This window comes from Rana temporaria, chromosome 2, assembly GCF_905171775.1.
Source record: "Rana temporaria chromosome 2, aRanTem1.1, whole genome shotgun sequence".
NCBI lineage: Eukaryota > Metazoa > Chordata > Amphibia > Anura > Ranidae > Rana > Rana temporaria.
This window is the reverse complement of record NC_053490.1, coordinates 404,766,465-405,343,180: the sequence shown is the minus strand read 5'-3', so window position 1 is coordinate 405,343,180 and position 576,716 is coordinate 404,766,465. Positions and strand designations below refer to the sequence as shown.

The 576,716-nt window shown below is 41.5% G+C and overlaps 1 protein-coding gene across 3 annotated transcripts; it reads left to right on the top strand.

The window, feature by feature from the left end:
* The first annotated feature begins 145,234 nt into the window (after window positions 1-145,234).
* On the top strand, window positions 145,235-541,523 carry TBL1X (transducin beta like 1 X-linked). Of its 3 annotated transcripts, none has more exons than XM_040338145.1 (18): window positions 145,235-145,367; window positions 146,883-147,041; window positions 224,395-224,474; window positions 291,758-291,831; window positions 433,768-433,875; window positions 465,739-465,884; window positions 489,882-490,131; window positions 491,855-491,987; window positions 498,928-499,069; window positions 502,592-502,655; window positions 506,519-506,616; window positions 509,376-509,436; window positions 509,990-510,111; window positions 521,644-521,718; window positions 528,640-528,767; window positions 533,811-533,976; window positions 536,085-536,186; window positions 540,428-541,523. In XM_040338145.1, exons 5-18 carry the CDS (start codon window positions 433,818-433,820, stop codon window positions 540,452-540,454), a joined length of 1,572 nt encoding a protein of 523 aa, XP_040194079.1. In that variant the 5' UTR covers window positions 145,235-145,367; window positions 146,883-147,041; window positions 224,395-224,474; window positions 291,758-291,831; window positions 433,768-433,817; the 3' UTR covers window positions 540,455-541,523. The 3 variants fall into 3 exon arrangements, with proteins under 3 accessions (XP_040194079.1, XP_040194078.1, XP_040194080.1); XM_040338144.1 differs by lacking the exon at window positions 145,235-145,367 and adding an exon at window positions 145,382-145,616; XM_040338146.1 differs by lacking the exons at window positions 145,235-145,367; window positions 224,395-224,474 and adding an exon at window positions 145,382-145,616.
* Window positions 541,524-576,716: the final 35,193 nt, after the last annotated feature.

Below are 576,716 nucleotides of genomic sequence, written 5' to 3'. Positions count from 1 at the left end.
TGCGCGGGCCCCGCGCAAGCCAGGTACGGAGTTTCCGTATGGCTACTTTTAGCGCAAGGCTGCCCCTTCTAATAGTAGGGGCAGCCAATGCTAAAGTATAGCCGGCCTTCCCGCGCCGTGAAATTTGAATTTCACTGTGTTTGCGTAAGTGAAACGTGAATGGCGCTGGACGCCATTCACGTTCACTTAGAAGCAAATGACGTCCTTGCGACGTCATTTGCCGCAATGCACGTCGGGAGCGCATGCCGGCGGGATCATTTAACTTGCGCGCGCTTACGCCGGGCAAATTTGCCGGTGCGCTTTCGCAATTCACGGAGCTACTGCTCCGTGAATCGAGGGCAGCGCAAAATATTTGCGGGGGCGCAGGGCAAAATCGTTGCCCTGCTCCCCCGCAAATATCGCGCAATTCTACTTGAATCTGGGCCAGTTTCTTTATTCTTCCCGCCGGGATTCCCAGCAGTTTTGCCGGTGAGGGAGCATACACACACACACGGTTTTCACGGCAAAAAGCTCTCCCAGCAGTTTTCTTGCCGGGAAAACCAGTCATGTGTGCAAGGCTTAACTCTACCCTACTCTATCCCAACCTAAACGAGAAGTATGTTTTTTTTTTAAAATCATACTTACCTAGCTGGATACAGCATCGGTCCCCCACTGGCTCTAACACTGAGACCCAAGCGATCAAACACCGCTGATCACTTGGTTCTCAAAGCTCTGTGATCAGAGAGCAGGTGACTGTCAGTCACTGGCTCTCTGCTCTGCCCCCATGCTCGCTGGAGTGCTGGGCTGCGGAGAGGGAGTCAGCGCGCAGCTCAGGCTCTCAGCAGCTTGCTGAGGTGGATGCCGGTTGAGCCGGATGGCAGTCCAGGCATTTTGGCAGTTCCTGACCATATAGTAGCGATACTTCCCGAACCTGGACCGATTCTGTGACATCAGCCAACAGTGAGCTCCAGCCCGCTGTCTGCTGAAAAAGGGTCACAAGAGTGCAGAATGAGCAAACAAGCTTACACGACAGCTCCCTGTCAGATACACAGTTCTCCCACTTTAAATCTCAAGATCAGGGTTGGTGGCCGCAGTATAAAATGGCACAGATCTTCTTTAAAACAGTGGTTCATACGCTTTAAGATTATTTTCATGTGCTGCATGATTAAGAATAAATTAGAAAATCATTGTCATGATAATGATAAACCATTCAGTATGCATCTAGCAGCCAAAGGGTATTTATTCCTACAGTTTTCTTTCATAGAACATCTCCTGCTTAGAAATAAGCAGCTTTGATAAATCTAAATTTTCAAGGACATCACCACCTTGCAATAATAATTCATTCTTAAGAACGAACCCTGGAATGATTTGTTAGACAATAATTATCAAGGTCTAAATCTGAAAGAGACACTGAGATAGTAGAATATGCAACATGCCATTTATATGCCATGGTTTCATCAGTGTTCTGTGTCTTTTTAAGCTGAACTCCAGGTATAGAATATAGTTATGTAATCCAAACTCCTTACATTTGTTTTAAACACAGCTAACATAAGAAATGAAATCATTCTTTATATTAGCATCATGTAATTCCCTGCACAGCAGGACCCTGGCTGATAGAGGGAGGGCTAGTACTTTAAGCTAGCTAAAGGCTTTACTGCACATTGTAAGCAATTTAATACTGGGAATGATAGAAAGAGGTGATTCTCCTTATTAGGTATTAATACTCTGTTATTGTACAATCAGAAGGTTTCGGGTGGGTCAGTTACCCAGCCGTATTGCTTACATGCTGTCTGGCCTACAACAGAAATATAAATACAAATGTATTTTATTTTAGTATAGTAGGGGAAAGCTAAATCACCAGTCAGATTTGTCTTGCTTAGGCTGCATTCACACCTTGGCGTATTTACGCCCGACGCCCGACGCTCGTGCCGCTGGAGGGGTGATTTTACATTGTTGTCTATGGAAATGGTTCACATCTCCACGCCAAACGCCGAAACGCCGTACGCCTGAAGCTCAAAACAAGTCCCGGACCCTTTTTTTCAGGCGGCTTTCGGCATTCGGCATAGACAACAATGTGTTGTAAAAAAAAAAAGGTTAAAACGATCCGTTTTGTCGCGGCAATTCGCGGTACAATACGCCGCAATTTGTCGCGGAAAAATACGCCGCGTTATAGTGTGAATGCAGCCTTATACTTTTTGGTGAAACCATTGTCAACATAATCATAAATGAGCTGAGCCTCACATAGGTGTAAAAACTTGACATTGGTTCTTATTCTCCTAACTCTATTAAAACTGAAAATAAATTTAAGGCCTCGTACACACGACCGAGTTTCTCAGCAAAAACCAGCAAGAACCTTGCTGGGAGATATTTTTTTGCCGAGGAAACCGGTCGTGTGTACATTTTCAACGGGGAAACTGTCGAGGAACTCGACGAGCCAAAAAGAGAGCAAGTTTTCTATTTCCTCGACGGGAGTCTCAAATTGGCTCGTCGAGTTCCTCGACGGGCTGGTTTTCGACGAGAAATTCGAGCGTGTGCATGCTAAGAAACCCGCGCTTGCTCAGAATAAAGTATGAGACGGGAGTAAAAATAGCATTTGTAATGGAGATAACAAATGTTTCAAGCTGTAACAGACTGAAAAGTGCAAATCGTCTCTTACCAAACTTTTACTTAACACGCAAACACATTATATTAGCAAAAGCAGCCCCAAGAGTTTAGCCAGTGGAATCGAACTTCCCCTGCCGTTGTATGTGTTGTATGTCACCGCGTTTGAGAACGAGGAGGATTTGGTTTGACTGTGTGTACGCAAAGCAAGCTTGTCGAGTTCCTCGACAAGCCTAACAAGGAATTTGACGAGGAAAACGATGTGTTTCGCCCGTCGAGTTCCTCGGTCGTGTGTACGAGGCCTGACTAGACCCACATTTTAATTTTCAATGTAGTATCAGAAATCTTCAGACAGGCATATTCATTTGTTCCCTGCTTACATGGCACCCTCCCTTTTGGCAGCCAGCTTAGCCAGGTCACAATAGCTAGGAACTTTAGTTGCTGATAGCTAAATCCCATAACAATCACAGAATCATCCAAAAGAAGTATGGGATGGACCAATACATTGTGTATCAATTATTGAAAAAAATTATATTATTTTTAAATATTGTTACATAGTTTACTTACAATATACTGTATACAGTTAACATTTATTGTGAGTCCAAAGTTCTCTTTTAATCTGTACAGCACTTAGTACATTTGGGTAATGACTCTTTTATAAAATATTTTTTATCTTTTTATCTTTATTAAATACCTAGGATAGTTTATGCATGAAATGTCAAAAGTGTCTATATCAAAGATACAGCTTTACTTTCAGGCTATTTTTTTAGGGCTGTAGAAATTAACTATTAATTCCTCGATTAATCGTTAATTTTTTTTTGATCAATCAAAATTCTTTTGATTGGTACTCAACTCTCCGCCGGCTTCCGGGTCTTCAGGGAGTTCCGTCGGAGATCCATGGCATCACGGACACCGGCAGGGCTTGCCGTGTCCATCTGAAGGGCTCCTTTGCTGTGCCTTCATATCTGCATGCCGGCGGGACCTTACTATCTGCCACATGCAAGGGCTGTTACACTTCCCTCTATCACTTCCCTCTATCAACCTGGGATTCTACAGCCATCCACTGGGAATTGTGATAGTTCCCTTCACGGGACATCTACATTCCGACGGACTGATGTTAACCTCTCCTCATCTGGATTCAGCAGTGGTATCGTTGTACACATTTTTATACCAGTATCATACTTAGCTACATGTTTATATGACTGCTTTTGCTACTGTTTGATATTACTCGCACCATTTTTACAATTTATGGAGCTACATCGATTTTATCTCCAGTGCAATATTTATTTTGTTACCTACTTGAAGACTATAAAAGTTTTAATGCTATTCCCATCGAGCGCTGCCTTTGTGTGTTTTTTGTATCCTGCTATCCATTTTTACAGTGGTTGGTAGCTGCACTGGGAATCAGCCTGCAAGGAGATCAGCTAAAAGTAGTTGGATCTGTATGTGCGTTATGGTTAATCAAAATTAGTCTATTAATCGATTTTAGAAAATTTTAATCAGTAAAAGCCCTGTAAAAAGGTCAAAATCAATATTACCATTTTTTTTTTAATAGAAAATATCAACTATGACAATTGCTTCACATATTGACAAAGATAAAAATAATTCCAGATAAATTAATGTTGTAGTTTTGTAACAACGTTTTGTACATTTCTTAATTTATAACGATTTTTTTTCCGGTACTTCCAGTAAAAATATCATGGTTATTTTACTCTACTCCAGATCAGGTATGATACAATTATTTTTCTATAAATCGTCTTACAGAACAGGAATTGGTTTAATGAGGACTGAAAATCATCAAAGATTTACAATGTCTTAAAGAATTTGTCAGCCCAACATTTCAAATTCCTGATATGTGCCTGCTGAACCACGTATTTGTATGACAAAAAATATCTTGTTCTCTTTGTATTGCTTCCTTTGTTTGAAATACATACATACAAAAGCATGTGATATTGATAACACTTAACTGTGTAAAAACTAGAACTAGATGAGGGTGAGCTTCCCTATGCACCAAAAGGTCACTTAACTAAAACTTAACATTGTACATCATAAAATGTATGTAAATGACCATAATGGTATACCCATAGGATGAGGTTAATGCCATTATATAAAAAAATCAACTCTATATGGTAATATTAACATCTACCAAGTTTAAATGGTGAATTTGCCCCAGATTCACGTAGGGCGGCGTAACTTTAAGCGTACGTAGCGTATTTACGCCACGCCGCCGCAACTTAGAGAGGCAAGTGCAGTATTCACAAAGCACTTGCGTCCTAAATTACGGCGGGGTAGCGTAAATGTGCGTAAGCGCGCCTAAATCAAATGAGGAAGAGGTGGGTGTGTTTTATGTAAACTAATCATGACCCCACGTAAATGACGCTTTTTACAAACGGCGCATGCGCGCGCATGCTCAGTATCACGTTGAATTTTCAAAGTAAACTGCGCCCGCGCAATGCTTAGTCGATGTGAACGTTATCTACGCCCAGCCCCATTCACGGACGACTTACGCAAACAAGGTAAAATAAGACACTGTTCGTACGTTTCCGATGTCCATACCTAACATGACTTACCCCTGCTTTATGAGGGGTAACTTTACGCCGGCGTATGTCTTACGTAAACGACGTATCTTGATATGCCAGGCACACGTACGTTCGTGAATCGGTGTATCTAGCTAATTTGCATATTCTACGCGGAAATCTACGGAAGCGCCACCTAGCGGCCAGCGTAAATATGCACCCTAAGATACGATGGCGTAGGAGACTTACGCCGCTCGTATCTAGGCAACTGTGAGGCGTATCTGATTCTATGAATCAGGGGCCGAGTTGCGACGTCCCGCATTCGGAGTTACGACGGTGTATCTGGAGATACGCCTTCGTAACTCCTTTGTGAATCTGGGCCAATGTCTCTTGAATATATACTGTACATATAGACAATATGAGGGTTATCATTTCCTCCTATATGCAATATAAAGTCTTCAGGCTGTATTAGAGGATACAGGGCCGGCGCTACCACTAGGCGAATTAAGCAGCCGCCTAGAGCGCACTGCCGCCTAGAGCGCAGTCACGGCCGCTGGTTCCCTCAATGTGTGACAGACAGTAGTAGTCCTTACCGCTGCGCAGTCTTGTGGAGGGAGAGGAGGCGCTGGGAGCTTGTCACAGCCTCGATCTTCCAGTCAGTGGGTGGATCCATGTGCACCCCCTCCCCCGGCTCCTCCCCCTTCTCCCGCGCTCTGCGGATCTCCTACCATGTGCAGAGCGCGGATAATGACTGCCGCCGCTGAGCAGCTCCTTGACCTCCTCTCCTGGATGGACGGCCGTAGTGTGGAAGACCTGCCAGAGCATCGGAGAGGTACTGTGAATGACAGTCCACTGCCCGACACTGACAGCATCCTTCCTGTGACGTCACTGCCTGATCGAGGGTGCCCCCGAACATCCCTGCTGACCTCACACACAGACCTAAATCTATGCCACCTACTGTTCCCTGTCATCATGCTCCTCGTCATCCCCCTGTTCCTGGCATCCCACCACCCTACCTCCAAGGTCTTTCATACATTTTATCACACCCCTGTCATCTCCATCCTCACTGTCACCTCCCTACCACCCACCCCTGTCATCTCCATCCTCACTGTCACCTCCCTACCACCCACCCCTGTCAGCTTCCTACCACTCACCCCTGTCATCTCCATCCTCCCTGTAACCTCCCTACCACCCACCCCTGTCATCTCCATCCTCCCTGTCATCTCCCTACCACCCACCCCTGTCATCTCCATCCTCCCTGTCATCTCCATCCTCCCTGTCATCTCTCTACCACCCACCCCTGTCATCTCCATCCTCCCTGTCACCTCCCTACCACCCACCCCTGTCATCTCCATCCTCCCTGTCATCTCCATCCTCCCTGTCATCTCTCTACCACCCACCCCTGTCATCTCCATCCTTCCTGTCACCTCCCTACCACCCACCCCTGTCATCTCCATCCTCCCTGTCATCTCCATCCTCCCTGTCATCTCTCTACCACCCACCCCTGTCATCTCCATCCTCCCTGTCACCTCCCTACCACCCACCCCTGTCATCTCCATCGTCCCTGTCATCTCTCTACCACCCACCCCTGTCATCTCCATCCTCACTGTCACCTCCCTACCACCCACCCCTGTCAGCTTCCTACCACTCACCCCTGTCATCTCCATCCTCCCTGTAACCTCCCTACCACCCACCCCTGTCATCTCCATCCTCCCTGTCATCTCCCTACCACCCACCCCTGTCATCTCCATCCTCCCTGTCATCTCCATCCTCCCTGTCATCTCCATCCTCCCTGTCATCTCTCTACCACCCACCCCTGTCATCTCCATCCTCCCTGTCACCTCCCTACCACCCACCCCTGTCATCTCCATCCTCCCTGTCATCTCTCTACCACCCACCCCTGTCATCTCCATCCTTCCTGTCACCTCCCTACCACCCACCCCTGTCATCTCCATCCTCCCTGTCATCTCCATCCTCCCTGTTATCTCTCTACCACCCACCCCTGTCATCTCCATCCTCCCTGTCACCTCCCTACCACCCACCCCTGTCAGCTTCCTACCACCCACCCCTGTCATCTCCATCCTCCCTACCACCCACCCCTGTCATCTCCATCCTCCCTGTCATCTACCTACCACCCACCCCTGTCATCTCCATCCTCCCTGTCATCTCCCTACCACCCACCCCTGTCATCTCCATCCTCCCTGTCATCTCCATCCTCCCTGTCATCTCCATCCTCCCTGTCACCTCCCTACCACCCACCCCTGTCAGCTTCCTACCACCCACCCCTGTCATCTCCATCCTCCCTACCACCCACCCCTGTCATCTCCATCCTCCCTGTCATCTACCTACCACCCACCCCTGTCATCTCCATCCTCCCTGTCATCTCCCTACCACCCACCCCTGTCATCTCCATCCTCCCTGTCATCTCCATCCTCCCTGTCATCTCCATCCTCCCTGTCATCTCCATCCTCCCTGTCACCTCCCTACCACCCACCCCTGTCATCTCCATTCTCCCTGTCACCTCCCTACCACCCACGTCATCTCCATCCTCCCTGTCACCTCCCTACCACCCACCCCTGTCATCTCCATTCTCCCTGTAACCTCCCTACCACCCACCCCTGTCAGCTTCTTACCACTCACCCCTGTCATCTCCATCCTCCCTGTCACCTCCCTACCACCCACCCCAGTCATCTCCATCCTCCCTGTCATCTCCCTACCACCCACCCCTGTCATCTCCATCCTCCCTGTCACCTCCCTACCACCCACCCCTGTCATCTCCATCCTCCCTGTCATCTCCCTACCACCCACCCCTGTCATCTCCATCCTCCCTGTCACCTCCCTACCACCCACCCCTGTCATCTCCATCCTCCCTGTCACCTCCCTACCACCCAACCCTGTCATCTCCATCCTCCCTGTCATCTCCCTACCACCCACCCCTGTCATCTCCATCCTTCCTGTCACCTCCCTACCACCCACCCCTGTCATCTCCATCCTCCCTGTCATCTCCATCCTCCCTGTTATCTCTCTACCACCCACCCCTGTCATCTCCATCCTCCCTGTCACCTCCCTACCACCCACCCCTGTCAGCTTCCTACCACCCACCCCTGTCATCTCCATCCTCCCTACCACCCACCCCTGTCATCTCCATCCTCCCTGTCATCTACCTACCACCCACCCCTGTCATCTCCATCCTCCCTGTCATCTCCCTACCACCCACCCCTGTCATCTCCATCCTCCCTGTCATCTCCATCCTCCCTGTCATCTCCATCCTCCCTGTCACCTCCCTACCACCCACCCCTGTCAGCTTCCTACCACCCACCCCTGTCATCTCCATCCTCCCTACCACCCACCCCTGTCATCTCCATCCTCCCTGTCATCTACCTACCACCCACCCCTGTCATCTCCATCCTCCCTGTCATCTCCCTACCACCCACCCCTGTCATCTCCATCCTCCCTGTCATCTCCATCCTCCCTGTCATCTCCATCCTCCCTGTCACCTCCCTACCACCCACCCCTGTCATCTCCATTCTCCCTGTCACCTCCCTACCACCCACGTCATCTCCATCCTCCCTGTCACCTCCCTACCACCCACCCCTGTCATCTCCATTCTCCCTGTAACCTCCCTACCACCCACCCCTGTCAGCTTCTTACCACTCACCCCTGTCATCTCCATCCTCCCTGTCACCTCCCTACCACCCACCCCAGTCATCTCCATCCTCCCTGTCATCTCCCTACCACCCACCCCTGTCATCTCCATCCTCCCTGTCACCTCCCTACCACCCACCCCTGTCATCTCCATCCTCCCTGTCATCTCCCTACCACCCACCCCTGTCATCTCCATCCTCCCTGTCACCTCCCTACCACCCACCCCTGTCATCTCCATCCTCCCTGTCACCTCCCTACCACCCAACCCTGTCATCTCCATCCTCCCTGTCATCTCCCTACCACCCACCCCTGTCATCTCCATTCTCCCTGCCAGTTTCCTACCACCCACCCCTGTCATCTCCATCCTCCCTGTCAGCTTCCTACCACCCACCCCTGTCATCTTCATCCTCCCTGCCAGTTTCCTACCACCCACGCCTGTCATCTCCATCCTCCCTGTCAGCTTCCTACCACCCACCCCTGTCATCTGGTGCACAAAACATATGATGGACGCAGGGACAATTTTTCGCTTGACAACACAGACAGAAGGACGTTCATCCTTCTAGTGAAACCACACATGAAGGGACATTTTTATTTCAGTGACACCAATGAGGGACATTCTTTTTTTTGGGGGGGGGGGTGCACATAGCTGGTCTTGCCTAGGGCGCCAAATTGCCTAGCACCGGCCCTGAGAGGATATGTTTATTACGTAAAAGGTCTAATCACCAACACCATCTATAAATAGATTGGAGTATATCTGTCTCCCCTCCCATCCATTGCCCACATATAAAAATGAGATGAACAGAAAAAGAGAAGGTATGCTAGAAAATACTGTCTTACTGAAGATATGGTTTATCTATCTACTGCCCTATGAAATGATCTATCTCTCAGATATGTGATACAGGTACACTTATCCATGTGGACACAAATAACCATTGAAGGACAAGCCCTATATATCACCATATCCATGTTTGAAATACCATGTGTTCCGGCCAGTCCTCCTGTTTTGCTATAAATAACTACCCATGTTAGGCAGAGGAACCCAACATGGTACATTTTTTAGCTGTGCTGGGGACTCAGTCTGCTCCCCTTCAAAGATCAGATCAGTGCTAACACCCCTTTCCCCCTGCAGAGCCATTCACTGGGAAGTTCAGTGTGCTGCTGTTTCTCGTCCTCTAGCTCTTTGAGCTCCTTATGCAGCTGATAATAGAGGGAATGTGTGACCACGTCTTAAAAGAGTAAGAAAATAAAAGGTATATATGATGTTTTTTAGATGTATACACAAATATTTTACCTTCCATGTCAATTGAATCCTCAAACCAAGATACGACGGCATCTGGGTTAGATCCGACAGGCGTACAGCTTCGTACGCCTTCGGATCTTAGATGCAATACTTCGGCGTCCACTGGGTGGAGTTCTCGTCGTTTTCCGCGTCGAGTATGCAAATTAGCTATTTCAGACGATCCACGAACGTACGCGCGGCCGTCGCATTCTCTTACGTCGTCTCTAGCCGGCTTTTTCCGGCGTATAGTTAAAGCTGCTGTTTTGCGGCGTATAGTTAGATTTGCCATGTTAAGTATGGCCGTCGTTCCCGCGTTTCATTTGATTTTTTTTTTTTTGCGTAAGTCGTTCGTGAATCGGGATGGACGTAATTTACGTCCAGGTAAAAACCAATGACGTCCTTGCGACGTCATTTAGCGCAATGCACGGCAGGAAATTTAGGGACGGCGCATGCGCAGTTCGTTCGGCGGGGAGACGCGCTTCATTTAAATGAAACACGCCCCCTACCCACCCAACTTGAATTCCGCGCCATTACGCCGCTTGAGATACACTACGCCGCCGTAACTTACGGCGCAAAATCTTTATGGATTCGAACCAAAGCCAGGTAAGGTACGGCGGCGTAGCGTATCTCAGATACGATGCTCCGGGGCAGATCTTTGTGAATCTGCCCCTTACTGTTTGCATTTAAACGCATCTCATTTAAAGTCCCAAACCCTTCTCTTTTTCCATTATCAGGGATGGAGGCGTGTGTTTTTCATATGCCTCATTCAAAGTCCCAATCCATCTTCCATTCATATTTACATAGGTAGAGCTCTGTTCTGTGTCTCTCCTCGCCGATCGGCAGGTGCCAGTGTGCATCCATTGGCTGGCATCCGCTAATCATCTTGTGCTGTGTCTCATCACCACACACATGCCCCTACCCGGAAGTGCCGGATCACGTACTAGGTACGTGATCCGGTGAAGGAGAGCCACTCTGGCACCCTGTTACTAAGTTATGCAGTTGGCAAACGGTTATTAAAACAGCTTGTCTTTTCAAACTTAAAGCTGAACTCCAGACAAATATAATAAAAAAAATCAATGATGTAATGTATTTATTAAAAATCATTACATGTCATGAAAACTGATGTAAGTGCCTGAATTCGCCTTGATACGGCTGGCAAGACACATGTTGACAGAAGGAGAGAACAAAATAGTGACTCATCAGCATGCTGCTTCTCCTTCACTGTTCAGTCACAGACTGGGGGATGCTAGGTGACCAAACTGTGTTGCTAAATTGTATTAAAGAAAATTCAGGTCCCAATCCTGTAACCCAGCACTCCCTGCAACTCTGGGATAAGGCCCCTTTAACCTAGCGTCCCCTCATACCCCACTACTCTACATTTTTTAATCACCTAAACTTCTATCCTGCTTATCGTGACTCAACCTCCTTCCAAGTCTGGTCCCTTATCGGGACTGAGTCGTATATACAATCTCGTCACTAGCAGTACCCTGAAAACAGTCTCAGTTTAAAAAACAGAATCACTCAAGCCATGATTCATGGTAAAATTGAGGCCACCATTCAAGACAGAATCCCCCAACATCTTAAGATTTGACAACCTTGGGTGGATCAATTCCTTCCCTGGGACATTGACGAAGGCCCTCCTCGGGCCCATGCCATACTTGCTACCTCTTTCTCTCTTGCAGCTCTTTCCCCTCTTCTTCTTTCTCTCTTTCTTGACTATTCTTTCCTTTATCCCCCTCTTCTCATCCCCCTTCTTATGTACACCATTGGTAGCATGTTATATTGGTACAACTTTTAATTTTTTTATTCTTGCCTGCCTCCAGGTTGCCAAGTGATACTTCCCCCTGAGCTTATATTCCTGTTAGCACTCTAAATCACTTTGTACCCTTGTTACCAATAATGCCTCCTTTGTATACCTTGGTCATTGTATACATTGTATTTGTCTTTTGATAGCAATAGATACTCCTTGTTTTTCTTTGCTGTGTTAATAATAAACAGTTTGAACAAGAAAAGTCAGGTCACTTACCTGGCTATGATTTCTTTCAGGGTTAATCAAATCTCATGACTGGTTAAAAAAAAATTACAAATCATATCTCCAATTCATGTGTTTCATTTTTGCTTTGAATCAATTACCTGAAATCCAGCTTTAAGTTGTAGGAAGAAATACAGAAAATATTTAGCGTTATAAGGCGAAGAAGTGCAACATAATGGAAAGTAATTATTTGAACCTTCTGTATTTCTAAGACATACTTGCTAAACATCTGAGACAAACAGAAGGGATAATACACAATATTTTTCATGCAGTGCTGTCGTATTGGATAAATCCATTTTGTGACCTATTTTAGTCTTGGTTCTTACAAATGTAATAACACAGATAAAAGAAAAGAAAAGGAACAGGTCAATGCAGTTCAAGTTTTTCCAGGTCATCTAAACAAAAACTCACAAGGGGAACATTATTAATTTTATTAGTAGGATAGGAGGGGGTTGACAGTCTGTATCTGAAAACCACTGCTTTAGACCACTGGTGTGAATGTAGTGGAGTAAGAGTAGAGATGTAATAATATATTTTTGGATCAACTGAAAAGTGAACATCATGCTATTTGAACCTTAAAATAACATTTTTTTTTAATATATATATATTATAGATACGAGATTATAGTCACAGTGCAATGAGCAAACAGCGAGGATTTAAAATGGGCAATGAATAAGGTAATGTCTAATATTGCATTCTTCATGTAAAAACGTGTACTTTACATCAAACACTGCTCTTTGAAGTTCACACATATTCTCACAAATCTTTAACATAGAATTGTAACACATAATTTCTATCAACACATTTTACAGCTTAGAATTATCTTGTGTAATAAAATAACCATTACATGTTTTGCCAAGACCATGAAATGATATATTACAAAAAAAATACAATTAATCTCCAAAGATCATTTTGAAATGATTCTTAAAAAAAAAAAAAGAACACCCTTCCAGGATTTTTTTTTCTTTTAAAGGCTAAGTTCACCTATAACAGAAACTGGCCCATGCAAACAAATAGGTCAAAGTAGTGTGATTTATCAAAATATAGTTAGATGCAGGTACCATACCAGTAGGCCATTTCTGTTACCTATTCAGCCTGGTAGAAATATTCTATTGTTGACATCTGTAACGGAATGGTCCGTGACACCCAGAGACTTTTGAAGGATGTGGGGTACTCCTGTGCCAGCTTCACTAATGACTCTTGGGTCTAGGGTCATCCTATGTCCCTTTTGGGCATAGGATGACTGATAAATGATAATTCATGTTTTGCAGGATATCTTGGAATATTACAGTTTGGTTAATTCTGTCCACAACAGGTCAATAAGAGAATGTCTCCTTTAATGCTTAACATAGACTGTTGAGATGCTAATTAAGTCCCCCTGGCTGTAGCTGGGGCTTGATGTGATTGCATTCTGTGTCCATTGTGCTAATTACGTCTGCTTCTATGACCATTTGATTGTGTATGCCAATGACACTGTTTTGTGTGAAAAGTCTATTGATGATAGATATGTGTTGGCAGTCTGAAAAGGTCAGATGTCTGACTCCTCAGGTTTAGTGGATTAGCATGTCAATTATGTTTAGTAAAGGAATGTGTTTTGTGTAAGAGGTGGGGATCACTTATCGCAGAGCCAGACCGTCTGGATAATGATTAGTAATTAGCCCATCTGAATGTGTATTAACGCCCCCATTGTGTGATGTTGGGGGTGGAGAGTTTCATTGTCCCTGTAGCATGCTTGTAACTGTATATAACAAGGCTGAGACCATTAAAGCATTAATTTGTTTGACTCAGAGAACAGCGCTGTGTGAGTCTCGTCCTTCTGGGGAATGGAATGGGTCCTGTCGGCTGGATTGTCGGATAAGCTGTCGTGGGGCGATGGAATGGAAAATCGTAAACGGTGGTGACCGTTACAACATCCTTATGTCATTGGTTAATTGCAAGACACAGCAGCTATTGGCTCTCTCCTCTAGCATTGCAGGAGCAAGCATGCTTCTTTTTTAAAAGCTGCACAAGGGCAGTACATGCCTTTGCCTATTCTTGCAGTGCTGAGATTCAAGTGGATGTAAACCCTCACATATACCCAGTGAAGTGAACAGCCTGAGATGATACAAATAAATCTCCATGCATACGTTTTACATGTATATCTGCTGTCTTCATCTTTATATACTGTTTAGAAAGTGCACATCATGTTAGGAGATTTTCTCTTTCTGGTTAGCATTGCAGTGAAGTCTGGGCATACAGCCAAGATAGTTGATTGGAGGAAAGGCACACACCCCCTCTCATCATTGGTAGAGACTTTCAGCTCTGTTTGTTGAATCGTTCAGCACGTTGCTAATCTATTTATAGCATCTTTCCCAAAGCAAAACTCTGGTTGCTTTTATCATATGTGTTGGAGAACTTGTCAGGAGTTATCAGGCTGATAACAGAAGAAAGGAGACAGCTACAGGACATAGTGCTTTGAAGAGAGGTAAAAAAAACTCTAAAGCTATATGGGCCCTGATCAAATGTAATGAATCAGGTTTACATCCACTTTAACCAAAGCTGGGATAGGTGGAGAGAGAGTGTGGCTTTTGAAACATCTGTATCTAACTATAGTTTTCAAGAAAAAAATGCAGCCGGCAAATTCATAACATCAAGCATATTTATTGTAAAGCCTTCACAGTGAGTACAGTCAGCAGCAGATAAGTCTTGTTCCCAGCAAACTATAGTTTAGCTTAAAAAGTAACGTGTTGTGTATTGCAACTAATGAATAATTCATATTCAAATTAAATGAGAAATCCAAAACTTTTGACGCTATTTTGGGACCATTGTAGTGAGATGTAATTTGCTTTATATCGATTCTCGACCATAGATGTCAGGTTGATTCCTAAATATGACAGTTCTCCTCCCAGCCACATGAATGGGAATTCCCTTTGTAGGCAAAGTACTGTACTTCTTTGTTTCCTACTCTTATATTTAATATTTCAATCAATAGGATTTATCAAATTTATTAAAGTTTGAAAGTTTGTCATATTTTTTTATTTCTCTGATTATATTTGGCAATGTCACACTTGGATTGGTTACATACATTAAAATGTCAATTGCGTATGTTGCCTCCACCTTATGTTCTTCTTCTCCCACTCTCACCCATCCTATGTTCCCGTTGTTCCTCAAAGTCACGAGAAAGAGTTCCAGTGATAATACATACAGAAGTGGCGAGAGTGGACACCCCTGTCTTGTCCCATTGTGCATTTCGTAAGGTAGCAACAGCTTTCCATTGACTTTAACCACCTCAATACAGGGCACTTTCACCCCCTTCCTGCCCAAGCCATTTTTCAGCTTTCAGCGCTGTCACATTTTGAATGACAATTGCACGGTCATGCAATGCTGTAACCAAATGAAATTTTTATATTTTTTTCCCCCACAAATAGAGCTTTATTTTGGTGGTATTTGATCATCTCTGCGTTTTTTTTTCTTGTGCTATAAACAAAAGAAGAGTGACAAGTTTGAAAAAAACACTATGGGCCAGATCCACAAAGAAGTTACGCTGGCGTATCTATTGATACGCCGCGTAACTTCTAGTTTGCTCCGGCGTATCTTTGTTTTGTATCCACAAAACAAGATACGCCTGAAGCTGGGCTAGATCCGACTGGTGTACGTCTTAGTACGCCGTCGGATCTAAGGTGCATATTTACGCTGGCCGATAGGTGGCGTTTCCGTCGATTTCCGCGTCGAGTATGCAAATTAGCTAGATACAGCGATCCACGAACGTATGTCCGGCCGGTGCATTTTTTACGTCTTTTCCGTAAGGCTTTTTTCGGTGTACTCAATGAGTACACTATATGAGGCGTACTCAATGTTAAGTATGGACGTCGTTCCCGCTTTGAATTTTGAAAATTTTACGTTGTTTGCGTAAGTCGTTTGCGAATAGGGCTTTGCGTAGAATTACGTTCACGTCGAAAGCATTGGCATGTTGCGGGTTAATTCGGAGCATGCGCACTGGAATACCCCCACGGACAGCGCATGCGGCGTTAAAAAAAACGCCATTCACGTCGGGTCAAGACGTATTAACATAAAACACGCCCCCATCTCATCCATTTGAATTGCGCGCCCTTACGCCGGCAGATTTACGCTACGCCGCCCTAACTTTAGAGGCAAGTGCTTTGTGAATACAGCACTTGTCACTCAAAGTTGCGGCGGCGTAGCGTTAATACGATACGCCTGCCGAAAATTACTATCCGCTACGTGGATCTGGCCCTATATTTTTAACTTTTTGCTATAATAAATATCCAATTTTTTTTTTAAAACAATTTTTTCCTCAGTTTAGGTCGATACGTATTCTTCTACATATTTTTGTTAAAAAAAATCGCAATAAGTGTATATTGATTGGTTTGCGCAAAAGTTATAGCGTCTACAAAATAGGGGATAGATTTATAGCATTTTTATTATTATTATAATTTTTTTACTACTAATGGTGGCGATCTATCGTGACTGCAATATTGTGGCGGACATATCGGACACTTTTGACACATTTTTGGGACCATTCACATTCATACAGCAGCGATCCATGGTATAATAATGCATTGATTACTGTAGAAATGTGACTTGCAGGGAAGGGGTTAACATTAGGCCCCGTACAGACGACCGGACATGTCTGCTGAAACTGGTCCGCGGACCAGTTTCAGCAGACATGTTCGGTCGTCTGTACAGCCGAGCAGACAGGATTCCAGCGTACATTCGCCCGCCGGGCCTTTTTCGAGCGGGCAAATATTTCTAAACATGTTTAGAAACATGCCCACTGGAATCCTGTCCGTCGGACATGTTCGGTTGTCTGTACAGACCTACCGTACATGTCCGAGCGGCCGCCATCCCTCGCATGCGTCGAATGACTTCGACACATGCGTGGAAGCATTAAACTGTCAGGGCCGCGCACGTTGCCGCGTTATCGTCGCAGCGATGGTGCGGCCTCGTCGCCGCGTATCGAGTACGCGCGGATTTCTGTATGATGGTGTGTACAGCCATCATACAGAAATCTCTGGGCAGACATGTACGCTGAAAACGGTCCGGCAGACCGTTTTCATCGTACATGTTTGGCCATCTGTACGAGGCCTTAGGGGTCGATCAAGGGTTTAAATATGTTACCTAGGGAGTGATTATAACTGTAGGGGGAGGGGACTCACAAAGGGAGGAGACCGATCAGTGTTCCTCTGTACAAGGAATACACCATCGGTCTCCTCTCATCTGACAGGACGTGAATCTGTGTGTTTACACACACACAGATCCACGAACCTGCTCCGTTACTGGGCAATTGCGGGTGCCCGGCGGACATCGCGGCCGCCAGGCACGCGCACAGGGTCCCCAGTGATGCAGCGGGTGCACGCGCGCTGGCCCGGCAAGGCAGGGACGTCATATAATGCCCACCCAGAACAAGAGCCGCACCGCCCATTCAAGTGAATAGGCTTCATTGTGCACGACACGTGTTTAGGAATGAAAGGCACACAAAAAACTTAACTGGGAACACGCTTTTCTGCTACGCTCAGGTGTAAATGGAATGTGTGTTGGAGCAGAGTTTTTAGGCAACAAAGATCACCTGGGAGGAAAGGTAAGGATTATAAAAAAAAACACTGATCTCATCAAAGTCGTATAGGAATCACTTCTTACCTTATACTGATGGGACTTCTGTGAGTTAACATAGAAGCCTATGGGACTAAAATAGCACTGGAGTCACACCAAAGTAGTGCAGGAACATTTTCCAAAATGTAACATATGATCTCATTTTGTACAATCAAATTCTGATTTAATTACAGTAGCTTGTTTAATAGAACAATACACCTCTGTGTGAGCAACAAAACAATTGGTGTAATTTGGGACCGGCACATCAAACATTCCAGTCATGCTTGAAAGATCTGTACCTGAAGAACTATTAAGCCTTTAAAATCATTATATGAATGGCCTGTAACATCACTCTTCTCTGTATTTCTGTACTGCAGCAGCTTTTCTCTGCAACTTGCTTCTGTGCGTAAAATAACAAACGAGAAATCTTGGCCCGGATTTACGTAGGAGATACGACGGCGTATCTCCAGATACGCCGTCGTATCTCTGAGTCTGAGGCGTCGTATCTTGGCGCCTGATTCAAAGAATCAGATAGGCCAAAATTGCTCTAAGATACGACCAGCGTAAGTCTCCTACGCCATTGTATCTTAACTGCATATTTACGCTGGCCGCTAGGGGCATGTACGCTGATTTACGCCTAGAAACATGTAAATCAGCTAGATACGCCTATTCACGAACGTACGCCCGGCCGACGCAGTACAGATACGTCGTTTACGTTAGGCTTTTTCCGGCGTAAAGTTACCCCTGCTATATGAGGCTTAGACGAGGCGTACCAATGTTAAGTATGGACGTCGGGCCAGCGTCAAATTTTCAGTCGATTACGTCGTTTGCGTAAGTCGTTCGCGAATAGGGCTGTGCGTAATTTACGTTCACGTCGAAAGTATTGGCTTTTTGCGGGTTAATTTGGAGCATGCGCACTGGGATACTTTCACGGTCGGCCCATGCGCCGTTCGGAGAAAGCGTCATTTATGTGGGGTCACAATACATTTACATAATAGACACCCACATCTTCCACATTTGAATTAGGCGGGCTTACGCCGGCCTATTTACGCTACGCCGTCGCAACTTTGCTTAGAGAATACTGCACTTGCCTGTCAAAGTTGCGGAGATGCACAAAGAGGCGCTCTTGTACGTGAATCCTGGCCCTTGTATGGGAGTATAATTTGTTGGAAACGTTATGGGGTGCCGTGCATAAAAATTTAAGATGTTATGACTGATGTGAGTGAGTGAGTGAGAAACTTGTAAAGCGCAACACATGCGAACTGAATCGCCTCTAGGCGCTGTATCCATTTCATGGGTAAGGAACCCCTTGACCTCAGAAGAGATGGGTTTTAATCTTTCTCCTGAAGGCCAAGTGGTCCGACTCTAATCGGATGGTGGTTGGATGTGAATGTATGAAATATATGTAAAGCGCCGTGTATAAAAAATACCTGCAACAGTAAAAATGCCATAACGCAGAGGGCTATCTGTCACTTTTGTGATAGTATTAAAGTTAAGGGGAAATAACCTTTCCTGTCCACCCTAAATGAACATACGTTTCTACAGTGACCTTCACTAGCTTCCAGGTCCTGTGCCAAGCAGCTGCCCTGCTGCATTGTGAACAAAGGTGGTTGGGCGCTCATTCAGGAAATACTTTGCATTCACTCAATTGGGCAAGATGGAAAGGCAAGGGCAGTGATGACATGATCTCCATCCCGCCCCATCACAGAACACTTTGTGAAATTAAAAAGTGTTCTCTAAATGGTGCCCATACTGAGAGGATGTCCTCCTGTGTTCACTAGGCAGAAAAGCAGACGCTCGGCACGAGATTTATGCCTCGTACACACAATCGGATTTTCCGCAGACAAAGCGTCAGACTTTTGTCCGAAGGGCATTGGCCAGGAACTCTTCTTGCATACAAACGGCACACAATTGTCGGCCAACAAACACGAATGTACTAGATGTACTACGTGTTTTTTCGGCTTTTTAGCGCCACCCTTTGGGCACCTCCTGCTAATGTTGTGTTTGGTGAGCATTGCTTCCGAGCATGCATGTTTGTACTTTGGACTTTTGTTCGAGGGACTTGTGTACACACGATCGGAAAATCTGACAACAGACCATTGTCCACGGCAATTTTTTAAGCCTGGCATCCAATATTTGTCCGTGGAAAATCCGAAAACAATTGTCCGATGGAGCGTGCAAACGGTCGGATTTTCGGCCAACAGTCTGTCAACACACAATTCCTGTCCGAAAATTTGATCATGTGTACGAGGCTTAAGAAGCTAGTGGCAATGACTGCAGCCGTGTTACCTACTACAGGGATTTCCAGTTTTCAGGAAGTTCCAACAGCTATGATATATACATACTTACTGTACATTTGTCAAAGCTGCACCAATATAACTACCGTATTTATTGGGGTATAGCGCGCTCCCGCGTATAGTTTATTTGTACTTACAGTTTTGATGTCTTGCGCGGCGTCCATCGGCGGCCTCGTCGGGTCCGGCGTCCTCCTGCGGCTTCGGGTGTCCTCTTCGTCTGGTCCGGCGTCCTTCTGCGGCGTCCTCGCGTCCTCCCCGCTCGTTTCCCGCGCCGAGTTTGAATACTGCGCCGACATATACAGAGCGCAGTACACTCGTGTATTGTCGGGCAGGCTCGGCAACTCTCGCGCTGACGTCCTGTACGTCCAGGACGTGAGCGCGGAAGGAGCCGGGACTGCCCGACTATACCCGAGTGTATTGCGCTCGGTATATGTCGGCGCAGTATTCAAACTCGGCGCGGGAAAGCGGGTTTCGGCGTATACCGCGCACCCACAATTTTGCCCTCATTTTCAGGGCAAAAAAGTGCGCGGTATACGCCGATAAATACGGTATGTAAAAACTGCCATACCTGGAATTTAGCTTTAAAAATTAAACCCTGGTCAATTCCCTGCTCCCTAATCAGTGATTTACTTGAAAGGCATAGCAAAATCACATTGACGAGTCATCCCTCTATTTATTCTCTCCCTCTGTCAGTATGTTCTTTATACAGTGCTATGAAAAAGTATTCATACCCCTTGAGATTTTCCACATTTTGTCATGTTACAACCAAAAACTTAAATGTATTTTTTTGGGATTGTATGTGATAGACCAACACAAAGTGGCACATAATTGTGAAGTTGAAGAAAAATGATAAATGGTTTTCAATTTTTTTTTTTTTTTACAAATAAATATCTGAAAAGTGTGGTGTGCATTTGTATTCAGCCCCCTTTACTCTGATACCCCTAACTAAAGTCTAGTGAAACCAATTGCCTTTAGAAGTCACCTAATTAGTAAATAGAGTCCACTTGTGTGTAATTTAATTTCAGTATAAATACAGCTGTTCTGTGAATACTTCAGAGATTTGTTAGTGAACCTTAGTGAACAAACAGCATCATGAAGGCCAAGGAACACACCAGACAAGGCAGGGATAAAGTTGCGGAGAAGTTTAAAGCAGCAGCAACATTTTGTGGGGATCCTTTTTTCAGCAGGGACAGGGAAGCTGGTCAGAGTTGATGGGAAGATGGATGGAGCCAAATACAGGGTAATCTTAGAAGAAGACCTGTTAGAGTCTGCAAAAAACCTGAGACTGGGACGAAGGTTCACCTTCCAGCATGACAACAACCTTAAACATATAGCCAGGGCTAAAATGGAATGGTTTAGATAAAAGCATATTCATTTGTTGGCATGGCCCAGTCAAAATCCAGACCTAAATCCAATTGAGAATCTGTGGCAAGACTTGAAAATTGCTGTTCACAGACGTTCTCCATCCAATCTGACAGAGCTTGAGCTATTTTGCAAAGGATAATGGGCAACAATCTCACTCTCTAGATGTGCAAAGCTGGTAGAGACATACCCAAAAAGAATTGCAGCTAATCACTGTTCTCCCCCTTTTAATATCAGCAGTAGTTCCTACACATTTGTATACAAGGGGGGAACTAATGCGCAAAACCACTCTGACCAGGGCACTAAAACCTAATATATATAAAATTAATAATTAAAATAAAGTGAAATATAACTGAGCAGCAGCCACAACTAAATAGTGCTCACACACCGATGACAAATGAAAAAAGTGGGGTTGTAGTGGCGCTTGCTAATTACACAATATAAGTATCTAACCAGTTAAAAGTGCTCGATTAACACCGTAAAATTAAAACAAATAAATCCAGATGTGAACCGTGATAATGTTTCACTCCTTATTCCTTAATGTCCCACCAAACATCAATATCAGTGATGAGGGGGATGAATACCGTGATAATAATGAGATCCAAAATAAATGATTGAATAATAATATCAATCAACAATAAACTTCCAAAAAAAATTGAATAAAGTGAGAACAAACAATGGGATAAATATATCCCTATATTAGGTGGAAAACAACCGTCCAGCAGAAAAATAGCAGAATGTGAATATATAAATATATAAAACATATTAAATAAAAGCCTCAGTGCACAAAATCTTGCTAATAAGAAAAAATATTAATGACAGTGATCAATCAGAATAAAGATGCTTCAGCAAAATTTGAGGAAGGAGGAGAGCCGTCGGTGACGTCATCTCACTTTTTGCGGCCGAGAACGGAGATATCCTATATACATGCCGTTACATGCTGATGCCGATGCTGTTTGCTACAACTTTTAATGCAAGTGCTTACTATATATTATTAAAATCGTTGATACAAATCACACTATGGGGATTCCACTGTTCTTTTATTGAGTGCCATCCATCCTGGGAGCGATTTAGCTGGGACTTGGAAAATCTGCAGCTGGGAGATTGGAACAGCAGGCTGACCTGGAGACACAGATCTGCAGTGGAATCTGCTGGGCTTGCCTAAGTCAGCAGCATTATAGGCTTATTCTAGCCTTTCCTAAGGTGAGGGGCTTGTGATAACAAACACTGGTGTTTTTTCTGCACAGCTACACTGAGTGATCGTGCGGTGAATTGCAGATATTATTTATAAAGCACTTTTGCACTTGGGGAACATTGATTTAAGCACTTTATTATTGGACTGTTTTGGAGCACTATGGGCCAGATTCACCAAAGAGATACGACGGTGTATCTCCTGATACGCCGTCGTATCTCTGTTTCTATCTATGCGACTGATTCATAGAATCAGTTACGCATAGATATCCATAAGATCCGACAGGTGTAATTGTTTTACACTGTCGGATCTTAGGATGCAGTACCGCGGCCGCCGCTGGGGGGAGTTTGCGTTGTAAACCAGCGTCGGGTATGCAAATTAGGAGTTACGGCGATTCCCGACGGATTTTCGTGTTCGCTACGTCGCTGCTACTCTAGTTTCCCGTCGCAAAGTTAGTCGTCGTTTGACCTGCCCTAACTTTACTCAGCAATCGTATTGCTGTTTAAAGTATGGCCGTCGTTCCCGCGTCGAAATTTAAAATTTAACGTCGTTTGCGTAACACGTCCGGGAATATGGAAGTACGCTACGCGCGTCGCCGTTCGAAAAAATGACGTCACGGCGCGCAAAGCACGACGGGAATTGCGAAACTGAGCATGCGCAGTAGGTCCGGCGCGGGAGCGCGCCTAATTTAAATGGCACACGCCTTGTGCCGGAGGCTGCCAGCGTAGTTTTCATTGCAAGTGCTTTGTGAATCAGGCACCTGCGATGAAAACCTGCAGCGGTGTAACGTATCTACGATACGTTGCGCCGCCGCAGTTCTATGTGAATCTGGCCCTATGCACTTTGAAAAATTTTGCTGAAGCATCTTTATTCTGATTGATCACTGTCAATAATATTTTTTCTTATTAGCACGATTTTGTGCACTGAGACTTTTATTTAATATTTTTTATATATTTATATATTCACATTCTGCTATATTTCTGCTGGACGGTTGTTTTCCACCTAATATAAGGATATATTTATCCCATTGTTTTTTCTCACTTTATTCAATTTTTTTTTGGAAGTTTATTGTTGTATTATTATTCAATCATTTATTTTGGATCTCATTATTATCACGATATTCATCCCCCTCATTACTGATATTGATGTTTGGTGGGACATTAACCCTCGGGCTCGCCTCGCTGAATCCACAGGCTTGGTTTACTTACCTTGTCCCTGGATCCAGCGATGCCACCGCGCTGTGTAAGCGAGTGGGTGCTCGCTCGATTCACACAGTGTCCTCCTGTGCCGCCGATCTCCGTTCCCTGCGACGTTACGACGCACAGGAGCGGAGAACGGCGCCAAATTCAAAAAGGTAAACAAACACAATACATACAGTATACTGTAATCTTATAGATTACAGTACTGTATGTAAAGAATACACACCCCCCTTGTCCCTAGTGGTCTGTCCAGTGCCCTACGTGTACTTTTATATAATAAAAACTGTTCTTTCTGCCTGCAAACTGTAGATTGTCCATAGCAACCAAAAGTGTCCCTTTATGTCAAAAATGGTTTTAGAGCAGCTAGAAAACAGCGATAATAAATTATAATCACTTGCAAAATTGTGCGATAGCGATTTGTGGGGAAATTCGTCATAAAAAAATAAAAGTAATGACAGCGACAATTCTGCAACTGAGCAAATTTCAGTGATTTTGAGTTGATTACATTATTGAATAATTTTTATTATAATTATATTATTATTTGTTATAATTATTTATAATTATTTATTATATTATAATTTATAATTTTGTTTTAAAAAAAAATCATACCCGGGATGCCTACTAGACTCTTGTTTGGTCAGATTTAAGTGAGTTATTCCTAAGAATTACAGGCCTACAGTATAAAACGCCAAATTTCCTTGCAAATAATGGTACCGCTTTCAGCACCTTTTTTCTGAAAGAATCATACCGCCAGGGAGGTTAAGGAATAAGGAGTGAAACATTATCACGGTTCATATCTGGATTTATTTGTTTTAATTTTACGGTGTTAATCGAGCACTTTTAACTGGTTAGATACTTATATTGTGTAGTTAGCAAGCGCCACTACAACCCCACTTTTTTCAGTTCCTACACATTGAGCTCACTTGATAAAGAGCTCACATTTTTTACTTGTTCTGTACCTCTGGGCTCACCAGCCCATCATTGAGACTACCAAGAACCTGAATTGCATGAACAACCACAGTTGCAGTCTCTAAAATCAGGGTACTTATTATTAAAACTACTCTCACAACTCCTGCCTATTAACCGAGTACACCAAAAATTCAGACTTGTTTGTCTACCTGATGCCCATCAAGATCGTCTCACTAAATGTCAGAGGCTTAAACAGCCCACAGAAAAGAAAAACGTTGCAAAAGGAAACTACAAAACAAAAGCTGACATGTTTTTGTACAAGAAACATACTTTGTGTCAATCAAAACCCTGACAATCAAACTTAAAGGATACGACCAACTCTTTCTTGCCTCAGCCCCAAAAAAGAAAAACGGTGATTAAACACAGTCTCAAGAAAAACAGTGATTAAACACAGTCTCCAGTTCCAACTTTACCAATCTTATGCGAACCCCCAAGGTCCCTATCTAATTTTGATTTGTTATATAGGGCAGTCCACCTATACCCTGGTCAATATGGACCAAATACTAAACAAACGCTTATGTAAAAAACTTAAAAGTCTACAAAAGTCTACAAAGAGGAAGCCTTATCCTGGGGTGCAACTTCAACATAGTCGGTGACCCCTCCATGGACACCTCTACACACAAACAATGGCAGCGAGATGCATTGAACCCCTTTCTTCGAGCAACAGACCTTTTCGATGTGGGTCCGAACATGGGTCCGAAAAGGACTACACATATTTCTCCCCTTCACAGATGACCTATTCACGCATAGACATGTTTGTGGTTGACAAACGGACGTGGCAAAATTTCAGGAGCTCCTAAATAGGCACCATGCCCCAATAACTATAATCTTGGACGATTACAGACGAGGGCCACCACGAATATGAAGACTCAACTCCTCCCTTCTAGCAGATAAAGAAATTTGTCAAGAACTCATTCGTGAGCATCGCTCCTTCTTTGAACTGAATGCTCTTCCTAACACTAATACCTGCATGCTTTGGTCAACATACAAGGCCTACATGCGTGGAGTACTTATTAAGCTAAATAAGAGATTAAAGAACCAGAGGAACAGGCAGATTGATGAGATCATGCTACAAATTGAAAAATTAGAAAAGCAAAACAAAACCTATCCTTCTCACAAACTATCTAGTGAACTCCTAAAGCTGAGACAGACACTGAGATCACTACTCCTGTACAAATATGAAAACAACCTTAAATACACTAAAGCCAACCATTATGCGCTTGGTAACAAACCGGGAGCGCTATTGGCTCGAAGAGTCAAAGTGCAACATTTGAAATATAAAATCTCCTCTCTCCTCCACCCCAGCTCCAGACAACTCCTAACGGACCAGCAAACACATTGCAAATGCCTTTAGCCTTCATCTCTATACAACTTAAAAAACGACCCTCTGTCGCATGTACACTCAGAATTTCTTATTTGTGAATTTTTAAAGTCTATAACCCTACCCACTATCTTAGCCTCCCAACTTGAGTCTTTGTCTTAGCCCTTCACCGTAGAGGAAATAATCGGTGCCATCGAAGACTTACCCCTACATAAATCACCCGGAGAGGATGGGTTTTCAAATGAATTTTACAAGTTATTGGGGGACATTTTTGCACCCCAATTAATGACCCTCTTCAACTATGTCGGTGCCTCCAACAGACATGTTACTATTTTAGCGAACAGCTTTACGTCGGCATTCAGTAGGGAGATGGGTTTGTAACTGGAGCACAGAGAGGGGTCCTTGCCTTCCTTAGGGATTATCGCTATCGCGGCCTCCAATGCTTCGCGGCGAATCTCCCAATTAACGCCGATACCATTCATATAGGAGCACATCTTGGGGACCAGAATATCGATAAACTTCTTTTAGTATGCTGTCGTCAGCCCGTCGGGACCTGGGCTTTTCCCTGCAGGGGACTCCTTTAGGTTTTCCCGTATTTCCGCTTCCGTAATGGGGTCTTCTAGGGTATTAATTTTACCCGCTGGTATTTTTTTAGGCCTATTTCTGTTAGTAGTTTTTTAGTATTATCTGACCTCATTTTTACTTTGTCTGGGGAGTCTCTTTGGGTTATTGAGTACAACTTCCCATAATATTCTTGAAATACTCTCGCAATTTCAGGGGTTGTGTATACCTTTTCATCATTACCCATTTGTATACTTTCAATGAAGTTAGTCCTTGATTTTTTTTAACAGTTTGGATAGGTATTTTCCCAACAGATCACCCCATTGATACCTATCTTTTTTAAGTCTATAGAGGGCCGTTCTATTTTCCTGTTCAATGAGATCTCCTAATTCCTCTCTTTTTAGGATGACAGCACGTTCTACTTCATGATCGTCTGTTTGTTTGTGATGCTGTTTGAGATCAAAGATTACTTTATGTAACTCTTCACCTTTCCTCCTGCTCTCCTTTTTTTTTGCTGTTCCAATTGCTATTAGAATTCCCCTTATGTAGGCCTTGTGAGCCTCCCATACGAATGATTCTGACATATTTTCTGAGCTATTTGTTTCAAAATATAGCTCTAACTCCTCTTTAATCCTATCTGTGACCTCTACATCTTGTATTATCAGGCAGAATGAAGTTAATAATGAAGGATCTGGTGCATACCGATCAAGTGGGTTTTATCCCAGGTAGGGAAAGTAGGGATTACAGTATTAGAACGCTCCTGCTGATACAAAAAATAAAAGAAAGTAAATCCCCAGGTCTCCTACTGTCAATAGATGCTGAAAAGGCGTTCGACAGAGTAGACTGGGGATTTCTACAAAATACACTGGAGGCATACGGGGTGGGACTTAAGATGTTGGGGTGGATAAATGGGAACGTATCAGGGTCTTTTGAGATGTTTAATGGGCCCCGACAAAGGTGTCCCCTGTCCCCTTGTTGTTTATTCTATCTCTAGAACCACTGCTGGCTGGGATTAGAAATAATCCTGACATCAGGGGGATACGGATAGAAGAAAGGGAACATAAACTTGCGGCGTACGCCGATGATATTCCACTCTACATAATGAACCCTACGATAACTCTCACTAACTTATTAAAAACTCTTAAAACATATGGGAGGTATCAAATTTCAAAACGAATCCCCTAAAATCGGAAATACTTAACATAAGCGTCAAGGCACAGGCGGAATGTAGATACAAACAGGAGAGACACCGAGTTAAAATATTTAGCAGTTAAAATTACATCATCACCTGAGTCAATTTACCAACATAACTACATTCCATTACTAAATTATATTAAAATGGATTTAAACAAAATCACATCTAGACAGAGGTCCATGATAGGGAGAATAAATAGTTTTAAAATGCTAACCCTCCCAAAGATTTTATATAAATTACAAATGTTATCGATCTCACTTCCGGAAGCATACTTTAAAACATTAAAAAAGCTATTAGGTAGGTTTGTATGGCAGAATAAAAAACCCTGCATAAGTATGGCAATATTAACAAGAGATAAGGCACACAGAGGTTTGGGGGTACCGGACATTAACACATATTACAAGGCAATTCATATGGCACGGGTGGTCGATTGGGTAAAAAATAAAGAAAGAAATAAAGAGAAAAGGTGGGTTAAATTGGAAAGTAGTATGAGTAAGACTACATTAGGGAAATAGATTTGGATCCCCGGCACATTTTAGACACTTAAAATGAGCACTCGCACACGATCACACTGACATCAATGTCAATGTGAGATACGGTACAAAAAAAGGAAAAATGGAGAAATAATTCCCCACTATTCCCACTATATGATACAAATTCTTTTGTACCCGGGAAAGTAAGTTTGTTTGGTTACTGGATAAAACAAAATGCACAATTAAAGGATATTTTAAAAGAAGGTAAAATACACACTTATGAGGAATTAAAAATAAAAAAATAATTATTTGATTTCAACAGGTGGCGGTATGCCAGGGGCGGAAAGTGACCATTGAGGCACTCAGGCACTGCCCGAGGGCCCCATGCCACTAGGGGGCCCCATCAGGGTTGCCAGGCTCAGTAAAACCAAGCACAGTATGTAAAAATCTGTGTTTTTTTACATCTGTCTGCCTCCTGGCATGGTGGCCATCTGTAAGCACGGGGGCCCCATAATCTTCTATTGCCCGGGGGCCCCATGAGTTGTCAGTCCGCCAATGCGGTATGCACAGCTGAAACACTTAGTTGAATTCCTCCCTTATCCAATTACCGGTAGGCCGGAGGGTAATCTGCTCCCACTAGAGCGCTTGTGCTCAACACCAAACGGAAAGTGAGGGATCTCCCCGATCTATAAAATTCTGATTGGCCTAAAAATACTGGGGCCACCACCGTATATTAAAAAATGGGAAGAGGAGTTGGGAACAGGGGAAACTGAGATAGATGTTGAGAAAATACTAAAGCTGACACATACCACATCAACCAACTGTAGTTTGATAGAAATGAATTACAAATTACTTGCACGCTGGTATATAACCCCAGACATAGCACACCACTACCAAAGGGAAACCTCTAAATTTTGTTGGATGGGCTGTTCGGAACCGGGAACTATGTCGCACTTATGGTGGACATGCCCAAAAATTAAAACATACTGGAACAAAGTGATATTAGTAATAGAGGAAATTACTGGAATTAAAATACCAGAGGAGCCGTGGGAATGCCTGTTTCACGGGACTAAAATGCCTATTAAACAGTACATGAGAACCTTACTTCCCCATTTCCTAAACGCAGCAAAAAGTTTGATTCCCAGACAGTGGAAAGATCCCAAGAGCCCTACGGTAAGGAATTGGCTATGTAAAATATATAACATTTATTATACAGAACACCTAAGGTTTATTGGAGAGGGAGAAGAAGGGGGGTTCAAACTGAAAATGGCAAGACTGGTTAAAATATAAGCAGACACAGAGATTTGCAGAAAGGATGATATAGAGCAGGAAGGACAATAGGTAAAGGGAGACACGATACGAGATGGTAGGTCGGAGAGAAGAGGGAGGGTAGGATGGGGGGGCAGGGGTAGGTTTGGGGACGGGTTTTCTTAAAATCGGAAAATTAAGTGTGTTTGTATAAATTGGGCCGATACAGGCTTTTCGACTGTGATTGAAATATTGTATGTACTTTATATTTAATAAAGAGAAAGAAAAAAAAACATACATGTTACGTTCAATTATTATAACTATGCCGAAACCAGACAAAGATCCCTCATCAATTGCAAAGTATAGGCCAATATCTCTTCTGAACATAGGCATAAAAATACTAGCTACAGTTCTTGCCAAAATATTACTGATATACCTCCCATCTTTAGTGCACCCCAACCAAGTCGGATTTATCCCCGGCCGCCAGGCACCAGATGCCACAGAAGAGTAATGAACCTCATACACCACGCTATCCAAACACAAATGCCTTCTCTGCTTCTTTCCCTAGATGCAGAGAAGACATTTGATAGACTCAATTGGAGATTTCTATAAGAGGTCCTTGGGATCACTGGATGGTTCCAAAACGCTATACCTTCTCTTTACTCCAAACCCCTCAGCAAGAGTACTCACAGGAGGAGCCCTATCCACCCCATTCATCATATTGAATGGCACACATTGGGGAAGGATGTGCCCTCTCACCACTTAGTTTTGTCCTACTAATGGAATCCCTTGTGACAAAAATTAGAACTGATGCACAAATCTCAGGAATTAAATGTAATACCACAGATCATAGAATAAGCTTATTAGCAGATGATGTGATACTAATGATTACTAACCCATCACAATCCCTTCAGAAGATAGAATAAACTATCCACCAATTTAGCAAGGTCTCCTTTTATAAGCTAAACATATCAAAATCTGTATTAATGCCCTCATGCCTCCCCACACAATTGGAATCCCACCTTAGAAATATCACCCCATTCACATGGGTAAACAACTCTATTCCCTATTTGGAATACAAATAGCACCCACTCTGAAACAAATATTTGAACTCAACTACCAGACCTTTCTCCAACAACTCCCTCAACTACGCTCAACCGGCCTCTCCAAAATAGGTAGGATAGCTACCCTTAAGATGATAACACTACCAAAACTACTGTACCTATTCCACACACTGATAATACCCCTCCCTAATCCTTCCTAATCTCCATCCAAAGGCAAGTATAACAATTTATATGGGGAAAAAGACCTCCTAGATGTGCCAACTATATCTTAACCAGACTGTACAAAAAGGGAGGGGTTGACCTTCCCCACATCAGTAGGTACTACCATGCCTCCATTTTAGACCAAATATACTATTGGTGGCACTCAACATGTGAAAAAATCTGATCAGTCATGGAAACTTTATCCTCCCAGAACAAATATCCCCTAGACTCCCTTCTCCTAACAGCAGCAGGATGCCCCCCTCATTTCCATAATACATCCCCATCAGTTACAGCTTCTATACTAACATGGAAAAAAATATTATGCAAACAAACCCCCAGCCCTCCTAACCACTCTATACCTTTTCCCCTTCGAGCCCTAACCAAACATCTCTCAGACCTCAAAATCTGTGCATGGAACAATCAAGGTATCACAAATATTCTTGACCTTACCAAACACAAGATGTTAAAATAATTTGAAAACCTCTAACATGACTTTAATCTCCCACATTCAGAACTCTACACCTATATGAGAATCTCCCACTTTCTCAAATCCTCCAAACTACCCTATACAGTCACACTGCCGGAACCAATTTTACAATTTTACACACCCCATACCCCAAAAAAGGAATATTCTTATTCTACATCTTACTGAACGACAATCGTCCTTACTCGGAAATTTTTACCTTAACCAAATGGGCCGAGCAGCTGAGGGTCCACATTACCCTTGATAATTGGCAACAAGCCTTTAGGTTCACCTTCACTGCATCTCACTGTTCCAACCATTGGGAGACCTACCAAAAAACCCTACATTGCTGGTATCTAGAGCCCTACCAGCTATCAAAGATATACCCAAGAAGCTTACCATGCTGTTGGAGGAACTGTGGCAGCATAGGCTTCATAGCCCACGTATTATGGTATTGTAAATCCCTCACCTCATTTCGGAGACAAATATTCATATTGATCTCTACTATCTCTGGTGTGCCTTCCACTCCTACCCCTTCACTAGCACTCCTACATGTAGGGTTAGAAAAATACCCTTCAAACACAAAAACTGTTATAACACATCTTCTGCTAACAGCCAAGCTAAATATTACTAGGTTATGGAAAACTGCAAAAACATCCTCCATATCTAGCACAATTGCAGATCTTAATCAACAATGTGAATTGGAAAAGATAATAGCTAGAAAAAATATGCAACTAAACTAATTTTCTGTACAATGGTCCCATTGGTTTACACATTCAAAATGTAAAGTTCACACTTGAATTGTTGTGCTATAGACTGTTTTGAACCATATTTTCTATACTGTTATGAAAATTCCTCACATGATGTTCTGGTGATCCTTGCCCCCTTATTTTCCCCCTTACTTCCCCCATTCTCTAGTTTCAGCTCCCCTTCATATAACCCCCCCTCCTCTTCCCTTCCCTACCCTAACCCGCTATCCTGTCCTTCCTACCTCCCATTCCCCCTCCGCCTGCTTCGTATGTTAAATGTAAAAATTAAAGAAAATGTATCATTATATATATTAACAAACATAATCATGTATGTTGCTTGTTCAGGATGACCTAGACTCACTTAAGCTAGGCGGAACCCCTGTTATTGTTGCAACTGAACTGTTTTTACCATCTTCAAACTAAAAACTCAATAAAAACCTATTGAATCATAAAAATGACTTGTAGCTATAATTGCAGTGAAAGGTGGTTCTACAAAGTATTGACCTAGGGGGGCTGAATACAAATGCATGCCATACTTTTCACATATTTATTTGTAAAACATTTGGAAAACCATTTATTATTAACCTTCCACTTCACAATTATGTGCCACTCTGTGTTGATCTATCACATAAAATCCCAATAAAATACATTTACGTTTTTGGTTGAAACATGACAAAATGTGCAACATTTCAAGGGGTATGAATACTTTTTCAAGGCACTGTATGTTTATACAGTGGAACCTCGGATTACGAGAATAATCCGTTCCAGGAGAATGCTCATAATCCAAAGTACTCGCATATCAAAGCGAGTTTCCCCATTGGAGTCAATGGAAAAAGAAAACAATTCTGAGCGGCGCCATTGGGCTCCCACGCCCCAACACCTCAGGCCAAATGCGGTACTGCATACTGCTTTGGCTGGAACCCTGCTCGTATTGCGAGACAACACTCGCAAACTGAGTTAGGGTTTAAAAAAAATAGTGCTCGTATTGAAAAACGCTCGTTAACCGCGTTACTCGCAATCCGAGGTTCCACTGTATTCACTGCATAATGACTGACTGGCCCGCAGTTCTAGCATCTCTTCCAGTTTGAGTGGGGAGTACAAGAGGCTAATATTAAGTCAAAAGTTGGGTAGTTTAAAAATAAATGTAATGTATTTTTTTAATAAACTCATAACTGCTTTAACTAGTTTTTGTTTATATTGCCTGAAGTTCATATTCCATGTTGAGTGTGTTATTTGCATCGTTAGAAACAGCATACTGTGAATTCTTAGTGTGAAACTACTTATGCTGTTGAAGTGATCTAACCCTTTATTATCTTACAGCTTGGTTCCAGCGCAATTATTATGGTCTTTGAGTTAATACTTCTCTCACTGGGGAGATGTTGGTTGTCACCAAAGTGTATTGCAGAAATGTACCTGCTGCTAAACTTACTGCCATACAGCTATACTTACTGTACATACAATACCATATATACTAGAAAAAATAAATAATACATACTATTTTTACATAATGGTATGGTGGTGGTGGTGGAGGGGGGGGGTAGCTGTGAGAAACACAGTTTCATTATCTTTATTTGGAAAATCAACCATACTTTCATGAAGAAACACTGCAGAGATGTATCCTACTGATTTTATGCAGACGCAACAAATACACCGCAAAAATACCTTTCCTAACTCTGGATGCAGATTGTTTGCATCTAGAGCTGTGTGTCTGTCCCTGAAGGGATGTAAACATTGACATGTACGTTAAGACCTGTACAACCACTGCTTCTTCCAGCATGTCATTGATTTTGACAGGCTGATTGCAAGTGGCTGCTCAGAACACCCATTGTTCCCCAAGCACATAAACACAAACCTCCACATGGAGGTATGGGTCCATGTGCCATGTAACTGAACCCTAATTGATAAAAAAAAATCAATGTCGTAGACTTAAATTATTTATATATGCTAAGTTAGGTATAAAAATGCTTGTGTAATTTTTATTTATTTTTTTATATCTTTTTATTTATTTTAAAAACATGGTATTTTTAGGTAAGACTGTTCTTAGATATCTTTTTGATCAGGTTTCCGTTCATATACCCTTTGGGTAGACTGTTTCATGCTTTCTGTATCCGTGGTACTTGTACAATAAATATAGGGCGAGAGTGCAGTTGTCATCTTGACAGGCAGGCTTTCATAAAATCAAAAAACTTTTCCAAAAGTTCTACTCCTTTCTTACACTACCAAAATATATTTTTGTCTTTCACGTTTATTGTGTGCTCCTTGGAAAGATTTCTCATCATTTTCTGCTGTGACATAAGGCAGAATGTTCCTAATAGGGACACAGATGGAAATAAAAACCCTCAAGACGCTCTAACATCCATCATCCAATCATGTGCAAGCAAAAATGCTGTTTTTTTATTAAATTTCTTGCATGTGATTGGGTACTCTTTACAAAGTGAAGCTTTACCTCATTTACTAAGCTCTGGAGCAACTAAAAGCGCAGGGTGCAGCAAAATATGGGAAATCAGCCAAAGTCAGGGCAGGCAGTGGGCAAGTGAAAGTGGTAGACGAAGCTGGGGTTGGTACATGGGTAGTCACAAAGAATCACAAAGGATCACAAAGAAACTAGGAAGCTGCCCAAGCAACACTGGCCCTATAGGCTCACAATGCAAGCCGCTTAGGCCCCTGCAAAGCTGCAGAGGGCCCCCCAAATTACTAGAGGCCCCACCTGTGAGAAGTCATTTTTGGCCTCTCGCTGGCTGCATAGGAGAAGAGGTAAGAAGTCAGCACCCCCTGCTTCTCACTTTAATGTAAGATGTCATTTCCGACAGCAGAACACCCCTTCCCCCCGCTTCTCAACTTTAATCTTTAATGTGACATGTCACTGTCGGCAGAGGTCAGTCAGGATCGGAACACTGACTGGCTGCACTGAGAATGTCTATATATAGGGTAGAAGACTGGAAGGTGGGCCAGGAAATGATAGAAGGGAAAGGGATACAAATCCACAGTAGAGCAGGCAAGAAGGTTTTGCTTCATGACCAGGGCATTTTTTGGCTTTTTAGCACTCTGCTACTTTACTACTTTGGCAATTGCTCATTCATGTAATGTTAATACTCTACACAAATTATATTTATATCATTTACGTTGGTATTTGATCACCTCTGTTTTTTTTTTTTATTATATAAATGAAAAAAAAAGACCAAAAATGTGGAAAACAAAAATCCCCAATATTTTCGACTTTCTTATAAAATATAGCCAATAATACAACAAAATTATAATAAAATTTAGGCCAATATGTATTTTAGTAAATGTCACAAGTACTGGCAGTTTGGGGGCTGATCCTGCTTTGGGACACTATTCTATTGGGGAGACTAGTCATAGATATTGCTAGTGACACTAATACAGTGATCAGTGCTAATACTGTACGCGGTACCAATGGCACTGGCTGGGTGACAGGGGTGATCAGGAGGGCAATCAAGGGGTAAACTGTGTGCCTAACAAGTGTATGCAAGTGTATGATTGCTGCTTTTACTCACAGATCTGGCCGGGTCTCTCTCCTTGCTTTCTGGTCTGAACTGCAAGGCCAAGCCTGTAGTTACAAACACACAGATCTGTGCTGTGATTGGCCAACACTGATCAGCAGGTATACAGCCAAAATGATTGGCTGTAACTGGCTGACAATCTTGTGCTGTGTCCAGTCACAGCACAGGTCAACAGGGGGTGTGCGCATGCCTGCCTCTAAACCAGGAAGTACACTGCAACCAGTGCCAGGACAAGGTCATCTAGAGCCCAGGGCGAACATGCCAAGCTGCCAAGTCCCAAGATGCATTAGCATTACGTGTCAGCAAAAACATCACCCCACACCCAAAAAAATAAACTGAGCACTGATCTGCATGATTACACCCTGAACGTTTTATGATGGCTACAAGACTGGTAATCCTATTAAAGTTTTTATAGGGGTGTTTGGAATGCAGCTAAAGGTTTGCTAATTATATAAGCTGCCTTCCTGGGATTCTGTTAAGGGGACCACTGCTGGTATGTCTCTCCTTCATTTTACAAAATATCATGGCTGACTTAGGAATCCTGAACAATATGGATGCCCTGTCTCATACTAATTTGTGAAGTGCCCAGTTGATATTATCATCACATGTGTAACTAAACCCTCTGTTTTTAATGAAAATGGTTGTTTGTTTGTGACGTACATTACCTTTCCACATACACCTTACTGCAAAAGTTAGTTATAAATTGGGGTGGTTTCCATCTTTTTGTATGGCTTGTATGCTGTATTTGGCATGCAGACACATTGGATGCCTTCAGCTGCAATTGTGCTCTTGGCTGGGCATCCAGTGTGTCCCCCTCCAGGCAAACCTGCCCTTAATTTATCCACCTTAGATAGGACTGCATTATACAGTGGAGCCTTGGTGTAGGCACTGTGGCTTCCACATATATTTGCAAATGTGTGCAACCAAATCCTTTCTTTTTAACGTGAATTGTTAGACAGGGTCATTTTTGTTTCTTTTGCAGACTAGCTAGCGAGTTTGCTGGGAAATTTGTGTTTGTTTGTAAAATGGGATGTGGGCAGAGTTGGAGAGAGGTAGGTGAAATGGTGAAGAGTGGGCAGTGATGAGTATTCAACGGTGTCAAAAAAAGGGGATACAAGCAATGACCAGTCAGTCCAAAGTTAATACTGTAGCTGATGAGTAGTTAGTAGTTGACCTAGAAATGTAGATGTCCAAAAAGGCCTCAAATACAGAAACCGCAAAATGGTAACATTACCAACAAAAATGTATAATCTTATGGAACACTGTCAAATGGCTCTGATTGTATGAGATTTTTACTGCAGTGATACATATCTGAACATTTTAAATTCACCTTTTGACAATGAAGTTTAAGAATTTCAGAAAACTGGCTATAGCCGTTGTCAAGATCTAGCTGTAACAGTAAAGTGTGCAGCCTTTCTTAAAAACACAATAGTATAAATTCAAGATGATGATTATTATTTTCAAAAAGTGTAGTTATTTGCAGTTGAATTGAATGGGATTTTAAATTTACAGTTATATTGTTAAAGTAAAGATACTTATCCTTGTGGTAACATTTTGAATGAAGCCTATTAGGCTCAATTCATGAAGCTTTTTAAAATCAGCATAAGGCAATCTATTTTCAGCCATGTGACAGTAATTTTCAATGTTCACTGGAGTCAACTAAAAATAACTGTAATTTTTTTGAAAAAAAAGTATATGTATCCTTATGTGTTAGCTTTGTGAGATGAGCCCAATTTAAATTTTCAGTTAAAAATGGTGTCACCCCCCCCCCTCCCCAGAAAAGGATGTGTGAATCAGAAGACTAGCTGAACAGAATTGCAAACACTTTAAATATTGTAAGAATATTAAATAGTTAGATTTAGTAGTCCTTTATCTTTACATAGAGACACAAGGTAAAGTTAATATGTTTAAGTACATTTGTCAGTGTAGACAGGAATTAGTATAGTAATGCAATTTTTAGAAGTTTAGGGTCTTAAAAACGTCCAATAACATTGTACATGCTTGCTTTGCTCTTGATTGTGCAAATGTCATCCAGAGCAACAAATAAACATGTTGCAACCTGGGGATTAATAGGGAAGGGGCATTTTAATTGTTTTATTTAATTATACATTTACAATACTTACCTCTAACAGATAATTTACAACCTTGACCTTTTGCTTGCTGTTATGAGCAGGCAAGAGATAATTGCTGTATTGGTTTATTGCTGCAGGGGTTGGGGTTGAACAGAGCCGGATGTGCCTTGCTTGGAGATGGTTGCTAAAGCTCAAAGAAAACTTTAGTTACATCAGAGATGTCATCAAAACCTTTCCATTCTAATTACAATGTGAAAGCATACTGTTATACTGTGCTACTGAGCAAATGTTAAGAGCATTGTGTAGTAGGATTATAACTTATTGAATTCTGGGCTTCACTCTGGGCCATGATAGACACTGACCGATTCCTGCTGTTGAGAACTAGGGATGAGCTTCGACTCAAACATCGTATGTTCGATCGTTCGTCGAATTACGAACGTTTTGGGCCGTTCGCGCCAAATTCGAGTTACATTTCACAGCCCATAATTCACTGCGGCACTATGACCCGCATGCTTGGCCAATCACAGCTTGCAAAAAACGGAGAGCCATAATTGGCCAAAGCCAGGGTGGCTTTGGCCAATTATGGCTCAGGGGGTTTATAAAGTACACGCCCCACACTATAAAAGGCCGCCTGCAGGTCGACCTTGTGTAGTGTGTTGCAGTGGTTAAAAGAGAGAAGACAGAGAGAGAGTGTCATTTTTAGTAGATAGATAGAGCAGGCAGGCAGGCTAGTCAGTTAAAGTTACAGGCTGCACCATTATCATGTGTGTAGAGGATATATATGCATTACCGGTGTTGTATATATATATATTTATACACTGTATAGTTTAGTTTAGCTAGATCAGCTCTTCCTAATTTACTGGCAGGCAGGTGATTGTGCTAGCTGCAGTATTCTCACGTGGTGTATTGCCTGTGTCCTCTGCAGTGTGCACCATAAAGCTATGTGGTGTGTGTACTGCCTTTGTCCTCTGTAGTTTGCACCTAAAGCTACTTGGTGTGTACTGCCCGTGTCCTCTGCAGTTTGCACCTAAAGCTACGTGGTGTGTACTGCCCGTGTCCTCTGCAGTTTGCACCTAAAGCTCAGTTGTGTGTGTACTGCCTTTGTCCTCTGTAGTTTGCACCTAAAGCTACTTGGTGTGTAACTGCCCGTGTCCTCTGCAGTTTGCACCTAAAGCTACGTAGTGTGTGTACTGCCTTTGTCCTCTGCAGTTTGCACCTAAAGCTACTTGATGTGTACTGCCCGTGTCCTCTGCAGATTGCACCTAAAGCTACGTAGTGTGTACTGCTCGTGTCCTCTGCAGTGTGCACCTAAAGCTACGTGGTGTGTGTACTGTCTGTGTCTGTGCTTTTTTTCTCAATGATTTTCATCCATATTGCAGGGACCAGACATTACATTAAAGCAGCAAGCAGTTTTAAATTACTTTTTTCTTATAGTAATCTAAGTTTGTGCAGGGACAGTTCTAAACACGTGCCACTTCACAGGCATACTATAGACACCCAGCAGGTATGATATTTAAAGGAATTTTTCATATTTTTTTTTTAATAAGCATCATTAAAATCACTGCTCCAGAAAAAACAACCGTTTTTAAAACTTTTTTTCCATTGATACATGTTCCCTGGGGCAAGACCAGGGTTCTTAAATACATTTTCACAGGCATACTATAGACACCCAGCAGGTACAATATTTAAAGGATTTTTTTTTTTTTTTTAATTTAAGCATCATTAAAATCACTGCTCCAGAAAAAACGACCGTTTTTAAAACTTTTTTTCCATTGATACATATTCCCTGGGGTAAGACCAGGGTTCTCAAAGACGTTTTACGACAATAACTTGCATATTAGGCTTTAAAATTAGCACTTTTGAATTCGAACAATCGCGTCCCATAGACGTCAATGGGGTTCTAAATGTTCGCGCAAACGGTTGGTCCGTTCGAAGGTTCTGGTGTGAACCGAACGAGGGGGGTGTTCGGCTCATCCCTATTGAGAACAGCACTGGGACATGTAAATGCAAATCTATTGCCATTTTAAAACAGTACTGGTGTCTCAAATAGTTAACTCAGAATGAAGAGCACAAGCTGATTTTATTTTAATATTGCCATGCATGTCAAAGAAAAATTCTGAAGAAAAAAAATATGACCATTACTATTACTCAATGTTTCATATCATTAATTTCACTCATCCGATTATGTTGTCATTTTTGTTTATCCTGACATATCTTAAGAAGCTTTTCCACTCTAAAGTCAAGTAAAAATCCATACAACAGTTCCCATGTATGATCTTGCTCCCTTCTTAAATAATGTCACCATGTCTGATGTGTGCAAATTGTTGGCAGGGTGCCTGAGGACATAGAATCCTTGAATATTAATTTTAGGCTGGTGGTGTTAAATTACATAATTCATTTTGTAAAGTGTTGAGTACTGAGGAAAGTATGCATAACAAAAATGCATGTGACAAGGGACTAGTAAGCCTATATAACATTGACTTATTAACGGCTTAATATCAACCGTTCGAAATGATCTATCTACTGGCAAGCAATCCTTATGTTAAAGGAGTTGTAAGCGAAAACATTTTATTTTGCTGAAATTACTGTTTACAGGCTATAGAGACATAATAGTTAACTGATTCCTTTTAAAAATGATTAAAAATAGGTAAAAATCAATCATATAATGTACCTGCAGTTTCAGTTTCGTTTGTGCATGCTGTTTCCTGCTCATGTGATGTACAGAGACTCAGAGCCAATACAGGGAAGTGATGGTTTGTAAAACGAAACTGATTGTTGTTGAGGGGTTTTAGACACACAGTAATCACACCTCCTTGATTAGTGACCACAGAGAGAAAGCTCCCATGACTTTTTTTCATCAGGAAACAGACAATCAGGAAGTGTTCAGAAAAGAGAAGGATTAAAGCAACATCAGATCAAAAACGAACAATGAGGACATGAAACCAGGACTGCAGTAAGGTAAAGGAAGCTATTTACAATAATTGAACATACTGGAGAATCTTAACTTTGAAGTGAAGGTAAAATAATCAATCCTCCATTTGGAAAGATGTTCATTCTTACAGTTTTTACTAGTGACTGCTGTGCCAGTTGAGCCAAGTATAAATTACTGGTGTATATATATATATATATATATATATATATATATATATATATATATTTATGTCACGCAAGTCAAGTTTTCACAACTCAGTATTTGGGGGCCACAGTACTCTAACTAGGGTACAGTACATGTACTGAAGAAGACATGAAGGCCCTCTTTAAACATCCTTGCCAGCTACTGGATATATGTTTCCTAAATCTGTAAATCTGTGCAATTAAAAGCAATTTGAAAGATGTTTAATTGCTAGATAATAGTAAATATATATAGTATGGCCAGTAGATTAGCAAATCTCTGAAAAATCAGTAGTCCAGCAAAAACAAAATTACATTTGTGAACCTCCAAAACTCTAAATTTTTGAATCAGAAGCTCCATTGAAGTCAACATAAATCTGAACCGGACTGCAAGGAAAGTTACAGAGCAGTAAATGAAGCAACATTGTACAGAACAGCTTGCGGAGATCCTGGTAGTCCTGCCTGATGCAACAGTCAGGCTAAAAACAGCCTGAGCCATTCTTCTTTAAAATACTACCTGGGATACAAAGATAGAAATGAACCTGGTGCCTCTAGCAGTCAAGCAAAGGACCCCTAGGCAACAGCAGGAGCAGCTAGTATCCCCACTATAGATGTGCACAATGGAAAATAATTATTTTGTTTCATTTGTTTCATTCACTCAAGTAAAACATTTTTTTTTTCTTAATCGTTACAGTATGTTAGAATGATTCATTTTTAGAATGTTTTAATTATTTGGAGAGAGTATATATTCATTATTCCAATTCAGTTTGGATTTTTGGAAGTTCTGTTATTCTTCCGTTATTTCGGACAATTGGCTGTATTCATTATAGTGCGTTAATTCATTATTTCAGGATATTACTTATTTACTTATGCACTCATCCATACTAGTCTAACCCACAAAGAGAAATAGAATGAGCTGATTGGATGATATTTATTGGAGTTGTGTGCATCTGAAAAACATTAACGGGACTTAAAATAATTTTGGATTTATTTGTTATGTTATGATTTGGAGATTCTGATGGATCCCTCTCCATCCAGCCCAAACACAATAAGTAGGAACCATCTTATTTCAATTGTATACCTTACTGTATTAATTTCAATATGTTTCCATTTCATACGGAGGGTATTTTTATAATAATGAAAAATGTTATTGTGAAAAGAATCGACTGATTATCCAGGAGTCAAAGACTACCGTGCCTCTCTCATCTGGACAGAGCAAACAAATCCGAGTTAATACGTATTTATTCATTATGTTTTTAAGTTGAATTAATTTCCCCATTCCCAACTGACGAATGGTCTGACGAATGGTCTCAACCCCAATACAAAAGCATATTATTAGAATATTCACGCTATGTTTACTAGATTAAAAATGAATGGATCCAAATTTATTTGGATCATTCTTTACTGTATGTCATTACGGTATTTAAGATGCTTCATACATTAACAAAAGGCCCAAACTAAAGCATCATGTTATCCGAAGGAATACGAATGAATATGAATTAATTTGTTGTTGTTTTTTTAAATTTATTGCGGATTCGTTGAAATTCATTACTATTGTGATTTGGAGATTCGGATACATTCGAATCTCCAAATCACGCACATTTCTTTCTAATTTAAATTCATAATTAAACTAACCGCACATGTCCAAATGCCACCATTGGGTCCTTCTTTCCAAGAATAATTTTAAGAGTTCTAAACGCCAAAATAGAACTAAGATTGGGATTGGATTCAGGATATCCATATTCTCTAAAAGTCATCAATTTTTATAGTGTTTTTGCATTAAAAAGGATTCTCTAATCCTGTATTAAAGTTTTGCCATAAACCACAAAGGCATTAAAGGAGTTGTAAAGGCAGAAGGTTTTTTATCTTAATGCATAAAAAAAACTCTGTGTGTAGCAGCCTCCCCAGCACCCCCTAATTACTTACCTGAGTACCATCTCTCTCCAGCACTGTCCATGAGTGTCTTAGCCATCCAGGACTCTCCTTCTGATTGACTGAGACACAGCAGCGGTGCCATTGGCTGTCAATCAAAGTCAGTTAGCCAATCAAAAGAGAGAGGGGGAGGGGCCGGGTTGGAGCTCCGTGTCTAAATAGACACACAGAGTTGTGACTCGGCTCGGGTGCCCCCATAGCAAGCTGCTTGCTGTGGTGGCACTCGGCAGCGGGGGGGCAGGAGCTCCAGCCAGGGACCCGAGAACTGGAACTGGAACTGGAACCTACTGGACAAAATAAATATAAGGTAAATATAACATGTTTGTTATTTTTATTTTTTATTTTAAACAAGACTTTACAATCACTTTAACAGAGAGCAGATTCAAGGTAATTGTTTTGATTCAAGTTGTATTTGGGTTTGTATAATTTAGTTCACTCATCTTTTGACCCACAACTATCAAACAGCTTTTCTGGATGTATACTGTACTGCCCAATTATGAGGATAGGGTGAGGCTTGGGTAGAGGTGTTGCCAGAAAACATTTACTGCTGTGTTTTGTATTGCACTAGTTAAAAAATATACAGGGGGAGCAAAATTAAAACTGTAAGTGCAGATGTACTTAGAATTGTGCATGGTAGCAGGCTGGGACTGGCCGTAGGGCACACCAGGTATTGGCCTGGTGGGGCGGGGACCCATGCAGGGCTGCCAAGGGGGTCTGGGCATCCCCGAGCATGATTCTTCTTTGGCTACACTGCTGCAGTCCCACCTGGTTGCTATGGCCGCTTAGTTTCTACCATCCAAACATGTGATAGGTCCGCCCCAAGCGGAGGAGGAGAAGTTACCAAAATTCCTCCTCCTGGCTGATGCACTGTGTTCCCAAGTCCACAAAATCCCGTCGTCGAGTCCCACCCTCATAAATTCCAGCTAATTGGTCTCAGCTCCCAGCCTCAGGAGATTCAATGTGGAGACACTGATGGGGGACCTCTAATGATGGGGACACTCATGAAGGGACCTCTAATGATGTGGACACTGATGGGGGACCTCAAATGATGTGGACACTGATGAGTGTGAGTGAGTGAGCGAAAAACTTATATAGCGCAACACATGCGAACTGAATCACCTTTGGGCGCTTAGTAACCATTCCCTGAGTAAACTTTTTGATTTCAGAAGAGATAGGTTTTGATCTTTCTTCTGAAGGCCAAGTGGTTCACCTCCAATCGGATGGTGGTTGGTAGAGCATTCCACAGTCTAGATCCTTGGACTGCAAATCTTCGTTCGCCTTTGGACTTGTATCTGGCTTTGGATATCTGGAGTAGATGGGGGACCTCTAATGATGGAGACATTGATGAAGGGACCTCTAATGATGTGGACACTGATGGGGGACCTGTAATGATGGAGACATTGATGAAGGGACCTCTAATTATGTGGACACTGATGGGGGACCTCTAATGATGGAGGCATTGATGAAGGGACCTCTAATTATGTGGACATTGATGGGGGACCTCTAATGATGGAGACATTAATGCCCCCCCTCCGCCTGAAAAATGTGCTGCTCAGTCTAAAATGCCCAGGCCAATTTTTTGTCCCAGTCTGGGCCTGCACGACAGCAAATGTTTTGTTTTAATGGGAGGCTATTAAACAAATCGCTAAATATACTTTGTATATAGTTACTTTCTTCACCAGTTATTTTGTATATTCTCTCTATAAATATCATTGTAATTATTATGCATGAATCAAATTATAACTCGAGGATTATGTTACAATTACATATGCAAAGACTTACTGTAGACACACAGAGTCTCCCTTTTTACAATGTAAGGTATGAAGTTATGCTTTGAAGGTTTCTTTAGTCCACATTTTTTACATGCTTAGTGCACTCTTATTCTAAAAAGCATACACAGCACACTAGCACCTTTACAGCCTACAGAAAAACAATAATTTACCAGAATGTAAGTTACAGCACAAGTGGAAGACTAATGTGCTGTTTTTTTCTCTCCCAGCAATCATTATATAGTATGTGCCAACAAACGTTTCTAAAAATGTAGAACAAATTATTCAGTCTGTTAGCACTTTGTGCCTTCATCTTTACTCACAGCACTCCCCAAGGACAATGCTACAAAGTGACGGATGATCATTCTCTGCACTGGGAACATAAGATTAAACGTTATCCTTGAAATAGAGCACCATTTTATATAAAAAAAAAAGTGCTGCTATTTCTTCACTGCAAAAAAGAAATGCATGTTTTCCCATGAAATCATATTTTCTCATGTTAATGTGTTAAAAGAAGTAGACAGATTCCACATTAGGGAAATAAAAAAAATCACAATATAATTATATCATATAAAAGAACAACAAAAACAATGTATTATTTAGAAACATGCAAATATAATTTATTCCAAAAAATATTTGATTGCAGAACACTTTATGACTTGTTTATGTCTTTTGGTAGAGAGCAATGCAATGAACATAGATTATAAGTAAAAATAGTATAATTTAGAAAAATAAATGGGAGAAGCAGTACATTCTAAAGCAGACGGTATGCCCTTGTCTCATATTGAGTCTATTACAGATATGCCCTTAGCACTGTCTTTGAAGATGCAAGGCTAGGTAAGCATTGAAATAAAACTTTAATCCTGAGTTCACACTATTGTGAATTGGATGTGGATTATACCTGCATCCAATTTGCATAGCAGGAGATTGTGACCGGCTCTCAATGGAGCCAGTTCACACATCTCCCAGCGGCTCCAGTGCGAATTACACAGGAGTCCTGTGCGTCTTTCAAAATTCGGGCTGAAATCGGACCTGAAACGGTGATTGGAGAGACACCGGACTCCTGCTGTGAGCCGCTGTGTGTTCTAGTGTGAACCCAGCCTTAATGTATGAATTATGCAAGTGAACCTGTTGGGGGTTAACGAGTTTACAAGTAGCCTGTAAAGAAAGCAGCTTCATACCTACCTTTCCAGCGGCCTGTTTTCTAAAACTACATAGCAGAGCTCCTGACACTGATTGTATTTGACTGCACTAGTCAAAAAGAGGGTCACCCCTTTGGCCCTAGTGGTTCCTCCTACTGGCTCCTAGTCACAATAGTGATGTAGAGGTCAGTAGGAAGAACCACAGTGGCTTGTGCTATTTCACACATGTGAAAAATGTGGAATTGGGATTGGTGCCAGAAGCTCCGTTAAGGCAAAGTTTTAGAAAACAGGCTGTTTAACAGATACAGTAAGTATATTGTTGTTTCACAGGGTACTTAAAATAAAACATATATATATATATGTTTATGTAACTAGTGTTTATAATCATCACAGTGCTGCATATTTTATGTTTATTGCTTTGGAGAATTAGATATATTGGGCCGGATTCACAAAGAGTTACGCCGGCGTATCAGTAGATACGCCGACGTAACTCCGAATCTAAGCCTGTCGTATGTTTAAAGAGGAGTTCCACCCAAATTTGAACTTCCGCTTATCCCACTCCTCACCCCCTTACATGCCACATTTGGCATGTAATTTTTTTTGGGGGGGGGGAGTGGGGGCTTCAGGAAGAGTGGGACTTCCTGTCCCACTTCCTCCTTCCTGTAGGCGACTAAGCTTAATCGCCTACAGGAAGGGGCTGCTGTAGGCGATCGCCTAGGACACGTCACAGGTCCTAGGCGATCTCCTGGCCAATTAAACGGCGCAGCGCCGCCCCGCTCGCACATGCGCAGTGCCGCTCGCGCATGCGCAGTGGGTGCCCGGCCGTGAAGCCGAAAGCTGTCACGGCCGGGTGCCCACACTGAGAATGAAGACGCTGGCCGGGGAGGGGGGGAGAGGAGCGGAGCCCCGGCCGGCGCGTCGCTGGAGCGCTGGAGCAGGTAAGTGTCTGTTTATTAAAAGCCAGCAGCTACACTTTTTGTAGCTACTGACTTTTAATAAACATACAAATTGGCTGGAACTCCCCTTTAAGTGTATGCTCAAACTGAGATACACTTAAACATGCCTAAGATACGATGGCCTGCGCCGTCATATTTTAGGGTGCAATATTTACGCTGGCCGCTAGGTGGCTCTTCCATTGAGTTTGGCGTAGAATATGCAAATGAGTCGTTATGCGGATTCACGAACGTACGCTTGCCCATCGCAGTAAAGATACGCCGTTTCCGTAAGAGATACGCCACGTAAAGATAAACATGCCCCCTAGGTAGCGTATCCAATGTTAAGTATGGCCGTCGTTCCCGCATCGCAATTTGAAAATTTTACGTTGTTTGCGTAACTCGTCCGTGAATGGGGCTGGACGCCATTTACGTCCACGTCAAAACCAATGACGTCCTTGCGACGTCATTTAAAGCAATGCACGCCGGGATATTTTAGGGACAGGCCATGCACAGTTCGTTCAGCGCGGGGATGCGCTTCATTTAAATGAAACACGCCCCCTACCCGTCGAATTTGAATTCCGCTGGGTGATTTACGCTACGCCGCCGCAACTTTACAGGCAAGTGCTTTTCAGATAAAGCACTTGCCTGACAAACTTGCGGCGACGTAACGTAAATCAAATACGTTACGCCCACCCACAAATACGCCCATCTACGTGAATCTGGCCCATTGCCTTTTTTGCTAGCAGCTGTTATTTCATTTTATTTTTCTGTTTAGCAATATCTTTTTTTTTTTTCAGTAATTCAGAAATTGACTGCATGTAAATTTGATGAAAATGGCTAGCGTGGATCAGCAACAGAGGATGAAAAAAGGAAAAAAAATTAAATATTGGAGTAGGCAGAATCTGGAGCTGTTGTGCATGTCAATCAGCTAGCTTCTAGCTTTTATTTTCAAAGCTTTACCTGAACAAGCTGAAGTTGACTGGTTACTGTACAGCTGAGCCAAATCCTCTCTGCTTACTACTTACATAATTGAATACACAGTATACCTGGAATGTAATCATTCAGAAAATAAAATCAGTCTTTTACTGCTCACATGCCAAATACCGTAAAACAAATCTAATAAACCTCAAAAAGGCCATGCATAAATACAGTTAAAAATAAAGTAACAGATGCAAACAATATTGTTTTAAGGTAAAGGATTTAAGTAAGTGCTTACTTTATAGCCAGTTAATAGGCCTAAACAATTTTCAGGTGCTGAATTCCTCTTTCATAAAGAGCCAGCAGGACCGATCACTATATCAATATCAATCACACACAGGACAGATTACTGGATATCCACAAAATCTCTCCAAACACCATTAAAAACATACCCATCTAAGGGGATCTGGGACTTGGTCATGTTACAACCAAAAACGTAAATGTATTTTATTGGGATTTTATGTGATAGACCAGTGATGGCAAACCTTGGCACCCCCAGATGTTTTGGAACTACATTTCCCATGATGCTCAACAACACTACTGAGTTCATGAGCATCATGGGAAATGTAGTTCCAAAACATCTGGGGTGCCAAGGTTTGCCAATCACTGTGATAGACCAACACAGAGTGGCAAATAATTACAAATTTACGTAATTTTTTTTTAAGTAAATATGTGAAAAGAGTGGCGTGCATTTGAATTCAGCCCCCCTGAGTCAATACTTTGTAAAACCACCTTTTGCTGCAAATACAGCTGCAAGTATTTTTGGGGATGTCTCTTCCAACTTTGTACATCTAGAGAGTCACATTTTTGCCCATTTTTCTTTGCAAAATAGCTCAAGCTCTGTCAGATTGGATCGAGAGCGTCTGTGAACAGCAATTTTCAAGTCTTGCCACAGATTCTCAATTGGATTTAGGTCTGGCCTTTGAATATCCCTTCTAACACATTAATATACTTTGATCTAAACCATTCCATTGTGGTTCTGGCTGTATGTTTAGGGTCCTTGTCCTGCTGGAAGGTGCCCCAGTCTCAAGTCTTTTGCAGACTCTAATGCCGCGTACACACCATCACTTTATGTGATGAAAAAAAACAACGTTTTTAAAAACGTCAATTTAAATGACCGTGTGTGGGGGAAAACGTTGTTTTATGTCTTGTGAAAAACGTAAAAAAAAAATTGAAGCAATTTTTTGTGTCGTTTTTCAAAACGTTGTTTTTCACAAAAATTGACCGTGTGTAGCAAAAAACGACATTTAAAACAACGTTTTTAAACCCGCGCATGCCCAGAAGCTAGTTATGAAGCGAGCTTCAATGGAAAAAAGTGGTGAACGTAACCTCGCTTTGCTAGAGCATTGTGAAAAAACAATGGTGTGTAGGCAACGTCGTATTTGAAAATTGAAGTTTCAAAAACTTCGTTTTTTACTTCACAGAAAATTACGTTTTTTTCCATCACATAAAGTGATGGTATGTACGCGGCATAACAGGTTTTCTTCTAAGATTGCCCTGTATTTGGCTCCATCCATCTTCCCATCAACTCTGACCAGCTTCCCTATCCCTGCTGAAGAAAAGCATCCCACAACATGATACTGCCACCACTATGTTTCATGGTGTGTTCAGGGTGATGTGCAGTGTTAACGTTTTGTTTTTAGGTCAAAATGTTACATTTTGGTCTCATCTGACCACAGCGCCTACTTCGACATGTTTGCTGTTTCCCTCACATGGCTTCTCGCAAACTGCAAATGGGACTTCTTATGACTTTCTTTCAACGATGGTTTTCTTCTTGCCACTCATCCATAAAGGCCAGATTTGTGGAGTGCACGACTAATCATTGTCCTGTGGACAGATTCTCCCACCTGAGCTGTGGATCTCTGCAGCTCCTTCAGAGTTATCATGGGCCTCTTGGCTGCTTCTCTGATTATTGTTCTCTGTGCCTGGCCTGTCAGTTTAGGTGGACGGCCATGTCTTGGTAGATTTGCAGTTGTGCCATATTCTTTCCATTTTCAGATGATGGATTGAACAGTGCCCCATGAGATGTTCAAAGCTTGGGGTATCTTTTTTTATAACCTAACCCCTGACCTGTCTGGTGTGTTCCTTGGCCTTCATGATGCGGTTTGTTCGCTAAGGTTCTCCAACAAACCTCTGAGGGCTTTACAGAACAGCTGTATTTATACTGAGATTAAATTACACACAGGTGTACTCTATTTACCAATTAGGTGACTTCTGAAGGCAATTGGTTACACCAGATTTTAGTTAGGGGTGTCAGAGTAAAAGGGACTGAATACAAGCACACTCTACACTTTTCACATTTTTATTTGTAAAACATGTTAAAAACCATTTATCATTTTCCTTCCACTTCACAATTATGTGCCACTTTGTGTTGGACTATCACAGACAATCCCAATAAAATACATTTACAATTTTGGTTGTAACATGACAAAATGTGGAAAATTTCAAGGGGTATGAATACTTTTTCAAGGCACTGTATGTACAATATGATGTCTAATAGTATTTAGTAAAATGTTATTTAAATGCATGTATATTCTGTAAACATCTACTGAATTGCAATGAATGCAATTAGTATTGTTGTCCTTCGGAATGTCACAGAATAATGTATACCGTATATACTCGAGTATAAGCCGACCCGAATATAAGCTGAGGCACCTAATTTTACCACAAAAAAATGGGAAAACTTACTGACTCGAGTATAAGCCTAGGGTTTCCATCTGCATGCCTCACTTTGCCTCACTGTGTCCATGTGCATGCCTCACTGTGTCCATGCCTCACTGTGTCCATGACTAGACTTATGCTGCGTACACACGATAGGTTAGTCTGATGAAAACGGTCTGATCAGACCAAACCGATCATGTGTGGGCCCCATCGGTTATTTATCCATAGGTTAAAAAAATAGGAACTTCTTTTAAAATTATCTGATGCATAACAAACCTATAGAAAAAAAACAATCGTCTGTAGGTACGTCCATCGGTTAAAAATCCACGCATGCTCAGAATCAAGTCGACGCATGCTTGGAAGCGTCGAACTTCATTTTTTTCAGCACGTCGTTGTGTTTTACGTCACTGCGTTCTGACACGATCGTTTTTTTAACTGATGGTGTGTAGGCACGACTGATCATCAGTCAGCTTCATCGGATAACTGATGGAAAAATCCATCAGACTAACCTATCGTGTGTACAGGGCATTACGTTTAACATGGGAGTATATAGAGGGGGCGTCCGGGTTTGAAAAATCAGTGCTTCCCGGCCGTAGGTTCTCCAGACAGTAAACTTTGCACACTTGTAGAGGAAGATTGTGGCTATATGTGTGCCAAGTCTGGGGTCCAGGAGACCTACAGTCAGCCAGTACCGGGTCCCCAAAGTTACCAGAGAAATGACCATTTAACATGGGAGTCTATGGAAGGGGTGTCCAACTTTGAAAAATCGGTGCTCCCCGGCTGTAGGTCCCCCGGGCAGAAAACTTTGCACACTTGTAAAGGAAGGGTGGGGCTATATGTGTGTTAAGTTTGGTACTGGGTTAGGCTCAAAAAGGTGACTCGAGTATAAGCCGAGGGGGGCATTTTCAGCACCAAAAATTTGCTGAAAAACTCAGCTTATACTTGAGTATATATATATATACGGTAATTACTTTTAAAGGGGTGATTCCCCCTAAAAAAAAATTCTAACAATACATTGAGAAGACTGATTACACTGCGGGTATGCTGTTTTTTTTTTTTTCATACATACCTCGTTATTGCCGTTTCATCCCTCGGCTTCCGGGTATGATTCTTGCTGGACTGGGCATCCTAGTTGATTGACGTTCCTCAGACCGGCGCATACTGCGCGTCACGACTTTCCGACAGAAGCCGAACGTCATTGCGCAGGCGCCGTATAGAGTCGGCTCTATACGGCGCCTGCGCAGCGTTGTTCGGCTTCTTTCGGAAAGTCGTGATGCGCAGTATGCGTCAGTCGGAGGAACGTCAATCAACTAGGAATGCCCAGACCCGCAAGAATCATACCCAGAAGCCAAGGGATGAAACGGCGATAACGAGGTATGTACGAAAAAGAAAAAAAAAACAGCATACCCGCAGTGTAATCAGTCTTCTCAATGTATTGTTAGAATTTTTTTTAGGGGGAACCACCACATTAAGATATAGACTGAAACTACATGCAAAATTAAGAGTAAAAGACAATGTGGTGTATGGAGCCTATATCCTACCAATGAATCGGTCTAGAAATTGAACTGCATATGGATAATGTATGAGGAAGGTCTGTGGTCTAAAGCAGCCATCAAATTGGATTTAGTCTTCCCGCTGTACTCTTTTACAATATATATATAATATATTATTCAAATTCATGTATTTTTTTTTTTAGTATTTCACTCATTACATGAGTAATCCAGTTCTAATTCTGTAAGTTTATGTTTAATGTAATATGGAAGTAAATGAAATGTTTTCACAAGGGACTAGTTAGTTCATTCATTTCTGCATACCACAGATGACCAAGAGTCCATGTGATGCTATTTATAAATCGTTCCTAGAATATTAATTTCCTGGAACCCAAGAAGAGATGAAGCCTTTTCAGACACAGATAATATGCAGCACAATATGTAGTGAGCATATTGCACATATCTCCAGTAATCTTGTGAACATGTGTGAAATTTGAACTAGGAGTAATTCATTAATAACATTGAGTCTGTATATCACAAGGCCACAGTTTAAACATTACTCCTAATACAGCTTTCTTAAAAGATAATGAGACATACTATAAATGTGTTTATATGGAAAACGAATAAAGATTAATAAAAAAAAAAAAAAAAGAGAGAGACAAACTATAAAAAGTCTATTTTTAAGTCTGTTGGCTACTCTTCCCTGCAAAAGGAAACCCCAAGAATGTAGCTGCAGTAAAGGCTTTACTGGAAGCTGACCACATGAAAAATCGCAACCAAACCCTGATATTGTAATAGTGAGGTTCAAATGCAACTGAAACATAAAAAGCGTGATTAAAGTGTAACTATTTTTTTAATTTTGAAACATTTGATGCTGTAAGGTAGGTTAATGAGATACTCAACTCTGTAAACTACCTCATGCTTCCATATTCAGGTTGTTTTTCTATTTTATCATAGATTAATAAAAACAGATAAGGGGGCAGATCCACGTACAGCGACGCATTATTCCGCAGGGCGTAGCGTATCTAAGATACACTACGCCGCCGTAACTTACTTCTTTTTTTCGAATCCTCAAAGAATTTGCGCCGTAAGTGTATCTTTGGCGGCGTAAGGGCGCACAATTCAAATCGTTGTGATGTGGGCGTGTTTTATTTAAATACGTCGTGACCAGACGTAAATGCCGTTTTTTTTTAACTGCGCATGCGCCGTCCGTGGGGGTATCCCAGTGCGCATGCTCAAAATTAAACCCGGAACAAGCCAATGCTTATGACGGTGACGTCATTCTACGCAAATCCATATTCGCGAACGACTTACGCAAACGACATAAAAAAATCAAAATTGGACGCGGGAACGACGGCCATACTTAACAATGAGTACCCTTATTATAGCAGCTATAACTATACGCCGGAAAAAGCCGAACGCAAACGACGTAAAAAAAAAGCGCCGGCTGGTCGTACGTTCGTGGATCGCCGTATCTAGCTAATTTGCATACTTGACGCGGAATTCGACGGGAACGCCACCTAGCGGCCGGCGGAAAAATGCACCTACGATCCCACGGCGTACTAAGACGTACGCCTGTCGGATCGAGCCCAGATGCAGTCGTATCTTGTTTTGTAGATACAAAACAAAGATACGACGCGGGCAATTTGAAATTACGCGGCGTATCAATAGATACACCGGCGTAATTCTTCTGTGGATCTGCCCCAATGCCTCTGATGGTATCCATCAGATGGATTGGTCCTGTTTGGATCCCCCTTGATCAGCTGTTATCTCTTTTAGCTTGAGTTAAAAAACAAACTGCTACCGTCAGAGAGTTACCAGGATCTCCAGAACTGACATTAAAGTTTGCATACAAGAGTTTTCTCTGGTAGACCGATCAGACATAACTTTTTGGTCACTGACAGGTTAAGTGAATAACATTGGTTAGCTCATGACAATGGCATCTGAAATTGGGTGGGATATATTAGGCAGCGAGTGAACATATTGTCCCTGAAGTTGATGTGTTGAAAGCACAAAAAACGGACATCACAGTTGGTTGTGTATTGGGGGTGCATAGCTGACTCATCAGGGTGTCCCTGCTAACCCCATGTCCACACCCAAAAGTGGGCGAACACCCGATGTTCGAGTGGAACTTACATTCGCTCATCCCTACTAACTAGTGTAAAAAATGGGGCATCCATCACAAAATACAGAAAAGGGGATATCATTTAAAAGAGATATGTTCTGGTGTCAACTGTCACACCTGAGATTTTACTCACACTGGGGAAATTTCCTCACTTCTTGTCATGTCTACAGGAGAGGAAGTGACGATAAATCTCTTAAATGGGACACATATGACAAAAAAATACAGGTTTATAACCAGTGCTTTAACTGGGCCGGAACACGGCGGTACTCAGTACCGCCACTTCCAAAAATGGCCCTGGAGAGTACCAGCACCTCTCCGTGCGCCCAGTACGTGGGTTTACAGTACCGGAACGCAGCCGGTGGGCTTGTCGAGTTGCGGGCCGGTAATGTGTGTCAGAAAGGCAGCGCAGTCACAATAGAAACTGTATGCCGCCCCGCCGGAGCCGACTCACTGCTGCCGAGTGCGCTCCTGGCTCCCTTTCCTCTGTCCTGTGCGTTTCCTCGACCCCCCCCCCCATGGAGGAGAGTTGGTTCATTCCCCGGCGTGCGCCGCGTGACGTCACGCCAGAGGCGAGGTGAGAGGAGGACTCGCGCAGGGAGCTGTGTCGGCGTCAAGGAAAGAAGCCCAAGTCACGAGGAGCCTCAGCTCAGCCTGCGTCTACAGTTCCTAGTGCTGCTACTGTCTGGATCCTGGACTCAGGACTGCAACAGAAGAAAGTAAGAAAATAATTGACTGTATTGGAGGGAGGGGGGGGGGGTTGGACTGAGGTGACCATCAGTTTTTTAATAAAAAAATGGCAGAAAAAAATATTTTTGAGTTATTTTGAGCTTGCCTTCTCTAACTAAAAAAAACCCCCATTAATTGCAGCCTCACTGTGCCACCAAATGCAGCCACTGTGCCCATCAAACGCAGCCACTGTGCCCATCAAACGCAGCCACTGTGCCATCAATTGTCGCCACTCTGCCCATCACACGCAGCCACTGTGCCACCAAACGCAGCCACTGTGCCATCACATGCAGCCAATGTGCGAACACACGCAGCCACAGTGCCATCAATTGTCGCCACTGTGCCATCACATGCAGCCACTGTGCCAACTCACACTGCCACTGTGCCATCAATTGTCGCCACTGTGCCATCACATGCAGCCACTGTGCCCATCACACGCAGCCACTGTGCCACCACACGCAGCCACTGTGCCACCACACGCAGCCACTGTGCCACCACACGCAGCCACTGTATCACCATCAATTGTCGCCACTGTGCCCATCTAATGCAGCCACTGTGCCCATCAAATGCAGCCACTGTGCCCATCACACGCAGCCAAGGGTATTTTCATGTTCAGTATTGGGGGGGGGGAGCACCGGCGCCTAATAGAGTACCGGCACCTCTTTTGGCCCACTTAAAGCACTGGTTATAACCATTTATTACTGTATTCAAAACAGAAAGATCTTTTGTCTGTAGATATACTTTAAAGGGGTTGTAAAGGTAAAAAAAAAAATGTTCCCTAAATAGCTTCCTTTACCTTAGTGCAGTCCTTCACTTACCTCATCCTTCCATTTTGTTTTTAAATGTCCTTATTTCTTCTGAGAAATCCTCACTTTCACTGTCTGTAACTAAACACAGTAATGCGACACTTTCTCTCTGCTGTGGAGAAAGCCTATTAAGGGGAGAGGGGGCGAGCAGGAGTGTCAGGACACCCACTGACACACAGCTCCTTTCTCTATCTGCAAAGTAGAAAGCATCCTGACACTCCTGCTTGCCCCCTTCAAGAGGCTTTCTCCACACCATGGAGAAAGTGTTGCATTACTGTGTTTAGTTACAGGCAGAAGAACAGGAAGTGAGGATTTCTCAGAAGAAATAGGGACATTTAAAAGCAAAATCGAAGGATGAGGTAAGTGAAGAAGGACTGCAATAAGGAAAAGGAAGCTATTTAGGGATTTTTTTTTTTACCTTTACAACCCCTTTAAGTTAATTCAGCTATTATTATTTTTTTAATTGTTTATTTATAGTTTTTTTTAAGTCAGACAAAGTAGTTATATAAGCCAGGTCGCATACAAGAAAGTTATATCAAAAGATAGAAAATAAGAAGTGGGTTCAACAAGAACAACGTATCATGGCTCTGCTGAGCAAAGGCATATAACAACAGTCTATTACCTATAGGAAGGAAATCATACTATACAAATTTGTAGGGACATGGACAATGGATAAGCAGTTATGGTGGGGTAGAGTGAGGTTCTGTGTTAAAGTCAGAAGAGTCCCACCTCTCCCAAATAGCTTCGAACTTGGGAAGAGAATCGTCTATTACAGCTGTAAGACATTCCATCTTTCGAATATCAGCAATTGTCGATAAAAATTGTGCAAAAGTGGGAGGGGAGGTAGTTCTCCAGCATTGAGGAATGACACGTTTGGCTGCCAATAAAAGAAAAGCCATTAATTTGCAAAGATTTTTGTATATCTTCGGGACAGGTAGGCCCAATAACATATATAGAGGTTGAAAGGGTGCGGTTATCTCTAGGGTCCTCTCCAGGAAATTAAAGGGTTTGTAAAGGAATTTTTTTTTATCTTAATAGCTTCCTTTACCTTAATGCAGTGCTGTTTTCATGTCCTCATAGTTCGTTTTTGCTCTCAAGTTGCTGTAATTCTTCTCTGATCTCCACACTTCCTGGTTGTCTGTTTCCTGATAACCACAGTACTGGGAGCTTTCTCTCTGTGGTCACTAATCAAGGAGGTGTGATTACTCTAGGGTAGATCCACATACAACGGCGCATTATTGCGCCGGGCGTAGCGTATCTAAGATACACTACGCCGCTGTAACTTACTTTTTTTTGGATCCTCAACAAATTTGCGCCGTAAGTTACGGCGGCGTAGTGTATCTCTTGCGGCGTAAGGGCTCGGAATTCAAATGGATGTTAAGGGGGCGTGTTTTATGTAAATACGTTGTGACCCGACGTAAACAACGTTTATTTTTAAACTGCGCATTCGTCGTCTCTGGGGGTATCCCAGTGAGCATGCTCGAAATTTGACTGGAACAAGCCAATGCTTACGACGGTGACGTCATTCTACGCAAATTCCTATTCGCGAACGACTTACGCAAACGACGTAAAAAATTCAAAATTGTACGCGGGAACGACGACCATACTTAACATTGAGTACGCCATCATATAGCACCTTTAACTATACGCCGGAAAAAGCCGAACGAAAACGATGTAAAAAAATGCGCTGGGCCGACGTACGTTCGTGGATCATCGTAACTAGCTAATTTGCATACTTGACGCGGATTTCAACGGGAACGCCACCTAGCGGCTGCCGAAAAATTGCAGCTTAGATCCGACGGCGTACTAAGACGTACGCCTGTTGGATCGATCCCAGATGCCGTTGTATCTTGTTTTGTGGATACAAAACAAAGATACGACGCAGGAAATTTAAAATTACGCCGGCGTATCAGTAGATACGCCGGCGTAATCCTTTTGTGGATCTGCCCCTGTGTGTCTAAAACCCCACAGCACCAATCAGTTTCGTTTTCCAAACCATCACTGCCCTGTATTGGCTCTGTGGCTCTGTACATCACAGAAGCAGGAAACAACATGAAAAACGAAACTAGAAACTGCAGGTACATTATATGATTGATTTTTATCTATTTTTAATCTTTTTTAAAAGGAATCAGTTAACTATTATGTCTCTATACCCTGTAAACAGTCATTTCAGCAAAAAAATATTTTTCCTTTACAACTCCTTTAATTCAGTTATTTGTATACAATATATTACTGCACTAGTAAAAAAAAAAAAAGCTGGTGCTACAAGGACATTTTGCTTTTGTTTGTCAGTCATAGGAAGGTTCCTTGTGCTCCTGTCTGGTAAAAGCTTTAGATATTAGACAAAAATCTCCTTAAGTGGGTCAAGTACAAGATAGAGGAGTGGCAATCAATCAGGAGAGATTGATACTGCAAATGTGTTGACATCTGAGATATTTTGCATTACATCATTCAGCATTATATGACCCTTCCTGGCATTCCTCCCATAATAGTTTTTTTTAGCCTCACTTGATGACTGTCCTCTCTATTTCATCTTATGGGAATAGGTAGGCAGGGACAAGAGAGTGTAAAATGTTTGGATGAAGTAAATTAGAGGTCACGTTTTAATAAAACTTAGCATTTCAATGTCCAAGTAACTATGGGGAGAAGTAAAAAACAAACAAAAAAACAATTACATTTCTAAAATCTAAACAATAAAACACCAGACTTAAGTGATACTAAAGGTTCGAAATAATAATTAAAAAATAACAAACATGTCATACTTACCTCTGCTGTGCAGCTCGTTTTACACAGAGTGGCCCCGATCCACATTTTCTGGGTCCCTCGGCGGCTGTCTCGGCTCCTCCCCTCATCAGATAACCCCATCTGGAAAGCACTTTTCCAAGGGGGTTACCTTGCAGGTGCGCTCCCGAGTCCGGCATTTTTGTCCATAGACACAAATGCTGGACTCGGCCCCGCCCCCCCCGGCGCCTGCATCATTGTATTTAATTGACAGGGCTCAGGTAAGTAAACCGGGGGGCTGGGGGCCAGCAATTATGGGATTTTTTCCACTTTAATGCATAGGATGCATTAAGGTGAAAAAACGTGAAGGTTTACAACCCTTTTAAAGCGGAGTTCCACTCAAAAGTGGAGCTTCTGCTTTAAGAACACCCTTATATGCCTCATTTGGCATGTCATATTTTTTTGGGGGGAGTGGGTTCTTTGTTTTGAAGGGAACTTCCTGTCCCACTTCCTCCTTCCGCTTAGAGGGCCGCCTAGGCGACTCCTCCTCTTCCCCTAGGTGGCCCTCCCCTCTAGGCGGTCTCCTGGGACACTTGACAGGTCGCAGAAGATCGCCTATCCACTCCGAGTGCGCAGCACAACTTGTGCATGCGCAGTGCGCGCGCAACCGTGAAGCCACAAGCTGTCATGGCCGGGAGCCCCCAGTGCCAATGGAGGAGCCGAGGAGAGGAGGGGGAGAGGAGCAGGCCTCTGTGTGGCCTCATTGCTGGACCGTGGGACAGGTGAGTGTGTGTTTATTAAAAGTCAGCAGCTATACTTTTTGTAGCTGCTGACTTTTAATAAACTAAACATAGCCTGGAACTCTGCTTTAAAGCAGAAATTCAGTAATTTTTTCAACTTTCCATCTATTAAATCTTCTGCCCTTGTTGTTTTAACTTTCTGCCAGTAAATACCTTATACAGTCCACTTCCTGTTTCTTGTCGGGTAAAAATCCTAGGCTTATGACATCATGCACAGCGGGACCAGGGAGAGCACCGGAAGGTAGGGGAGACTAGAAACAACAGGCTACACGCTCAGAGACAAGCTCCTTCTACAGGCCTACTGGGATACTGCAGGTGTGATGGTGTTTATATACTGCGGCCGTCCAGAGAACAGCAAACCTCAGCACACCAGCAGCATATTAAGACATCTATACACTATAACGAAGGTTTGATCATGAATGGGCCAATGCTTGTTAGATATAGTGAAATGACTGAATATAAATAAATAGCTGGCAAAAGAATAGGACCCCGCAAAAAAGCATAAAACACATTGATAAAAACAGGGATCTCATAATTATACAGCGTTACCAATAAAATACATATTTATATACGTATAAAAACAAAACTAAAAAACAATAAAAAGGCTTATATTGTCTGTTATATCTAAAATTGGGGGAATAAAAAACGGGGGTAATTCATATACAAACATAAATACAGTATATGTAAAAAAAATATGGCCCAGATTCACAAAGCACTTACGCCGACGTATAACAAGTTACGCCGACGTAAGTACAAATGTGTTCCGTCGTATCTGTGCGCCAGACCCACAAACAGATATGCGCCTAAAAACAGGCTACTTCCTGCCGACGTAACTTGCTTACACCGGCGTAGGGTGGGCGCACATTTAGGCTGGGCGTATGGTGCCGCTCCCATTGTTTAGCCATTAAAACATGCAAATGAGGGAAATACGGCGATTCACGAACCTGCGTGTGCCCGGCGCATGCTACGTGAGCTACGTGTAAGTTGTACGTCCGGCGTAAAGTTATTCCCCATAAAGGAGGTGCAACCCAGCAACAGACATGCTCAGGTCTGCACCAGGGAACACAAGCCGGCGTAGCATACGGCGGTTACTCTACGGCGGCATAATGTGCGCCTTGCTCTCTGTGAATCTGGGCCTATGTGTATATATATATATTTTTATATATATATATATATATATATATATATATATATATATATATATATATATATATATATACACATATATGTAATAAAACATACATATATAAAAGGGGAAAAGATAAGAAGGTGGGTTCTTGCCCAATTTATATTGTTCCACATATTTGGTCGAGTAACCATATGGTGCAGCAACCAAAATCGCATAAAATGGACTACCTTATAACAAAGCATATATGCACAAAAAAGGTAAAAAAAGGTAATTTCGTTGAAAATGTACCTACTTCTCATATCATTACAAATATGAAAAGGAAACAAGATTATAGTAATTAAACCATCTCTAATCCCAAAAGCAAATATTTCATATTTTGTAATTTACCAATCTTTAAATGTGCTGTCTGTGTTAACCACTTCAATACCAGGCACTTTCACTCCCTTCCTGCCCAGATTTTCAGTGTAAATGTGCCCTGTCAGCCTTTCAGCTTATTGGTTCTCCTTTCCTCACACAGGCAGAATGTGAAGAAAGGAATTCCGATAATTGGTGTGTTTGTTTACATGTGATCAGCTATGATTGGACACAGATGATCACATGGTAAAGGGCTGCTGTGATTGGCCCTTTACCTTGATCTGTGATCAGCTGTGTCCAAAAGACACAGGGGTCACAGAGTGCATCTGATGTGCGGGAGGCATGTTCTGGGAAGACATCCATGGAAGCCCTCCCAGAACTAAAGAGCCACGCTATAGCCATCTTTTTGCTTTTGCACAGTATTGACGTGGTTAATGTTCTTTGTTTTTCCCTTTATTTTTACCTGATCATCCAGCCAGTAAGGGTCACCATACACATAACTATCTGGCTGTACAATATTTGTAAATCTAATTAAAATTTACCAAAACTTGGCAATTTAACAACCTACCTAATATATCCAATCGCTTTGTATTCAATCAGATAGGACCCTGCACTACATAGTTGTTGGTAGATCTCTAGAAGAGCATACAATCAGATTGCAACATGTGGTGAGCTTTAATCAGTTATTTTTTTACTTCCCTTAAAGAGGAGAGTATGGCGTGTATCTCTCAGATTAGGGTTGTCCCGATACCGATACTAGTATCGGTATCGGGACCGATTCTGAGTATTTGCGGGAGTACTTGTACTCCCGCAAATGCCCCCGATGCCAGATCCGATACTTGCCCCCCCGCCGCCGCCGCTGCCACATCCCGCGGCCGCATCCCGCCGCATCCCCGCCGCCGCCGGCCGCTTGGTTAATACGGGCGGGGAACATTACATTACAGCTTTTATTTGAATCCAATCCCGAGCAAGGGGGAGTGTCTATACGCAGCGCGGCGCGAAACACTACAGCTATTCAAATGAAAGCTGTAATGTTTCCCGCCCATATTAACCAAGCGGCGGCGCGGCAGCATGCAGGTAAGGGGGACATATCTGGATATGGGGGGGACATGGCTGGATATGGGGGGGACATGCCTGCATATATGGGGGGGACATGGCTGGATATGGGGGGGGGACATGGCTGCATATATGGGGGGGACATGCCTGCATATATGGGGGGGACATGGCTGGATATGGGGGGGGACATGGCTGGATATGGGGGGGGGGACATGCCTGCATATATGGGGGGGACATGGCTGGATATGGGGGGGGGGCATGGCTGCATTGGGTGGGGGACATGGCTGCATTGGGGGGGGACATGGCTGCATATATGGGGGGGACATGGCTGCATATATGGGGGGACATGGCTGCATATGGGGGGACATGGCTGCATATGGGGGGACATGGCTTCATATGGGGGGACATGGCTGGATATGGGGGGGACATGGCTGCATTGGGGGGGGGACATGGCTGCATATGGGGGGGACATGGCTGCATATGGGGGGGACATGGCTGGATATGGAGGGACATGGCTGGATATGGGGGGACATGGCTGGATATGGGGGGGACATGGCTGCATATATGGGGGGACATGGCTGCATATATGGGGGGGACATGGCTGCATATATGGGGGGACATGGCTGCATATATGGGGGGGACATGGCTGCATTTGTGGGGGGACATGGCTGCATTTGGGGACACATTTAAAAAAAAGTATCGGTATTTGGTATCGGCGAGTACTTGAAAAAAAGTATCGGTACTTGTACTCAGTCCTAAAAAAGTGGTATTGGGACAACCCTATCTCAGATATCATGGTATAGCCTTGACAATGGTCTGAAAATAAAAATATATATTTACCTAAGCGGGAGGTAACTGAAATAATACCGCTTATAATGGGCCGTCCAGGAGGACATAAACTATCTTTATGTACTTTTGGTAAATAATAAATGACAGGAATACGGGGAACAGCAGGTATAAGATAACTGCGTTCTTTTTTGTCCAGAATGCCCAACTGTGCCCCTGTTTCAATGAGGTCAGCAAGGGATTTCTTGAAATTTAGGGTAGGGTTTTTAGATAGCTTAACGTATGTCCCAGTATCGCTCAGAATTTTTGACATCTCTAAGTGGTATGCAGACTTATCCAAAATAATAATCCCCCCCCCTTTTGTCTGCCGGACGTATCACGAGATCTTTTCGTTCGCACAAAGATTTCAATCCAATTTTGATATTGGGATCGAAATAGGTTTGTTTTAAGGGAAGCTCGTCCAGGTCTTTTTAGACCAGGTCTCTGAACACCTTTATGCTAGGAGCCATCAGGCACGAAGGGTTAAATAGGGAGGGGTTGGAAAGCCCCATGTGTCTAATGTGAGAAGAAATCTCCGGAAGACTCGGCCTAGTGGGATTAGTGATAAAATACCATTGGATGTTCAATTTGCGTACATATTTATGCACATCAATAAAAGTGGCAAATTTATTGAGAGTTTTGGGTGGGACGAATTTAAGCCCCTTATCTAGAACTACTTTCTCTGCGTCTGTAAATTCAACACTACTGAGGTTGAAAATAACGGCTTCAGTTATACTCTTCTTCGCTTTATTCCTGGCGCGTCGCCCCCCTCTGGAGCCACGCTTTGTTCTACCACTCTGCAAAGGTTTCCTTGTTCCCTATGAAAATCCCCTGGGTAAACAGGCCCAGGCTGATTCTGATTGTAATAGTAAGGAGACCTTTTATAATGGTTATCTTCTCTCTCCATATACCCATATTGAGAGTTATGAGTCCTCTGCATATACTCATTCCTTGACGGAGAAGGTCTATTTCTAGTGTGAATCAGTGTTCTTTGGGAATTTCTAGAGGGATAGTCCCCATATGCCCTATTCCTGTATGGCGACTGGTCATAACCATACGGGTCATAAGAGCGATCCCTCTGATTTCTCTGTTTGCCACGGGATCCTCTCCCTTTACCCCTATTGTTGGGCGGAGATCCCCTGTAATAGGAACTAGGGGTGCCAGGTGCTGTCACTCTCTTTGCATTAACTGGAATGCATGTGACAGGCAAGGGTGGAGGGGCCTGATAAGGGATAGAGAGAACTTTTGATTCACTAGTGGAAGGCTGGGATACATCCATTTGAGCACGTAAAGTATCCGTATTTTCTCCTATATTATCCTTTTTTTGCCAACTAAAAACGCAGTTGTTTTTGTAATTATTAACATCCCTTGCATATTTCTTCTGTTTCTTTGTTTTTTGTTCTCGCTCCTCCTGATCCCCTGGAAAGGTGAGCGGCCTTCAATTTTTTGATCCAAAAGGCTGAATAACCACTGTTAGAATGTCCAAATGTCAGGGACCACCAGGGCTGAATGTCAGGGACCACCAGTGCAGATCATCAATGCACATCAGTGCGGTGTCACCAGTGCAGGTTATCAGTGCCGATTAGTGCAGTGTCACCAGTGCCATAAGTGGTGTCCTCCTCCTCTGCTCCCCCCTCCTCCTCCCTGCTAGCACCTCCCCTGTCCTCCCCACCACCACTGGCCGCCCACCCTCCCGCTATCTGTTTCCAGTGTGGGGAGAGTTACAGATCATTGGGATGACAGAGCACATCTCATGCCAATAGGTCTGTATGTGAGCACACCGCTCCTCGTAGAGTCCCGCCTCCCTGCACTGGAATTGTGATAGACAGTGCAGAGCGCACTGTTCTAATGTACAGGGAGGCGGGGCTGTACGAGGAGCGGTGTTCTCACATACAGACCTATTGGCATGAGATGTGCTCTGTCATCCCAATGATCTGTAACTCTCCCCACACTGGAAACAGATAGCGGGAGGGTGGGCGGCCAGTGGTGGTGGGGAGGACAGGGGAGGTGCTAGCAGGGAGGAGGAGGGGGGAGAAGAGGAGGAGGACACCACCTATGGGTGGCACAGGCCAGAGTCTGTGAGATCACTTTGCCCACTATAGCCAGCCAGGCAGAAATATAACTCCCTGGTCTTTCAGAGGACTACAAGGGGGTGTGTCAGACCGCTGGCTGAGGTTACTGGAAGGATAGAAGCCTGCGGTCTTGCAAACAGGAAATCGCTGTGCAATAAAGTTTTTTCAGCAAGTTTAGCAGGCTATTGAAGAGCAACTGCAGAGCTCAGAAGAACATGGCTGACATAGTTGGTGAAGGTAGGAGATCAGCAACGAGAACATGGAAAGGAGTTTTGCTTTATGCTTTAATTGAATGTAAAAGGAAATGATTTTTTATCAGAATGTCAATGTAAAGATACATTTGTTGTAAGTTACTTCATTATGGCATAAGAAAAGTGACTAGTGTGACTAAAAGGTTTATTCCTACAAGGTGAATGAGCATGTAATCTACCCCAAACTGTCCAGAATTAGCCCCTAGCTATTTCTTTCCACACAGTTACTTTGGAACGAACCATGCTATGCCTTTGAAGAAAGATAACAAAAAAATGTGCTTTCAATTTGCTAAAAGCTGTTTCCCATTTTCATACAATCCCAGCCTGCCTAGGGTGTTTGAAATAATATGAAATAAGATAAGACATTATAATTTTAGGCTTGAACTTGTCTGCAGTCACCTAAGACTACATCCATCTAAAAAATATACAGCTCAGGGGTAAAAGGTTACACATCACATAAGACAAACTATTTTTGAAATAGAATGGACACGTCATAACTGAGCAAAGTCATTCTGGCAGGAAAAATGCCAGAGGTTCATAACAGGATCACTATCGTCTATATGATATTCTACATTTCTGTGCCTATGATTATGAATATTGCCAACTGTTATAAACGATGGTCCGCTGGCATTATAGAAAGATAATTTCCTTTTGGGAATAATAAAGTATTCTGATTTTGTAGCTGTGTAGCGCTACCCCCGCAGGAGCCGCTGTTTGATTCAGGATCGGCTTTCTAGGTTACCTTTTTGACTTGGTCTAGGGCTGACTTCTGTGAGTGTGAATAAAGAGCAAGCGGTTGCGGGGCCCATGGATGCGCATACCCTGAAGGTGGGTACCGCACCTGGAACTCGGGCCCCGCAAGAACAACCCGCCAAAAGTGGCCGCCACAGATATATCTCCCCTCCCAGCATGCCCAACGAGGAAAAAAAACCCTGATTGGCTGCTGAAAGGAGGTGGAACCCCCAGAACCCCTCTAGCGCCAACTGCCGCCCAGGGGTGTCAACGCACCCCTGGCGCGCAGACTGACCTACAGGACAGATTCTGGAATTGGCAGCAGCCTAAATTTCCATAATTCGTGAATGGAATTGATTAAGTCTCCCATTCCCCACTAATTTTAGTGTAGCGCCCGTACTGAAAGTAGGGGGGCGCTACAGCTGTATTACAAAAACACGGTTGATTGCTACTTTTTTATTTGCACTAACAGTAATATTATCAGGACAAGCTTTTGGGGGTCTACCTTCTACTTCTGGAAATATTGGATAAATACTTGGGCTTTGGCGGTGGATTTCACAGTAAGGGCAAGCACCCTTATCATGACCAGGGGTCATTGAAGCTTGATTGCCCAGACCAGATTTAACATTATCAGTAATGCAATGGTTAGCTTGACTTTAACTCTATGACTTACGCTGTATTTGTCAGTGGAGCCGTTGCATGAATAAATTCCTGATATGGAATTTCAGCCATTAAGCGCTGGGGCAGGATGAAAAGTGGGTCATAGAAAAAAGAGACAAGGGGCAATATACTTTCGGCCCCTATTAGATATCAACTTAGATATCAATAAAACAAGAGTGCCTGTAAAATCATGCAATCCATGCTCATCCCTCTGAGGCCCCATACTCACGAGCAAACATGTCTGCTGAAACTGGCCCGCAGGCCAGTTTCAGCAGACATGTTTGGTCGTGTGTGGGCGCGAGCGGGCCGAATTCCAGCAAACATTTGCCCGCCGGGCCTTTTCCCAGCAGACAAATATTCCTGGACTTGTTTTAAAACAGCCCGCTGGAATTCAGCCCGCTCGGACATGTACGGTCGTCAGTACAGACCTACCGTACATGTCCAGGCGCCCGCCGTCCCTCGCATGCGTCGAATGACTTCGACGCATGCGTGGAAGCATTTTAAAGGCGGGCCGCCCACGTCGCCGCGTCATTGTCGCGGCGACACCGCGTCATCGACGCGGCGACACCGCGGACACGCCCCGCGTATTGTTTACGCGCGGACTTCTGTACGATGGTGTGTACAACCATCGTACAGAAGCCCTCTGGCAGACATGTATGGTGAAAACGGTCCGACGGACCGCTTTCACCATACATGTTTGTCCGTGTGTACCCGGCCTTAATGTTATATTCTATATGTAGCGCTATGCTCCCATTGAGTATGCGCTATGGGCCAGATTCAGGTACAAATACGTTACACCGCCGCAGGTTTACAGCGTAAGTGCCTGATTCACAAAGCTCTTACCTGTAAACTTGCAGCGGTGTAACGTAAATCCGCTCTGCGCAAGCCCGCCTAATTCAAATGGGGCGGGCACCATTTAAATTAGGCGCGTTCCCGCGCCGAACGTACTGTGCATGCTCCGTCCGTCAAATTACCCGACGTGCATTGCGCTAAATGACGTCGCAAGGACGTCATTGGTTTCGACGTTAACGTAAAAGGCGTCCAGCGCCATTCACAGACAACTTACGCAAACGACGTGAATTTTAAAATTTCGACGTGGGAACGACGGCCATACTTAACATGGGTTACACCACCTAGAGGGCAGCCTTAGTTTTACGCGGCGTATCTCGACGGAAACAACGTAAATTTAGAGCGACGGGTAAAGCGTACGTTCGTGAATCGCCGTAACTAGTCATTTGCATATTCTACGCCGACCGCAATGGAATCGCTACCTAGCGGCCGGCCTAGAATTGCATCGTAAGATCCGACGGTGTAAGTCAATTACACCTGTCGGATCTTAGGGCTATCTATGCGTAACTGATTCTATAAATCAGCCGCATAGTTATGACGGGCAGATCACAGAGATACGACGGCGTATCAGGAGATACGCCGTCATATCTCTTTTGTGAATCTGGCCCTATGTGTTTAATTTTAGTTGCCTGAGCTGTAATTTAGCTCAGGAGGATTATGCTAAATTGTTGGTTCTGTTTCAGTTCAGCTGTGTTGCACAATTTTCCCCTTGACAGTGGGTGTCGCTGTTACCACTGGTCAAGGTTTGAAAAGCAGCGGGCTGAATGCATTGGGTATCTCTTTCCCAGAAATGGCTCAGGGGGCGTGGTCAACCCACTGTGCATTCTGGGGAGGGGTACTTAAGGGACAGACGCTGTGCATCGCTAACTTACTAAGCAATAATTTACAACAATGGTGGAACCCGCTAATGTATGGAAATCTCAAACTTCAATATTAATACTCTGTGATATGTAACGTCACATATACACATCAAACTGAAAACAAGACAAAACAAATTAAATATAGCAGGGATGGTGGAAGCCCCTGTACAGAGACTGTAATTGCAATACAAAGTAACTTCAAGTGCAACAACTTTGGAAGGTTCACACAATTATAGCATTTTGGCATTTTTATTTTTCAGATTGTTACGATTTTATATTTTATATGTTTTAGTTACTATTACTATTATAATGTGAATTGCACTTGAAGTTAATTTTCCATCACCCCTGCCAAGTCCATGGGCCAGATTCACAGAGCAAGTACTTTCAAATTTCCCGCGTCGTATATTTAGTTTGAATCCTCAAACCAAGATACGACGGCATCTGGGTAAGATCCGACAGGCGTACGGCTTCGTACGCCTTCGGATCTTAGATGCAATACTTTGGCGCCCGCCGGGTGGAGTTTGCGTCGTTTTCCGCGTCGGGTATGCAAATTAGCGATTTACGACGATCCACGAACGTACGCGCGGCCGTCGCATTTTCTAACGTCGTCTGTAGTCGGCTTTTTCCGGCGTATAGTTAAAGCTGGTATTTTGCAGCGTATAGATAGACTTGCCATGTTAAGTATGGCCGTCGTCCCCGTGTCGAAATTAGAATTTTTTTTTTGCGTAAGTCGTCCGTGAATAGGGATGGACGTTGCGACGTCATTTCGCGCAAAGCACGGCGGAAAATTTCTGGACGATGCATGCGCAGTTCATTCGGCGCGGGACGCGCTTCATTTAAATGAAACCCGCCCCCTGATCGCCGATTTGAATTCCGCCGCCAGAAATACACTACGCCGCAGTAACTTGCGGCGCGAAATCGTTGAGGATTCTAAATTCCGCCAGGTAAGGTATGGCGGCGTAGCGTATCTCTGATACGCTGCGCGGATCCAATTCTCTCTGGATCTGGCCCCATGTCTTTATGCACCTTTCTTTTTGCACATGGTGCACAGTCATGTTGGAACAGGAAGGGGCCATTCCCAAACTGTTCCCACAAAGTTGGGAGCATGAATTTGTCCAAAATGCTTTGGAATGCTGACATCCCTTAGGCCCTGTACACACGATCAGTCCAATCCGATGAAAATGGACTGAAGGACCGTTTCATCAGTCCAAACCGACCGTGTGTAGGCCCCATCGGACAGTTGTCCTTCGGTCCAAAAAATGAGAACTTGCTTTAAAATTTGTCCGATGGACGCCTGACCAATAGGTCCAAACCGATGGTTAGTACGCAGAAGCGCATGCTCAGAATCAAGTCGACGCATGCTTGGAAGCATTGAACTTCATTTTTCTCTGCACGTTGTTGTGTTTTACGTCACCGCGTTGGACTCGAACGGTTTTTGAACTGATGGTCTGTAGGCACATCAGACCATCAGTCAGCTTCATCGGTTAACCGATGAAACGGACCTTCAGTCAGTTTTCATCAGTTTGGACTGATTGTGTGTACAGGGCCTAAGAGTTCCCTTTACTTTAACTAAGGGGTGAAGCCCAACCCCTAAAAAACAACCACACACCATAATCCCCCCTCCACCAAATGATTTGGACCAGTGCACAGAGCAAGGTCCATAAAGACATGGATGAGCGAGTTTGGGATGGAGGAACTTGACTGGCCTGCACAGAGTCCTGACCTCAACCCGATGGGACACCTTTGGGGTGAATTAGTGCCGAGATTGCGAGCCAGGCAATTTCATCCAGCATCAGTGCCTGACCACACAAATGTGCTTCTGGAAGAATGTTCAAACATTCGCATAGACCCACTCTTGTGGACAGCCTTCCCTGAAGAGTTGAAGCTGTTATAGCTGCAAAGGGTGGGCCAACTCAATATTGAACCCTACAGACTAATAGCTGGATTCAGAGAGACTGGCTTAATGTTGAGGCGGCGTAGCGTATCGCATATACGCTACGCCGCCGTAAGTCAGAGAGGCAAGTGCTGTATTCACAAAGCACTTAGGGCCATATCCACAAAAGAGATACTCCGGCGTAAGCCGTCGTATCTCTGGTTCTAACTTTGGAACTGATCCTCAGAAGCAGTTTTCCTAAGTTAGGCAGAAGATCCGACATCTGTAAGGGACTTGCACTGCCGGATCTTAGGATGCAGTACCGCATCCGCCACTGGGGGCATTTCGAGTCGAAATGCCTCTTCTAGTATGCAAATTAGCACTTAGGGCGATCCTCAAAGCTTTTGTGCCTAGTTTTTTCGCCGTAAGTGTTAGTTTGCCTGGTGTAAAACTAGGGCTGCTTTTACAAAGTGTAAAGTTAGTCACACCTTGTAAAGGCCCATTCAAGCGACGGCATTTGGTATGCATTCCCGAGGGAGAACTCCACGGCAATTTGTAAAATCCAAACCGGCATGGGTTCCCCCCCAGGGGCATACCAGGCCCTTAGGTCTGGTATGGGTTGTAAGGAGACCCCCCCTCCGCCGACAAATCGACGTAGGGGGTCCCCCTACAATCCATACCAGACCCGTATCCAAAGCACGCTACCCGGCCGGTCAGGAAGGGAGTGGGGACGAGCGAGCGCCCCCCCCCTCCTGAGCCGTGCCAGGCCGCATGCCCTCAACATGGGGGGGTTGGGTGCTCTGGGGCAGGGGGGCGCACTGCGGGCCCCCCCACCCCAGAGCACCCTGTCCCCATGTTGATGAGGACAGGACCTCTTCCCGACAACCCTTGCCGTTGGTTGTCGGGGTATGCGGGCGGGGACTTATCGGAATCTGGGAGTCCCCTTTAATAAGGGGGCCCCCAGATACCGGCCCCCCACCCTAAGTGAATGGATATGGGGTACATCGTACCCCTATCCATTCACCTGTAGGCAAAAAGTAAAAGTTAATAAACACACAACACAAGGCTTTTTAAAATAATTTATTATTCTGCTCCGGATGCCCCCCCTGTCTTCGTTATTAGCTCAATTACCAGGGGGGCTTCTTCTTCCACTCTCCGGGGGTCTTCTTCCACTCTCCGGGGGTCTTCTCCGCTCTCCGGGGGGGGTTTCTTCTTCCGCTCTCCGGGGGGGGGGCTTCTCCGGACTCCGGGGGGCTTCTTCCATCTTCTCCCCTCTTCCGCTGTTGACTCGGCGAACCCTGGTTCTTCTGCAGATGTCCGGTGCCTTCTTCTTCAGCGCTGGCTGCCTGCTATGTTTGTGTGTTAGCTCAATTAGTAACAGGCAGCCGGAGCATGATGGGACGGTGATGCCTATATAAATGGGATGCAAGGCGCGCTTCCATCATTGCAGCGACAAGAGGCGACGAGTCAACATCGGAAGAGGGGAGAAGAACAGAAGACCCTGACGTCACAGAAGACCGCGCCGGCTGCCTGTTACTAATTGAGCTAACACACAAACATAGCAGGCAGCCAGCGCTGAAGAAGAAGGCACCGGACATCTGCAGAAGAACCGGGGTTCGCCGAGTCAACAGCGGAAGAGGGGAGAAGATGGAAGAAGCCCCCCGGAGTCCGGAGAAGCCCCCCCCCGGAGAGCGGAAGAAGAAACCCCCCCCGGAGAGCGGAGAAGACCCCCGGAGAGTGGAAGAAGACCCCCGGAGAGTGGAAGAAGAAGCCCCCCCTGGTAATTGAGCTAATAACGAAGACAGGGGGGGCATCCGGAGCAGAATAATAAATTATTTTAAAAAGCCTTGTGTTGTGTGTTTATTAACTTTTACTTTTTGCCTACAGGTGAATGGATAGGGGTACGATGTACCCCATATCCATTCACTTAGGGTGGGGGGCCGGTATCTGGGGGCCCCCTTATTAAAGGGGACTCCCAGATTCCGATAAGTCCCCGCCCGTATACCCCGACAACCAACGGCAAGGGTTGTCGGGAAGAGGTCCTGTCCTTATCAACATGGGGACAGGGTGCTCTGGGGTGGGGGGGCCCGCAGTGCGCCCCCCTGCCCCAGAGCACCCAACCCCCCCATGTTGAGGGCATGCGGCCTGGCACGGCTCAGGAGGGGGGGGGCGCTCGCTCGTCCCCACTCCCTTCCTGACCGGCCGGGTAGCGTGCTTTGGATACGGGTCTGGTATGGATTGTAGGGGGACCCCCTACGTCGATTTGTCGGCGGAGGGGGGGTCTCCTTACAACCCATAACAGACCTAAGGGCCTGGTATGCTCCTGGGGGGGGGAACCCATGCCGGTTTTTTCTTTGAAAAGTGGCATGGAGTTCTCCCTCTCAGGAATGCATGCTGAGCGACGCTGTCATTTTTTTTTTTAATTATTTGTTTTCCCGGCGCGTCTTTTTTTTCACCCGTCGCAACTTTAGTGTCCCGTCGCAATCCACAAAGCCGCCCGGCGTCAATTACGTTCGCGCGATGCACGTCGGGAAAATGACGTCACACGCATGCGCAGTACGGCCGGCGCGGGAGCGCGCCTCATTTAAATTGTAAACGCCCCCCGGAGAGGAGGAACGCCTTACGACGGTGGCACTTAACTTACACGGCTTGAAATTTTTACGTAAGTGCTTTGTGGATCAGGCACTTAGGTAAAAACTTTAAGTCAGTGTAACTTAACTGCTGAAAGTTAAGTTACGCCGCCTGGCTGAGGATTTGGCCCTTACCTCCTAAGTTACGGCGGCGTATCGTAAATGGGCCGGCCTAAGCGCGCCTAATTCAAATGTGGAATAGGGGGCGTGTTTTATGTTAATGACTGATGACCCAACGTGATTGACGTTTTTTACGAACGGCGCATGCGCCGTTCGTGAAAGAATCCCAGGGCCAGATCCACAAAAACCTGACGTAACTTAAAAAATCCAATTTAAGTTACACTGCCTTAAAGTTTCTACCTAAGTGCCTGATCCACAAAGCACTTATCTAGAAATTTCAGGCTGTGTAACTAAAATTCCGCCGGCGCAAGGCGTTCCTATTCAAATGGGGCGAGTCCCATTTAAATGAGGCGCGCTCCCGCGCCGGCCGTACTGCGCATGCGCGAAGTTACGTTACGCTGAGTTTTGAGGATCGCGACGGCTTAAAAAAGTTGCGTCGGGGAAAAAAAAAAATGACAGCGGCATGCATTCCTGAGGGAGAACTCCATGCCAATTTTCAAAGAAAAAACCGGCATGGGTTCCCCCCCCAGGAGCATACCAGGCCCTTAGGTCTGGCATGGGTTGTAAGGAGACCCCCCCACGCCGAAAAATTGATGTAGGGGGTCCCCCTACAATCCATACCAGACCCGTATCCAAAGCACGCTACCCGGCCAGTCAGGAATGGGAGTGGGGACGAGCGAGCGTCCCCCCCCCTCCTGAGCCGTGCCAGGCCGCATGCCCTCAACATGGGGGGGTTGGGTGCTCTGGGGCAGGGGGGCGCACTGCGGGCCCCCCCACCCCAGAGCACCCTGTCCCCATGTTGATGAGGACAGGACCTCTTCCCGACAACCCTTGCCATTGGTTGTCGGGGTCTGCGGGCGGAGGCTTATCGGAATCTGGGAGTCCTCTTTAATAAGGGGGCCCCCAGATACCGGCCCCCCACCCTAAGTGAATGGATATGGGGTACATCGTACCCCTATCCATTCACCTGGAGGCAAAAAGTAAAAGTTAATAAACACACAACACAAGGCTTTTTAAAATATTTTATTATTCTGCTCCGGACGCCCCCCCTGTCTTCGTTATTAGCTCTTTTACCAGGGGGGGCTTCTTCTTCCACTCTCCGGGGGTCTTCTCCGCTCTCCGGGGGGGGTTTCTTCTTCCGCTCTCCGGGGGGGCTTCTCCGGACTCCGGGGGGCTTCTTCCATCTTCTCCCCTCTTCCGCTCTTGACTCGGCGAACCCCGGTTCTTCTGCAGCTCTCCGGTGCCTTCTTCAGCGCTGGCTGCCTGCTATGTTTGTGTGTTAGCTCGATTTCAAACAGGCAGCCAGCGCGGTCTTCTGTGGCGTCAGGGTCTTCTCTTCCTTTCTTCCGATGTTACCTCGTCGCCTGTTGTCGCTGTAATGATGGAAGCGCGCCTTGCATCCCATTTATATAGGCATCACCGTCCCATCATGCTCCGGCAGGTACCCACGTGGTGGGTGCCTACCCACGTGCACCCACCACGTGGGTACCTACCGGAGCATGATGGGACGGTGATGCCTATATAAATGGGATGCAAGGCGCGCTTCCATCATTACAGCGACAACAGGCGACGAGGCAACATCGGAAGAAAGGAAGAGAAGACCCTGACGCCACAGAAGACCGCGCTGGCTGCCTGTTTGAAATCGAGCTAACACACAAACATAGCAGGCAGCCAGCGCTGAAGAAGAAGGCACCGGAGAGCTGCAGAAGAACCGGGGTTCGCCGAGTCAAGAGCGGAAGAGGGGAGAAGATGGAAGAAGCCCCCCGGAGTCCGGAGAAGCCCCCCCGGAGAGCGGAAGAAGAAACCCCCCCCCGGAGAGCGGAGAAGACCCCCGGAGAGTGGAAGAAGAAGCCCCCCCTGGTAAAAGAGCTAATAACGAAGACAGGGGGGGCGTCCGGAGCAGAATAATAAAATATTTTAAAAAGCCTTGTGTTGTGTGTTTATTAACTTTTACTTTTTGCCTCCAGGTGAATGGATAGGGGTACGATGTACCCCATATCCATTCACTTAGGGTGGGGGGCCGGTATCTGGGGGCCCCCTTATTAAAGGGGACTCCCAGATTCCGATAAGCCTCCGCCCGCAGACCCCGACAACCAATGGCAAGGGTTGTCGGGAAGAGGTCCTGTCCTCATCAACATGGGGACAGGGTGCTCTGGGGTGGGGGGGCCCGCAGTGCGCCCCCCTGCCGCAGAGCACCCAACCCCCCCATGTTGAGGGCATGCGGCCTGGCACGGCTCAGGAGGGGGGGGGACGCTCGCTCGTCCCCACTCCCATTCCTGGCCGGCCGGGTAGCGTGCTTTGGATACGGGTCTGGTATGGATTGTAGGGGGACCCCCTACGTCAATTTTTCGGCGTGGGGGGGGGTCTCCTTACAACCCATGCCAAACCTAAGGGCCTGGTATGCTCCTGGGGGGGAACCCATGCCGGTTTTGTTTTTTACAAATTGCCGTGGAGTTCTCCCTCGGGAAAGCATACCAAATGCCGTCGCTGGAATGGGCTTTTACAAGGTGTGACTAGTTTACACTTTGTAGAACCAGCCCTAATTTTACACTTGCAAAATAACACTTACGGCGCAAAAAGGAAGCTAGAAAGCTTTGTGGATCGCCTTAAGTGCTAATTTGCATACTAGCAACGGCATTTCGACTCGAAATGCCCCCAGCGGCGGATGCGGTACTGCATCCTAAGATTCGGCAGTGTAATTCAATTACACATGCCGGATCTTCTGTCTAACTTTGGAAAAAGCCTTTTGAGGATCGTTTCCAAAGTTACACACAGACTGAACAGCAGTTAAGTCGGAGTATCTCTTTTGAGGATCTGGCCCCCAGTGCTCATGCGTCGGATAGAATGCCTAAGATACGTCGAACACTGCCTACGATGTGACGTAACTTACGCACAGCCCTATTCGCGTACGACTTACGTAAACGACGTAAAAAGATAGGCCTGTTCCGACGTCCATACCTTGCATGGGCTGCGCCACCTAGGGAGCAGCTTTATCTTTACGCCGGCGTATCTCTTACGTAAACGGCGTAGCTAATTGCGACGGGCGCACGTACGTTCTTGAATCGGCGTATCTTGCTCATTTGCATATTAGACGCAGAAAACAACGGAAGCGCCACCTAGCGGCCAGCGTAAATATGCACCCTAAGATACGACGGCGTAGGAGACTTACGCCGCTCGTATCTTAGCCTAATTTAAGCGTATCTGGTTTCCAGAATACGCTTAAATTTACGACGGCGTAGATTCACGATGGCGTAACTGTCTCTGAATCCAGCTATAAGACTGGAATGCCAATAAAGTTCACGTGCGTGTAAAGGCAGACGTCCCAATACTTTTGACAATATAATGTATGTGTGTGTGTGTATATATATATATATATATATATATATATATATATATATATATATATATATATATATATATGTATATATATATATATATACACACACACACACACACACATGTGTGTTTGAGCTTTGGGGTGCACACCCTAATGCCATAGGCAGTGCAGGCTGTGGAATTTCTGATCAGAAGTGGGATTTTTGAATACAAGTGATGAGTTAAAAACCAGGATTTGCTGTTAGCTGCTTTTAACTGTTTGTGCTTGAAAGTGTTGAATTGTTTGTCTCATTTCTCTGACACTTTTTAAACAGCTTTCTTTTTTTTCTTTCTGCTAATTAAGGGCAGGGCTGTCTTTTCCATTGGGCACGCTGGGCAGTTGCCCGGGGGCCCCACTTGCCTGGGGGGCCCCATCAGCTGCCAAGCGACCCCGGTAAAAAATGGTGGAGAGCGGAAGGTCAGAACTGTAGAACTGTATTGTGTCTACAGTCTCTGAGGAAGAGTCTGGAGAGGAGTCAAGAGTGGGAGCGCCGCTGAGACGGGGGTCACGGGAGAAGTCAGACATGAGGAGACAGTAGAATAAAACCAGAGCAGCCAAGCTGGAGCCATCTGACTGAGCCTTGCACGGTGCACCTGAGAGAAGGTCAGTGATGTAAGGGGGGAGTGAATACAAAAATAGTGACCCCCCCTTACCTTAGTGTATTTACTCTACGGAAGGTGGTCTCTGGTCACCAGAGTGCCCCCCACATCAGAGTTCCTGGTGTTCCCCTTTAAATCAGAGTCTTACAATGCAAGGGGGAACTTAGTCTGAGGACCCTGATGTAAGTGGGAACTCTGATATAAGGTGGTCTCTTGTCACCAGAGCCCCCCTCCACATCAGAGTTCCCCCTTAGATCATGATCTGCAGCGTTCCCCTTTACATAAGAGTTCCCTTTCACTGTAAGGGGGAATCCTGCAGACTCTGATGTAAGAGGAAACTCTGTGCAGGCTGGGTTATAGAAACCTGACCTTCATGCTAATAGCACTAGCTATATGTTTATAGTTTAAATACTGACATTTGCATTGTTTGGCACTGAAAACTGTAATTTTAGGTACTTTTTTGCAGTGGCAGTAAAAAATGTGGTTCTGCCAGTAAATTTCATGATTTTTCTCAGTAAATTCTCGTGCTTAATTGTGTAGACAGGGCCCCAGTGTACTCTATTGCCCGGGGGCCTATAATGCTCCTAAGATGACACTGATTAAGGGGAGTGTTTAATTGGTAACAGGTGAGTATATACGTGTCTGTAAAAACTCCATAAGAGCTGGCTCCTTGCTAAGAGTAGATCTGTGGAATTTCTGATCAGAAGTGGGATTTTTGAATACAAGTGATGAGTTAAAAACCAGGATTTGCTGTTAGCTGCTTTTAACTGTTTGTGCTTGAAAGTGTTGAATTGTTTGTCTCATTTCTCTGACACTTTTTAAACAGCTTTCTGCTAATTAAGGGGAGTGTTTAATTGGTAACAGGTGAGTATATAAGTGTCTGTAAAAACTCCATAAGAGCTGGCTCCTTGCTAAGAGTAGATCTGTGGAATTTCTGATCAGAAGTGGGATTTTTGAATACAAGTGATGAGTTTAAAACAAGAGTTAAGACAGGAGTCTTCTAAAACTGTAAGTAACTTCTTAAACTTCCTACAAGTAATTGTATTGTAACTGGGAAATGAGTGCTAGCAGGGTTGAAGGGTTTGCTCAGTGCACAGTGTGTCACATGTATGCAAAATTGGTGCAACAGCTCCAAGATGGATACCGCTGTGACAGATGTGAGCAGGTTGCCCTTCTGGAAGCTCGTATTAGAGATCTGGAGGAGCAAGTTGCAACACTGGGTAGAAATGACAACCTTGAAAGGGGTTCTCTGCTCGCTGAGCAGGTGGTCAGTAAGGTTGATGTGGAGGGTGGAGGGGCAAGTCAGGATTATCAGATAGGGAGATGGGTTAATGTAGCTAGAGGGAGTGGAAGGGGTGTGCAGAAAGGGAAGGCCAGTCCTGTATTTGTGCATCAAAACAAATTTGCCAATTTGGGTGATGATGTGGAGGTGGCAAACACAGAGGTGGCAGCCCTAGATGTTACTGCTACCCCTAACAGCCGGGAGAGCAACCCATCTAGTAGAGGTGGGGAGGGGAGTGCAGGTAGGCCTAGACAGTTGGTGGTAATAGGGGATTCTATAATCAGAAGGACTGATAGAATAATTTGTCGCCAGGATCGCTTCAACCGAATGGTTTGCTGTCTCCCTGGTGCCAGGGTTCGGCATGTGGTGGACCGGGTGGATAAATTACTGGGAGGGGCTGGGCATGACCCAGCTGTCTTGGTCCACGTTGGAACCAATGACAGTATACATGGAAGGTGGAGGCTCCTTAAGAATCAATTTAAAGAACTAGGCTGCAAGATGAAGGGAAGGACCTCCAAGGTGATATTCTCTGAAATATTGCCTGTGCCATGCGCAACACAGGAAAGGCAGGGGGAGATTAGAGAGCTGAATGCATGGCTAAAGACCTGGTGTAGGAAGGAGGGATTTGGGTTTCTAGAGCACTGGGATGACTTTTCATTGGGGTGCAACCTATATGCTAAGGACGGTTTGCACTTGAATGGAAGGGGGTCTGCTGTGCTGGGGGAGAGGTTTATGGGAATGCTGGAGGAGTATTTAAATTAGGATTGAGGGGGGAGGGTGAACTAGAATTACATCGGGTACACAGGTCAGCTAGGGGTCAGACATTAATGGAGAGTGGAATGGGGATAGATGGGGGGAGGGTCATGGCAGGTGACAAGAAAGTTCCCATGTTGCAAACAGCCATTGGAAATAATAGTGCCATTTGTACTACTCTAAATTATATGAAAAACACTAGAGAAAAATGTAACAATACATTTAAGTGTTTGTTCACCAATGCCAGAAGTCTGCCAAGCAAAACAGGTGAGTTGGAAGCTCTGGTGCATGAGGAGAGCTATGATGTAATCGGTATTGCTGAAACTTGGCTTCAATCCTCACATGACTGGGCTATTAATATTCCTGGCTATGCTCTCTTTCGGAAAGACAGGGTAAAAAGGAAAGGTGGAGGGGTCTGTCTCTATGTGAGAAGTGACCTCAAAGCAAGCGTGAAAGAGAACCTGGTTGATGGAGAGTGTGGTGAGGCTGAAGCATTATGGGTGGAACTGCATACAGATGTGCGTAGTTCAAAATTAATCATTGGAGTTTGTTATAAACCACCCAATGTTAATGAGGAGGTGGAGACTCGGCTCCTTGCACAGATGGAAAGGGCTGCAAGGGCTGGGACGGTGATAATAATGGGGGATTTTAACTACCCAGAAATTGACTGGATTAATGGCACTTCTGGGACAGTTAAAGGACAAAAATTTAAAAACCTATTGCAGGACAATTTTATGGTGCAGTTTATTGAGGCCCCAACTAGGAATGATGCTCTATTGGACCTGATAATCTCAAACCATGCAGAGCTTATTACTAATGTTCAGATAAAGGAACACCTGGGTAGCAGTGATCATAACATGATTTCATTTAATGTTAACTATAAGCAGGAAATACATACAGGAAATATTAAAACACTAAATTTTAAGAGAGCAAATTTTCCAAGGATGAGGGCTGCTCTCCAGGACTTGGACTGGGAGGGACTATTGACACAGATGAACACAGAACAGAAATGGGAATTTTTCAAAAAGACTGTGTGGAACCTCACTGCAAAGTATGTTCCCATGGGCAATAAGTTTAAAAGGCTAAAAATAAAACCTATGTGGCTCACGGACAAAGTTAAAAAAGCTATAAACAATAAGAAAGTAGCTTTTAAAAAAATATAAAAATGAAGGAACACTAGTGTTGTTTAAATGTTACAAAGAATATAACAGGATATGTAAAAAGGAAATCAAGGATGCAAAAATTCAAAATGAACGACAGATTGCAAAAGATAGTAGGACAAACCCCCAAAAAATCTTTAAATATATTAATAGTAAAAAGGTGAAGTCTGAGCATGTAGGCCCCTTACAAAATAATCTAGAGTGGGTGACTGGGGACAAAGAGAAGGCAAATTTATTAAATGCTTTCTTCAGCTCTGTGTATACAATGGAGCATGGGGGAGCTCATGTCCAAAATGGGGGTGGGAGCGACACAGCCCCAAATCCACAATGGCTCAAAAGTGATATGGTCCAGAAATATTTAGACAGAATAAAGGTGGATAAAGCACCTGGACCAGATGGCATCCACCCACGGATCCTAGGTGAGTTGAGCTCTGTCATTTCAAAGCCACTGTATCTAATATTTAGGGACTCATTAATGACAGGAATAGTACCACTGGATTGGCGTAGAGCCAATGTGGTGCCTATATTTAAAAAGGGAACAAAGTCTTTACCAAGTAACTATAGACCTGTTAGTCTAACTTCTATAGTTGGGAAGATACTGGAACGTTTAATAAAAGACCACATGGATGAGTTCTTGCAGGAAAAAAACTATTTAAGCAGCAGACAACATGGATTCATGAGAGACAGAAGTTGTCAGACAAACCTGATTTCCTTTTATGAAGAGGTAAGTAAAACCCTGGACAGAGGCGTGGCTGTGGATGTGATATATTTGGATTTTGCAAAAGCGTTCGATACAGTTCCGCACACACGGCTCATGTGTAAGGTAAGGTCTACAGGATTGGATATATCAGTTTGTAAATGGATAGAAAATTGGCTGAAAGACAGAATTCAGAGAGTCGTGGTTAATGATTCTTACTCTGAATGGTCCAAGGTTATCAGTGGTGTACCCCAAGGTTCAGTGCTGGGACCCTTACTTTTCAATATATTTATAAATGATATTGGGTCTGGGATCAAAAGTAACATTTCTGTCTTTGCAGATGACACCAAGATATGCAGTGGAATAACGTCCTTGCAGGATGTCTCCAATTTACAAGCCGACCTCAATGCTCTGTCTAATTGGGCGACTGAGTGGCAGATGAGGTTTAATGTTGATAAATGTAAAGTTATGCACTTGGGGGCTAAGAATATGCATGCATCATACATACTAGGGGGAGTACAACTGGGGGGATCTGTAGTGGAGAAGGATCTGGGGGTTTTAGTTGATCATAAGCTCAATAATGGCTTGCAATGCCAAGCTGCGGTTTCCAAAGCGAGCAAAGTCCTTTCTTGTATTAAGAGAGGTATGGACTCCAGAGACAGAGATATAATTTTGCCCCTGTACAAATCATTAGTAAGACCTCATCTGGAATATGCAGTTCAGTTTTGGGCACCAGTTCTCAAAAAGGATATCGGAGAACTGGAGAAAGTGCAGAGAAGAGCAACCAAACTGATAAGAGGCATGGAGGAGCTCAGCTATGAGGAAAGATTAGAAGAACTAAATCTATTCACTCTTGAGAAGAGGAGAATTAGGGGGGATATGATCAACATGTACAAATATATAAGAGGTCCATACAGTGTACTTGGTGTTGAGTTATTCACTTTACGGTCAACACTGAGGACAAGGGGGCACACTTTACGTCTAGAGGAAAAGAGATTTCACCTCCAAATACGGAAAGTTTTTTTCACAGTAAGAGCTGTGAAAATGTGGAACAGACTCCCTCCAGAGGTGGTTCTGGCCAGCTCAGTAGATTGCTTTAAGAAAGGCCTGGATTCTTTCCTAAATGTACATAAAATAACTGAGTACTAAGATTTGTAGGTAAAGTTGATCCAGGGTAAATCCGATTGCCTCTCGGGGGATCAGGAAGGAATTTTTTCCCCTGCTGTAGCAAATTGGATCATGCTCTGCTGGGGTTTTTTGCCTTCCTCTGGATCAACTGTGGGTATGGAGTTGGGTGTATGGGATTGTATTGTGTTTTTTATTTTGTTTGTTTATTTTTTTTTTGAGGTTGAACTGGATGGACTTGTGTCTTTTTTCAACCTGACTAACTATGTAACTATGTAACTATGTAACTATGTAACTATGTTTCATCCATGGGTGTCCTGTGGGTCAGAGCACAGTGCCCCCATGGATGATAGGCCACTACACTGCATAGCAGTTCCTGAAACAATTCTGGAATTTCTATGACACTTATCTCCATCTAGTGGCCGAAATGGTGTATTTTTTATTTTAAATCATGAGAAACGTTCATTCAACACTAAAAAACATAATAATGTGTGTTTTTTGCCCCATTCACACAGTACAAATGTACATGCTCTTTTCACTCAGTGAATTGGTGTGCATTTTTTTTGTTAATACACCAGATAGATTCAGATAACAATAAAACCCAGCACATCGCTATAAATGGTGACACCTGGAAAACACTTTTTTTCTTAATAGAACAGAAATCCAAACGGTTTATAGTTTTCTTTGGTGCTACTTTGAGTTACTCTTTTGGAGTTACCAGGGGATTCCATACAGTTTTAACGTGTGTTGAAAATCCATATAGATGCCCCTGGAGTAGACTTTCAGTGGTTGGGTGATATGGGTCACAGCACAATTTCCTCCAGCTAAAGGTAGACGTTTAATCCTTCAATACCCAACAGTACTCATAATTAACAGCAGAGGGAATAATTATTTGTATATATTTTTTCAATTAAAATATAGCCAAGTATAATACTGTTACATAATTTTAGCTTAAAAAAAAATAAGAAAACTACCATGTCATTTTATACTAACTTGCCTTACATTTTAATATTGACTCTGGGAAGGTAAGGGGTTGGTATTTCATATTTTATTTGCTTCAAATTAGGATATTGTATGTTTTCAAATAATGTATTGTCCACATCAATGTTTATTTCCTCCAGAGAGCATAATCTAATTTTCTTAAAATACAATATGCAAGCCAGAAATTGTGCAGAGAGGATTCTTACAGCTTTCATCTTGCTGTAACAAGTACAATATATGTGTTGAAGATAGCAAAGGATAAAGCAATTTTACATGGATAATGGTTAAGATACATTTACATTGAAACACTTTATTCAGAAATATTTCTTTAATGCTACATAAAAATGTCCATGATGTCTTGCATATTGATGCACTGATATTTTACATATCTATGTATGCATAGGCAGACTGTAGAGGCTAGCCTTTTACTTTATTTGATTAAATCTGAAGTTTAATCTGCTCAGATTTTGCATCCCATGGTTCCTAATTTGTCCCCTCATCTACATGTTAATGAAACATTTCAATAAAACCTATTCATTTTCATCATATACCCTATTTTAGTCCCATTGGTATCATCACTAGGTCTTGGTACTTAAAGCGGGAGTTCACCCTAAAAAAAATTTTTAACCTTAGATTGATGCTCATTTTGTCTAGGGGAATCGGGTAGTTTTTTTAAAATCGAAGCTGTACTTACCGTTTTAGAGAGCGATCTTCTCCGCCGCTTCCGGGTATGGTCTTCGGGACTGGGCGTTCCTATTTTGATTGACAGTCTTCCGACAGGCTTCCGACGGTCGCATCCATCGCGTCACGAGTAGCCGAAAGTAGCCGAACGTCGGTGCGGCTCTATGCGGCGCCTGCGCACCGACGTTCGGCTACTTTCGGAAAATCGTGACGCGATGGATGCGACCGTCGGAAGCCTGTCGGAAGACTGTCAATCAAAATAGGAAAGCCCAGTCCCGCACCCCCCACCCATCTGCCTGTACGTGCCATTCTGTGGACGTACATATACATGCGGCGGTCGCGAAGTGGTTAAAGGGGTTGTAAAGGTAAAATCCTCACTTCCTGTTCTTCTGTCTGTAACTACACGCAGTAATGCAAGGCTTTTTCCCTGGTGTGATTAAGCTATGATTAAGCACTGAGTTACAATGTGAAACGCGTCAACTTTCATCTGTTTTTTTTTTGCTGTGGCATATATTTTTGTGGTTTGATTTTACAATAAAAGGAACATTTTTTGGAGTGTGGCTGTCCAAACCTTCTTTCGTATTTCTGCATTATCATTTGCATTGGCAGCACCCGTGGTTTTGGATCCAGTGAGGAGGGTCATCTACTACACCTGAGCGGTTACTCCCTTCTTCTGGTGTGGAGAAAGCCTCTTAAGGGGGGAGGGGGCGAGAAGGAGGGTCAGGACGCTCTCTACTTTGCAGATAGAGAAAGCAGCTGTGTGATAGTGGGTGTCCTGACACTCCTGCTCGCCCCCTCCCCCCTCAAGAGGCTTTCTCCACACCAGGGAGAAAGAATTGCATTACTGTGTGTTACAGACAGAAAAACAGGAAGTGAGGATTTCTCATAAGAAATAAGGGCATTTAAAAGCAAAATTGAAGGATGTGGTAAGTGAAGGAGGACTGCACTAAGGTAAAGGAAGCTATTTAGGGAAAAAATGTTTTACCTTTACAACCCCTTTAAGTGCCATTTACTGTATCTTTACAGTGATCAATACTCATGTGGGACTTGACACTTGCCTATGTATCCTGTGTAAAGGACTGTGATAATACAGCTATGGGGGTTATTTACTAAAGGCAAATCCACTTTGCACTTGCACTTGGAAGTGCAGTCGCTGTAGATCCGAGGGGAACATGCAAGGAAAATAGAAAGCCACATTTTAGCTTGCACATGATTGGATAATAAAATCAGCAGCGCTTCCCCTCATTTCAGATCTACCCCTCAGATTTACAGCGACTGCACTTCCAAGTGCACTTTCAGTGCAATTTCAAATGCACTTTGCACTTGTAGTTTGCACTTGTAGTGCAAAGTGAATTTGCCTTTCATAAATAACCCCCTATGTGTTTTGGTTAAACATTGTCTGTATTTCCTGCTTTGATCTAAAGATGGCACCTATAATTATGATGATTGTTTTTGGTTATGGATTTTACAATAAGTAATTTTAGTTTGATAAATAGGGAATTTAATATGAATGTGCTACAATATAAATGGAATATGCCCATGCTATAAAGATTATATTTCTGTGTGTGAAATAAGTTTATTGTTGAAGATAAGCCGTCTGGAAAATTAGTATGGGAAGTAGTGAGGTATATAAGCCACTTCCTGGCGGTTGTCACTTCCTCTTGATAAAGTCAAATGGTACAAAACATGTTGGAAGTGATGTCATCACAAGAACCAGAAGTATGCCAATGAACAGGAAGTTGTGGTGTGGCAATCTTTGAATGGATGTGTGATCGTTCCCTTGGATATGCAAGCATATTGAAAAATAAATATTATTTTTCAATATGTGTAACATTTTATGAAAGAACTGGCCCCCGCTCCCCCCCCCCCCTCCCTGATCTCCCGCTCTGAGCGCTAGCGGGATCTTCTCCCCACGTCTGCTGCCAAAATTAAAAAAACAGTGGTCTATGAATGGCAAATGACACTCCCGACAGCTTGTAGTTCTCAATGAACTACCATGGTGCTGTGAACGCTGTGGTAGTTCATTGATTTTTCCTATCAAAGTGTATTGGCTTGCCCATACGCGGTACAAGCAAGCAGATACACTGACAGGTCTGCAAGAGTCCCATGATGGCGTAGGGTTATGGTATGGGCAGGCGTATGCTATTAACAATGAACACAGGCGCATTTTATTGATAGCATTTTAAATGCACAGAGATACCGTGACGAGATCTTAAGGCCCATTGTTGTACCATTCATCCACAACCATCACCTCATATTGCAGCATGATAATGCACCGCCCCATGTTGCAAGGATCTGTACCCAATTCCTGGAAGCTGAAAACTCACAGGACATGTCACCCATTGAGCATGTTTGTGATGCTCTGGATTGGCGTATATGACAGCATGTTCCAGTAAATGCCAACATCCAGCAACTTTGCACAGCCATTGAAAAGGAATGGACCAACATTCCATAAACCACAATTAACAACCTGATCAACTCTATGTGAAAGAGATGTACTGCACTGCGTGAGGCAAAATGGTGGTCACATCAGATACCGACTGGTCTTCCCCCTTCCTGGGCTTCCCCAGTGACGTAGCAGAGGGTGCGTCAGAGGGTGCGGGGTCACGTGACGGGTGGCCCTGCCTCCCCTATATAAGAAATGTCACAGCTTCAGTCGCGTCATTCGCTGGGCTGTGTCCAGCGGTGAAAGGAGGTCGGCGATGCTGCGCTCTGGATGGATGGATCTTCTCATCGCTGGACCGGAGATCACCAGCACCCGTCGCTGGATACACCCGCACCCGTCGCTGGACCGGAGATCACCCGCACCCGTCGCTGGATACACCCGCACCCGTCGCTGGACCGGATATCACCTGCACCCGTCGCTGGATCAGGACAACATTGGAGCAGGAAGCCGGGAACGAGTGGATTATCACCGCTGGAGTTTTTTTATTTTTTTTTATTAATAACAGACTTTTTTCTACGGTGTCTGTGTGTGTTTTTTTTTTACAAGAATTTACACTTCCTTTGTGAAATGGTAGGGGTACAGTGTACCCCATTACCAATTCACATAGGGGGGGCAGGATCTGGGGGTCCCCTTTGTTAAAGGGTTCTTCCAGATTATGATAACCCCCCCACCCGCAGACCCCCACAACCACCGGGCAAGGGTTGTGGGGATGAGGCCCTTGTCCCCATCAACATGGGGACATCCTCCCCATGTTGAGGGCATGTGGCCTGGTACGGTTCAGGAGAGGGGGGCCGCACTCTGCCCCCCCCTCTTTTCTGCGGCCGGCCAGGTTAAAGTGCTCGGTTAAGGGTCTGGTGTGGATTTTGGGGGGAACTCCACGCCATTTTTTTTTAATTTGGGGTGGAGTTCCCCTTAAAATCCACACCAGACCTGAAGGGTCTGAAATGGATATTTGGGGGGAACCCCGCATCATTTTTTTTTTAATTGACGGCGGGGTTCCCCTAATATCCATTCCAGACCTGAAGGGCCTGGTAATTGAATTTGGGGGAACCCCCACGCTATTTTTTTTTTTTTTATAAATGAATCTTCTTTGAATTGCCGAAGCCGACAATTCATTATAGCCGCAAACCCGGTTTTAAATGACTTTTTTTCCTTTCAGAAATGACACTTTGTGCAGGGACAGTTCTAAGTTTATTTTTATGTGGTTCGGGTTCGGGTTCGGGTCAAGTTCGGGTCCCGAACCCGGACTTTTTCCCGAAGTTCGGCCGAACCCGCCTAACCCGAACATCCAGGTGTCCGCTCAACACTACTCACTAACACAGATTTAGACAGATTTTTGAACAATATTTGAGAGAACTAGGCCTTTTGTGTACAAAGAAAAAGTCATAGATCTTTGCGTTCAGCTCATGATAAATAGGGGCAAACACAAAAGTCTGACGTTTATCATTTTGCTCAGTTTGTATATATATATCTATTTATAGATATATCTATCCATCTATATATAGATATATCTGTATATAGATAGATAGATAGATAGATAGATAGATAGATAGATAGATAGATAGATAGATAGATAGATAGATAGATAGATAGATAGTATTTATTTACACATAGTATGTGTGTGTGTATAAAATATCCCCCTCTTATCCTCTGTGGCCAAGATTTTAGCACCACGTTAATGTGATCACTGCAGTAGCAAAAAGCATTGTGTCCTTGACTTTTTCATCTGTTTTGATCTTTAGTACATGTAATTCATCTGGGTTTTAAAGCTTCCAAAGCAATATTCCTTTGATATAAGCAATGAAAAAAATGATGGAATTTACTGTATTATGGAAGGCCACGGAAGCCTGTTTTTCGACGCTTCATCTTCAAGGATTAGAAGGTTAAAGACTGCTGCCCTTGGTACTGCAGCAATTCCACCATAATGTATCAACCATGACTTCTGAAAATAGAGCAAATACTGAAATTTAAAAATCCATCAGAAACTATAAAATCTAGGTGTGGAATACATGGAAACATACACAGATACACACACACACACACACACACACACACACACACACACACACACACATATGTGTAATAACATATATGCCACACAAAAAACTGGTGCTTAATTTTCATTTGGTCAAATCAATTTTTAAATTTTTCACGTGTACTGATGAAACCTGCTTTCTAGACATTAAAGTTTACGTTTTATTTCTATACCTACAATACTGACAGATATACGTTTTTTTACACCGCACATTACCTCATAAGAATCACTAAAACTGATTTAGAATACAAACGAATATAAACCCAATTGTTAAGAGAGAAGCACTAGAGGTGTTTACACCTTTTGCCTTTTTGCCTGCCACTGTGGTCGAGTTTCGGCCCAATGCAGAGTTCGACCCAATCTTTGCATGTTCGGCAAACAGTTTGGGCACTTCCCCAGTAGAAAATCATTTGTTGCTACCAAACAATAATTGAATTCTCCCTGCTGTTCCCAGGTTGCAATGTCATTGGTCGCTAAGAAGTGTGTTGCTGCCACCATCTTAGCAACCACTATCCCACATCCTGCCAGCTTGAACAAAAACCAGCGGGCTTCCTGGGAGCTATCCTTGATCAAATATGGCCTCTTTACATTCAGCTGGAAACTGCGAGTTGCAACATAGACACCTTCAGGGTCATATCATCATTTGTGGTCACTATTTTCAATTTTTTTTAAATTAAAGGGTTTGTCAAAGCTCTGATGTTTTACACTGTAATATATTTTTTGTGAATGAGTACCTATTTACCTCTGACTCATGCATGTAGGGGGTGGTGGTATATGGATTACCTTATTTTACTAGGGAATTCAATATTCTGATAAGCCCACAAACCCAAGAGGCGCTTGTCCTTATCAACATGGGAAAAGGTGCGTTGCTAGGCACCCCCTACCACGTGTCCTGGGCTCACCTCTCTCTCATGGGGGCCTAGAACCACCACGGCAGTCGTCAGGAGTGAGTGAACATCCATTTGCTGATCATCCAAGTGAATAAAATTTCCTGGAAGCAATCAGCTCTGAACACTCTTGGGTTCAGAACTATCAATCCCTAGCCTCAGTGGCCAGGGAAGAAGCTGATCAAGCATGACCTGTGCACAAATATCTTTAAAAGAGTAAAGATGTGACATTAGGACTCCTGATATTTTCTTTTAAGAAAGCCTATCACCTGCACTTTGCTATCCCATAGAAGGCCTCTCAGCTAGCTATTAAAGTGGATGTAAACCCGATTTTTTTTTATTTTTTATGTCACAATGTGCAGTATAAGATTTCCTATCATCTGTGCCCAGTCTTGCCACACAGAGTTAATCCAGCTCTGAACAATCCTCTTTTATTGTTCAGTGAAATAAAACTGACTTACAGAGAAAAACCTTAGTCCGTTCCGCCCCCTTGCTGTAAGTGACAAGTTATTTATATATCTCATGCACTAGCCTGGTGTAACAGGCGCTCTCTCGCCGTATTGCGTTCCACGCTGGAACGCATACGGTGACCGTGCAATGACGTCATCGCCCGGCGTTGCGTGCGTTCCAGCCTGGAAGGCGGAAGTGCGCCACCGATCACCGCTGTTTCTCCATTGCACCTGTCGGCTTCCTATACATTTTTCCAGCCCCATTCAAAGGGTGTCCTATTATTGTCGGCCGTAGCCGGCTTGGCTACAAACAAAACTACAGACACCATCTGTCCCTAAGCATGCCTCGTTGGACCCCTGTTACCATCACGCTAATCACCTAGCTGGATCTACGCTGCCATCCATACTGCCATTACTGGGGACTCCCTAAGATATTTTTCACCAGCAGAACCTGCACTACAAAATCCCAAGGCTACTACCTGCTTACTGGAAAACACTCATATAAAGCTTTATTAAGTACTGTATTTGAATCTGGTTCTAGTAATTACTACGATCCTGCTTGGGATTACTAATGGTGCCTTCATGTAACAGTTGTGGAATATCTTAAAGGGACATACACTCTTAAGGCATTTAAACTGCAATTGCCTCTAACAAGTTAATGCTACTTGCATACAGTATTTTCATATGCTACATGCTTGACATTCGTTGTTACTTGTATACGGGTTTCCGCCCTAAAATACTGAACATGTTCGTTATACTTTTCTTGGCTAAGATTGGAAGGTATATTGTAATACCTCCTCCCTTAGTAGCCCAATGCTTTCCTTTATGTTAAGTGATATGATGTAGAGAACCCCCAAACTCTTGTTCTCTGATTGGAGTGATGCCTGGGGTCCCGTACTGATAATCACTTACATAAGAGAAGTGCATTGGAACCTTTAATGCTGTTGTGCTAGTTGATCTTTATAGTAATCTTTCTATGCTAGAGGTCGGAGGCATGTTGTAATACCTCTGCCCTTAGTAGCTCAACGCATTCCTATATGTGAGAGAGATGATGTAGTGAATCCCCAAACTCCTGCTCTCTGATTGGAGTGACGCCTGGGGTCCAGAACTGAAATCTCACATAATATAGAGAAGTGCATTGAATTCTTTCCATAACCGCAGTTGTGGTTCACTCCCGTTCACCGTCGTTTGTGACACCTGGAGACAGGCATTATTTTTTAATTCCCACCCCCACTCCTTTTCTGAAGTCATGTGGTTACTTTTCTGGATTTTGACTGGATGTTAGGGATCATAGCAGGATTCAGTGTAAGGAATACACAGGAAAAAATGCATGTTGACAAGGGGAGTGTAGAGGAGGGCGAGAAGTCTACTGACATCACGACTCCACCCACAGAGCTCCAGACAACAGATCCACCCACAGAATCTGTAGTTTTTTAAGTTCTTATAACAGACAGAGCGGAAACATTTGACAGGTAAGGATACATGCAGGAGGCATGTATATCCTTATAGATCAGCACTATGGCAGTCGTTTAGGAAGGATAAGAGCACTGGGTTTACATCCACTTTAAGTTAAAAAAACAAGTAAGTAAAGTAAAGTAAAAAAAAAATAGTTTAATAAAGTAAATGAAATGAAGGCACCTAAGGACTGCACAACATGTGTTGGTCAAATATAATACAACCTGAATCGAACTCAGTATCCAGTATCCCTCTGGGAGAAAGTCACCACAATAGGAGATCACCAGCTCCCCGCATTGTATAGCCCCCAACCCATGAATGCCCACACACTGGCCGACACTGGTGTGTGACGTCACCGGGTCAGTTCTCCTGCAGCGTGTATGGGCAGAGACCCCGGGCAGTGTTTCTGGTGACAGAGCACATGTGCAGGATCTCCATGCATGTGCACTGCAGGGGAATTGACCCGGTAGGACCTCTTCCCTATAAGCCTTACCCAGTAGATGTTGGGGTCTGTGAGTGAGGGGCTTATCAGAACCTGAAAGGCACCTAGATACCTAGCTGTAACCTTTGATTAAAAAAAAAGATCTAATCTCCAAAAAAGTCCCTTTATTGTAAATCCATTGTCAATCATGTCATCCAGTGATACAGATCTAGATCAATCACAGCCGATGACACAATGACAGTAGATGGACATAATAATATATGGGCAATGACGTCACTGGGATTCCTGGCCATGTAAGTGAATGGGGTCGGTGATTTCATTTGTTGTTAAGGACTTTGCAGGTGCAGGCATCCATAACAACCATCGACAGTGGGAAGCTGCCATGTATAATAGTGGTTGTAATACCATTATTATACATGATGTTCAACGCCTGCCAAATGGGTAAAAGTTCTGGTGTTTATCTGAATGCCCAAAACAGCCAAAGTTTGGTCCAACCTTGTGTTTGGACCGAACACCAGCAGACAAGGACCCCATCTCATCTTTTGACAAACCTTGGTGGGAATTTCCTTTGGCTGATGTGTTTTCAATGAAATGTGGCATAAGATATGTTTGGTTTCTAAATAACTTTTTTATTAGTAATATAATGCCTTTCACGTCTTTGGAAGACTAAAGACTTTTGGTGGAGTGAGTGTGTAACCTGGTTTGTGACTGTTTACCTCTGTAATGGAGGATAAGTTTTCATATTCTTAAAGACAAAATACCAGAAGGATTGTGAGTGCAATGTGGACAGGAAACCCACCCTTATCAAGGAGGGAGAATGATTTATGCCGCGTACACACGACCGGTCAAACCGATGAGAACGGTCTGATGGACCGTTTTCATCAGACCAAACCGATCGTGTGTAGGCCCCATTGATTATTTATCCATCGGTTAAAAAATTTCAATCTTGTTTTAAATGTAACCGATGGATATCTAACCGATAGAAAAGAACGTTTGTAGGCACGTCCATCAGTTAAAAAATCCACGCATGCTCAGAATCAAGTCGCGCATGCTTGGAAGCATTGAACTTAATTTTTTTCAGCACGTCGTTGTGTTTTACGTCACTGCGTTCTGACACAATCGGTTTTTTAAATGATGGTGTGTAGGCACGACTGATCATCAGTCAGCTTCATCGGTTAACCGATGGAAAAATCAATCAGACCGTTTTCATCGGATGGATCGATCGTGTGTACACGGCATTAGATTGGTAGATGGGTATAGGAGGAGAGTTAAGCCTGGTGCACAATAGAGAGAGAGGACAAACATGCAGGGATAGATGAGTAGACAGGTGTGCAGGTGGTTTGGGGGGTAGTGTGTCTAGTATCTGCTGCTACCTGAGTGTCATTTTGGAGATAAGGGGACTCCTGCAGTGTTGTTATTACACTGCCCATTGTGACCTGCTGTCCCAGGCAGCTGAATCACTGATCAACATCCCGATTTCCTTTTTTTTTACTTTTACAATTGCAAAGTGAACAATTGATTTTCCTTTAGAAAACCAACACAAATTTGGGACTCAAAATGGTCTTCTATCAATAAATATGACTTCCTAATGAGAGTTTCACATTTGTCAACTTGTGATTCCCTAAACAACAGCTATGGGAGTCTATTTAATATTGCATTGCATGGGTGGACATTTCAGCGCTGAAATCATGGAAGCGTTCATCCAGAGATGATTTTATTGTCCTGATAATCGCCAGCAGGCAAAATGATAAGTGAATCAGCTCAAGAGGAATTTCTTCTTGACTGACAGAATCTAGTGCAGATGAAAGGCCGCACAATGAAGGTCACCGCTGGCGATTATCAGCTATTCCCTGTTGAACTCTGTATGTTGGGAGTCTATCCGGCTGATCTGGCCATTCGGTTTTATATGATGTTTATATGCATTAACAATCTTCTGAAGTAAAACATTGTCACGGCTGCTATTACTTGCGGTTCATGTAGAAAGTCTTGTTTCTTAGATTGCATTTTTCTCCATTTGCATGTAGTAGATCTATATCTTCTTGGCTGCATTGTTTGAAAGAGTGAACAATCAAATTTGTCCTGAAGAAGAACTTTTTTGGATGAAATGCGTCGATCCACATATATGCTTGCTGATCTTATTGTATACACAGAATGTTAATTGCAGCTGTGAACATTTACTTTTATGAAAAAAAAATTTTATTTTTACATTAAAACTTTTTCATGTATGATCTTTTTTTCTTTTTCTTTTTTGGAGTTTAATTTTGGCCATATCAAATATGCCAATCTCCCCATGACCCTTTTTGGGGTACATTAAGAAAAGTTTTTCTTTATCTTTTAATGTTATGCAATTGATTAAAGTATATGTAAACCCGATAACTAAAATCTGATGTAAACTTTAACATGTTAATATAATTAATAAAAACATTTCTAAATTGATGGATTTTGTTAAATAATACATGGTGATTCTGCCACAAAAAGACCCTTGTTCAAGTGCTTTTTGTTACACTCTGTTCTGGTCTCCCAACTGTGGAAGTTTCAACACAAACTACACAGGCATGGTCCACTGGTGTCATCATTAGCAAACCCTAATGCCGCATACACACGACCGTTTTTCGGGTTGTAAAAAATGACGTTTTTTTTAATGTCATTAAAAACGATCGTGTGTGGGCTTCAGAGCATTTTTCGGGTTCTGAAAAACGGGCAAAAAAAAATTCGAACATGCTCTATTTTTTAACAACGTTTTTAACGTTGTCATTTTTCAGGTTGTAAAAAATGGTCGTGTGTGGGCTTTAACGACGTGAAAAACCCGCGCATGCTCAGAAGCAAGTTATGAGACAGGAGCGTTCGTTCTGGTAAAACTACCGTTCACATTCATCACATTCATATTCAGCACATTCATCACGCTGTAACAGACAGAAAAGCGCGAATCGTCTTTTACTAACACAAAATAAACTAAAGCAGCCCAAAGGGTGGCGTCATCCGAATGGAACTTCCCCTTTATAGTGCCATCCTACGCGTTGTACGTCACCGCGCTTTGCTAGAGCATTTTTTTTTCACGATCGTGTGTAGGCAAGGCCGTTTTAATGATCGGGTTGAAAAAAACTTTGTTTTTTCTAGAGCCTGAAATACTTCATTTTTTACAACCCAAAAAACGGTCGTTTGTGCGCGGCATCAGAAATGCTATGCAGCCATCAAGAAAAGGTATACATATTGACAAGGCATCTGTACAGAGCTTCTAATTGTTTATAATTCACTAAATGTCATTCAGTTGGGTTCAGGGCTGGACTGGGACAAAAATTTGGCCCTGGACTTCATCCAGACTGGCCCACTTTGACAGGTCTCTCCCATTAGGGCCGGACAACTCCAGCACCTCCCCCCGGCCACCCAAGCCCCCTCTACCCCTTCACTAGCCACTAGCCATTCTACTTTATTAGAGTAGAACGGCTGGTACTGGTACTCTTATAGGCAGTACCAGTGGGCAAGCTAGACATTATTTCACCGGGGCAAAAAATCAGTTCGGTGCTCCCCCTTATGGGACAAGATTAGACAGAAGTCATAAACTCCCACGCCATAGCTGTTGAGTGAGCTGTCTGTCCCCTCCACCATACTTCTCTGTCGTCGTCCCTGCTCCTCCCCCTGCTTCTGTTCCCCCCAGTTGAGTGCTGCGGGGAGGGAGAGGAGGTGAGCGCTGTGGGAAGGGAGAGACAGAGGAGCGGAGGGGGAAGGCAGTCTGCTGTCATTGAAGTGGCCCACTGAGCCATCGGCCCACCGGGAAACTCCCTGTAGTCCCAATGGCCAGTCCATCCCTGGTTGGGTTTTACATATATTTTAATGCTTTTTCTTCTATTTCGTTGTTAGTACATGTGAATGTCAGATGTTACAAACGTGCCTATAAAGCAGACCTAGAACCCCATTACTTGTACATGCCCTGGGAGTAAGAATGGGCCAAACCCCCGCCCCACCCCGGTGTGAACCCCTTGGTTTGCAGCAGAAATTCTAAACAGGGGAAATGTTCTAACCCGAACAGCGAACCCCATTAAAGTCTGTGGGAGCCGAACAGGAAGGCTTATATGCAAGAATTGGCCATAAAATGGGTATGTGGGTCTGGGTACTGCTCTGGGGGACACGTATCAATAATAAATAAAAAAAATCTAAACAGTAGTTTTTTTTAGGACCAATGGTTCTAATTATGCTTAAATTGCAAAAATAAAAATGTAAAATTCCTTTAAATATAGTGCCTGGGGTTCCTGTTAATGTGCCAGTAAAGTATGTGTCAATACTGCTTTTTTAATAAGCATACAGTGTCGGGCAGGTGGGTTTTGGAATACACCCGAGCCCATCTCTAGGCCTGACCTCAACCGATAGAAGACCTTTGGGATGAATTATAGTGGAGACTTCTCTGCAGTCTTTTCTCTCCTCTGAAATACCCACTATCATTGTTGGTGATTTTAAATCTACTTCCCAACTTTTCAACTTAACCTCATCCTTTGACCTAACACAATGTATGCAGTCCTCCACTTATTTTGATGATAATACCCGTAACCTTGTTTTCTCCCATCTTTGCACCCCCTACAACCTCACCAACACCCTCTTTCCTCTCTTTGACCACAACCTCATCACTTTCACAATATCCTTGTCTCCAACCACCTGTCCCTTCAAGCAGAAAACAATTACCCGCAGGAACCTTTGCCACTTTAACCCTTCTCTTTTCTACTCAGCAACTTACCACCTCCTTGACAAAAGTTCATCCCTGTCTTGTCCTGACCTGGCCATGTCTGTTGTGGAGAGGCGACCCCAGATCACGGTGTGTATTAGCACCTTCAGCTTGGTTTTTGCAGACAGGCATGATGATTGCACACCTGTGGCTGGGTTTATATTCCCCTCAGGAAGAGAGTTCAGAGCTCACACTTGGGAAAAGCTCCACCCTACAGACAGGTCTCCTGGAGAAGGAGTCGGGAGGGCTTTCAGGTGGAGACGACTCCACGAGAGAGAGACAGGCGGTCTCTGGGAGTCTAAGGCTACAGGTGGCAGTCTGTGAGTCAAGAGGCTGAAATGTATTTTATACAATGATGGTGGAACCCCCTGTGAGGGAAGATTTTTCTGTGAAGTTTCATTTAAATAAAATTGGACTGCTACGCCCTTAAATACACCGTCTGGAATGACCGGTGTTCCTTAAAACGCATTCACCTCTAGAGCTTAATCACCCCGGATCGTTACACTGTCTGCAACAGTTCCCTTTCATCCACACTGGATTCTCTTGCACCTCTCACTACACAAAGTATCAGGCCCCTCCTCCTCAAAAAATTCCAATCTCTTGGTCTTCAAGACTCTGCTCTCTCCTGGTTCTCCTCCTATCTATCACAGCACTCCTTCAGTGTTACTTATAACTTGTGTTACTCCTTTCCACTTTCTCTTTCTGTAGGGGTACCTGAAGGTTCTGTCCTTGGACCTCTCCTCTTCTCCATTTACACCTCCTCCCCTGGTCAATTATTAAACATCCATGGCTTCCAGTGCCATCTATATGCTGATGACACACAAATCTACTCCTCACCCCACTCATTCAGTCTCCTCTCACATTACTAACTTATTAACTGACATATCAACATGGATGTCACACCACCACAAACTCAATCTTTCTAAAATTGAGCTCATCATTTCCCTCCAGTCCATCCCCCTCTCCTGGCTTCTCCATCATGATTAATAATTCAACCATCAGTCCCTCCCTTCATGCTAGGTGTAATCCTGAATTCTGACCTGTTCTTTCAGCCCCAAACCCAATCGCTGTTCAAATCTAACATCTTCAAATAATGCCCCTTTTTTACCTATTAAGCAAATTATTCACTCTCTTGTTATCTCTTGCCTTGTAACTCCCTCCTCATTGGCCTACCTCTCCACAAGCTATCCCCTGTTTAGTCTATCATGAATGCTGCACCCAGACTAATCCACCTTACCAACCGTTCTGTGTCCGCAAGAGCAGGGGCCTTATAACCCTCTTCTATTGAATTGTATTTTTGCTGTATTGTCTATCTTTATATTGTAAAGTGCTGCACAAATTGTTGGCGCTTTATAAAACATGTATAATAATAATAATAAAACCAGTTGTTGCATTGTGCACACCTCTACTAAGGACTCCCTTGCCACCCCCTATATGACAGCACTTGGTTCCTGAGTGGTTAGCCATTAACCACTTCAGCCCTGGACCATTTGGCTGACCAAAGACCAGAGCACTTTTTGCGATTCGACACTGTGTTGATTTAACTGACAATTGTGCGGTCGTGCGACGTGGCTCCCAAACAAAATGTACGTCCTTTTTCCCCACACATAGAGCTTTCTTTTGGTGGTATTTGTTCACCTCACCGGTTTTTATTTTTTGCGCTATAAACAAAAATAGAGCGATATTTTTTTTACTTTTTGCTATAATAAACATCCCCCAAAAATATATAAAAATTAAATACACAATTTAGGCCTATACGTATTCTTCTACATATTTTTGTAAAAATCGCAATAAGTGTTTATTTGATTGGTCTGTGCAAAAGTTATAGCATCTACAAAATAGGGGATAGTTTTATGGCATTTTTATTAATATATTTTTTTACTAGTAATGTAAAGTAAAGTAATTAGATCAGCGATTTTTATCATGACTGCAACATTATGACAGACACATCGGACACTTTTGCCACTATTTTGGCACCATTCACATTTATACAGCGATCAGTGCTATAAAAATCTGCTTTAGCCTTCCAATGCTACTTAATGCTATGTCCCAACTATAGATGGGGCGGTGGACACGTTTCTATTTCACCTGTGGTGCTTGCATTGGTCCAGCAGTGCACCAACACCTTTGCAGCCATTGTGCTACATGCTGGGTGTTTGGTGTGCTCCTGCACCTTTAAGGAGGGGTGGCTCCCCTTCAGTCCACCTGCCCAAATCTATCAATTAGAATGTATGTGCCTCCATTGTGGGGACACTCATTGTTCAGTGTTAGGACCACAGATTACAGGGTGCCTTGGCGTGGCTCTGTGGCTCACGCATGCATTTGCAAATGCGTGCGGACAAAACCCCTGTTTTAACGCATACTGTTAGACAGGTTAATTGGTTGTTCTGTGAGCTGGTCGGTAAGTATGCTTGGTTTTTCCCTGGGCATTCCTCAGGTTTTGTTGTTTACTGTGTAAATGTGACTGGCAGTGAAGGGGTTAACTTGTAGGGGAGCGCTGAAGGGGTTAAGTGTGTCCGAGGGATGTGTTCTAACTGTGTGGGGGGCAGGGCTACGTGAGACACAACACTGATCACCTCTCCCAATCACAGAGAGCTGTGATCAGTGTCCTGTCACTAGGCAGAATAGGGCAATGCTTGTTTACATTAGCATTTTCCCGTTCTACCTCTCAGTGAGACGATCGCGGGATCCCAATCTTAGTCTGTAGGGTTCAATATTGAGCCCACCCTTTGCATCTATAACAGCTTCAACTCTTCTGGGAAGGAAAGCTTTAGGAGTGTGTCTATAGGAATGTTTGACCGTTCTTCCAGGAGCGCATTTTTGAGGTCAGGCACTGATGTGGACAAAAGGGCATGGCTAGCACAAATTCACCCCAAATGTGTTTGGGTTGGGATCAGGACTCATCCATGCCTTTATGGACCTTGCTTCGTGCACTGGTCCAAATCAATTGGTGGAAGGGGGATTAGGGCGTGGAGTTGTTTTTCAGGGGTTTGGCTTGGCTCCTTAGTTCCAGTGAAGGGAACTCTTAAGGCATCAGCAAACAATGACATTTTGGACATACTCATACTCCCAATTTTGTGGGAACAGATTGGGGATGGCCCCTTCCTGTTCCAACATGACTGCACACAAGTGCACAAAGCAAGCTCCATAAAGACATGGATGAGTGAGTTTGGGGTGGAGAACCTTGACTGGCCTGCACAGAGTCCTGACCTCAACTCGATAGAACACCTTTGGGATGAAATATAGCAGAGACTGCGAGCCAGACCTTCTCGTCCACATCAGTGCTAGAAGAGTTGACGTTGTTATAGCGGCAAAGGGTGGGCCAACTCAAGACTGCATGTAAATACTTTTAGTAATATAGTGTAGATAGACCATTTGTATTGGTAAATTAACATATGATTGCTAGAGACACACTGGCTTGCTACATGATCGACACTGGAATAATATCCTTTTGTCATTGGCCTGTAAAGTCACATAAGAATTAGATCACCTTACTTTTGTGAACTTTCAGAAAACAAATAATGCACATCATAGTCAGTGTGTGTTGGCGAACAAGAATGGTAAAATAATCATAAATATACAGTATGCATGCTCTTGAATTTCACTAGAAACAGTATGCGTGGGAGATTGACTGAGGCAAAAAAGCTTGCTGTGCAATCAACACTGCATGAATAATATATTTTTCCCTGCAATATAAATATTGCAGTATATACATATGGAATGAAATTCTTTACTTTTTTGGAAGAATGAATACCAAATAAACCAACTGGCATTTGTTAACCACTTGAGACCCGTGCTGTAGACGAAAGATGTCCACAGCGCGGCTCTCAACTGCCGGGTGGACGTCCCTGGACGTCCTTTTATGTGCATTCCCCGCGCGCGCCGCTGGGGGCGCGCAGTGGGTAAACACTGTGCCTGGCGCATCGCTGAGATGCCGATGCGCGTGCCGAGGGGCCGTGATGTCTGCCAGTTACCCGCGAACGGCGGTGACTTGGAGCTCTGTGTGTAAACACAGAGCTCCACGTCCTGTCAGGGAGAGAGGAGACCGATGCTGTGTCCCTTGTACATAGGGACACAGCATCGGTCAACTCCCCCAGTCAGTCCCCCTCCATACACAGCTAGAACACACCCAGGGAATACATTTAACCCCTTCCTCACCCCCTAGTGTTAATCCCTTCCTGCCAGTCACATTTATACAGTAATTAGTGCATTTTTATAGCACTGATTGCTGTATAAATGTGAATGGTCCCAAAATTGTGTCAAAAGTGTCCTATATGTCCGCCGCAATATCGCAGGCCTGACAAAAAAAAATCGCAGAACGCCGCCATTACTAGTAAAAAATAAAAAATAAATCATAAATCTATCCCCTATTTTGTAGGCGCTATAACTTTTGCGCAAACCAATCAATATACGCTTTTTTTTTACAGTAACCAAAATATGTAGAAGAATACGTATTGGCCTAAACTGAGGAAAAAATATATATATTTTTTTTTTAAAATTGCGATATTATAACAAAAAGTAAAAAATATTGGGCCAGATTCACGTATCTGGCCGTATCTTTGTGCGGGCGTAGCGTATCCTATTTACGCTACACTTCCGCAACTTGGACAGGCAAGTGCAGTATTCACAAAGCACTTGCTCCGTAAGTTGCGGCGGCGTAGCGTAAATTGGCCGGCGTAAGCCCGCCTAATTCAAAATAAGCTGGTAGGGGACGTGTTGTATGTAAATAAATCGCGACCCCACGTAAATGACGCGCCTAACGAACGGCGCATGCTCAGTATCACTTTGAATTTACTCCATAAGATACGCCAGAACCAGTAGCGGGCGCAAGTACGTTCGTGAATCGGCGTATCTACCTAATTTACATATTCGACGCGTAAATCTACGGAAGCGCCCCTTGCGGCCAGCGTAAATATGCACCCAAGATACAATGGCGTAGGAGACTTACACCGCTCGTATCTTGGCCAAATCTATGCGTAACTGATTCTAAGAATCAGGCGCATAGATACGACGGCTCACATTCGGACTTACGACGGCGTACGTGGAGATACGCCATCATAAGTCCACTGTGAATCTGGCCCATTGTGGTTTTTTTTTTCAAAATGTTCAGTCTTTTTTTGTTTATAGCGCAAAAAATACAAATCGCAGAGATGATCAAATACCACCAAAAGAAAGCTCTATTTGTGGGGAAAAAATTATAAAAATTTAATTTGGGTACAGTGTTGTATGACCGTGCAATTGTCATTCAAAATGCGTCAGCGCTGAAAGCTGAAAATTGGTCTGGGCAGGAAGGGGGTTTAAGTGCCCAGTAATGAAGTGTTTAATAATAACAAATGTAATAGATAGATAGATAGATAGATAGATAGATAGATAGATAGATAGATAGATAGATAGATAGATAGATAGATAGATAGATAGATAGATAGATAGATAGATAGATATGAAAATATTATAGTTATTGTTATTATAAGTTGTGAAAAATAACTTTCTAAGATAATAAAGTATTGACAAATTACACATTAATTTTATTATATGACCATGTATGGGTCACTACTGCAATCATAAAAAATGTTGTTGCCATAGGTTGAAAGTCACATTACATACTATGGTGTTGGGTGATTATGCTCAGATAGAAACATTTTCCGATGAGTTGTGCCAGTCCAAACTTTATTTTAGGACATGACAGCCCATTTTTATTAAACAGAATGGAACAGTTCACATACTGTAGATATTAGTTGCCCATGCAGGGGTTTCCACTATTAACATGAACAGTCAACTGAAAATGCCAAGCCAAGACTCACTTGCCAGCAGCACTGCTACTTTTCTAACTGGTCCTAGCTCACCTGGTTTTCTCAGCTCACTCAGCCTGTAGTAGCAGCACCCTGCTGAACAGGCCCACTCCTGGTCTCTGAATAGGGGTTCTCCCAACACCCTCACTCTCTTGCAGCTCTGTCTGTCTGTTGCTCACACACGATGGCTTCCCCAAGTAGCCTCCCTGACTCCTAAGGAAAGGAGACCTCCTGTCTCTGAGGTAGAGCCCTGAGCGATGCTCAAGCCTTCAATATAAGGGCTGTGGACTCCTGGACATACAACCTGCTAGTCTTTAGTAAAACCTAGACACTGGGTTGGAGACTTCTTCCCACCCAAGGCACTTTGAAGTGTCTGGCTCCAGCCTCTGAACCAGGAGTTACAAAACCCAGAGAAAGATGAAAAGCCACGTTGAAATTCTGGAGCCCCACACTCTGCATATGTGGGAACCCTGTACCACTCCTAGATGTTCATATTGGTTTGGCTTTGCACTGTCATAATACACAAGAAACAGAATGATTTATTATTTATTTATCTTAAATTTTTTTAGAAAAAAATCATGTGATTCATATTTGATATTTGTTGGCTAACAACAGCTTTCAGTGGATGGTGAGGCTTCAAACCTTTTAAAGAAGAACTCTTTAGATAATATAATCTAGGAAACTGTGTCCTTTATCTGCTAACTCTAATGCCCCGTACACACAAGCGGATTTCCCGTCGGGAAAAAAAAACAATGGTTTTCCCGACGGAATTCCTCTCAAGCCTGCCTTGCATGCACATGGTCACACAAAAGTTTGGTGAACTTTTGACTGCCAAGATCACGGTGACGTACAACACTACGACGAGCAAAGAAAATTAAGTTCAATGCTTCTGAGCATGCGTCGACTTGATTCCTAGCATGCACGTTTTTTTTTCCGTCAGAAAAGCATACAGTTTTCCCGCTAGGATTTTTTCCTGATGGGAAAAAGGAGATCTTGCTCTCTTTTTTTTCCAGCAGTTTTCCTGTGGGAAAAAGTCAGATGGAGCATACGCACCGTCGGGATTCCCGGCGAAAAGCTCACATTGCAGTTTTTCCAATGAGAAAACCAGTCGTGTGTACGGGGCATATCCAGTTTTGCCCCCTACTCTTACCTTCATTTAGTTTTATTCCTTAAAGTGTATGTACACCATAAAAATGTAATTTGTTCCCTTTTGGTCTGTTTAGCAACTTCAATGCAAGGCACTTCCCGTCCAGACCAATGTTCACCTTTCAGTGCTCTCACACTTTGAATTGCTACACTGTACCCAGACAAACAAAATTTTTATAATTTTTTTCACATAAATAAAGCTTTCTTTTGGTGGTATTAATCACCACTTAAATTTTTTAGTATTAATCACCACTTTAATTTTTTAGTCTGCAGGAAAGGTATAATGGGCCAGATTCTTGTACATTTGCGGCAGCGCAACGTAACCCGTTTACGTTACTCTGCCGCAAGTTTTCAGTGTAAGTGCCTGATCCACAAAGCACTTACCTGTAAACTTGCGGCGGTGTATCGTAAACACGTCCGGCGCAATGGGGCGTCTACCATTTAAATTAGGCGTGCTCCAGCGCCGGACGTACTGCGCATGCTCAGTTTAGAAATTCCCGTCGTGCTTTGCGCGATGTGATGTCATTTTTTAGAACGGCGACGTGCGTATCGTCCATTCGTATTCCCGGACGTCTTATGTCAAAACAAAAAAAAATTTAAATTCGACCCGGGAACGACGGCCATACTTTAACATGGCTCGACTAAAGTTAAGCCATGTTAAAGCAGGTGTAAATTTGCGACGGGAAAAAATTACTAGCGACGACATAACGAACGTGAAAACCGTTGTGGATCGCCGTAAATGCTCATTAGCATACCCGACGCAGGTAAACGACGCAAACTCCACCCAGCGGCGGCCGAGGTATTGCATCCTAAGATCCGACAGTGTAAGTCAATTACACCTGTCGGATCTTAGGGCTATCTATGCAGAACTGATTCTATGAATCAGCCGCATAGATAGGACAAGAGATACGACGGTGTATCAGGAGATACGCCGTTGTATCTGTTCTGTGAATCTGGCCCAGAATCTATAAGCTATTCTATGTATTATTGAAAATGTATCAATCCTGATGTACTGATTGCTTATCTCATTTTTGTGAGGCCCTGAAATGTCAGGACAGTACAAATACCCCCCACATGGCATAGGCATACTTGCAATTACACCCCAAAACACATTTTGTTACTCATCCCAAGTATGACAATACCACATGTGTGAGACTTTTACAAATCCTGGCCACATACACAGAGGCCCAACATCTAAGTAACACCTCCAGGCATTTTAGGGGCATAAAGGAATCATCTAATTTCTAATTTGGAAAGAAAATTTAACCACTTCCATACAGGGCACCTACGCACCTTCCTGCCCAAGCCAATTTTCAGCTTTCAGCACTGTCGCACTTTGAATGGCAATTGCGCGGTCGTGCTACACTGTACCCAAACAAAATTGGCGTCCTTTTTTTCCCACAAATAGAGCTTTCTTTTGGTGGTATTTGATCACCTCTGCGATTTTTTTTTTTTGCGCAACAACTAAAAAAAGACTGAAAATTTTGAAAAAAAATTAAATTTTTATTTTTTTCTGTTAATTTTTTTGTAAATAAGTAAGATTTCTCTTTCAATTACGGGCACTGATATGGCGGCACTGATGGGCACCGATGAGGTAGTACTGACGGGCACAGATGAGGTGGCACTGATTGGCGGCGCTGGTATGCGGCACTGATGGGCACACATAGGCGGCACTGATGGGCACACATAGGCGGCACTGATGGGCACACATAGGCGGCACTGATGGGCACACATGGGCGGCACTCATGGGCACACATGGGCGGCACTGATGGGCACTCATGGGCGGCACTGGGCACTCGTAGGTGGCACAGATGGGCACTCATGGGCGGCACTGATGGATAATTATGGGTGGCACAGATGGGCACTGATAGGTGAGCACTGGGCATGGATGGGCACTGTGGGGTGGCACTCATGGACACTGTGGGGTGGCACTGATGGACACTGTGGTGTGGCACTGATGGACACTGTGGGGCGGCACTGATTTACACATGTTGCCAATCAGTGCCCATTTGTGGGCACTGATTGGCATCTTTTTTTATTGCTTTTTTTTCAGACTTTTTTTTTTTTTTTTTTTTGACTTTTTTTTTTTTTTGCCCGCTTCCCTGGTGGTCCAGGGTGGGCTTCCCTGGTGGTCCATGTGGCGATCCGAGGGGGGGCTGCGCTGATAAACAATCAGCGCGAACCCCCCCTGTCAGGAGAGCCGCCGATCTGCTCTCCTCTACTCGCGTCTGTCAGACGCGAGTGAGGAAGAGCCGTCGACGGCTCTTCCTGTTTACATCGTGATCAGCCGTGGTTGGACACGGCTGATCACGTGGTAAAGAGTCTCCGTGAGAGACTCTTTACCGAGATCGGTGTTGCGGGGTGTCAGACTGACACCCCGCAACAACAGCGCGCAGCGGCTGAGAATCCTGAGGACGTCATATGACGTCCGGTCAGGATTCTACAACCACTTTGCCGACGTCAATTTGTCATTGGCGGGCGGCAAGTGGTTAAACGTTGTCAACTTATAAGATATTTATAACACATAGCATGTACATACCAAGAATTGCACCCCAAAATATATTCTGCTACTCTTCCTGAGTATGGTGATACCACATGTGTGAGACTTTTACAAAGCCTGGCCACATACAGAGGCCCAATATCCAAGTAGCACCTCCAGACGTTCTAGGGAAATAAATTGCACTAATCTAATTTACTAACTACCTATCACAGTTTTGAAGGACCTGGGAGCATCAGGACAGTGGAATGACCCACAAAATGACCCAATTTTGGAAAGCAAGCACACTAACGTATATTCCAGTGTTTCTCAACTCCAGTGCTCAAGGTGCCCCAACAGGTCATGTTTTCAGGATTTCCATTATTTTGCACAGGTGATTTGATTGGTTTCACTGCCTAATTACCACAACTGTTTCATCTGAGGGAAATCCTGAAAACGTGACCTGTTGGGGCGTCTTAAGGACTGAAGTTGAGAGACACTGGTATATTCTATGAGGCATAAAGATGTCATTTTTTTCCACACGTTTTTGGAAAATGTGGAAAGACAATAAAAACTTATTTTTTATTTTTTATGTAATGTATTTTTCTTGACACCACTTATAGATTGTAAACAAAAAGAAAACATATTTTTTTTACTCAAAGTTGTCAATTTATAAGACTTAGCATTTACATAGCAAGAATTACACTCCAAAATACATTCTGATACTCCTCCTGAGTATGGCGATACCACATGTGTTAGACTTTTACACATTTTGGTCACATACAGAGGTCCATCATCCAAGTAGCACCTTCTGGTATTCTAGGTAAATAAATTCCGCATTTGATTTCTTGACTACCTATCACATTTTTGAATGCCCTAAAGCACCAGGACAGTGTAATTGCCCACAAAATGGTCCCATTTTAAAAATCAAACACCCCAATGTATATACTATATAAGGCATAGTGGGCCTGATTCCCAAAAGAGATACGCAGGCGGAACTGCTGTTCAGTCTGTGCCTAACTTTGGAAACGATCCTCAAAAGGCTTTTTCCAAAGTTAGGCAGAAAATCTGACATGTGTAAGACACTTACACGGTCAGATCTTAGGATGCAGTACCGCATCCGCCGCTGGGGGCATTTCTCATTGAAATGCAGCTTTGAGTATGCAAATGAGGACTTAAGCAGATCCACAACGCTTTTCATCATTGAGATTTCTGCGTAAGTTCCGATTTGCTTGCGCAAAACTAGGGCTGGTTTTACAATGTGGAAAATTAGTCACACCTTGTAAAGGCCCATTCAAACGACGGCATTTGGTATGCATTCCTGAGGGAGAACTCCACGGCAATTTGTAAATTCAAAACCGGCATGGGTTCCCCCCCAGGAGCATACCAGGCCCTTAGGTCTGGTATGGGTTGTAAGGAGACCCCCCCACGCCGAAAAATCGACGTAGGGGGTCCCCCTACAATCCATACCAGACCCGTATCCAAAGCACGCTACCCGGCCGGTCAGGAATGGGAGTGGGGACGAGCGAGCGCCCCCCCTCCTGAGCCGTGCCAGGCCGCATGCCCTTAACATGGGGGGGTTGGGTGCTCTGGGGCAGGGGGGCGCACTGCGGGCCCCCCCACCCCAGAGCACCCTGTCCCCATGTTGATGAGGACAGGACCTCTTCACGACAACCCTTGCCGTTGGTTGTCGGGGTCTGCGGGCGGGGGCTCATCGGAATCTGGGAGTCCCCTCAAATAAGGGGGCCCCCAGATACCGGCCCCCCACCCTAAGTGAATGGATATGGGGTACATCGTACCCCTACCCATTCACCTGGAGGCAAAAAGTTAAAGTTATTAAACACACAACACAAGGGTTTTTAAAATAATTTATTAGTCTGCTCCGGAGGCCCCCCCCTGTCTTCTTTATTAGCTCTAATACCAGGGGGGGCTTCTTCTTCCGCTCTCCGGGGGTCTTCTCCGCTCTCCGGGGGGGGTTTCTTCTTCCGCTCTCCGGGGGGGGTCTTCTCCACAAAATTACCCCATTTTAGAAAGAAAACACCCCAATTTATATACTCTATAAGGCATAATGAGTTTTTTGAACATGTCATTTTTTTTTCCAAATGCTTTTGGAAAATGTTAAAAAATAAATAAATTTGTATTTATTTTTATAGAAAACTATCAGTTTATAAAGTATTTCTAAAACATAGCATGTACATAGCAAAAATTACACCCCAAAATACATTCTGCCACTGGCCACATACAGAGGCCCAATATCCAGACAGCGCCTACAGGCGTACTAGGGGGATAAATTCTACATTTATTTACCTGACTATCTATCACCTTTCTGAAGGCCTTGGACCACCAGGACAGTGGATTTACCCACAAAATTACTCCATTTTTTTAATCAAACACCCCAATGTATATTCTATGAGGCATAATTGAATCTTTTGAACATGTCTTTTTTTTTTTTCCTTTAAGGGTCATTTGACCTCTCTTATCATACGATAATGAGGGTCAACATCTTTTGGTGAGTAGGGACCCTCACTTCACATACCTGTCGATTGGAGACACATATTCAAGTTCATATCATCAGCATATACACATTTGATTCAAGGAGTTATTTTATTTTTTAGTTATGGACTTTTAATATAATATAATATTTGAACGTTTATAACACAGTTATTATTCATTTTTTTTATAGCACCATCTATGGATATACAGTATGTCACTAATTGTTTATTGTACGCACTGTTTAATCATGGGATTTCTTTGACATTATTATTCATTATCAATCACACAATTTGAGACAGCTGCTGCACGAATACTTTAGTTAGTTATTGCCAAGGCGTGAGTGTTTATTTCTCATCCTTATCAAGCAGCATGAAATAGTCCACCAAATGATACCTGATCAAGCCAAAAAATGGCACATATTTGGATTGCGTAAATCAGCATAATCCATGTCAATCCTCATATCTAAACAAATAATTTATACGTAACTTTTTTTTAACTCAGAGTTGGCAAAAACATTTGAAAGGGTAATGTTTGCATGAAAACAATGCTAAGGATATAGGGCCAGATCCACGTAGCGCATCGTAATTTTAGGCAGGCGTAGCGTATCGTAGTAACGCTGAGCCGCCGCAACTTTGAGAGGCAAGTGCTGTATTCACAAAACACCTGCCTCTAAAGTTACGGCGACGTAACGTAAATCTGCCGGCGTAAGGGCGCGGAATTGAAATGATAAAGATGTGGGCGTGTTTTGTGTTAATTTTACTTGACCCAACGTAAATGAAGTTTTTTCTGAACGGCGCATGCGCTGTCCGTGGGGGTATCCCAGTGCGCATGCTCCAAATTAACCCGCAACAAGCCAATGCTTTCGACGTGAACGTCATTCTACGCAAAGCCCTATTCGTGAACAGTTTACGCAAACGACGTACGCGACGGAAAATTCGATGCTGGCCCGACGTCCATACTTAACATTGGCTACGCCTCATATAGCAGGGGTAACGTTACGCCGAAAAAAGCCTTACGGAAATGACGTAAAAAAATGCGTCGGCCGTACGTACGTTTGTGGATTGGCGTATCTAGCTAATTTGCATACTCAACACTGAAATCGACGGAAGCGCCACCTAGCGGCCAGCGTAAATATGCACCTTAGATTCTACGGCGTACTAAGACGTACGCCAGTCGGATCTAGCCCAGCTTCAGGCGTATCTTGTTTTGTGGATACAAAACAAAGATATGCCGGAGCAACCTAGAAGTTACGCAGCGTATCAATAGATACGCCAGCATAACTTCTTTGTGGATCTGGCCCATAGTGTTTACATCTAAAGACTAATTAAGTTGTGATGCATGCTCCTCCACAACAGTTTAGCATCTCTTAAGACCTATAAAAGCAAATCAGATTTATAGAATACTGAAAAATAACTGTTTAAGAACAGATTGTGAAAACAATAGGCTGCTTTTTCGCAAAGCTTATTATTCTGATTTAAGATATTTCTCATAAACGGAGTTAGACGACTATCATAAATGACAGACAAAGGCCATTGTTCCCTTTGTTTATTTCTGCCTTCACTTAAGAGGTAATTTGTTGTTCACCTTATGCTGTTATCAATTTGAAAGGTCATTTTCAAAATGTTTTATTCTACAGCTTTCAATAAAATAATACTGTACCAGATGATCCTTCCATGAGAATAAATAAATTCCTGTTATAGGATGACAGCTTTGTCTCCCAATTGTTCTCCTGCATTGTCACCCCACCACGGGTGTTTTCATTGAAGACTACAAGTGGCCATTTTGCAGTACATATTGTATAATGCTGGCATATATCATTGTTGTCACCACCTGGAAACCAATTGTGCAGTGGCGGCCTGTCCACAGGTTCCGCCCCCCTATCTATGCATCCGGGCCCCCTGATCTACATGCAGGGCACCGGACACATGGATTCGATATTTTCTTTTTTTAAGTGATTGGAGCCAGAGGAAGTGGGTCATGATCTGTCACCCAATTGCCCGAAAGCAGATCCAATCAGATTGGTCATCAGGAGGAGGAGGGAGGAAATACAGGGGCACTTAGACAGTATCCGCCCGCTGCCCACAGCCCTGAGCACTGCACGCGAGATGGGTAAGTGACCGATTGGGGGAGGGGGGTGTTTACCCCCCCAAAAAAAAACACCAGCCACCACTGCTACCGTGAGAAATGCTATGCAGCGATTGTTGTAGTGCATACCCATAAACAGGAAGTGCCAGCTCTGAGATGCAACAAAAGATGGTAAAAAAAAATAAACATTTTATTTAAAAAAACTAGTTGGTTATCATACACAGTGCTTTAATAAATTAAATGTCATTCAGACACTGTGTACATCTGGTTAAGTTTCATCCATAAGGTTAATTTCACAAAGCATGAACATGAGGATAAAGATCTTTATTGTACCATGCAACAGTAATTTTCATATCTTATTGAACTGGCTAAAAATAACTGTCACTTTTTGGAAAAGTATCCTTATACTGTATGCTAGCATTGTAAACTTTTTTGTTAAAACTATAATTCAAATAAACTGTAATGAAAATATAAGAACTAAATATCATCTGCGCTCAAGCATGGAAAGGATACCAAGAGTTGCATTTAATGACATCCAAGACAAGAGTATCACTCACAATGCAACAGAATATGGAGTAGGATCCACGGCCTTGCAGCTCTCTCCAGGGTGGGAAATTCTTGGTAGATGCTACAAAATGGAAAAAACACATCAACCTAGTGTAAAATCATCAATAAGACTTTATTAAATGAAAGAAGTGTACTCGGAGGCATACCTGTCCAACCATTAGGACATGAATTGTGGACATAGGCACAACCTCAAAGTTTCATCTTGGCTTGTGCGATTCATTGACTTTTCATCAGAGCCAACCACTTACAGACCGACCGCCAAAATACCGGCGGCACTTTGAAGAGGAATATTGTTGTTATGGCAGCTGCCATAACCCCGCTATCCTCTTCAGTGGGTGGTCCACTTTCAAATAAAAGTGGTTTCTGCGGCGGATTCGCCACGAGATCACTTTTATCGGCAGCGGGAGAGGGTTCTTGCTAAGCTTCGGTGTTGGCAGCGGCAGAGGCGATCGGGTCCTCTTCTGTGTGTCGTATGGAACTGACTGAGGGGAAGATGACCCCCCCCCCCCCCGGCTCCATACCACTGCAGGGCGGAAGCGACGTCAAAATGTCACTTCCGCCCATAGGCCCGGATTCACAGAGACTTACGCCGACGTATCTACAGATACGCCGTCGTAAGTCCAAATGAGCGTGGTTGTACCTATGCGCCGATTCTTTAAATGAGATACGCCTGAATTTTGCCAAGATACAACCGACGTAAGTCTCCTACGCCGTCGTATCTTGGATGCATATTTACGCTGGCCGTTCGGGCGCTTCCGTTGATTTATGCATAGAATATGTAAATGAGCAAGAGACGCCGATTCACGAACGTACTTGCGCCCGTCGCTGTAATCTACGTTGTTTACGTAAGGCGTTTTTCCGGTGTAAAGTTAAACCACCAAAAAGCTGGTCTAAGTCGTTTAGGGTATGGACTTCGGAACTGCCGTTGGATTTTACGTTGTTTACGTAAGTCGTACGTGAATGGGGCTGGGCGTAGGTTACGTTCACATCGAAAGCATTGAGCCGACGTATCTTAGGGAGTATTTGCGACGTGATTCTGAGCATGCGCACGCATGCGCCGTTCGTTCGGCCATGCATTTACATGGGGTCACGCTTCATTATAATACTACACGCCCACTGCCCTGCTACTTTGATTTAGGTGGGATTACGCCGGCCATTTTACATTATGCCGGTGCAAGAAAGGGAGCAAGTGCTTTGTGAATACAGTACGAGCCTCTCTATGTTACGTCGGCATAGCGCATATCAGATGCGCTACGTCGCTCTAAAGATACGCCGATCTCTCTGAATCTGGCCCATAGTTCTTAAAGAGACATGTATTTTATTTTTATTTTTTTTAAGTAGTCCTGCAATGCTTTTTTCTAATACAAGAACAGTGTAAAAAGAAAAAAGAAAAGGTAAAATGAATAATAATAAAAATATTTTTTTAACCGTAACTCGAAAGATGCACTCACTGGAGCACTGGGCTATGAATGGAGCAGCCAGCTCAGGCTCTCAGGGACTTTCTGAGAGGCTGAGCCGGGTGCCGGTCAAGGTATGTTTGTGGATTTCAACCATATGGTTGCGATTTTTTTTCCTGAGCCTGAACCAAATTTGAGACATCATCCGACAGAAGGCTTCAGGGCCGCTTCACACTACTGCGATGTGAGAACCCTGCGAATCCAGTGTGGGTTATCGCATCGCACCTGAATCGCACAGTGGTTCACACTGAGATCTGCGAACCACTGTGGGTGTCATAGTAAAGTTAACGACACACCCAGATAGATTCACAGATCACAGTGCGGACTGTAAAATGGTCCAGGAATCGGATTGCAGTGTGAACACCCATGCAATCTGATTCCAGTGCGGACCAAAAAATGTGGCCTGCATCATTTTGGTGCGAATGGGATGCGATTTCAGCCATACAGTTTGTATGGCTGAAATCGCATCCCACAGACATCGCATGTGATGTGAACAGCAATGTAGTGTGAATCACATGCAATGTCTGGCATCGCACTAGTGTGAACCGGGCCTCAGCCCGATCCACAGAAGTACAGCCAAACAAGCTTTGGCTGTACTTCTCCTTTAAATACCTGTAAAAATTCCTTGTCTATCCCACCATGCCACGGTGGGTCACTCCCTTCCAGTTACCGTTTAATTGTGTCATACAATAACACGAAAAAAGGTGGCATGCCATAGTATTATTCAAATCACAAACTGTTATACCTATAATTTTAGATACAATACACAACTCCACATGAGCATCAGACTTGCATGTCAATCGGCCACATCCTCACAAGGATATCCAGTGGGGTGTATCTTGCCACTTGTAATTATTCTCAAACACACAACCAAAATCAAATGGCCAATTTAAAATACTCCACAAAAGGGTAGAGGGGAAACCAGTGGAGAGTAGGATGGGTATTTGCTTCATAGCTTATATACCAGCATGTCACTGACTGCAAAATCTCCTCCACTGTCATCACTCCTGAACACATGGAAAGCACTTACAGTATCTCCACACTACATAGTCCTGGGGACAGAGTCAGTTCCCTCGCCAACTACATGGTTGGCCCACATCTGACAGCCAAATATGCACCCTTGTATTCAGGCCTGTCGCTACAGGACAGGCAAAACAAACAATTGCTTGGGGCCCCGAGCTGGCCTGGGGCCCCCAACTTCCCCTTCCCAGGCTGTAGCGTGGCCGAGCTCCTCTTCCTTCCACCTGGAGTCCTGTCATTCTGACCGGGTACCGCGCATGGTACAGGAGATTCAGTTTCCTGTTCCCGGCCAGACTGACAGGAAGTGCCCACTGAGTGCTCGCTTCCTTTCAGTCCGGCCGGAAAGACAGGAAACTGAATCTCCTGTACCCGGCACTATCTGATAGGGGACTGGGGAAGAGGCAGGGGGAAGAGGAGCTCGGCCACGCTACAGCGGCAGCATACAGGGAAGAACGGGAGGTAAGAGTAGAAAAAAAAATTAGTGTAGCGTTAACGTAGGCTTTGCATGTGGGTGGGGGGGGTGCTTGGGACCCCCATTTTGCTTGGGGCTCCCAAATTCCTTCAAACGGCCCTGCTTGTATTATACAGTACACAGCCCCAGAGGTAGAGGCAGGTCAAGCCTTAGCCTTCTGATTGGACAAGAACCTGACAGCCAACTTTCCACACCTTGTTATTGCTGCATAACTGCTTGAGTCAAAATGGAGCAACAGCATGGCAAGGAAATTCTTTTGAAGCTGCAAACAAAACATAACGAAATGGCCAGAACCAACAAAAAGAATGAGGCCAATACCTAAGCACCAAAGAAAACTACAAATGTCAGAGAAATCAAGTCCATACACCAGAAACTTGACTGGGAAGAGGAAATTTAAATCGTTAAACTACACATATAAAAAAAATCATATATAAACAGAATTATATGATCAATATTATATACAGTATCATCTAAATGCCAACATTCTCAAGTGAATTCAAACACATATCTAGTCTGACTAGGACTTTTAAGAATTCTACAGATTCAAGAAAATCTCTATATAAAACAGATTTTTTTATTTAAATATCAAAAAATACATTACAAACCATATATTGCACTGCATATAAGTTCCGTGATCAAACTGTATTGTGAACAATTCTTTTTTTTCTTTTTTTCCCTACGTGTTTCGAAAATTGCTTTCATCCTCAGGGGAACTGAGAGAATGTAGAAACTGAAGAAACTGTAAAAAAAATATCACAGACTTATACACAACAAATACAATGATATACAGTGGGGAAAATAATTATTTGATCCCCTTCAGATTTTGTAAGTTTGTCCTCTTACAAAAAAAATGAAGGGTCTATATTTGTTATCGTAGGTGTATTTTAAATGATAGAGACAGAATATCAACCAAAAATCCAGAAAAAAACACATGCTACAAATGTTATAAATTGAGTTGCAGTTCAGTGAGTAAAATAAGTATTTGATCCCCTACCAACCAACAATAATTCTGTCTCCCACAGACTGGCTACAGTATGTGCTCATGTGGTACACAGATTGGTCCTGTCGAATTAAGAAGGTGCTCCTAACGACTACTTGTTAAATGTATAAGACACCTGTCCACAGAATCTCTTTATTCCATTCAAACCTCACCATCAGATTTGGGTGAACAGTTCGAGCCGAGCAAATGTTTGGTCCAAACATCGCCTGTTCGCCAAACACTCGAATTTGCGGGGTGCTCGGCAGGCGCACAGAGCATTCTAGGCCCTGATTCTAATGCCGCATACACACGACCGTTTTCAATGTCATGGAAAAAAAGATGGTTTTCTCAACGTGATTCTTGTCAAGCCTGCCTTGCATACACACGATCGGGGAAAAAAATGCTTGAGCAAGCGCGGTGCCGTACAACACGTGCGACAGCACTATGAAGGGGAAGTTCCATTCGGATGGCACCACCCTTTGGGCTGATTATGCAAATTTTCCTAATCATAACTTGCTTCTGAACGTGCACGTTTTTTTCCCCGTCGTTAACCCCCTTGGCGTAAACCCGAGCGTGACTCGGGGTTGGTTTTTTATGGTACGATCGGTATCCCCGAGTCACGCTCGGGGTGGATGTGCAGAGAGCGCAGCGGGGTTCCTTACCTTCTCCAGGCGATCCAGCGATGATCTATCATTGCTGTGATCGCCGCCGAGACCACCACCGCGCCGTCCATCGCTCATCTGACTTCCTGGTTCCGTTCCCATGCACCGCAATGGTGCATGGGAACGGAACTGGGAGGGAAATTCAAAAGTTGCACCAACACAAACACATAAAAAGGTGGTGATACAATGTAATCTGAGAGGATTACACTGTATCACTTTGAAAACTTACACAGTGCCCTTTCATTGTCCCTTGCCATTGTCATTTCTGACATATAAAACCATATAAAACCCTATAAAAAATGGCATCAAAAAAGCGCTGTCCATGCGCTTTTGGATCAGCTGAGCGACAGTGATAGCGGTAGCGACACGGAGTTGATCGCAGATCAGAGCGACAGTGAATCGTGGGGAGATTTGTCATCTGGATCTGACACTGACACTGATCCAGAAAGTGACGCTGCCGATGATCCCGCACCTGACCTGAGTGATGTGCGCACTTGGTGCCCTATAGACAGCGATGCGGACCAGACAGCGCCCCCGAGGTTCCGATTTACTGGATCTCCTGGGATGAAGGTAGATGTGGAGGCCAACAACCCTCTGGCGTACCTGAAACTCTTTCTATCTGAGGAGGTAATTTTAAAAATTGTGACGGAGACCAATCGCTACCACGATCAGCAATCTGCTACGCTGCGTGGCAGATTTTCCAGATCCAGAAAATGGGAACCGGTCACTGAGGAGGACATCTGGAATTTTCTGGGACTCATCATCCTTCAGGGGGTGGTGGGCAAACCGCTCCAGAAATGGTACTGGACCACCAATAAGATGCTGGCCACTCCATTTTTTGGCACTGTGATGTCCGAGTATCGTTTTTCACTAATTATGAAAAACTTACACTTCGCCAACAACGAAGAATTTGACGAGGCCACGCATCCTGCGCCAAAGCTAAAAAAAATCTGGGAGGTGTGCCAGATGATTGTCGCCAACTTTCAACGGACCTATGTGCCAGAAAGGGATGTCAGTGTGGACGAAAGTCTGATGGCCTACAAGGGACGCCTGAGTTGGATCCAATTTATTGCGTCCAAAAGAGCGCGCTTTGGCATCAAATTTTATATGCTCTGTGAATCATCCACCGGGTATATATGGAATGTGGTCATTTACACTGGGAAAGGTACAAAGTTTAATCCGAGGTACAACCACTATGGGATGGCCACATCGTCTGTCCTTTCACTGCTGGACCCATTACTGAACCAGGGATACTGCGTGACAACGGACAATTTTTATACGTCGCCGGAACTTTATGAGGTTTTGCTCCTTAATAAAACGGATGGGTATGGTACCGTTAGGCCAAACCGGCGTGACATGCCATCTACGTTTGGCAAGAAGAAATTAAAAAAAGGAGAGATGGTTGCCTTTCAAAAGGGTAAAATGATGGCAATGCGCTGGCGAGACAAAAAGGACGTGTGTCTCATGAGCACCGTGCACAGCACCTCCACTACCATGGTCCGCACAAAATACGGAAAAGATGTGCTGAAACCACAAGTCGTGATCGACTATAACCACACAATGGGAGGTGTCGACCGAGCCGATCAGGCAGAGACATTTTACCCGGCGATGCGAAAACAACAAAAGAAATACTACAAAAAGATTTTCAGGCATCTCCTTGAACAATGTCTTTGGAACGCCTATATCCTTTATAAAGCAAACACGAACATACCTCTTGTTCATTCTGACTTTATATGGAAGGTGGCTGAGCAGATCTTTATCAATCACCCGACGCCATCAGTATCTGCTAACAGACCCTCTGTTGACGTTGGGAATCCAGAACGCCTGACAGGTCGTCATTTTGTAGAATTTGTACCGCCAACCGCACGAAAGTTAGCGCCTACCAGGATGTGCGTCGTTTGCTGCTCCAAGAGGGATGAAAATGGGAAAAAAGTCCGAAAAGAATCAAGGTACTATTGCCCAGATTGCAATGTCGGACTTTGTCTAGTTCCTTGCTTCAAACTTTTTCACACTGGATGTGTATTGAATTTCTTTCTTTGACTAATTTCTTTATTTTTCATTGCTTTATTGAATAAAATTTATATTATTGATTAATTATAATTCATGTGTTTGTGTTTCAAATTTATCACATCTGGAATGTCTACTAGAGTCTTGTTTTGGTCAGGTTTAAGTAAGTAATTACTAAGAATTGCAGGCCTATAATACATATCACCAAATTTCCATGAAAAAAATTGTACCGCTTTTGGTATGTAATTCCAGACAGAATCATACCGCCAGGGAGGTTAAAGCGTACACACGACCGCTTTTCACGTAGAGAAAAATGACGACATGAAAAACAACGAGAAAAAAAGCTTTGGAGCCTACACTCAACCGTTTTTATTGACCAATTTAAAAAATGGAATTGTGTGTACGTGGCATAAGCCCTGAAAGCTTTGCCCAATCAAGGCATAGTGAATAGCTGTTTTTTAAGGAGCATCCTTAACAACGGATGAGTCATCAGCTGTCAAAGACCCTCCCCGCTGACAGCTGAATTAAAAAAATAACACCCCCCCCCCCCAAAATCCATACCAGATCCTTATCCAAGCATGCAGGCTGGCACACCAGGAAAGAGGGGGAGGACGAGCACCCACCCCCCTTCCTGAACCATACCAGGCCACATGTCCTCAACATGGGGAATGCTTTGCTAATGGGGCTGTGGTTGTGGTGGTCTGTGGGCAGGGGGCTTATCTAAATCTGGATCTAGTTCCTGCCCCCCATGTGCCCCCCCCCCGCCCCATGTACATAGTACCTTCTACCCATTCACCAAAAAAGTGTCAAAAAGAAATAAAAATACACTTAGGCCCCTTTCACACCTGCGGACCTTATGTCCGTGTTTTCATCCATCTGTTTGCGGATGAAAAAGGGACATACATTGGTTCCTATGAGATCGCGGATGAACATCTGCTGACACCCGATCTCGTCCGCCTCCCCAACGATCCGGTTCTGCAGACAGAAGAAAACCCTATTTTTCCTTCCATCCGGTCCGTGTTCATCCGATCCCCCCCCCATAGGGGAGAGCGGAGAAAAAACAGGGTGGTCCCTGCACAGTGTGCAGGGACCGCCCTGTCATCCGCCGGCTCAGCGGGGATCAACGGAGCGATCCCCGCTGAGCAATCATTACTGATCCGCCCCGTGTGAAAGGGGCCTTACAGTTTCTGAAAATTCCTTTATTAAAAAAAAAAAAAAATGTCCCTTCATATAGATCCATTGTCAATCACAATGCCGCCACCACTGTCGGACCCAAAATAAGAAAAACAAAACACTCCACCCATGATGAAGGCTGACCACCATCTGCCTGCTCCGCCATCTTGCAGTTCTTAAATAGATAAGGGGCGGGGTCATCTTGCGACATCACCTGATGGCACTGCCCCCAAGTGATGTCACTGACCCAACATGCACCTATCGCTGATGTCACACAGAGGCGGTGCCACCAGGTGACGTTGCCAGTTGGCCTCACCCATTAGCCTTTATTGCGGGCGGAGCTTTTTACATTTTTTCCGGTGGCATCATGATTGACAATGGATCTACATTGAGGGACTTTTTTTATAAAAGAATTGTCCGATTTCCAGATTCTGATAAGCCTGCAGACCCCCATAACCACAGCCTACGGTTGTCGGGAAGAGACCCATGTACTCATTAACATTGCAGAGCCCCCGTGTCACAAAGCACCCCCCATGTTGAAGAGCAGAGGGAAAAAGACAGCGGAGAAGAACGGGCAAGAGCAAGCAAAAGAGCTGGGAAAAGTGCAGAAGATTGCGGAAGAGACCTGGCAGAAGACAGAGGACAGAAAGAGAGGAATCTGAGAGGGGATAAGACATCAGCGGAAGAGGCGGAAGAGCTGGAGAGGGGAAAATAAGTCGAAAGAGACCCCCGGAGCTGCCTAATATATTACTTTAAAAACCTGTGTAGTGTGTTTTATTTTTTACACTTTTTTTCAAGTGAATGGGTAGGGGTACAATGTAACCCGTACTCATTCACATAGGGCGAGGGGCCGGGATCTGGGACCCCATTATTAAAGTGTGCTCCCAGATTCTGATAAGCCCCCCTCGCAGACCCCGACAACCAATAGGCATGGGGACAAGGTGCTTTGGGGTGGGTGGCGCAGGGCCCCCCTGCCCCAAAGCACCCACCCCTCCATGTTAAGGGCATGCGGCCTGGTACGGTTCAGGGGGGGGCTCGCTCATCCCCACCCCCTTTCCTAACCGGCTGGGCTGCATGCTCATATAAGGGTCTGGTATGGACTTTGGGGGGATCCCCACGCTGTTTTTTCGGCATGGGGGTTCCCCTTAAAATCCACACCAGACCGAAGGGCCTGGTATGCTCTTGGAGGGGAAACCCATGCCGGTTTTAAAAAAAAAAATTGGTGTGGAGTTCCCCCTAAAAATTCATACCAGACAGACAATGCCTGGTATTGTTGGAGATCAAAATCAGATCCCTGTTCATTGAATTTGGACTTCAAGTCACAGGGCAAAGTCGGATCCACAGTCGTATACTGTTTTGTTAAAATCGCGGACGCAAAATTGCAGCAAAATCGGGCGACTTTGAAGTTGCACAAATGTGAAAGGGGCCTGAAATGTGCTGCCTTTTGCAGATGTAGTCGGGTGCCATTAATTCTTAATGGCACCCCCAAGCATCTAGAAAATGTGGGTACATTCACGCCTGCTAAAACACACGAATTGTGCTCAATTATAAAGGGCCCCTTGACTAGAAAATGGTTAAGAAACATTGAGTTAGATCATGAATAAGTCGCCTCTTACTGAATCCAAGTCAAAGCATCTTTGCAATATTATTATTCAGACACTGAATTCCAGTAAGATCTAGGTTAATAGGCAGTCAAAAGGAAACACTGTCAGTGAATGAATGGCCTGTCAAAAATGATACAATTCTAATACAGAATAAAAAAATAAAATGTATTGTTCCTTAGGCTTTTGACAAGGTGGCCAGGCATGTTTTCAAGCTGTCATATACCGTACAGTATTTTCATATACAGTGCGCAATGAATATCTTACTAAACTAAACTAAGAAAAATGTTCCCGATAACCTAATTTCTGTTATAACACACACACAAATTTAATTGTAATTTTAGGCTAACAATATAATGCCTACACTGGTTTCTGAATAAAAAAAAAGCTGAAAAAGGGGAATGAGTGAGGGCTCTTTCACAAGGGCGGCCCGTACGCCCTATTTTTCATCCATCCGTGTACGGATGAAAAAGGGACATACATTGGTCCCTATGAGATCGCGGGTGTCAGCGGATGAACATCCGCTGACACCCGATCTCACCCGGTACCGCAATCCTCCGATTCTGCAGACAGAGGAAAACCCTATTTTTCCATCCATCTGCGGATCGGATCGGGTGAACACGAACAGACGGTCCGTGTTCATTCAACCCCCCACAGTGTGCGGGGACCGCCCTGTCATCCGCCGACTCAGCAGGGATCAGCGGAGCGATCCCCGCTGAGCAAGCAGAGGTTCAAAGGGCGGATCATCACTGATCCGCCCCGTGTGAAAGAGGCCTACGGAGGAGGAACTGTTATGCCGCCTACACACGATCGGACATTCCGACAACAAAACCATGGATTTTTTTCCGACGGATTGTTCGCTCAAACTTGTCTTGCATACATACGGTCACACAAATGTTGTCGGAAATTCCGAACGTCAAGAACATGGTCACATACAACACTACGACGAGCTGACAAAAATTAAGTTCAATGATTCCGAGCATGTGTAGGATTTTTGTGCGTTGGAATTGTATACAGGCGATCGGAATTTCGACAAGAACTTTTGTTGTCAGAAAAATTGAGAACCAGCTCTCAAACATTTGTTGTCAGAAATTCGGACAGCAAATGTCGATGGAGCATACACACGGTCAGAATATCCGACCAAAAGCTCAAATCGAACATTTGTTGGCGGAAATTCCAACCGTGTGTACGTGGGATTACATTGTAAACTCAGCAGGGTTACTTACATTTTTACCTTCCTTCTCTGCACATACTTATTTTTCTTTGGTTGGTCAAAGTGGTTGCAAACCTAGTTACACGACTTGTACCTACAAGTAAGCCTATAATATGGTTTACTTGTAGGTAATATAAATATCTCCTAAAGCAACTTGATTTAGGAAATATTTACCATATGCGCTTGCACCGATGTCATCTGTGCCGTTTCTTCACTAGCAAGTGCCGTGACTGGCGGCTCCCATACACAAGTGTGGAAGTGGCGTCTCGTGACACCGGCCAGTCACAGAGGCCCCTTTTGACCCCGGAAGGAAGAGGGAAAAAAGGGGAAGAGGGGGGCAAAGATAGATGCGGCCACCAGTGGGGACAGCGTGAGTTTCGATTGAAGGTAAGTGGCACATAATGGGCTAGCAAAATTGACGTCCTTTTTTCCCCACAAATAGAGCTTTCTTTTGGTGGTATTTGATCGCCTATGCGGTTTTTATTTTTTGCGCTATAAACAAAAAAGAGCGACAATTTTTTTCCTCAGGTTAGGCCGATACGTATTCTTCTACATATTTTTGGTAAAAAAAAAAGAATCGCAATAAGCGACTGGTTTGCGCAAAAGTTATAGCGCCTACAAAATAGGGGACAGAATTATTATTTTTTATTATTATTTTTTTTACTAGAAATGGCGGCGATCTGCGATGTTATTAGGACTGCGACGTTATGGCGGACACATCGGAAACTTTTGACACATTTTTGGCGCCATTCACATTTATACTGCGATCAGTGCTATAAATATGCACTAATTACAGTATAAATGTGACTGGCATTGAAGGGGTTAACACTAGGGAGTGAGGAAGGGGTTAAATGTATTCCCTGCATTGTTTTCTAACTGTAGGTGGAGGGGGGGTGACTAGGGGGGGGTGACCGATCTATGTACAAGGGACACAGATCAGTCTCCTCTCCAGAGACAGCACCGCTGTCTTTGTGTAAAACGGCAATGAGAGATGATCTCATATGTTTACATATGAGATCATCTCTCATTGGCCGCACAGATCGCATCGCAAACGGCCACTCTGATTGGCCGTTCGCGGCGATCTGTAATTGGCTGTGTCCAAGGGACATGGCCAACACAGAGTTTCCCCACTGCGCGCTCTGGAGCGCGCGCAGGGAGCGCGCAAAGGGGCGGACGTCAATTGACGTCCACTTGGATTTTGGGATCCGCTCTGTAGCCGTCATTTTACTAAGCGGTTAAAGTTTTCCCTCTATTTTACCTCCATTTACAAACTTTTTTGGGGTTCCCCATATCTAAGCAATTTTTTTCCTAATGCACAAAAACCTAAAAAAAATCTAAATCTATTTTAACTTTCTTGATTGTGTCTTCCATCTCCCCCTTCTGAGACTGGAGATCAGTGATCCAGTGCTGCTGTCCAGGCCTACCGCTGACTAGTGTTGTTGTTGACGCTCAATGTGACATTACCACACCAGCTTGCATGATTATACTGAGGCTTGTACCTTACACCCAGATGTAGGCTATGGTTCTGGGCAGGACTAGGATCATGTCTCCACCATCACGATATTCTACTAGCCATCTACTGGCTGCAAAGGCTTTGCGGTGAGTTATATTGCCTTTTTTGTCTGAGTATATGTTCAAATCCCCGGTGATATTTATGCACAGGGAATTTCAATACTCTTATGATGTAGAGATACTAGCCCTATGCCACTTCTTTATATACCTCCAGGTATGCTGTACTATTTAACAACTCCACCCATAGAGGAGATTAAGGGAGGATATAATCAACATGCACAAATACATACGGTAAGTGGTCTATACAGTGAACTTTGTGTTGAGTTATTCATTTTAAGGTCATCACAGAGGACACAGGGGCACTCTTTAGTTCTAGAGGGGAAAAGATTTCATCTCCAAATACTTAAAGGTTTCTTCATAGTGGTTTCAGCAGGGAGCATAGATAATTTCAAAAAACTATTAGAAAGGCACTTAAACGACCACAACATAATGGGATATACAATGTAATATTGACATAAAAGCACACACACAGGTTGGACTTGATGGACTTGTGCCTTTTTTGAACCTCACCAATAAAAAAAAAAAAATTTAATATTAGAAAAAATAAATAAATAAATAAGAAAACAAAAAAAAAATTTTTTAAAGCGCCCCCCTCCCCGCGAGCTTGCGCAGCAAAGAAAGCGCATACGGAAGTCGCGCCCGCATATGAAAACGGTGTTCAAATAACACATGTGAGGTATCGCCGCGATCGTAAGAGCGAGAGCAATAATTATAGCACTAGGCCTACTCTGTAACTCTAACCTGGTAACCGTAAAAAAAGTTTAAAACGTCGCCTATGGAGATTTTTAGTTACCGTAGTTTGTCGCCATTCCACGAGTGCGTGCAATTATAAAGCGTGTCATGCTTGGTATCTATTTACTCGGCATAACATCATCTTTCACATTATGTAAAAAAATTGGGCTAATTTTACTTTTTCATTTTTTTAAAATTCATGAAAGTAAATTTTTCCCAAAAAGTTGTGTTTAAAACACCGCCGCACAAATACCGTATGACATAAAATATTGCAACAATCGCCATTTTATTCTCTAGATTCTCTGCTAAAAATATATATATAATGTTTGGGGGTTCTAAGTAATTTTCTAGCCAAAAATATGGATTTTAACTTGTAAACACCAAATGTCATACATAGGCATAGGCATGAAAGGGTTAAAAAAGGCCTGGATTATTTCCTAAATGTACATAATATAACTGGGTACTGACATTTATAGGTAATGGGAAGATCCGATTGCCTCTCTAGGGATCAGAAAAGATTCTTTTCCCCCTGCTGTAGCAAATTTGAGCATGCTCTGCTGTTTTTTGTTTTTTTTTGCCTTCCTCTGGATCAACTGTGGGTGAAGGAATGTGTATATGGAATTGTATTATTTTTTTATTTTGGGTTAAATTAGATGGACTTTTTTCAACCTGACTATGTAACTATGTAACTATGTAATATATACTGTAACCCATCTTATGAATTATGCATCTTGTAAAGGGACCATTCCAACCTATTGGGGTCTAGCACTAGTCTACTTACTCCACTATTGACAGAACTAGGATTTTATTTCTTAACATCACTGTGCTGGTATGTAAACCATTATCCTTATTGTCAATACCCTGTATTTTAACACTCTATATATAATGTACTCTTTATAATAAAATGGATTACATATACTTACGTATATATGTATGCACAGAGAAGTTCCAGTGGATCTAGTTTAACTGCTCCAATGCTAGCCCGGAATCCTCTTTCTAGATGCCCCTCTGTGACTGTTTACCGGCTATGCTTGAATCCTGGGGTGAGTTTCCCCATATTACTTTGATCTTTAATGTGTTCTAAAAGAACTGTATGATATGCCTGTGTTATGATTAGTTGCATAGTTAAGGTTGAAAAAAGTCCATCAAGTCCAACCTATATGTGTGATTATATATCAGTATTACTGTACCTTGTATATCCCTATATGTTGTGGTCGTTCAGGCGCTTATCTAATAGTTTTTTTAAACTATCGACGCCCCCCGCTGAGACCACCGTCTGTGGAAGGAAATTCCACATCCTTGCCGCTCTTACAGTAAATAACCCTCTACGTAGTTTAAGGTTAAACCTCTTTTCTTCTAATTTTAATGAGTGGCCACGTGTCTTGTTACACCCCCTTCCACGATAAAGTTTTATCCCTATTGTGGGGTCACCTGAACGGTATTTGTAAATTGAAATCATATCCCCTCTTAAGCGTCTCTTCTCCAAAGAGAATAAGTTCAGTGCTCGCAACCTTTCTTGATCTTGTATATACTGTATACTTATGTTTTCTATTTGTATTTTAGTATCTACCCCCTCTTTATTTCTCAGGTAGAGGTGGTTCCCTTGGTGGGGGTGTAAAAACTGTCAAGAGGGATCTGTTTGTACTCCTTTGTCCTGTTTTTATATATTGTAATTTGCATGAAAATAAAATGTATTGATTTTAACAAACCTTGTAATGTGCTTTGACGGTACTAAGACAATCCTGCTAACCACTCTATCCAATTATTTCTCTATATAGAACAAATGATGATGTTAGAATCCAGGTCAATCTACATCATAGGAAAATAAGTGTTTTTACAGCAGAGTAGATCACCATCATAATTGTCTTAAAGAAGCTTTCCTTTTTGGCTTGGCTTTCTTGTCAAATGGGTGCATTTATTATGCCCTTAGAAGGTTTTAATATTAGGCCCAGTGCCCTAAGCTAGACAAGCATTATTTTCCATAAAGATCATTATTTCCAGCAATTAGGGCCAATGAGAACCTAAATTGACAGTCATACGGCTAAAAATATCAAACAGTATAGTAGATGACATATGCATTACAGTTTAATGAATCAAGCCTACTATTAGTTGTAATATCATCATTATTATCAAGGTCAATATTTTCCTTCAGTTATTTAACTGATAGCTTTTCCTGAATGTAAATTGTCCTGATTACATCAGTGTGAGAATGATCTAAAATTGTAGCAGTGTGTGGTATTTAGAAAGATTCTTGCTATATTCTCATTACCACTAAAGGCTTATATTCCTTTATTTTAGCTGGTGATCTTATTAGTCGCACTTTCCTAGGGTGGTAAGACTACCTCACTGTACTCTATCTATAGGGGGGAAGTGGTGTCTCTAGGGATACACAAGTCTGCCTGTGTTCAGTTAGAAAACAGTTTTGCAAATCTTGTTCAAAGTTCACAAGAGGACAAAAGCTATGCACTGCTTTAGACCGAAATAAACTGATTTATGAACTTCACAAATTCAGGGTATAGGCTTCAAAACCATGGTAGCGGCAAACCCAAACCTCATCCCTAGTTGTGACCCTAGGACAAAATTACAAACATGTTATACTTACCTGCTCTTCCTGCTCTGTGTAGTGGGTTTGCACAGAGCAGCCCAGATCTTCCTCTTCTCGGGTCCTTCCCTCGGATCCTGTTGAGTGCCCCCACAGCAAGCAGATTGCTATGGGGCACCCGAACAACAGCTCCCTCTGTGCATTCAGAAACGGAGCCATGGCCCGGCCCTACCCCTTTCTCTCTTTATTGGCTGACTGACTTTGATTGACAGCAGCAGGAGTCAATGGCCCCACGCTGCTGTCTCAGCCAAAGAGGAAGGGAGTTTGAGACACTCCTGCAACATCGTAGGATCGAGATGGACCTCAGGTAAGTATTAGGGGGGCTGAGGGGGGCTGCTGCACACAGAAGTTTTTTTTACCCTAATGCATAGAATGCATTAAGATAAAAAAAATCCTGCCTTTACAACCACTCTAACAGCAACTTGTGTAATAAGAGTTGACAAGGTAGCTAGAAAGCAGCAGCATTCATAATAGACTGAAGGGTATAGCCTAGGTAAAGGTAGTCCAGTGAGGAGGGAGTATAATAACCAAGGAGTGAATAAGTTGTTTTGTGATGTCATTAGTCAGAAAGGGGCAAATTCTGAAAATGTTGCAGAGGTTGAAGCAGCAAAAGGCAGCCAGAGATTGGATGTGGAGGATGTAGAAGAGGTCAGAGTCTAGGATTACACTCAGCACCTTGGCATGTGTGGAGGGACCGTGGTTGTGCCGTGGATCCCAATGGTAAAGTCATGGGGAGGGGATCGGTAAGGAGAAAATATTACAAGTTCAGTTTTTTTAAGATTGAGTTTGAGGAAGTAGCGTGACATCCATACTGGTATGTTGCTCAGTAAATTTGTGATACGTGAGGCGATTGAGGGGGTGTGTTGAGGAGTGAAGCGGTAGATCTGAGTGTCATCAGCATAGAGTTGGTATTGGAAGCTGTGGGAAGTTATCAACTGAGCCATGGAAGAGGTATAGAGAGAGAATAGGAGGGGTCCAAGGACGGAATCTTGGGGTACCCCAACAGAATGAGGCAGAGGAGTATAGGAGATGATGTTGTATGTGACATTGAAAGTGCATTGAGATAGGTAGAAGAAGAACCAGGAAAGAGCAGAATCACAGAGGCCAAGAGAGTGGAGTTTGTTGATGAGGAGTGGGTGGTCAACTGTGTCGAATGCAGCAGAAAGGTCCAAGAGTATGAGTATGGAGTACTGGCCATTGGTTTTAGCTATTAGCATGTCTTTGGTGAGTTTTAGTAGGGCAGTTTCAGTAGAATGTTGTAGACGAAAGCCTGAGTGTAGGGGATCGAGAAGGTTGCTGTCAGTGAGGTAGGAGCTCATATGGTTGAGGAAAAGGTGTTTAGGAAGCTTTGAGGCAAACAGGAGCAGGGAGATGGGTCTTCAATTTTGGTAGCACAACACTTATTTATCTTTTTAAGAGTGTTTCAAACTTGCTATTAACAATGTAATTTGTAATCATCCCTCACAAGGAAAGAACACCGGAAGTTATCAACTCGCAGGAACTCTGGCAAGATCAAATGCTATATTTTTTTCCTTATAGAACAAATATAACAAAACACTTTCAATGGCAAATTTGTTGGGCTAAAAGGGAGCAACCAGGAGAAAGTCATTGCTAGGGTTTACAGTACATGTTGGGTTATTTCCCTCCAAGGTTATTAGTTACGCAGAATGTTTTTTTTTTTTTTGAGGTTTCCTGCCCATATTGTACTGGAGTTATACAATGTAGTTTTATTTTTTAATAAATTAGCTCTAGAGTGTGTTTATGTAGGCCTTTGGTTAGATTGTTATCTTCTTCAATGTCAGAAACTGATTTGAATTGTCTGGTATTTTACAATCTCTGATTAATTTTGAAATATAGTCACCTAGGTGTCTACTTATAAATCACAGCACATAGCTTATACCAAGATGCAGATTTTGGGCCAGATCCTCAAAAGGGATACGCCGGCGTATCTACTGATACGCCGTCGTATCCCTGTTTCTATCTTTGGAACTGATCCACAGAATCAGTTTCCCAAAGATAGGCAGAAGATCCGGCATGTGTAAGGGACTTACACTGTCGGATCTTAGGATGCAGTACCACATCCGCCGCTGGGGGCATTTCGAGTCAAAATGCCGCTTCGCATATGCAAATGAGCACTTACGGAGATCCATGAAGCGGTTTAGCTTCGTGAAATCTCCGTAAATACTTACGTTGCAATCGTAAAATTAGGGCTGCTTTTACAAAGTGTAAACTGTTTACACCTTGTAAAAGTAGACCCTTCTTTGCAGCGACGCTGATTTATTTATTTTTTTTCCCGCCGTATGTTTTTTTTTTCCGACGCAACTTTTTTTACCCGGCGCGATTCACAAAACACGGCGTAACGTAATTTCGCGCTATGCCCGTCGGGAAAATTACGTCACGAGCATGCGCAGTACGTCCGGCGCGGGAGCGCGCCTAATTTAAATGGGACTCGCCCCATTTGAATTGGGAGCGCCTTGCGCCGGCCGGATTTAAGTTACACAGCCGAAAATTTCTAGGTAAGTGCTTTGTGGATCGGGCACTTAGGTAGAAATTTTGCGGCAGTGTAACTTAAATCAGAATAGATAAGTTACGGCGCCTCTTTGTGGATCTGGCCCTTTGTTCCTATTCAATTCAATTGGAAAAATGTGTGAAAGCTGTATAAATCTTCTGGGGATTTTTTTTTATAACTAGACCCCCCCCCCAACACAGCAGTAGCAGAATTCCATGTTCCAGTAGTAGTACCATGTTAGCCATTGATTACCACTTAAGGACCAGCTGCCGCAGTTGTACTGCGTGAATCACTGTCATTGTATGTTAGCTCACACAGGCGCAGTTGTGGGTGGGTGCCCCCCACCGGCGGTGCAATCTCATACCTGCTGCACGCTGTTGGGGCATGCCCACGGGTTGGGCGGACTCGATGTCCGCTGGTGACCTGCGATCGTCTAGTACAGAGGCAGAATGGGGATCTGCCTTTGTAAACAAGGTGGATCCCCATTCTGACAGTTGACATGACAGAGATATCTCATGTCCCAGTGAGCCCACCCCCCCTACAGTTAGAACCCACCCAGAGAACACAGTTAACCCCTTGATCTCCCCTAGTGTTAACCCCTGCCCTGCCAGTGTAATTTTTACATTGATCAGTGCATATTTTGTTGCATCTGATCCATGTCACTGGTCCCCAAAAAGTGTAATTTGGGGTTAGATTTGTCCGCCGCAATATCGCAATACCACAAAAAATTGCAGATCTCAACAATACCAGTAAAAGCAATAAATTATAAATGTCCCTAAATCTATCCCATAGTTTGTAGGCGTGATAACTTTTGCGCAAACCAATCAATATACGCCTATTGCGTTTTTTTACCAAAAATATGCAGAAAAATATATATCGGCCTAAACTGATGAACTGATGAATATATATATATTTTTTTTTTTATATATATATATATATGTATTATAGCAAAAAGTAAAAAAAACATATATTTTTTCAAAATGGTCGCTCTTTGTTTTTTTTACAGCGCAAAAATAAAAATCTGAGGTGATCGAATACCACCAAAAGAAAGCTCTATTTGTGGGAAAAATTACGTCAATTTTGTTTGGGTACAGCCATGGGCGTAGCATAAGGGGTTACAGAGGTCACAATCGCAACCCCACCCCTAGCTCCAGGGGGCCCCTGCAGCCTCCCTGTCATCTTATCATATCCTCTACAAAGTCCAGCTCCGATCTGCCCAAGGGCCCAACAGCCACGCTCCAGTGCTAGGCTTCCACTTTGCCTTCCAATGTCCACACCACTCCTTTCTCATTGGCTGGGGACAAGCTGTGAGACATTTCCTGAATGGAGAGGAGCACAAGGTGAGAACAGCCCAGGGGTCTGGTCAACATTTGCATCGGGGCCCACAAGATTCAAGCTACGCCTCTGGGTACAGCATCGCACGACTGCGCAATTGTCAGTTAAAGCGGCAGAGTGCCGCATCGCAAAAAATGGCCTGGTCATTAAGGGGGGATATTATTACGGTCCTTAAGTGGTTAATGTTAAAAGTTTGGAGTTTAAGTGATACCCTTTATTGGCTAGCAAGTTAATAATTAAAGATGCAAGCTGTTATGATAACTTGTATCCAGTCTACATTTGTACACATTTAGAAAGCCTCCAAACTTTCTGCATAAATATACCCCCTAAGTTATTCAGATGCAGCAACCATTCCATATAGATACATTTTTTGACAGAGAGCAAATATATAACTTTTAACCACTTGCCGACCACCTACAGTATATATATAATTCATTACTTTGACATTAAATACTGGTGCCACAACCCCCATATCATTTTTTACTGTGGGCGATTTGGCATCAGATAAAAGTGGTCCCGTGGGCAGATTCGCTGCAGGATTACTTTTAGAGACCCCCTCGCCACTTCCTGGTCATTTTCAAGCTTGCTGGAGCCGTCAGTAAGCCCAGAAGCCCACTGGGCAGGAAGTGAGGGAAATATGGCCCCCACTCATCTTTATGCCCTTGGAGGACTGGCACGACCTCTAACATCACTTCCAGTTCTCGGACATAAACATTAAGTCAAAATGAAAAAAAAAAATCTTTTGCTTTTAAATTAGGTAAATGAGAGATGTGGGTGTTTTTTATTTTTATTTTACCACAGATCTCTTACAAAAATAGGAGTTTTCATGCTTATTTCTAGTAGAAGGAATGTTTACATTCCTTCTAATAGGAATAAAAGTGATAAAAAAAATAACAAATAAAACATAAAAGGAAAAACAAATTGCATTTGAAAGACCTCTGCACAAATACTGTGGGACATAAAATATTGCAACGATCATCATTTTATTCTCAGGGGTCTCGACTAAAATATATATACATATATATATATATATATATATATATATATATATATATATATATATATATATATATATATATATATATATATATATATATATTTATATGTATATGTGTGTGTGTGTGTGTGTGTGTGTATATATATATATATACTTGGCCAGATTCAGAGAGAGTTACGCCGGCGTATCAGTAGATACGCCGACGTAACTCTGAATCTGTGCCGTCGTAAATTTAAGCGTATTCTGGAAACCAGATACGCTTAAATTAGGCTAAGATACGAGTGGCGTAAGTCTCCTACGCCATCGTATTTCTTAAAGTGTAATTTTTAGGCTGGCCGCTAGGTGGTGCTTCCGTTGAGTTCGGCGTAGAATATGTAAATGCCTAGATACGCCGATTCACGAACGTACGTGCCCCCGTCGCAGTAAAGGTACAAAGATACAACAAATAGCTGGCCTAGTCAATGTTAAGTATGGCCGTCGTTCCCGCACCAAAATTTGAAATGTTTACATCGTTTGCGTAAGTCGTCCGTGAATGGGGCTGGACATAATTTATGTTCACGTCGAAACCAATACGTCCTTGCGGCGTACTTTGGAGCAATGCACACTGGGATATGTACACGGACGGCGCATGCGCCGTTTGTAAAAAACGTCAATCACGTCGGGTCACCAAACATTAACATAAAACACGCCCCCCCCAACCTCATTTGAATTAGGCGCGCTTACGCCGGCCACATTTTACGCTACGCCGCCGTAAGTTAGGAGGCAAGTATTTTGTGAATACAGTACTTGCTTCTCTGACTTAAGGCGGCGTAGCGTAAATACGATACGCTACGCCGCCTTAAAGATGCGCGCCCCTACCTGAATCCAGCCAACTGTGTATATATATATATATATATACAGGGAGTACAGAATTATTAGGCAAGTTGTATTTTTGAGGATTAATTTTATTATTGAACAACAACCATGTTCTCAATGAACCCAAAAAACTCATTAATATCAAAGCTGAATATTTTTGGAAGTAGTTTTTAGTTTGTTTTTAGTTTTAGCTATTTTAGGGGGATATCTGTGTGTGCAGGTGACTATTACTGTGCATAATTATTAGGCAACTTAACAAAAAAAATATATATACCCATTTCAATTATTTATTTTTACCAGTGAAACCAATATAACATTTCAACATTCACAAATATACATTTCTGACATTCAAAAACAAAACAAAAACAAATCAGTGACCAATATAGCCACCTTTCTTTGCAAGGACACTCAAAAGCCTGCCATCCATGGATTCTGTCAGTGTTTTAATCTGTTCACCATCAACATTGCGTGCAGCAGCAACCACAGTCTCCCAGACACTGTTCAGAGAGGTGTACTGTTTTCCCTCCTTGTAAATCTCACATTTGATGATGGACCACAGGTTCTCAATGGGGTTCAGATCAGGTGAACAAGGAGGCCATGTCATTAGTTTTTCTTCTTTTATACCCTTTCTTGCCAGCCACGCTGTGGAGTACTTGGACGCGTGTGATGGAGCATTGTCCTGCATGAAAATCATGTTTTTCTTGAAGGATGCAGACTTCTTCTTGTACCACTGCTTGAAGAAGGTGTCTTCCAGAAACTGGCAGTAGGACTGGGAGTTGAGTTTGACTCCATCCTCAATCCGAAAAGGCCCCACAAGCTCATCTTTGATGATACCAGCCCAAACCAGTACTCCACCTCCACCTTGCTGGCGTCTGAGTCGGACTGGAGCTCTCTGCCCTTTACCAATCCAGCCACGGGCCCATCCATCTGGCCCATCAAGACTCACTCTCATTTCATCAGTCCATAAAACCTTAGAAAAAATCAGTCTTGAGATATTTCTTGGCCCAGTCTTGACGTTTCAGCTTGTGTGTCTTGTTCAGTGGTGGTCGTCTTTCAGCCTTTCTTACCTTGGCCATGTCTCTGAGTATTGCACACCTTGTGCTTTTGGGCACTCCAGTGATGTTGCAGCTCTGAAATATGGCCAAACTGGTGGCAAGTGGCATCTTGGCAGCTGCACGCTTGACTTTTCTCAGTTCATGGGCAGTTATTTTGCGCCTTGGTTTTTCCACACGCTTCTTGCGTCCCTGTTGACTATTTTGAATGAAACGCTTGATTGTTTGATGATCACGCTTCAGAAGCTTTGCAATTTTAAGAGTGCTGCATCCCTCTGCAAGATATCTCACTATTTTTGACTTTTCTGAGCCTGTCAAGTCCTTCTTTTGACCCATTTTGCCAAAGGAAAGGAAGTTGACTAATAATTCTGCACACCTGATATAGGGTGTTGATGTCATTAGACCACACACCTTCTCATTACAGAGATGTACATCACCTAATATGCTTAATTGGTAGTAGGCTTTCGAGCCTATACAGCTTGGAGTAAGACAACATGCATAAAGAGGATGATGTGGTCAAAATACTCATTTGCCTAATAATTCTGCACTCCCTGTATATATATATTAATACATATATATATATATATATATATATATATATATATATATATATATATATATATATATATATATATATATATATAAAGTTTGAGAGTTCTAAGTAATTTCTGCCCAAAATACTAATTTAAACTTGTAAACAAAAAGTTCCTGGTCAGCAAATGGATAATTAGCTTATAATTAACATTTTAAAAGTCCCCATATCAAAGGTAGAAAAATTAGCTATTACTGTTTAAACTTGTTCTTTTTTTATGTTCTTGATCCCTTAAAAATGTTCTCAAATGCTTAACCTTTTCTAGTTGACATATATTTCCTTATCAGCCTCTTGTATTGTCCACAGCCTGCAGGCCTGTGCATGACCTTTCTAACAATAAGTCAAGCAGTGTTTAGACAAGGAACACAGTGGGAGGATGGGTATTAGAGGTGATGAAGAGGTTAGAGGAGTGAATAAACAACAACAGCTTGGGTAGCCAAGCAAAGCCTAATAATTTGTTGGGATATTTGCAGACATGTGTGATTCGATTTTGGAAAACATGAGAAGTACAATACAGGTAAAATAATCTTTATTGGTAAAGGCCATAGCCAGATATCTCTGATGGAAAGGGCTTCCATTATTATAACTATACAGAATTGTATAGCATAACAGTTTGTGCAACATTTTACAAAAAATAAAAGGAGACAGTACAGTCACAATACAATGAGATACAAGAGGATTAGGAGGGTCCTGCTGGTGAGAGTTTACAATTTAAAGGGAGAGGCAAGTGATACAAAAGGTGATAAGTGTGGGGGATGCAGGGGTCGAGTCCTGGGGAAAAAAGTGTGGGAACTCCCACCCAAAATCCACTCCCCCACCAAAAAAAAAAATTATACGCTCATATGCATAATTACTAAACCACATGTTTTTTTTTTTCGATCCACTGTACCTTAGTAATCCTTTATGTTACTGGCAAGTTCTTTCTAAATCCCACGATAACTCGCGGCAGACCTCCGCAATGTCTCCTGGGAACAATGACAAAAGCACCCAGGAGACATTGCGGCATCGAAGAAGTGACGGAATACTACCTGATGAATCCATATACAGAAAGCAGCCAGTAACATAAAGGGTTATTAAGGTTCGCCTGCCCCTGACAGTGACTCGAGCTGGGCATCGCTGTTTAATGAAGGATTGGCTCGGGTGGCTCGGCTGCTCTAGTCCTGCAAAGGGAACTGCGTTCCTGCTGTGAAAAAAGTGCAGGAACTCAGTTCCCACGTGTTCCTGCAGGACTGGAGCCCTGGGGGGATGAGTTGATGGGGGGAAAGTGAAATTTCAGTTGAGTTGAGAATTTTAATGGTAGACAAAAGTAGCAGATAGCATGTTATATTAGGCCGGCCATAAAGGGTTCAAATCTTGGCTGGTTCAACAAGATATGGATGAGATTTGAAATGTGTATGGGTAGGCTGAATGTACCACATTAATCAATCCATCAACTTGTGTTTGTTGCTAGCAATAATCACTGTGTTCTCCCAGCAGGGATGGCTTCCCCAGGTAACCTTCGGGAGAATACATTGTTTCAGCAGGATTGATTTTCCTATCAGTACTGTCTGTGTTGATGGGAGGAAATTCGCCACATCTATGGCCTGCTTTAAAGAAGACCTAGGGATGAGCACAAGATGAGGTGAGCAGAGAGCTAAAGAGTGGGAGGTCTTGGGAGCAAAGAGGATGGTTTGAATGATATTTTGAGATAAGGCTGGTGATGAAGCTTGGGGCAAAGTTGTTTATGGCTCTGTATGTTGTAGCTAGTGCTTAAACTTTTATGCACTTGGCATGCAGAAGCCAGTGGAGGTAATAGCGAAGAGGGTTGTCAGACACACTCATCTGATGCTAACAGCAGTGTGTGTATGATTATCTTAGAAAGTATTATTTTACTGAAAGGGTAGTTGATGATTGAAATAAACTACCAACAGAGGTAGTGAGACAGTCAACAGTAAATGGCTTCAAATATGCTTGGGATGAACATAGATGAGGGGTCATTATCAGCATTTCAACTTTACAAAGTATGCAAGAAGAAATGTAAGAGTGCAATCAGGGCTGCTAAGATAGAACATGAAAGGCACAGAGAGAAGGAAAGTCTTTAAGTTTATAAATAGTAAGAAAGCGAGGCCAGAACATATTGGCCCCATAAAGGATGAAGGGAATTTGGTTGCAAAGGGCAGAGAGAAGGCAAAGATTTTGAATAACCAAAACAGTAATGTTCATTTTCATGTCACAGGAAGCACCCTCATGGCTAACAGAAGACAGAATCAGAAACTGGCTTGAAAAACTTAACATAAATAAGTCCTTGGGATCAGATGGCTTACACCCGAGGGTCCTTAAGGAGCTCAGCCAGGTGATAGCCAGACCATTGTTCCTAAAATTTATGGACAGTTTACTGACTGGAATGGTGCAAGCTGATTGGAGAAAAGCCAACGTGGCACCAATATTTAAATAAGGTTCGAGACATATCCCTGGGAACTACAGGCCAGTTCGCCTAACATCAATAGTCTGAAAGTTATTGAAGGGGATGATAAGGGACTATATACAAGATTTCAGTAAAATCATTAGTAGTAATCAGCATGGATTCATGAAGAATCGTTCTTGTCAGATTAATCTATTAACCTTCTATGAAAAAGTGAGCTGCCATTTAGATAGAGGAAGGCATGTAGATGTGGTGTATAGGGATGAGCTTTATGTTGGAGTTGAACATGAGTTCGACTCGAACATTGGCTGTTCGCTCGTTCGGCGAACAGCGAACAAATGGGGGTGTTCGCAGCAAATTTGAAAAGAACACCCTTTAAAAGTCTATGGGAGAAATCAAAAGTGCTAATTTTAAAGGTTAATACGCAAGTTATTGTCATAAAAAGTGTTTGGGGACCATGGATCAATGCAAAAAAAAAGTTTTAAAAACTACAGTTTTTTCGGGAACAGTGATTTTAATAATGCTTAAAGTGAAACAATAAAAGTGAAATATTCATTTGGTACCTGGGGTGTGTGTATAATATGCCTGTAAAGTAGCGTATGTTTCCCGTGTTTAGAACTATCCCTGCACAAAATGTAATTTCGCGGCTATTCATGAATTGTCGGGTCCCGGGAATACAGATCAAAGTCATTGAAAAAAACGTCCCGAACCAAAAAAAAAAGCGTGGGGTCCCCCCCAAATTCCATATCAGGCCCTTTAGGTCTGTTGATTTTTCATGTTCGTGTCCCATAGACTTTAACAGCGTTACATTTTTTTACCTGTTCACATTTTATGGTGCGAACCCAACCGGGGGGTGTTTGGTTCATCCCTGGTGGTGTACCTGGATTTTGAAAAGGCATTTGATACAGTTCCCCACAAGCCTTTACTGTACAAACTGAGGTCTGTCTGCATGGACAATAGGGTGAGTACCTGGATTGAAACCTGGCTACCAGGGTGAGTCCAAAGAGTGGTGATAAATGGTGAGTACACGGAATGGTCTGGTTGGGTGCCAAAAAATGCAAGTGTTTGGCTATGTGGAGAACCTCTAGGGGAATGTAGGACCTGGGGTTCCTAGTAGATGACAGGCTTAGCAATGGCATGCAATGCCAGGCTGCTGCAAGAAAAGCCAACAGAATAATGGCATGCATTAAAAAGGGGATTCACTCCAGTGATAAAACGATAGATTCTCTCGCTCTACAAGTCTCTGGTCTGGCTGCATCTTAAATATGGTGTCCAGCTCTGGGTACCAGTCCTCAGGAGGGATATACTGGAACTGGATAGAGTCCAGAGAAAGGCAACAAAGCCAGGTTAAGGGAATAGAGGACCTCACCTATGGGGAAAGACAACCAGAATTGAACTTATTCTCTCTGGAGAAGAGCGGATATGATATCAGTGTACAAATATAGTGACCCTAGCATAGGGAAAAAACGATTTAGTGAAAGGGAATTTAAAAAGACACGTGGCCATTCACTAAGGTTGGAAGAGAAGCAGTTTAACCATAAATTGCGTAGAGGGTTCTTTACTGTCAGAGCGGTAAGGATGTGGAATTCTTTTCCACAAGCAGTGGTATCAGCAGGGAGCATTTTTAGTTAAAAAAAACTATTAAATAGGCAACTCAACGACCCTATGGCCAGCTTACTTATACAGTGGAACCTTGGATTGCAAGTAACAAGCCTTTCGCAATACGAGCATTTAAAACAAAAATCCTGACTTGGTTTGTGCGTGTTGTCTCGCAAAATGTCTCGCAAAATACTAGGAAACACTCAAAAATTGTCAGTTCCTGAGTGTTTCCGAGCATTTCCAAGTGCATCCTGGCAGTCCCCAAGTATTTACGAGTCTCTTTGGCGCCCCCCACCTCTGGCCACATGCGGTATTGCATGCAATAGAAGTCAGTGTGGAACGAATTATCTTTGTTTCCATTGACTTCTTCTATGGGGAAGCTCGCTTTGATATGCAAGTGCTTTCAAATTAAAAGCATTCTCCTGCTTATAATCCAAGGTTCCACTGTACACATAGGACAGTGTTCAGACAATATACAATGTACTAATCAACATAAATGATTTTGATACACAAATACGCAATTAATATAAATTATCTTAAGGGCAAATTTTTTTGTGACACCTTTAGGATTTCTGATACCTTGATTACTGTTAGCTGTTATCCAAACACGTTGAAATTTAAAGGTACTCTTTGAATATATATGTGCACCAGGGGCGTACCTAGAGCATTTGGCACCCGGGGCGGATCCTATATCTGGCACCCCCACTTTAAAATGTAAAAACACCCCACTGTGCCCCCTGCATACCTCTGCATCCCCCAATATCTCTTTGTCACTACTTTGTACCACCTCTCCACAACTAGACCCCTTTACATTACACAGACCCCCTTGCACCTCTGGACCCCTTTACATTACACAATCCTCTGGACCCTTTTACATTACACAGCACACTTCACCTCTGAACCCCTTTACATTACACAACCCCCTGCACCTCTGGATCCCTTTACTTTACACAACCATCTGCACCTCTGGACCCCTTTACTTTGCACAACCCTCTGGACCCCTTTATATTACACACCCCCTGCACCTCTGGACCCCTTTACATTGCACAACCCCCTGCACCTCTGGACCCCTTTACATTGCACAGCCTCCCACCCTGCAGCTCTGGACTGCTTTACATTGCACACAGTACCCTGGACCTATGGACCCCTTTACATTGCACAGCACCCTGCACCTATGGACCCTTTTACATTGCACAGCACCCTGCACCCCTGGACCCCTTTACATTACACAGCACCTCTGGACCCCTTTACATTACACAACCCCCTGCACCTCTGGACCCCTTTACTTTACACAACCCTCTGCACCTCTTGACTCATTTACATTACAAAACCCCCTGACAAGACATGCAAGAAATGTGTGTTATTACTGACATTTAGGAAATACAACTACCCTGACTGTAATGTTGATTTAATAGTTTCAGTACTTTTTAATTGCTGATAACAGTACAAGTTTGTAGCTAATAAAGACAGAGTGAAATCAGAATTACCAATAGGCCTACTTGTTCTGGTTATGTGACCAAGAATGTATTGAAAACACATGGTCACATTGGTCAGCATGACAGACAGGTAACTATCAATGGGAACTTATCTCAACACGTTTTCCTTTAATACAGACCAGATAGAGTAATCACAATCCAGTGGAGTACACTATATCATTTCTAAGTAGGTCCATCTGGAAGTAGAAGACAGTCAGTATCGTGGACAGGAATCAATGTAGCAGCAAACATTGTATCAGCCAGTGTTAGCAGAATTGTCCATGGATAGCATAAAGCCCTGTACACAGGTCTGCTAACTGGCTCCCAATCAGCACTCTCAGCCAATGGCTAAGAGCACTGACCACAGTGTTTTCTTCGGGCAGGGGGGGGCGTCCCTCAGTCAGAACACAATAGCACAGCAGGGGGATTACTGTACTAACAGTGTATTGTTAGTACATCGGCTACGACCTGAGCTGTCAGATTATTTTCGTTCAACCCAGTGGGTTGTACAAGGCTTTAGACTCTCTTCGTAAAACCATTGTGTTACAAATTAGTGCAATGAAGTGTTCAGGCAGGACAGAATGCAACAAATCAGTAGATGCAACTTGTACATGTCTGTTTTGAACTAGGCCCAGCCACACAAATGGCACTGCATGCAAATATAAAGGCTAGCCATACAAATGTAGATTTCTCTCATTCAACATAAATGGAAGAATCTCCCCTGCTGGCTATTGTATTCTGATAGCTAATGCTCTGGCATCTGTCATAAAACCTGAATGGTGACTGCAGTCAGTAGGGGTCAAGAATTTTCCAACCTGTTTATTCAATTTCCAAATTAATGTTTGTTGAGCCTGATGGTGCAGACAGGACCAGCCAGTTTAACAGAAACTGGTCAAAATTCGAGCTATAGCTGCATGTGTAAAAATCCTTGAAGCACAGACTATTGATTGGTGGACAAACACAAATGTATGGAACTGCAAAATTACACTGGGACAGAAGCTACACGTATGCAAGAAAAGGGTCAACTTCTTTTCACCCTGTGCAGCATGAAAATAAGTTGACCCTTTTCTTGCATACGTGTATTTCGCTGTTTGTCCCAATATACCATGGGGCAGATCCATGTAGAATTGCATGGGCGCAGCGTATATGAGATAGGCTACGCCGCTGTAACTTACTTTTTTTATCTTCGAATCCAGAAAGAATTCGCCCTGTAAGTTACGGCGGCGTAGTGTATCTCTCGCGGTGTAACGGTGCGTAATTCAAATTGCAGAGTAGGGGGCGTGTTTCATTTAAATGAAGCGCGTCCCCGCGCCGAACGAACTGCGCATGCTCCGTTCCTAAATTTTCCGCCGTGCATTGCGCTAAATGACGTTGCAAGGACGTCATTGTTTTGACGTGGACGTAAATTACGTCCAGCCCGATTCACGGACGACTTACGCAAACAAAATAACATTTTTAAAATTATACGCGGGAACGACGGCCATACTTAACATTGCGTACGCCACCAAATAGCAGCTTTAACTATACGCCGAAAAAAAGCCGACTAGAGACGACGTAAAAGAATGCGACGGCCACTCGTACGTTCGTGAATCGTCGGAAATAGCTAATTTGCATACTCAACGTGGAAAACGACAGGAACGCCACCCAGCGGACGCCGAAGAATTGCATTTAAGATCCGAAGGCGTACGAAGACGTACGCCTGTCGGATCTAACCCAGATGCCGTCGTATCTTGTTTTGAGGATTCAAAACAAAGATACGACGCAGGAAATTTGAAAGTACGCCGGCGTATCAATGGATATGCCGGAGTACTCTCTTTGTGGATCTGCCCCCATATGTGTTGCAAATTAGGTAGCCACCAATAAGTGGTTAAATTGTTCAGTAGCATTGATGAAAACTAGCCATTTCATTTATCCAAACATATTGCATTGCTGCAGTGGTTGTATTAAAAGTACACACCAGTATTTGTTTGAAAGAAGGACCCTTTTTTCACTCATGTGAATGATGGATTCATGAAGAGAAGTAAACCTTATTAATAGTAAACTGTTCAATATTTCCAATTCAGCTGCTTGACGTTATGTACGGTTTATTACACCATTGCCCATCTATCATGACCCATCGATCATGAAAGGCATTCATAAATGTTTAAAATACATTATTAGACTAAAATTGTTCTGATTATATATAGCCACTATTAGGATTGAGGAATACATGCAATTCCTAGTACCAAAACCGTAAATGTGGGGAACAAAGCTAGCCAATGAAAGTCACCATGAAAATATCCACAAATACAGAAAAGAATGTGTGTTGAGTGTTGAAATCAAGGTTGTGGAACATTATAAAGGATATGCTGACTGTAATGTAAACTCATAAACTTGAGTCATGGAACATGGAACATGGAACCAAATGCTTCTAATGCCCCGTACACACGATCGGAATTTCCAATGGAAAAAGTCCATCTGACTTTTTCCATCAGAAATTCCGACCGTGTGTATGCCCCATCAGAGTTTTTCCATCGGATATGGACAGCATAATTTGTTGTGATGGTGTAGGTGGGCACCTGCACAATAACATCCATTAAAGCTGAATGGCCCAGCTGCCAGCGTGCTAGCTTGGTAATGCTGCCCTGTGTTTTTAGGGAAACATTGCTGAGCTGCAGTGCATCTATGTGGACATCACCATGTGCCATCTGAGGTGGTCACTGCAATTGATGGCATGCTCCTAGTGGCAATGTTAATCCAATGGTAAAAAAGATAAAAGATCTGAAATGCAGCACACCATAAATATTATTATAAAGTGCTGCGCAAACTGTTGGCGCTATATAAATCCTGTATAATAATAATAATAATTATACAGGATTTATATAGCGCCAACAGTTTGCACATCGCCTTACAAAATAAAGAGAGACAATACATTAAAGCCTCGTACACACATCCCGGCAGACTTTTTTCTGCCGGAAAACCAGAGGGGAAAACCAAGAACCTGCTCGGTAACTTTTTCCCCCTACACACGACCGGGTTTCCCGACAGGAAAACTGTCATGAGAGCTTTGGTCAGGAATCCCGGCCGTGTGTATGTTCCATTGCAGTGTTTCCCATAGGAAAACTGCCGGGTTAAAAACCGCCAGGAAAAAAGAGAGCTGGTTCTCTTTTTTTTCCTGGCAGTTTTCCTGTCAGGAAAACTGTGATGGAGCTAACACACGGCCGGTTTTCCCGGCCAAAAGCTCTCATGATAATTTTCCAGACGGAAAAAACGGTTGTGTGTAGGAGGCTTTACAATACAGAAGGTCTTGCTCATAAGAGCTTATTGTCTAATTGAGTGAGGCAAGTGGTACAAAAGATAATAACTGTGGGGGATGAGCTGATGGAAGAGCTAAAATGTCAGTTGTTGATTGGAGGTGGGTTGAGCTTCCCTGAAGATAGGAGTTTTTAAGGATCACCTAAGGGTAGTCAGAGTAGGATACAACTGGACAGATTGAGTTCGAGAGGATGGGAGAGGCCCTGGAGAAATCTTAGGGATGAGCATGGGGGAAGGAGACAAGGGAGCTAGAGAGGTCTAGTAGTGTCTCGGATGTAGAAAAGAGGACTGTTTGGGTGATATTTGGAGAGAAGGTGTAGCTCTGGGTAGAGTTGTAAATGGATGGCTTTGTATGTTGTTATTTCTATTTTGAATCAGATTTGCTGGACAATTGGAAGCCAGTGGAGGGATTGGCAGAGAAGTGTGGTAAACTCTGAGCGGTTGGTAAGGTGGATGAGTCTGACAGCAGCAATCATAATCATGATAGACTGAAGAGCTTACGGCCTATGAGAAGAGAGTTGCAGTAGTTAAAGCAAGCAATAACAAGGGAGCAAATAAGTAGCTGGGTGGTTTCATCACTTAGAAAGGGGCAAATTTTAGAGATAATATAGAGGTGAAGTCTACAAGATTTTGCTAGTGATTAGATTTGGCACTGAAAGGACAGAACAGAGTCTAGGATTACACAAAGTATTTTGGCGTGAGAGGGGGAACTAATAGTTGTCTTGGAAGCCATGGGAGGTTATCAAGCGACCAAGACAGGAGGTGTAGATAGAGAAGAGAAGGCGTCCAAGAACAGAGCCTTGGGGGAGCCCTGCAGAAGGAGGAGACGAGCCCTGGAGAGACGAAGACAGCGCTGTGACGGAGCGCTGTGACGGAGAGTAGGAGAACTAGGAAAGAGCAGATATGTATAGTTATGCTCTACAGTGTGTTGTGGTGTGCAGTGTTGCCAAAAAAAGGGTCAAGCTCAGTTTTAAGTGGGCTGAGATGCCTTCACAGCCCATTCAAAATAGTTTTACGCAAAACATGATAACGAACAGCGCATCGCATGTTATCTTACATGCAGTAACAGACTGAAAAGATGTCAAGGGGGCATAAATGTTTCTAGTAGTAATGCCTAAAGTATCCTGAGGCTGGAGTACCTTGGATATGATATCAACATGCTCTTCTTACATTACTGCCTTTGCTATTTCAATTGGTATCCTCTCCACCGTATTTGTGTTTGTATGTGGAGTGGGGGGGCTTCAAGTACGGTAACTATTAGTAGCCTTCCTGCACACAGTGATCTTTCCAGGCCACTGGCAACATACTACATATGCAGGGCCTAGGTCCTATCTAGTGCTGCAGGCAAGTATGCAACAACACAACCTCCAATCGTGGACACACATACACAGGGTAAAAATTGTCTTTAACCACTTGCTTACTGGGCACATATACCCCCTTCCTGCTCAGGCTAAATTTCAGCTTTCGGCACTGTCACGCTTTGACTGACAATTGCGTGGTCGTGCGACATTGCTCCCAAACAAAATTAATGTTCTTTTTTCCCACAAATAGAGCTTTCTTTTGGTGGTATTTGATCACCTCTACAGTTTTTATTTTTTGCTCTATAAACAAAAAAAGAGCGTAAATTTTGAAAAAAACACAATATTTTTTGAATTTTTGCTATAATAAATATCCCAATTAAAAAAAAAATAATTCAGTTTAGACCGATACGTATTCTTCTACATATTTTTGGTAAAAAAAAAAAAATCGCAATAAGCGTATAGTTGGTTGGTTGGTTTGCGCAAAAGTTCTAGCGCCTACAAAATAGGGGATAGAATTATGACTTTTTATTTTATTTTATTTTTTTACTAGTAATGGCGGTTATCTGCGATTTTTCACAGAACTACGATATTGGGGCGGACACATCGGACACTTTTGACACATTTTTGGGACCATTCACATTTATACAGCGAACAGTGCTATAAATATGCACTGATTACTGTATAAATATGACTGGCCGGGAAGGGGTTAACACTAGGGGGCGAGGAAGGGGTTAAATGTGTTCCCTAGGAGTGATTCTTACTGTGGGAGGAGGGGACTGACTGGGGGAGGTGACCGATCTGTGTCCCTATATACAAGGGACACATCATCAGTCTCCTCTCCCTGACAGGATGTTGATCTGTGTGTTTACACACACAGATCCACGTCCTTGGCTGTGTAGCGGACGATTGTGGGTAAATCGGCATCGCCAGGGCTGTCTTAATGAGAGGGCACACCTGAGCACTGCCCAGGGGCCCCAGCTGCATAGGGGGCCCCTGCACTTTCCCCAAATCAGCTGGTTCTTGAGCCCACGCTGCCCACAAATTTGGGGGGCCCCATGATGGCACTGAGAGTGATATATACACAGGGGAAGCAGGCTGGCTGTGGTGCGCTGTGCAGAACGATGCCTATTTTTTACAGCCAGCAGGGAGGGGCAGGGCGGAGCACCAGTGATGCTCTAACCCCCGCCCCATGCAGCTTGAATGCTCGGGACTCGAAGGCTGCAGGGTAGGAGCTGGAGTGGGAGCTGCTGAGTCGGCAGCACTGAGATCCTACCATTTGCGGAAGTAGCATTGTGGATGGTGTCATGGTGAGTCCAGCTGTCCAGCACTGTGCACCGAAAGGCTTGGAATGCCCGGAGGGATGCTTCCTCCTCCGCCCCGCCTTCTGCCTGCTTGATTGGTATAGATGAGTGCAGTGCTGGAGGTGGGCACAGAGCCAAAAGTTTACATGCACTGTATCTCCACTGGAAAAGGGGGTACTACATGGATGGAATAATGGTGCTGGGGGATATCAATGGTGTATGGGAGGAAAACAATGCTGAGGGGGGATCTGGGGTGTATAGGGGGTAGCAATGCTTGGGGAAGCTTGGGTGGCTATAGTGCTATAAGTATCAGGGATGTAGAGAGGCCACAGTGTAGGGGGTATCAGGGATGCATACCTCCCAACCAGCACGGATTCTGCAGGAACTCCGCGCACAGGCTGCATCTTCCCGCAGTCCCGCGAATGGGTTGCAAGAAGAAGGAGCATGGGGTCTAAGGGTAGATATGCACAGCTGTGCACAGATGAGAGACAACAGTGGCACCCGATCCGATCCGCGGCACCACCCCCCCCCCCCCGCTCAGCAACTTAATACCCTGTCTGAGGGGAGAACAGCACAGCTGTGCACAGGTAAGAGACAACTTTGAGCAGCGGCACCCGTTCCCGTGCGGCAGCCCTCACCCCCCCCCCCCCCGCTCAACAACCTCGTTCCGATCACCCCCGCTCAACAACTTCAATGACAAATTTAAATAAAGAATGTCCAGCAGTGAATTGTTTAAATGTTGGGACGTATGGGGATGTAGTGGGGTCACAATACAAGGGGTATCTTATGGTAACTTTGCCCTGGGGCCCATGATGCTATTAAGACGGCCCTGGGCATCACAGTGACGTGGCGAGCACGCGCGCGCCGACGCCGGCGCTCGTGCGCCCCCTAGTGGCCGGAGGAGTCGAGGACGTCAATAGACGGCCTCCCGGACCTGAAGAGCTACCTTGTGGCCGTCATTTTACAATGGCCAGGGGCTCCAAGAAGTTAAATATAATGTTATCCTCTTTCCAATTTTGAGGGCTCTCTATATTGCTTATTAAAGCATAACCTCTTCCTAATACGACTGTCTCGATGTGCGGTCAAGGGCATTGCCTAAAAACATCGAACATCCGCAGTGAAAATGAATAAATTCCACTGTATTAAAACACAGAATAAGATTACAGGGCGTAGACAGCTATTCCTGTTTTTCTGCGCTTCTATTAGATGTTGCGTGGTAGCAGAGGAATGTGTCACAGTAATGCAGAGAGCTGTAATGATGTCAACTTGTTATTTACTTTCCAAATCTGAATGACTGAGCAAGGCGAAAGGAGAATCAATCAACCACAATGTGACCCTACAGGCGGAAAAAACAGCACTCCCACCAGCAAGCGATGGGGGAAGGGAAGCACATGTAATCAGGGCAATGTTGCATCATGTACTTATGCTTGCTTTTTAAGGCACTCTTCTTTCTTTTTTTTTTATTTGTTTTCCTCCTTCCACAGTAATGTGTAAGGATCTAAGAAAAATGTGCTAACTTGTAAAGAACCAGACAAGGCTCGTACACAAAATCTGCTGAAAAAACAATAAGACTTTCTGGGTCATAGACTAACAATTTTTTAGTATATATCCGTTCTGCTGAATCACAATTTTGGAAGATGCTGTAAGTCCAACAATTTTCCTATTTTGTGTATCTGAGGCACGACATGAAGCATTAATGTCACATAATGTCACACCGGTGAAGCCATTATGATATTGTGTTGTATAGCTACCGCTGTATATGTTGTTGTTGGTTTGATGCTTTATTTGTTGTTTTACATGCAAGCATTTCTAGTATGTATAACGTGTTAATGTTGTGATTGTTTACATACATATATATATATATATATATATATATATATATATATATATATATATATATATCAACAATCTCAAGTGGCCTTATAACATATACATCATACATGTATAAATATAATATATCTACATTTGTTTGCGTACATGTACATAGATACAAACACGCTTGTATATACTGTATATATATATATCTATATATAGATATATAGATATCTATATATATATATATATATATATATATATATATATATATATATATAAAGACGTCAGTATCTGCAGATGCACATGACAACTATAGTGCCCCCCTCCCCCACTCAAGCGTCGACGAATGTGGGATTTGCTCTTTGTTATTACAGATTGGCGTAATTTTTTTCTTTTTTTTGTGCATTTCTTTTAATGTTCGCTTCAACATCATTTTCTTACTTTAAGCTGCAATGTTTGTAAATAAAAGAAGCGTTGAGACGATGCACCTAAATTAAGCGCTTCGGGTTAAAATCTTCCCGTGTATATTTTCAGAGAAAGCGTAGTTGGAAAATATTCGTTTTTTTTTTTTTTGCTTCTCAAGTTCAGGTCAGTGGCTGTGTTTTTTTTTTTTTTTCTCTAGGAGGTCACTGGCTCAGTGTCTCAATTTCTGTATATATGTGTGTGGATCTTTTTTTTTTTTTTTTCCCTGCCAGTCTCTCTCGCTCTCTTTCCCTCTCCCTCTCTCTCTCTCTTCCCCCCCTCTTTGAGCTGCTGCTGCTGTGTCTGTGGGAGCTTCACTCACACACAAACACAGACTAACTAACTCTGCTAATGAACTAGTTAGCTGTACATTCTGATTGTCACAGCAAGAATAGAGCACCACAATAATAATAAAAAAAATAAAGACACCCTACTTATAATAAAGGCTAAAACTTTCCACTGGCTTTGCAGCCTGGCTTTGGGATCAAGGATTGTTTTTATATATTTTTTTTTTGTTTTGTTTTCTTTTTTTTTTTTTTATTCTGGAGGATTTTTTTTTTTAAAAAAGATCACCGTTGAGATATATATTTTTAATTTTTTTTTTTATTTTTTTTTTGGTTTGTAAACCCAGGATCTACAAAAGGAGAGTTACCACCACCATGCACAGTTAGTGAGAAGAAAAGAAAAGTCAGTGTGCTGACAGTGTTGTTCCAGCAAGAAGTTAAGGACTAAAACAACCGGTTTTTCAGAGCTCTAAAGCGTTGTGTTTTGGACCCACGTCCAGTGTGAGGTAAGTGAGATTATCCATTCATTTGAGTGGTGTTTAAGCACCCCATCCCCCACTCACTGTACCTAGTGCACAATGTCCTGCAAATAGATTGAGCTGCCTTGTGTCATTACGCTAAACTTCCCTTTTTGGTAATGGCAACGTGTCTTCTCCATATGTCTTTACATTTTGTACAACCCTTTTGTGCGTTTAGGTTGTCACTTAGCCTTGCTTCATTATTGTCATTGAGCAATTTACAGAACTACAGTAGTGGGGGATGGGATTGGCTTAGCAGACCATTAGCTTCTCACAAGTAATTTTTTTATTTTCTTTTAAAAATGAGGCAGGAAAGGGTTTAAACTGCAAAAAAATGCCAGGTATTCACATTGCAGATGGTGTGACTGGAGTTTCCTCAAGCCTCAGAGTGGGGGAGGGGAATCCCATTCATGGCTGGTGTGCTCTAGACAGCGTTTGATCCCTTACGTCAAAAGTCAGAATGATCTACAGTACTTTTTGTTATGCTGTTGCCTATGGAGCTTTTATGTTTTTGTATACAGGAAGTTCCGCCCTCATGTACCAAATTCATAATGCAGACTGACAGACCACAATACAACATGTGCTTTATCGTGTTAATCACATGGTACTTTATTTTTTTGGAAGCGACTTGTTGCATGCTTTCTGGTTATAGTTACTTCTGTTATTGTGTTTTTCATTTTATATTTTGAATTATTTCTATAATTATTACTGTTTTTAACAAAATAGCAAGTATGGCAAAGGTCGATGTTGCATGAGCGCTACATTTTTTGCAATTACAAACTGTGATGCATTTTGTTTATTATTATTATTATTATTATTATTATTATTATTATTATTATTAATAAACTGGAAGTTACTAAATCATCCTAAAGTGATTGTAAAGGTATACATTTTATTAAAAAAAAAAACAACAAACATGTCATACTTACCTGCTCTGTGCAGTGCCTTTTGCACAGAGCAGCCCGATCCTCCTCTTCCCAGGTCCTCCGCCGGTGCTGTGGTCTCCTCCCCCTTGCTGAGTGCCCCCACAGCAAGCCGCTTGCTGTGGGGGCACTTGTGCATGTTTGCTCCAGAGCTGACTCTCTGCGATCATAAGACAGAGAGAGCACTGCTCAGCCGGTAAAGCGGGAGAGGGCTGATCTTATTTCACCAGCATCCTGCTCCCACTTCACTGGCTGTGATTGACAGCAGTGGGAGCCAATGGCTCCTGCTACTACATCTCATCCAATCGGGAGGGAGAGCCTTGGGTCTCATGCACATTGCTGGATTGAGCTATTAGGGAGGGCTGAGTACAATACAATGTTAGTACATCATTTTCCCCTGCTATACATTGTGTTCTGACACTCCGGTCAGCGATCTTAGCCATTGACTGAGAGTGCTAATCAGGAGCAGATCAGCAGACCTTTTTCGGTCACACCCCTTCAACAGAAGTTAGCCTAAGGCCTCGTACACACGGGCAAACATGTCCGATGAAAACGGTCCGCGGACCATTTTCATCGGACATGTCCGCTGGGATCATTTGGTCTGATGGCTGTACACACCATCAGACCAAATTCCCCGCGGACAGGATACGCGGTTACGTGGCCGCGCCGTGGCCGTGACGATGATGCGGCGACGTGCGTGACCCTGGAAGGTCAAGCGGACATGTCAGGTGAGTCATACAGACGACCGAACATGTCCGACGGACAGGCTTCCAGCGGACATGTTTCTAAGCATGCTAAGAAACATTTGTCTGCTGGAAACCTGTCCGCTCGGCCGGGAATCCGGTCCGGTCGGCTGTACAGATGACCGAACATGTCCACGGAAACTGTTCCGCGGACCAGTTTCAGCAAACATATTCGTTCGTGTGTACGAGGCCTAACAGAAATGATTGTGGCGTAATTGATTGATCCCTCATCCACGCAAAACAGCGTGGGGTGGACGAATTTTCCACTGATGGCTATTATATTCTGACAGCCTGAATACTCAAACAGCGGCTGCGGATTCTTCAATTTTTAGATAATGTGATGTTGGGTGGGGTGGTACTTTAGGAACTGGATACAAATTTGCCCAGGCTCGGGGCGCAGCGCACTGCGCTCACCCAGTTGTGTGACATTAGCGAATGAATATTCGCTATTGTCAAGCTAATTCTCCTCCCGGACAATTAGGAAGCTTAGACACGTTTTCTGATTGACTGAAAGGAGATGCGAGCCCTTTGGCCTAGGAGGAGGGAGGGGATGGTATGGTGGCATGTTCCTGCTGCTCTGTCCTTGGAGGATGTGTACAGCATGGCTAAGAGACTGGGCTCTGAGCTGCAGAGCCTCACCGAGCAGTACGACCCAGAGTCCATGTCCAGGGTCGTCTCACAAGTGACTTGGGTGCTGGAGCTGCTGGAGAGTATTGCGGCCTCGGAGAGAGAGTGGAGCTGTACAGAAGAGGAGCTGCTGATCAGAACAATGCAGAGTATGGGCAGAGAGGAGCGACAGTCCCCGGGGTGTCTACTGAGCCTGACCTGTACAATCCCAGGGGGACCACAAGTATCAGAGATTGCATCGTGCATCCGCAGGCTATGCATGACCTCTCTAGAGATGGCGCTGCAGTAGGCAGGCATGCCGTACAATGTGCAGTGTTAACAGCTTTGTGACCGACTGACCGGCCCACGGGGCGTGAGGGTGACCCGTGGCTGTGGTGCATTGTTTACTGCTCCCCCAAAAAAATATACCACCAACCGCCACTGCGCTATTGTCTGGCAAGGCTAAATCACAAGACTGGATGGACAAAAATACAAATCCTTTGCAAGGCATACTGGCTCCTGTATTTGTATTAAAATTGTGTATTTAGTTGTGTTCTTTGACTTCATCTTTAACAGTTATGTAAAAGATTGACATAACTCTTACTATAGATAGTGAAAGTTTTTTATTAGGTGACGTTCACACGCATTATTGGTGCTACCATCCCATAAACACGCAATACTTGCTATATTTTTTTATAGTAAAGAGACTTGTAAAGACAGCCTCCAAGATACAGTACATAACAGCCATTAGCCAGATTCACGTAGAGAGGCGTATGTTTAAGCGGGCGTAGCGCATCTCATATGCGCTACGCCGACGTAACATAGAGAGGCAAGTACAGTATTCACAAAGCACTTGCTCCCTAAGTTACGGCGGCATAGCGTAAATGGGCCGGCGTAAGCCCACGTAATTCAAAGTAGGCTGGTAGTGGGCATGTTGTATTGAAATGAATCGTGACCCCATGTGAATGCATGGCCGAACGACCAAAAAGCTGGTCTAAGTCGTTTAGGGTATGGACGTCGGAAGTGCCGTCGGATTTTACATTGTTTACGTAAGTCGTACGTGAATGGGGCTGGGCGTAAGTGAGGTTTCACGTCGTACTCATTGTGACGTCGTATCGTAGGGAGTATTTGCAACGTGATTCTAAGATGCAATACTTCGGCGTCCGCTGGGTGGCGTTCACGTCGTTTTCTACGTTGGGTATGCAAATTAGCTATTTCCGACGATCCACGAACGTACGCGCGGCCGTCGCATTCTCTAGTTGACTTTTTCCGGCGTATAGTTGAAGCTGCTTTTTTGCGGCGTATAGTTTGACTTGCCATGTTAAGTATGGCGGTCGTTCCCGCGTCGAAATTTGAATTTTTATTTTTTTTTGCGTAAGTCGTCCGTGAATCGGGATGGACGTAATTCACGCCTAAGTAAAAAAAAATGACGTTGTTGCGACTTTATTTAGCGCAATGCACGGCGGAAAATTTAAAAACGGAGCATGCGCAGTTCATTCGGCGCGGGGACGCGCTTCATTTAAATGAAACACGCCCCCTAATCGCCGATTTGAATTCCGCCACCAGAGATACACTACGCCGCCGTAACTTACGGCGCAAATTCTTCCAGGATTCGAACCGGCCAAAAGTAAGTTACAGCGGCGTAGCGTATCTCTGATACGCTGCGCCCATCTATTTCTATGTGGATCTGCCCCTATGTTGTTATATACTGTAGCATGGGGTCTACCTTTAAAAGTCACTTTACTATAAAAAATATACCGAGTATTAATTAATATAGCTGTTATTTATTTAGATTTTTTTCATTTAATACAAATTACTATAATAATGTGCAGTTGGAGTATTGCATGCTAAAAAGTCTTAGCGTAGCATTCCTCACATTAGGGATACATGTTTTGTTAAACAAGTCAGTGGCAAGCTATGAGATCCTGCCACATTAAGCCCATTCCGCAGTAGTGTATTTTGGTTTTGTGCTGCCCTAGGCAAGACTAAAATCGGGCACCCCCATCTAAATTTGTCCCATCCCAGCCACTTTAAAATTGTGTATGCTCGTGCAAACAACGTAAATTTTACTTTCCATAGGCGCCGTTTTAAAAGCCTTTACAGGTTACCAATTAGATATACAGAGGATATCTGACGTTCGCGGTAATACCTCAGATGTGTGGGACAATCGCTGTTTGCGTGCGTGCAAGGCAGGGGGGCACTTTAATTTTTTAAATTATTATATATATATTTTTTACACTGTTGCTTCAGTTTTATTTGTCACTTTTATTGCTGTCACAAAGAATGTAAACATCCTTGTGACAGCAATAGGCATGTGACAGGTACCCTTTATGGAAAGATCTAGGGTCTAAAAGACCACAAATCCCTCTGCACTTAAAAGCATTCAAAACACCAAGATCTGTGTTTTTGAATGCTTCAGATTCTTAAAAACTGGCGTCAATGGTTTCTGAGTGAACCGGAAGTGATGTCATGTCTTTGCTTCCAGTTTACTGTTATGAACAGCCGATCAAAGCTGATCCCGGCATTGCTTGGCTGTCCGGCCAGCCAGTGGAAGTGCGGGCTGGTCAATTGGGTCTCCCGGTGGGACAGGAGAGCCCGAGAGAGCTGCAAAAGGTGACGGGAGGAGGAGGGGATGTCCCCTCCCACTGCTTGCAATAGCAATCGAGTGGCTAGGAAGCCGCTCCGATTGCTATTACAAGAGATCCGACTGCTGGCTCTAAAAAATGATACTGGGGTGATGCCTGCAGCTTGTTTGCCTTGTGGTAGATACACCCCTAATGATCAGCACCAACATTTTTAATGTTACGGGATCATGATGCACCTGCTAAAAGCTGTCAAAAACGTTCACTAGCACTGTCAGAGGTCACACAAACAATTTATCTGGAATCACCATTATACAGAATATGAATATTAATGTGGCAACATTGTATTTTGTGACAAATGTGTTGATGTCTTCTGAATATGGCACTATGACTTTGGTAGATTGCTTTCAAAATTTTATGAAATACTAAGGGTCCTTCATTCCAAATATGATGTTACATGGTAAAAATGTAAATGCATTATTTGCTCTACCTGCAGAATGTTGCCAGCTCCAGTGATACTCTAGCCTTGTCTGAGTCCATCTGTTATTGCTTGGATACCTTTTTTTTCCCATACATATGTCAACGCGTGTCTGTTTGCCTTGTGACTGATACTTTGAATAGCCTGTTTAACACACTAAACAGAAGCATTGATGCCAATTTGCCACTAGTCTTAACTCAATAAAACAAGTTGTTATTTGTTGACCCCAAAGCCTCGTACACACGACCATTTTTCTCGGCAGGAAAAAAACAACATTTTTCTCAACGTGATTCCTCTCCAGCCTGACTTGCATACACACGTTCATGCAAAAAAAAGTCCGACCAATGCGCGGTGACGTACAACACATACGGCGGGACTATAAAAGGGATGTTCCTTTCAAATGGTGCCACCCTTTGCGCTGCTTTTGGGCTGCATACTTGATTCTGAGCATGAACGTTTTTTTCCCCCTCGAAAAAGCATACACACCACCGTTTTTTGCGACGAGAAAAAAAAGAGCTGGTTTAAATTTTTTTGCTGTCAGTTTTATCGTCGAGAAAGCTGCTAGGGAGCATAACACGACCGGTTTTCATGACCAATATAAAAAATGGCAGTCTTCTCGTCGTGAAAACCGTTGTGTGTACAAGGCTTAAAGCTAGCCACACAGGCATATATTTATAATATAATAGATTTTAGCATAAATGGTAGAATATTTCCTTGTTGGCTGTTGTTTTTAGACAGCTGCAGTACCCACTGTTCGACCTACAATTTTCCAGTGCTGACTGGGCCACCCACAGCTTGAACTTCTTGCTGAATTGGCCATGATTCAATGCATGTCTGGCCATAGACATGTGGATATCACTTAGAAACCAATGCCTGGTACACACAATGAAATAATCGGATGAATGAGCATCAGTTTTTTTTTGCATGCTAGTCTCATATCGAAATAAAGAGGATACTAAAGTTATGAAAATTCTCGTACCACAGAATAAAATTTTGGATGTGATGTCATGTATTATATTGTATTTGTATTCTATTGTACTGATTAAATGAAAATCGTACGATCTGGTATCCTACGAGAAAAAATGTCCTGCTTGTTCAATCAAATAATTTAGCATAAATTGTCATGATTGGCTCTCGAAAGCTGTGTACTAATGATCAGATTATGAAAAGGTTGTTTCAGAAGCGGTATTTTTCTAACAATTTTCTGATCGTGTGTACGGGCCATAATAGGAAGGGAGACATTTTCCTGTCCTCACACACTCTCACAGTGTTAAGGACACCACTGATACTCATCAAGAGATAAGAGTGGTTTTCATATTGCATTTTTCCAAATAATAAGACAATATTGCCATATCAGAGACCATGGACTCTTGTGTTGGAAGATACTGTACCTAACAGTGCGCACTAGATACAAGAACAGTCACACAACCCAAGGTCTGATTTTTAAATAAGTTGTTCCGAACATACTCACTAACCATTCTCACTCACCATACTGTTCTGGCCATAAGTGGCCAGTTCGCCAACTTGGGTCATCATTTTCTTTATGACGGGAGACGTCATTGACCTAATTTGGCCATGACATACTGTTCAAGTATATGTAAACCCAATAATAAAAATATGCTTTATTTTATTGTAATGTAATGTAATTCCAATTCCAAGTCATGCTTATTTTTTTTTTACATCTGCAGCTTTCATAAAACAATACCTGGTTGTCCCACCTTGAAGGGCACTTTCTTTTATAGGGTGACACTATCACTGTCTCTCAATTACACTTCTGCATTGTCTCCCTGTCATGTGGGCTTCCAATGGAGGCTACACATTGCCATTTCAACACAGAATAGACAGGCCTAGTGCATTGTTGCCACCTGGGAATGCACCTTGAGAAATGCCTTGCATCAATCAGTGGAGTGCTGACTATCGGCAACACTATGATGTAACACAGGATAAAAAAAACAAGGGTGAAAGCAAGTATTTTATATTTTAAAAAAGCCATTGCTAGTGATGTATATTGGTTTAGCAAACAAAATGTCATTTTGTTAAATTTTTATCTACTTTAATCAAGAACTTGCCTTCTGTATGGTAAACAATGGGCTAGAATTCTGCATGGCCAATATAGGTCATGGCCTAGTGTGGTAGAACTAGCAAACACTTTCCCAAACTTCATGCAGCTAACTGCCAGCAACACATTCCTGTGTATAATACATTGTTCCAAGCTGCTCTCCTGCCTTCCATTTCATTCCAGCTGGGTTCTCGTTTTTGCTGTCCCTGCAGAGTGTGTACCTCAGTGTACCCATGATACATGACCTGGAACAGAGCAGAAGACAGAAATATTATTCTGGCCAGAGGTGCCCATAAAATATATTCTAAAGCACACAGATTGAGCCAAATCAGCTAATTTAAAATAACGGGATTTTCCCTAGCTGAAGTACCGGGATAACTACTTATAGACATGAGGCTTGCCACAAAATAAAAGTCTTGAATACAAGATACAAAATCCACAAAATGACTGTTATTTGTTTTATGTATATATATATATTGTGAGGCACTGAATGGTCACATTGTGGGCAGTTTGTGTATGTCATCTTGGTTTTTCACCTTTACACAGTGAAGGACTCCAAGGTTTAAGGCCTTGTACACACGACCGAACATGTCCGCTGAAACTGGTCCAAGTAGGACCAGTTTCCGCTGACATGTTTGGTCGTGTGTAGGGCCGACCAGACGGTTTCCTGGCCTAGCGGACAGGTTTCCAGCGGACAAAAGTTTCTTAGCATGCTAAGAAACTTGTCCGCTGGAAGCCTGTCCGTCGGACATGTCCGATGGTCAGTACGACTCATCGGACATGTCCGCTGGCCCGAAATCCCACGCATGCGTCGAAGTGATTCGAGGCATGCGTGGAAGCATTGAACTTCCTGGTGCGCGCACGTCGTGGCGTCATCATCGCCGCCACGTCACCGCGTATTCTGTCCGCGGGGAATTTGGTCTGATGGACTGTATAGACTCACCGGATCCATCCGTCCGAAGGGATCCCCCGCATGCGTCGTAATGATTCGACGCATGCGTGGAATTCCTTATATGACATCGTCGCGCACGTCGCCGCTTCATAATCGTGGCGACGGCGCGACACGTCATCGCCAGAGGATTTCGGCGCGGATTTCAATGCGATGGTGAGTACACTCCATCGCATGAAAATCCGCAGAAATCCTCGAGAGGATTTATCCGCGGAAACGGTCCGCTGGACCGTATTCGCGGATAAATCCTCTTGTGTGTATGGGGCCTTACTGTTTCCTCCAATACTCTGTAAATGTCCCCATTAGTGTTCTCCCTTACATCAGCGCCTCTACCACAGTAATTCATTACATTGGGTGCCTCCATCAGACTACCCCCATAAATCAGTTGCCACCGTTAGAGTATCCTCTTATATCAGGTGTCCCCATCATAGTGCCCCTTTACATCAGATATTTCCATCAGAGTGCCCGCTTACATTAGGTTTCTTCATCAGAAATTCTCCTTACATCTGGTGTCTCCCATCAGTGTGCCCTCTTACATCATTTGTCCCCACAGGAGGCAGAGGTGTGCACGTGACGGTCCACACAGAAACGTCACTCGGTCTGTGTTTGGACCACGGGCGGCCATTTAGTGATGGCTGTATAAGGGGCATCCTATTAGTCAGGGACTGGCACAAATTTAACTAGTGGCGTGAATGTTGTTTGTTATCTTTATGCTATGCACAGCACTCCTGCATTGAAACAGTGTTTATTTGCTGGCTTGCTGAATAAAGGTGCCGGGGACATGCACCTTTATTCAGCAAGCCAGCAAATAAACAGCAGTTCCTACTAGGTGTCTCTGTCTCTTGCATAGTTTACCACTACTGATACCGGTTGAGCCTGTTCCACTTACAACATACTGTATAACTTCAAACACTTACAGTGGGATTTTCCACCAGTGATAACAAACCACCTTTTTGGCATTGGTGAAGATGGATTTATAATGGCTTTACAGAGCAAGAATGATGCCACATTTTAAATGCCAGAATGGGTTCCTTGTCAGTGGTTACTGCTTGTTTTCACTAAACATTGGTATATTTCCACCCTCTGCTGTCATACTGTGCATATTGTTTTCTTCTGTGCTCCTGTGTGATTGGATTTTCAGCTAAGGACGCTTGCAAACAAAGAAAACACTGATGTAAAAAAAATTCAACAAACATAAAAATAAAAACTTTCTTATTAATGTACATTAGATATTTTTTGTGTGCCTGTCCATTGGGTAGAATTTAGAAGTCTCAGGGGTACCAATAACTTCTGTCTAGCAATATGAGAAAAATGATTATTAACCACACGGAGTATATAACACAGAGCACATCATTTAAAGAGGAATCGTGAGGAGAATGTCATTTATTATACATCATACTGAATAGGGAAGACTGAAATATGTCTCATGCAATGCCGTATTCAAAGAGGATGTGTCCTATACAGGGCTTTTTTCCTTAGAGGATAGGTGCAGGAACTCCCCCTTTTGGAGTTACCCCTTGTCTCAGCCCCTTACCCACCTCTGAGCACCGTTTCTTGGTTCCACCCCCTACCCACCTCCCAGCACCACCCCTTTTAGAGAATACAGAACTAAGTAACATTTGTTAATGATAACAAGAAAAGCAGTAAAATAGATCCCATGCAGCCAACAATAGACGTCCCCTCCCAGCAACCATAGAGCACCACAACGGCAATGGACCACCCACAACAAAATACCCCCCAGCAACAATAGACCCCGGCAGCAACAACCGATTCTTGCCAACAGACAGTATCAATAGACCCCCCAGCAACCAGCTATAATAGGAAAGGGAATAGCCGCTCCAGGTGGGAACCCAAACGAACATCCACCGTTGCAGATAACTCAGGTGCAGGCAATGCACTTAGCAAAGCAGTTGGGTTTTATTTTAATTTATTTTACTTTGCTGTGACTTGTAGTGCTGTCCTTCTTTTAATTAAGGCTACAATTTTATCAGAGTGTGGCTGTCCAGAGACAATTTTTGTTCCCGCTTAACCAGCTACAATAGGCTGCTCCCTCGACAGTAGATCCCTCAAAAAAAAAATAGATCCCATCAAGAGAAAATAGGTTCCCAGCAGAGACAATAGAATAATAGACCTCCCCAGCAACAATAATACCCCCTTGCAAAAATAGATCCCCTCTAGAAACAATAGATCCCCCAGCAACCAGCATTAATGGACACTGTAGCACAACCCAGTACATCTTGCCATTATATACATTTAGTGCTGGAGGTGCCGGAACTGCGTTCCCCCGTGATCCTACTGAAAAAAAGCCCTGGTCCTATATAGCAAAGTGCATGAAATGGAGCAGTCCAGAGTATGTCAGAAACAGCATAATGTGCAGAATGGGGTAGCATGGAGTATGTCATGCATAGTGCACGGGTGGCTTATTCCAAAGTATGTAACATACAGCATTCGAGTGAGGCAGTTCAGATCATGTCATGTACAATACAGTGTCCAGGTGTAGTAAACCCAGGTTCTGTCCTTTACAGAACAGAGTACAAAGTGGAGCAGCCTGGAACATGCAATGTACAGCACAGTGTATAGAGTTGGAAAGTCAGGGGTATTTAAAGTACTACGAAACATACAAAGATTGGCCACCTGGAGTATGCCATTGTATGTAACGTACACGAAAGACCTTTGTAATGTAAGTGTGACTGCCATGTTTATTTATTTGTTTTTAATGTATTATTGGTATTTCTATAGTACTGGTAATTTATGAAGTGCTTTACATATACAGTACAGTTTAATACAGATTCACATTAGTCCTTGACCTCATGGAACTTACAGTCTAAGGTCCCTACCTCACATTCATACATACTCATACTAAGCCAATTTAAACAGTATACACTTACCTACCAGCATGTCTTTTGATTGTAAGAGGAAACCCACTCAAGCACAGGAGAGCATGCAAACTCCCGGCTGATAATGTCATGGTTGGTATGTTTGGGTAAAAAAGTAAAATTAATGCAGCACAATAAGCAAATGAGTCCATAAACATATATAAAGAAGCCAATGGATTCTCAACAGTAGAAGGTGGAGACACCTCAGAAGGCAAACACAATTCAAATTGTTCTGAGTGACTGTTCCTCCACCAACAAGTCCATATTCTTACCAGATATGGTGGACCTCTGAATTAGCAGAAGGTCAAATCCGCTTGTATCCACAAATGGTGTGAGGGCAGTCAGTCGGTGCAACAATAGAACCAGATAATCCAGAATGTGATATATAAATGAAAATAGACACGTTTATATCCAGCCACCCAAAGAATGCCACGTAGCTTTCCGATCAGGTCTGCCTAAAAAAACTGAGCCCAATCATCTCCTCCGCGTGGAGGTGCTGACTCTCTCTCTCCACGGGGTCCCGGCTCTTGATTGGCTAGATTGATAGCAGCACAATCTACTATGCAATCAAAATCTCACCCCTCATATCTCATTCTCCTCTTAGGCCTCGTACACACGACCAGACATGTCCGATGAAAACGGAAGTTCATGCTTCGAAACCATGCGCGGGTTCTCGGCCCAGCGGACATGTCCGATGAGTCGTACTGACCATCGGACATGTCCAAAGGACAGGATTCCAGCGGACAAGTTTCTTAGCATGCTAGGAAACTTTTGTCGGCTGGAAACCTGTCCGCTCATCCAGGAATCCGGTCCGGTAGGCCCTACACACGGTCGGACATGTCCGCGGAAACTGGTCCGCGGACCAGTTTCAGCAGACATATTCGGTCGTGTGTACGAGGCCTCAGAGTTCCCATCAGTGGATCAACATGCTACCTCTTGGCAGACCAAAGGCAAACCTGTTCTTTCTGGCCATCAGCATTTATTTTCCTTGGTCTTATGTTTAACATAATGCTCCACTAACTTCTGGAACATCCTTTCCTTGCTCCTCCCAATGCTGACCCTGATCACGCTATATTCAGTTACGAGAGAGAGAGAAGGTTTGTCTCTATTTAAATATTACTTCCTGGATTTTCTTAATATTACTAGAGAATGATATCAAAAAAGTTACAGCACATTAAGGAGTACCTGTATATAAACCATTCTGTCAACCAAGTAGCTTAGTATATAACATTCATGACCCAGCCATACAACCACTTTCCAGAGTCAGATCTGGAGGTAGCAATTTTTCCTACCTACCTTATTTAGACAATGGTAAAAAAAGGATGATCCACAGGGAAACCATGTTATACAAACTTCATGCAGATATCCTGGGTGGGAATCAAATCCAACACAACAACAGTGTGAGATGTGCTAACCACAAATGTTCTTTCTACTTTTCTACCTGTGTAAATGTATACAGTAGGTGAGTTTAGAGAGTCTTCTCTGCTGTGCATACTAACCCCACAAAAAATCTTACAAATGCAACTGTGGGCTCAATAATAACCATTTTACGGCCATGACATAGCATCTACGCCCCTTGCTGTAGAGGAGATTGTCAACTCTCCTTAGTATAATCTACATAGCATTGAAAGTCATTTCAAGAGTCAGAAAAGGGGGAACAACTGGGATTAGTGTTCCTTTAAATAATTGAAAATGTTGACAACTTTGATATATGCACATACTGTATGTACATGCTTACTTTTCTTGAACCGCATAGTAGGATAACAGCTTCTTCCATAAAATGTAGATTGTTTGTTTAGTGGGCAGCTTGCCTATTTTTTTCTTCAATGAGTCTGAATGAGCTGATGATGTTAATATTGCATACTATAATTAAAATGACAATGTTTCATTTAAAACTATACAACGGGAAAATTATCACTGTCATTACTTTCAGGAATTTCTTGGAAAAAGGGCTTAGCTGTTGAGATGGGTTCAACTGTAGCTGTGGTAAATCCTGAACTGCATTATGCTTCCAGACCCAAAATATCTGATGTGTGTTTAAAAGAGTTTGGTAGAACATCCCCCGGTTCGGTTCGCACCAGAACTCCTGAACATTTAAAAAGTTTGGACCCGAACGCGAACCCTATTAAAGTCTATGGGACCCGAACTTGAAAACTCAAAAGTCCCAATTTTGAAGGCTTATATGTAAGTCATTGGTCAAAAAAAGGTTATGGGGCCTCGGGTACTGCCCTGGGGGACAATTTAAAAAAAAAAATATTGTTTTTACAGGTGCAGTGAGTTTAATGGTACTTAAAGTGAAACAATAAAAATTAAAATTTATTTTAAAGATAGTGTCTGGGGGGTCCCCCTAGTCTGCCTAGTGGCACATCTGTACAGTGTATACAACTTGCTGTAGCAAAACTTACGTTTATAAAGAAAAAAAAATTTTTTTAATTGCTAGCAATGCAATACTATTGCCGGCAATAGAAAACATTTTTTTTTTTAAAAACAGCGTGGAGTTCTCCCCAACCCATACAGGCCATGGTATGGATTTAAAGGGGAACCCCATGCCAAATAAACGGTGTGAGTCCCCCCAAAGATCCATACCAGACCCTTATATGAGCATACAGCCTGGCAGGCCAGGAAGGGGGGGGGGGGTAAAATGTTCCCCCAATGTATCCCATTCTCATTCACATGGGGAGGGCACAGAGCATCGAAATGTATTTGCTCAAAATATTTCTGACAGGTTTAAATGGTAGTTCTATTATTGCCTGTGACAAACAGATATAATAAAACACTGTCAGTAGCATATGTAACAGACCAAAACAGAAACAAATAAGAGGAGTTCATAGTTACTGTTTACATGCACTTTAATTTATAGTTCTGGCCCACCTCCCCCTTCCCCAAAGCATTTTGGAATATTTTATCCTCTCCCACTTTAATGATTCTAGTAGTCATCGAAGCAGAAAATGTTAAAGTTGTTTGGAGAAAATCTACCAATGTTGACAATATTCTGCAAACAACTAAAATGTGAACTTGCCCCTCTTTGGGGAAATTTTCTTTCACTTCTTGTTGCTTCCCTAACTCCAGAAGTGAAGGGAAATGTCATCAGTAGGACGCAGAGATCATAAAATAACCTCATAGAGGTTAAAGCATCCTCCATTTTGCAGGCTATACATAGGGCTTTTTATATCCATCAAAGCTTTTGAAGCCTACATTTTTAATTACATCTACAGTTATCTCATCAGATCCAACATGCATTAAAAATGTGAATGTGATTAAAGGCTGTCTGATAATAACTCCTGAACCAAAGCATTGGTTAAAGCAGCCATTCCCTTTCACACATGCGGATCGTATGTCCGCTTTTTCATCCATCCGTTTACGGGTGAAAAAGGGACCTACATTGATCCCTATGAGATTGCGGGTGTCAGCGTATGTTCATCCGGGTCCGTAATCCAACGATTCTGCAGATCGGTTGAACACGGACAGACGGTCCATGTTCATCTGATCCCCCCATAGGGGAGAGCGGAGATCTGACAGGGCGGTCCCTGCACAGTGTGCGGGAACGCCCTGTCATCCACCGGCTCAGCGGGGATCAGCAGAGCGATCCCCGCTGAGCAAGCGGAGGTTCACAGGGCGGATCATCACGGATCATCACGGATCCGTCCCGTGTGATAGAGCCCTTACTTGCATCATAGGTCTAGGGCATGGATCTTCAACTACACATCCCATAAGGCATTGTAAAACTCTTGGCTAGGGCATGATGGGAATTGTAGTCCCTGAACAACTGGGCCATAGTTTGAAGACCCATGCTAGGGCATTAACTAATGAATAGCTTTAGCTTCACTGCTTCAGAATTTGCAGTAGTACCGGTATATGAGTTTGAGAAATAGCTGCAGCCATAAGTGCCTTCTCACACAGGTGTTTAGTTCCCCTTTAATTTGTTTTGTCCTTTATGATCCTTTATTTATATATTAAAAATGTATGACAAGGTAATAGCTGGCTCCAGTTACCGTAAAACTGTAAAAAAAAAAGCAGCTAGATAATTAAACCTAGGTAGTTATATTACAAATGAAAAACTAGGTCAAAGTTAATTGCCTTTGGTTATTACACAGTGTTTCCTGCTAGTATATCTTTTGATGTTCTATGATATTCATTACAGCCTCTGCACATCACATGCATAGTATAAAGGAGCCAAGATGTTTGCTTGCAGTGTGCCAAACTCAATTTTTTTTTCATTTATATGAAAAAGAAATGTAGAAATTGCAGCAGCCAGTTAGAATTTGTATTCACGAATCTAACTTTAGTCAACAGAAATATGATTGGGCAGAATGGAATGCTCCTTGTTGCACATACAGTATAGAATGTCATGTATATCACATAAGAGCAACTCATTATCATATTCCACAGACATCATAATTCTTCTTTGAACTTTTTTAAATTGAAAAAAAAAAAAAGAATAGAATGAAAGTATCTATTATTAATTGAATAACTGTATTTCTGATAGACTTATTTGTCATATTATTTCTACAGAATTATATATATAAATGCAATCCTTTCTTTTCGAAGAGGTTTGTTTAAAACTGGCCAGCCTATAGTCATTTCATCTCATTTCTTCTACTACCCTCTGGTTTCAAGCTGAGATTTGTCAATGGGCATCTTCTGTATGTTAAGCCTGGTACACACTAGTAGTTTTTTTCCCCATTCAACCCAGCAGGGCTGAAAAAAAAAGAGGCTCAAGAGGAGCGCTGTACTAACAATACAATATTAGGGCAACAGCCCCCACCTGAAAACTCCAGTTAGCACTCTCAGCCATTAGCTAAAAGTGCTGATTGGGAGTCGCTCGGAAGACCTTTTCCGGTCATGTCCCTTTGACAGTAGCCAGGAAAACGGCCGGCTTCTGTCAGGATCCAGCTGCAGTACACATGGGCTGAATGTTGGTTGTTTTTTATTGAACCGGCCAATGCCGCCTGACCTTTGGCAGTTATGTACTTGTCTTTAAACTATCCATGGACTATTCTGCCAACACTGGCCGATACAATGGTTGCTGCTGCACTGATTCCTGTCCATGATACTGGCTGTCTTCTGCTTCCAGATGGACCTACTTTATATAGTGATGATAGCAATGATATAGTGTACTCCACTGGTTTGTGATTACCCTATCTGGTCTGTATTAAAGGAAAACTTGTTGAGATAAGTTCCCATTGATAGTTAGAACAACTTCAGTACACATGGGCCAAATGTAGGCCAGTTTCTGTTGAACTGGTCGATGACGCCCCACATTCAGCCCGTTTGTACTAGGCTTTAGTGTAACTTGAGAAAAAAGTCCAGACTGATGCGGGCCCCACCACCCTGTATATAAACTGGAAACAGAGTAGACACAAATAAGGAGATAAGCAGTCTTAGCATGTTACTTTGCAGTGGGACCCATACAGGCCAGCCAGATCTAAACCAGCATCTTCCAAAAATAGGTCTACTATTTAAATCAAAATGTTGTAAATAGATACCCAATTGTATTAACCATATTATACATATCATGGCAGTACCTCCTCCTAGATGGTCAATGACTTATTTATTTCTAATGAGTTGGGAGTTTTAAAATGTTTTTAATTCTAAATGTGTAACCATAGTCGCACAAGTAATTTGCTATATGATTTGGAAGTGTTATAGGGGTTTCATTAGAAAGACTGTTAAATAAGCTTTGTTGGTCACAAATCCCCCTCTCACCATTTGTAAGATTTATTTCTAGGTCATCCCAGGCCTTTCTTGGAACTTACCAGCTATTTTAAAATATTAAAAGTCATGCCTTAGAGCAAGTATCAAACATTGCAAGATATTTCCATGCTAAGTATAAAGTCCTTTACTATTTATTTCAGGTACTTATATAGCGCCGTCAATTTAGGCAGCGCTTTACACATACATTGTACATTCACATCAGTATACAACCTTTCATTCATCCTCCATAGTGTCTGAAATCTACAAAAGCTCATGTCCTTGATTTCAGAGCAAAACATATTGGACTTACTGTATATACAGTGCCTTGAGAAAGCATTCATACCATTTGAAATTTTCCACATTTTGTCATGTTACAATCAAAAACTTAAATGTATTTTGTTGGAATTTTTTGTGATAGACCAACACAAAGTGGCACATTATTGTGAAATGGAAGGACAATGATAAATGGTTTTCCAATTTTTGTACAAATAAATATCTGAAAAGGGTGACGTGCATTTGTATTCAGCCCCCTTTACTCTGATATCTCTAACTAAAATCTAGTGGAACCAATCACCTTCAGAAGTCACCTAATTAGTAAATAGAGTCCACCTATGTGAAATTTATTTTCTATATAAATACAGCTGTTCTGTGAAGCCCTTAAAGAACCTTAGTGAATAAACAGCATTATGAAGGCCAAGGAACACACAAGACTGGCCAGGGATTAAGTTATGGAGAAGTTTAAAGCAGGGTTAGGTTATAAAAAAAATCCCAAGCTTGGAACATCTCATGGCGCACTGTTCAATCCATCTTCCAAAAATTTAAAGAGTATGGCACAACTGGAAACCTACCAAGACATGGTCGTCTACCTAAACTGATAGGCTGAGCAAGAAGAGCATTAATCAGAGAAGCAGCCAAGAGGCTCATGGTAATTCTGGAGGAGCTGCAGAGATCCACAGCTCAGGTGGGAGAATCTGTCCAAAGGACAACTATTAGTCATGCACTCCACAAATCTGGCCTTTATGGAAGAGTGGCAAGAAGAAAGCCATTGTTAAAAGAAAGCCATAAAAAGTCCCCTTTGCAGTTTGGGAGAAGCCATGTGGGGGGCACAGCAAACATGTGAAAGAAGGTGCTCTGGTCAGATGGGACCAAAATTTTACTTTTTGGCCTAAAATCACCCTGAACACACCATCTCCACCGTGAAATATGATGGTGGCAGCATCATGTTGTGGGGATGCTTTTCTTCAGCATGGACAGGGAAGTGGGTCAGAGTTGATGGGAAGATGGATGGAGCCAAATACAGGGCAATCATAGAAGAAAACCTGTTAGGCCTCGTACACACGATGGGTTAACCAGAGGACAACGGTCTGATGGACCGTTTTCATCGGTCAAAACCGATCGTGTGTGGGCCCCATAGGTTATTTAACCATAGGTTAAAAAAAAGCCAACTTGCTTTAAATTTAACCGATGGATTCCTAACCGATAGGTCAAAACCGATCGTTAGTAGGCATAACCATCGGTTAAAAGTCCATGCATGCTCAGAATCAAGCCGACGCATGCTTGGAAGCATTGATCTTTGTTTTTTTCAGCACGTTGTTGTGTTTTACGTCACCGCTTTCTGACACGATCGGTTATTTAACCTATGGTGTTTAGGCGTGACGGACCATCAGTCAGCTTCATCGGTTAACCTATGACAGCGGTCCTTCAGACCGTTCTCATCGGATAGACTGATCATGTGTACGAGGCATTAGAGTCTGCAAAAGGCTTGAGACTGGGGCTAAGGTTCACCTTCCAGCCAGACAACGACCCTAAACATACAGCCAGCGCTACAATGGAATGGTTTCGATCAAAGCATATTCATGTGTTAGAATGGCCCATTCAAAGTCCAGACTTAAATCCAATTGAGAATCGGTGGCAAGACTTGAAAATTGCTGTTCACAGACGCTCTCCATCCAATCTGACAGAGCATGAGCTATTTTGTAAAGAAGAATGATAAAAAATCACACTCTCTAGATGTGCAAAGCTGGTAGAGACATCCCGAAAAAGACTTGCAGCTGTAATTGCAACAAAAGGTGGTTCTACAAAGTTTTGAGTCTGGGTGGCTGATTACAAATACGCCACGTTTTTTTACATATTATTTGTAAAAATAAATTAAAACCATTTATCATTTTCCTTCCACTTCACAATTATGTGCCACTTTGTGTTGGTCTATCACATACAATCCCAATAAAATACATTTACGTTTTTTGTTGTAACATGACAAAATGTGGAAAATTTCAAGGGGCGCGAATAATTTTTCAAGGCACTGTAAATGCCTCCTTTCACTGACAACAATATGATGATCACCACCAGCTTTCCAGCTTTGCATACTAATAATTTATCAACTGATTAACAATTACTAATCCTTGACTAAGTGCAGGTGTGTTTACTTTTTATTTCTAAAAAGTAATTTGTGTATATTGCCCAGGTAGCATTCTCTAAAGAACCAGAGAAGTTGCTGCTATAGTGAGCTCCTTCAATCAGTGTTGCAAGTAGCATTTGTCATTTATTTTGTTTCTTAAATACTCAACAACATCATACAGTGAAATGAAAGTTTCTTTTCTCATTTCTCTAAAGTGAGCCTTGTGGCAAAACTTATTTTTAATTGTGCTCAGTGTTAAAAATTTGCAATATCAGATTACTTATTGCTAGAACAGGAAAAGAGGAACTTTTTTCTTTGACGTGTGGTTCTTAAGAAAATAAACCTTGAGAGGGGAATTCTAACATTTGTATAAACAGTGTAAGCTTGAACTGAAATTTTATAAGAATTTATTTTTCTTCTTATGCCATTTTTAATTCTGGATTTGAACGCTTGTCCTGTAAATTCTGTGTAGAACATATTCATTTGATATACTTACAATAGTTTTATCACCTCCCTATGTTTTAATTCCAAACTCCTGCCTGTAAACTTTCTGTATGTGCTCATTGCTGGAGTGTATACAGGAAACCACTTTAGCTCCAGGCCTATTCTGATACTTTTCATATATTTGTAAAAATATTTTTTCTTGCTACAAAACTACTTATAACCCCCAATATATATATATTTTTTTTAAGCAGAGGCCCTAGAGAGTAAAATGGGTATTGCATTTTTTTATTGCAACTTTATTGCTATCACAAGGGATGAACAACATTCCGTGTGCTAGCATGGGCAGTTATAGGTACTCTACTGCCCTTAAAAGCATCCGATCAAACCAAGATCCAATGCTTTCCAAAGCCAGCAATGGCTTGTTTACATCCTGGGTACACCATAGGTGATGAAATACTTGTTGCTTCCAGTTTCTTAGACTATAGAGATGATCAGGGATGTTCCAGTCCTCTGTCATCTCTATGGTCAGCTGGCAGAACTGTGTCGGGAGGGCGGACCCCCTTTCACCACCTATAGAAGTCATCCAGTGGCTAATTAGCTGCTAGGATCGCTTTTACAACAAAGAGCAACACTGGCAAAAAAAAAACACACCAGAATGATGTCTGTAGCTGCAGGCATCATTCCGGTATAACCACACATGCTCACCGCTATGCTAAAGCATTGGTGTGAGGCTGCAGCTATCCCATGTCTTCCCCAAGCCAGAGAACTGTGCAATCTCATGACCGGTGATCACTCAGTTCTTAGTCTGCTCAGAGGAGAAAGCAGTGACTGTCAGTCACCTCTCTTCACTTTGCTCCTCTAGCACTCACTGTAGCGCCAGGCTGGGGAGGGGGCACACACAGATGACTCCAGCACTCAGCCATGTGCTCTGTCAGTAAGACGGGGCTGGGAAAAGGCTGTCATCTAATGCAGTGGTCATCAACCCTGTCCTCAGGGCCCACTAACAGGCCAGGCCAGGTTTTATGTATTACCTTGGGGAGATGCAGACTAGAATACTGCAATCACTGAGCAGCAAATGATATCACCTGTGATGTATTTCAGTTATCTTGCAAACCTGGCCTGTTAGTGGGCCCTGAGGACAGGGTTGATGACCACTGATCTAATGGAATTGCATTACATGCTGCTTTTTGGAACACACACTGTGAGTGCATATTATCATCTTTTTTATGAAAGCTAATAAACTACTACACTTAGTTGGTGGTTTCTCTTTCCTTGTCTTTTACATGCATGTGAGTCTGCATGCTGGAGTCACCCAACCCTGTCATCTGGAAAGAATCTGGGGTGTTCATCCTTTATATTCATGGAGAAATATGGACTTTTGGCTTATGAACTTGTATAGGATTGTGTCACACTTATAATTTCCCTTATCTCTGGCCTCATTTGTACACCCTTTGGTTGAGTTTTAAGCATTATGGTGTTTTGCAATTGTTTTGCAATTGCAAATCTTTGACCATACTTCTCTTTTGTAGAGGTGATGAATGAGGTACTTTGCTGCCTCCCTTACATGGCCCCTCCTCTTTCTGTGTAAGGCTAGCCAACCATAGAAAACAATGCTCTTCGTAGGTCGCTGATTTAGTTCTCTGCAAAGGCTAAGTATGGGAGCTAAGACTGCTTTGTTTAAAATAGTAGCAGTGAGGTATGTACCTTAACTGGCCTTATAGAGAATAAAATAAGTAACACTGGAATCTCTTTGTTTTGACAGTTTGGTTCATGCATATGCATTCACATATGTATACTCTTTTGTATACCATAGACTGCTAAGACAGTCCATAAAACAGAATATCAGACAGATATCAGATATCAGACAGATAGCTAAAGATGATAAATGACGAAAAGTGATCTGTTTTACCTGTCATACGATTGTCAGTCAGCTGACTAGACAGTAAAAGATAACTTGGACCTGAAAAAAAGGGGTACACCCCAAAAGCTTGTCCTGAAAATTTGGATGTTAATGCAAAAAAAAAGTATCATAGACAGTACTCTATTGTAAGACTTTTTTATCCAAATATATTCAAAATTGTTACCTCATACGTTTTTTTTAAAAGAAAAATAAGTCATTATCTGTAGTGACAGGACCCTGAACTAAATATAACAAATGTATTTCAGCCTATGTGCCTCTGCGAGCTATACTTGGATGGCCTTTGGCTTGTCTTAAGATTCCACAAGTCCTGCGAGGCACCCAAAAGTATGTTCTGCAAGTACGTTTATCCATTGCTAGACAGAAATGTCAACATAAGCTTCATTCTAAAATACAGTAACTAACTATAGTCTGCAGTGGTCATGACAAGTAACCCAGTTTATTTCTAGGATATCTATTTGCAGTTTGTTCAGAATTTGACAGCAGCATGGAGCACGAGTGATAAATGATATCCCCAGATCCCAGAACTCGTGTAATTTAAATATATACTGCAGATATTATAAAACATTTTACTTAACATGCTATCCATTTTCCTCCTTATTTTGTTGTGTGAAACACAAACTTATTTCAGCTATTACTTTTTTTTTTATAATGTATGAAGGACAAAGTATTTGGGTCAGGGCTGTTCAAGCATTTGAGATTTATTGGATTCTGATTTCTAAAAACATGGGCCCGGATTCAGAAAGGAGATACGACGGCGTATCTCCGGATACGCCGTCGTAACTCTGAGTTACGTTGTCGTATCTATGCGACTGATTCATAGAATCAGTTACGCATAGATTTCCCTAAGATCCGACCGGCGTAAGTGTCTTACACCGTCGTATCTTAGGCTGCATATTTACGCTGGCCGCTAGGTGGCGCTTCGTATATTTCCGCGAGGAATATGCAAATTAGATAGTAAGGCCGAATCAGAAACGTACGTCCGCCCGGCGCATTTTTTTACGTCGTTTACGTTAGTTTTTTTTCGGCGTAAAGTTACCCCTGCTATATGAGGCGTATCCTATGTTAAGTATGGACGTCGTTCCCGCTTTGAATTTTGAAAATGTTACGTCGTTTGCGTAAGTCGTTCGCGAATAGGGCTGTACGTAAGTTACGTTCACGTCTAAAGCATTGGCGATTTGCGGCGTAATTTCGAGCATGCGCACTGGGATTCTTTCACGAACGGCGCATTCGCCGTTCGTAAGAAACATCAAATACGTGGGGTCACACTAAATTTAGGTAAAACACGCCCACATCATCCACATTTGAATTAGGCTTATGCCAGACCACATACGCTACGCCGCCGTAACATAGGGCGCAAGTTCTTTCTGAATATGGAACTTGTGCCCTAATTTACGGCGGCGTAACGTATCTGAGATACGTTACGCCCCGCGGATAGATACACCAATGTATCTGAATCCGGCCCATGAAGATTATTATTTAGGTATTCTATACATACAGATACATCTCATGCAGTTAGTGGCCGGGTTGATTGAAAGACCCCACCTGGGTAAAGTTGACCAAACCTAATACAATCATATTGCACAATCACTTGCATTTGAGCATCTATGAAATACAAGGGACTACCTAATTGTATACACATAAAATAGATAGTTAATGTACTGTAGAACCTCAGTTTCAATAAATTACAAAGAGATAATGCAAAAATGGTATAGTCCAGTAATGTGCATAGTGAGCCTAAACACCATTGTCCCCTAAACATTTTTTTTGTTTGTTTTCCTACGACTTATCTTGCAGAATCCCATTCTTTTCAATTTTTCTAATTGTCCCTGGTACATGCTATTGTTTTTTTTTCTGTTCAACTTTTCGTTGAATGAAAAAAATCTATCAGCTCAAACCAGAGCTACTGTACTAATGATCTGACATTAGTGGAGCGATCCTCTCTGCTAAGCTGTTGTGTTCTGACAGGGGGGCGACCCCCCCGCCAGTACACTCCAATCAGCGCTCTCTGCCATTGGCTAAGAGCGCTGATTGGAAGCCGGTTGACTGCTGTTTTTTCAGCATGCTAATCTGACAGTAGCTGGCCAAACGTCCAGCTTCTGTCGGACCAGCTGGCATACACACAGGCCCAATGTCTGTGTCTTTTTTTTCAAATGGCTGGTGTGGCCCATTTTTTTTTTCTCATGGGTGTTCAATAGGGGATATTCCCCTTTACTTCCTGTTCCATAGCCCAAACAGGAAGTGAGAGGAAATACCAGGGTCTCTAGAACCAGTGTCTCCATTTCCCCTCTATTACTGTTCTTGTGTCTACCCAAAAATTTGGGATATTGATTTACTTTCAATGATGATGCTAATGTAAACAGGACAATTAGAGAGGGCGAAACTCCCAAACGGAGGCACCAACAGCAATAAAAACTGACAGGTGTTCAAATCCCCCTCCACTCTATCCAAAACAAAAAAAGTTTTGCATTTAGTTACACTGTAAGGCCCCTTTCATACAGGGCGGATCCACTGGATGGACTCCGCTAGCTCAGTGGGGGATCACTCCATTGTTCACTGCTGAGCAGGAGGGATGACAGGTCTGTCTCTGCTCACTGTGCAGGGAGCCCCACTGTTCTCTATGGGGAGATCGGATGAAAATGGACAGCCTGACCATTTTCATCTGATCCCATACGTTCCATCCGTCTGTTTTGAGCGGGTCTTGTCGGATCGGATGGCAGGCGGGTGTCAGCAGACACATCACCGCTGACATTCACCTGCCCATAGAAGTCAATGGGTGGCCCACTCGGATCTGTCTGAAAAACAGACAGGCGGATCTGAGCAGGCCGAGCAGATTTCTACAGCACTGAAGCCTCGTACACATGACCGAGAAACTCGACGGGCGAAACACATTGTTTTGCTCGTCGAGTTCCTTGTTAGGCTGTCGAGGATCTCGGCGTGCCAAATTTCCCCATTCCCATCGAGGAAATAGAAGATATGCTCTCTTTTTGGCTCGAGGAGATCCTCGACAGTTTCCTCGTCGAAAAGTGTACACACGACCGGTTTCCTCGGCAAAAAAAAAATACCAGCAAGTTTCTTGCTGGTTTTTGCCGAGAAACTCGGTCGTGTGTACGAGGCCTGAGATCATTAGGATATGTCCTTTCAATATCATTGCGCAGCTTATTTTTACATGGATCCGAGAAGGCCGATCATGTAAAGTGGCCTTAAGATACATCTTTTTTTTATATATAAATATACTGTTTGTGTATTGTGACATAACAATAATTTAGCATCCAGACTTTAAGGTCTGGATGCTAAAGGTCAACTTTAAGGTACTGTACATGGCATCCACATTTTACATATAAAGACCTTTCACATATAAAGGTCTTGTATACATGAGCACCAAAACAGAAATCCTGGTTTATGATCCTGATATACACCAAATCATTACAGTACAGCCATGCACTCTGTGAAGTTTCTGTTCATCTTTAATAACCCAAACATGATTACAGACTGTTGTAACTGTTCTATGATGCTTCAGTCCTTATTCAGTATCAGGAAAGCCTTTCGGCCCATTAAGAGAAAAAGCATGGGAACAGACACACATATGTTCTTTGCCCTGTATGAGTATACCCTTCAGTCAAACTGCATTTATGAGTTTTTATATATCACTTTTCTATTTTTAGTCCAGTTATAGTAAGTAGTCAAAGAGATTGTAAAGGTTTGTTTTTTATTTTCTAAATAGGTTCCTTTAACCACTTAAGACCCGGACCAATATGCAGGTAAAGGACCAGGCCCCTTTTTGCGATTCGGCACTGCGTCACTTTAACTGATAATTGCACTGATAATTGCACGTCGTGCGACGTGGCTCCCAAACAAAATTGGCGTCCTTTTTGAAAAAAACCCCCAATATTTTTTTACTTTTTGCTATAATAAATATCCCCCAAAAATATATAAAAAAAAAATATTTTTCCTCAGTTTAGGCCGATACGTATTCTTCTACCTATTTTTGTTAAAAAAAATCGCAATAAGCGTTTATCGATTGGTAAAATTTATAGCGTTTACAATATAGGGGATAGTTTTATTGCATTTTTATTAATATTTTTTTTTTTTACTACTAATGGCGGCGATCAGCGATATTTTTCGTGACTGCGACATTATGGCGGACACATTGGACAATTTTGACACATTTTTGGGACCATTGTCATTTTCACAGCAAAAAATTCTATAAAAATGCATTGTTTACTGTGAAAATGACAATTGCAGTTTGGGAGTTAACCACTAGGGGGCACTGAAGGGGTTAAGTATGACCTCATATGTGTTTCTAACTGTAAGGGGGCGGGGCTGAACGTGTGATGTCATTAATCGCTTTTCCCTATATCAGGGAACAGATGATCAATGACAGCGCCACTGTGAAGAACGGGGAAGGTGTGTTTACACACACTTCTCCCAGTTCTTCAGCTCCAGGGACCAATCGCGGGACTCTGGCGGCGATCGGGTCCATGGGTCCCGCGGCCACGGAGCTTCGGACCGGGTCGCGGGCACGGCTTGGCATTAAACAATCACGTACAGGTACGTGATTGTGCCCAGCCGTGCCATAGGCGGTCCTTAAGTGGTTAAGCTAGTGCAATGTTGGTTCACTTACCTTTTCCTTCGATTTCCCTTCTAAATGTTTTGTTTGTTTGTCTGAATTTCTCACTTCCTGTTTCTTCTCAGTAAGCTTGCCCCCATCATCTGGCTGGGGGTTAGTCAGCCAGAACAGCTTACTGAGGAGTAACAGGAAGTGAGAAATTCAGACAAAGAAAAAAAACTTTTAGAAGGGAAATCGAAGGAAAAGGTAAGTGAACCAACAATGCACTAGCTTAAAGGAACCTATTTAGAAAATAAAAAACCTTTACAACTTTAAGTCCCAAAGGCAAATCTCCAATAAAGTTTATGCAAAGTTAAACTACTACTTACGTTTAGCCTAGTTTCACAATATATGTGCATTAATAAATTATCACACTTTAAAATTTTATGCAATGCCAAATTTAGCAAGGCAGGGAGATCTGTTATTGTCCTGCATGTTTCAGTCATTGTTGGTGATTCTGTACATTTCAGCACAGGTAGTAAGTTACTGACCAGCGGCCTTCCACATGAGACCACAACGTCTATTATACACCAAATACAAAAAGTCAAAAGTGAGACTTTTTAGTGTCAGAGTGATATAGGGTTTCATTTACTATGAGCAAGTAGTAAGCAAGTGCTCATTGCAAGTGGAAGTTGCACTCATTTTGCCCAAAACTTAGTGAAAGTGGAAAAATGCTGTTTTTTATTTTCTTTGTACCTGATTGGACATTCTTTACAAAGTGAAGCTTCATCACATTCACTAAGCTCTGGTGAAAATGAGCGCATCTGCACTTGCAAAGTTCAGTCTATTTGCCTTCAGTAAATCTATCCCATAGTGTTCCAAGGGCAACACATAAACATAAATAAAATAAATACAAGAATGGAGAGATCTGTGCACCAGGGGAAAAAGAGCTTTATGGCTATTTGTTTTTACGTTGCAATTGCCATATTTTTTAAAGCTGAATATATAAGACGCCACTTAACCACTTCCCGACCGCCTCACATACATATATGGTGGCAGAATAGCACTGCTGCGCAAACCGCCGTATAGACACATCGACCCCTTTAAGAGCCATAGCAGGCCCGCGGGCACGAGAGCAAGAGCCGGGATTTGTGTGTGTAAACACACAAATCCCTGTTCTGTCAGGGGACAGGAGACAGGTTGTGTGTTCCTACTAAGTAGGAACAACAATATGTCTCCTCCCCTAGTCAGTCACATGCCCATACAGTTATAATCACTCACAAGGGAACACATGTATTCCCTTGATCACCCCCTAGAGTTAACCTATTCCCTGCCAGTGACATTTACACAGTAATCAGTGCATATTTATAGCACGGATCACTGTATAAATGTCAATGGTCCCAAAAAGTGGCTGATCTTTCCCCTGCAATGTCGCAGTACCGCTAAAAATCGCAGATCACCATCATTACTAGTAAAGCAAAAAATAGTAATAATATAAATGCCATAAATCTTTCCCATAGTTTGTAGACACTATAACTTTTGCGCAAACCAATCAATATACGCTTATTGCAATTTTTTTTACCAAAAATATGTAGAAGAGTATATATTGGTCTAAACTGATGAAGAAATTTGTTTTTTTTAATTGGGGGATATTTATTATAGCAAAAAGTAAAAATTTATTTTTTTGTTTATAGAGCAAAAAATAAAAAAACGCAGAGGTGATCAAATACCGCCAAAAGAACGCTCTATTTGTGGGAAATAAAGAACGTCAATTTTGTTTGGGTACAGAGTTGCACAATTGTCAGTTAAAGCGACGCAGTGCCGTATCGCAAAAAATGCTTTGTACACTGGTCCAAATCATTTGGTTGAGGGGGGATTATGGTGTGGGGTTGTTTTTTAGGGGTTGGGCTTGGCCCCTTAGTTCCAGTGAAGGGAACTCTTAGGGCATCAGCATAACAAGAAATTTTGGACAATTTCATGCTCCCAACTTTGTAGGAACAGTTTGGGGATGGCCCCTTCCCGGTCCAACATGACTGCACACCAGTGCACAAACAAGGTCTATAAAGACATGGATGAGCAATTTTGGGGTGGAGGAACTTGACTGGCCTGCACAAGGTCCTGACCTCAATCTAGTAGAACACCTTTGAAATTAATTAGAGCAGAGACTGTGAGCCAGGCCTTTGCATCCTTCAACATCAGTGCCTGACCTCACAAATGCGAAAGAATGGTCAAACATTCCCATAGACGCACTCCTAATCCTTGTGGACAGCCTTCCCAGAAGAGTTGCAGCTGTTATAGCTGCAAAGGGTGGGCCAACTCAGTATTGAACCCTACGGAAAAAGATTGTGATGTCATCAAGTTCATGTGCTTGTAAAGGCAGGTGTCCCAATACTTTTGGATAAATAGTCTATGTGAGGCCACCAACCTGGCTGTGTCTGGCCGGGCTTTGCTATTCTCAGGCCTAAAAAAATCATAAATTCTTTGTCGGGCCTAACATCTCACATACTGTATATGTACTTCAACTGTGCATTTAAGCTGTCTGGCATTGAGTTTTAAGTGTTTCTACCTTGCCCACCTGGTTGACATACACAGATTGTAAATTCCATTATTAAATTATAAATCATCAATGACAGTTTATGAAAAACAATGTATAAAAGCTAGAACACAAAAATGCTGGAAGGGTTTGTTCAAACTGGTGAGTCCCTGGCACCTTTATTAAGAAAAGTGTTCAGAGACATGTTGAATTCAAAAAGTTGTGGAAATTAACTTTGCCGCTACATGTCCTTGCTCACTTTTATTACTACACTTATCACACTGGAAGAGTGTTTAGTACAACACTTTTCAAAGGGTACAGTAAGAAAAACAAATATAATAACAGTTTGAAAAGGTAACTATAGATTACTTACAAGCTCACCTCTGTACAGCTTATATAAATACCTTGCAATATTTTGTATTCAAAGGTTTGCTCTGAAGCTTTATTGTATTTAAAGGGTAACTCCATTTTCATAGGGAAAAATATAGTCAAAAAATATATAAAATAATAATATAGCCTATGCAATTGCTACACAAAACCATATTGTAATTGAATGTTGTTAAAAATTACCCGCAGTGCTCTCAATTTCTGTAAAATTCAATGTAATTTACTGTAGAAACCTGGAGACATTCTGTATGAGCAGGGGTCAAGTCCTGGGGAAAAAAGTGTGGGAACTCCCAGCCAAGATCCACTCGCGGCAGACCTCCGGAATGTCTCCTGGGAACAATGACAAAAGCTCCCAGGAGACATTGCGGCATTGAGGAAGTTACGGAATACCCGCACACTACCCGATGAATGCATATACAGGAAGTGGCCAGTAACATAAAGGATTACTAAGGTTCGCCTGCCCCTGACAGTAACTCGAGCTGGGCATTGCCGCTTAGTGAAGGATTGGCTCGGGCGGCTCGGCTGCTCTAGTCCTGCAAAGGGAACTGCGTTCCTGCTGTGAAAAAAAGTGCAGGAACTCCGTTCCCGCAGGACTAGAGCCCTGTGTATGATGGCAGTTATAGTTCTAACTCCACACCTAGAAGGTGACACCTTGCCCCCTTGTGGATGGAATGGAGTCTTTAGGGAATGATGTTTCCCTGCAGCCTTCATAAGTGTCACCAGGGAAGCAGCTGTCCAATTGGATGCTGTAACCCCCAGTGACCTTCTGCAGGCATCATGGTTGGGGCAGTGCTCATAGATCAACAGGTCTTTGAAGTTGATTTAGAGGACCTGTTCACTTGAAACGCCACCCCCGCCAGTATTGCAGGCTTTGAGTGTATTGTGCCTTGTTGAGCTGAAGACATGTATCACTGTATATCTTTGTTCAAGATCTGCAATCTCTCTGTGCTGTCTGACCTAAATGTGCTGCCTACTCACTCCTGTGCCTATGTAAAGTGGCAAACATGCCGATTTCTGCAAGTGTTATTGAACCTGTTTTTGCAAGTGATACTGTGCATGTTACCACAAGTGATACTTGCACACATTCCTGGATGACCTCTGATATTAGGGTGCTGCAGCAACAACCAGGAAACTGGTTCAAATCACAATGTAGATATTTGGCAGCACACCATGGAAAGACATGAATAGCGTCCAAACAGATGATTTATTGCATGATCACAACACAAGGAGAGTGCAAAGTTTCGGAGTCGCGCAGGACCCCTTCATCTGGCATGTGATGACATTACATCACATGCCTGACGAAGGGGGCCTGCGCGACTCCGAAACGTTGCACTCTCCTTGTGTTGTGTTCATGCAATAAATCAAATTCATTCATGTCGTTCCATGGTGTGCTGGCAATAATCTACATTGTTACCACAAGTGTTCTCCAGTAATCATACTAGTGCTAGTGACTGTTTCTGCAAAAATTTGTGCTGTCAAAAACTTGCATCATTCCAAATACAGCCACTGCTAAACATCACCTACACTTCCTGTGTGCTGTTCCACAAATTTTGCTACCATACCCCTGGCTCCGCCCACAAATACACCATTAGTGTACACCTCCTCCCCCCGAAATGTAATTTCCTGTGCAATTGGCCCAGAACTCTGCACAAAGATACAGTTGACATTTTAGGCAACCCCTGTAATAAAAAAAAAAATCGGTGAGATACTTCTAAAGGGTAAATCACTTCTAAAGGGATGCAGACCATGTATTTTCCCCATTAGCACACTACAAGTGCATCAGCAAATTAATAATGAATTGTTTTGTTTTTTTATTTCAACAAAAGTGGAGTTACTCGTTAAGTGAAATCATTCTGAAATTACCTGCTAATACTATCGAACAATCATGGCAACTGTGCTGAAGTCAGAAACTCCACTCAAATGGCCATGATCTGGTTTCTGTCTAATCTATTGAAGTCAAATTCCAGAGAATTGCTCAGATGTGGAGTGGGTTGGTCGGTTTCCTGTATAACATTCTATTTCTCTGCTTGCTGTACAACTTTGAATCTGGCTTACTGGTCTATGCACTTTGATGGATTCTGTTTTCTATATGTGACAGACAGCAACAGTCAGGGCAGCCATCACAAATTTTGGGGCCCCTTACACAGCTTTAGGCAGGCCCCCCCTGGAGCAGAGAACCGGGGGGGGGGGGGCCTTCACTCTCCTGCTGTGAGATGATAACAGTGGGGGGGGGGGGGGGTGGTAACAAAAGTGTCATCTCTTCTATTCTCTCTCCTGCCGCAAGTTTCTAAAGGTGGGGGGGGTCAAACGAAAAAAAAAAAACAGGGGGGCGGCCGGGCCCCTGGAGACCATTGGGCCCCTTACAGGTGTAATGCCTGTACCCCCCTGATAGCAGCCCTGGCAACAGTAGATGTGTTTGGGAATGTGTCTCCTTTGTTACAAGCAGGTAGGCAAAAGGGGTGTCCCCAGATCACCAGATAAGATAACTAATAATAGGAAGCAGGGTAGACTGATACAATACATGCTTGAATTTGAAAAATTGGTGCTCCCCGGCCGTAGGTCCCCCAGACAACAAACTTTGCACACTTGTAGAGGAAGAGTGCATCTATATGTGTGCCAAGTTTGGGGTCCAGGAGACCTACAGCCGGCTGTTACCGGGTCCCCAGTACTTGGGAGATCAGGCGCAAAAAGGTGACACAAGTATAAGCCGAGAGGGGGGCATTTTCAGCACCAAAAAAATGTGCTGAAAAACTCGGCTTATACTCGAGTAATATAATAGTAATATGGTAATATAATTTATTGGAGTGTTTTTTACCAGACATGGAGCAGAATACATTTTCAATATTTATGAAGAAATGTAATTATTTTTTATTTATTGAATATGTTTTATAACAGAAAGTAAACATATTATTTTTTTCAAAATTTTTGGTTTATATTGATAAAAAATAAAAAACCCAGTGTTGATAAAATGCCATCAAAAGAAAGCTCTATTTGTGTGAAAAATATATAAATGTAATTTGGGTACATTGTTGCATGACCATGCAATTGCCAGTTAAATTAGCACAGTACCCAATAGCAACAAAATGGCCTGGTCATGAAGGGGGTAAAGTCTGCCGGAGTTGGAGTGGTTAAAATACCAAATCTTCACTTTAAATATGTGCTAAGGCTGAATATATTTTAGCAAAACAACTGTTTTAGGCAAGCATGGATTTGCCTCTTTACCTATCTATTCGTCACGCTCATTTCTAACTGATTTTGGATTGGCAGAAAATAAACTTTTACAATTGCATTTTATCTTTGGGGCTCAGTTGAATCTGACCTGACATATCATATTGTTTCAGTCTGTTTTGTGGGTTATCAGTTCACACACACACACTACCGGATTGCCATTCTCTATCCTATTTTGTATTCTTTTCAACTGTGAAACTAGATCTGGCCTCTCTTTCTATTGTATAAATGTACCTTGTCAGGTTGAAGATTTAAACCGATGGAACAGTCTACACATTTTTTGAGTTCAGTGAACTGCAATAGGCACATGACAGTAACTAGCAATATATTATGCAATACAGCAATGTCAGCTTTTTCCATAATCTGGCAGTCCTGGAATAGCAGCCATACTGAATATTTTAAACATACAAAGTTACAGTAAAGGAAAATCTTTTTTATTACATTACAATGCAATTTTTTTTTCATTAAATATAAAAAGAGTACAGTTTTCAAGGTCAGTTATCCTGATTTACAAGTCGGTTTAAATTAAAGAGCTTTTAATAACATTTCTAAATTATTATATCAATCTTTTAGTGGATTATTTTAACTGGCATTGATAAAAATATATATCTTCCTTTTTGTACTGGTATCCTGCCCAATAAACCCAGTTGCCTCCAACCAACCTCTTTAATAACAAAACACACAAGTGCATACCATAGTCATGCTAAAGAATGGGAAGGTTTACACTAACACTTGCAAAGGGTACTATGGGCCAGATTCATGTACCTGCGCTGCGGCGTAACGTAACTCATTTACGTTACACCGCCACAACTTTTCAGCGCAAGTGCCTGATTCACCAAGCACTTGCGTGTAAACTTACGGCGGTGTAATGTAAAGCCGTAATTCAAATGGGGCGTGTACCATTTAAATTAGGTGCGCTCCCGCGCCGAACGTTCTGCGCATGCTCCGTATGGAAATTTCCCGACGTGCTTTGTGCGAAATTACGGCGCCCCAACGTGTTTTTTGAACGGCGACGTGCGTAACGCACTTTCGTATTCCCGGACGTCTTACGCAAAAAAAAAAATTTGAAATTCGACGCGGGAACGACGGCCATACTTTAACATGGATGGTGTAATTTTACACCATCTAAATAGCACACTTAACTTTACGACGGGAAAAACCGATGTAAGAGAATGCGACGAACGCGCGTACCTTTACGTAGATTTGTAGGTATAGTTGATCCAGGGTAAATCCGATTGCCTCTCGGGGGATCAGGAAGGAATTTTTTCCCCTGCTGTAGCAAATTGGATCATGCTCCGCTGGGGTTTTTTGCCTTCCTCTGGATCAACTGTGGGTATGGAGTTGGGTGTATAGGATTTTACTGTGTTTTTTTATTTTGTTTTTTGTGGTTGAACTGGATGGACTTGTGTCTTTTTTCAACCTGACTAACTATGTAACTACCTTTGTGGATCGCCGTAAACAGCTAATTTGCATACCCAACGCTGGAAAACTACGCAAACTCCACCCGGCGGCCGCCGGAGAATAACACCTACGATCCGAAGGCGTACGAAGCCCTACGCCTGTCGGATCTATGCCAAAAGCCGCCGTATCTTGGTTTGAGGATTCCAAATCAAGATACGACGCAGCAAATTTGAAAATACGCCGGCGTATCAGTAGATACGCCGGCGTATTTCTGCTGTGAATATGGCCCTATATCTTTTCCAGTTAAATCTTAACTCCAAACAAATAGTAAACTCCCCTTTAATCAAATTATTTTATCATTAAAATGATTACATTTATTTTTATTATAAATAAAAGTATCTGTCTTAATATTAGCTCCTCACAAGTACCCACAGAGCAGTACTGAGAGAACTGAGAGGTTCCCCACGACTACGTTTTGTGGGCGAAGTGAAACATATTTTGGGGGGTCTGGCTGGAGCTCGGGCTGAGGCATTCATACACTTACTTACGGGTTTTGCAGAGATGTGCAACTTCCAGGACTTTTACCTTTTCAATTACATGTCTAAAGCTGGGGCAAGCTCCGTCCTTGTCTACACTCTAAGTAGTTGCTACATAAGGGCACCTGTCAATTTAGTTTAACACACTGAACTAGTCAGGACTGTGTTGCACAGTGCTGTCAGTCTATCCTTGTGAACATGCTTACAGGAAAGCACATTAAAGTGGTGACCTTCTTTGTTTGTGCCGAAACTCTGTCACTGATGCAATTTTGTATACAAAACTGGTGTTGTGCAAGTGAGGGGGGAGGGTGGCTGTGTTTGTGTACATGCCTGTGTGTGTGTGTGTGCGTGTGTAAATGCCTGTATGTGTGTACATGCATGTGTGTGTACATGCCTATGTGTGTGTGTACATGCCTATGTGTGTTTGTACGTGCCTGTGTATGTGTGTATGTGTGTGTACATGCCTGTGTGTGCATGCCTGTGTGGCCGTGTGTGTACGTGTGTGTAATATATACACATGTGAGGGGGCCGAGAGCGTAGAGGTGTGAGGGGGCTGGGAGCCTACAAGTGTGAGGGGGGCTGAGAGTGTATGGATGTGAGGGGGGCTGAGACCATACAGGTGTGAGGGGGCTGAGAGTGTAAGGTGTGAGGGGGCTGAGAGCGTACATGTGTGTGGGGGGCTGAGACTGTACAGGTGTGAGGCGGGCTGAGAGCATACAGGTGTGGGGGGCTACGAGCGTACAGGTGTGAGGGGGCTGAGAGCATATAGGTGTGGGGGGAGCTGAAAGCATACAGGTGTAAAGGGGCTAAGACCGTACATGTGTAAGGGGGGCTGAGACCATACAGGTGTGAGGGGGGCTGAGACCATACAGGTGTGAAGGGGGCTGAGAGCGTACAGGTGTGAGGGGGCTGAGAACGTACAGGTATGGGGGGGCTGAGAGCGTACAGGTGTGGGGGGGCTGAGAGCGTACAGGTGTGGGGGGGCTGAGAGCGTACAGGTGTGGGGGGCTGAGAGCGTAGAGGTGTGAGGGGGCCGAGAGCGTACAGGTGTGAGGGGACTGAGAGCATACAGGTGTGAGGGGGCTGAGACCGTACAGGTGTGAGGGGGGCTGAGAGCGTACAGGTGTGAGGGGGCTGAGACCATACAGGTGTGAGGGGGGCTGAGAGTGTACAGGTGTGAGGGGGCTGAGAGCGTACAGGTGTGAGGGGGGCTAAGGCACTGAAGGACTTGGTGGGATGGCTGGTGGGCAGATTCGGCGGGACAGCCAGTGGGCGGGCCCTGGAGAATGTTGGTGGTCAGACTCGGGGGCCTAGCTGTGTAAGGGGTCCCACAATTTGTGATGGATGCCCTGATGATGTATTATATATTACAGCACTGATTTATTTTGTGTCTTTTACATCTAGCTGACATTCAGCTTTGAAGAGTTAGTTCACCTTTTTCATAAACTGTCAATACAGGTAAAGGGCTCCTGTAGATAAAAAAAAACTGTGCAGCTTTGACCAAAGTTGAATAATTCTATGGGTGTAGGCCATTTTTCCCAAACCCCATTATATGTGTTCTCCATTCCCTGCTGCAGCAGCTCTTAGCTCAGCAATGTTGCATTTTGGAGATAGTGGACCACCCATATGCGGGGGTCTGAGAGCTCGCTCTTATGATGGTGGGGGTGAGCAATCATGGCTGGGAGTGTCTTAGCTACAGTACATCCTAGCACAAGGCAGGAAGTGATGACATCATCACTGGGAGTCTTTCAACCAGGCTTTGGGAAGTATTTAAATTGTCTCCACCCATGACAAGAGCATTATTCAAGCTGATCGGCTTGTTTTTATCTACAAATGCCCATTACCTGAATAGGGAGTTTTTTTTTTTTGTAAAGGTGAACTAACCCTTTGATATAGTTCACTGCACTGTGTGTATGGAACTGATCCACTTTATCATAGCCTATTTATTGTAAAAGTCATAAAAACCCAACTTTTCTTTTTTTTTTAGCATGACACTCTACTCTGAAAATACATATAAATTAAATTAGGACATAATGTAAATTCCATGTGATGATTTAGAACTGTAATACAAGTTGTCTCTTGTGAATGTAAAAATGCTCTAGATATTTTCTTTCACAGATGTAATTTACATTAAATCCAGCATTATGTGTGTAGTTTACATTATAATCATATATCATGTGGCGTCAAAACTAGATTAGCAAGCTGTGCAACATATTTAAAAAAAATAAGGATACTTTTCACAGTAACTAATGTATAACATAAAAGAAATGTGAAATTGAAAAAGAGAATGTGTCTTCACAATCAACATTGGTGTTTGATATGTGCTTATTCAATAGGGCAATGTACAACTGCAGTAACCCTAAAAAGAAAGTACGGACAGATCGAAATTCGTCAGGATCTATGTGTGGCCCTCCAATTTGGACAAAAGTCGATCATTAGAGGTGTTGAGGCATGTTGCATTAAGGTAGCCCATTTATTTTGAATTGGCTATCAATGTGCCTCAATGCTCAAAAAACACACATATTTTTGACAATGCAGAACACTTACATCTGTGCATTGTTGTGTGTTATTACGTATGTGTGTTTTGGTCATACGTGTATATGTTGAAGTGCCATTCAGAATTTATTTAAAAATACAATGCACATGCAATGGGGTTGATTTACTAAAATTGGAGAGTACAAAATTTGGTGTAGCTGTGCATGGTAGCCAATCAGCTTCTAACTTCAGCTTGTTCAATTAAGCTTTGACAGAAAAACTGTAAAACTCATTGGTTTCTATGCAGAGATGCATTCGTTTTGCTGTCAGATGCTGTCCAGTTTCAGTAAGACCCCTTTCACACTGGAGGCGTTTTTCAGGCACTTTAGCGCTAAAAATAGCACCTGTAAAGCGCCTGAAAAAGCCTCAGCTGAAATCCCAGTGTGAAAGCCTGAGTGTTTCCACACTGGGGCGCTGTGCTGGCAGGGCGTCAAAAAAATTCCTGCAAGCAGCTTCTTTGCAGCGCTTTAGGAGCAGTGTATTCACCGCTCCTAAAGTGCCCCTGCCCATTGAAATCAATGGGCAGCGCTGCCGAACCGCCGGCAAATCAGTGCTGCAGCGGTGCTTTTAACCCTTTTTCGGCCGCTTGCGGGGGTTAAAAGTGCCCTGCTAGCGGCAGAAAAGGGCAGCAAAAATAACGGTAAAGCGCCGCTAAAAATATCGGCATTTTACGGCCGACACTCAGGTGCTTTTAGTGTGAAAGCACTCTAAGTCAACCCCATTGTGCATTATTCCATTAAAATGTGGGTTTTGGGGCACTTTAAACTGTGTGTGAATCAAGCCTTAATGTTTATGTACAGTAACAACCTTTTCTGTGTTAAATAGAATGTGGAAGAATGTTGAGTTTGTATTGTTGTCTGTGTTCCAATTGTCTGGTACAGACAGTGATGGTAAAACTCAAAAAGAGTTGTCACAGGACTGAAATGAAGAAACCTGTTGTGCTGATAACTTTCTAAGATTAGACATCCACTTCGATGAAATATTCTTGTACTTCCGGTTGTGTCTACACGGCAGGAAATGATGGGAAATCTCCCCAATGGGACACTCACAAAAAAAAACGGACAAGGGTCTTAACCATTGCGTACCCTTATGCCCCGTACACACGGGGCATAAGGGTAAAAAAGTCTGATGAGAGCTTTTTGTCGGGTATCCCGACCATGTGTATGCTCCATCAGACTTTTTCCAACAGGAAAACTGTTGGAAAAAGATAGAGAGCAGGATCTCTTTTTTCCGTCATGCTCAGAAGCATTGAACTTCATTTTCTTGGCTCGTCGTAGTCTTTTACGTCACCGCGTTCTTGGCAGTCAAAAGTTCATTAAACATTTGTGTGACCGTGTGCATGCAAGACAGGCTTCAGAGGAATTCCGTTGGAAAAACCATCCAACTGTTTTCCAATGGGAAAACCGATCGCGTGTATGGGACATAAGGCTGGCCATACATTATACAATTTTCCTTTTCAATTTCCTAAAGATTTACTTTCAAATGTGTAGTGCAAGGGCCTGCCTGATTGCATACAGATTAAAAGTGTTTTGATTTGACTTCCTATTGTATGGTTTTGGTAAATCTAAAGGACACTTGAATAAGAAAATGGTATAATGTATGGCCAGCCTAACTAAACTACAGACCTAACTTTTGACTCTACATATTGTACACTTTAACCACCTTCCTACCGCTGGACGTCATATGATGTCCTGGATTTTAGGGGGGGATATCTGAATAATGCCTGCAGCTACAGGCATCATTCAGATATCCTTCTTTTCAGTCGGCGATTCTGCACACCATAAGAACAATCATAGCGGCAGTTCCACCGCTTGATCATTCTTATAGGCGGTGGGAGGGGACGTCCCCCCTCCCGCCGCCATCCGATGCTTCTCCAGGCTCTCCCGTGCCATCAGGGGCCCAGAGAAAAAATCGTCCGGCGCTGGATGAGGAGGATAGAGATCTTTATGACTGTCGGGGGCACGACGTTATGACATCACACCGGGTACCCAGAAGTAAACAAAGCCGCAATTGCGGCTGTCATCATGAGAGGAGCCTGGAGGAGAGATGTGGGGTCTTATTGACCCCGCATCTCTCCATAAAGAGGACCTGTCATAATATATTACTATTACAAGGGATGTTTACATTCCTTGTAATAGGAATAAAAGTGATAAAAAAAAAATGTAAAAAAAAAAGTGTAAAAAAAAAAAAGTAAAAAAAAAAAATTAAATTTTTTTTTTAAATGCCCCTGTCCCCAGTAGCTTGCGTTTAGAAGTGAACATGCACGTGAGTCCTGCCCACATATGTAAACGCAGTTCAAACCACACAAATACGAGGTATCGCCGCGTGCATTGGAGCGTGTGCAAAAATGTTAGCACTAGACCTCCTCTGTAACTCTAAACTGGTAACCTGTAAAAAAAAACTAAAGCGTCGCCCATGGAGATTTTAATTACCGAAGTTTGGTGCCATTCCATGAGTGTGCGCAATTTTAAAGCGTGACAAGTTAGGTATTTATTTACTCGGCGTAACATCATCTTTCACATTATACAAAATAATTGGGCTAAATTGACTGTTTCGTTACTTTTTAATTCATAAAACTGTTTTTTTTCCCCAAAAAAAGGCGTTTGAAAAATGATTGCGCAAATACCGTGTGAGATAAAAAGTTTAAATGACTACCACTTTATTCCCTTTTTTTTTACATGAAGGAGAGAAGTGCCAGAATAGGACCGGTAGGGAATTGTTTTTTAAGGTTTCTCTTTTTTATCATTCACAAATCTGAAATGTATGTATCTATAAATAGCCGTGTCTTGGTTATGTAGACAAAATCCAGTATGCCCATCATTCATTCAGGACTTCTCAAATATTTTATGTTCAATAAAGTTTGGTATTTTTTTTTCTTTTTGCATTTGTATATGTTTATGAGCTTAATGAAAGTAAATGCTAAAAGCAGCTGCCAAAGGCAAGGCCATTATCCACAGCCCATGCCTATTATACAATTTGCAAAAAAAACAGAAATCTAGTTTTGCATACAATATTTTATTAATCAGAGTTATATACAGTATACTGTATACTATAACTAAGTATAACATCTATTAAACTCATGCATATGTTAAACCATTATATAAATATACTTTATTCCGCTCTGCTTGATACTTTGCATAAAAAGCCTATTCTTGGAAGACATTTCACCGTATGTGCAATTGTGATCCAGTATTTTTAAAATCTGTTAATTTCTTGTTCTTTATCAAATTATTTTAAATATATTCTGAAGAAAATTCCCCGGCATAGATTTTTTTATAGGTTAGAAATAGTTAAATTTCAATAGGTTTTACTTTGCCTTTAACCACGTTTATCTTGTCCTCTCACTGTCCTCACTGAATTATTCACAAACTTAACAGGTATCTTTTCAGTGCTGCAGTGACAGAACTGCCATAAGGAGGAAGAAAATCAGCCTTATTCTGTTTCTTTATTGCTACTTAACTCTTAGCCCACAAAAAAGATTTTAGAACCAATTGATTGTGCTTAAAATGAAATAATTGAACATCTTTTCAACTGAAATAATGTAAACGTTTTTCCAATGAGATTACATTACCAAATAGAAAGTACATTTTCTGAAAGATCTAAGGAATATTGCTTTTTGTCAGTTGTTGGCTGCTGCCAACTAAGAGTTGGTACCTGGAAAATATATGGCTGGTAAAAGTGGATTTCTATAATCTTTATTAGACATGTGCACACTGTAATATTTTGTTTCGGAAATTTCATTTTCGTCTGAAAAATACATTTATTTACCGTATTTATCGGGGTATTGCGCGAACCTGCGTATATCGCGCACCCCCAACCTAGAAGAAAAATTTCAGAAAAAAAAATACTTACAGTTTGAATGCCCCTCGTCGGTGTCTTGCCCGGTGTCCATCGGCAGCCTTGTCCGGTCCGGCGTCCGTCTGCGGCCTCGGTGGTGTACTCCCGCTCTGTCTCTGAGTCGAATCCCCTCTTCCCGCGCTGTGTTTAAACGCTGTGCCGACATATACCGAGCGCAGTACACTCGGGCACGCTCGGCCATGCTCGGCTTCTCACGTATAAAGGCTAGGAGGCGTCACAGAGCGTGACCGCAAGCAAAGCTGAGCCTGGTCGAATGTACCCGAGTGTACTACGCTCAGTATATGTCGGCGGCGCAGTTCATACTCAGGGCGGGAAGCGGGTATCGCCGTATATCGCACACCTACGATTTTCCATCGGTCAAAAATCCACGCATGCTCAGAATCAAGTCGATGCATGCTCGGAAGCATTGAACTTAATTTTTCTCAGCACTTAGTAGTGTTTTACATCACTGCGTTGGACACGATCAGATTTTTAACTGATGGTGTGTAGGCAAGACTGATGAAAGTCAGCTTCAGCGGATGAAAAATCCATCGGACTAGATTCCATCAGATATCCGATCATGTGTACAGGGCTTAATGTTGTATGACACTAGTAATACTTATATTTATAAATTATTATTACTAGTCAACCAACATTCAAATTCTTCTATAGCCTATCAGGCGAGCATTTGACCGGAAATATACGATTGCGGCATTGTACAATTTAGCTGCTTGTCGAATCTTCTTAGAACTTTCGACAGACACCATAAGCCTTCAATGACAGATTTGACGTTTGTATGTTTTTCTCTGCTACCCCAACACTGTCTCTATAATGTTGAATCTTTTCTCTCTATGTCGAATCTTTCCTCTCTATGTAGAAGAATCTTGGACTAATAGAGTTAAGGTTAGGCACATTCAACCACAGATTGCTATTGTCAGCGTCATGTTGAATCTCCTATCTATATTGAACTGTTGTAGCAGAGAAAATAAAATAAAGCATTTTTTTTATGTCGGATCTTTAGGATTTCAGATTCTGCGCATTTGTTTTCGTTTGTTAAAACAATAACCAAAATACCCAAAATCCGGACGAAAATGCATTCGGACGAAAACGAATGCACATGTCTAATCTTCATGTGCATTTTCTTTAAAACCCCAGTCCTATCAAAAGTGAAATTTTAGTTAGGTAAAGTCAACCAAGGACGTCCTATAATTTGGATTCTCCAAAACTGCGATTTGACGCCTCATTTCCTGTTTATCTGAGAGTTTTGGGTGTTCTAGAATCTAGAATCATGTAATATAATATTTTTTTTTTTAAATCCAGCACAGTGGGAACTTTAAGCGCAACAGATGTGTAGACCCAAAGTTGGCAAGTCAATCATTTAATTAATCTCTAAAGTGACCAAATCTACCAAAACATGAAATATTTGTTTTGGGTATTCTGATCAGATTCATGATATTATAGTATATATGTATAGTGGTATATGTGTGAAGTTATTTTTTGGGAGAATGGTGTGTTTGCATGTGTACAGTGCCCATCAACCTGTATTTTGAGATGAACCAGGTAAAACATTGTGTAAACAACAAAGTGGTTGCATTTTTGACGTTTTAAATGTTTATTTATATTTTAGGGGTAGGTATGTTACACGAATTAACTTTATTTAAATACTGGCAACATACACCATTTTATCCAACAGAAAGGCCTCGTACACACGACCGAGGAACTCGTCGTAAATGAAACATCGTTTTCCTCGACGAGTTCCTTGTTAGGCTTGTCGAGAATCTTGACAAGCTTTCTTTGCGTACACACTGTCAAGACCAAATCTCGTTGTTCTCAAATGTGGTGACGTTCAACACGTACGACAGCAGGGGAAGTTCGATTCCACTGGCACACCCTTTGGGGCTGCTTTTGCTAATCTCATGTTACTGCGTGTTAAGTAAAAGTTTGGTAAGAGAAGATTTGCACTTTTCAGTCTGTTACAGCGTGACAAATGTGCTATCTCCATTACAAACGCTACTTTTACCGAAGGTGCACTCCCGTCTCATACTTTATTCTGAGCATGCGCGGGTTTCTAACATGAACGTGTTTCTCGTCAAAAACCAGCCCAACGAGAAAATTGAGACTCCCGACGAGGAAAAAGAGAACTTGTTTTCTCATCGAGTTCCTCGACAGTTTTCTCGATATAAAAGATACACACCACCGTTTTCCTCGGCAAAAAAGCTCTGCCACCAAGTTTCATGATGGATTCTGTCGAGGAAAACGGTCGTGTGTACGAGGCCATACACACAACCGTTTTCCTCGGCAAAAAAGCTCTGCCACCAAGTTTCTTGATGTATTCTGTCGAGGAAAACGGTCCTGTGTACGAGGCTAAAGGCTCTATAGAAACAAATTTTAGCAGATATACAGCATGCTGAAAGATCTATATGACCAATGTTTTCATACTGTGCAATGCTCGCTGTGAGTGATTATCAAAACATCTAAAGGGGACCTCAAAACTAAAATGATTGTATCCTGATCCAGACAGTTACAGTCAGATCAGCAAGCTTTGTATTTTGGACCCTCACTGATGTCTTCAGTCCCCTGAGCAACCTTTTTAACCACTTGCTTACTGGGCACATATACCCCCTTCCTGCCTAGGCGAAATTTCAGCTTCCGGCACTGCGTCGCTTTAACTGACAATTGCGAAGTCGTGCAACGTGGCTCCCAAACAAAATTGACATCCTTTTTTCCCCACAAATAGAGCTTTCTTTTGGTGGTATTTGATCACCTCTGCGGTTTTTATTTGTTGTGCTATAAACAAACATAGAGCGACAATTTTGAAAAAAAACACAATATTTTTTACTTTTGGCTATAATAAATATAGATAGATTTTTTTTCTCAGTTTCGACTGATACATATTCTTCTACCTATTTTTGGTAAAAAAATAAATAAATCGCAATAAGCGTATAGTGATTGGTTTGCGCACAAGTTATAGCGCCTACAAAATAGGGGACATAATTATGATTTTTTTTTATTATTTTTTTTTTACTATTAATGGCGGTGATCTGTGATTTTTTTCGGGGCTGCGACATTATGGCGGACACATCGGACACTTTTGACACATTTTTGGGACCATTCACATTTATACAGCGAGCAGTGCTATAAATATGCACAGATTACTGTATAAATGTGACTGTCAGGGAAGGGGCTATACACAAGGGACATAGCATCGGTCTCCTCTCCCTGACAGGACGTGGATCTTGGTCCTGCTCATATTCTGGGCAATCGCGGGTGCCCGGCGGCCATCGCAGCCACCGGGCACGCGCATCGTGTTCCCAGTGCCCCTAGTGGCTGTGAAAGACGAGGATGTCATATGACGTCCTGTCAGAACAATAGAACTATCGTGCCGCTGGCGGCCGGTAGTGTAGTGGTTAAGGAGAAAAATAAATCAGCCGCTTCATACATGTAGGTTCTTACTAGGCACATGTAGCCAGCCAGTCTGCATATTTATTGACATATCTTTCTTTAGGAAGATTTTTCAGCAGTTGAATTGTGGCCTGAGGTCTGTGTGCCATCTCATGTCTGGTGGCACCCTAAGTTGCACAGTATATTGATGGCTTCATGATTCCCTTCTTCATCTACAGGCCTTTGTCTGAAAGTCATTCGGTGTTATTTACTAAAGGCAAATCCACTTTGCACTACAAGAGCAAAATACAAGTGCAAAATCCGAGGGCTAGATCTAAAATGATTCTACTAGTGCTAATGTTACTTTACAGGGAAGCATGACAGTCTCACAACGTCATCTGCTAATTCTATTGTTAAGTCTGAAAAACATGCAAACCTGTACTTCTGTTTAGTATAAGTAATAATTTATAAAAAAAAACTCAAATATCATATATGTTTGTTACTGTCTTCAAAATCCTAAGAAGTTCCCAGCACTTTTGTCCACTAAAACATGTCTCTAGTGCTTTAAAACATATACTTGTTAATGTTATTCTATTGATGAGTTATTGTGAAATGTGAAAGGGAATAGGTGCAATCTGATTGGCAGCTCCAAACTAGCCTGAACTTTTAAAAGCAAATATTTCTTTGGGTATGAGACAATATCATCCCTTGTTATTTTCCTAACTCTCCAATATAATCTTGATTTCTAAAGGTCAGCCTTAGAATTCACCTCAACATTTTTATTTATTTTGTCCCTTAATTTATGCATACACATGTAGGTTGTGATATTATACATTTAATAACATTTAAATAAAGAATAATTGTTGGTTGGATGTGTAATGTTTTTTAGCACATCAATAATATAAATAGGAGACATTTGTGTTATTGTGCTTCTACCAATGTAAAGTGTTTAATTTGTAAAATGTGTTGGAGTACTATTGGTTAAGTTCAACGAGGTACATTCCACCTCATTGACTTATCTCTTTTATTTACACTTAACATTTTGTTAGGCCCTGGGATCATGACAGTGCATATAGCCCATACAGATCTAGCCCATAAATGTAAACAGCCTACTAGACTCTTGTTTGGTCAAATTTAAGTGAGTTATTCCTAAAAATTACAGGCCTACAGTATAAAACGCCAAATTTCCTTGCAAATAATGGTACCGCTTTCAGCACCTAAAATCTGAAATAATCATACCGCTAGGGAGGTTAAGGATTAGAACCTGTGTCAGCTTTGAGTTCTCCTTACTTCCAGTTCAGGTGATGGCTATCATTTCCCACTCCTTCCAGAAAAAGTGTTGGCTGGTATTCAGCTTTAGGCCCCTTTCCTCCAACTAAATATGCGATCTTCCTTTAAATAAAAAAGATTTGTTTGTGTTATTAATAATACTTGTGGAATTTTTACTCTGGTATTTTGTATCTACTAGCAGAGAAGATTGAAGTGTTACATTGATCGCAATGGCCAAGTAATCGACTGGATTTTGGAAAATATCTGTGTACAATCCAGACATACAGTATTCGGTCCTGTGCCAATAATGACAACTTTACTGCAACATTTGTAAATAAGAGCCAGACAGAAGTAAAATTTGGGATATCCAGTAAGCCAAGTGTTTTCAGACTGTCCAGCCCATAAATACATCTTCTGTGTGTTTCCTCCCATAAATACAGGTGTGCTTTGAAATAAATTCTGAAAATTCACAGAATTTGCACTACTGGTGTTACTTGAGGTTTGAGATAAACTAATAATCAGAAAACCTAGCTAGACAACACCAGACTAAGGCCTCGTACACACGACCGAGTTCCTCGGCAAAAACCAGCAAGAAACTTGCTGGGAGATATTTTTTTGCAGAGGAAACCAGTTGTGTGTACACTTTCGTCGAGGAAACTGTCGAGAAACTCGACAAACCAAAAAGAGAGCATGTTCTCTTTTTCCTTGACGGGAATGGAGAAAATTGACTTGTCGAGTTTCTCGACGGCTTCACAAGGAACTCGACGAGCAAAACGATGTGTTTCGCCCGTCGAGTTTCTCGGTCGTGTGTACGAGGCCTAACAGAGTTAAACTATGCAGAATTAAACCACAACTTTCCTATATATTAGAATGGCGTGATATTGACTTAACTAATATTATAATAAATGTTCTCTCTAAGTGATAAGCTTGATCCCCATCATCACATTTGGCAATGCAGGTAAAAAAGGCTTGCATGGATACTGTCATGTGATTACATTCATATCCTGGCCCGAAAGATAGTCAAGAATGTTTGCCAAATTCGGGTGGGAATGGTTAGATCTTTTCTTGGCCTTGTATACCCAGTACTGTGATATATTCAGCTTATAGACTGGGAAAAGTTTATATCTCTGTCAAGTTGTTTTATGTTCTACTGGGGAGCATTGTCTCTACTTACATTACAAATGACAATGTTCTTTAAAGATGATATAAACAGCAAAAAATTTTTTTAACCGCTTCCTGATCACACTGTAGCCAAATGATGGTTAAAGAGCAGTCGTCTAGTTCTGGGAGAGCGTCCATTGATGTCCTCCCAGAATCACATCCCCCGCGTGCCTGCTGGGGTGCACAGCTAGCGTGCTCTGTGATACTTTGGACACAGCTGATCACAGATCAGGGTAAAGGGCCAATCACAGCCGCCCTTTACCATGTGATCAGCTGTGTCCAATCACAGCTGATCACATGTAAACATGCTTGATGGTTATCAGCATTCCTTTCCTCGCACACTGTCACAGAATGAGGAGAGAAGAGTCGGAACAGGGAACTTTTATACTGTGTCCTGATGATCAGTGCAGCCCAAACAGTTCCAATCAGTGCCCATCAGTGTTGTATATTGATGTTCATCAGTACTGTCTATTAGCCTCCATCAGTGCTGCCTAGCAGTGTCCATCAGTGCTGCCAATCAGTGCCTATCAGTGCCTCTTTATTAGTACCGCCTGTCAGTGTCCATCAGAGCTGCCAATTAGTGTCTATCGGTGCTGCCTTCAGTGCAGCCTCATCAGTGTCTCCTCATCAGTGCCCATCAGTGCTGCCTCATCAATGCCCATCAGTGCCTATCAGTGCAGCCTCTCAGTGCTCATCAGTGCAGCCTCATAAGCACACATCAGTGAAGGAGAAAAAATACTTATTTGCAAAATGTTATAACAGAAACTAAGAAACATTTTCAGTCTTTTTTGTTTGTTTAGCAAACAAATACAACACCCATTGGTTGTTAAATACCACCAAAATAAAGCTCTATTTGTGTCACAAAAAAAAAAAAAATCATATAGGTATAGTTTTGTATGACCGTAGTAATTTTAATTAAAGTGCGAAAGCTGAAAATTGGCTGTTTGGGAAGGGGGTAAAAGTGTCCAGTATTGAAGTTGGAGAATTTCTTTCAGGCATTATTAATGCTTGCGTTCCTGTTGTTAGGTTTCCCTTCACTTCTTGTCTCATATTAAAGTTGTCACCAGTACATTTTTAAAATAAATCTTCCCAACTATTACCCAGCCAACAATAAAAACCTGACAGACATTCCAATTCTTCCCCTATTATAACTAAAACTCATGCAAAATGCTTTGGCTGGAGCTACTTAAAATGTGTGTTATAGCAAACACATATCTAAAGTATTACTAAACCCATAACAGTAAAAGCAGCTGCAGTCGGTATATGCAGTAACGCATGTTTTACCCACTGTGAAACCTAAGGGGTTATGTATCTGCATTGTGTATAAAGGCTATGTGATTCTGTCTCCTCTTGTCAGAGTTTTTATGTTTTCTTGGGAGAGTGCATGTGATCAGAAAAGGGCCAATCAGCACTGTCCATATAGAGGATTAGGGGAGAATGAAAACTTTAAACAAACTTTACTAGGAACTGAGACAAGTCACAAGGCTGCTATATACTGCTGATGCTTTTGAGTACTTGATTATCTGTACATTCATCTTCATAAGGGGACGGGGTCCATGAACAGAATAAAGCCTTGTACACACAATCAGTCCATCCGATGAGAACGGTCTAAAGGACCGTTGTCATAGGTTAACCGATGAAGCTGACTGATGGTCCGTCGTGCCCACACACCATCGGTTAAATAACCGATCGTGTCAGAACGCGGTGACGTAAAACACAACGATGTGTTGAAAAAATTTAAGTTCAATGCTTCCAAGCATGCGTCGACTTGATTCTGAGCATGCGTGGATTTTTAACCGATGGTTGTGCCTACTAACGATCGGTTTTGACCTATCGGTTAGGAATCCATCGATTAAATTTAAAGCAAGTTGGCTTTTTTTTAACCGATGGTTAAATAACCTATGGCCCCCTTTGGCCCACACACGATCAGTTTTGACCGATGAAAACGGTCCATCAGACTGTTGTCCTCTGGTTAACCTATCGTGTGTACGAGGCCTAAGTTACCTGGTGATAGCATTTTTCCCTGCAAAATCACACCATGCATTGAAACCAAAAATGGACGAGGAACAGGAGAGGCATATGTTGGCCCCTGCGTAAAATCAAGGTGTTAAGCCCTGCTTGCAAAAGATTTACAGTCAGCAACCTTACGCCCTCTAAATCCTCATTAAATAGAGGGAGTAGTCCATTGCATTTTGAGTGGTGTACCGATTTTTTGCTACTTATTTTGCAAATATGGTGGCTGCCGTACCACCATGATGTGGAATGCATGAAAAAGTGAGCCTAGAAAAAAGAGCAGCTGCAGAATGCCTACTGTAGTATTACATAATTTAGAGTTGTTTGTTAGGAAAGGACATTGGGAACCTCATAAAGTGTTTTCATTAAAAAAAAAAAGGTTTAAATCTATTATGCATTTTTAGTAGTTTTGGTGGCACAGAAAAGTAGCCATGAATTTATTTACATTTTTGTATTTTTTTTACCAGCTATTTCCACTGCAGAGACTAAGGCAGGAAGATTACATAATATAATAATTCTAAGAAAAAAAAGAGTCTTTGCCTATTTTATATTTCAATGCAGTCTGAGCCCAGAACATAAGTATGCCAAATTATACTCCTGGATACTTAGAAACTATTATGTTAATTTAAAACTTGCTGGGAGGAAATCATAAATGTTTTGGTGAAATCCAGACAGTTATGGGCATTATGTAGGAATCACCTTACATAACTTGCATCTGAATTAGTCATTAAGGTTCTCAAGGGATCATCTTTTCAAATTCATTTCAGTTCATGTGTACTGGGTAAGTCTGTATTGAATTCTTCTGGCTTTGTCTCTTTTATGCATAGTTAAAATTGCAGTATGTTTATATATTGAATATTGTTCAGGTTGTTTTAGGTGTTACCATTTCAAAAAAATAAAATCCCTACCTAGCTGACTTAGGTATTAATTCATACTTTTTTAAATGTACTTTAAATGCTGAGGTAATTAGAAATTACCTTAAAATTGGTAATACTTTTCTATAGTCCCTTTACACTAATAATTAGGCTGCTTGGGGGAAGGGGATCACAGATAAATATAACAGAAAAAACCTTAAAGTGGTTGTAAACCCACTTTGACAACTTGCACCCACAGGTAAGCCTAGATTAAGGCCTACCTGTAGGTGCAAGAAATATCTCCTTAACCTACACGGTTAAGGAGATATTTGCAGAAAACACTGCACCGATGTCTACGGTGCATGTATGCTGTAGACAATGGCGCAGGCGCACTGAGCATCCCGGCTTTATGAATGGGATTATGCCGGTCCCGCGCGCATGCACGGGATCATGCCAGTTACGCGCGCATGAGCGGGAGTGATGGCATCACCGCTCCGGCCAGTCACAGCGCCGGAGCAGCGATACCCAGAAGAAGCTCAGAGGGGACATGGCGGCGGTGGTGGAGGGGAACGAGGAGCACTTCGGGGGTTTTGATTTCAGGTAAGTGCCACATAATGAGCTAGTATGCTATGCATACTAGCTCATTATGCCTTTCTCTTGCAGGGTTTTATTTTTTCCCGTTTTTTCGGGGGGGGGGGGTTACTTCCTCTTTAAGCCTCATACACGCTACCATTTTTTTTATTCAACCTGTGTGATGTTAGTACTATTGTGTTCTGATAGCGGGAAAGCCCCCCGCCATAACACTCTGGTCAGCAATCTCAGCCATTGGCTGCCGGTTTTCCAGCATGCTAGTCTGACATAGTGTTGCTCAAGAATATTCGTATTGCGAATATTCGTTACGAATATTGCATATTCGAGTATTCGCGAATAACTCGAATATCACGGTCAAAATTCGCTATTACGAATATTCATATTTTTTCAAATTTATTTTTAAAACAGATCACATCCTAGTGATCTCCATCGACGTCTAAAAGCATTGCTGGTATGATTAGAGACCCTGGGCCGAGTAGCTGAGGCGATCCTTTTATGTTGACGAATATTCGCTTTCGCGAATATTCGTATTACGAATATTCCCGAATACTTTCTCCGCCCTTCTTTTGCATCAGAGCCAATCAGAGTTCTACCACAGTTGTCAGAGGTTAGCAACCACCATAGCAACCAATAGGAGCCTGCCTGCACGACCAGTATATAAGATCACTCCCAGCAGTATTTCAGTGCAGATTCACAAGGTGGCTAGAGAGAGTGGAGTGTTTCTGTGCGTTTTTCCAGTGTATTGCGATCTTAGAGCTTAGAGCATTGTGCTTCCTAGAGGGCAATATGTATTCGAACGTCCTTGGGCCTTAAGGACCCTGAAGTCAGGACGTTTGCATACGTCCTATGTCCACAACATGTTAATTATGCTAAATAGCAAGGAAAGTGCCTAAATACACATTTACCAACCAGGGTGTCTGCAGCTGTCCAGGCATGCTGGGAGTTGTAGTTTTGCAACAGCTGGAGACACACTGTTTGGGAAATACTAATATCTGATCTTATATCCTAACTTTTAAACTAGTCTAAAATGCAGTTAAAGATAATGAAATAACAGTGGTGAAATTACTTACACTAATCAGCAGTTTTTCCTCACTGGATGAAAAGTTACTCCCCACCATCTTCGCTTCGCTGGGCAGCACAAAATAGCGATCCGAAAATCGACTGGCAAAGATCCAGGAAATGATCTCCGTTCTCGCGTGTTCTTAGCGCGCATGCGCGGACGAGAATTTCGCAATCAATTTTGCATTCGCATTAGCGAAATTTTGCAAACATTTTTTTTTATAAAATATCACGAATATTCGATTTTAACGAATATTTCACGAATATTCGTCTATATATTCGTGATATGTCGCGAAATCGAATATGGCGTATTCCGCTCAACACTAGTCCGACAGAAGGTGGCCAAACAGCCAGGTTCTGCCGGACCAGCTGCCATACACATGGGCTGAATGTCAGACGTTTTTTATTGAACTGGCCAATGTCACCCAGTATTCGGCTGGTGTGTACTAGGCTTAAGTGTGGAGAAACACATTCATAGCCTATTGAACATGATGGAAGGCTATGTATGAAAACTACAAACAATAGTAGTGTCAAGCAACTTTCTATTTAGTGATACGTTAATTGAAATGTGGCTGAGTGATGCAAAATAATTTAACTGAATTCTTTTTTTGCATCCAATTGATTAACAGGTGGCACTATGTTAAATCCTCCTGAACTTTGCACTCTGTATCTTGTGTTGTGTGTTTTACTCCTGTTCCTTCTTTTTTTAGTCTATGCTGTACATTAAATAACCTTGGAAATGTACATTGTAATTTATGTTGTAGAGTCCTGACCACTGCACTCTGTCAGTTGTGATATACAATACATACTCCTGACCATGATGCTCAGGCTGGCTGTTAGGAATGGGGACATCCAAAAAGTCTCCCAAATACATACCACAATTTAAAGGGTCTGGTATGTATTTTTAGAGGGTTCCCATGCTGTTTTATTGGCAAAGAAAATCAAACTTGCAGAATATAATTTTCAACAAATATCTTTTTTTTTCTATTTAAATTTCACTTTTGTTATAGTACTTTGTATAGGTGGTGCAGGCATGCCATTTCACAGGAAAGTTAAGAGCAACCCCCAAGCATGTTATTTTAACAAAATGGGTATTTTTTATGTTTCACGTTTATAAAATGACTATTCCCCACCAAATTGTATTTTAAAATGAATTATTATTATTATTATTATTTATTTATTTGCAATAGTTCATGTCCCCCAAAGCATAGCTCAATCCCCCAAAGCATAGCTCAGTCCCCCTTGCCATTTTTTTTTACAACAATACCCTTGCCTATTAGCTTTTAAAGTGGTGAGAACTGATTTAACAATTTTGCCCCTATATAAGGAATGCTGCATAAGTGTGTTACGTATAATGCAAGGAGGCTCAGACTCTATTAAGGCATGTCCAGTATTTAGCATAATCTAACCACACCCACAATTCACAGCAGAGTGCAGTCCAACTTTCTAAAGTTCGTAAGTTTATGGGCTACCTTTTATATTATCAGGCAAAGTGAAGAGAGTGTTGTCTGAACACTTTTTTCACACACCCCAAGTGAATTTATCAGGTGATATATGCTATCCTCAGGCATTCTACGTTAACTACTTGCTAACCGCCATCAGTCTATTTACTGCTTGCGGGCAGATCCCCTAGCCATTGCAATGTACCCAATAAGTGTCTCCTTCTGCATTACGGGTCTGGATTGCATACTGTCACCAATCAGTATTCCTGATTACTGCCACACAGGTCATACAGTATCTCACAAAAGTGAATACACCCCTTTACATTTTTGTAAATATTTTATTATATCTTTTAACCACTTAAGACCCAGACCAAAATGCAGCTAAAGGACCCGGCCAGGTTTTGCGATTCGGCACTGCGTCGCTTTAACAGACAATTGCGCGGTCGTGCGACATGGCTCCCAAACAAAATTGGCGTCCTTTTTTTCCCACAAATAGAGCTTTCTTTTGGTGGTATTTGATCACCTCTGCGGTTTTTATTTTTTGCGCTATAAACAAAAATAGAGCGACAATTTTGAAAAAAAATGCAATGTTTTTTACTTTTTGCTATAATAAATATCCCCCAAAAATATATATAAAAAAAATGTCCTCAGTTTAGGCCGATACGTATTCTTCTACCTATTTTTGGTAAAAAAAATCTCAATAAGCGTTTATCAGTTGGTTTGCGCAAAATTTATAGCGTTTACAAAATAGGGGATAGTTTTATTGCATTTTTATTTTTATTTTTTTCTACTACTAATGGCGGCGATCAGTGATTTTTTTCATGACTGTGACATTATGGCGGACACTTCGGACAATTTTTACACATTTTTGGGACCATTGTAATTTTCACAGAAAAAAATGCATTTAAAATGCATTGTTTACTGTGAAAATTACAGTTGCAGTTTGGGAGTTAACCACAGGGGGCACTGAAGGGGTTATGTGTGACCTAATATGTGTTTACAACTGTAGGGGGGTGTGGCTGTAGGTGTGACGTCATCGATTGTGTCCCCCCTATAAAAGGGATCACATGATCGATGACGCCGCCACAGTGAAGAACGGGGAAGCTGTGTTTACACACAGCTCTCCCCGTTCTTCAGCTCCGGGGACCGATCGCGGGACTCCAGCGGCGATCGGGTCCACGGGTCCCGCGGTCATGGTCACTGAGCTTCGGACAAGGGCAACGTACATATACGTTGATGTGCCCAGCCGTGCCATTCTGCCGACGTACATCGAAGTGAAGGGGTCCTTAAGTGGTTAATGTGACAACACTGAAGAAATGACACTTTACTACAATGTAAAGTAGTGATTGTACAACTTGTATAACAGTGTAAAATTGCTGTCCCCTCAGAAGAACTCAACACACAGCCATTAATGTCTAAACCGCTGGCAACAAAAGTTAGTATACCCCTAAGTGAAAATGTCCAAATATATATATATATATATATATATATATATATATATATATATATATATATATATATATATATATATATATATATATATATATGTCATATAGATCAAGTACAATTAATGATCATTAACTAATAAGAATTTAATGGGTCTTGTTTATTTACTTTGATTTTACAGCAGTTATATGTATATGTCCCATGGAGGTCTTTTACACACACACACACACACACACAGTATGTATTCACAAAAAATGCAATACAGATCGTTTGAGATACTAAAGTAGTTAAAGGATTTTTTTCGCTTACAAAATTAGAATTCATTGTTGTCTGAAGGCTCTGTTCAATTTAAAATGCACACACTCATAAAAAAACATTATGATGAGTGCCCAAACCACATTTCCATTTTGAATGCAGGATACAGGTGGGAGATAAACCCTGGTCAGGTGGAAGAATGCATTTTTAAAGTAATGGAGAGCAATTTAGACTATTCAATAGAAAGCACTTCAGCAAAGTGTCTGTTTTTTTTAGGGCAATTGGATATTGGACTATCCATCAGATGGAGCGACAAACAGATAAAAGGCAAATAGATCAGTTGAATGATTGTCCAATGTGTTGCAGCTGAGTATCTCTGCACTTTGACTGTGCTTACAATATATGTATTGAATGTTAGTCTAAGTTTAAATTAGTTACTTACTTTATTTTTTAATTTAGAACAATTGTACTTTCTCTAAAATGTGTATACCTCAGCACAATAGTCTTGTGAGAGGCAGTCATTAAGTTTTATTTTAATCATTAACTTCATAAAAGAGTTCAACCATCACAGTAGGATTAATTTTTTTTTGTTGAAAACCAACAGCATTTCTAGTTCTCAGTTCTTTTTATTGCAATTAGTGGTAATTGACTATGAAGACTTTAATGGGTTTTGTTTATGTACCTTGACTTTACAGCAGTTTTACGTCTGTATCCCCAGGAGGCCTCTTGAATAGCAAAGATGTTACTATTAATTAGACGTTAAAGTTAAATGTAACTTTTGGCACAGGGTTTTTCTTGTGAATTAAAGTTTGAAAAATATAAAATTTGACTATTTGGACTATTTCTCATTAATCATAAAGTCTAGCTTTGCATTTTCATAAAAAGGACATTTACCTGTATCTTAAATAGAAAATGAAGGTAGGGAAACCCTTGGTACAGTACATGCAATAAAACTTTTATTTGTGAAAAAAAAATTATGAAAGTGCTGTAAAATCTTCTAAAATCAGGTCACATGATCTGGCTGTCCTGCTTTGTATCTCAAGAGATGCAGCTTTGGAAGTTGGACTATTGCAAAGGTTCAAGCTCGTAACGCTCTACAAAACACTCAGTAGGATCTAATATGTTGTAAAGTGTTATGGGCAGAGGGAGACATGAAGAAGTGCTGATGTCACTGGAGGGTTCCACCTCCATTGCACATTTTAAGCCATGTTGACACTCAAAGTAGGCAAACGACTGCTATTTTATTGCAGTGCTTCCATGATAGCCCATACTATTATTATTATTATTATTAATATTATTATTACCTAGATTGGGAACTGTGATTAAGAGCATGATACATCAAGAATGCTGTCCTCAGAGCAACATAACATACAAGTTAAGGTATATTAAAGTGGTAGTAAAGCCATTAAAAAAAATCTGCTGACAGGCAGGGTTTTTATAACAAAAGTGGTCTCTTCTGTTATAAATGTCCCTACCTGCCTGTCAGTGATAATGTGATGTGAGCCGCTCATACATAGCTCATTTAACATTTATGGTCCACTCTGTGTGCCCCGGCAATCTGACTCCCGTGCATATGCGTGGGAGTGATGTCACCACAGCCTGGCCATTTAAGTGGCCAAAGATAGAGACCTTAGAAGGAAGACTGGTTGAACATGGATGTGCCATTGACCTAGAGGAGCTGTGATAGTGCAGCGCTGGAGGGCTCAGTTTGCAGGTAAGTCTGTCATAATGTGCTAGCATGCGGTGCATACTAGTACATTATCAGTTAAGCCTACAGGGGAACCAGCTGTCTTATTGAAAAAAAATACTTTACTAGCACTTTAAGGATAAGGATTGCTAAAGATAAACTAAAGATAAGTAATGACCTTAGCTGTACTTTATATTGAACCATAGTTAGGTAGATGTATTATTTTTTTCACAATTCAACTTTTCACTCTGAACCCTTTAATGCAGTAAAAGGTTAAGTGTAGTTGGGAACCTAGGCAAAGATTCTACCACCTGAGACTTAATAAATTGTTATTTTAAAATAGCACTTTTGGGTTGATTTTCCCTGGTAAACACCCCCATCTCTGCTTCCTATATCATATATATTGGAAATTCAACCCCCTGAAAAATTAAGTCAGCAGCTACAAATACTTTTAATATTAGGACACTTTACCTGTCCAGGGTTCCCACAATGTCAGCACCCCAGCCGGAGCCGTTGTGCCATCTCCGGAAGTGGAGAAGGGGTACCTGTCAAAAACACTGGAGGGGGGAGGAGACAGATAAGGGGAAGATCCGCTTTTGAGTGGATCACCGCTTTAACCTCCCTGGCGGTATGATTCTTTCAGAAAAAACATGCTAAAAGCGGTACCATTATTTGCAAGGAAATTTGGCGTTTTATATTGTAGGTCTGTAATTTTTAGAAATAACTCACTTAAATCTGACCAAACAAGATTCTAATAGGCATCCCGTGTATTACATTTTTTTAAAAACAAAATTATAAATTATAATATAATAAATAATTATAAATAATTATAACAAATAATAATATAATTATAATAAAAATTATTCAATAATGTAATCAAATCAAAATCACTGAAATTTGCTCAGTTGCAGAATTGTCGCTGTCATTACTTTTATTTTTTTATGACGAATTTCCCCACAAATCGCTATCGCACAATTCTGCAAGTGATTATAATTTATTATCGCTGTTTTTTAGCTGATCTAAAACTATTTTTGACATAAAGGGACACTTTTGGTTGCTATGGACAATCTACAGTTTGCAGGGAGAAAAAAAGGTTTTTATTATATAAAATGACATGCAGGACACTGGGCAGACCACTAGGGACAGGGGGGGTGTGTTTTTTTTACATACAGTACTGTAATCTATAAGATTACAGTATACTGTGTGTATAGTGTTTGTTTACGTTTTTGAATTTGGCGCCGTTCTCCGTCCCCGTGCGTCGTAACGTCGCAGGGAACGGAGATCGGCGTCACACGGAGGCACTATGTGAATCGAGCGAGGTCCCGCTCGCTCACACAGCGCGGTGGCATCGCTGGATCCAGGGACAAGGTAAGTAAAAAGTGCCTGTGGATCTAGCGAGGCAAGCCCGTGACTGACACGGGGTTACCGATAGTAGCAAGAAAATCTAACCCCGTGTCAGTCTCGGGAAGACCGCCAGGGAGGTTAAGTGCTATACGTAATCTAGAGTATTCCAACAACTCTTGTGCTATTTTTCATAAGGCACAACTAAATTAGAATCTAGTAAAAATAGGGGAGTTTGAGGGAAAAGAAGGGGGGGGAATCGTAGAACTTTAACCCCCCTGGCGGTATTCCCGAGTATCTGGCTCGGGGTTAAATTTCATTACCAAAAACGGTAACCCCGAGCCAGACTCAGGATCGCCTCGCAGCAGCCACAGGCAGGGTTTATTTACCTTGTCCCTGGATCCTGCGATGCTGCCGCGCCACGTGTGATCGAGCGGTGTCTCCTCGCTCGATTCACAGTGTCCACTGTCCACTCAGTGTGCCACTGAGCTCCGTTCCCTGCAACGTTATGATGCACGGGGGCGGAGAACGGCGCCAAATTCAAAAAAGTAAATAAACAGAATACATACAGTATACTGTAATCTTACAGATTACAGTACTGTATGTAAAAAATACACCCCCCTTTGTCCCTAGTGGTCTGCACAGTGTCCTACATGTACTTTTATATAATAAAAACTGTTCTTTCTGCCTTCAAACTGTAGATTGTCCATAGCAACCAAAAAGTGTCTTTTTATGTCAAAAGTGATTTTAGAGCAGCTAGAAAACAGCGATAATAAATTATAATCACTTGCAGAATTGAGCGATAGCGATTTGTGGGGAAATTCGTCATAAAAAAATAAAAGTAATGACAGCGACAACTCAGCAACTGAGCAAATTTCAGTGATTTTGAGTTGATTACATTATTGAATAATTGTTATTATAATTATATTAATATTTGTTATAATTATTTATAATTATTTATTATATTATAATTTATGATTTTGTTTTTCAAACTTTTTCGTACCCGAGATGTCTACTAGACTTTTGTTCGGACAGATTTAAGTTAGTTATTCCTAAGAATTACAGGCCTACAATGTAAAACGCCAAATTTCCTTGCAAAATAATGGTACCGCTTTCAGCACCTAAAATCTGAAATGATCATACCGCCAGGGAGGTTAATAAACATTTAAAAGAGAAGGTATTGTTGGGACACTTAAAGTGAGGTGACAGCTATTGATATATCACTGTTTCCATCCCATTACTTGTAAAAAAAGGGGGGGAAGGGATAGGGGAGGGGTTTTTAGGGGAAAAAAAGGGGGAGGGGAATTGTGGGACTTTACATGAAACACACCATCGGACTATGATGAATCAATTAATACATTTAAACAGCATTTATTGGATACAATTGAGCATACTAGGCAGTAAAACATTCATCATAGTAAATAACATACAAATTATAATGAACATGATTGGTAAATCACACGAAAATGAAGTAATGGTAACTATATTAATTGCATAATATGCATCATTTTGCCCAAAATATTGTTTATATAAAAATAGACTCAATAATCTATAAACATGATTAACATGATAAAATAAAGCCATGGTATTGTATAATTGAGTCATAATTCTCAGAGGTAAAAAGCACATTGTAATGTATAGTTGCAGTGACATAGCATCAATACAAATCTTGACGTGTTTCGTGGATAAACTTCCACTCATCAGGAGCAGATGTAGCCTGGGTATAACTGTAATAGAATATAGATTTACCATATATTAATTAGTATAATGGAAAGAGGGAGAGAAGGAGATATAGTCCCAACACTCTTACCTAAGGGTAGATTTACAATGAAAAAGCGTGGATGGTACTAGTGATATTGGCGGCTGGATGTGCTGTGGAAACATGATCCCCGGGGGGGGAGCTGAGGTAATGGCACTGCAGCAACAGCACAGCAAAGAATACCAGTCAATATACATCTAGTGGAAAAGAATCCCCAATCGACAGTTCTAGATGTGGATAATGTAAGATGAATACCTTTAGGGTTTCTATAAAATATATTAAATAGCAATTTGTTTGTCATTGAGGTGACTAGCATAAATGATGGACAAAGGAGGAAATAACCATCAACCAAGGAAACTGTAATCCAAAAGGAAACCACATGTGTAAAATGAGAAGGTTGAGTGAGTGGTCAAGAAATGGAATACCCCTAACAAACCCAGTGTGAAAACAGTGATACTAAAGATGACCTGGGACTAAGAATAAGAGACATGGTCCAAAAAAGTGTAGCGTTGCCACAAGAGGACAACGAGTATAGTGTAGGATTCATCAAGGTGCGATAGTGAAAGCCCGTCAGTCCACCGCAGAACCCCACCAACGTCACGCTGTTTGCTTGGAGAGAAGGCTCTCACATCAGAGGCTAACACTCTAAAATAGGCGCCTAATCCCTTCCTCATATTGCACGCTGGTGGAGAAAAATGTATTAGAATCTAACAAACCAGAGCAAATCCCCTTTATTTCTTCCACATACGGTGTGCAAATCTTAGCGCATATGTTGAATTTAAAAGAGCAAATAAACTGGGACTTTACTTTAAACACAAAGATATAACTTGGGAGACATAACAGTTATGCATTTTGAGCTCTCTCTAGCATCTGCCAAGAGCTGAAATATCACTGACCCTTTAGTATGTCATTGGAGATATGTACAGTGTAGTTAAATGTTTGATATTAAATGATTTAGACTTGATGTGTTCATAAGCAACATTACCAAACCATTTTAAGCAAATTATGCGCTTTGGTAAAGCTCTGATAAAGATAAGAACTGAGCTAATATGTTTGCTATCAAAAGTATAACAATTATAGTCACTACGAGGAAGGGACGGAGAATTAAAACGTGCTCTTTTTTCCCCCACAATTCTCTTCTATTTATGCTGATCTATTTATGTTATGTTTTTGTATTAACAGTGAGCATTTATGCCTATTTTCTGTGTTGGAAAACTCAATAAATTTATATTTAAATTCAAATTTCTGCTTGTTACTGTCAGTGGATTTGTTATTTCACCAGTTCCTTTCACTAACCAAGCTATTTCCTGTTATGAAGCTGGAAGTGAGAGTAAATCACCCCAAAAGTAAAGAAAAATTCAAAATTTGACAATGGTTAGCAAAACAATTGTATATTCCATTCTAACCCTGTTTCAAATATTGTGCAATTTTACATTTCCATTTTTTGTCTGTGATAATTTTCACTAGGACAGAAGGTGGCATTCCATCTCTCCAATGGGTTCACAGAGATAAGAAAAACCTAATAGAGATTTCAACCCTTATGCAGTCTACATTTTCACTAAACAAAGACCTATTGGGACTTTATTGGTGCTATAACTCTCAGGAATGAATCAACCATGTTTGAATCAACCACGTATTTCACAAAAGAACGCTTCCTGTAGAAGACATCAGGGTGCTAGGGGATATATATCAATAAGTACAAAGACATTATACATATACACATAATCCAATGTGTATGTGTGACTTAATTACTTGCAAACCACATTATGCAAGAAAGCATAAAAAAATAGGGGGAGATGTTAGAAAACGATTCTCATGGTTGAATCATACCTCCTCACATATTGAGCAAACACCCTGAAGATAACCATTATTCAAGGATAAACAATGGCTCTGCTGTAAAAGGCAGTAATAATTACAAAAACATGGCCATATTAATTGGACAGTATATTCTAATCTGAGGCATCAAACCAAAGAGTCAAAGGGAAGAAATAACATGGGTATACCTACCTACACCGCCTTTTCAAGATGCAACTGAAAATCCTTAATAATTATATAGAATAGTATAACAAAAGATTGTGCGCCCTTATGGATGCACCACCACTGTAAACATGTAATTTAAATAGAGCAAATTTTCCGTTGCTGAGGGCTGCTCGCCACGATTCACAGTAGACTGGAATTGGATTACCTGTAAATACTTAAAAAGGGTTTTTCTTTGCCTTCCCCTGGATCAACTGAGAGAATAGGCTTCTGTGCGTGGAGATTTTCAATTTATATGTGTTGTATCTTTTTTTGGTTAAACTTGATAATTTTTTTAATACCTATTTAATGCTCACCTTTTTCCATGCCCCTCTCTATTTGCTGGGTTAATAAGCCCAAACCTCTTCAATGACATTCAGTAAAGGGAATTTGGACAAATCATATTTACCTTGGTACAATTAAATGAACGTTGTAAAGATATATATAAACTACAGAAGAAATACATATTTTTCAGACTAAATGTAGCACTAGACTGCAAACACCATGAGTAGACCTTCACAATGCTTTGATTAGAGAAAACGCTGTTTAGAAACTCTGGTTCCCAGTGCTTCTAGTGACAGGACACTTAACTTGATGGATGGCAGTTTTTAGTTGTGTTCATTGCAATGACTGTGTAGAATTTATAAATGGTTCAGCTAATTCCCCAGTGATACTGTTCCCTATCAAAAGGAGAAGTACCTGGTGATGATCTGATTAAGGTAAAGCCTATCACATCTAATCTTTATATATATATATATATATATATATATATATATATATATATATATATATATATATATATATATATATATTGTATATATATATATATATATATATATATATATATATATATATATATAGAAAATAGAGAATAATGGAGGTCATTATTCTGGGGTAGTTCATTACTGACATAATACTGGCAAAATAATTCATAATAAAATTAATTAGGCTGATATTTTTTACCAACAGTGCATATTAAAATATTTTTGTAGCAAAACATATTTAAAAAATTGTAAAAAAAAGTTGACTGATTTAGAATCTCACACAAGGTTGATAGATTATAACAAATCGAAATTCATATATATTCATCATATTTTCCTTTAAAAGGATTATTTTATTCATTATTCATATACTGTAATTTAATGACTAGAGATCAGTAAACCAATACCACATTTGTCCTAGGTCCCCATGGGCGTCCGCTCATAGGGTTAAGGGGGGGCGAGTGACCCCCCCCCTGGAATCGGCAAGGGTCTGCCATGCTCGCATCTGTAGCTGTGCTACAGTTTGTGCAGTCGGCTCCACAGCTATTGCAAGATCAGTGTCACAGAGCTTACAGAGCTCTTTACTGCCACCTCTGGCCGCTTCATGTATGTGCGTCCTTGTGTTTGCTTTGCTGCCTGTAATGTATTTTCAAAGGGACATGTGGAAACAGGACTTGGGAGAAGGAAGACCACCTTGACCTTACAAGTGGGTGCTGTGAGAGCAAGTGAAGGGAGGAAGCTGTTTGTGTACAGGGGGGGCTGACATATATACAGATGAGGGGGGCAGCTGAGTGCATACAAGTATGATCAGTGAAGGGGGGGTGCCAGATATAGGAAAGATCATATCATCTGTCCTGTCCTGTATACAGCTATATACACCCATCTTCCTTCCTGTATTCCTCCATCATCACTGACTGCAGATATACATCATCTGTCCTGTATATAGAGCTGTATATACCCACCTCTATATACCAATACCATCCACCCATTCTATATACACATACTGTACACCCTCTGTATTGTACATTTGATCAGCACAGTGAGGCTGCAAATCATGGGGACATGATTTGCACTTTACTGGATAATGACAAAGCCCCTCCCCTCCCCTTCATGACATTGTCAAAGAAGCAGAGCATAGGTGACCGTAAAATTATGCCCCCCCCCCTAGAAAAAGTTCTGCGGATGCCCATGTAGATCCCTTTAATTTAAAGACTACAAATCATAAACGGAACAGGTTTGTAAATGTAAATGTGTTGCTTTTAGTATCTGTCACAAGATTCATCAATAATTTGTAGCGTTTTGTTCTCCTCCAGATATAAAAATAATTCCTAATAGTAATAGCAATAACCACAAATTAAAATACCTATCCCTTTTGGCCCCGTACACTCGACCAAGTTTCTCGGCAGAATTCAGCCAGAAACTCGATCGGAGCCGTATTCTGCAGAGAAACCCGGTCGTGTGTACACTTTTGGCCGAGGAAACCGACGAGGATCTCGTCGGGCCAAATAGAGAACATGTTCTCTATTTCCTCCTTAGTCAATGAGGAAACTTGGCTCGCCGAGATCCTCGGCGGCTTCACAAGGAACTCAACGAGCAAAACGATGTGTTTTGCTCGTCGAGTTTCTCGGACGTGTGTACGGGGCCTTAGAGAATAAAAATTTAGGTGTAACAAGGGTAACAGAATTTTTTTATATATATTAATTTCCTTATTAGATTTTCATGAAAGACATCTTTTCATTAACAATTATCTCTTATAATATAAAACTTACATATATGAAAATCCCCAGCCCCACACCCCGCCTCCGCTCCCTATCCAAGATCCCTTGCAGATCTTTGTTACACTTTGCTACAAAAAAGTCAATTGCAACTTTTTCTGAATGACTGCCTGCTAGCCCAGGCCATAATTATGGTTCTCCCTGGGCTTTTGTCAATCAATAAATGTCAAATGTGCAGGCATATGTTTGATTGGGCTATGTAAGAATTTTGTCTACTCCATTAGATCTAACATTCATTCTGGTTTATGATATTGTGCTATATAAATTAGAGATTGTCATCTTAAAATGTAAGGTCATTAGTTATTATTATAGCACTCTTTTGCTTAATGTGTTACTGTAGTAAATACTAACGATTGCAAATCCTGGTCCATGAATTGTGAAACTTTACAAACTGAATTCTAGCTAAATAAAAATAGCTCATGTTATGTACCCATGTAGTTTCTTCTAAAACAGATGTAGTTTTTTTTTTTTTTAATGCATGAACATAAAACAGATGTAGCACACAAAAGTATTAAGAAGCTGGTCTGTCAACATTCACAGCAAGAGTATGACTGCTGACAGCCAGGCTAGGTGCTTCCAGCTGCTTCTGTGATGACTTTTATTTTTATTTTTTTTAAAAGCAATTCTTTTATGAAAAACACAACTTCTGGGAATCTTCAGACATCTAATAGTAAAACACATACTTTAGACATCATTTTTTTTATATTACACATTTTTATATACTTTAACCACTTAAGGACCCAGCCTTTTTTCTGACATTTATTGTTTACAAGTAAAAGTATTTTTTGCTAGAAAATTACTTTGAACCCCCAAACATTATATACTTTTTGTTTTTGTTTGCAGAAACCCTACCTAGGGAGTAAAATGGGAGGTGTTGCAATTTTTTTTAAAGGGGTTGTAAAGGTAAATATTTTTTCACCTTAATGCATCCTATGCATTAAGGTGAAAAAACATCCGACGGTACCGCCCCCCTGAACACCCGTTTTTCTTACCTGACCCCTCGAAAGTCCCACACGCGTCCACGTGAACCTCTTCAGTTTCCAGCCTGGCCGTTGATTGGCTAGGCTGGACGGATTGATAGCAGCACAGCCATTGGCTGGCGCTGCTGTCAATCACAGCGGATGACGCTGCGCGCCAGGGGGCGGGCCCGAGTGATACAGTCGGCAGCTATGCCCGCCGCTGTATCACGGGAGCGCGCTCGCAAAAGCTTTCCACCATGCTCGCTCGCTCGCATGAAGGTGGAAAGCTTTTGCGAGGAGGAGCCGAGACAGCCGCCGAGGGCCCCCATAAGACAGGGTTAGGGGACACTCTGTGCAAAACGAGCTGCACAGTGGAGGTAAGTATAACATGTTTGTTATTTAAAAAAAAAAAATTGCCTTTAGTGACCCTTTAAGTCATGCAGTTTTTGCGCAGTGATTTTTCATTAATGGGCACTGAAAGGCAGCACTGATTGGCATAACTATGGGAATAGATTAGCCACACTCATGGGCACAGACTGGTGTCACTGATGGTCACAGACTGGTATTACTGATGGGCATAGAGTGGCATCACCAATGGGCAATGCTGGGGCTGCATTGTAATTAGGGCACTAATGACCAGTGAGCTGATAAATGTCACTTCCTTGTTTACATGTGATCAGCTGTGATTTGACACAGTCAATATCATGGGCAAAGAGCTGCAACGAGATCAGGGTTGCGCCGTGCCCCAGTAAGAGAGGAACAGAGGAGGTCTAGTTTTACAATTATTGCTCTTGCACAGATGTTTGTGGCAATACCTTACATGTGTGGTGCAAACACTGTTTACATATGTTGGCGTGACCTATGTATGAGTTTACCGCTGCTCGCAAGCACACGGAATAGGGGCGCTTTAAAATGAATGACATTTATTTTATAAAAATGTTTGCATTTTTACACTGTCCCTTTAAAAAAAAATGTGATTACTTTTATTGCTATCGCAAGGAATGTAATGAACAATACAGCATGACAGGTCCTTTTTATGGCAAGCTATGGGGTCTAAAAGACCCCAAATCTCTCCTTTACCCTTAAAAGCAAAAGATAAATAAAAACCCTAAGAAGGAAAAAAAAAACATGTTTACATGGCCCAGGAACCAAAAGTGACATCATGACGTCACTCTAGACCTCCAAGGGCATAGAGACCAATAGTGGCCATCTTGCCATCGCTCTATGGGGAGACACTGCCTGATCAGTAATGCAAGCCCGGGAACTACTGGGAAGCAGTGGGAGGTGGGGGCCACCCTCCCATCACTTTTAAAAGTGGCCCTGCGCCAAATCTGCTGCTGGGGTCACTTTTATCAAAAAGCCAGCCGCCTGAAGGGAAAAAAATACTGGGGTTATGGCATTTAGCTTCAGCCATAACAACGATATTTAACGTCAATGATGTAAATTCCAAGTAGGCAGTTGGCAAGTGGTTAATATATATATATATATATATATATATATATATATATATATACATATAGTGTACTAGTGTACATGAAGCCTTAGACTTGAACATTAGTTAAAACCCCAAAACATGTTAGCCTGGTACACACCACTAGTTTTTTTTTCTACTGGGTTGAACGTGAATAAAAAACTAGCAGCCTCGGTCGGAGCCGCTGTACTAACAATATGGTGTTAGTGAAGCAATCTCCCCTGCTGTTCTTAATGTTCTGACAGAAGGATGCCCCCCCAGAACAGGCGGTCGGCTGCTGGTTTTGCAGCATGCCCGTCCAACAGAAGCCAGACAAAAGGCTGGCTTCTTTTGGGCCAGCTGTCATATACAGGGGCTGAATTCCGGACGATTATTATTGATTCCGCCAATGTCGCCTGACATTCGGCCGTGTGTACCAGGCTTATTGGATGGATTCAAAAAGGGGTTAACAACATATTCCTGGCAGTACCTTTTACAATATTCAAAAATCCTTGCCGCCCATTTACATAGCTTTGCCAACACATGAAAAAGATTCAGGTAGTTCTTAATAGCACTACTTTTACAAAGTGATGCTTTTACTACAACATATTAAAAAATAATTACCTCCAATTCATGGATAATGAAACTGGAATAATTACGACAAACTCTAAGTTACCGTTTCTGTAACAAGTGATCTGAGGAAGTAAGACTAATTCCCACCAGTCCATGGCAAGGCATACCATTTTTTTTATTTTGTGCAGCTACAAAATAGCACCTTGAAGCTGAGAGGCCTACTTATACAAAATGTAAGTTGGATGAGAGCCCCCTTCTAATTTAATGTAGTAATGAACAATACCCACTTCTAGGGCAGTTGAGAAGACATTTTGATTTTTTAATTTTCCCTAACAATGCTCCTAGTTTGAAATCTCCAAGTGCTCTTGGGCAGCAAGTTGGGCTTGTTCACGCCTTGCTTGACCCGTATTGAGCAGGGAAAAGCAACAGGTTTACTTTAAAGCAAACTTTATCAACAGCACATACATCTTTCCCTTTTACTCTCCTACCACTCTATTTAGTTTCTGAGAGCAAGGAAGGGGCTCATAGGGCTTATAAATGGCTAGGGACGTTTTTTGCCCCATGTGACCACTCTGGGTCAATCAGCAGGCACCGATGCTATCACAAGAGAGAGGAAAGGGAATGAATGCTCCTCCATATCCAGAAGTCCTAGATATTTTTTTCACTTCAATCTTTGAATGGGGCAGCAGGGGGAGTACAAGAAAATGCTTACTGCTGGAGAGTGAGGCATTAAAGCGAATATCTTGTTTTGCAATGTATGAGCAAGACAAAATTTTCAGTGTACAAGAACACTTTTTATTTGATTTTGTTTTCGTAAATACACTGTAGTTGTGATACATGAGTCTCGTCTTTAAAACATCCTCTTAATCTGCATCTGTGATAATTACATACTGAGCTTTTTTAAACTATATGTATTGTGTCTAACACCCAGTAGAATTTTCTTTTCTTTGTAAGTTAATTAAATGTTAAAATAATTATTGTTGTATTTCAAACTTTTTAATGCCCAAGAGTCTACAAATGTGATTATTCCTTTTAAACATTTTGAATAGTTACACATTTTCATCTTGTTTTAACCATTTTCAAAATGTATGCTCATTTGCATACGTATGCTATTGGATATTAGCCAGGTTTGGTATTTGCTATCAGAAGATTAATTCACTAAACAAATTTAAGGTGCACATAATTATTTTTTTATTAATTTTATATATATATATATATATATATATATATATATATATATATATATATATATATATATATATATACAGGGTGAGAGACTGAAGACATGCTACAATTGTGATTGTAGACTGGAGATATGCTGCAAGAAAGAGTTGGAGACTGGAAACATGTACCGTATATTGTTCAATACTATATTTTCTATTTTACTATACATAATCATCAGGATTTCAAGGAAAACAAACATATAATAGAACTATATTTGCACCTGTCAGTAAGGCTTGAAGATAAAAGTACAGTAAAAGAAAATGCTTTTTTTTTTCAGACAAGGTGAACACAAAATAAATCTAGATAAAAAGTAGATACATTTTCATAACATCTAAGAAACTGAAATACATCAAATAAATATATTTAAGATAAAAATGTATTAATATCAGGCTTTGGTTGATCTATATAAAAGTAGAGTGGTGAAGAAGCAACAAAGCAAATTGCCATTTCTTTCACAATGTGTTTGATGCTGACTGTACAGTAAAAATTTGTTTGAATAATACATGTTTAATATCTAGATGTATACCATATTTTATCATATTGAAGACTGATATTCTAGGGTGAAGTTGAAAATTCATGCAAAATTCATGCACAAAAATGTGGTTAATTTTGAGTTTAGATGGTAAGACTTGACCTTGAAAATAGAATTAGAGTCCTGTACAGTACAGTACTATATTTATTGCAGGTAACTGTGGTGCCACACTCTTATTTGGACGATATATATCCATGATATCATCTTCTGTCGTCAAGGTGACAAGTGTAGTTACAAAACTCTATTAGTAAATGTATAAGTGTGGCAGGAGTTTCACTTTATTAGCTATTGGTTGAGAATCTCCTTTCCATTTAGTCCCCTGTTAAGCCCCGTAGTCAGACAGACTTTTTCCATCTTAAATTCCGACCGTGTGTATGCCCCATCGGAGTAATTCCATCGGAAATTGCGATGAATTCCATGAGAGTTTAGATCGAGAACATGTTCTATTTTACTCCAATGGAATTCCGTCGGAATTCCGATATGATTTTGGTCGGACAAAGGTCCGATCGTGTGTACGGGGCTTAACTATTTCTACTTTGTTTTCCTGATACTTTTTTCTTAAATGTTTTACTACAGTTCAGTTCCAGGGCACTGGAAGCTATGCTTCACATCATGCAAAAAAGTGTACTTTTGATCTACTCTACACTTATTGTAAACAACAGGCCCCAAGACAATTTTAGATTTCATTTATCGGAAAGAATGGTCTGCTGTTAGGCCCCATTTTGAAGGTATGTTTTAGTCTCTATATCAGTGTTGCCAATCTATCAGTTTGAAATTTACTGAAACGACACCCAAGATTTACTGGCACAGCCAAGTTTTTACTGGCATTTTACAAAAGTTACAAAATTACAGTTTTAAGTACAAATTTCTGTATTTAAGCCACAAACTAGTACAATATGTGAATAACAATGTGATTTAAGGTAGATATTAGGGTAAAACACATATTTCTGTTATTTTCTATATATACATTTTATATATATATATATATATGTCACCTATGTCCAACTGGAGAGATTTCACCTTAATTTCTGTTCCATAGCCACCACAGAAATTGAGGGGGAATCAGGATCACCAGAATTTATGTCCACAATTCTAAAGACTTCCTGTCTTCATCACACCTCACACCATCCCTCCATCACCTCCTGTCTCCATCCCTCCATCACCATTTGTCTCCATCTCTCCATTATCTCCTGCGTCCATCCTTCCATCACCCCCTGTCTCCATTACCTCCTCTTTTTTATTATCTCATGCCTTCATTACTTTCTCCCTCCATCTCACCATTAAACATGTCCATTCAACCATCCCTCTGTTGTAGGTCCATCCAACCTCTTCACCCTCCATCACACCATCCCTCCATCACCTCCTGTCTCTATCAACACCATCCCTCCATTACCTCCTATCTCTATCACACCATTCCTACATTACCTTCTGTCTCATCATGCAAACCCTCCATCACCTCTTGTCTCTATTACCTCATGTCTGCATTACAGCATCCCTCCATCACCTCCTGTCTCCATCAATTCATCCACTCCTGTCTTCATCACCTAATCACCTCCTGTCTCCATCCCTCTAGTGCCTCCTATATCCATCCGTCCATCACCTCCTGTCTCCATCACCTCCTGTCTCCATCACCTCCTGTCTCCATTACCTCCTCTTTTTATTACCTTGTCCCTTCATTACTTTCTCCCTCCATCTCTCCATTAAACATGTCCATCCAACCATCCCTCTGTTGTAGGTCCTCAGACTCATAGCTATGAGTAAGCATCACATGATGTGAAACATGTCAGCCACCTTTTTCCTGTTGTTCACTTTATTTTGACTGCATCGTTTTGGTTGTTTTTTGGATTTCATTTGTACAATTAAGACATTGTTTTAAGGAGCGTGTCAGTCCAGGATCTTCTTCTATCCAATGCACCTGTGCATAGCCAGCACCCTTTTGGTTCAGTGGGACAGAAGCAAAGCCAAGGGATTAGCAGTTTTTAGAGCGGTATCATCTCTTGGTAAATTTATGGAGTAAGTTAAAGTGGTAGTAAGGGCTTTTTTTTATTTATTTATACCTAAAGGTACGCTTATAATAAGGCTTACCTGTAGGTACAGTAAATATCTCCTAAACATGCACTGTTTAGGAGATATTTAAATTTGGTAGTGCTGATGATGTCACCACTCACCAGTGCACTGCGCTCTCAATGAACAGCATTCTGTCCATAGAGAAACCCTTGTCACAGCTGTGAATCCCGCACGTATGCATGGAAGTGATGTTTTTGTGGCTGCTAAGATAAAGATGGAAGCCCTGTCAGCACAATGCTTGAGAGCTTCATTTTCATGTAAGTGTGTCCACGCACGTGAGTGCTTAATAATTTTTTTTATCATTGATTTTATTTAAAATATGTTTTTTATCAACTTTATTGTTATCACAAGGGATGAACAACATTCCTTGTTATAGCATTGGCAGTGACATATACTCTTTACTGAGACATCTAAAGTCTATTACCTCCAGATCTCGCCTTTGCTCTAAAAAGCAGCTGATTCACTGGGAACTGACAAAATCCTTGTTGTTTCCAGGTTCATAGACCATAGAGACAATCTGGGAATGTAAGCCTCTCCCTCATATCTCTGGTCAGCTGATGGAACTGGTTTGGGGTAGGGAATTTCAAAAGATGGGAGAGGCCCAGGAGAAGTCATAGAGGTGAGAATGGGAGAAGGTGATGAGGGAGCTAGAGAGCCGGAGGTCTTGGGAGGTACTAAGAGGACGATTTGGTTGGTATTTTGAGACTAGGTTAGTGATGTAGCTGTAGGGGAGAGTTTTGGATGGCTTTGTAAGTTAATGTTAGTATTTTGAATTTAATTTGTTGGGTGAGTGGAAGCCAATGGAGGGATTGGCAGAGAGAGGGGAGCAGATGCTGAGTGGTTTGTAAGGTGAATGATTCTGGTAGCAGTATTCATGATAGACTGAACGGGGGGGGGGGGGGGGGTTGTCTATTTAAAGGTAAACCAATGAGAAAGAAGTTGCAGTAGTCAAGGTGAGAGATAACCAGGGCGTGAATCAGGAGCTTTGTGGTTTCATTGGTCAGGAAAGGACGTCATTATTATACTAATGGGACTACAGGTTCTTAATTGCAAAAGCCCCTACTTGAGATTTTTCTGTACAGCAACATGGATAGGGCTTAACCTCCTTCATCCCTATATTCAGGCCATATTTAAAGCAAAAAGAAAGACTTTGTTCATAGAGGCACCAAATAGTTGCATAAAGGGCTTTGCCATAAGAGACATGCTTCTGTTTTATTACAATTAAAAGTAATTTAGAACTGGTCAATGTTTACAGACGAACTCCAGGCAGAAATGAGAAAAAAATAAAAATGAATCCAGTTATGTATTATAAAATCCTGAAATGGTTTTAAGTGCAACTAGTATAAATACCCAAATCTAGTTTATTTTAGCATTATGTAATCCCCAGTACAACAATATTCAGACTTGGAGAGGGAGGGACAGTACTTGGGAAGTGTCCTACATGCACATGAAAGAACTTAGAGCCGTGTAATTAAATGATCAATGTACTGTTGCTTCTTCACTGTCTATTATTCACAGCATTTGGAAAGGCTGGTAACCTACAGTATATGTGTTGCTTATCCCTAGTAAAGAAAAGTCTGGTTACAAGACTGTGTTGTGTAAATCGCAGGACTAAATAGACTGAAATTCCGTTGGCAAAGAAAACAACTCACATATATGTACAAAGGTTATGTGTATGTTTTTTCCTGCGGTTCCGTTTCAAGTTAAAAAATTATCAGTAAAAAAAATGTATTCTAGAAATACAAATATAAACCCTGTTTACTAAAATCATGAATACACCCTATGCAAACTTTAACATACGTTTGTAAGAGTGGCACATGATACCTTGGTATACTGTATATTATAATTAAATTGCAGCTATGTAGTTTCTCCAATTTAAACTAGCATAATATGGGTAGGCTTAAATGGATTTGATATTCTCCACTAAAGTCGTGTTCAAAACTGAGTGCAGGGCACGCTTGTGATTTATAGCAATGCGACAATCACTGGTTTGTTACTGGACAGCAGGCAAAAGGTCAGGTCCATATATAATTTGTTTCCTCAGCAAATCCATGGAATGTTTGGCCAGATGGATAAATGAGGTCATATAGTAAAAGCTTATGCAAGGGAAAGCAGCAGTCAGCCGATGTTAAGTATGTCTACTTCAAGGCAACGTGCCTGTCTAATTTGTCTAGTAGTCAACAGGTGTAATTTTGTGCTAGGGCTTTTTAATCAAAGACAATTATTTAGCTTAGTATGCAAGAATTGTGTCCTGTGGAATTTCTTTTAACACTTAATACATATATAGCTAGATTCAGGTAGAGTTAGGTCGGCGTATCAGTAGATACGCCAACCTAACTCAGAATTTGCGCCGACCTATGTTTAAGTGTATTGTCAAACAGAGATACGCTTAAACATATCTAAGATACGACGGCTTGCGCCATCCTATCTTAGGTTGCAATATTTAGGCTGGCCGCTAGGTGGCGCTTCCATTGCGGTCGGCGTAGAATATGTAAATCAGTAGATACGCCTATTCATGAACATACACCCGGCCGCTGCAGTACATTTACGCCGTTTACGTAACGCATTAGCAGGCCTAAAGTTATTCCATCAAATAGTTGGAATAGTAATGTTAAAGTATGGCCGCCATTCCCGCTTCGAAATTCGAAATTTTTACGTCGTTTACGTAAGTCGTCCGCGAATAGGGATTTACGTTGTTTACGTCCACGTCGAAATCAATAGGCCCGTGCGGCGGACTTAGCAGCAATGCACACTGGAAAATGTAGGCGCCCGGCGCATGCGCAGTTGAGAAAAACGTCAATCCTCATTATCATAAAACACGCCCCTCAGACAAATTTGAATTAGGCGCCCTTACGCCCGCCCGCTTTAGGCTACGCCGCCGTAACTTAGCAGACAAGTACTTTGAGAATCAAGTACTTGCCTCGCTAACTTATGGCGGCGTAGCCTAAACACAATAAGCTACGCCGCCTTAAAGTTAAGGCAATCTTGCTGAATCTAGCCAATACTGTATATTTTTAGTAAGCCAAATCTTTAATTTCTTTTATAAATTTTTAATAATTTGTATTATTTACAGTAACCCGTCAGATGACCAAATGCTACTTATCATTTTGCAGTGCAGATTTGAATCTCATTTGTTGCTCTAGTGCAGAGTTTCTCAACCTATGTTCAGACAAAGCACCCTCCAAAATTATGAACAGTCTTGAGGCAACCTTTAAACGTATAGACAGTCTTGAGGCACCCAATTCTAAAATGTAAAAACTATTCTACTCAACATTAGAAGTGATCTATTCTTCCAAAGCAAATACATGTGTAAAGCTGATGGAGAGAGGCAGAAGAAGGTCAAGCAATGGTGCTATGCAAGCGACTAATATCCTCCTTATCAACTGATGATGTCATTGGTTGTTAGGAGGTCAGAAGGTATTTACTTTGGAAGAAGTGATATCTTCTTCCAAAGCAAATACATGCGTGACTCCAAAGCTGATGGAGAGAGGCAGAGGAAGGTCAAGCAAAGGTGCTATGCAGGTGACTAACATCCTCCTTATCAACTGATGATGTCATTGGTTGTTAGGAGGTCGTAATGGTACAAAATTAAAACCTGTGACTTTGTGTAACTATAAAGGAGGCTTCAACCACCCGCCGGCTTGTATACAAATGTTGGGCAAATTTCAGGCATTTTTCCAAGGCACCCCTAAAGAAACAAAGCCTGTTTGAAAAAGGCTGCTCTAGTGCAACACAGACAGCTTTTATTTTCCCACATTATGCTAAAAAAGTGTCATTGGGCCTCATTCAGGAAATTGATGGAACTTGGACGTATAAAAACTAATCATTTGACTTTCCAGAAAATGCCTGAGTTAAATTTATAAATACTATGATGTTGTTTAGTAATTATGTGTTGCTTAGCATCTGTGCTCTGGAGACATGACACAACTGACTTGCTGCTGTATCACTGTATACTCCACATTCAACAGGAAAAAGATAGCATAACCAAAAATAAGCTTCACTGTGAATCAAGTTACAACAGCACTATCTACACATTGACCAATTACAGTATTGTCCTACTGTAGTATGTGTCAAATCACTTTTTGACAAAAATTGCTAAAGAGACACAAATTTACAGAGAAATGTTTAGCCCAGTTAGTAATCACAGTATAATGCATGTTCATGCGTCAAGACATTGGGGTTAATTTACTTAGGGCAAATAAACTGTTAATTTTATAAGGGAATTTTTCCCTTAGCTAAGTGAATATGGTAAAAAAAAAAAAAAATCACTTGGCAATTGGAAAAAAAAACTAGTATATTTGCTTGCACATGATTGGATGATGCAAGTCAGCAGAGCTTCACGTTCATTATTTACTAAGGTAAGTACAAATTCCGTTGCAAAGTGAACAGCCTATTTGCCTTTAGTAAATCACACCCTTGTGTTGCATTCACAAATCTTTAAATTAGCTTGCTGCCATTTACTAGTTTCCATTTCTACTGTATAGAATCATCTAGGCTTGACTTTTTTTCAGTTTTTTTCTGTTTATGCATGATACATTTACTTTTAGTATTACAATATATAGTAAAATATATGACATGGATAGCAGTGAAAGAAATTCAGGAGAATCTAAAGTGTGTTTCTTACAAGTTTAAGCCACCCTTTTTAACAAAAGTTAAAGTTGGAGTTCTATGGGGATTGCTCTTTTTAATGTGATATGGCTGGTAAAGAGGATTATGGGGTGAAAATCCCCAACATCTGTCCATATAATAAGATACCATAAATACTGTAATACTTAGTATAGTACTCTTTATTAGATGCATTACACTGCATGGAGAATCCCACCCAATAACCCCCTTTACCCTCTATCATTCAATAAAATAGATCTTCATTTGATCCCAGTCACTGGCTTCCCATAGATTTGTGTCTCTGAGGCAGGAGAAGACAGTGCAAGCCTGGCAAGACTGGGCTGTGTTTTATAGAAAAAGATGCTCAGAGAGGCAGTTATGCGCTTCCATCTCTGGTGGACACACAAGTACCTCCCGACTGCTATAGTCAACATATATACACTTATCCACACAAGGGTTAATACGAACATTGTTTAATCAGCATAGAACTAGTCCTCCACACCACTGAAAACAACATTGTTACCAATACAGTAGTACTGTAGAGCAGTGGTCATCAACCCTGTCCTCAGGGCCCACTAACAGGCCAGGTTTTATGTATTACCTTGGGGAGATGCAGACTAGAATATTGCAATCACTGAGCAGAAAATGATATGACCGGTGATGTATTTCAGTTATCTTGCAAACCTGGCCTGTTAGTGGGCCCTGTAGGATAGGGTTGATGACCACTGCTGTAGAGCAAATGAAGAATAAAGGGGTAGTGCTGCGCTGTGAATAGGGAGTGGGATAACGTGCAGAGGAAGTGTAGCCAATCCATATATATGGAAAAAAATGGAAAAAATTGAAAATATAGTCTGGCTACTAATCATGAGTAGCAATAATAAAAAATGATACTGGTATACCATACAAATAAATATCATCAAAATAAACGTGCTACAATGCAGCCAAAGCTAGCTGAAGAAATGTGAAATACAAAGTGACAGTGCTGGTGTCATATAGTGAAATAAATAATAACAAACGTACTGATACACAATAAAGTGTACAGCGTGCAAAGCATACCAGTGACTGTAATAAACTAGGTTAAATGTCCATGCAGCAGATAAGTATAAACATAGCAGCAGGCAAAATCCAAAATAAAAGTGCTGGTGTAGATGCCAAAGTGACGTGACAAAAGGGGTTTATTTCCGGTGTTTTCTTCAGAGTAAGTGAGGATGTCCCCTTACCTTACTGCTGTAAGGTAACAGCATAAAAACCCAGGTACACTTTTCTGGTCTTATCCACATAAGGTGTCATCAAAATGGACTGTAATTGGAAAAAAATAGATCCCTCTCGGTAGTCACGTCCAAACCGTGACAGTGACTCGCACCCAGGGAGATGAAAGTGCCAATAGTGTAGTATCGTTTTAAAATTGGGTTTATTCAAACAAAATAATACACTAGGTACTCACATTGTTGTGATAAAAACAGGCATATAAAAACAGGGCGTTCGCCAACGTCACCTCCAGTACCTCTTGGTGGACTCTATGTAATACTCTTACGCGTATTCGTCACTTCTCGTAACTTCTTCCAAACAATGGGCACTTAAAAAATCATTCAATTTTTTTTTATTATTATTATTATTTAGTTTATGTACTAATACTTTTTAGATGCCTACATGATGTTATATACATTATGGAGCTCAGGATAAAGTACCTTAGGCAGTGTAGAAATGTAGGAATACACACCTCCCTTATGGGCATGATATAATTATTCTTCGTTTTACATAAGCTTTATACAGCATAACAATATATTAAGGCCATGGTGTACTCTTTTAAGTCACATTGACCTGTGGCTGCTGGTAGCTTATTGTTGTGCACTTCCTAGAAATCAGATACTCAGAACTGCTTCTTTTGTTTAAACATTTTGATATCTCAAGTGAATAACAGGTTTCCTAATGCAATATACTTATTAATTATCTAAAATGTTGGACACTGTGTTCCCCGAGATACAGTTCCTTTTCATTATGAAACACACTAGCTACTGGCAGATTTATATAAAACGATACTTAATATGCTGATTTCATGAATTAGTCACACACCGAAAAAAAAATAACGCTAGGGTAGCTTTAGTAGCTTGCAAGAAAGTGACCTTTTGTTCTGTAGACATGAGGATAGATTTCACTGACAATAAAGTACATTGAAAAACTGCTTGCTGCTGTGCCTAGTCATTTGCCTCTATATGTGTAGATGTCATTGACAATTTTAAAATAACAGATAAAAGCATGTTTTTAAGGAAAGGCATGTTCTTGTGATAATCAATGAGGGACAACCTTCTTTTTATGGCCAATCCACATAAAAAAATTAGTTTTGGTTGTTTTAAGCCAATGTTGCCAAAATAAAGGTGCTTCAGAACATGAAGTTATTAATAGTCTTTACAAATATAGTAAATAGCTTCCATTGTCCTGTTGCAGGCATATGTAATTGCAAGGAGTTCACGAGGAAGGCCCAAAACAAGGTGGAGAAGTTATATAGTTCAGGATTCATGAAACTGGTAAGGTTTATCTTTTGCTCTATGGCTCTTTAATAGAGAAATACAAGCTATGTATTAGGAATGACTGGGCCAGATTCACAAATGAGATACGACGGCGTTTCTCCTGATACGCCGTCGTATCTCTGTTTCTATCTATGCGACTGATTCATAGAATCAGTTACACATAGATAGCCAGAAGATCCGACAGGTGTAATTGTTTTACACTGTCGGATCTTAGGATGCAGTACCGCGGCCGCCGCTGGGGGGAGTTTGCATCGCAAACCAGCGTCGGGTATGCAAATTAGGAGTTACGGCGGATCCACGACGGTTTTTCGCATTCGCTACGTCACCGCTAGTCTAGTTTTCCATCCCAAAGTTACACTTTTTTTTGGTGCCTTAACTTTAGTCAGCAAGTGTATTGCTGTCTAAAGTATGGCCGTCGTTCCCGCGTCGAAATTTAAAAATCAACGTCGTTTGCGTAAGCCGTCCGGGAATACGGAAGTATGCTACGCGCGTCGCCGTTCAAAAAAATGACGTCACGCCGCGCAAAGCACGGCGGGAGTTCGGAAACGGAGCATGCGTGGTAGGTCCGGCGCGGGAGCGCGCCTAATTTAAATGGCACATGCCCATTTAAATTGGCCCGCCTTACGCCGGAGGCCGCCGGCGTAGGTTTTCATCGCAAGTGCTTGGTGAATCAGGCACTTGCGATGAAAAATTGCGGCGGTGTAACGTATCTAGGATACGTTACGCCGCCGCGATTCTACGTGAATCTGGCCCGACTGTTCCTAGGAGCAATAATTAATCCATGATGGTACATTTTACTAGGAGAAAATTGAAATGGGAGTGTGTATTGTGAATTGCTGGTTTGCCGTTATAAATCGGTAGGCCTGATGAAGTCTATCTGTGGTCATTGTTTTGTATATTTTTCAGCGATTACAAGAATAGCTATTCCCATCTCAACAAGATTACAAGACTGCCAAAATAGCTATGATATTTCTGCCTGATTACAGTACCCCTAAAACCTATTACATGTAAATAAAGATGGGAATACTGACCTCTCTTGCCTCCTGTGGTCCTGAACACTGCTCCATTGAAAGCATCAGCTTAATTCATAGGCTCGTTCACATTGATGATTACTTCCATGTGCCACACAGTCCCACAGCTGTGTCCCCTAAATCACTCTGGATGTGTTTGAGGCCCCACATCAGCACCCACATGGATGTCACATTGGGACACAGTAGTGGGGCATATTGGGGCAGCCAAAGATGTGGCCCAGTAGACATATATGGGACTGCAGACACGGGGATGCACCGGTAACACCGATGCATCCCCGTACTGGCAAAATATGGCCTTGCATTGCACATGGAAGTAACCGACAGTAGGAACAAGTTCCTATTCAGAAACCTAACCATCTTGGAGTGCTGATGTTCTAATCCCACAGAGTACTTGGTGGTTATAATATATGTATGATGGGGTGCATTTCAAACTGCATTGTAGTGCACCACAATGCACATACAATATATCCATGTGTTCACAAGCATTGCAGCAAGATGCCGTGAAATGCATATTTCCCTTTGTAATACAATAATGTATATGTGAATGCAGCTTTACAATGCTTGGAGATCAGATACCTTCTTTTACCATCTTGCTATATTAACCACTTGCCGCCTTATAGCAAAATGACAGCGGCAAAGTGATTTAGTTATCCTGATCAGCCCTTATATGACTTGATTAGGGAGGCTGTGTGTCAATCTGACACACTGCAACTCCTATCTGACAGAGGCTTCATACCACGTGATCAGCTGTGACCAATCACAGCTAATCATCGTGTGAGCCAGGAAGTGCCGGTATGCGGCTTTCCTCGGTTCACGCTGACAGGGAGAGCCAATCAGTGCCTCTCTCTGTCAGAGGGGGGTCTGTGGTGATAATCAGTAGATTGATTATCAGCACAGCCCCCATCAAAAGGTGCCCATCAGCTGCCAATCAATGGCCATCACCTGCCAGCCTGTCCCCCTCTATAAAGACTGTCAGTGCCCATAAAAATGCAGCTCAGTGCCCAAAAAAGTGCCAATCGGTGCCCCATCAGTAATGCCTGTCAATGCCCCATCAAAGTGCCAATCAGTGCCACTCATTAAAGCCTGTCAGTAGCTCCTCATCAGTGCTGCCTATCCAGTACCACCTATCAGTGCCCATCAGTGCCACCTATCAGTGCCCATCAGTGCCACCTATTAGTGCCATCAGTGCCGTTAGTGCTGCCTATCAGTGTCGCCTATCAGTGCCCATCAGTTTTTATTTTTAAATTGTCATTCTTTTTTCGTTTATAGCACAAAAATTTAAAACCACAGAGGTGATCAACTACCACCAAAAGAAACCTCTATTTGTGGGAAGAAAATTATAAACATTTAGTTTGGGTACAGTTTTGCATGACCGCGTCAAGTGCGACAGTGCTAAAAGCTAAAAAAACTCCTGGACAAGAAGGGGGGAAAGTGCCCGGTATTGAAGTGGTTAGACCCGTCACCAGGAACAGATCTTCCTAGCAGCTGTATTGTATTCATACCATCTTGTGCCATCATGTGATGTAGCACACCAGAGGCATTTTGTAGCACCTCATTTTAAGATTTTGAGGATGCTTGAATATCTGTATTTGGTTAGCCAAAGCATGAATCTCAAACTGTTGTATGATAGACACTTCAAACAGGTTCAACTGTAGACACATCAACACATGATGAAGAACAATGATTTGTTGCTAGCAGTAACCCTTAATAACATCCCAAAAAGTTACGTGACCTAAAGAATATCTAAACCCAAAAATTAAACTTGATAATATTGCAGTCAGTGTTCATTTAGTTGATGAATACATTTTCGTCATCATTTTCGAACTTTCGGTTTCCTTGCAGCTCCGCCTGTAAAGCCTGTGAGTCTTTCTCCCCCAGCAAGCAAGGCAGTGACCGTAGAGTGCTTAGTGGTGTGAAGTGCTTAGCACTGTGAAGCATTACAGGGCTCCACAGATGACCGTCTGGAGTACTGTGCATTACAGGCCTCTTCAGACCATTGTCCAGAGCACTATGTAGCATTGCAGGCCTCCTCAGATCACAGTCCAGAGCACTGTGCATTACAGGCCTCTTAAGACCACAGTCCAGAGCACTGTGCCTTACAGGCCTCCTCAGACCATCATCCAGAGCACTGTGCAGCATTACAGGCCTTCTCAGATCACCATCCTGAGCACTGTGCATTACAGGCCTCATCAGACCATTGTCTAGAGCAGTGTGTAGCATTACAGGCCTCCTCAGACCACCATCCTGAGCATTGTGCATTACAGGCCTCCTTAGACCACTGTCCAGAGCACTGTGTAGCATTACAGGCCTCCTCAGGCCACCATTCAGAGCACTGTTCATTACAGGCCTCCTCAAACCACTTTCTAAAGCAGTGATGGCACCCCAGATGTTTTGAAACTGCATTTCCCATGATGCTCATGCACTCTGTAGTGTAGTTGAGCATCATGGGAAATGTAGTTCTAAAACATCTGGGATGCCAAGGTTCATCTGATCTAGAGCACTGTGTGCATTACAAGCCTCCTCAAAATGTCCAGAGCACTGTTCAGCATTTATAGGCCTCCTCATACCACCATCCAGAGCACTGTGCATTACAAGCCTCCTCATGGCACCATCCAAAGCACTGTGTGCATTACAGGCCTCACCAGACCACCGTACAGAGTGTCTGTGTGGTTTGTTCAAACCTTAATACCAAAAATAATAACATGCTATTAGATAAAAAAATAATTACTCCAGAGGTATAAAATGATTTTGTTAATTCGAGAGAAATGCTAAAAAAATGCATTACAATTTAACTGAACCCATTCGATTTTAGTAAAATGATTTTAGTTGACTAAAATGTACTGGAGTTTTTAGTCAACTAAATACGACCAGAACAAAAAACAATTCAGATGACTAAAATGCAACTAAAACAACTGTCACGGACAACCGCCTATGTCACGGAGTCACGATAGTCAGTTTTGAATTTTTTTATTCTGTTTTTGCTTTGGTTGATGTTCAAAAAATTCTCTTACTTCTGAAGATGTCCTCATACCCCTGAGGAAGATTTTGATCGTTTTAATTGAAACACATTGGAGTTCTTGGTGGACAGGTGTATTACCTATTGACATTTTTTTGTAAAAAACACGTCACCTGCCTTTTTGTTCTAGGTAATCCTTTTTTTTATTTTATTTTTTGTAGTTGGGCCATACCAAAGCTCATATTTTAAAACTGTATGTGGGTTTGAATTTTAATGTTTATATTAAGAAAAATCTTTATATTACAATCATTTGTACATTTATTTGTTTTTGCTGCCTAAAAGCCCATGGGAGTAATTTTTTGGTATTTTTGATAACATTGCAGCTTACCTGTTCTTAGATTGCTGGATGGTGGCTGCATTAGTCTGTATATATTACAGAACAAAGGGAGAAAATAGGTCAAATTTATTATAATAAATTAATGTAGCGCTATGTATACCAAATTGAATTAAATACAGGTGCAAATATTTAATATTAATAAATCATATACCTAAATAATATTAAGTCCATTAGATAAAAAAAACTCTTCTTATAATCAGTTAGCCAGATTCAGGTAGAGATACGCCGGCGTATCAGTAGATACGCCGTCGTAACTCCGAATCTGCGATGTCGTATATTTAAGCGTATTCTCAAATTGAGATACGCTTAAATGTTGCTAAGATACGACCGCCGGCGCCGTCATATCTTAGCTTTCTATTTACGCTGGCCGCTAGGGGCGTGTACGCTGATTTACGCCTAGAATATGTAAATCAGCGAGATACGCCTATTCACGAATGGAAGCTTGCCAGTCGCAGTAAAGATACGCCTAACCTATGTATATCTAATTGGGGTCTGGGGGGAAGCTGCTTGAAGAAGGTTTTTTTACCTTCATGCATAGAACCACTTTAATAATCACTTTAACCACTTCAGCTCCAGGAGGATCACCCCCTTCTTGACCAGGCATTTTTTTGCGATATGGCACTGCGTTGCTTTAACTGACAATTGCGCGGTCGTGCGATAATTTACCCAAATAAAATGTATGTCCTTTTTTCCCACCGATTTAGCTTTCTTTTGGTGGTATTTGACTTCTGCAGTTTTATTTTTTACGCTATTAACAAAAAAGACAATTTAGAAAAAAATATGATATTTCTTACTTTCTGCTATAAATCATATCCAATAAAAAAATCACATTTCTTTATCAATTTAGGCCAATATGTATTCTGCTACATATTTTTGGTAAACAAGATTCCCAATAAGCGTATATTGTTTGGTTTGCACAAAAATTATAGCATTACAAACTATGGGATCAATTTATGGACTTTTTTCTAGTAATGGTGGCGATCAGCTATTTTTAACAGGACTGTGACATTGCAGTGGACAAATCTGACATTAAGTGACACTTTTTGGGGACCAGTGACATTAATACAGTGATCAGTGCGAAAAAATGCACTGTCACTGTACTAATGATACTGGCAGGAAAGGGGTTAACATCAGGGGCAATCAAAGGGTTAAATGTGTTCCCTAGAAGTGCTTTATAACTGTTGGGGGGATGCTTTGACTTGGTGAAGCCAGAGATGTGTTCCTGGTACGCCGTTGTATCTCTCGGATCTATGCGACTGATTCATAAGAATCAGTTACGCATAGATCTCCCTTAGATCCGACAGGTGTAGGTGACTTACACCGTTGGATCTTAGGCTGCAATCTCCCGCCGGGCGCTAGGTGGCGCTTCCATTTGTATACGCGACGAATATGCAAATGAGGAGATCCGCCGATTCAGAAACGAACGCCCGCCCGTCGCTTTTTTTTACGTCGTTTGCGTTCGGCTTTTTCCGGCGGATAGTTACCCCTGCTATATGCGGCGTATCCAATGTTAAGTATGGCCGTCGTTCCCGCGCCGAGTTTTGAATTTTTACGTCGTTTGCGTAAGTCGGTCGCGAATACGGATGGACGTAACTTACGTTCACGCAGAAACCAATGACGTCCTAGCGACGTCATTGGGAGCAATGCACGCCGGGAAAATTTGCGGACAGCGCATGCGCATTGAAATCGGCGCAGGACGTGCCTGATTTAAATACTACACTACACCTAGCAGCGGAATTTGAATTCCGCCGGGGGATTTACGATCCGCCGGCGCAAGTTTTGAGGTAAGTGCTTTCTGAATACTGCACTAGCCTCTCAAATTTGCGCCGGTGGATCGTAAATCAGATAGATTACACGGATCTAAAGATCCGCTAATTATCTGAATCTAGCCCAAGATCTCCATCTTCCCCTCTGACAGAACAATTATCTGCCTTGTTTACAACAGAAGCGGGTCTCTGGCAGCACACACCCGAGACCCGAAGAAAACAATCACGTACAGGTATGTGATTTTGCATTTAAGGGCCGCCCTGCCACAGTATATGCACGTGGGGTGGTTAGGGTGACCATGTGTCCCGGATTGCCCGGGACAGTCCCGCATTTTGCAGGTCTGTCCCAGGCACCTTCATTCCAGGACAATACAGTGTCCCGGAATGAAACTGACACAGCCACTCCCCGAGCCAATCTGATTCCCCCAAAAAAGGCCGCCACATCACCGCTTTACTCACTGACAGTACTTGTCCTGGCCGGGAATGCCTGGAGGAACACAGTCCCCGCCCCCTGCTTGTGATTGGAGAAATCATAAATCCCGCCTCTTGTGTCCAATCACTGTGTTGTGATTCGTTACAATACAAGATGATTTTTGGGAAGGGGGGTGTCCCTGAATTGTAGTTTGGAAATGTGGTCACCCTAGGGGCGGTCCTTTAGCAATTAATTATTACTACCTTTTTAACATTTTTTAACATGGATGTTTAGCTAACAAGACTTCTATTTTTATGTATTCTTTCTTGCAGAAGAAATAAATACTAGCTATGCACTCACAGACAGCACTGACATCCAGTGCAATAGAAAATCCACACTGAATCTCCTAACAAAGACAAGCACTATATGAATGAAGAGATTATTTGTTTAACACTACTTTAAGTCATGTGGTTTTCAGGTTTGACAAGTCAGAAACCTGGTTGACTGGCCTTTACGTGAATGTCAGCACGTACTTTTCCCATACTAGGAAAAGTAACAGGTTTGCATTACTGAATATTCTTTTGGCCTTCAGATCAGATGTGATAATACGAGAATACTGCAAGTAGTGACTTCTCATATTGGCTACTGCAAAGTGAGCCTGTCACTCTGTCTAATATTGGTAGAATACAGACTTACTGTAATTAACTTAGATACTGTATCCCTTGAGCCTCATTCACACCGGCACTCCTGTATTTAGCTTTTTAAACATAGGACTCGTCTTCTGGGCATTATAAACAACTTGTATCCCTACGTCTCTGCTTTAAGGTCCGGTTCATGCCCTAATTTCTGTGTTCTGCATATGTTTCTGCAAGCTCGTTGTTGATTCATTTTGGATGCGTCCCAGTGTGTTTTCCCCCCTTTTTTTTCTTAATAACAATTGAGGAAATGTGAGTTCCATTAGTTGCACTTTAGATTTTCGTTTGCTGCATTCCAGATACTCTCCATACAGAAAAAATGCAGCATGTTCTACTTTTGTTGACGTTTGCGGTGATACCTCAAATTCTAACATTCAAGGCAATACCTCACGAAGGAATGAGGACACTTTAATTTTTTTTTCTTATTTTTATTTTAACACTATCCCTTTATTTATTTTTTATCACTTTTATTTCTATTACAGGGAATTTAAACATCCCTTGTAATAGAAATAGAAATAAGGATCACAGGTTCTCTTTATGGAGCGATCTTGGGTCAATAAGACCCCAAATCTTTCCTCTACCCTAAAAGCAACAGATAAAAAAAAATTGTTGATCTTTTTGCTTTAACCAATACATTTTTTTTACTTCAGCCCTAGAATGATGTTACGGCATTGCTCTGGTCCTCCAAGATCATAGAGGCTATCAAAAATGATCTGGTGCCTGGTAACCTCTACGACCAGCTGTGCAAACTGTCGGATTGTTTCTCAGGTGCACTGGTAAAAGCGGTAAGCCGGAGAAAAAACAGCAAACGTAGGGGGGGTGTTGGGACATGATTGCCCTCCCGCTGCTTCTGAAAGCAATCCAGTGGCTAACGCACTGACCACTTTCAGGATAAAAACCAATTGCCAGCTGAAAAAAAAATAGTGTTATAGCCACTTGCAAGCTGCAACATATATATATTCCGGTAAGTGTTGCGGTTGGCAAGTGGTTGAAGATCAAAAGATTAGGCCATACAGCTAAAACAGTAGTACTTAAAAATAGATGTAAACCCTGACAGCATGTTGAAGCACTGTGTCATAAACAGTTGCCCTTTTTTCTAAGAAGGAATAAGAAAATATGTTTTCACTTTGTTGCATTTTAGTTTTGCTGATCTCTTGCAGACATTTCCTGTCTACATGCATGGACCTCATCATCAGCTGCATAGCATTGCTTCAAGTGGGCTTCTCATACCTCCTAACATTACAAATTAAAAAAAAAGGGGGACAACCTGGAAAGAAAAAAAATGTGGCTAAAAAGGGGTTGTGACTAAATTGTGCTGGATATTGGGAGTTACCTAAAAGAAAACGATTGAAATCTCTGCCTAATTGCAGACTGCAGTATGCACTGCACAGTCACAGTCCTAGTACCCACAAAGTACTGTACCACATGTGAGAGTTGTGGTACAGTAGTGCACATATAAACCTAAAGGATCATCTTTAAAAACTAAAGCCAAATATGGACAAAGAGTAAACACTTTGGGCCAGATCCACAGTGAGAGTACGCCGGCGTATCTACTGTCTACTGAATCCTCAAACCAAGATATGACGGCATCTGGGTTTGATCCGACAGGCGTACGGCTTCGTACGCCTTCGGATCGTAGATGCAATACTTAGGCGTCCGCTGGGTGGAGTTTGCGTCGTTTTCCGTGTCGGGTATGCAAATTAGCTATTTCCGAAGATCCACGAACGTACGCGCCGCCGTCGCATTCTCTTACGTCGTCTCTAGTCGGCTTTTTCCAGCGTATAGTTAAAGCTGCTTTTTTGCGGCGTATAGTTAGATTTGCCATGTTAAGAATGGCCGTTGTTCCCGCGACGAAATTTGAATTTTTTTTTTGCGTAAGTCGTCCGTGAATCGGGATGGACGTAAGTCACGTCTAAGTTTAAAAAATGACGTCCTTGCGACATCATTTCGCGCAATGCACAGCGGGAAATTTATAAACTGAGCATACGCAGTTCATTCGGCGTGGGGACGCGCTTCATTTAAATGAATCACGCCCCCTAATCGCCGATTTGAATTCCGCCGCCAGAGATACACTACGCCGCCCTAACTTATGGCGCAAATTCGTTGAGGATTTGAAACAAAGCCAAGTAAGTTACGGCGGCGTAGCGTATCTTAGATATGCTGCGCCGGTGCCGATCTATGTGGATCTGGCCCTTTGTCTGTCCCACCTTAAAGAAAAACTTAATTAAAATAGTCAGAAACTGGTCTCAAGCAGCAACTTGTGATAAATACTTTGGTCAGGAGTATGTACAGTGGTAAGCACTTGAATTTACCAAAACTGGAGACAGAATCTGGAACAGCTGTGCGTGGCTTGTTCAGGTTTGAAAATAAAATATGGAAGCTGATTGGTTGCCATGCCGAGCTGCTCCAGTTTTAGTCAGTTATCGTAGTGCTGTTTATGTTGCTGGTCCCGCATCAAAGGTCAGCAGGAGAAAAAAGGCCCGCCATTGATTGAAAGGGGGAGAAAAATGTCTCATGTTAGTGGCGAAGGAGGGGAAAAATACCTCATATTGATGGTAACAAGGTGGAAAGAAAGGCCAACATTGTTGGTAGAAAGAAAAAATGCCTGGTACTGGTGGTTATTCGGGAGAACTTTTTTCCAGAGTTGGTGGTCAGTGGGAGAAAGAAAGTGTTCAGCACCAGTGACCAATGGGATAAAAAATACCACAGTGGGGGGGGGGGGAATAGACACTGGTGCTCAGTGTGGGGAGGGGGAAATTGGTGCTCAATGGGAGGGATAAGGAGACATTGGTGCTTTGTGGAGGGAAAGTGGGAGACCTTGTACTCTGTGGGGGCAGAGTAGGTTCCCCTTTTACTCTGTGCAGGGGGGCACTGATGGTCTGGAGAGGGGAGACTAGTGCTCCATGAATGGTGTTCTGTGGATTGAGAGGGGTCACAGATTTTTTTGTGGAGGAAGGGCACTGGTACTCTGTGGGGGACAGGGAAGGAGCACTGATGCTTAGTGAGTAAAAGGGGCACTGGTGCTTGTTGAGGGTAGGATGGGGGACAGTGTTGTTGTGGGCCATTGGTGTTCAATAAATTATTTACTGTACCTGTTCATGCTCTACGTGGAGAACCACTACCTGATTCTGCCCAAACTATAGTGCCAATGTCAAGCAGGAGATCACTGATCCCAACAAAGGCGACACTCAGGCGACAAGTATATCCAGAACTGTTCGGGGGGTAAATAATGGTAACAACGATAGAACATTCCTATGCAATCAGCATTGTTTCCTCTAGAACCTCATGTGACAACACAGGAGCACAATTGGAGACAGGAATAGAGCATTGCCATTCTATAACAAGAGATTCTCGTAAAAAAATATTTTAAATTTCAATATGGATTCGTGGAGTTATGCACACTGAAATAATGCTAGTTAATTATAGAAATTATGCAGGTGAGAGGGTGCATATTACAGCAAAAACATGCTAAAATAACAACAATAGATGTGCCATTATATTCTATTATTATTTTTGTGAAAGCTACAGATGTAAAAAGTTTGCACTTTACATTCTAATAATATTTAAAAAGATTTTATGGCATGTTGGTTATGTTTACACCTACTTTAACTTATCTAAACTAAAAAAAAGTAGTGTGTTGCAGCTTACCAGTCCTTGTAGATGTAGTTCTGCAGTCATTTTTGGACATTTCTCCTTTATTTTCACCTACAAAAAACGTATTAGACTTGATTAACTAAGACTTGTGAATTATTATAACACCACTACTTATTTTATATCATGATCATATTCTCCCTAAAATGTTTAATTCACAAACATACTGTAAATGGCACCAAGACGTGTCATGTAAAGTGAACATTAATCTGTCGAAAGCCTTATTTTCTCATTTTATCTTGAGAAGTTTTATTTTATCACCACCTCAAATGGATTCTTTTTCCTTCGCTCCGCTAAAGACAGCTATTACCAGTTATCACCACCCTGAAGCTGGTGTTATTTTAGGGGGTGATAACCTGTGTGGCAATCTTTGTGAAATTGACTTTACATTTAATTTATTTTATTGAATGATAAAATAACATTGACAGTGATATATTAACAAGAGTAGTGGTAAAATACCATAACTTTCAGAGCTGACTAAATAAAGTGCATTATGCGTGTTTGTGAATTAAGCGCTACGAGTTATGAGAGAAATAAGGCACTGTTTTTCACCTTTGAAAAATGCAGTTCCTGTTCTAGGGTGGCTATGCTCGCCCACTCTACTGCTAATCTATAGAAGGAGCCATTGTCTGTGTTTGTCAATCTAGGCTTGTTTTCCTGACTAGACCTACAGACATGTGTTCCTCAATTACATGGGGGGCAGATTATTAACAGTTAAATGCTTTCAGTTTAGCTTATAGGACATGATAATGACTCTGCATTACTGCCAATATCCCCTTTTATTTTCTGTGCTTGCTGAAAATGTTCTTAGCCTGAAATAATAAAACCAAGCAGCCACTCCATCCTCCTGATCTGTAGTCATGTTAACCCCTCTTTCTGTCTGGAGAACACTCTCTCATGTAGGGCCTTGCATTCTACACATGCTTTAGGTCCAACACCTGGGGCCCATCGGACATGGGGGCTTAGGTAACCTGATGTGTGCTTCATTGAGATGTTCTTCTCCCACTGTCGGCAAGGAAGGGTGGTTCTCTAAAAATATTGAGTAAAGATGAAGGAGGGTCATTGTGGTACTCATGATTACCATTAGAAAAACAGACACCCCCCATAGGCGAGCAGAACTTTATAGGCAACCAGTATACCATTGTATAGAAAAAATGGGAAAGCAACCGCGCTAATAAATTAGGTGATAAAAAGTGACTACTACTGAGTGGCAATCAAATGTGATACAAGTGAAGCTGCGTCTTACTGGATATATACAAACAGTGAAAACCAGTATACCATTACCATAGTTTTAAAAAGCATACATTTATTGATTCACATTAAAAAGTTTAAATGTTGGAAGACATGGAAAATCATGATGTCTTCCCTCTAGCCGACGCATTTCAAGTAAAACCTTTCTTCAGGGTTATGTCGGGGGAGATACATGAATCCAAAATTTCACTTAAGATGATCAAGGTAGTAAGAAGGCTGTGTATGAGTAAAAAAGAGACTTTGCCTGCATATACGTATCAGTTGAGCATCACCACCACAGGGCCCCAACTGCCCCATCAAAGGTCCCCACTGAAAGGAGCCGCTATTATCCAGACACAGCAGGGTTACATGAGTTCCAGAGCTGATAGTGTTGCATTAGGCTTTAGGTGGACCAACAGAATGATTCACCCCTGGTTTGTGGTAAAAACGCAGAGCACAGATTCACGATTACCATTACACTTCCTCAACTTCTTCTTAGTTCACGCTCTAGGGCCACAGCCTTCGTCTCCAGGCTATGTTTCTCAATTGAATTCAGTTTTGCTTTGAATATAGTACACCTGTAACGGTTACCAAATATAGTTTAGAACAATACAAGCCCAAAGAAATATACAGTATGTTGTAGATTCACGTCAGTCACTGTCCTCTTGTCCTTTGAGGAGCTTGCAATCTAAAGTCCCTAACTGCCATTCATACATACAAGGGCCTATTTAGACAAGAACCACGTAACTTACCAGCATGTCTTTGGAGCGCAGGAAGAAACCAGAGTACCCAGAGGAAAACCCACACAGGCACAGGGAGAATATGCAAACTTCAGGCAGGTAGTGCCATGGTTGGGACTCAAACCAATGACCCTAGTTCTCCAGGTGGAAGTGCTAACCACCATGCTGCCCCAGATTCATGCCATGGTCAGGTCCCATTTTGTGCACTGGAACCACAAAAACCTGTTAGGCTTAAATTATAATGAGGATGATCTTCAATTTTCTATACACAGTACCCCGTAAAGTTTCCACCAACTTATACTTCCATACAAAATTTCTCTTTTGTTATTTTCCGCAGAGAATCACGTTGCAGAGAAAATCTGCGGCAGTACAGAAATACAGAGAAGAGTGATGTTACAGGCCATTCATATAATGATTTTAAAGGCTTAATAGTTCTCCAGGTACAGATCTTTCAAGCATGACTGGAATGTCTGATGTGCCGGTCCCAAACTGCACCAATTTTTTTGTTGCTTGCACAGAGGTGTACTGTTCTATTTGAACAAGCTACTGTAATTGAATCAGTGTTTGATTGTACAAAATGAGATCACGCATGATACAATAAATTGGATTGTCACATCTAGCTGTATGTGGCACAAATGTTCAGTTTTTTTGATAATGGTGAAGGTTTTCGGGATACAAAAAATGACACGTTATAAGGCTGAACTACAGGTAGATATAAAAACACACATTATTGCAACTAGTTATGCATTTTTTGTTTAATCCAACTATTTTAAATATCTGAATTTGACATGATATCAGCCTCTTGCAATCTGCTATACAGCTGCACTTTTTTAAAAGCAGGGCTTTTTTTCCCAGATAATAGGTGCAGGAACTCAGCCATGCACTGCACACACCCCAGGCACCTGCATCCCCCTTCTCCCAACCTGCATTTAGTGGGAGCCACTCAGGAGATCAGATCTGAGGGAGCCAAGCTGCCACTTGTAAACACAGAAGTCCAGCTTCTGTGTTTACAAGTGATAGCTTGGCTGCCACAGAGCAATAGTGGTGAGCGGGAGCAGAGGGCCGAGCTGGAGGTGGTAGAACTGAGTTCCACCAAGTTCCAGTTGAAAAAAATCCTAGTTTAAAAAAAAGTTTAAAAGTATACATGTAAAGAAATGGTGAAAGGTATGGGGGATAAAACATATCAAAATCAACATAAGGAACTTAATATGTACAGTCTGGAGGAAAGAAGGGAAAGGGGAGACATGATTGAAACCTTTAAATACATCAAGGGGGTAAATACAGTTCAGGAGGGCAGTTTTTTTCAATATGAAACCAAAATTAAGACCACTTGTGCATGACCTCAAACTAACTGGAAGAAAGTTCAAAACAAATCTTATACCAGTTTTCCCATCGGGATAACTGCCATGACAGCTTTCGGCCGGGAAATGCTGTGTATGCTCCATGGCATTTTTCCTGACAGGAAAACCACCGGGAATCCCGGCGGGAAAAATGAGAACGTGTTTTCTTTTTTCCGCCGGGATTCCTGGCGGTCTTTTTCCTGACAGTTTTCCTATGCATATACACGGCCGGGATTCCCAGGCAAAGCTCTCATGGCAGTTTTCCTGCCAGGAAAACCGGCCGTGTGTAGGGGGAAAAAGCTGCCAAGCAGGTTCTCGGCTTTCCCCTTGGTTTTCCCGGCGGCGGCCGGGAAAACCGATTACGTGTATGGGGCATTAGAAAGTATTATTTTACTGAAAGGGTAGTTGACGCTTGGAATAATTTACCAGCAGAGGTAGTGCGACAGTCAACAGTAAATGGCTTCAAACATGCCTTCATAGTCAGACAATAAAGTTAACTAAATAAACAAAACAATACAAAAATAAATGAAAACACATTAAAAAAATGGGCAGACTCGGTGGACTTTCTGCTGTCACTTTTCTGGGTTTCTGTTTTTCTGACTGGGTAGTGCATATGTGGTGAAAGCTCAGGTTGACCTTAAAGGGTCACTAAAGGAAAAAAATGTTTTTGCTGAAATGACTGTTTACAGGGTAGAGAGATATAATAGTTAACTGATTCCTTTTAAAAATGATTAAAAATAGATAAAAACCAATCATATAATGTACCTACAGTTTAGTTTCGTTTTTGCTGATGTACAGAGACAAAGAGCCAATAGAGGGCAGTGAAGGTTTTGCAAAACGAAACTGGATTGGTGCTGAGGGGTTATAGACACACAGTAATCACACCTCGTTGATTAGTCACCACAGTGAGAAATCTCCCAGTACTGTGGTGATCAGGAAACAGACAACCAGGAAGTGTCCAGAACAGAGAGGAATTACAGCAACATCAAAGCAAAAACGAACAATGAGGACATGAAACAAGGACTGCAGTAAGGTAAAGGAAGCTATTTAGCTAAAAAAAAAAATTCCTTTAGTGACCCTTTAACCAAATCTTAATTTTTGACAATAACATTTATTAAACCCCCATAACATTATATATTTTCTGAAAGCAGAGGCCCTGTAGAATAAAAAGGTGACAGTTGCAAATTTTTCTTTCACAAGATATTTGTGCAACTGTTTATTAAACATAAGTTTTCAGGAAGAAATATAATAAAATACATTTTAGTGCAAAACCACACCATATAATATCCATTTTTGGATAAAATATGAAAGATAAGGTTGCATTGAGTAAATAGATACCAAACTTTTCACGTCTTAAAATTGCGTATGCTTCACCAAAAACTATGGTGCCCAAAAAATCCTCATAGGTGATGCTTTAAAAGTCTTAACAGCGCATCAGTTTAGCGTTAACTAGTAGCTCTTTTTTTTTTTTAAATACTTTATTTCTACCACCAAGGGCGAGTCCAGATTCTCATAACAATCATATATAAACAGTTATATAACAGACATATCAAAATACTAAATCAAAGATTAATAATCATATCCTTCATAACATCCTCCCTGCAACCCTAGGGAGGATATCCTGTCGATTTTGCAGCGAGTGGGTAGACCACCTCCAATCACTGTGTCTGGGATCGCCCTATCCATTTTCCATTTTCTCAGTATAAACAAAAACCCAAAGAAGGCAAAGAGGAGGAAAAAGAAGAAGAAAATTCTTAAAAGATGGTGGGGGGGGCAGGAGAAAAAAAAGGGGGGGAATAACTAGTAGCTCTTATGCTCTACATTTACAGCTATATTTCACACATATGGCGCGACTGAGGTTTACATGTGTGTGCTCACCCTGGGCTCGTGTTTGCATTTGCGCAGGTGTGCGGGGCTACGTTGGTTTTCGGATATTAATTTTTTTATTTTAATATATTTAACTATAATTTTTTTACTTTTCTTTTTTTTTATATATATATTTATTTTTACTTGGTTGCAATTACAAGAGGCCGCTTGTGGTTGTCCATCCTGGATTTCATTACTTATGACAGGGAAAAGGGAACCAATCATGGTGGTTTCTGATCATGTGATTATTTCAAAATGATCACATGCAAGACCTCAGTCTACTGATTAACACTGCCATCTTCTGGATGTAGTGTTTTTCTGTAATGTCATTTATGTAGTGGTTCAATTGTAAGATACATTTGCAGTATTAAAAATAAATGAAGGTGAAAACATTTTTTTTTTATGTGGGCCTATGGTAAAAACAAAGTATTATTTATTTATTTTTGTCTGTTTTTATTAAAACAGTGTAATAAATAAAAACCTTTATGTCCTTAAATATATATCTAAAAAAAGGTAGATATGCAAATTAGTAATAAAGTTTTTGTCAATTTAACTGGCACACACGGACAGTGCTAAATTTGACCCGGCCTTAGGCCTTAGTACTTTGGATTACCTGGAACGGATCTTGCTCGTAATCCGAGGTTCCGCTATATTATCCAGCATATTTATAATACTAACGACCTGCAAAAATGTTTAACACCCCTAAGTGAAAATGTCCAAATTGGGCCCAAAGTGTCAATATTTTGTGTGACCACCATTGTTTTCCACGGTGGCCAATAAAATATTTACAAAAATGTGAGGGATGTACTCAATTTTGTGAGATCTATCTATCTATCTATCTATCTATCTATCTATCTATCTATCTATCTATCTATCTATCTATCTATCTATCTATCTATCCATCTATCTATCTACCTATCTATCTATTAGGGGTGTTGAAATTAATCGTAGCATCGATGCATCGCGATTCGACCACCCACGATGTGGCATCGATGCTACAACTTGCAAAAATCATGATGATGTCACTCGCACGCTGCTATTTACCTTGCCGATAACGTGAAAGCAGCAGAAGGAGCCCTGGGCGTTAGCCGCGTCTCTTTTCCTGCCCCCCGATAAACTCAAAGCAGCCAAGGAGCCCTGGGCGTTAGCCGCGCCTCTTTTCCCGCCCCCGATAAACTCAAAGCAGCCAAAGAAGCCGTGGGCGAATAGCCGCGCCTCTTTTCCTGCCCCCCCGCTGACGGCATCCCCAGCCGCCCGGCGTCAACATGGGAGACACATGTAGTGAGGGTCACTATCTATCCCCAATGATCGGTTCCGAGCCTTCCTCCTTGGCTCACACACAGGCTGCCTCAGCTGCTGTGGAAGATCCGAGATGCCAGACAGCCGCAGTTGTCCTCCGTCCTCCAGTTCCACTCACAGGCTGCTCGAGAGTCATCATCATCATCAGGTACATTGCACACTGGCAGCATTTAATGGGGCACACTGGCGGCAATAGATGGGCACACTGGCGGCAATAGATGAGCACACTGGCAGCAATAGATGGACACAGTAGTGGCAGCAATAGATGGGCACAGTAGTGGCAGCAATAAATGGGCACACTGCCAGCAATTGATGGGCACAGTGGCTGAGTTTGGCACAGTGGCTGAGTTTGGCACAGTGGCTGCGTTTGGTACAGTGGTGGCATTTGGGCACAGTGGTGGTGTTTGATGGGCACAGTGATGGCGTTTGATGGGCAGCAATTAATGGGTACAGTGGCAGCAATTGATGGGTACAGTGGTTGCATTTGATGGGTACAGTGGTTGCATTTGATGGCACAGTGGTTGTGTTTGATGGCACAGTGGTTGCGTTTGATGGCACAGTGGTTGCGTTTGATGGGCACAGTGGTTGCGTTTGATGGCACAGTGGTGGCATTTGATGGGCACAGTGGTGGCGTTTGATGGGTACAGTGGTGGCGTTTTATGGGCACAGTAGCTGCGTTTGATGGGCACAGTAGCTGCGTTTGATGGGCAAGTGGCTGCATTTTGATTTTTTTTTGTTTGTTTGCGCCCCCACATTTTTTGAGCACCAGCCGCCACTGACTCCTAGTAATAATTTAACATATTATATATCATATATCTGATGCACCATTATGTGGACTGCAAATTTGCCAAATTATGAAAACATTAAAGTGACCAATGAGCATGACAATGCCATTTCAACATTAATTATGGTTTATGTATGTCTTATTGTCTTAGTGATTGATTCACATCACCACTTCATTGATTTGAAATGTATACCCTTTTTTTGTATGATTTTTGGTTTTGCATTACATGTGTGGAGCAGTAATGAGCAAAACCATAAATCATACAAAAAAAAAAAAAGGTATTAATGAAGTTGTGATGTGAATCAATCACTATGACAATCAGACAAACATAAACCATAATTAATGAAATGGCATACATTGATGTTTGGGAGGACGTTATCTCTTGTATCATGTCCTCAGTCTCTGTCCATCTCTTGTATCATGTGCGCAGTCTCTGCCCATCTCTTGTATCATGTCTGCAGTCTCTGATCCTCTCTAGTATCATGTCTGCAGTCTCTGATCCTCTCTTGTATCATGTATGTAGTCTCTGGTCCCCTCTTGTAGTATTTTGGGGTCAGTCTGGAGCTCCTCTTTAAGTTGTCTGCTGTGTTTCCACTTTGCTACATACAGAGTGTTTTTATTTATTTTTTTAAGACCAGATAATAATAAATAAATAAAAGTTCTTCTGACTGCTTGAATTTTTTGGATGAAAACCGTGTGCAGTAATCATGATGCATCGGGATACATCGCGGAATCTAATCGAATTGAATCGTGGACAGGATAATCGCAATCGAATCGTGAGGCCAGTGAAGATGCGCACCCCTACTATCTATCTATCTATCTATCTATCTATCTATCTATCTATCTATCTATCTATCTATCTATCTATCTATCTATCTATCTATGATAGATAGATATATTATTGAAAGAAAATATGTCAGGACTGTAAATTGTTGTGGACATTAGTATTTGTGAGCTATAGCTCTCTACTGATGGGGGTAGATCCACGTACCTCCGCTGTGCCCGGCGCAGATGTGAGATACGCTACACCGCTGTAACTTACCTGGCTTTGGTTTGAACCCTCAATGAATTTGCGCCGTAAGTTACAGCGGCGTAGTGTATCTCTCGCGGCGGATTTCAAATTGGGCGGGTAGGGGGCGTGTTTCATTTAAATGAAATGCGTCCCCGGGCCGAACGAACTGCGCATGTGCCGTCCCTAAAATTTCCCGCCGTGCATTGCGCTAAGAGACGTCGCAAGGACGTCATTGTTTTCAACGTGAACGTAAATGGCGTCCAGCCCCATTCGCGAATGACTTACGCAAACAACGTAAAATTTTCCCAATTAGACGCGGGAACGACGGCCATACTTAACATTGAGTACGCCACCAGATAGCAGCTTTAACTATACGCCGGAAAAAGCCGAACGTAAACAACGTAAAAAAATGCGACGGCCGCTCGTACGTTCATGGATCGTCGGAAATAGCTAATTTGCATACTCAACGCGGATTACGACGTGAACGCCACCTAGCGGACGCCGAAAAATTGCATCTAAGATCGGACGGCGTACGAAGACGTACGCCTGTCGGATCTATCACAGATGCCGTCGTATCTTGTTTTGGGGATACCAAAACAAAGATACGACGCGCAAAATTTGAAATTACGCGGCGTATCAAGAGATACGCCACGTAATTTCTTTGAGGATCTGCCCCATAATCTTTTAGTTCAGATGTGTAGAACCCTATTGGCCACATTTACTTGCATAAAATTTGTATTTTTTTGCCTAGCTCAGATTTACAGTCCCGTATTACAGATTTCTCGAGCTAGGGGTTTTATAACCTCTGCAGCTGAAAGCTAATGTTGTGTTTACTGTACATTTCTGTCATTCCTGCTTCCTGTCAAAGCGCTGGAGGAAGAGCTGTGTTTCCAAAATTAGATCAGTATGGTCTCAGGAAAGTTACATGTGCTGTCAGAAATGGAGAAGATAACAAGTAGGGAGCCACTTTCTAAATTGCGAGCAGTGTGATTTTTTAGCTGTTGTTATAAGTATTTACCTTTAAATAGCTGGAAGAAAGATATTAGAATGTTATGGGAGAATATAAAGCAAATGTATAATGCAAGGTAGTTTCAAATTACTTATGGGAGTCAGCACATCTCTTTGCGCCTCATTTATTTTTGATCTTTTCACCCGTGTCTTCTTGATGTAGACAGGTAAAACATGATAAAGGCAACCAAACCCTCCTGTGTACAGAGATGTGGCTTAAAGAGGACCTGCACTGTGGAAGCGTGGTGCTTTAAAAATGCAAATTGAGGACAAAGGACTAGTCACTAGTATTGCCTGTAGGCTCCCGGCATCGGACATTTTCTACATTGCTGATTTACCTTTCTTGTTCTGCACTGTGTTTCTGTGTGGAAGCGGCCATCTTGTTAGATGAGCAGGGCTTGCTTCCTCATGTCAGAGTCTACATCATGACTTCTGATTTAATGGCTTTTGAGAATGATCAAGAAGCAGCAGGAAAGGTATAGGAAGCAAAGATCCACATAATTATTTGCTTTCAATATTTCTTTATTGTGGTGAAAAGAAGTTGTACAACAAAAAGTGTACATTAATCAAAAGAGTACAATATTGCGGGCAAACTTGAAAAAAGTTTAAATGAATAATGTTGTACAGTTAAACAACCAAAACTTTGGTAGCAGGTGCAGTATTATCTGAGGAGCAGTAGAGCAAGGAAGGAAGAAGGGGAGGTATGAAAATTAGGCAGGTGGGTATTAAGGGATGACATCCATGGAGAAGTAAATACAGACATGTGATGAAGTAGAAATAAGCAATAATCATAACATAATAAACATTACGTCCCGGATTCAGAAAGGACTTACGACGGTGTATCTCCAGATACGCCGTCGTAAGTCCAAATGAGCGCCGTCGTATCTATGCGCTGATTCATAAAGGCAGTTACGCCTGAATTTGGCCAAGATACGACCAACGTAAATCTCCTACGCCGTTGTATCTTGGGGTGCATATTTACGCTGGCGGCTAGGGGTGCTTCCGTAGATTTACGCGTCGAATATGCAAATGACCTAGATACGCCAATTCAGAAACATACTTGTGCCCGTCGGATTTAGCTACGCCGTTTACGTAAGGCGTCGGTCCGGCGTAAGTTTACCCCTCATAAAGCAGGGGTAAGTCATGTTAAGGTATGAATGTCGGAAACGTCAGAACAGCGTCGTATTTTACGTCGTTTGCGTATGTCGTACGTGAATGGGGCTGGGCGAATGTTCCGTTCACGTCGTCAAAGCATTGAGCCGACGTATCTTAGGGAGTATTTGCGACGTAACTCTGAGCATGTGCACGCATACGCCGTTCGATCGGCCACTCATTTACATGGGGTGACGGCTCATTGTAATACAACACGCCCACTGCCTTGATAATTTGAATTAGGCGGGCTTACGCCGGCCCATTTACGCTACGCCGCCGTAACTTAGGGCGCAAGTTCTTTCTGAATACGGTACTCGCCTCTCTAAGTTACGGCGGTGTAGATGCGCTACGTAGTTACGCCATTCTTTCTGAATCCGGGCCAATATGTTAATTGCGGATAGGTTAGGGTGACGAGACATCTCCAGTTTCCGGGGACAGTCCCTGGATTGAGGATACTGTCCCTGGCCCAAGTCTGTTCCCAGTTTTGTCCCTGTATTGGATTTGAACAGGGGCTGGGGCATTTTCAAAGACAGTCAGTGCAGAATAAAAAAAAAATTAAATTGCACCCCCCCCCCCCAGCTCTGCCGCTCCTACTAGGTTAGGGGGTGTATTTTTTTCATTATCTGTGCCCCTTTCTGAGGATTATGCTGGTCGGAGCAGAGTGAATATTTATTTAGTTTCAGGCGCATGCCCATCCAGCTCCGCTCACATGTTCTTCTGTCTTGGCTCAAGTCCCGGCCAGCCGCCTGCCTGCTTATCCCATTGCCTTCCCTGGCGGAGTGATCTTCCTCCCCACCCAGTAGTAGCCGGGGGCCTGGAGAGTAAGACTTGGACAGGCTGTGAGGTGGGTGGCGGCGGCAACTGGCAGTGAGTCGCTGATTGCTGCCATTACTAGTAAAAAAAAATATGTCCCCGGATTTCATTTAAAAAATCTGGTCACCTTAGGATAGGTAATATATGAGAATACAGGCTACTAAGACGTGGAGGTAGCTGGTATTCTTTTAGCGCTGTAGCTGTGTAGGAGGAAGGATGGACTCCTTGGCAGAGGGTAAAGTAAAACCGTAGGAGTATTTGTGTTATCAAGTAGGGTTGCACGAGGGGCGAGAGATCCAATTCTGGAGGAACTTGCCAAGATGGAGATAGGGTTTGGTGAACATGAGTTTGAGTAGCCACATAATTGTTTAATCAGAAACAAGGAGATCCTGGCAGAGCAGGTCCTCAGGTGCAGCTCCTTCTCCAGAAGAAAAACAGTGAGCACTACCAAATTTCACTTCAAATCTCGAGAGACTAGCAGTTACAGGCAGTTTAGATAAACAGCTAAAAGGCTCAAGAAACAAGAAAATGTGATGTTATGGTTACTGCTTAGACGCCATTAACATTTCCAATAATCTTCCTTATTTGAGTTCAGGCCCACTTTAAGACCTAAAAAAAAAAAAAAAAGGTATCCAAATACTGTATATAAATACAAAATAATAGTGTTTGTATGCAGTTTTCATGCAATTCACTGCTGTGTTGAATCAATTATATGTACAGTAAGCAAGGCCTTAAACTTCTGAGCAAGGAAAGATCCAGAGTCCCTGTCTCATAACCCTTAGTACAGTTAAGTATGCAGATGTATATATTTGTTTAAGAAAGTTATGTTTTGTTCTTTAGATCCATCAGGGAATTTAATCAATTGAAGTATCCTTTAACCACTTACCGACCGTCTTCCTCATATATATTGCGGCAAGGCGGCTCGACTGCGCAAACCGATGTACCTGTACATCGGTCTGTGCATGTGGTAGTGTGGGCGGGCGTGCATCGCTGGAGCTTGTCCACGGGTCTGGTGGACTCAATATCCGCCGGCCACCCACGATCGCGTTAAAGAAAGGCAGAATGGGGATCTGCCTATGTGAATAAGGCAGATCTCCATTCTGACAGGGGGCAATCCTGAGATCTGCTGACATCTGCTGTTCCTAGTAATCAGGAACAGCTATCTCTGTGTTGTCCCAGTAAGCCTATCCCCCACACAGTTAGAACACACCCAGGGAACGCAGCTAACCCTTTGATCACCCCCTAATAGGCGTATCTAGCTGATTTACATATTCTAGGCGTAAATCAGCGTACACGCCCCTAGCGGCCAGCGTAAATATGCAGTTAAGATACGCCGGCGTAGGAGACTTACGCCGGTCGTATCTTAGCAACATTTAAGCGTATCTCAGTTTGAGCATACGCTTAAAGTTGCGACGGCACGGATTCGGACTTACGACGGCGGATCTACTGATACGCCCGTTGTAAGTCTTTATGAATCTGGCCCTATAACTTTGCGCAAACCAGTCAATACATGCTTATTGCAATTTTTTTACAAAAAATATGTAGAAGAATACATTGGCCTAAACTGATAAATACAATACATTTTTTTATATATATTTTTTTGGTTTATCGTGCAAAAGATAAAAACCACAGGGGTAATCAAATACCACCAAAAGAAAGCTCTATTTGTGGGAAAAAAGGACATCAATTTTTTGTGTGCACTGTGCTGTATCCCAAAAAATGGCCTGGTCATTAAAGGGGTAATTCCTTCCGGCGCTTAAGTGGTTAAGCAAATATAAAGTAGGGCGTGCACTTAAAGAGTTTTTCATGCTAAAAGAACAGCCTTGACAATGTTATTTTAAATCTGCAGTTTCAGTTTCTGACAAAAATGTATAAGACAACCTTGGCAGAAAATAAGATATTATAGAAATGAAACCACAGGGTTTTGTGTCAACATTTTCTTTTTAAGATCTTAAATTCTAACCTGATGTTTTATATATTTTGGTTAACGTATATATTTTTTGGGATAGCCTATGGAATAAATAGAACTCCTGCCACTTTATTAGAATGTGTGTCCCATTTGGGAGCTTTCGAATCCATTCCTGTCCTGTAGACAGGGCCGGATTCCCGACAAGGCCACCTAGGCCAGGCCAGGCAGTGGGTACAGGGGTGGCGCCAGGTGTAACACACAGCGGGAGACTGCTGTGTCATGGAGTTCACTGTAAAAAGTTTGGGCGCGCTGTGTAAAAGTCCCGCCCTCCTCCTAGACCAGCTTGTGTGATAGATAACAACAAAACCTGGGAAATGCCCAGGGAAAAAACAAGCCTACTTACAGACCAGCTTGCAGAACAACCAATTAACCTGTCTACCAGTATGCGTTAAAAACAGGGGTTTTGCCCGCACGCATTTGCAAATGCATGCGTGAGCCACAGAGCCGCACCAAGGCACCCTGTAATCTGTGGTCCTAACACTAAACAATGAGCGTCCCCACAGTGGAGGCACATGCATTTAAATGGATAGAAAGGGGCAGGTGAACTGAAGGGGAGCCACCCCTCCTTAAAGGTACAGGAGCACACCAAACACCCAGCATGTAGCACAATGGCTGCAAAGGTGTTGGTGCACTGCTGGACCAATATAAACACCGCATGTGAAGCATGAACGTGTCCACCACCCCCATCTATAGCTGGCCATAGCAGTAAGTAGCATTGGAAGGCTAAAGCAGATAACAACAAAAACCTGGGGAATGCCCAGGGAAAAACTAAGCCTACTTACCGACCATGAAGGAAGAGTGCAAAGAAAAGGCCCAAAAATGCACTGCCGGCGCTTAGTGTTGCAACAACACCTTAAAGTGACTCAGTGTAAAGTGAAAATAAATACCATAAAATATATATATAAATAAATAAGAGAACACCGCAAAGTGCAAGTGGTGTTGTCTATAAAGCAGCTGTTTCAATAAAACGGATTTAAAACCATTTAAAAGATGTGAAAACAGGTATCTAAAAGACGTGAACTGAAGTTCAAATAGATAAACAGCGCTATTGGATTGTTAAAACAATTCAGAAAACTAAATAAATAAATGAAGCCAGTAGGTGCAGTTGGTGCAAGAGGTGATCAAATCAGAAGTCTATGTGCACCAAAGACAACTCAAAAAGAGGAAACACCTATATGTGTGGTTAAACGCACCCAACTGGGGTGTAAGCCTACCACATTACAGTGAAACAACTCTGTAGTTACACCATCTGATCCTCCTGGTATTGGAAAGGCAGACCACGTCTCAGTACAGCAGCATGAAAGAGAAATATGTACAAATGATAGTGCAATATTGTCTATATGCAACTGGCTAAGACAAGTATTAGACCTTAAGAGAATGCCCGTACAATATAATAATGTTAAGCAAGCAATTTAAATAGTAAAGGTTTCACCGCTGTCACCGCCGTTTGATAACCTCCAGGGGCCGCGCTCGTGCTATGCAGGAACTGCTGGAGCAAGTGCTGGGCTGTGGTTGGTAGTAGGTGGAACGCAGGTGGAACGCAGTCTGTATCCGTGTGTGTAGCGCCGTTAGTAGCCACGCCCTGACGCGTTTCGTCACTTCCGACTTCGACAGAGGCCCTCTGTCGAAGTCGGAAGTGACGAAACGCGTCAGGGCGTGGCTACTAACGGCGCTACACACACGGATACAGACTGCGTTCCACCTGCGTTCCACCTACTACCAACCACAGCCCAGCACTTGCTCCAGCAGTTCCTGCATAGCACGAGCGCGGCCCCTGGAGGTTATCAAACGGCGGTGACAGCGGTGAAACCTTTACTATTTAAATTGCTTGCTTAACATTATTATATTGTACGGGCATTCTCTTAAGGTCTAATACTTGTCTTAGTGCAATATTGTCTATATGCAACTGGCTATCATTTGTACATATTTCTCTTCCATGCTGCTGTACTGAGACGTGGTCTGCCTTTCCAATACCAGGAGGATCAGATGGTGTAACTACAGAGTTGTTTCACTGTAATGTGGTAGGCTTACACCCCAGTTGGGTGCGTTTAACCACACATATAGGTGTTTCTACTTACCGACCAGCTCGCAGAACAACCAATTAACCTGTCTACCAGCTTGTGTGATAGAGGCAGTGTTATGTCTATAACATGATCTGGTCTAGGAGGAGGGTGGGACTTTTATCACAGCGCGCCCAAACTTTTGACAGTGGGCTTTGTGACACAGCAGAAGCAGGAGATGCCCGATGTGCGTAATGCACACACTGATTGGTGAGGCTACATTGTTTGGCACAGTAAGGCTGCAATGATAGTGAGGGGGCTGCAATGATGGTGAGGGGGGCTGTAATGATGATGAGGGGTTCTGTAATGATGGTGAGGGGGGCTGTAATGATGGTGAGGGGGGCTGCAATGAGGGCACCGTTAGGCAGCAATGATGGTGAGGGAGGCTGCAATGAGGGCACAGTAAGGTGGCAGTGATGGTGAGGCTGCAATGATGGTGAGGGGGGCTGCAATGAGGGCACAGTAAGGCAGCAATCATGGTGAGGGAGGCTGCAATGAGGGCACAGTAAGGCGGCAGTGATGGTGAGGCTGCAATTAGGGCACGGTAAGGCCGCAATGATGGTGGGGCAGCAAAGGGAGTAAATCCGGGCCTGCCTGTAGACAGAACAGGAAGTAAAATAAAATCTCTCCAAAGTGATAGAAATCCCCTCTCTGACAGTTATAACAGTTGTCCCCTTTGTATAATTACTCCTTTATTACGGTTCTGGTGACAAATTTTAATTTTCCTTTTGTTTCTGTCTAGTGACTTTGGCCACCAGGTCAAACAGAGAGAGTCAATCTCTCTAGCTGGAACACAGAGGGCACATAGAGCCTTAAAGGGATTTTAACCCCTCACCACGCTCATCAAAACAAAAACAAAAAAGTTTAGGCTATATCGTAAATATACCTTAACTATATCTGTACAATCCTTGATACATGACAAAGGATTACCAGAGAACTTTAGGTGAACCAAAGAGACAACAATAGGGGAATAACGTTCCCCTTTCAAACAGACTGACTTGAAAATTCTGACCAAACAGTCTTATAAGGAGTCACTTCATTGGGTCAATGCTCTAAATAAATAACTTGTGTGTAACATAGGGATTTTTCGGAAGGAAGTAAAGAAAACTAAAAATGTGAAAAGGAAGAATTTAAAAAAAATATGTTTTACTTCTACCTTTGCTCCAGTTATTTTTATTTATTTGTTTCAGGTGCTTGTATAGCACGGTCAATTTACACAGCGCTTTACATATGGTACACATTCACATCAGTCCCTCCCCTCAAAGAGCTTACAATCTAAGTTTGTGGAATAAAACGGTTGTGGAATAAACGGTGAACAGTCCATCTCCATTATCAATTGATATCCACACAATTCTCCCGAGGACTCTTGTATACAAAAAGTTGTCACCCCTGCCTCCCCTTCCCACGCCTCTAATCTAGACCCCTTATTTTAAAGTAAGCAACAAAATCATTGAGGAATTTTCCCATTAAAGGTAAATTTGTATATATTATTGACAACATATTTTGGTGGAAGACTTTATCATTTTAGGACATCTACAAAAGGGATTTCAATGAATAATCTTTATTGTTTTTGAAATACCACAGATATTAACCTCAAAATTGTACTAAATGATTTTCCCTAAAAACTGGTATCTGGTCACAATTTGTATTACACAGTGCTGCAGGTCTGAATATATTGGCGCAGATTCTCAAAGACTTACGACGGCGTATCTCCAGATACGCCGTCGTAAGTCCGAATGGCCGTCGTCGTATCTATGCGCCTGATTCATAGAATCAGTTACGCATAGATTTGGCCAAGATACGAGCGGCGTAAGTCTCCTACGCCGTCGTATCTTGGGGTGCATATTTACGCTGGCCGCTAGGTGGCGCTTCCGTTGATTTCCGCGTAGAATATGTAAATGAGCAAGTTACGCCCATTCACGAACGTATGTCAGCCCGTCGCAATTAGTTACGCCGTTAACATAAGACATACGCCGGCGTAAAGATAATGCTGGTCTCTAGGTGGCGCAGCCCATGCAAGGTATGGACGTCGGAACAAGCGTATCTTTTTACGTTGTTTACATAAGTCGTACGTGAATTGGGCTGTGCATAGGTTATGTTCACGTCACAGGCATTGAGCCGGCGTATCTTTGGGCGTAAATACGACACGATACTGTGCATGCGCGCACATGCGCCGTTTGTTCAGCCATGCATCTACATGGGGTCACGCTTAATTTATATACAACACGACCTGCCTACGTTGAATTTACGATACGCCGCCGTAACTTAGGACGCAAGTGCTTTGTGAATACAGCACTTGCCTCTCTAAGTAGCGGCGGCGTAGCGTAAATAAGATACGCTACGCCCGCACAACGTAAAGCCGCCCTACGTGAATCTAGGCCATTAACTGTAGGCCTAATGCACACTGGACGTTTTTACATCTTCTGTTTTTGGCTTCAGCTGTATTTTTCTGCATAACTAGTGGGTTAAAACACTTTGACTCTTAAAAAAACACTAGAAAATGACGAAAAAACATGGTTATTCAGTCTTTATGAGTATTTTTGAGCCATAAGCTTTTGTGGGGATATAGTTTTGCTAGAAAGCTAAAAAATACAAATGCTAAAAAATGCTAATGCAAAACGAAGCAAAATGCAGCAAAGTGTTTTTAACATGGCATTCTACAGCTAATGCTACTGGCATTTTTATAACGTCCAGTCCGCATGAGGCCTAATTATAAACATGCTATACAAATAAATTCTTTCCAAATCAGACAATGTGATTGTCTGGATTTGTTTCCACATTTTGTCTCTCATAGTTGAGGTATACCTATGATGACAATTACAGGCCTCTCTCATCTTTTTAAGTGGGAGAACTTGCACAATTGGTGGCCGACTAAATACTTGTTTGCCCCACTGTATAAATGAGGCGTCTGTCGTGGTATTCTTATTAGGGTTGCCATCTGTCCAAGATTCACCCAGACAGTTTGGGTTTGGAATCATGTGTCCGGGTTTCAGACAGCCTGAAACCCAGTCACATTATTTAGACTGGACTATGGCTTTCCAGCAGGGTAGCTGTCTGCAGTTGTCTAAGCTGAGAGTGTCTGTTACACTCTTTTCACACTGCCCAAAGCCAGCACTAACAATTCCCCCCCAAACACACACTGAGATGGGAGAGGAGAGAGGGCTCGATCTGCACCTCTTCCCCCTACCCCTACCCCTCTGTGTCTGCCCACACTCCAATCTCCATAACTGTGCCTCAAAAAAGGAAAGTTGGGGCCGGAAATTTAAAGTCCGGCAGCCTCAGATACATCTGGATGAGAGGTGCTGACTGCCAAGGGGTAAGTGAGCTCACCATCCATCCCTATCTGTGACTGAAGTCTCACACTTCTCTCCACTGCCTCTGAGTAAGTACAGAAATGCCCTGTACACACGATCGGTTCATCCGATGAAAACCGTCTGATGGATTTTTTCATCAGATATCCGATGAAGCTGACTTTAATCAGTCGTGCCTACACACCATCGGTTAAAAAAACAATCGTTTCAGAACGCGGTGACGTAAAACACAACGACGTGCTGAGAAAGATGAAGTTCAATGCTTCCGAGCATGCGTCGACTTGATTCTGAGCATGCATGGATTTTTAACCGATGGACGATCGTTTTTTTTATATCGGTTAGGTAACCATCAGATGATTTTAAAACAAGTTCCTAGATGGATAAATAACAGATGGGGCCCACACACGATCGGTTAGTCTGATAAAAACGGTCCATCAGACCGTTTTCAGTAGACAAACCGATCGTGTGTACGCGGCATAAGGCAAATCAGGGTTCTCAGAGCACCTCTGATATCAGAGTTCCCCTTTACACCAGAGGCCACAGTGTTCCCCCTTACATCAGAGTCTTCTCCGTACATCAGAGTTCTCAGTGTTCCCCCATAAATCATGGTTCCCAGAGCATCCATTATGTTAGAGGGCCCAGAGTTCTCCATTACATCAGAGTCTGCAGAGTCCCCCCTTACAGTAAAAGGGAACTCTGCAAGTTCAGATGTAAAAGGGGAACTCTGTGGATTCAGATGTAAAAGGGAAACTCTGTGAAAATAAGATGTAAAAGGGGAACTCTGTGGACTTTAACGTAAAGGGAGACTCTTGTTATTAACTTCATATGATCAGAAATGTTATTTAATAGCAAAATATATGTATAGGTTATACTATAAAAATAAATTGCTGTGCGCCGCTAAAGTGTTTGGGTTTGACTTGAAGAAACGGTGGCAACCCTAGTTCTTATACACACATTTAAATGAAGACTATTATATTTGATTACATTATTTTCACCAAGAATCATAAATAGGTGACCCTGAAGTAACATCACATTGAAATATTCAACTTTCTTGTATAAAAATGCAGTGTGAACTTGTAAATATGAAGTGTTCAAGTTGACAAGTGTTCAGTAAGTGCAAATGAGGATGTTAGTACAGAAACTGCACACCTCCCAACTTTCTAGGATGGCAAGAAAGACACCTTTTAGTGCAAATTATGTGTATATTTGTAGGCACAGATCACACTCCTACTATGCTTCCAGTTAGGCAGCCATTAACGTTTTATAGAATAATAGAAAACTTCCCAACCTTATGTTCAGCTAGTCTGCACACAAGGCTAATTAAACTATTTAAAAGTTTCAGGTTAAAAACATAGGGGCAGATCCACAAAAGGATTACGCCGGCGTATCTATTGATACGCCGGCGTAATTTAAAATTTTGCGCGTCGTATCTTTGTTTTGTATCCACAAAACAAGATACGACGGCATCTGGGATCGATCCGACAGGTGTACGTCTTAGTCGGATCTTAGATGCAATTTTTCGGCGGCCGCTAGGTGGCGTTTCCGTCGAAATCCACGTCAAGTATGCAAATTAGCTATTTACGGCGATCCACGAACGTACGTCCAGCCGGCGCATTTTTTTACGTCGTTTTCGTTCGGCTTTTTCTGGCGTATAGTTAAAGGTGCTGTTATGAGGCGTACTCAATGTTAAGTATGGCCGGCGTTCCCGCGTACAATTTTGAAATTTTTACGTCGTTTGCGTAAGTCGTTCGCGAATAGGGATTTGTGTAGAATGACGTCACCGTCGGAAGCATTGTCTTTTTCCGGGTTAATTTCGAGCATGCGCACTGGGATACCCCCACGGAGGGCGCATGCTCAGTTAAAAAAACGTTGTTTACGTCGGGTCACGACATATTAACATAAAACACGCCCCCATTACATCCATTTGAATTCCACACCCTTACGCCGCCAAAGATACACTACGCCGCTGTAACTTACGGCGCAAATTCTTTGTGGATTCGGAAAAAAAAAATAAGTTGGGGCGGCGTAGTGTATCTTAGATACGCTGCGCCAAGCGTATTAATGCGCCCAGGTACGTGGATCTACGCCAGAGGATTTTGCTTCCTTCATTTGCAAATACAAGCAAAGCCACACTGCCACATGACGGCACCTCTGTAAATTGTGCTTCCTAATTTGGACATGAAGGATTGATTTGCAAAAAATAATCAGTTAAACCCAGGGCAGGGCCCCTCACACAGCTTCAGGCATGGGGGGGCTGACGCAAATTGAGAACCATGGGAAGCTGCTGCGAATCGAGAACCGGGGGTACTGCCGCAAATTGAGACCCGGGGGGAGGGGGGGTTTGCTTCCGCAAATTGAGAACCGGGGAGGCTGTATTCTCTCCTCTCGCCGCGACATGAGAGGGGAGACTACGGAAATTTGTTTTCTCCTCTCCTCTCAGCCCAAGCTCAGAAGGGGGTGGTCGGGCCCCTGGGAACTTTCGGCCCCTTACAGGTGTAATAATGCCTGTACCCCCCTGACGGCGGCCCTGGTAAAACCAAATTGATGAGTTTTTGACCACTTCTTTTCCCTTTGGTCTCTTTCACACTTAAACAGTTTGTTGCCACATGTCATGGCATGCATAATGTGTGTTTTGTATCATTAAGAATCAGCTGTCGATGAACCACAACAGATCAACAACCCCACATGAACTTTTTAGCAATGTAGCACACCTCAACACACGGTGCAATTCTATTGTACAGAGCTTTGGGTGTACATCACAATTAATGGCACCCCACATAAAGCAGCGAACCATTGTAACCCATGTAAGTGTGAATGGGCCCTTATACTAGTGTTTGCTGTATGCACACAAACCTCCTCATTCTATGTACATAGACATGAGCAGTGTTTCACTAACTGTCAATAAGCAGTAAGTGGGTCCCGATTCATACTTCCTTTCCTCCTAGGCCTACTGTTTAACTTTTCCCCTATAATACCCTCTCAGCTGGCTAACCTTAGTACCATACCACCAGAATCAGCTGTCACAGCCACAAAAGGTACACTGAGCCTGAAGGCAGAGAGCCTGAATGAACCCATTCTGTATCATTACACCAAGTAAAAGAGTACGACATATCACATTCTGCTCGCACTTTACAGACCCAGTCAGCAACACGCGTAGGTGAATGTGTGCTGCTGGAATCCATTACCTATGTTAGCTATGTAGAAATCTAAGGGAACTTTAAAGCAGACAAGGTGAAGCAAAGCTGATACACAAATCAGCTGTTTTTCGGCGTGCACTGAAACGTTTGGTGTCCGTATGTGGATTTCAATAACATATAGTCAGTTCATTACTGATGTATGCAGAGGAGTTGTTTGATAAACTTTTCATGTGCATTAAAATGTGTGCAATACCACAACGTATAAAGATACATGTTACAAACATCTGTGTAATACAGTGGCATTAATTCTGAATGACACCTCAATGAACCTTATCAGCATACCTGCATTGCAGTTCACAGCATTGTGCAGTAATGCACTACTGTGTGCTGTGTTATGCTGCCAAAAATGATGCATGCGCAATTTTTGTGCTATGCAGCCCTTTCAAATAAATGGGCTAACTGGCTTGGATGCACTCATGGGTTTTGCAGAGCAGGAAGAACAAAAAAACAGAAGTGTCTTTATTGTTAATGTTTTGATGAAGCTCAGTCCATCTTTTTTAAGAAAAATGCCCCCATCTCTCTTTCTGCTTGTGTAGTGACTACACTACACGAGCAGGGCCTGCAGGATTAAAGCAGTAGTAAACCACCATTTTTTTAAACCTGCAAGGCAAAGTTATAATGTGCTAGTATGCATTGCATACTAGCACATTATGTGAAACTTACCTTAACGTGGATGTAAACCAGATTCATGAAATTTGAACTGGGCACATAAATCTGCAGTATTTTTGTTATCTTCAAAGCACTGTGTCCCGTAGCTGTCTCTTGCTCTGTTCTTCTGTTATCAGCCTGATAACTCCTGACAAGTTCTCGGCCCCATATGATAAAAGCAGCTGTAATTTTGTGTTGGGGAGGATGCATAGATTATCAGAGCCCCTAACTATTCAATGATCAGAGCTGAAAGTCTCTACCTATGAGGAGAGGGGGTGCGTGCCTTTCCTCCAATCAGCTGTATTGGCTGTATGCCCGGGCTTCACTGCAGTGCTAACCAGGAAGAGAAACTCTCCTTACACGATCTGAACAATCTAAACAGTATATAAAGCTGAAGACAGCAGATATACATGTAAAACTTATGTAGGAAGATTTGTTTCATCCCTGTGTATCATCTGAGGCTGTTCACTTCACTGGGTATATGTGATGGTTTACATCCACTTTAAAACAAAGCCCTCCAGCAGCATGCTATCACCGCTGATGGGGCTTCCATCTATACCCGGTCTTCTTTCCGGGTTGGCGGGCTCCGGATTGGATGAGCCATGTTGATGTTACTCCTGCTCATACGCACAGGAGCTGCTGTTCATGTTCACGGGACAGGTCTCTGAAGGAACAGCACAGTATGCTGTCCATTAAGGGCGAATGCGCAAGGGATGTCACCGAAGTCTTCACAAGTAAATATCTCCTAAACGGTGCGCGTTCAGGACATATTTACTGTACCTATAGATAAGTCTTACTATTGGCTAACCTATATTAAAAAGGGGTGTATGGAAGTTTACTTCCACTTTAATAATCCCCCTTCTCCCTCCAGCTCTGAGCTGGGGGACAGGGGATGGGGAGGCTTAACGGCAGAGAGATTAGAGCATGCAGCTCTAGCTCTATTTTCCCTGAACTGCATATTACAGATACAGCAAAACAGAGAACTGATCTCTCCTAATTAATAATGAGGCTTACACCCCATTTGTTAATTAGGAGCTGCACCTGCTCCATTATTTATGTTTAAAAAAGTGGTGCAAACTTGTGCTTGTACCACTCTTTGTTAATCCCCCTTCTGTGTATATATTTGTGTAATGCACCCACAGCATAATTTAACATGCTGTAAAACAAAGAAGAGAGGACGCACCAGCCTTGCGCATTATCCAAGTGGGGTAATGCGGAATGCTGGTGAGCCTTCTCTTCTTTCTTTTTTTCAGTGTTTCTATTTGGTTTACCCTTAGAGGGCAGCAAAGCCTGTGCTTCCATTGGAACTGTTAAGGACCTGTGATACATCCACCACTATTACATCACCCTTGAGCGCAGGAGATTGTTGTTATAAGTTAACATGCATGTGTAGTGTTTATTATAACAAATAATCTCTTATGCATATCTTCAATATCAATTTGCTGGATTGCATATTTGAAAACACAATATACTCTGAATTTAATGTGCAGCATTGGATGAATTAAGAAAATATCCAACCAGCCTACCTGTATATCAATAGTTTTTTGTCTGTAGTATTGGCAAAATAAAATAGATGAGGAAGCTAAATAAAAACATGTCAAACATATTTTTTCTGTATATTGTCACGTTTGATGATTGTACACATTTTCTTGCTATTTTGTTTCAGTGCCCTTCCCCTTCACACCCTAACATGAGTTAATTGTGTTCCATTTCCTTCTTTTATCTCCACACTCATTGCAAAACTTGACCTTATTTGCTCTACTGTTTGTACTGCACTATGACCATTTGTAAAAAAGACAAACACTCCATAGTTCTCTGATTTGTGTTCCTGACCCTTGCATAATTCTCTGTCTAGATGTCCTGAAACTACTGTATGTCATAATCCTACCATGGATCAGTGCCTAGGAAGAGCCAGGGAGCTATTATAAAAGTACTTTTGTTTCAAAGAGAAAATCTGTCTTGTGGAACATGATGCAGTGTCATTCAGTGGTCAAATAGGTTACTGGGGCATGTAAAAATACTGCATGGGAATTTGAATTGTAAGCTTAAATTTACCTCTTTGTGGAAAATACTTAGGAATGAATAATAAAAAAAAAAGGATATCATTAAGTTTACTTGTTTATCCTTCTTTTAGAAGGCTTTAACATTTGTGGTTCTTATATCTCTACTACAAAATGCTTGATTTGAAACAATTCTGTTATAACAATGATATTTTGGAAATCACTTCAAATTCGCTTTAAAGTGAGGTCGCTAATGTACCTGCAATGCATTGTAAAATTCAGAGGTCTTAATAAATCTTCAGCATCTTAAATATATTCCCTGCTACCTACCTCAAATCAGCCAGTGACCCCCTCCACTAGCTGTGTAAAGCCTCGTACACACGATCAGTCCATCCGATGAGAACGGTCTGAAGGTGAACCGATGAAGCTGACTTATGGTCCGTCGCACCCACACACCATCGGTTAAATAACCGATCGTGTCAGAACGCGGTGACGTAAAACACAACGACGTGCTGAAAAAAATGAAGTTCAATGCTTCCAAGCATGCGTCGACTTGATTCTGAGCATGCATGGATTTTTAACCGATGGTTGTGCCTACTAACGATCGGTTTTGACCTATCAGTTAGGAAACCATCGGTTAAATTTAAAGCAAGTTGGCTTTTTTTTAACCGATGGTTAAATAACCTTTGGGGCCCACACACAATCAGTTTTGACCGATGAAAACGGTCCATTAGACTGTTGTCCTCTGGTTAACCGATCGTGTGTACGAGGCCTAATACTCCAGCTGGTTCTTCAGTCCTCCTCTCCAAGGTAAAGCATAAACTTTCTAACGGAGTAACCACACTTGTGGAATAGTGATATATATAATAGAAAAGTTGTACATTTGTTTGTTTTAGTGCAAAATATTGTGTATCTACTCCCCCCTAAGACATACATCGCCTTGTTCATTTCAACTCAGGACAAAGTTCCAATCTTACAGCAGACCCTGTATATAAATTTTGCATTTCAGGGGATTCCCTGAACAGCTTCCAAGGGAACTAAATTTGACAATATTGATCATATGGTCCAATTCGTGTGACAGGAGTGTCTCCATCATCTCAATATGGTCCATCTCCATAACCTACTCAATCAGAGTTGGAGCATGTACCGATCTCCAATGATGTGGCATAACCATTCTTGCTGCTGTCAACCAATGCTTAAGAAGGCCTTGCATAGGTATGGAACTGTAGGACAATATTCCAGAAATCATTGACAGTTGGGCATTCCCACCAGATATGCAGTAGCAAGCCCTTAGCAGAATGACAGCGCCAACATAGGTCTGCAGCATGTGGATATACGCGATGAAGCACCGTTGGCATTCTATTCCAATTGGAGAGAAGCTTTAAGTTTGTTTCATGTGCCTTAGTTGCTAAACACATACAATTAGTAGGGGTAAACGCCTTCTCACATTGCTCCGGTTTAATTTAAACATTCAAGTCTAGAGTCCATTTTTTTGTAAATTCTGGGAAGTGCTGATGAGGTTTCAAAACAAGAACCCTATATACCAAGGAAAGAATGTGATCTGGTATAGTATCTTGTAAAAGAAGAGATCATTGTATCATGTTGTGCTGTTATTGGGTGAGACAAATTGCCATGTAAGTTGTCAGCTGTCCAAAAAATAATAGTATAATATGATAAGAAAATCTAGGACATTATTTCATACAATACAATATTCTAACAGCAGAATGATAGCATACCAAAGTCAGGGTCCAATGCACATGATTTCCCCTGCACAGTTTGCAAAGATTTACATCAGTAAATAAGTAAACGCATTATACTATACCATACAGGAAGTTTCTCATATCATGCTTAGAAAAATTATTTTAGCTGTGTCACTTTACAAAAAATTTTTTAATGAAACATTTTATTTTTTTAAATTATTTGAGTTCAGAATCCATGGCAACTGATAGATTCTTCAACCGAGGTGTAAACCAGAAAGCCATTACCTGTTCTCATTGTATGAATTTGTAAAACCTTGAAGCCACAGATGTTGCATAGCTTCTTTTCATAGCTTACTTAGCCAAAACATCCTGCAATGCAAAACTACCAATTGTGATTTTATTGTCTCATTTTGTCCCCAATGTCAGTTGATATAGAACAATAGGCTATGCAACTAAATTAAGTAAATGCTAAGCTATAAGAATTTCTGAAGAGGTGTTGGGATTTTTATGTGCGTTGGAGGCGCTCTTAATTTATATAATATAATTTTTTTTTTGGACAAAACAATCTCTTTTAATTCAGGCAGGTTCAATAATTAATTAAAAAACATGCAAAATTAAGAGCTATTTAATTGGTTGTGTAAACGCAGTGTATGGAACAAAAAAAAATGTTCCATACAGGTATTTTTACACCTGTAGCAATAAATTAAGTCAGCTTCAGAAAGACTCCATGGCACTCAAACAACACTTGCATTACTTGTCAATAGGACTTTGAACTATAACAATATATACCAGTGGTCTCCAAACTGAGACCTGGGGACTGAATGTGTCCGTTTACTTGCCTTTGTCCAGCCATTGGAGCACTATTCCTCTCACTAACACCAACAATGGGGCAATCATTTCTTCATTGACACCAACAATGGCACTATTCCTCCCAATGACACCAAGGATGGAGCACTATTCTTTCCACTGACATTAATGTTGGGGCAGTATTCCTCCAACTGACACCAACAATGGGTCACTCTTCCTCCCACTGACATCAATGATGGGGCACTATTCCTCTCACTGACAGTGATGGGGCACTATTCCTCTCACTGACAGTGATGGGGCACTATTCTTCCCACTGACAGCAATGATGGGGTGCTATTCCTCCCACTGACACCAATGATGGGACACTATTGTTCCAACTGATACCAAAGATGAGGCCCTAATAATTACTCTACCAAAGATGGAACATTGTTTACTCCCACTGATGCCAGGGTGTTTTTCAATCCCATGGTCTGGACCCTTAAAGACTGAAGCATACTAAACTGTTCCTTTGTGTAGAAAGTTTGGAGACCCCTGATATATACAACAATTTGTGGTTTTGAAAACAGGTTCTATTTTTTTCACCGATGGGGAAAAAAAACATGGGGCCCACACATGATCGGTTCGTCCGATGAAAACGGTCCATCGGACCGTTTTCATCAGACGAACCGATCGTGTGTACAGGGCATAACATTTGCTTTTGCTATCAATCATCGAATTGCTGGTGTCATAACTGATCACATAACTGATGTGCAGCACCATGGGAACTGCAGATCAAACAGAGGCTGAAATGACAGCTTCTTTGGCTGTAAAGTATAGGTGGGTTTAATTCTAATTCTAATTTAGATCACCTCTACAATACTTTTTTGGCCAACTTTCGTATGTAAATGAAAAATGGTTTGTATACTGAGTTGTTAAGATTGAAGGTCTTTTAATTTGGGTGACTGTTACATTTTCTTAGATTGAAGTTGGGGCCATTGAGTATTGCTAGTAACACAATAGCAGCTGATTGAGGACACAATTCCAATTAGATTATGATTTTGAGACTTTAATTTTTACAACTCAGTAAAAAATAAAGTCTACTATTCTTTCGTTGCACTTACGGATTAAATAAAACAGAGTAAATATTGTTATTCGGAATGACAGTACAACATAAGCATTCTATCTTTACTTATGTAAAATGTACTGTAGGTTATCTCGATTAGTTTGTTATGAATTAAAAGTTGTTAGTAGTGAATACAAAGAAAAATAGCAAAGCAAGTCGGGATTGGAAGACATTCCCTCTTAGGTGCCATTCTGCTTGCAGGTCTAAATAGTGAGTAGGTTAACTATGACTGGCACCCTACTCTAATTGAGGTCTAATCTGCTGACTGATGTAAATTTTTGAATTTCACATCATCTTTATTCAAGGAGACAGTGGTCACCAGAATAAGTAAAAAGGGTGAAACTTCTTAGCAGGAACAAAGACAACAATAAAAACAGGAAAAAGCCATGTACACATGATGAGAATATCAGATGAATGGATGAATATTGGGAGAATATGCATACTAGTTTGATGTAAAAAAGGAAGAGGTTGCTAAACTTATGAAAAGTACTTTGAAAGTGATGTAATATGTTGCATTGTACTGTAATCTATTCTTTTGTTTCCGAGCATGCATGGTCTTGCTCTTCTGTACTGGTTAAATGAAAATCGTACAATCCGATATCGTGCGAGAACATTTTTTGTGCTTGTCCCTTCAGATAATTTCAGATGAACTGTTGTGATCGGCTCTCGAAAGCTGTGTACTAACCATCATATTATCGTACGATCGATTTGAAAGGGGTATTTTTTTCTGTTTTATGATTGTGTGCACTAGTCCCTTCAAGCTCCTTAAAAAAAAAAAAAAAACGTTTGGGCTATACATATATTCCAAACATCCAGTGGCTTGAGCATTCACTTATAAGCCTGCCATGTGAAAAATGGTGAAACCCAGAACTTCTTCCTCAATTTGACTCAGTATTTGTAGTTCTACACATGCATTTTGCATTTCTTCTCTAAAGTCTGGGGAAAATATGGGAAAAGAAAAACAATTCTTATAATTGTAACTGATTCATGGTTTAATCATATTTTAGGGCAGGAAATGTCTGTTCCCTGAAGTTAGTTAAGAAAGTTTTTTTAACCATGATCTCATGAAAATGTAAAATTTTAATATGATGTATCTTGGACCTGCTTACAATGTGTGATTGAAAAACAATGCAGTACACACTGTTACTGGTGTGCACTGATTACTTTAGAACTGTGTACTTGTTGATTGCTGGCAAGTGGGAGGACAGTTAATTGCTTCACAAAGATATGCATGGCTTGTTATTCATTTTATTGTTCTCTTTCATTACATTTTCTGTCTGAAGATTTAATTTAATTGCTTTAAGTCATCTTTAATGCTACGCTAGAGTAAGAAAAAAACATAATACTGTAGTAGAAAGATTTTGTGTATCCTCACCACCCATTTTATCAATAATTGTTAGAGCAATTGCAAGGGATTATATTGATCCAGTAGCTCAGTGTTTTTTTCTTTGTCTAAGTAATATTTGTTTGTAAACAACTTCAAAAGTTAAAACGTGATTAGAATGTACTCAGAGGGGCCTATATAATGGATCCGCTGGTAAAAAAAAAGCCAGCGAATATCCCAGCTCACCAGTAGAGATGAGTAGTGAAATTCGCACAAAGTCTGGATGTCAGAAGTACCACTTACCATTCTCTCCAACTAATGAACAGTGAGCTTCCCCAGAGCTGTGTGAACCGGCTCCATTGCGAGCCAGTCAGTCTCCCATCATGCAACTTGGATGCAGGAAAACACACATCCAACTTGCATAAGATTGAACCCAGCCTTAAAGCCCAGTTATGTCTGTAAAAAAAAAAAAGTCCCCCTACAAGTTAATGTCATAACGTGCTAGTATGCACCGCATACTTGTACATTATGAGAGACTTACCTTTTAAATGAAGCCCTCCAGAGGTGTGCTGCCACAGCTCCCAGTACTTCCATTTTCACCTGGCCTTCCTTCTGGGTTTGCAGTCTCCAGCCACTTGAATAGCCGAGCCACGATAATGTCACTCCCACACATATGCACGGAAGCTACGGTTGTGATACAGTGCTCTGAATGGACAGCGCACTTGAATGTGCATACATTGAGAGAGCAGTGTGCATGCCCAGTTAAGGTCACCGGCTGCAGAAATAGTAAAAAACTCTTAAACAATGCACATTTGTGAGATATTCATTGTACCTACATGTCAGATTACCTATTCACACCTCTCTACTTTAAGGTATGTGTTTTTCAATTAAATCAATGAAAAACTCATGAAAAACATGCATGGTCATGACGATAGTAACACAAGTCGCAATGCAATTTACATTGCACGTCAAAGCAACATGCATTGACAAACATTCACATGTATTTTTAACAATGTTATGATATGTGTTGGTGCGTGTTTTTTTGTGGATTTCTAATTCAGAAAAGTCCCTTCATTCAACCTGCTACATACAGAGCTCTAATCCTTATGGTGCATTCAACACAATATTCAAATCATGAAAATCTAAGAGTGGCAGGTCTGGGAACACACATGTACAGATTGCACTAGTGGAGTCTTCAAGAGATAAAAAGTCAGAAAGCAATACAGCCACTTAGCATCTAATGCTGCGTACACAGGACTGTTTTTCTGGTTCTAAAAAATGATTTTTTTTTAATGTCATTAAAAACGATCGTGTGTGGGCTCCAGAGCATTTTCCACGATCTAAAAAATGGTCAATAAAAATTTCGAACATGCTCTAATTTTTCACGTCGTTTTTAACGTTGTCGTTTTTAACGTCAGAAAAAAAGGTCGTGTGTGGGCTTTAACGACGTGAAAAAAATGCGCATGCTCAGAAGTAAGTAAGCACATTCATCACGCTGTAACAGACTGAAAAGCGCAAATCGTCTTTTACTAACACAAAATCAGCAAAAACAGCCCCAAGGGTGGCGCCATCCGAATGGAACTTCCCCTTTATAGTGCCGTCGTACGTGTTGTACGTCACCGCGCTTTGCTAGAGCATTTTTTTTCACGATCGTGTGTAGGCAAGGCTGTTTTAATGATTGGGTTGAAAAAAACGTTGTTTTTTCTAGACCATTAAAATGTAATTTTTTACAACCCGAAAAACGGTCGTGTGTATGTGGCATACGATTTGTTTTGGGGCAAGCGGAATCTTTTGTGTGGTGAAGTTCACACTTTAGTTTTAATGCTGCAGTGAGCTAAAATGCTACATGTGAAAACTTTGTTTCACTAAAAGCTTTTCTTGAGAGACAGTTTACTCCATGCTGGGAACACAGAGACTATGATCTAAGTTTTGAGACGCAATTTCAAAGCACTGATGGGAACATGTTTTAACACTGAAGTTGTATAATGTTTTTTTCTTTTCATTTATAAGCTGAGCTGTGTAACACTATTCTGAGTAAAGAAACTAACAAATGCTGCTGGATTTAAAACCAATTGCTTGCATTAAACTAATATTACTGCAATAGTAGCCAACGACAATATGTAGATGAAGGTCACATTAAAACGATTTAAACAAAATGTGAGAGATTGCTGTTTGGTAAAGAGGAGCTGCAGTCTAGGCAAAAATATTTAAAGTTAACAGCTCCAAATACTGTAGCAGCTGACTTTTAATATAAGGACACTTACCTGTCCAGGCATCCAGTAATGTCAGCATCCCGAGGGGATTCGCCAATCGGCTTCAGGTGCAGGCACCTGCAGGCTTCAGGCTTCACAGCCGGTTTTCTAATGTGCATTCACGAGCTGCCCTGCACGTTCTGAATGGTCCCGCCATTTCAGAAAGTGCAGCACATGAACTTTGTGTGATATAATTGTTTATCACATAAGGCACAATTTTTTCATACATAGATTGTTTATTTATATATACTGTTTTTAACACCTCAGAGTGTCACTTATGCACCAATCTATTTAGTATTAGTCGCAATGTATTAAGGCATCTACCTCACAATTTCACATACTATTGTGTACACATATATATATATATATTAATATATATTTATATTCAGTTGTGCTCATAAGTTTACATACCCTGTCAGAATTTATGATTTCTTGGCAATTTTTCACCGAATACAAATGATAGCACAAAAACTTTTCTTGCACTCATGGTTAGTGTTTGGCTGAGGTCATTTATTATCTATCAATCAACCGTGTTTTCTCTTTTTAAATCATATTAACAACAGAAACTAAAACCCTTCAACATCAATGTGACAGCTTGAAGTCTTTTGTTGTTTTCGTGGATGAGGCTCTTTATATTCTCAGATGTTAAAGCTGCCCATTCCTCTTGACAAAAAGTCTCCAGTTTCTGTAAATTCTTGGGCTGTCTTGCATGAACTGCATGTTTGAAATCTCCCCAGAGTGGCTCAATGATATTGAGGTCAGGAGACTGAGATGGCCACTCCAGAACCTTCACTTTAATTTGCTGTAGCCAATGACAGGTCGACTTGGCCTTGTGTTTTGGATCATTGTCATGTTGGAATGTCCCAATGCATCCCATGCGCAGCTTCCTGGCTGATAAATGCAAATGTTCCTCCAGTATTTTTTGATAACATACTTCATTCATCAATTTTTACCAAATTTCCTGTGTCTTTGTAGCTCACACATCACCAAAACATCAGTGATCCACCTCCGTGTTTCACAGTAGAAATGGTGTACCTTTAATTATAGGCCTTGTTGACTCCTCTCCAAATGATGCGTTTATGGTTGTGGCCAAAAAGCAACTTTTTGGTCTCATCACTCTAATTGACTTTGTGCCAGAAGGTTTGAGGCTCGTCTCTGTGCTGTTTGGCATATTGTAAGAAAGATACTTTGTAGCATTTGTGTAGTAATAACTTTCTTCTGGCGACTCGACCATGCAGCCCATCTTTCTTTAAATGCCTTATTGTCCATCTTAAAACAGACACAGCACATGTTTTCAGAGAGTCCTTTATTTCACCTGAAGTTATTTGTGGGGTTTTTTTGTTTGCACCCCTTCAAGTTTCCTGGCAGTTGTAGCTGAAATTTTAGTTGGTCTACCTGACCGTGGTTTCGTTTCAACAGAACTCCTCATTTTCCACTTCTTGGTTAGAGTTGGAACACTGCTGATTGGCACTAACTATGAGTGAAAGAAAGAAAGAAATCATAAAATATGTGTAAACTTATGAGCACAACTGTATAGTATATAAATCAGGGGTCAAGTCCTGGGGAAAAAAGTGTGGGAACTCCCACCCAAGATCCCCTCCCCCACCAAAAAAAATAAAAATGATACGCTCATATGCATAATTACTAAACCGCATTTTTTTTAAGCAAGTTCATTCTAAATCCTGCGATAACTCGCGGCAGACCTTCGGAATGTCTCCTGGGAACCATGACAAAAGCTCCCAGGAGACATTGCCGCATTGAGGAAGTGACGGAATACCCGCACACTACCCAATGAATCCATATACAGAAAGCGGCCAGTAACATAAAGGACTACTAAGGTTCGCCTGCCTCTGACAGTGACTCGAGCTGGGCATCACCGCTTTGTGAAGGATTGGTATGGGCGGCTCAGCTGCTCTAGTCCTGCAAAGGGAACTGCGTTCCTGCTGTGAAAAAAGTGCAGGAACTCCGTTCCCACGCATTCCCGCAGGACTAGAGCCCTGATATAAATGATTTATATTTCTATGCTAGTACTTTCAGGGATGTGGCATCCCTAGAAAACTAAAGCTGCCTGGCTGACAGGTTATGTAGAGTAGTAGTTATTTGCTTTGGGCTTGCTCACACCACATACGTTGGATTTCATAGGTCAATGCAGTCTCAACACCTGGATAAAAACAAAAGCCTCTTTTTGTATTATGACAGTTCACACAAATGCGGAACATTGGTGTACGCTGTATAAAGTGAGACGGTTAGCATTTCACCCACAGTGCTGCAGCACGTTAAGTTAAAAAAAATCTGCACCACAGCATACATAAAAAAATCAAAGCATGCAGAACCTTACTGCAGCACACATAATCAACGCATGCCGACACATGTGCACTGATGTTGTGTGTGCTGTGGTGTGAGCCTACCACTGTCCAATTAATTCACTATCCAATTATATTTATACTTATTTGTTTATAAATCGATTTACTTGCTCAAGAAGGGCTAAGCAAGAGGTTCACTTAACTTAACTTAACTGCTCTCCCCAACTTCTGCTGCCTTAAAGCTCTCTACTGGTCCCATGTGATAGAGCGATCATAAGGAATTAGTGGGAGCAAATCACATGCTGCCCATACCGAAAATAAAAGGTTATATTTCTTCACCACTGGCAAATGAATGGTGCATTCATGGGATAAAGGGAAGCAGAGGATATATAGATGGGATGGGCAGCAGTTTAGTGACCCTGTTGCTTTGCTCTAAATTTGCAAAGCAAGAATTAACTTTAAAATAAGACTGTGAACTGTAATCTTTTCTTTTTTGAGCTGCTGGTATCTTCACACTACAAGGCTTGATACAGATGTTCCCAGCATGGTACAATGTGATTGTGGAGCCAAATAGTGGTTGTTTAGTGGTTAGGCTAGTGATAGTCATAAAGGCTCACTTCAATAGTTAACTATGAGGGGGGTGGGCTTAAGTTTTAAGGGTTTGCTTTAGAGGTGAGGCTAGGTGTCTACCAGTCACTACAATCATGGATCTGAACAGGGTGAGCTAGCTATATAATGCCCAGTATCTGTTACAGAATGCAAATCCCACTCTGACTGAGACCTGAAAAAAACTTAGGGTTCCAAGCCTAAAATATATTATTTGTACTAGCCTGGGAGTAAATGCCCCCTATCTCTTGGTTAGGCTCTTCCTAGCGATACAGGTCTTGAGCTCCTAACAATTCTGCTTGTCTGGATAATAAAACTATGCACAGCTGTTGACAATGACCATATTCAGAATGATTATACTCTTACATTGTAACATAAAGGACCCATTTACAGGTAAGTTGGCATTACCTTTATTGTCCAGGGAGCATTTTATTTTGACCCTGAGCATCTTTAGGGTAGAGTTTCCTAGCTTTGTCCTCAAAGTCTCAGGCCCCATACACACGTCCGAGGAACTCGACGTGCCAGACACATCCAGTTCCTCGTTGAGTTCTGTGTTGAAGCCGCCGAGGATCTCGGCGAGCCAAATTTCCTCATTGAACAACGAGGAAATAGAGAACATGTTCTCTATTTGGCCCGACGAGTTCCTCGTCGGCTTCCTCGGTGAAAAGTGTACACACGACCGAGTTTCTCGGCAGAATCCAGCTCCGATCGAGTTTCTGGCTGAATTCTGCCGAGAAACTCGGTCGTGTGTACGGGGCCTCAGTGTAATCTATTCATGCAAACCCCTAATCATTACATTTTTCAAACATTGCAACACTGCACTGTAGATAACAAGAAGCATTATGTGCAGAGAATTTTAGAACACATACGTTTATAAAAAATAATCTCAACCAGGCCTGGTGGCAAAAACATTTTTTTTATTATCATGCTATCATATCTCTTCCTCTTTTGAAGTTAGAATATTGTAATATATAACTTCATGACTGATCCTAATTTTGTATGTTCGTTTATTTTTTTAGTTCCTAACTGGAACCACAATTAGTGTTTTTGACACCTTACATTATTACATCTCGATTCCTCTATACTGAGGCTTTTCATCTGTTTACCCATGTACTTAAAAAAAAGTGAAAATAATGTGAAAATTGCAATCCCAGAAGCATTTCTATTTTTGAATACAGTATGTTGTGATATTTTCAGCTGTATTTCCTGCCCAGTAGGAATATTAATTATAAGTAAATTGTAGAAAAGGTACAAATCCCAGCATGCACAAATAAACATCCTAAAAATTTAATGTAAAACTGTGATGATATCTATTTTTCCTATTATCATACAGTCGTCAGAATGAGTACTTATTAATCTTATCAAATGGTTTTATATGTTCACAGTTTAGTATTTGTTTACCTTTTTATTGTTTTTTTTTTTTACTTTGCATTTGTTTGGCCATTAGAGATGATTCCTGTCATATTATTGGGTATTAAACATCTGCTTAGCTCCACAACCAGTGGTTATATGGTTTTACAGTTTACAGATAAGTGCAGATACATTTTGTTTTGGTGTCCTACACCCATTGCACATTTCTTTGAGAGGGTTTTTAGCATCTAGGTCAAACATCCTCTTAACCCCTAATTGTTAGTCATTAAAAATACTTATTACTTACATCCTAACATTTAACTTTTCCATCTCGCTAACTGGCTGTAAAGCACCCTAAAACACAAAAAATAGGTCCTACTGCAATTTGCATAGTGCAGCTGTGCTCTGTAATGCAATTTTATTCTAGAAGTGTTTTGGTTCACACTGCTAAGAGAAATCTTCAGACGTGTTCTCGTGCGTATGGCCAAACTTGGTCAATGATGTCAGCCACTATCTCCACCCCTCTGTTTACATTCAACTTCCAGCCAGGGAATCGCCCAGCTAACAGTTAAATGGGGACAATGTGTGGCATTGGTTGCTAGGATGCAGACAGCCCCAGCATCCTAGAAACCAAGGGGGGCAAATGCACAACCCTACTCTAACAATGACAACATTATTATGGGGACAGGTGGTAAAACCTCAAATGAATTGGCAGTCTGTTCAGTGTAAATTCATCCATCATATCAGTGGGCACTTGAAATTCCAATGTTACACTGCTGGTCTGTGTATATGTCTCCATTGGTGGTCAGTGTAAGCACCATGTTCTGTTGGTGATCAGTGCAAATCTCCCCATTACAATGGTGGTCAGTGAAAATGCCATAAAAAAACACTTACTTGTCCAGGGATCCATCGTCATCTTCACCCGAGCCAGTTCTTCACTGGTCTTTAGTACCCAGTGCCAGCATGTTAACTTTGTGAATGGTCCCACAGCCTTCTGTGTTCCAGAAAGTTGTGGCAGGGAGGGAAGGGGAAGAACTTCCAGTGGATCCGCCATGGCAATCTGACCTGAAGTGGCAATGGGGACCTGTAAATACCAGTTACTCACTCCCCCCTCTGCTCTCAAAATAAAACTGGAAAGGGGACGGAGATGGGAAAATAGAATTTCTCCTTTTGGGAGATGTTCCTCTTTAATATAGAATCCCTTCATTACACTAGTATTGTAAAATGTCTTCATAATAATGGTTAATGTAACTGGATGACTTGTAGTTTTTACAGGTTGTAAAAAATAACTGACTTTCTACTGTTCATGAGGGAAATCTAACTGACCCCCAAAATCAATGCATTCTTCTTCCATCAGTGATTGATGCCAAATAGCCAACCCACGTTTCTGACCACTGATGCTAGGGCATTGTTTTCTACACTGGCAAACATTGTGGGGCATTTGTCCCTCCAGGAACCACTGACATGGGGCATTTTTTCCTCCCACTGACCACTACTGCTGAGGGGTTCTTTCTTCTAATTTCACCAGAAAGGTCAAAAAATCCCCTGACTACTGCAATCCTTGCATTAATATATACATTGCATAGTCCTGACTACAATTATATTTTACTTACAGTTTTTTAAACTTTTTTTATTTTTTTATTTACCTTTATTGCTATCACAGGGGATCTAACAATCCCATTATGTGATAGCATGGTCAGATAAGTTGTAATTTTATTGGAAACATCAGGAGTCAATTAGATGGATGTTCCTCCATCTCCTCCGTGTTTACTGATCCCAGCTGTTTACCACAGTTCCAGTGGTGGCAACATTCAAGGGAGTCAGCCCTCTGCAGCACTGTAAAAGTGTTTGTGCAACTGTAGAGCTGCCCATATCATTTGTACTAAATAACAGAGGGCATTTTTTTACAGGGCCATATAGGTGGTCAGCAAGTGGTTAAACTACCTGTTAAACTAAGTTAAATGTAACCTTTACCTTACTCTGAAAATAAAATCTTGACACTTTCACACATTTTTTAAAACATTTTTCTAATCAGATTCAGTTGGAAAAATGTGTGACTCCTAGGTAGCAGCTGTGTGAATCTGGTGTAAAAAATATTTATAAATAGACCACGTAACCTATTTATCCTTTAACTTTAGCCCTAAAACATACCCCCATGCCTGACTGCATTCCTAAAAGTCCTTTAATGCTTAGCTGGCATTAACATAGGTAACTCCAAAAACAAAAATATCACCTAAACATTTTTTTTATGCTGTATGGCAAGTATGAAACTTATTGGGCCAATACTTGGTAGCAACTCATGGTTGATTCCAAAATGGTGCCATGAATGATGCTACTTTATTGTGCTGCTGAAATGGGAGCACCTAAATGTCCCCTTTTTTAACACTGCAAAAACTTTTGAAGCATTGAAGAGCATTCCAACACATGTAGACACAAAACTGAATATAAGACATTTTTTAACAATATTTTCTTTCTTGGAGAAAATTACGAAAGTTTACCAAAGGGAATATTGCTTTCTCCAGTCTCCATAAATGCTCTTTGATTTTTAAAGCAGAGTAAAAAAAAAATAATAATAATAATAATAATAATAATAATAATAATAATCATATAGACAAGACCTAATAGCATTCCAGATCTACCAGGTTTTTAACATTTGCTCTGGTTACTTATTATTTTCTCTTGTCATTCATCCAGAGAATAAAAAAAATTGCAAATCATAACAAAATGCATGCATATTGAGCTCAGTCAATAAATCACTGCTATATGCTGTACATAACCTGAATATTTTATGGGTGCTGCATGACATGATTGCAATTTTGTACTAAAATAAATTATTGCATGGAACTGTCTCAGTTGGTCATACGATACTTTATGTTTTTTAATGACGTGAATGCATATGTCTCAGTTTATGAAATGTTTAGCAGCTTGTAGTTTGCATCGTTTTTATGTATTCAATGTTTTATCATGATGCCAGAAGCTGAATAAAGGTGTCATCATGCTTTATGATGAAGCTTTTCATCTGTTCAGATTAGTTTAGTCACCTGTAACCAACTGCTCTCTGAGCAGTTATTTTAGTTTAACCATTGTTTAGAATGGCACTAATTTCTAGGGCAGTATTGCCTTTAAAGGGAATATATTTTATGTTCCAATTATTTGAATAAACATGTAAAAATCGATCACCTTAATGTAAATATTGTTTCTCAGTATGTGTTAAACCTGGTTTCAATGTAGAACCTTTCATTTGGGCTCCGTTCACATCTTGGCGTTCCGGAATTGCTGCAATTCTGCCCGTGATTCGAAATAGCGGCAAATCGCGAGAGGCCCGTGCGATCCCCGTCACTTCACCATCACCCCAATCGCGGCACGATTTTGCAATGTCTTTAGCCCAACAAATTGTGGAAAAACACGCAAACAGAATCACGGGATGAACTTCTTTTGGGTGGCAGGCATCCCGTGATTCTGTTTTCACGATTTTCTGCGATTGTTGCCCAGGAAATCGCGGCAAAATCACACTGAAAACGGGGTGCCATTGGAAGTGACGGGGATCGCAGGGCGTCCCGTGATTTGCCGTTATTTTGAATCACGGCCAAGATGTGAACAGAGCCTTAGGCCTCCAGTACACGACTGCTGGTAAACAGACGTTTAGGAGCAGTTGGGCATTTTTTTCAACTGCTCCTGAACTCTCCTCTATGTTTTCTTATCAGTACATGTACATTTATATTTATAGTCGTTTCTAGGCAGTTGAGTTTAGAGGCTTTTTTTGGAATGCAAAAAAATGGGTTCAGAGGCATTTCAAGCGCCAAATGCTTCTAAATGCGTTTACAGTCTATTTTCATTTTTGCCGATTCTTCTTCTTCTTTTACTTTTAGAAGCGCTTCTAAGCGCGAAACGCCGCTAAACGCGGCAATTAAATGCACCAAAACGGATGTTTTAAAAGTGGGTTACTATCTGTCAAGTTAAATCATTCAGGAGGTTGTAAAAACTGTACATTAAGCCTTACATGTGCACATACAATATTTGGTATTTGTTCAAGCTTCTTGCTTTACAGTGCTGTATTGCTACTTAAAAAGAAGTTGAAACTGTTTACATAGCAATGAGAAGATTAACTTAGATGACTAAACAAAGTGAAGTTGGTTCTCTTTCAATACACAATAATGTGTAGGAGAAATAAAATTAAAAAAAATGTTTTGCTTGCTCATTATTTGATGCTCAAGCCCTGTACACACGACGGGAAAACCGAGAACCTGCACACAAGAGCTTTTTACGTCGGGAAAACTGCTGGGAGAGCTTTGGCTGGGAATCCTGGCCGTGTGTATGCTCCCTTGCAGTGTTTCCCCATAGGAAAACTGCCGGGTTTAAAGCTGCCAAGAGCAGGTTCTCTATTTTCCCGTCGAGATTCCCAGGAGTTTTACTGTCGGTAAAACTGCGAGGAAGCATACACATGTCCGGTTTTCCCGGACAAAAGCTCTCTTGGCAGTTTTCAAAGTTAGCATATTTTCACCTTATCCACTAAGCAAAGTGATATTAATAAAAATATTGCGCAGACCACAAGTGATCGTGGATCAGGCTGCCAACATAACAAAGCAGGATACTTCGTGACAGAACAGTGAAAAAAATATGTAGCGCCAAAAAATGTGAAATGGTGATAAATATATCTCCTGGAAGGATGATGTGAAGGTGCTTATGACAATCAAACGACTGATGACAATGACTGTTATAGTGACACAATTATATATACACAACCTATGAAGTAAGATCAAAACAGATGCCACTCAGTTATGAATGCCAATGTGAATGATGCAAAATAACATGATATGTGTTCTGATCAAAAATATAAAAATGAGGTAGAACATCTAGTCTCTTATAAACACCCACTGAGTGTAGGAAAAAATGCAAGTGCAAAATCCATACAAATGTGAACTGAAAAGTCCTTTAGAAGAACATGTAAGTATCTTCAGATATTGGGGTGGAGCATATGATCTTCAATGCAAGTAACTCTCTTCAAACTTGGACAATAATTCTAAAGATGGGTACTCTTACCAGAAAAGGTGGACCCTCAGCCTCACCATACGGTGGGAAGGTCGTCAAAGCTTTTACAGACCACCGTCTGAATCTGGGAGTCTCCTCTTAGGTTGATGTAGTCCACAGATGGCAATACACAGTCTTGATTGTCCAGAGAGAGTGTTGCAGATGAAGTTAACCCATCAAGGTTGCTCCAAACACCCCGGTTGTTATGAAAAAAGAAAACAATATGGAGGTGCTCCTCATAGTGTAAAAGGTTATTTATTTAAAAACTTATTCAAAAAATTGCACACACAGTGGCAAAAAATGAAAAAAATATGATAAAAACAAAGTGAAAAGCTAACAAAGCCACACTTAAATGAACAGTTGTGAAACAACAGCAAAAAAGTTCCAATAAAAAAACCACAGCAAATGACCAAAGCAGCAAGCGCTCCCACCTTGAAAGGTAAAGGAGAATTTTCAAAAGAGAGTCAGTAGTAGAGTAAGAGAACTATCACCCGACCGGTTTCGTCGCGAGAGGACTTCAACTGGGGTTTTCTGACAGTTCCCCACACTCTACTACTATAAATACCTGTTCCTCCAGATCCGTGACAGCCAACACCTGATCCGCCACGCTACGATGGCGTGCGTTTCATGTATGTACTTCCCTTCAAAACTTTGCGTTCCAAGAGCGGAAGTGGTCGTGGGCCCCCGTTGATAGGACTATGTCAATGTCCATCATTCTCCTCTCCCTGGATAGGACAGAGTGAGAACTGGGTATTTCCTAGGGACGCAATAACGGCATGACGTCATGACGTCAGAACGTCTGCGTCATGTTCTTTAATAGTTGGGACAGCTGTGTGGGTTGCCAGGTCACTCCCCTCCCTGCCAATCAAAGTGGCACAGATACAGGAGTTCGCCATCCAATCAGGAGCACTCATCAAATACCCATGACGCGGGAGGCGCCAGCACGTTGGACGCCGCGCCTCATCATGCGTTCCAGGGAGTGCCTAGACAGTATACACTGAAAAGAAGCAGGAATGAATCATTCGTGTACTGTCGGATGGCATTTACTCCACAGGGGGACATACAAGTTCATTCCAGGTGGTCCTCACAGACTAATACTAAGTCCCCATAATGGTCATAATTTCCATTTTTTGGATTGACCATTATGGGGACTTAGTATTAGTCTGTGAGGACCACCTGGAATGAACTTGTATGTCCCCCTGTGGAGTAAATGCCATCCGACAGTACACGAATGATTCATTCCTGCTTCTTTTCAGTGTATACTGTCTAGGCACTCCCTGGAACGCATGATGAGGCGCGGCGTCCAACGTGCTGGCGCCTCCCGCGTCATGGGTATTTGATGAGTGCTCCTGATTGGATGGCGAACTCCTGTATCTGTGCCACTTTGATTGGCAGGGAGGGGAGTGACCTGGCAACCCACACAGCTGTCCCAACTATTAAAGAACATGACGCAGACGTTCTGACGTCATGACGTCATGCCGTTATTGCGTCCCTAGGAAATACCCAGTTCTCACTCTGTCCTATCCAGGGAGAGGAGAATGATGGACATTGACATAGTCCTATCAACGGGGGCCCACGACCACTTCCGCTCTTGGAACGCAAAGTTTTGAAGGGAAGTACATACATGAAACGCACGCCATCGTAGCGTGGCGGATCAGGTGTTGGCTGTCACGGATCTGGAGGAACAGGTATTTATAGTAGTAGAGTGTGGGGAACTGTCAGAAAACCCCAGTTGAAGTCCTCTCGCGACGAAACCGGTCGGGTGATAGTTCTCTTACTCTACTACTGACTCTCTTTTGAAAATTCTCCTTTACCTTTCAAGGTGGGAGCGCTTGCTGCTTTGGTCATTTGCTGTGGTTTTTTTATTGGAACTTTTTTGCTGTTGTTTCACAACTGTTCATTTAAGTGTGGCTTTGTTAGCTTTTCACTTTGTTTTTATCATATTTTTTTCATTTTTTGCCACTGTGTGTGCAATTTTTTGAATAAGTTTTTAAATAAATAACCTTTTACACTATGAGGAGCACCTCCATATTGTTTTCTTTTTTCATAACAACCGGGGTGTTTGGAGCAACCTTGATGGGTTAACTTCATCTGCAACACTCTCTCTGGACAATCAAGACTGTGTATTGCCATCTGTGGACTACATCAACCTAAGAGGAGACTCCCAGATTCAGACGGTGGTCTGTAAAAGCTTTGACGACCTTCCCACCGTATGGTGAGGCTGAGGGTCCACCTTTTCTGGTAAGAGTACCCATCTTTAGAATTATTGTCCAAGTTTGAAGAGAGTTACTTGCATTGAAGATCATATGCTCCACCCCAATATCTGAAGATACTTACATGTTCTTCTAAAGGACTTTTCAGTTCACATTTGTATGGATTTTGCACTTGCATTTTTTCCTACACTCAGTGGGTGTTTATAAGAGACTAGATGTTCTACCTCATTTTTATATTTTTGATCAGAACACATATCATGTTATTTTGCATCATTCACATTGGCATTCATAACTGAGTGGCATCTGTTTTGATCTTACTTCATAGGTTGTGTATATATAATTGTGTCACTATAACAGTCATTGTCATCAGTCGTTTGATTGTCATAAGCACCTTCACATCATCCTTCCAGGAGATATATTTATCACCATTTCACATTTTTTGGCGCTACAAATTTTTTCCACTAAGCAAAGTGGAAATTTACTTTGCAAAATGAACATTTACTCAAACTAAGGCTGACCATAGACAGTTTGAATCTTGTCTGGTTCGGCAGTAACCGGCCGAGATTCAAACCGTGTGTGGGCAGGTTGAAAGTACCAAGTTGATCAAGCGATCAACTTGGGTACAACCAGTCTGTCAGATTCAATTGTGATTATTGTTAGCGGCTGCTATAGACGTGTTCATCCCCCCTTTTGCGTGCAGACAATTGCTTGGCGGGAAGGATTCTCTTGTCACCACTGTCTGTGTTGATGGGGAGACCCGTGGCTGCAGGATAGAAATTTGCACTGCCTTTGGCCTGCTTAAGGGAATCATTTCTGCCTCTTTAGTAAATCAATGCCTATGAGTCAGGTGGCTCACTAACATCAATACACTCCTTACGTGGCTGATATATTTTTTTAAGAATAGTTGAGTAAGAAAGCGTGGCTGCACTAGGCTCCTCTTCAGGCTAACCTACAAGTATCCCTTTTTAGTGCAATACTAAAAATGCAGAAGAGCAAGCTAATACAGAAACCATGAAAGAATGGCGCATCATAAGTTACTTTATGATATACAGCACAATAATCTTTCAAAATGTATTCTCACAGATAATACTGTATATTTTCTATTTTAGTCTAAGTTTGAGACCAGAGGGGTTTTCAATAATTTTGCTATGGAACACTATGTCATTCATAGTTAATGCCCCAGAGCTAATAGGAAATACATGGAATTTATATATGCTCGTCAAGATGTTATCAGTATACCATTTTCTGTAATGCTATGACTTCAGCACTTAATATTACTTGTAGTAACATATTTTTTTCAGCCACAATCTATGATGTTAGTAGTGTGTATTACAGTGGAATGTATTCTACATCTCTGATCTCATGATAAAATAAAATTTAATTATCTTGAGTGTTGGCAGATAAAGTCAGTGATATGTCTTGAGATCCTATTAAACAGTCACTCCTTAATAGCAGTGTCTGTAAAAGTCAGTAAAGCTACCGCTTCTTCATCTTTTTCTTGTTTTTTTCAACTCACAAAAATATTTTTTAATCCTGCTGTATATATTATTACATTTATTATCAAGTTTCTCAATCTATACAATGTATTAGATAACATGTATATCCATGTTCACCACAGAAAGTGATGTATGCTGAAATTATAAAATATGGGATACTGTAGCCTTGCTTCTTATAAAATATTTTATATATATATATATATATATATATATATATATTTTTTTTTTTTTTTTTTCTTTATTAAATCTTAAATTATATTAACAACTTAAAGTGCACCAATACTAAAATTGTAAAAAAAATATTGCAATTTACAAAACAAGCTACTAAAATATGTTATTTCATCAAAATGTGGTTTCTCATAAAACCATTTGTTATTTTATCTCATGATTTGATATTCAGTGGAATAAATACAGTGAAGAAGAATTAGAACCCTTGTCAGTTTGTATTGCTAATAAATAGGTAAAATGGTTTAAACTATAGAAATAGGTCAACTCACTAAGTCAGTATAGATTTCAAATATTGAATAAAAATAGTATCACAAATCACACACATATATAAATACCCTTCTTCCACCAATAAAAAATCTTTGGAGAGATTTTCCTTAATTTACCGCCCCATACTCAAAACAGGAGGTGAAAGGAAATCTCTACAAATTAAATGAATCCCTTGGGGACCCCAAGGTCCCTTATTGGAATATTCCCCTCTTTTCCTCACTTTTCTGGGGACAACCCAAAGTTTGGGATTTTCTTTTACTTTCTCGTTCAATGATAATGGTAAACATAATACATAGAGGGTGAATCTACCTAATGGAGGCACACATAGCAATAAAAACTGGTAGGGGGCTCTAATTCCTCTCAACTCTGTCCAAAACAAAAAAGTTTTGTATTTAGTTATACTTTGATTGACCACTTCAATACTGGCCAGTGGCCACTTTACCTCCTTCCTGCCCAAGCCAATTTTCAGCTTTCAGCGCTGTCGCTGTTTGAATGACAATTGTGCAGTCATGCTACACTGTACCCAAACAAAATTTTTCTCATTTTGTTCCCACAAATAGAGCTTTCTTTTGGTGGTATTTTTAGCTAAACAAAGAAAAAAAGAAAAAAATTTGGCAAAAAATATAGTTTTCTTGGTTTCTGTTATAACAATTTGTAAATAAGTATGTTTTCTTCTTCACTGATGGACACTGATGAGGCTGCACTGATGGGCACTGATGAGATGGCACTGATGAGCATGGATGAGGTGGCACCAATGTGGTGGCACTGATGGGCACTTATATGCGACACTGATGGGCACTAATAGGCGGCACTGATGGGCACTGAAACGCTGCACTGATGGGTACTTATAGGTGGCACTTATGGGCACTGATAAGCGGCACTGACAGGCACTTATAGGTGGGCACTGATGGGCATGGGTGGGCACTGATAGGTGACAATGATGGATACTGATGAGTGGCACTGATTTACACTGATAGATGGCACTGATGTGCATTGCTACTATTGAGGCACTGGCAGGTATTGCTGGTGTGCACTGATTGGCATAATGTGTGGGCACACATTGCTACCAGAGATGTCATACCTGGTGGTCATTATAGGTGGTCCTGGTGGCATCCCTGGTGGTCCTGGGTGGGAATCCATGGGGAGGGCTGCAATCAGCGCAGACCCTCCCTGTCAGAGGAGAAGCCGATCATCTCTCCTCTACTCGCATCTGTCACGTTTGTCACGTTTGACGTTTTCAGCATCACGTGAGATAATAGGAAAAAACGTGTCATGTGAATTATTATCTCCTGCAATATTCTTTAGTGAATTGAGCCTTGGATCTCATAAGTTACTGCAATGTATCCTTCAGAAGTACACCAATATTTATGTAAATGTTCCCCTAAATCATAAAAAAAACTAATATTTCATTATTTTGCAACCTTATTATACATTGTATAATGTTGTCTTATGTTAGATCCCATTTTAAGATAAAGGACACTTTTGAGAGCTGTCCGTATTTTATGCATTAAAATGGACCTGTGCTTTGCCTAATGCAATCCAAAGCTTGATAGTTAAATTTATTTTTCTTTTTAGAAAGTTTTCCAAAGCACCAAGCAAAATGTTATACTATAGAATGCATGTCATAGATCATAAGATGAAATTTCTTCAACCCTTCTATGACTGTCTAATACATACTCTGGGCCAGATTCAGGTAGATCCACGCAATATTTGCGTGGGCAAAGGGCAACGATTTTTGCTCTGCGCCCACGCAAATATTTTGATATGCCGCGATTCACGGAGCAGTAGCTCCGTAAATTGCGCGGGCGATATGCTAAATAGCCGGGCGTAAGGGTGCCTAATGTAAATGATCCCGCCGGGGGTGGGAATCATTTAAATTAGGCGCGCTCCCGCGCCGAGCGAACAGCGCATGCTCCGTCGGGAAACTTTCCCGACGTGCATTGCGGCAAATGACGTCGCAAGGACGTCATTTGCTTCTAAGTGAACGTTAATGGCGTCCAGCGCCATTCACGAATCACTTACGTAAACGACGTGAAATTTAAATTTCACGAGCGGGAAGGGCGGCTATACTTTAGCATTGGCTGCCCCTGCTACAGCAGGAGCAACCTTGCGCTAAAGTCGCCGTACGGAAACTCCGTACCTTGCGTGCGCTGGGCCCGCGCAACTTTTGTGAATCGGTGGTAGTATGCAATTTGCATACTATACGCCGATCACAATGGCCGCGCCCCCTAGCGGACAACGCAAGAATGCAGCCTGAGATATGAAGGCATAAGGAGGCTTATGTCTGTCATATCCTAGGCTGCAGTTCGCGTAGCGATGTTCCTGAATCAGGGGCATTCGCTACGCGGGAACAAAACAGCTATTGCGCCGCGCAACCTATGGTTGCGCGGGCGCAATAGCTTCTTGAATCTGGCCCTCTATGTGTGGCAACAAAAGGGTGGGCTTTAACACGCGCTCACTGCAAATATGCATTACGGGGCAGCCAATGTTTTTGTGCTGAGAGCGTCTCGATGCATGCTCCCAGCACAGAGACCAAGCAGTGAAAGACAGATCTTGATCCCTGCTAATGATCAGGGATCACTGTGACAGCCCTGGCTTTCAGAACCTTTTTAATGGATGGAAGCGAGGAAAGAGAAAGGGGTTACACTAAGGGGTTAAGCTAAATACAGTATATTTGTTGCTTTATATAACAGAATAGTTTATTAATTTTAAGCATACAGAAATTTCCATGATTCTTCATAATTAGAGTGGATGCAACTCAAATTAAATGTCAGGCCTTATCAAATGTTTTCAATGGCACTTAAAATTTTAGGGCCAGATTCACAAAAGAGATACGACGGCGTATCTCCTGATACGCCGTCGTATCTCTGAGATACGATTGTCGTATCTATGCGCCTGATTCATAGAATCAGGTTACGCATAGATAGCCCTAAGATCCGACAGGTGTAAGTGACTTACACCGTCGGATCTTAGGCTGCAATTCTAGGCCAGCCGCTATGTGGCGATTCCAATGCGGTCGGCGTAGAATATGCAAATGACTAGTTACGCCGATTCACGAACGTCTGCTTTGCCCGTCGCTGTAAATTTACGCCGTTTCCGTAGAGATACGCCGCGTAAAACTAAAGCTGCCCTCTAGGTGGTCTAGTCAATGTTAAGTATGGCCGTCGTTCCCGCGTCAAAATTTGAAATTTCACGTTGTTTGCGTAAGTCGTCCGTGAATGGCGCTGGACGCCATTTACGTTAACGTCTAAACCAATGACGTCCTTGCGATGTCATTTAGCGCAATGCGCGTCGGGAAATTTTAGGGACAGAGCATGCGCAGTACGTTAGGCGCGGGAACGCGCCTAATTTAAATGGTCCCCGCCCCATTTGAATTAGGCGGGCTTGCGCCGGGCGGATTTACGCTACGCCACCACAAGTTTACAGGCAAGTGCTTTGTGAATCAAGCACTTACGCTGAAAACTTGCGGCGGTGTAACGTAAATGTAATACGTTACTCCGCCGCAGCATAGGGCAATTCTACGTGAATCTGGCCCTTAGACTTCAGAACCAAGGTCTTCTTTAACTCCTACATGTTGTACATGAGCTTGGCTGGCATATGTCATTTGCTCACCTTTATTGGGAAATATGCAGTGTTGCATAATATGTTAACACTGTATAAATAAAGCACAATAATTATAATATAATATGCAGACCAGAACGTGGTGCAGGAAGCTTGCATTCCATAGCATTTCCCACACCGCATGCAAATGCACTGGGTGTGCGATCTGCTAAAGGTTTCAGTGTATTCCTAACGACATCCCAGATCGCAAATGCAGTGCATTCACCTGCACCAGATCGCATGGTACTACAGTACCATGCAATCCGGTTACAGTATGTTTTAAAAAGTAGTGTATGCACTACTTTTGGTGCGATCCAGTGTAATTTCACTACATTCAAATTAATGGGCTGAAAATCGTACAGCATTGCATTGTACATTCAAGTGTGAAACAGCCCTAAATCTTCACAAAAATATTCGAAAAACATAGTTTGTCTGAACAAAATACTGTATAATATTTTTACCTTTACAAAATATAACATAAACCAAACTAACACTTCACCACTTCACGGTACCTACTATTACACAAAACTCAATATGATGTTAATTTAACTTTTTAAGAGAAAAAAAAAACCATTAATTTCAGTGATAACAATAAATAATTAAGGACACAAAGCCAAGACTGCTGTTTAAGTGCTACTGCCCTTCATTGCTGGGTGTTTTTATCGCAAAATAACTTTAATAACTGATCAACTGTATTAAATTACAACCTTAACTTATAAAAATGTAAAGTCAAAGTCGCCTCCAGACAAACATGAATACTGTAATACTCCCCTGCAATCAGGGGTCAAGTCCTGGGGAAAAAAGTGTGGGAACTCCCCCATCCACTCCCCCACCAAAAAAAAAAAAAAAATGATACTCTCATATGCATAATTACTAAACCGCATGTTTTTTCTAAAGCAAGTTCTTTCTAAATCTCGCCATAACTCGTGGCAGACCTCCGCAATGTCTCCTGGGAAAAGTTCCCAGGAGACATTGCGGCATTGAGGAAGTGACGGAATACCCGCACACTACCTGATGAATCCATATACAGGAAGCGGCCAGTAACATAAAGGATGACTAAGGTTCGCCTGCCCCTGACAGTGACTCGAGCTGGGCATCGCTGCTTAGTGAAGGATTGGCTTGGGCGGCTCGGCTGCTCTCGGCTGCTCTAGTCCTGCAAAGGGAACTGCGTTCCTGCTGTGAAAAAAGTGCAGGAACTCCGTTCCCACGCGTTCCCGCAGGACTTGAGCCCTGCCTGCAATACTCATCCTAACTCCTGCACTGTGCCCCTCTTCCAGGGTTAAATGATGCCCAGCATTATTCAGTCTATTTTTCAGTGAGTCCAAGGTGTCCAGTGTTAGATGATTTCACTGGAGAATATGGTGCTGTTCTCTGCATCATTCAGGATCTGACTAGAAGGAGAGTGAAGAAGAGGACTTTAGTGGAATAAGGAAACCTGGGGAAAATTGCTAAAAGACTTATGTATGATGAGATTTGGGTTCAGTTTTGTCCAGGGTTCAAGTTGAATCCAGTTCCTTCAACATTTGGGCACTTGGCAAAAACGTTGTTCCAAATTGCCCAGTTTAATTGATGATTGACAATGGATTTACATTGCTGGACATTGTGATTGATGTAGATTTACATTCAAGCATATCAATGACATTTTTTATTTTATTTTTGATTGCACATTATAAAAGGACTTTTTGAAGGTGTTGGTGTGTTTATGTTCAATTACATTTTTGTGGGCCTGTAGTTTTCCCCCTGGGAGGGAGTAGACATCTGGAGGCCCCTTTATTCTAAAGGGAGCTTCCAGATTCCTTTATAAGTCCCCCTAACAAGCTCCAACATTCTTTTTTGGGGAACAATGGTGGGGTAGAGCTCCTTGTCCCCCAACATTGCCTTGGGGGGGGGGGCCATTTGTCAAAAGAGTTGTCCCAAATTGCCCCGTTTAAATGAATTTTTGACAATGGATTTGCATTGCTGGACATTGTGATTGAGGTAGAATTATATTCAAGCATATAAGTGACTTTTTTTTTATTTATTTTTTGATTGCACTGCTATAAAAGGACCTTTTCAAGGTGTTGGTGTGTTTATTTTCAATTTAATATTTGTGGACCTGTAGTCTTTCCACTGAGAGGCAGTAGATATCTGGAGGCCCCTTTATTCTAAAGGAGGCTTTCAGATTCCTTTATAAGTCCCCCTAACATACTCACACATTCTTTTTTGTGGAATAAAGGTGAGGTAGAGTTCCTTAAACTTCCAGCTAGACTCTTACCTTGGTATGCAGCCTGGGTGACCAGAAAGTGAGCCTGCACCATCCATTCCCTTTTTGAACCACACCTGGCCACCCAGGCTGCATGCCTGACTAAGGGCCTTGGTATAGTGCACCTATTTTTTTTTATTCATTGTCAACTACATCTTACTGTTCTGTAACCTCCCACGTGAATCTTTGAGGAATCCCCCAATCCTGTTATTTTAGGGTTGTGTATATTTTCCATGTTGCCCTTTAAGCAGCATGAAAAACTCTCCCATATATTTGAATGGGCTTTTGGGTTTACAAACCTGTGTTTGCTAAACTCTGCTCAAACTGATCTATTTACCATTCAATACTGCAATGCATAGATCTGAAGGAACCCTTAATTTGACAAAAAAATATTTTAATGAGGTATTTTAAAGTGTAATGAGTTTAGGTATTTTGCAGTCCTGTATATAAATTAGTAAAAGATTAGTTAAAAATGGGGTCTGATGAATTACTGTGGGTTACTGTCCTTGACACTTAGCCACTGTGTTTTATGCTAGCTATTACATAGGGCTAGAAATCTTTGATTATAAAGGTAATTAATCCAGAAATAAATTTGCAGCATGTCCATACTGCAGGATAATGCACCTTTCCAATCAGCCATGTAGTAATTGTGTGCTACCTCTCTAAAATAAAAGCATTGTCAACATTTTTAATATTAACTGTAAATTGTGAGTTTTTAAAAATCTCCAATATCTGGGGCATGTAAAGGGCAGAAGAGAAAAAAAAACTAAAGCCAATTATTTTTAACAACTTTTTAGTAGAAATTACAGAGAAATAAAGGCAATTGAATACCTCAGGATTTGTGTTAATATGTCACTATATAAAGCAGACCAAAAAAAAATATATATATATATATATATATATATATATATAGTTGTGGCCCTATGACCGAGACAAATATGGATCCAAGACTTACAACATAACATAGACCTGAGGTGTCCCTTGATCCTCTGGTCGGTATGCAAAAAAAAGGGTGCATACCCAAGATAAGTAATGGATGATTTTGGACAAGAATGTGCTGAGAGGTGCCCTGAAAAAGGGGATGGGAGGGAGGGTATCGCGCACTGAAACAGACAAGGAGCATGGGTGAGTGGTCTGCTTAAATACCCCCAGGGCTCCTCCCATAAATTCAGGCCACTATACTGGCCTTCTTATATAGACAGTGCATCCGTAAAGTATTCATTATTTTCCTCAAAATTTTACAAACAATTTGCCATAATGACAATGTGAAAGAAGTTTGTTTGAAATGTTTGCAAATTTCTTAAAAAAAAAAAAAAAAATTACCCATGTACATAAATATTCACAACCTTTGCCATGAGACTCAAAATTTTGCTCAAGCGCATCCTGTTTTCAATGATCATCTTTGAGATGTTTCTACAACTTAATTAAAAACCACCTGTGGTAAATTCCGTTGATTGGACATGATTTGGAAAGGCACACACCTGTCTATATAAGGTCCCACAGTTAACAGTGCATGTCACAGCACAAACTAAGCCATGAAGTCCAAGAAATTGTCTATAGACCTCTGAGACAGAACGAATTGATAGATTGTATCTAGACACAGATCTAGGGAAGGGTACAGAAACATTTCTGCAGCATTGGATGTCCCAATGAGCACAGTGGCCTCCATCATCTGTAAATAGAAGACGTTTGGAACAATCAGGACTCTCCCTAGAGCGTGCCGCCTCGGCAAACTGAGCGATCAGGGGAGAAGGACCTTGATCAGAGGGATGACCAAGAACCCAATGGTCACGCTGACAGAGCTTCAGCATTTCTGGTCACTCTGACAGAGCTTCAGCATTTCTGGTCACTCTGACAGAGCTTCAGAGAGAAAAACCTTCCAGAAGAACAATCATCTCTGCAGCACTCCACCAATTAGGCCTATATGGTAAAGTGGCCAGACGGAAGCCACTCGACAGGCCACGTGTAGTTTGCCAAAAGGCACCTGAAGGACTCTCAGACCATGAGAAACAAAATTCTTTGGTCTGATTAAACAAAGATTGAACTCTTTGGCCTGAATGGCAAGCGTCATATCTTGAGCAAACCAGGCATTGCTCATCACATGGCCAATACCATCCATACAGTGAAACATGGTGGTGGCCTCATCATGCTGTGGGGATGTTTCTCAGTGGCAGGAACTGGGACACTAGTCAGGATTGAGGGAAATATTAATGCAACAATGTACAGATACATTCTTGATGAAAACCTGCTCCAGGGTGCTCTGGACCTCAGACTGGGGCAAAGGTTCATCTTACAACAGAACAACAGCCCTAAGCACACAGCCAAGATAACAAAGGAGTGGCTATGGGACAACTCTGTGAATGTCTTTGAGTGGCCCAGCCACACTAGGGGGCGATCAAGGGGTTAATGTGTGCCCTGCTAGGTGATTCTTACTGTGGGGGAGGGGACTCACTGGGGGAGGTGACCGATTGTTAGTCCCTATATACAAGGGACACACCATCAGTCTCTCTCTCTGACAGGACGTGAATCTCTGTGTTTGCACACAGAGATCCACGTCCCTGTCTCTGTGACTGCCGATCTCGGGTGCCCGGCGGACTTTGCGGCCGCTAGGCACACGCATCGGCACCTGAGTGATATATTGACAGCCTCTCTGCATTTTAGAGCCACCTTGTGGCCGTAAAAAGTCGACGGGTGGATGGGAAGAGGTTAATATATGGTTCTCAGGTGTATACTGTACAAGGTTTGACTTATTTATTCATTGTTGAGCAAGCCGGTTACTGACATAAGGATTTGTATTTGGACAGCAGGAGGGAAACTACTTGGAATCAGCCTTTTATTTCTCATCTGTTCAAACCTGCGGTGTATCACATCACCTACATATTTAATTTAATAAAGTCCTTTATTATTAACAAAGAACTTTGCTTAGGGTTCATTTTTTTCCTAATGGCCGATACACACGATCTGAAAATCGGACGAAAACTACTGCTTTCGAAGTGATCATTAGTACAGAGTTTTCGAGAGCCGATCATGATAGTTCATCTGATATTATCCGATCAGACAAGCACAACATTTTTTCTCGTATGACACCAGATCGTATGATTTTCACTTAATCAGTACAGTTGTCCTCCAAAAATACAATACAAACACACTACAAAACATTACATCACTTCCAATTTTTATTCTGTCATACGAGAATTTTCGTAATTTTAGTAACCTCTCCATTTTCGATATGCGACTAGCATGCAAAAAACTGATGATCTGTCGTCCAATTTTTGGATTGTGTGTGCGAGCCATAATTTGGCCCCATTAATCATTGCTCTTTGTTGATAAAATATACATGATGTTATGAGATACTGGGAGTGTTATGGAGTTTCTGGTATGCACTTTATGGGTCTAAGTATAACATTGACTTTTCTGGTATAAATTTAGAAAATGTTAGATATCATTCTGCCCATTGTTGTGGGCTGTAGTTTAGTATTTTGGAGTTTCCTGGCAACCCTCTCTGGGTTTGAACTACCCATTGTTATATATTCATGAGCAAGCATTATAGGTGGTTCATTATGCCATCGGCCTAGACGATGTTGTGACAAAGTCACTGTCTCAGAATATGTTGACTGAAGCTTTCCTATAACAGACAATTCTAAAAAGAATGATTGTAAAGCCAGTTTTGAATGGTGGGCTGTAGGGAGCATAAATGATGAAGCATTGACCTGTGAAAGGGGTATAATAGCAGTAATCTATAGTACTCTAATGTCATGTGTCTCCAGTCTGTGACTGTCTCCTGAAGAATGCCCCCAGACTCTGAATAAATCCTATACAATTTAGACAATCTCTGACTATCTCTTGCAACATGTCTGAAGTTCTGAAGTCTCTGGTCATCACTTGTAGCATGCCTGTAGTCTTTGACCATATATTGTTGCATATCTACAGGTTCTGACAGCTTTCTGTAGCATTATATTCAAGGCCGGCCATACATGGAGCGAATTTCTTTCCTGCAACCATGGGTTGCAGGAAAGAAATTCACTTGATTTCCCCATCAACACAGACATAATGCGGCAGATTCAGATTGAGATACGACGGCGTATCTCCTGATACGCCATCGCATCTCTGAGATCCGACGGTCGGATCTATGCGGCTGATTCATAGAATCAGGTTCTGCATAGATCTCCCTAAGATCCGACAGGTGTAAGTGACTTACACCGTCGGATCTTAGGCTGCATTCTCCCACTGGCCGCTAGGTGGTGTTTCGTTTTTTACATGCGACGAATATGCAAATGAGGATTTCCGCCGATTCAGAAACGAACGCCCGCTCGTCGCTTTTTTTTTTGTAGTTTGCGTTCGGCTTTTTCCGGCGGATAGTTAACCCTGCTATATGCAGCGTATCATATGTTAAGTATGGCCGCCGTTCCGGCGCCGAGTTTTGAATTTTTTACGTTGTTTGCGTAAGTCGGTCGCGAATACGAATGTACACGTCGAAACCAATGACGTCCTAGCGACGTCATTTGGAGCAATGCATGCTGGGAAATTTAGCCGGCGGCTCATGCGCAGTACGATCGGCGCGGGGACGCGCCTGATTTAAATAGTAAACTCCCCCTAGCCGCGGAATTTTAATTCCGCCGGGGGATTTACGATCCGCCGGCGCAACTTTAGAGGCAAGTGCTTTCTGAATACAGCACTTGCCTCAAAAACTTGCGCTGGCGGATCGTAAATAAGATAGATTTGCATTTACCTGGGCACTCATTTAAAGCCACCTGTATGTGTACAGTATGTTTTTTAATATATAGTTTTAACTATACATTTTTTGATGCAGTGTTTGAAACACACAATCTCTTGTCAGCATTAAATTGATTTAGTTTAAAATGTTAAAGGTTTGCCAATGATGGCTTTTTTGGGTTATGCAAGAGAGTGGACACAGATGTTAGTAGTGTGTCTTAAAATATAAGATTCTTAAAGTCATAATTTCAATCACATCTTTATTTCCCTTTTTATTTTTCAAAAAAGGTAAATTGTGATTAAAAACATCTACGCCATTGAAAAACACCTTTGTTAGATTTTTGTTTAATGTCCCCTGATGTAAACTTCAATTACATTGTTCAGCAATATAGATCAACATCATTCACGATGATCAGTAGCTGTCGATGTTGAACCCCCACCATGATGATGGTTACAGTGTTTGAATCACAAAATATTGTTTCAGCATCAATTTTAGTTTAAAATTGTATAGGTTTGCCAATGGTGTATTATTCAGGTTAAGCAATAGAGTAGACACAGACAGCTTCCAGCTGTTAATAGTGTGCCATAAAATATAAGGTTCTTAAAGTCATAAATTCAATAGCTTACAACTTTTTATTTTTCAGTTTGAATAAACATGCTTTAAATCAAAATCTCAGCTGCCTTAAACTTTAATTTGCCTCTTTGCTTGCAGGTGTCTGATCTTTGGAAGCTGGCTGTTCTAAGGAATAAAACAGAACAACGTGGATTGGCTAGATTCACCCCACTGTAAGTGAAATGCTGTGCCAGACACAGATACTGTACCTTATTTGCATTTGTCTACTTATAGTTACTACTACTACTGCCTTGGGTAGTATAGCAGAAATGGCATTTGCTTTTGGCATATAACAAAAACATTTTTTATTTCCATACTAATAAATTCCATAATGCTGGAAATGCATATTCAGATCAAAAATATTTTCAAAAGTAGTATTCTTCTTCTTATTATTTTTTTTAACCTTGGCATCTTGGTTTGTGGGTCTGGCCCTGAAAATCACAACCTGTGCGTTAACATCTGGAAAAATGAGTTGGCCTTTTTGGCAAAGCTGAAGGTTAGCATTGTGAAATTGGAAGTAGATAATTGGAATGGTTGTTTTTACTCTTAAAATGTAAACTGAATTATGTTTGTTCTTTAGAAAGGCAAGAGGCAAATCAAGTATTAAACCAAGGAATTGTAGTCATGTTTCTCTATATTCTATTTATTTGTATTAATTTAATTAGCTAATGTACTGTTTTTTTTTTGTTCTTTTAATATTTTACTCTTTACTCTATAAGTCAAGATACTCAGAATACTTAGTAGTGGAAAATAATTTTACATTGTATAAAAAGTATTACATAAATACTATGGAAAATTATCATTAGCTTTGCTGAGTATAGGCATTTCAGGTTAGAATATTTAAAACAATTCTACTAAATACAATAAAGAACACAGCTTTGGAGCAGAGTACTAAACAAGATCAGTGGTCTAGCGTTCTATGTGATAATTACGTAATAGGGTCTACTTTTTTTTACACTTCCCTAACTTCCATTTGTTTTTGGAAGTTCAAAGGAAATACTAAGAATTAGAACATAGCCTGTGTGCTAATTCAAAGCAGAGTTATGGTGTGTCTTGTTTTTGTTTTCATAATTATAAATGTTAGCTAGCTATTATTTGGAAATATTAGTTACAGGCTGGGTAAAGTGCACCTTTTAGAAACTATACAACTTTGCATGAATACATTTCTGGTATGCCACATGATACTGTACAGCAATATTATAATTTTTCAAAACAGGCTGCTTGTTTTATCACGGAAACTGAACTGCAGGCACAAAAATAATTCAAACACATTGAGGCAGGGTGAGGCCATGCCACTGTTAAGGCCTCATGCCCACTGGATGTTAAAATAACATTATAAAAATTTCAGTAGCTTTGCAGTGAGTTTTTCAATATTTTTTGAACCTTTTTGCAATCGCGGTTTTAGAGTTTTTTAGAGTTTTTACGCATTAGCGGTTTTTAGCATTTTTTTAATGGATTAAAAACATTAAAAATCACTGGTGAGTCACGTTCCTGAGCATTTACTGGTATTTTTCAGCATTGTTTGTCTGTATAGCGTTTTTACAACTGAAAGCAGCTGAAAAACTCCTCTTAAAACCAACTAGTTCTTTTTTTTTTTAAGCCAAAAAACGCTCCAGACAAAAACTGCTAACAGCCTATGTATGCATGGACACATAGGATAACATGATGGGGAGTTTATTGACTGTAGAAAAAAATGTCTGAAGCCAAAAACAGCTGTTGTAAAGACGTACAAAAATGTACAGTGTGCAAGAGGCCTTAAAGTGGAGGCCCACCCTAAAAAAAAAAAAATAGCCAAAAAGGCAAAAGAAAAATTTACAAATAAATAAATTATACTTACCAGAAATGGCTGTTACTAGGGATATCTTCCTAATCTGCCCCTTCCTTTTCCACGGTGCTCCTTGGTCTCGTCCTCCTTGCGTTGTCTTCTGGTGAATGGGGGGCGCTGACTTCTGGGAACTGTGTGTCTCCCTGGAAGTCAGGGGCTCATCCATCAATATGACACAAAAAATATATTCGCAGCTCTACTGCTCAGACCTCATGCCTAGGTCCTCCAGACCATCTAACACACAGTTTCAGTGCTGGTGCACAAAACATTGTACCTTTGTCAGCTTGACTTCTTGTCCTGAAGCTCCCAGCTGCTACATCCTCACAGGCTCAGTGTTTGTAGCTGCTGACTTTAATTTTTTTTTTTTTTACGCCGGACCTCCACTTTAATATGGCAGCCTAGGCCAGATTTTCTAGGAAACAAGCCCACTGATGGCACAGGTGTGTGCTGGCTTCATGTTAGAGACAGAGTTAGATGTCAGTTCCCCACCATCCCAAGGGGGTCCGTGTGTGAAGGGAGCTGTGAGATGTGCTGCTGGTAACTTTACCCACTCCCCATTCCCCACATAGGCTTTTTTTTCCTCCACTTTCACAATCCTCATCTAGGCAAGAATGAAGAACCTTGCCCTGCTCCTCCCCACCCGCAGCCTTTTGGGACATGTCACATATCTCAGTAGACTGGATATGCTCAGTGGGGAGCCAGCTGTGGTTCCTCAGGAAGTCACAGCCAGCTCCTATATCTAAGAAGACATGACCAGGAACCCACATGGGTAAGAAGAACTGGCTGCGGTAACACAGCGCTAAACTCTAAGCACTGGTAGGTACCTGATTTTTAAAAGTCAGCAGCTACAGTATTTGTAATGAAAAGAAAAATGGAATTCCTCTTTAAAGGGATTGTAAAGTCTCATATGTTTTTTACATTAATGCATTAAAGGGGTTGTAAATTGCCATTGGCTGGCGCTGCTGTCAATCACATCCAATGATACGGCGCGCCAAGGGGGGGGCTGAGTGATACAGTGAGCGACTATGGTCGCTCGCTGTATCACAGGACCGCGCCCGAAAGGACGGAGGGAGCTCACATGAATGTGTGGAGTTCTTGCGGGGGAGGACCAGAGACAGCCGCGAGGGACCCCAGAAGATGTGGATCGGGGATCACTCTGTGCAAAACGAGCTGCACAGTGGAGGTAAGTATAACATGTTTGTTTTTTGTTTTTTTTGTTTACAACCCCTTTAGGGTTAAAAACCTTCTTTGCTGCAGCTGCCCCCCAGAGCCCCCCCCCCACAATTTTTCTTACCTGAGCCCATCCTTTCCAGCGATGAGCACAAGCCCATTGGCTCCAGCCGCTGTCTCTGTCCTCATTGGATAGATTGATATTGGCTAACGCTGCTGTCAATGAAATCCATTGACACAGTAGTGGGGTTTGGCCAGTCCCACTGTCTGTGTCAATGGATGCAGCAGGGGGGGAGGGGGTTCGGGAGCATGACCGAATGGGTGCCCCTATGGAAAGTGGCTCTCCGTGGGGGCACCCGATGAAAGGGAGGAGGCAAGTGTGTTGGCAAGGCACTCCAGAAAAGGAGGTTCCTTTTAAGTGTGAGTGCTATATTTACATGTTACCTAGCATGCATGCGTTTAAAATTACAAATATATCTGGTACTTTAGGTGAGATTGCATTTTATGTGACATTTAAATATGAAACCTTGCTTGTTTGAAAATGTGATCCATTATAGAATGGGGAAAATGCATGTTTTGAATGGATACTTTGTAACCCTAACCATATTAGGGTATAAATAGAACTGTTTTTATGCAGAAGACCATAACGTCAACATAGGCATGTATTTTTTTCATGGGTTTGAGATATGCACTTTGTGGTTATGTCTTAAAATTACTTTGTGTGGTTTCGAACTTTTCATAAGCCCATCCAAATTTTTGATCAGTGTGAGTTTTGTTACTGTGTGGTGTTTGTGGCTTTTTTTTTAGTAAGCCAGCATAAATGTTTGTCACCTTGTCATCCACTCAGGTTTCCTGTAACTTATTGTACTAACACACTTTGTAGTTTGCAATATACTGTACGTTAATAACTTCTTATAGTGATTCTAATTAATAAATGGCTGGTATAAACCTATCCCATTTTGTACTAAGATGAATTAAAGATACTTATCCTGCTATTAAATTGTGCTCCTGTACATCTGCCGTTTTATCTTAATCATTTCTGCTATTACAAGCTAGGTCAGGAGCCACAAAACCCAACCCTATTTCCTTACAGTTCTGCTGACAAAGATATCAACAGAGATTTTATCTTGGCTGGAAATGTGATATATTATAAACTCATCTCCATCTCCGGTTATGTGTAACGGCTGCACAGAATGTAAAAAAAAAAAAAAAAACAGGTGGACATGAGAACGATCAAACAATGCATATATTCACAATATCACTGGAAAGCTTGCATTAATTTCAAATTTGTTTCTGTTTAAACTGAGCTTTTGCCATCTGTTGTACTCTGCTACTGAAGACAGGGGAAATTGAAAACGTTGACCTGCACTCATGAATGAGGTTGAAGTAGATGAAATGCACAAATTAGTAATTATTTAATGCATGGTGAGCAATGGCATTGGATTTGGGGTCAAGGGAGCCTCGACCAGGTCCTTGTTCCATGAGGCTTGAGCCTACTCTGCTGCCACCTCTTGCAACATTTACTTTTAGTGGAGAGCTAGCAGAATAATATTCCAGGCTAGAAATACACAGAGAACAACTTCCTATGCATTGCCTAGACTTGGTAATTGTCTGGAACTTAAAGCAGAACTCCACCCAGAAGGGGAGGTTTCATTTTTTCACCTTTTCCCCTCCTCCTCTATTATTTTTGGATATTTTTTTTATCTTAGGGAGTGGGTACCTGATTTTCACAGGTACTAACTCCCATTTTGCCTGGACCCTTCAGGTCCCAGAAGATTCTAGGACCATTCACAAAGCACAGCACGGCTCGCACATGGGCAGTGGGAAGTTGGCTATGAAGACACAGGGAGTGACAGCTGGCTTCCCCTAGTTTAAATGTCAGCACCAGGGACCCGAAGGCCGGTGAAGAAACGGCCTGGGTGAGGAATCCTTGAACAAGTAAGTGTCCTTATAATAAAAGTGAGCAGGTACAGTATTTGTAGCTGCAGACTTTTAATTTTTTCATACAGCCTGAAGATCCTATTTAGGAACTAACTACAAGTACAGTATGTACATCGACCACCGAATTTTGAATGTGCATACTAGAAAAAAGATGACACTAGAAAAGGGTTCAGCAACAATTTCAGATAGATGATCTCTTTGTTTATTTAGGAACCACAACCCCCCCCCCCCCACACACACACACACACTAACACACACACACACACTCTCCATACAGCATCAAATAGTGTGTGTTTTCTAAATGTCATTAACAGTGGGAGGGTCTTAAAGGGGCATTAAATACCAGGAGTGCATTACATACAGAGTGCAGAGTTTAGGGTGAGGGAGTGACACACAGAGTGTAGAGTTCAGGGAGTGTGCTACCCCTGCTTCCCTCACCCACATTTCACTTTCACCTCTCTTCAGCTCCGACCTCTGCATGCAACCCCCCTCCACTGCCCATATCTTCTCCCCACCTCCTTAAACTCTCCACCATCTTCCACATGTCTCACTTCTGTTGCTGTATTAAGCAGAAGCACCTAGTCCACTCCAGTACCTCCCCGGACACTGTAGTTGGCTCTGCCTCTTTCACTTTTGGGGAGATCATCCAGTGGGGGTGTCAGCATCTGCACTGTAGCCCATGCACCTGCATCTCCCTTGTCCCCATCCTGCACTCAGTAGGAGCCACTCAGGAGATCAGATCTGAGAGAGCTATTGGGAGATAAGCTGTCACTTGTAAACACAGAAGCTGAACTTGGTGGAACTGAGTTCTACCAAATTACAGCTGAAAAAAAAAAAAAGCCCTGCCAAAGCCACTGCCACCTACTACAAAATGTAGAGTGGCCATGTGGTAAGCAAGATTGCCATAGCATATCCAGTTGAACGTTGCTGTCAAACTATCTATCTATCTATCTATCTATCTATCTATCTATCTATCTATCTATCTATCTATCAACATTATCTATTTAAAAATTTTCCCTCTATCTGGCTGTCTTTGTACATGTTTTCAAGAGCGGTTGCCATTTACATATCAAGGAAGGCATTGCATTAATGTGTTTTTTGGTGCTTTTATATTAGGTGCTGTAAATCATTTTTTATCAAAGTGAAAATATTTAAGCTGCATTTTTTTCAAGGTCACGTTACTAAAATAACGAAGCTTTTAAAATGTGTTTATATTTGTTTCTTATTTTTCCTCAGTAGCATTGGGAACAGTATCATTTTTAGAAAGAGTACTTTGTATGAACTTGTCTTCCCTTCTGGGATATCCGATGTCCCATGCTATGTATGCTCTCAGCTTTAGAGACACACTTTAGAGAAAAGAACTGGCAGGTAGACAGGTCACAGTTTCAGCTGATTAAGCCAGTTTACATTTCTTGTAATTGGAATAAAATAGACACATTTTTTTTTAAAGAACAGTGTAAAAAATAAAATAAAGAGTAAAATAAATAAGAAAAAAAAATAAAAATTACGTGCCCCGTCCCACCAAGTCATACTTCATATTCCCATCACACACTTTCCTGGATGAGCTCTTGGATTCGGGTGCTGTAGCAACAACCAGCTGGATACTGGTACAAGTTACAGTTAAGATATTTGCCAGCACACCATGGAACGACGAAAATAGCATCCAAGCGGATGATTTATTGCATGATCACAACACAAAGAGAGTGCAACATTGCGGAGGGAATGCATATGTGAGTAGCGCCCCGCATATGAAAATGGTGTTCAACCAACACATGTGAGGTATCACCTAGACCTTCTTTGTAACTCAAAACATGCATCTGTAGAATTTTTTAAACGTCGCATATGGAGATTTTTAAGGATAAGGATTAAGATAAGGATAAAAATTGGCTAACGTAAGGCTGCGTACACACGATCGGTCAAAACCGATGAAAACGGACTAAAGGTCCGTTTTTATCGGTCCAAACCGATCCTGTGTGGGCCCCATCGGTCAGTTATCCTTCGGTCAAAAAAATTAGAACTTGCTTTAAAATTGAACCGATGGACGCCTAACCGATAGGTCAAAAACGATCGTTAGTATGCAAAAGCATCGGTTAAAAACCTGCGCATGCTCAGAATCAAGTCGACGCATGCTTGGAAGCATTGAACTTCGTTTTTTTCAGCATGTCGTTGTGCTTTACGTCACTGCGTTCTGACACGATCGGTTCATTAACCGATGGTGTGTAGGCACATCAGACCATCAGTCAGCATCATCGGTTAACGGTCTCATCGGATGGACTGATCGAGTGTGGCCTTACTGTTGTCTTATTGTTAAATTTAAAAAAGTGTAAGACTGCTGCGCAAATACGGTGTGACAGAAAGTATTGCAACGACTGCCATATTATTCTCTAGGGTGTTAGAAAATATATATATATAGCCAGATTCAGAGAGAGTTACGCCGGCGTATCAGTAGATACACCGTCGTAACTCTGAATCTGCGCCGCGTATGCTCAAACTGAGATACGCTTAAATGTTGCTAAGATACGACCGGCGTAAGTCTCCTACGCCGTCGTATCTTAACTACATATTTACGCTGGCCGCTAGGGGCGTGTACGTTGATTTACACCTAGAATATGTAAATCAGCGAGATACGCCTATTCACGAACGTACGCCCGGCTGTCGCAGTAAAGATACGCTGTTTGCGTAAGCCATTTCCAGGCCTAAAGATATTCCACCAAAAAGATGGCGCAGCCAATGTTAAGTATGGACGTCGGACCCGCGTTGAATTTTCAAATTTTTACGTTGTTTGCGTAAGTCATCGGTGAATGGGGCTGGGCGTAATTTACGTTCACGTCGAAACCAAAAAGTCTTTGCCGCGTAATTTGGAGCATGTGCACTGGGATATGTCCACGGACGGCGCATGCGCCGTTCGTAAAAAACATCAATCACGTCGGGTCACGATTCATTAGCATAAAACACGCCCACCTCTTCACAGTTTGAATTAGGCACGCTTAGGCCGGCACATTTACTCTACGCCGCCGTAACTTAGGACGCAAGTGCTTTGTGAATACAGCACTTGCCTCTCTAACTTACGGCGGCGTAGTGTATATGCGATACGCTACGCCTGCCTAACGATAGGCTCATCTACCTGAATCCAGCTAATAATGTTTGGGGGTTCTAAGTAATTTTCTAGCTAAATTAAATTATTTTAACTTGTAAAAAACAAGTAAAGTGGTTAAGGGATAGCAAATGCTTCAGCATTTATAGTGTAACTTAGAAGGAGATGTTAGAAAAGTGACAGATAGCTAGATTCAGGTACGGCGGCGCATCTTTCAGGCGGCGTAGCGTATCGTATTTACGCTACGCCGCCGTAAGTCAGAGAGGCAAGTGCTGTATTCACAAAGCACTTGCCTCCTAAGTTACGGCGGCGTAGCGTAAATGGGGCCGGCGTAATCGCGCCTAATTCAAATGAGGATGAGGGGGCGTGTTTTATGTAAATAATTGGTGACCCGACGTGATTGACCTTTTTTTACAAACAGCGCATGTGCCGTCCGTGTACATATCCCAGTGTGCATTGCTCCAAAGTACGCCGCAAGGACGTATTGGTTTCGACGTGAATGCCCCATTCACGGACGACTTACGCAAACGACGTAAAAAAAATTTATTTTGATGCGGGAACGACGGCCATACTTAACACTGACTAGGCCAGCTTTTTGTTCGACTAACTTTACGCCGGAAAAAGCCATACGTAAACGGCGTAAAAAAAATGCGCTGGGCGCACGTACGTTCGTGAATCGGCGTATCTAGTAATTTACATATTCTACGCCGAACTCAACAGAAGCGCCACCTAGCGGCCAGCGGAAAAATTGCACCCTAAGATACGACGGCGTAGGAGACTTACGCTGCTCGTATCTTAGCCTAATTTAAGTGTATCTGGTTTCCAGAATATGCTTAAATTTAGGACGGCGTAGATTCAGAGTTACGTCGGCGTATCTACTGATACGCCGGCGTAAAGCTTTCTGAATCTGGCTATATGTGTCAATGCACGCATAGGCTTTTACCAGAGTTTAGGAGTTGCTGCGGTTAGGGGAGCTTCAAATTCCCTCAACAACCCTCTCCTGAATCACGTTTTGATCACAGGAAAATGCAAACAGTGCCAAAACCGTGGCAAATTTGCGTTGAAGCCTTAAAGGTAGATGCACAATTCAGAGTAACATTAGCACAACAAGCCTTTAAAGCGTACAGTATCTTACAAAAATTAGTACACCCCTCACATTTTTGTAAATATTTTTTTATATCTTTTCATGTGACAACACTGAAGAAATAGCACTTTGCTACAATGTAAAGTAGTGAGTGTATAGCTTGTATAACAGTGTAGCCATTAATGTCTAAACCACAGGCAACTAAAGTGAGTACACCCCTAAGGCCTTCAATTTCACCTCATGTTGCTACAGAAAATATTTTTCATGGCCAGGAATCTTCTTTTCTTTCTGGGAATTTTCTTTTCTTGCACTCATGTGCATTCCTTTTTCTATTACATTTCTCACACGATTCTCCCATCTTTGATTAGAAAATCATTTGTTTTTCAAAAAAAAATTCAACATGCCTGATTACTCAAATTTGATTGCTGCACGAAAACCGGCTGTTGATGCAGCACACTAATGGTGTGAAATTAGAACACAAATTCTTAGATAAGATTTTCAAAAGAGAATTCTTTCGAAATACGACCCGTGTATGGCCAGCCTAAGTGAAAATGTCCAAATTGGGCCCAAAGTGTCAATATTTTGTGTGGCCACCACTACTTTCTAGCACTGTCCTAATCCTCTTGGGCATGGAATTCACCAGAACCTCACAGGTTGCCATTGAAGTCTTCTTCCACTCCTTCATGATGACATCACAGAGTTGGTGGATGTTAGAGACCTTGCACTCCTCCACCTTCCATTTGAGAATGTCCCATATATGCTCAGTAGTATTTAGGTCTGGAGACATGCTTGGACAGTCCATCATCTTTAACCTCAGCTTCTTTAGCAAGGCAGTGGTTGTCTTGGAGGTGTGTTTGGGGTTGTTATCATGTTGGAATACTGCTCTGTGACCCAGTCTCTAAAGGGAGGGGATCATGCTCAGCTTCAGTATATCACAGTACATGTTGTCATTCATGGTTCCCTCAATGAACTGTAGCTCCCCAGTGTTGGCAGCACTTATGCAGCCCCAGATCATGCCACTCCCATCACCATGCTTGACATTTTACTTACCTACTGATTTGGACTCGGCTGCTCACCACTCCCACTCTCTGCGGGTTGGTTTGTCTGGCCCCGGGCACCTCCCCTTGGTGACCCAGTCATCATCCCCACTGGAACACCAGCCCCACCCCTGGGGCTGTGCCCTTCAGGGAGAATTGATAGTGTGTACTTCCGCCCTTAGATCGCGGGACACCTGTTACATGGCGCATGCGCAGACCATTGCGCTGACGTCATGCAACGCGCCCAGACCCGGCGACGCTTCCCACTAGCTTCTGCTGCAGGTTGCCAGCTGACTCGAAGAGGGGTATAAAAGCAGGTACTTCCTGCTTTTCCCGTTATGGCCGATGGACCCCTGGCTCTCTGTGGCCTCACCAGGTTCACAGTAAGTCATTTATTGTTTTCCCTTGGTTTGTCTTCAGACTGCTTTCAGTCCTTCCCTTCACTTCTCCACCTCCATCACCCCACCCCCGTTCCCCTTCCTATCCTATTGACCTACCTTCCACTAAATTTTGTGTTCTCTATTTAGGTGCCACTGGTAGGCGTCATTACCCTGACGCCACCATGGGATCTCCTGCGGTCCCCCTCCTTCCGGGGTCCATTATCATGGACACCCCTCAGCGGAGGTTATATGTGGCTCCTTAGAGAAACCCTAACCAGGGCTCTCTCTCCCGAGGGCCCCCTACATGTGATACACCTCCTTGTATTCAAGGTAACCCCCTCATCTTCCCCTCTTTTTCCTTTTTTCCTTTTCTTCCCCTATCCCTACTTTTCTTATTTATCCTCATCCCTTCCTACCTCATCCCCTTCTTCCCTATCACCTTCCTGTTCTTTCCTCCTTCCCTACCATCCCCTCCTTCCCCTTATCCTCTCTGTTTCCACCTGCCTCCCTATCCCCACCCTACCTCACTACTCAATTTTTGCACCACTATTTATTTGAATTGTATCACCGGGTGTTATCACATTTTTTGCACCATCATCTTCATTTACAGCCCAGGCTTAGTATATTAATTATTTTTCTCACCTCACTTATCCCATCAGTAGGTCCATTCGTCCATACACGTGCCCCTCTGTTGCCCTCCGGGACCCTATGAGGTGCCGACTGCCCTCCTCGCCTGTTGCGGGGGAGCTTTTAGGTGAGCAGCTGAGTCCTTTGTTCCCCAATGTATCTTTTGCAATTGCTGTTTAATCTTCAACTGTTTGACGACTGTCTTTTTAATTTTAGACCTTCTTCTGATGAAGTGGCTGAAGCCGCGAAACTAGTAAAGATGTTCGATATGACTTTCAACCCACTGTTCTTCTCCCCCTTCTGGGGACTACTAAACTGGTGTTTTGTTGGTCGCTGTATTTTTTAACTCTGTACCCCCATTCTGTCTTTATTGATACTGTATTCAATAAAAATGTTTTTTATTATTTACCTGATCCTTTTTACATCTTATACCTATGTTATTAGTACCGTGATAGTCCAACCATGGCCCAACTCCCCCCTTTTTTGGCTCTCTGGTTTGGGGACCTGAGAACCAATGTTTCTATGCTTGACTGTAGGCAAGACACACTTGTCTTTGTAATCCTCACCTGGTTACCGCTACACACGCTTGACACAATCTGAACTAAGTCATGGTCTCATTATACCACATGACATGGTTCCAGTAATCTATGGCCTTAGTCTGCTCGTCTTCAGCAAGCTGTCTGCAGGCTTTCTTGTGCATCACCTTTAGAAGAGGCTTTCTTCTGGGATGACAGCCATGCAGACAAATTTGATGAAGTGTGCAGTGTATAGTCTGAGTACTGGCAGGCTGATCCCCACCCCTTCCACCTCTGAAGCATTGCTAGCAGCACTCATACATCTATTTCCCAAAGACAACCTCTGCATATGACACTGAAATGCACTCAACTTCTTTAGTCGACCATGGCAGGCCTGTTCTGAGTGGAACCTGTCCTGTTAAACTGCTGTATGGTCTTGGCCACCGTGCTGCAACTCAGTTTCAGGGTCTTGGCAATCTTCTTATAGCCTAGGTCATCTTTATGTAGAGCAACAATTCTTTTTTTTTTCAGATCCTTAGAGAGTAATTTGCCATGAGGTTCCATGATGAACTTCCAGTGACCAGTATGAGAGCGATAACACAACATTTAACACACCTGTTGCCCATTCACACCTGAGACCTTGTAACACTGATGAGTCACATGATACCGGGGAGGGAAAATCCATTAAATAATGCACCTTCTGTCCCTTTATAGCTACACTCATTTCTCTATTGTATCTATGGAAGTAGCCATGGTTGACAAACAAGCTGGACTTCAAACGTGTTGCCTTTTGTTCATCTTCATTAAATGTTGGACTGATTGAATTAGTAGTTTACACAGGACAGTTTGTAAGCTCCTTGAGGGCAGGGACAGATGTAAATGTTAGGTATGTAGTATATGTAAAGCACTATATGAATTGTGGTACAACAAATACAGCTGGGCCATTAGTTGGCTACTGGTATCATAGATACAGATGTATAACAAATTCTTTAGTTGAACACTGGATGCAGTGTATTGATAAAAATAATTTTATGATGATCATAAACCTAAATAATCAATCGCATTGTGAAATACCTTAAAACTGTTTACCAAGCAATATTTCCTAAAAAAGCTGTAGTAATATAAATTCTAAAATATTGTAATCTGTGTTTTACAGAGAAGCCTATGCTTTTTACCAGTATTGTGCTATGTGACACATCTAAAGATATAGTGAGTGAACGGTGTCTTATTTTTTTCAATAATACCACACATAATCACATATGTACATAATATGACCAGCAAATGTGCTAGTATTTGAGAGTCTATGTCAGTCACCCCAAAGGGAAAGTACAAACAGCATAGGCAAGCAACATCACAAGAGGTTTTTCATACTCTTTGCCTTCGGGATATACTGTAGAGGCTTATTAATAGAATTGCTACACTGCATTACTCTGGGTAGATAAGACAGGAGGCAAAAGATAAAGATAGTTATTCTGTTAACCCATTCTTGATGGAAATAGCCAAGAAATAGAACATTTTACTAATCTGAATGTTGCTGCAAGCATATAGCATAATAAAAGAATAAATAGATTCAAATAAATGATAATAAAGAAAATCTGTATTCATTCTTCTTCTTGTCAACAATGCCTAATGTTTTAAGGTACATTTTACCTTAAATAGTATGCCTGAAGAGGAGATGCTTTATTGATTTGTTAGTAAAATCCAAGGAAAAAACTGGCATGGGTACCACTATCTAACCAAAAAATTTAATTGATGCCTGGATCAACCGGTTTTAAATACCTTACAAAGAGGTAGTATAAATAAATCTACATATAGTTCAGTGCATCTATTCCAATATCATTCACATAGAAAACTATGTCAATGCAGTTCTGATGGCCTAGGACAATGGCAAAAAGGTGAGAGAATAAAGTTCTCTCAAAGCATACCAAAACAGACCACTGTGGATGGCACAATGAACTTTAATCATAGAAAAATGCACAGCATAATTTAATCAAAAAGAAGGTGGCAGATGGATAGATAGGTTACATAGTTAACCACTTGCCGTCGCCGCACCGTCATAATACGTCCACAAGGTGGCTCTCCTAGGCGAGATCACGTATTATGACGTCCTGCCTTTTAGCCGCCCCCCGCTCGCCCCCGACTCCCGTGCGTGTGCCCGGCGGGCGCGATCGCCGCCGGGCACGCGCGATCGCTCGGTACAGAGCGGGGAACGGGAGCTGTGTGTGTAAACACACAGCTCTCGTTCCTGTCAGCAGGGGAAATGCTGATTTTCTGTTCATACAATGTATGAACAGAAGATCAGTGTTTCCCCTAGTGAGGCCACCCCCCCCCCCCCACAGTAAGAAAACACCCAGGCATACTTAACCCCTTCCCAACCCCCTAGTGTTAACCCCTTCACTGCCAGTGGCATTTTTATAGTAATCTAATGCATTTTTATAGCACTGATCGCTATAAAAATGCCAATGGTCCCAAAAATGTGTCAAAAATGTCCGAAGTGTCCGCCATAATGTCGCAATACCGAAAAAAAAATCGCTGATCGCCGCCATTACTAGTAAAAAAAAATATTAATAAAAATGCCATAAAAATACCCCCTATTTTGTAAACGCTATAACTTTTGCGCAAACCAATCAATAAACGCTTATTGCGATTTTTTTTTACGAAAAATATGTAGAAGAATACGTATCGGCCTAAACTGAGGAAAAAAAATGTTTTTTTATATATTTTTGGGGGATATTTATTACAGCAAAAAGTAAAAAATATTCATTTTTTTCAAAATTGTCGCTCTATTTTTGTTTATAGCGCAAAAAATAAAAAACGCAGAGGTGATCAAATACCACCAAAAGAAAGCTCTATTTGTGGGAAAAAAAGGACGCCAATTTTGTTTGGGAGCCACGTCGCACGACCGCGCAATTGTCTGTTAAAGCGACGCAGTCCCGAATCGCAAAAAGTACTCTGGTCTTTGGGCAGCAATATGGTCCGGGGGGTAAGTGGTTAAAAAAGAAGACAACGTTGTCTAATTAATTTAAAAACAGGGGAATCGCAGCTGCGCATGTCACATTCATGACCCAATCAAGCAATCAACATATTCAAACACAGTTGGTTGTAGAGCACAGGGCAAGGTATGCCACTATAGGCCAAGAGAGGAATTAGCTAAAGATTGGAACACAATAAGTGATCCAAGTGTTCCTTTTAGCATAGATTCATATGGATTATATGTGCTATTTTCCAAATATATATATATATATATTGTTGAACATGGATATTGCTGGGTAAATGCGTGAGGGTAAGGTGGTCCTAAACATCAAGGGAAAGATGCTTCCAATTCCTAATAGCAGGAGTACTTCAGATGGAAAAGTCCAAAGGATGTCATATATGTGATAGGAACTAATCACTGCAATTGCATCAATTGGATAGCTTAGTGCGCTATAGCTATACACATGGATCAGCTTGCATAGTGGCACATATACATGGATGTATGTGTGGGGGAGACTATTAGAGGATCAGACTGAATGCATCCATAACATATCAGTGGGCAGGTGTGTGTACTCTCACCAAATCCTCGGGTGCAGTCTTCCTTGAAGATTCTCTTTACCCCACGTACATACATATGAAAAGACGTTTCCTATGGACTATATGTTGTGCATGCAAAGGGAAAGTGCTTCCTTGCCTTGTGGTCCGTGTCGTCAGAGTGCCATGCTGATGGTTTCACGTGTAGTCCGCTGCTAAACAGGCTCCCCTGGGAGCATACAATTGCGAAGAGCATTACCCTTGTGCGGTCAGCTGACAGTTCCCTTGTGACATGCTGATGTCACGTTGACGCGTTTCACCAGCCTATGAGCGCTGTTTTCCTCAGAGCTCAATGAAGACTGCACCCGAGGATTTGGTGAGAGTACACACACCTGTAGCAGAGACAATCCGCACTAACCCCTCAGCAACGTGCACTGGTGCAAATAATTTCAAACCAAAAAAGGGATGATGAAAAAATTAAATGAAAAAAATATATGTGACGGTGCTGCACCTAAATACAAAAAGCCTAATACTGGGCTTAAGCAAATATGGAAAACAAAATAAAAAAAGTGCGCTACCAAAAAACAATAAAAAGCAATTATAAAAATACCATTTGAAAAAATGTAAATAAAAAGACAAACTATTATTGCATAAGTGTCCTTGTTTCTGTGTCAAAGAAAGAGGTGCTATGAAAGAATAAGTCCTAATAAATTAGCATCAATACGTTGATTCAAATGGGATCTCAATCCTCAATTGGATGACTGTTTGAATGCAGACAACTTATGAACAGGAAATCTCCATGCATCAATAAGTAGATAGATGGCCGCTTACCAGATCCGTTGGACCCCCACAGGGATCAGAAAGGCTCATAGACTGGGATATCCTCGACTGGATCAAACCGGGTGTTTCGCAGTCTTCTCCTCTGATTAGGAAACTGGGACCAGATCGGCCGTAGTATCCGAACGATTCTTCCACAGTGCAAGCAGCCTCACCAAGTGGTATGGGAATGTGTAGGTTTAAAGGTAGAAAAAATACTTCATAGTGCAATATGTCATTAAAAAAGGTTGCTCTTTATTCCATTAATAGATACAAAGGAAACTGACATCTAAAACTGCACTGATGCAAGGTATCAAGGTATAACTTGAAAGCATGTGCTGGCAAAACAAACACAGCCTCGGTTCAGACCGATCAGCTGTAGGCGTGGTGACGTCAACGACTCTGGCTCCACCCGACGCTGCGTTTCTCCCGAATGGGCGTATGAAGTATGAAGTACTTTTTTTACCTTTTTTTACCTTTTTTACCTGGAGATTTCCTGTTCATAAGTTGTCTGCATTCAAACAGTCATCCCATCGAGGATTGAGATCCCATTTGAGTCAACGTATTGATGCTAGTTTATTAGGACTTATTATTTCATAGCACCTCTTTCTTTGACACAGAACAAGGACACTTATGCAATAATAGTTTGTCTTTTTATTTACATTTTTTTCAAATGGTATTTTTATTATTGCTTGTTATTGTTTTTTGGTAGCACACTTTTTTCCTTTTCTTTTCCAGTACACACACCTGCCCACTGATATGTTATGGATGCATTCAGTCTGATCCTTTAATAGTCTGCCCCACACATACATCAATGTATATGTGCCACTATGCAAGCTGATCCATGTGTATAGCTATACCGCACTAAGCTATCCAATTGATGCAATTGCAGTGATTAGTTCCTATCACATATATGACATCTTATGGACTTTTCCATCTCCTGCTATTAGGAATTGGAAGCATCTTTCCCTTGATGTTTAGGACCACCTTACCCTCACGCATTTACCCAGCAATATCCATATTCAACAATATATATATATATATATATATATATATATATATATATATATATTTATATATATATTTGGAAAATAGCACATATAATCCATCTGAATCTATGCTAAAAGGAGTTTAGGAACCAATAATCAGAAGTGTAGCGAAATCCACTAGCAGGGTCAGGGAAAGCCAAGGTTCACTTATTGTGTCACTGTGTCACTTATTGTGTTCCAATCTTCAGCTAATTCCTCTCTTGGCCTATAGTGGCATACCTTGCCCTGTGCTCTACAACCAACTGTGTTTGAATATGTTGATTGCTTGATTGTGTCATGAATGTGACATGCGCAGCTGCGATTCCCCTGTTTTTAAATTAATTAGACAACGTTGTCTTCTTTTTTAACTATGAAACCTATCTATCCATCTGCCACCTTCTTTTTTGATTAAATTATGCTGTGTGTTTTTCTATGACTAAAGTTCATTGTACCATTCATAGTGGTCTGTTTTGGTCTGCTTTGAGAGAACTTTATTCTCTCAGCTTTTTACCACTACCTAACATTCCCCACCACCTAGTCTCTGACAGAAATTTAGTCATGGAGGGGAAGGATCTGGTGTCTCTATCAACACGGGGGGGGGGGGGGATGCCACGAGAAGGGAAGGGTTCAGTTTAGATTTTGCACAAACTGAAAGTTTTATTAGATACACAATGGTCTTACAGGCGCTGGATGAAAAAAAAGGAAACACATTTTAATAATCTCTTATTATATTAATAGGACTCATGTTTAACCTCAACCTTTTAATTTAAGTAGGGTACATGTTAAGGAAGATTTCATATTTTAGAGTCCAAATGGAAAGAAAAAGCACAGATGTGCTTTAAGGGCAATTTTTACAGACAGATTGATCTTGGGATTATTCAGTGTTCACTGTGGCTTACTTGTTAGCTTGTGATTTTTTTTTTGGAAGAACTTGAGTCATGGCTTAATTGTAATCAGAGACTCTATATTATTAGAGTTTATAAGCTCTCCATGTATGTAAGGATTTTACCTAGTTGTTCCAAACCCCTCCCACAATCCAAAACACAATACTTTTTTCTCTTACCAGTTCAATGTGTGGAAACCATTGCGTCTATACTGTATAGCTTTGAGATTCAGTAGGGATCAATGAAAACTTTTAACCAGACAGGTTTATTTAAGGTGGACCTAAAGAAACAAAACTAGTGCAAGGTAAAGTGGAGTCTTAAAACAGATGGTATTTGAAGATCTTGCTTCCATTAATGGCCACATTCAGTAAAATAACTCTTACTTGGACATCTGAACTAAAGCCCATGCATACAAATCCTTGGGCTTAAATGGACAATGCAAAGCAATAGCTCCCTAATTGTCAGAGAGTGTTTGTCCTTTCTCTTAGGCCCTGTACACATGATCAGTCCAAACCGATGAAAACGGACTGAAGTTCAGTTTCATCTGTCCAAACCGACCGTGTGTGGGCCCCATCGGTCAGTTGTCCTTCGGTCCCAAAACAGAGAACTTGCTTTAAAATTGGACCAATGGACGCCTGACCGATGGTTAGTACGCAAAAGCATCGGTTCCAAACCCGCGCATTCTCAGAATCAAGTCGACACATGCTTGGAAGCATTGAACTTAATTTTTCTCTGCACGTCGTTGTGTTTTACGTGACCGCGTTGGACTCGATCGGTTTTTGAACTGATGGTGTGTAGGCACATCAGACTATCAGTCAGCTTCATCGGTAAACCGATGAAACGGTTCTTCAGTCCGTTTTCATCAGTTTGGACTGATCGTGTGTACAGGGCCTGAGGCCGCGTACACACGATCGGTTCAAACCGATGAAAACGGACCGAAGTTCAGTTTCAACGGTCCAAACCGTCCGTGTGTACGCCCCATCGGTCTTTTGTCCTTCGGACAAAAGTTAGAGAACTTGCTTTAAAATCGAACCGATGGACCTCTGACCGATAGGTCCAAACCGATGGTTAGTACACAAAAGCATTGGTTCAAAACCCGCACATGCTCAGAATCAAGTCGACGCATGCTTGGAAGCATTGAACTTCGTTTTTTTCAGCACGTCGTTGTGTTTTACGTCACCGCGTTCTCTCCCAATCGGATTTTGAACTGATGGTGTGTACGCACATCAGACCATCAGGCCGCTTCAGCGGTGAACCGATGAAAACGGTCCGTCGGACCATTCTCATTGGATGAACCGGTCGTGTGTACGCGGCCTCAGAGTTCTGCTATGTTGAGGCTGATGTTAAGTTGCCGGCATGTAAGATAGATGTATGTTAAAGTACATTACATTATTGTTTTTAAATTAATATAATAATCTATATAATATATTTACCTGAAGCCTGGCTTTGAAGTTACATAATAACTTTGCAAATTCGGAATGATTATCTCTCGCATTTGTGTGTTTGTGTATGCCTGTATGTATTTGCTTATTAACTTCCCCTCACACTTTGAAGCTAAACATATCACAAGCACGGTGTCTTCCATGCTGGTGTTAATGAGTTCTTTATTATCTTCATTAATCTTTATTTTTAAATTCAATCATCCATTTCATGCAAGACAGAGCATGTTATTTGCAATGAGAATACATTTCCTTCACTGACCCACTAAAAGCTGATGTGTATTTTATGTTTCTTCAGAGTTCCTGGATTTTTTCATTTGAGAGAAGTTTTTTTATACTCACAGGCTGGGTTATTGAGCATTAGGACATGGAGGCACTGTAGAAACTCAACCTTGTAGCTGTGAAAAAGATTTTCGCACATGAAAATTACACTGTTTCATAACTTCAAGCAAAATCCATCAAAGTGATAGAGAAATAGTTATGTGCTGCGACAAGAAACAAATAATCTTTTCCATCTCCAGTGTTGCCTGATATGTGATGGTTTGTTTTGATACTTTAATAGTTTGGCATTATAGCAGTCCTTCAAAGCCCAATCTGTAGTTTCATTTAAGACATCTGCTTATTCCTTGTATTTTCACATTGATGGACAATTCACTCTTACCAAGTCTCAAATAAGACAAATATGGCAAATAAGACCTAAAATAATACAACGTGTTGTAACAAGGAACAGTAGCATGCACCGCAATCATTATAATCGTTATTATCTTCTACATCAAATTCAAGTATAACTCATTGTCAACAAATATTTTTTTTTGTAGATTTGGAGAGAGTGGTAACAAGTTGGAACCATTATTAAGTTTTTATTGCTTAGTTAAGGAAAGTGGAAATTTAGAGCTGACATGTATGTAAGGTTATCTTATTGGTATTGCTATCTTATCTTAAGATATTTATATTAATATAGATGATCTTATTCTCGGCCAGGCATCCCAGACGATCCCCACAGTCTTTTTGGCTTGTAGTGTTAAGTCTGGTACACAACATGGTACTGGTAATAACATGATGTTAGTGTGGCGATCCCCCCACTGTGCCTTTGTGATCATGAGACAGGCATCTATAGAACAGACAGCTTTATACTCCGTCTGTGTGTAGAAGGCTTAATGTAACAAAAATATAAATTGAAGCACCACGCCACTGTCAAAAGATCCAGATATGTCTTTATTCCACTAAAGGTCAGGTGGACAAACAAAAGGGTAATCAACATGTTTTGGAGATCTGAAAACACCCCCTTCACCAGGGATTGAAACTGAAAACATTTTATTAGATTAGAAGTGAACTGGCCCTTTATGCCGCATACACATGGTCCGATGGGAGCTTTTCATCGGATATGTATTCCCCATCTGACTTTTTCCATTGGAATTTCCAACGGACTTAGGTAGAGCGCAGGTTCTCAATTTTTCTGCCGGAAAAAATTCCTGTCACATACCTGGACGGAGTCTGAAGTGACGAGGTCAGCCTCTCTTTTATCTCCGGCCCTGGTCCCGCTGAAAGTGGAGGCAGGAGAAACCAAGGGCCCAGATTGACACGAGTGCCTGCAGACAAAGCTCTGGAAACCTGAAGCAGATTATGCAATTCTTGGAAGGCAGCAAGTCACAGCAGGTCACAGGCATGTAGTTGCAGATACCCGGGAAGCAGAGTAGAGCCAAACAGGAGACAGGAGCATAGTCACATGGATAGCCGGGTTCAGTACCAGACGGGCAGCAAGGTGCAAATTCATCAGGAAGGAGCAAGGTCAGAGTAGGGAGCCGAGTTCAGGAACCGATAATCAGAAGTGTAGCGAAATCCAGTAGCAGGGTCAGGGAAAGCCAAGGTTTAGTAACAGGTTACAGGCAGGTTAACACAGGATACAGGTACCGGAACAGCTGAGATCCGTCAGCACTAGACTGGGATCACTGCGCCCCTTAAATAGGCCGTCTGGTTCTGCGCATGTGCATGCGAGCGTGCGCCCGGAGCGCGCTGACAGTTCTCTTACAATTCATATCAGAAAATCCGTTCATCTGTATGGAATTCCGAGGGGAAAAAACATGCATGCTCGGAAACAATTTGACGCATGCTCGGAAGCATTGAACTTCTTTTTCTCGCCTCGTCATAGTGTTGAACGTCACCGCGTTCTTAACGCTCGAAAGTTCAGAGAACTTTTGTGTGACCGTGTGTATGTAAGCCAAGCTTGTGCGGAATTCCGTCAGGAAAAACATCAACATTTTTCCGATGGAATTTCCTCTCGTGTGTACAGGGCATTAGTGGTATTTCTTCAAGTGCAATTACAAGCACAGATCTTGTTAGCAGTTGGTTTGGCAGCAGCCAAACCTGTTGATGCCAAACCACAAGACCTGAGGAAAGAAGACCCAAAAGTACTGTAAAAGTGAATCAGGTATATAATGGTGGTATACAACCTGATGCAAGGTATCCAACTTTTCCCCAGGCTCATGGCCATATTTTTTTTCCCGCCCTAGTGTTTTCTTTTACCTGAACATTTTTTATACAGTAAATATGTTAGTGTCAGCAAAACAATGTGTGAGTGGTTGTGTATTCCTTCTGCACATACTTATTAGCCAGTAAAGATGCCCATCATAATGATGGGCCAATGGGAATGTGTGCTAGCAGGGCTTAGAGGCAAGACCTAATACTCCTCTGAATTGCTGGAGTTTTGTCTATCATAATTTCCCAACATTCTGATGTGGCAGGGAAATCAAGAGGTCCCTACAGATATGTTTCTGCACCTTATAGCTGCAGCAGTTTATAGTTTTTTAGGTCTTGTTTTGAGCCCTTTTAGGTGTATTGTTGTAATATGTTAGTACATTCACAAACCCACAGATGTTTAAGCAGAAAGCTTGTAGCACATTTCCAATACCCACACCCTTACCACACACATGTACTCTCTGGCACTGTACTCAACAAGAATATATCAAGCTAAATGACTTTTGCTTTGCAAGATCTAGGTGCCTTTGACATTATTGTCATGCTCATTAGTAATGCTCACCTAGTCCAGCCTCTTCGCTCCCCTCCCTGGAGAGCACTGCTTGGCAGGGCAAATCAATACTAAGATTGTAACACAGGAGCATTCTAGCATCATGGGCCCGTGTAGACAAGCCATAAGAGCTTAGTAATTTGTTTATTGTTAAGTTGGATGAATCACTTTATCATTTTAATCTGTAACAGAGCAAAGCACTCTATTGTCTATCAATATCAAGGCTAATGTGGAGTTAAAATGTAAAATACATTTAAACTCAAGTCAAATGTTCTGTTTATTGCTTTTCCTCCTCATTAGAATTCATAATGCATTTTGTTACAAAGATCAAATATTCCCATTTTATGTGATGAGTGGCACTGGTTATGAGAAGAGATAAAAGCTGACAAAAAATAAATTACACATTTATGATAGAAGTGCAGGAGCATACAAATAAAGTATTGGTACAGAAATCATTTTAGAAAACATGTATAAGTGAGTGTGCTTATCGAGTATAATATATTCTTATATTTACAGAAAAGTGTTATCAGTTTTTTCTTTGCATAGCACAGTAAAACCTTCTTTAAACAAAATGGCCCTGATTCACAAAGCACTTACGCCAACGTATCTCGAGATACGCCGCGTAAGTGTAAATATGTGCCGTCGTATCTGTGTGCCGTGCCCACAGAACTAAGATAAGCCTGAAAATAGGCTTCATCCGACCAACGTAACTTGCCTACGCCGGCGTATCGTGGGCGCATATTTACGCTGGCCGCAAGTGGCGCTCCTATTGATTTCCTATTCAAATATGGAAATGAGGGAGATACGTCGATTCATGAACGTACTTGCGCCCGGCGCATAATATACGCGGTTTGCGTAAGTTGTACATCCGGCGTAAAGTTATTCCCCATATAGGAGGTGCAACCCATGCAAAGGTATGGACCAGGGTACACAGCTGTCGTATTTTACGTTGTTTACGTAGTACGTGAATATGGCTAGGCGTAGGTTACTTTCACGTCGTAGGCAGTAATTCGACGTATCTTAGGCAGTTGATCCGACGTGATTCTGAGCATGCGCACTGGGATGCGTCCACGTGACGGCGCATGCACCGTTCGTTTTAAGTACTTCTATGGCACTTGGCCCATCATTTGCATGGGGTCACGCCTCATTAGCATGGCTCACGCCCACTTCCACCTTCCGGCGGCTTACGCCGAGGAAACCCAGCGTAGATTTAAGAGCGAGTGGGAGCAAGTGCTTTGTGAATACTGTGCTTGCCTCTGCGTTGCGTCGGCATAGTGTATATTCGATACCCTACGCCGGCATAAATATGCGCCGATGTATGTGAATCCGGGCCAATATATTTATATGTCCCATTTCAACACATACCCAATAAATAAGGATTATTCCTCATCTCAGAACAGTGGATGGAGGCATGCAAATAATTCCATTATAGTCCAACAGCCAAATGCACATAAAAAAAACAGCTATATGCAAACATAGATGAATATTTGCATTGCCATTTATTCTACACAATTATATTTAGTAAGTCTCAAGTTTGTGACCTTGCAATAAGACATACTACTGTCCAGTTTATAACTCTGTGGCCATTTTATTAGAGAGGGATATAAGGTTGCATCAAAAAGCTTTAGCTCAGAACAAACTTGAAATCCTGTATACTGAAGCCAGGTTTTGTGAAACTTGGTATACACAGAAAATGATATGGAGATTATTATGTTTCAGGATTTATATACTGTAGTGCCAACAGTTTGTTTACAACATGAGTGCAGACAGTACAGTTACAATAGAATTCAATATAGGATAAATCAGAGGGCCCTGCTCATCAGAGCTTACAATCTAAAAGTTAGGGTCAAATGATAAAAAAGGTAAAAACTGTGGGGAAGAGCTGATGGATATAGTATAAATACAGTTGTTAGGTGAAAGCGGGATAGGCTTCTCTGAAGAGAAGGGTTTTTAGGGATAGCCTAAAAGTGGACAAAGTAGGAGATAGCCAGACAGATTTGGGTAGGGTGTTCCATAAGATGGGAAAAGTCAGCAACAGGAACCTGATATAAAGCAGTAATGGAAAGAAATCATTTGACAGGGTAAATCTAGGCTTGCTGGCAATGCTGCAACTATTAGTGGATTTTGTTGTCTTGGTATGTAACATTTTGACTAAAATTCCCTAGCGAGTAGCATAGAAGCAGTTTGGACAAGTGGCAAGCATTCTTGTCCCTGGATTGTTTCTTACAAGGAAAATTGTTTCCCTGGAAATTATATATTTCCCTCAGGTACCTTGATTTGCTCCCAAAATCCAAAAACATACTTGCATGTTAACTAGCTTTCATCTCTATTTTGTTTACTGAATGTATCTAAACTGGACTTTAGAATGTAGGCTTCTTTTGGAGGTAAGGACTGAGAGGACATACCATTCTAATTTAATTGACAAGTCATATGTTAACTAATTTGAGAACCTTCACAATTTAAAGGCCAACACTTTTTTAATTTTAGGCTTGACACTGTCAAACTGAATCATTCACCAGTTTATTTTTCAGATTGTTTTGTCAAGATATCTTCCCAAGATGAAACGTAACTGTTAACAAGAAAAAAGAGGATTGATGTGCCATTTGTGGTGGATTTTTTTATTAGAACATAGTGGCACTCATAATGTGCTCAATATTAGGCCAGGGTCAGAATCTAAGTAGATATTTTTTTACTAGAGTCCCAAGAGAAGAAATTATCCCTAAATCAGGGGCGGACTGACAACTCATGGGGCCCTCTGGCAATAGGAGATTATGGGGCCCCCCAGGCAATAGGAGATTATGGAGAAAGTTGCAATGACCGCCATTTTATTCCCTATGGTGTCTGCTTAAAAAAAATATATAATGTTTGGGGGTTCTGATTAATTTTCTAGCAAAAAAATTGTGATGTTTACATGAAGGAGAGAAGTGCCAAAATTAACCCGGTGGGCAAGTGGTTAAAATCTCCATAGGCGCCGCTTTATTTTTTTTTACAGGTTACCAGTTTAGAGTTACAGAGGAGGTCTAGAGTTGTTGCTCTCACTCTAATGCACACGGTGATACCTTACATGTGTGGTTTGAATGCCATTTACATCTGTGGGCGGGACTTACATGTGTGTTCGCTTCTGAGCATGAGCTACCGGGGACAGGGGCGTTTTAAATTGTCTTTTTTTTTTCTTTTAGTTTTACTTTTTTTTACACTTTCTTTCACATTTTATTACATCCATGGCCTAGGCGTGACATCATAACGTTGCGCCCAGAGCTCTGGCGGTCATAGACCGGAAATCTCTATGGTAATCATCCAGTGGTGGTTTATTCTTTCTCCGGGTCCCCGATGCCATGGGAGTGCCCGCAGAAGCACCGGATGGTGGCAGGAGTTGAGACATCCCTACCCTACCTGTACGAACGATAAAGCTGCGAAACTGTAACTATATCGTTCTTGCTGGCAGAAAATAATGATATCGGAATGACACCTGTAGCTTCAGGCATCATTCTAGATATCCCCTCTGAAAGTCAAGGACGTCATATGACGTACTGCGGTAGGGAAGTGGCTATAGTTGTGTAAAATTGACCTTTTGACCCCTTTGTAGCATAACATTTAACCAAAAACCAGTGCAGTGTTACCCTATTATAAAGCTACAATCAATTCCCAACTGATATCAATATATAAATAAATAAATAAGCAACCAAACCAAAATACTGTGTCACAGTTCTTTTTATTTAGTTATTCACTTATTCATTAATTTATGAAGATCAGTTGGTAATTAATTGTAGCTTTATAATAGGGTAGGGGTGCACTAGTTTTTGGTTATAACGTTGTCAGCAAGCTCCCACTGAAAAAAAAAAACTATTTTTGGGGGGATTATTTTATTTATTGCATGGGTCGTTGATTCATTATTTTCACCCTTGTAGTACAAGGCAATTTTTTTCATAAATCCATTTACATTAATGCCTCTTCCTCTTTTCCCCAAGCACTGGTGAAGTCTACTACATCAGTACTTCCAAGTAGTTCTGAAAGTGCAGAGCAATTACTTGTGATATTTTTGGGAGACTTCGCAAAATTGTTAATTCAGTTATTTCCTGTACAGACATTGCTTATGGACAAACAACAGGTCACTCCAGATCTCAGGCCCATGACCAAGATCTAGTGCAGACATCATTGGTAGTCTGGCCCACAAAGTAGGGAAGTCAGCCACTGATGATGTAAGAATTTAAAATGGCACTAATTAAGAGGTACATTTCCAGCAGAAAATGTATTAATGATGCCTTAAAAACAAATGGAGGGGTAGATCTGCTTTAAAGAAATACTAAGATGTCATTGTAAAATTTAGTTCTAGACACATTAACACATACAGGGGACCAAATAGTTCAAGTAGAAATCACCTTCATTTTAGCAGCAGTTTTTCTAATACTGACAAATGACTTGTACGGTACAAATGAGAATTACTAATGAGATCTCAAGTGATTTCTGTGATTTGTGTCCACCGTGGAATATAAAGGTAGGGCATTATTAATGCAAGGATTTCTTGAAGTGCATTAACCTTATACCAGCACAACTAATTACTTTTTTCCATTATTTACATTTTGCATAACTTTAATTGTTTGATTAAACTAATGAACTGGAGCTGGAGTTAAAATATTGACAACGCTGCCAAAGAATATGAACTATTTATAGTCATAAAACACAGTTACCCAGCAGGCAAATTAGCACAGAAAATCTTAATTTTTGCTTGGTAAGGAAATTGAGTAATTACTGAATCATTCACACTTTTTTTTTGCAAAAAAAAATATTTGAAAATTTGTCAGAGCTTTGGTTTATTTCATTTTGTTTGCTGATTTTTATGTATCAGTCAAGGTACTGTATATTGAGACTCCAGGTATTCATATACATTTATTATCTACTTGTTAGACTTACATCAACATGCAATAAGCACACTGTAGACACAATTGATAACAAGCAATTAGCAATAATTACCGTATTTATCTGTGTATAACACGCACCCTGGGCCAGATCCACGAAGCAGTTACGCTGGCGTATCTATTGATACCCCGCGTAACTGCTAGGTTGCTCCGGCGTATCTTTGTTTTGTATCCACAAAACCAGATACGCCTGAAGCTGGGCTAGATCCGACTGGCGTACGTCTTAGTACGCCGTCAGATCTAAGGTGCATATTTTTACGCTGGCCGCTAGGTGGCGCTCCCGTCGATTTCCGCGTCAAGTATGCAAATTAGCTAGATACGCGAATCCACAAACGTACGTCCGGCCGGCACATTTTTTTACGTTGTTTCCGTAAGGCTTTTTTCAGCGTAAAGTTACCCCTGCTATATGAGGCGTACTCAATTTTAAGTATGGACGTCGTTCCCGCGTCGAATTTAGAAAATTTTACGTTGTTTGCGTAAGTCGTTCGCAAATAGGGCTATCTTATTCTGGTATGTGCACTAGAATAGACCCTTGCTTCCCTACATCCATTTAAGACATGTTTTGTTACAGGTTTATAAAAGAATAGTTGCAAAAACATTTGAAGATTTTAGAAAGTCTAAACAAAACATAAGCATATCTATTTTTCCTTGGCTTCCCCCTTTTATCTGCAATCGTTGATTTTTTTTCTTTACTGCAACTACCATCAAATAAAAAATTTCACTGTGCATAGTGCCTCTCGCAGAGTAGATATTATAAACGTATTTGTTGAGAAAAAGTGCTACATAGGATTCAGTATTCGATCACTCAGTGTTAACCCACCTCCCACGTGCTCAATTGATTTAATGGAGTCAGGCTCATCTAAAGCTTACTATTGATTTGCTGTCAAGATTTTCATTTTACATTTACACCTTCTATCTCATCCATTTATTTGACAGAATATTCCTCTAAACAGAAAAAGCAGCATACAGTGTATCTTGTGTATTTTAGATACCATGAGACAATAACATTGCAAAATAAAAATTGTATATTTTATTTTGGTCTGTTGTCAAAGTCCAGCACTTAAAATTGAAGAAGACTATCCCATGAAAAAGATCTGCAGTTTTAGTTCTTAAACTTTACAGTACAGTGATAATTTTCGGGTCTTTTAAATTACAAACCAAAAATTATATTTCAGTTTTGGTAAACACTAGAGAGCTAAGCTGACATGAATGACTCCACTATAATTCCTGGGTCTTCACACTTTCTTTGTTGATTTCTCTATCTCGCTGTTGTAGTTTTATTTGCTTTATATTCCAGAGAATGCAATAGAAGATTCCGGAAAACACAAAGGTTCCCAAGTTGACAGGAACAGAGTGGGGGATTGTTGCAGAGAAATCTCACTTTTTGAGTATCCTAGGCAGATAAGGGTCTGACACAGCCCGGCAACCTACATCTAGAACTAGAACTGCAAATAATGACTACACTTCAGTGTTTACATACAATTGCCAGATTAAAAAACACTACTAGATTCGTGGGGTTGTGTTTACAAGAAAACTAAAAGTTACATTCAGTATACAATTGTATATTTTTCTGAATGCAGCTTTTTTCTTTTTTATATATATATATATATATATATATATTTGCAAAAACAGTTACATTCCAGATCAAAATAAGGTATGTACCCTCCATGATACCTTTTTATTTGCGCTAAAAGATAAGGGACTGTTACTGGAACTAAAACATATCATGGACAGTACTCAACTGTGTTGTTGCAATAATGCACTAATACATCTACAATCACTTTACTTACAAATCAATACAAAGAGACTCATTATATTGTAATGAATGTAGTTCTTGTGACATGGTTCATCAGAGATAACTAGGATGAAAGTGGCCAGTTGTTGTCTATTCTCTAAGCACTGTAACTGATAAATTTTGCACATGGCCAATATTATTTGTTTAACAGAGTCTTAAGCCTTGTACACACGATGAGACTACAGGACAAATGATTGTCTGTTTTTTTTTTTGCCTACTAGTACCATATCAAAAATGAAGAGGTCACTAAAGTTAAGAAAATTCTTGTATGTCAGAATACAACTTCAGGAAGTGATGTAATGTGTTGCATTGTATTTTAATGTATTCTTTTGTTTCTAAACATGTGTGGTCTTGGTTTTTAGATTTTTTTCGGACAAATACTGTACTGAATAAATGAAAATAATTTGTTCTGGTATCCTACGAAATTTTTTTCGTATTTGTCCCTTTGGATAATTTCACATGAACTGTCATTATCGACTTTCCAAAGCTGTGTACTAACAATCTCATTATCGTACAATTACTTTGAAAGCAGTATTTTTCATCCGATTTTCGAAATTGTGTGTACTAGGCATTAGGCTGGCCATAGAGGCCTTGTTTTTATTCAATAAGCCACCAGATTGTTAGAAAAACAAACAAACACATTCTCCCATCCACACAAGTGAGGTGGATGGAGGAACCCTCCATGCTTTGCCATTGTATTCTGACAGTGAGAGCACTCTGCTGTCAGAATACACTGATCAGCAGCTTCAGCCAATTGGCTGCAGCTGGCTGATCGAGAAAAACCTTCCATCATTTCCAGAGGTCAGATGTTAGTAGGAAAACTTAAAATGTGGCTTGTCCCTGCTGAACCGTCTGAATTTTGAACCATCTATGACAGTGGTGTACAAACTTTTTTCAAAGAGGGCCAGATTTGATGACGTGAACATTCGTGAGGACCGACCATTTTGCCTGACATTCTTTCAACCATTAAAATTAAATGCAAATGAACTAATACACTGCCCAACAAGAATTCTCTTGCCTTTGTGGCTTTGTGTGGTGAAGAGTCTAAGGATGAGCTCGGGGGTGTTATTTGGATATACCGTATCTATCGGCGTATAACACGCACCTTCACTATAAGAGGGAAACATTTATTAAGATAAAAATGCGCTTACATGGGATAAATAAAACAAGTGCATAAACATCAACAGTGGCGTTCTCAGCACTGTCTCACGTCACTCCTGGTGTACGTCTGCCCACGGTCAATCCCTACGCGTTACAACACAGTCACGTGTCTTCATCTGGGGAGGCCATGTTTATGCACTCGTTTTATTTATCCCATGTAAGCGCATTTTTATCTTAATAAATGCTCCCTAAGTTTTAATACTACACTATTGGAGGCCCTCTCTTCTGTCCCTCTTGTTCCCGGGTACGGAGTCCTTTTAGGTACTTAAAGGAGACGGGTTAAGGCTTGGGCTATCCGGACCGTGAGACACTCAGGAAGTCCGTGTATGGAATAGTGTATACATGTGGATACATCTCTTATTGTACCGCTGATTTGATCCATTGGTGAGGTGAGAGTTCTGGGAGACCAGATTGAAGTCTTTTTGGTGCAGTTTCTCATTCCTCTCTGGGACTGGCGGACATCTATTCTTCTCCTTTAGCACTGTTTACTGCCACTTCACTTATGGACTTTATTTGTCTTTATATTATTTGATTTATTTGGTCACCTCCAGCACTCTACACTATTTATATATTTTTGGTCACTATATGATTATATGTGTTTTATATATTTTTGTGCAACAACCTTATTCCACTTATTGACTTATTGCTGTTGTGTATACACTGCGAGTTGTTGCTGCAATTTTAAACTGTTTATTTTGGAAGATTTTTCATTCACTTGTAGTAGCGCAGAAGCCTTTGCACATTAATGTTACTATTATACTATATATTGTCAAATAAAATGAAAACTTAGACTCCTAACATTCACAATACAAAATTAAGGTGGGCTCACCTCTACAACTAAGCTCAATCTGGGTAAACGCTTGAGATGTTTGTGGCCAAGATGCAGGGACTATAACTGAAGCTTACCAGTGGATGTGGTTATTATATGATGTGCACCCCCTAAATTTGCTTTGTTGTTCCATGGAGTGAGATGTGCTCCGAGATGGCTGGGTACCAAGGAGAACCGACAAAGGATGAATGGGAGGATTTGGCCTGGCCATACTTTTACATGTGGTTACACTCCTTACATGTCACAATATACAGCAACAGTAACTTTGTTTAACCACTTGCTTACTGGGCATATATACCCCCCTCCTGCCCAGGTGAAATTTCAGCTTCCGGCACTGCGACGCTTTAACTGACAATTGCGCGGCTGTGCGACGTTGCTCCCTAACAAAATTGATGTCCCTTTTTTCCCACAAATAAAGCTTTCTTTTGGTGGTATTTGATCACCTCTGCGGTTTTTATTTTTTGCGCTATAAACAAAAAAAGAGCGCCAATTTTGAAAAAAATAATAATATGTTTTACTTGTTGCTATAATAAATAGCCCAATATAAAAAAAAATTGCAATAAGCGACTGGTTTGTGCAAAAGTTATAGCGCCTACAAAATAGGTGACAGAATTATTTGTTTTTATTATTATTTTTTACTAGTAATGGCGGCGATCTGCGATTTTTATTGGGACTGCGACATTATGGCGGACACATCGGACACTTTTGACACATTTTTGGCACCATTCACATTTATACTGCGATCAGTGCTATAAATATGCACTAATTATTGTATAAATGTGACTGGCATTGAAGGGGTTAACACTAGAGGGTGAGGGAGGGGTTAAATGTGTACCCTGCATAGTGTTTCTAACTGTGGGGGAAGGGGACTGACTGGGGGATGTGACCGATCTGTGTCCCTATGTACAAGGGACACAGATCGGTCTCCTCTCTCCCTGACAGGACGTGGATCTGTGTGTTTACACACACAGATCCACGTCCTTGTCTCTGTAACCACCGTTCGCGGGTGCCAGGCGGACATCGCGGCCGCCAGGCACGCGCATCAGCATCTCAGTGATGCAGGGGGCGCGCTCCGGAGGAGCGGAGACCGTAAAAAGACGGCGACCCAGAGATTTAGAACCACACTGCAGCCGTAAAAAGTCGAACGACCATCAGGAAGTGGTTAAAAAAAATGCACTTTTTATCTATCAATAAAAAGCATTTAAGGCAAGTGTGTTTGCCTAGGTTGAGATGATGTCATCAGTCTGCTGCAGGCAGGATTAAACATTCCATTAGTCTCTTCTTCCCCAGTAATCAGATTATAAAATTGTAAATTTGTAGCAAGTCACAAGGTAAGAGGCTGTAGCAGGAAATCTGTGTCAGACATTTGTGATTACATGAACTGCACAGGCATGTTATCTCTGCTATGTTATCTCTGCCCAGGAAATAGATACTAATCTTGGATAGTGCATAAACAGTGAATGTGTTGTATTTCTTGGAAAAAAAAGTAGGTGAAGGTGTTGTTGGGAGTACAGTGATGACTATAAGAGATAATGGATATCCTTGAAACCTAAAGCCTAGGGCAAATGGGCCAAATGTCGGGCGACATCGGTCGGTTCAATAGAAACTGGCCGACATTCGGCCTGTGTGTACTGCAGCCAGTTGGACAGTCGATGGGGTTTCTGTCGATGGGGCATGACTAAAAAAGGTCTGCTAACTGGCTCCCAATCAGCGCAGTGTTCTGGCGGGAGGGTCACCCCCTGTCAGAACACAATAGAACAGCAGATGAGATTGCTGTACTAACATTGCATGGTTAGTACATCGGCTTCTACAGAGCTCAGTTTTTTTTCAGCCCTACTGGGTTGAATGAAAAAATAAAATACTAGTGTTTACTAGGTTTTACTCCACCTTTATTGTCTCTTTAAATAGTTAAAGTGGAGCTCCACCCAAAAGGGGTGTCTGTCTCCCCCCCCCCTCCGCTGCCACATTTGGCACCTTTTGAGGGGGAGCGAGTACCTGGCATTGACAGGTACCCGCTCCCAGTTCTGACTCAGTTCGCCACAACAAAGTGAGCCAAAAGTTTGGCTTTAACCACTTACGGACCACCCACCGTCATTATACGTTGGCTGTTTGAAAAGGGATATCGTTGTTGTGGCAGCAGCTAGCTACCATAACCCGGTATTCTCTTCTTTAGTGGGCAGTCCGCTTTCAGATAAATGTGGTCTCTCTCCCTGTTAGGTATGGAGAGGAGTGAGGGGAAGATGGCCCCCACCTGACTCCTTACCATTGCAGGGCGGAAGCAACGTCAAAACATCACTTCTGCCCATAGCTCTTCAAGAGACTTTTTTTTATTTTTATTTCTTTCAAACTATTTTTTTTATTATTAATATTGCATTTTAATTTAAATATGGGATCTGAGGTCTTTTTGACCCCAGATCTCATATTTATAGACAATTTCTTTCACCGCTCCAGGTGAGTCTCGTAGATCATCAAGGGTAGTTTGAACCACCAGGGTGCCGGCAATGCTGATTGTAGCAAAAACGAAAAGAACTCTGGACAGCCGCACTCCAAAATGACTTAAAATAAAGTTGGTCTTTTAATGTAAAAAGTACATACAGGCACTGCAAACAACAGATACAGATTGGCCGACGCGTTTCACGCTGCAATTCAGCGCTTAGTCATGGCTAACATAGGTTCACACTAAAAATACATATATACCCATACCACCATCATGTGAGAAAACATTCGCCTATGGCGAGACTGGATCAATTAAACAATTAGATAGTTAATTGCATGCATATTAAAACCAATTTATATGGAACAGGTGATGTAGCATATCTTGCAATTAACATGTTAAAGTGAAGAAAAAAAGAAACAAAAACAAAATAAGACCATACATATGCCTAGGACATGTGAATAGACAAACCGCACCTATATATATCTTGGGGTCTCCAAATAGGCAAGATAACCATTGTAACTAGTGTATGACTCCACTTAGAGTTAATAAAAGTAATATAAAATAAAATAAAATAAAAATGAAAATAAAATAAATAAAATAGAGTTTCGTTTATTGTGTTTTGTGAAAGACACAACTATTATAAAAATATGTATGTAAACACTCCTGTGTGAAATAATGAGTATACCCATCGAACTATGTCCTGGGGGTGAATATTGAAGTGCTTCTAAATCTTTTATATTTTATTTTGTTTTTTATTTTTAATTTTTTGTGTGTATCATATTTTCTAGACTATATTTGTCTTTTATTATTAAATTTTTTTAGGTTTTTTAAAGGTTTTTTAGAATCAATTATCTAGTGTTTTACTATGTGTGTTATTCTAAACAAAGAATGAAAAATAAAGTGTTAAATGTAGAAGATTATCGTAATCGCAATTGCAATTAAAAAGATAAACTTCTGTGTATTAGTGTTAATACCAATATTTTAAATTTCATTGATATTCTTATATATAATATATCAACTGTGACTTAGTGTTGGTAAGCACATAGTGGAAGTCAAGATGTAATCCATCTATTTTATACGGTAAACCCGAGAAGATTGCCCCAGGTCATGTATATCAGACCAAAAAATGTGTACATATGGAGATTACTAATGTTAAAGCCTCTATGTGTCTAGTTACGAGTTAAAGACATAGTACTCTTATAGTGTGAAGATTAATTGTCGGGAGACAAATACAGGCTCTCCAATACAGAAATCAATATCTAGACCACAGAGGCATGACTCTCCAAAAGGCTATACCAATGTATATGGAGTAAATATCTTTCTCATGAACAGAAAATGAGTATAGAACAAGCTCAAAGAGTTTACCGTAAAAAACGAGAAGGAAAAGAACATCCCCTGTACATAAGGGTTAACAGTAATCTAATGGTTTAACATGATCATAACTAGGTCAAGATTGCGGTCTGGTGTATTGTGTCCATAATACACACAAAATTTGTGTGTATGGACATTAAGTCAACAGTGATATAACGCTGTGAGACACTATAAAAAATTGATATGTCATAGGGACCCTGATCATGACTCTCCAGAAGGCCGGAATGTAAAACCGTTAAGGGCAATGATGCTTGATGTGCATTATCCAGCATATGTGGAACTAAGCTGAAAAATAGATCATGGATTTAAGAAAAATGTGGTTACGATGTATGTTGTAGAGGAGGACACATGGTCCCCACGTGTTCCATATAAATTGGTTTTAATATGCATGCAATTAACTATCTAATTGTTTAATTGATCCAGTCTCGCCATAGGCGAATGTTTTCTCACATGATGGTGGTATGGGTATATATGTATTTTTAGTGTGAACCTATGTTAGCCATGACTAAGCGCTGAATTGCAGCGTGAAACGCGTCGGCCAATCTGTATCTGTTGTTTGCAGTGCCTGTATGTACTTTTTCTCATATTTATAAGGTCCTATCATGCTTTTTTCTATCACAAGGGATGTTTACATTCCTTGTAATAGGAATAAAAGTGACACTTTTTTTTTTAAAGAACAGTGTAAAAAATTCAAATAAAAGGTAAAATAAATATGAAAAAAAAATTCAACCTACCCCGTCCCGCCTAGCTCGCGTGCAGAAGTAAACACATACGTGAGCAGCATCCGCATATGAAAACAGTGTTCAAACAACACATGTGAGATATCGCTGCGATCATTAGAACAAGAGCAACAATTCTAGCCATAGACCTCCTGTGTAACTCAAAATATGCAACCTGTAGAATTTTTAAACATTGCCTATGGAGATTTTTAAGGGTAAAAGTTTGTCGCCATTCCACGAGCGGGCGCAATTTTGATATTTGATATGTTGCGTATCAATTTCCTCGCCGTAACATTATCTTTCGCAATATAAAAATAATTGGGCTAACTTTACTGTTTAATTTTTGAATAAAAAAAGTGTATTTTTTCTAAAAAAAAGTGCGCTTGTATGATCGCTGCGCAAAAACGGTGTTACAACCGCCATTTTATTCTCTATGGTGTTAGAAAAAAAAGATAGAATGTTTGGAGGTTCTAAGTAATTTTCAAGCATACATTTTTTTTTTAACTTGTAAACACCAAGGGCCGGATTCATAAAGAAGATACAACGGCGTATCTCCTGATACGCCGTCGTATCTCTGAGTCCGGTCGGTCGTATCTATGCGCCTGATTCATAGAATCAGGTTACGCATAGATCTCCCTAAGATCCGACAGGTGTAAGTGACTTACACCGTCGGATCTTAGGCTGCAATTCTAGGCCGGCCGCTAGGTGGCGATTCCATTGCGGTCGGCGTAGAATATGCAAATGAGTCGTTACGCCGATTCACGAACGTACGCTTGCCCGTCGCAGTAAATTTATGCCGTTTCCGTAAGAGATATGCGGCGTAAAGATAAAGCTGCTCCCTAGGTGGCGTAGCCAATGTTAAGTATGGCCGCCGTTCCCGCGTCGAAATTTGAAAATTTAACGTCGTGTGCGTAAGTCGTCCGTGAATGGCGCTGGACGCCATTTACGTTAACGTCGAAAGCAATGACGTCCTTGCGACGTCATTTAGCACAATGCACGTCAGGAAATTTTAGGGACGGCGCATGCGCAGTACGATCGGCGCGGGAACGCGCCTAATTTAAATGATCCACGCCCCCTACCCGGATCATTTGAATTAGGCGGGCTTGCGCCGGGCGGATTTACGCTATGCCACCACAACTTTACAGGCAAGTGATTTGTGAATAAAGCACTTGCCCGTAAAACTTGCGGCGGTGTAACGTAAATGTGATACGTTACGCCGCCGCAGATTTACACGATTATACGTGAATCTGGCCCCAAATCTCAAAATGAGGCTGAGGCTGAAGTGGTTAAAGCGGAGCTCCACCCTAAAGTGGAACTCCCGCTGATCGGAACCCTCCCCCCCTCTGGTGTCACATTTGACACCTTTCAGGGGGGAGGGGGTGCAGATACCTATCTAAAGACAGGTATTTGCACCCACTTCCGGCCACACAGTCTCGGGCAGAATACGGGCATGACGTCACCTCCCTCCCCCCCCCCCCCGTTGTGTTCTGGGAACACTCAGCTCCCAGTACACAGTGGGAGCCAATCGGCAGGCGTAGCGCGACTCACGCATGCGCTGTAGGGAACCAGGCAGTGAAGCCGGAGCGCTGCACTACCTGGTTCCCTCACCGAGGATGGCGGCAGCAGAGTGACGAGCGATCGCTCGTCCTCTGCTGCGATCGGCGCTGGACTCCAGGACAGGTAAGTGTCCTAATATTAAAAGTCAGCAGCTGCAGTATTTGTAGCTGCTGGCTTTTAATATTTTTTTTTCAGCGGAGCTCCGCTTTAAGAAAACATAATTGTAAAACCTTCATGGTGTTTGTCCTTTATTGCTCCAGCAATGTTATTTCTCTGTCATTTTCAGTGCTTTTTATAGAACCTCTTTTTTCGCTGCTGTAAGGGGATAGGTCATTGAATTTGCTACAAAATAACAGAGAATGGAATTTGTCAAGGATACAGGCCAATATTTCATGTATTCCATTTGCTGCAGGCTTTATATAACTTATAGTTTTATCACTTTGTAATCAAGCTCATAGTTCCTAAAGTTTGGACCTACCATACATTTCTTTACGTTTTCTTGACAAGATCACCTCAGTGTGGCCATGTTATGTTTACAGCATCAGCGGTCAAACTGTAATTAACAATAAAACTTGCAGTATACTTTCCCAGCAATTTATATTTTCATTGCATGCATGGATAGGGTTCTTTTCAGATTCAGATCTATTTGGAGACATTGATGCAAAACATATTTATTTCTAAATGTTAAATGGCACAGTAAAGTACACGAATGTGTTTTCATCCTTCAATCCCCATTTTCTCCTGCACGGTCATATCCTGAAGAGTCTGAAAAACAAGGCAGCCATTTTCTCATAAGCTGTTACACTCGGCAAACAAGATTGAAGTGTTTGATAAGCTGCTCTTTTCTTCCCTGCCTGTAGCTATCAGAAGGGGAAAAACAACCAATCAGCCATAAACAGATAGCTAGCTACCACAGCCATTTTTTTGTCCTTGTGTTTTATGAGTCATCACCCTATAAAACGAACCAGCGACACAGAGAGACCAGCATATTAGCATAGGAAAAGATGCATAATAAAATCAGACAAAGGCACATTCAACCTGTGAGACTGGATTGTTCATATCCATTCTGTAGAATTATATTATTAAACTAATACATTGCGAATAATATAAAAAATGGTAAATTGCTTATTGGCAAAATGTAAGTTTGCAATACAAAATGTACAATTTTGTGATCTTTTCTTCCTTTTTTGCACATCTCTGCAACATTGTCACAAACTTGCATATTTGAAATTAATTAAAAAAAAAAAGATTAACCGCTTGCCGACCCGCCGCCGTCATTATACTGCGGAAGGTTAGCTTGGCTGTACGAATCGCCTTAGGCCCCGTACACACGGTCGGTTTGGTCCGATGAGAATGAACCGAAGTTCATTTTTAGCGGACCAAACCGACCGTGTGTATAGGCTATCGGTCTGGTTTCCTTCGGTCCAAAATTTCTAAACATGCTTCAAAACCGAACCGATGGACCACTGCCCCATTGGACCAAATCGATGGTTAGTACAGAAAAGCATCGGTTCAAAACCCGCGCATGCTCAGAATCAAGTCGACGCATGCTTGGAAGCATTGAACTTCGTTTTATTCAGCACGTCGTGTGTTTGACGTCACCGCGTTCTGACCCGATCGGATTTTGGGCTGATGGTGTGTACACATATCAGACCGTACGGCCACTTCAGAGGTGAACGATGAAAACGGTCCGACGGGCCAGTCTCATCGGCTTGGTCCGACCGTGTGTACGCGGCCTTAGGTGTACATCGGCAGCTTTAAGAGCAATAGGGGGCGTGCGCACGCCGCAACGCTGGGGGGCTGATTTGTGTGGTCAGCGGCCGCAGTGTCCGCCGGCCACCCGCGATCGCTCCATAGAGAGCCAGAATGGGGATTTGTGTATGTAAACAAACAGATCCCTGTTCTGACAGGGGTGTAGAGAGAGATCTGCTGTTCCTAGTGATCAGGAACAGCCATCTCTCTCCTCTTCCAGTCAGTAGACTCTCCCCACTGTTAGAAACACCTCCCTAGGACACACTTAACCCCTTGATTATCCCCTAGTGTTAACCATTCTCTGCCAGTGACATTTTTACAGTGATCAAAAAACAGATGATAGCATTCAGAATGCAGGTAAAACAGTTTGCAACAATAATAAAAAGATACTTGAGAAAGGAGCACGCATGCTCTGTACGAGCTTTTCGCATGCTCTGAAACGTGTTGTTGTTCCCCGACCCGCATATATCACACGCCCAGAAGCGTCGTTCCACAAGCAGACTATCATCATCTCCTCCAGGGGAATAGACGGCTTGCTCTCTGGCTCCTTGCAGCTTTCGCAGCCTTGACTCATGATCACTCAGGACACGCTCTAAGAAGCTCAAAAAATCCAAAGAGATTTTAATCTCCCACGAGCTTACCTAGATGTAAGTGTTGGATACTTTTATTATATTGTATATTAAACATTGGCAGAGGTGCTTTTCTGTGTTTTTTTTTCTATATTTATACAGTAATCGGTGGCTATTTTTAGCTCTGATCGCTATATAATTGTCACTGGTCCCAAAAAAGTGTCAAAGGTGTCCGATCTGTCTGCCGCAATGTCCCAGTCCCGGTAAAAATCGCAGATCGCCGCCATTCCGAGTAAAAAATAAATAAATAATAATAATGCCATAAATCAATCTCATAGTTTGTAAATGCTATAACTTTTGCGCAAACCAATCAATATACGCTTATTGCATTTTTTTTACCAAAAATATGTAGAAGAATACACATTAGCCTAAACTGATGAAGACATTTTTTGGGATATTTATTATAGCAAAAAGTAAAAAAAAAAAAAAAAAACATTTTTCAAAATGTAATTTTTTTTGTTTATAGACAAAAAGGAAAAGGTCTGGTGTCACCCGCAAACCACCTGCATCCCAATATATGCAACAAAAAAGGGGAAATCCCCCCCGCCCCCCCCCCCCCGGGTCTTTAAATGAGGTGAATGCGGTTAGCCAACAATTGATGTAAAAGCAGTCTCAAAATTTATTAAAAGTGTCATGCAAACATAAACAACATGAATCATAGCCAAGCCACTGAAATTATACATACAGTAAATAATGTCATTACACATATGCATGGTATAAAATGTAAACTGCAAAGTACACAGGCATGAAAGGTATCCCAATGCGTTTCACAAGACCATGCTTGCTTCACCAGGGGTAGATGAAACAGGAAATAGGAATGGTCTTGCAAAACAGTCTGAAGCTAATACAGCGATCTCCCCTACTGAGCTGCTGTGTTCTGACAGGGGAACAGCCCCCCCACCAGAAAACTAATTGTTGAGAGGCTTTGGATGAGAGCGTTGATCATGAGCCGGCGGTCGACTGCTGGTTTTCCAGCATGCTCTTCCGGCAGACAAGTCAGACCGGCTGACATACACATCAGCCGAATGTCAACCGTTTTTTATTGAACCAGCTGACGCCTCCCGACATTCAGCCCATGTGTAATAGGCATACGACTTGAAGCACTTGACCTAGGGCTAGTGCCAGAGTCTAGTTATGTCCCCAACACTTATCCTATTTCCAAGCTTTAAATGGAATTGCAGGGTAAGGAATCCTATTTAATACCTAGAAGGGTTTAGTTATTGTAAAGTAAATAATTTAATTATAAAATGATTACTGAACAACTTGTTTAACTTCCTCATTGATGTCGCCTAAAACATGCACCACAAGTAAAAGTAGGTGTTTCCATCAGCAGGGACCATAAAACATTTCCTTCCTATTTTGTATATTTCTTTAATAGGCAGATCATTTATTTTACTTACCTGATTTACTTGTGTTATCAATGGGAACAGACTTATCAACACCAGTATTATACTTGGAATCATTTGATGAATGATTCCACCAAAGGTTTATTGGAATTGGTATGGTTGCATGTGTTCTGCTCTACCTTTATATAATATGACTGAACGGACATTATTTTCCTTGAACAAATGTGGCTTTATTCCAAAAATCCCTAAAGGTTTATGCTTTGACTTGATTTAGATTAATGAAACCCAGCTGAAGTCTATAATATGAACACACATTAACTAATGAACAGGGGGAATGTTTTACTGCTCAAATCATTGTTTAATCAACTTGTATAATATTTTTAACCATACCCCCTACTATCATAGACAGGGTCTATTTGTGTACATACTTTTTAAACCCTGTCTAGACCATATGTACATTCCAGAGTCTCTGTTTTTCTTTTGCAAAAAGACCTGGCTCATCTGAAATTCTAAGCATGTAAAACAATTTAACAACGCTGGTGTGATTTTCAGATCCTATTCAGCTTCTATTACATCATGTGCAGGTGGCATGAATTAAAGTCACATGAAAGGGGAGAACCAGACAAACATTTGTTTTTATAAAATGTATCAGATTGATTGGTATTCAGCCAGTAAGAGATTAAAATGCAAAGGATGTTCACACAATAAGTTTAAACATGCAAACTATTGAAGCTCAGTAGCATAAATATAGTATTTACTTATTAGGGATTAAATATAAAAAATATTCTGTGTTAAAAATTTAAAGATGTGCCTTAAGTAGAACTTTGATTATGTGTCAAAAATCAATTCCAGCTAGAAGAAAAAATTGCTTAATAAGGCTGTTTTCATCTGTGTTGGTATAAGCAGAATGCCCCTGTGGTATGTTGCAGTAATTCAAGGCATTTAGGGTGGGTTCTTAAAGCGGAGGTTCACTCACAATATAACCTTCATATTAATAAGATCTGCAGTGTTAATACATCTAAAATCGACTGTTGTTTTTTTTTTCTTTGACATGTTATTACCATGATTCTGAAGTGTTAGGCCTTGTACACATGATAGGTTAACCAGAGGACAACGGTCTGAAGGACCTTTGTCATAGGTTAACCGATGAAGCTGACTGATGGTCCGTCACACCTACACACCATAGGTTAAATAACCGATCGTGTCAGAACGCGGTGACGTAAAACACAACAACTTGCTAAAAAAACGGAGTTCAATGCTTCCAAGCATGCATCGACTTGATTCTGAGCATGCATGGATTTTTAAAGCAAGGTTAATTTTAAAGCAAGTTGGCTTTTTTTAACCTATGGTTAAATAACCTATGGGGCCCACACACGATCGATGAAAACGGTCCATCAGACCGTTGTCCTCTGGTTAACTTATTGTGTGTACGAAGCCTAAGTTGTTGCTTCCGGGTATTCTTCCCCGCAGGAGTGGGCGTATCTCTCCCTTTCCCTGATGCCCCAGTGTGTGCTGGGAGCTGTCCGCAATGTCTCCTGGGAGTTCTGTGTCATGATTCCCAGGAGACAATCTGTGGCACTAATGATAGAAATCTCATGCTATCTCCCTCGTCACGTGACTCGACAAGCGCTTCACGTGACAAGGGCTTCCCGGAAGTCTTTACTAATGACGTATGTCAGCAAAGACATAAATGCTTATAGTTAAGTGGCATGATGTGTTCCCCAAGTATTAGAATGTTGGCATCAAGTGTTTTTTTTTTATGCAGAGTGGCCTGATAAATTTCATCAACACCAAGATGAAAGCAAAACGCTTAAGCCCGTAGACACGAGCCGTATGTTGGGAGACAATGGCCGGTTCAAAAAAACTGTAGTGTGTACCTGGCTTTAGGCGGATAAGCTATTCCCCCTGCATATATTTAGGGTACATGTTTCATTGTTAAATGTAGTATATATTTAATGTGATTATACACTTCTATTGTGTCTTTTGTTCATTTGAATGCCCTTATGCAAAATTATCACAAAGACTTAATTTGTAAATTTATATGCAAACCACACTGCCTCATCAAGGCTCTCTGAGATAAGCTAAGGTTGCCAAACTTAAGTAAAGTCATCAAGCAGGGTAGTAGGCAGAGTCATGATCAGATGGCAGGCCAAGGTGACACTGGGGAATTTATAGCTACCAAGCTGAGGTCAGGAACTAGCTTGGTCAGCAACAGAAAGGCAAGACAGAGTCAAGTCAGCAACAAGCAGGCAGACAAAGACTGGGTCGGGGACAAGATGAGTCCTCAACAAATATGCAAGTATAATCAGGTCCAAACGCAAGTCAGTTGTAGTCAGGCAGGTCAATAACAGAAAGGCAGAGAAAAGACATGTCCAAAGGCAGGCCAAGTCAGCAATGGGTAAGCAGATATCAGATAGGTTGTGGTTTCAGGTTGCAGGATAACGGCTAAAAGAACTTCCTAAATCAGCTCTGCTCATTAAGTAGGCTTTCTGATGCCAAGGCTAAAATAAGGCATGTGTGCCTGTACACCTATATGTCTGTAGGTCTTTTCAGTGTGCCTGCATAAATCACATAGTTACATTCAGTCAGGCTGAAAAAAGACACAAGTCCATCTAGTTCAACCAAAATAAATAAATAATAATAATAATAATAATAATAATATCCCATATACACAATCCTTCACCCACAGTTGTTCCAGAGGAAGGAAAAAATAACAGCAAAGCATTCTCTAATTTGCTACAACAAGGAAAAAAAATCTTTCCTATTCCCCCGAGAGGCAATCGGATTTTCCCTGGATCAACTTTACCTATATGTGTTAGTACCCAGTTATATTCTGTACATTTGGCAAAGTATCCAGGCCTTTTTTAAAGCTAAAAATGTGTGTGTTTTCACAAATATGCATGCACATACAAGCGTTTTCGCAATGACACTGGATCTTAGATTACACATTGGAGCACATGTATTTGCATGTCATCCTCTGATGACCCTTCTGACTGGGCAAGCAGGAGATAATGTTGATAATTTTGATGTGCCTTTGAATAATTGAAATGATCCAAGACCAGGATATCTGTACATTTATTTGAGGCTTTGTGAGGAAAGGATAAACCAAAGCTGAACCACCAGCTGGAACCAAACTAGACCTGCACGTGCTTTCTGATGACCACTTACTTCAGAATCACCAGACTGACTGTCCAAGATAAATCATTTGATTCCATGTGAACATATGTATAATATATGGGTTATATGTTGTAGATGTCAGGGAGGTATATTTACATATGGTATAATGACTTAATTGGTCCTTGTGGTTAAATACATGTGACATAAATGTATTTTCCAGGGAGATTCCAACCATGAGTTCCTTGCACAGATTTTAAAATAAATGGTCAATATTACATACCGTATTTATCGGCGTATAAAGCGCACCCCAATTTTAAGAGGGAATTTTCTGGAAAAACTTTTTAGTCCAAATAAAAAAAATGTAAAATAAGATAAGCAGCAATGTACAGTACCTTTAGGGCTTATAGCTGTCAGCACTCAATGGTGGAAGGGAGGGAGCTGGAACTCTCAGACGCAGGGCTTCAGCAGGCTTCAGCAGTCTGTGGTGAAGGGGAGGGTGAGGAAACCCTTAAACGCGGGCAGCGCTGTAGCGCTGGCCGAGACTGTAGCGCGGCTTGGGGCTTCAGCAGGCTTCAGCAGTCTGTGGTGAAGGGGAGGGTGAGGAAACCCTTAAACACGGCAGGGCTGTAGCGCTGGCCGAGAGTGTAGCGTACCTATGGCATACCTCGGAGGGGAAGGAGGGGGACGAGCGCCCGCCGGAAATCACCGCCGGAAATCACAGAGCCGTCATCTCCACTCTGCTGTCACGTCACACACACACAGTCCCGCCTCCGCCATCGGCATTGGACCATCTCCTGTGACAGACAGAACACTGGTCCAATGCTGGTGGCGGAGGCGGGGCTGTGCTTGTGTGACGTGACAGCCGAGTGAGAGCCGAGAGGAGATGAAGGACCATGATTCCCCCCCCCCCCCTTTCAGGGGAAAAAAGTGTGCGGTATACGCCGATAAATACGGTATATTACATTTTTAATATGTTTGATTTAGACAAAAACCAAGGCCACATCCGGACCCTAAATGCTATAATTGCAACACTCCTAAAAAAAAAATGTTGTTCAACATAATTTTTATGTTGAACATAAAATAAAATATAAAATAAAATAAAAATTGTAGTTGAAAAAATGCATAAAATCACATGAGTATATAATAAAAGCAGTAAAGGGTTTTGAAATAGCAAAAACCCTATTTCAGCACCCTATACTGCTTTTATTATATACTCACGTGATTTTATGCATTTTTTCAAATAAAACCTGTCATGGTTTAGTTTGACCTGCACCATAGTGAGCACTATTTTCATTTTTTATGTTCACCTATGTTCTGCCTGCCAATTGAGGCCCCCTACATGACCTGCATCGGAAGTCGCATCCATTTGGTTCCTGGTACTAGTGGTATTCGCCCGGAGTGACCATCTGTGCAGAGATCCAGGTCTGCTGAGACCATCACGCCTTTCAGACTTGCTGTTAGTAATAACATGTGAGTCCACACCTGTCGGTAAGAGTACCCATTTCGTTTACTTTTCCAGCTTCATCGGTTAACCGATGAAAACGGTCCATCGGTCCGTTCTCATCGGATGGACTGATCGTGTGTACGTGGCATTAGATAGTGAAAATCAGGACGGACAACACCCAGGTGCACTTGACATCTGTGGAAACCACCACCACATGGAGAGCAGCTTACCAGATTGCAGATAAAAGACAGCAGTGTATGGTAATCCAACAATGAATGAACCCGGGGTATCTCAAAGCCACAGTATGGTTGTCATCAATACATGGAGACTCAGATCCGTATCATATGATCGATCCGTGGGTCATAAATGTAATTGAAAGAGACCGGACCATAGCGTAATAACGTTTTAAAAGAAGGTTTAATAAATGTAAAATATTACTCACAAACATCCGTGAATTGTAAGCACGAATACAAACAAATGCCGGCCTGCACAATAGGAGCCCTTCCTCCTTGCGTTGAACGCGGTGACGTCACTGCACGCCGTCCCAGACGCGTTTCATCAAAAGTTTGCCGTTTTCAATGGGGATGGGCTCTGCAATGATTCACCGCTATATATACCCAAGCCTCGTTTTGTTCACAAGGAACAGGAAATAGAAAAAACGCCATATTGAATATGGGAAAAGGGGCTCATCCAGCCCATAATGGCCTAAGATAAGCACCAATATATTCATTTTGTATCTACTAAAAAGTTAATTTCAAAGAACATCATGAACAAAATAAAATGGAAATAGAAATAAATAAAAACCCTAAAGTTAGAAAAGCAGATTGCTACTAAAAGAATCAGCTCCATAGATATACGGCCAAAAATGTATAGAAAATAGGAGCACCAGCAACTGATATTAGATTGCAGTGCTACCCCTACTGGGGAAAACTAGGTATCTCTCTCCAGCTACAAATAAACACTATTATTAAAAAGTGTAGAATGTGTATAATAATTGAAAATTACAAAGACTTGTGAAAGTCAAAACGTATGTGAACTACACCACATCCATAGTGATCATGTGACAATAATATTGTCTTATTACACTAAAAGTGAACATAGAAATGGACTAAAATAAAAGACCGTAAAGCATTTCCATATAGTAAATAATGTGAATAAAAATGATTGTGAATAAAAAAGTTAAAAATGTAATATATATATATATATATATATATATATATATATATATATATATATATATATATATATAGCTTCAATTAACTTAAAGGAAGGTTTCAAATCAAATGATCCAATAAACATGAACGCTCACAATTCCACCTTCATTAGAGTTAAGTAACAAAAACTTTTTACACTGTTTATTGATTGACTGTTTATTGATGTAATAAACTTTGCACCTGGTTACTTGTAGATGTACAGTATTGATTGATATTGTTTCATGGTATCCTGTTACTTATCCCTAATGAATGGGTATCTGTGGGACTATATATATAAAATAAATTGTCTGTACCTATTTTTTTTTTCTTTTTAAGAATAATGGGCCAGATTCAGGTACATTTGCGGCGGTCTAACGTATCCCATTTACGTCACACCGCCGCAAGTTTTAAGCGAAAGTGCTTGATTCACAAAGCACTTGCCTGTAAACTTGCGGCGGCGTAGCGTAAATGCGTCCGGCGCAAGCCCGCCTAATTGAAATGGGGCGTGTATCATTTAAATTAGGCACATTCCCGTGCCGAACGTACTGCGCATGCTCCGTTTGGAAATTTCCCGCCGTGCTTTGCGCGAAATGACGTCACACCGACGTAATCTTTTGAACGGTGACGTGCGTTACGTCCATTCCTATTCACGGACGACTTACGCAAAAAAAAAATTTAAATTCGACGCGGGAACGACGGCCATACTTTAACATGGGCAGTCTAAATATAAGCCATGAAATACGCAGCCGTAACTATCCGCCGGGAAAAGCCGACTAGCGACGACGTAAGAGAATGCGACGAACGAGCGTACCTTCGTGGATCCCCGTAAACAGCTAATTAGCATACCCGACGTGGAAAACGACGCAAACTCTCTCTACCCAGCAGGCGCCGAAGGCGTACGAAGCCGTACGCCTGTCGGATCGAAGCCTAAAGCCGTTGTATCTTGGTTTGAGAATTCAAACTAAAGATACGACGCGGCAAATTTGAAAATACGCCGGAGTATCAGTAGATACGCTGGCGTATTTCTCGTGTGAATCTGGCCCAATATATTTTTCTTAGACCATTTATAGACTTGTTGATCTCTCATCATTTACACTTTCATTGGATCATTCTTGGGACACATGAGGCTATCCTGTTTGTTAGAGAGCTGTCTGACATGGCTAGTATTTGCACCAGATTGCACTAATCATTGGGTACAGTGTTCATTTAAATGCTGGCAAATTTACTGATGCACCACTTTGTAGAAATCAAAGACTTCATTTCAGCTCCATTGACATATTTATTTAATATCATGGACGTGGAAATGTGCTTTTACAAAGTGTCATGATCTATGATAAAAAAAAAAATCTCACATAATGCCCTAGATTAGAAGAAGGGATAGATAGATAGATAGATAGATAGATAGATAGATAGATAGATAGATAGATAGATAGATAGATAGATAGATAGATAGACTCTTGCTAAGTATATTAAACAGTTAATTATTTAACAGAGTAAATTAAAACATTTTTATAAAGAAGAAAAGTTAACCACAGTTTCTCTTCCCCATTCAAAAGAAATCCCCCGCAGCAGAATAAGCTCTAGAATATGATACTACATTTCCAAGCACTACTAACAGTAGTTTATTTCCTATAATCGCTCTCTAGAAATTCTCATAAAATCTGTTCCAAGCACCATAGTTGCCAAAAAAGTTCTTATTTTAAATGATTTCACAAAAACCACCTGATTTAAGCATACAAAAATATCTTGATGTTGTTACATTGTAACTTTTTTTTTTATTATTGGCATTGTTAACCTATCATATATTATTTTAATGACATTGTTTAAATTAATATAGACATTAAAAGTGCAAATAAGCAAGGCTAATTTTGTGTGCAGAAAGCTGGATGAGACATTGAGGGTGGGTTGCTACTATTCTTCTATCATTTCTGGGACTTTATTCATGCCATCAGGATGAAGACATTTTAATCTGAATATTCAATATGATTTTCAACTGCTATATCTGTCATACAGCTCAGAAACGTTTATCTGTTTAATGAGTGTGACATTAATTAGTGTATCTGATTTTTAACTAAATCTAAATAGTGTTTTGGAACATCATGTTTCCCCAACACTTTTCTGATATTGCATATGTGTTGCCCAACTACATTTCTTACTTTTGTGTAGTTCTGTCCATATACTGTCGCCCACAAGGGCATTCTAGTAAGTAGCTAACATAATCTGTGTCACAGGTAAGAAACCATTTGGTTGGACATGATTCACATGTGCTTATAAACAAAATATTTCTCTTGGTTGTTGATGAGATTGTTTGGGAGGTATCTGGTGTGGCTGTATCTGAAGCTTCCTGTTATGATGTTATTGAAAAGATATTTTTGTCTGGAAGTTTCAATTACTTTCTTTATTTTTTGTCTGCTGGGTGCTGGAATATTTTAAATTCTTTTTTCACATCATTGTTTCGAAGAATTCCTATCATGTCTTGGGGTTTTTCAGGGGGGTAAAAGTAGGTTTTCTCTTTTTACAGGCTTTCGTTTGTAAATTCTGGATTAACGTTTTCAGATAATGCCTCTCCATTTCATGGCTAGCTTTGCCACCCGTGTGTTGAACTCTTCGAGCGTAGAGTAGTTTTTCCTAATTTGTTTAAATTGTCCATGTGTTATGTTTGTTTTCTAGATCTTTAAATGGTTACTTCAAACATCTAGGTAGGTGTTAGAATTAGCTATTTAAAAAAATGTTCTAGACTGGATTTTTTTCTAAGCTATAAAGTTATGGATCCAAGGAATCTGTGATATTGTTAGTGGTTTAGGTAAAAGGTAAAACTTTCTTCAAGTTTGTTAACCTCCCTGGCGGTATGATTATTTCAGAAAAAAGGTGCTGAAAGCGGTACCATTATTTGCAAGGAAATTTGGCATTTTATACTGTAGGCCTGTAATTCTTAGGAATAACTCACTTAAATCTGACCAAACAAGAGACTAGTAGGCATCCCGGGTATGACATTTTTTTAAAAACAAAATTATAAATTATAATATAATAAATAATTATAAATAATTATAACAAGTAATAATATAATTATAATAAAAATTATTCAATAATGTAATCAACTTAAAATCACTGAAATTTGCTCAGTTGCAGAATTGTCGCTGTTATTACTTTTATTTTTGTATGACGAATTTCCCCACAAATCGCTATCGCACAATTCTGCAAGTGATTATAATTTATTCAAGAAAGAGAGTCACCGCTCCGAAGCCATGAATAAGCACTGATCTTGTGCGAAACGTCGGCTGTTCCCCTGTTCCTGTTTTTATGATTTGGTGATGTATTTGCTGTTTATTTGAATAAAAGACAACCTGGATGTTTTTTTGGAGTGCGGCTATCCATCTTTCATCTACTTTTTATGATTATAATTTAGTATCGCTGTTTTCTAGCTGCTCTAAAACCATTTTTGACATAAAGGGACACTTTTGGTTGCTATGGACAATCTACAGTTTGCAGGCAGAAAGAACAGTTTTCGTCATAAAAAAAAAAATAATGACAGCGACAATTCTGCAACTGAGTAAATTTCAGTGATTTGAGTTGATTACATTATTGAATAATTTTTATTAGAATTATATTATTATTTGTTATAATTATTTATAATTATTTATTATATTATAATTTATAATTCTGTTTTTAAAAAAATGTCATACCCGGGATGCCTATTAGTCTCTTGTTTGGTCAGATTTAAGTGAGTTATTCCTAAAAATTACAGACCTACAGTATAAAACGCCAAATTTCCTTGCAAATAATGGTACCGCTTTCAGCATCTTTTTTCTGAAAGAATCATACCGCCAGGGAGGTTAATGTATGTGTACCCTCCAGTTTACATAGTTAGTCAGGTTGAAAAAAGACCATCCAGTTCAACCATAAAAAAAATAAAAAATAATAACAGACAGTCCCATATACCCAATTTTATACCCACAGTTGATCCAGAGGAAGGCGAAAAACCCCAGCAAAGCATGATCCAATTTGCTACAGAAGGGAAAAAAAATCTTTCCTGGTCCCCGAGAGGCAATCGGATTTTCCTCGGATCGACTTTACCTATAAATGTTAGTACACAGTTATATTATGTACATTTAGGAAAGAACCCAGGCCTTTCTTAATGCAATCTATAGAGCTGGTCAGAACCACCTCTGGAGGGAGTCTATTCCACATTTTCTCAGCTCTTACTGTGAAGAAACCTTTCCGTATTTGGAGATGAAATCTCTTTTCCTCTAGATGTAAAGAGTTCCCCCTTGTCATTTGTGAATAACTCAACACCAAGTTCATTATATGGATGCCGTAAATATTTGTACATAATGATCATATCCCCCCTTAATCTCCTCTTCTCAAGAGAGAATAAATTCTGTTCCTCAAATCTTTCCTCATAGCTGAGCTCCTCTATGCCTCTTATCAGTTTGGTTGCCCTTCTCTGTACTTTCTCAAGTTCCCCAAATTCCTTTTTGAGAACTGGTGCCCAAAACTGAACTGCATATTCCAGATGAAGTCTTACTAATGATTTGAACAGGGGCTAAATTATATCTCTCTCTGGAGTCCATACCTCTTGATACAAGAAAGGACTTTGCTTGCTGTGGAAACTGCAGCTTGGCATTGCATGCCATTATTGAGCATATGATCTACCAAAACCCCCAAATCCTTCTCCACTATGGATTCCCCCAGTTGTACTCCCCCTAGTATGTTTGATGAATCCATATTCTTAGCCCCCAAGTGTATAACTTTACATGTATCAACCTTAAACCTCATCTGCCACATAGTCACCCAATTAGACAGTGCATATTGAGGTTGGCTTGTAAATTGGAGACATCCTGTAAGGATGTTATTCCACTGTATAGCTTAGTTTGCATACTTGCCTCCATTTTGCTGGGGATTCCTTGTGGTAAATACCAACTTATTTGCCCTGAAATATGCCAGTGATCCCAGAGATCTAAGCCACTAGTTTGATTAAAGAAAACAAAGCTGTACTTGTGTCTACTGATGTTTTGCTGTCCTGGCCTTTGTAGGCTTAGCAAAATCATCCTATCTATAGTAAATATGGTAATGATTTTTTCGACCTTGTGTATAATCTATTTTAGTGGCACTGTTTTGCTAGTTAGTTTTTAGTAAAATGCTATTTTTACATACACTGTCTATTTGAAAGTTCACAACAATACTACGTTTATGATCACTTCATTAATTGCTTCCTAACCCTTTTTTTAACTGTTTCAAACAAAGAATTAAAAAAATTGACATTATTTTATTTCTGTAACTAACTGACCAGGATATCAGATCAGGAAATTGAAGTCCCCATGTATCATGCGTAGCACAATGTAGTGAGAATTGGTTTCATTACATGCTGACTGTAACTGTAATATGTTTCTCTACACAACACAGATATCACACAGCTTTGCTATTTATTGAAAACAACTCAACAGTGATACTGAGGCTTGCCTGGGTTTAACCACTTCCCTCTTGCAATATTCATATTATATGTTTCTGATAGGAGCCTGTCAGCAGCCTCTGTTCCCACGGCAAATTTAAAACAAATCTTTTTGGCTATTACTCATGTGTTCATCATGTTTAGCCAATCATAGTGATCACAGTGTTGTACATTCACTGTTTACAATAAGTCTGAATTCTTGTGAGAATGCCCAGCTTTGGGACAGGGTTGAGGCCTTCTCTATCTGTGTTAGGAGGAACTTGCAACTATTTTAATTATATAAATGCAAATGCGTTATATGCAGTTGAATGCACATGAGAAAGTCAATATCTGCATGCAGGCAAGAGCAGGCAAGCATCTCAAAAAGCAATGAAACCAAAAATACGCAACACACCCAGATGATTGAAAAGGCAGGGAGTGGAGTGAGGGATGGGCAACAATAGAGGCTTTCACATGTTTTATATTTGTGTTTCCTTTGAAGAAATAATTTCCCCATCAATATTAAAAGTTTTTTAATATTAGGTGGATTTTGGTGGACTGGATACCTCTCGGGCTAGTTTTCCACTATTGCGATCCCAAAGTCGCGTGATTTACAGTCCATCTTTGCAATCCGATTTTTGATGCGATGTCATGCGACTGTGAGAGTACAAGTTGCACCAAAGTCGGAACAAAGTAGTCCAAAAAACTTTTTTGGAGTCACTGCAACTTGAGTCATACCAATTAGAACGGGGACCATTGAAATACACAATAACTCGCAGTAGTGGAAACAGAGCCTTAGATGTTGATCTTAATATCTCAGATTTAAAATTACCAAATCTGAGATATTCCTGTTAGGGCCAAAGAGAAACAAACATCTAAGATTAACTAGAAGATGCTGTTTGCCGCCAGTTCATATACTGTACTCTATGTTCATAGAAAACAATGTTTATGTACTGTATATAATATTAAACAGGGTTGTGAATTTGTGAAACGAGACCAAGGGGAGTCTCAATGTTGAGGACAGAGACACTATAGTATTGTAATTAATCACTATTAATCATACACAAGATTATAGTAAACGGTTAAGCAAGCCAAGCCCATGAATGGGACCTCTCCCACTGTGGCCAGTGTTTGATGGTCTTTTATATGCAACTAATAGTGCTTGCAACACACACACAAAGCTGTGAAACTATGAAAACCACATGCCGTCCATGATGCAACCAACTGCTGGCCATGGCAGGAATGGACCCATGGGCTTGACTTGCTTTAGTACACACTGATTTTATTGTTCATGTGAATTGTTTTGTATGTATACACTTTGTTAGAATACTACACCATGCCGAAGTGCTGTTTTTGGTTTGATTGTTTTTCAGTTTGTAGATTCTACTCCTTTCCGTTCATAGTAGTGGCTAGGCATGGCGAATGGTTACACCTACCGCCAGTTCCCATTTTTATGGCATTGGCATATTTTCTGGCGTATTAGTTCTTTTAACTTCTTTTTAAAGTATCTTAAAAAGCCTTGCAAACTTGGAGATCTTTCTCCATGACCCCTGATAAATGCTTGTAAACGCTAAATTGGCTTATATTTTCATTAAACTACTATGATGAATGGGGAAGACAGAAAGAATCAAGGACTGGGTGGAAAGGAAGAGAAAATTATTCACAAGAAGACTTGATTGTTTGGAGTTCTTAAATGTAAATAATGCAGAAAGTAGGGTGGTAATGATAAATTCGGCCAATGTATGTATCACTTAAGAGAGTATCAACTAATTAACCTCGCTCCTGCATTTCAAGCATAATCACATGTATTATTTTTACCATTCTTGTGTTATGCTACAATTGTCAGTCTGCCTCTAAAATAAGCACATATCCAATGTTTCATTAGCAACAAATTATCACAGGTCTCTGGTATCCCTGGTTACCAGTTAAACAGGTTTAATAATTAGACAGGATTCCCTGTGAGACCTTGTCACCAGTTGCTTCTTCTTGCTTGAGAATGCTGTTAAAAATAAGATAAGGCTTGCTGGATGACAGATTAAAAATAGACAAGCAAAGAACCTATGTGAATATAAAATAGATAGAAAATTGCTGCAATCTTTTTGTGTCAATGTAAAAAAAAAGTTTAAATAATTGTGGCCTGGGCTGGCTCAGATGGCAGTGCTGTGGCAGGAAGGCACTGTATAGTACAATATATATATTTTTTTCTTTGTCAAATATTTTTATTGAAAATAATAGAGTACATGTTATTAGTACATGTTTTTAAATAAATAGAAAATAAACAAATATGAGCAAGAAAACTTCTCAACATAAACTCTAGGTTTAACTAAAGCTTCATGTCTATATATTGAGTTAAATGAGAAAACATTTAATCCATTAGATATAATTGTTACAAATGGTTGATAAATTAGATAATGAATAAAGGAAAATAAAAATACATTTATGTATAGAATTGAAAAAATTTAAAGTTATCAATGGTTGATTAACTTAGTTATTTCTGGGATAGCCGAGAGAGGAATCCATTCAACCAAGGCCGGGATCCGGCTATCCTGGGCAAATGGAAAACACCTCCAAGCACCCCATGTGTTCCTTGGTTTGTTTAACTGTAAACTATGGATACTTGTTCATCAACAAAACAATTTAGTAAAATTTAGTAAAAGTATGGATTAATGGATTCCCAACAATATTAATGTTGAGAGAAAAACTATAACAAGTAGGAAGGGAGGAATGGGTCTTGAAGGAAGGGGGGGTGTCCAGAGGGGAATTATGGGCCAGATTCACAGAAGAGATACGACAGCGTATCTCTGATACGCCGTCGTATCTCTCAGAGTATCTATGCGACTGATTCATAGAATCAGTTACGCATAGATAGCCCTAAGATCCGACAGGTGTAATTGACTTACACCGTCAGATCTTAGGATGCAGTACCTCGGCCGCCGCTGGGGGGAGTTTGTGTCGTATTCCAGCGTCGGGTATGCAAATGAGGATTTACGGCGATCCACAAAGGTTTTTCCCGTTGTTACGTCGGCGCAAGTCTTTTTTTCCCCTCGCAAAGTTAGGTGTGCTATTAACATGGTGTAAAATTACTCCACCATGTTAAAGTATGGCCGTCGTTCCCGCGTCGCTTTTGAATTTATTTTTTTCCCGGCGTAAGTACGTTACGCACGTCGCGATTCACAAACACGTCGGGCCGCCGTAAGTTTGCGCAAAGCACGTCGGGAAAATTACGAACGGAGCATGCGCAGAACGTCCGGCGCGTGCGCCCGCCTAATTTAAATGGTGCCCGCCCCATTTGAATTGGGCGGGCTTGCGCCGGACGACTTTACGTTACACCGCTGCAAGTTTCCAGGTAAGTGCTTTGAGGATCAGGCACTAACGCTGAAAACTTTCGGCGGTGTAACGTAAGCGGGTTACGTTACACGGCCGCAATTATTCGTGAATCTGGCCCTATGTTTCAATATACCTATATATATAGCAGTAATGTCTGGGAAGGTGGTAAATATCTTCAGGGTAAAAGAAGTGAGCAGTCTAGGTCTGGTGGAAGGTGTGTTATCCATGGAAGCCAAAGCATTTCAAATTTGGAAAATGTATCAAGTATGATTGCCCCCATTTTGGCATGAATCATTGCTTGTGTAACACGTTTTTTTACCGATACTACACTCACTGTGGTTGATTTACAGGCTTTTGCAATGGATTGCTTTGCTGCCGTTGTGACATAAATTAGGAGTTTGAATTGCCGTTGAGTTATGTTATGTGGTTTATTATTTAGAAGAGCCACCGTTCGATCAGGTTGCAAGGTGGTGTTGAACATGGTAGAGAGAATGTTGAATACTTTTAACCAAAAGGTCTGAGCTATGGGACAAGTCCACCAAATGTGAAGATGTGTACCTGGGTCACAACAGCCTCGAAAGCAGTTAGGGGTGTAGATTGCAGGAACTAGATACCATCTGGTAAGAACTTTGTAACTACTTTCAAGGGCTAGTATATTCGGAGTAGCTGAGTTTGTAGCTTGCCAGATATGAGACCAATCTAACGAATCGGGAAGGAGGTTCAAATCATTTTCCCATTTAGCAGTATAAGATGGGGGTGAGGAGGTTGTATGAAAAGTAATTGGGCATATAAGTCTGAGATAATTCCACGTCTGTGGGGATCTGATGTACACATTTGTTCAAATGGTGTTGTCGAATTTGAGGGGATATTTTGTGCAAATAGGTTTTTTTATTTGTAGATATCGAAAAGTTTCAGTTTGTGGTATGTTGTGGGTCTTGCAAAGTGTAGGGAAGGAAATTAGTTTCATAGAAATGGTGAGCTTGTGTAAGTCCTACTTTTAACCAGGCAGAGAAGGATAATGGAGAACTCCAAGCAGGGTAGAAAGAGGGATTATTTAGAAAGGAAAGAAGAGGATTATGGGGAGATTGTAGACCAAAACGTGTTTCAAGCCTATCCCAAATTGATAGGCTATGTTTAGTGACTTTTTTTGTGATTATTCGATGCTGCACTGGTGAGAGCCATAATAGGTTTGAGGTGGAAAGTGGGTCACAATCAACTGATTCTATCGCCACCCAAAGGGGAACTTCTTTAGTGGCATCGTATTTAGGCAAACATGCTAATTGAGAGGCGTAGTAAGAAATTTGTAACACTCAGGCCCCATAGAGTCGAGGCATATGAAGGGTGAGATTTAAGTTTACCCCATATGAATTGGGCAGTCTTGCGCTGTAGGATGTGGAAAAAGTATGCAGGGACTTGTATAGGGAGGACTCTAAAAAGGTATAGAATTTTAGGTAATATTGACATCTTAACAACTGTGATTCTACCCATCCAAGCTAGAGGTAAGAAAGACCATTTCTTCATTAGAGCAGTTAGTTGAGTCAGCATGGGTGAATATGGCCGATACAGATATTGTACCAAATTTTGTAAGGATTTCAATGAGGTTCAGGGCTGATATTAAGGGTGAGGTTGGGAATATTAGGACATCATCAGCAAAAATACATAATTTGTGCTGATGACCACCTAATCCAAGGCCTTTTATATTTGTATTGGATCGTATAAGTTGGGCTATGGGTTTAATTGCTAAGGTGAATAGAAGAGGGGATATTGGGCATCCCTGCCTGGTTCCTCTTTCAATTTTGAAAGGGTCGGAGCGGAATCCCGAGTAGGACAAAGAATCAAATGCTTTCTGTATGTCGATTGAGAGGAAACATACAGGGATGCAGTGAGTTCGAGCTATATGGGCCAGGAGGGTGGCACAACAAATATTGTCGCCTGTTTGTCTGGATTGAATTAATCCAGTTTGATACGTGTGGATCAGGGTTCCTATGATTGGGCTAAGATGGTTAGAGAGGATATTGGCTAATATTTTAATATCTATTTTTGGTATTGAGATTGGTCTATAATTAGACCAGGAGGTGTTGTCAGTGTGTGGTTTAGGAATCATGGATACTGATGCTAATAGGGATTCTGTACGAAAGTTGCATCCTTCTAGGAGAGAATTAAAGGTCTCAACCATGAGTGGGTATAGTAAGGTAGCAAAGTGTTTGTAGTAGGTGGCTGAGAAACCGTCAGGGCCTGGACGTTTGTGTAATTTTAAGGTTTTTATTGTGGTTTGGATCTCCAATTTTGTAATACGCTTATCTAAGGTATCTTGTTGAGTTTTGGAAAGTGAGGGGAGATGGATTGAGAATAATAGGTTGTCTAATTTATGTGTATACTGATATAAATCTGTGAGTTTTCTGCGGAATTCGTTTAGAATAGGTGTTTTTAGTTATTTGAAGTCTTATCGGTTTTGGAATGTGATCTGCTCTGCGCAGTGTTAAAGCCAGGAATGTGGTTGGTTTGTTTGCTTTCATATATAGTATTTGTTTTGCGAAGAGTCTGTACTGCCGAGTCCATCAAAAAAAAAATTTTTCTTTATCATAAGCAAGTTTAATTGATGGCGAAGACATATTTTGAAAATCTTCAGAGGCTTTATAGAAAGCTTCATCTAATGTGTTGTGATGTTGTTGTTTAAATTTACGGTGGTAGGATGCTTGGCTAATACAGACTCCTCTGATAGATGGTTTTAGAGCTTCCCATAATGTAAGGGGGCTCGCATCAGTGGATGTATTATTTGTAATGTAGTCTTTAATTGCATTTTCTATTTCTAGTCGATATGTTCGATTAACCAATAAACTGCAATTTATATACCAGGTTATGTGGTTAGGCCTTGGGATCAGGGAAGAGAAAGTTGTCATGACTGCATCATGATCTGACCAAGCACAAGGGATTATTAAAGAATTTAGTATATGTGGGGAAGTACTTATTTTCACAAATAGGTAGTCTATATGGGAAAACAACTTATGGGGATGAGAATAATGTGTATATTGTCTCCTTTTTAGGGTTCTGTTCATGCCAACTGTCTAGAAGGGAATGTTGGTCAAGGAGCTGTCAGAAATTGAGGCGTTGAGATTGTGATGGAGTGGGGGACTTATCTAGAATTGTGTATATTACATGATTTGAGTCTCCACATATTATAGGGGTACCCAGCTTATGTGAATCCACTACAGAGAACAAGTGTGAGAGAAATGAAAGAGGGTTTCTATTCTGGGCGTAATATGAAACAACACTTATTTCATTGTCTAGCAGAAGACCAGTGAGTAATATATATCGTCCTTCTGGGTCCTTCATTTCTTTATGTAAGGTTAAGGGAGGCATGTGGTGAAATGCGATCAGCGATCAGCATATAGACCTGGGGGTATAGGCGGCTTATAAATCTAGGGGAAGACTGTGTGAAGAAGTGCGTTTCCTGCAAGCATACCACATGTGCAGAGAGTAAAGAGAATGAATGAAAAGCTTTTGTTCGTTTTGGGAATTCAAGCCCTGAACATTGAGTGTTAGTACATTCAATGGCATCATTATGAAATATGAATGAGATTAGGGCTCTTCTAATTTGTTACTATGCGTTGAGGTAGTACTCTGGAGGAGAAGGTGATATGGAGGGAAGGGAGAGGATAATTAAGTGAAGTTTTTAATAAATTAAGTAAAAAAAGAAAAAAAAAGAAGGGGGGGTAATTTGGACTGAAATAGAGAAGCAGGAATTAAATAAGGAGGAATGTGGCTTCTAAATGGATCTAGTATCCAGTGGGTGGCAAAATTTCACCAGCCTGTGGGTACAACTAGTCCAAAGAGTGTCCAGTAAAAAATACTCAAGGATCAAGTGAGAGGTGCAGTGAGTTGTCTCTGGGACAAAGACAGCCTCTTTTAAAAATGATACAATCAATTTATCAAACTTAACGAGTCACTTAATAAAACAATATTACTATTATTATTAAGGTACTTATATAGCGCTGTCAATTTACACAGCGCTTTACATATACATTGTACATTCACATCGGCCCCTACCCTGAAGGAGCTTACAATAGCTATATACTATCAATAAGAGAAACTGACAAAGTATCAGGAGAAATTTTAAAAACTATAATTATCAGACTTAAAGTGGAGGTTCACCCTAAAAACGAATTTTTAACATTAGACTAAGCATACTAAGGACATTTACTTTCGGCAGGTCTTTTTTTTTTTTTTTTCTCTGTACATACCTTTATATTCTGATTTGGTCCAGGGCTTCCGGGTTCTGATGACTCCGGGACTGGGCGTTCCTATCCCTGCCTCAGGGTTCCGATGACTGCGGGACTGGGCGTTCCTATCCTTCGGTTCGATGATTGACGGCTTGTGAAACAGGTGACCTGTCGCACAACGCGCTTCACCAGATTTCCGGAAATAGCCAAGCTGCGAGTCGGCACTATATGGCGCCTGCGCCCACCGTGTTCAGCTGACTGCGCAGGCGCCGTATAGTGCCGGATCGTGAAATTAGCTATTGGTGCATCTACGATCCACACCTAGAGCGTACCCCTGTTCCTTATGGTACGATACACATATGTATTAATTAAAGGTACTTACAGTACCTTGAAAAAGTATTCATACCCCTTGCCATCAAGGAGATTACAATCTAAGGTCCCTAACGCACATTAATAAATACACATACTAATGACAATTTAGACAGGAGCCGGGCACCCGCGATCGCTCATTACAGAGCGAGAACCGGGAGCTGTGTGTGTAAACACAGCCCCCGGTCCGGTCAGGGGAAGAAATGACTAATCGTCTGTTCATACAATGTATGAACAGCGATCTGTCATTTCCCCTAGTCAGTCCCACCCCCCTTTCAGTTAGAACACACCTAGGGAACACAATTAACCCCTTCCTTGCCCCCTAATGTTTACCCCTTCCCTGCCAGTGGCATTTTTACAGTAATCAATGCATTTTTATAGCACTGATCGCTATAAAAATGCCAATAGTCCCAAAAATGTGTCAAAAGTGTCCGAAGTATCCGCCATAAGGTCACAGTACCGATAAAAATCACTGATCGACGCCATTACTAGTAAAAAAAAAATATATTAATAAAAATACCATAAAATTATCCCCTATTTTGTAGACGCTATAATTTTTGCGCAAACCAATCAATAAACATTTATTGTGATTTTTTTTACGAAAAATATGTAGAAGAATACGTATCGGCCTAAACTGAGGAAAAAAATAGTTTTTTTTATATATTTTTGGGCAATATTTATTATAGCAAAAAGTAAAAAATATTCATTTTTTTTCAAAATTGTTGCTCTATTTTTGTTTATAGCGCAAAAAATAAAAACTGCAGAGGTGACAAAATACCACCAAAAGAAAGCTCTATTTGTGGAAGAAAAAGGACGCCAATTTTGTTTGGGAGCCACGTCGCATGACCGCGCAATTGTCAGTTAAAGCGACGCAGTGCCGAATCGCAAAAAATGGTCCGGGGCTGAAGTGGTTAAATTAATATAGCATCAATGTGGGAACAAGATTTGTGTTAAAAGCTTAAAGAGCCTTTATCATATTCAATCAATTATTACAAGTGAATGTATGAGGCACAAAACATGTAACAGGAGATGGCCGACCAGGAATAATTGTCTACTGAGTTCTACTGTACAGGTTTACACTTACTTTAACATGGTGTGATGCGTTGGAGGTTTTTTTTTTTTACTATTGCAAAGAGTTTATAGTTCATTAATAAAAATAATATGTTTTTATATAAAGAAATGTGTGATTAATGTTTATACCATGAAAAGCTCACTAAATATGTTTAGCAACACAAAGAAGCAAAGTTCAGCATATAAATCAGAATGCATGCAATTGGCTTTGCATAACCTAAGCAACTCACAAGCTTATGGGTGAATTCTCAGAATGTTTGTACATAGCAAATGGTTTACCACCCACAGAGATTTGTTTTAGGGTCCTCAGCACAGCTTTGCCCTGTAAGACTTTCCAGCCCTTCTATAACGAGCCTGTTAACCTCTGAAATTGACTTGTGAATCAAGGTAGACAGGCTGCAGACCCATCCAATCTCTTCCACAGCTCAAACTCCAGGCCCAGTAGGGGAATGTTACTATCAGCATAGACTAACCATTTTCCTCACCAGGCTTCCCTGGAGCAAATTACTTTCCCCCTAACTCACATTGTGGGCAACAACTATCTCTCATACCCCACCCACCACCTCACCAGGTTTCTCTGGAGTCCATGCCCCCCCAACTCACATTCTGGTTTACAAATATCTCCTGTCCACCACCACCTCACCAGGTTTCCCTGAAGTTCATACCCCCTAAACTCACATTCTGGGTGACAAATATCTCCCATCCGCCACCTCAGCAGGTTTCCCTGGAGCCCACAACCATCCCTTAACCCAAATCATAAGTGAAAAATATCTCCAAGTCACCACCTTGTCTGCCATGTGTTGTCTGTCACAGAAACATTTTACCAGCTATTTTTAGTGCTTTGATTTATATAGAAAAATACATTGCATATATTGTAAATAACGTTACATTTTTGCTCCACATTCACAACAGTTTTTTCATACAGGCCTTTGGACAGTGGTATTAGCACTGTATCTCTGGACTTTCTAAGCACCCTCTCCTCAGACAAACCAGGAAATTATACATAGGTAGTGCTTAAGCAAACTGAGGCTAATGTCACACTTGCAACATAGAAGCGACTCTGTCAATGGTGGGAACTCACCAACGGCAGGTTCGCTTTGGAGGATACATGTGGCCAGTAAAACACAGGTAGTGAAACACACTCATCTTTTTGCATGTGTCGCTCACCTGTTGACTGAATAAGCAAGGCTTTGCTCTCTCACAGACAACTTTCTGTATTTTTTATTCCATAAGACGCACCTGACCATAAGACGCATCTTGGTTTTAGAGGAGGAAAACAAGAAAAAAAAATTCTGAACCAAATGGTGTCCTGAAATATTTACCAGTGCCTCTGAAATGCAGCATGACCAGTGCCAAAGAAATACAGCCTGACCAGTGCAAAAGAAAAGCAGGCTTACTATTGCCATAAAAGCAGCCTGACCATTGCCATAAATGCAGCCTGACCATTGCCATAAACACAGCCTTATCCTTGCATAAACATGGTGGTCCCTAGCATATATTTGCTCCATAAGACACAGAGACATTTTCCCCAATATTTCTGGGGGGGGAAAGTGCGTCCTATGGTGTGGGAATATACAGTACATTTTGAAGCTTTTTTTGCCAGCAAAGGATTGATGCCTCACTTCCAAATCCAGGAAAACAGCAACACATATAAAGCAGGTGAGTGTGCTTCAGGCAATTTCTAGCAATCCTATCAATGGTGACCTCTTGCTTGAGAGGGGATCACAAGTGTCACATTAGCGGAAATGTCAGTTATGATTTGGATTTACTTTATCACGTCAGTAAGGATTTTTGTGTTAGCCACGTGAGTGCAATTTGTAAATCTTATTGGACTCAGATGATACTAACTATAACTTTTTAAAAATAAGGATCCTTATCCTGGTGTGTTAGCTTTGTAAATTGAACCTAATTGTGTATTTTTGCCATTCCATACTATATACTAATGAGGCTGTTTTCTAGCACCCACTCAGCTTATTCCCTAGAGAAGTGACCCAGTCTCAGCAATAATGACCCCTGGTAAATGCATTTGAGCGCTAAATTGGCTTACTTTTGCGTAAATCTGCTATAATGAATGGGGAAAACTGAAAGAATCAATAACTGGGTGGGCAGGAAAAGAAATGTTTCCCAGAAGTCATCATTTTATTATTCACACGTTTTTTTGTTTTGTTAATATATTTTTTTGATGATGCACACAGTCTATATTGCTGTCTGTAAATTGCCACATCCGCTTGCAATAAAAAAAGGGGTGTTGTTTTTTCATTGTAAAATAAGAAATAATATTAAAAATGCAATTTCAGCTGCAGTCAAAATGAGATGCAAAGCTATTTTAGCAATGTTTGTTCCATTATGAAAGAGTCAAATTATTTGTATATGCCACATGCTAAAAATGGCTTTAGAAGTGAAAAAAAAATGTTATGCTAATGCAATTGCATATTTATTGTTAAAACAGTGAAACTAATTCAGTATTTCAATACAGCTGTGGTGTATTACATCGTAGACTAAGCTACTGTGTAAGATATTCAAGTAAAATAATAGCATGAACATCAGTCTTTTAAATATAAAATAGGTAATAATTTTGGCAACAGATTAAACCTTCATGGAACTGTAAGCATAGAGGTTCTCAGCGGTTCTCAGATTTAGTATTTGGTTGCTTAGCAACAAACATTTTCTACAGTGCATGACAGTGAAACGCTTCAGCCTCACAAAGTGCTGTAGAACGAAAATGTAATCTAAAAAAGGAATAAGTGATACAATTCAATTATGTTTTAATTTTCTAATGTGAACCTGTTTGTGTGCTTGAAGGGTTGCCTGATTACTGTATAAATAAATACTACAGGTCCAGAATCTAGGACTGTTTTAAAAAGCGGTAAAAACAACATATTTCTAATGACAGCATACACACATTTAATTTTTTGTATCCTGTGTCTTTTTTTTTAAACATTTTTCTCTTCGCTTTAATGTCAACCAAGGGTGCGTTGGCTAGGGAACATGAGGAGATATATAATTACCCGTTCCCTGTTTAGACCTCTGATCACATTGATTGGCATAGGGATGTCTTTAAGAATCACTTCCTGTGCAAGTCTGACATGCCGTTCGCTTGAATGCCAAAAGTTGCCTAGAAGCCAATGCTGGAAGATGTGAAAAGATGTGTTATAATAGACCATGGCCCTTAGAAACATCCACCTATTATCCAATATGGCATCATAGCGCACATTGCATGGTACACTTTTCTTAGCCCATAGACATCTATCTCTACCATGAAAGGCCTAGTGCTTGCCCCCGAGGCCAATGGCTTCCAGTTCTTCCTTAATGCCAACTGGTCTGTTCAGCAACATTGAGAGAGATTTAGGCAAACCATAACACACATAGGGAAGCCAATGCAGTTACAGTGGGCCAGATTCAGGTACATCTGCGACGGCGTAACGTATCGCATTTACGTTACACCGCCGCAAGTTTTACGGGCAAGTGCTTGATTCACAAAGCATTTGCCTGTAAAGTTGCGGCGGCGTAGCGTAAATCCCTCTGGCGCAAGCCCGCCTAATTCAAATGATCCGGGTAGGGGGCATGGATCATTTAAATTAGGCGCGTTCCCGCGCCGATGTACTGTGCATGCTCCGTTTTGAAATTTCCCGCCGTGCTTTGCACGAAATAACGTCGCACCGACGTAATTTTTGAACTTCGACATGCGTTACGTCGTTTCCTATTCACGGACGACTTACGCAAAAAAAAATTGAAATTCGACGCGGGAACGACGGCCATACTTTAACATGGCACGTCTATCTATACGCCACAGAATAGCAGCTTTAACTATATGCCGGGAAAAGACGACTAGCGACGACGTAAGAGAATGCGACGGCCACGCGTACCTTTGTGGATCGCCAGAAAAAGCTAATTAGCATACCCGACGCGGAAAACGACGCAAACTCCACCCAGCGGGCGCCGAAGTATTACACCTACGATCCGAAGGCGTACAAAGCCGTACGCCTGTCGGATCGAAGCCAGAAGCCGTCGTATCTTGGTTTGAGGATTCAAACTAAAGATACGACACGGCAAATTTGAAAGTACGCCGGAGTATCAGTAGGCGTATTTCTTCTGTGAATCTGGCCCAGTGATTTTTATTTCCTTTTTTTAAGGAAATGTAAACCATATGAATAGAAGATATGCCACTTTATATATTTGTTGTGTTTTCTTTATGTGATGGAAATACACAGTTTTTTTATGAAGAACTGGTGCATCCATACACCTATGTATGATACTGAAGCATCCTACACAGATCCAGCAGATTTTTAACACTTGGCCACTGCCTTTTATTTCAAAGTAAACAACACATCTTGCACTTCTGCTTAGGCCGCGTACACACGGCCGAGAAACTCGACGGGCAAAACACATCGTTTTGCTCGTCGAGATCCTTGTTTTTGCAGAGAAACTCGGCCGTGTGTACGAGGCCTAAGAGTTTGTAATGTTCTTCTTGTGTTTGCATGAGTTTCCTCTTCCGCATTCTCTAGTTTCCTTACACACTCCAAAATGCATGCTGGTAGGTTATTTGGATCCTGTCTAAATTGGTCCTAGTATGTGTATGCATTTGGTTATGCAGATGGGGACAGCAGGGACAGTAGATAGGGACAGTAGATAGTAAGCTCCTTGAGAGCAAGGATTGATGTGACGTACAGTATATAAAGCATTGCTTACATTTCGGTGCTATATAAATTCCTGTAATAAATAAATAGCTTCTTACTCAAACATCACTTCCTCTACCATGTTCAGCATCACCCAAATCGATTTTGATATTATCCTTTAATCACTTCAGCCCCGGCTGATTTGGATGCTCAATGGCCAGGCCATTTTTTGTGATACGGCACTGCGTCGCTTTAATTGGCTGACTTGTGTAGTCGTACGACACTGTACCCAAACAAAATTTACATCTTTTTTTTTCCAACAAATACAGCTTTCTTTTGGTGGTATTTGATTACCTATGCGGTTTTTATTTTTTGCGCTATAAACAAAAGAAGAGCAACTTTTTTGAAAAAAACACAATATCTTTTACTTTTTTCTATAATAAATATCCCACGTTTTTTTCCTCAGTTTAGACCGAAATGCAATAAGCATATATTGAATGATTTTTGCAAAAGTTATAGTATCTACAAAATAGGGGATAGACTATTGGCATTTTTATTATTATAATTTTTTTACTAGTAATGTCGGCAATCTGCATTTTTTATCAGGACTGCGATATTGCGGCGGACAGATTGGACACTTTTGACACATTTTTGGGACCAGTGACAATTATACAGCCACCATGCTGTATAAATGTCACTGGAAGGGAAGGGGTTAACACGAAGGGTCAATCAAGGGGTTAAGGCCTCTTTCACACTGGGCGGATCAGTAATGATCCGCCCGTGCACCTCCGCTTGCTCAGCGGGGATCGCTCCGTTGATCCCCGCTGAGCCGGCAGATGACAGGGCGGTCCCCGCACACTGTGCAGGGACCGCCCTGTCTTTTCTCCGCTCTCCCCTATGGGGGATCGGATGAACACGGACCGTATGTCTGTGTTCACCCGATCTGATCCCCCAGATGGAAGGAAAAGTAGGTTTTTCCTTCGTCACACTTTGGCGGATCGGAGCGGGTCGGATGTCAGCGGGCATGTCACCGCTGACATCCGCGGCTCCATAGAAGAGCACGGAGCGCCCGTACAGGTCCGCAAAAAAAACTGACAGACGGACCTGTACGGGCGCTCAGTGTGAAAGAGCCCTAACTGTGTTCCCTAGGTGTGTTCTAACTTTAGGGGGGATGGGACTGAATAGCTGTGAAGACATAAGAAAAATCAGAGCGCACATGATCATCGTGCAAATAACATTTGTTTATTCTAATGTAGAAGATAAAACAATGCACTTACAAGCGTAGGTGAAACACAAGAGTCAAAAATCCTCAAGTAGGCAACCCTGAACAGGGTCCCATTCAAGCGCTATGGTTAATGAGATGTACAAAGGATGGATGGATTCACAGGCTCATCAGCACTGGCTCATCAAGCAGCTGCCAACAGGCTGCAAGCGAGCCGCTCACTGACTACGAGAAACAGCTGATCAAGACAGAGCTGTAACCAACTCCACCATGTACCAGGGAGAGACCAGATGTAACCGACTGACAGTGGACGCTGTGTGGTCTCCAGGGCAATGCGTTTCAGAGGGTGTGGCCTACCTCTTTAGGTCCAACCTGTGTTGTCTAGAGAACCCTTTTGCAGCTATGGGAAAATGCCTGTAGCTACAAAAGGGCTCCCTAGACTACACAGCTGTTTGATTTGCCAGTGCCTGATGAGCCTGTGAATCCATCCATTCTTTGGACATTTTATTAACCACGGTGCTCGGATGGGACCTTGTTCAGGGTTCCTTACTGGAGGAGTTGTGATGCTTGTGTTTCTGCTACGCTTGTAAGTGTAATGTTTTATCTTCTACATTCCAATAAACACACATTATTTGCATCATGAGCCTGTGCACTCTGATTTTTCTTATGTCTTTAAAAAAAAATATTCAACTGTCTCCCAAGATTCATCTTTCCAGGGTAGCTGCCTTTCTAAATGGACCCCTAGGCATATACATTTTTACCTAAGACCTCTGTATAACCACAGTAGGCTTATGTGATGATGCAGGGGGATATTCAGACAAAACATCTTGAATCATTTATCAGATGAAAAGCAGCATGGTATACATGTCTCATCTCATTTTTTTTTTTACTGTATCCACAGCTGTAAATCTTCATGAGTAAAATCAAAAGGCCTTTTATAAATTCCATGCAGAGTTTACCTCCACAAAAATGAAATTTTTCTTAGCCTGGGTAACTGTTTTTCAGGAAATGTGTTAAGTAAATATAGAACACCTGCTTTAAAAAAGTATTCTTTATTTTGGATGGTATGTGTATGATGTTGGTTAAGACTTTGGCCCCTAAATGTCTTTCCTTGATGACAGCGGTCATATATGAAGAATCCTATATTGAATGTTAGTTGCCGTTTTAAAATTTTTAAAATGCCTTAAAACCCCTAACACCCAATGTGTTTTTATTACCTAGAAAACCCCTACCCCCATACTTCTGACAGCTTTTTCTGACAGTGATGCTAGGGTTCATCACCAAAGTTTAAAGAAATATGCAAAACTATTTTAAGGGTGATGAATGCTGAATGCTTTTAGGAGCCACATTAAAGAGACTATTACACCTTGTTCATGCAGGGAAAAGTGACAGCATCTCTGCAAAGGGGGCCCTCAACCGCATTACACTCCCCTGGCCTGAATTTCCTTGCGCTTCTTTCTCTATTGCACTTGGCACCAGTGCCCCTGCAAGGACAAAGTGCTAATGTCTCTTTAAAGTATACTTGCCATTAATCTGTGCAATTGAAAATATGAAAAACAAATGCAAGCGCTGGATACTTTTAGGCTAGGTTTAAACCTATGCAAATTGGATGCCGGCTTCCCTGCATCCAATTCCCATAACGGGACTGTTACCGGCTGTCAATGTAACCGGTTCACACATCTCCGGGGTGGCCACGAAGCACATTGCACAAGGGCCCTGTGCCTCTTTGCCTCGGTTTCAGGTCCGAATTCAGGCAATAATTCCGGTCTGATTATTCCGTGAAACAGAGAGTTGGGACGCAGCGGATCCCTGCTGTGACCCGCATCCACACACAGTGTGAACCCAGCCTGAGTGAAATCCATGATCCATGGATTCACATATATAGTTATAGTTATTTTTAACATATAAAATGTTTTGTCTCTCTTCTTGGACACAAATTCATATTGGTATTTTAACATGATTTGCATCCTCAATTGCCAATAGGGATGATTTGGTTTTAGAAAGGGGCAAAGCCAAATCTGTATTTTTAAGGAAAAGTGGAGATTGTCCTAAAATCACAGCCATATTTCTGGATCTAGATGTTTTCATGTACATAACACATGTCCATTATTTGCTGTTGGTTAATTTGTTTGTTTGTTTTTTCCTTCATATGCTTTTTTTACAATATGAATAGGATTGTTATCAGCCTTGAATGGTGCCCAGCTCCCTCACTTTCCTGATCAAAATGTAAAATACAATTACAGACATTATCAGTTTTTCACTGTCATGGCTGCCAAGGGCCAGGCAGTGTTTATACCCTGCAGCATTCCTGGTGAAACTCAAAAAAGTCAAGCATTTGGTCTCTGGGTAGCTTATCCTGTACTTTAGCCCTGCAGTCATATAGCAAGGATGCTAATTAAATTGCCTTAAATACTAATAGCCACAAGGAGAAAATACAAAATCTAAAAATGGAAAAAACAAAACTACATTAAAAATTACTTCATGGATAGACTTTGCAAGACCTGAAAATATGAACTGAATAGTGTCCCTTTTAGATATAATTTAACCAGGGAAAAGATCACTCTTTTGAGCCCATCCATGTAAAGGTGATGATGGATGGCAAAAGAGAAGTATAATTAATGTTCTCAGTAGATACACAAGTAGAGAAGTCAGATGGCAAACAAGGAAGAGTAGATCATAATATAGGCAATACAAAGGTCAGAACAACACAAATTGGTCTGATTAACACTTTCACTACAAGAGCCCTTTTTTGTATATTATGCACACATACCAAAATACTATTTTCTTACATGAAAATTTGCTGAAAACCAAAACATTATATACTGTATTTATTGGCGTATAACACTCACTTTTTTACCCTGAAAATAGAGGGTAAACTGTGCCTGCGTGTTATACGCAGGGGGCTGTGGAAAGTTTTTTCCCGAAACTTCCCTCTTAAAGTTAAGGCGCGTGTTATACGCCAATAAATACGGTATTTGTCTGAAAGCAGAGCCCTATAGAACAAATGGTGGTAGTTACAATTTCTTTGTATTATATTTGTGCTACTATTTATCAAATCTATTTTTTTTAAAGCACTCAAATTAGCTTTAATGCACACGAACACAATTCCCATTTTTTTGTCAAATACAAAAGATGAGGTTGCAGCGATGAGTAAATAGGTACCAAATATGTATAATTTCAATCTTGTGCACATCTGTGAAACAGCAAACATCTATGTTACCTAAAATTGTGATAGCAAAAAACAAACACTTCTGCACACGAGTGGATCACCAGAGTCTATGTGTCGTAATAGTACATATCACCGGCCTTGCTGCCCTCAGGGATAGGGGTATCTTAACCTCCTGGGCGGTGTTCCCGAGTCTGACTCGGGGTGAGATTTTTGGGCAAGGATCGGTAACCCCGAGTCAGACTCGGGCTCGCCTCGCTGGATGTACAGGGAGTTTCACTTACCTTGTCCCTGGATCCAGCGATGCCACCGCGCTGTGTGAGCGAGCAGGACCTCGCTCGATTCACACAGTGCCTCCGTGTGACGCCGATCTCCGTTCCCTGCGACGTTACGACGCACGGGGACGGAGAACGGCGCCAAATTCAAAAAAGTAAACAAACACTATACATACAGTATACTGTAATCTTATAGATTACAGTACTGTATGTAAAAAAAACACACCCCCCTTGTCCCTAGTGGTCTGTCCATTGCCCTGCATGTCATTTTATATAATAAAAACGTTTCTTTCTCCCTGCAAACTGTAGATTGTCCATAGCAACCAAAAGTGTCCCTTTATGTCAAAAATAGTTTTAGATCAGCTAAAAAACAGCGATAATAAATTATAATCACTTGCAGAATTGTGCGATAGCGATTTGTGGGGAAATTCGTCATAAAAAAAAAAAAATAATGACAGCAACAATTCTGCAACTGAGCAAATTTCAGTGATTTTGATTTGATTACATTATTGAATAATTTTTATTATAATTATATTATTATTTGTTATATTGATTTATAATTATTTATTATATTATAATTTATAATTTTGTTTTTAAAAAAAATTCATACCCGGGATGCCTATTAGAAGCTTGTTTGGTCAGATTTAAGTGAGTTATTTCTAAAAATGACAGACCTACAATATAAAACGCCAAATTTCCTTGCAAATAATGGTACCGCTTTCAGCATGTTTTTTCTGAAAGAATCATACCGCCAGGGAGGCTAGCAGTAAACAAGAAGAAGAAAAAAGGGCGCACCAGCCTAGTGCATTATCCTTTGGATACATTTGATTACAAATGAATAAAAGGAAAACTACTCACATGCGTACGTGAATGTCTCACAATGTAAATATTCTCCAAACTAGCAGTGAAGAGTCAGAACCAAAAGAACTTCAGGTGGTCACAGAGAAAATGACAAGGGCCATTGCCGGCTGACACGTTTCGAAGGAATACCTTCTTCCTCAGAGCCCAGCCCGGTCTCGTTTACCTAAAATTGTCCATGTGCCACAATTTAAAAGGCTTTACAGGTCATCAGTTTAGAGTTAGTCATTAATGATGGCCCTATGAATATTGCTCTCACACTGGTGTGTGCAATGATACCTATGTGTAGCTCAACCATCCATTTCCTACACATACAGTACATTGGCATTTGTTTGTGCATGTATGTGGAGGCTCAGGATACATGTTGCAGGGTTGCGGCTAAATTAAAAATCTATAGAAGCCAGTCCTTTCTAGATCCCCATCCATCTGTTTTTAGTGAAATAGATTTGATCAGATGCTGGCTGGTGTAAGCGGGCACATGTCTACTGACATCCACCACTCTAAACAGAGCTATGGAGTCCACCTGAAAAACTGACTTGAGGACTCGATCAGTGTGTCAGTGTGAAAGGGGCCTAAGGCCTTATGCACACTGGATATTCTAAAAACACCAGTAGCGTTATCTGTAGAAAGCTGTAGCTGTAGAATACATTTTGCAGCGTTTTTGCAGTAGCGTTTTTCCGAGTTTTTTAGCTGTAGCGTTTTTTAGAAAAACTTGCACAAAAGCTTATGGCTCAAAAACAGCATTTTTAAACTTTTATTAGACTTGGAGTGTTTTCACAGCTCAAAAATGCCTCCCACTAGTCCTGGTTTTTTTTCCAGCCAGAAAACGCCTCTGCTAAAAAATGCTGATAACTACCTATGTGTGCATAGACACATAGGATAACATGCTGGGGAGTTTACTAGCTGCAAAAAAAAGCCTGAAACCAAAAACAGCAACTGTAAAAACATCCAGCGTGCATCAGGCCTAATATTGAGTGTGAGAATTATAAATATGTACTACTGCTCTGCTCAGTTTTCTTTTGCCAGACTACTCAAACCCCCCTGGTCTTCCATCTCCACAAATAAAGACCAGGAAGGTCAAGATGACACAGGAAGTGTGCAAAGGACACGCGAAGAAAGCAGACATTGTATGAGTTGAGCCTACATATATAAAAAGATCCAACTAGATGTTCCATTATGAATGCATGTCACATAATGTCATATGTTTTTGGCCAATGGGATTACAAAAATGTGAAAACATCCTCAGGAGGTTGCCCAAGATTTCCCTAAAAAATGAATAGTTATCTATCTATTAATGACCTCACATCATCACAGTAATCATGTTCTGTTATCCATGCAGCAGGCAGTGGTAAACTATTTCACAAACAAAGGGGATGGAATACTACACCAGATTTTGTAGTCTATAAAGAACAATGAATCACACAGAGGTATGACAAAATGTGTGATCCACTTTATCATTGCCACTTATGCACGTTGTTTATTCTAAATATATCCTCCTTTTAGTTCAACCCAGGAAAAATACAATACAATGTTGATTATAAAAGCCAGTGAAAAGTTTCAGACAAATGTCCCCCTATTTACTCTCAGGCCTCGTACACACGACCGAGTTTCTCGGCAGAATTTAGCCAGAAACTCGATCGGAGCTGAATTCTGCCGAGAAACCCGGTGTGTGTACACTTTCGGCCGAGGAAGCCGACAAATTTCTCGTCGAGCCAAATAGAGAACATTTTCTCTATTTCCTCGTTGTTCAATGTGGAATGTTGGCTCGCCGAGATCCTCGGCGGCTTCACACAGAACTCGACGAGCAAAACGATGAGTTTTGCCCGTCGAGTTCCTCGGACGTGTGTACGGGGCCTCATGATAACCCTCAAGACTTTGGAAGGTAATGGGCAGCACAGTGGCTAAGTGGTTAGCACGTTCACCTAGCAACACTAGGGTTGTTGATCTGAATTCCAACCACGGTGCTACCGGCAAAGAGTTTGCATGTTCTCCCTGTACCTGCATGGGTTTCCAAAGACATGCTGGTAGGTTAATTGGCTTCTATCTAAATTGGCCCTAGTATGTGAGTATTAGGGACCTTTGATTGTAGGCTCCTTGAGGGCAGAGACTGATGTATGTGTACAGTGCTGCCTAAATTGATAATGCTATATAAGTACCTGTCGTGATAATATTTATAAGATAAAATGTTATATTTTCCCTGTTCTAACAATTTTTTACCAATAGGCCAAATTCTTATAGATATTTGCATATCAAATTAAGCTTTTATTTTCACTGCAAATATGGCAAACGCAAGTAAATTATGCTTACTGGCCAACCAACACGTTTGTTTGTTCAGATCAATTGTGTTGTAGCTGTGGTTCCTTAATCTCTACAATGGCATTTTTCATCAATAAATAAAAAAAGAAAAAATAGAAAACCTGTGAAGAAAAAAACAACAAATGATTAACCTTTTTTTAGCAATTCACAGGCTGTTGACTATGACTCATGCTCTATTTTCCGCTTTACAGTCATTAGAGTTATTTACATTATATGCAGCTAACACATCAATAACAAAAGGTATCCATAAAATAAATTGCATTTCTCTCCAAATCACTGTTCACGTTTTGTTCTAAACTGTTCATTTATAGTAGTAACAGCAAAGCAAAATATATATTTCAATTCTAATGTACAGGCATATAATCTTTCCCTAAAGGGAAATGCCATTTTAACCATATTTCCATAAACCCCATTTTATATTGGCCATGACTATTTTATTAAAAGATTCTGTCCTTTCTCAAAGAATCTCTTATGCAGGAAATATAGCCTCTGATTTGTTTGAATTCTTCATGTATAATATTAGCCTGAATTTTTATTTATTTTTTTACAAGCCCCTTTCCTTTTGTTTTAAACAGTATCTCTTGAAACTTTAAAGCGATAGTATAGCCCGCTATGTGATTTTTACCTACAGGTTAGCCTATAATAAGGCTTATGTGTAGGTAAAATTAATATCTCCTAAACCTGCACCATTTAGGAGATATTCACCCTGAATGCAGCTGGTGAGTTCACCGGCACTTGCGCTCTGAAGTCCAGCATTCCATGCCAAACCTTCAGAGCTTTGTGTCGGAAGCAAGTTTTTTTTTTAACCTCTGCCGTGGTTTACTACCACTTTAACCACTTCCCTACTGCACACCGTCATATGACGTCCTTGACTTTTAAGGGGATATCTGAATGATGCTTGCAGCTACAGGCATCATTCAGATATCATTATTTTCAGGCGGCGATTCTGTACATGATAGTAACAATCATGGCGACAGTTCCGCAGCTTGATCGTTCTTACAGGCGATGGGAGGGTGCTTCTCCAGGCTCTCCCCTGCCATCGCAGAGAAAGAATTGGCCGCCCCCGGATGACGACCATAGAGATTTCCAGTGAGCAGATAGTCACCAGTAATCTTTTTGACCGTCGGAGGCCCGGGCGCGATGTTATGACGTCACGCCCGAGCCCGGGATGTAAACAAAGCTGCGATCACAGCTGTCAGCATGAGATCGGTGAATTGTTTTTTCCGATCTCATGCTTTCCAGCCTGGAGGAGAGATGTGGGGTCTTATTGACCCTATATCTCTCCATAAAGAGAACCTGTCACGATAGATTCCTTTTACAAGGGATGTCCCTAGTAGCTTGCGCTGAGAAGCGAACACACACATAAGTAAATGCTGTTCAAACCACACATGTGAGGTATCACCGTGTACGTTAGAACACAAGCAGCAATTCTAACACTAGACCTCCTCTGTAACTCTAAACTGGTAACCTGTAAAAAAAATTAAGTGTCGCCTATAGAGATTTTTAAGTACTGAAGTATGGTGCCATTCCATGAGTGTGCACAATTTTAAAGTGTGACATGTTGGGTATCTATTTACTCGGCGTAACATCATCTTTCAGATTATACAAAAAAATTGGGCTAACCTTACTGTTTTGTTATTTATAATTCATGAAACAGTTTTTTTTTACAAAAAAAAGGTGTTTGAAAAATTATTGTGCGAATATCGTGCAAGATAAAGTTGTAATGACCACCATTTTAATCCCTGGGGTGTCTGCTAAAAAATATATATAATGTTTGGGGGTTCTGAGTAATTTTCTAGCAAAAAAAATGATTTTTACATGTAGTGCCAGATTTGGCCCAGTATAAAAGTGGTTAGGTGGGGCATAATTTAAGCATCAATAATGTGTGAAAATGATCACCTGAGCATTTTTGTGCACAGTTACCTTTTTCATGTTTTTTTGTCATGTTAACTTTTTTTATGAACATTTTCACTATGCATAAAACGCTTATTGTTGCAAAAATTGTTTAAATATTAGAGCTATATATCACAAAGGTCCAGCACTACCTAAAAACTTTTGATAGTCCAAATTTGGAATGTGGAATATTTTTTTTTCTTTTGCAATTAGCTTGCCTTACATACAGCAGCACCCCAATCTGTCATCAAACAGTAATAGACCCACTTTGACCAGCCAGCAGTTGGCTGTGGCTGTCCTTGTCATTGCTTCAAACAATGCAGCAGCAATCTGTGAACAAAGGGCAACTCCAAGAACGGATGTTAACAAGTGAATCCTCTTCTTTGGGCATCCCAAAGTCGGAAAGACCACATCAACAAAGAGTAAAAATTTGAAAAAAGCTCATACAAGAAATGCCACCCTTAAAAATATACTTACTTTTTAACGGGAAGTCATGCAGCAAAAAATAAATAAAAAATGAAAGACCCAAAATACCAGGCTCAATAGAAGGACAAAATGTCCTCTAATAAAATGAACAAAAAGCAAAAAATAAAATGAAAAAAGCAGGGGTTGATTGCCCAAAGAGCTAGTATTTAGAATAAAAGTACAGTTTCCTAACTGACCCCAATTTGTTCAATACATTAGTAAACTGGGCCACTTACCCATCTATTAACCACGCAGTTAAAAAATAAACACCACAGTTCAGTGTAGAATACATTTGATACATGGAGAATGCTTCACCCCATTAACTACTGCAAATAAAATAATAAATATAAAAGAATAAAATTATTTCAAGGGTCCAGCAATGTTGACTCTTTTTCACATATTCATTTTCCTAAATGCTTTCAGCAAAAAAGATTACTAACTATTGTAAAGTAAACCCTTTTTTTCCCAAAAGAAAACAAACTGCCGCAGTAACTGCTTAAGAAGTTTTAATTTTTCACTTACTTTAAAGTTGCCCATGGATGACTCATTTATTTTTACCAGCCAGCCAGCTGATCAAAACAGAAATGTATAGTTTCAAGGTGGATGGAGGAATCCTCCCCACTGTGTTATGGTATTCTAACAGCACTGTCAGAATGCACTGATCAGCACTGCAGCCGATTGGCTGCATGCTCTGATCGAACACAAATTTTCCAACATTTCTTTTCGAGAGGAGCTGATCACTAGGTCGACTCTTCTCAAACAAGAAAAGCCATAGATGGACCAAAGAGGCTGAATTTTGATCCATCTATGGTCAGTGTAAGTCCATGTAAAATAACATGTCTGTTTAAAGGGGTTGTAAAATCAGGAGGTTTTTTATCTAAATGCAAGGCAAACTGACTGTTCCCTTAGTGAATGAGGTTAAGCTCTGCTGAGTTCCATTATCCAACCACGTGCAAGATTTCCCTGCAAGTGATTGGGTATTCTGTGCAAAGTGAAGATTTACCACATTCAATAAGCTCTGGGGAAATTTCTCTTGCAGAGGGCAACTTCACTTGCAAAGTGAACAGCATATTTGCCTTTAGTAAATCAATCGCATAAAAGACTTTGTTTGATTGAGAGATACAGCTTCTATGAATGAAGAAGGGAGAGGAAAGGGCGAGCATAGTAGGCACTCTTGACGAGTGTGTGTGACAGGGGGTAGCACAGCTAGTACCAACAAAAGGGACACTTCTCATCAGATGTAAGTAACTGCCCTTGTGCTGCTGAACAAAAAGAAAAATGACCTAAACCTAGGCTTTAAATGTAAATTAAAGTCATGGATAATCCTTTGTTTTTGAATCCCTTAACCTAAACTCACACAGTTTGGCCTCATACACACGACTGAGGAACTCGTCGGAAAAGACACATAGTTTTCCTTGACGAGTTCCTTGTTAGGCTTGTCGAGAAACTCCAGCTGCACATGGAGGAATTGATCTTTCCACATTCTTTCTGCAGCCAATGAACGCGGTCATTCAGCGGCTGCAGGAGGAATATGGAAAAATCAGTTCCTCCATGTGCAGTTGTCCCTGCCGCTCCTCCTATCCAGGCACACAGGAGGGCGGCATGGCCAGCCGGGTATTCACATTCTCTCTGGGCGGTCGGCTGGCCAGACTGAAGCACTCGGCTTTCTTTACGTACACACGGTCAAGACCAAATCTCCTTGTTCTCAAACGCGGTGACGTACAACACATTCGACGGCAGGGGAAGTTTGATTCCACTGGCACAACCCTTGGGGCTGCTTTTGCTAATCTCATGTTACTGCGTGTTAAGTAAAAGTTTGGTAGGAGACGATTTGCACTTTTCAGTCTGTTACACCGTGACAAATGTACAATCTCCATTACAAACGCTACTTTTATCGAAGGTGCGCTCCCGTCTCATACTTTATTCTGAGCATGCGTAAGTTTCTAAGCATACAGACGAACGTGTTTCTCGTCGAAAACCAGCCCGATGAGGAACACGACGAGGAAATTGAGACTTCCGTCGAGGAAAAAGAGAATTTGTTATCTTTTTGTTAACAGTTTTCTCGATGAAAAGCATACACACAACTGTTTTCCTCAGCAAAAAAGCTCTGCCACCAAGTTTCTTGATGGATTCTGTCGAGGAAAACGGTCGTGTGTACGAGGCCTGACAGTTATATAATCTACATTTCACAGCCAAGCTTTTAAAAAAAAATTACATGTAATTGCAACTTATTTCTAACATTTTCAATCAATAAAAAGTTTCAAATTGTTAGCCTGTGGTCAGAGGTCTCCGCAGGGTTCTCTTTATCCTTCTAATATTAAAGTTTAAGTTTTTCTCTCATTGCAACCTCTAACAATGCAAATGTATTTAATAAATATAGTACAAACAAGGACGTGACATTTTGACTGTAAAAATACAAATGGAATGGAACCCCTATTACTAGTGATTCCATCATCTGTCAGTCTGATAAATGGATTAGTGTAAGTGTTCCAGTGGGGAAATGTAGCCTATGGGGCTTCCAGCTAATTATATTTAAGTTGTTTAGTACTGCTGGGAAGCTGCATCCAGGCAACTGCTGAAAGCTTTGATGCAGTGTACACCATTACACTGTGTGTTCAGAAACTCATTACCCTTTCATGCCTTGCTCTGCCTGGAATCTCGGAAGCTGACATGAAATAGAGAGTAGAAATCAATACTTGAAAAGACATTTCATTTGTGCCCCTGGTCCATTTCCTGATTCGGCAGCAGATGTGGACCCTGAAATGTTTCTGACAACAGCAGCTTTTAAAGTTAAAGTAGGATATGTTTAAATGTACTGTGTTAAGTAGCTTTGCGTCATTTTTTGTTTTCATTAAGCAAGCTTTGAGTTTATAGAAAGCAATTGTATTTGGATAATTTATCATGAAATGCAATACTGGGGTAGAGAGCTATAATACATTGCTTGTATTTTTTTCTGGTGCCATCTACTTTTTCTTCCATCCCCATGCATTTGAAGAAGCTGGTCTAGAAAGTGTCTTGGTACTAGGCACTTAATAATAATGCCCAATACTGTAACATTGTTCAGTATAGCACAGTAATTTCAAAGATTATTAGGGATTTATTGCAATGGATGAAAGGTATTTGAAGCCCAACTCCAGAATTTTGACAAATTTGCTCTTGTAGTGGAAGCCCCCTGCACTACAAGGGTTAAATGCTTGGTATCTCTTGGGGGAACTGAAGAGCATAAGAGGCTACATTACTTACCCAATCCCTGATCCAGCAGGATTTGATGCTCCAGGCTGTGAGTGGACCCCTGGCATCAACACGTACAATACAAGGCTCTTAACCCTGTATTGAATGTTGAGAAGGCTGGAGTGTGAGCATGGTCAGGACTCAGGAGCACCTTAGAGAGACAACAGTGATGGACCTAGCTCTCGGGATTCAGGGAGCAGGGAATACTTCTTATTATGGAACCCCTAGACATAATTAGCAGTTAAACCTTGCAGTAGTGAAAGAGTACATTTTGTCTAATTAGAGGAGTTGGGCTTAAAAAGCCTCTGCTTTCTGCCAAGAACTTGTTCTCATTGCAAGGGTACAATTTCCCTCTTATGCTGCATACACACAATCGGAAAATCCGACAAGAAAACCGTGGAATTTTTTCAGATGGAATTTGGGCTCAAACTTGTTGTGCATACACACGGTCACACAAATGTTGTCTGAAATTCTGACCGTCAAGAACCCAGTGACAACACTACAGCGAGCCGAGAAAAATGAAGTTCAATGATTCTGAGCATGCGTCAAATTGATTCAGAGCATGCGTGTTTTTTGTGTGTCGGAATTGCATAGAGACGATCGGAATTTCCGACAATAACTTTTCGCGTTGGAAAATTTGAGAACCAGCTCTCAAATTTTTTCTGTCGGAAATTCCGACAGAAAAAGGCCGATAGAGCCTACACACGGTCGGAATTTCCAACCAAAAGCTCACATAGAACTTTTCTTGTCGGAAATTCCGATCATGTGTACGTGGCATTAGAGATTTGTAGCTATTTTGAAGGACTCTTTAACTACTTGCCGACCGCGCACCGTCATTATACGGCGGCAGGTTGGCTCTCCTGGGCGAGAGCCCGTAGCTATATGGCGGCTCTTTGAGCGGCCACTAGGGGCGCGTGCCCCGGCTCACCCCCGACTCCTGTGCGTGTGCCTGGCAGGCTCGATCGCCGCCGGGCACCCGCGATTGCTCGTTACAGAGCGGGGAACGGGAGCTGTGTGTGTAAACACACAGCTCCCGGTCCTGTCAGGGGGGAAATGCTGATCTTCTGTTCATACAATGTATGAACAGAGGATCAGTGTTTCCCCTAGTGAGGCCACCCCCCCCACAGTAAGAACACACCCAGGGACATACTTAACCCCTTCCCCGCCCCCTAGTGTTAACCCCTTCACTGTCAGTGGCATTTTTATAGTAATCCAATGCATTTTTATAGCACTGATCGCTATAAAAATGCCAATGGTCCCAAAAATGTGTCAAAAGTGTCCAAAGTGTCCGCCATAATGTCGCAGTACCGGAAAAAAATCGCTGATCGGCGCCATTACTAGTAAAAAAAATATATTAATAAGAATGCCATAAAAATACCCCCTATTTTGTAAACGCTATAACTTTTGCGCAAACCAATCAATAAACACTTATTGCGATTTTTTTTTACGAAAAATATGTAGAAGAATATGTATCGGCCTAAACTGAGGAAAAAAATGTTTTTTTATATATTTTTGGGGGATATTTATTACAGCAAAAAGTAAAAAATATTCATTTTTTTCAAAATTGTCGCTCTATTTTTGTTAATAGCGCAAAAAATAAAAACCGCAGAGGTAATCAAATACCACCAAAAGAAAGCTCTATTTGTGGGAAAAAAAGGACGCCAATTTTGTTTGGGAGCCACGTCGCACGACCGCGCAATTGTCAGTTAAAGCGGCACAGTCCCGAATCGCAAAAAGTGCTCTGGTCTTTGGGCAGCAATATGGTCCGGGGGTTAAGTGGTTAAAGTACTTGCGTGCGTTTTGACTAAACATGCCTAAAGGGGTTCACCAAACCACCTTTTTATTTATTATGCCCAAAGACGGACTTTGTAGTCAGTATGGACTCACTTTAAACTACTTGGATTTTTACTGTTCTGGAAAGTCTATATATTTAGATTTCCCCATGGCACCTGTACAACAGCAAGGGTGACTACAAGCCACTTAGAGAGGAATGGGAAAGCTGAGTTACTTTACGCCTGTACTTTACGAAAGAAAACATGTGTGATAAAGTTTGATAAAAGCAGCTACCCCTACATTTGGTTTATGTATAGTAGATCCCAGGCCAACAAGTGGAATCTATTCAGCTTAGCTGCAATTGAAGTAATTCCACCCATAATTATAATGTCGCCCATAGTTCTGGCAATTGCTGCATCCATCAGTGCTTTCTCAGACAGGTGTTTTGCTTCATGACAGAGTTCCTTTAAACAAAACACTGTTCATTTACAGTTGGAAACAGCACTGATGTTATTGGTTCCCTAGGGGACAAAATTTCCTTATGGAAGTACAGCTTCTGTTTATAATGATAGTGCTGGGAGTGTTTTTCTGAGTGAGAAGGTATAATTGCTGAAAACCACTTCAGAAGCGTCTCGGGAGGTGCAGTGTTCAGGTGCCTGTTATCAACAACCCTGTTTTGCTACTGAAGGCAAATGGGAGTTGCCTTCACTATCTTGATTTTCTGTCATTATTTAAAAAATTGCGTGGTTTGCCAATCACATGTATTCCTCATATGATACCATTATCTACATGAAATACACACTCACAGGTAAATGTCAGGGCAGAGTTATATGATTTGTTTTAAAGGCATAGGCTGGGCCTCTTTGGTATATCTCCAACCACCAACCCTAACCGGTTGGCTAGAAATAGGCTGGAGTAATGACCCATACTAATTCATGGAGACATTACATACACACAAATCTTACAGACCATCATAATATAGTGGGAAGAATTAACTACTACTCCTTTACTCCTTTAGTTTTAGATAAAGAAGGAAAGAGTTGAAATACATCTAAGGTAGTTCGTATTTTATTATTGTATTTATTGCTGTCTGTCTCCTGAAGATTTTCCTTCAGTTCCTGTCTCAGACACATAACAGGAGGTAAAAGAAAATCTCTCTCAAATGATAAGAGAACTGTCATCAGTGATCTTCCAACTGTGTTCCGTTGCATACTTTTATCTGGCCTTTGGGTCACCATTCTTACCACTGATACAAGGTAGTATTCCTCCCACTGACACCAACAATAGGGCAATGATTCCTATACTGACACCAACAATGGGGCAGAGGGGGGCAGAGAGCTGGAGCAATGTATGTATAAGAGAACAGTGTGATACAGGGGTTTGGGGGCAGAGAGCCAGAGCGTTGTGTGTATGAGATAATGCAAAATTCATGTTAGTGGTCCACAGGATTCAAAATTGTGAGTTTAGTGGTTCGTGAGGTCCGCAATGTTGGCGGCCACTGCCCTAGGCTGTACAAAAACATTTTAGTTTTTGTCTTAAGATACATTTCAAAGCAGTATTGAACCCAAATACAAACATTTATTATTTTGCAGCTTATTTCCAATTCTTAGATGTGGTTATTGCATTTGTTTTTCTTGTTAGTCTTTCTTTTCTTTACTTTTACCTGGTGATCCTACAAGTAAGCCTTATAATTTTAAACAGAACAAGCTCTCCAACAAATGAATCAGGATCAACTTTTATTTATTCATGTAAAATCTTCACCCCCAAAAAGAAAAATCTGCTGCTGTAACTGCTTTGTAATTGCAGTTTGAGCTCGAGCTTGCCTTGAATTTGTTAGTGTATCTAAATCTTCTAGTACTTTTAACACATCCCTTCCCCCAGACTGACAATGCTCTGTCCATTGGTGCCTCATGTTCTTGTTCATGCAGAATGGGGGCACTCTAATACAGGAGGTATGTTACTGGCCAGATCACTGGGTGAAAACGGAGGTGAAAAAGACTAATACCCCATACACACGATCGGAAATACCGACAGCAAAAGTCCGATGTGAGCTTTTGAATGGAAATTCCGACCGTGTGTATGCTCCATCGAACTTTTGCTGTCGGAATTTCCGCCAACAAAAGATTCAGAGCTGGTTCTCAAATTTTCAGATGGAAAAAATTCCTATCGGAAAATCTGATCGTCTGTCTGTTTCAACGCATGCTCGGAAACAATTCGATCCATGCTCGGAAGCATTGAACTTCGGCTCGTCTAAGTGTTGTACATCACCACGTTCTTGACGGACAAAAGTTCAGAGAACTTTTGTGTGACCGTATGTATGCCAGCCAAGCTTGAGCGGAATTCCGTCGGAAAAAACATCCAAGGTTTTTCCGATGGAAAATCTGATCGTGTGTACGTGGCATAAAAAAGAAAAACAATGCAGCTACCATATCTAAGGATTGGTAAGCTGCAATATATAAAATGTTTTGTTTTGGGTTTAATACTACTTTCAACACCAATACAAAGAGAACATAAGAATAATCCATATATTCTGATAAACAGATTAATGCATTCTTGGTGGGGTTTCCCAAGGCTGTGTATCCAATGTTCTGAATTTAACAAGAAATGGTATAACACTGGATAAATGTAAAGTTTTACAGGTATATAGAGTGTTATTCCTTAAAAACTCGGAGCAAAATATCCCCAAGCTGCCTAAAAACCATATTGGAGGAAATTTACTAAAGCCTTCAGGGTGTAGGTTTTAATGTCAAAGCTTAATTAAATAACCTGACATTAGAAGCTGGTTGGTTAATAAGAACAGCTGCACCAGATTCTTTTTGCACCAGTTTTAGTAAATCCCTCCAAATATATATTTGTAACATATAACTGTAAACCATAAACACTTGTACTACTATTGCCATTGCATCACCCCTTAATACAGAGTACAACTGCCGGCTTGCGATACACTGTTAGTGTAGCGTCAGTCTTATGAGCCAAACTGTGCTGAGAGGCAAATTAGTCCAGCGCCCCCATATAGCGCTGCAGTCATACCAGTATGCAGGCGGCCGGCATTCCGTGGGGAGGGGGTGTGGGGGGGGGATGGGCGCTACTTTTAATTTTGACTGTCCTATAATCCTGGACCACAAACCTTCCTCGCTGTGCTATATGTTTTCTGCTGCACCATTGGCATGGATATATCTTCTTAGTCTTCTCCATAAAATTATCAGAAATTTGTACTAAAGGTAGAACTATAAGCAAAACTTTTTTTTTTTTCATTTTGAAGGGTTATAGCCACTGTCAGTTTATTTTTACTATCCCTGTCCCATTGTAGAGATTTCCTTTCACTTTCTGCCCCATAGCCAAACAGGAAGTGAGAGGAAATCTATGCAAATTAAGGGAATCCATTGCCGCCCAGGCCCTCAGAACTAGTGTCCCCACTTAAATCGTTTATCCCGACGGAAATTCCGATTGTGTGTACGAGGCATAACTCTCTGATATTAAGGTTAGTCAGCATTTGTCTGATTATGGAACAGTTGACAAATAACAGTATTCTGCTGTGGACCATGGGTCGCAATATAATCAGGCTTTCCAATGGTTCTGCTAACCCTACACAATCCCAAAGCTTGAGAATTAATAAAGATCTGCTTCTACAGCATCCATCTTTAATTAAGTAATGTGCACATAATTGAACGAGTGCTGTTTATAAAACACCTGGTCATTTGTCTGCTAAAAAGCCAGCTGCCTAATGCCGATCATACATAACTCTGACATCTTTACGCATAGGAGGATGTAATCCCCAACTCTTCTCTTTCCTCTTTCTCTTTCTTTTTGTAAATGTCTGTCCTGTTTCACCAATGTAACCTCCTTGGTTGCATTGAATGAGAAGAACTAGGGCTTTTTTTCAGGGGGAACTTGGTGGAACTCAGTTTCACCACCTCTGGCTCAGACCCTTTGGTGACTGCTCACCACAATCACTTGTAAACACAGAAGTCTGGTTTCTGTGTTTACAAGTGACAGCTTTGCACTCTGTAAAGTATGTAATGCAATCCTGGTAATTAATGCGTCTTAAGCCTTATAAACACGATAGGTTAACCAGAGGACAGTGGTCTGAAGGACCGTTGTCATAGGTTAACCGATGAAGCTCACTGATGGTCCGTCACGCCTATACCATAGGTTAAATAACCGATCGTGTCAGAACGCGGTGATGTAAAACACAACGATGTGCTGAAAAAATGAAGTTCAATGCTTCCAAGCATGCGTCGACTTGATTCTGAGCATGCGTGGGTTTTTAACCGATGTTCGTGCCTACTAACGATCGGTTTTGACCTATCGGTTACCAATCCATAGGTTAATTTTAAAGCAAGTTGGCTTTTCTTTAACCTATGGTTAAATAACCTATGGGGCCCACACACGATCGGTCTTGACCGATGAAAACGGTCCTTCAGACCGTTGTCCTCTGGTTAACCTATCGTGTGTACGAGGCCTTAAAGACCCTCCTACTGTTCGTGAAATTTGACTGACCACACCCACTATTTGATGTGATTTGGAGGGTGTGTGTACAGGGAAAGGGTCTTGTGGGTCGTGGTTATGTTCCAACACCTATTGTTTAACGAAAAGAGGCCTAAGAAGAACCACACTACTATTGGCACAGCTGTATAATCCAGTTATATTGAAAGTTCCATTTTTATGTGACACTTTTTGATGGATTAATGTGGCTGCACAGTTTGTATTGTTTATTGTTATACATGTTTGTTCCCTATTCCCTGCAGTTGGAACTATGTTTCATGATGCTTAGATAGTGTCTAAGGTTTGGTGGTTGTCTAAAGGCTTTCATCCGGGATTGATAAAAGATTTCTTTCAGAGTTTCATCCTCTGTTGTGGTGCAAGAGAAAGGTTCTGAAGCTCTCATCTCTCCATTTAGTTAGAAACTAAAATACTTTTTAAAAAGGCCTGCAGATTCCTTCAAGTATCTACTCACCTTTTGCTAGTTCTGCCTGTATTTTTTAACATTTAGTTAATCGTATAAAAAATATATATGATTATAAAATCTGTTTAAATTCACTATAAATGTTTTTCAAATATTTTAACAGTTGGAGAGAACTGCTAAAAATATTACAAAGTATGTCTGAATTAAAATAATAGAGCCCTAGTATAATAATATTCCCTAGTGTGCTATATATGATAATCTTATGTCTGCAGAGACAAAAAAAAGTTTCCCTTTGAACTTCATGCTTCAGCATGATATACGTCACCTGGATCAAGGGGAAAATGTAGTCCAAGGGAATATGTCAAATCTTTTAACATGACTTTCCTGTGTAAGTTTCATACACAGAGAGAGTCTTTGATAAAGTCTATCCCTTGCTAGTTCTCCTGCTGGGCAAAACTGATGTTTGTGATAGACAGGTAGGTCAACATTTTCCTAAAAGCCTGTGGGCTAATTCTCTGCAGGGGATACAAATACATTTTTTTATTAGATCAGGGATTTTGATATCCTTGGTGTCCATGTTTGAACTGAGTATACTAAATGTTCCCGCTGCATATACTGTATATATAAAGATCAGAAGAAGGACAAACTTAATGTTGTCCTAAAGTTAAAATGCGTTTTTACCTTAATGCATTTCCTGTATTAAGGTGTAAAAACTATCACTAGTTGTTGTGCTACCAGCTCCCTAAAAACACTTAACTGACTCTACCACCAATCCAGCACTGCTGCTCCCTCTTTCTGGTCTCACAGGAGACACTGAGAGCTGCCGGAGCCATAGGCTCCTGGTGCTGTCAGTCAGGTCCTGTGAGTAGGGAGCAGGGGCATGACCAAACTGCACTGTCTGTGTCTATGCATGAACACAGCTCAGTTTGGTAGTGTGCGCATGAGTGCCAACCTAGCAGCCAGCATTGGGGGTGCACCCACAGGAAGGAGGAGTGGAGAGCACCAGCGGGGGACTTACAAAATGCCTTTAACCTTGCAGTTTTTTCACCTAAAATGTAATACCCATTATATGTGTGCCGCCCTTCTATAAAACCGATTAGATGTCTCCTTTTATAAATGTGTCTTTTAAAGTGTTCAATTTTTTTTTTAAGTATTAAATATATATATAACTACTTATACTTATATATAAGTACATATTCAGTTAGATATAGGAACAGAAACATATATGAACAGAATATTTAAGTATTAAGATTTACATTCAAATTAGTGCATAGAATAATATTGACATATAAAGTGTTCGATTTTAACTAGTGATCTCGCTACGGGAGCAGTGTTTTCCCTCTCTGAAGCATGGTACTTCATTCATCACCGCCTTTGCTTTCTGCAACATTCCCTTGCTTTGATTGACGGCAGAAGCACAAAGCATCATGGGACATGCCCCATGCTATCTAGCAACTTCACTCTCACTCAGCTGTGACAAGCTCAAATGTATGGAAAGCTGCAAACCAAAGATGTTGAGATGTACACAGCTTTTCAGACTAGAGGTCAGAAAGGTATGTTTAGAACAAAGATAAAAAACATAATGGTGGCCCTACTTTGACAATTGAACTGATACACAATGGGAAAAATGTACTAAAACTGGTGCACACAGAATCTGGTGCCGCCGTGCATAGTAAAAAAAATCCACTTCCAGATATTATTGTCAAAGCTTAAATTTAGCTTAAGCTTAAAGTAGTTGTAAAGGTTCGGGTTTAAAAAAAAAGTCATACTTACCTTTGCTGTGCAGTTGGTTTTGCACAGAGTGGCCCCGATCCTCTTCTTCTTGGGTTCCTCCACAATGCTCTTGGCTCCTCTTCTTCTTGAGTGCCCCATCAGAGAAACGCTCTCCTTCGTGGACACTCGTGCTAGCACGCTCCCGTGTCCTGCTGCTGCGTCCATAGACATAGACAGCAGGACTTGGCTTCGCCCCCCCCCAGGCGCCAATGGCTGTGCTGCTATCAATCTATCCAATGAGGACACGACACACCGGCCGGAGCTGGTGTGCTCATTCCCGTCGTGGAAATGATGGGGCTCAGGTAAGTAAAAGGGGGACGCTACTGCAGCACACAAGGTTTTTCACCTTAATGCATAGAATGCATTAAGATAAAAAACCTTCCGTCTTTACAACCCGTTTAAGAACCAGCTGAAGTTAGAAGCTGATTGGTCAGTATGCACAGCTGCACCAGAATTTTTTGTGCATCAGTTTTAGTAAATCTCCCACAATTATTTTTAGCACAAAAGTTTATATCTACTTTAGGTCACCGAAAACCATGGCCAGATGACCTTGGCTACAATCTTTGTTTTATGAGTATAATTAAACTGATTTACCTGAAGGCAAACAAAATGTTCAGTGAGAAATGAAATAATATTTTTTTATAATTATTATAAAGGCAGATGACTTTTCTGATAACAGTTTAGGAAGCAACGATGATGCAGAAGGTCATTAACTTTATCGTTTGCCTTTAAATATATATTATTACGTGTTATCATTTGTGTAAGGTATTTTCAGAAAAAATATGTAGATTTGTAATGTTCCTATGTTTCATTTGATTATTTATAGTTCTCTGAAATTTTTCTGTTCAAATTTTTTATTGAGAAAAAAAAAGGACACAGAGTACAGTAACAGACATTTTTGGTTGGAACAATAATATGTCATGTTATATCTTGGATAAAGTAAATACAGTCATAGCAACAGAACCTTCCAAACATAGACAGCGTATATTATTACGGAAGTTCTCTGAAATTTTAACCAACCCCCTTTTGGGCAAAATTAATACAGGCATGTATTGACATGCAGTAAATAAATACATTTTATTCCATGTTTTGAGACATATACAGAGATTTCTTTAGATGGTATTTAATAACCACAGTTTTTTTTTACTGTAGAGAGAAAACTTACTAAAAGTTGAACTTAAAGGCTTGTTTGGCTTTACTTCTCCTATGGATCACAGGAGTGCAGTTTGTGCCACACTCCTGTGATCCGTTTTCAGCAGACAGCGAGCTAAAATAAGCTGTCTGCTGATGTCACAAAGTTGGCCCAGGCTCAGGCAAGATCATGACAATGGAGTCGGGATCCACCCACATGCCTGGACCGACACCCGGCTCAGCCTCCTGCCACTCATGCCTGCTCCACAACTCAGCACTCCAGTGAGCGAGGGGGGGCAGAGCAGAGAGAGGTGAACTGAGCGTTCGGCTGCGTTAGATCACTTGGTTCTCAGTGTTAGATCTTTCTTCATAAAAATGAACCTAGTTGTATTCTGCAAAAAAATTGTATATTATTTAATCTGTGTGAAAGTTACAGAGTCTACAAACCATAGTATTAGTATATTTGAAATGCATGATTTCTTGAGGCCCTCAAATGCCACACAGTACAAACAAATGATGCCTTTATGAAAAGTAGATACCCCAAGGTGCTTGGGAGAAATCTGAAGATTTTTTATTTATTTTTTGGCCACAGTTATTTTGGTAAATGAGGAAAGAAAATTAAATGTGATCTTTTATCATTTTAATCAGCATGGTCATACTTCCAATTAAACCCAAAAACATAGTTTTCAACTAATGGGGATTGTTTGATTGATTTATTGGATTTGTAATGCGCCAAATACTGACCCGTCAGGGAAGCGTCTAAGCGCAGAAGACATACCTGTAAATAGATAAATCAAGTCAGGGAAAGAAAATAGAAGGAAAAGAAAAAAGGAGAGCACAAAAAAAGCAAACTACCAAGGAACAACAGGGAAAACTAATGTGACTCAGCCTGCTTTTCCCTCAAAAAAACAAGTTTTTATCCTTTTACGAAAGGCCATAATGGAGGGGAGAGACCGGATAGAAACAGGGAGACTATTCCATAGGGCCGTTGCTCTCACAGAAAAGCGTCTACCCCCGAAGGTAAGCAGGCGAGCAGATGGACAAGTGACGAGACCAGCTGTAAGTGATCTAAGTCCTCGTGCAGGGGTGTATCGCGTTATCAAGGAATTCAGGTATTGCGGGCCCGTCCCATGATAAGCGCGATAGGCGAGACAGAGAGCCTTAAACTCAATGCGATCTACCACAGTGAGCCAGTGCAGTGATCGCAGGGTAGGGGTAATATGCTCCCGCCTATTTAAGCCGGAGATTAGTCTAGCGGCCTGGTTCTGGACGAGCTGGATTTTCCTCAGCCACTTTAGAGGCATACCGAAATACACAATATTGTTGAAGTCAATCCGGGAGTTGACGAGAGATTGAACCAAGACTTTCCGGTGGTACTGAGAAAACAAATTTTTTACCTTTCTCAAACACCTGATGTAATACAGTGCATTGTGGATACATTGATTGACTTGGGGTATCCAATTCAGATTACAGTCAAAAATTGTCCCCAGGACGCGGACTTGATTCACTGGAACCGGACACGGCCCAAGGCTCGTGGGCCAGTTTCCCAAAAAGACAGCTGGATCAATACGTCCAGAGATGAGAATTTCTGTCTTTTTAGCATTTAGACTAAGGGAATTGCGATCCATCCATTGTTTTATGTCTAATAGACAGGAAGCAAGCTGCAGGCCAGGAGCAGGGTTGGATAGGCTGTCAACGACCAACTGGACATCGTCTGCGTACAACCGATTAAACACTGCATGGGTGTCCAGCAGACTCGCAAGCGGCCGAAGATACACATTAAACAGCCATGGTGACAGGGCAGAGCCCTGAGGCACCCCACAACTCAGGGTGCTGATGGCAGATAGGAAAGGACCAGTTTTAACCTGAAAGGTCCTGTGGGTGAGAAAGTCTGAAAGCCAATGTGAAGCGGAGCCGGTAATGTGAAACTCGTCCCGAAGCCTGGCAATCAACATAGCGTGGTCCACGGTGTCAAAGGCCGCGGAGAGGTCAAGGAGCACCAAGGCAGCCGCTCCCCCCGCATCCCTGACTCCGAGCAGCTTCTCTCTGGTGGAAAGAATTGTGAGCTCAATCCCACGGCCCGGGCGGAAACCGCACTGCGAGTCGTGGAACAGACCTGTTGTCTCCGAGTACGATTTAAGTTGGAGAAAAATTTCGTATTCCACCAGTTTAGCCAGGAAACCTATAGCAGAAATGGGTCTGTAATTAGAAAGACAGCCAGGGTCCAAGTTGGGTTTTTTTAAAATTGGTGTGATAATGGCATGTTTCCAGCGAGCCGGAAACACGCCATGGGTTAGAGAAAGATTGACAAGTATCAGGAGGTCGTTCACAACCAGCTCTGCATTCTTCTTCAAGAGCCAGGCTGGACAAATGTCACCATAGAAGTAGGAGGCCTTAATTTTTGCCATAGATTTTAGAAGATGTTCCCGGGATACTAAATGTGTGAGACATGTTAGCTGCCCGGCCACATAGAGAGGCCCGAAATCCAAGGAACCCCTTCAGGTTTTCTTTTCAAGGAAATAAATTATGCATATAATCTTCTGACTATCTATCACATGTTTGGAGGCCATGAAGTGTCAGAGCAATCAAAACACTTGAAAAATTACCTAGTTTTGTAAAAGCAGAAACATCAATGGGCAAAGAGAAAACAATATCATTGGCTTATGTAAACAACACTGGCACTGGCTGTGATCAGCAAACTGGAAACACTAGCACTATCTGTGATAATTAATCTGGTGCTGACTGTACTATGGCTTTAACTGTATTTAGATACTGCCTATAATTAGTTGCCGGTTGCAAACTGGCACTGGCTGTAGTCTGGAGCTGGCTGTAATCAGTGAGTGCGCATGAGCAAAACAAAAATGTAAATGCCCTCTCAATGAGTAGTTACAACAGCTGATCCTAAAGAGGTTAGTTACTTGTTTTCATAGTATCACTATGTACTCTGTTTAACTGGTCAGAGAAAGTTGTTATGGGTTGGAATGAGCAAAGTTGAGAGTTTTTATTTTTGACAGCGTATTTGATCATTTTATTGCAAAATCTGTTTTACTGAAATCACTCCACCCATCCCTTGTTAGGAGCCTGTTATAAAGAAAAATAAAGTAGTCAGAAAGGAAATGAATCACGATATTCTGGGATGTAGCAACTTTTTGAAAAGTTGCTGCATCTTGGAGTTTAGAGATTCAAATTTTTTGGACTGATTTCCTGAAGTGCAATGGGCAAGAGCGACACCCTGGGAACTTACAGAGCTACTCACCTTGAGTGGTATATGTTTATTTTTTAATAAAAATAAGTATTTGCCTATAATAAAATATCCAGGATGGTTTCATGTTTCACGTGGTATTTGTACTTTTCTAATGATAATGTGTCCTTGACTGTAGTTGTCATTTCCTACTGACTATGTTCTCCCTATTGGCCATAAATTGCAATTGTAAAAGAACAATAGCTTGTTGCCAACACAGACTTAAAACCCCAATAGTTAAGTAAAGTAACTGTTAGGTTATTTTATTTAACTATTAAGTTACTGTTAAATATAAAAACTGGCAAAATATGACACAACAGCCCTTTTTATAAAATGTAATTTCACCCATTCACCCACCAGCCATTTTTAATAGGCTTAAAAAACAAGTTTTGGTTGGACATACACTTTAAATCAAGAATTTCTAGACAGCCACATTCTCTATGGCTTATGTACGCCCCACAATCCTGCACAGAACCCTTATTCCTACCACTAATGCCCTGTACACACGATCAGAATTTCCGATGGGATAAAATCGGATAGAATTTTCCGGCGGAATTCCGTTCAAGCTGTCTTGCATACACTGTCAGACCAAATTCCGACCATCTAAAACACTACGACGAGCCGAGAAAAATGAAGTTCAATGCTTTCGAGCATGTGTCGACTTGATTTTGAGCATGCGTGTTCCACACATGAGTTCCACACAGACGATCGGAATTTCCATCGGAAAAAAATAAAACATGTTCTATTTCTAAACTCCGACAGAAAAAAGTCCGATGGGGCCCACACACGATCGGGATATCTAATGAAAAAATTCCGTCTGACTTTTATCATCGGAAATTACGATCGTGTGTACAAGGCATATTACATGCAAGTCTATATTTAACACCCACAGATTATGACCAGAGGTAAAGAATTTATGAAGTTTCAGTAATTTTTAATGATTGTTTTTTAAACAGTGATCTGATTTTTATCTACGTCACAAATAAGTATGGGGCTATTTAACGAACATACACATTTTAGACTTGTTAATCTTTAATGAACAAATGGTTTAAACTGTTAACCTGTTCGGCTGGGCATACACATAGATGAAGGTGGCTTTAGTGCCAAGCAGTCGCATATATGTGTCCATGGGGAGTGGCTTTTCTGTGATGAGAAGGCGCTTGCTGCATACTCCCAGCACAATAACTAAGATGTCATGGGAAAACTCCCAATACATACTTGCAATCTGGAGTTTCCATTCATGTGACTGTTGTGGAAAAGTGTGTATGATTATTATTATTATTTTTATACAGGATTTATATAGTGCAGACTATTTAAGCAGCGCTTTACAACATTGGGGCAGACAGTACAATTACAATAATATGTAATACAGTAGCCATCAGAGAGCCCTCCTTGTTAGAGCTTACTAAAGAGGGTGGGTCAAAACATACAACAGGTACAGGTAATAACTGTGTGGGGATGGGCTGATGGAGAAAATAAATGTACAGTTGTTAGATAGGGGTAGGAGTTAGGTAGTTGCCAGATAGGCCTTCTATGTAGCAACTAATGGCATATGTGGACAGTAACCTTAGGCACAGGATTTCGGTAGCTAATAATCAATCTTGTTTAATGGAAATGGACAATTTTGGTCCCTTGTTCTGTACACAGAAGCTTTTATACTGTAGATGCACTATATGTAAGCTGTATAAGATATTTTAATATGTGCAGATTTGCAAACATTTCTTTGGTATCTGCAGTCTAAAGGACAAGAGGGAAGAAAATCACAGCAGACACTTTATATTTTTATAACTTTAAGGCTTCATTTCCATGGACGTTTTTGGACGTTTTTACAGCCACTTTTCTGAGCTTTTTTTGCAGCTTAAAAACGGCTCTCCATGTTAGTCTTTGGCCTCATGCCCACCATGACGTTTTTGAGCTGTAGATGGCTAAGCTGTTTTTAAGCTGCAAAAATACCCCAGGACCAGTGCATTCTGAAGCTCCAGCCTTAGAGCTGTAAAAACGCCAGACGTTAAAAAACGCTAAAAAATGCTAAAAAACGCTACCGCTGCGTTTTTAAGCTCCAGCTAAAAAAAAAACATGGACAGGTGTTTTTAAGCTATAAAAAAGTGGCTGTAAAAACGTCCATGGAAATGAAGCCTAAAAACTGAATTTCCTCAGTTATAGTTTGAATTGAAGATTACTGTGCATGCACTTCTAATCACCTTTTTCAGTCCAGATCTTCAGATGTGAAGATAAATCTCTGTAGCATTGCTTTGCTTTCCTTTCTCTTACTTCATATAGTGCTGCTACTTGTCAGAAGTATGAGTCATTGCCACTGAATTCCCCTGACTTACACTCAGACAGGTGGCAAATATATGTACAAAAAAGGGAGAAGACCACTAGATAAACTCAAAACTGAATCTTCAAATGACAGCTGGAAAGTTAAGTATAAAGTTACAAATGTCTGTCCCTATTGCCCAAAACAAAGTTCCTGTAATTGCTACAAAAGAATTGATATGAGTGTATACAATGCAGCTGCCGTTGAGTGCCTGTTTTCTTTGACATAGCCAACACTTTGGTTATTCTGGCAGTTTACAACACGTCAAATAGAAATGCTGATCAGTTTCATTTCTGAAATACTTTTTTGCTGCAAGTTACTCTATTCCATTTGCTTCCATGCTGGCAGATAATTTACATTCATCATATTTCAATTCCAGACTTTGTAATATACCCTTAGAAGGACCCTGGCTGTGTCCTCTATGGTGTATTTGGATTACATACTATCCATTTGCTTTGAAAATATGTATCTTATGGTCCTTGGGCTATGCAATGAGAAAGAAGCAAATAAAAATTGATAAAGATTGTGCAATTATTCTTCCGGCTGATATGAGAATGATAGGAAACTGAAATAGAAAGCCAAATAACTGTTTTAAAAAATAAAAACTGCAGAAAAACACAACAAAAACCACTCTAACATCACACATTTTTCATAGCTTTCTACCCTTTCTTTTCTCCTTCACTACACTTGCACATGCTGTATATTAAATTTTTGTTTTAAATAATACTAATATTAAATTTTTTCATACATACAGCTACTTCAGCAAAAGTAAAATGCTTGTAGGAATATTGTTTTTAGCTTGATTGTACTGTGTAACAAGTTTATTGGGTCTTTGTTTTGATGGATTGGGATTAAAACAACTTAATGGTCCTTTTCTTTTGAGGGGTGAAAAAAAGTGCCACAGTTCTATTACTCATTCTCTGATAAGTTATAGATCTAAACCTGCAAAAAAATGTCTTTACAGTTTATACTGTACATCATGGATATGGTATTTTCAGGTATTTAAATTTGCAACACACAAGGTTTCAAAAGGGTTTTGTACATTTTGTTATCTGATTGAGGGATTTATGGAAAAGACTGGTGATTTCGGCATAACTCATTGGAAATTGTCCTACGTTTTTTCATAAGTCTTGTTTAAAGATTGTAGTTAAAGATTGTAGTTTACCATGTTCTCTAAATTTGTAGCAAAGTGTGTCTCTGTCAGATCCAGATGAGTAGAACATTTTTATCATTTACAATAAGGTTCCAATTCATGAACAAGTTTAGAATAGTGGCTTATATAGTAATAGGGTAGATCTGGGTGACCAAGGCTCCCAGCTGGTTTGGGAGGCAATAAAAAAATTGTGCAAGCCTTATTATTTCATATGAACTTTGTGAAAATCTTGTGATTTTGGGTAAAGAAAATATGTGGGATTTTGATCAGCATCATTTGGGGACTTCACCTGCCTTTTTTATAGGACACTACAACTTTTTTGTTGTAGCTTCTGTTAGTTTTTTAATATATTAGCTGTTTATAGAACTAGTTTGTCAAAAGTTTAGTATAGTAGCATAGGAAAAATAATATGTCTATGACATTCAAATAATTTTATATTTCTTTTTGTTTACTCTTATGCCTCGTATACACGGCCGGACTTTCCGAGAAAAAAAGTCCTACTGGCTTTTATTCTCGGAAAGTCCGGGCGTGTGTAGCCTCCATCTGACTTTTTTTGTCGGAAGTCCGATGGACCTTAGATAGAGAACCTGTTCTCTTTTTGTCCGTCAGACTTCTGATGGGGTCACGGCAGACTTTTGCACGGTCAAAAGTCTGACTGTGTGTACGAGGCATTACAGTCAAATTGTTCCTTACCTTGATGAAGCAATGCAGTTAAACAGGGTATGGGTACTAAAAAGAGTGAAGGATAAAGCACACAGTGTTGTTTACATAAGATGGACAAAATAATGGTAACAGTATATGAGATATCAAGTGTCTCTTATGTAGCAGGCTTGACTTTTGCCTTCAGAACAGCATAAGGCCTTCATTGAATGCTGACATACAAGTCATAAATGGTGTGTTGCATGATCTAGCTTTAATCTTCAAGAAACTAAATAAGGAGGTAGAAAAGACTTTGCAGTCTTCTCTACAGAAATTCCAATATATGTTCAGGGATATTTAGATCTGCAAATTGGGGATGCTATGAAAGGCATTACATTTCATCCTCTAAAAGTTGTGCAGCAGTGTGTATGGGGCATTATCATCTTGGATATAGGAACATCATGATTTCCTGGCCATTCACCCAATCACATTCATCACACAATTACACACTCATGGAACCTACTTAACTCCCTTGAGATGGCTGAATTATTTTAGACCCCACCACCATGTTTACTTATCAACAGAATTTGTAAGTTGATTGCACTTTTGGCTTTCTTCAAACATAAATATGTCTAGGTATAAAAATTATAAATTGACCACATTAATTTTTGTATGAGGCATTATTATCTTGGAATATTGGAACATCATGATTCCTTGTCCATTCATGCAATCACATTCATCACACACTCATGGAACCTACTTAACTCCCTTGAGATGGCTGCATTATATTATAGACCCCACCACCATGATTACTTATTGTCAACAGAATTTGCGAGTTGATTGCATGTTTGGCTTTCTTCCAATGTAAGACTGTCTATGTATAGGAATTATTATTTGACCATATAACTTTTTTCTTTCCATTGCATTACCACCAGTGATCCAGGTGTTAGCATAGCAATGTACAGGGGTATGTATGTACCTTTGTTTGCCTTGGATTCGACCAGTGTGCAAACTACACCTTGACTATAAATTCCAGCTTTGACACTCCTACTACACAGTCTTTTAGGGATTCAATTCTAAAGGAGTTGATTAAGTTATGTAGAACTTTTAATTAATTTAACTAAATCGCTTCAGCCCTCAACCTGTCCAGGGCCTGACAGTAATTCCATCTTATGGGTGCTGTGGAAGTACAGTAAAATGCCAAGAATGCACCAATCCCAACCATAAGGTATAATCCATGTCCTAGAGTATGTCAAAGCTGAAGCACAGCTCTGCAGGCTGCAAACACTTTTACTGTGACATTTGTTAGCATAGGATGTCTATATTTACATTTGATAAGGTAGGGACTTTGTAGGTTTAGTAATGTTGCACCTTGTATATTTTTAAGCTATTATATATCCCAGTTGTTGAGCCTAGGTATCACTTGGTAAATGTTAGTATTTATCAGGGGACCATTGCGATATTGGGCAGGCACTCCAAAAGTAAGATTTTGTCTCTGTGGTTCTGCTCCCCTTTGTTGTTTACAATTTTTCCTACAATTTGGTTGGAGTTAAGCTCAGCAAAGAAGCATCTCCTTTTTTTGCTGTGCTCATACGCAACTCTCTGAGAAAGCCAAGATCAATTAATGGTAATATCATGTGTGTGGGCACCTCAGCTAAATACAAATTTTAAATTCTACTTATGGTGCACTCCATGTGTCAAATGTATGATTTAATGAGAATCCTGTTGCAACAGATTGCATGCCAAGAACTTCTGTTCAAAGTACAAATCTTATTCCACTGTGTTTTCATGTTGTTGTGGATGAGTTCATTATGCTCTCTATGTGCTTGATACTCGTGTAGCTTTAATAAAGATATTAAAATGTAAATACATTATCACTGCAGCCCTTCTCACAGTTGTTACTGGAACATGCAAAATACAGCAATTTTATGAGAGCATTTTCATATAATCAGTGCTATGAATTTGAATCCTGCTCATGTGAATAAGAGGGATTCAGCCAAATCTCAATAAAACCATGATATGTAGTGGTGTAAATACCCATACTTAACCATCAGTCCTTAATTCCGTACTATTTGAGAAAGAACTCTACTGTTGTGTAAAAACTAGCATGAATGTATGATAACTGCATTAAGCAAGAATATTTACATCTGTAAACTATGTTTGTTTTCAGTGTTTGTGCCAGATAGATCAAAGTCACTTTTACTGTTCCTCTGTGGTGTTGTCCATATTTTGCACCTACATTAAGCTTATTTAATAATTCTTATTCAGTTTGAGTTTTTTTTATTAGTTTATTGTATATCCACTTTATTGCTTAAGATCAGAGCTGGATTTGGGATAAAACGCCTACTGACATACTAAGTAGACATGTGCATTCATTTTCGTCCGAATGCATTTTCGTCCGAATTTCAGGAATTTTCGTTATCGTTTTAACAAACGATGACGAAAGCACAGAAAACGAAAACCGAAAGATCCGACATAACGACATAAACAAATTCTTTATTTTCGTTTTTGTTGCGGTCGAATGTGCCTAACCTTAACTTTATTAGTCCAATATTATTCTACATAAAGAGAAAAGATTTGACATAGAGAGAAAAGATTCGACATTATAGAGACATGAAGAAGAGTCGACATAGAGAGAAAAGATTTGACATAGAGAGAACAGATTTGACATAGAGAGAAAAGATTCGACATAGAGAGAAAAGATTTTACATAGAGAGAAAAGATTCGACATAGAGAGACATGAAGATTCGACGAAGTAGCTAAAAACATACGATCGCAGCAAGCGGACATTTATGGTGAAATGCTCTGCCCATAGGCTATAGAAGAATTCTAATGTTGGTTGACTAGTAATAATAATTAATAAATATAATTATTATTATTCATACAACATTAGAATTCTTCTATAGCTTGTAGGTGGAGCATTCGACCGGAAATGTACGATTGCGGCATCGTACAGTTTTGTTGCTCCGTCAAATCTTTTTTTTTTTTAAAGATTCCATCTAATCTTCTTAGAACATTCGACAGACACCATAAGCCTTCAATGACAGATTCGACCTTAATTAATTTGGATTTTTGGACGAATGCATTTTTTTTATGAAAAACATAATAAATAAAAACAAATTTCGGGAGTGACTAAATAAATGTGTTTTTCGGACGAAAACAAATTTTCAAAACAAAAATATTTCAGTGTGCACATGTCTAATACTAAGGTCATCTGAGTGGTAATTATAGATTGGCTCATCCATAAGTTTGTTCATTTGTTAGTTAATTAGTTAGTTAGTTTGGTTAGTAACAGCAGTAAAACCACTGTGAGCATCGGAATTGTTTTACCAAAAATACAACATTGTAAAAGAAAATTTTTGTATCTTAAAATATTATCATATTGTCAAGAAGCCATATTTATTAAAATGTGTTTCTTAGTTAGAGTAACTAATGTCATAACAGCCCACATGGTATCACGTACCTTCTGAAGATTGAAACATTGTGAAGGCCTCTCTTGCACCTCCTGCCCAACCTGAAGGTGGTGACAGAGTGTAAGGGCAAGGTGTGGCACGAGTGCTGTAGTAGCTGGCTGGTGAGGTCCACTTCGTAGATGAATAGAGCTGGTAGTTGCAGTCCTTGGAACAAGATGCAGGAGCAGCTTGGCTCCAAAGCAGGGGACAGAAGCAGGGCCGAGAGGCAGGCAGTAGTCAGAAACAACTGGGTAGTGAGGTACCGAATCAGCCGGCATAGGAAGTCCATCAGGCAGACCAAGGTCATTAATACCAGGCAAAGCAGTACAGAATCAGCAGGCAAAGAAAAGTCCAATAAACAGGCTGAGGTCAGAGTAATCAGGTAAACAAAGTTGAAGCAGGGGCAGTAGCAAAGTCCATGCACAGGTTAGCAGGTACAGCGGTTCAGGTCTCAGGAACAAGCTGAAGACCATTCAGCAACTGCTCATAGTGACAGACCAGTTTAAATAGGCCACTGGGCGCCAACTGCACACGCTAATTTATATGATAAACTGGCACAGTACATCTACCCTTCCCCCCAGGAAAAATGTAATGTTTACCATGCGCACGTGCATGAGCATGAGTACAAGTCTGCAGTGGTATTCTGGCGCTAGGAATCCAGTTTACATTATGCATGGTCATTATGGTCTTCAAGTATAACGTAGGTCACATACAGTATTCCTGTATTTCCTCAACCCCTTACCACAACCCCTACCAGAAGTTATGTCCAGACGTTGCTGTAGCATTAAGCATAAAATGTGATGAATGCATATAGGTTTAGTGGTCATTACTATACAGATACAGAAAATTATATTTTAACTACAAAGACTGCAAAACTAGGCCCATTGTCCTTTAGTGTAGAAAACACTGATTAATGTGGCGTTATGACTTGTAGCCTAAGTATACTCATAGAATAAACATAATCATCTGTATGCAGGTGTTGCTGAAAATAAAGCTTTAGTTTATTGGGTGGATACATTAATTGGAACTCCAAAAAATCTAGAAACTACCACTGAGGCAAGTTTATTTTTTTTCAAAATATTTTATTCAAATAGAATTAGAGTATACAGCAAATATAAACATAAGTCGTACAATAAAGTACAAAAATCTTTGGAGGAACAGCATGTGAATTCAGGTTGGCTCTGCTTAAACTATTACAGAAATAGGTAACCACATCTTCAGCAGTTAAAGTTCAGAATTTGAGACAGAAAAAAGAAAAGGGTGCCACCTTGTTAACACCCTACCTCCTGTCAACCTCATCACACCTGGCACCTTACTGCCACCTTATGAACACCCTACCTTGTAACATCCTCCTCAAACCTGGCACCCCACTGCCAACTGGCTAACACCCTAACCCTGTCCTACTCACCCTCATCACACCTGGAACCCCAATGCCACCTTGCTAACACCCTACCTTCTGTCATCCTCATCACACCTGGCACCCTACTGCCACCTTGCTAACACCCTAACTACTGTCATCCTCATCACACCTGACACCCTACTGCTGCCTTGCTAACACCCTACCTCCTGTCATGCTCATCCCCCCTATAACCCACTGCCAGCTTCCAAACACCTGTATGGACAAAGCAGCTTATTCCAATGTTGAGAGGACAAAGGTATCTTTCCCACAAATGTGTTGTGGCAGGTAGCATGGTCTGTGGACAAGGGGCATATTGAAATATGGAACACTATGTTAACAATAAAGATGTCACACCAGGTGAATTAATAGATTTACTAAACCCACAACAGTAAAATAGTAGTCTGTATATGCAGCACAGCATGCTTGTTATACCTCTTAGTGTGGAACCAAAGGGGTTAATCCTCTGCATTGTGTAAAAAGGCTGTTCAATCCAGTCTTTTCTGATCATTTCCTTCTTCCACTCTCCAAAACATAACCTGATATTTACAGAGCCTATGGAGTAAGGCTGCACAAAAGGGTATATGAAAAATGTAAATGCTGACCCTAGCATTGGGAGAAAATGTTTAAATCTTAGGTCTGTAAAGAAGACATGCAGGCATTTAATGAAGTGAGACAAGAAGTGGTTCAATCTTAAACTGTGTAAGGGGTTTATTAATGTTAGGTCTCGTACACACGACCAAGGAACTCGTCGGAAAAGACACATTGTTTTCCTTGACGAGTTCCTTGTTAGGCTTGTCAAGGAACTCGGCAAGCTTGCTTTGCGTACACACGGTCAAGACAAAATCTCCTCGTTCTCAAACGTGGTGACGTTCAACACATACAATGGCAGGGGAAGTTCGATTCCACTGGCACAACCCTTTGGGGCTGCTTTTGCAAATCTCATGTCACTGCGTGTTAAGCAAAAGTTTGGTAAGAGACGATTTGCACTTTTCAGTCTGTTACAGCGTGAAAAATGTGTTATCTCCATTACAAATGCTACTTTTACTCCCGTCTACTTTATTCTGAGCATGCGCGGGTTTCTTAGCATACACACGCTTGAGTTTCTCGTCGAAAACCAGCCCGACGAGGAACACAACGAGGAAATTGAGACTCCCGTCGAGGAAAAAGAGAACTTGTTCTCTTTTTTCCTCGTCGATGAAAAACGTACACACGACCATTTTCCTCTGCAAAAAAGCTCTGCCGCCAAGTTTCTTGATGGATTCTGTCAAGTTTCTCAGTCGTGTGTACGAGGCTTCTGGGGTTTATTACTATTAGAGTGGGAGGATGTGGTCCTCCATTCCACAATTGGTGATGTCAGCATGAAGTGTAGATACTGTAAATAAGAAAAAAAATATTTTGGCTATGTTTTATAGCAAGCACAATGTATACACTCACACATACAATCAGGTTGAACTGGATGGACTGGTGTATTTTCTCAACCTTACCGACTATATGTAATTATCTAAAAAATAATAATGTTTGTTATATTAGAGGACCCAACAGACTGCATCCTTTCTCATATCCCCTGTTGATGTGAGAAAATATGTTTTATAGTTTGTGCAATATACACTTGGGCCATTGCTGGTATCTGTTTTGTTATGGTAAAATATAGTTTTCTATTAGATAATTTCTCCAAGAGTAGAACTTTGAGAACATTATTTGTATTCTCAGTTTCCCTAAATCATTTGAAATATGCTCAGTTCAAATGATTTATTTTCTCATTAGCATTAATTTCCCTCATGATTTTGGTACATGAGCACCCCATAAACAAAATAATAATTTTAATGAGCCTAACTGATGATGCAAGTGAACACATCCAATCAAGCAGACCTAGTAACACTTGCTGTGTTTTCCAAAGCATCTTTGCAGCTTAATGTATTTAATCATTAGCTTGTAACATTTACTTTTCTAAATTAAAGAGATATCATTGAAGTCTTGGCTACAAAACAGTTATGAGTCTTGTAGTACATTTTTCTGACAAAAGCAAAGAAAACCTATCATTTTTTTTCCCCCAAGCCTAATCAAGTCAACTCAAAAAGATATTTTCGTCTTACCATCTGCTAATGACATCTTGTAAAATTATGTATATAAATAGAGATTTTGTTTTAGGATTTTAAAGAGAAAATATTCCCTTCTCAAGCTTGGCTATGATGCATGAAAGGTTTGTTTGAGGTCCTGAGCTCAGATTGCTTGTAGTTGATGTCTTGGTTGACAAACAGCTGGTCAGTTCAGCCACTATAAATAAATGGACTAATGAGTTTCTAGCTTTAAAGTATATCGAAAACAAAAACCAAAAACGATATCCAGTACACCTCTGCAGTGTCAGAGCCCTTTATTTTTCAATTAATTAATCTTACCTATGGCTCTTACCAAATACTTTAAATTTTAAGGGTGCCAACACCCACCCATTCTAGTGCAAAACAAAAGAGACATTGTCAAACTGAAAGACTGCAGGCTGGTGTACTTATGTTGACCATGATTAAGCTCCGGGGGCGGAGTCAAATGCGTTGGGGGCATGAAATGGTTGGAGCCCGAACTCAGGCTGTCATTCACTTCCTCATAGGGATTTGCTGTGATGTGCATCTTTTAGAACTTTCTTTCCCTACTAGGTTGACTTATGTTGTTCTGTGGAACGAAGTTCTCTCCGAACACCAACATGAAATAAAGTAATGTTGCAGGGCTGGCTCTCAGAAAATGTAGTTGGGATCTCAGGAACACAGCAAGCAGTCAGATGTCTATTTTTTACATCACCAAAAATGTATTTATGCTTCAGATTTACCAATAACCATTATTTATTTGGAAGAAAATGGAACTGGAACCATAGGGTTATCTCTCTGGTGTTGTACCAATGTTGATATAAATGATCTGGTTCCCAGGCAGACAGCTTCTATAGACCAGAGAATTGCTACAGTCTGTCTGGCAGCCAAACCCGTGGCTAACTAGGCCTGTGCTTGCAGTCACACTGGAGAAAATAACATTAAAGGTCCAATTCACTTCTAGACTATTTACATTGTTGTCAATAAAGCCCTGAGGAAGAGGGCTCACTTGGACCCATGTATTGACTATTTTTTTTAGTGCTTTTTGGACCTTTGGTGCTTCAGTTTAAATTTTTGTTCCCTTATTTATATTGAACAGCCGTTGTTGGCCATTAATTTACCCCACCTACAGACATTTAATAGTAGGTTCAACTCTTCTTTAACTGGTTCCCGACCAGTTAAAGTTATACTGTGGCAGGTTGGCTCCCCTGGACGAGCCGTCGTAGCTGTACTTTGGCCGCTTCAAGACTACTAGGGAATGACTGAGCCGATGCGCGTACCCGGCGGTGGCAATGTCTGCTGGGCACCTGCGATCGCTCCACACAGAGACTGAATGGAGGTCTGTCAATGTAAATAGACAGATCTCTGTTATGTCAGGGGTGAGGAGATTGATGAGTTGTTCCTAATGCTTATGGAACAACAATCTGTCTCCTCCCCCAGGCAGTACCATCCCCCCACAGTTAGAAAAACTCCGTAGGACACACATTTAACCCCTTGATTGCCCCCTAGTGTTAATCCCTTCCCTTCCAATGACATTTATACAGTAATCAATGGCTATTTTTAGCTCCGATCTGTCTTCTGCAATGTCCCAGTCCTGCAGATCACCATCATTACTAGTAAAAATAAAAATAATAATAAAAATTCCATAAATATATCACCTATTTTGTAGACGCTATAACTTTTGTGTATCATTGTACACTCACTGCCATTTTTTTTACCAAAGATATGTAGAAGAATGCCTAGTGGGCCTAGTGGGGACACATACAACACTCTCTTCAATACTTGCCTTTCATATACTTTAGGCTTGCTTTATTCCAGTAATCCACAATACTGACTGCATCAAAACACCAGTGTGCACTTTCAGTGCAATTTCAAGTGCACTTTGCACTTGTAGTTTGCACTTGTAGTGCAAAGTGGATTTGCCTTTAGTAAATAACCCCCAAAGTGTTCACAGCCTTATTTCTGTACAGAGGAAAAATACAAAGCGGTCATCTATTTCAACTTTTAAGAACAGTAATACATTTGTAGGAGAGGTAGGCTTGATATCCCTATCTGAGAACACCCTAAAGCCTTTATAATTCAAAATAAAAAATACAAAGCATATCTTTTTTACCCTCCTACTTTACAACATATTGTTTTCTCCGAAACTACAGATCCACTCTTACCATTACAATGCATATTTCTCCAGGCAAATAAAAAGAATCCAATTTCCATTTCAAAAAGCCTAATATTCACTCGCTCAAAAGTATTTTCACACCTATAGATTTCAATAGCAATACATGAACAGAATTAGCAATAGCAAAAGTCATACATAAAGCCAATGAAGGATTAAAGTAAAATTATTGGATTCAGAAGTGAATATACTGTAATACATATTTTTTTTTTTTGCTGTCATTGGACTAGTAGTTAACCGCTTGCCGACCAGCCGCCGTCATTATATTGATATATGATCCCGCGAACCGCCATAGTTGTACGCCGGCTCCTTTAACCTCCCTGGCGGTACGATCAGATTTTAGATGCTGAAAGTGGTACCATTATTTTGCATGGAAATTTGGCGTTTTATATTGTCGGCCTGTAATTCTTAGAAATAACTCACTTAAATCTGTCCAAACAAGAGTCTAGTAGACATCTGGGGTATAATAAAATTTGAAACACAAAATCATAAATTATAATATAATAAATAAATATAAATAATTATAACAAATAATATAATAATAATAATAAAAATGATTACTTTTAATTTTTTGATGATGAATTACCCCACAAATCACCATCGCTCAATTCTGCAAGGGATTCTAATTTATTATCGCTGTTTTTTAGCTGGTCTAAAACCACTTTTGACATAAAGGGACACTTTTTGGTTGCTATGGACAATCTCCAGTTTCCAGGCAGAAAGAACAGTTTTTATTATATAAAAGTGTATGACACTGGGCAGACCACTAGGGACAAAGGGGGTGTGTATTTTTTTCATACAGTACTGTAATCTATAAGATTACAGTATACTGTATGTATTGTGTTTATTTACTTTTTTAAATTTGGCGCCGATCTGTCGCTGATTTGTGCGTCGTAACATCGCAGGGAACGGAGCTCGGTGTCACCCGGGACTGTGAATCGAGCGAGGAGGACACCACTCGATCACACAGTGGGGAGGCATCGCAGGATCCAGGGACAAGGTAAGTAACTTGTGCCTGTGGATGCTATGAGGCAGTTCTGAGTCTGGCTCGGGGTTACCGCTTTTGGTCCTGAAATTCCACCCGAGCCAGACTCTGGAATACTGCCAGGGGGGTTAAGCAGGATAGCAGGTGCACTCCAGGGGTGCCAATGCATGTGGCCGGCGGTCACAGGCACGAGAGCCAGAACAGGGACATGCGTGTGTTTTAACACACAAATCCCTGTTCTATGAGGAGAGGAGAGGCAGATCGTGAGTTCCTACATGTCTCCTCGTGTGTACCCGGCCTCAGTTTTATTTTGGCAGTTTCCCTTTTATGTAGAAGTTTACTGACTTTTCAACTTTTATCATATTTTCTGGCAACCGAATCACCACAAATTCAATTTCGGAGTTCTCAGACAAGTGTAGGCAACAAATAGACATTATAAGTGAAATGTAGCCTAGGAAACCATTTCACATTTTTTAAAAATATAATTTGGGTAGAGTGTTGCAAGGACCACGCAATTGTCATTCAAAAAGTGACACGTCTGAAAGCTGAAAATTGGCAGGAAAGGGGTTTAAGTGCCCAGTAAGCAAGTGGTTAAAACAAATGAATATACAGTAATACACTTTCCTATCTATTTACCAATGCTAGCAGCATAAGAATTAAAAATACTTCATGTTGATTGAGAGAGTGAAGTTCCACTTTAAACAGTGCCAGAAGACTTTAGAGTGATCCAGCAGATAAAAGTTATTGACTTTTCGGTCAACTTAAATATAGAATTTACCTGGAGTGAAATTCAGATTTCCCTGTATTCTTGCCTGCTAATGTACCCTAAGCTCCTTCAGGGCCTGTCAGCCTACACTTTCCTCTGCACTAGGTTTCAAACTCATAGATGTCCACATCTGTCTGTGAAAGTTCTCTAGGAGTGCTAATGAGCTTAGGAATTGTGTGATAGTTATATCAATGACCTGGGAATTCACGAGTGAATAAATGAGGCTGCTCTTAGGTTCATTTATCTTACTATTTTACATAGAAAACACTCTGGCAATAAATCTGTTAGGTATGAAAAAATAAACACAGAAAATAAAGGATGTAGTTAATATGATATAGGTATAATAAATTGATTTGTATGGGGTACAAATGTTCATTTATATAGGTTCATTTACATGACACCCATGCAACAAAGGTTAATTTATTTAGGTATACAGTAAATGAATTGATTTGCTCGTATACATCACAAGCATGCAAGTCTTTCTGCATAGAATCTCTTTGTTGGTTTTACATTTATGAAAAAGACAAATTTAAAAATGGGATAGATTAATGTTATTATTCCTAAAGCAGGGAGTGTATTTTAGTTCAGGGAATGAGAAAAAATGTGGTTTTGAAACAAACCAATGCAAAGCTGCATGTATGGTATTCGATTTCGGCTTCTTAGTCCCACCTCAGTTTTAATTCCTGAAGACTGTTCAACAGAAATGAATAATTGTTGAGCTGCTTTACAAGTTATTTATTGTGCAATAGCTATGGGTACACATGGGGCCTGTTCAGACTTGAAAAATGTAGTCCTGGCATGTTCGTAGTGAATTGCTCCATTGTACCTTCCATTTATTTCTCTGTGAAGAGAATAGATAGAGGCTCTTCACAAGAGATGATGGACCATAGAAGGTCTTTAGTATATTTGAAGAAAATATGGTACAAAAAAAGTTAGCACTACTTCAATCCAGGCAAAACGTTATGTAGCAAAAGATGTACAAATGGTCCCTGTTCAAAGAGGCTTTATTTGCTTGTTGTAAACTTAACACATGCAGTTGGTCTTAAAGTGGATGTAAACCCGATTCATGAAATTTGAGCTGGGCACATATATCTGCAATATTTTGTTATCTCTTTTTAATGAGCTAAGTCTTATAGCTCTCTTCTGAACGGTTCCTCTGTTATCAGCCTGAGAACTCCTGACATATTTTTTTACTTTTTAGACAAAAGCAGCCTGAATCTTTTGTCAAAGGAGGTTGCTAAAATATATTAGCAGAGAGCAGCTCCTATTACAAATCAGCTCTGAGAGTCTCTGCCTATGATGAAAGGGGGTGTGTGCCTTTCCTCCAATCAGCAATGTTAGCTATCTTGGCTGTATGCCCAGACATCACACTCTGTGTTAACCAGAAAGAGAAAATCTCCTAACACGATCTCAACTTTCTAAACAGTATATAAATGTTAACACAGGAGATATACATATAAAACCTATGTAGGGAGATTTGGTTTATCTCTGTGTATCATCTGAAGCTGTTCATTTCACTGGGTGTATGGAGGGTTTACATCCACTTTAAGGCCCATACACACAATCAAATTTTTCTGACAGGAATTGTGTGATGACAGGCTGTTGTTGGAAAATACGACCGTTTATATGCTCCATCAGACAATTGTTGTTGGATATTCCGTGGACAAATGTTGGATAGCATGCTTTAAAATATTGTGTTGACGGATTATCCGTTCGTGTGTACACAGGTCCTTCGGACAAAAATCCAGTACAAAAACGCATGCTCAGAAGCAATGCTTACCATAACACAACATTAGCAGAAGCTGCACAAAGGCTGGCGCTAAAGAGCTGAAAAAACACATTGTTTTGTGTTTGTTGGCCGACAATTCTTTGCCCTTTCTATGCAAGACAAGTTCACGGCCAACGCCCTTCGGACAAAAGTCCTACGCTTTGTCCAATGGAAATCCAATCGTGTGTTCGAGGCTTTCATCTACAAATTTTGTAAAGCACAATGGGATTGATTTACTATCTGGTGCAGCTGTGCATAGAAACCAATCAGATTCCAGGTGTTTTCTCAAATCTTAATTGAACAAGCTGAAGTTGGAAGCTGATTGGCTACCATGCAAAGCTGCGCCAGATTTTGCACTTTACAGTTTTAGTAAATCAACCCCTATATCAGAACCAAGAGGTAAAAAAATACATTGTTTTAAACTGTACGATATATAAAAAAAACTTAGATAAAACCACTATATAACCTATTATACTGGATGGTATGGTATCAAAATGCAATTGGGATGTAATAATGATTGTTAGAACAGTGTATGTGTTGTGTGTGTATCTATATATATATATATATATATATATATATATATATATATATATATATATATATAGCTATATATATATATATATATATATATATATATATATATAGCTATAGCTATATATATATATATATATATATATATATATATATATATATATATATATATATATATAGCTCTATATATATATATAGCTATATATATATATATAGATATATATATATATATATATATATATAAATATATATATATATAGATAGATAGATAGATATAGATATATATAGAGAGAGAGAGATATCTCTATATATAGAGAATTATATATATATATATATATATATATATATATATATATATATATATATATATATTTATATATATATATATATATATATATATATTATGGGGGGAAAAAAACAAGGAACGTGGAGTCTGCCAATATGATAAATGCTCTTTTACTTGTACATCCAAGTAAAAACTTTACAAATCACATTAAAGCAATAAAGTTTTATTGCTTTAATGTGATTTGTAAAGTTTTTACTTGGATGTACAAGTAAAAGAGCATTTATCCTATTGGCAGACTCCACATCCCTCAGATTGTTATATTTGAGCAGTAAGTCTGCTTTATGTGGGAGCCAGATTTTTTCAATGTTTGCCAATACAAGTGGAACTTACCCTTAACATGAGAATATATATATATATATATATATATATATATATATATATACTTATATAGTGCTGTCAATTTACGCAGCGCTTTACATATACAATGCACATTCACATCAGTCCCTACCCTCATAAGTATATATATATATATATATATAGAGAGAGAGAGAGAGAGAGAGAGAGAGAGAGGGAGTCTCTTATTAAGAATTCCAATTTTCCTTGTTTTGATCTGAGGCACTACTGTCTATCCAACCACTATGTACTCTACCTTCTATCCAACCCCTACTTTTTCCTTTATTAAATGCTAGCAAAAGTGAAATGAAGTGATTAAAAAGAAGCATCAGTGGTCTTTATCAATCATATTTGGTGCAAAAAAATAATTTCCTCCATATTTTGTCCTAACAGATGTCCCTCTTTCCTGTCTAATAAGTGGTGTCACCCCAGAGAAGAAAGTATCTGCTACGAATTAATTGAAAGCAGGACATATAAAAAATCATTAAACTTTGACTTTATAGTAACATGTGCAACAATACGCTTGGTTTCTGCTCGGGTATAGCAATTCAAATACCAACTCTGGGCACCCTAATATTTATAATGATGTGACTATTTATACCTTCAGATTGCTTAATATCTGTTTACCTCTAGTCTTTCTAGGGAAACATGTTTTAGAAAGTTCCCTGTTATAGTACAGCTCCTTCTGTTCTTCTGACATACCCCCCCCCCCCCCCATTGACATCAAAGAGGTTGTTATGACTGACACTAGTGCCAGTGATGTGCATTTTCCACCGTTTCCATTCACAAAGCACAGCCTACAATGATAATACAGCAGCAAATCACACAGAGGGGTGGAGACATGATGCCTAATGCTGGTGTTGGTGCTAGACCAGTTAACAGTCTTTCTGATGCCGATGAGGAGCCAGCAGTCCAATACACTGCAGCAGAGTGAAAACCAGACCAGAAAGTATTTTAAACATATGACACCGCAATACTTATTATGTTTGTTTATGCTTGCATTGTGGGTCCGTCAGAGATTATTGTACTGTTCATTTGAAGGCCAGTCTAAATCTTGGTACCACTACGCTACATACAGAGTGCCATGCTAAACTGCTTTACCATTTAATGTAATGCAGAAGCGTGAAGGCCTAATTCATTCCTTTTCTTTCCTGAGATGTTATACTTAGTCATTGGAGGATGTTTGCGAAGTATCAATTTATTCACCTTTCCTGCATTTTATTTTTACATTTAGCAATTGACACAAAAATTCAACCACATTTATGCATTTTTCTTTTTTGTGTTTGTTATTTACAATAGTAGATGGATATATACAAGTAGGTTGAACATATTTTATTCAGAGAGTCTCCTTTGTTCCTCTACCCTTCAGGTCTACCACCATTTACTATTCTACCTACAATCCGTCAAGGCTTTGTAATAGCATGTACTTGTCATATCTAACGTGATTTGTAATATCTGTATTCTCGTCTCTCTTTTTTCTAGTCTTACCTTGTAGAGCACTATAAGAGACGAGGGAGCTACATTGTGTAAAAAATTATTACAACAAAACTTCAACAGGCATTTTTTTCCTTGAACTTGTTTTATAATGAAGTTATTTAGCATTTTTATCTTAATGGAGAGTAATGCTGGCCATACAGTATATGAAAATTAGGCCGAAAATCAGTCGTTCAGACAGTTCTTTCATTTTTTGGCCAGTTAATGGGCACAAAATCGATAATCGTTGGGACGTTTTTGAGCCGAAAAAACGAAGGACACATTTGGAAATTTTCTGCCGAATGAACGATAAATAGAAAGGTTAATGCGTTTCCCATCCGAACTTTCTGCACTAGGTATATGTAAAAACAAAAAAACCTATTTTTTTTTTATTTATGCCCACTGAACCATTTATCGGTCATTACATGATGGCACTATCTTTTGCGCTCACGACCGAACGTTCGTTTTTCGAAAGTTCGTTCGGACGATTTTTCGTGGAGTGTATGGCCAGCATTATTATTAAATATGAGAAGAATGTACTCTGGGGCCATTGGAAAAGGTGAGGATTATAGGTGCAGCTGCAAATCTTCCTGCTCTTATACTGTTTATGTAATTATTTAGTATTCTGGTAATAAGCAAAATGTAGCAGTTGCAATATATTACTTGTTCTTGGTTTTATATATAAATACAGTAGTAGTTCTGTATATATTTATACTATAAATATATACAGAACTACTACTGTATTTATATATAAAACCAAGAACAAGTAATATATTGCATCTTACTAGCTCTTAGGTGTAATGGTTAATATGGGTTTCGTAGGGGTTGATTTACTAAAGGCAGATAGACTGTGTACTTTATAAAGTGCAGTTGCACTTACCACATCAGTTACTCCAGAGCTTAGTAATTGAGGGGAAGTTCCATCATCCAAGCATGTGCAAGCAAAAATGCAGTTTTTTATTTCCCTTGCATGTGATTGGGTATTCTTTGCAAAGTGAATCTTTACCTCATTTACTAAGCTCTGGCGCAACTGCTTTTGTAAATCAACCCTATCATTTCAGGGTTTTTTCCCCTTTATTTTAACTTGGTGGTCTTGCCAGTAACAAACTTCCTGTCCTAGGTTGACAAGACATACAAGAAATACAAATAGTATTTATGGCTGATGGTCAGCAAGTCTCGTACGCCCACACTTGAAGTACCACCACTGCGCTTTAAGGAAAAACACCTGACTAACCTGCTGCCACTTTAACATGCCTAGCGGTATTCCCGAGTCTGGCTCGAGGTGGAATTTCAGTACCATTAGCGGTATCCCCGAGCCAGACTCGAGATCGCATTGCAGGATCCAGGCAAAGTTACTTACCTTGTCCTCTGGATCCTGCGATGTCTCCCCGCTGTGTGAGCGAGCTGTCTCCTCTCTTGATTCACACAGTGCCCGAGTGACGCTGGGGGGCGGAGATCCAATCAGGAGGGGAGTCGAGGACGGCTAAGGCACTCGTGGACAATGCTGGAGAGAGATGGGGCTCAGGTAAGTATTAGGGGATGCTGGGCTGGCTGCTGCACACAGAAGGTTTCTTTTTTCTTCTTAATGCATAGAATGCATTAAGATAAAAAAAAACCTCTGACTTTACAACCACTTTAACCACTTCAGCCCCGGACCATTTGGGTGTCAAAGACCAGGCCACTTTTTGCGATTCAGCACTGAGTCGCTTTAACTGACAATTGCGCGGTCGTGCGCCGTGGCTCCCAAACCAAATTACTGTCCTTTTTTCCCACAAATAGAGCTTTTTTTTTGGTGGTATTTGATCACCTCTGCAGTTTATATTTTTTGAGCTATAAACAAAAATAGAGCGACAATTTAGAAAAAAATTCAATATTTTTTACTTTTTTCTGTAATAAATATCCCCCAAAAATTGATATATAAAAAAAAATTCCTTAGTTTAGGCCAATACGTGTTCTTCTACATATTTTTGGTAAAAAAAAATCGCAATCAGTGTTTATTGATTGGTTTGCGCAAAAGTTATAGCGTTTAATAAATGGGGGATAGTTTTATGGCATTTTTAGTAATAATTTTTCTTTTACTAGTAATGGCGGTGATCAGCGACATTATGGCAGACACATCGGACACATTTGACACATTTTTGGGACCATTGTCATTTTCACAGCGATCAGTGCTATAAAAATGCACTGGTTTCTGTGAAAATGACACTGGCAGTGAAGGGGTTAACCACTAGGTGGGTTAAGTGTTCCCTGCATTGTGTTTCTAAGGCCTCGTACACACAACCGAGGAACTCATCAGAAAAGACACATCGTTTTCCTCGACGAGTTCCTTGTTAGGCTTGTCGAGAAACTCGACAAGCTTTCTTTGCGTACACACTGTCAAGACCAAATCTCCTCGTTCTCAAACGCGGTGACGTACAACACATATGACGGCAGGGGAAGTTCGATTCCACTGGCACAACCCTTAGGGCTGCTTTTGCTAATCTCATGTTACTGCGTGTTAAGTAAAAGTTTTGGTAAGAGACGATTTGAACTTTTCAGTCTGTTACAGCGTGACAAATGTGCTATCTCCATTACAAACGCTACTTTTACCGAAGGTGCGCTCCTGTCTCATACTTTATTCTGAGCATACGCGGGTTTCTTAGCATACACACGAACGTGTTTCTCGTCGAAAACCAGCCCGACGAGAAACACGACGAGGAAATTGAGACTCCCGTCGAGGAAAAAGAGAACTTGTTCTCTTTTTTTCCTCCTCGAGTTCCTCGACAGTTTTCTCGATGAAAAGCATACACACGACCGTTTTGCTCGGCAAAAAAGCTCTTCCACCAAGTTTCTTGATGGATTCTGTCGAGGAAAACGGTCGTGTGTACGAGGCCTAACTGTAGGGGGGATGGGCTCTCTGTCACATGACACTGATCTCCGCTCCGAGTACACAGAGCCAAGATCAGTGTCATTCTCACTAGGCAGAGCAAGGAGATGCTTGTTTACACAAGCATCTCCCCGCGCTATACCTCCGTGAGACGATCACGGGAATACCCGTTGCGATTGTGTCCGCGGGACCCGTGGTCCGACTCATGGGGAAGGCCACACGGTCGCAAGCACGGCGGCGTGCTCGCGACCACGTGGCAGGCATTTAAAGGGCCATGTACAGGTATGGCATAATGCCTGTCCGTGCCATTCTGCCAACGTATATATGGCAGTCCTTAAGCGGTTAATATAATGTTGTGAAATTTTCTATTGAACAATTTCTTTATTTTAATGCTTTTTCTAATAGTAAAGAAAAAACTTACAAGTAATATCATGAAGCCCAAAGATGATTTTCATTAATTAGGCAATGAAGACCTTTGGGGGCTGAACAGCAGGATGCAATACAAATAAATGATATTTCTGCTAAGAACAGACTGCTGATAACCCTAGGCTAAAGAAAACATAACAAGTAATGTACAACTGTTAATATTAGCCTACAAATGTATTCAGCAATAAAGGTATTTGTTTACATCACTTTGCCAAAATTCCGCATAATGTATAATAAGTTTGCACACACATATGAAAGCAAGTTTAAGCAATTCAGAAGCATGTTGAATTCATTCCAAATGCACATAATTAATTTGTACCTGAATCTAAACATAAAAAGGTTCTAGTTCTAATCTTGTTGTTTATATTAGGCAAGTTAGAAATTAAAAGACATATCTGAATATAGGTGTTTTCTTTTCCAGTAGTTATTGAAGGCAGAAACGTCACTACACGGTAATATAAAATTGTGTGAGATACAACCGACACAACTGCTACAATGCAGAACAAGAGTGTTTAAAATTAGACCTCTTCAATAATGTAATACTGAATTATGGAACTCATAAATTATATATACATTATTATCATGGATGATTGTTCCTGGAAGTACCGCATGAATCAAATTAAACAAAATATTTTTTCCATTTCCAGCCTAGCTCTGCATTGAATGCCTAGATTTTAATTCCCCCATCACAAATATAATGCATGAGACAGTACAGGGAAATATACCTGAACACATGAATCATTCATTTTATCAATTGAGTTCTATTTCCCTGAAATGCTTTCATGGCAAATTCCATCTGTCTCACTCTCTGTTTGTCTGCCTATTTCTATTAGGTTCTTTCATCTGTAGCAGGGGTCTCCAAACTGCGGATGTGGCCCTTAGCTAGCCTTTATGCGGCCCTTGGGGCACTATTCCTCCAACTGATATGAGGCACTATTCGTTCCACTGACACCAACAAGGGGGCACTATTTCTTTCTCTGATACCAATGATGGGATACTATTTCTACTACTGATAGGGGCCCTACTCCTCCTCCTACTGACCACCAACCCTAAGGCCACATTTATTCTTACTGGTGCTGGGCCCGGGACATTTTCTGCACCCACTGGCCACAATCCGGACCTTTCTAAAGTCTGAAGGACAATAAAGTGGCCCTTTGTTTGAAAAGTTTGGAGACCCCTGATCTGTAGTCTCCCCAGCCCAATACTTTTGCAGGGCATCAGGGTAACTTTTCCTAGGGAGAGAGAATAATCCGATTATGAGAAGATAGAGGGGACAGAGATCAGGTTGCCCTCAAATAATGGCATCCCAATTCTTCTCTTCTGTATCATGACTCTGTTCTGCAGTCACTGGAGTTGATTCAATAAATAGGTAGCGACTGTACACATAGTAAAACAAATGCGCACTGGCCATACAAAATAATGCATTGACTTCAATCATTCAATTTTGTAAACTTGTTTTTATTATTATTTATTTTGTACATGATTAGGTATTTAATGTGAACACAGCTTCATCTTAATTATTTAAGGGGTTGTAAACGTACAATATTTTTTTTCCTAAATAGCTTCCTTTATCTTAGTGCAGTTCTCCTTCACTTACCTCATCCTTCCATTTTGCTTTTAAATTACCTTATTTCTTCTGAGAAATCCTCACTTCCTTTTCTTCTGTCTATAACTCCACACAGTAATGCAAGGCTTTCTCCTTGGTGTGGAGTGTCACGCTCGCCCCCTCCCTTGGACTACAGAGAGTCAGGACGCTCTCTACGTTGCAGATAGAGAAAGGAGCTATGTGTTAGTGGGTGTCCTGACTCTCCTGTAGTCCAAGGAAGGGGGCGAGCATGACACTTCACACCAGGGAGAAAGCCTTGCATTACTGTGTGGAGTTACAGACAGAAGAACAGGAAGTGAGGATTTCTCAGAAGCCCACCGTTAGTGGGCTGCAGCAACAGGCGATTTTCGTGCAGCAAACAAATTTGAGAAATCCGACATGTTGGAAATTTTTTGAAAAACAAACGCTAAAGCTAAACTGCATTGCCCAGCTGCATCTGCACATTGTATGTATTTTTTTTCATTTTGTTCTATAAATGTATGTTTTTATTTTTCCATCATTTAATGCCAACTAGATTGAGAATCCCATTTCCACAATCTAATGCCTTGTACACACGACCGGTTTTGATGACGAGAAAACTGCCATTTTTTATATTGGGTCGTGGGTATGCAACTCTAAGGCCCCGTACACATGGACCAGTTTCAGCATACATGTTCGGTCGTGTGTAGGCGCGAGCGGGCCGAATTCCAGCAAACATTTGCCCGCCGGGCCTTTTCCCAGCAGACAAATATTCCTGGACGTGTTTTAAAACCGTCCGCTGGAATCCTGCCCGCTCGGACATGTACGGTCGTCAGTACAGACCTACCGTACATGTCCGAGCGCCCGCCGTCCCTCGCATGCATCGAATGACTTCGACGCATGCGTGGAAGCCTTTAAATGGCAGGCCCGCCCACGTCGCCGCGTCATCGCCGCGTCATCATCGCGGCGACGACGCGGACACGCCCCGCGTAATGTTTACGCGCGGACTTCTGTACGATGGTTAGTACAACCATCGTACAGAAGCCCTCTGGCAGGCATGTACGGTGAAAACGGTCCGACGGACCGGTTTCACCGTACATGTTTGCTCGTTAGTACCCGGCCTAACAGTTTTCTCGATGAAAAAACTACCCGTAAAAAAATTGAAACCAGCTCTCTTTATTCTAGTCGTGTTTCCCGTCAGTTTTTTTCTTGTCGCAAAGAACGGTGGTGTGTATGCTTTTCCGAGGGGAAAAAACACACATGCTCAGAATCAAGTATGCAGCCCAAAAGAAGCCCAAAGGGTGGCGCCATTTGAAAGGAACTTCCCCTTTTAGTCCCGTCGTAAGTGTTGTACGTCACCGTGATTTGGTCGGACGTTTTTTGCATGAACGTGTGTATGCAAGTCAGGCTGGAGAGGAATCACGTTGGGGAAAAACATAGTTTTTTTTCCTGCCGAGACAAATGGTCGTGTGTACGAGGCATAAAACTTCAACATGGCTAGGTGTGCTGCAAAACCTGTTAAACAGTTTGGGCCAGATTCACGAACAATTACGGCGGCGTTACGTTACTCCGCCGCAAGTTTTCGTTGTAAGTGCTTGATTCACAAAGCACTTGCGTGTAAACTTGCGGCGGCGTAGCGTAAAGCCGTCCGGCGCAAGCCCGCCTAATTCAATCCCGCGCCGGACGTACTGCGCATGCTCCGTTTTGAAATTTCCCGCCGTGCTTTGCGCGAAATGACGTCGCCCCGACGTAATGTTTTGAACGGTGACGTGCGTAACGTACTTTCGTATTCCCGGACGACTTCCGAAAAAAAAAAAAATGTAATTAGACGCGGGAACGACGGCCATACTTTAACATGGGCTGTCTATTGTTACACCACCTAAATAGCAGCCGTAACTTTGCGACGCGAAAAGCCGACTAGCGACGACGTAAGAGAATGCGACGAACGCGCGTACCTTCGTGGATCGCCGTAAACAGATAATTTGCATACCTGACGCGGAAAACGACGCGAACTCCACCCAGCGGTCGCCAAAGTATTGCATCCTAAGATCCGAAGATGTACGAAGCCGTACGCCTGTCGGATCTTAGCCAAAAGCCGCTGTATCTTTGTTTGTGAATTACAAATAAAGATACGACGCAGCAAATTTGAAAGTACGCCGGAGTATCAGCAGATACTCCAGGGTACTTTTTCGGTGAATCTGGCCCACTGAGTCTGGAAGCTTGATTGTTGTGAATATAACTGTCTTTATAAATGTTTTTCATTAGTTTTTTAATTGTATCCATTTGAATATAATTTATAAAAAGCCACAGTTGTCATGTTTTAACTGGAATTACACTGGGGTTGATTTATTAAAACTGATGAGTGCAAAATCTGGTGCAACTGTGGATGGTCGCCAATCTGCTTCTAATTTAAGCATGTTCAATTAAGCTTTGGCAAAAAAACAAAAAACAAACAGGATGATGATTTCTTTTTCAGCAGAGCTTCTCCAGACTCTGCACTCTACAGTTTAAGGCCAGACATACACAGTTCAAATCTCGTGTTCCTGCTAAACTGGCCGAGATTTAAGTTGTTAGTGGAGAGGCTCAATGGCCCAAGTTGATCGATCAATCTACTTGGGTACAACCAGCATGCCAGTGTTCTGTCAAAATAGCCAATTTGTCAGAAACTCCTTACTTAACTTCCAGTTTCTTTAAACCATCACTAATTAGAGATTTTGACAAATTGCTGATTGGACACGACACTGGCAACGAATACAGTTCGCTGCACGATATTGTGAGTGGAGATTGTTACTCCGCAGGAATACTACCCAACAAAATGGCCGCTGTGCTGTCAAAACAGCTAAATCTTCCTGTACCAGACTGTATAATCACTGTCTTTGCCTGGCAGGGACAGCTTTAATGTGATAGACCATCACAAAGTGGCACATAATTGTGAAGTGGAAGGGAAATAATAAATGTTTTTAATTATTTTTTACAAATAAATATGTGCAAAATGTGGCGTGCATTTGTATTTCCCCTTAGTCAATACTTTGTAGAACCACCTTTCAGTGCAATCCCAGCTGCAAGTCTTTTTGATTATGTCTCTACCAGCTTTGCACATCTAGAGAGTGAAATTTTTGTCCATTCTTCTTTGCAAAGTAGCTCAAGCTCTGTCAGATTGGATGGAGAGTGTCTGTGAACAGCAATTTTCAAGTCTTGACAAAGATTCTCAGTTGTATTTAGGCCTGGACTTTGACTGGGCCATTCTAACACATGAATATGCTTTTATCTGAAACTGTATCATTGTAGCTCTGGCTGTATGTTTGGGGTTGTTGTCCTGCTGGAAGGTGAACCTCCGCCCCAGTCTCAAGTCTTTTGCAGACTCTGACAGGTTTTCTTCTAAGATTGCCCTATGTTTTGCTCCATCCATCTTTCCATCAACTCTGACCAGCTTCCCTGTCCCTGCTGAAGGATAGCATCACCACAACATGATGCTGCCACCACCATGTTTCACAGTGGGGATGGTGCGTTCAGGGTGATGCGCAGTGTTAGTTTTCCACCACACATAGTGTTTTGCTTTTAGGCCGAAACTTTCAATTTTGGTCTCATCTGACCAGAGCACCTTCTTCCACGTGTTTTCTGTGTCCCCCACATGGCTTCTCACTAGGACTTCTTATGGCTTTCTTTCAACAGTGGCTTTCTTCTTGTCACTCTTCCATAAAGGCTAGATTTGTGGAGTGACTAATAGTTGTCCTGTTGACAGATTCTCCCACCTGAGCTGTGGTGGACAGCCATGTCTTGGTAGGTTTAAAATTGTGCCATACTTTATCTATTTTCGGATGGTGTATTTAACAATTCTCCGTGAGTTGTTAAACGCTTGGTATATTTCTTTATAACCTAACTCTGCTTTAATTTTCTCCACAACTTTATCCCTGACCTATCTGGTGTGTTGTTTGGCTTTCATGATGCTGTTTGTTCACTAAAGTTCTCTAACAAACCTCTGAGGGCTTCGCAGAACAGCTGTATTTATAGTGAGATTAAATTACACATAGGTGGACTCTATTTATTAGTTAGGTGACTTCTGACGTTAATTGGTTCCACTAGATTTTAGTTAGGGGTATCAGAGTAAAGGGGGCTGAATACAAATGCACACCACACTTTTCAGATTTTTTTTTGCAAAACATTATGAAAACTATTTATAATTTTCCTTCCACTTCACAATTATGTGTCACTTTGTGTTGGTCTATTACATAAAATTCCAATAAAATAAGGTTTTTGGTTGTAACATGACAAAATGTGGAAAATGTCAAGGGTTATGAATACTCTTTAAAGGCACTGTAATCCCCCTGCCTCCATGAGATACCATACTGGCACCCATGGCTTATGGGCTGGAGGGCTACAAGGTCCCAACAATCTTAATGCCATTTATCATAACTAGGGTGTATCTAGAGATAAACCCCCATCAACAAAAAATGGATCTCCAATTTCCTAATGAGCACCAGGCTAGTCTGCATCATTTCAGAAGGTGGAGCAAGAAATGAAGAGGGTAACTGATGTAGGCAACATAAAGCGTATGCACTTCTATAGTAAAAGCTTTTCCCTTTTTTTGGTTAAAGTGTTGAGGGCTTAGAACCTATGGAAAGTTTTCTTTGCTGTCGCTGTCCACACTAAAAAGAGTAATGCAGCGTACACACGGTCAAAATTTCTGACAAGAAAAGCTCGATGTGAGCTTTTGGTCAGAAATTCCGACCGTGTGTAGGCCCCATCGGACTTTTTTTGTTGGAATTTCTGACAGAAAAAATTTGAGAGCTGGTTCTCAAATTTTCCGACTGGAAAAGTTCTTGTCGGAAATTCCGATCATCTGTATGCAATTCCGACGTGCAAAAAAACATGCATACTCGGAATTAATTTGACGCATGCTCGGAATCATTGAACATTTTTCTCGGCTTGTTGTAGTGTTGTACGTCACCGCGTTCTTGACGGTCGGAATTTTGTGTGACCGTGTGTCTGCAACACAAGTTTGAGCCAAATCCACGGTTTTCTTGTTGGAATTTCCGATCGTGTGTATGCGGCATTAGGATTCTATTTGTCCCAAGAACCGTTGTCTCTTGTACAAAAAATAATAGGAAACCAAGATATTACTGTTATCACCAGAACAAGAGGTTAGGGAAATATTTCAATGCAGACACCTGTTTCAGTGGCAACTGTCTAAAGGGCCATGCACACAGGCCAAATATCAGGCGGCATCATCGGTTCAATAGAAAGCGGCCAACAAGTAACCCATGTGTGCGGTAGCTGGTCTGACAGAAGCCAGTATGACTGAAAAAGGTCTGCATATAGGCACCTGATCCGTGCTCTCAGCCAATGCCTGAGAGCACTGGCTGTTGTGTTTTGGGGGGCGGCGTTTCCTAGTAAGAATCTAATAGTTTACCCGGGGAGATTGCTGTCCTAACATCAGATTGTTAATACAGTGTCCCCTCCTGAGCGCTTAATTTTTTTTTTGTGTTCAGCCCGCTGGGTTGAATGAAAAAAAAAACTGTTAGTGAGTACCAGGCAGTAGAATTTTCTCTCTTCTTTAAAAGGAGACCCTGTTGCCAGGTCATCCATCTTTCTATAAAATTATATGTGCATTTATCATGATTAAGGCCTGTTATTTACCTGTAAAAAACGATTTTGTGTAGATATTTCGAAGCCCTGAGACTGCTACGGGGCACTGCCATCTTTGATATGAAGTCAGGAGCCTTGTAAGACTCAGGCCCCGTACACACGACCAGTTTCCTCGGCAGAATTCAGCTTCCGACCGAGTTTCTGGCTGAATTCTGCCGAGGAAACTGGTCGTGTGTACACTTTCGGCCGAGGAAGCCGACGAGGAGCTCGATGAGGAAATAGAGAACATGTTCTCTATTTCCTCGTTGTTCTATGGGAGCTCTCGCCCCGCCGAGCTCCTCGGCGGCTTCAGGGCTGAACTGGCCGAGGAACTCGATGTGTTTGGCACGTCGAGTTCCTCGGCCGTGTGTATGGGGCCTTAGAGTTGTAACTCAAGTGACTTATATTTTGCCCCTTTGCTCCTGTCTCTGCAGCTATATAAAAGGTTATCTAGGGAGGTGAAAGGAGGGGCAGAGAAATTGGGCCAGCTTAGACAGTATTTGAGGAGAGGCTATAACTTTCAAGGAGGGAGGAAGCCCTGTTAAGGAATTAAATTTTAATTTTGTTAGTAAGTTATAGCTTCTAAGGTACAAAATCATTTATGGAAAAAACACTGCAAGTAATAATTTATAATATTTGATTTTTGTGTAATCCTCCCACTCTTCGTTTTTTTTTTTTTGGTGACAGGGTTTCTTCAATATTTTTTTGGGGGAAGATATCCACACGACTTTAGTAAAAAGCCAGACAAGAAAAGGTACAGATTTGAGAGGCCTATTTATAAAGAGACATCAGATCTAGGCAGACTGGATTTGCATGGGTTTGTCATCTTTCCGATAGTATTCATTTACTGTTTTTCCAGCTGTTTAGAAAGCTGTAAAAGCCATCTGGAAATTAATCAAAATAGTAAATGCAGAAGTTTAGAGAAATAATGTCAAATAAGTGACAAATAATTGGCAAATATGGAGAAAATATTTTTATTCTTTACAGTTTCTGTTAATGTATGAGTGCAAGTATACCCAACTGGAGTCCCTAACCTCGGTGTCATATAATACATGACTTCAAATGTAGCACTAAAGAGTTATGATATCATTTTTTTACTAGTAGTAAAAATAGACCACATATTACAATTTAAAGTCTGTGCCTCATGAAAAAATTGGTGTATGCATATTTGCTATAATATATATTCATACTGTATATATAAAGTTTATATGTAAACAAGTACTACATTCTCATATATGTTTAACATATAATGTTAAAGTAAGTTTAAAAGTCTTTTTCAATTACATGCACTTCCTAGTATATGACTGCAAAGAATCTGCAGGAGATAAGCTTCCAGGTGCTGCGCTCAGGCATCTTATTCATGTCTATGGAAATGCAGCAGCAGTCACGGCCCCAGTCACTACTCCCAATTTTACAACTGATGAATGGCCAATTCACAGACTATGGGGCAGATCCTCGTACCTTTGCGCCGGGCGCAGCGTATCTAAGATAGGCTACGCCGCCGTAACTTATCTTTTTTTTTCCGAATTCTGAAAGAATTCGCGCCGTAAGTTACGGCAGCGTAGTGTATCTCTGGCGGCGTAAGGGCGTGGAATTCAAATGGAGTGCAAGTATACCCAACTGGAGTCCCTAACCTCTGTGTCATATAATACATGACTTCAAATGTAGCACTAAAGAGTTATGATATCATTTTTTTACTAGTAGTAAAAATAGACCACATATTACAATTTAAAGTCTGTGCCTCATGAAAAAATTGGTGTATGCATATTTGCTATAATATATATTCATACTGTATATATAAAGTTTATATGTAAACAAGTACTACATTCTCATATATGTTTAACATATAATGTTAAAGTAAGTTTAAAAGTCTTTTTCAATTACATGCACTTCCTAGTATATGACTGCAAAGAATCTGCAGGAGATAAGCTTCCAGGTGCTGCGCTCAGGCATCTTATTCATGTCTATGGAAATGCAGCAGCAGTCACGGCCCCAGTCACTACTCCCAATTTTACAACTGATGAATGGCCAATTCACAGACTATGGGGCAGATCCTCGTACCTTTGCGCCGGGCGCAGCGTATCTAAGATAGGCTACGCCGCCGTAACTTATCTTTTTTTTTCCGAATTCTGAAAGAATTCGCGCCGTAAGTTACGGCAGCGTAGTGTATCTCTGGCGGCGTAAGGGCGTGGAATTCAAATGGATGTAATGGGGGCGTGTTTTATGTAAATACGTTGTGACCCGACGTAAACAATGTTTTTTTTAACTACGCATGCGCCGTCCGTGGGGGTATCCCAGTGCGCATGCTCGAAATTAAAGCGGAACCAGCCAATGCTTACGACGGTGACGTCATTCTACGCAAATTCCTATTCGCAAACGACTTACGCAAACAACGTAAAAAATTCAAAATTGTACGCGGGAACGACGGCCATACTTAACATTAAGTACGCCTCAGAACAGCAGCTTTAACTATACGCCGGAAAAAGCCGAACGCAAACGACATAAAAAAATTCGCCGGCCGGACGTACGTTCGTGGATCGCCGTAAATAGCTAATTTGCATACTTGACACGGAAACCGACGGGAAAGCCACCTAGCGGCCGCCGAAAAATTGCAGCTTAGATCCGACGGCGTACTAAGACGTACGCCTGTCTGATCTAGCCAAGATGTTGTCATATCTTGTTTTGTGGATATCAAAACAAAGATACGACGCGCAAAATTTGAAATTACGCGGCGTATTAAGAGATATGCCGGCGTAATTTCTTTGAGGATCTGCCCCTATGGGTATAAATGTGAATGAGGCATTTGCCCACATCCCTAGATGCTACGGACAAATCCCCCCCCCCCTATTATTTGGGGTTTTACTGGCAAAAATACTGGTACATACATTTTTTAGAATATTCAAATCAATTTTAAAGTATTTGTTCCAAAATATAAAAGGTTACATATAAAAACAACATATTATATAGGCTGTTTGTTCTTATCACTGTTATATTACCAACATTAGGGATGAGCTTCGTATTCGAGTCAAACTCATGTTCGACTCGAACATCGTATGTTCGATCGTTCGTTGAATTGCGAACGTTTTGGGCCGTTCGCGCCAAATTCGAGTTACGTTTCACAGCCCAAAATCACTGCGACATTGCTGGCTGATGATTGGCTAAGCATGCACTATGACCCGCATGCTTGGCCAATCACATCTTGCAAAAAACGGAGGGTTTAGTACACGTCCCACACTATAAAAGGCCGCCTGCAGGTCGGCCTTGTGTAGTGTGTTGTGGTGGTTAAAAGAGAGAAGACAGAGAGAGAGTGTCATTTTTAGTAGGTAGATAGAGCAGGCAGGCAGGCTAGTCAGTTAAAGTTACAGGGGCAAATCTACAGAGAGAGTACGCCGGCGAATCTACTGATACGCCGGCGTACTTTCAAATTTCCCGACGGCATCTGGGTTAGATCCGACAGGCGTACGTCTTCGTACGCCTTCGGATCTAAGATGCAATTCTTCGGCGTCCGCTGGGTGGCGTTCACGTCGTTTTCCGCGTCGAGTATGCAAATTTGGTGGCCTATAGTTAAACCTGCTATGTTAAGTATGGCCATCGTTCCCGCGTTTAATTTGAAAAAAAAAATGTTGTGTGCGTCAAAACAATGACGTCCTTGCGACGTCATTTAGCGCAATGCACGGCGGGAAATTTAGGAATGGAGCATGCTCAGTTCGTTCGGAGCGGGGACGTGCTTTATTAAAATGAAACACGCCCCCTACTCGCCGCATTTGAATTCCGCGCCGTTACGCGGCTTGAGATATACTACGCCGCTGTAACTTATGGCGCAAAATCTTTATGGATTCGAACCAAAGTCAGGTAAGGTACGGCGACGTAGCGTATCTCAGATACGATGCGCCGGTGCAGATCTTTGTGGATCTGCCCCACAGTGTGTAGAGGATATATATGCATTCCCGGTGTTATATTTATACACTGTATAGTTTAGTTTAGCTAGATCAGCTCTTCCTAATTTACTGGCAGGCAGGTGATTGTGCTAGCTGCAGTATTCTCACGTGGTGTATTGCCTGTGTCCTCTGCAGTGTGCACCATAAAGCTATGTGGTGTGTGTACTGCCTTTGTCCTCTGTAGTTTGCACCTAAAGCTACTTGGTGTGTACTGCCCGTGTCCTCTGCGGTTTGCACCTAAAGCTACGTGGTGTGTACTGCCCGTGTCCTCTGCAGTTTGCACCTAAAGCTACGTAGTGTGTGTACTGCCTTTGTCCTCTGTAGTTTGCACCTAAAGCTACTTGGTGTGTACTGCCTGTGTCCTCTGCAGTTTGCACCTAAAGCTACGTAGTGTGTGTACTGCCTTTGTCCTCTGCAGTTTGCACCTAAAGCTACGTAGTGTGTGTACTGCCTTTGTCCTCTGCAGTTTGCACCTAAAGCTACTTGGTGTGTACTGCCCGTGTCCTCTGCAGATTGCACCTAAAGCTACGTAGTGTGTACTGCCCGTGTCCTCTGCAGTGTGCACCTAAAGCTACGTGGTTTGTGTACTGTCTGTGTCTGTGCTATTTTTCTCAATGATTTTCATCCATATTGCAGGGACCAGACATTACATTAACCTCCCTGGCGGTATGATTCTTTCAGAAAAAACATGCTGAAAGCGGTACCATTATTTGCAAGGAAATTTGGCGTTTTATATTGTAGGTCTGTAATTTTTAGAAATAACTCACTTAAATCTGACCAAACAAGATTCTAATAGGCATCCCGGGTATGACATTTTTTTAAAAACAAAATTATAAATTATAATATAATAAATAATTATAAATAACTATAACAAAAAAGAAGAAACAATATCAAGCAAGTGGACATTGATGGTCAGACTTTAAGGCCAAGGAAGTATAGTTTTGTAAAAATATATAATTTAATAGCGTATAAATAAATTGAACAGGATATACATAAAATAAATAAGTTCAAGAAAAATTATCACAAATTCATCAACAGTAAATGACCACTGTACATTCCTCCGAAGTCGACTTCGGAGGAATGTACAGTGGTCATTTACTGTTGATGAATTTGTGATAATTTTTCTTGAACTTATTTATTTTATGTATATCCTGTTCAATTTATTTATACGCTATTAAATTATATATTTTTACAAAACTATACTTCCTTGGCCTTAAAGTCTGACCATCAATGTCCACTTGCTTGATATTGTTTCTTCTTTAATATTATTACAGATGTGGCCCATGTGAGTGCTATCCTTGTGTTTCCAACTTAATTTTCTCTTTTCTCTCCCTACGCCCTTTTCTCTCCTCCTCTCCCCTTCTTTTCTTCTTTCTTATTTCTCTTTTCTTCCCCCCCCTTTTTTTCTCTTCTCTCAACTTTTTCCCCAGGTTCTTTAACCAACCCCTCTCCTCCTTCAATCATTATATAACTATAACAAATAAAAATATAATTATAATAAAAATTATTCAATAATGTAATCAAATTAAAATCACTGAAATTTGCTCAGTTGCAGAATTGTTGCTGTCATTATTTTTTTTTTTTATGACGAATTTCCCCACAAATCGCTATCGCACAATTCTGCAAGTGATTATAATTTATTATCGCTGTTTTTTAGCTGATCTAAAACTATTTTTGACATAAAGGGACAGGGAGAAAAAAAGGTTTTTATTATATAAAATGACATGCATGACACAGGACAGACCACTAGGGACAGGGGGGGTGTGTTTTTTTTACATACAGTACTGTAATCTATAAGATTACAGTATACTGTATGTAAGGTGTTTGTTTACGTTTTTGAATTTGGCGCCGTTCTCCGTCCCCATGCGTCGTAATGTCGCAGGGAACGGAGATCGGCGTCACACGGAGGCACTATGTGAATCGAGCGAGGTCCCGCTCGCTCACACAGCGCGGTGGCATCGCTGGATCCAGGGACAAGGTAAGTAAAAAGTGCCTGTGGATTCAGCGAGGCGAGCCGAGACTGACTCGGGGTTACCGATCGTAGCAGGAAAATCTAACCCTGAGTCAGTCTCGGGAACACCGCCAGGGAGGTTAAAGCCTCAAGCAGTTTTAAATTACCTTTTTCTTATAGTAATCTCATTTTGTGCAGGGACAGTTCTAAACACGTGCCACTTCACAAGCATACTATAGACACCCAGCAGGTACGATATTTAAACGAATTTTTCATTTTTTTTTTTTTAATAAGCATCATTAAAATCACTGCTCCAGAAAAAACGACCGTTTTTAAAACTTTTTTTCCATTGATACATGCTCCCTGGGGCAAGACCCGGGTTCTTAAAGATGTTTTCACAGGCATACTATAGACACCCAGCAGGTACAATATTTAAAGGAATTTTTAATTTTTAAATTTTTTTTATTTAAGCATCATTAAAATCACTGCTCCAGAAAAAAACGACCGTTTTTAAAACTTTTTTCCATTGATACATATTCCCTGGGGCAAGACCCGGGATCTCAAAGACGTTTTACGACAATAACATGCATATTAGGCTTTAAAATTAGCACTTTTGAATTCGAACGTTCGCGTCCCATAGACGTCAATGGGGTTCTAAATGTTCGCGCAAACGGTTGGTCTGTTCGAAGGTTCTAGTGCGAACCGAACAGGGGGGTGTTCGGCTCATCCCTAACCAGCATCCAATGATTGAATTACAGAGTTTGTAACAAAAACACTGAAGAATTTCAGAGTCAGTTTGACTCCTTTAGGGATAGCTCTATAAAAATAGTTATGCATTACTTGAACATCGAAGCAAGATGAACATTAAGCCAGACAGTGAAGCCCCCAATAACATTTGAATTGTATATGTGTATATCTTCACAAGTACATTTCTCAGTTAACCATATATGATGGATTTCGTGTGAAGGGTCCAAAAAATTACACGTAGAACCAGATAAAATATCTAGGTAAAATGGCTGGTAAAGAATGAGTCTGCAGAGGTGGAGTGTGTCTGGAATACAAATGGATGCCTAGGTTTATTGTTTGGTCTTTCCTTTAAATTTTTGTGTATGACTAAGTTTGGAAGATATGTTCTATCTGAGTAATTTATGATATTAGAAATTGTTTTCAGTTTTTTTTTGGGTCTCTTTTATTTTGCTTTGATATCTTTGGTTTCTTAGAATGCTGAAAAAGTTATTTTATTTTCAATAATATCTCATTCTCTTTATTTTTTATAAAGGGGAACAGTGGTGTCGGCACCCCCCCCCCATCCCCCATCCCTGCCACTGCCTCCCTATCCATGCACCCACCCTTTCAGGATGCCGGATGCATGGACTCCTATGACCGGGGTGGGAAGGGGTGTTTTTCTTTTAAGCTCTTGATTTGAGCCAGAGGATTTAATAGGCTTCACAAAAGGGTGTGCCTTGATCCCACCCATCTGTGTGAATGAATTGTCACTATAACTTTGTCTGTACACATTTTTGGGCAATACCCCCAGAATTCCTTTGGGCCAAGTGTTTTTTCTACTATAGCAATCTCCTACAGACTGGCATAGTCAACTTGAACTTTGGCTGATTCCTGCTGACTTGGCTGAAATCATCATCAGCAGGTGGTAAATTGTTGGCTAAACAGTGACTGCATCCAGTCGGGTACAGTCATTGTTCCAAAATTCAGGCAGTTTTGAGTGCAGGTTGTCAGAAGACAACAGTGTGGATCAAGGAACCTGTTAGGTATCTTGTGAGCTAAAATAGAAAATCTATGATATGGCTAGCTAACAAAGCACCATCCCTCTAGTGATCAGAATCGGGAATGACAGAGATCCTGACCTCAAAATAAATTTACAGGCTTTATGGAAAGCAAGGGAGGGAGTTTCTCAGCGCTCCCAGTCCAAAGTCCAATACCCTACCCAGCATAAAGGTCTTTTATATATAGTTCCTTCTTCCAGCAGCTGACTACATATCCTCACAAAGGAATGTGTACTAATAAACAAAACAAAAGTTTTGTATTTCGCTTGTATTTCAAAGCGGTCGACACAAACAGTTACCTGTCAGTTGAAAGTTGCCATCACAAACCATGGCTTTATAACATTCCGAAAGGACAACTTGTCAGGTTAAAAAGAAACTGCACGAGGGAAGACGATTTTAGGGAACAGGCCCAATTTATTGGAAAAAGGTTTGAAGAAAAGGGTTATGACAAATCCTGGATAAATGAACAAATACGGAATGTACAGGAACTGGACAGAAGACCTATGCTTGAAAATAAGACAATCAATAAAAAATCTCAAGGAGATTTGGCACCGTGTCTTATATTGGACTATAATGTTCAATATAGAGACATAAACAAACTCATCCAACGACATTGGCATGTGTTACTCAATGATAAGGATCTCAACACAATACTCCCCACTAAGCCTAAAATCATATACAAACGAGCTCCAACCCTTAAAGATATGTTGGTCAAATCTGTGATTGCTTCGCCCCCGAAACCAATGTTCTCTTTCTTTAATGGAAAGGGATTTCATCCATGCAGGAACTGTTTTGCCTGCAGACACGCCAAATTATTTCAAGGCAAACGGCAAGACTTCATTGGTACCAACACAGGACACACACACCAAATAAGAGATTTCATTGGATGCCACACGGAGGGTGTTATATATGTGCTCCAATGTAGTTGCAATCTACAATATGTGGGCAGGACAAAAAGGAAACTCAAATTGAGAATAGAGGAACATGTACGTAATATTACTAATGGCTATCCCAAACATAGTGTATCACGACATTTTGCGAAAGAACACAACCAAGATCCTACCACACTACAATTCTGGGGTATAGAAAAATACAAGGCATCTTGGAGAGGTAGCCACAAGATACGGGTTATTAGTCAGAAAGAATCCCGCTGGATACATACCCTCAACACACTTACTCCAGGGGGTATGAATGTGGATTTCGATCTCAATTGTTTTTTAAACAACTTCTAATTATACGTTATCCTATTTATATATAGTATAGTATTAACACTATTATATAGAGTATTCACGTTTCCCATGTATAGTGTCCATTGATAGGGTATGTCATATTGTGTGTGGTGGCCTTGGGTTTGTGGGGGTGTCGGTGGACCCACCCATGGTACCATTGTATTTCAACCCCCGGGACACCCTGGCCCTTCTCCTCATGGACCCTCAATTGTGGGAGATGCTCTTTCACCAGAATCCCCATTGTCCATCACACCACGTCCAATAATATTTTAATAATATTTTAATATTTTGACATGTACATACCCCTATAAGATACATAACCATATGCACGTATGCAGGAAGTTACACTCTACTGCTATTCTTATTTCCACTTGTATTTTTATATATATTTTTATACATATTTTAATTCTTATTATTACCTTTCAAGTTGGCTTTATTCTATATTTATTTCAGTCAACCTGAATGATTTCAATATTATACTGACACAATGATTAAGTATGTGGTCTAACTATTATCCATTAACTAGAAGACATTTACACTGATTTGTGCACCAGCACTTACATTAGACATATCAATTGTCAATACATGGCCTGTACCCAACTATCTGTAAATGCCTTCACCCTATTTTTATTCCTATTTTTATTTCATTTTTTATCAATCTTTATCTATTATATTTTAACATTTTACATAATGCACACATCTGAGCTCTGCGATTTTAAACATATACATGGCCAGTATATTTTATTTTATATATAATGAGAAGTACTCTCATAATTTTATTCGTATATTTCTTTATTGCCTTATGAACAGCAGTTCTGTTACTTCAAAGTTTGGATTGTATATCCACAGAACGTAGTAATGTTCAGCGATGTCCAATAACATTAGCTTCCTTCATTACCATGTCTATTGATATGGACTACATGAAAATGGAAGCTTGTTTACTTCCGGTTTGCCACTATTTAATTGACGGCCTGACAGCCAATAGGGTTCCCCTGATGAAGTCACGAGGTGCGTGACGTAACGCCGTAGGGAGTCAGACCGAGATACACACCCGCACAAGCCGGAGGCCATCGGACGTCAGGCGGTACTTAGAACGCCGCGTCCCCGGGAAATTTAAAAGTACTACTGCATGCGCCCATCCCTGTTCTGTTCATTTATATTTTTTGCCACAATAAATGCGCTCAAGCTTAAACCTACTACACCATCGGAGGCACTCTTTCTTCTCTCTCTTCCCCTCATCCCACCTCTCACTCTGGACCACGGAGCCTGGAGATATCCAACAGCTGGAGCAGCAGGAGTGATCCACAGTTGGAGACGCAAGATCATCTATTGTGGAGGCCATACTATATGCCTATATATAGCACCCTGCAGGTAAGGGCACTACATTACCCATGAGGATAGTCCACCAATCATTTGAGGGAAGAAAACAGAGATTTAGAAGTTTACCCCTTCTGACTCACCTGGTTTAAAGACTGTCTGTTACATTTGAACTTTATTTATTTATTTATTGAAGCTCCAGCATCTGCACTTTATTACTTCTGGACACTTCCAATTGCACAGAGATTTATTTTTACCATTCCAGGTTCACATCCTTGTGTTAATTTTGGGTTGTTTTTTCCCAGTTGATATTTACTTCACCTATCACAGTGTAGTTATTTATTGCGTTTGTGCACTTATTATTGGAATTATCCTCTGTTGTGATCACAATCACCTATTTGAAGCGCTTATCACTTGTTTATTTATAAAACAAAAGTGAAGCACAACTAATGTCTTGTACACAAGATCAGAATTTCCAATGAAAAAAGTCAGACATAATTTTTTCATCGGATATTCCAACCGTGTGTGGGCCCCATCTGACTTTTTTCCGTCAGAGTTTAGAAATAGAACATGTTTTATTTTTTTCCAATGGAAAAAAATCCTATCGGAAGTTCTGATCATCTGTGTGGAACTCTGACGGAGAAAAAAACATGCATGCTCAGAATCAAGTCGACGCATGCTGGACGCATGCTCAGAAGCATTAACATTTTTCTCAGCTCGACATAGTGTTTTATGTCACCACGTTTTGGATGGTCGAAATTTGGTCTGACAGTGTGTATGCATGACAGCTTGAACAGAATTCCAATTGAAAATTACATCGAATTTTTTTCCCATTGGAAATTCTGATCGTGTGTGCAGGGCATAAGAGTATCAGCAAATGAACAGAAAAAATAAAATCAATGCATGCAGCTCACCTGGGCAAGTGGCCAAAAAAACACCAGTGTGTCCCAGCTGACAAATTTACATAGCAGGAATCCACAGCCTACCTCCAAGAGGACGTCAACAATACATCTCAAGTTTGAGTGCACCATACTGAACAATGCTGTTGTATATTGGGAGTCCAGAAAGTAAGGAGGTGGATCACAATAATGATATATACAGTAAATAAAAGTCCTAAATGTATTAATATTAATAAAACTTAACGTGTTTCAGAGCATGCATTATTTCTTCATCAGGAGTTGATACATATTCAAACAAAACATAAACATATATATTCAAAACCAATAAAATGACACACCTCTACCAAGGAACACCTGATATTTAACCCTGGTTGTTCCAAAAAAACATTTAAGTAAACATCAGGCCAACTGTCAAACCCTTTCCAGCTTTCATTATCAAAAAGGTTTGAGATAGGCATAAATTACATCAAAAGTAATCAACTAAACATCCACAACATAAATAATAAGTATATGGATTATTGGATTGTCATCTTGCAAGTTCCATAGGTCCCCAAGATGACAATATATATACAGTACTTATTATTTATGTTGTGGATGTTTGATCTAATTTATGTTGATCTCAAACCTTGTGCAAACATGTTTTTGTTAATAAATGTACAGAAAGATATCCCAATATTTGTAACTAATGTGCATGACTACGTGCTGTGCTTCATACAGGAACAAAAACATTAAGACACCTAACTATATCTGTGTAGCAGGTGCCATTTTGTTACAAATTTGGTCTTTTAAAATAATCACATTGAAGTACATTTTTCTTATTTTGTTCCACCATACAATGTAAACAGAATTCAGACTATATCAGGGTTCTTTTTGGAGGAGCCAAAGTTTGAAATGTCATCTTGGGGAACTAATTGCAAGTTCCCAAAGTGATTAGGTCCCCAAGATGACAATATATAGAGTACCGGTATATCCTGATTATTTATGTTCTGGATGTTTGATGTAATTAGTGTTAATCTTAAATCTTGTTCAAACATGTTTTAGTTTAAAAATTTACAAAAAGATATCCCATGATTTTTAATTAATGTGCATGACTACACACTGTGTTTCATAGAGGAACAAAAAAATGATGACAACTAATTAAATCTGTGCAGCAGGTGCTATTCTGTTCAATTTTAAGCCTTTCAAAAGAATCACATTGAAGTATCTTTTTCTTATTTTGTTCCACCAAACAATGTAAACAGAATTCAGACAATATTCTTTTTGGAGGAGCCAAAGTTTGAAATGGAATAACTAAGAATGGTGTGCCAAATAAATATCTTGATGTACAAAGGTTCAAATGGCAAATGCTTGAAAGAAAACTCATATAAAAAAAATCTTCTTTCAGTCTTTGATATATTTTTAGAAAGAATGTTTGTCAGAAAGACACAAGAGTGGGTCATGCCAAAATTATAAAAAAAAAAGAAAGAAAGAAAAGAAAGAAAGCCATTATATAACAAGCATTGTGCCCCTTGATTTGTATTCAAGAATGTTAAGAACAAAGAAGGCTCTTTCCTTTACATAAAGGTTTGATAAAAAAAAAAGTAAGACATAGACAAACACGAAATTACTTTTCTAGTAGCTTAATAATTTGTACCATATTAATAACAATGTTTAAAATATTGAAACTGCATTGTTTTTTACAATAAAGTTAGTAGATATCGTATTTGTTTTTACAAAGCAATAACAAATACAAAAAAAACACACCATTTCAATAAAATTTTCTTACCTACATATTTATTTTAGTTCCTCCAGTTTGGACTTTTAACCTAATTAGGTCTTTATTTTCTTATACTGATTTTTTTTTACTTTGTGTGTAGTTATAAATATCAACATTTAGAGCCGGTTCACACTGGGGCAGCAAGACTTCGGGGGCGACTCGGCAAGGCGACCTGAAGACGACTTTGCCCCCTGAAGTCGTACAAGAACCTTTTTCTAAGTTGGAGCGACTTGCGCCGCTCCTATTAGAACGGTTCTATTGTGCATCCTGTGACACGGAGATTGTATAGCTTTGATGTCTTACGCAAAAAATTCAATATACCCAATCATCTTTTTTATTTCTACCTGCAGGTGAGACATTTCTTTCAATCCAAATCTTCTACCCTGACTCTCGACAAACCGACGGCTTTTGAGTTTCTATGTGCCCAGGGCCCCCACCAATTGCACCTAATATCCTCTATTCACCGTATCCTCCATGGGTCAACCCCTCTTTCTGAAACCACACACCTTTACATGAGAAAATGGTCCCACATATTGGGTAAGCCTATTACGGTCCAAACCTGGGATAAGATTTGGTCTTCCACCTTTAAATCCTCTAAATGTGTGATCCATCGGGAAACGTCTATTAAAATTCTCATGTTTTGGTATAAAACTCCTGATGTTATCCACACATATGTCCCCTCAGTTATGCCGCAATGTTGGCGTTGTGGAAAAGATATTGGCTCTCTATTTCATATTTTTTGGAGGTGTCCCCTGGTTCAACCCTTTTGGCAGGAGGTGAGACAGCTGGTACAAGAGGTGATAGAAGTTTCCCTTCCATTTGACCCACTGAACTTCCTTTTGGGCCTCCCATTCCCAGGTCTAAACAGAAAAACTAACCGCTTGGCCGCTTATATTTTACTGGCAGCCAGGAGGCTGGTACCGTTATGTTGGCTGTCTAGTTCCCCGCCCCCATGGCCCAGATTTCTACACCTGGTAGCTGAAATTCGGAGGATGGAATATTTGACGGCCTCTGTTAACGATTCCATACCAAAATTTGATAAAGTCTGGGAACCTTGGGATCTCTCGAGATACGGGACCCCTGTGTCGTTGCCCTCACCTTAGTATATGGTTTTCCCCTTGTGTTTTTTTTTTTTTTTTTCTCTCTGATTGCACCTCTAATATATACCTAAGAGTTGTTTGTTTTAATATGAGCCTGTAAATTCATGCAGACCACTTCTGTGTTCTGCGTCCTTGGACACTATGTATATGTCATTTACTTTCATGTTTTTTTTGTTCTTTATACGATTTCTGTATCGTCATTGTGTTGAACTTTTCAATGCTTTGTACTTTATGATACTGTGATGTCTTACTTGTTTTTTTTTTTATATAACCCAATAAATAATACAATTATAAAAAAAAAAGAACGGTTCTATTGACTACAATGGAACGCGACTTGCCAGGCGGCTGAGTCGCCTGACGAGTCGCCCCAGTGTGAACCGGCTCTAAAGCTTCAGTAATTTTTCTGAAAGTCAAAAGTCAGTGGCTACAAAAACTGTAGATGCTGACTTTTAATAAACAGACACTCACCTGTTCCAAGATCCAGCACTGTGTTCACCCGAGGGGGTTCCGTGGACCATCTTCGGTTCCCAGAATCGGCATCTTAACTGTGGGCACCCAGCTGTGACAGCTTGCGGCTGTACGAGGAGAACTTCTGCTCAGATCGCCTAGGTGATCCGAGCAGAAGTGGGAGCGGGTACTTGTCAAAGATCTACCTTCCCCCCTCCTTAAAAAAAAATACAAATGTAGCAGAGGAGAGGGGGAAAGGCCTTAAAGAAGAACTTCCCCTTTTGGGTGAAGTTCCGCCCTAAAGAATAATAATTTTCTCAGTAAATAAATTAATTAAATAAATTAAAGTGTATGCATAGTATGCATTTGCCTGCAGCTTCTAGCAGTTTGTTATTTCTAGAGACTACAGATTCTAGAGATTTTTGCAGTGCATCAACATATATGACTCTTGGCACTGAAGATATTGGCCTACTTTATTAAATAATATGCAATGGTGTTTATTATTGTTTATTATCCATTTATTAATGTATCTCTGAGTATGGATATGCTGTGTACAGTCTGTTAATTTTGGAGTTTTAACTGATTAAAAAAAAGGCAAGTTGGGGACCAAGCACCTGCAACAGGTGGAGGTGCGTTAAGCCGCGTACACATGATCGGTCCATCCGATGAGAACGGACCGATGGACCGTTGTCATCGGTTAACCGATGAAGCTGACTGATGGTTTGTCGCGCCTACACACCATCGGTTAAAAAAACGATCGTGTCAGAACGCGGTGACGTAAAACACAACGACGTGCTGAAAAAAACGAAGTTCAATGCTTCCAAGCATGCGTCGACTTGTTTCTGAGCATATGTGGATTTTTAACTGATGGTCGTGCCTACTAATGATCGGTTTTGTCCTATCGGTTAGGAATCCATCTGTTAAATTTAAAGCAAGTTGGCTTTTTTTTTAACCGATGGTTAAATAAAACATTGGGGCCCACACACGATCGGTTTTGACCGATGAAAACGGTCCATCAGACCGTTGTCCTCTGGTTAACTTATCGTGTGTATGAGGCCTAAGTCTTCCCTGTAACAGCAGATTTGTTTTCAACATATTTATTAAAACAGTTCAAAACTGGCTATCCAGTGTTTAACTGGAAGGCACACTATCAAATCCCTAGTACTCAACAATTTGTTTTTGTCTATTGTTTGATAACATTAAAAGGATAGCATTTACAGCATATATTCACAAATTATGCTTACAAGGAATTTAGAGAGAGTTTAAATATAGATCTAATGAGATGTCAGTGAATAGATATTATATTAGTTGTTTTGTCCTATTCATCAGCAACACACATATCTGGTTGCCGTGACAGCGGTTATAAACTTCTCCATAGAGACTGTGCTAATCTATTGATATTTCTATCCATGTTACCCATTTGAGTTTTATCCATACCCAAGGTCCATTGAGCATTACCTCCCTTTAATATCAAACATTTTGCTTTGCTTCTACCTGTTCTCAACTGATTAAAAGTGTGGCCTTTGTATTGCAAAATGTTCCATCAGAAATTAATTCATTTTTACATGTTAATTCCATTCCATCTGGGAAATGACTGTAATGAAGTATTAAAATATAAAAATGCATTTATTTCTAAATGATAACGCCGACATCTGCAAGAACAGGGATAGAAAATACTCCCCACTGTGTTATTTAGGAGTAATATGTAATAAATTGTGGATACTGTTGCTGCAGGGTGATTTAGAGGTGATAGACTGTAAGGAGAATGGATGAAGAATAAAAGCAGAAGAACATACCTTGTTTTGTTAACAAGCAGGGGTTTTAAGAATAGGAGAGCATTTTTGATTCAGAAATTTCAATTGCTATAATGGGACACATGATCTGTCTTCTTTGGAATGCCTGCGTCAGAATATTGAAATAATAGAAATGAGAATACACTGTGACTTTTGCTTGCTTATTTGCAGTTTGAGGTCTTGATGTAAGCAAAGAAACCTATCAATATTTAGAACCAAAAAAAAACTTTACAATTTGAAAAATTGGTTTTGTGTAGAAAATTTTATTTATGAGTGTATCAATTTCTGAAAATAAATATTACATTGTATTTAAGAGGGAAAATACTGAGGCAGGATTCTGCAGTTCCGCAGTTGGTAATTTCGAATTGGCTGCCCTAACGCAATGCATGTTAACATGCAGTATAAAGTGACATCAAAATCTTCACTTCATAAATTCCAAGAACACTTTGCATTCTTTGAGAAAATTAAGTGTTTTCTGAGAGGGACCCGTGCTGAGTGAAAGACCTCCTGTGCTCACTAAACAACAGGGCAGCTGCTCAGCACAGGACCTAGAAGCTAGCGGCAATTACTGTAGTAGACATGCCTACAACAGTGATTTCCAGCTTCCACTGGGATCTTCCAGGTATGACACATGCGTATTTACTTTGGCCCAAGCTACACCAATCTAACTATGCAAAAATATGCATACTTAAACTTCAGGTCTAAAATATCCATTGCTATTAGATGAGGATTACCTCATTACCCCAATTTAGGTAAAAACAGTAAAGTCTGTTGTCGCGATCAGAGGGTAAGACCAACTGGGACTGTAGATGTAGCAGACCAATAGACAACTAACCAGGTGTACCCAGGAATGGGTCCTCACAGCTGTGGGAAGAGTGTGATTGCATGCAAACGGTGGTGTGCCAGAGTCACAGGGTTTAAGGAGCCACCCGGTCTTCACCAAAGCCACTGGAGGTGTGGATGTTGTGCTGCGGGGAAACCCCTGGGGTTGAGGCTCTTCAGCACACCCATGTAGGCACAGTGCAACCAAATAGCACTGGAAGTACACAGGGTACACACAGACACTATACTGAGAGAGACACACACAGCAACAGGAGATGAAGGGATTTACGGACAGAAACCAAAGGGAATATAACTTCACAGCCAGAGGGAAACACTGAGAACAATGACACAGAATGAGGAAATACTCAGAAACAGCTAATGCCAGAGGAACAGGAGGGTGCGGCTTCAGTGTGGAGACACGTTGCTTGAACACTAAGCTGGTGCAGGTGCAAAAGCTTAATAATACCTAGGTTCAGGATGGATTGGCAGGAACTCAAGCATCAGGAAATAAAACCCAGCGCCGGATCAATGTACACGGAACCGTGACATCAGTCAGCAGCATCATAATGCATCTGACTATCCATTGTTCAGCTTTGGGTAATAACTACAGTAAAACCTTGGTTTGAGAGTAACTTGGTTTGAGAGCGTTTTGCAAGACAACCAAAACATTTTAATAAATTTTGACTTGATAGACAAGACAAGTGATGTCTTGATATAAGAGTAGCATCATGTCACAACTGAGTATAAAATAGAAGAGAGGTGCCTCTAAGTGTAGCAATATGGTTACATTTAATGAAGGTACAATATTTAGAAACTCACATGATTGATGATTAAAAAAGGCACATCTAAGTCTGCAATCATCCAGGGTAAAGTTGTCCACATAGACCATTCTCCTCACTGCCATTGATGTCGTCCCTTCCACGAGCGGTTCAAGCCTCGCTTTCAGATCTACTGCTCTACTGCAGGGTAGTCTTCCCAGTCACGATTGCAGACTGATAGCGGTAAGAGCCGGTGGTGAGGATGGCCGTCTATGTGGATTGCTTTACCTTGGATGCATGCATACTTAGATGTGCCTCTTTTAATCCTCAACCATGTGAGTTGTACCTTCATTAAATGTAACCATATATCTAAACTTAGAGGCGCCTCTCTTCTTTTTTATATTGTGGAGCTCCTGCTGGATTTTGCTTCTAATCCCCTTGTGGAGGCTTCCATTTGTGGATGGACATTTTATGGTTACACAACCAATCAGATTGATATAATCTTTTTATATGGACTATAAACTGAAGGAACTATAAATAAATGGTTGTGGAATGAATCAATTGTGTTTCCATTATTTCTTGTAGGGAAATTCGCTTTGTATACAAGTGCTTTGGATTACAAATTATGCTCGCAATCCAAGGTTTTACTGTATTCTCTTCCAGGTAACATTAGTATCAGGGCTATGTGCCTAAGCATGAAAAGATCAGTTAACAAACAAAACTATTTTTTTTTTACAAACAGGCTGTGCATGCTTGATTGCCATCTAATAATGCATGTATCACTATCTGATAACACATGCTGCTTCTATAATAATTATGTCAAGTCACAATGGCCACCTGCTAATAACCATTGTTTTCAATGTTTTACTGTTAGATAACACATAGATGAGTCACTTTTCATTCAACCAATGGGTCAAGTGAAAAAAACTGATCCCATGTCTCCATCCAATTCCAGGTGGATGGAGGCCCCTCCCTGCTATTGCATTCTGACAGCCAGAAGACCTCCTGGCCATCAGAATACACTGATCAGCGCCACAGACTGGCTGCAGTGCTGATCAAGTGGGGAAAATTTGACAGAGTGCTTGTACAGAAGTCAATTGATAGATCAACTTCTGACCAACCACAGTGCCCATACATGGATTGGAATTTGGCCGGTCCCTGCTCAACCAGATGAATTTCAATTCATGTATGACCATTTTTAAGACAGTAAGATGTACACTTTAAATAGCAGGAAATCTGGGATAAATTGGAGGGCATGAAAATGTTACTAAATGTAGAACTGTTAACCATAGTACTGTTAACCGTAGTAACCAGCTCCACTTTTGTTCTCATTTTCTATTTTCCATGTTTTATGAAGCTTAAAGATTAGATTGAGGGAAATATAAGGATGCATCATATACATCCTGGTCTTAGAGACCCCAACAAAAGCAAATTTTAGTAATGGAATAGGGAGGGCTTATAACATTGGTTAGGTTTTCTTTCTTTGCTCTCTTTGTCATCAACCTGCTCCATTGACATTTGTACCCTTTTTTGCTTGACCTAGTATCAAGGGAAAACCCATCAATGGGGACACAAGTGACAATAGAAACTTGACAATAGTTATGACTTTTACCTATTTTACTAGGAATTGAAGTTTGGATTTAAAGTTTAAAATCGGTTTAATGTGTATGTCATTTCTGAGCATACAGTATATTGAAATTGTCATAAATAGTTTGCTAGCCTCTCGATGACTTCCCTTGTGACAAAATGCATTGGAAAGCGACTGATGTCACCATGCCCGCTCGGACAAGCGATGGCACTAATACAGGCTGATCTCTGCTTTTACTTTTCTGAGTACATCTTTTTGGAATATCCATTTTTTGACAATGCTTTACTATGTAGTCTGTTGGTTTTGTCCTCCTGGTGCTGGGTGCTTCTTTATGTTTTGGCTAAGACCGCTGTGAAACCTGGTTGCTATCTCATTGAAAAGCACTGAAGACCTAATTATATGGGGGTCAATATATCTGGTAATAGGCTAGTGTATGCCCAGGTGGTGGATTACTATGTGTGATCACATTTCAGGAGGATTTGCTGCACCATGTTCTTATCACATATAAGTTTGGATCACATTCTAGACTGTTTGAATAATTTCTGTGGAATATTTATGCTAAGTAAAATTTTTGGGTTTATTTTTCTTTATTTATTGAAGTCTAGAATATAGTTTCACGTTATTCACACAAGTGAATGTATTTGATAGTATAAAAAGACAGTGAAAGATAACCTTGTTGCCACATATAACTTAATCACAGAATATATGAGCATTTTCTGTGAACATTTAAAAAGCTTTATTTTGTTAAATTATTTGTGGAAGAACTCAATATAATTGAATATGACTTTTATAAATGGTTTGGGATTTTCAAAGGGATAACAACGCATTATACTGCTATTAAAAAGACACCTATTAATACATAATGAATGTGTTGATTTCTTACACTTACACCAGTGTTTCCTCTTTGCCTATTTCAGAGCGGGAATCTTGTTTCCTGTAGACCTCATCATTTTGAGGTGAGGCTAAGATGAGCATAACCAGTGACGAAGTGAACTTCTTGGTGTATCGCTATCTTCAGGAGTCAGGTAATCTTTATTGTGGAGTTTTCATATAGTTATTTGTACAGTTTTAGGCATGTCATTCATATGTAAAACGTTTGTGATATGCCATGCATTTACCTTTAATGCTGATCTATTGTGTTTAATCGTATAAATCCAAATCTTGTTGTCTGTCAGTATAGTGTAGTATTTATAATTCTGTGAAAGTATTCTGTAAATGATGCTACTGGGTACTTTATTATTTTCCTTTGGGGAATCTATCTAGTGAAAAATTCACTGGAGAATTAGCAGCAACAGTTTCAAGCAACGTAATAACATCCATGACCCTTGTTGATCATTGGTGAAATTCTCCATTACAAAGTGCTAAAATGGCCCATTATGTTGGTGCCATTCATTAAGTGCCCTGTTAGGTTGATGATCAGTGGGAGCTCAATAGATCAACTGTGTCAAAAAGTTACTTACCTGGGAGACAAGTGGCTTTGTGTCCTGTTAAATAAAGTAATCAGTGGAAAATTGCAGGCACCGTTATGAGGGAGCTTGATGGTGCTTGGTCCCATGGGACACCTACATCAATAAAAAAAAGTAAATATTGTTTAGCAGCTAGAAAATCTTTGAGCACTATTGCCCCTAAATGACAGATACCCACTGGCTTCTGTTTGCAAACAAACTGATTGAGATACTGGGTGATGTCGTTGGCCAAATACTGCAATGACCAAGTTTGTTTAATAACATCATCAGTGCCAGCGCATCAGTTGTGCTACAGCAGATAAATAATAGATACACGGCTGGTTCTCAAATATACTGTAGTAATGACCATCTGTCATTGACGTCACCCAGGATCCACTGCTCATCGTTTTATATACAGAAGGTGTCTGGGGATCTCTCATTTGTGACAATAGTGACAGGTCAACATCATTAGGCTTAGCCCATCATGATTGACATGGATTTAAATCGCTGAATGACTTGACTACAATTACATTTACATCGCAGGGCACTTTTTTTTTTCATTTTAATAATGGGGTGGTTATCTGGGGGCATTTTTTTTTCTTTAGGGAGGCAGCACCCCAACTTCTGAACTCTACCAGACCACATGCTTCCAACATTGGAAGAGTATCTTGCAGGGGGGGAGCAATGTACCCCCATTGCAAGGCACCTTGCCCCCATGTTGAGAATGCAAGGGCCTGATTCACATGTCCTAACCCCAAAATAAATGAGGGGGCCTGTGGGATGGTGTCATTAGAATCTGGGAAAACCCTTTCCGCCCCATCTATGTGAACAAGTACTGGGTTCCTGTCACCCTTGTTACTCAGTCACAAAAAAATGAAAAAGTAAATAAAAATAGCCACATTGTGAAAAAAAGTTATTTATCTAAATAATAAATAAATATACAATGCCTCACATTGTAAATTCAATTTCAATCATGTCATCCAGTGATGTCGATCCCTGTTAATCTTTATTACTTGCCTCAGATGAATTTGACCCACTGCTTTGAGGACATGACGATGCTGCCCTGCTTACAATCCCATCACAAAATAAAAAATTCCCAGCCAGCTTTAGTATGTTCTCAGTCCGGCAGGGATCCTGGATGACATCCTGGATGACATCATCGAATAAATATAGTCATTACCACATTTGGTTAATGATGTCACCCAGGATCCCTGCTGGCTTGTTTACAAACAAAAGCTGGCTTGGGATCCATATTTTTTTTTATTTTAGTGACAGATGTTTGGCATATGTTTGTTTTTAGGCAGTCAAACTGGCCAGATTATGTTGAACCTAAAGATTATAATAGAAAGTAGTAATAAATCTATGGTTCTAATCTTTCCCCAAAGCTAGAAGAAGACATCTTGCCGGAGTTCTACTTAGAAGGGTGCACTATACAGCGTTCTATTTGTTTTAGCAAACTACCACTTCATAATGCATTTTGTAGAATCTACTCTCACTACTTGGGCATATAACCATTTTCTGTTTACCTTCATTCTGAAACTGCCTAACTCTGTCCACACCACAAAAAGACGGGTCACCAATTCAGCAAAATCTGCCCAAGTTGTCTGGCTTTTTAGAGTCTAATTGGCTAAAAAGTTGTTGTTTTATTTCCAATTGTTTCCAACACTAAAGACATCTGGATAGCCAGGAAGTAAAACAGAACATGGTAATGTGCACAGAATCTAGCCCCATCAGATGGATTTTTTATTTATTTATTTTCACTAGTTGTTCTTACAGTCCAGTGAAAATATGCACTGGCAAAAAGTGTGGTATTGGGGTTTCTTGGACTTAATTTTTTATGTGATTGCAGCAGTATTTTCAAGACTTATAAGAAGCATTAGTGATATTCTTTCTCCCCAACAATTAGGTATTGTTGATGTTCTGCAGAATTGTTACAATACATTCTTGAGTTCTTTTCAGTCTATGGTAAATGCATCTCGTAGCTTTCCTTCAACATTTTGCCTAATGTCACCCTAAGAACTTTGCTATTTATGTTCTAACATGGCAGAGTAGAACAGAATTTGAACAATGAAGCATTCCTGGAACATTACAAATAGGCCTCAGCTGTGGAACAGCGGGCGGCTGAGAAATGAGAAGAATTCAAATATTGTTGTTTAAGTGATACTGGGTTTGAACTCAGTGCCGAACATACAAAACACATTGTTATTGTGCAGAAATAAATTCCATCCACAGCAAACCAATGAGAGCCAAAGACGAGGCCCATAGATTTCCTTAACCTTCCTTAATATTTTAGAGACTTGTACACTCTCAGGGCTGTTTGTTAATTTGAATATACAGTATGTGTTAATAACAATATGTATAAAAAATATATTAATCTAGATGATATATTGTGCTGATTGGTTTCATGCTTTTTATGTAACCATTGGCTCCAAGGACTCATAAACAGTTCTACCCTTTACATAATTTGTGCAGAATGGACCCTAATGGTACAGTTTTGGATATACACCAATCAGTTGGACTCCCTTTTGCCACCAAAACAGCCTCTTGTGCCACCAAAAAAGCTCTGACCTGCCCAGGCATAGTTAGAGCAGAAGTAGGGTGGTACTACCCAATATGATCAGAAGATTGTTTAGAGCTACCTGGGTGTGGAAATGCAATTGCACAGCTGCAGTAGAAATCATGAGAAAAAATGGTCCGCAACTCCTTGCTTGCTCTTTAAAATCTTCAAAATGTATTGATTCTCCAAAAGATACAGGCAGCAGATGTAAACGCGTTTCAGCCTTGCGAGCCTTGTTCCCTACTGCAGTGTTTCCCAACTCCAGTCCTCAAGGCACACCAACAGGTCATGTTTTCAGGCTTTCCATTATGTTGCACAGGTGATTTGATCAGTTTCACTGCCTTAGTAATTACCACAGCCGTTTCATCTGAGAGAAATCCTGAAAACATGACCTGTTGGTGTGCCTTGAGGACTGGAGTTGGGAAACACTGCCCTACTGAACAAGGCCCGCAAGGCTGAAACGCATTTACATCTGCTATTTGTGTCTTTTATGGAGATTCAATACATTTTGAAGATTTTAAAGAGCAAGCAAGAAGCTGCGGACCATCTTTTCTCATGGACGCCACTAGACCTCTGAAGCTTTGCTGCTGTATCTGGCACCAAGTCATCAGTAGCAGATCATTTTAGTGCTGTAAGTTGCGTGGCAGGGCCTTCATGGATCGGATTTGATTTTTCAGCACATCCCACAATTGCTTAATTGGATAGAGACCTGGAGAATTTTGAGGCTAAATCAACACCTCAAATTTGTTGTGTTCCTCAATCATTCTCGAACCATTTTTGCAGTGTGGGAGGGCAAATGATCCTGCTGAAAGAGGCCACTGTCTCTTAGGGCTTTTCCATGAAGTGGTGTACTTGGTCAGCAACAATGTTTAAATAGGTGTCAAATAAAATCCACAGGAATGGAAGGACCCAAGGTTTCTTAGCACAATATTGCCTAAAGCATGATGCTGCTTCCGCTGGCTTGCCTTCTTCCCATGCTGCATCCTGGTGTCATCTATTCCCCATATAAGCAACAAACACACATGATTTATCAGATCAGGCCACCTTCTTCCATTGGTCCGTGCTTCTATAAGACTAAGGCCGGTCATACATGGTGCAATTTTTTTTTTCCTGCAACCCAGATTCCCCTATTAACACAGATAGTACTAAAAGGGGAATCCCTCCTGTCGAGCTATTGTCTTCTCCCAGCCTGGGGGGCTGTCCTCGCTGGGATAAGTGATTATCGCTAGCGGCTATAGCAGGTCCTAGCGATAATCGTAAGACAATCTGGCAGGCTGGCTGTACCCAAATTGATTGATTAGTGTTTACCATTTTTAACCAATAATATACATTTTAACAGCACTTGATACAACCTATTTAAAGCGGGGGTTCACCCCAAAAAAATTCTAAGATTACATCCAGCATACTAACGACATGTAAAGTATGCTGGTATTTTTTTTTCTCCGTACATACCGTGTAATTGTTATTTTTGCTGGGCTTCCGGGTTCTGATTACTGCGGGACTGGGCGTTCCTATTGAAAGCTTAGCTGATTGACATCTGGTGAAAATCTTCCCATGCCGCATACACCACGTGTCACCAGTTTTCCGTAAATAGCCGACCTGCGAGTCGGCGCTATATGGCGCCTGCGCAGTCAGCTCTACATGGCGGGCGCAGGAGCCGTATAGCGCCGACTCGCAGGTCGGCTATTTACGGAAAACTGGTGACGCGCTGTGTATGCGACATGGGAAGATTTTCACCAGACGTCAATCAGCTAAGCTTTCAATAGGAACGCCCAGTCCCGCAGTAATCAGAACCCGGAAGCCCGGCGAAAATAACAATTACATGGTATGTACGGAGAATAAAAAAAAATTACCAGCATACTTTACATGTCGTTAGTATGCTGGATGTAATCTTAGAATATTTTTTTGGGGTGAACCCCCCCGCTTTAAATGTTTACACAGTCCGCACAGAATGATTTTACTTTGACTTAGGGGGTGGCTATGCAAATAATAATAAATCAACTCCTAAGACACACTTAACAGATAAAATTCAGCTTATTTTTGTAGTTCCCATCTGCTAATCAAACTCCCATTTCCTTCATAAATTACCTAAGGCGAATTTATGAAGTGACATCTGTAGATCTGGTATCGTCACCATCCCTGCAGATGTGCAGTATTTTAGGCAGTTGGAAAGCAGTGCAGCAAATATGAGTAAGGCATAGGTTAACTGAATTATTTAACTAAACTTTTTGTAAAAAAACACTGCATTGCCAAATATATTGTATTATAAACCTTTGCTACTGCAAAACAGGCCTTCCTCACCACAAGAAAAGTAGCCCCTATAACTATATTTAAGAATCTGCTCATATAATGTTAGCTCCTCGCTGCAGCTAATTTAAATCGGTAGTAAAGTATGATTTTTTTATTTATACCTACAGGTAAGCCTATAATAAGGCGTACCTGTAAGTACAGTAAATATCTCCTAAATGTGCACTATTTATGAGATATTTACTTTAGTAGCAGGTGATTTTCACGTATTGTTTTAGTAAATTGTACTGTACTCCCATTGGTTATTATAGTCTTTAGCTATGCATTCAGATCCATGATGTTGCTAGTGGGTCTCCAGCCAACCCAAGATTTAGAAGGTGCAGATGTTGATGGTCTTTTTAACTTAAAGAAACCCCAAAGAATTGTGGCGATGACGCAAAGCTGGGTTTACCTACACTGCATTCTACTGCTATATCTTCTTTGTGAGTTTAACTGCCTGGGGAAATTGTTAAGTCAGAACGACACCATATTTTCTGTACAGACTATATCACAGGATGTATGTTTCTTGTATAAAGCAACCTTTGAAACACAACATACAATATACCTTCTTCAGTTTGTATAGTATAGTCGTTAGAGGGCAGTGTGCCATGAGATCCCCCTGGAAAACCAAAGCATGGGGCATTTAGAAGAGAAGCTATAGTAAATAAGCATGTTACAATTTTAGGTTCAGTAAGTACTGTATCACTATGTAGAAGCTGTCTTTCTTTACATGACAAATGTTAGTTCTTATAAGCAATAGGAACTGTGTTAGAGATGTCAGTCATGTCTAAAAGAAACTGCACCAAGAATTCGTAGATTTACAGGCAGGTCCTGGAGTGCAATTTTTGAAGCATGAAGTTTAATATGTACTGTAAATGCATGAATGCATGGTCATTTTTAATATTCCTGAATATATAACAGTTCAGCCACTTTGAGTCATTTGATTCCTTATTGTTGGTTGCTTTAAATATATTTTGGTTAATTTATTTGTTACTCTAACATCCCATAGGCTGAGGCATATTCAAGAGGTATTTCCATTGTCAACATCTTAAAGCGGAGCTCCACCCTAAAGTGGAACTTCCGCTCATCGAAACCCTCCCCCCTTTGGTGTCACATTTGACACCTTTCAGGGGGAGGAAATAAGCAGATGGGAGAATGGATGGACAGCCGCACTCCAAAAAGTCTTGTTGGAAAAAGACGTGCTCTTTATTGTAAAAAGGAAAAAATGCACAGCACACAACAGCATACAGTGGGATAGACATCTGACGCGTTTCGCATTAACAACTAATGCTTAGTCATAGCTAGCACCCGTGTGATTCCTGAGTGGACATTGATTATCTGCCTGTGCTCACCTGGAGCGGCGGTCTCCCTACCTATCGTTTCAGGGGGAGGAGGTGCAGATACCTGTCTAAGACAGGTATTTGCACCCACATCCGGGAGTCCTCTCTGCGGGTATTTTGCGAGTAGTGCTTCACTTCCCGCCCCGCCCATTCTAGGAAACACACGGCTCCCAGAACAGGGAGGTTTGCTGATGTCAGCCGAGCTGTCCTCTGGCCTTTCCGCCCGTTTCCGAGGCTCTTCGGCGCCCCCCACCTCTGTACGCATGCGGTATTGCATGCCAATGAAGTCAGTGCGGAACAAATTATTTTAGTTTCCATTGACTTTAATGGGGGAACTCGCTTTGATATGAAAGTGCTTTGGATTACGAGCATTCTCCTAGAACGTATTATGCTTGTATCCCGAGGTTCCACTGTACTTAGTATAGACTTTGCGAGTTTCTTAGGTACTTTTTGTGTGGCTGGTGGTGCATACCTCTGACCGAACATCACATTACACCATTCTGTTGGTCAAATTGGGAAAGAAAAGGAACACCAGAAGGGGCTTAAAAGGTAAGGGGAGGGTACCACATCTAATTTCAAATTAGATTAAGTTACTGAAAGAACAACACACCCAACTGACTTTTAAGGTACCCAAATAGATGATTGTTAAAATCATAACAAGTTCACATGTAAGATTATAAAATAAATCAGCAGTATACAAGTTGAGGTAACTCTAAGGCCCCATACTCACGACCAAACATGTTTGCTGAAACTGGCCCGCGGACCAGTTTCAGCATACATGTTTGGTCGTGTGTAGTTACGAGCGTACAGAATTTCACCGTACATTTGCCCGCCGGGCCGTTTTTCAGCAGACATTTATTTCCAAACTTGTTTTAAAACCGTCCGCTCAAATCCTGTCCGAACGTACATGTTTGGTGGTGAGTACACAAAACCAACGTACAAAAACCCCGCGCATGCTCAGACTAAATGAGGCCACGGGAGCGCTCGTTCAGGTAAAACTCACGTTTCTTTGGGATATGGCACATTCGTCAATAGAAAGATTAATTCTAGCAATAGAACACTGAAGCAAAACACACAATAACCAATGCTTGATGCCGTCGTTTTCTTCATTCTTCTCTTGCTATAACTAATCAGTTATTTAGCTCATGTTATTTCAACTGAGTTGTTCCATACTCAAAAGTGACATTTGTTAGCTGTGATGTAGTAAGATTTTTGCAAACTTTTATTGGCCCGACGTATCATATTTTTAGTGGTCCTCCACATTTCAAATTTTTTGCTTTTAATGTTTAATGGTTATCTTTCCCACTTTCTTTAGGTGTTTATAGTTATGTCACCATTTAGAATATTTTAATAGGAACTAGTTTTGATTTAGCTTTTGTTTGTATATTTAACATGATTTTGTTGAAGGTTGTTTAAATTGTCTACCATGTTGGCACACCAAATGACCCCCCCCCCCCCACATGAGTTAGTGAATATTTTAGATTAATCATTTTATTTGTTTGTAATGTTTGATGCCTAAAATAATACCCACAGTATTACAAACAATAGGCACGTTTTTCAAATCAACAAAAAGGCTTTTATTTGAGCAAATTATAAAAAGGATCAAAAACAGAATGGCAGCACTTGAACAGCTAGCAACATACATGCAAACTTGCATTTGAAACATGGTGAAGGATAAACTAGCCAACCTCAGTAAGCACACAAAATAAAATCTGAAGCAGCAGCACATAACCAAAGGAACCCAAGCTGTGGTAGTCCAAACAAGATGCCATTTGTGGGGGATCAAATGGAAGGCAGGGCATCAACGTCTCCTCTTCCTTGCAACCTTCCTTCCAGGCTGCCTTCCAGCGGGTCTTCCCTGGGCCCTTGCAGGTGGGGATGATGTGGCAGCAGGAGAATGGTGTTCAGCAAGCCGGGCCGGGTCACATAGCCCAGTGTCTGGGGTCAGCAGCTCCCTCTGCATCCACCAAAGGGCCTGGTTGATCACGCCCTTTGCCAGTTGCCTCTGCTCCTCCGTGCCTTGATTCAGGTCATGTGCCACGGAGGCACTGTAGGCCTCAGTGGGGTTGAGGGGGGCCCTCATGATGGCACTCGCCTCCCTAATCATTTGGAGGCTGGCTTCCTCCACTGCCCCCAATTTCTTCTTACGGCCTGGTGGCCTAATATAAAGGGGAGGAGCCTGGCTGGTGGTGCTTGTCCTGGGGAGCTGCTGAACGCCACTGGGCCCGGCCTCCTCCTGGCTGCCACTGACCCCTTCGGCCTGGCTGTCAGTGAGGAGAGGATCTGCCACCTCCTGGCTGGTCTCTTCTTCCTGTGTAAAAAAAAGGGACATGTTGTAATATATTTAGGAATATACTCACTCACATTTTCATGCTTGAATATTATTTTTTGCCTTGAATTTAAACTTGAAAACAGACTCACCCTCTGACCCCTGCAGTTGTCATCCCTGACACCTATTTGTTTGCCCACGATTTTAGATTTTTACTTCCCAGCTTGTATTTTATTAACCAATATCAAGTCAAGAATCAAACAATAATTAATATTATTACATAAATAGTTATGAAACTACTATACCTCATCATCGTAGAGGCGCAGATCTGCCTCTCTGTCAGCCAGGCCCTCTTCATCTGACTCTGCAGGGCTGTGGTGATCTTGGGAAGTCCCGCTGGGAGGTAGCGTGGAGGAAAGGTTGGGATTCAGACTCGACATTGATGGCCTGCCTTCCAGTTGATCCCGCAAAAATGACATCTGGTTGTAATACCACAGCTTGGGTTCCTTTGGTGGTCTTGCTGCTGCTCCAGATCTTAGCTGTTTTTGGTGAGCTTTGTACGCTCTCCTATATGTGCCCCTGAGGTTGGCAAGTTTATCCTTCACCATGTTGGCACTGCATTCTGGCACCCATGTCCTCATGTATGCTGCTAGCTGTTCAAGTGCTGCCGCTCGTACGTCCTTATTGTGGTAATGGTCCTGCTTTGAATCCCACAGGATGGGCATTTCCCGAAATTTATCCAGCAAATGCTGGATAATGTCTTGGCTCTGCAGGAGATCCATTGTGAATTTATGTTTTTTTTTTTTTTATTCTAGATTGAAAAAATGAAAAGAAACCAAAAACACAATTAAAAAAAGCCTCAGCATTTACATTGATAGAATATGTTGTTAAAAAAGTAGTACCTATATAGAAATACAAACACAGTGTCTCTTGTTTAGAAAATGCTGGCCAGCTCTGCCCCATTGGTTGGTTTTAGCTAAAAAAAATTTTTAACATGCCGCCCCTTTGGTTACATTGCAGGAAATAATATAAATCTACAACCATACACAATTATTACAAATGACAGCATTCATCAAGGCACTATTGCATGTGTAGATATCCTGCCCCTCAGCATTGATTACATGAAAGAAACTTCCTAATGACCTCTGTCCAACCAACACAGAACAATACTTGGCCTGATCTGAATACACCCTACATAATTACTAATGAGTCACAGCATTTTTGATCTCTCTATTTTGTGATGTCTACAAAAGCATTTGGGTACGAAAATCACATTCTGGTATCCAAGAGACATAATAGCTTAATAAAACTGTGCAACCAACAGACCAAACCCCCATCCCATTGCTCTACATTTTAGAGCCCGCTGCTGATCCCATGTTTAAATTTCTTACCTGCCTCTCTCACAATCCTCGTTTCTTCCGCTCGCTGAATTAACACGTAACCTACGTAATCATGTCAAGCGCCTTTTATCCACTCCGCGTATGTATGAAACGCCGCCCTCGTCACCTTTGCCATGCCCCTAATCAATTGAAAAAGTAAATATGGCGTTAACTGTGTAGGTTCTGGAATCGAGCGAATATTCTCCGCGTAACCTACGTCAATACGTTGTTGGCATTCGCGACACTCCGCATATGCAATAATCCCCGCCCTCATCTCCGCCCCTGACGGGACATTTCCTCGTTTCCACGCCCCTAATCTCTGTGGGAAGGAAAGATGGCGATGTCACACGAGCGGGCACGGAGCTCTCATGGCGCAAGTGAAGGGACAGAGGCTGGACCGTCCCGATCCAGGCCTAAAAGATATAAAGCCACTAATATGGCGTTCGAAGAAATGGTGGAGTTGGTTTACATCATGAGGAGGAAGGATTATGATGGTGAATGTGGGCCCTACAAAACACCGAACCGTAGGAAGTCACACATAATGGACAAGGTGGCAAGGAGAATGAGGAGAATGTTTGGTGTCACCAGGTCAAAGGAGCAACTACGGAAGCGTTGGTCCGATTTAAAATTGAGGGAGCCACATCACATGAAGAAGATCCTCAAAATTCTGCGTAAAAGTAAGTCCATATTATTTAAGGGGGGGGGGAATGTCTGCAATAATGTGTTGACATGTCTTTTTTCACATCTGCCTCCTTGGCCTGCTTTTACTTTTGAACACGTGTAGATACTGTATTGTGTTTATGTCAAATAACAACCTTAAACAAATTTGGTGAAATAGTAAACACGCGTAATATGACATTGTTTCGCAAAAATGTGACGTTACTCCAGGAACAACACACCTGGACATGGCTGACTGGCCCCAAACTTGGTTTTCAAACATTGTTGACTAGCAAAATCACAGAAATTAAATTGAGTGAATGTGACAGGCAAACAAGATTCATTCTCCAAAATGCAAATAAAGCTGATGTTTTAACATCTTGAAATGCAAAGCACCTGTGTCTCAAAAATCAAAGTATATTTATTTGGAGGGTCGACGAGAATTAATGTTTTGGGGGGACATCCATTTGTGTCACTTCTTTGCAAAAAAGGGGCAGGATCAGAGCTTGGCCTAGAACTACGCCAAAAATGGAGGATTGCTGAAAGAATAAACAACCAAAAATCATCATAAATGTATCGTCTATGCAATGTGTGCGATTTATGATATCCAATATCAGTGTGCTGATGAGTATACCTTTTGTTTTTTATTATTTCTTATAGGGGAAAGAAGACGCCAGCAATTGGAGGAGGCAGAGAGGGCCAGACACCCGGAAAATCAAACACCTCCACATGTTGAGCAGGAGGAGGCTGGGGAAGGAAGAGAGGAGGATGTGGAAGGAGAAGAGGATGTGGAAGGAGAAGAGGATGTGGAAGGAGAAGAGGATGTGGAAGGAGAAGAGGATGTGGAAGGAGAAGAGGATGTGGAAGGAGAAGAGGAAGGAAGAAAGGAGGAAGGAAGAGAGGAGGAAGAAGTTATTTTGGACTTAGAATTTATATCAGATGAAGGGCAAGTGGCGGAAGAACAATTTGGCGAATTGCAAGAAGGTGGATTGATGGATGAAGGAGGAGTCGAAGATGATGGGGAGGTGGTGGAAGAAGGAGGAGTGATAGAAGATGATGGGGAGGTGGTGGAAGAAGGAGGAGTGATAGAAGATGAAGAAATTGGGGATGTGGAAATTATCACGCCATCAGGTCAGTGTCACCCCTATATTAATAGGGCCAAACATATGCAGATAGGCTGGAAATTATTTACATATTTTGAATGCCAATTTGTTTCTTTTTAGGGGATCAAGATGGAGTAGCACATTTTTCACGTGCAAGTGCTTCTATCATTATACAGCAACTAATGGAGTGCAGCACGGAAATGGACATTATGCAGGAAAGGATGCTAGTCATGGAGCAGAATGTGCGAAATGTCATTTCAGAGTGTAGCACGGAAATGGAGAACATGCGACAAAGGATGCTAGTCATCAACCAAAATTACAAAAATATCATGGACATGATGGGCCGTGTCAAAGACTGAACCACAGAAGCCCATCCCCCGCCCATCCCCCGCCCACAAAACCCTTTTTAATTTTTGTACTTTATAATACGCCAAAATTTCTAAATGCACACACAGTGTGCCAATATGTGCTATCTGCCATCACAGACTATCTATTGTCTGTGCTTTGTGGGTACAAACCCCTCCTCGATCCTCAAGTAGTTGAGAGGAAGGGTTTGCTCCCACAAAACACAGACATTGATCACCCATGATGTCAGATAGCACATGTGGCCATTTGTCTGTTTAACCAATGACATTTGGCGAGTTTGCACTGAATGTGTGCATTTAGAAATTTTGGCGTGTTCCAGTGTGAAAGCACACCATCCATATGACTGACTGCTGTTCTTTTTTTAAATTTTTGTTTGGTGTTGATCTTTTTTGGTTTGTAAATGTTTCCAGTTTCAGATCACAAAACGAACAATAAATCTCACCTAAAGAAAGAAGTTAACTAATTTTTGTAAAAAAAAAAATAATTTTTGTGTTGTGTTAAAATCTTGTTTTAAAAATTAGACACAAACAAATGACAAGCCCAAAAATTCTTGTGTATAGTTTCAGTGAAATTATTGTTACATTGTGTTTCGATCATTATTATTGATAATCACTGTCAATAAAGACAAAAAAATAAATAATTAAAAGCCAATATTTTGTCTCAAGAATTTGCAGGAAATGTTTTCTGCCTAAAAATACACATTTCTTGTTAAAAAATGACTAAAATAAAAAAAAAATATGAGACATCAAAAGCAGAAAAAAGAGTGGCTTCTTATTTCTAGACTGAATACCCAGTTAGTAGATGAGTGAATAATGTGCAAATGTGGTTAGTTAATACATCTGAGTAAGTAAATCTGGCACTAGAAGTGCACTATTTTTGGAGATAACCTGGAAGACAGAAAAATAGAGAAAAAGCAGTAATGACAAACAACTGTATAAAGTCCAATGGTCTAATTATTTATTAGTTGTGAGAATATTCCTTTCTTTTGGGGGCCGAATTAGAAAGAAATATGATCTGGCATAGCAATGGCCCCCCGACCCATGAAGTACTCAACATATTTGTCGCGTACCTCACGAGCAGATTGGGGGGCCAAGCCAGCGCGACCAGTGTCCAGGCCAGGAATGTTCTCTGAGGGTAGTCCTGCCTCAGAGCCCATGGGGGCTAGGTACGTCTGGGAGTGCCTGCGTAGAAAATTGTGCAAAATGCAGCAGGCAAATATAACGGTGTTCAATTTATATTCCGCCAAATGTATCGATGTCAGGAACAGGCGGAACCGGTTGCTGAGGATCCCAAAGGCATTCTCGACTACCCTCCGAGCCCTGGACAACCGAAAATTGAACACACTCCTCTCTGAGGTGAGGGTCCTCTGGGGAAAAGGCCGCATTAGGTGAGGTCCAAGGCCGAAAGCCTCGTCCGCTAGGAACACAAACGGAAGTCCTTCCACATTATCTTCATCTGGTGGCAATGCCAGACCACCAGTTTGGAGACGATCATAGAAATCAGTCCGTGCGAACACTCCCCCATCTGACATCCGGCCGTTCTTCCCCACGTCCACATATAGAAACTCATACTGTGCCGACACCACCGCCATCAACACAATACTATGATAACCCTTGTAATTATAATAGTAGGACCCCGAGTGGGGTGGGGGCACAATGCGGACGTGTTTCCCATCTATTGCTCCACCGCAGTTAGGAAAATCCCACCGCTCGGCAAATTGGGAAGCCACAGACTGCCATTCCTGTGGTGTGGAGGGTAGCTGTGGGGACAAACAAAAAAAGAGATTTAGTACTTTGGCACATAAACATTGCAAACATAATCCTACAAGCATCCTTGTGCAACTTTACATTTTTTAAATAGCATTTGCAAATTATGAAGGGAGAATTTCGGGGCACAAATATATAGGGCCACTTAATTAATAAGAGACTCCACAGCCCTCTGATGGGGACAAAAACACTTTGAAGGGGGGGTGGGGGGTGTTTAAACTGTTTTTAGAAAACCAAAAATATAAAAAAAAAGTGGCATGGTGGGGGTTGGCCCGAAGATAGCATGCTGGACAGGTTAATATTGGGTAAGATCAAAATATGCAGGTAGGCCAAAATAAAAATAACATGTAAAAGCTGATATCAACATGCATAGTGAGAAAAGGGAACGTTAGTTAAACACACAGCATATCTGGGAAATAAAATAAAAAGTTAGTTTGCCACATTATTAAAGACACATTGTGAGGTTAAAATGAGGAAACTTACCTTCATATACTCCTCGTGCATAACTTTAATGATGGCAGCACACGTGTCCGGTATGATGACCCCAAGCGCCTGCGGAGAGATGCCTGTCGAGAACTTGAGGTCCTGCAGGCTCCTCCCAGTCGCCAGGTACCGCAACGTGGCAATAAGCCTCTGCTCGGCCGTGATGGCTTGGCGCATCACAGTGTCCTGCCTCGTGATATAGGGGGACAGAAGATCCAGCAGACTGTTGAATACGGGGTCCGTCATGCGGAGAAAATTCCTATAGTCATTAGGATTATTCTCCTGGATTTCCCTAAGCAGAGGCATATGTGAGAACTGGTCACGCTGGCGCAACCAATTCTTGGTCCAGAAACGCCTCCGCCCCCTGTTTCTGGCCAAAGTACTGGAATAATGAACATATCCAGCAGCCATCCCATAAACAGCACCAACTCGCGAAAATTGACGCTGCTGCTCCATCATGGCTTCAAACCGGCCGGCTGGTCAGTCAAGAACACACTCCAACAGAAAGCACAATCAAATCCAGCGGTACCTGCAAAGAACGCACGACACACAGATACGAACGCACAGTACGAATCTGCTAAGCAGAACGAACTGCACGCCTGTACCCGAATGCCAACTACGTACCCACAAGCACACGCACTGAACGAGAAAATACTACCTGCTAAAGCCTGGAGACCGAGAAGCGCGAATCAGCTCTAACCAAACCTTCACTAACACGAGCAAAGCCGTAACTAGCAAAAGCGGAACAGAGGGCGTCGCCATTGACTTTGGCCTTTCCCTTTATAGTGACGTCAAACGTGGATTACGTGCACGCGTTCAGGTCCGCAGGGAAATATCGTCCGCTGGTGTGTACAAGCCAGCGGGCCAAATGAAAAAACAGCCTTGTACGCCGGAAACAGCCCGTCGGACATTTCGAACGGACATGTTTGCTCGTGAGTACTCGGCCTAAGTACTATGTTACACTCGTCTAAAGAGCATGTCGAACCCAAGACATAAGAACTTATATACAGTATGTAGAAAGGTAAACAGAACATAGAAGTCTCAAAATATTATTCGGTATTAAACATGGGGTGAAGTCAGTCCTTGTGCCTATGCTCTACTTACTATTAGTGGGGAAAACCTTGACACATTCTGAATCTAATGTCTCTGTAAAAATGTATACATTTTCATGTGGATATATTGCTTTGTGCAATGGATTAGTAGCATGCTTGGGAACTTTCAAATGTATTTTTAGTTTATTTCCTCCCTCATAAATGACATTTCCAATAGCGGTCTGCTTCCTGCGAATGCTAGTTTGCTAGTTTTATCCAAGCTAGTTTTATCCAAGCACCTTGAAACACTTGAAAATACATGCCATAATAGGAACTGTTTCAGTTATTTGGAAGGATAATTTAAAAGACTTTGCCGTGTTATTTTGCAAATGAAGGACATTTACAGCAAGCAAAATCAATCTTATAATCATGGATTTATTTTAGTAACATTTTATGTAGATTACCTCTTTTAGTCATTATTTTTATAGCTGTTAAGAATGTATGAAAATGAGTAGCAATCATCACGTATGCATAAACCTGTCTTACCTGATCAAGAGTTTTTAAAGCATAGTTTATTAACCAAACACTACAGAATAACATTGACTTTGTAAAACTATGCTTCCCAAATAGCAGACAATTTAGCATTTCTGTGTTCTACAATGCATCAGGCATAGCTCTCTTCTAGGACATAGCAACATGCTTGTATTTATAAACATAGAGGTACTATGTTAACAGAAAATACAGTGTAAAAGTAATGTGAAAACTCTTATCTCACTTAAATGTCAAGACAAACTTTTTTTCACACTACATAGTTGAAAAATACATTTAAATGAGGATTTTTTATTATGTCATCAACAGTAAGAACTTGTGATAGTGCCATGTTAAAATATTGAATTGGTGACATTAGAGATCAGAAATAAAAGGACTAATTAGGTTAATTGCTATGGAAATATGTCAGTTGTTATACAGTAACTGAGAAGCTTCTTAGATGCATTTTTGCATATTCTTAACACAAGATAACCATCTGTTAAATCTAGAAGACAATGTTATATAGGAAATTTGTAGAGTGATTTTTTATACAGTAAGATTGGTTTACTAAAGGAGTATTGCTCAATGTTTAAAGTGAATGTTCTCTAATGCCCTGTACACACGACCAGTTTCCTCGGCAGAATCCATCAAGAAACTTGGTGGGAGAGTTTTTTTGCTGAGGAAACTGGTCGTGTGTACATTTTTCATCAAGGAAACTGTCAAGGAACTCGTCTAACCAAAAAGAGAGCATGTTCTCTTTTTCCTCGACGGGAATGGAGAAAATTGGCTCGTCGAGTTCCTCGACAAGCCTAACAAGAACTCGACGAGGAAAACGAGTTCCTCGGTCGTGTGTACGAAGCCTAATGCCCTGTACACACAACTAGTTTTCCTGACATGCCAAAACCCAACGTTTTTCCCTACGTGATTCCTATCAAGCCTGCCTTGCATACACACGTTCAGTCAAAAAAACGCTCAACCAAAGTGCAGGGACATCCAACACATATGACGGCACTATAAAGGGGATGTTCCATTCAAACCGCGCCACCCTTTGGGTTGCTTTTGCTGATCCTCGTGTTAGTAAAAGTTTGGTGAGAGATGATGTTGCTTTTCAGCCTTGTGCTTTTCAGTTTCGTTTTACCAGAACGAGCGCTCCCGTCTCATACTTGATTCTGAGCATGCACGTTTTTTCCCCTTGGAAAAGCATACCCACAAGCGGTTTTCGCAAAGAGAAAAAGACTGATGGGAAACCCGACGGGAAAAAATAGAGCAGGTTCTAATTTTTTGGTGGGCAGTTTTCTCGCGGGGAAAACTTCTATGGAGCATACACATGACCGGTTTTCCCAACCAATCTAAAAAATGGCAGTTTTTTCATCGGGAAAACCGGTTGTGTGTACGAGGCATTAGACTGTAAACACTAATGCCCTCTTCATAGATATAATTTGGTAACAAAACCCCCAATTAATCAATCCATTAACCCCTTCAGCCCGAAGGTTAAAACAAATCTTAATGGCTAAGCCCAATTTTGCAACTTTTACATGTGTTAGTAAAACTGTACATCTCATCACAACTACTTTGTGAATCCAGGTGAATTATACCTCATTTTTTTTCAAGACATATTGAGCTTTCATTTGGAGGTTACATAGTTACAAAGTTACATAGTTAGTCAGTTTGAAAAAAGACACAAGTCCATCTAGTTCAACCAAAAAATATAAAAAATACAATGCCATATATACAATCCTATACCCACAGTTGATCCAGAGGAAGGCAAAAAACCCCAGCAAAGCATGATCCAATTTGCTATAGAAGGGGAAAAATTCCTTTCGGATCTCCAATTCGATTTTCATGGATCAACTTTACCTATAAATGTCAGTACCCAGTTATGTTATGTACATTTAGGAAATAATCTAGGCCTTTTTTCAAAGCAATCTACAGAGCTTGCCAGAACCACCTCTGGAGGGAGTCTATTCCATATTTTCACAGCTCCTAATGTGGAGAAAGCTCTGTATTTGGAGATGGAATCTTTTTTCCTCTAGACATCCTCTGTGATGACCTTAAATTGAATAACTCAACACCAAGTTCACTATATTGACCACTTATGTATTTGTACATGTTGATCATATCCCCCTTAATCTCCTCTTCTCAAGAGGGGATAAATCCAGTTCTTCTAATCTTTCCTTAGAGCTGAGCTCCTCCGTGCCTCTTATCAGTTTGGTTGCCCTTCTCAGCATTTTCTCCAGTTCCCCTATATCCTTTTTGAGAACTGGTGCTCAAAACTGAACTGCATATTCCATATGAGGTCTTACTAATGATTTGTACAGGGGCAAAATGATATCTCTCTCTCTTTGGAGTCCATACATCTCTCAATACAAGAAAGGACTTTGGAAACCGCAGCTTGGCATTGCATGCAATTATTGAGCTTATGATCTACCACATCCCCCAGATCCTTCTCAACCATTGATTTCCCCAATTGTACTTCCCTAGTATGTATGATGCATGCATATTCTTAGCACCCAAGTGCATAACTTTACATTTATCAACATTAAATCTCATTTGCCACTTAGTTGGTAGTAAATGGTTATGGAGATCTTCTATTTTTTTTATTATCAAAGAATCAAAACTGGGCCACAATAGTAAAACAATTTTTTTTTTTTTTTAATGTTGCTGTATATTTATTGTTATTACCATAACCTTCCACCAAAGATCAACCCAAAATAAATTCTCCTGCTCCTGAAGATCGCAGCAATACCACATATGTATATGTTTGATGCTAACTGACACTGATGCTAGTTTTAAAAAAAAATGCTGCCCAAAATATACTGACCCTGATCTTTGACTCTGACCTTTGACCCTAACATTTGACCCTTAATTTACCCAAACACTAACCCTGGCACTGACCTAGATCAAACCTTGGAAAAATGAAAACAAGGTGGGATTTTATATGGGGCCATGTCAGGTCATGGCATAGTGAGATCAAACCTTGATCTAAGTATTTTTTCTTTATTTAATTTTTTATTATTTATTCCTCTAAGTTTTTATATTTACACACTTTTTTCTCTCTCTCTGCAAGGAGAAAAGAGATAGATTATATCTTTCCTCTCCATTTACAGAGAGCGAAACATAGAGGTGGGCTCCACATTGACTAATCACTGTGGTAGCCAATCAGAGGATACCACAGTGATCAGGTGACCCGGAATTGGAGTTCCAGGACCCGATCCTTGGTAAAGGACCTGAGGCAATCAGCAAGACCCCGGTCTCTGTGCTGGGAGAATTCTGTGCGGCACACTCTCACCACAAAGGGCGATATGCATATATGTGACCCCACGGAAAAAGAAGCCCAGTGCAACGGGGCCGCAAATATATGTTATGTCCGCGTCAAGGGGTTAAACATAGTTAAATGATTAGCAAAAATACCTTTCATGATTTGTGCAGGTCATGAGATTGCTTTTCATTCCCCTTCACTCTGTACAGTCCAGGTAGATGGGGCAGCACGGCATGAGCCCTGGTGACATCACTGCTGCTTATTTCCATCCTCTGCCCCCTGTGTGTATAAAAAGTGAATAAATGCCTTGTATAAACACTATATAGAAAGTTTATTCTGCACACTATAATTGCACACTTTGTTAAGTGATTGCTTTTTTGAGGATAAACAACTATACAGTACCTGATATCCTCTCTAATGATTTATTAAGTGTAAGACAGCAAGGTTGGATGCAGGAACTGTGGTCAACCATGTACTTCATCCTGATAGACAATAGTGTTGAGCAGAATATGCCATATTCGATTTCGCGATATATCTCGAATATATATTCGAATATTCGAGATATATTCGCTAAATTCGAATATTCGTGATATTTTATCGAAAGTAAATGATTGCGATTTTTCGCTATTGCGAATGCGAAAATAATTGCGATTTTTTGATAACTGCGGTAGGAGCACTCTGATTGGCTCAGAATATTCGTGATATTTTATCGAAATATCGCAACATGCGAATGCGATATTTATTGCGCAATTTCGAGAAATGCTGGAGGAGCGCTCTGATTGGCTCAGAATATTCGTGATATTTTATCGAAATATCGCAACATGCGAATGCGATATTTATTGCGCAATTTCGAGAAATGCTGGAGGAGCACTCTGATTGGCTCAGAATATTCGTGATATTTTACAATACAAAATAATTGCGAATATTCGGCAAATGCGGAAGGAGCACTCTGATTGGCTCAGAATATTCTTGATATTTTACAATACAAAATAATTGCGAATATTCGGCAAATGCAGAAGGAGCACTCTGATTGGCTCAGAATATTCTTGATATTTTACAATACAAAATAATTGCGAATATTCGGCAAATGCAGAAGGAGCACTCTGATTGGCTCAGAATATTCTTGATATTTTACAATACAAAATAATTGCGAATATTCGGCAAATGCGGAAGGAGCACTCTGATTGGCTCAGAATATTCTTGATATTTTACAATAGAAAATAAAAAGTGTTTTGCATTGGTGGTGATTCTTTACTCTATCCATCTGTCACAGCCGTTTGTCAATCAAACACCTTGAAGATTGAATACGTTCATGCTGCATGCTTTGGACTTTTTTTCACTTCACATATCAAAGACATTTTTATGAAAGATTATTTTTCTATTATTGGGACTATATTTCTTTATATATTTGTTTCACTGTGTATTTCACAAGTTGTTTGCGCTTGCTTATTTTATAATTTGCCCACATGTCTTGTCACTAGACATATTTTTTATTCTTGTAGAGCGACTCCATTTTCTGTCTTGTATTAATTTATGTTGTATAACATTTTTGAGTTGCTGCTGTATTCTCCCCTTTTTTAAGGTATGCGCAATTTTTTCCTTCTTACAAAAAATAATAATATCAAACATACAAATATTCATAACATACACATACACAAAGCCCCCCCCTTTTGCATCAGAGACAATCAGAGTTCTCCTACCACAGTTATCGAAAATTCGCAATCATTTTCGCATTCGCAATAGCGAAAAATCGCAATTTTTTTTTTTTCAATTTGGCAACATAAAAGGATCGCCTCAGCTTAGCTACTCGGCCCAGGGTCTCTAATCATACCAGCAATGCTTTTAGACGTCGATAGGATGTGATCTGTTTTAAAAATCAAATTGAAAAAATGCGAATATTCGGAATTGCGAATATTCACCGCGAAATTCGAAATATAGCGCGATTTCTCGAATATGCTATATTCGAGTCGAATATTCGCAATGCGAATATTCGTGAGCAACACTAATAGACAATGCTGCTTGTAACTTGGACTGCTGGAAGATGGAGTTGGACAAGGTACACATGGCACAACATTATGTGTTTTTAGAAACCGGAGCATGCACAATATGATGATGCTAGATCAACTTTCAAATTGTTGAACAAGGAAGTTGGTATAACTGGCAGGATCATAAAGTATTTTTCCATACTTAAAAATATTCAATAAAGGGCATTACATTTGGACTAATTTAATTGAGAGGATTTTATGATGAATGTGTTTTTGGATTTACAAATGCTTTGCAAAATATATCAAGGCTGCATTCTCTTCAGTCATCTAATTATGTACAAGCAAAAATGATGTTTTATTAATTTAAGTTATTTGTAAATGTCTGCGCCTCCGTGTCAAGTGCCACACTAGCAATCTGACCTACTGAGGCTGGATTAAAACACTGGAACCCATGGCAACTCTTCATGCCCTAAATCTGACCCTATGAGCTACACAAAGTTCTCTGGTTTTGCTGGTTTCACATAGCAGACAGTAGAATGCATTAACACTTTAACTTTGTCAAAGCATCTATCACATACTGCACCCGGGGTGCCACATATTGGGGACGTATAACACCTGTATTATATTCTGATAAATTCGGTAGTTCATGGGGGTAAACCGCCCTCCTTGCGATTTTCGTCCCATTGTTGTTCTTTAACTAAAACAGATTTGATTTTCGTCATTGTTTTTGTCAGTGGTGTACTTTTAGTATCGTTTTTGTCACTGTAAAAATGCCACTGACGAAATCTTTTTTTTTCTGATTGGATATTGGAAACAGCTTACTATAGATGCATATGGTACATTAACAATTTACATTGTTGAAAAACATAAATCTATGCATAGGACTAATAATGCGTATATATCTTTGATGAGCACATGCATAAAGATAGCCTAAATGTGTCCTGTAAAATGCCACAATATCCTTCCCCGGTGGAAAATTTAAAAAACATGTAGAATCGAATTGGAAAAAAAGGTCTTATCATGATCAAGGTCAATGTTATATAGCATATCATGATAGTTATTCCACACCAGTATGCAATATATTTGGTAACACACAGGGCACATGTCATACTAAATTGAAGAACTACTGTCTAAATGATAGCCTGCAGCCAGCCCCAAAGGAGTTAAGATATCTACATTTAATTATGGATTATTTTTCTGTGTCATGTGTATGTTGGAATGAGTATTACATGTTTTCAATGCAGACAGACTTCCCATGCAGAATGAATAAGTATGCATAATCGGAGCTTTCGGTGGTGTCTTTAAAGCCTTGTACACACGATCGGATATCTGATGAAATCGAATCCGATGGATTTTTTTGGCGAATATCCGATGAAGCTGACTTTCATCAGTCTTGCCTACACACCATCAGTCCAAAATCCAATTGTGTCTAAACGCGGTGACGTACAATACTACGACAAGCCCAAAAAAATTAAGTTCAATGCTTCCAAGCATGCGTCGACTTGATTCTGAGCATGCGTGGATTTTTGACCGATGGAGTTCCATACAGACGATCGGATTTTTCTATCAGTTTTTTATCCAAAGGAAAAATTTAAAACATGTTCTATTTTTTTCACCGATGGAAAACAAACCGATGGGGCCCACATGCGATCGGTTTGTCGGATGAAAACAGTCCATCGGTCTGTTTTCATCGGACAAACGGATCATGTGTACAGGGCTTTAGTGTTAGAGAAGTAAAAGGGTCAAGTGTATATATACCCTGGGACATTACCCTTTCATATTCCACCCTGTGCAGAGATTTTGCTGCTCTGGGACAAAAGTCCAAGCACCAGCAGACTGAAAGTGATCATCATTGGCAGAGGTTAGCTGCACATTTAACTCTTTACATACACACACAATAGCGACATGATGTGTTTTAACAGAAACATGTACCGTTTGCATCCGCAGTTGTAATTCTCACCTTTAGAGAAGATGGCCGGGATTCACATACATCGGCGCATAGTTATGCCGTCGTAGCGTATCTGTTTTAGGCTACGCCGGCCCAGTTACACTACGCCGCCGTAAGTTAGAGCGCAACTTCTTTGTGAATACAGGACCTGCTGCTCTAACTTACGGCGGCGTAGTGTATCTGAGATATGCTACGCCCGCCCAAATCTTTTTGAATCTCGCCCAATATCTCTAATTCCATCATATCACTCAGAGCACCTAAATCCTCCCCAGATACCTTTTAGGTCTTCCTATCCCATAAAGGTTAATAAAATCGCCTTTAAAATAGTCTCATTTACTCAAATCCACTCCATGACTTTTTAATGGAACGTTATCACAGTGCTGGACAAATCCGATCTTTCTCTGGGCAAAATGATCCATCTGCACCTTTTTAGATTCATTAATTCAGAACATGTTTTTAAGATCATATATCTACTTCATGTAAGGTTGATCATTTGGAAGACTTAAGCTGGCCATACATGAATTTCAATCTGTGTATGGGAAGGCTGGTTGTACTCAAGTCGATCTATCAATGATAAAGGGTGAGCTTATGTGTCTGCGTTGGAGCCCCAGACAACTGTGCAATAACAAATTGCTTTCCAAAGAAACAAAGTAGCAACCAAGTACTGTATCTTTATGATACTGCATATTGCAATATACAAGTGAAAAAAATCTCTTCTGAGACAGTTTTCTTCATCCAACATACACTACTTTAAGGCAATTGTTTGTATTTATCCGCTGCATATAGCAAAACTATTTTTCTGTGACTATGCATGCAATAGAGTCTATCACACAATCTTCTGATAAGATGAACAAGTAGCTGAAAATACAGCAGTGAAATTCTAGAAATATAAGAGGCAGGCATTGTAGCACTAGGCTACTTAACCTCCGAAAAATGAAGAGAGGAAAACAACTAAGGCAGAAGGCAACAGGAGAAATCCTTATTTTGTAGAAATTTGAAAGATATCTTGAGGAGAAAGAAAAAAATGTGGTGATGTACACACATCTGTGAGGTTGCTGAGCATCTATATAAGGGGTCAGACAACCTGGTATAGGAACATGTGGGAAACATAGCTGTCCCTGTGCAGAGGCAGTTGCACACAATGCTAAGTAGGATGATCAGGACAATCCTGCCCACTGCAATCTAAAGATCCTGGTTTATTTGCAGAAAGAGATCTTGGACAACCATATATTCGGAGGTAGTGTCAGCAAAAGCGTTACAATTTTAAAGGATGAGCTAGGAAGCTAAATCTTCATAAAATGATGCCGATATATTCTTTCATCAGTGTCCTAAGCACCATCCCAAGGAAGTGGTCAGGATATTGCCATGAAACGCGTTACCTGTGTCTTTACATGATTCAATGGAAAATAGACATCAACTATATGAAGAATCAGCTTTCTAGCTTATTGTTACATTTTGCTGCCTCTGCTGACACTACTTTTCAATTTTATGGTGCTGCAAGACCTCTTACTGTAGCACAATGAAGTCAGTGTGGCACTTACAATTAGATCGGTACTGATCACTCACTGTGTTTATTCAGAATAGGAAGGAGCCAATAAATTACATATTTACCAGCTTTTCCCCCTGCTCTCCACCCTAAAACGTCCCCTACAGAAGCCAGCGAGAGAGAAGAAATGGGGAACCCACAAACACTGCAGGGAGGGGGACATGGAGGGGGAACCTGGGCAGCAGGAGGAATCTGCACCGCATGGCGTAATTAGGATGTGCCCAGGCACATGCCGTGTGCATGCCTATGAGTAGATATTTAATACCTTGAAAGCAAATTGTCAACTGTATGAAGTTCTTATTAATGCTTTCTTCAGATTTTCATACTGCTGCTTTTGTCCTCCTACATAATCTGGTAAGGGCTGCCTTTTGCCATAGTTGTTAACCATCTTATCACCCATGTCAGGTCAGGTTTGATCTGGTGGTGAAAACGTTCTGTGAATGGGCACCCACACTACCAAAGAGCCTAAAAATGCCAGAATGCCACACTGCAACATAATTCAGGACAGTATCAGATCTCTAATTTTAAGTACAAGAATGAATTGAGTTTTTCAATAAATTCTCAAAATTAGAACTACTAAAAATCAGAGCATAGCTGTGATCCAAAACCAGAAATAGAAATGTTAATGTTTTCCTTTCATTTCAAGACAAATGACTGTTGGGAATGAAAATAGGAACCATAGCAGCAATGCGGTGTAAAGTACTGCATTCCCTTAATTTATATTTTATCTCGACAAATAACACAGCAGTGCTTTTTCAGTGTAGTTTATTTGCTGCATAAGAAATATGCAAATCAAAACATAAGGCTGTGTTTTTGGTTGCAGAATAGCTTCATAAGAAATCCAGACATATAATTATTTCCAAATAGCAGAGAAAGCACAGAAAAAATGTTATTTTAAGCAGATTAGTCTTCTGCCAGAGACCCACAGTATTCATTGCGTGTATCTCATTGGAATTATGACTGCTGATAATGACTTATACAATGCCTTGGTCCCATTTCATATATTCTTTTGTGCAAGGGCTCTTGATAACTGTATCAGTTTCATATAAGTTAGCTTTTATAAAGACTGTTAATCACATTGTTAATAAAATAGAATGGTATCCATCATTTTTTATTATTATTATACAGGATTTATATAGCGCCAACAGTTTGCCCAGCGCTTTACAATATAAGAGGGAGACAATACAGTTATAATACAATAAAATACAAGAGAATTAAGAGGGTCCTGCTCAGAAGAGCTTAAAATCTAATAGGGTGGGGCAGGTGGTACAAAAGGTTTTAACTGTAGGGAATGAGCTGATGGAAGTGGTAAAAGATTAGTTGGAGATGTGATAGGCTTTCCTAAAGAGATGAGTAGCAAGAGTAGGGGATAGCCGACAAGTTGAGGTAGCGAGTTCCAGAGGATGGGAGAGGCTCTGGAGAAATCCTGGAGATGAGCATGGGAGGAGGAGACAAGAGAGCTTGACCATAGGAGGTCTTGAGAAGAGCGAAGAGGACGATTTGGGATATGTTTGGAGATAAGATTGGTGATGTAGCTTGGGGCAGAATTGTGGATGGCTTTGTAAGTTGTGGTTAGTATTTTGAATTTAATTCGCTGGGCGATCGGGAGCCAGTGTAGGGATTGGAGGAGAGGGTTGACAGACATTGAGTGGTTGGTAAGGTGGATAAGTCTGGAAGCAGCATTCATGATATACTGAAGAGGAGCCTGTGGAGAGGCAGGAAATTGAGAAGGGAGTTGCAATAGTCAAGGCGAGAGATAACAAGGTAGTGAATGAGGAGCTTAGTGGTTTCATTTGTTAAAAGGGGTGAATTTTAGAGATGTTACAGAGGTGAATTCTACAAACTTTTGACAACGATTGGACTTGGGGCTGAAATGACAAGTCAGAATCTAGGATTACACCTAGTACCCTGGCGTGAGGGGAGGGACTGATGGTTGCATTGTTGATTTTGATGGAAAAGTCATGGAGGGGGGAACGGGCAGGGGGGAATATTAGTAACTCAGTTTTAGAAAGATTTTGTTTAAGGAAGTGGTGCGACATCCATGCTGAGATGTCAGTTATAAGTTAGTAATGCGAGAGGAGACTGAAGGAGTGAGGTGAGTCGTAGACAGATAGATTTGGGTGTCATCGGCGTATAAGTGGTATTGGAAGCCTTGGGCGGTTAGCAAGTGACAAAGGAGGAGTTGTAGATAGAGAAGAGATGTGGTCCAAGAACAAAGCCTAGGGGGACCCCCACAGAAAGGGGCAATGGAGAGGAGGAGACAGAGTTGCAGGCAACACTGAAGGAGCACTGTGATAGATAGGCAGAGAACCAGGATAGAGCAGAATCTTGGAGGCCAAGGGAATGTAGTTTATTGAGAAAGAGCGGATGGTCAACGGTATCAAAGGCTGCAGAGCGGGGAAGTAGAATGAGTATGGAGTACAATCTGTTGGTTTTAGTAGTTAATAAATCGTTAGTGAGTTTTAGTAAGGCAATTTCTGTGGAGTGCTGCGAGCGAAAGCCAGACTGTAAGGGGTCAAGAAGGTTATTTTTACTGAGGTAGAAGCCAAGATGGTTGTAGACTAGACATTCTAGAAGTTTAGAGGTGAATGGGAGCAATGAGATTTAGAAGCATTAAGGGCCATGCTCACTCATTTTAGAGCTAAAATACAATTTCAATTAAAAAAAGAACAATGCCCCAACTCCAAAAATGTTTACCTTGGACCCCAAAGTCTTCTACAATGATGGTCATGCCTGTGTAACTATAGATTTAAATTCCGCCACGCTCCTAATGCCTCTATTGTAGGAGTACTGCCCAATTAAAACCTATAAAAAGTTACTACACAGGGCAGGCACTCAAGCTGGCCATACAATAGTAGAACCGTGTTTGAAAATGTTTGTTCTAACTACATTCATTCAATATTTTAATCATTAGTGGGGTCAAACTGAATTTTGGGAAAGTCAATTGACCCGTAAATTAACTGTTGAAAGACATTTTTTTAAGTACTTTCAAATGGCATTCATCATGTCATCGGATGTACTGATGAGAATTTTCATACAACCATTTGTTATAAAATCTACTAATATTTAGCCAGCTTAAGAAAGATTTTGGGGCCCAAGGATATAAACACTTGGTGAAGTAACTGTTGCCAAAGAGCACAAAGTAGGCACCTGGGTAGGGGGATTCTAGGTTAGATAAGTTTTTTTGGAAGGGCTGAGGTTTTTTTTAGGTTAATTTGTCCTTTAACATCTTAGGCCCCGTACACACGACCAAACATGTCTGCTGAAACTGGTCCGCGGGCCAGTTTCAGCAGACATGTTCGGTCGTGTGTAGGACTGAGCGGACAGAATTCCAGCAAACATTTGCCCGCCGGGCCTTTTCCCAGCGGACAAATATTCCTGGACTTGTTTTAAAACAGTCCGCTGGAATCCTGCCCGCTCGGACATGTTCGGTCGCCTGTACAGCCCTACCGTACATGTCCGAATGCCTGCCATCCCTCGCATGCGTCGAATGACTTCGACGCATGCGTGGAAGCATTTAACTGGCAGGCCCGCCCACGTCGCCGAGTCATCGTCGCGGCGACGCCGCGGACACGCCCCGCGTATTGTTTACGCGCGGATTTCTGTACGATGGTTAGTACAGCCATCGTACAGAAATCCCCGGGCAGACATGTACGGTGAAAACGGTCTGGCGGACCGGTTTCATCGTCCATGTTTGCCCGTGTGTACACGGCCTTACAGTGAAAATGTCTAAACCATTTCAAACTTTTGTAACCATTTGTACAGCAGTGGAGATAGGGCCAGCATCAGCTTATCAGGCTCTATTGGATTGAACTGTATTGGCCATTTAACACAGAGAACTTCCAGAAAGGAAGAAAGAGCAGTGCAATAATCTTATGAGTGTGCTGCTGCTCCTTCAAGGTCGAATGAAATGCTGCGGCAGGTCATAGACCAGGCTGCACAGCTCAACTACAATGAATCCTGTATAGAGGGAGTCCTATTTCACTACAGATATCACACTGAAATGTATTTTACTATAAAGGGACCATAATGGGAAAAGCGGAGCTTGTCATCCACCAACTCAGCGGACATCAACGGAATGATCTCCCGCTGAGCTGGTGGGAGCAGGCAGACTCCACAGCGACAGAGTCTGCCTCGTGTGGAAGGGGCCTAGTACTAGTAAGATTCCACTGGATTTGTATAGGATAAAATACGTTTTTCATCATTTCGCACCTCCAAACCATACACAACCTGGCCTACCAGTAGCTAAATAAAGCCCCCTATTTACAGTGACTCTAACTTTCTAACATCTACAGTGATAGGGTTAGACACCTACCCATTTTTCTTATCAGGGAGATGTCCAAAGCATAGTCCTTTTGCCCTTTGAACACTTGCCAAATGACCCACTCCTCTAGTGCTATCTGTAAAATGTTTGCTAGAACAGAACAACAGACTATCTGTTTTTTTACTTCTTAGCTTTTAAATTGCATTTTTAATTTTCAAAAAGGAACTCTCTTAACACAAAACATTATTATCATGCACAAAAACATGTAAGTCATTTGGTCACCTATGGTGCAGAGCATTATATAACTGGTATTCCAAATGCAAGGTGCTAAAATTGTTTACTCTATATATTAAATAATGTACAGGCTTACTCAAAGAGCTGGAACAGATTTCAACTTTGTGTTTCAAACAAACTGTAAGGGATAGAAGCACACTCCACACATGGTCTTTGAGGCTGTATATAGAACAAAGGAAAAGAAACTGTGCTATGAAAAATTTGTGCAAATAAAGTAGACAACTTAATCCCAAAACTTTGTCAGAAGCTGTATTTCTCCTGTATAACATTAACTCAGTAAAAATATATTGGAAGAAAAATAGAATTGTGCTAAACCTCTGAGTCATAATTAAATTACTGTGTTTAACGGCATATAACACGCACCTTAACTTTAGGAGGGAAGTTTCAGGAAAAAAACTTTCCACAGCCCCCTGCATGGTATACAGGGCCCCATGCATAACACAGGGACTCCCGCACTGTACACAGACCCCCGCACTGTACACAGACCCCCGCAGAGTACACAGACCCTGCATAGTACACAGACCCCGCACTGTACACAGGCCCCCGCACTGTACACAGACCCCCGCATAATACACAGACCCCACACTGTACACAGACCCCCACATAGTACCCAGACCCCTGCACTGTACACAGACCTGTACACAGACCTGTACACAGACCTCCCCATTGTACACTGACCTCTTTCATTATAAATCCCCCTCCTCTGCACTCCCAGGAGACCCCCAGTCTAGATTGCCAGTATGCTCTGGAGTATAGAGGGCATCGCTGCCAGCCCCTTCTCATGCGCCGCTCCTCCTGTGTCACACAATGTGGATCGGAGCTTCTGAAAACCTCCATTGGCGCTGTGGACCTGGTCATGTGACTGCTCTCTTTCATTGACGATCACATGACCGCTCTCCTCCTCCAATCAAAAGCTACACTAGAGGAGGGGGCAGAGCGGGAAGAGGAGAGCAGCCAGAACGTGTGGCGTTGGTGGAGGGATTTGAGGGCTTAGATTTACACTGATAGTGACGCGGGGCGAGCGGTGTGTGGGAGGGGGCTGGCAGTGGTGTTTTATGGCGTTTGGAGTGTGCTGGCCGCGCTGTCCCAGGGCCATAAAAGGCAGGGCGGCCAGCCTGATACCCTCCCAATGGGTGGCACCCGGGGCGGACTGCCCAATCCCTGCCCCCCGTTGGTAAAAAACAGATATCGGCATATAACACGCAGGCATGATTTACCCTCTGTTTTCAGGGTAAAAAATGTGCTTATGACAAGGAGGCTGTTTGTTGAAACAAAGGCGCATATCACTTTGCACTTGAACATCGGATGCACACTTTGCAAACTGCAGCACACAAAATTATTTCTCCTGTGGCATCAGCATTTTCCTATAAACAAGAAACAGTGCCGTTGTGTGGCATTGAATGGAACTGTTCGGCGGTTTTAACATTCAACCTTCTTATATCCAGTGATGTTCAGAATGTGCTTCTATTGCCCCGTACACATATGCGGGATTTCCGACGGGAAAAGAGGGGAAAGCAGAGAACCTGCTCGGTCAGTCTTTCCCCCTACACAGACGGTTTTCCCAACAGGAAAACTGCAATGGAGCTTTGTTCAGGAATCATGGCTGTGTGTATGCTCCATCGCAGTTTTTTCCATATGAAAACTGCCAAAAAACGCTGGGCAAAAGTCTGCTGGTTTTACCGGCTGGAAAAAAGAGAGCTGGTTCTCTTTTTTGTCCGGCGGTTTTTGGGCAGTTTTCCCGTCGGAAAAACTGCGAGGAGCATACACGGGATTCCCGGCCAAAAGCTCTCTTCGCAGTTTTCCCGTTTGTTCGAAAAAAAAAGTTTAAATCTGCTCCATCTTTTTGAATAACCCTGGCTATCTAATGAAACATGTTTCACCTTTACAGTATTTTATCCTTATTTTGCAGCATAGGATAATCTAGATTTCCTTTTAAAGCATTTCAACTGAAAGAAATGGCTCAGCTCTACTGGTCACCAGATAAATACTGAACATTGTACATCAAATCATAGCTGGGTGCACAAGCTTATCTCTTCAGGAGGTTTCAATCAATTACAATGCTGAGGATCATTATGCTTCTATTTCCTGCACAGGCATAATTGTTTGGAAGACATAATCTCTAACATCTCGCATACCGCTAATAAAAATATCTATTCTGAATAGGTGGTGTTTTTTAGGGCCAAAATATGTAAATTTGGGGGAATTTTATTAGCTAGTAATTTTTTTTTGTTAATGACAATATAAAATACATTTTATGTATTGTACCATGGAGCAGAAAAATTGCCCAACCTGGTTATAAATCTGCTGGTTGTTGTTGTTGTTATTTTTTAAGCAGGGATTTTTTTTTTGATGAATGTCATAGCTGGCTTTCCTTGTTTTCAGGTTTCTCTCACTCTGCATTTACATTTGGAATTGAAAGTCACATCAGCCAGTCTAACATCAATGGGACACTAGTGCCACCTGCCGCTCTTATCTCCATCCTGCAGAAAGGTTTACAGTATGTGGAAGCTGAAATCAGTATCAATGAAGTAAGTGTCTTAAATGTAAGCATGTTAACAATGATTCATTGGAGGCATCACATTGCAGTCAAATTGGCTACTGGAAGTAAGCATCTTATATGGGTGTGTGCATGTCCTGTGATATATTATGTATAGAAGTGACGCAACACATTGTTTTGTTGATAGTAAACTGGTAATTAATACATCCTTACCTAAGAAAGTCTCAATTTAGAAAACCTAGAAGTCAGAAAATGAGAGCAAGACAAGAGCAGCTGCCTATAGCAGCTAGACATAATTGAGGTATCCACTTAAAGCCAAACTCCAACCACAAAAAAAAAAAAAAAAGATAAAAATGAATAGTCAATATTAAGATAAAACAAATAAACCAGTTTTGCTACAATATTCAGCCTCATTCCAGAGATTTCTTCCCCATTACTTTTATTCTGACACTAGATGCCCCCAGTCTAATAGCCAGCATTATTTAGCCCACTTGTACCAAGGTCATCCATTAGGACAAAAAAAACCTTAGCAGATAACTGTAAGGCACTGTTATAGGGAGAACAGTCCATCAGCAAGATGAAAATTCCTAGCCTGAAGTCATTTTTTCTCCTTTGCCATTTATGAAATAATAGTCATACTGAAATTAACATTGCATGGGTACAGTATTTGCACAGTCATGTTCAGGAAGAATTAGCAAATTGCTTAATCCATAGTAAATCTGTTGCAGTAAAAGTATTACGCTGACATGTACAGAATGTTGTATGTAGTAGAAGTTGTAACTTTGGCCGGAGAACTTCTGATGCATTTATGCAATAAAAACTATAATAATGTCTCCTCTGCCAATGTGCCAATATTGGGGCTGATGATAGGATACTAATAAACCCAACATGCCTGCAATAAATTCATACTTAAGTAATTACTGGATGCCAGCCCATGTAAATTAGATTATGAATATACTGTGCATCAAGTTCAAGCTCCTGTGGAGCATGATGGAAAATGCAACACGATCCTATCATCTCATTAGCAAGTTTATAAATTAGAAAAAGGATGCAGTGCTATATATATTTGCAAATGAGTACACAATTAAAGTGACAGTACAGGAATGCAATAAGGCCAATGACTGGCCCCTGTGGCATATATGAATATTGCAGGATATAAAAATGTGCAAACAATATAAAGTGACAGTGAAAAAATGTATTAAGCCCATGACTGGCACCTAATAGTGAAATATAAACAATATGAATCACAATGTCCATCTAAAAAGATGTAAAAAACGTAAGTGAGTCTAAAAGAAGTAGAAAAAGTGACTTCAAGTAAGAAAAAAATCATAAATGGTCAAGATTGAATGTTCTGCCTTTATGAAGGTAAACCACCATGGAAGAGGTTCTCAGTACCTCCTGGAGAGGACAACCACCAAGGACAGGGTTCACCACCCAATGTGTAGCCACAACCACATAGAAGAATTGGGTACTCTTACCGGACACTGTGGACCCTCTGCCAGCGGCAAAGTGCCAAACATGCAAAACGTGAATTTCCTAGGAACCAGCAAACAGGAGTGCATGGCAGTACGAATCCAACATCCAAAAGGGTTATGCTCCCATCATCAGAAAAAGAGTCATAGAGGGAATAAATCACCACATAGCATAAAATCATTGATCATAAAATGATTATCAAATAAAGTAATGCACTTACATCATTTTAGACAAATACAGGCGTTGTATAGTGTGATCACAGGAAAGGAATAAAAATGCAGTATCATGGAGCCACCACAGTACGTTCTGATGTGTTTCGTTCACTAAGACGTCATCTGGGGTATTAGCTGGCGCCCATGTACTGCACCAATATAAAATGTAAGTCATAACTAATTTGCCAATCATGTCTGGGTGACCGCATATCCACCGGACCAGAAGTGGATTTGAAATGGCAAGTGGCGTGCATTCCAAGCCTCTAACTAGGCAATATAGAGTCTTATGATCAAAACATAATGGCATCCGTGGCATGGACCAAGACTAGATTTGGCCTGCTGACATGGAGCATCATGTGATAAGATCATGTGTTTAAAAGCATGGCACCCAAGACACAGACCAAGTATCACCTTGGTCTGATGTCCTCAGACTCAGCGCCACGTGATGCACCAAAATGACGCTCAGCTTTATAGCCAAGCATCACTCTGGACGGGCGTCTGTTAGAGATATAGAACCACAATGGCGGCCATAGCGCAAACCGAGCCCTGCTTTGGTCTGCTGCCACCTGACATCCCGTATTAGAATCATGTCTTTAGGGAACGTGACACTGAAGATGCACACCAAGCCACTCCCAGGTCGGCTGACACATGGCGTGACATCATGTGATGAAACTAAAATGGCATTCTATCTGAGAGCCGAGCTTTGCTCTAAACAAGCGATTTATAAATATAATGACAATTATGCCTTGATATATAAATATAATGACAGTTATGCCTTGGTATACCAGGCCATCAGATAGTTTGTGCCAACACAAATATAAAAGTTCTAAATCTTAAAGCATGTATGACATACTCGTCTAAACAAACCTGAGCAACGTGTAAAATAGACACAGTAGAGTTTGATAATAGACAAACATACATGGTGTCTAAAAATTAAGCTACATAATACCTGAAAAAGTGGAATGACGTATAAAATTGCTAAAAACGTGTAAAACAGGATACAGAATTATAATGTTCAGGATTTGTTGATGAACGCATTAATGTCCCAATCAATATTCATGGGCTCAATAAGATTTCAATTCGTATATATCCAGAATGTCTCTAAACGCGATACACCTCTAATACAAGAATCATCTCTCCAATGTGCAATAAATTACATTTTATAATTAAAAACTGGGTACCTGAAGGGTGGCGAAGATAATGTTTCGGGATACTTTAATTAGCCTTGCCATTCTTGATATTTGTAATGTGTTCATTTATCCTAACAGAAAAGGGACGTATAGTGTGATCCACATACTGTTTCATGCATGGGCAAGATAGATCGACTATATGATGTGTAGCACAAGTGGTAAAGTGTTTCATTTGATGTGTGCAGCCTGTCGCGGTGGACATAAAGGCCTCGGTTTTCCTCCTGCCACCAGTGTTATGATGACATACAATACACCTATGGCAAGGATAGAAACATTTTAGCTAATGGAAAAAGGAAATTCTCGCTGGGGAGTCAACCACATTTGGTGCGACACTACCTTGCAAAGAATAGCATCCCTATAAATAACTCATGCTTGATCAGGGAGTACAGGGCCTGGATAATGGTCAGTTTTCAAGACCCTCCAATGCCTGCTTTCAGCTAATCTCTTTGATTTGTCTGTGTTGTAATGAAGATGTAGTAAAAAAAGACCATTTGAACTTTTGATCATCTTGCTGGTGGACCCCGTCAGCCAACAACATATTACTATATTCAAAACGTTCTGAATTACAACATCAATGTCCTTAGCTACATACCCCTTATCAATAAATCTATGCTTGATGACCAAAGATTGGTCCACAAAGTCAGACACATTAGTACAATTGCAACGTAAACGTAACAATTGACTACGGGGGAGAGATTTTAACCAGGCGTTGTGATGACAACTGTCAACTGGGATGTAACCATTCCTATCGGTTGATTTAAAATGTGATCTCCAACTGATAATTCTTGACATTAATTTATAAGTCTATAAATGTATTTTAGTTGTACTACACTCATAAGTTAACGAGATACCTCTATTGTTAATATTCAAATGTATCATGAAATGATTGAAGGAATCCAGATCTCCATCCCAAAGGAGGAGGATTTTGTTTATGTACGTCACCCAAAGTAAAAAATTCCGGTTTCTTCTGGGCATAGACGACATCCTCCTCCTACTTGGCCATAAACATATTCACCAAGCTAGGAGCGAAGGGGGTGGGCAACTACATGGCGAATGAGGTTTAATGTAGAAAAATTAACAATAATGCATTTGGGTGGCAAAAATATGAATACAATCTACTCACTAGGGGGAGAACCTCTGGGGAAATCTAGGATGGAAAACGACCTGGGTGTCCTAGTAGATGATAGGACTCTTGTTAGCTGCTGCTAACAACGCAAACAGAATATTGTCATGCATTAAAAAGGGGATTAACTCCAGAAATAAAGCAATAATTCTCCCACTCTACAAGACTTGGTCAGGCCTCATCTGGAGTATGCTGTCCAGTTCTGGGCACCAGTCCTCAGGAAGGATGTACTGCAAATGGAGCGAGTAAAAAGAAGGGCAATAAAGCTAATAAAGGGTCTGGAGGATATTAGTTATGAAGAAAGTTTGCGAGCACTGAACTTATTCTCTCTGGAGAAGGGACGCTTAGGCCTCGTACACATGACCGTTTTCCTCGGCAAAATCCATCAAGAAAAATGCTGGCAGAGGATTTTTGCCGAGAAAAACGGTTGTGTGTATGTTTTTCGTCGAGAAAACTGCCGTGGATCTCGACGAGAAGAAAAGAGAACATGTTCTCTTTTTTCTCGTCGGGAGTCTCAATTTCCTCGTCGTGTTTCTCGTTGGGCTGGTTTACGACGAGAAACACGTTCATGTGTATGCTTAGAAACCCGCGCATGCTCAGAATAAAGTATGAGATGGGAGCGCACCTTTGGTAAAAGTAGTTTTCGTAATGGAGATAGCACATTCGTCACGCTGTTTACAGACTGAAAAGCGCGGATTGTCTCTCACCAAACTTTTACTTAACACACAGTAACATGAGATTAGCAAAAGCAGCCCCAAGGGTGGCGTCAGTGGATTCAAACTTCCCCTTTATAGTGCCGTTGTACGTGTTGTACGTCACCGCGTTTGAGAACGTCAAGATTTTGTCTTGACAGTGTGTATGCAAGGAATGCTTGACAAGATTCTCATCAAGCTTGACAAGAACCTCGTCGAGAAAAATGACGTTTCTTTTACGACAAGATTCTCAGTCGTGTGTACGAGGCCTAAAGAGGGTATCATGGCTCAGGGAGACTAAGTCCACACTCTATACAGCTGCTTATATAGCGGCCATGTATAGTGTGTGGATGGAGATAGTTTGAGCTAGATTAGGCAGACAGGTAAGTTAGTGGCAGTGTATTTGATATGTATATCTATACAGTGTAGTATATCCCTTTCATGCCTAAGCCTATTTATGACATTTGGTGTTTACGAGTTAAAATCCATATTTTTGGCTAGAAAATTACTTAGAACCCCCAAACATTATATATATTTTTTAGAAGAGCATCTAGAGAATAAAATGGCGACTTTTGCAATATTTTATGTCACACAGTATTTGTGCGGCGGTGTTTTAAACACAACTTTTTGGGAAAAATTTATTTTCATGAATTTTAAAAAAATGAAAAAGTAAAATTAGCCCAATTTTTTTGCATAATGTGAAAGATGATGTTACGCCGAGTAAATAGATACCAAGCATGTCACGCTTTATAATTGCACGCACTCATGGAATTGCGACAAACTACGGTACCTAAAAATCTCCATAGGCGACGCTTTAAACTTCTTTTACGGTTACCAGGTTAGAGTTACAGAGTAGGTCTAGTGATAGAATTATTGCTCTCGCTCTGACGATCGCGGCGATACCTCACATGTGTGATTTGAACACTGTTTTCATATGCGGGCGCGACTTCCGTATGCGTTTTCTTTGTTGCGCAAGCTCGCGGGGAGGGGGGCGCTTTAAAAAAAGTTTTTTTTTTTCTTAATTTTTATTTTTTTTATAATATTAAATTGTGTTTTTTTTTTTTTTACATTTTGATCACTTTTATTGCTGTCACAAGGAATGTAAACATCCCTTGTGACAGTAATAGGTGGTGACAGGTACTCTTTATGGAGGGATCGGGGGTCTAAAAGACCCCTGAGCCCTTCTTTGCACTTCAAAGTATTCAGATCACCGAAAACGGCGATTCTGAATACTGTGTACTTTTTTAAATCCGGCGCCATTGGCAGCCGAGAAACCCGGAAGTCATGACGTCGCTTCCGTGGTTTCAATGCGGAGACTGAATCAAAGCCGTTTACGGCTTAGTGTCAGTCTCCGCCTGGACACAGAAGGCAGCGGATCGTGGATCGGGTCTCCCGGTGGGACGGGAGGCCCGGTCAGAGCGGCGAGAGGCGGCGGGAGAGGGGGATGTCCCCTCCCGCTCCTCCGGCATAACAACCAGCGGCTTTTAGCCGCATCGGTTGTTTTGTTTGGATAGCCGATCGCCGGCTCTAAACAACGGTACCGGGATGATGCCTGCTGCTGCAGGCATCATCCTGGTATAACCCCCGAAAGCCGAGGATGCATATATGCGTTCCGTCGGCGTGAAAGGGATATACACTGTATATATATACTCTGCATTTAGCGTAGACTAGATATTCAGTGTAGACTCTGGCCCAGATTCAAGAAGCACTTGCGCCCGCGCAACCATAGTTGCGCAGCGCAAGTGCTTACTTGCTCCGGTGTAACGAGTGCTCCTGATTCAGGAACCTCGTTACACCGACTGCAGCCTAGGATGTGACAAACATAAGCCTCCTTATGCCTTCACATCCCAGGCTGCATTCTTGCGTTGGCCGCTAGGGGGCGCGGCCATTGTGATCGGCGTATAGTATGCAAATTGCATACTACCACCGATTCACAAAAGTTGCGCGGGCCCTGCGTACGCAAGGTACGGAGTTTCCGTACGGCGCCTTTAGCATAAGGCTGCTCCTGCTAATAGCAGGCGCAGCCAATGCTAAAGTATAGCTGCGCCTCCCGCCCGTGAAATTTAAATTTCACGTCGTTTACGTAAGTGAACCGTGAATGGCGCTGGACGCCATTCACGTTCACTTAGAAGCAAATGACGTCCTTGCGACGTCATTTGCCGCAATGCACGTCGGGAAAGTTTCCCGACGGAGCATGCATTGTTCGCTCGGCGCGGGAGCGCGCCTAATTTAAATGATTCCCGCCCCCGGCGGGATCATTTACATTAGGCAGCCTTGCGCCCGGCTGTTTAGCATATTGCCCGCGCAATTTACGGAGCAACTGCTCCGTGAATCGCGGGCAAAGCGCAATATTTGCGTGGGCGCAGAGAAAAAAATTTGCTCTTTGCCCACGCAAATATTGCGCGATTCTACCTGAATCTGGGCCTCTATATTCAGTCAATGCAGGCAGTGTAGCTTATATAACGCTGTATTGGAGTGGTTAAGGGGAACCCTGTGCAAAAATTTAAAAATAAATGGTGTGGTGGTTCCAATGGGGGTCCCATTTATATAGCCAAGGGTGGGGCCACCCAGTGACATAACAGGGTAACTCCACCTCTTTGCATGTCATGTGATGTCAGAGGGGGGGTGGGGTCACCCATTTACATCACTGTGTGGCCCTGCCCTTTTTTAGGGAAAAAAATACACTTTCATGAATTTTAAGAAAAACGAAACAATAAAGTTAGCCCAATTTTCTCTGTATAATGTAAAAGATGATGTTACGCCAAGTAAACAGATACCAAACATGTCACGCTTTAAAATTGCACACACTCGTGGAATGGTGACAAACTACGGTACCTAAAAATCTCCATAGGCAACACTTTAAAAAAAATTATGGTTACCAAGTTAGAGTTAAAGAGGAGGTCTAGTGCTAGAAGTATTGCTATTGCTCTGGCGATCGCAGCGATACCTCACATGTGTGATTTGAAGGGAGAGGTTGGTGTTTCCAGCAGGAACAGGGTGTATTCAATCAAATCTATCTAAAAGGTGCACAAAAGTTCTTTCAAGCACTGGTATAGGTGTGCTACTTACTCTGCAGTAAATAGGTGTGTAATACATTCATATACTTTTTGTCAGTGTAGGGACAGGTTGCTGTTTCCAGCAGCGACAGACTATTGTGACACAAATCCTTACCTAACAGGTCCACAAAAGTCCTTTCAAGCACTGGAATAGGTGTACTACTTGCTCTGCAGTATATAGGTGTAATATACACTTAAAATATACTTAAAATATACTTTCGAATATAGAAAGCATATTATAGTGGATTTGTATTGTGCAGCATTGTGACTGGCGGTGTATTTAGTTTATACTGCTGAATTTTTGCCTCTTTCGCTGCGTTACCTCTGCTACACACATTAACAAAATTTCTTGAAAAAAAAAAGTTTCACAACTCGTGCGATAAACCAGTGGCCCCCCAAAACGACAGATTTTGTTATATACCTTCTTCCACATATACTGCGCTGCTTTAGAGACTTTTGTCACAGGGTCATTTAAAAAATGACAGGCAGAGGAAGAGCAGGCCCTTCCGCAGGGGTGGTAGGGGTAGGGCAGGAGCACCAGGCCAGAGCCAAAGTGGGAAGTGGCACAATGTTTGTTCGATTACGTCAAAGAACGCACCAGACTTGGTTGAGTGGCTCGCCATCAACACCACCATATACCCTCCTCCTGAGTCACAGGAATTATTTTCCGATCCATCAGAAGACATTTCGGATGCACAGCCATTCTTGGCATTGGATCAGGAAGAGGAGGTAGCAACAGCCGGCACTCAGCAGTCTGACGACAGTACTCAGATCAGCCCAAGGAGGTTTGTGCCCGCTGTTGCTGCCTACTCCGAGATCTCTATTGTTAGTAATGGGGAAGGTGACGTCGATGATGACGTGTCTACAGACATCACGTGGATGCCCACAAGAGAGAAAGAGGAGGGGAGTTCAGAGGGAGAGATGGACCAGCAGATAGGGAGGAGAAGCAGGCCGAACTTACATTGCACAGGAGGGACAAACCAGACTCCTAATGTGTCAGGAGCGAGCCATCAACCATGTACGGTCACATCTGGCGCTCCCAGGACGCCGGCCCATGGCTCCGCAGTGTGGGCTTTTTTTAGGGCTTGTGTCCGCTGCAGACAATAGTGTGGCCATCTGCAGCCTTTGCAGTCAACGCATAAGTCAACACTCACCTAGGGACGACCGCCTTAAGAAGGCACCTGGCCTCCCATCACCGAGCCCAGTGGGAGCCATGCCATCAGAACCCACAAAGCCACAATCCAGTCTCTTACCATCCAGCCTCTTCTCCTTCTCTTTCCCCTCTATGCTCACAATTGTCCTCCACTCCACCTGCCATCATGCCTTCCTCACGTTTTTCTGCAAAAAGGCAGGCTTCGGTGGCCCAAATGTTCGATCGTAAAAAAAACGATGACGCCGGATAACCCAAGGGTTGACCGCTGGCTTGTCGGAACTGATAGCCCGCCAACTACTGCCATATAAATTGGTGGACTCAGAGGCCTTTCGAAAATTTGTGGCCATTGGAACACCACAATGGAAGGTCCCAGGATGGATTTGTTTTTCACAGAAGGGCATCCCAGTGCTATATGGCCATGTTCAGCGGCAAGTGAATGTATCTCTGGCACACAGTGTCGATGCCAAGATTTATCGGATCACAGACACGTGGTCTAGCAAACACGGGCAGGGAAGGTATATAACTTTCACTGCCCAGTGGGTAAACCTTCTGACGGCGGTCAAGCATGTAACCCGTGGCACCCATGTAGATTTGGTTTTACCGCCACGGATTGCATGCAGGCCTGCCTCTTCTTCTCATCCTCCTACTCCATCCTCCCTCTCCTCCTCGGCTGACTCCTCATTTTCCGATGCTACTGTCTCTTCCGCTGCGCCGCCCAAGATCCCCAGAACCTATTCGACATGCCAGGTGAGACGTTGCCATGCTGTGCTGCGTCTGCTTTGCCTAGAAGTCAAGAGCCACACTGGTCCTGCACTCCTTTCAGCTTTGCGTTCACAGGCAGATCAGTGGCTAACACCGCTCAATTTGACAGTTGGTAAAGGTGTGTGCGACAACGGTGGCAATCTGCTGAGCACGCTGAAACAGGGCAAAATTACACACATGCCATGCATGGCACACGTCCTGAACTTGGTCATGCAGCGATTCGTTGCCAAATACCCTGGGCTCCAGAACGTCTTGCGGCAGGCCAGGAAAATCTCGGCCCATTTCAGAAGATCTTACACGGCCATGGCTCGCCTTGCTGACATTCAGCGGCAACACAACCTGCCGGTCAGACGTCTTATTTGTGACTGCCCGACGCGATGGAACTTAACATTGTATATGCTTGATAGGCTGCTCCAGCAGAAACGTGCAGTTAACGACTACCTGTACGAACTCTGCTGCAGGACAGGTTCTGGGAGCTTGGTTTTTTTGCACCGTGCCAGTGGCTGCTCATGCGCGACTTATTCAGACTTCTGTGGCCATTTGATGAGATCAACAAACTGGTCAGACACAGCAAGGGGCCATCAGTGACATCATACCTTACGCCCTCATTTCTGGAGCGTGCATTGCGTTGTGTCATTGATCAAGCTGTCGAGGAGCAGGAGCAGGAAGATGAGGAAGTCGCAATGCTGGATGAATTCCTTAGTGGGGGCTACTCCACCTGAAACAAATCAACAACGTGAGTCTGAAGAGGAGTCAGAGGAGGATGGTGCAGGGGCGGAGGAGGAGGAGCAAGAAGAGCATGCTTTAAACCTTTCTGGGATCCCTGGTGTTGTCCGTGGATGTGGGTAGGAGAACGAGGACGACATTATCCTGGATGATGAGCAGGAGCCAGCGCTTCCAGTTTAGTGCAAGTGCATGCTCCAATGTTTTAAGAGGGATCCTGTATAAAAAGCATAAAGGGCAAGGACCAGTACTGGGTGGCAACATACTTAGACCCCCGGTACAAACAAAACATAGTGGAAATGTTACCACCATCACAGAGGGCTATCAGAATGCAGCACTTCCAGGTCTTGCTTCGAGAAATGCTGCATTCTGCTTTTGCGTCCGCTGGCAGAGGAATTTCCACTCACAGAGAAACAGTTTCGGGTACCAATCCAACAGCACAAAAAGGGCGGTTTGAAGATGTCTTGGTCACTAATGATATGAGATCATTCTTTCAGCCGACCCATCGACAGCTGTCCCCCGGATCCAGCATCTGGGAACGCCTAGACCGACAGGTGTACGACTACATCGGGTTAACGGCCGATGTGGACGCACTGAGAAGTGATGAACTCCTGGACTAATGGGTGGGCAGGCTTGACCTCTGGCCAGAGCTTGCACAATTTACAATGGAACTGTTGGCTTGTCCAGTGTCCTGTCCGAAAGGACGGTCAGCGCAGCAGGGGAGGTCATGACCGATAAGCGCACTCGCCTAGCTCACAACAGTGTTGACTACCTCACATTTATAAAAATTAATAAAGCATGGATCTCGGAGGAATTCAACACATGTGACCAGTAGACCATGTTTCATTCAAATTCAGGTGAACGCCTGCAGGCAAATTTTTTGGGCCTGTATTGGCCGACGCTTTTTTCTGTACCCGGTGAATGCCTAATGTACCACCAGCCACAGAATACAATGTTTTTTGCTGTCAGGTGAACACCTGTGGCTGTGGGCTAATTTTTGAGGCCTGTAATGGCCGACACTTACTTCTGTATCCGTTGAATGCCTAATGTACCACCAGCCACAGACTACAAAGTTGTTTGCTGTCCGGTGAACGCCTGTGGCCGTGGGCTAATTTTTGAGGCCTGTAATGGCCGACACTTACTTCTGTATCCGGTGAATGCCTAATGTACCACCAGCCACAGAATACAAAGTTGTTTGCTGTACGGTGAATGCCTGTGGGCTAAATTTTGGGGCATGTAATGGGCGGCACTTACTTCTGTATCTGGTGAATGCCTATTGTACCACCAGCCACGGAATACAACGTTTTTTGCTGTCAGGTGAACGCATGTGGCCGTGGGCTAATACTATATCTACTCTCATAGTACCTGAGCTATGTTGCCTCTCATACGCAATTAATACTTGTTACTACATATACTATATGTACTCTCAAACTAATTTTAAACGCTAAGCCTTGGTCGCATGTTGTAATGCGTCAATGCTTAGTAGCTCAACGCCTTTCTTTATGTGACACAGAGATGATGTATAGATCCCCCAAACTCCTGTTGCGAGGAGTCACGCCTGGGGCATAATACTGAGTTGTCGCATAGAGAATTGCATTGAATTCCTTGCTAACCGCAGTTGTGGTTCACTCCGTTCACCAGTGCTGTTACAATGCCTAATGTACCACCAGCCACAGAATACAAAGTTGTTTGCTGTCAGGTGAATGCCTGTGGCCGTGGGCTAATTTTTGGGGCCTGTAATGGGCGGCACTTACTTCTGTATCCGGTGAATGCCTAATGTACCACCAGCCACAGAATACAAGGTTGTTTGCTGTCAGGTGAACGCATGTGGGCTAATATTTGGGGCGTGTAATGGCCGACACCTACTTCTGTATCCGGTGAATAGCTTAATGTACCTCCAGCCACAGAATACAAAGTTGTTTGCTGTCATGTGAGCGCCTGTCGGGTAATTTTTGGGGCTTGTAATGGCCGGCACTTACTTATGTATCCGGTTTTTCACTTAATACTTCTGGTAGGTCAGTGTCCATGTTGTGGGACTATTTGTGCACAGATAGTAAGTATTTTGTGGCTGCAAATATGACCTGAAGGTTTTTAATATTCACCTGCCATTAAAGTCAATGGGGCCCGCTGCGCACTTGCGGTTCGTGGACATTTGCGAAAGTTTGCGGTTAGCGTTCGCGAACCGTCCCGTCGGATGTTCGTCCATCACTAGAGATAAATCTACTTTTCAATAGAATAAACCAGCACTGCTAACACTTCACATGCTTAAATGTGCCTAAATGATGAAGACCGTATTCTGTTGAAATTGTTACCTAAAACATGATCATTAATGAATATAGATTACAGGAAATCAGACTCAGTTTACCCCTTAATGCCAAGTGTTCACATATATGCGGCCTCGGTTTTAGGGGGTTATACCTGGATGATGCCCGCAGCTGCAGGCATCATCCCGTTACCGTTTTTTTAGAGCAGGTGATCTGCTTTCCAGGGATATCAAAACCGATGCGGCTAAAGCCCCTCCCGCCGCCTTTCCTTAGTTCCAGTCTTCTCTCTGTAAACACAGAAGCAACGCCACAACGTCACTTCTGGTTTACTCGGCCACCAATGGCGCCTGTTTTTAAAAAAAATACAGTATTTAGAATCGCCATTTTCAGCGATTTGAATACTTTCAAGTGCAAAGGAGGGATTTGGGGTATTTTAGACCCCAAATCCCTCCATAAAGAGTACTTGTCACCACCTATTACTGTCACAAGGGATGTTTACATTCCTTGTGACAGCAATAAAAGTGATAAAAACAAAAACACAATGTAAACAAATGTAAAAAAAAAAAATGTAAAGTGCCCCCATCCCCGCGAGCTCACGCAGCAAAGAAACAGCATACGGAAGTCACCTGCATATCTAAACTGTGTTCAAATCACACATGTGAGGTCAGAGCATGAGCAATAATTCTAGCACTAGACCTCCTCTTTAACTCTAACCTGGTAACCGTAATTTTTTTTTAAAGTGTTGCCTGTGGAGATTTTTAGATACCATAGTTTGTCGCCAGAGTGTGCAATTTTAAAGCGTGACATCTATTTTCTAGCAATAAATATGGATTTTAACTCGTAAACACCAAATGACAGAAATAGGCTTAGGCAAGAAAGGGAGAAAAGTTAAACCGCCATCTCTTTATCCAAAATTATCCTTGAATGAATAATATGATTCCTTTGGAGAACTTTTTTAAACATCTCATTCTGCAGTCATGCATTTGAATGAATGTGAATATGATTACCTTACTGTAGCTAATCACAATTTATCATAACGTGTATTCTTCTTTGAGCAAACAAAAAACCTCAGTAGCAGTCAGTCCCTAGACCACAGATAAAGGTCCAAAATGTGCATTGGATGTGACTTTGTATCAGTATTACAATACATTATATTATAATTAGATTAGATTATTTTGCCTTATTAAAACACCTAAATAAATATTGTAATATATAGGATAGAAACAGTGCTATGGACTCATTGGGCCAGATTCACAACCAGCGGGCGCAACGTAACTTTTCTGATTTAAGTTACACTGCCGCAAATTACACAAGTTAGTGCCCGATCCACAAAGCACTTACCTGGAAATTTGCGGCGGTGTATCCTAAATCAGTCCGGCGCAAGGCGGGCCAATTCGAATGGGGCGAGTCCCATTTAAATTAGGCGCGCTCCCACGCCGGACGTACTGCGCATGCTCCCGACGCTATTTTCCAGACGTGCTTTGTGCGAAGTTACGTTGCGCCGAGGTTTTGTGAATCGCGACGGGTAAAAAAGAGATGTGGCGGAAAAAAAAATTTGACAGCGACGCGGGAAAGACGGGTATACTTTTACATGGTGTACTAACTTTACACTTTGTAAAAGTAGCCCTATCTTTGCGACGGCAAACTAACACTTGCGGCGACTTCACAAAGGGAAAAAGCTTTGTGGATCTCCGTAAGTGCTAATTTGCATACCCGACGCTGGATTACGATGAGAAATGCCCCCAGCGGCGGCTGCGGTACTGCATCCTAAGATCCGACAGTGTAAGTCCATTACACTGTCGGATCTTAGGACTAGCTATGCGTAACTGATTCTATGAATCAGTCGCATAGATAGAAATAGAGATACGACGGCATATCAGTAGATACGCCGTCGTATCTAGTTTGTGAATCTGGCCCATTGTTTCTTTATATATTTTGATGGTCAGGGCAAAAATTCAACCTAATACTTGACATTAAATTAAAGGGATTAGTCCATTAGCTTAATGAATGCGGTGATATTTCACTTTGCAAAGAATACCCAATCACAAGCAAAAAAAAACAGTATTTTTTATTATTTTTTTGCTTGCACATAGTTGGATAATGCACGTCAGCGAAACTTCATCTCATTCACTAAGTGAAAGAGAAAATTCCCTTGCAATGTTTAAATTTCCAATGACTACGCGTTTTCTACAGTTCTTTACTTTGGAGCTGTAAAGTAAAAAATAATTTGATTTACAACTTTTCAAATGTATTGAGAACACACAGCTGAATGATTTAGAGGAGAGAGATATCCCCCTTCCTGTTTCTAGTATGCCGTATCAGTTGGAGAAACACAGTATAAATGTGAGCAGCTTCTGCTGGTCTCTTTTTATGAGAAAACCCAGAATGCTTTGCAAATGCAGCATCAGAAAAGAAACTAAAGAAAATCTCTATTTTTAAAATGAAGCTTTTATGTATATAAAAAGTGGCACAAAAGAATTATGGAAATGTTTAACCACTTAAGGACCGCCTCCTGCACATTTACGTCGGCAGAATGGCATGGCTGGGCACAAGCACGTACATGTACGTCCTCTTTAAGTGCCCAGCAGTGGGTCGCGGGCGCGTGTCAGCGACCCGGTCCGAAGCTCCGTGACTGCGTGACCCGTGGACCAGATCGCCGCTTTAGTCCCGCAAACGGTCCCCGGAGCTGAAGAACGGGGAGAGCTGTGTGTAAACACAGCTTCCCCGTTCTTCACTGTAGCGCTGTCATCGATCGTGTGTTTCCTTTTATAGGGAAACACAATCGATGACATCACACCTACAGCCACACCCCCCACAGTTAGAAACACAAATGAGGTCACACATAACCCCTTCAGCGCCCCCTTGTGGTTAACTCCCAAACTGCAATTGTCATTTTCACAGTAAACAATGCATTTTAAATGAATTTTTTGCTGTGAAAATGACAATGGTCCCAAAAATGTGTCAAAATTGTCCGAAGTGTCCGCCATAATGTCGCAGTCACGAAAAAAATCGCTGATCGCCGTCATTAGTAGTAAAAGAAAAAAAAATGCAATAAAACTATCCCCTATTTTGTAAACGCTATACATTTTGCGCAAACCAACCGATAAACGTTTATTGCGATTTTTTTTTACCAAAAATAGGTAGAAGAATACGTATCGACCTAAACTGAGGAAATTTTTTTTTTTTTTAGATATTTTTGGGGCATATTTACTATAGCAAAAAGTAAAAAATATTGAATTTTTTTCAAAATTGTCGCTCTATTTTTGTTTAATAGCACAAAAAATAAAAACCGCAGAGGTGATCAAATACCACCAAAAGAAAGCACTATTTGTGGGAAAAAAAGGACGCCAATTTTGTTTGGGAGCCACGTTGCACGACCGCGCAATTGTCAGTTAAAGCTACGCAGTGCCGAATCGCAAAAACTGGCCGGGTCCTTTAGCTGCCTAAAGGTCCGGGTCTTAAGTGGTTAAAGAAAGAAATAAAACTGACCAAAAAAAATAGTTTCTTCTTATGTTACATATTAATAACGCCAGAAAGTTTATTCAGAAAGATTTTACTTTGACTTCACAAACAGGCTTATGATAGTTGTGATCAAAAGCCATGGAAAGGTGCACATTATTCTTACAAATGACAATGCTGATGACCTGTAACAGGAGATTTGCATTATGTTCTGAGTATTATTGCAGATTCAATTTATATTGTGTGAGTCACATACTGATTGCCTGCTCAGCCGGCTCTGAACATCCTGAAATATAATAGCAATGTCACTTGAGTTGGAATTTGTTGCACAGCTGGTGCATGGTTTTGTATTGTTTAGAAAGTAAAAGAAGGATGAAAGAGCATATGTACTGTGCAGTGTCCAATCTCGAAAAAGTAAGGTATAAGTGCACAATATATAGAATGTGGAGAACATGAAAATGGTAAAGAGTTGTTTGTTTTAAAAAGGGCTTCTAAATTAGTCCACAAAGCTTAACTGTAATGCCCCTTGAGATATCTGGTTGGTATACTATTAAGCCCTGTACACACGATCGGACATCTGATGGAATCTAATCCGATGGATTTTTTCATTGGATATCCGATGAAGCTGACTTTCATCAGTCTTGCCTACACACCATCGGTTAAAAATCCGATCGTGTCCAACGTCGTGACGTAAAACACTACGACGTGCTGAGAAAAATGAAGTTCAATGCTTCCGAGCATGCGTCGACTTGATTCGGAGCATGCATGGATTTTTGACTGATGGACTTCCCCACAGACGATCGTTTATTTTCTATAGTTTTTTAACCATAGGAAACATTTAAAACAGGTTCTATTTTTATTCACCGATGGAAAAAAAAACGATGGGGCCCACACACGATCGGTTTGTCCGATGAACAGGGGCTGAGGCAATTTGAACAGGGGCTGGGGCAATTTCGAAGACAGTCAGTGCAGTAGAGTCGGTGCATCCACAGTGGACTCAGGAGCGCCACCCCCTCTCTCTACTGCGCCGTCACTCAAACAGTGTCCAATACATAGAGATTCATGCATTGCATGAATCTCTATGTATTGTCGCCGCTGCCGCCCACTATTTAGATGGCCGGCCCCCTGATGAGTGCCAGCCATCTGAATAACGGCAGCTGGTTGGCTGTGTGGAAGTGTCTATCAGAGCCAGCGGTTGGGCTGTAATCGGCTTCCAAATAGTTAACCAGGGGACGCACAGGGTGTGTGCGTTCCCTGGTTAACACTCGTCTCAGCCAATCAGGTTCATCGGGTCTAGTTACCGGTAACCTGATTGGCTGAAGCGATATCGAGGGCGGGACTTGGGAGAAGACATCAAGGGAGGATGGCTGACCCGAGAAAGGTAAGTGCTGGGGGACGGGGGGGCAGCAAACTGGCAGTAATTGATGGGCACAGTGGTGACAATTTATGGCACAGTGGCTGCATTTGATGGCATGGCACAGCGGCTGTGTTTAATGGCATGGCACAGTGGCAACAATTGATGGCACAGTGGTGAAAATTTATGGCATGGCACAGTGGCGACAATTGATGGCACAGTGGTGACAATTGATGGGCACAGTGGTGACAATTGATGGGCACAGTGGTGACAATTGATGGCACAGTGGCTGCGTTTGATGGCCTGGCACAGTGACTGCGTTTGATGGCATGGCACAGTGGCTGCATTTGATGGCACAGTGGCGACAATTGATGGGCACAGTGGTGACAATTGATGGGCACATATGTAAAACGGGGGTATTCCTGCGCTATTATGGGTAAATAGAGTTGCTCAAGGGTGCCGAAAACACTGCAAGGGTCAAACACTACCCACGAAAGAATAAAAAAATAATCAAATTGTGGTGTTGCGCTCCCTCATGAAATAACATATAAACCTAGATATATGAATGCAGAGAGAATGAATTATATAAAATTATATAAATAAATATATAAAGTGCTGCTGTGCTGCATCAAGTGACTACAGGTGCAATGATATAAAGTGCAATGATAATAAATACTGTATTCAAAAGTTGATAATAATTAGAAAAAACAATGGCACAGTGGTGACAATTGATGGCATGGCACAGTGGCGACAATTGCTGGGCACAGTGGCTGCGTTTGATGGCATGGCACAGTGGCTGCATTTGATGGCACAGTGGCGACATTTGATGGGCACAGTGGCGACAATTGATGGGCACAGTGGTGACAATTGATGGCACAGTGGTTGCGTTTGATGGAATGGCATTTGATGGCATGGCACAGTGGCTGCGTTTGATGGCACAGTGGCGACAATTTCTGGCACAGTGGCGACAATTGCTGGGCACAGTGGCTGCATTTAATGGCACAGTGGCGACAATTGATGGGCACAGTGGCTGCGTTTGATGGTCACAGTGGCTGTATTTGATGGGCACAGTGGTGGCAATTGATGGGCACAGTAGCTGTGTTTGATGGGCACAGTGAGGCTGCAATTGATGTTTTTTTCTTTTTTTTGTTTGTTTGCGCCCCCCAAAAAATGTTGAGCACCAGCGGCCACTGCAGTGGAGAATAAAAAATGGAGAAATAATTTGTTACATTATCTGTTCCCCAGTCTGATGATCATGTGCTGGTCGGAGCGGAGGGAATATTTCTTCAGTTTCGGGTGAATGCCCACTCAGCTCTGCTCGCATTTTCTTCTGCCTTGGCTCAAGCCCCGGGCCAACCGCCTGCCTGCTTATGTCCTTTCCTTCCCTGGCGGAATGATCTTCCTCCACTTCCCACCCAGTAGTAGCCGGAGCCCGGAGAGTAAGGCCCCATACACACGATAGAATCCATCCGCAGATAAATCCCAGCAAATGGGTTTCTGCGGATAGATTCTATGGTGTGTACACGCCAGCGGATCTCTTTCCGCGGAGAAATCTCCTCTGGGATGGATTCCAGCAGATCGGATATTTGCTGTGATGCACAACGAATCCATCTGCTGGAATCCATCCCAACGGATGGATCCGCTCGTCTGTACAGACTTACCGGATCCATCCGTCCAAAGGGATTCCCCGCACGCGTCGTAATGATTTGACGCATGCGTGGAATTCCTTATATGACAGCGTCGCGCCCGTCGCCGCGTCATAATCGCGGCGACGGCGCGACACGTCATCGCCAGAGGATTTCCGCGCGGATTTCAATGGGATGGTGTGTACACTCCATCCCATCGAAATCAGCGGATATCTTTGAGAGGATTTATCCGTGGAAACGGTCCGCTGGACCGTATCCGCGGATAAATCCTCCCGTGTGTATGGGGCCTAAGACTTGACAGGCTGTAAGGCAGGAAGTGGCGGCTACTGGCAGCGAGTCGGTGATTGCCGCCATTACTAGTAAAAAAAAAATATATATTTCCCTGGATTTCATGTAAAAAATCTGATCACCTTACTTTAGCAGCACCAGATGACAGGAAGTGATCAAGAAGATCATGTTTATTTTAGGTACCAATCGCTAAATTTTTAGATGATGAGTACAGTGACTAATGATGCTGGAGCTTCCAACAAAGTATGCAGAAACCTAGAATGACATGTACAAGCTACATAAGGCCCAAAACAGTTTGAAAATATGAGTGTTGACCTTCCAGATTAAAATAATTCCCCTATAGTCTAAACTCAATCAAAACTATAGTCAAATATTAGCATATACATGTCATGATTCTGTGATGTACTAATCAAGATTTCCTTCTATGCATTGAAAAACCTTCTTTCAGAACCTCCCATTCATACGGAATACATTTTTTTTTCTTTTGAAATTAACTTTTTAGAGACACAATTTGCTTTCTAGTAGTTGTATAGTTTTGTAGTAAATAGGTTAAAAAGGATTTTTAAACTACAGTTTTTTTTTTTTTTGTCATTTTTTAAATAAGGAATGTAATTGGATTCATGGATAAAGATATAATCACATTTAAAGGGGAAAAAAATGTCTGTGAAAGAATACTGTTTTCTTATCAACAGCAGTACTGTAATTTTCTTATCAGCCTCCTTTTGTCTACAATGTTGTGTTTCTTTTGTAATAGCAGTTTTATAATTACTTTCCAGAGTTAAGAAAGAGAATAAGTGGGAAATTACATGAATGTACCAAAGTCCCAGAAAGGCTTAATTATGTCATTTAATTTCAGTACAACACCTTCCAACAGCAAAGCTTGCAAAAAAAACACATACTAGGTACCAGCAGGGACCTGGGTGTTAAAGTAGAAATGAAGCCTAAACATTTTCATTTCCATCTTGGATAGAGTAAAGAAAGGTATAGTCTGTCAAGTTATTTTTTGCAATCCGTATCCCATTGGAGAGATTCCCCTTGCCATAGCCAGAAAGTAATGCCCCGTACACACCATAACTTTATGTGATGAAAAAAAACGGAGTTTTTTTTTAAAAACGTCACTTTAATTGACTGTGTGTGGGGGAAAACGTTGTTTTATGTCTTGTAAAAAACGACCAAAAAAAATTGAAGCATGCTTCAATTTTATGTGTCGTTTTTCAAAACGTCGTTTTTTACTTCACAGAAATTGACCGTGTGTAGCAAAAAACGTCGTTTAAAAAGACGTTTTTACACCCGCGCATGCCCAGAAGCTAGTTATGAAGCGAGCTTCAATGGAAAAACGTGGTGGAACGTAACCTCGCTTTGCTAGATCATTGTGAGAAAAACGATGGTGTGTAGGCAACTTCGTCTTTGAAAATTGAAGTTTCAAAAAGGTCATTTTTTACTTCACAGAAAATGTCGTTTTTTTTTATCACATAAAGTGATGGTGTGTACGGGGCATTAGAGTAAATCCCTCCAAAGTGAAAGAAATCACTGGTAGTCCCCAGGGACACCAAACCAGTGTCTCCATTGGAAATTTTGCCTCTATTCCTGTTCTGGTTTTGTCATTTTCTTTCACTTTTGGTAATGATGGTCACCAGGACAAATAGGGAGGATGAATATCCCTAATAGAGATTCCGACAGCAATAAGACAGTTCTAATCTAGTACCATGTTTCCCCGGAAAATAAGACCTACCCAAAAATAAGACTTAGGCCTCGTACAGACGACCGGATCTATCCGCTGGGATTGATCCGCGGATCAGTTCCAGCAGATAGATCCGGTCGTGTGTACGTCCGAGCGGACATTTCCCGGCGGATAAAAATCCAGCCGACGGATTCCCAGCGGATAAAGATTTCTTAGCATGCTAAGAAATCTATCCGCTGGAATCCAGTCCAGCGGACTGATCCAGTCGTCTGTACAGACTCACCGGATCAGTCCGTCCGCTCCCCTCCCTCGCATGTGTCGTAATGATTCGACGCATGCGTGGAAGTATTTACCTTCCAGCGTCGCACACGTCGCCGCGTCGCGCACGTCACCGCGTCATCGTCGCAGCGACGGCGCGACATGTCACCGCGGATGTATTCCGCGCGGATTTCGATCTGATGGTGTGTACAGCCATCAGATCCAAATCCGCCAGAGGATTTATCCGCTGGAAACGGTCCGGCGGACCGTTTCCAGCAGATATCCTCTCGTGTGTACGGGGCCTTAGCGTTATTCTCCAGGAGGGCTGCAATATAAGCCCTACCCCGAAAATAATAGACCTAGTTTAAAATGCTTGTAAAATCCTATAATCTACTCTATTACAGTAGTATATAATGTACAATGTGTGTGTTTCTGTAATATAATTGCGGGGAAGAGAGCTCCGGCGAGTCACACAAGCGCAGAGCGGCACTATAACGAAGGTATTTGGCACAATTATATTACAGAAACACACACAATGGAGTGGATTAGAGGATTTTACAAGCATTTTAACTCAGTTCACACTGGGGATTCCTATCAAGCAGGGAGAGATAGGAGGAGAGAAGACAGCACATTATATGGTAAGACCTACCCCAAAAATAAGCCCTACTGTGTCTTTTGTAGCCAAAATTAATATAAGACCCGGGCTTATATTCGGGGAAACACTGTATTCAAATCCCTCTCCACTCTAAAACTAAAAAAGTCATACTTTAGACACTAAATAATAAACATTTTCTCTTTTACTCTATACCATTTAGATATAGGAGCTCCGCCCCCTCTCTCTTGCACCGCTCTAATCACCATAGATAGATTTATACATGAATCTATCTATGGTCGCTGCTGACACCCCCTTTTTAGGTGTCCGGACCCTTTTCGGGTGACGGGCACCTGAATTACAGCGGTGGGGGTGTTTTTTGGAAGCGCCTGATTAGAGCCGTAAGGCTATAATAGGCGCCCAAAAATGTGAACAGCGGGCACCATGCTGTTTGTTCGCTGTTCACTCAGCTGTGTGTTAGCAAAGCGAAGGAATTCGCTTTTCTAACACTGAATCCACCTCTCAGCCAATCAGGTTCCCGGGTCTGTTACCAGTCACCTGATTGGCTGGAATGTCAGGCGCTGTTATAGGATGCCTGAGAGAGGATGGCAGAAGACATGGAGGACGTGCAGGAGACCACCGCTGACCCGCTCTGAGACAGGTAATTGCAGGCAGCATCTGGTGGGGCACAGTAGTGGAATTTGATGGGCACACTGGCAGCATCTGATGGGGCACAGTAGCGGCAATTGATGGGCACACTGGCAGCATCTGATGGGGCACAGTAGCAGCAATTGATCAGCACACTGGCAGCATCTGCTGGGGCACAGTAGCAGCAATTGATGGGCACACTGGCAGCATCTGACGGGGCACAGTAGCGGCAACTTATGGGCACACTGGCAGCATCTGATGGGGCACAGTAGCAGCAACTGATGGGCACACTGGCAGCATCTGATGGGGCACAGTAGCGGCAAATGATGGGCACACTGGCAGCATCTGATGGAGCACAGTAGCAACAATTGAAGAGCACAATGGCAGCATCTGATGGGGCACAGTAGCGGCAATTGATGGGCGCACTGGCAGAATTCTAAGGGGCTGGCAGCATTTGATGGGGCACACTGGTGGCAATTGATGGGCACAGTGTCAGCAATTGATGGGTACAGTGGCTGCATTTGATGGCACAGTGGCGGCAATTTATGGATACAATGGCTGCGTTTGATGGCACAGTGGCAGCAATTTATGGGTACAGTGGCTGCGTTTGATGTTACAGTAGCTGCGTTTGGCACAGTAGCTGTGTTTGATGGGCACAGTGGCTGCAATTGATGTTTTGTTTTGTTTTTTTCAGTTTGTTTGCACCCCCCCCCCCAAAAAATATTTGAGCACCAGCCGCCACTGCCTCTGCCCACCAATAATTTTAAGTAGGTACATGGCTACAATGAACAGGGCTTTAACACATGGTATTGGTGATTTACATATACATTTACAAGCGAAAATACAAATAATGAATGGCGCAAAATCTGGGAGCCAACCCCATGTGTGAATTTGTACTAATTGTACCAATAACATTAGGAACTATGAATGAAAAGGCCACAACTGTACATAATCTATTTAGCATTTTGCTTGACAGTTTATGAGAATGAGACAGTTAGTCCATTAAACCTGAGTTGTTGTTTTTTTTTATTGTAAGATGCTGAAGATAGATCATCTAGATTCTAAAGTCTCTCAGGAAGTCCAGGGGTAGGTCTTCTGTGAGTAAGCTCCCAAATGTGCATGGCATTATGGGGGAGTCACATTTATTTCACATTATGGAAATGTAACAGGAAGAGAGAGGGACCCAAGCAAGGAACTTTGGTGAAGGGGTCACTTTGTTGCAGCCCACAAGAGATATGAGAAGCCAGTGGATTAAAGCAGCTTTTTGCCCCAATTCACTAAATTAACCTATTTATAATATTACTTTTGGGTGGATTCATATTCTATAGCCAAACATTTATGTAATATTGTATTTTAATATAAAACTATTTTGCGTTTGTTTTAACTTTGACTGTAGTTAACAATATATTATGCAATTAGTACTACAAATAAAAATCTTTTTTTTTTTTTTGTAGGATGGCACAGTGTTTGATGGTCGGCCTATAGAATCCTTATCTTTAATTGATGCAGTAATGCCAGATGTTGTACAGACTAGACAACAAGCCTTTAGAGAGAAGTTGGCTCAGCAACAAGCTGCTGCAGCAGTATCTGCACCAAGTGCAGCGACAGTCACCACTGCCCCAGCAGCACCTGCAACCCAGCAGACCACACCAAAGAATGGAGCAGCCACTGTGAATGGTGAAGAAAATGGAGCACATGCAATAAGTAAGTAAACTTCCATCTGCCATTCCCAGTAGGATTCATGGTAATACATATTGCTAAAATAGCTATGGCATCCCTGTAGTTTCAAGTCTAAATTTTCTATCAATTTACTACCTTCCACACCTAGGTAAAGATGTGGGGAAAAATGATAACTTTAATCTGTTTCAGTAAATACTCAGTTTAGTTCTGAACCCCCAAAACAGTTAGGCCCCTTTTACACGATCGGACTGTTCAGGTCCACCTGTCAGTTTTGACGGCGGACCTGAACGGCCGCTCCATACAGTCCTATGGAGCGTCGGATGTCAGCGGAGACATGTCTGCTGACATCTGACCCGATCTGCCAAAATCAAACGTATGGCATATGGCATGCTGTCCGTTTTCATCAGATCGCTCCATAGAAGACAGCGGCGCTGCACAAGCCCCTCCCCGATCAGTGAGCAGAGAGGGTGTTGTCATCCGCCGGCTCAGCGGAGATCAGCAGACAGATCTCCCGCTGAGCTGGCGGGAGCTGGCAGACTCTGTTGCGATGGAGTCCGCCTGTGTGAAAGGAACCTTAGACCCCTTTCACACTGGGGCGTTTTTCAGGCGCTTTAGCGTTAAAAAAAGCACATGTAAAGCGCCTGAAAGAAGCTGCATCTGCAATCCCAATGTGAAAGCCCGATTGCTTTCACACTAACGCCCCAAAAATGCCCCAGTGTGAAAGGGGTCTTAGCGTTGACACTGAGGCGCTGCACTGGCAAGGAGTCAAAAAAAGTCTTGCAAGCAGCTTCTTTGCAGCGCTTTAGGAGCATTGAATACACCGCTCCTAAAGCCCCCTTCTCATTGAGGGAGCTTTTTTGAAAACCAAAGCGCCTGAAAAATGCCCCAGTGTGAAAGGGTCTTAGCGGGGCTTTACCAGCATTTTTAGGGCGCTGGCAGTGTGAAAGGGCTCTGAAAGCACTCAGGCTTTCACATTGGGATTGCAGATGAGGCAATCCACCAAATAAATATTTAGGCTCAAGGATACTGTGGGGGTGAATGCACCCTCTCGGCACAGCCCCTCCATCCACTCCCATGCCACCCATCCCTTTCTTTAATTTCTCTCCCTCCTCTTGACTCTGTCCATCTATCTCTCTTGTACCCCCCCATACTTTCCCATCCACCCTATATTGCTTTTTTCTGCCACACTTCCCCATCACCTATCACCTGGTGGACCCCTATTCTTTGTCTGCCCCTGCTAACTCCCAATCCTGCCCCAATTTAACACTGTAACATTTTGCTGTTCAGTTGCAGACAATTATGGTTTATTGCTTGTATTTTGTACTTTTACACTCCCAATTAAAGCAGTTTTCTGGTAGGGCAGTGAGCACTGCAGCTGAGAAAACATGATTTAGAGTAAAGAGATTTTAATAGTGCAGTATTCCTCAGTTCAAATAAGATACAGCATATTTCTGATGAATCATTATAATCTTAAGTGTTTTTGTCTTTGTAGAGTTGTTTTTTAAATGTAATTACATTGTCAAATGGAATCACAGTTGAAGTTCCCATAAAGCATATTAAATAGAAAAGGGCTTATTCCAGTTCATTGAAATTTTAACAATTCAATTTACTTTTAGTGCTTCCATTGTATTAAAAAGAGATACAGGACAGAATTTTAAATGACTCTTCCTTACTAGCATTTGACAGTATCATTAAATAACCATTTTAAGATATTGGACACATAACTAGATTCTGATGTGTTTTGCAGATAACCATGCAGAACCAATGGAAATTGATGGTGATGTGGAAATTCCACCTAATAAAGCAACAGTGCTACGTGGACATGAATCTGAAGTGTTCATCTGTGCCTGGAATCCAGTCAGTGATCTCCTAGCATCTGGGTAAGTCAGATAGCAGTTATGTAAAATCAGAGCAATATTAATTAAAGAATGCTCTAGGCAGTGTGTGGTTTGAAGCCAATGAGAAATGAATGCAATGAAAATGTCTGTTTGCTGTTCAGCATGACATTCCTCTAAAAGGTCCTGTGGTTGTAAACCCTTCCAAATAACCAGTGAAGGAACTGGCCTCAGGTGATACACAGAGATGAAACAAATCCTCCTACATAAGTTGCATCTATTTGTCTGCAGTCTTTCCTTCTCTATTTCTGTTCAAGGTGCAGAATTTATAAAGCTTGTCTGAGCTGTTAAAAAAAAAAACATAGGGTGGAAAGCTAAAAATGACACTCTGCAGAGCTCAGTGAGCTGAAGAGTAGAACTCCCCCCCCTCGCACCGCATCAGAAACAGAGCGAGACTGTCGATCAGCTGGCCCTCCGCCTCAGTCACCTTTTTTTCCTTGGTGTTTTTGCAAAAAAAATGAGTCGGAGAACTCCTTGTAGTTTAGTGTATAAATATAAATACAGTGGGTAAAATAAGTATTGAAAACGTCACCATTTTTCTAGGTAAATATATTCATAATACCGTATTTTCCGGCGTATAAGACGACTTTTTACACCGGAATTTCACAGCCAAAATCCGGGGGTCGTCTTATACGCCGGGTATAGCAGCTGCTCGATCGATATCAGCTGCCGGGTGCTCTGTACGGCTGCATGTATTCTGTATATGCGCCGGTTAGCCAATCCCGATGCACTGTGTGATGACAGAGCATGCTAAGCCTGCTCGGATTGGAGTAACGACCTCTGCCAATCCGAGCAGGCTACATTTATGTAGCCTGCTCGGATTGGCAGAGGTTGTTATCCAATCCGAGCAGGCTTAGCATGCTCTGTCATCAACACAGTGCATCGGGATTGGCTGAGCGCACATATACAGAATACATGCAGTCATACAGAGCACCCGGCAGCTGAGCTGATATCGATCGAGCATAGTGATTGGCTGAGCGCAGCGCTGAGCGCGGAGCGCATATACAAACTACATACAGCTGTACAGAGCACCCGGCGGGGCTGCGGCTTCTTCATTACTTCCACACAAGGGGGTCGTCTAATACGGTGAGTAGACTACAAAACCACAGTTTTTAGCAGCATTTTAGGGGGTCGTCTTATATGCCGAGTCGTCTTATACGCCGGCAAATACGGTAGGTGCTATTGACATGAAATTTTCAATGTTGGTAAAAATCCATGCAATACATACATGCAAAAAAAAAAAATAAGTTCAGAAATTAAGTTATGTGTAATCAAATGGAGTGACAAATATTGAACACATGAAGAAAGGATAGTGCAAAAAGGTATGGAAAGCCAAGAAACCAGCTGAAATCTATCAGTAATTAGAAAGCAATCCTGCCCCTTGTCAGTGCAAATTAATATCAGCTGGTTTAGTCTCAACCGATGGCCTAAAAAAAAGGTGTCTCATTACCAAGAAATATCCCATGATGGATAAAAGCAAAGAGCTCTCTCAAGACCGTTGCAACGTTATTGTTGCAAAACATACTGATAGAATTGGTTACAGAATAAATTCTAAACTTGTGAAAGTGGAATGAACATTATTTCATGGCTTGTATGTACTCTCTCCATGCAAGACTCCATTGCTGAAGAAAAAGCATGTTGAAGCTTGTTTAAAGTTTGCTGCGCAACATTTAGACAAGTCTGTAAAATACTGGGAGAATATAGTCTGGTCAGATGAGACCAAAATTGAACTCTTTGGATGCCATAATACATACTATGTTTGGAGGTCACCCCAAAAACACCATACCAACAGTAAAGTTTGGAGGTGGGAACATCATGGTGTGGGGCTGTTTTTCAGCATACGGTGCTAGAATGGCCCAGCCAATCACCTGACTTGAATCCAATAGAAAATCTATGGAAAGAACTAAATATCAGTTCATAGAAGAGGCCCAGGGAACCTTCAAGATTTGAAGACTGTGTGGAAGAATGGGTCAAAATCACACCTGAGCAATGCATGCAAATAGTTTCTCCATACAGGAGGTGTCTTGAAGCTGTCATTCCATTTTATTACTCATAACTTAATTTATGAACATATTTGTTTTGGTTTCTTTGTATGTATGGATTGCGTGGGTTGTTAACGACATGTGGTGAACATTTCATGTCAATTGCACCTTTATAAAATATATTTCCGTAGAAAAATGGTGACATGTTCAATACTTATTTTACCCGCTATATATTCCTTTAATATGCCAATGCAGCATTAGATTTTGCAATAATAATCACAACAGCATTTGTACAAAAGGGCATCTTCATTTAGGTGTGGCTAGGGCAGCATTAGGTATAAATGCATGCCTGGGTGTAGATATCGGGGTTGATTTACTAAAACTGGAGAGTGTAAAATCTGATGGATCTGTGCATAGTAGCCAAACAACTTCTAACTTTAGCTTGTTTATCTAGGCTTTGACAAAAAAAAAAACTGGAAGCTGATTGTTTCCAATACAGACCAGATTTTGCACTCTCCTGTTTAGTAAATGAAACCCATTAGTGTTTTAGGGAGAACTTTTCTTCACACATGTCTTTGCTGCAGGAGGAAATGGATTTGCAAATGAAAAACTAGGGCGAAGTTGGGCATATCTACCATGCACTCTGGGTGCCATCTTGGGGGAGGCTGTGTCTAATTGGACACTTTGTTTTAATATTTGAGTGGCAAAAGAGAAGATAAATAGCCCCTGCTGTCATTTTAGGAACTCTGCAGTGTGGGGAAATCAGTTATGCCGCGTACACACGATCGGTTAAACCGATGAGAATGGTCTGATGGACCGTTTTCATCGGTCCAAACCGATCGTGTGTGGGCGCCATCAGTTATTTATCCATCGGTTAAAAAAAGCCAACTTGTTTTAAATTTAACCGATGGATTCCTAACCGATGGAAAAAAAACAATCGTTAGTAGGCACAACCATCGGTTAAAAATCCACGAATGCCCAGAATCAAGTCGACGCATGCTTGGAAGCATTGAACTTCGTTTTTCTCAGCACGTTGTTGTGTTTTACATCACCGCGTTCTGACACGATCGTTTTTTTAACCGATGGTATGTAGGCGCGACAGACCATCAGTCAGCTTCATTGGTTAACCGATGAAAGCGGTCCATCGGTCCGTTCTCATTGGATGGACTGACCGTGTGCATGCGGCATTAGTGGCAGACACCCAATTGTGAGGGAGAGGTAGGCTTAACCCGGAGACAAGTTCCTGTGGATAAGGGACAGTTTGGGGACAACTTGGACACCTCCTGTTTGTACCTGGTGATGGGAGGAAGAAAGCGTTCTGTATATAATTAACATACAGGTCTCGCACAAGCCTGTCCATCGGTGGGACAGTGCAGTATTCCTCTCAGCAGGTCACAGTGATTGTACACCATCAAATCTACTTAAGGAAGCAAGCCTCTAGCAACCTACTGACTGTAAGCACAGTATGCTTATTGCACATCTGGAACTGGCTTTTGTTTGATGTGGATAGCTGTCTAGTTGCTAAAGCTGACTAATATTTAACAGTATTTTTTACTACTGATTACTGAGTTGAGGATGAATTTTTCTGCAGTGCCTGCTGTGTCAGAGGTTAGTAAAGGCTTGTTTAAAAGCTCATTTAAAACTTATTAAAAGCATTACCACAGGTTCACATTATCATTAATTTTGATCACATTATCATGAACTTTGCTGCAGTCTCTAGAATAGAAAAATGTATGGACATTGCAACGTCCTGCGTTCTGTATTTGCATTGCTCTGCAGGGTGCTATGTAAGTCAATTTAAAATTTGTTTTTAAAAATGTAACATGGTTCATCAACTCATGGCAATACACAACACAATTCACATAAGCATGAATAAACATTAACTCTGGCAAACTTGACTAGACAGTAATGGTTAGATGAGAAAATCCTAGACTGGAACTGAAACGCTATATGTAAACATATAGGGCCAGATCCACGTAGCGCGGCGCTTCTTTACGTCCGGCGTAGTGTATCTCAGATACGCTACGCCGCCGTAACTTACAGTGTAATTTCCCGTATCCTCAAAGAATTTGCGCCGTAAGTTACGGCGGCGTAGTGTAACTGTGTCGGCGTAAGGGCGCCCAATTCAAATGGATGAGATGGGGGCGTGTTTTATGGTAATATGTCTTGACCCGACGTAAATGACGTTTTTTCTGAACGGCGCATGCACCGTCCATGGGGGTATCCCAGTGTGCATGCTCCAAATTAACCCGCAACAAGCCAATGCTTTCGACGTGAACGTCATTCTACGCAAAGCCCTATTCGCGAACGTTTTATGCAAACGACTTACACAACGAAAAATTTGACGCTGGCCCGATGTCGTTACGCCTTATATAGCAGGGGTAGCGTTACGCCGAAAAAAGCCTTACGGAAACGACGTAAAAAAATGCGCCGGCCGGACGTACGTTTGTGGATTGGCGTATCTAGCTAATTTGCATACTCGACGCGGAAATCAACAGAAACGCCACCTAGCGGCCAGCGTAAATATGCACCTTAGATCCGACGGCGTACTAAGACGTACGCCAGTCGGATCTAGCCCAGCTTCAGGCGTATCTTGTTTTGTGGATACAAAACAAAGATACACCGGAGCAAACTAGAAGTTACGTGGGTGTATCAATAGATACGCCAGCGTAAACGCTTCGTGGATCTGGCCCATAGTACCTACTTACTATTCAGTCAAAATTAACTTTTGTTATTTACAAAAGGAACATGTTCTGCTTAAGAATTAAAATCCCTGTCATTAGAGCCTTTTCTGTGTACGTTACGCTTAAACGCGAATATGTCAGGTATACAAATAGGGAAGAACCATTGTAAAATTACAGCCTATGCAGATGATATGTTGTTTACCCTCGTAAATCCAATGACCTCAATCCCAGAACTAATGAAGGAATTTGAGAGATACGGAGCTCTATCGAACCTACGTATTAATTTTAATAAATCAGAAGCGATGGGAGTAAATGCCCCATATACAATGATAACATATCTTAACAAAAAAATTAAGTTTAAATGGACAGATAGAGCACTGACATATCTAGGCATACAACTAGCAGGAAAGGTGGATAGGATCTTTGAGTTGAACTTTCCACCTTTATTGCAAAAAGTAAAGATCTTATTGGATAAGTGGAATCAGGGCTTCCATAGTTGGATAGGTAGATGCAATATTATTAAGATGAACATACTCCCGAAAATTCTTTACTTATTACAAACACTTCCAATACATATACCAGTAAAGTATCTTAAACAATGTCAGAGAGTGATTTTTGAGTTTATATGGGCACATAAAAACCCCAGGATACAAAGGAAACAATTAATGAATATTAAGCAGCAGGGAGGACTTGGAGTTCCAGATATACGGAAATACTACTATGCAACACATCTGAATAGGTTAATAGACTGGAACAGACACTCAGAAACAAAGCTATGGGTACAAATTGAACAGGCACAATATAAGATACCCCTCGAAAGAGCACCATGGTGGTTTGCCTCGTCGACGAAAGAAATGAACAAAAATCCGATAGTGGGCAATACGGTGAGGATTTGCGCAACAGTATTACCCATGATAGGTATTGAGCCTAGGACCTCTCCACTGTACCCAGTGATAGGTAACCCCCTCTTCCCATTGGGATATGAAGACGGAGCATTCCGGCATTTAAGGACCAGAGAGTGTACACAAGTAACGAGGTATATCCAAATGGGGAGATGGGTAACAATAGAGGAACTGATGGAAACAGGAAAAGTATTTCGTCTAAAATTCTGGAGCGCACTTCAGATGGTCCATTTCTTGAATACCTTGCCGAATCCGGAGAGCTTCGAAAGACCCCTCATGAGGTTTGAGAAAATGTGTAATGAAAGAGGAACGCTATCACATACCCTTTCAATAAGCTATGAGTTACTAGTGCAATCAGGAATCCACCCTCCGAAGTGCGGAACAGCGTCAATGTATTTATAGGCGAGCACACGAGACATCAATCTGCCTGAGAATACAAGAGACAAATTATAAGATCTTTACGAGATGGTATAGGACACCAGAAAGACTAAATAAAATTTTCCCAGAGATAACCAATAAATGCTGGAGGTGCCAGGAAACCAAAGGAACAATGTTACATATATTCTGGGATTGCCCTATGTTGAGGAGTTTTTGGTTAGAGATTAAAAGAGCTCTTCAGCTCTGTTCAAAACATGAGATCCCGGAAGACCCAGAATTCTACCTTCTACACTTAAATCAAATATCAGAAAGAGACTACAGGGAAACAATCATACGCCACATCTTAGATGCTGCAAAGGCCTGTATAACGAAGAAGTGGAAGTCACCAAACCCACCAACAGTGGAGATGTGGATAGGTAGAGTTAAAGAAATAAGTAAATTAGAAGAGTTAGTCCTGACAGCACAATACCAAAAGGAAAAATATTTAAGAACATGGATACCCTGGAAGTCCTATATGGACGCCAGAGGAGAGGTTTAAGGAGGGTTGGGTCGAACAAGATCGGGAAGACCGGGAATGTTAAAGGGGTATGTATATGGGTATTTGGGAAAATACAGGACTGCAGAGAGGGGCTGGGGGAGAGGAAAATTCTGATTCTTATTATTATTTATTTAAAAAAAAAAAAAAAATTCTTTGTCTTTTTTTTTTTTTTTCGTCTGTGTTTTGTTGTTGTTTTTGTGTTTCTTGGATGCCCTTCCCGGGACTCCGGGGGGGGGGGGGAAGATACGAACGAAAGAGGAATATGCCCAATAGGGGATATATAATAATAAGTAGGATTGTGATGGTTGGGTTGTATTATTGCTTTTGTATTATGTAATATGTATTGTATTATTTTGCTTTAAAATAAAAAAAGAGATTAATTCGAAAAAAAAAAAAAAAGAATTAAAATCAATTATTTTATTTTTCTATTATCATTTCAAGGTCAGGAGACTCAACGGCAAGAATATGGAACTTGAATGAAAATAGCAGTAGCAATTCCACTCAGTTAGTTTTAAGACACTGTATACGAGAAGGTGGGCAAGATGTTCCAAGCAACAAAGATGTGACCTCATTGGACTGGAATGTAAGTTACTTACAGTTAGCATTCATTAGAAGCTAAGCATGCAGTAATTACTTAACTTTTCTAATTAGCACTTTTCATAACATTAATATCTTCCTTGAACTTACAAAAATTATTAAAAATACGTACTCAACATTTCAAAGGATTTATTTATTTTCAGGAGCAGAATGTTTACTTTACAGTACCGTAGCTGGTTTAAAATGTCTTAATGGTCTTTCAAAGCACAATTATTTGCATATTGTAAGCATTGTGAATAAAGTCATAATGCTTTATATGAATAATGTATGCAACGCTTACTAATGGATGTCTAAGGAGTAAGACATTAACTGTGTAAATAGTATCTTAATACTGCTTTTTGAGAAGATGTGTACTCTAAACTGAGATGTATTGGTTACATGGTGTATTATACTAAATTGAAAACACATTTTAAAATAGTTTATTTTTAAAGATCTGACTATATGCTTTATCAATCATTATTATTTATTTAGCAACAACTGGTTACATATATAGGGCCTGGCAATAAATTATTTAAAATACAGTAAATAGCAAAATGTAAAAAAAAAAAAATGTTTTGTTTCAACTGTGGTTTTGTGCAAAAGATATATCTCCTGCGACACACAGAGCATGACAACTTGCTGATCCACAATCAGTGTCAACTACAAAAACGTTTTCAAATTCAAAGCCTCCTGGCGCTCTAAAGGACATTTTAGCACATGCAAACAGGTGGAGGGCATAAAGGAACATGCCAAAATACAAATAAACATACTGAAGTGGCAGCACACATTTTGTTGCATGACACACCTCCCGACATTTTGAAATGGGAACAAGGAAAACCTATTAGCAAAAGTATGCAGGTCTAGAAAACACACCCTGCCACGCTCCCTTACAAGGAGAATCATGCAAAAAAAATTCAAATAAAGATTAGTTAACCTCCCTGGCGGTATGATTATGTCTGATTTTTCAATGTCAAAGCGGTACATTGTTTTGCATGGAAATTTGGCATTTTATATTGTAGGCCTGTAATTCTTGGGAATAACTCACTTAAATCTGTCCAAACAAGAGTCTAATAGACATCTAATAGACATCCCGGATATAATAAAGTTCGAAACACGAAATCATAAATTATAATATAATAAATAACTATAAATAATTACAAAAAATAATAATAAATGTTATTCAATAATGTAATCAAATCAAAAACACTCGCAAAATAGTCGCTGTCATCACCTTCAGTATCTGATGACGGATTTCTCCACGAATCACTATTGCTCAATTCTGCAAGTGATTCTAATTCACTATCACTGTTTTCTAGCTGGTCTAAAACTATTTTAGACATAGAGGGACACTTTTTGGATGCCATGGATGTTCCTAAGTTTCCAGGCAGAAAGAACAGTATTCATAATATAAGAGTGCAGGCAGGGCACTGGACAAAGCACTAGGTGCCACTCCTGTCAGCTAAGAACAGAAAACTGAGGCTACGACTTGCACAGGCTCACCAAAATTGGGCAATAGAAGATTGGAAAAATGTTGCCTGGTCTGATGAGTCTCGATTTCAGCTGCGAAATTCAAATGGTATGGTCAGAATTTGGCGTAAACAACATAAAAGCATGGATCCATCCTGCCTTATATCAACAGTTTAGGCTGGTGGTGGTGGTGCGATGGTGTGGGGGATATTTTTTTGGTACACTTTGGGCCCCTTAGTACCAATTGAGCATCATTTAAACGCCACAGCCTATCTGAGTATTGTTGCTGACCATGTCCATTGCTTTATGACTACAGTGTACTCATCTTCTCAAATGTAGTCTATTGAATTGAGATCTGATGACCGTAAAGGCCATTGGAGTATAATGAACTCATTGTCATGTTCAAGAAACCAGTTTGAGATGATTTGACATGTGTGACATTATCCTGCTGGAAGTAGCCATCAGAAGATGAGTACATGAGCTTTTTTTGTGTGCTTGTTGCAGGCGATGCAACCCATTAAAAAGAGTGTGCAACGCAAAAACATACAAAAACACATGCAAAAATGTGCATTCACAAGACATTAAATGTAAACCTAGCCTGAAGGCTATAGATGAGTATAGACCAGTAAGAAGGTGCAAGAGGTCAGCGTTAAAACTTGAATATTAGCTGATCATTGGATTTGGTGGCTTTAGGTGAACTTACTGTAAAAAGGCATTTGAAAAGATTGCTGCAGCTAGTTTAGACGTTTGTTCATCACATTTGATAATATACACAAAGCCACTAGATGAATTATGTATCAATTTGTAATACAGTCATAGGCCCAGATTCACAGAGAGCAGGCGCACATTACGCCGCCGTAGAGTAACCGATGTACGCTACGCCAACGCAGCGCAGAGAGGCAAGCATTGCATTCAGCAAGCTATTGCTCCCAACGCTGCGTCAGCGTGGCGTAGGTTTCGAGGGCGCAGGCCGGCGTAGGTGGAAGTGGGCGTGACCCATGCAAATGAGGCGTGACCCCATGCAAATGATGGGCCGATCGCCAGACAGATACGTATCACGAACTGCACATGCGCCATGACGTGGATGCATCCCCCTGCTCACAACCACGTCGGAACAACTGCCTAAACTACGCCGGATCACTGCGTACGGCGTGAACGTAACCTACGCCCAGCCAGACACACGTCCAACGTAAAATACGCCGGCTTGTGTTCCCTGGTGCAGACCTTTGTATGTCTGCTGCTGGGTTGCACCTCCTTTATGGGGAATAACTTTACGCCGGACGTACAACTTACGCGCACCTCGCGTAGCCTGCGTCGGGCGCACGCAGGTTCGTGAATCGCCGTATTTCCCTCATTTGCATGTTTAAATGGCTAATCAATGGGAGCGGCACCATGCTCCCAGCCTAAATGTATGCCCATCCTACGCCGGCGTAAGCAAGATACGTCGGCGAGGTGTAGCCTGGTTTTAGGCGCATATCTGTTTGTGGTTCTGGCGCACAGATACGACGACGCACATTTGCACTTACGTCGGAGTAACTTGTTATACGTCGGCGTAAGTGCTTTGTGAATCTGGGCTATAAAATATAAAACAGCAAGCATGTACAAAATGTAATTAAAAAATTACTTAAAAAAATGAATAACTTAGCAAGTGGACTCACTCAATTACATTCTAGTTTTCCTTACAATAGGGATTTATTATCAATTAGTTATGTGGATGAGTCAGTAGGTTTCTTATAAGGGTTAAAAACTATAACTGAATAAAAATGCCATGAACTGTATTTCATTTTTTTTTTTCATGCATTTTCAACAGCTTGTCATTCTTTATATTTAGCTACAGACAAAAAAAACAGCTTTCACCTAGAGCTGATGGCAGATGGTTTAATAAACGGTGAAATTCTTTTAATGCCTTTCCTTACAGAGAACGTGCACTGTTACGCTTTGTAAACGTCCCCCTTGATGATTGGGCTTTATATTACTTGCAAAAAAAGGGACACATTGAATTGAGTGTTCCAGGATACAAGGTTAAATACCATATTTATTTTTAATATTTGCTCTCCCACAGGCTGATGGCACACTCTTGGCTACCGGATCATATGATGGCTTTGCAAGAATTTGGACGCAGGATGGTACATTTATTATTGTGTATTTAGTATTTAAATTGTGTTTTATGCCACTGTCATTTACAGTTTCCTATTGATTGGGCTGATATCACAGCAAAAAAAAAAAGTACAGAGAAATATTTGAAAAAAAAGTAAAGTTTGTGTATCCACAACTATACAGCAGCTCTAGCGCTAGTAAATCAAACAGATATTTTTTAGGTATATGAAATAAGTTAGTGTTAAATGCAGTTACTGTAGGCTAAGTGCATTAACCAAAGCTAAAGTAAACTATGCCCTTTGTCTTGCTATCCTACCAAACAGAAACTGTGCATAGAAGCTGTTGTAAGCTTTTGTGTTGCAGCTGTCTAAAAATTCCCACATAGCAGCTTTGAAAACTCAGCTTGAAGATCACACTTTGAAGGATCAAGACAATATTTCTGGATACACTGACCTGATCCCTCCTTTACTGATTTGCTAAAACTATTTTTCTTCAGCCAAAGGCCATTGGGAAAGAATAGAGAACGTTAAAGTAAGTAAAAAAGGGAATTTTTACAGAGCAATTCACAGCTGCTATCTGGGATTTTTTCACAAGGAAATGGGTTCAGAGATCATTTAGAAGATTGGTGTTCAATGGGTCTTGATAGACCAAGCAACATGCAGTCATCTGCTCCTTGTCTTGAAGAATAAACTTTGTTTAGACAAATGGTATGGTGTCAACTCTTTTTTTTTGTTTTTATACAATAATGACATTACAGGATCTATTTACATGTGCCATGGCAGCATAATGCTGAAGTTTACAAAGAATTTTATGGTACCTCCTACCGTCCAAAGGCCAGCACTATCTTTAAACTTAACTCCCTCCCTTCCTATAGTCCCCTCACATTCATTCTCAATGCTTTGTGCATAACAAAGTTCCTGTAAAAGAACATACACAAATCCATGTTGTCATCTGCTATTATTTGTCCACTTGCCATAGTGAACTATTAAGGACCTCCATTTATGTACCAAGAAACTAGATCCAAGTGGCACCCAGTCTGCACATCCCTTTTATAATGTGTCATCAGTCAGTTAGAGGTAGTCTTTTTTGGTAAACAGTAAATTCACCCCCCACACACACACACACACACACAAAAATAAAAAATAAAATATTCAATGGGTCTTGTAATCTCTTTTAAGGGATAGAGCAAAGAAAGGTAAAACTTCACTGGAATAGGAAATTATGAAAATCTCTCCAATGTAAAAGAAAAGAAAGGGAGGGAGGTGATAGAACTGCGTTTTCCTTTTAAATGCTGCCTGTGCACTCCCCCCATCCAGTTCCTGTCTGATCATCAGGAAAGTAACTGGAATATCAAGACACACAAGATTAACAAAGCTCATACAAGGTCTTAAGCCTCGTACACACGACCGAGTTTCTCGGCAAAAACCAGCAAGAAACTTGCTGGGAGATATTTTTTTGCCGAGGAAACCAGTCGTGTGTACATTTTCGTCGAGGAAACTGTCGAGAAACTCGACGAGCCAAAAAGAGAGCATGTTCTCTATTTCCTCGACGGGAATGGAGAAACTTGCCTTGTCGAGCTCCTTGACAGCCTAACAAGGAACTTGACGAGGAAAACGATGTGTTTCGCCCGTCGAGTTCCTCGGTCGTGTGTACGAGGCTTGACCCTTCCCTACTTTATCCAAAGCCTAAAATTGTTATATTTATTAATAATATTAATAGCCAATAGTAGAAAATGTAGGTTCTCAACCAACAGTACATGAACACAAAGGGCTGCATTTGACATTGCCAAGGGCCAAATTTGCCCTTTGATTTTTCCTGTAAATTTTTATATTTAAACTTTACCAAATGAAAACACGAGCACATAATAAATTTAATTATGAATAAACAAGAGGGATAACATAAGGAGTACTACTAGAATATATTCACTAGCAGGAGTACTTAGGATAGGTTGACATACACCAAGAGGTATTTGCTAAATTTTTCCTACTACAAATAGGTACTTACTATAATAGTCAATAAATCCTAGCCATTAGGTAGGAGTTCTTAAAATCATGTATGTTTTTTTTTAAACTTGAAATATAAACATGCATTGTACCTTATGCGCATACAAAATGTGGTTTTATGACAATGTGTTAACAGCCCACTGACTCATTTCAACAAGTTTTGTTTTTTCAAAAAAATCCGGCTGTGCGTGTTATTGAAAAAATTGGTGAGAACAAATGAAAACAAGACTCTATTAATATGTAATGTGTGAAAAACATCCAACTTAGAGATTATAAATGATAGAGTGACAGAGACTGAACATACTTACAATTATTCATTCATATTTAGTGTAGTACAGATAGGAAAAGCATGGCATGGTGAATCTGACAAACTAGTGGAGGATTTTCAAATTTTGTCTGCAAAGTGGAAAATTGTTCCACCTGCAGGGGAGTCAAGAACAGCAGGGGTTGCCCAGCTCAGGCAATGAATGTTCTTTGTCACTGAAAAATCAGCTCTGAGATTGCTGAAGTGTTTTGAGTGGGTTAGGCATGCTACAGTTTTGCTATTATCTCAATGGCTTTCTGAGGCTGTAGTTGTATTACATTAAAATAAACCTTCTGAACACTTATATCCTCAATGCTGACTTAGGGAATGAAATGATTTAAAGCATACCTTGCATGAAATCATCAGGCCTTTTTGTTTACTAGCCCCTTACAGCACTATGTTATTATTATTATAATACAGGATTTATATAGCACCAACAGTTTTCGCAGATATTTACAATATAAAAGGAAGACAGTACAGTTACAGTACAATAAAATACAAGAGAGTTATGAGGGCCCTGCTTATAAGAGCTTACAATCTAAGAGGGTGGGGCAAGTGGTACAGAAAGTTGTAACTGTGTGGAATGAGCTGATGGAAGTGATAAAAGATTAGTTGGAGGCGTGATAGGCTTCCCTGAATCGATTTTTCAGGGATCGCGTAAAGGAATTCAAAGTAGGAGTTAGCCAGGCAGAATGAGGAAGAGAGTTCTAGATGATGGGAGAAGCTCTGGAGAAATCCTGGAGACAAGCATGAGAGGAGGAGACAAGTGAGCTTAAGAGCAGGAGGTCTTAGGAGGACTGGAGAGGACTATTTGGGTGATATTTGGAGACAAGATTGGTGATGTGGATTGGGACAGAGTTGTGAATGGCTTTGCATGTTGTAGTTAGTATTTTGAATTTTATTTGCTGTACAATCAGAAGCCAACGTAGGGATTGTCGGAGAGGGGTAGCTGGCACTGAGTGGTTGGTAAGGTAGATGAGTATTGCAGCAGTATTCATGAGAGACTGAAGAGGAAGTAGCCTGTGTAGAGGTAGGCCTATGAGAAGGGCGTTGCAATAGTCAAGGAGAGAGATAAAAAGGGAAAGAATGAGTAGCTTGTTGGTTTCATTGGTTAAAAAGGGTGAATTTTAGAGATGTTACAGAAGTAAAGTCTACAAGCTTTTGACAACGAGTCTAGGATTACACCTGGTACCCTGGTTGATAGTTGCATTACTGCAGGGGCCCGGACAGGGAGAATTTTTATCAGCTCAGTTTTAGAGAGATTTAGTTTAAGGAAGTGGTGCGAAATAATAAAGTTAAGTCTAAGCGAAAAAAAATAAAAAATCTGCATCATCACTGGATCCTGCCGTAGTGCATTCTCTTGGGTTTTAGAAAACTCATATTTTACTCCCAGGGGCAGTGGCAAGGCTCAATGACGTTACCAATGTTTTCAGGAAGCAGCCAGTAGCCAGGGTCCAAGCTATTTTAATTACTTTATTTATTTATTTTGCCTTTTGCATCCCTGCCTTGATACAAAAATAGCTGTAAAAAAGTTGTTATACTAGTGTGCATTTTAAAGAATAAACAGTTTTTTTTTTTCCTACAGGCAACCTTGCGAGCACATTAGGTCAGCACAAGGGTCCAATTTTTGCACTAAAGTGGAACAAAAAAGGCAACTATATACTGAGTGCGGGAGTTGATAAGGTAACCTCTATAATGTGTTGAAGAGGAAATAAAATGGGTTTTGATAAAAAGATACAAATCAATGTTACTCATTTACTATTTATCTTGGAAACGCTAGCCAAACATTGTATGATTATGATGATTACATGTAGACCAGGAAAGTAGATTTATAGAGGACATCGGAGCATGGAGGATTTAGAGATAGTGCTCTGTGTAAGCTGGTCACATATTAACAGATCCATTATCACTCTTGATTTAACATTACAAATATGCCCATCATTAATAAAATTGCTGCATAGCTGAACTTCCTTTCCTGCAAAGTTTGTTCACTTTACTGAGGATCAGTAGATAGTTCTCACACTCTCTAATTTTCTAGACATAAACACTTGCTCCCAAAAATTGCCCTATTTGGGCAATCCAATAATTACACAATTATCATATGTCACAGTCAAGCCTTCTGCATAGTTTATAAAACAGGGTCCAAATATGGCACACTAGCACACTTTCTGAACACACCAGTAATTCCACATGTGAGTGCAGAAACCACCCTAGACCGTTGTTGTGGAGTCGTGTGCCATCACTGTCAAAGGGAAGTAAGCAATCATATATTCAGATACACTGCTGCAAACCAGTTCTGAATGCTTACGTTTGCCATTATTTATTCAATTTATATATATAGGAGGAATAGATAACTTCTGAAACACAACCTAGGAAACAGCTAGAGCTACCCTAAACTAAGGTTAAAAAAGATTACCTATGCCCAATGAGCCAAATTGAGACCTACCATTATGCTGACTAAATCAGTTTTACCAAAATCACTTTTCCCATCACAAATCTCTCCTTTTATCAGACTGTAGGAAGCTGTTTATACTAGGACATGTAAAACAGATGTGTCATGGGTGCTTACATCATACCCATCAGTTACATAGTCAAGAATGTGCATTTGGTCCATACAGCCAAATGACGAAATTGTTGTCTGAATTAGCAGAATGTACACTTCATATCTGAGATTTCCACAAAACATACCCAACATACTTTTTTATGGTATCTCCAGGTGTCTCAGCATATGCTCTTTGATATGTTCTTATTGTGACCTTAAATGTTCATAAAAACAAATGCCATTCTTATTTTCTCTGTGCAGTGGTTTTGCACAGAGCAGTCTTGATCCTCCTCTTTTTGGGTCTTCTGCTGGCGCCCCTGGCTCCTCCTCTTAAGTCATTACCCCCAGTAGCAAGCCACTTGCTCTGGGGACACTGATACATGCTCACCTCCGAACCCCGCTTTATGCGTTCATAAAACACACAGAACAACTGCTCAACCCCACTCTCTCCTCATTGGTTTACTGACTGTGATTGACAATAGCAGGAACCTATGGCTTCCACTTCTGTCTCAACCAATGAGGAATAAGAGACACAGGGAAAAACTAAGCTCTCCTGCACATCGCTGGATCGAGAGGGGGCTCAGATGAGTATTAGGGGGTTAGGGGGGGGGCGCTACACACAGAAGGTTTTTTACCTTCATGCATAGAACCTTAAGCCTTTAAAACCTCTTTAGTCCTTTTAATCCTATAGCAAAATGCAGCTATTTTTATTTATCTGTTGGTTCTTATCTTTGCATCATCTTTTTGATTCTTTCTCTCTTTCGTTCTTTCTTTCTTGGACAAACAGACTCGGCAAATACAGATAAAAACTACAGTAACATAAATGTCAGTCGTTAATTTTAACCATATTTCTGTAGTTGGAAAATAATAGACTCCCATGTGCACATATATTAATCATATGAAAACTTGAAGACGTTTCAAATATTGTTCCCTCCTCTTTATCTGCTGGTTATAGATGAACTTAGCTTTCTGTCTGGTAAAATAAGTCCATATGCTGGAACAACTTTCATCTTTTTATTGTTGTATGTTTGCCTGTGGCAGATTTTTCCTCACTTCCTGTTTGGTACAGCGATGTCCCAAGAACAGAAAGTGAGGGAACATCCTTCTAATAGAGACCCAAATAGAAGTAAAACTTGACATGGGTTCTAACCTTTTTCCATTATATCCCTTACTATAAAAAAAACAAGTTTTGGGTAGATATGCTTTAACATTCAGGCCTATATTCAGATCTTCTTCAGACCCCTAATCAGCCTCTCTTAAACTTTCCTTTAGACCCCGGATCTCCCCCAGATCAATTTTATTTAAGCCACTTTTCAGTCCCCAGATCAGCCCCTCTTCAGACCTCATATCAGCCCCCCGGCAACATCTTCAAACCTCAGACCAGTGTGGCACCTCAGAGCACACTAAGGTCATTTGAGATTTTGGTCACATGTCTCTAAACAGGAAGTGGAGATTGGTTTTCCCTACTCTCTGGTATGGCGTCAGTCAGATACCAGCATCAGGTGATAGAACAAGCATTTCAGCACCGGAGCCAAAACATGGCATGGGTCCATGGAACCCATGGGACCCAGATTCAAATCTCAGAGGAGTCCCGAAAAATCAAGACAATTCGAGGGAATGCTTAGAAACAGTTCAAATAACACATTTTTATACTGATGGATGTACATGAATGCCTAGGTGGTGACTAATGTGGTAATAAAATATAAGTTTTCCAGTTTGAACAAATCATAGTGTATAAGTCACAGATGTACCAGATGAAAAATCAATTAATGTGCAAAAGGTAGAGCAGTTTACAGTAAAAATATTTTAATGACAACCATTATTTCTGTATGTAGGAAAAAGTCACATTCTCAGCTGAACAGTTACAAAGTTTTCACTTTCTTTTCATTTTTTTATGTAGACCACAATCATCTGGGATGCTCATACAGGAGAAGCCAAACAACAGTTCCCTTTCCATTCAGGTATGGCTGACATATTGATTCTTGTTCACATACATTCAACAGTTTACACTTTCATCATGTCAAGGACCACCTGATGTCTTTTTTTTTATGGCTGGAAGGATCTCCTATATAAAATAAATTGCAAATACGGTTTTTCATTTGTCTAAAAAAAAGACATGTTTTGGATGGATGGTTCTTATTTTGGAACCCCTGTTATCTTCTTTTTTTTTTTTTTTTACGAAAGTTCTTTTTTACAGAAATATCTATATTACACAGAAATATATTTCCCAACCATGAAATAGTTCCATTGCTATAAACTTTCTAACAATTCACTGGATAGCAGTAAAAAACAGCCAGGGGTTCTAATCCTCTGCACAGGAAAAGTAAAAACATGTTTTGTCTGGTTGTATACTTTTTCACTTGACCCAATTGCTTTTAGAAAGTATATTTGTTAGTTTGGTGTTTGAATTGACAGAGGAATCTATGTGCAAATGGATAAACCTCTATTAAAAGCTACCGAATATTTCCAGAGCTGTAACACAGATAATACAATGTCTTTATATTTTATCTACAGCTCCTGCTCTAGATGTGGATTGGCAGAACAATACCACCTTTGCATCTTGTAGCACAGACATGTGTATTCATGTTTGCAGGCTTGGCTGTGACCGTCCAGTTAAAACCTTTCAAGGACACACGGTAACTATTTTATTATTTTCTGTATTTGTTAGCACATGGATCATTTGTTAATAAAATGTCAGACAGAACATGGTATATTTAGAACAGATCATTTTTGTCAAATTAAACCAATTATAGTTTATAAACATAAATCCACCTAATAAATGTCTTAAAAACAGTGCTCTATATCTTGCTCATGTTGAGTCAAAATACCATTACCGGTACATTACATCATACTGAAAGACATAGTCCATGAAAAAAACTGTTTGTGGGATATACAGTATATCTCTTCAAGTGATTCCTTAATAGTGTCAAAATTGTGCCATTTATGCAAAATAATTGTGACTTTCAGCTTTCAGTGCTGTCACTTTTTGAAGGACAATTGCGCGGTCATGCTACACAGTACCCATATGACATTTTTATATATTTTTTCTCACAAAAACAGAGCTTTCTTTTAGTGGTATTTGATCACCACTGGGTTTTTATTTTTTTCTGAACAAACAAAAAAAGACTGGAGAAAAAAAAAATGTTTAATAGTTTGTTATAAAATTTAGCAAACAGGTAAATTTTTTCCTTCATTGACAGAGGGAATTCCGACAGCAAAAGTCCGATGGAGAATACACACGGTTGGAATTTTCATTCAAAAGCTCACATCGGAATTTTGCTGTTGGAATTTCCGATCGTGTGTACAGGGCATTATAAGTAAGTGAGATTTCTCAAATAACCATTATGTTTTTTTCATGGACTGTGTTTTTCATGTCTTTCAGTATAATGTAATATATCAGTATTTTGGCAAGATATAGAGCACTATTTTTAGGACATCTATTAGGTGGATTTATTTTTATATATATATTGGTGTGGTTTGACTGGGGTTAGCGTGATCCTAAAGTCTCTTTTTTTTGTTACTTGCTCTGTGCAGTGGTTTTACACAGAGCAGCCCTGATCCTCCTCTTCTCGGGTCCCTCTTTGGCGCTCCTGGCCCCTCCTGTTGAGTGCCCCCACAGCAAGAAGCTTGCTATAAAGCACCCGAGCCACAGTTCCCTGTGTCCATTCAGAGAGGGAGTCACAGCCTGGCCCCGCCCCTCTCTCTCTCCTTATTTGCTTACTGACTTTGACTGATAGCAGCGGGAGCAAATGGCGCTTCACTGCTGTCTCAGCCAATGAGGAGGAAGAATCTTTCATGCAACATCTCTGGATCGAGATGGGGGTCAGGTAAGTATTGGAATGGCTGAGGGGGGCTGCTGCACACAGAAGGTTTTTTTATACTAATGGATTGAATGCATTAAAGCGGTAGTTCACCCTCCTTTCCATCATTAGACCATTAAATTCGGCATCGTAGCGCGAGCTATGGTATGCCGGTCTTAAATTTTTAATCCCCGTACTCACTGTGGTATCGCTGATTGAAGAATCCGACTCCCGCGGGGAATGGGCGTGCCTATGGAGAGGGAGGATGATTGACGGCCGGCTCTGGCACGTCACGCTCCCCGAAGACAGCCGGAGTAGGTCTCGGCTATTCACGACGCCTGCGCACAGGCTATGCGCAGGCGCCGTGAATAGCCAAGCCTATTTCGGCTATTTCCGGAGAAGCGTGACGTGCCAGGGCCGGCCGTCAATCACCTTCTCTCACCATAGGAACGCCCATTCCCCGGATTCTTCAATCAGCGATACCACAGTGAGTACGGGCATAAAAAATGTAAGACCGGCATACCGTAGCTCGCGCTACGATGCCGAATTTAATGGTCTAATAAAAAAAATATTTTTTTTTTTTTTAACAGGGCGAACCCCCGCTTTAAGAAACCTTCTGACTTTACAACCACTTTTTTTTGTTAAGTGAAGCGCGGCACAAATTATTGTTTATTTTTCAGTTCAACACATCCATATGACAGTGTGTAATGTGTGAGCGAATAGTGTTATATATTGTTTTAATTCAATATTACATCATAGCAGCTCACAAGGATTTCTATATATAGAACTGATCCTTTGTTTTTGTGGTAAGCCAATTTTCTTTAGGATGGGTGCCAGTGGAAACAAGAGCTTAATTTATAATGTTGCAGCTACTAATGTGGCTATTCTGAAGTAATTATCTCTCTGGATGTGTAGGGGTGTTATAGCTATTTAAGGACATCCATTATTAAAAGAAAACAGTTGTAAAGTGCAAGGGTAGAAATGACAGGTTACAAATAGTAACAGATTTGACCAATCAAACTCCGGTCATAGTTTAATTTGGTCATCATTTCTCAAGTACATTTTTTTTAAAAAGTGTTACTAAACCCAGGACCCTGCATTCACTATATCTGGTTTCTCACAGTACACAGAACATGGAAATGCAATCGTTTTAGTAAATATAAACTGCTAAATACTTTTTCTCATTAGCAGTTATAGCAGTCTTGTGGCTTTTATCAGTGTCTGGTTAAAGCTTGTAGGAGGTGTTTTTATTCTCCCCTGATTGTCCTTTGAGGCTGCAGGACCCGTGACCCTCTGTCTGAACAGTGCTGATTGGCCATGTTATTATCACATGCACTCTCCCAAGAAAAAAAATAACTCTCTAGCAATACACACCAAACTGAGCATGTGGAGCTTGCCCCCAAATCTGTGTTCTAACAGGAGATGGTTTGGGGACTGTGGAGGAACGGGTTGATCAGCGAAGACAGGACCAAACAGCCTTTTTACACAATGCAGAGAATTAACCCTGTAGGTTCCACCAGGGCTTTTCTCAGCAGGAATGTGGGGGAACACAGTTCCAGCACCTACAGCAATGAATGTATGTAATGGCAAAGTATTCTGGGGTCCATTGATGCTGGCTGATGGGGGTTCTATTGTTCATGGAGGAGATCTAAAGTCACTGGAGGAGATCTATTTTTTCATCGTGGTCTATTGTTGCTGGGAAAGTCTATTATTGTTGCTGGTGGGGAATCTATTGTTTCTGGGGGGTGGCTTATGTTGCTGGGGGGTCAATTGTTGCTGCCTGGGGATCTATTGTTGCGGGAGGGCGTCAATTCTTGTGTGGCAGTTTATTGTTGGCCCGGAGGTCTATTGTTGCTGGTGGGGGATCTATTAGAACTGGTTAAGCTTATTTTGCTAGGGGTCAATTGTCGCTAGAAGGGCTCTACTGTTGGGGTATGGTCTATTATTGCTGGTTAGGGGAGAGTCTATTGATGCTGGGTTGGCTGCGGGGAAATCTGTTGTTGCTGGGGGAATCTATTGTTGCTGAGGGAATCTATTGTTGCTGGGGATATCTATTGTTGCCTGGGTGGGTCTATTGCTGTTGGCTGAAGGGGATTTACTTTACTGCTTGTCTTGTTGTTATTGACAAATTCCATACAAATTCATTATCACCGCAAAATTAAACTTGGTTCTGTATCCTCTAAAAAGGTTGGTACTGGGAGGTGGGTAGGAGGTGGAACAAAAGGGATGGTTCTCGGAGGTGGGTAGGGATCAGAGACAATAAGTGACTCAGAAAGGGGCAGTTCCTGCACCTTGTCTTTGAGAAAAAAAGCCCTGGGTCCAACAGTGAGTATTATAAGCATGCATCACTGCATATACAGTCTGATTTTACTGTTGTGGGTGTAGTAACACTTTAAGTTCATTTCCATAGGCATAAGGCTCTGTTCACACATGTCCAGCTGCGTTGTCCCTGTGTTTTTTAAAAGGAGTCTGGTGCAGTTTTGTTCACTGGTTCAGGTTCAGGTGAGATTCAGGTGCAAACTTTTACTTGAAACTAGACAAAATCTGCTGGCCTGCAGATACGTGAACCGGCTTCCTAGAGAAGCGGCCGGTTCACATGTCATTGGAATTGGATGCAGTTCAAAATCCATCCAATTTGCATATATAGGGCTAGATTCAAATAGCCCTGCGTAATTTAGTGCGGGCGTAACGTATCTCCGATACATTACACCGCCGTAAATTAGGGCGCAAGTTCCGTATTCATAAAGAACTTACGCCCTAAGTTACGGCGGCATAACGTATGTGGGCCGCGTAAGCCCGCCTAATTCAAATGGGGATGATGTGGGCGTGTTTTATTTAAATTAATGGTGACCCCGCGTATTTTACGTTTTTTACGAACGGCTCATTCGCCGTTTGTAAAAGAATCCCAGTGCGCATGCTCGAAATTCCGCCGCAAATCGTCAATGCTTTAGACGTGAATGTAACTTACATACAGCCCTATTCGCGAACGACTTTCGCAAACTATGTAAAAATTTCAAAATTCGACGCGGGACCGACGTCCATACTTAACATTGCGTACGCCTCATAATAGCAGGAGCAACCTTACGCCGAAAAAGCCTAACGTAAACGACGTAAAAAAATAGCGGCGGGCGTACGTACGTTTGTGAATCGGCGTATCTACCTAATTAGCATATTCCTTGCGTAAATCAAAGGAAGCGCCACCTAGCGGCCAACGTAAATATGCAGCCTAAGATACGACGGTGTAAGACACTTACGCCAGTCGGATCTTAGGGAAATCTATGCGTAACTGATTCTATGAATCAGGCGCATAGATACGACGCCGCAACTCAGAGATACGACGGTGTATCTGGAGATACGCCGTCGTATCTCCTACCTGAATCCGGCCCATAGTATGTGAACAGAGTCTGAAGGGGCAATTTTGACAAAACTGATTTTGCCACAAAATTGACAAAGCAGAACTTCAGTTTATCCCAATAAGCTGTTTAGGTGCCATTTTTGTTGGAAAAAAATAAAATTTACTCCATCATTGACCCCCTTGCTCATCTAGAGTGCTGTTGGCAACAGCATCACAGGTGGACGTTACAAGGAGCTGACACTGCTTGAGTGACATCCGCCCTTCTCAATGATGCAGGGATAGGAAACTTCTGTGCTGGAGCCAAAAAACAGAGCTGTCATTTTTTTACTCAGATTTTTCCTCTTTCTGCTTTGCTAAAAAGCCTGTTTTTTACAAATCCCAGTAGCTCAAGCTGAATGAGAGATGTGGCTCATCCTTTATCAGAAGGATCAGTCTGCTGTTTCAAGCAAACACATCCTGTGTCAAGATAGGCTGCTTCTTTTGTGCTTGCTTCTTTAGCTTACCTATAGCATTATAGGGAACATTTGTCATGTATTTGTAGTGCTACGCCTGTAGGAGCCGCTGGACATGATGGGTCCTCTTTTCTTTGCCTCAACCTTCTCAAGAACCTCACCCCCTCTAACTCTCCAGGTTGAGTGTATAATAATACAGGAATTCACTGAAAGCAACACTTAGTACTCAATAGTAGTGTTATATCAAAGAAAACAGGCACCAAACCAGGTAGTAAAGGCAAACTTAATATATTACCAGGCAATATGGTTGGTAATTAGGCAATTATAAAATAGACTAACAATGGTAATAACACAATTAGCATACAACCTAATTAACAGTAAACACTAGGCATAAGATGACATTTGGCTTTCAGATCAGCTTAAACTGTTGCAAGGCCACCTCAAGTCTAGCAGAGAGCAGTAGTAAAGTTTAATCTACTGAGTGCTGGAAATATACTGCCAGACCACATTTATTGTGGCAATGCTAGTCCTAGACCAACTGGGTATCTAAAAGAAAATGAAGGTGGTAAGGATGGGACAGGGAAACAAAGGGGGCTTGCAGAATAATTGTTACAGGGGAGAAAGTCTTTTGAGATGTTCCTCTGCCAGCTATTGTTGGGGCCCTTTAAAAGTGTCTTTGCACTTAACAACAGTCCCAGTTAACCTACAATAGCGTATAGGTACAGTATACAGTATACAGTACTTACTGCACAGTGCCTATTGGTATTTATAGTATAAGGAGTCTATTTGTCCCATTACATGGCTTCCGACTCAAACAACAAATCCCAGGAGTCTCGGCACTCTGCATAGAAGTCTACGGTCTTGCTTGACTTTAGCTCTCCCCCTGCTGGCCAGAGGAGAATAGTGCAGCAAAACATCGGTATCTCAGTAGAGTGAGAGAAGAATAAAAGGCAATGTCTCCTTCATATTGCTGTAGCCCAACACCTGGCTAAATATTAATGGTTTGTAAAACGAAGCTTGCATGTATGTGGTCTAACATTTATAAAGCAACAGTTTAAAAACTTTTAAGATCAAAGCAGAACTCCAGGCGGACTTTAAAAATAACAATGAAATAAATGATGTACTTATTTAAATAATCATTAAGTGTATTTTACAGGTACCTAGCATAAATGCCTAATTTTGACTTGATTTCAGCTTCTTGTAATCCCCCATACAACAGCACTTAGACTGGAACAGTAATAGGCAGCACCTTGGGCTAATCAGATGTGCTGCATTGATAAGTGCTGAAAAGGAACATGCTGACAGAACGAGAGAACAGAGAGATGACCTCATCAGCCTGTTGCTGCTCCTTCCATGTCCAGTCACAGCCTGAGGAAGGTGACCTAGCTGTTTTGTTTTATTCGATGAGACCAGCGCTGCCCAATCAGAACCCATCTGGTCCGGGCCAGAAGCGCTGATGGAGAAAAAGCAGAAGAGCAGGGATTTCAAATCCCTGGACCACTGGAGTGGCTGCGAGGGTGCTGACAGCTCGGCAACCCCAAAGGTCAGTACAGCGGAGACTGGGGGGTTAGGGATGGCATTCAAGGTTAGTTTACCTTTACATTCTGTAAAGGTGAACTAACTATTTAACTGCAGCAGGGAAAAGTCAGGTCATCATCTTCGCTGTGCTGCCTCGCAGGGTTGTATATATCTGAGGATTGGATGGACACAAATATAAAAATTAGTTGACAGTAGGGATAGTCCCGATGTTCTAATCGAACGTAAGATCGATTTGAACATCGGGTGTTTGTTCGCTTGCAAATGAACCAAACTTATTAGGCGTTTCTTGCCAATTTTTAGCGGAGCGCCCCATAATGCACTACGAGATCGCAGTGCATTGATGACTGCTGATTGGCCAAAGCATGCACCTGACATGCATGCTTTGGCCAATCACAGCACGATCTGCTGTGAGAGCCATGATTGGCCCATGGCAGGGTGCCTTTGGCCAATCATGGCTCAGGGGGCTATGTCCACGTCCCACACATAAGGCTGCTTACACAGTGGCCGTATGTAGTGTGATACGTGGAGCAGATTGAGAGAGCTTGAGATAGATTAGGCAGGTTAGTTAGTGGCGTGCAGGCAGTTCAATATATATATATATATATATATATATATATATATACACAGTGGATATAAAAAGTCTACACACCACTGTTAAAATGTCAGGTTTCTGTGATGTAAATATATGAGACCTATAAACTGTACAACTCAATTGAAAAACAAACTGAAATAGTTTAGGGGTAGTAAAAATAAAAATCTAAAATAATGTGGTTGCATAAGTGTGCACACGCTCTTATAACTGGGGATGTAGCTGTGTTCAAAATTAAACAATCACATTCAAACTCATGTTAAATAGGATTCAGTACACACCTGACATTAAAGTGGCTCTGATTAACCCCAAATAAAGTTCAACTGTTCTAGTAGGTCTTTTCTGACATTTTCTTAGTCTCATTCTACAGCAAAGGCTATGGTCGGCAGAGAACTTCCTAAGCATCAGAGAAATCTCATTGTTAAAAGGTATCAGTCAGGAGAAGGGTACAAAAGAATTTGGCATTAGATATTCCATGGAAAACAGTGAAGAAAGTCATCATCAAGTGGAGATCAAATATGGCACGACAGTGACATTACCAAGAACTGGACATCCCTCCAAAATTGATGAAAAGTCAAGAAGAAAACTGATCAGGGAGGCTGCCAAGAGGCCTACAGGAACATTAAAGGAGCTGCAGGAACATCTGACAAGTACTGGCTGTGTGGTATATGTGACAACAATCTCCCGTATTCATCATATGTCTGGGCTATGGGGTAGAGTGGCAAGATTTCCGAAAGCCTTTTCTTATGAAGAAAAACTTCCAAGCCCTGTTAAATTTTGCAAAAACACATCTGAAGTCTCCCAAACGCATGTGGGAAAATGTGCTATGGTCTGATGAAACCAAGGTTGAACTTTTTAGCCATAATTTCAAAAGATATGTTTGGTGCAAAAACAACACTGCACTTCACCAAAAGAACACCATACCCACTGTGAAGCATGGTGGTGACAGCATCATGTTTTGGGGCTGTTTTTCTTCAGCTGGAACAGGGGCCTTAGTCAAGGTAAAGGGAATTATGAACAGTTCCAAATTCCAGTCAATATTGGCACAAAACCTTCAGGCTTCTGCTAGAAAGCTGAATATGAAGAGGAACTTCATCTTTCAGCATGACAACAACCCAAACCATACATCCAAATCAACAAATGAATGGCTTTACCAGAAGAAGATTAAAGGAGTTGTAAATAAAATAAAAATGATGCTAAAATGACTGTTTACAGGGTATAGAGACAGTGATGATTCCTTTTAAAAACGATTAAAAATAGATAAAAATCAATCATATAATGTACCTGTAGTTTCTAGTTTAGTTTTTGCATGTTTCCTGCTTCTCTGCTGTACAGAGCCACAGAGCCAATACAGGGCAGTGATGGTTTGGAAAACGAAACTGATTGGTGCTGTGAGGTTTTAGACACACAGTAATCACACCTCCCTGAGAAAGCTCCCAGCACTGTGGTTTTCAGGAACAGACAACCAGGAAGTGTGGAGATCAGAGAAGAATTACAGCAACTTGAGAGCAAAAACGAACAATGAGGACATGAAAACAGCACTGCATTAAGGTAAAGGAAGCTATTTAGATAAAAACAAATCCTTTACAAACCCTTTAAAGTTTTTGGAATGGCCCAACCAGAGCCCAGAAATGAATCCCATTGAAAATCTGTGGGGTGACCTGAAGAGGGCTGTGCACAGGAGATGCCCTTTCAATCTGACAGATTTGGAGTGTTTTTGCAAATATTGCCAAGTGAAGATGTGCCATGCTGACTGAGTTCTGTAAGAAAATCAAAAGGTCCTTTAGCAAAGTATTAGTTTAAGGGTGTGCACACTTATGCAACCATATTATTTTCGTTTTTTATTTTTACTTCCCTCCACCTAAAAGATATCAGTTTGTTTTTAAATTGAGTTGTACAGTTTATAGGTCACATTAAGGGCCAGTTCACACTGGTGCGCTGTGCAAGATCACATGTGATTCGCACCGCACTGCAGTGCAAATCACATGCAATGTCCATGCGATGTGATTTCAGCCATACAGATAATATGGCTGAAATCGCATTGCATTCAGGTAAACTCGTACAGAACGCCTTTTTTTGGTCAGCACCAGAATGGGATCGCATGGGTGTTCACACCTATGCGATCCAATTCATGTCCCAACTGACAGTTCACAGTGCGAAATGCGAGCTGAAATGGGGGTGTCATTAGCAATGTATTGACACTCCCCAGCAGTTCTCAAAAGTCAATGTGAACTGTCGTGTGGGTGTGATGCGGGAACCTGCAGTGGATTTGCAGGGTTCCCGCATTGCACTAGTGTGAACCAAGCCTCGCAGTGATCAGAACGCGGAAGTCCTGGACAAAATCAGAATATAAAGGTATGTACGGAGAAAAAAAAAATGACCTGCCAAAAGTAAATGTGTCCTTAGTATGCTAGCTCTAATGTTAGAAATTTGTTTTTAGGGTGAACCCCCGCTTTAATAAAAAACTGCAACGTACTGCTAGTGTGCTGAGCATAATGATGAAGAAAAACATTGTAGCTAGTAAAAAAGGCTGTAAGTAGTACTTAACCTCCCTGGCGGTATGATTCTTTCAGAAAAAAGGTGCTGAAAGCGGTACCATTATTTGCAAGGAAATTTGGCGTTTTATACTGTAGGCCTGTAATTCTTAGGAATAACTCACTTAAATCTGACCAAACAAGAGTCTTGTAGGCATCCCGGGTATGACATTTTTTTAAAAAACAAAATTATAAATTATAATATAATAAATAATTATAACAAATAATAATATAATTATAATAAAAATTATTCAATAATGTAATCAACTCAAAATCACTGAAATTTGCTCAGTTGCAGAATTGCTGCTGTCATTACTTTTATTTTTTTATGACGAATTTCCCCACAAATCGCTATCGCACAATTCTGCAAGTGATTATAATTTATTATCGCTGTTTTCTAGCTGCTCTAAAACCATTTTTGACATAAAAAGGCACTTTTGGACAATCTACAGTTTGCAGGGAGAAAGAACCGTTTTTATTATATAAAAGTACAGGCAGGACACTGGGCAGACCACTAGGGACAAGGGGGGGGTGTGTATTTTTTACATACAGTACTGTAATCTATAAGATTACAGTATACTGTATGTAAGGTGTTTGTTTACCTTTTTGAATTTGGCGCCGATCTCCGCCCCCGTGTGTCGTAACGTCGCAGGGAACGGAGATCGGCGGCACACAGAGGCACTGTGTGAATCGAGCGAGCACCCGCTCGCTCACACAGCGGGGAGGCATCGCTGGATCCAGGGACAAGGTAAGTAAACACTGCCTGTGGATCCAGCGAGGCGAGCCCGAGTCTGACTCGGGGTTACCGATCGTAGCCAAAAAATCTCACCCCGAGTCAGACTCGGGAATACCGCTAGGGGGGATAAAGCAGACCTTCGGTCATTTTTTCAACTTTCCATCTATTAAATCTTCTGCCTTGTTGTTTTTACTTTGGATAGTAAAACATTATTTTTCTTCCAGTAAATACCTTTTACAGCCCAATTCCTGTTTCTTGTCTGGTAAAAAGCCTAGGCTTATAACATCATGCACAGCTCTCTCTCTCACTCTTGTGAGAGTTTGCCAGGAAGGGAGGGGGATGAGTCATAAGAGGGCCAATGAGAGCTGCAGAGCTGAAGGTGTTTGTCTGTGTAAATCCGGGAAGTGAACAGGCAAGTACAGAATCACAGTATATAGAAAGTAATATGCAAAGTGGTTGGAGGGAAGCTTCAGAATGGCAAAGATGTTTTTATTACAAATTATGTGAGAAGACTGCAGTTCCTCTTTAAATCTCTTTAGTTTCTCTGGCAAACATAAGCACCTGCAATGTTTTGTCTGATGAATACCCCACAATAGGCAAAGTCACTGGGGAGATTTGGAGGGCTTTAAATGAGTACAGTGCAACCTGCCAAGAGTTGCTATCATGTAAAAATGTTGAAAAAATATATTTTGCCGTGAATCACCAAATGTTTTCATATACCTGATTCAAGAACATTAGATCAATGTGAGCTGAACTTCAGAACAAGCAAACCAAATCACTCATCTGTAATAATAAGATATCATTTCAGCCACCTGGTTTTCCTATTGTGTAGATCTTACCTGGCACCATCATTTGGATAACTGGGTCTTTACAATTCAGTGCTACCGTGGTACAGTACATCGTTACAGCTGTCATAAAGGCAACACCTTAATCTGTGTGTCATTATGCTTACTTGGAGCCGCAAATAGACACAAAATAGGTTATGTTAGAAAAAGATAACAATATATTTTTTCTAGAGCTATTCCCTAGCAATAAACGCGTAGCTTGAGCTTTGTGAAAAGTGTTGTATACAAAGGATAAACTGTTCGAAAATGATGCATGATTGCCCTCCACTGGATGTCGGCTGTATTCCCATTGACTTATAACACTGGGTTTTCTTTTAGAATGAAGTGAATGCAATTAAATGGGACCCATCAGGAATGTTATTAGCATCGTGTTCAGATGATATGACCTTAAAGGTAAGTCGTTTAACAATTAAAGAAGTGAATATAGACATTTAAATGAAGATGCAAAGCTCTTTGTAAATGTACAATGTATTAACACAAGTTTCTGAATTTTACTTAAAGCGGAACTTCAGTCATTTTTTCATCTTTCCATCTATTAAATATTCTGCCCTTGTTGTTTTAACTTTATAGTAAAACATTTTTTTTCTGCCAGTAAATACCTTATACAGCCCACTTCATGTTTCTTGTCTGGTCATTATCCTGGGCTTATGACATCATGCACAGCCCACTCCTGGCTGGTCACGTGACCCTGCGCCCTTATGCCATCCAGTGACGGGTGCATAAGAGAAGAGGAAACGCTGAGAACAGTTACCTGATTTTCACAGCTGTTATCGGGCACTGTCTCCATTACCCTTTCACTTTTGGTGATAACACTAAACAGTATAAGAAGAGAAGGAGAATCTGCCAACCACCATCCGACTGGAGTCGGACCACTTGGCCTTCAGGAGAAAGATTAAAACCCATCTCTTCTGAGGTCAAGGGGTTCCTTACCCATGAAATGGATACAGCGCCCAGAGGCGATTCAGTTTGCATGTGTTGCGCTTTACAAGTCTCTCTCTCTCTCTCTCTCTCTCTCTCTCTCTCTAAGCCCCCATTCACACCTAGGCGTTTTTACGCCTGTAGTGCTACGCCGCTGCCGCCAGAGGGATGAAAACACATGTCCCTCTATGGAGATGGTTCACATCTCTACGCTGAACGCCGGACGCCTGCCGCCTGAAAAAAGGTCCCGGACCTTTTTTTCAGGCGGCTTTCGGCGTTCGGCTAGGAGATGGGAAGCATCTCCATAGAGGGGGTCAATGTGGGGCACATCTAGGAGGACAATACCGGCGTTTTGTCGCCGCAAATCGCGGTACAAAACGCCGCTATTTGTACCGCGATTTGCGGCGACAAAACACCGCGAATTTGTCTGCCTAGGTGTGAATGGAGCTTAAAGGGAACACTGACAGCAATAAAAAACAGACACGTGTTCTAATCCCTCTCCACTCTTTTTAAAACTTTCAAAAACATTAGTTATATTTTAATATGTAAAGGATCCTATAAGCATACTTCGTTTTTATGTACTAAATTATCTTTGTCACAACATTGATTCTTTTAAGCAGTTTAATTTAAAAACAAAAATTTGCCAACAGGTAGGGTCTTTGAAAGAGAATGATTTATAAGTATCTTAAAACCTTAGGGGCAGATCCACAAAGATCTGCCCCGGCGCTTCGTATCTGAGATACGCTACGCCGCTGTACCTTACCTGACTTTGGTTCAAATCCATAAAGATTTCTCGCCGCGGAATTCAAGTTGGGCGAGTAGGGGGCGTGTTTAATTTAAATGAAGCGCGTCCCCGCGCCGAACGAACTGCGCATGCGTCGTCTCTAAATTTCCCGCCGTGCATTGCGCGAAATGACATCGCAAGGACGTCATTGTTTAGACTTGGACTCGTACGTTCGTGGATCGTCGGAAATAGCTAATTTGCATTCTCAATGCGGAAAACGACAGGAACGCCACCCAGCGGACGCCAAAGAATTGCATCTTAGATCCGAAGGTGTACGAAGCCATACGCCTGTCGGATCTAACCCAGATGCCGTCGTATCTTGTTTTGAGGATTCAAAACAAAGATACGACGCGGGAAATTTAAAAGTACGCCAGCGTATCAGTAGATACACCGGCGTACTCGCTTTGTGGATCTGCCCCTTAAACTAATCCCCACTTTCCCTCCAGGTCAAACTGCTCAAAATTAAATTGGTGGATCAATAAAGGTCTTTATTAAAGAACAGCACACTTCGTAGATCATAAGGGGATCAGACCATTCACTTACTTTATCCAGACTATGGCTACCTCAAAAACGTTCCAACTTTATCAAATTGTAATTTTTTTTACAGCTTGGGCAGACAATATATTCTCAAGGACCTTTTATGAGAACAAATGTTTGAGGGGCCCTGGATTGCAGGGGGGGGGGGGGGCATCTGAGAGTTGGTTTCCCTATTTTTAGGCCCCATTAAGAAACTCACTTACCAGATGGCTTCGGAGGCGGAACTGGGGAAAGTAGTAGAGGAAGAGGAGTGGGCCCTGTGGTCGACTCTGGTGCACAAGGGGAATTCTTAATACTACCTTGGTGAAAGCGAACTATAAAATGTTATTTTGCTTGTGTTTGGTCCAGACGAGGTTAGCCAAAAAGTATCCTGATGCCTCCCCCCTCTGTTTTAGGGGGTGAGGGCAGGAGTTGTGTTCAAAGATTTTGAGAATTTGGATTAGGACATTCAAACTCCTCTACTCAGTAATCAGGGTTAATATGCCTAAAAATGTCAAGACATCCTTATTTAATGATGAGATCTCTCAGAACTCTTGCCTTTCAAATTTTTTGGGCTGCCAAAATAAATACAGGGTGAGCGTGAAAGTCACCAATTATTAATTTTGCACTGATCAGGTACAAAATATCATGGATTATGTGTCACAAAATCTGTGCCCATCAAATGCAGCCACTGTGCCCATCAAATGCAACCACTGTGCCAGGAATTGCAGACACTATGCTCACCAAATGCAGCCATTGTGCCCATAAATTGCAACCACTGTGCCATCAATTGCAGCCACTGTGCCCACCAGATGCAGCTACTGTGCCCATCAATTTCAGCCACTGTGCCCATCAATTTCAGCCACTGTGCCCACCAAATGCAGCCACTGTGCCCATCAAATATCACCACTGTGCTCATCAAATGCAGGCATGTCACCCTGATGGCTCCAGTCCAGCCCCGCATTGCAATCATCTGTCCTCGCCAGTGTCAGTGTCAGAGTGGAGATTGAATTCAGTCAGACTGTCACCGCTGTGCAGGGAAGTGTCAGTGTGTGCGGAACAGAGGGGCGGACGGTAGGATCTCAGAGAGGTGTGCAGTCTTGTCTGAGGCTGAGGCCAGCGGCGTCGGCACTTACCTTTACCCACAGGTGCCGGTGCTGCTTAATCCTGTCCACTGCACCCACACTTGTCGACTCCACTGATCTCACAACAGTGAGTGATGGCCGGGAAACCGGAAGTGATGCAGCAGTGTCAAAAAAAGCACCGGACACCGTCCTCCGAGCCCCGCCCATACAAAACAAGTTACTGGAGTATTAGACAAATTAGCAAAGAGTGGGAGTGTTTTCGGGCACATTGCTTGTGCCCCAAACACGCCCTAAACACAAGCAAATCAGCTTCCCAGCTTGCAATCAGCAGATTGCAAGCTGGGAAGCTTCCCATAGACCGCTGTGTGTATGGCGCCTGGTCACTCTTGAAGTTGCATTTTTTTTTAGAACAGCATGGGGGGCGGCGCCCAGACGCCCCCAATGGACGGGTCGCCACTGGTCCATGCTGCATATGCTGAATGGACACGGAGACAGCCCATGCTACTCTATGGGCCCTCCAATTCAATCCGCCCAGATGGAATGGGACAGATCCCCTTCTGTTTTGTTTTTTTAGCGAATCAGATTGGAGGTAAGCTGTTGCTGTCCCAAGCAGAGTGCATTTGGTATCGATTGTGACAGGAGCCGGCGCTATACAGAAAGCAACAGCTTATGCGGCTTTTCTCTGCAGCTGCTTGCTTTCTCTACCGCTGACTTCATTCACAACACTGATGCTCTGGGATGACGGGTCAGCAACCTGTGATCTGGGCTTGCCAAACTACCATCCCAGAGCAGGAGGTCATGGGCCACATCAGAAGGCTCCGCGGGTCACTGGTTGGGCACCCCTGTCTTACACTGACAATGCTTTGTTGGCTGGCAACACCTGAATTCCTCTGATCTTTTCTCTTCCTATCCTCACTTTTGGGAATTGCTACAATTTTTCCTCCTTTCCTCTTACCTTAGTTGGCTCCTTGTTTACGTGAATCCCCTTATGCAAGGAGCCTGCTTCTTACCAATACAATTAACTAGACCAGCAATTGACTCCATGTTATGCCTTATTACGTTTTCGCTGATTTCTGTTGTTCCAGCTTTGTACACTATGACTGTTATTCTGTTATTCTTTATCCTTATAAAGTGACAATATATTTTCTGTGTCTTTTAAAAACCCAGTATACATATAATTTATTTATTTTTTAAACACCATAATTCTAATTACTGTTAAATTGTTAAAACCCAATTATTGGAAATCTTGGGAAATACCTTCAGGGAATACATTTCCTTTACACAAGCATTATTAAAAATGTACATATTTAACCAGCATCAATAAGAGGTGACAAATTTAAACAAAATTTGAAACTGTGGTTTAATACTAAACACAAGAATACTCACTTAGGTTTCTTTTAGGTGTCACTTTGATAATATTAAAACCATATGCATTTACTATAACAGTAGATATTCTCAACTGTAATAAATAAGAAGAATGTGAAGAATCTCCATGTGATTTCATTTTATGGTTTTCTTGGAACAATACATTTGCTTAAGGCGTTTTCAGCAAAATACTATTGCTAAATTTATTCCTGCAAGAAATACAAAAGAGACACATCATACATGCAGAAGTTAGATTTCTTGTTACATAAATACTGTACATGGTGCAATTCTAAATAATACCTTTAGCTAGATTCAAGTAGAGCGCCTTAACTTTGTGGCAGGGTAGTGTATCGTGTTTACACTACGCCGCCGTAAGTTAGCGAGGCAAGTACATGATTCACAAAGTACTTGCCTGCTAAGTTACGGCGGCGTAGCGTAAATCGGTCGGGCGTAAGGTCGCTTAATTCAAATTCGGCTGAGGGGGCGTGTTTTATGATAATTGGGGGTGACCTGACGTGATTGACGTCCGTGTACATTTCTCAGTGTGCATTGCGGCAAAGTACGCCGCACGGTCCTATTGGTTTCGACGTGGACGTAAATGACGTAAATCCCTATTCACGGACGACTTACGCAAACAACGTAAAATTTTCAAATTTCGACGCAGGAACGACGGCCATACTTAACATTACTATTCCAGCTATTTGATGGAATAACTTTAGGCCTGAAAGTGCGTTACGTAAACTGCGTATCTTTACTGCGTCGGGCAAGCGTACGTTCGTGAATCGGCGTATTTACTCATTTACATATTCTAGGCCAACCGCAATGGAAGCGCCACCTAGCGGTCAGCCTAAAAATTACACTTTAGGATACGACGGTGTAAGACACTTACGCCGCTCGTATCTGAGCCTAATTTAAGCGTATCTGGTTTCCAGAATACGCTTAAATTTGCTTTGGCGTAGATTCCGAGTTAGGTCGGCGTACCACTCTGTGAATCACCCCCCTTGTCTTTTAAATAAAGGGGTTAATAATAAATAGCATTTTGAACATACCTGTGGCCAGTCTTTTGAACAAAGGACCAGTAAACATTACATAGCAATAGGAGTCCAAATAGTGACCATACCAAGAATATGTGCAGTGAGCTCATCCTTAGTTCTCAACATGCTGTTCTGTCTACCCTGTATTGGTCATGGACATTCGGGTTGTTAGGTACTGTACATACCAGTAGCGGTTGTCAATATTTTACAATATTTTGGGGGAAGCAAACAGGTCACCACCCCCCTCCTCACCCCCACGCAGCTCTCGGCTGATCCATCCAAGTGGCGATCCACTCGCACTACACACCACCCGCGCGATGGGCGGCGATCCACTCACACTACACACACACACTTTTTTAAAGCCTCCAGCTCTAATCACGTGCTTAAAAAAAACACATTGAAATCCATGCATCCAGCGCACTGCATAAATATTAGGGAACATGCGCATGGACTGGGGGGGAGGCGCCCCTGCGCCCCTAATGGACGGGCCACCACTGGGACAGTGTATTTTCCTCTTCTGTGAAGCTGCCTTTCTGTAACTATAAAAGCCTTGTGCCCAGGCATGTGTTCACATCAGGACCCCTTCTCTGTCCATGCAAGTCAATAAAAAGATAAACGCAGCTTTAAGCAGGTTGATGCAGCTTAAAAGGAGGTCAGTTGCATCTGTAAATTAACTCAGTGATATTAGAAGTGGCTCAGGCTGGGTTCACACTATACCACACGACAGCAGTACAACTTTCATCCTACTTTGCTCTGCGACATCTGTCCTACATTGGTCCTACATTGATCCTACATTGGTCCTACATCCATCCGACTTTCATGAACAGCATACTACTTTGATCCGGCTTTGTGATAGTCTGACTTGTTCTTTGACCAATCAAAACAATCCCAGACTGAGATAAATTATTTTTACTGCTGCTGTAATCACATGTCGGATGTCAAAAGTCGGATGGTAAGGACAAGGATCCTACTTTGGTCCGACTTCAATGATATTCAATGGGCTGAAGTAGGATCAATGTCGGACCAAAGTAGTACAGGGAGCATTTTCAAAGTCGGACCGACTTGTGTCGGACCAGTTAAGACGGCTCTTATAGGGAAACATTGATTTTCACACGTCATGCGACATGAGCTCCTAATGTCGGAGCGTTTGTCGGACAAGTGTGAACCCGGCCTCAAACAGATCTCAAATGCTAGCAGAATGCACCTGAAGGCAAGCTGCATTTGTCAATTAACATAAGCCTTACATCTGGCCATGAGGGCCCTGATTACAGATAGCAACTCATGCCTCTGCCTCATGTCAGCACAAGGGGGATTACACCGTTTATCTTCTATCAGACATATGTGAACAGTAAAGACATATGTGAACAGTAAAGCTCGATAGTTAAGTGGCCCTGCATAGGGAAGCACACCCTCGTCTAGTTCTAGTTCATTTTTGCCACAGTTAAGTGTTATCAATATCTTTTCTATACATATTTGGAGCAGTAGCATTATAAAGGAGAACATCTTGTAAAAGGGAAAATATCTGCAACAGCTTTAGTGATACATTCTTCAATGAAATGTATTTGTGAAATCTATTCCAAATTTTTATTTTGTTATTTGTGACTTGCTGTAGATCTGGAGTATGAAACAAGACATGTGTGTACATGACCTACAAGCCCACAACAAAGAAATCTACACAATCAAATGGAGCCCGACAGGCCCTGGTACCAGCAACCCAAACTCAAACATTATGCTTGCAAGGTGACTTATAATTAGAATATTACATTTATATGTCACAAAGCAATAAGGACCTAAATGGGACAAATGGTGCTCTTGTACATTTATTATTATGGTTAGAACTATTAAATATTTTTTTTTTTAACTGAGGTAAGTGAGGTAAATATAAAATATTACATGTGAACGTTATGTATCCAGCCAGCAGATGATGCTCTATGCTACCTTCATTTGTCTCCTTCCTCCTGTTGAAAAAGGATGATACTTAGAGAGATCAATAGATCAAGGTGACCTTTGCACTCATAACTGGAAGTGTCAGAATATAATTTTCCTTATTAGTCGGGTCAGTACAAAGTTACATGAGAGACAACTGTGTCTGAAAGAGAGCTACTTGTGCCATGCTGTTCTTTAAGCTAAGACATAGTGCCTTGGATTTTTTTTTCCATGCATTAAATGTTTATTTGTAAAGCTCAAAGGGCCATATTCTGGCTAAATGTAAGCCATTTACACTCCGCCGCCCCAACCTACAGGAGCAAGTGCTGTATTCCCCAAACACTTGCTCCGTAGTTTGGGGCGGCGGAGTGTAAATGGCCCGGCGTAGCCACGCGTATCTCCAAGGGGGCGGCTTCTATTTAAATTAAGCGCGCCCCCGATTCTAACGAACTGCGCATGCGCCGGGCTTAAAATAGCCCAGTGCGCATGCTCCAGTCCGCGGCGTAAAACGTCAATGACGCCGACGTGTGCGTCATTGACGTAAAGGCCTATTCAAGAACGACTTAGGGAAACGACGTAGCCGACGGAAAAACACGACGCGGACCCGACGCCATACTTAACATGGCCTACGTGGGACTTGCGTAAACTTACCCCTCATATAGCAGGGGTAAGTTTACGCTTACGCAAACGACGTTAGCGACGGTTACGCGACGCGAATTCGTTCGGGAATCGGCGTATCAGGCTCATTTGCATAAACAAATGAGACCTGAACGTAAACGCCATCTAGCGGCGGGCGGAGTAATTACATTTAAGATCCGACAGTGTAAGTGACTTACACATGTCGGATCTTAAGTGTATCTATGCGAAAATGATTCTAAGAATCAGTCGCATAGATACACGGGCCAAAAAAGAGAGATACGATGGAGTATCCAGAGATATCGTATCCTTACTCAGAATATGGCCCTACATCTTTATTTATGTAGTTAAAGTATACTGTTAATAGTAATTATTAAAAAATGTATCTTAAACCAGTACAATTTACTGTTCATGCTGAAGAAAATAATTATTTAGTTATATAATTTTTTTAATACTCTTTCTTCTTTGTTATGGGTTTTAAAACCATATTGGTCAATTCTGATTCATAGTCAATATAGTAAAATTATAATTTAGTTTTAGTAACTGCCATTTGATGCTCAAATTAGGGTACAGTTTTTCTGCAAATTTTGTAATATAAACCCAATGGACGTCAAATTATTGTACCAAACAGCAATTGTTTGCATTAGGGTTGCATAATGTACCCTTTTATACAAGATTTAGAGCTTTTGTTACCCAAAAAAAACTGATCCTGTCCCCTTAAAGCATGTTATGCAGCACAGTGCTTGTGCTTTTTAATTTGGTCCCCTCTATCATATAAAACACCTAGCTGATCCCGACTGGTTCTTCCCTCCCCCGTGTAAACGGACCACGGTTTATTATGGCTGCTGAGCCCTGACACCACGGTCAGTTTACGTGCCTCTATCAAAGTATTAGAACAATGACAATGATAGAGAAACAATGTTTGGCTCAACATTATTTCAATCAACAGATATTATTTATAAATAATGATATATCCTACACTCACCTGCAGGTTCTGACACTGGTCCCTGGGCTCCCTACAGTGAAGGGGAGGCATAGAGGGGGCTTTCTATGTTTTGGAAGAGTCTGCAGCAATTTAAAAAGAAAAAGAAAAAAAAATTAACTAAATACTAAATATGAATAGATCAAATAGAAATGGAAAACAAAATATCGCTGGGCCCTTATTGTTCTGTAAGGGGCTGGGGAAAAAAGGGGACAATTTAATTATTTTTTGTGTACAGGCAGAGTAATCTGCAGAGCCAGGATTCCCAACAATCACACTAGTCACACGAGTCATCTGCCCTGACAGGTTGATAAAGAAGAGGCTAGTATTTTAGGCCCCTTTCACACGGGCGCCGCCGCCTGATGAACTCCGCTTGTTCAGCAGGGGATTGCTCCACTGATCCTTGCTGAGCAGGCGGATGACAGGTCCGTCCCTGCTCAGTGTGCAGAGCAGAGACGTACACAGTCCCGCTCTCCTCTATGGGGAAATCAGGTGAAAATGGACCGCCTGTTCATTTTCATCTGACCATATCCGATCAGATTGATGAATGGAAAATAGGACCTCCATCCGTCTGGATTTTGCAGATAGGATCGGATCAGGTTGCGGCGGATGTCTGCAGTGAGAGTGCAAGGTCCGATCAGGATCAGGTTTTTCAGGTGGACCTGATTGGACAGCCTGTTCGAAAGGAGCCTTTGTTTAATTGTTGGGAAATGTGGTGCATTAGACTTATTTATCTATTACAGGTACTTATACATTGCTGTAAATTTATATAGCACTTCATATACGGTATATATATATATATATATATATATATATATCAGTCCCTGCCCTCAAGGAGCTTACCATCCAAGGTCACTAACTCACATATACATATTAAGGCCAATTTTGACAGTATTCAATTAACCTACGAGCATGTCTTTGGAGTGTTAGAGGAAACCGGAGCACATGGAGGAAACCCATGCAGGCACATGGAGATCATGCTCAGTCCAGACAAGTAGTGTTGTGGTTGATATTTGAACTGGCAACCTTAGTGCTGCTAGGGAAAAGAGCTAAACACTTAGCTACTGTGCCGCTCCTTATTTATTTATCAGGTACCTCAGAGGAGAAGGTTACTCTGCCTGCATCTGAAAGTCATTAAAAAGTCCCCTTTCTGCCCCTGACCCCCACTGAACCAGGGGAAGCTTTTTCTAAATGGCTGCAGAGCACGTGACTAGAAGTTGGGAGTCCCCTCCTTGCCTGCTAAATTAGCGGTACTGAAGTCCCAGCACTACACTTTTGTTGGCGGCCTTGAAAGTCTGCCATTTTAGTACTGAGTAATCTGGATTCTGAAGGGGTTGAACAACCATTATAGTGGGAGTAAACTCCCGTGCACAATTTTTACCAATAGGTAAGCCTATAATAGTACATAGATGAGCTAATTTTTTCTCATCTAAAATCCCACCCAAAATGAACATATTGGATGTGCATGAGAAAATAGGATTTCCAAGAATAAAATTATTTATAAACAATCAATTAGAATTCCCAAACTGCCAGCTCAGCAACTCGTTTTTTTTAGGGTTAGGTCAGCACCATCTTCCCCCAGTATAAATAAGCCTTCTCTAGACAGTGGAAAGTAAATAGATTTTAGCTTTTTAGCTAGTTTAGCCACTTTCAATTGGGCTAGTTTTGTAATATTAAAGCTTTGTGGCTTATCCTGACTTTATTATCAACTTTACAAAACATGTGTAGCTGAAAGTTCTGCTTATTTATAAATCTGCCCCAGGCATAATCCATAATCAGTTTGATATTTTTAAACTGGTTCAGAAAATACTACAAAATGTACTTTATAGATATAACTTACCATCCTATTAGTATTTTCCACCTGCTGTTCACCAAATATGTAGCAGAGAATTAACACTGAATGTAATTGAAAGTCTCCCTGTAGCCGCACATCTAAATAAATCCTTCAATCTGTGAAGAGTGTCAAACTCAGCCTGGGCTCCAACCAGGCCACGCCCCCAATGCGTTTCGCTCCACCCCTAGAAGCTTTATCATGGGGATGAATATCACAAGCATAAGAGGGAGTTTTTATGCATCATCGGCTGTCACAAAAAGGGGAAAAAAGAGTGTCAGATGTGTGCATGTCTGATTATAAAAGTTGTGGAGCTCTGTAATAAGGCATGGCAAATCAGCATCCATTGTAATCAGACTGCAAAAAAAGAAAACTGTAAAAAATGAAAACATTAGTTCTTAGTGTGACCTAAATGCAAAAAGTAAGCGTAAAAAACAGAACAAGGAAGAAAATGACCCCTCAACTTAGTTAAAAACCAACTTAGATAAACATGTATTGGAAAAAGTTTACTAAATATAAACAGATCGAATAGAAATAGAAAACAAAATATCTCTATTAGGGATGAGCCGAACACCCCCCTGTTCGGTTCGCACCAGAACCTGCGAACAGACCAAACGTTTGTGTGAACTTTAGAACCCCATTAAAGTCTATGGGACTCGAACGTTTGAAATATAAAGTGCTCATTTTAAAGGCTAATATGCAAGTTATTGTCCTAAAAAGTGTTTGGGGACCGGGTCCTGCCCCTGGGGACATGTATCAATGCAAAAAAAAAGTTTTAAAAACTGCAGTTTTTTCGGGAGCAGTGATTTTAAATTACTTTTTATCCTTCATAAATGACACTTTGTGCAGGGACAGTTCTAAGCACGGGAAACAAGTGCTGCTTTACAGGCATCCTATAGATACCCCCAGGTATGAAATTTAAAGGAATATTTCACTTTTATTGTTTCACTTTAAGCATTAATAAAATCACTGCTCCCGAAAAAACTGCAGTTTTTTTAAAACTTTTTTTGCATTGATACATGTCTTTGTGGCAGTGGGTCAATGTGACAACTTTACATTTTGGATTTCATTATATGTAAATACTTTAGCAAACATTGGGGGTTGATTTACCAAAATCTAGTGCAGCTCTGCAGAGAAACCAATCAGCGTTTAGGTTGTCAAAGCTTAATTGAACAAGCTGAAGTTAGAAGCGGATTGGTTTCTATGCAGAGCTACACCAGATTTTGCACTCTCCAGTTTTAGTAAACCCTGTTGTCTCTTCACAGGTTCACTTTGGAATCCGAAAAAGTTGGTGAATCTGACAAATATTTTATGTAGTATATTTTAGTTATGTAGTATTAAATCAAATAAATAAATAAATAAAAATTTTCCTGATTTTATAATTGTTTTCTTCTTTTTTATGTCATAGTGCATCTTTTGATTCAACAGTCCGACTTTGGGATGTTGAGCGTGGTGTCTGTATCCATACATTAACCAAACATCAAGAACCAGTCTATAGTGTAGCCTTTAGTCCTGATGGAAAGTATCTGGCTAGTGGGTCCTTTGACAAATGTGTTCATATATGGAACACCCAGGTAAGTCTACCAATCAAATATATTATAAAATGTATTCATGAATGTATCTGTATCTTGAACCAATAACACAACTGATTGGCCAGACTCAGTGGATGCGCTCAACCTGTTGAATGGCCGTTTGCCCTGCTAGCTAAATCACTATGTTTGCAGCTTTTGTTATTTTATTGATTCAGGAACTAGACCTGTGAAAATATATGCCAGGCAGTTCAAGCACCATTCTGTCACTGAGCACTATGCAATCTCTCATACATACAATAGAGCATTATGGCAAAAGCCCCAAATCATATAACAGTGGGGTGCAGTCCCACCCAGGAGCATATGTGAGAAGAATGGTATATTCAGTGTAAAGCTCAACACTAGGATCCACAATATAATAATTTTTAGACATTTTGATTGCCAATAATATGAATTATTTTAAAATGTATCATCTAGTAATATCTTCTCATCTAGTCTGGAGGCCGGTTCATCATAAGCAGAATGTCCCACTACTGCAGGGGACAGTGTGATTTACCCGCCCGCGGACTGCCCCTTTAATATCGCAGCAATCCCCCTCCCCTCTGCTACCTTTTTATCACACAAGATGAGAAACACGACAAGTCCAGACAAAAGGCGGGTCTTTTGAGTTAAGCAGCGGGGCGGTTTCAGCAATCAAACACCTGTCTTTCAATAGCAAAGTCCCGCCCTTTGTCTGGACCTGACTCACATTCATAGAAACACATACTAGGGCATGCTTCGCGTCTTGTGTGATTGAGGTAGCAAAGAGGCGAAGTGTTGAGATGGTATAGAAGGGTCAGTGTAATATCGATGGGGGGATCTGTGATAGAGGGGAAAATCTGTGATGGGGGAGTCTGTGATGGGGGTCTGTTATGGGGGGGCTATGTGAGGAGAGGAATTTGTGTTGGGTGGGCTTTGTGATGGGGGGGATCTGATATTGTATTGGTCATTCCTGTTTTTTTGCATAGGTTCATATTTTTTTAAACTATAGTCCGGCCCCCCCAACAGTCTGAGGGACCGTGAACTGGCCCCCTGTTTAAAAAGTTTGAGGACCCCTGCACTACTGAGCAGGGCCGTCTTAATAGCATCATGGGCCTCTGGGCAAAGCAATGCTCTGGGGCCCCTACAATGGAGACAGCGCAGGTAAACAGACATCAAGTAGGTAGGAAGCAGACAAGCGGAGCTTCCCCTTTTGGGTCAGAGCATCACTGGCGCTCTGGCTCCACCCCTCCCTGCTGGCTGTAAAATAGGTATCCTTCTGCCAGACTGTCTCCCCTGTGTATCTATCACTCTCAGGCCGCGTACACACGGTCGGACAAAACCGATGAGAATGGACCGAAAGTTCAGTTTCATTGGTCAAAACCGACCATGTGTACGGCCCATCGGTATTTTGTCCTTCAAACCAAAATTTTAAAACTTGCTTTAAAAACAAACCGATGGACCGCTGACCGATCGGTCCAAACCAATGGTTAGTACACAAAAGCATCGGTTCAAAACCCGCGCATGCTCAGAATCAAGTCGACGCATGCTTGGAAGCATTGAACTTTGGTTTTTTCAGCACGTCGTTGTGTTTTACGTCACTGCGTTCTGACCCGATCGGATTTTGAACTGATGGTGTGTACACACATCAGACCATCAGGCCACTTCAACGGTGGACCAATGAAAACGGTCCGTCGGACCATTCTCATCGGATGAACCGGTCGTGTGTACAGGGCCTCAGTGCCATCATGGGGCCCCCAATTTCCGGGCAACGTGGGCTCAAGGAGCAGCTTCTTTGGGGAAAGTGCAGGGGCCCTCCATGCAGCTGGGGCCCCTGGGCAGTGCCCAGGTGTGTCCTCTCATTAAGATGGCCCTGCTACTGAGTGGTCACCAAGTTTATAGCTGTACAGCTTACAGGCTGTTACAAAGTAGTTATTTTTTTTTTTTTTAATAATATTTGATCTGTCTTTTCCAACAAAACCTTGACTTCAGCTTTTAGGTAATTTTTTCTGATTTTAACAGAGCAACAACTTTCTTATTGACTCAATTTGTCTTATTGATATAAATTATCACTTTCACATGTTGGCTGGAGTTACAAATTCACTTAAGATATTTCTGCCTGATGTTTCTTCCAGAATGGCTCTCTAGTACACAGCTACAGGGGAACAGGAGGAATATTTGAAGTTTGCTGGAATGCCAGAGGTGACAAAGTAGGAGCAAGTGCCTCGGATGGATCAGTGAGTATCACTATAGATGTCACTGTAAATTTTTGATGAAGCTTACAGCATATACTGCTAATGTCACTCTAGTGTCATACCTACCACCATTTAAAAACAACATATTACCACTAGGTCGCCAGTTTGAATCTCAATCATGGCACTACCTGTCTGGAGTATGCATGTTCTCCTTGTGCTTCCACTGGGTATTCTGTTTTTCTACCAAACTCCGAAGACCTGCTGGTAGGTTTATTTGATCCTGGCTAAATTGGCCCTAGTATGTGTTTCTATGAATGTGAGTTAGGGACTTTACAATCTAAACTCTTTGAGGGCAGGGACTGGTGTGAATGTATAATATTCTGTATAAGAAAAACAGAGAAAATGTATTTATTCATTACCTGTAAAAATAAAAAAAATAATGACAAAATCCTGTTGAATTGCTGTGCCCTAATACAGTATCTACGCACAGTGGCTAAGTGGTTAGAACTTTGGCCTAGCAGCACTAGCATTGTCGGTTCAAAACCCAACAACAACACTACCTTTTGAGAGCTTGCTTGTTCTCCCTGTGCTTGTGTGTGTTTCCTCCAGGTACTTTGGCTTCCTCCCACACTCCAAACACATGCTGCTAGGTTAATTGGCTCCTATCTAAATTGGCCCTAGTATGTGTATGTATGAATATGAGATAGGGACCTTAGAGTGTAAGCTCCTTGAGGGCAGGGACTGATGTGAATGTGCATTATACTATGTGTGAATTGATGGTGCTATGTAAGTACCTGTAATAAAAATAAATAAATTACACATAACACTGTGATATTAGCAGCTAACAGTAGAGGGCAGCAGATCTCTACGCCTGCATAAGTACCTTCGTAGCACGATCAAGTTTTTTTAAAGCGTATCTATTCCAGAAATGAAAATGTAATTTAGCAGACCTTAGGTGTTGTGGTTGCAATAATTTTATTTTTAAGGCTTGTTTCCACCTGGTGACCCTGCCAGTAACACACTTGCAGCCCGAGGATGACAACACTCACCCACCCTTCTGTATCAGGAAAACAAAAACAAGAAGCTTTTTGTTAGAGTTTACATATACTTTAATGAAAAGTTTATATTTAAAAAATTACTTTTAAAATTAATTTAAATCGTAACTACAATTTTCCCCTGGGTAATATATGTACATTGCAACAATTATAACAAACATTGTTGCAGATTCCTACCTTTTGTTATTCTTAAAGCGGGAGTTCACCCAATTAATTTTTTTTTCTCTTTTCCCCTTAGATTCCTGCTCATTTTGTCTTGGGGAATCAGCTAGTTGTTTTAAAATATGATCCGTACTTATCTTTTTCGAGATGCATCTTCTCCGTCGCTTCTGGGTATGGGTCTTCGGGAGCGGGCGTTCCTTCTTGATTGACAGTCTTCCGAGAGGCTTCCGACGGTCGCATCCATCGCGTCACTAGTAGCCGAAAGAAGCCAAACGTCGGTGCGGCTCTATACTGCGCCTGCGCACCGACGTTCGGCCTCTTTCGGAAAATCGTGACGCGATGGATGCGACCGTCGGAAGCCTCTCGGAAGACTGTCAATCAAGATAGGAACGCCCAGTCCCGCAGCCCATACCCGGAAGCGGCGGAGAAGATGCATCTCGTAAACGGTAAGTACGGATCATATTTTAAAACAACTAGCCGATTCCCCTAGACAAAACGAGCATGAAGCTAAGGGGAAAAAGTGTCCTGTGCGGGTGAACCTCCGCTTTAAGAAATCACTGTTTGTTCCTCTGTCGCTCTATGCTTAGTGAGTCTAATGGGAGTGGTTTCATAATTATCAACCAGCTGTGCACCTGCAGAACACTAATGAGGAAAGCTGCTGGGTCTGCATCCCTTTAGACTTGTTGCTATTGGGAGTATCTCACTAAAAATGAAATTTTTGTTGCAGGGAATGCCTTAAATCTGACTTATATCTTAGGCAGACTGGGAAAATTGGTGAGCCAATCACACAAGCAGGAAATTATGTTTCTGGGGTGTACACAACACCACCAGGTAGCCATGTTGCATTGCATTTTCAGAAAATTACAGAGCCGCAGAGAGAAAAGGAAGGGTCTTTTTTAATAACATTAAATTACAATATGACTTGTGTCGCAATTATATACGCTATATTATTTTTTCTTTAATTGCTATTTTTTTTCCCACGGAAGTGGAGTTACCCTTTAACATATTAACGCTTATATGAGAATTTAGTGTATGGTGTAAAACTGTACCTGTTATTAAACATTCCTGAATGTTTAATGCGCCATTCTGTTTACCCATGAGAGTGTCTGTCATTATTAAGTGTATAACCACTTAAAATATCCAGGACACTTTAGAACCTTAGGGCAAATGACTATCAGCCCTTAGCCATACTTCCTATCCTCTTTATGGTGGTATATATATCTGACTGTAATAGCTTTTTAAGAAAGATGTCTCAGGGATCACTATTTTTATACATATCTCAGAAACAGTAGTCTTCTGAAGCTCTTCATAATGCAGACACTGACATTGCTATTTCTAAAGTCGAGTGCTCTGGTTATGTAATGCCCTCATAAAGATTTGAAAAGTAATGTAAAAGTGCTGCATTGGCAAAATGTCCACATCATCAAACCAACTTAAATACTTCAGGTAGTCAATATTGCTTATACAAGTGCTGGACATCTTGAAAATTATAGAGGGCTTCATTTAAAAAGGGCCACACAGCCACCGTGCTTGAGCTGCGTTGCATCAAGTTAGGTAGCCAATTCAAAATGAATGGGCTGTAATGCACTTCAATACCTGAATTTTTTTGCAGTGCACCAGAAAGTGGGAGGAAATAAGCCCCCTCATTGATGTCAGTAGCAGCAATAATACCCACCACCACCCAATGATTTTAAGGCCACAATAATAACCCCAGCATTGGTTTCAGGGGGCACAATAATAACCCCCTAATATTGGTGTCAGAAAAAATAATCCACCCCACACTGGTGTCAATGATCACAATAATGATCTCAAGCACGGGTGCCAGTGGCAGCACAATGAGCAAGAAGAGGAAGAGAGGAGCCATGCACAACCCTGGATTGATTGCAGACTCAGGATAAGTATTTAGGGCCTGATCCACAAAAACCGTCCGTAACTTAACTTTTGCCATTTAAGTTACACCGCCGCAAAAACTCTACCTAAGTGCCTGATCCACAGAGCACTTACCTAGAAATTTTCAGCGGTGTAACTTAAATCCTTCCGGCGCAAGGCGTGCCTAATCTAATGGGGCGAGTCCCATTTAAATTAGGCGCGCTCCCGCGCCGGACGTACTGCGCATGCTCCCGACGTTATTTTCCCGACGTGCTTTGCGCGGATTTACGTTGCGCCGGGTTTTGAGAATCGCGACAAAAAAAAAAAAAGAGTTGCAGCGGGAAAAAATTTTTTTTTAAAAAAAATGACAGCGACGCGGGATAGAAGGGTATACTTTTACAAGGTGTAAACAGTTTACACTTTGTAAAAGCAGCCCTAATTTTGCGACGGCAAACTAATACTTACGGAGAAAAAACGAAGCGTAAAAGCTTTGTGGATCGCCGTAAGTGCTAATTTGCATACCCAACGCTGGATTTCGACGAGAAATGCCCCCAGCGGCGGCTGCGGTACTGCATCCTAAGATCCAACAGTGTAAGTCCCTTACACATGTCGGATCTTCTGCCTATCTATGAGAAACTGATTCTGTGGATCAGTTCCATAGATAGAAACAGGGATACGACGGCGTATCCCTTTTGTGGATCAGGCCCTTAGAGAGGTGGTAAGGACGTAAAGCTCTAAAATGTTTTTTACCCTAACGCAGACAATGAATTAAGGTAAAAGATGTTTTGGCTTTAGAACCATTTTAACCACTTCTGTGCTATAGCCAAAAGATGGCTACAGTGCGATCATCTAGTTCTGGGACAGTGTCCCAGAACCATGGTCCCCGTGCGCCCGTTGGGGCATGCAGCCAGTGCACTCTGTGATCAGAAATTACTGTGGTGTGTCCAAATGTAAATGAGACCCTTTGTAAAATCCTAACTCTTATATCTTCAAGCATCTGTATACCTTTTTTTAACAGAAACAAATCATTGAGGTTGTCACTAGACTAGAAATCCTGAACATATATAGAAGCAGGGCTTGCTAATTCACTGATATATACCGTATGCTTCAAAAATTGTTACACCACTGCATGTTTACTAATGCTATCACACAAATGGCTTCTCACTAGCTCTTCTAACTTATGATCTTTGCCTCCAGGTCTGCGTTCTCGATCTGAGGAAGTGAAGCCAGTTGTCCTGTTTTATTGTTCAAATGGACCAGCAGCGAATGTGCACTGTCTGAAATCACAGTCTCCGGCATTTTTTACAAACCTGAGAAAGCCAGGAAATGAAGCAAGACCGAACTGCCCTCAATGCAGAACATTTCAGGATGTCTGTAGATCTTCACAGACCCATTTCTCTAGAAATCCTCCTGGAGTGGGTGTTTGTCCAGCTGGTCTTACTGGATTTTAGACTCCGAAGAAGAAGGCCAATTTTTTGGATTCCCAGAGACGTTGTTGTTGGTTAGGCTCAAAACAACAGTGCCAAAACAAGAAATTAAACCCAACACAAGTCAAGAAAGAAAGAAAAGTAAAGGCTCTGACGAACCAAAAGGGAAAACACTTATAATGATTTTATTTTTTTCTTCAACCTGTAATTGGGTCACTGCAGTTTTCCCAAAGGACCTACAAAGACCAGTTTTTACCAACAAATCCATGTGACTTTGTATGACAAACTTTCTATTTTCTAGACTACTTTTTTTGCTTTGATTACCCATTCAGTGGTTTTCTATCAGCTCAGACTAGTGAATGAGGGACAATCACAGGGTTATGTAAGGAAATAATGTTGCTTTTATTTGAGCTCCCTTCCCCCTCCCTAAGATCAGTGTGACCTGCTGGCTAGTTACACACTTGAAGAATTGCTTAGTTTTGGTCTTTGCAAAAAATAGTCTCTGGTCATTCTCTTGGCTCCTACATTGATAGGCTCTTAACAAGTTTTCCATTGCATTTTCTTAGCAATGGACTAACCTGTACTGAGGTGTCTCTCCCTCCACAGATTAGCTTATAAGGGCACTTTTCATGACACGGTGTAACATGCTTTTTATAAGAATGAGATGCCGGTAAAGCTTTTTACTAGAAGAAAGATGAACTTTTAAAGAGAAAGAACCCACTGTATTTTTGAAAAAGAAAAACAAATATTTTTTATGTTAAAAATCTTAATTCTAAAAATGAAAAAAATGCAAATGTTGGGGTTGTCTAAGTCGTACAAAAAAGTAAAAATTTCAAGGTATATTAAAGACTTGGTACATTTTTTGATTTTGAGTTTCTTTCTTAATTCTATGTTCATAATTAGGTGCACACAAAAATGTGGCATGCATTTGTTTACCACTCACATACAATAACCAAGGTACAGTGCCTTGAAAAAGTATTCATACCCCTTGAAATTTTCCACATTTTGTTATGTTACAACCAAAAACATAAATGTATTTTATTGGGTTTTTATGTGATAGACGAACACAAAGTTACACATAATTGTGAAGTGGAAGGAAAATTATAAATGGTTTTCAATTTTTTTTACAAATGAATATGTGAAAAGTGTGGTGTGCATTTGTATTCAGCCCCCCTGGGTCAATACTGTGTAGAACCCCCTTTTGCTGCAATTACAGGTGCAAGTCTACCAGTATTTGCACATCGAGAGAGTGAACTTTTTGCCCATTTTTCTTTGCAAAATAGCTCAAACTTTGTCAGATTGGATGGAGAACGTCTGTGAACAGCAATTTTTAAGTCTTGCCACAGATTCTTAATTGGATTTAGGCCTGGACTTTGACTGAGCCATTCTAACACATAAATATGCTTTGATCTAAACCATTCCATTGTAGCTCTGGCTGTATGTTTAGGGTCATTGTCAGACTGGAAGGTGAACCTCCGCCCCAGTCTTACGTCCTTTGCAGAGTCAGGTTTTCTTCTAAGATTTCCCCGTATTTGGCTCCATCCATCTTCCCATCAACTATGACCAGCTTCCCTATGTTTGCTAAAGAAAAGCACCCAAACAACATTATGCTGCCACCACCATGTTTCATGGTGGAGTGGTGTGTTCAGGGTGATTTGCAGTGTTAGTTTTCCACCATACATAGTGTTTTGGTTTTAAGCCACAAAATTAAATTTTTGTCTCGTTTGACCAGAGCACTTTTTTCCACATGTTTGCTGTGTCCCCCACATGGCTTCTACCAAACTGAAAACTGGACTTCCTATGGCTTTCTTTCAATAATGGCTTTCTGATTGCCACTCATCCATAAAGACCAGATTTGTGACGTGCAAGACTAATAGATGTCTTAGGGACAGAGGGCCAAATCCTCAAAAGAGATTAGACGGAGTAACTGCTGTTACTCCGTCGTATCCCTGGTCCTAACTATGGAACTGATCCACATAATCAGTTTCCCATAGTTAGGACGAAGATCCGACATGTGTAATTGAATTACACTGTCAGATCTTAGGATGCAGTACCGCATCCGCCGCTGCGGGCATTTTGCGTCTAAATGCCGCCTCGGGTATGCAAATTAGGACTTACGGAGATCCACGAAGCTTTTCAGCTTCGTTTTTTCTCCGTAAGTTTTATTTTGCAAACGCAAAATTAGGGCTGCTTTTACAAGGTGTAAACTGTTTACACCTTGTAAAAACAGACCTTTCTTGCTCGCGACGCGATTTTTTTTTTAATTAAAATTTTTTTTTTCGGCGCCGTATCTTTTTTTTTACCCGATGCAACTTTATTGTCCCGTCGCAATCCATAAAGCCCGACGTAACGTAATTTCGCGCTATGCACGTCGGGAAAATGACGTCACGAGCATGCGCAGTACGGCCGGCGCGGGAGCGCGCCTCATTTAAATGGTAATCGCCCCCTGGAGAAGAGGAACGCCTTGCGCCGGCCCGATTTAAGTTACACCGCTTAAAATTTCTAGGTAAGTGCTTTGTGGATCGGGCACTAAGTTAGAGATTTTGCGGCGGTGTAACTTAAATGGAAAAAGTTATGTTGCGCCAGTTTTTTGAGGATTAGGCCCAGAATCTCCCACCTGAGCTGTGGATCTCTACAGAGTTACCATTGGCCTCTTGGCTGCGTGTCTGATTAATGCTTTCCTTGTCCAGCCTGTCATTTTAGGTGGATGGCCATGTCTTGGTAGGTTTGCAGTTGTGCCATACTCTTTCCATTTTCGAATGATGGATTGAACAGTACTCTGTGAGATGTTTAAAGCTTGAGATATTTTTTTATAACCTAACCATGTTTTAAACTTCTCCACAACTTTATCCCTGACCTGTCTGGTGTGTTCCTTGGCCTTCATGATGCTGTTAGTTCACTATGTTCTCTAAGAAACCTCTGAGGGCTTCACAGAACTTCTGTATTTATACTGAGAATAAATTACACACAGGTGGACTCTATTTACTAATTAGGTGACTTCTTATGGCAATTGGTTGCACTAAATTTTAGTTATGGGTATCAGAGTAAAGGGTGATGAATACAAATGCATGCCACACTTTTAGATATTTATTTGTAAAAAAAAATAGAAAAACATTTATCATGTTCCTTCCACTTCACAATTATGTGCCTCTTTGTGTTGGTTTATCACAATAAAATACATTTACGTTTTTGGTTGTAACATAACAAAATGTGGAAAATTTCAAGGGGTATGAACACTTTTTCAAAACACAGTAGGTGTGTTATGGTTGAACTGGAGCTTACTGAATTATTTACAAACTATCCATGTGTCAGACCTTGAGGGCTTTTGGAAAGTTTTATTGTATCTCGTGGGTTTGATCCCCTGAACCTAAGATAGGGTCCCAGTACTTTGAACTCTTAAAGGAGAAGTACAGCCAAAGATTGTTTAGCTGTACGTCTCCTGTGGATCACAGGAGTGCAGTTTGTTCTGCACTCCTGTGACCCGTTTTCAGCAGACAGTGGGCAGAAGTCACAGAGGCGGTCCAGGCTCTGGAAAGATCATGTCCAGTTGGTCAAGATCTGCCCTCATGCCTGGACTGGCACCTGGCTCAGCCCCTCCACAGCCCAATGCTCCAGTCAGCTTTGGAGGGGCACAGAAGACAGCAGTTAATGACAGTCACCAGCTCTCTGCTCAGGGAGCACTGAGAACCGAGTGAGTGGTGGTGTTTGATCACTCGGTTCTCAGCATTAGAGCCGCCGGGGGACAGATGCAGCATTGGACCATTGCATCCACTTAGGTACCGTAAGTAAGATTCTAAAATAAAATAAAATCCCATACTTCTCGTTTAAATCAATTATCAAATCTTACTGGAGCTTCCAGCTGTATTGCTGACATGGTTCATCCTAAACAACTCAGCAGTAGAGTGTGACTGTAAAATTTGGAGACTCTAGTTCCAATTCAAAACACTATCCTATGTGGTCACCTGCTAATTTTGTTTCTCATAATTAATTATATTTCTAGTTACAGCTATATACAAAGAATAGATATTAATTGAATATTGCATTTGTGAAACTGTAAATAACTGAAATATATGTATGGAAACGTTGAGGTCTTCATCACTATATTTGAGATTTTTAAAGTATATCTATATCCGAAACTTTGTGACCCCCGAACAGTCCCTATTGAAAAATATATATGATCACCAAGACAAATAATGTTGGGAAATGCCCCAGTGGGGAGGGGGGGGGGTACCACCAGGTATCACCAGTTTATTGCTCTGGTTTATTGCTCAGTTTATTGCTCTGGTTTATATATTAAAAATGCATTCCAACACAGCGATGCTAAAACATTTCAGAAATATGCTGTTTATACTTTCTGTGAGCCATATGCATTCACAAGATGTGGTCTCCCTATGACGTCAGCTGAGGAGATCACGTGGCCACTCAGCCCCTCCTGTAGTAGCCCTGGAAACCTGATCAAGAGTCACGTGACTGGCCTGAAGACATTGCTAAAACGATATTAACAACGCTCATTTTTATAAAAGACTAATGCAGTGTGGTATGCCAGAATATCATTGTGGGGCTGGCAGCAGAGGCGTATCTAGTGAAAATAGCGCCTATGGCAAGCACTGAAACTGCGCCCCTGTCGAAACATTTGAAACCCATCTTTCAGATAACCTTAACGAAAAAAACAAAACTAGTGATATTTATCATCCCTTGTGATACCTTGGGTAGTGACATATCCTCTATGTTGAAATCTGGGGTTTATTAGACCCCTGATCCCTCCTCTGCCCTCCAAGGCCAGGTAAATGCAGAACCAATACTGGAAGTGATGAAATCTTCATCACTTAAATCGGGGGTTCACCCCAAAAAAATGTTTTAACATTACATTCAGCCGAGTTGTTAGAATGACAATCGGGTGTTTTTTTAAACTCCTTGCCGTACATACCGTTTTATATATATATATATATATATATATGTTCACCGCGGCTTCCGAGTATAATCTGCGGGACTGGGCGTTCCTAATTGATTGAAATGCTTCCGACCGGCGCGTCACGAGTTGCCGAAAGAAGCCGGACTGCGAGTCGGCTCTATACGGCGCCTGCGCACCGACGTTCGGCTTCGTTCGGCAACTCAAGACGCGCTGTATGCGCTGGTCGGAAGCCTGTCAATAAATTAGGAACGCCCAGTCCCACAGATTATACCTGGAAGCCGCGGTGAACATATATATATATATATATATATATAAAACGGTATGTACGTCAAGGAACATAAAAAAAACAGCCTAATGTCATTCTAACAACTCGGCTGAATGTAATGTTAAAACATTTTTTGGAGTGAACCCCTGCTTTAAGGCCTCAGTGTTCACAGAGGAGAGGGAGAAACTGATGTTCCTCTTTCTTCTTTGTGTGCTGCCAATCCGGCCAGATGGAATGGGAGAGCCTGGGAGAACAGGGGAGGGCTGTGGCTGAACGCAGCAGGGATAGCGCTGCCATTGTCCATTAGCAAAGGAGATCCTGCCTATGCTCGGGAGGAGGGAAGAAGAGACCCTCAGACCCTGGTAAGTGCCTTGCTGCCCAGCCACTCAACAGCGCCCCCTTCATATGGCGCCCATGGCACTTGTCACGGCTGCCATACCCTAGATACGCCACTGGCTGGCAGTGTCTATTTAAAAATGTTAATTTTACTAATTGCGGCAGGGGGGAGCCATGCAGACACAAGATGACAGACAGGAAGGAGGGGGAGAGAGGAGAGCAAAGAGGACAGCGTATGACGGAGGGACACATTTTGACCGTGGTAATCAGGGCTGATTTTCAGTTTAGAGGGGGGCAGATTACACAGCACAAGCATTTTGCTGGTGTAATATGCTTTAAGGGACCAGGATTTTTATTTTTTTGGGTTAACAAACTTTAATAATGCCTAGTATCACAAATTAAACATTCAAAAACAAGCTATAAATAGATGATATTTTCAAAAAATACTGGTAACAAGTGCCTTACTCACTTAGCCTTTAACAGTAAAATATCCTTAGGTTTGGTTTCTTGGAAAGTGATTTGTTAAATAGATCTTGGAACTGAGCATTACATTTTTACAAACACAGACCAGATGAATATAATAGAGCAATTGGCTGTCCTACAAAAAGACAAAACTTCTGGCCAAATTTACAGGAAAAAATTGAAAAATATTGTGCTGTTAGTTCCTTGCTCCAAAACAACTAAACGGCGTGTGGTACACAATCTTCCAAATAATATACTGAATAAGTGCAAGGTGTATGTGAATTTTATGGTTCAACAAAGTGCTTAATGTAGACAAAACAGAAACTAGCATAGCCAAATAATCTAAAAGCAGCACTACAATGGGGTGTAAGTGACCCCTTCTTCCATTTTCATAGAGGTTTCAACACTGTGCACCAGTAAATACATTATGACTTCTGTTTTAAATGTGATTAAAATATATAGTGCAAATTCATTGATCCAGTTGGAATTTTTTGGTCTATTGTCCAAGGCTGACACAGAGGTGCCTACCCTCCTTTATAGAATTTTACATGCATGCAATGTGCAGTGGCAAAATAATATGGGTTTCATTTGTTGAAGTTGCTAGACCCTTGCTTCAGGTCTATGACACTTAACCACTTAACCCCCGGACCATATTGCTGCCCAAAGACCAGAGCACTTTTTGCAATTCTGCACTGTGTCGCTTTAAACTGACAATTGTGCGGTCGTGCGACGTGGCTCCCAAACAAAATTTGCGTCCTTTTTTCCCCACAAATAGAGCTTTCTTTTGGTGGTATTTAATCACCTCTGCGGTTTTTAGTTTTTGCGCTATTAAAAAAAAATAGAGCGACAATTTTGAAAAAAAATAATATTTTTTACTTTTTGCTATAATAAATATCCCCCAAAAATATATAAAAAAAATAGTTTTCCTCAGTTTAGGCCGATACGTATTCTTCTACATATTTTTTGTATAAAAAAAAAATCGCAATAAGTGTTTTTCGAACTTTGCGCAAAAGTTATAGCGTTTACAAAATACGGGGTATTTTTATGGCATTTTTGTTAATATTTTTATTTACTAGTAATGGCGGCGATCAGCGTTTTTTTTCCGGTACTGCGACATTATGGCGGACACTTCGGACACTTTTCACACATTTTTGGGACCATTTGGCATTTTTATAGTGATCAGTGCTATAAAAATGCATTGGATTACTATAAAAATGCCACTGGCAGTAAAGGGGTTAACACTAGGGGGCGGGGAAGTATGTTCCCTGGGTGTGTTCTAACTGTAGGGGGGATGGCCTCACTAGGGGAAATGACTGATCTTCTGTTCATACATTGTATGAACAGAAGATCAGCATTTCTCCCCCTGACAGGACCGGGAGCTTTGTGTTAACACACACAGCTCCCGGTCCCCGCTCTGTAACGAGCGATCGCGTGTGCCCGGCAGCGATCGCGCCCACCAGGCACACGCACGGGAGTCGGGGGTGAGCGGGGGTGAGCGGGGGGCGTGCACGCGCCCCTAGTGGCCTGCGCGAGAGCCGACGTTATATTACGTGCTCTTGCGCAGGGGAGCCGACTTGCCGCCGGAAAATGACGGTGGGCGGTCGGTAAGCAGTTAATTGGTTGTTTTGACATCATTACTACCTGTGATTACTTTGGTGGCCTCTACATAGCAGTAATTAAACTTCTTGGAAGCAAAATCAGACTTTCTATTAGAATGCACACAGGGTGACTTCACATCTCTTGTGCCTAACCCGTGGGCCTTGGGCACTTTTTGTATAGCCCTCGAGGCCCTGCAGAAACTCATATGTTTCCCTATTTCACTGATATAGCAGTGATCTCTAGTCTCATGTAATGTCTATGTCTCTTGAAACATCTCCTATAGCATGTCCCCACTCTCTTACCATCTCTTGCATCATGCCCATAGTCTTTGACCATCTCTTGTTGTGTGTCTGTGACACTGAATATTATGTGCGCCAGGTTGTCAGTGTCAGGGGCTGCATTAAAGGCCCTGCTTATGAAGACTGTTGACCACTACTGCTGCACGTCATGTGATATACCACATGATGAAATAATTCAGAGGCACGTGGGAAGAAGAAAGGTTCCTTCGGATTTGCAATATGTGCTTGATCTAATAGCAGATCTGACTAAATATACTACACTGGGCAGTGTGGATAGACAAGAAGCCAAGGTGAGTAAACATGATCATCCGAGTAACACATCTGAAGCACAAAAATTTTGCATATTCAGTAACCATAGCAACGTGTTATGTACTTAGATTTCAGAATGTGTCTGAAATCCTAGAAGTGTCAGGATTTTAAATGATCTGTGATAACATCTGAGTGGTATATATAGAGCACTGCTAAATGAAAATGTTACTATTGCATAGTGGGGGCAGGGCCGCTGATAGAAATCATGGGGCCCCGTATAGCCTACCTGACGGGGCCCCCTTCAGCTCCACCCCTGGTCCCGCCTTTAGCTCCACCCCTGGCCCCGCCTTGAAACTGTCTCTGCAGCACGTTACGGGATTGGCGGCATTGGTAGGTACCTGGAGCAGAGAACCGGGGGGGGAGGGGGGGTTGCCGTCTGAAATTGAAATTGAGAAGCGGGAGGGGGGGGCTGCCGCGAATTGAGAAGCGGAGGGGGGCCCTTTACAAATTATTAATAAAGTTAAAAATAAAAAAATATATAAAATAAATAAATAAACATTTATAAAAAAAAAAGGGGGGGGGTTGCCATTCAGGGCCCTGGGGACCTCTGGGTCCTTTAATTTAAAAAAAAAAAAACATTTATAAAAAAAAAAGAGGGTTTGCCACACGGAGACCTCATGAGCCCTTTAATATATATATATATATATATATATTTTTATATATATATATATATATATATATATATATATATATATATATATATACATATATAAGGAATAAAAAGAAAAAAAAATGAAATAAAATAATATGAAAAAAAAAATTATTTATAAAAAAAGGGGGATTGCCATCCGGGGCGGGCCCTGGGGACCTTTAATAATATATATATATATATATATATATATATATATATATATATATCAAATAAAAAAAATATATAAAAATGTATTTATTTTTTTATAAAAAAAAGGGGTGTTTTCATCCCGGGCCCTGGGGACCCCCGTACCCCTAAGAAAAAAAATTGTCCCTTTAATAAAAAATAAAAAAATATATATATTAGAAAAAATATATATTTTTTTATAAAAAATAAATAAAAAAAAGGGGGGTTGCCATCCGGGGGCCCTGGGGGCCTTCGGACCCCTGGGACCCCCGGACCTCTAAAAAAAAAAAAAAAATGGCCCTTTAACCACTTGCCGACCGCGCACCGCCGTTCTACGTCGGCAAGTTGGCTCTGCTGGGCGAGAGCACGTAGTATAACGTCCTCTGTCTCAGCCGCCACTAGGGGCGCGCGCGCGCCGCCCGCACGCCCCCAACTCCTGTGCGTGTGCCCGGCGGGCACGATCGCCGCCGGGAACACGCGATCGCTCGTTACAGAGCGGGGAACGGGAGCTGAGTGTGTAAACACCCAGCTCCCGGTCCTGTCAGCGGGGGAAACGCTGATCTTCTGTTCATACAATGTATGAACAGAGGATCAGTGTTTCCCCTAGTGAGGCCACCCCCCCCCCACAGTAAGAACACACAAGGGACATACTTAACCCCTTCCCCGCCCCCTAGTGTTAACCCCTTCACTGTCAGTGGCATTTTTATAGTAATCCAATGCATTTTTATAGCACTGATCACTATAAAAATGCCAATGGTCCCAAAAATGTGTCAAAAGTGTCCGAAGTGTCCGCCATAATGTCGCAATACCGAAAAAAAATCGCTGATCGCCGCCATTACTAGTAAAAAAAATATATTAATAAAAATGACATAAAAATACCCCCTATTTTGTAAACGCTATAACTTTTGCGCAACCAATCAATAAACGCTTATTGCGATTTTTTTTAACGAAAAATAGGTAGAAGAATACGTATCGGCCTAAACTGAGGAAAAAAATGTTTTTTTATATATTTTTGGGGGATATTTATTATAGCAAAAAGTATAGACAAAATTGAGAGTATAGCCTCATATAAAAAATAATATGTAAAAGTAATGTACCATCATCCCAGTTAATTGCGAAAAAAGGGGGGCATGGGGGGAGGGGGAACAGTTGCTGAGGCTGAACCCACAACAGCCCACACAGTTGAGTAGAAGCGGGACTATCTCGGTACAGATGAAACAATATAAAACAGGAATAAATAAAAAAGGATTTATTATTAAAATAGACAAAACAAATATATATATATATCAACAGTTGGTCAAGGTCGACTAGTTTCGCGGAGGTTCACCGCTTCATCAGGAAACCAATCTGTGAATTATATAATAGAATAAACACATATAATACATTCCAGCAATACAATATGTAATGTACAAGGGAATAACAACTTACCACATGAGTGAACTGATACGGCACAGAACCAGGGTGCCCGGAGGATGGTTCCCCCCACGGCGGGCATGGGGGTATTGGTAGTGGAAATCTGAATATGGGCATAACAGTATAATGAATATATATATATATAAACCAGGTTGGTTGGGTTGGTTGGGAGGGAGGGAAGGGGGTGGGGGATGTATTGATAGGTAGGGAACAGGCAGAATTAGGTAAAGGCTGACTGGTAGAGGATAGGATAAAGAAAAAAAGACAAAAAAGAGAAAAAGAAAGGGAAGATGAATAATGGGGGGGGGGGGGTGAAGGGGGAGGCAAAAAATGGAATGGGGGGGGGGGGGAAATAAAAACAGGGAAGGAAAGGGCTAGGATGGGATGGGAGGCGGAGGATGAGGTGAGAAAAAGGGGAAAATTGGATGGGAATTGTGCCAAAAATAATGCTTACCACGGTAGTTACATCCGTGGAATTTGAAAGCCGAGCCATGGTGGAAGATGGAATAGTCTCGGTACAATTAGGCAGCAGGCTGGTTACAGGAGCGTGGCAATGTAAGGGGATCAATGGTGGTGCAATGTTAAAATGAAGTCCAAGAATACTGGTGAGAACCAGTGTTGTGTCATCCATGGAAGTACCCAAAACGGAGACAATGCACTGTAGTGCATGGACAGAACCATTAAAACAAGGGACTGCACGTACATCCATAAGGATCCCCAAGGTTGCCGTTGGACTCCAGACCTGTCACTGCCCAGACCGAGAGCCACAAGAGGCGAGATCCACTCGACTCATCCAGGGGCCAGGCGGCCCTTAAATGAGCTACCCCAACCCGGAGACATCACCGACGCCGCCGTTTGGCGGCGCCGTGACGTCACCGGGTCAGTTTCCCCGCACTGCACAGGTGCGCAATTAGCTCTCCTGTGCAAGCGCGCTCCACCTGGGCCAGTGGGCTGGACGCCCAGCCGGGGGAGCAAGAGAGAGTGGGGGGGGGGGGAAAAACACACCCCCTCCAGGGGAAACACATGTCCGCCGCAGTGGGGAAGCGCGGGCACCCAGGGACCGCACACAATGCACTCAAGGGGTAATATGATAACAAGAATAAAAAACATTGATAATACAGTAAAAAACAAGGGGGTAAATATAATAAGTGGGGGTATGAATCCCACAGACATGATTGCTAATTTATGGTGACCTGGAATATTGATCAATAATGACAGCTGCCATTGCAAAAAAGAACCTGCAAGAGGGCGGGGGATAAATAAAAGGAAACATGTGATTTAGTGCAATTGGGTGGTGAAGATAAAAAATAAAGTGAAAATTAAGAAACTGGGGAGGCTAAGCCTCATGGGACAACCAAGACTGATATCCCCTATTGCACAGAACCCAGGATGTGCTTAAATTGGAGCCATAATAATTTAATCATAATAATTAGATAATTATAGTGTCTTGTGGTGAATGTTAACCACTTGCCGTCGCCGCACCGTCATAATACGTCCACAAGGTGGCTCTCCTAGGCGAGATCACGTATTATGACGTCCTACCTTTTAGCCGCCACTAGGGGCGCACGCGCGCCGCCGGAGGCGCGCGCACGCGCCCCCTGCTCGCCCCCGACTCCCGTGCGTGTGCCCGGCGGGCGCGATCGCCGCCGGGCACACGCGATCGCTCGGTACAGAGCGGGGAACGGGAGCTGTGTGTGTAAACACACAGCTCTCGTTCCTGTCAGCAGGGGAAATGCTTTTCTTCGGTTCATACACTGTATGAACCGAGGATCAGTGTTTCCCCTAGTGAGGCCACCCCCCCCCCCACAGTAAGAACACACCCAGGCATACTTAACCCCTTCCCCGCCCCCTAGTGTTAACCCCTTCACTGCCAGTGGCATTTTTATAGTAATCTAATGCATTTTTATAGCACTGATCGCTATAAAAATGCCAATGGTCCCAAAAATGTGTCAAAAATGTCCGAAGTGTCCGCCATAATGTCGCAATACCAAAAAAAAAATCGCTGATCGCCGCCATTACTAGTAAAAAAAATATTAATAAAAATGCCATAAAAATACCCCCTATTTTGTAAACGCTATAACTTTTGCGCAAACCAATCAATAAACGCTTATTGCGATTTTTTTTTACGAAAAATATGTAGAAGAATACGTATCGGCCTAAACTGAGGAAAAAAAAATGTTTTTTTATATATTTTTGGGGGATATTTATTACAGCAAAAAGTAAAAAATATTCATTTTTTTCAAAATTGTCGTTCTATTTTTGTTTATAGCGCAAAAAATAAAAACCGCAGAGGTGATCAAATACCACCAAAAGAAAGCTCTATTTGTGGGAAAAAAAGGACGCCAATTTTGTTTGGGAGCCACGTCGCACGACCGCGCAATTGTCTGTTAAAGCGACGCAGTCCCGAATCGCAAAAAGTACTCTGGTCTTTGACCAGCAATATGGTCCGGGGGGTAAGTGGTTAATTGAATAAGTGAAGGTGATAAGAATAGAAAAGGTGAAAGAGAAAACGGTTGTTTAGGTGTAAATACAAAACTAACCGAAGTGATACATTGTGAATAGTCCCAGAATTGGGACAAAGTGATACAAAAGTATATTTATATAATGCCCATAGTTGTTTAAGATAACAAGGTAGCTAAGTTGGAATGCAGTAGGTTGGTATATATGAAGAGAATTAAAAAATGGTATAGGAAAGGATCACCAATAAATTACACCTGTAGACAAAAACTGATATTCCCGAGGCAATGAGGGTGAACATTAGAACAATAATCTAAGTAACAAGGTTAGGGATACATGGATCATAATGGTAGATAATAGACAATTTAGGGATAAGGAGAGTTATCTAATAAATGTTAACTAATAAAACCACATGAAAAATGTGGGATGTAATATAATTTCACCATGTTGGTCGGGGAAATACAGTCTAGTCAAGGTGCAAGTATATAAAATTACATGATCGTAACAATAAGTTAGATAGTAATTTGCCTGTCCCATATAGGACATGTCAAATATCCAGCCGGCACTACATACAATATCCGACCTAGGTCACCAAGCATTCATTGAAGTAATTAAATATAATGTAAAAGGGGTAATGAGTTAGAGGCACTCAGGGGGGAAGAGAAACGGGTGTGTTATCCACCCAATGAATATAGACAAAATTGAGAGTATAGCCTCATATAAAAAATAATATGTAAAAGTAATGTACCATCATCCCAGTTAATTGCGAAAAAAGGGGGGGCATGGGGGGAGGGGGAACAGTTGCTGAGGCTGAACCCACAACAGCCCACACAGTTGAGTAGAAGCGGGACTATCTCGGTACAGATGAAACAATATAAAACAGGAATAAATAAAAAAGGATTTATTATTAAAATAGACAAAACAAATATATATATATATCAACAGTTGGTCAAGGTCGACTAGTTTCGCGGAGGTTCACCGCTTCATCAGGAAACCAATCTGTGAATTATATAATAGAATAAACACATATAATACATTCCAGCAATACAATATGTAATGTACAAGGGAATAACAACTTACCACATGAGTGAACTGATACGGCACAGAACCAGGGTGCCCGGAGGATGGTTCCCCCCACGGCGGGCATGGGGGTACCCCCCTATATGGGACAGGCAAATTACTATCTAACTTATTGTTACGATCATGTAATTTTATATACTTGCACCTTGACTAGACTGTATTTCCCCGACCAACATGGTGAAATTATATTACATCCCACATTTTTCATGTGGTTTTATTAGTTAACATTTATTAGATAACTCTCCTTATCCCTAAATTGTCTATTATCTACCATTATGATCCATGTATCCCTAACCTTGTTACTTAGATTATTGTTCTAATGTTCACCCTCATTGCCTCGGGAATATCAGTTTTTGTCTACAGGTGTAATTTATTGGTGATCCTTTCCTATACCATTTTAATTCTCTTCATATATACCAACCTACTGCATTCCAACTTAGCTACCTTGTTATCTTAAACAACTATGGGCATTATATAAATATACTTTTGTATCACTTTGTCCCAATTCTGGGACTATTCACAATGTATCACTTCGGTTAGTTTTGTATTTACACCTAAACAACCGTTTTCTCTTTCACCTTTTCTATTCTTATCACCTTCACTTATTCAATTAACATTCACCACAAGACACTATAATTATCTAATTATTATGATTAAATTATTATGGCTCCAATTTAAGCACATCCTGGGTTCTGTGCAATAGGGGATATCAGTCTTGGTTGTCCCATGAGGCTTAGCCTCCCCAGTTTCTTAATTTTCACTTTATTTTTTATCTTCACCACCCAATTGCACTAAATCACATGTTTCCTTTTATTTATCCCCCGCCCTCTTGCAGGTTCTTTTTTGCAATGGCAGCTGTCATTATTGATCAATATTCCAGGTCACCATAAATTAGCAATCATGTCTGTGGGATTCATACCCCCACTTATTATATTTACCCCCTTGTTTTTTACTGTATTATCAATGTTTTTTATTCTTGTTATCATATTACCCCTTGAGTGCATTGTGTGCGGTCCCTGGGTGCCCGCGCTTCCCCACTGCGGCGGACATGTGTTTCCCCTGGAGGGGGTGTGTTTTTCCCCCCCCCCCCCACTCTCTCTTGCTCCCCCGGCTGGGCGTCCAGCCCACTGGCCCAGGTGGAGCGCGCTTGCACAGGAGAGCTAATTGCGCACCTGTGCAGTGCGGGGAAACTGACCCGGTGACGTCACGGCGCCGCCAAACGGCGGCGTCGGTGATGTCTCCGGGTTGGGGTAGCTCATTTAAGGGCCGCCTGGCCCCTGGATGAGTCGAGTGGATCTCGCCTCTTGTGGCTCTCGGTCTGGGCAGTGACAGGTCTGGAGTCCAACGGCAACCTTGGGGATCCTTATGGATGTACGTGCAGTCCCTTGTTTTAATGGTTCTGTCCATGCACTACAGTGCATTGTCTCCGTTTTGGGTACTTCCATGGATGACACAACACTGGTTCTCACCAGTATTCTTGGACTTCATTTTAACATTGCACCACCATTGATCCCCTTACATTGCCACGCTCCTGTAACCAGCCTGCTGCCTAATTGTACCGAGACTATTCCATCTTCCACCATGGCTCGGCTTTCAAATTCCATGGATGTAACTACCGTGGTAAGCATTATTTTTGGCACAATTCCCATCCAATTTTCCCCTTTTTCTCACCTCATCCTCCGCCTCCCATCCCATCCTAGCCCTTTCCTTCCCTGTTTTTATTTCCCCCCCCCCCCCCATTCCATTTTTTGCCTCCCCCTTCCCCCCCCCCCCATTATTCATCTTCCCTTTCTTTTTCTCTTTTTTGTCTTTTTTTCTTTATCCTATCCTCTACCAGTCAGCCTTTACCTAATTCTGCCTGTTCCCTACCTATCAATACATCCCCCACCCCCTTCCCTCCCTCCCAACCAACCCAACCAACCTGGTTTATATATATATATATATATATTCATTATACTGTTATGCCCATATTCAGATTTCCACTACCAATACCCCCATGCCCGCCGTGGGGGGAACCATCCTCCGGGCACCCTGGTTCTGTGCCGTATCAGTTCACTCATGTGGTAAGTTGTTATTCCCTTGTACATTACATATTGTATTGCTGGAATGTATTATATGTGTTTATTCTATTATATAATTCACAGATTGGTTTCCTGATGAAGCGGTGAACCTCCGCGAAACTAGTCGACCTTGACCAACTGTTGATATATATATATATTTGTTTTGTCTATTTTAATAATAAATCCTTTTTTATTTATTCCTGTTTTATATTGTTTCATCTGTACCGAGATAGTCCCGCTTCTACTCAACTGTGTGGGCTGTTGTGGGTTCAGCCTCAGCAACTGTTCCCCCTCCCCCCATGCCCCCCCTTTTTTCGCAATTAACTGGGATGATGGTACATTACTTTTACATATTATTTTTTATATGAGGCTATACTCTCAATTTTGTCTATATTCATTGGGTGGATAACACACCCGTTTCTCTTCCCCCCTGAGTGCCTCTAACTCATTACCCCTTTTACATTATATTTAATTACTTCAATGAATGCTTGGTGACCTAGGTCGGATATTGTATGTAGTGCCGGCTGGATATTTGACATGTCCTATATGGGACAGGCAAATTACTATCTAACTTATTGTTACGATCATGTAATTTTATATACTTGCACCTTGACTAGACTGTATTTCCCCGACCAACATGGTGAAATTATATTACATCCCACATTTTTCATGTGGTTTTATTAGTTAACATTTATTAGATAACTCTCCTTATCCCTAAATTGTCTATTATCTACCATTATGATCCATGTATCCCTAACCTTGTTACTTAGATTATTGTTCTAATGTTCACCCTCATTGCCTCGGGAATATCAGTTTTTGTCTACAGGTGTAATTTATTGGTGATCCTTTCCTATACCATTTTTTAATTCTCTTCATATATACCAACCTACTGCATTCCAACTTAGCTACCTTGTTATCTTAAACAACTATGGGCATTATATAAATATACTTTTGTATCACTTTGTCCCAATTCTGGGACTATTCACAATGTATCACTTCGGTTAGTTTTGTATTTACACCTAAACAACCGTTTTCTCTTTCACCTTTTCTATTCTTATCACCTTCACTTATTCAATTAACATTCACCACAAGACACTATAATTATCTAATTATTATGATTAAATTATTATGGCTCCAATTTAAGCACATCCTGGGTTCTGTGCAATAGGGGATATCAGTCTTGGTTGTCCCATGAGGCTTAGCCTCCCCAGTTTCTTAATTTTCACTTTATTTTTTATCTTCACCACCCAATTGCACTAAATCACATGTTTCCTTTTATTTATCCCCCGCCCTCTTGCAGGTTCTTTTTTGCAATGGCAGCTGTCATTATTGATCAATATTCCAGGTCACCATAAATTAGCAATCATGTCTGTGGGATTCATACCCCCACTTATTATATTTACCCCCTTGTTTTTTACTGTATTATCAATGTTTTTTATTCTTGTTATCATATTACCCCTTGAGTGCATTGTGTGCGGTCCCTGGGTGCCCGCGCTTCCCCACTGCGGCGGACATGTGTTTCCCCTGGAGGGGGTGTGTTTTTCCCCCCCCCCCCCCACTCTCTCTTGCTCCCCCGGCTGGGCGTCCAGCCCACTGGCCCAGGTGGAGCGCGCTTGCACAGGAGAGCTAATTGCGCACCTGTGCAGTGCGGGGAAACTGACCCGGTGACGTCACGGCGCCGCCAAACGGCGGCGTCGGTGATGTCTCCGGGTTGGGGTAGCTCATTTAAGGGCCGCCTGGCCCCTGGATGAGTCGAGTGGATCTCGCCTCTTGTGGCTCTCGGTCTGGGCAGTGACAGGTCTGGAGTCCAACGGCAACCTTGGGGATCCTTATGGATGTACGTGCAGTCCCTTGTTTTAATGGTTCTGTCCATGCACTACAGTGCATTGTCTCCGTTTTGGGTACTTCCATGGATGACACAACACTGGTTCTCACCAGTATTCTTGGACTTCATTTTAACATTGCACCACCATTGATCCCCTTACATTGCCACGCTCCTGTAACCAGCCTGCTGCCTAATTGTACCGAGACTATTCCATCTTCCACCATGGCTCGGCTTTCAAATTCCATGGATGTAACTACCGTGGTAAGCATTATTTTTGGCACAATTCCCATCCAATTTTCCCCTTTTTCTCACCTCATCCTCCGCCTCCCATCCCATCCTAGCCCTTTCCTTCCCTGTTTTTATTTCCCCCCCCCCCCATTCCATTTTTTGCCTCCCCCTTCCCCCCCCCCCCCATTATTCATCTTCCCTTTCTTTTTCTCTTTTTTGTCTTTTTTTCTTTATCCTATCCTCTACCAGTCAGCCTTTACCTAATTCTGCCTGTTCCCTACCTATCAATACATCCCCCACCCCCTTCCCTCCCTCCCAACCAACCCAACCAACCTGGTTTATATATATATATATATATATATTCATTATACTGTTATGCCCATATTCAGATTTCCACTACCAATACCCCCATGCCCGCCGTGGGGGGAACCATCCTCCGGGCACCCTGGTTCTGTGCCGTATCAGTTCACTCATGTGGTAAGTTGTTATTCCCTTGTACATTACATATTGTATTGCTGGAATGTATTATATGTGTTTATTCTATTATATAATTCACAGATTGGTTTCCTGATGAAGCGGTGAACCTCCGCGAAACTAGTCGACCTTGACCAACTGTTGATATATATATATATTTGTTTTGTCTATTTTAATAATAAATCCTTTTTTATTTATTCCTGTTTTATATTGTTTCATCTGTACCGAGATAGTCCCGCTTCTACTCAACTGTGTGGGCTGTTGTGGGTTCAGCCTCAGCAACTGTTCCCCCTCCCCCCATGCCCCCCCTTTTTTCGCAATTAACTGGGATGATGGTACATTACTTTTACATATTATTTTTTATATGAGGCTATACTCTCAATTTTGTCTATATTCATTGGGTGGATAACACACCCGTTTCTCTTCCCCCCTGAGTGCCTCTAACTCATTACCCCTTTTACATTATATTTAATTACTTCAATGAATGCTTGGTGACCTAGGTCGGATATTGTATGTAGTGCCGGCTGGATATTTGACATGTCCTATATGGGACAGGCAAATTACTATCTAACTTATTGTTACGATCATGTAATTTTATATACTTGCACCTTGACTAGACTGTATTTCCCCGACCAACATGGTGAAATTATATTACATCCCACATTTTTCATGTGGTTTTATTAGTTAACATTTATTAGATAACTCTCCTTATCCCTAAATTGTCTATTATCTACCATTATGATCCATGTATCCCTAACCTTGTTACTTAGATTATTGTTCTAATGTTCACCCTCATTGCCTCGGGAATATCAGTTTTTGTCTACAGGTGTAATTTATTGGTGATCCTTTCCTATACCATTTTTTAATTCTCTTCATATATACCAACCTACTGCATTCCAACTTAGCTACCTTGTTATCTTAAACAACTATGGGCATTATATAAATATACTTTTGTATCACTTTGTCCCAATTCTGGGACTATTCACAATGTATCACTTCGGTTAGTTTTGTATTTACACCTAAACAACCGTTTTCTCTTTCACCTTTTCTATTCTTATCACCTTCACTTATTCAATTAACATTCACCACAAGACACTATAATTATCTAATTATTATGATTAAATTATTATGGCTCCAATTTAAGCACATCCTGGGTTCTGTGCAATAGGGAATATCAGTCTTGGTTGTCCCATGAGGCTTAGCCTCCCCAGTTTCTTAATTTTCACTTTATTTTTTATCTTCACCACCCAATTGCACTAAATCACATGTTTCCTTTTATTTATCCCCCGCCCTCTTGCAGGTTCTTTTTTGCAATGGCAGCTGTCATTATTGATCAATATTCCAGGTCACCATAAATTAGCAATCATGTCTGTGGGATTCATACCCCCACTTATTATATTTACCCCCTTGTTTTTTACTGTATTATCAATGTTTTTTATTCTTGTTATCATATTACCCCTTGAGTGCATTGTGTGCGGTCCCTGGGTGCCCGCGCTTCCCCACTGCGGCGGACATGTGTTTCCCCTGGAGGGGGTGTGTTTCCCCCCCCCCCCCCCACTCTCTCTTGCTCCCCCGGCTGGGCGTCCAGCCCACTGGCCCAGGTGGAGCGCGCTTGCACAGGAGAGCTAATTGCGCACCTGTGCAGTGCGGGGAAACTGACCCGGTGACGTCACGGCGCCGCCAAACGGCGGAGTCGGTGATGTCTCCGGGTTGGGGTAGCTCATTTAAGGGCCGCCTGGCCCCTGGATGAGTCGAGTGGATCTCGCCTCTTGTGGCTCTCGGTCTGGGCAGTGACAGGTCTGGAGTCCAACGGCAACCTTGGGGATCCTTATGGATGTACGTGCAGTCCCTTGTTTTAATGGTTCTGTCCATGCACTACAGTGCATTGTCTCCGTTTTGGGTACTTCCATGGATGACACAACACTGGTTCTCACCAGTATTCTTGGACTTCATTTTAACATTGCACCACCATTGATCCCCTTACATTGCCACGCTCCTGTAACCAGCCTGCTGCCTAATTGTACCGAGACTATTCCATCTTCCACCATGGCTCGGCTTTCAAATTCCACGGATGTAACTACCGTGGTAAGCATTATTTTTGGCACAATTCCCATCCAATTTTCCCCTTTTTCTCACCTCATCCTCCGCCTCCCATCCCATCCTAGCCCTTTCCTTCCCTGTTTTTATTTCCCCCCCCCCCATTCCATTTTTTGCCTCCCCCTTCCCCCCCCCCATTATTCATCTTCCCTTTCTTTTTCTCTTTTTTGTCTTTTTTTCTTTATCCTATCCTCTACCAGTCAGCCTTTACCTAATTCTGCCTGTTCCCTACCTATCAATACATCCCCCACCCCCTTCCCTCCCTCCCAACCAACCCAACCAATCTGGTTTATATATATATATATATATATATATTCATTATACTGTTATGCCCATATTCAGATTTCCACTACCAATACCCCCATGCCCGCCGTGGGGGGAACCATCCTCCGGGCACCCTGGTTCTGTGCCGTATCAGTTCACTCATGTGGTAAGTTGTTATTCCCTTGTACATTACATATTGTATTGCTGGAATGTATTATATGTGTTTATTCTATTATATAATTCACAGATTGGTTTCCTGATGAAGCGGTGAACCTCCGCGAAACTAGTCGACCTTGACCAACTGTTGATATATATATATATTTGTTTTGTCTATTTTAATAATAAATCCTTTTTTATTTATTCCTGTTTTATATTGTTTCATCTGTACCGAGATAGTCCCGCTTCTACTCAACTGTGTGGGCTGTTGTGGGTTCAGCCTCAGCAACTGTTCCCCCTCCCCCCATGCCCCCCCTTTTATAGCAAAAAGTAAAAAATATTAATTTTTTTCAAAATTGTCTCTCCATTTTTGTTTATAGCGCAAAAAATAAAAAACTCAGAGGTGATCAAATACCACCAAAAGAAAGCTCTATTTGTGGGAAAAAAAGGACACCAATTTTGTTTGGGAGCCACGTCGCACGACCGCGCAATTGTCTGTTAACGCGACGCAGTCCCGAATCGCAAAAAGTACTCTGGTCTTTGGGCAGCAATATGGTCCGGGGGTTAAGTGGTTAATAAAAATTAAAATAAAAATATATTAAAAAATATATATATATTTTTTATAAAAAATAAATAAAAAAAAGGGGAGTTGTCATCTGGGACCCTGTGGGCCTCCGGGCCCCTGGGGACCTCCGGACCCCTAAAAAAAAATGTTTTTTTTTTTTGTTTTTTTTAAAGGGGGTTGCCATCCGGGCCCCTGCTGGCCCGGGGCCCCCTACAACAGGGCCAGTTGTACTGGCTTATCAGCGGCCCTGAGTGGGGGGGACATGTTTGAGTTATATAACAGGTTTGTTAAAACCTGAAAATACCTTATGGAAGTTCTGTGTCAGAGGGGGTTCGGAAATTACTGTGATATACACCCCTGTAATGTGACAGTGTTGGGGACTGGTGATTGTCTGCTATGCCTGGGCACTTCACCATGGCAGAAAGTCACCCATATTTGAGCTGCTAATTAGGTGTATAAATGGGTGAGGGGGGTAAGCTTTAGGCCTCATGAACAAAAGGGCATGAGGCCATACAATGTAATAAGTATTTCTGCACCTAATGCCCTGTACACACGATCGGTCCATCCGATGAGAACGGTCTGATGGACCGTTTTCATCAGTTAACCGATGAAGCTGACTGATGGTCAGTCGTGCCTACACACCATCAGTTAAAAAAACGATCGTGTCAGAACGCGTGGCACAACGACGTGCTGAAAAAAACAAAGTTTAATGCTTCCAAGCATATGTCGACTTGATTCTGAGCATGCGTGGATTTTTAACCAATGGACGTGCCTACAAACGATCGTTTTTTTTTTTCAGTTACAGTAGGTATCTATCGGTTAAATTTAAAACAAGATTGATTTTTTTAACCTATGGATAAATAACCGATGGGGACTACACACGATCAGTTAGGTCTGATGAAAACGGTCCCTCACACCGTTATCATCGGTTTGACCGATCGTGTATGAGAGATACAGCTAAAGTGTACAGCCATCCATAGGAATGTGTGGCTATATATTAGCTATACACACACAGGCCATGTCTAGGTATTTACACCCATGCATGTGTGTGAGTTCACACAAGTACAATATACTGTATACCTGCATATAGCCACTCCTTGCTATGGTGAGCTGTGTACTGCAGCTGTGCCTCCCGGATGCATAAATACACATGCAGGGCCAGATTCACAAAGAGATATGACGGTGTATCTCGAGATACGCGGCGTAAGTGTAGATGTGCGCCGTCGTATCGATGCGCCGTACCCACAGAAGCACATACACGCGAAATTACGCTTCACCCGTCCAACGCAACTGTCCTTCGCCGGCGAAACTTAGGCGCATATTTAGGCTAGACGTATTCTTCATTCCCATTGATTTGCTATTCAATTATGCAAATGAGGGAGAAATGCTGATTCACATGCGTACGATTGTCCGTCGTAGGCTACGCGCGGTGCGCGTAAGCTGCTCGCCCGATCTAAAGTTACCCTTCATAAAAGCAGGGGTAACTTTGCAACGGACTTGCACAGGTCAGCTGGAGATCAGCAACAGCAGCAGCGTGACAGAGGAGCTGAGCAACAACACTTGCAGGACAACACATCTGTGTGCCAACATGTCAGGGGCAGCCGTGGTCATAGTACTACGGCGTCTACAAGCACGCAGGAGGAGGAGGAGGGCACAGGAAAGGGTACCCCGAGATCGCATGGACCTCTTTGGCATGGTTGAATCGGAGGTGTTTCGCTTGTTGAGATTTGACACTGAAGCCATCATGGAAATAGTACGATCCCTGCAGGATGACCTCGCCAGCCCAACACATCGATCACAAGCAGTGCCGCCACTGCTCAAGGTCATGGCAACCCTGCATTTTTTAGCCAGTGGATAATTTCAAAGAACCAGTGGAAATTTGGCTGGGATGTCCCAATCCACAATGAGTAGGTGCGTGCACCAGGTTGTACCCGCTATCCTGAAACGGATGTCCCACCACATTGTGAGACCCACCCAGGAGGTCCAGCAGGCGAAGGCAAGAACCGATTTCTATAAAATAGCCAGATTTCCACGCACTGTGGGGGCCATTGATTGTTCTCATGTGGCACTCCAGCCCCCCCGTGACGCTGAGCATATGTACCGTAACAGGAAGAATTGGCATTCAATTAATGTACAAGTAATAACCGATGCTCAAGGCCTCATATGGCACGTCTGTGCTAAACACCCCGGGGCCACCCATGACAGCTTTATCTACCGGCAAAGCGACATCCCAAGACAATTTGAAGAGAACGTGTATGGGGACAGCTGGCTGGTTGGTGAGTGTCATGGGTGTCAGGCATGACTGTCCCCCCCATGATGCAGACATCACGAGGGGCACATGCATGACTAACCTCCTCCTGTCTTTTCCCTTCCAGGTGACTCTGGATATGCCCTGGGACCCCACCTGATGACCCCATTCCGTAACCCACAAACACCAGGAGAAAGAAGCTACAACGAGGCTCATATACGTACCCGGGGAGTGGTGGAGCGCACGTTTGGCCTCCTGAAGTCACGGTTCCAATGCCTAGATAGGTCTGGGGGTACACTGTTGTATGCCCCAGACTTTGTGTGCCAGATTATTGGTGCATGTTGCATTCTGCACAATTTCGCCATGAGAAGGGGCCTGCAGGTTGAACTCCGTCATGACCTGACCCCCGAACCAGACATTCCCCCCCCAACCGAGGGTCCCCCGTCTGCTGAGGGAAGAGCAGTCAGGAGATGCCTCGTGGTAGGCTTATTTTCACGTGCAACACGCACATGAAACATGTCACAATGAGAATGCACGCATGCACACCACTGTGGTCCCTAACACACCCCCCCCCCAAACCACAATAAATTGGATTAGACCGAAGTACACCGTGCGGTACTTGGGAGCAGCAACGCCACGTCAAGGCTCCTATTATGTTGCTGTATCTTTCTCTGAAAATAATTTCCAAAAAATATATCCCGAATAATAACAAAATAAATACAACTCCAATCGAGTATCATAATAACATAATATCACTCATATCATGAGTATCAGTTAATAACCAAAAATCATATCGAGTATAAAAAGAAAATAATCTAACTGGCACTCATCTGGCCCGACGTGGACTACGCCTAGTGCCAAGGCTCCGTGCCCTCTGTTGCCTGGGGGCAGCCGCGGGTGGGGGGGGTGGGTCATTGGGAGGAGGAACATCCCCCGGTCTCTCCCTGGCTGCCTGGATACCCTCTAAAGCCAGGGCTATGCGGGTGCGGACCGCAGTGTTCTGATTCCCCACCGCCTCAATGGCTGCTGTATTGGCCTGTATGGCCACTCCCAGGCTCCTGACCTCTGCCACAAGGCCTGAATTTGTGTCATCCAGGTCCCTAACGCAGGTCACCAACGCAGTGCTGTTGGCACTGACCTCCTGCACATTTTCGGTCATGGTGGCAGTGAAAGCAGCCTGGGTCTGCTGCATGGAGGCCAGGCTGGCTGCCACCCGGCGCATATCACATGCCACAGAACCCACATGGTGGGTCTGTCTGGCCAGGTCCATAGCCAAAGTGGCTTCTAAGGCGTCAGGATCACCCCTCGTCTTCCTAGTTGCCTTCCTGGGTGCAGGTGAGGCTTGGGGACGAATGTATGGGGAGGCCCCTGAGGGCACTTCCCTTAGGGAGGATGGGCTTCCCAAAAGGTCGGAGGCCCTTAGGGGGCTTCCCAAAAGGGTGGAGGCCCTTGGGGGGATCCCACATTTGAGGGCCTTGGGGGGGTTACAATGAAGTTTGAGTCCCTTGGGGGTGGTATCCCCTATGGAGGTGGAGGTATGGGAGGGTCCAGCGACGGTGGTCTCATCCCCCAGATATATGCCATCATCCAGGTGCCCGTGCTCCTCCTCCACTTCCTCTAATGGAGAGGTGTGGACACTGGTATCCTGGGATGGGGTTGGTTGGCTAGCAGCCGAGGATGGGCCCGCTTCATCCTGCACATCTGTGGATGACACAAAACATTCACATGTTGGTGGACCCACACACTTGTCACATATTCACTCCCCCCCCACATGCTAGACACCAGATAAAAGATAAAACACACTCACCTGTCCTCAAGGGCTGATCAACTGACTCGAAGCCCTCCACCTGCTCCTTCTCCAGGCACCTGGCAATGACCTCCTCATCAGGTGTCAGTCTTATCCTCAGGGCTGGTCCACCTCCGGTGCCCCTTCTGTGTTTCTTGATCTTGGCCACCTTCTCCTTCACAAGACGCCGCAGGTCGTTGATCTTCTTGGCTATCTTGTCTGGGGTCCGGTTGGCATAGCCAAGGGCACTCACCTCCTCTGCAATCTGTGCCAAGATTTGATCCTTACGGACCTTGCTGATCGAGCCACTTTCCTTGCCGTGGAGGAACTTATTATATTTTGTCATGGCATCAATAATGACCGCCTTCTCCTCAATACTAAAGTTTTTATCCCTCCGATCTTTAGACGCAGCCTCAGACATCTTTTTGGATAAGAAGAAAGCAAAAGTAGCCACACCAAACGACCAAAACCAGCAGGTGTACTTTTGCACTTGACTGGCGCATGTCTGGGCGGATTTATGCCCTGGACGGAAACTGTGGGCTGGGTTATCGTGGTGGAATACGATAGGCGAATTGGGGCGCATGCGCAGTGGGACGCGGGGCATGCGATCACGTGACGGCGCATGCGCCATTCGTTCGGACCTTAATTTGCATGGGGTCACGCTTCATTTAAATGGATCACGCCCACCTCCTTCCCACTTTTAATTACGTCGGGTTACGCCGTCTAAATTACGTTACGATGGCGCATCGCAGCGCGCATTTGCTTGCTGAATAGGCTGCTTGCCTCTCTAAGTTTCGACGGTGTAGTGTATCTGCGTTGCGCTACGCCCGCCTAATGATGCGCTGAGCTACGTGAATCTGGCCCGCAGTTTACATTCTACGGGCCAGATTCACAAAGAGATACGACGGTGTATCTACAGATACACTATCGTATCTCTGACTTACACTGGTCCTATCTATGCGCCTGATTCATAGAATCAGATACGCATAGATAGGACTAAGATCTGACAGTGTTAAGATACACTACGCCGACGTAACTTACTTTTTTTTTTTAATCCACAAAGAATCCGCGCCGTAAGTTACGGCGGCGTAGTGTATCTTTGGCGGCGTAATGGCGCAGAATTTTAATGGCTGTGATGGGGGCGTGTTTTATGTAAATATGTCGTGACCCGACGTAAACAACTTTTTTTTTTAACTGCGCATGCGCCGTCCGTGGGGGTATCCCAGTGCGCATGCTCGAAATTAACCCGGAACAAGCCAATGCTTCCGACGGCGAACGACTTACGGAAACGACGGAAAAAAATCAAATTTCTACGCGGGAAGGACGGCCATACTTAACATTGAGTACGCCTCATAACAGCAGCTTTAACTATACGCCGGAAAAAGCCGAACGTAAATGACGTAAAAAAATGCGCTGGCCGGTCGTACGTTCGTGGATTGCCGTAACTAGCTAATTTGCATACTCGCGGAATTCGACGGAAATGCCACCTAGCGGCCGCGAAAAATTGCAGCTTAGATCCGACGGCGTACTAAGACGTACGCCTGTCGGATCTAGCCGAGATGCCGTTGTATCTTGTTTTGAGGATACAAAACAAAGATACGACGCGCAAAATTTGAAATTACGCTGCGTATCAATAGATACGCCGGCGTAATACCTTTGTGGATCTGCCCCTTGGTGTTTTGCGCGGCGTCCATCGGCGGTCTCGTCGGGTCCGGCGTCCGTCTGCAGCTTCGGTGGTGTCCTCCTCGTCGGGTCCGGCGTCCTTCCCGCTCGATCCCCGCGCCGAGTTTGAACCACTGCGCCGGCATATACCGAGCGCAGTACACTCGGGTATAGTCGGGCAGGCTCGGCTCCTCTCGCGGTCACGTCCTGTGCGTCCAGTACGTCCAGGACATGACCGCGAAGTCGAGCCTGCCCGACTATACCCGAATGTACTGCGCTCAGTATATGCCGGCGCAGTGGTTCAAACTCGGCGCGGGTATCGGCGTATATCGCGCACCCATGATTTTGCCCTGATTTTCAGGGCAAAAAAGTGTGCGGTATACGCCGATAAATACGGTATATAGTAATCTTGGTCACTTTCCACAAGATTTTCATGCAAATATAACAGATAATAGAATGGTATGGTCCATAGCAATCTACTGTACAAACCATGGTTTTAATTGTTTCCCAATTCCAGCAACCAAATGTGAATGAACTTGATGGAAAGCATCCCAATGGAAGTCAAAAGGCATGTTGCTGAAATCAAGTAAATAATTGATATGCACCATTTAATTCTGCACTACAAGCTATAGATTCTATAGAGGATGGTGAGAAAATTGGGAATAATTAATAGAGTAACAGGCTGTCCCATGAGTGAAAAAATTGTATTGATTATAAGGGTAATATTAGGAAAACCACACTTGTTTAAAGTAGAACGAACCCTTGAAAAATATATGCTCTGTTTTCTCAAGTTTAATAAACATACAGGGGCTTGCTGTGCTGTTTTTGGGGGACAAGGTTTAAAATGTACATAAAGATTCTGTCACACAGGTTCAGATAGAGGGCATAGCATCATAGCTGTGAATACATGGAGTATTCATGAAGCTGGTCAGGGACGTTGCTAGGTGTGAAAAAGAACAGGGGCTTCAGCCCGAAGTCCAAGCCCGGCGACGGCACGTGGGGGGGAATTGACTGCTTGGCAGGGGGGGTTAGGCTCACTTGTTGGATGCTGCCTGGGTCACCAGTGCCCATCCAAACTGACCTACTAGACCCCTACACTGACCCCAGTGACACATATACACTGACCCCCCTGACACCTACTTTGATCCCCCTGAAACCTACACTGATCCCCCTGACACCTACACTAACCTCCCTGACACCTACACTGACCCCCCTGACACATACACTGACCCTCTGACACATACACTGACCCCCTGACACCTACACTGACCACTGACACCTTCACTGACCCCTGACACCTTCACTGACCCCCCCTGACACCTACACTGACCCCCCCTGACACCTACACTGACCCCCCTGACACCTACACTGACCGCCTGACACATACACTGACCACCCCTGACACATACACTAACCTCTCTGACACATACACTGACCCCCCTTGATACCTACACTGACCCCCTCGACACATACACTGACCCCCTGATGCCTACACTGACCCCTTGACACCTACACTGACCCCCCTGACACATACACTGACCCGCTGACACATACACTGACCACCTGACACATACACTGACCCCCCCTGACACATACACTGATCCCCCTGACACATACACTGACCCCCATGGCACATATTAGGAGAAAAGTAGATGGATAGCCGCACACCAAAAAAATAACCTTAAAAAGGTAGCCTTAATTTGTGCAAAAGGATAAAAGCACTACAAAGTACACTAACCCCCCTTGACACATACACTGATCCCCCTGACACATACACTGACCCCCCTGGCACATACACTGACCGCCCTGGCACATACACTGACCCCCCTGGCACATACACTGACCCCCCTGATACCTACACTGACCCCCCCTGACACCTACACTGACCCCCTCTGACACATACACTGACCCCCCTGACACATACACTGACCCCCCTGACACATACACTGACCCCCTGACACATACACTGACCCCCTGACACATACACTGACCCCTTGACACATACACTGACCCCCCCTGACACCTACACTGACCCCCATGACACATACACTGACCTCCTGACACCTACACTGATCCCCCTAACACCGACCCCGCTGACACCTACACTGACCCCCCTGACACCTACACTGACCCCATGACACATACACTGACCCCCCTGACACCTACACTGACCCCCCTGACACATACACTGACCCCCTGACACATACACTGACCCCTGACACATACAGTGGCCCCCCCTGACACCTACACTGACCCCCATGACACATACACTGACACCTACACTGATCCCCCTGACACCTACACTGACCTCCCTGACACATACACTGACCCCCCTGACACATACACTGACCCCCTGACACATACACTGACCCCCCCTGACACATACACTGACCCCCCTGACACATACACTGACCCACCTGACAGATACACTGACCCCCTGACACATACACTGACCTCCCTGATACCTACACTGACCCCCCTGACACCTACACTGACCCCCTCGACACATACACTGACCCCCTGACACATACACTGACCCCCCTGACACATACACTGACCCCCTGTCACATACACTGACCCCCCTGACACATACACTGACCCCCTGACACATACACTGACCCCCTGACACATACACTGACCCCCTGACACATACACTGACCCCCTGACACATACACTGACCCCCTGACACATACACTGACCCCCCCCCTGATACCTACACTGACCCCCCTGACACCTACACTGACCTCCCTGACACATACACTGACCCCCCTGACACATACACTGACCCCCTGACACATACACTGACCCCCCCTGACACATACACTGACCCCCCTGACACATACACTGACCCCCCTGACAGATACACTGACCCCCTGACACATACACTGACCTCCCTGATACCTACACTGACCCCCCTGACACCTACACTGACCCCCTTGACACAAACACTGACACCCCTGACACATACACTGACCCCCCTTGACACATACACTGACCCCCCTGACACATACACTGACCCCCTGACACATACACTGACCCCCCTGATACCTACACTGACCCCCTGACACATACACTGACCCCCCCTGACACATACACTGACCCCCTGACACATATACTGACCCCCCTGACACATATACTGACCCCCCTGATACCTATACTGACCACCCTGACACATACACATGATCAGCCTTACCTGCGTAGTGTAGCCCAGCTCATTCCAACCACTTCACAGCAGGCTGCAGACATCAGGGAGAGAGAGCCAAGGAGAGAGAGCCAGGATGTGAGAGCCGCTCCACTGCCTGGCCAGTTACATACCCGCAAGCGGGGATCAGCATCCAGTGCCCAGCGCGGCCGCAGTGTTATTCCCACCTCCTCCTAGACCCGGTGGCGCCTATGATGGACGTCATACGTCCCGCGTTCTCGGCATTGGACCAGTGGGACGTCCATCATAGGAGCCGGGTCCTAGGGGCTGGACTATTTGTACATCACGTCAGTAACGTCACTCACATAAGCGGGAGATTGTTCCCCGTTGCCCGTGGAATCGGCTCGGGGCTAATAATGCTATTAGGAATTATCGAGACTCTGGGCTTTTCAGGGGCACACTCAGGGGGTCCAGCCCCCCCCAGCCACCCCCCTCCCAAAGCCCCTGCAGCTGATATACATATAAAATAATGAAGTTTGTTATAAAAGTACTTTAAAACCCAATGTCACGATCAAGGGGTCAGGCTCGAAGACCAGTTGATATAGCCGTGGGAAGCATACACAGGAATGGAGGAACAAGCTGAGGGTCGATAGCGACTGATAGCAATTATGGATAGCAGCAGGGAAGACAAGAGTGAGATACTGAATGAGAAAGCACAATAATCTGGCAAACAGGAAGTGCTTAAATCAGGACGTTCATGGGAGGAGCAAAGAGTTCAAATACTAGACAAACAAGTTTAAGGACAGGATCATTCAAGGAATTGTCCAGAGTGCTGTCAAGCATTCAAGGTAGCCCAGCAGGAAGAGACATCGCCCAACACAGTAGAGGTTCCAAGTTTAAACCTAGGCCCTGAGACCCAACTTTATGCTTCCTAAAGCTGATCTCTGGACCTTTATTTATTTAAAAGGGCCCCCAAGGCAGGGTGCAAAAAAATTAGATCAGGCTGCAATACCCACACTTTCAACCTGAAGCTTTTCCACACAAAATGTCTTCAGTCTTGTACGAACATTGAATGATGTTCCCTGTCAGAATAACCTCCCACTTTATTTTGGCTGCATAGTTGCATAGACCACTGGTTCTCAACCTTAGTGAGATGAGAACCACTGAACATGTATGCATCACTGCCATCTTCTTCTGACACTGTTCAGCTCTGCATCTTCTGCCATCCTTTTTCATAAAGGTCACCTCTGTATCGCCTCCAAAACTGCTCACCTCTGCATCACCGACCATCCTCCTCTAACACTGCTCACCTCTGCACACCCTGGCAATCTCTTCCAACACTGCTCACCTCTGCATCCCCAACCACTCTCTCCCAACCCTGCTCACCTCTGCACCCACTGACACTCTCTTCCAACCCTGCTCACCTCTGCACCCACTGCCACTCTCTTCCAACCCTGCTCACCTCTGCACCCACTGCCACCCTCTTCCAACACTGCTCATCTCTACATACCACACCACTCTCTTCCAACCCTGATCACCTCTACACCCACTGCCACTCTCTTCCAACCCTGCTCACCTCTGCACCCATTGCCACTCTCTTCCAACCCTGCTCACCTCTGCACCCACTGCTACTCTATTGCAACCCTGCTCACCTCTGCACCCACTGACACCCTCTTCCAACACTGCTCACCTCTGCACCCACTGATACCCTCTTCCAACACTGCTCACTAGACGTGTGCACACTGAAATATTTTGTTTCGTAATTTCGTTTTCGTCCAAAAAAATTAATTTATTTAGTTACTCCCGAAATTCGTTTTTATTTATTTTGTTTTTCGTTAAAAAAAAATGCATTCGTCCGAAAATCCAAATTAAGGTCGAATGTGTCATTGAAGTCTTATGGTGTCTGTCGAATGTTCTAAAAAAAAAAAAAGATTTGTTAGAATCTTTAAAAAAAAAAAAAAAAAAATGTCGACTCTTCATGTCTCTCTATGTCGAATCTTTTCTCTCTATGTCGAATCTGTCATTGAAGGCTTTTGGTGTCTGTCGAATAGGGTTTTTTTGGGAGCAGTGAATTTAATAATGCTAAAAGTGAAACAATAAAAGTGAAATATTACTTTAAATTTTGTACCTGGGGGGGTGTAAAGTTAGCATGTGAAAAAGCGCATGTTTCCAGTACTTAGAACTGTCCCTGCACAATGTGTCATTTCTGAAAGGAAAAAAAATCTTTTAAAACCGGCTTTGCGGCTATAATGAATTGCTCTGGCAATTCAGAGCAAAACCAATCATTAAAAAAAAAAAAATCGGATCTTTCGGTTTTCGTTTTCTGTGCTTTCGTTATCGTTTGTTAAAACGATAACGAAAATACCTGAAATTCGGACGAAAATGCATTCGGACGAAAACGAATGCACATGTCTACTGCTCACCTCTCATAGTGACTGGAATTTTCCTCTTAGAAAAATGTTTGTTTGAAAATTTGCTTGTTCTGATAACTACTCAAAAATGTTCATTTTCTATTACTTTATGTCTTGATGATTTTAGTCATCGGGACAAATAAAGAGGGTAAATATATTCAGTGGGGACACAGACAACTATAGAAATCGAAAAGCTTTTCAATCCTTCTCTACTCTATGCAAAACTTTATCTTTAGTTATACTTTTATTCCTGTGATCATCAGCTCCATCTAGTGGCTAAAATTTGGTATATTTTTTATTTCTAGGTATTTCCGATAACTATACCGCATTTTGCCCACCAGATGGAACGGACAATATTATATCTAAGAATTTGATTGACTGCTGCGGAATTTACTAAGAATTTTTATGCATTTCAAAACAAGAACCATGTTGGATACTCTAGGGTCTATTTAAAAAACATTTGTTTTGACCTGTGCACACGCAATGGCCCAGATTCACAAAGCACTTACGCCGACGTATCTCGAGATAGGATGAGGTAAGTGAAGGAGGACTGCACTAAGGTAAAGGAAGCTATTTAGGAAAAATTGTACCTTTACAACCCCTTTAAGTAAAGGTTCTTATTAAATTCAGCAGCAGACAGAAGAACAGGAAGTGAGGATTTCTCAGAAGAAATAAGGACATTTAAAATGGAAGGATGAGGTAAGTGAAGGAGGACTGCACTAAGGTAAAGGAAGCTATTTAGGAAAAAAAATTGTACCTTTACAACCCCTTTAATGTAATGTTATATATAAGTTAATGTTCATGTACAGTAGAATTATCTGACAGCATTCATAAAAAGTGTCAGAAAGAAAAGTCTACATAATGCCCATAATTAACATTCTGATTACAACTATCATTATTTTAGAGCAGAATGTCATATGAGAAAAACAGACTCTGCATTTTGTTAGCATTTTATTTCTACCTTATTTACATTTTTATACTAACATGATGTTTTCTTTCTATTTCTTTCTTTTAATAGAAAAACTAAACGCTTTTTGCCTATCCCAATAATAAAAAACCTTGAAGAAGGAGCTATACATATGTGCTGCAAAACAAAACCAGCCATTTGTCTCTGAAACATGTCGGTTATGTGTATTTTGGCAATTTAAATTGCATGCTAGTTCTTTGTTTTAACAATTTTCTATGAACTTTATTTGTATACCTTTATGTCTAATAAATATATTTTCTATTTTTATACATACTTTTGGCATTCCACATTATTTCATTCCAATCCGTATTATGCCAGGGGCACTCCCTTCCAAAAAAAAAAAAAAAAAAAATTCAAATATATTTGGAATGTGATTGGAAATTGTGGATTTGCATTTCCTTACTGGCTTTAGCTTCATCGTATCTCTCTATTTATGTACCTTATTTACAAGACCCATTGAAAAAATAAATTTAATTGCAAGCTCTCATGAGCAAAGAGATCCTAGCCCACTTGTTTTTAAATTGTGCTGTAACTTGTTTTGTCTCTCTTTATTTTTGTAAAGTGCTGCTAAAATAGTTGGTGCTATAAAAATCCTGTATAATAATAATGCCACAGTTATATTGAGTAAGAAACCTAGAAAATTAGAGCAAGAGAATGCCCCATCCTCACCCTCCCAAATGACAAATTGTAGTCTTTTGTGAGCTGCAGGCAGAGAGTTTAGCGTATATTCTTATACATACAGTGGGGATCGAAAGTTTGGGCACCCCAGGTAAAAATTTGTATTAATGTGCATAACAAAGCCAAGGAAAGATGGAAAAATCTCCAAAAGGCATCAAATTACAGATTAGACATTCTTATAATATGTAAAAAAAAAAAAGTTAGATTTTATTTCCATCATTTACACTTTCAAAATAAAAAAAATAAAAAAATGGCGTCTGCAAAAGTTTGGGCACCCTGCAGAGTTAATATCTTGTACTGCGCCCTTTGGCAAGTATCACAGTTTGTAAACGCTTTTTGTAGCCAGCCAAGAGTCTTTCAATTCTTGTTTGAGGTATCTTTGCCCATTCTTCCTTACAAAAGTCTTCCAGTTCTTTGAGATTTCTGGGCTGTCTGTCACGCACTGCTCTTTTAAGGTCTATCCCTAGATTTTCAATTATGTTGAGGTCAGGAGATTGTGAAGGCCATAGCAAAACCTTCAGTTTACACCTCTTGATGTAATCCCCCGTGGATTTTGATTTGTCTTTAGGATCATTATCCATTTGTAGAAGCCATCCTCTCTTTAACTTCAGCTTTTTCACAGATGGCATCAAGTTACCATCCAAAATTTTCTGAAATTCTATTGAATCCATTTTTCCTTCTACTCGTGAAATGTTCCCTGTGCCACTGGCTGCAATACAACCCCAAAGCATGATTGATCCACTCCCATGCTTAACAGTTGGACAGAGGTTATTTTCATTAAATTCTGTGCCCTTTCTTCTCCAAACGTACAAATTTATAGCATGCACTGCCCCCTTTGCAAAGCTGAGACCTGCCAGTGTCATGGATTGTTCTCAACCATCTTCTGGGAAGACCAGGTGATGTCAATCTCAAAGGTTTTAAATGCCCAGACTCATCTGACCTTGCCCCAACAATCAGCACCATGGGTTCTTCTAAGCAGTTGTCTAGAAAACTGAAACTGAAAATAGTTGACGCTCACAAAGCTGGAGAAGATATAAGAAGATAGCAAAGCGTTTTCAGATGTCAATATCCTCTGTTCGGAATGTAATTAAGAAATGGCAGTCATCAGAAACAGTGGAAGTTAAAGCAAGATCTGGAAGACCAAGAAAAATATCAGACAGAACAGCTCGCAGGATTGTGAGAAAAGCAATTCAAAACCCACGTTTGACTGCACGATCCCTCCAGAAAGATCTGGCAGACACTGGAGTTGTGGTACACTATTCCACTATAAAGAGATACTTGTACAAATATGGTCTTCATGGAAGAGTCATCAGAAGAAAACCTCTTCTACGTCCTCACCACAAAAATCAGCGTTTGAACTTTTCAAATGAACATATAGACAAGCCTGATGCATTTTGGGAACAAGTTCTGTGGACTGATGAGGTTAAAATAGAACTTTTTGGTGGGAATGAGCAAAGGTACGTTTGGAGAAGAAAGGGTACAGAATTTAATGAAAAGAACCTCTGTCCAACTGTTAAGCATGGGAGTGGATCAATCATGCTTTGGGG

Bases quoted from the DNA above. Each gene is read 5' to 3' on its own strand.
- TBL1X (XM_040338145.1), top strand. From the start codon at position 433,818: ATGAGCATAACCAGTGACGAAGTGAACTTCTTGGTGTATCGCTATCTT. The intron at 499,070-502,591 runs GTAAGTTACTTA...GCTCTCCCACAG, and splicing joins TGACCTCATTGGACTGGAAT to GCTGATGGCACACTCTTGGC. The intron at 533,977-536,084 runs GTAAGTCTACCA...TGTTTCTTCCAG, and splicing joins TTCATATATGGAACACCCAG to AATGGCTCTCTAGTACACAG.